General features: G+C 41.0%; 3 protein-coding genes and 1 non-coding gene across 4 annotated transcripts; 2 read left to right on the forward strand and 2 right to left on the reverse strand.

Moving 5' to 3' along the window:
* Positions 1 to 46,948: 46,948 nt before the first annotated feature.
* FAM3D (FAM3 metabolism regulating signaling molecule D) lies at positions 46,949 to 72,829 on the reverse strand. The gene is made up of 10 exons (XM_052645969.1): positions 72,817 to 72,829; positions 70,307 to 70,414; positions 67,631 to 67,648; positions 64,296 to 64,419; positions 62,908 to 62,966; positions 57,432 to 57,482; positions 53,803 to 53,887; positions 52,910 to 53,036; positions 49,359 to 49,439; positions 46,949 to 47,002 (listed from the first exon to the last, which is right to left on the reverse strand). The coding sequence occupies exons 1-10, from the start codon at positions 72,827 to 72,829 to the stop codon at positions 46,949 to 46,951; spliced, it is 720 nt and encodes a 239-aa protein (XP_052501929.1).
* An 82,551-nt stretch (positions 72,830 to 155,380) lies between these two features.
* On the forward strand, positions 155,381 to 158,135 carry LOC128048698 (zinc finger Ran-binding domain-containing protein 2-like). The gene has a single exon (XM_052641128.1). It carries the CDS (start codon positions 155,381 to 155,383, stop codon positions 156,371 to 156,373), a length of 993 nt encoding a protein of 330 aa, XP_052497088.1. The 3' UTR covers positions 156,374 to 158,135.
* Positions 158,136 to 163,635: 5,500 nt separating this feature from the next.
* On the reverse strand, positions 163,636 to 420,587 carry CFAP20DC (CFAP20 domain containing). Its single transcript, XM_052643802.1, has 17 exons — positions 420,567 to 420,587; positions 417,583 to 417,672; positions 415,055 to 415,148; positions 406,908 to 406,980; positions 328,960 to 329,074; positions 302,711 to 302,867; positions 286,063 to 286,227; positions 275,227 to 275,363; positions 274,387 to 274,549; positions 272,878 to 272,994; positions 271,606 to 271,731; positions 268,799 to 269,133; positions 257,834 to 258,208; positions 238,898 to 239,101; positions 226,649 to 226,710; positions 177,343 to 177,437; positions 163,636 to 163,748 (listed from the first exon to the last, which is right to left on the reverse strand). Exons 1-17 carry the CDS (start codon positions 420,585 to 420,587, stop codon positions 163,636 to 163,638), a joined length of 2,442 nt encoding a protein of 813 aa, XP_052499762.1.
* TRNAC-ACA (transfer RNA cysteine (anticodon ACA)) lies at positions 391,885 to 391,957 on the forward strand. Its single transcript has one exon. It is a non-coding gene; the product is annotated as a tRNA-Cys (tRNA).
* Positions 420,588 to 576,716: the final 156,129 nt, after the last annotated feature.

Consider the following 576,716-nt stretch of genomic DNA (forward strand, 5'->3'; position numbering starts at 1 on the left):
GCCTCTTTAATAAGGGAAAACTAGACAGCTACATGTAAAAGAATGAAATTATAACACTCATTAATATCATACACAAAAATAAACTCAAAATGGATTAAAGTCCTGAATGTAAGGCCAGATACTATAAAACTCCTAGAGGAAAACATAGGCAGAACAGTCTTTGACATAAATCACACCAAGATCTTTTGTGACCCATCTCTTACAGTTATGAAAATAAAAACAAAAATAAACAAATGGGACCTAATTAAACTTAAAAGCTTTTGCACAGCAAAGGAAACCGTAACAAGACAAAAAGACAGCCCTCAGAATATGAGAGAATATTTGCAAAGAATTGAGCTCCAAAATATACAAATAGCTCATGCAGCTCAATGTCAAAACACCAAACAATCCAATCAAAAAATGGGTAGAAGACCTAAATAGACATTTATGCAAAGAAGATGTAAAATGGCCAACAAACAAATGAAAAATTGCCCAACATCATTAATCATTCAGTTCAGTTGCTCAGTCGTGTCCGACTCTTTGTGACCCCATGAATCGCAGCATGCCAGGCCTCCCTGTCCATCACCATCTTCTGGAGTTCACTCAGACTCACTCACGTCCATGGAGTCAGTGATGCCATCCACCCATCTCATCCTCTGTCATCCCCTTCTCCTCCTGCCCCCAATCCCTCCAAGCATCAGAGTCTTTTCCAGTGAGTCAACTCTTCACATGAGGTAGCCAAGGTATTGGAGTTTCAGCTTTAGCATCATTCCTTCCAAAGAACACCCAGGGCTGATCTCCTTTAGAATGGACTGGTTGGATCTCCTTGCAGTCCAAGGGACTCTCAAGAGTCTTCTCCAACAACACAGATCAAAAGCATCAATTCTTTGGCGCTCTGCCTTCTTCACAGTCCAACTCTCACATCCATACATGACCACTGGAAAAACCATAGCCTTGACTAGAAGGACCTTTGGTGGCAAAGTAATGTCTCCGCTTTTGAATATGCTATCTAGGTTGGTCATAATTTTTCTTCCAAGGCATAAGTATCTTTTAATTTCATGGCTGCAGTTACCATCTGCAGTGATTTTGGAGCCCCAAAAAATAAAGTCTGACACTAATCATTACTACTACTACTAAGTTGCTTCAGTCGTGTCCGACTCTGTGCGACCCCATAGACGGCAGCCCACCAGGCTTCCCCGTCCCTAGGATTCTCCAGGCAAGAACACTGGAGTGGGTTGCCATTTCCTTCTCCAGTTTTCCTTTAAAATTGGAGGAAGTTACAGTTCAGTACACAGAGGCAAAGTCGTATCCGACTCTTTGTGACCCCACGGACTGTAGCCCACCAGGTTCCTCTGTCCATGGAATTCTCTAGGCAAGAATACTGGCGTAGGTTGCCATTGCCTTTGAGAAATATAAATCAAAACGACAATGAGCTATCACCTTACACTGGTTAAATGGCCATCCTTAAAAAATCTAGACACAGTAAGTACTGGAGAGGGTGCGGAGAAAAGGGAAGCCTCCTGCATCCTCAGAAAACTAAAAATAGAACTACCATATGATTCAGCAGCCCCACTAATGGGAATATACCTAGAGAAAACCATAATTCGAAAAGACACATATATCCCAATGTTCACTGCAGCACTGTTTACATTAGTCAGAACATGGAAGCAACATAAATGTTCATCAAAAGAGGAATGGATAAGGAAGGTGTGGTAGATACATACAATGGACTATATTACTCAGCCACGAAAAGGAATGAAATTGGGTCATTTGTAGTGATGTGGCTGGACCTAGAGTCTGTCATACACAGCGAAGTAAATCAGGAGGAGAAAAACAAATGTTGTATGTTAACACATACACATGGAAGCTAGAAACATGGTAGAGATGAAGCTATTTGCTGGGCAGGAATAGACAGCTCTGGAGAATGGACATTTAGGAACGGAGAGGGAGAGTGGACGACCTGGGAAGTAGCACGCACATACGTGTACTACCATGTGTTAAACAGGCAGCTCGTGGGAAGCTGCTGTAGAGCACAGGGAGCTAGTGCTTGGGTGATGGCTGAGAAGGCTGGGAGGGCAGGTGGGAGGGAGGCTCGAAGGGAGGAGATACAGGCACAGAAATAGTTACTTTGTTACACAGCAGAGACTAATGCAACATTGTAAAGCAATTATACTCCAATTTAAAAAAAAATAGGACCGAATTAAACTTTTAAGCTTCTGCCCAGCAAAGGAAATCATAAAGAAGACAAAAAGACAACGCTCAGAATGGGAGAGAAAATATTTGCCAACAAAGCAGCAGACAAAGGATTACTTTCCAAAATATATAAGTAGCTCATGCAACTCAGTGTCAAAAAAAACAAACAACCCAATCAAAAAATGCGTGGAAGACCTAAAGAGACATTTCTCCAAAGACGACAAGTAGATGGCCAGCAAACAGATGAAAAGATGCTCAACGTCACTAATCATTAGAGAAATGCAGATCAAACTACAATGAGATATTACCTCACACTGGTTAGAATGGCCATTATTAAAAAATCTAGACACAATAAATGCTGGAGAGGGTGTGGAGAAAAGCGAACCCTCTTGCACTGTTGGCAGGAATGTAAATTGATGCAGCCACTGTGGAGAACAAAATGGAGTGTCCTTAAGAAACTAAAAATAAGACTACCACATGGCCCAGCAATCCCACTCCTAGGCATAGAGAAAACCTAGAGAAAGCTGTAACTCCAAAAGACACATGAACCCGTGTTCACTGCAGCGCTATTCACAATAGCCAAGACACGGAAGCAACCTAAATGGCCACCAACAGTGGAACGCAACAAACCTGGGTCATTCGTAGAGAGGTTGATGGACACAGAGGCTGTCATACACAGTGAAATAAGGCCAAAAGAGAAAAACAAATATCACGTATTAATGCATATATGTGGAATCTAGAAAACCAGTATGCTGCTACTGCTGCTAAGTTGCTTCAGTCATGTCCGACTCTGTGCGACCCCATAGAGGGCAGCCTACCAGGCTCCCCCATCCCTGGGATTCTCCAGGCAAGAACACTGGAGTGGGTAGAAAACCAGTATAGATGATCTTATTTGCAAACCAGAAACAGAGACACAGGTAGAGAACAAATGTATGCACTGTGTCTGGGTGGGATGAACTCGGAGATTGGGACTGACATATATACACTATCGATATTGTATATAAAATAGGTAACGAATGAGAAACTACTGTATAGCTCAGAGAACTCTACTCGTTGCTCTATGGTGACTTAAATGAGAAAGAAATTAAAAAACAAAAACCAAAAAGTCCAGCACAGTTCCTGGTACATAGGTGTTTAGTAAAGAAAACTACCTTAATATGGTAGCAAATGTTTATTGAGCACATCTCAGAGCTGAGTGCCGTGTTAAGAATGTACCTGTGTGAAAGTGAAGTCGCTCAGTCGTGTCCGACTCTTTCTGACCCCATGGACTGCAGCCCACCAGGCTCCTCTGTCCGTGGAATTCTCCAGGCAAGAGTACTGGTGTGGGTGGCCATTTCCTTCTCCAGGGGATCTTTCCGACCCAGGGATTGAACCTGGGTCTCCCGCATCGCAGGCAGACACTTTACTGTCTGAACCACCAGGGAAGCCTGTACGGTCTCACTTAAATCTCATAATGCATAGTTTGTTTGTTTTTTTAAAATCATATAGTGAATATTTACAAAGTAAAGTATGTACAGTGGCATCAAGCCAACTCAGTAAGCACCAAATGTTGATATGATAGATATTTTTGATCACTGTACAATTAATTAAAAACCTAAGATAAATAACTTAAAAGCCTCAGATTTTGAGATTAGGGAAGAGCTAGGTTCCTGTTTTGTGGATAAGGAAGCTGAGGCCTTGGACAGGTTAGGATACTCAGCTGGCAGTGGCAGCAATGCAGTTAGACTGGAGGCAGTTAGTCTGGAGCCTGGGGCCCTGGTCACACTCACAAATCAGGTGTGAGTGTGTGTGTGGTGGAAGAGACTGTACCCATTTTACTGAAAAGGAGACTGAGGCTCAGAGAGATTAAGGAACACTTTTCTGTGAATTCAGCTGGACCAGCGTCCCTCTCAAGCTAATTCTTTTTTTTAAAATTTTTTGGCTGCCGTGAGTGGCTTCCGAGATCTTAGTTCTCCAACCAGGGACTGAACCACCTCCCTTGGCCGTGAGCGTGCGGAGTCCTACCCGCTGGACCACCAAGGAATTCCCACAAGCTAATTTCTAAAGATGGAGCACTTCTAACATGATCCTTGGCTCCTACCCATCCTCTCCCATTCCCCACTCCCGAGCTCAGGAACACAGGGCTCGCAGGGGCCTCCCTGAGCCGCTGCCTCGCTGCCAGAAGCACTGTGCTGTGCAAGGCGACACCTGCTGCTTCTCGCTTCCTTCCCCAGAGATAGGGAGAATCACAGCCAGCCACCCTTTATTTACAGTGCTGGGCTCTGCTTGGAGAAGTGCCAGACCCTGGGACCTGTTCCTTTCCAGGGGTCCATTTACATTGTACCGGTGTTGGATCCTCAAGGGCACCGCCTGTCATCAAAGAGAGCTCCCAGGGTCCCCGTCTCCAGGGTTTGCTCACTGTCCATTCATTCCAGCCCCTAGGGCTTCAGAGGCCCAGAGCACTGCCCTCCTGGAACCAGGCTGAGGCCCTGGACAAGGAGCTGCCCCCCACCCAGGAGGCAGAGGGACAGCCTTCTGCTCCTCGCCTGCAGTTGGCAGGGGGGCTATCTACTTCACCTTAAAACCTTGTAAAATAGTTCCCACAAGAATATATAGATCCACTGCTGCTTTAAACATTTGGAACAACCCAATTGCATATAAAACATTTCTCCTTTCTAGCCCCTCTCAACCTCAACGTCACCCCTTCCCCAGAGTTACCACTATTTTTGATGACGTCTGTGTGTTTTGGTCATTTTTTTCTGGCTTGTTTTTAAGCTCTATGATGTGTCTTGTAGATAGTTCTATGTTAATACATTTAGATCTGCCTTTCTCTTCTATCTACTGAGTTTGTAATACAGCGTGATGCCATAGTTCGTTTGCTTTTAAACAAACCCCCCTTAGTCCAACATTTAGGTTGTCTCCAGTTGGTCCCGATTACAATTAAATCTGTTCTGAACACCCTTGAGCTTGCCTCTCTGTGCGGGGATGTGTGTTTCCCTCGGGTAGACTGTATGAGGTAGAAAGTGCTGGGCTAAAGGGTACATACATTTTAAGTTTCAGCAGATGCTACCAAATTACGTCTGTAACCAAGCAGGACCCTGTGGGGCCTTCCCGGGACAGACCCCTCCCCCACCCCCTCTGCTGCAGCTCCTCCCTGAAGTACCTAGATAACAGTATCTGGTGCGCACTTCCTGAGTTGTTTCACAGATGCTAAAACCCCCACCAAAGGGAAGAAGCCAAGTACCTGAGGACCATGAGCACGTAGCCCCCAGGCCCACGCAGCCTAAGGACTGATAATGTTGACTCCTGGGCCTCCTGTTGCCTCACCAGCAGCCAGAGGACTGTGCACAAGCTGGTCACATACCCTGGAACTCCTCTTCCTCACTCTGCCTTTAAGCATCCTTTGGTGAAGCTGTCGGAGAGTTGGGGCTTACACCTTACAATAAACACTGCATGTCCCTTCATGCCAGCCTGGTACCCTTAGACTGGCTTCACTGCGAGCTGGCAAGCAGACCAAGCTTTGGTTCAGGAACAGTTTTGGTGCCCAGCGTGGGGCCGTAGTCCTGAGTGGCCATCTCGCCCGTGGCACATGGGCTCTTGACCAGTGGCAGCTCCCAGGTCCCATCTAGCACCTGCCTGAGCACCTGTGATTCAGGGACGGCCCTGAGCACTCGCGGCCAACTCGTGTAGCAATGTGTGCACCACTAGGAAAGACTCTGAGGCAGAATCATCAGCCAGAGACAACCAGGAAACTACCTGGAAACTAATCCCATCACCATAAAACCCAAGACTGTGAGCCACGTGGCAGAGCAGTCCTCCTGGGCTCCCTTGCCGGCTGCTCTCTGACAGGGCCTCCCCTCCCAGTAAAGTCTCTCGCTTTGTCAGCACGTGCATCTCCTCGGATAATTTATTTCCAAGTGAGACAAGCACCCCTCTTGGGCCCTGGAAGGGGTCCCCCTCCCTGCAACAAACGGCGACCTTGAGCACTGGTTGTGATTTTTCTTTTGGACTAAGGCTTGGTCCTGCTGGCTTCATCTCTGAGGGACACTGGTTGGGTCCTCCCCTTTGGCCTCGAGCACCGTCTTTTGGCTTTGTTTCTGACTCTCTGGGTGTGGGCTGGGAATTTCCCTTTCTGGGGTTAAAGAACTGGGATCCTCAGAGACCGTTTTGCATTGGTCTGGTTTGTGTGCTTGCTGTCTGATAATGCCTGCCGTGAATGATTAAGTACGGGTAATCAGAGCTCTCTTCTGCCTGTGTGCTGCTAGGGTATGTTTTGCAGAACTGGGAGACCTTCAGCTATGCTCCTAGAAATGAAATAAAATGATTTTTTTCACAACTGTAACACTGTTTGGCCTCAGCACATCCAGAAATATAGAGAACAATGGCCCTGAGGTAGGAGACAGCTCCAAGTTAGACATTTACAGCCGGCCTCCTGTTTGCATTTCCTGAGACAAGAGATGGGTGGGTTCCAGTTCAGGCATTTACAGTCAGCCTCCTATTTGCCCTCCGAAATGGAAACAGGGTAAATAGCCAGTGTTGGTCTCTTGTAAACACCTTAAAGTCATAGTCATGGCAAGGACAAAGAAGGCACACTCCTGTTTGAGTACAGGATTGAGAGATCTCCACTTCCCTGTCTTTTGGGACAAGGGAGACACTACACATGTGCAGAAGGGCTCCTTGTAGGTCAAAGGTCAGGGGATAATGCCAGGCCATAATGCGTCTTGCTCTTCCCAGAAGCCTTCTTGCTCCTTCAAGATTCATCTTGGCTGAGGGGTTCGTGCACATCCCAGGGGAGGGTCTCAGGGAGGGTCCCAGGGCAGGTCAGGTGTAGAAAAAGAAACCAGATAATTGGCCTGAAGGAAGACAAAGTCCCAGAAGAATTGCCTAACATAAATGACCCAACGGCCTGTCTCCCGAACTCCTCCTCACTAGGGGGCTTGCCGACACCCTTTCTCTCTGCGCGTCCATCTCTGCCTTGCTTCTATCTCAACGGTTTCTCTGTGTGGTCTCCCACTTGCTGTTGTGTTGTGTCTCTAATAGTAAACTTTGTACCTGCGTTTGCAGTTTCTGCCTCTGTGATAAATGAACTTTTCACTGAGGGCAAAGATCCAGGGAAGAAACAGCTTCTAGCCTCTAGCCCCGGGCGGGTTTGGTGGCTAGGATTCCTGGATTTCATCCAGGCCACCCAGGTTCGGTTCCTGAGCAGGGCATTGAGATTGGGATGTACTCCACTGCTCGCTGCTGCCTGGCCGAGACCAGCTCTGCTATTATATCAAAGAAAGCCTTTTGGAACTGGTTTGGATTTTACTTTGGGTGTGTGTGTACATGAGTGTCTTGGTACCTGAGTCCAAGTCCCGTTCTCTCTTCCTGGTTTTGACCTTCATTGAAGGTCCTAGTAACTTGAATGTGGATTCATGTTCCTCTGAAAGTGAAGCATGTGAATGTGACTGAATAATATGTATTATTGTCTATTACTGTCCTTTACTTGGCCTTCCCTGGTAGCTCAGCCTGCAAAGCAGGAGACCTGGTTTGATTCCTGGAGAAGGGATAGGCTACCCACTCCAGTATTCCTGGGCTTCCCTGGTGGCTCAGATGGTAAAGAATCTGCCTGCAATGTGGGAGACCTGGGTTCAATCCCTGGGTTGGGAAGACCTCCTGGAGGAGGGCATGGCAACCCACTCCAGTATTATGGCCTGGAGAATCCTATGGACAGAGGAGCCTGTTTCCAAGGAGGAACTTGCATTTCTCTCTCTGTGCTTTTAAAATGAAAATGTTCTGCCTGGACTCTGACAAACTTATTGATCTTCTGTAGTCTTTGAGACTGAGGGGAAAAACAGAGAGATCTTTATAATCTGAAGCTGAAAACCTGTAAGATCTCTGGTTCTGTCTTTATGTAAAAATAAACTTGTAAATGAACTCTATTTAATTGATTTAAAAGTAAGCTCTTACTAATTAAATACTTCTAAGTATAATAGAAACTGGCCAGGAAAAGTTTCAGGTTCAGATCTAGGAAATATTCAATATGAAATTAACATCTGATATTAAAGCTAGCTTAAACTCACTTGAAGTTTTAATCAATACAGACATGTTTTACTTTTACTCTACTGAGGTTTATTACTGGCCAATAAGTTCATGTTATTTCTGTTGCAGAGTCTGAAAAAAAATGAACTTCGTATGAATTTAATGATTTATAAAATTCATTACTGAATTCAAAGTTCAGCTAACTTTGGGATGCTACATCTAAGTCATCTCAGAAAGAAATATGTAACTAGGATTATGTGGTATGTTAAATTACACAGGAAGCATTGTTGAGTGAGTGATAAGCCTTCTCAGATGATACTTTATAGGTAAATGCTATCAATATTTGCCAACTACACAGCGGCACTCACTACGGGCACTTGCCATCTCCGTCTGCAAGGATTGGTTCATGCGCTGCTGCAGCTGCTGACCTTCAGCACGCCCTGAAAGGCGTTCAGGGTGGAAAGCAGGAATGAGGCTCTCTGTGCTCAGGGAAAAACTGGCAAGAAAAACAGGTCTTCAGAGAGTTAGATATTCTTAGGAATTGATTTTATGAGCTCAATTCTTTGTCTCCTCTTATCTAGAAAACCACTAAAATGCTTCACGGTGACTACTATTTCTCGTGACTAGCAGAAGCTTCATGAGACTAGTAGAAACTTTTTGGAAACACATCTGCTTGATTACATGAACTCCCCCTTCACCAAAATAACATATATACTGACCTGCCCCCTGCCTCTTTGGAGCAGTTTCTCAGAGCTATCTAAGGGGCTGTCTCCCCAGCTGCAGTCCTTACATTGGCCCCAATAAATCTTGACTCACAACTCTCAGGTGGTACATTTTTTAAGTTGACACATTCTAGAAACTACAGGATGTTTGTGAAATTTGGATATGTCCTGGTATAATGTTACCAGTCATAATCCTAGTTATCTTAAAATGCTGTGTGTCAGCAACTTGTTTAAACTTTTGTCAATAACACTGAAATCATATCTTTAGCCTTGCTTTTTTAAAACTATTTTGTAATTCATAGCTAGTTACATTGATGCTTTGCAAACATGTTTCATCTTCGAGTCATAGAAAGGACTTTTTGATGAGTATGGGTTTCTGGTAACTTTCAGAGCATGCTGCTGAACTTGGATAAGAAATTTTAAACATGTAATGGAGACTGATTTCATAAAGCTTATCAAAAAGGATTAGTTACCTGGGCTTGGCGGAACTAATGAAAAGTCTGTCCCTAAGTCGTGTTCAACTCTTTGGGACCCCATGGACTGTAGCCTGCCAGGCTCCTCATCCATGGGATTTTCCAGGCAACGATACTGGAGTGAGAAGCCATTCCCTTCTCCAGGGGATCTTCCCGACCCATGGATCATTGAACCTGGGTATCCTGCATTGCTGGCAGATTCTTTACCATCTGAGCCACCAGGGAAGCCCAAACTAAAGAAATGTGGTTGTAATTTTTTAGTTTTATCTGAAATATTACTGGCTTTTAATCTGTGTTTTCCAAATCTAGGAAACCTTTTTTTGCCTAAGCTAATTATGCTTTGTAGGAACTTGGTCAATTATACCTTTGTAAGTAGAACTGAAACATTGATCTTTTTTTCTCTACCTGAATTCTACAGAAACTGGAAAACTCTTTAGGTTCCCAGCAGCTTTATCAGATAAACAAAGCAGGCCACCTCCTAACAGATGCAAGAATCGTAAGATATTCTGGTTAACTTGGGAAGGGAGGAATTCACCCCAAGCTATAAGATGGAATCTTTGACAAGCCCTTGGTGTGGCATTCCTGGCCTTGAAAGGCCTTTTGAAAGTTTAATCTGAAATTCCTTATGAAAAGTTGCAACACAGTCAATTTAAGAGAGCCCATGTGATCTATTAGATCACTAGACCATTCAGGTATGACCTAAATCAAATGCCCTAGATTACACAGTGGAAGGGACAGATTCAAGGGGTTAGATCTGCTGGACAGACTGCCTGAACAACTATGGACAGAAGTTCATAACATTGTACAGAAGGCAGTAATCAAGACCATCCCCAAGAAGAAGAAATGCAAAATGGCAAAACGGTTGTCTGAGGAGGCCTTACAAATAGCTGAGAAAATAAGAGAAGCTAAAGGCAAAGGAGAAAAGGAAAGATAAATCCATCTGAATTCAGAGTTCAAAAGAATAGGAAAGAGAGATAAGAAAGCCTTCCTCAGAGATCAGTGCAAAGAAACAGAGGAAAACAATAGAATGGGAAAGACTAGAGATCTCTTCAAGAAAATTAGAGATACCAACAGAATATTTCATGCAAAGATGGGCACAATAAAGGACAGAAACGGCATGGACCTAACAGAGCAGAAGATATTAAGAAGAGGTGGCAAGAATACACAGAAGAACTGTGCAAAAAAGATCTGCATGACCCAGATAATCACGATGGTGTGATCACTCACCTAGAGCCAGACATCCTGGAATATGAAGTCAAGTGGGCCTTAGGAAGCATCACTACGAACAAAGCTAGTAGAGGTGATGGAATTCCAGGTGAGCTACTTAAAATCCTAAAAGATGATGCTGTGAAAGTGCTGCACTCAATATGCCAGCAAATTTGGAAAACTTAGCAATGGCCACAGGACTGGAAAAGGTCAGTTTTCATTCCAATCCCAAAGAAAGGCAATGCCAAACAATGTTCAAACTACTGCACAATTGCACTCATCTCACATGCTAGTAAAGTAATGCTCAAAGTTCTCCAAGGTAGGCTTCAAAAGTACATGAACCAAGAACTATCAGATGTTCAAGCTGGATTTAGAAAAGGCAGAGGAACTAGAGATCAAATTGCCAACATCTGTTGGATCAGAGAAAAAGCAAGAGAATTCCAGAAAAACATCTGCTTCATTGACTATGCCAAAGCCTTTGACTGTGTGGATCACAATAAACTGTGGAAAATTCTGAAAGAGATGGGAATACCAGACCACCTGACCTGCCACTTGGGAAATCTGTATGCAGGTCAGGAAGCAACAGTCAGAACTGGACATGGAACAACAGATTGGTTCCAAGTAGGAAAAGGAGTACATCAAGGCTGTATATTGTCACCCTGCTTATTTAACTTCTATGCAGAGTACATCATGAGAAATCTGGGCTGGATGAAGCACAAGCTGGAATCAAGATTGCTGGGAGAAATATCAATAACCTCAGATATGCAGATGACATCACCCTAATGGCAGAAAGTGAAGAGGAACTGAAGAGCCTCTTGATAAAGGTGAAAGAGGAGAGTGAACATCTGGCTTAAAACTCAACATTCAAAAAACTAAGATCATGGCATCTGGTGCCATTGGTTCCATTGCTCAGTTGTGTCCAACTCTCTTCGACCCCATGGACTGCAGCACACCAGGCTTCCCTGTCCATCACCAACTCCTGGAGTTCACTCAAAGTCGTGTCCATTGAGTCGGTGATGCCATCCAACCATACCCTCCTCTATCGTCCCCTTCTCCTCCTGCCTTCAATCTTTCCCAGCATCAGGGTCTTTTCAAATGAATCAGTTCTTCACATCAGGTGACCAAAGTGTTGGAGTTTCAGCTTCAGCATCAGTCCTTCTAATGAATATTCAGGATTGATTTCCTTTAGGATGGATTGGTTGGATCTCCTTGCAGTCTAAGGGACTCTCAAGAGTTTTCTCCAACACCACAGTTCAAAAGCATCAATTCTTTGGTGCTCAGCTTTCTTTATAGAAAGTGGTCCCATCACTTAACAGCAAATAGATGGGGAAACAATGGAAACAGTGGCAGACTTTATTTTCTTGGGCTCCAAAATCACTGCAGATGGTGACTGCAGCCATGAAATTAAAAGATGCTAGCTCCTTGGGAGAAAAGCTGTGACCAACCTAGACAGCATATTAAAAAGCAGAGACATTACTTTGCCAACAAAGGTCAGTACAGGGAAAGCTACGGCTTTTCCAGTAGAGTAGTCATGTATGGATGTAAGCTGGACCATAAAGAAAGCTGAGCACCGAAGAATTGATGCTTTTGAACCGTGGTGGAGAAGACTCTTGAGAGTCCCCTGGACTGCTTTACTATGGGGAAACAAGCAGAGCTGTTGCAGAGTATGATGCATTGGATTGGCCAAAAAGATTATTCAAGTTTTTCCTTGAGATGTTATGGGAAAATCCCAACAAACTTTTTGGCCAGCCCAATCTAACACTGCTTGCTGTCAGTCTGTTCCTGACAGTACATGCACCGTGTCTGTATGACTGATAAGATGCATAGCCTGTATAATCTTTCCCCGATCACAAACCTCTGAGCTACTGACTATGTCTGATTAGTTTGCCCCAATGTGGACAACCGGGAAAATATATATCAACAAAAAGTTGGCCTAGCACTGAGGGACAGGATGCACCAGGGCAGGCGGGGCCCCTGTGGCACCGGGGGTCAGATACCTTGCTCTATCAAAAGGGGAAAGGATGGGAAAAAAATCTTCACATACTGAGGTATGGGAATGTCATTCTGGCTTTATATATGGCTTAACTTGACTGACCAGAGTGGCCTGTTTTGTGGCTTATTAAACATACATTGCTGGGCTTCCCTGGTGGTCCGGTGGTTAGGGTTGCTCAGGCCAATGCAGGGGATACAGGTTCAATCCTTGCTCTGGGAAGATCCCACAAGCCTTGTGGCAACTACGCCCATGTACCATGCCTACCGAGCCTGCGCTCTAGAGCCCAGGAGCCTCTACTGAGCCCACACTCCCCACATACGGAAGTCCGAGTGCCTTGAGCCTGTGCTCTGAAACAAGAGAAGCCACCACAAGGAGCAACCTGCGGGCTGCAGCTGGAGAGTAGCCCCTACGTGCCACGGCTAGGGAAAAGCCTGTGCACCAGCGGAGGCCCAGCGCGGCCAGAATCAAAGGAGCATTTTTTAAAAACCCACACATTGTACATCTGGTTTCGCCGTTGAGGAGAAGGATGCATTTACCAATCAAAACAGTCTTTTGTTCAGACATCTGAGGCAAAAGAAGGTGGCTGTTGTGGACGTGATTTCAGACATGATTGTGTATGGCTGAGAACCTGAATCTTCTGAACTGTCCGGGACTTACAGACGCCGGCAGCCATTCTCAAGACAGCATCTGCTAGCAGCTGCCAACTGCAACCTTGGTGTCTGAAGGTCTCCTCTTATCATCGTGAACATTTTCCCTTAACTTTAGGAACAGTAGGGACAAGAGAGCTCAAACTATAGACTCTTAGCAGAAGGCACCAGATTCTTTGGGTATATATTAATATCCCTGGAAAAAGGGAAACCCAAATAAATAGAGTAATTCAGAACATTGCTTGGGTTACAAGACATTTGTACAGAGGACCCTCTCCATAACTTACTGTCCTGGGTGCCATATGGAATAGGAGGACTCCTTTGGGCAACACCTCAAGGGTACATGCTGATCAATATCCTGTGATGTCTACTAATCTTCAAATGCCGGTCTGGGTGCTATGACAAAGCCATGAAAAACAGAGGTAACTTTTTCATAATGCAAAATACTGATGCTGAGGGTGGGATTCAAGAATTCTTTGAAAGTTAATGACTTCCTCTTCTCCAATTCTGGAAAACTGACTTCACCCCTGTTCACCAGGAAGTAGCTGTAGCACTCGTCGCCCCTGTTCTCCTTCTCAGGATTGAGGAGTATCAGAGCAAAGCGGGGAACTGTAACCGAGCTGGAGCCCATGGGCCTTCCCGGGACGGACCCCTCCCCCACCCCCTCTGCTGCAGCTCCTCCCTGAAGCACCTAGATAACAGTATCTGGCACTTCCTGAGTTGTTTCACAGATGCTAAAACCCCCGCCAGAGGGAAGAAGCCAAGGGCTTGGTGACCATGAGCACTTAGCCCCCAGGCTTCTGCAGCCTAAGGGCTGATGCCATTGACTCCTGTGACACCGCCCTGTTGCCTCACCAGCAGCCAGAGGGCTGTGCACAAGTGGGTCACAGACTCCGCAGCTCCCTCACTCTGCATTTAAACATCCGTTGCTGAAACCCATCGGAGAGTTGGGGCTTTCTGAGTATTAGCTGTTCCAGACTGTTTGTATGGCGCCTTACAATAAACTGGAGAAGGAAATGGCAACCCACTCCAGTACTCGTGCCTGGAGAATCCCATGGACGGAGGAGCTTGGTGGGCTACAGTCCACGGGTCGCAAAGAGTTGGACACGACCGAGCGACTTCACTTTTCACTGAAACACTGCACTTTCCTTCCCTACCCCAGCATCAGTTGATTGGCTTTACTGTGAGCAAGCAGACCCAGGTTTTGGTTTGGTAACTCCTCCAGCACGTGTGTACCATTTCAAAAGCCCACCATCACTGTCTGAGACCACTGCATGGTCTACACCCTAACTCTGGGTGTTACGGATCTAAGTCTGTCTACTAAAAACTAATCTAATCTATGGGAACTTCCCCGGTGGTCCAGCAACTAAGACTTCACGCTCGCAATGCAGGGGGCCCCGGTTCCATCCCTGGTTGGGGAACTGGGCCCCACGTGCCACAACTAAAGAGTCTGCAGGCCACAACTAAGGCCCGGTTATAAAAGCCAAATAAAAATAAATATTTAAATGTAAATAAATAAAATATTTATCAAACCCAGGTCTCCTGCATTGCTGGCAGATTCTTTACCAGCTGAGCCACAATGGAAGCCCAATATTTAAATATAAATAAATACTCATCTGCTGTATTGGAAGTTAGGATAGCAGCTGGGTGACAGTGGTTGGGAGGGGCACAATGGGAGCTCTGGGGTGTTGTTGATGTTCTGTTTCTTGATCCGAGGAGTGGTTAAACAGATACTTTCAGTTTCTCAAAGTTCATTGAGTGGTAATACTTCTGATGGTTGCAGTTTCTATTTGTTATCTTTTAATGAAAAGTTCAAACCATTTCCTCCCCTCCCTGATCTGATGGGTGACAAAACAGCATCCTGTGATTGTTTCATTTTGAAGGCAGAGCTTTCCTTTGTTGGCACATTGGTCTCTGGATTCCTTCTTCTGGAATCCTTTATTCCCAGGGCTCATGAGAACGCGTTACCTGACAGAAGCTGCCTTTTCTCAGACAGAGGAGAGAAGGACCTTGGCTTTCCCTGGGCACAACTACCTGCAGCCTTTCAGAGTAGCTGACATCCACCCTGTTTTACAGTTTAGGAGGCAGGGGCTGGGAGCAGCGAGGGGACTTGCCCAAGGTCAGGAAACTGACTGCAGAGCTATGCCTCCCTCACTGCCCTTTAAGCTGCTCCTGTGACAGGCCTCGGCTAACCACGCAACAGGCATGATCTCAGGCCCTGCAGCAGCCAGTGAAGCAGCTATGCGTGTGTGTGTGCTCAGTCATGTCTGACTGTGACCCCAGGGACTGCAGCCCACCAGGCTCCTCGGTCTATGGGATTCTCCAGGCAAGAAAACCAGAGAGGGTTGCCATCTCCTTCTCCAGAGGATCTTCCCAACCCAGGGACTGAACCTGCATCGGCAGGGGATTCTTTACCACCTGGGAAGCCCATAAGAACTAGGAAGTAGCTATAGTGCCATCCTCTCTTACAGATGAGAACACAGGGGCTCAGAAGCTTACATAACTTTCCCATCTGACTCTGTTAGTAATTGGAAGAGCACGCTGAGCCCAGGTCTGCCTGGCTCTAAAGCTGTGATGAGGCAGTGCTAGCCAGTAGAAACTTATATGGCGATGGGAATGCTCCCAATCTATGCTGAGCATACAGCAGCCACGAGTCACATGTGGCTGTTCAGACCCTGAAATGTGACCTGTGCCATGGCGGGTATGAAGTTTTATTCTTATTTTTCATTAAATTCAGTAGCCTGTATTGGATAGCCGAACTGTGAGGAGTGAGGTGGGGGAAGGAGAAAAGTCACATCATAGGCACAGATGGCAGAGCAGCTGCCCCTTGGGAAAGTATCCAGCCTACCAGGAGGGACCCACGTGCAGAGGTCCTGACAGAGCCCACACACAACCAGGACTTGCTGGGGCACCAGAACCACACCCTGAGCAAAGAGCCACGGAGCCTTAATCAGCCTCTTAACCTAGGACTCAGGTTTCCTCCTGTATAAAATGGGGATCAAAATAGAGCTGGTTTTCAGAGTGAATGACAGAAAACACAGTGCCCGGCACGTAACTGGCGTTCAATCAGCTGTTTAACCACCATCCTGCTGTCCCAACCATTACTAATGATCATGTGATTGTTGATCACAACTAGTATTATTCATTTAAACTTTCATGTTTTTTCATTATATAAAAGTGGAGCACATTCATGCTAGCAATTTAAGCAATGCAGGTGAGTGTGAAGTATGATTTAAGAAAATCTCCAGATACTCTAACCCCAAGTCTCTCTGCAAGATGAAACCTTATTACTTTCCTACCCCTCCACCCAAGAATCGTCTCCACTTCCATAAACATCTAGAACAGCTCTCTCCTTGTGAAAAATGCAAACACAAAACACTCTTCGGTAACTTGCTGTTCTCACTTTACAACGTCTCCCAGGCATCTTTCCACACAAGCACATTCAGTTTCAGTGTATTATTTTACTCTTTAAACAATGTTTCCTGGTAAATGTCATTCGTAACTTTTTTTTTTTGTAGGTCCTTACTGACGCACATTTAGGATGCCACCTCTTATTTTGCTGTTGTGAGCATTTTACATGTGGCCTTCTGTACGCCCACCTGGAGGGTAAATTCTTACCAGGAGGATCCCTGGGTCAGTGGTTGGGGCATTTTCAATGGTGATAGATCTTGGCATATGTACAATCTCATTTTAACCTCTCAGGAGCACTGAACTTTAAAGGAATGTTTTGAAAAAAGACTCCTCAAGTCGTGCTAATAATCAGCCCTGGAATTTGTTTGCTGGGTGGGTTTGGAATTTGAGAATAGATTTTTTTTTTCCCTTTAAGCAGATCTGATTTCTAAAATCTCTTTGGTGTGGGGATGTGGATGGGGCCAAGAGGGGACTTTGCGGGGCGGGGGAGGGTGCACCTTGAGGGCAAGGAGTGGACTGCACTAATCCCAGCTCTGGTTGCCTGGGGGGATCTGAGAGTGAGGACTCAGCTTCCCTGGGAGGCCAGTCTTGTAGGAAGCACAGCTTTGCTGCTTATGTACAAGTAACACTCCAGGGGAGCCACTGAGCCTGTGGCTTGCTGGTCCGGGGCGGGGCGGGGGGGGGGGGGGGGGGGGGAGCGGGGCGGGGGGGGGGGGGCGGGGGCGGGGTGCAGAGGAGACGCCCACAAGGCCCTTGCCAAAGACTGGACAATGGCATTCATCAGCCAGCAAAATCCAAATGGCCTGCAAATGTAAGAAAAGATACTTGGCCTCTCCAGAAACTAAGGAAGTGCACACTCAGTTAACAATGGAGTGCTGTTTTTCACCTGTCAGGTTGGCAGAAATTAAAACAAAATGGTACCTAGTGTTGAGAGTGCTGGACACCTGGTGTGGGGCGATGGCCACGCAGGCGCACACCTGCAGGGAGTTGGTGGTGCAGCCCTCCTGCAGGGAGGACCATGCCGGTATCCATGCCATCCATCCCTAGGAATTTGTGTTAGTAGCCGAACACGTACGCAAAGAAACATTGTCAAGGATTTGCGTTAACCAGCATCATTCATACTAGTAAGAGCTTGCCTCATGGCTCAGTGGTAAAGACTCCACCTGCCAATACGGGGGACATGGGTTTGATCCTGGATCTTGGAAGATCCCACATGTTGTGGAGCAGCTAAGCCTGGCTGCCACAACAACTGAGCCCACATTCCACAACAACTGAAGTCCGAGTGCTCTAGAACCCGTGCAACAAGAAAAGCCCCTGCAATGAGAAGCCCGTCACAGTGCAGCTAGACAGTGGCTCCCACTCACAACTAGAGAAAAGCCCAGCACAGCCAAAAATAATAAATAAAATCCATAACAGTAAAAAACATTGGCAAAAAGGTACATGTCTAGATAGGGGTCTAGTTAAATAAGTTGTGTTATCTCCATAAAATGTAACAATCTGTGGCTACAATGGACACTGTAGATCTGTTTACTAACACAGAAGGTACCCAATACCATATGAGAAAATGAAGTGGGAAAAATCACTTCATTATTAAATATGCAGTGTTATGTTATGGATTTAGTGTTTTATATATACATATCAGTTCAGTTCAGTTGCTTAGTCATGTCCAACTTTTTGCAACCCCATGGACTGCCGCATACCAGGCCTCCCTGTCCATCACCAACTCCCAGAGTTTACCCAAATTCATGTCCATTGAGTCAGTGATGCCATCCAACCATCTCATCCTATCGTCCCCTTTTCCTCCCACCTTCAATCTTTCCCAGCATCAGGGTCTTTTCAGATAAGTCAGTTCTTCACATCAGGTGGCCAAAGTATTGGAGTTTCAGCTTTAGCATCAGTCCTTCCAGTGAACACTCAGGACTGATCTCCTTCAGGATGGACTGGTTGGATCTCCTTGCTGTCCAAGGGACTCTCAAGAGTCTTCTCCAGCACCACAGTTCAAAAGCTTCAATTCTTCGGTGCTCAGCTTTCTTTATAGTCCAACTCTCACATCCATACATGACCACTGGAAAAACCATAGCCTTGATCAATATGGATATGCTTGCATATATACAGATATTGGTATTATGTGTATATCTCTATACGTATTTTATGTGAACTTCTGTGGCAGATGTTTGGAAGAATATGAGTGAATGCCCTCACTGATTATACTCAAGTGGTAGGGAATTTTATTTACTCATTAATTCATTTTTGCAATTCTCTGCACTTCCTTGGAGTGTTTTTTTTTTTTTTTTGCAATGAACTTGTATTGTTTTTATAATAGAATAATTTGTTAATATTAGCTTAGGAAACAAAGAAAGTTAATAACTCTATTTTAAATGTATTAGCCAATCTAAATGCAAATCTTATCCTCTCATACTAAGACGGCCTCTAGCTCTTGTTCACATTAGAAGCACCCTCTGATCCCAGGACTATCTTTAATTATAATAATAAAGATAAGAGGAAGAGTTAAGATAATGATGTCCCTTTACTGAGCACATCCTGTGTGCCAGGTGCTAGTGGGTACTTCATACACACTCTCTCACTGGATCCTCACAGTGGCCCAAGACACAGCTACTCTCGTGGCTTTGAATCTCCCAGTCTCCCCTGAAGTGGGGACTCCAAGCAGGTGATTTGTTGAGGGAGAGCTCTCTTAGGAAGTCTGTGAAGCAATAGGGAGGGAAGCAGGATGGGGCAGGAGAGGTTAAGCAAGGATGTGGGTTCTGCTGACATCTTGGTTAAGCGTGATTCCGTGAAGTGATACCACAGCTCTGCCCCACTCTGAGGCAAGGACACTGGGCTCTTATTCTGCCTTATCAGTTGGTCACTGGCTATAGGACAACAGGAAAGGATAACCAGGGAGGTGGGGTCAACTGCCCAAATGTCTCCGGGTGACGTCCCTCCCATCAGCGAGGGCCACGGTTTTGAGGAGAGTGCAGTTGTTAGCAGCGGATGCTTACAGCAGCTAGGAGATGGGTGTGCTGGACCAGTAAAAGGGATGTGGGTGGAGCACCAACATTCTACATATTATTATCCCCATTTTATAGCTGGGGAAACTGTGGCTCAGAGAGGTGAAGTAACTTGCCCAAGGTTACACAGCTAACCTTCCAGTAGTCATGTATGGATGTGATAGTTGGACTATAAAGAAAGCCGAGCACTGAAGAATTGATGCTTTTGAACTGTGGTGTTGGAGAAGACTCTTGAGAGACCCTAGGACTGCAAGGAGATCCAACCAGTCCATGCTAAAGGAAATCAATCCTGAATATTCACTGGAAGGACTGATGCTGAAGCTGAAAGTCCACTACTTTAGCCACCTGATGCGAAGAACTGAGTCATTGGAAAAGACCCTGATGCTGGGAAAGATTGAGCATGGGAGGAGAAGGGGACGACAGAGGATGAGATGGTTGGATGGCATCACTGACTTGATGGACATGAGTTTAAGCAGGCTCCGGGAGCTGGTGATGGACAGGGAAGCCTGGCGTGCTACAGTCCATGGGGTCACAGAGTCGGGCATGACTGAGCAACTGAACTGAACTGAACACAGCTAACGAGACAGAAGCAGGTTTTGAACTCGGATGTGAAGTCCTAGCTCTGAGCCTTGAAACTAGACTGCTGGTAGCTGCACAGAGGGAAAGGGGCTTGAGGCTGTGGGTGTGTACCATCCCACATCCCCTGCCCACTGAGTGCCCCACCATGCACTTTCCGGGCATCACATTAGCATCTTGGCCGACAGTCAGTTCCTACCCGGGCTTTTGAAGAAGGGAGCCACAGAAAGCCTTTGTGTTCCAGCTGAGGTCCCTGAAGCTTGTATGTCGGTGGAGCTGGTTGCTAGGAGATGCTTCTCAAGAAAGTTTCCTTTGGAAAATGAGCCCAGGCTCTGCCCGCAGCCCCAAGTTATTGTACCTTGGAGAGAGACATTCTACCACTTGTTCCCCTCAAGGCATTGGCAGCAGATCCAATTCCTCCTCCAATTGCTCCTTCTGGGCCCCAGCTCAGTGAGGATCCTGGCTGAGAACAGCTCCTGTAGCAGACAAACTAAGAAGCCTGGAGAGAAAGGGCCCTTTGAGATGACCTACGTTCACCCTATTATATAAATGGGGAAACTGAGGCACAGGGCATCAAGGGACTCCACAGTGAGTTGGTGATAGGGTCATTACTCATCTGTCGTTACGGCACGAGCAGCCCTCCCACCCCAAGCCCTGCCTAGTGGCACAGAGAGAACTCAGTCTATGGAGACAGTACATTTCCCTTTATTTCTTTACCCTTGGGTTTCAAAGCCTTCTGGGGGACGAATGGTTACTTTGCTCAAGTGGAGAAGAACAGCTGCCTTCGTTGGGCATCTGCTAAGTGCCGAATCCTGGAACAGCTGTTTTCGGGTCTGTATCTGCTAAACTGACCTCTGGACAGTCTTAGGATCACTGTCTACTGCCTGTAGGATCTACTTGACTAAGGACCACAGTTTCCTGGTGTTTTTTTTTTTGCATGTCTAGAAAATGTAGCTCACATACTGGATGTTTGTGCGTGTGTGTGTGAGGTGTTGTAGGGACTCTGGGTTCTGTTTTCTTTTGAACAGTGTTAAATTTTATGTTAGCAGGCAGTTCAGTTAACAGTTGATCCCTTTGAAATCTCATGGGCTTGGTTTTACACTTTGCTAGGGGAGGAGCTAAGCCCAAGTTCCTTCCCAAGCCTCCCTAACATGAAAGGTCTCGCCTCCCAACTCCCTCCTCTGAGGACCTTGAAGGATTTGGCTTTAGGCTGTGTTTGGGCAGGTCTGGGGGCTTCCCTGGTGGCTCAGAGGTTAAAGTGTCTGCCTCCAGTGCGGGAGACCGGGGTTTGATCCCTGGGTCAGGAAGATCCCCTGGAGAAGGAAATGGCAACCCACTCCAGTATTCTTGCCTGGAGAATCCCATGGACTGAGGAGCCTGGTGGGCTGCAGTCCACGGGGTCACAAAGAGTCAGACATGACTGAGTGACTTTACTTACTTACTTACTGGGCAGGTCTGGAACTGCTTTCCACTAGAGCACAGTCCCCACTTGTAGGGCCTGGCCTTTCTCCTATCTTGGCCTGATGCCTGGGGTGAGGGTCCGTCCCATGTCTCCCAGCACTGCCTGACTTGAAGTATCTCAGTCTGTTCTCAACCCCCTGCCAGCGGCCCTCTGGCAAACCTTGGATAGTTCTGCTCTGGGCTGGCATAGCCAAACCTTTAGACAAGGACTTGTGGGTCCTGGGAGACTCGCACAGACTTCTGGGGCCCCCTGGCTCTGCAGCTCCCTCCCCTCCATTGTCTTGGCCTGTACATTTCTTCTTTGGTTGCCCCAAACTCTGATCGCTGCCCCTTGCACTCAGCGGGACGGTCGTGCTCTGTTTGGCCCTCTGTGCGCTGAGCCATGCCCTGGGAGTTGTCCCAGGATGAAGGACTACACGGTGAGGGACTCACCTGGTGAGTTTCCCTTCCCTCAGAATCGAAGCACCAATGGTGCTTGCTTTCCTGGTGGCTCAGATGGTAAAGATTCCACCTGCAGTGCAGGAGACCTGGGTTCAATCCCTGGGTCGGGAAGATCCTCTGGAGAAGGAATGGCTACCCACTCCAGTATTCTTGCCTGGGAAATCCCATGGACAGAGGAGCCTGGTGGGCTACAGTCCATGGGGTGGCAAAGAGTCAGACACGACTGAGGCGACACTCACTCACTCACACACACACACGTGCGTGCAGACACGTGTATACGTGCACGCACACACACGTACACACACACACACTCCACTGTCTGAGAGCAGCTGCCTTTTACTTTGCCAGGTGTTGTGATATTTTGGGTTCGTCTGGTACCAGTTTCTCCATCACGGCTGAGCAGTGTCTCTCGCTGTGTTTATCTTGGAATACTCACAAGATCCCTGAGAAAAAGGACTTGATGTCCTCATTTAACAAGTGAGGGAATCACAGTTTGTGTGGACACAGTCACATGCCCAAATGGCAGAGTTGGAGAGCCGAACACCAATTTTTTGGACTTCCAAGCCCATGTGTTGTCCCAGTACTGCCCCTGCTTTCAGTGGAAAAGCTAAAATCAAAACCAAATTTCACTGTCACCATCACCAAAAAGCAGGTTTTTTCTGAACCCACCTATACATTTTCCTATGTCCCCCATTTCTCCCTGCACCTGCATTCCTATTTCTGCCCCTGACCCCCTGGTCTGAGTGATCATCATCCTTTGTATGGATGCTTATGGTCATCCCCAGGTGGGCTTCCATTGCCTTCTCCCTGGAACACGTTTGCTGACTTGCTTCCTCGCTCTGCTGCCTTCAGTGGCTCCCTATGACCCACAGCAGCACTTCTCAAAATGAAGTATTGAGAACTACTCCTTAGCGGATGCTGTAGCCCACAGCTCTGCTCTCAAAGATTCTCAGCTGGAAGTGCAAACATGCAGGGGCTCTGCAGGAAAGACACTTGTTTAGCTAGCCTTAACCCAGACTGCGGGCCCGGAAACTGCTGGTTCATCTAACACCTGCTAAAACCTTGTGGAAGGCACTGGAAAATGTTGGACCACAGAGTCAAGGTGAGTCTTTCTGTCTGCATTTCAGTCTTTCTACATTTCAACCTCCTCTCTCAAGTTCATTTCCGATGACTTCTTGTCACAAGCCATGCTCTTGCCCGTCTCTTTGTCTCCCTTCTAGCTCTAAGGATGATACAAGTCTGCAGCCCCTGGTAGTTTCTTTGAGGGGGGACTGGCCCAGAAACAGAACCAACCAGAGGAAAGTCCAGCCATGATGAAGAGGGGGACTAGGTTTTGAAGACTTTATAAAGACCCTGGATGCAGCCTTACCTGAAGCCATTGCTCCTGGACTTTCTGCTTTAAGAGCTGCTAAATTAGCTTTTATTCCCTCTTAACTCAGGGCTCCTACAAAAGAGCACTTGTCTGGTATATTTTTCCAACTGTCTGGCAAGTCTTCTGAGATTGAGCACGATGTCCTGACCATCTCTGCTCTGCCTCTGGACCTGTGGGACTAAGGGTTGGGGGGTTCAGATGTTTCTTAAATGTCATGAGTCATTGTCCCATGAGGGCCACTTTTCTTGGCCCAGCATATGACCAGGAGTTGGCAGTGTGAGAGTTACTTCACAGTTGCCAGCTCTGAGCTTTCTCCTGGAGGGTGGGGGTGAGGAAACTGGTGGGGAGAAGAGCATGAGATATCTCGAAGTAACCCTGCCTTCTGTTTTCACACCTGGGTATAAGGCCCTCCCTCTGAGTGTGGATGGGACCTGTGACTTGATTCTAACACTAGACTATGGCAAAGGTGATGGTATACACATATAACTATGGGAATGGGGGGCGGGGCACGTGCGTATTAAGAGATCAAAGAGATTCTCCTTGCTGACTTGATGGAGTGAGCAGAACTGCTGAGACATACACAAGACCAGGAATGGCTTGCAGCCTCTAGAACTGTGGGTGGCCTCAAAGAGCTGAGGACAACTTCCAACCAGCAATCAGCAAGCATCTGGGCCCTCTGTCCTACAACCACAGGGAACTGAACTCTGCAAACAACCTGAATGAGCTCAGAAGTAGATTCTGCCCCAGTCAGCCTCCAGAGAGCCCAGCCTGACCAATCCCTCGTGAGGCTCTGAGCAGAGGATGTGCCTAAACGAGGCTAGGACTCTAGCCCACGGGAACTGGACAGATATGGAAGCTGCAGGTTCTGTAGTAATGTGTAACACTGCGATAGAAAACCAGTGGGCTTTGGAGAGTGAGAGGTCTGGGTTTTATTTCTGCCTCACTTGCCAGCAGTGTGACCTCACGGGAGTCCCATCATCTCTCCGAGCCCCAGTGTTTTACTTTCTGAACAGGAGTAGGTTTGGGAGAATTAAGTGAATGCATGTAAAGCACCCAGAAGGATCTAGAACAGAGTAGATGCTCAATAAATAGCAGTTAAGAGTTATGATTAATTTTCTCCATTCACTTAAAAATTTTTTAATACTTATCATAATTACTTTGATACACAGAAAAAAATAACTTTGCTTCAAATAGTTAAAGGGATTTCCTTATCTGGGCTTCCCTGGTGGCTCAGACGGTTTAAAAAAAAAAAAAAATCTGGCAATAAAGGAGACGCAGTTTCAACCCCTGGGTGGGAAGGTCCCTGGAGAAGGAAATGGCAGCCCACTCCAGTATTCTTGCCTGGGAAATCCCATGGACAGAGGAGCCTGGTGGGTTGCAGTCCATGGGGTCACAAAGAGTCAGACATGACTTTCACTTTCCTTATCTAAGAGCACAGAGCTCATCAGCAGAGTCAGATGACTACTGGACAATCCCATGTGGGTCTCTTTCTGGAACAGCCCCTTCCTCACACCTGGAGTAACACCAGCTGCCCAACAACAACTAGCCTGAGAGCCAGACACCTCACCGCCACCAAACCTGCAAGATGGGGTCATTATTCCCATGTTGCAGATGAAGAAACTAGGGCTCAGAGAGGTTGAGCCACTTGCTCAGCATCCCACAGCTGCACGTGGTGGAGCTGGGGTTTGGTTTCAGCACCTGCAAGAAACCTCCTATTCCACAGCATCCAAACCCGGCCTGTAGTCTCCCTCCCTAGTCCCCTGTAGGGGTGGCCTGCGGGACACTGGGGCTTTCTGGAACGGGGCAGGGACGAGGAAATCAGCAGTGAGGCCTGGCCCCAGATCCCGTTACACCAGGGGAGATTGCATTTCCCCCGTTCCGGCGCCGTGAGTGGGGCAGAGAGGCGGGCAGGCAGCCACTTCCCTGGTTATTCAAGTAGAAAATTACAGGTGCCCAGAATAGCCTGGGCATTCTTTTATTTATGAATAAGCGGTGAGTCCATGGAGCAGGAATGGGGGCTTACATGTATTTTTTCCACTGGCCACGTTCCCAAGATCTGCAGTTCTCTCAGGGGACTCTCTGGGGGAGCCAGGCGAGCTGGCAGGATTGGGCTGTTTTCCGGGCACGGTCGTGGGAAAAGGAGAGACAGCCATGTCCTTCTTGCTGTGTGACCTTGGGCAACTGGCTTAGCCCAAATGAAGCAAATGGCTTCAGTTCTTTTATAAAATGGGGTGGGTGCTGAACTTACAGAAATATGTTACTTTCTTCTGAGCATAAAACTAGCACTTGTTCATTGTTGACAATGTAGAAAGTTCAAAAAAAAAAAAAAACAAATCACACGATGACCATTATATCCCCCCATAGCCCCTCCATAGTTAAAATAATCAAGGTTAACATTTGGTACATATACCCTTCCAGTCTTTCTTTCTATGCTTTCTATGCATATAGGAAAAAACAAAAACAAAAACAAAAACAGGCAAACCAGGCAATCCTAAAGGAATCCAACCCTGAATATTCACTAGAAAGACTGATGCTGAAGCTCCAATACTTTGGCCACCTGATGCAAAGAGCTGACTCATTGGAAAAGACCCTGATGCTGGAAAGATTGAGGGCAGGAGGAGAAGGGATGACAGAGGATGAGATGGTTGGATGGCATCACCGACTCAATGGACACGGAACTGAGCAAACTCTGGGAGATAGTGAAGGACAGGGAAGCCTGGCGTGCTGCAGCCCATGGGGTTGCAAAGAGTCAGACACGACTGCGCGACTGAAAAGAACAACGAAGGCCCAGTACCCGAGCACCTGTGCTCTAGAAATGGAACCCTCGCTTACAATCAACACAGGTTTTCAGAGCACTGCCCCAGGCCCTGGGGAGGCTTGGAAGCCAGTTCTCCCCAACACTTCCCATTTTCTGTTTCTCCAGCCCTGTGCAGACCACCCCAACCCCAAACCATCAGAACGGTTAGTGAGGTGGTAAAGACATTTTTCCAGCTTCCAGAAGTGGATGTGGGGCCTGGGGTCTCCTGGGGGGGACACCCCCCCCAGGCCCGAGGCACAGACGGGCTGGCCTGGGGGTGGCAGCTGACCCCATCTCTCCTCCCTGGAGGGTCAGTGTGGGGAGCTGCCACCTTCTCCCAGGGCTGGGTCTTGAATAGTTAATATGTGAAGTGCTGAGAACTGGCACCTGACTCATAGTCTGCAGTCAATATATCTTAGCTGTCTCCATGACTGTTTCGTCATTATAATTCCTAGTTGGGAGCTAGACAGCCTGAGGCTGTTCCCTTGTGGAGACTTTGTATTGAACCCGAGGAGGCAACAGTTCAGTCACTGGCAGGTCATGACCGCACCGGTGACAGCCACTTCCTGAGTCAGGCACAGCACCCAGCGGGGTGGGCAGGAATCGCGTCTGATTCCTGCTCTGTTGACTCATCTGGCGTGCTGCCTGCGGCCTCCACACTATCAATAAATGGCCACCACTAGTCCCCATTCACAGGTGATGAAACCGAGGTGGAGAGGGGTTAAGTAACTCCCAAGGTTGCACAGCTGGCAGGTGGCAAACAGGGGCCACACCCCAGGTTTGTCCAGTGCAGGATCCCTCGTCCGGGAGGCTTGGTCTGTTGGGATGTGGAAGGCCTGGTCCCTGCCCCCAGGTGCTCACTGCCTGGTGGCTGAATTCTGCCCAAATCTGCCCAAGTTTCTTGGGTTTCCTGAGGGTTAGCAGGAGAAAGCTGTGGGCCCTGGGGGCAAGATGGCCTTCGTGTCGATCCCTAGCTCTGTCACCCATTTAGGTGTGGGGCACAGTAAGTGCTCAGCAAGTCCAGCTCTTGGAAAACTGTCACTGTATTGCTCCCAGAGGACTCACTGAACGTCCAAGGGCCACCGTGCTTTCCACCTGAGTGGCGGGCAGAGCTGTGGCTGGTTTAGCTCAAGGAAACACGGGCCTCCCCCAGCATGTGCGGTTGACTGCTATGTGCCAGATGAAGGTGTCCTAAATCTGGGCTACTCCATACACGAGCCTTGGTGTAAAAAGAGGTGGCTGGACAGGGAGGGTGTGTGGGGGGGTGGGGGGTATGTTTGTGAGACACTCAGTTGTGTCTGAATCCTTGTGACCACATGGACTGTAGTCTGCCAGGCTCCTCTGTCCATGGGATTCTCCAGGCAAGAACACTGGAGTGGGTTGCCATTTCCTTCTCCAGGGGATCTTCCCAACCCAGTCTCCTACATTGCAGGCGGATTCTTTACTGTCAGGGAGGGGGTAGTTCTGCCCAAAGAATCCCAAATCTGCCACACCCTCTCTCTGTTGGACCACCGTGGCTCAGGCAGGCACTCTTGACTTTCTGCAGCACGTGTTTACGGGAAGTTCCCTGGAGGAAACTCAGCCCGGAGAGCCGTGACAACCTGATCTAGAGAAGCAAGGGAACTGCTGCTTCAGGGCATGCCCCCCGGCTCTGGGAACCCCCACTGCACCGGGGGGTGATGGTGGGCCAGGCCCACGGCTGAGGGAGTGGGCCGTGAGACTGCCGCCCACCTGGGTCTGATTCCCGCGTTCACCGCTGCCCTGCTGTGTGGCCTGCGGCCAGGCACCTAACCTCTCTGAGCTCTGGAGAGAGGAGTAGTGCCGACATCATGAGGTCGCTGTGAGACGGCACCTGGCGCATCATGATCACTCACTAAATGGGATATTATTATTTCCTTGAAATAAAGTTATTTGAAGCCCTGTGGGTCCACGTTGCAAAAGTGCTCAGTATGAGATTGAAGAATGAGTCGAGTCACATTCTGGAGATTATGGTTTCTGCAGCTGAGATTCTCACCTCTGGGAAACGAGCTCTGTCAAAATCCTGACATGGCCCTGCTCTCTCTTCTTGGGGAGTCTGAACATCCTCATATACACATAGCATTTTATATGTTACTTCATAGAAACACACCCATGAGCCTAACAGTGGGATTTATCCCAAGGAAAGGACAAGGGGTGTGCACCAAAATACATCTACTGTGACGTGGAAGCACAAAAACAAACCAAATACCTCCAAATCAAGGGCTGGCTAAGCACACCGTGGCAGGCCTGTACTCACGGGACTCGGTGCACCCGCGAGAAAGGCGCCACAGACAAGGGTGTGTGACCTACCGCAGACTGGGGGGCAAGTCCTCACGGGTCCGTCTCCCAAACAGTGACAGCGTGGACCGCCGAGTCTGAAAGGATTCACACCGCATGTCAGCAGTGGTTATGCTGGACGCAAGAATAATGGGTGATTGTACTTTTGTTTTCCTTTTCTGTACTTTATGATTTTTCTATCATATAGTATTTGAGTAATACATGAGAAAACTCTTAAACTAGAGGAGCAAAGTCCACTTTTAAAAAGGATGAAAATGGAGTGTTGTGGAAAGTTAGGAAAATAAAGAGGGAAAAGAGCCAATTTATCTGGCTTTGATCAGGTACGGCTGCTAGTACAATCTGTTCCCTGCAAGGAAGCAAATCTGCTTGACCTTCCTCTCTCACTCCCCGGCCTCTGGTGGAGCACAAGGATCCATTTCTCCTGTTCCCCCGACCCCCTGTTCCCGCCCCCACTCCTGGGCTTCAGTTATCATCTCGGAAGGATACATACTGCTGATGGTTGGCAGCTCCGCACGGCCAGCCGGCCAGCCGGGAGGAGCTGACCAACTCTGATCAGATAGAATAACAAATAGTAAGCAGCCCTTTGCTAAGCCTTTACAATGTGTCAAGTGCTGTGTTTTGTAGGTTCTGTTATTAACCCAGTTTGATACATGGGAAAGCTGAGGTCAAGGAGGTCGCCAACGTCATGAAGCTAGTGAGCAGGAAAGCCAGGATGCAAACCGAGGTTCTCCTGACTTCATGGCCGGGGCCCCCGTTGTGAAGCTACTGCTGACTCCCAGCTGGCTAACAGACACGTCTCACACCCAGCTGCTTGGCCCAGTTCCCCCAGCCTCTGGCCGCCCCCCGTCCTCTCCTACAGCACTCTCCCCTGCCCTAGCCCTGCCCAGCTTCTGCCTGTCTGCTTTCGCCTGGAACACTGTCACCCTCCCCTTGGCCTGGCACACCCCTCCAGGGCTCTGCTTAGATAGCACCTTCTCCAGGAAGTCTTCCCTGATGGTTCCGCTGCCAGGGTAGGGTACCCCCAGGCCATGACCCGCCTTGTGTGGTGGTGAGCCTGGGAGGAGGCCGGGCTCTCTGCAGGAGACTGTCCCCGCACAGCCCTGCCAAGCAGCCCAGCCTCCCACGCCGGCCAAGCCCTTGCCCTGGGATGGTGACAGGAGATAGAAGCAGAAAGCTTGGGCCCTGAGGGCCAGTGTGTCACATCTGCGCCTGACAGTCTTCAGTCTCAGCTCCTGCAGGTGTCTGCAGCTCCTGGGGATGCAGGCCCAGGCTTCATAGCTGGGAGGCTCCTGGCTGTGGGCAGAGTAAGGGCAGGGGAGTGCCCACAGGCCACATGCCAGTGGACAGGACCGGGCCAGCAAAGTCACCCTGGGACATCTCTCTCCCTTTCCCTCAGGTTCACCTGGCTGAGCCTGGATGAGGCATCCCTGGAAAAACCGCCACTGGAACTTTCCACTACTCTGGCCTGGTTCTGGAATGGCAGGATTCTGAGACAGAGCCTGTGGTCATTTCTGGCCGGAGTCCCTGACCTGCTCAGGCACAGACTAGACCCGCAGCAAGGAGACGGCTGTAGCAAATGGGCTCAAAGCAATTCTAGGGCCACCAAGCCCTGGCTGCAGGATTTTGCAGTCTTGCCTAGTACTTTTTTTTTTTTTGCATCCGTGGATGAGTGGATCACCCTGTAATTTACTTTTCTTTTACTGTCCTTATTGAATTTTGATAAACATTATTTTACCATAAAATGAAGTGGGAAGTGGGTGTCCCCTCATTTTTGTTTAACACCGAAAGACATTTCAAAAGTTCAAACACACTTAAAACCTTATGAGACAACTAAAAGTTGTAGATTTTGAGATCATCACTATTAAAGACTTATTCTTAAAGAGGAAAAACTGAAAAAGGCAAGAGTATATAACGGACAAGAGACAACCATTTCGCTAAATGGTGCTGGGAAAATTGGACAGCCACATGCAGGACACGAAACCAGAGCATTCCTCCATGCCACGCACAGACGCTCAGAATGGACGAGAGACCCAAGGGCAAGACCTGAAACCACAGAGCTCCCAGAAGAGGATGCAGGGGTGGGGCACCACATGGCAACAGTCCCCTGCTCTCCCAAGGCAAGAGAGACAACAGCCAAAACACACCAACTGCACCCAAGCCGACGCAAAAGCCCCTGCACAGCAAAGGAAATCATCCACAAAGTGACGGCAACCCTCTGAATGGGAGGAAATACCGCCAACCACATGACCGGCAAGGGGTCAACATGCAAAACATGCAGCTCAACACCAAGAAAGCAAACAACCCAATCAAAAAAAAGAAAAAACAAACAGCAGAACACTCAACCGTTCTTTTCCAAAGACAATATACAGATGGCCAATGGGCACACGAAGGGACTCTCAATGTCGCTAACCATCAGAGAAATGCTGATCAAAACCATGATGAGATATCACCCACACCTGCCAGAATTGCCATCATCAACAGGTCAACAAATAACAAATGTTGGCAAGGAGAAAAGCGAACACGTGTACGCTGTGGGTAGGGATGTAAATTGCTTCAGCCATGATGGAAAACAGGATGGCGTTTCCTCACAACAAAAAATAACTACTGTATAATTCAGCAACCCCACTCCTGGGTATGTATCTGGAACAAATGAAAACACTAATTGGAAAAGACATGCACCCCAATGTTCATAGCAGCACCGTTTACAATAGTCAGTAGATGGGAACGACCCAAGTGCTCATCAACAGACCAGTGGGTTAAGGTGTGGGGTATACATACACAGTGGAGTACTTCTCAGCCTTAAAAAAGTACGACATTCAGCTATTTGTAGCAACATGAAGGGACCTGGAGAACACCATGCTTAGTGGAAAAAGTCAGACAGAAAAAAACAAACATGAAGATGTCACTTATACATCAAATCTAAAAATATATGTATGTATATAGCAAAACAGACTCACCGATGTAGGAAACAAACCAGTGATTACTGGTTGGGGAAGGAGGGAGGGCACTGGGCTACGTCCGCAGGTCTGCAAGCCTTGTGGTTGCCCAGCCTTGAGAAAGAAGAGCCCAGAGATATTGACAGAGTCGTCAACACGTGCATTTGGTCTAACATTTCTGAAGCAAAAGGTCCTGGAGCGACATGCCAGCGTGTAAGGCAGGCAGGCCAACAGACAGGTCGTGGCCGCCATCTTTGCTACTCAGGGAAGAAGGCGGCTGCTATTTATAGATGAATGGACAATAGGTTGTCTCATCAGTTACCAGGGAAATCAGCGGCTGGGGCATATCCCGCAGAGCCCCTTAGGTGAAGGAGCATCATGAGGGCAGGTGTTTCCTTTTAATAAACTAGCAGGTGGAGCCGTTCCGGGCTAAGGATTAGAACCATCAGGAGCTGGGGCAGAGGGCAAGCACGTCCCTGTGCATAGGGGATAAGGTGAAGCAGAAGCTGGCCGAGCAGGGGAGGAACACAGGGCAAGAGAGCAGCTGCCATGAGTGGCCTGACCATACGTGTGTGCTATGTCCCTTCACTTGTGTCCAGCCCTTTGCAACACTAGGGACTGCAGCCTGCCGCACACTCCACCTCAAATACTCTGCCTGACCCTTACAATCTTGGTCCTCCCCTCTTCCGAGATATCCGTGGGGTCAGGTATGTGGAGGTGTACTGCAACCAAATACAATACTAATGCAAAACCAAATACAAAACCAAATACAATACAAATGCAGAACGAATGCAATGCAGAGTCCAAGGGGTGGGCAGACCTTGGAGCCAAGCACTGGGTCAGTTTTCCCAAGTGCAGAGGACAACAGCGGCATCTCACTGTAGATCCTGCAATCAAGCCACTGTCCCCTAGCCGCTCAGACTAGGGCGAAGTGGAAGGTGTTCAGCAGGCACGATCCGGGGAAGATCAAGACCATTAAGGAATACAGGCAGCAGCAGCATGCTGACGTAATCCCACCCCTGCCTGTGGTTTTATCCTGGCCTACATCCATGCCGCCTGTCTGCCCTTGGGTCCCACGGCGGGTGACGGATACCAGAGGGGAGGGGTGTGCTAGGACACACTGCACGCATGCTCGGTTGTGTCCAACACTTTTGTGACCCTATGGACTGTGGCCCGCCAGGTTCCTCTGTCCATGGAATTCTCCAGGCAATGGAGTGGGTTGCTATTCCCTTCTCCAGGGCATCTTCCCGACCCAGGGATAGATCCTGGGTTCTCTGCATTGCAGTCAGATTCTTTACCATCTGAGCCACCAGGGAAGCCACAATTTGAATTTTCAATATTTTCTGGCAGCTGATGGTGAAGGCCTGTGTGGAGGGCTCCGTTTTCTAATCCTGTTGCTCAGTCATTCAGTGCAGCCTGAAGTCCGTCTCCCTAGGTCGACCGTGGTCCTGGGACTGGATTGGGCTCTCTTCCATGCCTCGGGCCTGAGGCAGCCTCTGACTCAAAGTGGATGCTTAGGACATACGTGTGGAAGGAAGGAGTGAGTTTCCTGGATGGTAGCTATGGATTTACTGATCCTCCTTCCTAGGATATGTCCCCTAGCATCCAGACTGAGTGACAGGGAGGTTCCTGCCCTCATAGAGCTGACGTGGAGCCTGGGAAAGCCAGCTATGAAACAGTTAAGGAAACAGCCAAGGGACTTCCCTGGTGGCTCAGTGGTTAGGAATCCATCTGCCAATGCAGGGGACACGGGTTCGATCCCTGGTCCGGGAAGATCCCACATGCCTCTGGGCAACAAAGCCTCTGTGCCACTACTGTAGCCCGCGCGCCTAGCGCCTGTGCTCCACAACGAGGCCATGCAACGAGAAGCCGTACACTGCAACGAAGAGTAGCCCCCTCCTGCTGCAATAGAGGAAGCCTGCATGTACCCACGGCGATTGAGGGCGGCCAAACAATTTTTAAAAATAAAGAAATACTCAAGTAAGTTCTGTGAAGCAGCTGCGGGACTGGGGACCAAGATGGAGGTGCTTTAGCTGCAGGGGTCAGGGGCGGCCTCTCTAAGCTGAAGCCTGAAGGACCCGGTCATGGAAAGAGCCAGGGAAGAGCACCCCAGGTGGAGGGCACAGCAGAACAGAGGCTTTGAGGTGGGGAAGCTCTTGGCTTGTTGGAGGAAGCCGTGGAATCCAATGTGGGTGGAGCAGAGTGAGCGTGAGCGTCTTAGGTGGTCAGGTTGGAGTAAGGGCACAGAGGGCTCATACCCTCTTCTCTGTGGTTGTGATTTCCTTGTAACGGCTCTTGAAGGGTTTTACTCAGGGTCAGATTCTGAATCAAAATGAAACTCTCTGGGTATCCCACGTGGGAAGCCATTGCCAAGAACAGAAACTAAAATGAACTGCAGGTCCCAGGAGCACAGCCAGGAGAGGATGAACGGGGTCATGGTTAGGGGTTGAATTGAATTGTATCCCCTAAAAGCTATGTTGAAACCCTAGCCCCTGTACCTGTGCACGTTTCCTGAATTGCAAACAGGGTTTTTGATGATGTATTCAGTTAAAATGAGGTCATGAGGGTGGGCTCTAAGCTGATATGACTGGTGTCCTTTTAAGAAGAGAAGAGACACAGACACACACACAAGGCGATGCCATGTGAGAACAGAGGCAGATGCGGGTGAGAAGCATCATTAAACCAAGGGATGACAAAGACGGCTGACCAGTAGACGACAGCGCTCAAGAATCCACCTGCTCCGGCAGGAGATACAAAAGATGCGGGTTTGATCCCTGGGTGGGGAAGATCCCCTGGAGAAGGAAATGGCAATCCACTCCAGTACTCATGCCTAGAAAATTCCATGGAGAGAGGAGTCTGGTGGACTATAGTCCATGGGGTTGCAAACAGTCAGACACAACTGGGCATGCACACACATACCCCAGGAGCAGAGAGAAAGGCAGAGAACAGCTCTTCCCAGAGCCTTCAGGGAAGCCTGGCTCTGCTGACACCCTGATTTCAGGCCTCCAGCCTCCAGTGCTGTGAGGGGATACACCTCTGCTGCTTTCAGCCACCCAGCCCCAGGGAACCAAGACGTCACTTCCCCGTGCCTGCTTGTGATCACAATCTCTGCCGGACCTTCACTGATGCTGACCTGATGGCGGGACTCCCCATGAACGTTTGCCCCATCGTACCCCCCAAAACTCAATGGACATGAGTTTCAGCAAACTCTGGGAGATACTGAAGGACAGGGAAGCCTGGTGTGCTGCAGTCTGTGAGGTCGCAAGGAGTCGGACAATGACTGAGCGGCTGAACAACAACACCCCAACACGACCCCAAAGTGTTCCCAAGAGTGCAAGTGCAGGACAACCCTGCAGGGAGGTCCCTCTGAACAGCAGTCACCCCCTGGTTTCTGGCTGGGCCCCGCGGGTTCTGTTCTGGGGGGTGACATCCCTGTGGGACACCCCAGGCCCCATCGTGACTTGCACCTTGGGAGCAGGGAAACCAGCACCGAGCCTGCCTCCCATGGCTTCCTTGGCGTGGCTTTGCTGGTTGCATTTAGCCCCTCTCAGATTTTAGATGAAGAAGCAAGGCTCCAGCCGCTTGCCCCTCCCCTCCACCGCAGGCCTGAGATCTGATCTCTCACTCGAACAAAGCCCCTCATTCACGTGGGCTCAGGAGACACAATGTTCCGAAAGTGGATCCCCGGGCCCCTGCAAGGGAGCTGCTTTTGGGTTTCTGCCTTCTCAAAAGCTGGCTTTTGATGTGGCCCCTCCTGCCCCACCTCTGAGTTCTTTCATGATGGAAATTAAATTCCTCTGAACTTTAAGGCCCTTCTTCCGCGCTGCTCCCAGTGGGGCCGGAATCACCACCAGCTAGTAACTCTACCCACAAGGTGAAGATTTATTCTGGCTGGAGATGCGGTTTCATCCTGATGCTCGAAAAAAGCAAGTCAACGAGAAGGTGGTCTTAGGAACCAGACGGATTTGGTTCAAGTCCCAGCCCTGGTACTTGAAGGGTGCCTCCCTGAGTCTGGGTTTTTGCCCTGGTGAAACAGGGGTGTCGGTACCTTTGTGGTGAGGCTTCTTAGCACATTCACAAGAAGACGGTTACCCCCTTCTCATCTCCCTGGCCCCTTCTCAGCTACCCCGGTAGTCCTTCAGGTTTAGTAAAACACCCAGACCCAGTTAGGCAAACGCAGCTCTACGACAGGCTTGCCCTCCCCCTGCTCACTCAGCCCCGAGTCCTGTGTGGGCATTTGAGACCCAGGCAGGGAAGCCGTCCTAGAAGTGCCAGCTGGGCGGGCATCTTTCTCTCTCCTTCAGTGTTGTTCCCTCCCAAGCTGGACGTCCAGCCGCAAAGACCGACAGGAAAAGTTTTAGTCTTGGGAAAGGTGGTTGAAGGGCTTTAAGCGATGGCTCTGCATCTTTATATGGAGCAATACTCTTGCCTCGGGGCAGACTTAACCAGCACCTGGGCACAAGGCTCCACTGGCAGATGTGGGATGGATCCCACCCCTACGAACCCATGCAGTCATCGCTTCTGTGCAGTGCCTGACCTGTACACCTGTTCAGGTAAGTCCTGAACCCAGCCTGGGAAGCCAAGAGCAGCAGGGAATGACAGCTTCATTAGGTGGCCTTAGGGCCGTTAGGAAAATGGTGCCCTTTCTCTGCTTCCAAAGGTCATTCCACCTGCCTTTGAAAGCCCCTTTCAGCGGCTCAGAGCGGCGCCTCCATGGGTGTCACTCATCCATGATGTGGGCGTGGCATCGTCTGCCTTGCGGGGCTGGGAGGGTGGAGGGAAGCCTGTGAAAGCCCCGAGCGCGGTGGCTGGCAGGGTCAGTGCTCAGAAACTGCTATGCCCCCTCCTCCTCGTCTGCCCTCACACCTTGTGATGGAACGTCTGCTGGGGGTACAGTCAGAATTCAACACATGCCTGGCCCAAGAACAGTTACAAGAGGCGGTGGGGAGGAGCTGGGCCTGGAGCTCAGAGACGGGCTGGACATGCAGACAGCCGACGGGAGGCCTTCTAAGCATCAGCCGCTGGTGTGAGTGAGGCTCAGGAGGCTGGAGGGATGCTGGGAGTCAGGGCTCAGCCAGGAGCAGGTCTCTGCTTTGTTGGGGGTGAGGAAGGGGCCTCCTCACGGGCTCCTGACCACCTTCTCCTCTTGGCCTTGAGCCCCCCATTCTGAGAGTCCTCTGGGAACCTGGTGGTGAACTTCTTTCCCCTCAGAAGCGGTCTGACGTGGTGGGAAGAGTAGCAAGGGTAGGTTGGCGTGGATGGTGAGGGGCTCCTAACACAGCCCTCAGGCCCGGCTCAGCTGTGGGCTGGCGAGCGGAACTCTTCCTTGGGCCTGGGCTGAGAGCACCCATCCATCATGATGGGGATAACTGTTCAGGGAGTCAGCAGGGCCGTGCCAGATGGGTGCCTTTTGGGCTCTGTAAGAAACACTCCCTTCCAGGATGTTTATCAAAATTAGCCATCTCTCCCAATTTTTCTCCCTTTTGTTTCAGCCACGGAAATGTTCTTCTAATGAAGATGAATGCAAAGCCATGAGCATCTTGGCAAACATCGACAGAGTTGTTCACGGAAGTGAAAAACCCGGGTGGTGCTGAGTTCGGAGGAATGTTTTAGAGAATGCCATGTCCATGCTCTCCAGGGCTGTCTGAGGTCCATGGGAGTCGCTTTTCCTGGACCCTTTCTACCCAAGGACCTGCAACCTCACTGTCACAAGAACTTTAAGGAAGGCTCCACGCAGGACATTGTTGTCTGCACTCATCTCTCTAAAATTAATGTACACCAGGACTCTGGCGGTCCTGTGGCCTCAGGGCCCAGGAAAATGGTCATTAGGTGGCCTTAGGGCACAGCAAAATGGTGTCCACCAGGTCCATGCCAGGACCCTGGTGCTCCAGTGGTTAAGAATCCACCTGCCAATTCAGGGGACATGGGTTTGATCCTTGGTTGGGGAACTAAGATTCCACATGCTGTGGGGCAGTCCCTAAGCCCGTGCGCCGCAACTACTGAAGCCCACACACCTTACAGCCATGCCTCCGCAACAAGAGAAGCATGAGAAGCCAGCACATCACAACTAGAGAAAGCCTATGCACAGCAGCAAAGAGCCCATGCACCACTTCAAAGACCCAATGCGGCCAAAAATAAAAAATAAAGAAAATCAGCGCACACCCAGGTGGCCAAGATTTCCAGCTTCTGGAATGTTCCAAACAGAAACACTGCTTCTGTGTATTGAAAATGCCTTCATTTGATCCTTTGCAAAAATCCTGAGTGTGGCCTGGGTACCCGCCTTGCAGATTACAACATGCTGAGTTGCCCATGATGAGTAGGGGCAACAATATCTGCTTTTTGACTCTTGGTCCAGCACGCTTTCTGCCCCCGCCCCCCCCCCCCACCCTTGAACTTTTCAATTTCTTTCCATTCTCTCTGTTCACACCATGGTCAGAGATACCACCAGCTCCCGCACGGAGGTGGCAGGCACATTATGACTGAACGCCCAGCATCCATCGTACTATCTCCTATTGAGTTTTCGGGGATGACATTGAGGGGCTGATCTCCAGCCCTAAGGGGTCTCTGGTTGGCCTCAACCAGTCCCATGGTCCTGCTTCCGTCCTTTGCCAGCACCGGGTTCAGGATTCCAGGCGAAGCCAATGCCCTTGGTGTTCCCCAGGGGAAAAGGACTGCTTTAGGGATGGGATGTGACTTAATTGCTCCCAGTGAAATTCAAGGGAACCTTGCTTGCGTGTTCTAGGAAATGCCCTGGAGACATCACTGAGCCATTGGACCTCCACTTGCTACTGCTCAGTCACTTCAGTTGTGTCCGACTCTGTGCAACCCCATAGATGGCAGCCCACCAGGCTCCCCCGTTCCTGGAATTCTCCAGGCAAGAACACTGGAGTGGGTTGCCATTTCCTTCTCCAATGCATGAAAGTGAAAAGTGAAAGTGAAGTCGCTCAGTCGTGTCTGACTCTTGTGACCCCATGGACTGCAGCCCACCAGGCTCTTCTGTCCATGGGATTTTCCAGGCAAGAGTACTGGAGTGGGCTGCCATTGCCTTCTCCGGACCTCCACTTAGGGAGCCCAATAAATTTCCTTATTGTTTAGACCAGTTGGTTTTTGGTTTTCCCTTCCTTGAAGCAGATGGCATTCTAGCTGAAATCCAATTTATGGGAATTTCAGCAGCTGACTCCAACCTGAAGTCCTCATACCTGGCGCCCCTCAACTGCAGCTGGAGATGGTCCTGACAAGTCCGACCGGTCAGCCCCATCTTGACCATCACATGCGCTGTTCCCACCTATCATTATTTGGCCACCTGTCCGTCTCCCCAACTCACAGAGACGGCTGTGAAGGCAGGAACCATCCCTTTCCGTCCCGGGCTCGGTTCCCGGCACAGGGAAGCAGGCGCAAGTGATCTTAGTCACTCAGTCGTGTCCAGCTACTTGTGGCCCCGTGGGCTGTAGCCCGCCAGGCTCCTCTGTCCGTGAGATTCTGCAGGCAAGAATACTGGAGTGGGTAGCCATTCCCTTCTCCAGGGGATCTTCCTGACCCAGGGATCGAACCCAGGTCTCCTGCATTGGCAGGAGGATTCTTTACCACTGAGCCACCAGGGAAGCTGCAGGGGAGCAGGCACTCAGCTGCTATTTTGCTGGGGGAGGCTGGGGCGGGAGAGATGAAGAGGTGGTGGACAGAGCTGGGTACCCCGAGAGTGCGCTTTGTGGGCAAGAGTCATCTCCAAGGGGCCGCTCCGTCTCCCCTTCCCGGTGCAGGGGAAGGGACTGCAGGCACTACAGAGATGCCCTGGCCCTGGCTGCATGGCCCTGGGAAGTCCTTCCCGTCTCTGACCTCAGTCTTCCCAGCTGTTCAGTGAGGCGGGGACCGGACCGCATCATCAAGGCTTTTCCAGACGTGTCCTTTTATGATTATGATTACGCCATAACTGGGGGCAGGGTATGGGATGCCTCTGAGGATAGCAGGGTGCATTTCACGGGACAAGCCCGTGGGAGAACCCATGCACAGGCGACAGGGATTGCTTTCCACACAGCAGGCCTGTCACAAGTCACACAGGCCAGCGGGGTGTTGCTTCTGGAAGGAGGGAGGTGGGCATGGGCGAGGTCTGGTGGGGTGGCCACCGATGGGGGAGCCTGGCTTGAGGCTTGCTCACAGCCTTCGCTCCAGCCTGGCTCCCCACTGGCCAGCGGGGAAGGCACAGCTGCTGGGGGTCAGCTTTTATGCCTGCCATTGGCCGTGTCACCGATGCCCTTGCTGGCTCAAGGGAAGGTTGGTGAGGCTCAGGACACAGGCGCGGAGGATCCGGTTCAGGGAGAGACTGAGCGCCTGTTTTGTTCCAGGCATGGGATCATTTGGGTTTTACGATAATCTGAGGAGGGTCTTTTATCTTTCGTTTACTAAGGTAGAATCAGAGAGGTGCAGACTTGCTGAAGGTCACAGAAGATGTGGAGGGAAGGACGCAGGCCTGTCTGACTGTGTAGCCCATGTTCCCCATCACTGTGCCTGGCTGCCTTCTCCCTGGAGGGCTTTCCCCTGGGGTGGGGAAGGGGCTGGGTCCAAGGACAGGCATGGCTTTCAACCTGGGGGCAAGTTCTCACTGACCCCCAGGCTGCCTCGAGGATTGTGGCGCTGCCTGGACTTAGTGGGGAAGGGTGCGGGGATTGATTGTGATGTCTGCCACGGGGTGGGGAGGAGCAGGGAGAGGCGGGCTGAGCTGTACTCCGTCCGTCCTGGGACAGACCTTATCAGGGTCATTTTTAGGCCTGGGACGCTGGCTTCCACGATGACTAGCCTTGCCTCATGTTCAGCACAGACAGGATCCAGAGGGGAGGAACGGAAAGAATGTTTCTGAAAGAGGGGATCGGCTGGGGCCAGGGCCGGCCCGAGGCTTGGCTGGGAGGGCAGCTCTGGGACTCCCAGAGGCTGTGTCTCATCACCTTCCTGCCCTGACTGCAGGTGACCCACACTGACCCCTGTAGGCAGGAGTCAGCCCTGCAATGGGGAGCGAGGCCAGCGCTAGGAGGCCTGGCCGGCTCAGATGGTAAAGAATAGGCCTGCAATGCAGGAGATCTGGGTTCAGTCCATGGGTCAGGAAGATCGCCTGGAGGAAGGTATGGCAACCCACTGCAGTATTCTTGCCTGTAGAATCCCATGGAAGGAGGAGCCTGGTGGGCTACAGTCCATGGGGTCGCAAACAGTTGGACACAACTTAGCAGGGGTTATCTAGCCCAACACTCCGGTTTTGCAAATGGTGAAACTGAGGACCAGAGTTCTTCCTCCACAGATCCATGATGTACTCTTCTTTAAATCTGAAAAGTGTGGGATGGGCTGTGTTGGCAGAAAGTTTGCAGTTAGGCAGAAGGGGGTCAATATCCTGCCCATTTTCACACTGGCTAAGAAGTCACGCTTGGCCTCTGAACCTCACTTCCCCGCCTTTAATACAATAGGTCATCACAGCTGGGTGAGGATTAGCATCTCCGTGTATGGGGCCCTCTGGGGGTCAGGAAGCTGATAAGCACTTTACCGGCAGCATCTCAGGGAACCCCCCAGAGATGGGTACCCGCCCCACTTCCCAGGTGAGGACTGGGATGCAGAGGGCGGGGTTCCTCACCACAGCAAGTGGGTGGAGGAGCTGGGGCCTGGCAGCCTGACCACGTTGCTGGTGGGCAGTCCTGGTATGGCTCTGAACATGTGCGAGAATTCCCCAGCCCCTCCTCAGAGACTCTGACTCAGGAGCTCTGGTTGGGCCCTGAGAAAGCGACAGGTTAACAAGCCCCCTCCCACACCACCCCCCTCAATGTTTAAAGCCAACACAAGGGGTGTACAGACCTCATTTTCAGAAACGCCGCACTGGCTGTGTTACCTACAACACTCCCTCCCCCCACCCCATGGAGACCCCAGACTGAGAAGGATAATGGATGGATAACATGGATAATAACATGAAGACAAATCTACCAGCAACAGACCATAGTTTGTATACAGCCCGCTGTGCGCCAGGCACTCTTTCAAACGCCTCGCATGTTAAAATTCTTTTAACCCCCACCACCAGCCTGGGAGGTAGTGACTACTATTGTCCCCATTTCACAGATGAGGAAATGAGCTACAGATAGCTTCAATAACTTGCCCTTGGCTCTACCTCTGGTGACCACTGGTTAGCCAAGTTAATTACAATGGTTGTTATTATTTTCTTGCCCCTGCCTTCACCTGTGCCAGGCTCCCCTGGTGCTGGGGGTGGGGGTGAGGGGAGTGGTTGGGGAACCCGAGGCAGGGCAGGAAGGGTGTGTGTGTGTGTGCATAAGACCAGGGAGCCTGAGAGGCTGGGCGGCCCCAGATCTGATTCAGAGATGGAGAGATTAGACGCCGGCCTTGCCCTGAGCCCCAGCCAGGTTTTTACATGAAATATTAGCTGTGAGCTGGGGGTAGGGGGTGGGGTGGGGGGGGAGGGGCGTCGAGCAGTGTGTGAGGGACCCCACCTGGCGGGCGCAGCCTCCCTCCCCACGTCCAGGGCCTCTGCAGGACCCTCGGGGGCTCCTACCTTCTTCCCCTGGGCAGCTCCCATGGCACAAAGCGGGCACCAGGCTCAGCTGGGCCCGGGGCGGGGTGGGGCGGGGGCCAGGCTGGGGGTCCTCCCCTTGGTGTTATTTCAGGATCTGGGGCCCGATGGGTGCCCTGGGCCAGGGGCCCCCGTCCTCCTGCGGCTCATTCTCCTCGGGCACAAAGGCGGCTTTCACGGCTGCTCCTAAGCCGGCTGCTCCTCAGACAGGCTTAGGGTGATTGATCCTGACGGAGGGGCCAGTGTCCCCAGGCGGCCGCATGCCCTCCTGGGGTCCCGGTGGTTCCTCACCTCCCGCACTCCTGCCCCTGCCAGGGAGGAGCAGAGCGGACCTCTCCCCCACTCCCCTGCAGCCTGCAGCTGGGGCGTGGCAGGTGACCTCTGGCAGCCCAGAGGGCAGGCCTTGACCTTCAGGCTGCAGAGAGGCCCGGGCGGGGGATTGCGAGGGTCTGCATGGGGATGTGACCCGTGCAGGCTGCTCAGCCCCATTAAGGACAGATCTGAGGAGGCGCTCGGGGCCGGGGTTCTCCGAGCAGAGATTCCCAGAGCGGAATGCTTCATTCACCAGAGTAGCTGTCCAAGCAGGGCGACCGGTTTGGGCTCAGGCCAGGAAAATATCTGGAGGCTGGATTCCAGGCTGGGGGCCAAGGTTTCCGCATCGCCCAGCAGTCACCCTCCTCCTCATTTCCACCCCCCACCTGCTGCTTGTCACCGGCCCAGGCAAGATTAAGGCTGGGGTCACCTTGGGCTGGAGTCCTCTTTTCCTCACATGACTTGACCTCTGAGCCCAGGATTCTTCACCTCTGTGTGTGTGTGGTGGTGGTGGGGTGGTCAGATAACCACAGCTCAGGGCGGGTGCTGCTCTGAGGGCTGGAAGGGAAGGTGCGTGCAGCTGAAGCCATTGTCCTGTTAAAGCTTAAATGTCACTCCCTGCTCCATAATCTTCCTCTTGACCAAACTGGGATGACAGTGGTCCCACATCCCACAGGGCTGTGAGGATGAAATGAGGTGATTCACATAGAGCTCTGACACAGGTTTCCACGATGGCAATTGTCCACGGAATTTAGATGCTGCTGTTACCCCGCTGATTGACCCACTGCCCGCTGGCGAGTCCCAGGCAAGCAGTGTGATTCGGCACAGCATCCTTTCCCAAGAGCTGGCTGGGTGGGGAAACCCCGGTGGCCTTCCCTTTCCTCCAGCACCGAGCCTGGCACAGTGATTGTTTGTGACCCGGATGACGTATGAAATGGCAGCTGGCGGTGAAGGGTGCAGGATTAGATTCTAGAGCCGACTTCGCCCAGAGAATGGAATCTCCCATGGCCCACGGGTTCTGATTCATCAAGTCTTGCTTGCCTCTGGGACCTCACCTGCCGCACCCCTCCCCTCCCTGACCTCAGCACCTTTGCGCTTGCTGCTCTTGCTGCCTGAAATGTTTCCCATCTCTCTCCCTTGAATTCATTCCTTTTGGTTTTAAAATCTTGGCACGATTCTTTATCTTTTAGGCTCAGTTATCACTGCCTCAGAGATGCTTTCCCAGACTTCCTGTAGCCTTCAGAGCTCTGTTGAGTATTTATTATAGCACTCGTCAGAAACTGTGGTTATTGTTTGCCATCCCTACCTGAATGGCACCTTCACAAAGTCTGGGACTAGTCTGTCTTGTTCCTCAGTTTACTCCCCTGCGTCTAGAATAGTGCTTGGCATGTGGCAGTCACTCAGTACGTATTGGTGGCTCCTCGGTCCATGGGATTTTCCAGGTAAGAGTACTGGAGTGGGTTGCCATTTCCTTCTCCAGGGCATCTTCTGGACCCAGGGATTGAACTGGGTTCTCCCACATTGCAGGCAGACTCTTTACCATCCGAGCTACCAGGGAAGTCCATATGTTGGTGGAGGGGGTAAATAAATGATGCAGGATTCGATGAAACAGTCTCAAGTATGTAGCGTGCCTAACACGGCCCTAACGCATCGCAAGTGCTCGCTGCATGGCCATGATCAATACTGTTGTTACTGTTGCTGTATTTCCCCCAGCACCCATGCCCCATCCAGCCAAGCAAAAGTGTGGCTTCTTCCCTCTGCTGCTTCTCCTGGGTTCAGCCCCTGCCTTTTCTCCCTGTCCCAGTCACAGTAGGGGTACAGTTTCTGATTTCCAGCAGTAAGAACACCCACAAAACTGGAAAGAGCGGTGACTAGACTGGCAGTGAGCCACAGGAGTACAAGCGCCATCAGTCAGCTCTGAAGACCAAACTCTGTTGGCAGCCATCCCATAATTATCCGCTGGCTTGGTTCTTGGTGGGATGGGAAGGGAGAAAAAGGAATTTTACACATTTATTAATTTTCCCCCATCTGCTTGGAGTCCTGCTGAAATAGGGCTTATGGGCCACACTGAAAGCTGGATTGACAGGATGCCTCGATTGACTGAATATCTGAAGCCTAGCTCCTGGCAAGACAGGGGTCTGAAAACCAGCCTTTGGACCCTATACCTTGGGCAGGAGGAATGGGGTTGGTAGTCCCTGCAGGGGCGATGCTTGGAATACACAAGTGGTTTGTGAAACAACAGCTGGTGGTAGAGGGTCAGGACTAGTTAGATCCAGTGTGGCCTGGTCTCACCATGTGGCCTGGGCACGGAGCTTAGCTTCTTTCTTCATCTGGCAAAAAGCAGATAAACATCTGCTCCTTCCTGGCCCACAACCTTGTGGAAAAAAGCAAGGCCTGCGCTACGCGGCAGGGATCTGAACAGAGGAGTTCCAGACCTCTCAAGCCCAGCCCCCTCCATCTCTCCCAAAGAATGATGGTAGATGGTGAGAACTTTGGCAATTTTCAGAAGTCTTCAGAGGCACACAGGAGGAGGAGGAAGGGAGAGGGAGTCAAGGGGGAAGGGTAAAAGGGGATAGAAAACAGTCGTAGTTTTAGGGCAAGTTTTTCTGAAAGAGTCTGTTTCCTGTAGTGATGGAGATAGATTGGGATGCCAATCTTTATTCTGAGGCTCTTGGCTGTGTGACTTTGGACAAGTTACTTGACCTCTCTGAGCCTCATTTTTCTGTATGCATAAAAGGAATAACGAGGATCCCCACCCCAGGCGGCTAAGAGGATGAAATGAGGTAACTCATGTAAAGCTCTGTGCAGAGCCTATTTTCATGACAGCCAAGTCTCCATAGAAGTTAGGGATGTGCTGTTGTGACGTGCCTCATAATAGTGGTGGTAAGTCCACTGCCCATCGGCAAGTCCCAGGGGACCAGTTCATTAAGCACCATGCCTTTCCCAAAAACTGGGTGACCATACCAGCCTTCCCTTTCTGTCTTGGGCTGCCACCTACTGGTGATGACCAGAATTACAGCTACTGGAAAGCTCTCACTGTGACTTGGGGAACGCGGACTCCGCTCACAGCCCATCCTCACTACTGGAAGAGAGGAGAGGCATGCTAGTGGGAAGGATGAAGGGAAATACGAGCCCCAGAGTCTGAGGTCATGAGTACCTTGCAGGGGTTCCTGAAGGCTTGTCACCCCGATGATGAGAGAGTCAGTCCCCGAGTCTTGTCCCTTTTACTTCCCGAATACCCCTGAGATTGGTCCCTTTTCCCGATCCTGTCTCTGGCCAGGCCACCACCCACTCTCCCTGGATGACACAGCAGCTTCCTCACTGACCCTCTTGCCTCCACTCCCTTCTGCATACAACAACCAGGAGGAATGTCTTAAAAACTGCAAATCCGATCATGCCAAACTCAGCTTAAATCTCTCACTGTATCCCCACAGCTCCTGGGCAGAATCTGAGACCCTTCGCCTAGCCCACAAGGCCCCCTCACCCCGTCTGCTCAGCACTTGGCACCCACTCTGTGCCCCTTGCAGGCTTCCTTTATACGCTTGCCTCGCCTGGCGCGTGCGCTTTCCCCTCGTGGGCTGGTGAACTCCAGCACATTCCCAGGCTCGCCGTGAGTGCTGCCTCCTCCAGGATGCCCTCCCTGACCCTGCAGCCTTTCCCCAACATAGCCGTTATCAAGATGCATCGCGTCTTCATCTGCGACCCTCCTGGACTACGAGCAGGAACCGTGCCCTGTTTCCTTCAGCGAGGTGTCCCCAGTAAACACCCAGTTTCTGACACATAGAAGGTGAGTGAGGGAGCTCAGTGTTATAGACTCGACTCTCGATGGCTGGTGCTGTGGACTCTCTGTCCTGCCCCAATCTTGACCTGACCCGGGGTCCCTACCGTGACCACAATTCCCTGAAGATGATGTGGGGAGTCTGATGGGCGGTTGCTACTTTGTGATGCCAGCCCCAGCGAGGCCCAGCATGGCTTCGAGAAGTGGCGTTTAAGGAAAATTTGAGCAGACAGGGTGGTCTTGTCTCCTAGTCCAGGCCTGCGCTCAGCCCTACCCGGCTGTCCATGCCCACTGCCTCTCCTAGGGGGAGGAACCAAAGTCCCTCAGAAGCTGACTTTGGGATATGACTTCATGCCAGTGATTTTTGAAGGACTGGAGGACATAGTTAAGGGAGCACGGGGGCAGGATGGGGACCGGGAGGAAACTGAGCAAAGGGGCGTTTTCAGGCGGAGTCCCAGCTTCAACTGGAGCCCACAGGGAACTTGGGTGTGCGCATTACCCCTCATGGCGGTCCCGCCCCAATACCAGGAAGTCCTCAGCTATGGACCATCTTGGGCTCCTGTGAGCTCTGGCACTTCCTGGCCTCTCTTCTTTGTACTTGGGAGCAAAGAAGGTTTGCGTAGCCCCAGGGCAGTTCTCTAAAGCAGAGTGCAGACTGCCCAGACAGTCTGAGCGCAAGCTGGGAGAGGGGGTGGGTGGGTGGGGCACCAACCTTCTCGCTGGGCTGCCTTTCCAAGCTCCCCATCTCCAGGAGAGCCTTCCTCAATTCTCTGATTCATCCTGTTGACGTTTTCTCAATCTTCTTTGAAGTGCTGTGCAAACGCAGCTTCTAGAAAAGTACCACAACCAGGTGGTCCTTTTTAAAGAGTGGCCCCTGCCGAGAACACTGCCCTCTTCCTGGTTATAGACTCACTTTAGCAGTCTTATTCATCCTCATTTAATTTTATGAGATATTTTTGTTTGTCTTAAAAAAAAAAATCCCAAACACAGGAGTAGTGAGTGATTGCTAATAGTGCAAACTGCCTGCACCTTCATCCCCAGAAGGGCTGTCTGGCCAGATGTTTTCCCAAACATCGTACATATGTATGTTCTTCTTTGACTTCTGGTGATATGGCTACTTTATCATATTTACTGCCCACAAGCCCCTGAGAGACTGATGCCCTTTGCCCCCTTTTCTCAAAGGAAACTCTGGCCCAGAGGTGACATGACCTGCTCGTCCGGCTAGAGGGTGCCAGAGCGCACTCAGAGTGGGGCCCGGCCTTTCTGACCAGTCACCCTGCCTGCAGCGGCTAACCACCATTACAGTGAGTCAGCTCAGAGAGGCTGAGGGGCTTGGTCAGGGTCCAGGGCCTTCAGAAGCACCCCCCAACCCCAAGATTGACCCGTTGGTCCTGGGGGGGCAGGACGGAAGGGCACTTGGGGTGCAGTGGCAGCCCTCTGTCAGCATGTCAGGTGTGGGGAGAGGGCCTTCCACTTGGAACAAAAAGGGAGGATCAGGGCAAATTTGTCTGCTGCTGGTGCTGCCAGGGTGATATGCATGTGCAGGTGGTCGGGTGGGGCTGGCAAACTTCCCCCGAGAGTGAGCTGCCATGCCTGGGGAAGAGGCACGGGGCTGCGGCATCGGCAGGGTGGCCGGCCAGGCGCCTTCTGACTTCCTTAGCCTGCTCACTGCCGTCTTACCAGGATCTGATCACTGATCTTGACCCCATGCAACTGCAGCCCCCAACCTCGCCTGCCAAGGCCCCTGCTGAAGCTTCCCACACTCCGTCCTCCTCCAGCCCAGGCCCTCTCGTTCGGCCCTTCTGAAGCCCTGTCTGTCCCCAGAGCTCTGTAACTGTGAGCCCCACACCCGTGGAGTGCACAGGGCTCGGCTTCTGCTGTCCCACCGCTCGGGATGTCTGTGCCTGGGGCCTGGGCGCCCTCTCCATGAGCCTTGCGCTCTCCCTGGTACACACTCCAGGAGCCCAAGGGCCAGTGCTTTCTGCCCCCGTGCCTCCTCCCAGGCTTTGGTCGGCTCCTCCCCGGCCCTTCTCAGAGACCCCAAGCAGGGTCTCACCACCAGATCCCTTGGGCTTCACCACTTCAGTGGCCTCCCGTGGTTGGTATTGACATCTCTTGGCTAAGGACTCTCTGCAGAGTCCAGATGGCTGCTCTCCCCGGGCAGACTAGATGCGCCCAGGAATTTCGCAACACCAGCAGCCGACGGGCAGTACCCAGCTCCCTCACCTCTCCTGAGATCTCTGAGGTGTGTGTTTGACACCAATTCCTAGGGGTTCCCCTGAGATTAAGTTCCACTCACCCACAGCGGTAGCTGAGTCGACAATACACCTCTGCTAGGCTTCCTTCTCTTCCGTCTTACTTCCCTGCCCATTATGGGTGTTTTCCAGAATCACTTCCCAGATAAACAACCTGTACTCGAAATCCCCACACAGAGATAGCCAGGATGTCTTCCCCGAAGCCTTGCAGCCTGGCTGTTCCTTCCAGCCTTTCTCAGATCTCCCCGTGTGCCCCGCTTCACCAGCTCTGGATTTTCTGCAGCTCTCGTTCAAACAGCAGTGGAAGACCGTGTTCTCTGTGTCTGGCCCTCCAGCCCTCTCTGCTCCTGGGGTTCTTCCATCTCATGCTGGGAACCACACATGCTTTCATATCTAAATGAGATCCCTATAAAACCAACCTCCTTTCCAGCTGCCTAACCAGGGGCCTGTCACCATTGCTGACCTGTGGGAACACGGGGCTGATCAAACCCTGTCTAGTCCATTCCCACCCCGCTGGGAAGTGCTGCACAGCAAGGGGGTGGGAAATTTGGTTCGAAATCATCAAAGATAAAGTTTAATTGTGCTCAGGTGCAGGCAGTGTGTCCTGCCCTTCCCCCGGGAGCGACACTCAGCGGTCCCTCTAGGGAAAGCACACCTGTTCTCTCCACAGACAGCCGACTCCGGAAGACCCGCAGACGCTGGCCAACTCCGGAGAGGATGCGTCTACCCAGGAGGGTTTTGCTTCCAGCAGAGGAAGCCGGCAGAGCACTGGAGGGCCCTCAGCACTTTCCATGTCCCATGGCTGCTCCCACTTCTCTGCGTCTGTCAGCTCCTGCCCATCCGACTCGCGGTGATTCTGGCCTCCCATTCCTAGGTTGGGCAGGAGCAGCCTCGGGCCCCAGCTCAGGAAGGGCCACAGCCACCCTATACCTTCCGGGGCACACAGCCCTCCAGCTCCAGCAGCTCTGGCCAGCCGTCATATTTGTTTGTTTCTGGGTTGTTCTTTAAGAACTAGAGAGACAGAAGACAGAGAGAGACCGACTGTGTTAGGACCCGTGCCTGCGCGTGCCTTGTAAACCTAAATAGCTCCATTTCATCCTTACCACTGCCCCATGGGGGTGGGGGAACGTGGGATATTTCTAGCCCATTTCACAAACAGGTAAACTGAGGCTGGTGGAGGACAACTTGCCCAAGGTTTCAGAGTCTAGTCACTGCTTGTCATGCCCTGGAGGGTTGGGGGGGGGGGGGGTGGCACCAGCATTGGGGAAGTGGTGCTTGAAGAGCTTCAGCCCCGCTAGGACATCTCAAACGACAATAATAATTATTATAATAATAACAACTAACCCCTAACACAAACTTAGAGAAAATCTGAAAATCAAACAAGGCAAATTCCCGAATTAAGTAAAATATATTTATATAATAGAATATATATTCATGCATTGTGAATAGATTTTCTTTCATTTTTCTGCCTTTAATATTCCCATTATCAGTAAATCAATACTGAATAAAAAATAATACTAACCAAAATTAAAATAATAACCACAAGAATAAAAAGCAGCATCCTAGCTGCAAACTATTATATATAGGATAAACAACAAGGTTTTACTCTATAGCACAGGGAACTATATTCAGTATTTTGTAATAAACCATAATGGAAAAGCATATGAAAAAGGATTTATGTATATATGTATAACTTTGGTGAATCACTTTGATATACAGTGGAAACTAACACAACATTGTAAATCAACTATTCTTCAATAAAAAAAAAAGAAGCATTCTAGCCATTAATGAATGCCTGCTCTATGTCAGGCAGAAAGCACTTTACACAGTTAATCCTCACGGTAGCCTAAGAAGTGCCCACTGTTATCATCCCAGCTCACAGATGGGAAAACTGAGGCACAGAGGACCAAAGTCACTGCCTGTGGCTATCCAGCTGGCAAGTGGTGGAACCACTGTGTAATGTTAATTAATATTAAAAAGAAATGTGTAAAGAGCATACAATCAGTTAAGATTATGTTTAAAATGAACCTACTTATGGCATAGAGAGTTTTACTCAGTGCTCTGTGGGGGCCTAAATGGAAAGGAAATCCAAAAGAGAGAGGATATATGTACACATATAGCTGATTCACTTTGCTGTGCAGGGGAAAGTAACAACACTGTAAGGCGATTATACTCAATAAAAGCTCTTTTTAAAAAAAGAGACTGTTAAAAATGCTCAGGCTTTTATCAAGCGTGGTAGAAAAGCTTTTGTATACACATATACAAATAGTATGTATGAGCTATATATCTTAGAAAACTTAATGAATTTTTGCCTGACTAAAAAATTTATGATATTTTGACTCTATTTGCTTGACTTAGTATAAGTAGAATGCTAGATTTGTAATTAAAAAAATAGATATGCTACAAGCAACAGAGATTTACTATATAGCTCAGGGAACTATGGTCAGTATCTTATAATAACCTATAATGGAAAATAATCTGAAAAATAATATATGTGCATATGTATAACTGAATCAGCTTGCTTGCTGTGTACCGGGAACACTATACTTCAACAAATAGATATATTACGAAATTAAAAAATAAAAAACATAAAATGCTCAGGCTAATTTGTGGAAGAAAGATGTAAATGGTAAAACTCTCCCAGTGGGATAACTATGGCTAACTAACCTAGGAACTATGGCCAACTAACCTTCCTTTAGGAAGAAAAACCAAACTGTAGGTGCAGCTTCTCTAAAACCCAGCTTTCCAAGCGTGAGAACAAAGGACAGGATGCTTTTAATCAGTTTGGGGTCTTTGGTTCATATTTGGGTGTTGGGTTGCAGCCAGCTGATCATAGAAACCAGGGAAAAGGTGGTGCTGACTTTTCTCTACTTATGTGCTTCCCCTTTGCTGTATCTGGCCCAGTTTTGCTGGGTCTGGAAGCTGCGCTTTAAAGAGGAACAGTGCCTCGTCAAGCCTCTTCCTAGGGAGTCCTGCCTCGGCACCGCGCACAGGGGCACTCTGGAGCTCCTGCCCTCAGAGGGTGAAGCTACTTTAAACTGTTCCTTTTTTTAAAAAAAAGCAATTTCTGACTACCTGAATACGTTCTCTTGGAAAGACACACATACAAACCAGACCAACATTTTCCAAACAAGGCAAGACCCCGTGCCGCCCACTTTGGCTCAGCCCTTTCCCCGCCCACCTCCCGGGAGCTCTGCACTTGGCTGCTCAACTCCGCCCCTTCTCTGCCTCCCGCAGCCCCGCCCCCTCCAGGCCTCCTTCAGACGCGTGCCCCTTCCGCAGTGCTGTCTCTACACAGCCAGAGAGGCCATTCTGAAAGTATCGGGACAGGAAGGCTTTGGGGAGGCTGCAGACCTGGATGAGACATGCGTCCCTATCACAGAGCAAGCCGGTTAAAACGTCTCCAAGGTTCTGGATTCCCGTCTGTGAGATGTGATGCATGATCACTGTCTGTATGGCTAAATAAGACCCTGCAGGTCACTTGCTCAGCCGTGCCTGCACAGAGCAAGCACTTGCTGAATACATTCTTTCTTATTATCTGTCTGATCTGGTCACTCTCCCGCTTAAGCCTACCGTGGCTCCCCATTGCCTTCAGGCCAGCGTTTGCATTCCTCAGTGGTCCCATATGCCTGACCCTTAGCTTCCTGTCTTGGGTCCTGGCAAAGCTGAATGTTCTCAAAACCAGAAACTGGCCAGCTTCATGCTGGGAAGGCCTGGCCAGTTCTCCCAGGTTTTGGAATTGCTCTGAGCTGGGGATGCACAGATGACTGCATTGGAGGGGATAAGGCACAGCATTTCCTTGGGGTCCCCACCCCTCCACTGACTTCCCTTCCTCCGGTGAGTGTACCTCAAGCCCCACCACTGGGTGCCTCCAGGTGCCCTCTGCTTGGGTCGCCCCCGGGGCACTGGCTGTGGAGCTCAGATCATGGGTCCCTCCTGACACCTCCACATACTCATGTGGGGGGTCTCCTTGTGTCTCCTTCTTTGTGCAAGCTCACCCTCTCCACAGGGAACTTAGAAGGGAACCTGGGGCTCCCCTGGCCAGACCTGCTCCTTTACAGGTGGGGAGGAGGGTCTTGCAGCGGGGACCAGAAGCTAGGCATCCACTCTCGGCTCTGGACTCCCCCTGCCCCCGTCACATCACAGGAGCTTCATCTCCACATTCCTTTCCCTTTCCTCCACGCCTGAATTTCCTTTCATCTTTTCCCCCCTTTCCCTTCTCCTTTTTGGTACTTATCTACTTATCTATGTAGTTATACAGGACCCACCTCCTTGCACAATGGGCGAGGCTGCTTCCTACTGGAGAAGGAGCCAGTCGGGACACCCTGACCTCTGGGGTGAACAACAGCTGGGTGGCTCTCCTTGCACTGACCTGTGTTTTCTTCCCAAGCCACCCCAGCCATTGTCTCTCCATCCCTGGCATCGTCCCCTGCACCCCTCATCCCCCCTTCACTGGGACAAGGAGGCTGCCAGGAACTCACCTGCTCAAAGGGGCTTTTACTCTGGAGGTTTTGGGCCCCTAAGAAGACCCAGCTGTCCCGGAAGCCCAGCTGCTTGGCGTGGGTGCTGCCCAAGTTGGAGAAGAGCTTCCTGATTTCATCGTTCATCCTGCAGGGCACCAGAGAGGATGGTGAAAAGGGATGGGAGAAGGGAAGCATCTCCTGGGCTCCCCTCCACCCCACCTCCAGTGTGGGTGGCAATGAGGAGCTCTGAGTGGGGAGCAGCCAGGACACCCCTCCAAAAGTCACCCCGCAAGGCTGGAGAGGAGTTAAAATGGTCCCGCTTTTGCTTACAAATATAATGCAGGTTCACTTGGAAATATGGAACTTCACAAAGTAAAAATGACTTACAGTCCCACCTGCCCTTGACATAATCATTGTAAAATTTCATTATATCTCCTTCGTTTTTTTCCCTCATGCACTGTGGGATTATACCGACTCTTTTGTAACCTGATTTTTTTAAAATTAATGCTAAAGAGTGAACATTCTTCCAGATCCTTAAATATTTTCTACATCATAATTTCTGATGCAGTATTTTCTCTTTTATGTCTATATAATAATACATTCTACGTTGCCATACATCACGATTTCTGTCACCAATTGGCTATTACCAGACAGAGAGGGTGGCCATTTTTTTTTAACTAACGTATTTTAATTGGCTGTTTTTCCCCTGTTGTGACTACGACTGTCATGAATCCCCCAGAACATCTCTTTGTGTGCCTGTCTGGTTGGTTCCTTAGGAGAAGTTGCCAGAAGCTGGAGCCGCAGGATACTGGGAGAGGGCTTGCATATAGTAAGTGTTCGATTCACTTCTCCCCCTTGTCTGTGCGTCCCTGGCATCATCAGGGACGGTGCAGGTGGAGGTTCCCACTTACTTGGTCCCTGGGTCATCGTAAGAGGCCACCAGCACCAGCATGTCCCCGGAAATTTCTTTAAGGAATTTTGCCAGGAGGCTAGCATCTGGGGGAGAAACGAAAAACGAGGTGCTGGTCATTTAGGGGAAAGATGGCTGGCCATCCTCATCTTCTCCTTTGGCCCTAATGATCCTGGGGGGTCCGGGGGGCCGGACGCTGAGCTCCATCTGCAGAGAGTGAGGGCACCCTCGTTCAGCTGGCCTGGGGCCTCTGGCTACTGAGTGTTTCCCAAGAGATTCTGAGCTGCAGCTGGGGCAAGAGCTTTGGGGGTCTACCTCCCACCCAGGGTCTGAGCACAGTCCTCTCGAGGGCCCTGGGCTCTTTTCACACTGCCAGCTGCCCCCTTCTACACTGTTTCAGATGCCCCCAGCTTGTCTGTGCTGACTTAGAGGGTGTGCCCACTGGGCAACTCTGGTTACAGAGAGAACAGCTCTCCAGCTTAGGTCAAGCAGCAAGGCTCTCTTTGCATCTCCAAAGCACGCCTGCACTTGCGAGATCTCTGGAATGAACAGAGAGCAGGTCTGCGCACAGCACCTGGGGAGGCATCAGCGTGCAGCTTGCTTCAGTGACAGATAATTTTTTTTTGTTGTGCTCATGTTTATGGTCACCTTCCCTACATAAAAAATGATAATGGCTTTCAACTTAGGGCAGTGATATAATTTCCTTTTAAGATCTATTTATTTAGGTTAAAAAAAAAAAGAGAGAGACTCAGCTGATTTAAATGAACATACCGAGAGTGCAAATAGTACCCTGGGTACAGCATCACTTATGCAGAAGGCTTCTGAATGGTAGGCAAAGCCGGGGCTACAGCTGTCAAACGAGGATGATTAATAGCCCTGCTCAGAGCATTTTTGTAGAGATCAAAGGTGATGATGCCTCTGGGCTTACAGTACGTGCATTATAATAGAGTGGCAACTACTAGCAGGGTTGACTATGTGATCTTTCGGGTCCAGTGCAAAATGAAAATGTGGACCTTTTGTGCAAAGATTATTAATCATTTCAAGACAGTGAAGGCGGAGCATCGAATCAAGTTTCTTCTAAGCAAGAGGCCCTGTGTGACCGCCCTGCTCACAGGCTGCGTGCCCAGGAAGCTGCCCTGATTCTTGTCAATTCTGTGGGGCTCCCGTGAATTCAGAGGCAAAGTCAAGTCCCCCAAGCAAGCCCAGCCGCCAACTTGTCTGTAGCATGGAGGCCTCCAGTCAATGACCACAGCGGCCCTTCGACTCTTGAGACAGAAGTGGGAGCTCTGAAAGAAACACTCGTTTGTTTGAGCCGTCACCAGATATCAAAATCTGGCTCTTGTCTGGGAGGAAGAGCGGATGTTCGGAAGAACGAAGTGTGCCTTCTGATAACTATCTTCTCACTCCGAAAAGTCACCATCTCTCTCTTTTTTCTTTTGGTCTCCTGTGGGAAGGGGTGACTTGCTCTCAAAAGGCTTCTGTTTCTGGTTCCCCATCAGTTATGGTTCAGTTCAGTTCAGTTCAGTTCAGTCACTGAGTCGTGTCCGACTCTTTGTGACCCCATGGACTGCAGCACGCCAGGCCTCCCTGTCCATCACCAGCTCCCGGAGTTCACCCAAACCCATGTCCATCGACTCGGTGATGGCATCCAGCTATCTCATCCTCTGTTGTCCCCTTCTCCTCCTGCCCTCAATCCCTCCCAGCATCAGAGTCTTTTCCAGTGAGTCAGCTCTTCGCATGAGGTGGCTAAAGTATTGGAGTTTCAGCTTCAGCATCAGTCCTTCCAATAAAGACCCAGGACTGACCTCCTTTAGGATGGACTGGTTGGATCTCCTTGCAGTCCAAGGGACTCTCAAGAGTCTTCTCCAACAGCACAGTTCAAGAGCATCAATTCTTCGGCGCTCAGCTTTCTTCACAGTCCAACTCTCACATCCATACATGACTTATGGTTACATCCATGTTTATAATAAGGCACTACAAAAGTTGGTTTATCCTTTTATTTTTTTCCCTCTCCATTTTGACAGATGACTGTCTTGCTTCTGAATGACAGTGATGGAATGAGGGGGGTGGAGGAAGGTGAAGCCCCTCTGGGCCCCTCCCCCTGATTACTGCAGAGTATCATTTAATTCTCACATCCATCTCATGAAGTAGACTCTATGGCGACCCCTATTTTATAGATGACAAAACTGACGTTCAAGAGATGTCACCCGCCTCGGGTCTCACAGACTGAAATCTCTGAATCCAGACGCTGGACCTTTTCCATAACCTGGCCCCGGCCACCCTGACTATCTGCAAGATCCTGGACGGAGAACAAAGGAAGGCCCCTACCCTCAGTCTGCGGTCTGCCCCTCTCCTCTCACCCGCCCCCCACTCCATCCTGCTCCGGGAGGGGCCCTGCACGCTTGCGCTTGGACAACCCGCCCGGCCTGCCCACGCTCTATCACTGCCACTCTCCCCGCCAGCAGCAGTCACCGCTGGGCCGCCCTCAGTCTTAACGGGCATGTCTGCAGTGTGGGGGCACGCCTGGAGCAGGAGTGAATGGGCCCTGATGCGGGTTCCAGGGGGCACACCCTCTGGCCCTGCAGACCCTATCTGTGAGGTGGGACTTGGCTGGAAGAGGGCCACGGTGGGGAGCCCTGAGCCTACGGCATGGGTCCCCACTTCTGTCCCTAAGGATGCTGCCACTGGTCGCCTTCCAAACACGGTCTGCCATCACTTCTGGGTGTCAGAGTTCCACTTCCCACATTTCAGCCCCTGCTCTGTGTGCAAAGCCAAGAGGGCTTCCTGCTCTCTCCTGCTTGGTGGTGCCTCCCCACTTGGGCTCATGGACTTAGGTGGGTGCAGTGAGGCAGGTTCTCCCTGGAGATGGAGGTAGAGATGGGAGACTGAGGATAGAAGAAATCAGCTGGCTGAGAGCAGCAGGGCCCTGCGCTCTGTGAGGAGCTTCTGGGCTGGGCGGTCTAATGCTCAGCATGTTGATGCCCGAGCTGAGCTGGCCCTATGATTGCAGGGACAGGGAGGGACACTGAGTCAAGCTCAGTGCCGACAGGAGGCCAAGCTCAGTTCACCTGTCCTGGCAGAAGCCAGTCCTTGCAGGGCCCAGGCCTCTGTTGTCTGTAAGGAGCCACCCTGCGTGCCCACGCCCTGGTCTCCCACTGCCAGCACCAGCGTTTCTTGGGCTGAAGGTCTTCTCTGGCCTCCAGATCCTCCCTTGTGCCCTGAGGCAGGCCAGAAGCCTGAGAAGAGCCAAGGACCAGGGGTAGGAGCACGCCAGCTCCCTCGCCCCTCGGAGCATCCCTGAGGCACCAGCTCCCACAGTGGTCCCTGGCTGGATAACGCCCTGTACTGGCTGCACTTCGTTCCCCGGCTCACTCCTCCACTCCCTACTGCCGGTCCCTGAGAGTACCTCCTCACATCCTGGTCTTAGGATCTGCATCCAGGAGAGCCCAGTGAGACAGTAGCAAGGGGTTTCAAAGGCAGCGGGACGGCCCTCCACCCCCCTGCCCCTTCTGCCACTCTCTGGTTGTATCTCTGAAAATAGGAGCCAAGTTCCCTGGCACACGACTGGCCTCCATGCCACAGGCAGCAGCTCAGCCCACCCTCAACTTCGGGGCCAACAGAGGGGCCTACCTCCAGAGTACATGTCGAAAGATTTCTGCGTCAGCACCGCTCCCTTGTTTCCTAAGGGATAAGAGAGCAGAATTATTATTTGCTGTAACATGTCATTCTGCCTGTCATTGTGTGGAAAATGGCTACTTTTTGCGGGGGGATTCTTCACCAGCTGAGCCCCAAGGGAAGCCCAAGAATACTGGAGTGGGTAGCCCATCCCTTCTCCAGCAGATCTTCCTGACCCAGGAATTGAACCAGGGTCTCCTGCACTGCAGGCGGATTCTTTACCAACTGAGCTATCAGGGAAGCCCTAGGGCTAAATTAGGTGCCCTTGTAACCACTGGGCTGATCTGAGAGGTACGAGTACACAGTGGTGACGATCTCTGCAACTGAACTGAATCCAACCAATCTAGATTGATGTTCTGCCTTGCCACTTCCTAATGCAGGAATTAGCATTTGACCTGAATTTTTGCATCGGTACTATGGTATGTGGGAACTAAATGAGATGTATTTAAATTATGAGCATGCAATATAAATCTTACCTGCAAAATTGTAACTAAGAAAATACAGTCATCATTATTATTCTCACCTAAACTAGGAAGCCTGCAATGTGAATCCTCCGACTCTTGAAGGCAAAGGGATTTGCAGTGGGCTGACGTGTACTCAGTGTCCTGAGTGCAGTGACCCAGATTGCGTTTGTGGGCTTTGCAAACGGTCCAAATTCTACAGGAAATCAGGTGTTCCGGAGAAACATGCAATTCTTACCTTTGGCCACTAGATGGGGGTGTTGCAGAGGGGATGGCAGCTCTATCCTCGCTGTCACTGCCCTCTCTAATTCTGTTTGCGGATTTGATACGAGGGTGGCGACAGGGGCCTGGATAGTGGCAGCTCTTCTGCCGGGTAGGGGCAGGCTCTCACTGTAGCTCCTCCTGAATTCTTGGAGCCACTAGTGTCCCAGTCCCTCCTGGCACTTCACCTGGGGCTCTTGGAAGGGAGTCTGTGAAACTGCTTTTGTGATCCCATGCATTTATTAATTTTTCTGGACCTAGGGGAAGGAGGTGTAGTTTGGGTAGTTTCTCAAAGGAATCCCTGCTGTCTAAAAGGTTGAGAACCACTACCTTTAGCAATCCTTTTGTTCTGGCTCGAGGAGACCCCAGAGGCCCTGAGAATGTTGTGTCAGATTTTCCACAGCTGGCCGGCAGGGGGCGCTGCACACGTGCTTGGAGACATCTCTAGTCCAGGGGGCAGTTTTGCTGAGTGATTAAGACCTGGAGTCAGCCAGATCTGGGTTCAAATCTAGCTGATTCTGTTGGCTGTGTATCCTGTGTCTCTCTGAGCTCGTTTCTTACCTGCAGAATGGGGATGCTGAGCATAGCACTCCCTGTTAGCACTGAGAAGAAGGTCAGTGACATAGCTGGAACACATTACACAGTACGTGCTCCCTAAATGATAGCCCTTAGTGGAGAAGGAAATGGCAGCCCACTCCAGTATTCTTGCCTAGAGAATCCCATGGACAGAGGGGCCTGGCAGGCTACAGTCTGTGATGCTGCAAGAGTCAGACATGACCAAGCAACTAAGCACGCACAGTATTATCAGTGGTTATTTTCATCTTTGGGCTTTGTGAGGGATGGGGAGGGAGGCCCATCCCTCCCGAAACATGTCCCTGTTTCAGGCTTGGCCTGCGGCCAGCTGCCTGTTCACCACCTACTGGAGATGCAGGGTTAGTGAGACTGTTAGCCTCCCTGTGTCTCCCTGCTTCCAGCCTCCGTATTCCAAGCTGGAAGCAGGTTTCTGGGTGCAGGACTGGGCCCTCAGGACCTACTCAAAGCCTTTTCGAGACTCCCTAGTTCCCTCTGCTTCAGGTCCACACTTTTTGGTAGGACACTTAGCCCCTCATTCTCTGGCCCTGCCTTACCTGTCACCAGCCTGCTTCCGTGTTACAGCCAGACAGAGCCTGTGTGGACCCCCACGCCCCTCTCCTCCCTTCCGTGTACCCTGCACAGTGATGTCACTGCCTGGAAGGTGCCTCCCTCTTTTCTCCTGGTCACTCCCTACTTCCCATCAGGCCTCAGCTGACCATCACCTCCCTCTGGAAGCCTTCCCTGACTACCTCCGCTGCCAGCTCTATGTGCCATTCCCAGAGCTGTGTTTCCTTTTCTTCCACACGTGCTCACCACCTTCTGATAGTCTGTGAACCTCGTGGATGCCTACACATCAAGCCAAGTTCTGTCCTGGTTCACAGCTGACTTCCAGAACCCCATGCATGCAGGGCTTGGCCTGCAGTAGCTGCCATCACCCTGCTGATGAATGAGTGGAGGTGTGCACTCAGCTTGTGGCCTCACATTGTCCCCTGTGGTTTCACGTGTGTTGATTTAAGCTGGGATGGCCTTTAGGATGGGGTCATGTTTCACAGGAGCAGTGTGTCCTCCTGAGAAGCATATCCTTCCTGACAGAAGCAGAGGAGATTAAGAAGAGGTGCCAAGAATACGCAGAAGAACTATACAAAAAAGATCTTTATGACCCGGATAACCATGATGGTGTGATCACTCACCTAGAGCCAGACATCCTGGAATGTGAAGTCAAGTGGGCCTTAGGAAGCATCATTATGAACAAAGCTAGTGGAGGTGATGGAATTCCAGGTGAGCTATTTCAAATCCTGAAAGATGATGCTGTTGAAAGTGCTGCACTCAATATGCCAGCAAATTTGGAAAACTCAGCAGTGGCCACAGGAGTGGAAAAGGTCAGTTTCCATTCCAATCCCAAAGAAAGGAAATGCCAAAGAATGCTCAAACTACCACACAATTGCACTCATCTCACACAATAGTAAAGTAATGCTCAAAATTCTCCAAGCCAGGCTTCAGCAATACATGAACCGTGAACTTCCTGATGTGCAAGCCAGTTTTAGAAAAGGCAGAGGAACAAGAGATCAAATTTCCAACATCCGCTGCATCATGGAAAAAGCAAGAGAGTTCCAGAAAAACATCTATTTCTGCTTTATTGACTTTGCCGAAGGTTTTGACTGTGTGGGTCACAAGAAACGGTGGAAAATTCTTCAAGAGATGGGAATACCAGACCAGCTGACTTGCCTCTTGAGAAACCTATATGCAGGTCAGAAAGCAACAGTTAGAACTGGACATGGAACAACAGACTGGTTCCAAACAGGAAAAGGAGTCTGTCAAGGCTGTATATTGTCACCCTGCTTATTTAACTTCTGTGCAGAGTACATCATTAGAAAAGGTGGGCTGGAAGAAGCACAAGCTGGGATCAAGATTGCCGGGAGAAATATCAATGACCTCAGATATGCAAGATGACACCACCCTTATGGCAGAAAGTGAAGAGGAACTAAAAAACCTCCTGATGAAAGTGAAAGAGGAGAGTGAAAAATTTGGCTTAAATCTCACCATTCAGAAAACGAAGATCATGGCATCTGGTTCCATCACTTCATGGGAAATAGATGGGGAAACAGTGGAAATAGATGGGGAAACAGTGGAAATAGTGTCAGACTTTATTTTTTTGGGCTCCAAAATCACTGCAGATGGTGACTGCAGCCATGAAATTAAAAGACGCTTACTCCTTGGAAGAAAAGTTATGACCAACCTAGATAGCATATTCAAAAGCAGAGACAATATTTTGCCAATAAAGGTCCATCTAGTTAAGGCTATGGTTTTTCCAGCGGTCATGTATGGATGTGAGAGTTGGACTGTGAAGAGAGCTGAGCACTGAAGAATAGATGCTTTTAAACTGTGGTGTTGGGGAAGACTCTTGAGAGTTCCTTGGACTGCAAGGAGATCCAACCAGTCCATTCTGAAGGAGATCAGCCCTGGGATTTCTTTGGAAGCAATGATGCTGAGCTGAAACTCCAGTACTTTGGCCACCTCATGCGAAGAGTTGACTCATTGGAAAAGACTGATGCTTGGAGGGATTGGGGGCAGGAGGAGAAGGGGACGACAGAGGATGAGATGGCTGGATGGCATCACTGACTTGATGGACATGAGTCTGAGTGAACTCCAGGAGTTGGTGACGGACAGGGAGGCCTGGCATGCTGCGATTCATGGGGTCGCAAAGAGTTGGACACGACTGAGCGACTGAACTGACGGACTGACTGACACATGCTAGTAAAGTAATGCTCAAAATTCTCCAAGCCAGGCTTCAGCGATACGCGAACCTTGAACTTCCAGATGTTCAAGCTGGCTTTAGAAAAGGCAGAGGAATCAGAGATCAAATTGTGAACATCCGTTGGATCATTGAAAAAGCAAGAGAGTTCCAGAAAAACATCTATTTCTGCTTTATTGACTATGCCAAAGCCTTCGACTGTATGAATCACAACACACTGTGAAAAATTCTGAAAGAGATGGGAATACCAGACCACCTGACCTGCCTCCTGAGAAATCCAGTCAAGAAGCAACAGTTAGAACTGGACATGGAACAACAGACTGGTTCCAACTCGGGAAAGGAGTATGTCAAGGCTGTATATTGTCACCCTGCTTATTGAACTTATATGCAGAGTACATCATGAGAAATACTGGACTGGGTGAAGCACAAGCTGGAATCAAGATTGCTGGGAGAAATATCAATAACCTCAGATATGCAGATGACACCACCCTTATGGCAGAAAGTGAAGAATTGAAGAGCCTCTTGATGAAAGTGAAAGAGGAGAGTGAAAAAGTTGGCTTAAATCTCGACATTCAGAAAACTAAGATCAAGGCATCCAGTCCCATCACTTCATGGCAAATAGATGGGGAAACAGTGGAAACAGTGTCAGACTTTATTTCTTGGGCTCCAAAATCACTGCAGATGGTGACTGCAGCCATGAAATTAAAAGACACTTGCTCCTTGGAAGAGAAGTTATGACCAACCTAGACAGCATATTGAAAAGCAAAGACATTACTTTGCCAACAAAGATCTGTCTAGTCAAACCTATGGTTTTTCCAGTGGTCATGTATGGATGTGAGAGTTGGACTATAAAGAAAGCTGAGCACCGAAGAATTGATGCTTTTGAACTGTGGTGTTGGAGAAGACTCTTGAGAGTCCCTTGGACTGCAAGGAGATCCAACCAGTCCATCCTCAAGGAAATCAGTCCTGAATATTCATTGGAAGGACTGATGTTGAAGCTAAAACTCCAGTTCTTTGGCCACTTGATCCAAAGAGTTGACTCATTTGAAAAGACCATGATGCTGGGAAAGACTGAAGGCGGGAGGAGAAGGGGACGACAGAGGATGAGATGGTTGGATGGCATCACTGACTCAATGGACATGAGCTTGAGTAAACTCCGGGAATTGATGCTGGGCAGGGAGGCCTGGCGTGCTGCAGTCCTTGGGGTTGCAAAGAGTTGGACACGACTGAGCAACTGAACTGAACTGATTATCCTGAGACAGGTACACAGGCAGGGGCCTGGCTGCACCTGTGGGGTAGACCTGGTCTTTTAGACCTGTTCCCACAGGTGCAGCCAGGCTTAGGAGCATGCTGGAGGCTGTCTGGGAATGGGTCAGCTACTCACCATCCACCAGGACAATGTTCAGGCCTCTGCCCACGTTGTTTTTCACAGGACTCATGATCCTAAAGGAAAAGAGAGAAACAAAAGGCAACCGTTGGTCCTGAGTGTGGAATGAGCACTGTGTGTTCCAGACTCTGGAACTCTGAGAGGGCCCACAGCAGAGGTGTCAGAGGATACACAGCATCACGTGGGCCATCTGCTTTCTCCTGGAAATGAGCAGTGGGCTGGATTCTCTGAGAGTCTCTCACGGCATATTTGGACCAGAACAGTCTGCTCGGGGAAGAGGGAGGGTCCCTGCCTGGGGCTGGGAGGTGTTGGAGAAGCGGCCAGCCTGTCTCCCCAGCCCAGGAGGAAGGCAGAGTCCGGCCATGTCTGGGGTCCCCAAGGGGAGCCCAGCTGTGTTCCTGCCGCCCAGTATCCTGTCCTCTGGTGTCCTTGAAAACTGTCCTTCTCTGTCTCTAGCCAGGAGGTTCTCAGTACCGACCTCTCTCCCAGGCCTGGACAAGCGAGTATGCTGTGCCGCTGATCACAGTGATCAGGCCAGCATGGTCATGTGACCTAGGCCAGCCAATGAGCCCCAGTCCTGGGACTTTCACAGGGTTAATTCACAAGGGGAAGCTCTTCCCAGTGGGGTGCTAGACAGGGCTGTTACGTCAACCCAGCTGGTAGCCACCCTCCTTCACCATATAAAGAAGCCCATTTTCAGTAGAGAAAGCCGAATCCAGTGGCAGAGGCATGCGGAGCTGAAGGTGCTGTGAGAGGGAGCCTTGAGACTTGGTCTGAACCCCTGGATTCGGCTGTTTTTGATGGTCACTGTCTCTGGGCTTTTGGGCACACAAATCGGCAAGTCTGCTTGTTCTGCCCAAGCAATTTGGAGCTAGGTTCAGGTTCCAGATTCCTGTCTCTGGCTTCTTTTGTGGGGTGGACTTGCTGCCCTACCTAGAAAGCCTGGCACACAGTCTTTGTCCTGCACCTGGGCCCAAGCCCTGGCACCTCTGCCTCTGGGCTTGGATGCCTGGCCTTGATCTTGAACATGTGAGGCACGCCCCTCACAGGAAGCCCAGCAGCTTGGCTGGCAGACAGACCTGCGTTCACATCTGGCTCTACCAGTGGTTAGCTGAGTAACCCTGCATCTTAGTTTCCTCATCTTTACAAAGGGGAGAATTATCGCCCACCTCTAGGAGTGCTGGGGTGCAAGCGAGATGCTGCTGCAAGTCACCTAGGAAGCACTGGCAGATTCGCAAGCCATCAGGATTATTATTATGTCTGACTAACCCACCCAGAGTAAAAGGAAGTGTGTGGAAGGTGTGGGCTGGTCTCAGGGCTACCCTGAGGCCTCTGAACTTGCTGATGAATGAAGGCATGAAAGTAATGAAATGCCAGAAACTTACATTTGGTCCTCAAAGCACATGGTGGGGCCCACGACGTTGGCGGCCCCACTGACGATTTTAAACGCAAAGAAGTTGTCTGGGCACGATTTGCTGAGGCCACACTTGGTCTTCACCAACTGTGCAGCTGGGGAGGGAACGCAGCAGCTTTGGTGGTGGCAGGAGGCCCTGGAGGAGGAGGGGAGCTGGGGGTGGGCGTGGTGGGAGGGTAGGGGGTGAGGGTGGAGGGTGGCTAAGAGCCTCTTCCCAGAGACATCTTCCCTGACTACCTAAGTCTACAGACTTGCCCCTTTCTGGGCTCCCACAGAGTCGCCAACAACCCCATAAAGACACAGGATAACATGTGTCTGACCACCCAGAGTTCATTTCCGGGCTTCCCATTCCAGCCTCAGCCTGGACACAATGCCTGGCTGTCTCCACGCCCCTGGCAGCTGTGTGCGGAACAGTGAGTGGTGGGTTAGTGACCAGAGTCTCCAGAGTGATTAGGGGATTCTCCTGTGAACTTCCTCTTGAGCCACAGCAGCCTTTTGAGCTCTCAGAGGCCCCTGTGGACAAGTCCCTGGGGGCCCAGCATGGCGGTGGGTGCATGTCCCACTAACCAGGGTTCCTTGAGCAAGTCCTCAACCTCCTTGCACATCCAGTCCCTCAGCTGGGAAACGGGCTAATCATGGTGCCTCCCCACTGGGTCGTGTGTGGGCTTAATGAGTGCAGGTTAGTGTTCAGAGCTTATTGGCTGTTCCTGTCACTCACTTTCCGTGCACCTACTATGTCTGGGACTCACAGGGACTAGGCAGGTGGTTCTGGGACCTCCCGCTGGGCTTTGCATGGTCTCTGGAGCCCACTGAGGACTCAACAGGTGAGGCCTCTGGTTTCTGTGGCTGCTATGACGCCCTATATCCTCTCCATGTGGCCCTCCCCAGGCAGACCCTGTGGAAGGCAGGAGAGGCAGACGGGCCCTCAAACAGCCGCCGAGGTGGCACGCGCGCTGTCAGCCTTGCAGTTTCCAACTTGTATTAATGCGTGTTTTTTTTTTTTTTTTTTTTAACACCACCTACCAGTTTGGAAGTTGCCCTTAGGAGGACTGAGTAAACGGGGAGTTACAGCGCTTTCACCTGCAGAGGGACAGCTGTGGCCGGGCGGCCTCGCTCTCTTCCAGCCCCCGGGCCAGGCGTCCAGCTGAGCCACGCCAGGGGCACTTGGAGCAGACCCGCAGGCTTCCTAAAGATGCGGCGCATGCCAGGGCCTTGCTGTGTGCTAGGCACTGCGGTGAGCACTTTTTCTTTACTGTCTTGTTAAATCTTCCCCATAACTCCCGTGGCTGGCACACAGTAGGCACTCAATAAGTCCTCACTGAATGATCACCTAGAGCATCTGGGTGAGTAGGGTCTCCATGCCCTTGCCAGCCTAGAGGGGGGCTTCGTGGGAATCAGAAACAAGCACCCCTCTGCCAAGAGGGGGACACGGCCCCTAGTGCCAAGCTCAGCAAGCCCCTGGTGCCTCTGAGTAGGTGAAGGCGCCCTTTTCTAGGAGTGAATGCCACCCGCACCAGGGCTCCCCTGGTGGAGTGGGTGGCCCTGATGATCTGAGTGGAATGCCCACCCTAGGCTCTCACCCCTCCACCCTGAGTTCCCGCACATCCGCCTGATGGGTGTAACCAGAGCTCCAACCGGGACACCATCACCAGAGAGTGAGGGCCGGGAGTGGAGATGTCTCCGAGGAAGTGTCCAGAGAGAGGGCCTGGCATGTGAACCGGATGTCCCTGCCCAGCCCTCTGGACAGAACCCACCCCAAAAGTGCTGGTGGAGGGTGAGGCTGGGAGGGGTCCTCTTCTCCTATGAGTCTTGGGGCCCCACCTCCGCCACCTGCCCCCACACAGGGAGCCCAATTTACTTTAGAGTCCAGAGGGTCTCATCTTGCTGGACGGGCTGTTTCAGGCCTTGGGGACCACCCTGGAGTTGGCCCGGGGCCTGATCACCTGCGCTGAGTCTGACAAACCCGATGTCAACAGGCCAGCTTAGCAGGCTTTTCTCAAATTGATTTTCTGACCATCCAGGCTTCACGGTCAAGCTACTGGACGTGGGAGAGGAGGCCCAGGGGTCTCAGCCACTGAAGGGCAGGTGATTTGCTGTGTGGGTTTGGGTTCCGGGGGCTTCCTAAGCTGTTCCACCCCTCTGGGAAGCCCAGCGCTATTGCTCGGGGCATGCAGCTGGAGGGGTTGGTCTGGGGGAACCTGGGCCAGTTTCAGGAATCTGCTGTGTGACTTGCCATAAATCTCTCCCTTTCACTTTGCCAACTATAAAATGAGGGGATTGGTTTAGATCAGGAATAGAGAGGGGGACCCAGAGGTGCTGTCTCTTGTTAAGGTGTGTTGAGAGGGTGGGCTCCAGACTACAAGGGGAGGTTGACTCCCACTCTGCCCCTGAGAGCTATGTTGCCTTGGCCAGGAGATTTCACCTCTCTGAGCCTCAGTTTCCTCATCTATAAAATGGGGGTATGTACAGCACCTGCCTAGGGTTGTGGTGAGGATTGCAGAAGGTGCCCAGAAAGTTCGGAATACAGTGCTGGCACAGTGGACACTTAGTCCCTATCATCATCACCATAAATGTCCCCTCCCCCTATCTTCTCTGCACCTCTGGAGCTGGGTCATTGTGAAACGCTGTTCCGACACCCAGCATTCCTGGCCCCCCACTGTTCTCTCGATTCCCATACTCGAGTACCTGACTCTGCAAGCAAGTTCTCTCCTGGAGTCCCAGCACTCCTGCCCCTAGGCTTTTATACAGAATGGTACCTCCTGTGCAAGGAAGAGCTAAAAAGCCACCTCCTCCTTGAGGCCTTCCCAGACCCCATCCCACTGGAAGTGGGCGGCCCTCCTGGAGCCCTGGGCACTTGCTCCACCTCTCTCAGCACACATGGTTCTTCTACCCAAAGAGACAATCAGCACCCCTTTCTGATTGCCGCTGGGGCCCTTGTGGTGCCCAGCATGGCCCTGAAGCAGGAGCCATAAGCCAATTCTGGGGTCACTGCAATGAGGATAATAAGCACAGCCTGTATCCTTGGTGCTCCCAGCCACGTAGGGGATGAGAGAGCGGAGGCAGGGTGGCTGCAGTCCATACTGCAGGCTGGGGGCACCAGGGAAGGGAGAGAGTTGAAGCCTGCCTAAGAGTCTGAATGGCTGAGAAGAGGCCACAGGGCTTGGGGGCTTCACAAGGCACCATCAGACCAAGAAGTAAAAGCTGGGCGGGCTCTGGGAAACCAGGTTTCTTTCAAAGCTTCAGGGCTGGGAGTAGACACCCTGGAACGCCTCACTCTAAGAGCATCAGGGCTGAGTTGACACTCACAGTTCTTGTGGGCTGAACCTGTTGGAGAGAAGACAGAATCTGGTGAGCAAGTGTTTTGAGCTCGCCCGCATAATGGAGGTGGGTCCTGGGTGGGGGTGGGGGGAAGAAGGGAAATCAGAGTGGTGCTGGCCTGGCCAAGCACAGTCCCCCTCCCGTGGCAAGGGGGTGAAATGAGCTGAAAGTCCCATTTTATCTGGGAGTCCTTCTGCACTTGCTGCTGCCACCTCTTCACACACACGCACGCACACACACACACACACACACACACACACACACACACACACACACAACTCTGTCACGGCTGAAAAGAAGCAAGCCTCTGTGGTGAGGCCCACTGGACTTGGAGCCTGATGGTGTGTGACCAACTGCATGGAGTTTCCTCCTCTGGGGCTGAGCCTCTGTGCCTGCACAGCGGCTGTGGGGAAGGTCCAGTGAGAGGAGCCCTGAGGGCCTGGCTGGGAGCCGGGAGCCCTGGCTTCCAGGAGGGGCAGGACTGTGCCGCTGCCACTGCTGAGCTGCCTTGCACGTCGCTTCCTGACTCCTGCAGCCCCGCCTGTCTGCATTGGGCTGCGCATCTCAGCTACACTGTGTGCCAGTTATTCTTGCGCAGGGCACAGAGATTGACTCTGGGGCCTTTGTGGGAGACCCTAGAGCCAGCCACACCTGAAATCTGACACCTTGGGCTTCCCAATGACCCACGAAATGACATTCCAATTCGTTTAAACCACTTACAGTGGGGTTCATCATTCTCATCTGAAAGAACCCTGCCCAGTTTATCAGCCAAATCAGGAAATCTTTAATTGCCCAATTTCTGTGCCACAGACCCCTTTGGTGATCTGGAAAAGCCTATGAACTCCCCTACAAATAAATTTATTCCCACTTTTTTTGAGACACTCAGTGCTTCTTACTCTACCAGGCAGCAAGTTATTGAATGTGTAAAATAAAATGGATTGGATTAAAAAGGAAACCAACCATACACCAAGGTAATAACAAAACCAGTAGGAAATGTGGTGCTACAGTAAGACATGTGCTTCCATATTAATGCATTAAGTCACTGTATGTGTTTTGCAAGACTCCAGTCATGTTAATATACTTCCATTTTTCTATATGCTATAATGAATTGTGTTTGTATCCCCCCTTCAAACCCTGAGCTGGGGCCACATTCTGGGGTGCTCCTCATTCCAGGGTCTTGGGGGCCTAACACCGAGCAGTTGCGTGTTGAGCCTTGGGGAGATGTGTTGATTCGTCACACCCCGGGTGGCTCAGTTCTGAGAGGGAGACTACCTTGGGGGCTCCCTTCAAACACTCCCCTCCTACCCCAAGCTGGGGCTGTCTTCTCCATAGCTCACTCCTGCTCTGAGCTGCCTGCACTGATCTGCACTGATCTCCTCCAAGGCCAGAAGCACGGCCAAGTCAGTCTGTGGTCTGTGAAAGTGGTGCCCGGGGCCCACGGGCCTGGTGGCCACCACGTATCTGTGTCTATATGAACTGTTCTGAGCGGGTGTGGGGTGTGCCGGACAAGGAGCAGATGGGGTAAGGGCCTGATGAGATTCCACTGTGGGGAGCTGGTGGTAAAGGCAGGGTGCCTGTCCTCTCACTGCTGTGAAAGCGTGAGCTGGCTAGGGCCACTAGAGGTTACTACATTTGACTGTGTCAATGGAGGTGGTTCTTGGTTTTTAAGGAGGACAAATCCTGAGGTATAAATTTCCCTCCCTTTCTCTCCTTCCTCTGAAAGGATTTAGATCTGGGAGACCTGGGTTCCCAGTCCTATTCTGATATCTAGAAGGGACATTTCAGGAAGTTTCTTAATCTCTCGGAGCTTCTCTTTTTCTCCGACCACACATAAAATGACAACATGAGGTCATGTTTAAGTCCACGCCACAAATATACTGTGAATCATTCCATGGGGCATTCATGCAGGTCAAATGAGACCACGCATGTAAAGCTGCTAGCAACCATCACCCGTCCATCATTCATCCATCCATCCTTCCATCCATCCATGTTTCTTTCACTTATCAACTGTTTACTGAGCATCTGATCTGAGGTGTTAGAGAGATAGATATACCCAAGACAAAATTCTGGCCTTCAGGAAGCTCACATTGCATGAGCTGGAGATAGGTAATGATGAAGTAAACGAATAAATAAACAGCACAATGATGATCTGAAGGGGACAGGCTGACATGAAAGACTACAAGAGGAGGAGCAGGTGCAGGTCGAGCTGGGGTGGTCAGGAAGGTTTCTTTGAGGAGGAAACATTTGAGCAGAGGCCCGAGGCTGAGAGGACCCGCCACAGGGAGGTCTGAGCAAAGAGGAACAGCAAGTGCGGGTGGAAGGCGCTCAGGGCCCAGGCAGTTTTCTCCCCCGCTCTGTCCCTCCCTTCTTTTCTTCTTCCCTCTGTCCTTCCTTCTTGGGTCATATTTCCAAAATGGTCCTTGATGCAGGCGCATCAAGGTGATGCGCGGTGACCACGGCCTTGGAACACTTCTCTGTTCTCCATTGGTTCTCAGCCCTCCTGACACTGGACTGGGGTGCAGTTTCCTCTTCCCTGACCCTGAATGTGTGGGGTCCCAAGGGCAGCCCTTTGCCACGTCTGGCCACCTCCTGGGTGACCCCAGGGCTGGACTAGACCCTTGGCCCCTGGCCCCAGCTCTTGCCCCAGTAGTGAGCCCCACTCACCTATCCAGCGGGGCAGGCGAAGGGTTTTTATGTTGAAGTTGATATATTCACGGATGAAGAGCCACGTGGTAACCACGGCAAAAATTAGGGCCAGGAAGCGAAGTAGACCTGCAGAGCAAGGAGATGCTGCTCTGAGATCACAGCACTAGACCGCATGGCAAGGCCTCATGGCAAGACTACACGCGCGTCCTCCCAAATCCCCTCAGTGAGACCTCTTCCCAAGATCCCACGTTGGAGGGAGGGTCACAGGGATTAACATATTCATAGTCTATCTTTTTCCTGGATGCAAATTTGCTGGGGAATTTTGTGAGCACAGAACTCCACAGGGGTTAATCAGAAGAAAAAAGAAAGCTAGGAGCCTTGGAAATGAACTTCACCAACTTCATATCTGAATGCACAGATGAGAGGAAGAGTTAATCCTGTGTGTCAATCATGGTTGAACCTCATTTTATCTGAACGTCATGTGAAAATGGAGCAACTGCCCTACGCTGTAGGTCCAGAGCCTGCCCACACCATGGACCAGTCCCTGGCCTGCATGGCAAGACCAGTGTGAATCCACGTGATGACCCAATGGGGGATCATGCTGCAAAATTACCTCGTGACCCTCCCCAAGGTGGGGCTGCTGGGAGGGAGGCTTAGACACACACTTCCTGGGCTCCTCTTAGCCTTCTGGAGAGGGGTGAGGTCTCAGGCGGTGAGATCTGGGAATTAGCACCCTGAGGGGAGGCCTGAGGCAAGAGAGTAGGAGGCAGGAAGGCTCGGGGTGGCCACCCACTACCGTGTGGCCTTGGGCAGGGGCTCAGCACCTCTGAGCTGAAGCCTCTCAGTCACAGAGTGGACAGAGTAACATGCCTGCTGCTGAGCCCATGGCTGGTGGGGAAGGATGCGGTAGTTGTCACGACTAGGCGGCCTCTAGGGTGGCTTGGGGGGGTGGGGTTGGTCCCTTGTGTTTTCCATCAACTCCCCCCAAAAGCCATCACAAACCACACACAGCGCTCTGCAGGAGCGCACACCCGCCTGGCAGACATGGCCTCTCGGCCTCACAGCTAGGCTGCTCCCTGTCTTCTCTCCCACACACGTGAGCCGGGCCCCCGGAGCTCCCTGTCTGCTCCCTCTCCTCGTGACTCTGCCAGGCCTGCAGCAGGCCGCACCACACCTCCCACCTCAAGGACCCTGGAGACCCCCCATTGTACCTTGAGAGTCAACTCCAACCTTCAGGCAAGTTCCCTCTCTCCGTGCCTGACCTCGCTCTCTGTCTGCGGCCACAGCGCTCTGAAGGTGCTGGGTCTCGTCTGACCTCCGTCTGCACCACCCTTGCTCCTCAGCCCTGAATTCAGCTGTGGCTTCGTGCTGGTCTCAAGCTACTTGGGGCGAGGGAGAAGGCCCTCCGGATCCCATGGGGTGGGGCTCAGGTCTGTGGGGTCCCTCATCTTCTAGGGCCTCAGCTCGCATCATTTGGCCCTCCTTTTATGTCGGGTGCTAGGCGAGCGGCATTGACACACGTTATCTCAGTCCCCTCTGTGTTGTAGGCTACCGGTTATCCCCGCTGTCAGATGAGGAAACTGCAGATGAGGTCACTGGCTAGTAAGTGACAGGAGGTGGGACCTGAACCTGGATAAGTAAGGTGCCTATAATACCCGTGTTCTTCAGGGACCTACATTCAATATCCTTTAATAAACCAGAATGGAAATGAATATGGAAAATAATGTGTGTATATATGTATATAACTGAATCACTATGCTGTACTGCAGAAATTAACACAACATTGTAAATCAACTGTACTTTAACAGCGCTTCCCTGGTGGCTCAGATGGCAAAGAATCTGCCGGCAATACAGGAGACTGGGGTTCAATCCTTGGATTGGGAAGATCCCCTGGAGAAGGGAATAGCAACCCATTCCAGTATTCTTGCCTGGAAAATCCCAAGGACAGAGGAACCTGGCAGGCTATAGTCCATGGGGTTGCAAAGAGGTAGACACAACTGGGTGACTAACACACACTTCAATAAAAATAAATAAAAGTTGTACTCTGAACTTCCTCACTGGTGTTTGGAAATACAAACGAATGGTGTCAGTTTCCTGTTTGGTGCCTCAGTTCCCCTATCTCTGTCTACACAGAGGGTACAGTCTGAGGGTGGAAGCTTGGAGCAAAGGCCTCTCCTGGTGCCCAGCCCTGTGGTTTCAGGACTCTAGAATAGCCCTCTACAAATGTTTTGTCTGTAATTTCCAGCCAGCGTGAAGTGTTTCCCAGAGCGGGTGAGTCTCCATGTTCCCAGCCAGGTGGGCCAGTTTCTGCAACCCTTAGCCTCGAGGCAGGAAGTCCCCTCTTTACACTCTTCCAGGCCCTCCCTGGATTGGTTTTTCCCTGGCATTCTGGCCAGACCAGCTGAGAACAGATGAAGCCAAGTGGGCTGTGAGTCCAGGCTGGGCAGACACTGCTGACAGAAAAGCGATTCCCAAACCTGATTCAGACCTCAACCTTGAACCCTGGAGTCCTCAGAGCCTGGCCTTACCTGACAGTCTCATCCTGTCGAGGTGAAGAGTGCCTGGGGGTCAGGGTCAGTCTGTGGAGAGAGGAAAATAAGATTGGAAACTGGTATCTAGGGTGTGAAAGTGAACAAGACTGAAGATGAGGGATAGGTTCCTAAAACCCAGCGCGTTGTAGTTCTTTTGGTTTGGTGCCGTCTGTTCCCTCTCTGCCTTTTCCTCCTCTTAGCTTTTGCCCCTGGAGTTTCATATTCAATTCAACATGCCTTTTTGGAATGCAGAGATTAGGACGCAGAGGAAGATGCAGTCTGCCAGCCATCATCCCCTGGAGGCTTGATTCATCCATGCATCTACCCATTCATTTGTCCATCCATCCATCCATCCATCCATTTATAAATCCATCCATCCTTCCAACCATCCATCCATCCATTTGTCTATCTGTCCATTCATTTGTACATCCATCCATCATTCTGTCCCTCTAGCCAGCTGAGAGATATTGAGCTAGCCAGCTCCAGTGAAACCATTAGGAAGCAGAAGCTCAAGTGATCTTTGCTGATGGGCCAACATTATGAGTAACAGGGACTCACATAGCACACAGGTGAGTTTGCTCCGGGTACCGTATGTACATCATCTTCTTTAATCCTCATACCCACCCTGCCTCCCTTCCTCCACCCCCGATGCCTCCACACTCCCGCTTCAGGAGTGAGTAAGCTAAGACTCTCCATTGTTAAGCCCAGGGCCGTTCAGTGTGCCAGAGTCAGGGACAGGATCTGGACGCAGGTCTCAGCTGCCTCGTTCCCATGATGTCACCCAGTCAGTGCTGTCTCAGAGGAGAGATGAAACTGAAGTTTCCTTCCTTCCCGAGTCATGGGCAGGGGCAGGGTCATCCTCGGTCCCACCTCGCCCCTCTGCTGCCCCAGCTACTGGTAGTTACCAGGGATTTGACAGTGCTGAGACCCCTCAGGAGGTGTCTGGAGATGAAGAAGAGGGGAGAGCAAGGCAGCTGGTAACTGTTCCGGGTCTCAGGCCCCCCAGCCATCTGGAGGGTCTCTGATTGCAGCGACTTGCTCCCACCACTCTTCCCGCCTCCTCCCCACCCCAGAATCCTCTTTATCCTAAGAATCCATTTCAGCAGACTCTATATCCAAAGCCCCACAGCCAAGGATCCAGACAGGAGACAGAAGACCTGGACACACCTGGTACCAAGGCGGTCAGGTGGGGTCAGTCCTTGTTACTTCATCAATGGCAACAGCAAATGCAACCCATATTTCCTTTTGAGAATAATGAAAAATCCTCCCACCCACCCTGGCTCCTCTACCCACTAAGACCTTCCAGGTGAGAAAGCTGAGCCATCACCTGGCCTCACCCGGAATATTGTAGGACTTTAAATTTCTGAAATTTGCATTACTAAGCTTTTTTTCTTTTTAAGATAAAAAATATGCACTTAAATTAAGTAAATAGATAAGGTTTTGGCTGTGTTGGGTCTTTGCTAGGTGGGCTCTCCGTTAGCTGTGGCGAGCGGGGCTGCCCTCTAGCTGCGGTGCTCTGGATTCCCGTTGCGGTGGCTCCTGCTGTTGATGAGCACGGACTCTGGGCTGCGCGGGCCTCAGGACCTGCAGCTCTCAGACGCTGGAGCACAAGTTCAATAGTGTGGCACAGGGCTTGGTTGCTTCGCAGCATGTGGGATCTTCCCAGATCAGGGACTGAAGCCCTGCCTTGGCAGGCGAATTCTTAACCATGGGGCCGCCAGGGAAGCCCCACTGTGCTCTTGAATGTTCTCAGAATATTTCCCACAGAAAGCAGCCCAGGCTCCTGCAGGAGGCTTGAAGGACCTTCTGTGGGGACCCCCATGTCTGGAGGAGCCAAGAGACCTGGGGGCCGGACAAGATGGAAGGACGGCGACAGGGTCTGACAGACGAAGGGACAGACATGGATACTGATGGAGACAGAGACTAGAGAGACAAAAACAAGGCCAAGAGGGAGAGGAACACGGCAGAGATAGAGACAGAAGGAGAGAAAGGAGACAGAGCAGAGAGACAGGAACAGGATGAGAGAGACAGAGGTTAAGTCCTCATGGCAGGCTCATGCCCAGCTTCAGAGGGAGCGAGCGAGACAGGCAGAGGGCATGGGGCATGTACCTGGGCAGGGGGCTAGCCTCTCCCTCTGGAGCCCATGCCGAGCAGGGCTCTGGCTTCAGGGGTGGGGGCGGCGAGGGCTCTTCCGGCCTGACGTCCCTCCTGGCCAAGTCCCTGGTGACCCACTCAGCCCTTCAGAGCTCGCTGGGCTCCTGAGTCCCCTGGTGGCTCATCCTGCCAGCCAGCAGTGGCGGGGGGTGGGAGGGTCTGGAGCCCAGGTCAGGCCTGCTGAAGGTGGGGCAGGAAGGGGAAAAGCACCTGGGGCAGGTACGCAAGGTGAGGCAAGAATTCTCTCTGCAGCCTCCCAGACCCCGAACAGTTTCCTTTCTCCTTGTTTCTAGGATTACCTCAACCTGTTATTCAGGTTATGAAATTGTGAGGCAAAGACACAGGAAGAAACATCCTGTTCCCCCGCCTGCTGGCTTGAGTGGCCCAGGCACAGACTCAGTGGAGGGTGGAGGGTGGGAAGCAGAGATGGGGGTGGGGAGGTCAGAAGTTAGAAGGCATGAATTGCTAACAAACTGCTCCACTGCGAACTGAGCAGAATGCCCACAGTCTGCCCTCACCATCCACGAGCCTCTCCGTTCGTCCTGCCCTCTCCCCCGGACAGCTTCTGATTTCTGGCTTCAGGTCCAGCCCTGTGTACTGGACCCCGGGCATGCTCTTCTTTTCCACGCCAGGCCTGGACTTCTGCAGGCCTGGTAGGGTGCTGAGCACTCAGGAGGTGCTTGCTGAATATTTGAGGACTGATGGAACTGGACTTCTTGTATAGTCCTGGAAGGTTAGCATGATGAAACCACCAGGTTGAGAAGGAAGCTGAAGTTCAGAGAGGGCAAGTGACTTGTCTGAGACCACACAGCCAATTGTGGATTTTATTCCTAAAGCATTCTCTGAGGACTGGTTGGAAGGAGGCTGGGCGTGCGCTAGGAATGGGGGTGTGACTGTGAACAAGATGCACTCTGGAGCATCCCTGGGCTCTGGTATTGCCCGTCCCTCTGTCTGAACACTGTTGCTCTGCCCCTTTGCCTGGAATATTCCAACTCATCCTTCCAATCTCGGTGTAGTGGCCACTTCCTCTGGGAAGTTACCCCTGACCCTCCAAGATCAAACACCTACCTGTGGTTTTGAGTGGGAGAATGTCCTTCACGGTACCCCAGCTTGTCTAAAGGGGCTGACCACTCAGAGCACTGCAATTCCTTGCGACTGGTTCAGGAGGGAGCATGTGACCCAAACAAGACCAGAGTTTTTCCCTGATGGGTCTCTGGGAACTGGGGAGAGGGAAGCCCTTTTCTCCTTGATGATGCTAAGCTTGATGTCTGTAATCCTGGGGGGGCTGGAGTCCCTTTGGCACCCCCTGCCAGCAGCTGCTGTAGACAAACCTTACCAGAAGACGCAAATACAAGGGGCAGTGCCGCGGTCTTGAAAGAATCAGGCAGCAAAAAACTTATGAGGTCAGGAAAGAGGATGGATTTGGGGAGCAGACAGGCCTGGCTTTGTCACTTAGCAGTTGTGTGTTCTGGGGCACATGGGTCTTAGCTTCCTCCTTATAAACTGTGGGCAATGCTATCTACCTGTCCTGAAAAATGTAGCCGGCAGGGAGACCACCTATTTAGAAGGCGTCTGCTGCTCTGACAGCATCCACACCGTCTCCTGCCTATTGGCAGGTCCCATTTGTCCTGTGGCTTACTGCAAGGGCACCCTCATGGCAGGATTCCTTTATGGATGTTTGCCGTTTCTGTGAAACCAGAATGGCATCACAGTATCTTTCTGTCTGGTTATTTGTGACATTTCTTAATGGCCCTACAGAAGCTGGGACAGCTTCCTGCTTCCTGTAGCCCTCTGTAAACAAGTGCCTTGAAGCTCAATCTTGACCTGTCACAGAGTCCTGATGGATGAAGAAAGGGTTACCTTCTTTCCAGACTGAGAGGGTTGAGGTGAGCACCCTGATGCAGAAGTAAGTGGGTACTTCCTCTGATTAAATCTGGTCTATGGTTCCTGTTGATCTCAGGATAAAAGTTGAAGTAGTTCACGTGGCTTATACGGCCTTGTATACGGCAAAAGGAGAAGAGGGCAGCAGAGGATGAGATGGCTGGATAACCTCACCGACTCAGTGGACATGAACTTGGGCAAATTCCGGGAGATAGTGAGGGATAGGGAGGCCTGGCAGGCCACTGTCCATCGGGTTGCAGAGTTGGACATGACTTAGCAACTGAACAACAACAACCACACGGCCTTGTATGATCTAAGCCCTGACGTGAGGGTGACCTTGCCAACCTCATCACTGCTGTCTCTACTTCCACGCTGCTCTCACCCCAGAACTGCCCTGAGTGACGCGCTCTTCCCTTCCTGCTTTGCACACGTGATTTCTCTCTGCCTGCCTTCCTCGTACTGTTCATGTCCTCAGGCCCTTACCTAGCAGCCCTTTGTTGTTGGAAAAACAAAACTCAGAAGCGATTTCCTAGCCCATCCCAGGCATGCAGGCTCAGCCAACAGTCATTTCAGAATCAGCCCTGAGTTGCAGAGAAAAGGAACGCAGAGCTCTGTGAACAAGCTCTGCATCTCACCTGGCATGGCCACTGGCCACAGGTCAATGCTCTGTGCTCTGTTTACCAGGCCATTTCTAAGGGGGTGTGAACCTGAGGCCAGAAAAAGAACTTGGAGACATTGGGTAACAATTAGCAACAGCTAAAGTTTTATGTCTGCACCTTCAATAGCTTTAGTCCTTCAGACTTTTCAGCACCTCTTGGCAATCAGGTTACCTCCTGTCTGCCCAGACTGCACCTCAGATTACAGACACACCAGGGTGATCTGGCGGGTTTAGTTTCAGACCACTGCAGTCAAGTGCATATCGTGATAAAGCGAGTCACACGAACTTTTTGGTTCCCAAGTACATATAAAAGTTGTATTTACACCATACTGTAGTCTATTATTAACAGAAGCAGAAGATATTAACAAGAGGAGGCAAGAATACACAGAACTGTACAAAAAAGATCTTCACAACCTAGATAATGAGGGTGTGATCACTTACCTAAAGCCAGACGTCCTGGAATTAGGAAGCATCACTGTGAACAAAGCTAGTGGAGGTGATGGAATTCCAGTTGAGCTGTTTCAAATCCTGAAACATCATGCTGTGAAAAGTGCTGCACTCAATATGCCAGCAAATTTGGAAAACTCAGCAGTGGCCACAGGACTGGAAAAGGTCAGTTTTCATTCCAGTCCCAAAGAAAGGAAATGCCAAAGAATGCTCAAACTATCGCACAACTGCACTCATCTCACACGCTAGTAAAGTAATGTTCAAAATTCTCCAAGCCAGGCTTCAACAGTACGTGAACCGTGAACTTCCAGATGTTCCAGCTGGCTTTAGAAAAAGGCAGAGGAACCAGAGATCAAATTGCCAGCATCCCTTGGATCATTGATAAAGCAAGAGTGTTCCAGAAAAACATCTATTTCTGCTTTATTAACTATGCCAAAGCCTTCGTCTGTGTGAATCACAATAAACTGTGGAAAATTCTGAAAGAGATGGGAATACCAGACCACCTGACCTGCCTCTTGAGAAATCTGTACGCAGGTCAGGAAGCAACAGAACTGGACATGGGCTCTCTCCCGCATGCGTGTGCTCTCTCTCTCTCTCTTCCTCTCTCTCTTCCCCTCTCCCACGTGCTCCTCCACTCTCTTCTCTTCAAGTCTTTGGGTTGGCATGCCCTCACGCTTCAAGGATGGATTCTCCTGCTATCTTCTAAAGAAAATAGAGCTGTAACACTGATTTGCCTAAGAGCTAAAACACAGTTTGTCCAAGACCTGACAGCTGTGACGCACCAAGGGCTCTAATGTCCGTTGCTCCAAATCTCTGTTGTGACGAGACAAAGAACCGAGGAACATACACTTGCGTGACATCTATGGGGCCGTGACTCGGATGTAGCCTGGCTGAAACAACCTCCACGCGGAAGAGGCCAGGCGCAGCAGGAGCCCAACTCAGCGAAGCTCCCGCGGTAGAAGCGGAACATGAAGAAAATCCAGCGCAGAGGAAGGCCCATCGTGCTGGAAACCGGGACAGCGGAAAAACAAACTCGGCAGAAAGCTCACGTGGCCCAGTCTCAGATCCCAGAAGACCTCTGGTTAAGGCAAGAGGTCCTTGCTGGAGGGACATGCCTAACGAAATCTTAATTCCTTTACAATCTCTTGTTTCTTGTTCCCTCAAAACTCCTGCAAACTGGAGGGTGGCAGGGGGCACAATTGAGGGACTCTAGAGAGGCTACTCTTCAGCATGTCCCAAAGGCGCTGTCTGCTGAGCCCCAGTAGCTGTTACACAAGCCAGTGGGGGTTCTTCTGTCCTTTCTCTTCTCTGTGCCAAGGATCAGACCAATGAGATTGTGAGCACCAGTCAGATATTTAGCAAATTTTCCAGCGGGCTATGAAGGGGATTCCTTGGCACGTTTTTCCCACTGCTTTTTCCTCCTGTCCTTCAGCTCTCTCCCGGGACTCAAGCTCGGCCAAAACTAATGAAACTCAGGCCCTGGTGTCTCATTGCAAAAAATTCATTGAGAGACAAAGCGTGGTGGATTTGTTAGGATCCAGAGAGAAGCCACTCTTCAGGGTGTGAACCATTGCCAAGGGCAAGGGCTGGGGCCACGGAATTAGGCCTGGCTAGGTTTTGTGAAGGGATGGAATTCATATACTAATGAGTGGGAGGATCATCTTTACCATTGGGGAACCACCCACTTCTGGGTGTGTCTGTTGGCTTATAGATTGGGGATTAAGTACTTTAATTTTACTTTTCATCTTGGACCCAGTTGTTTTTAATTGGTTTACATTATCCCCTTGTGCTATGTCATTCTTTCAAAGGTTGTGCTCTGCCCCCTTCCCTCCTGTTTCATGCTCTTTGCCTGAGCCCCATCCAGACCCACAAGGTTGCCTCTACAATCTTCTGGAGAGACAACCAGAAAATAGCTGGCCTTGGGAGGGAAATACTCTACAATATCCAACCCCTAATCCTGCCCAGTACTGGTTACACTGGAGACCTTGGGGACGCCCAAACTCCAGTCCGGGGGTCCCAGGAGGTCATCACGCCTTGACCTGCCTAGGGATCAGGTCCTCGAAAAGTTGTCACGCCTCAACCTGCTAGGGGATCCGCTAGTTCTGGGGGTCCAAGGAGGTCATCACGCCTTGACCTGCCCAGGGACCCAATTCTCGGGAGGCCGTCATGCCTTGACCTGCCCGGGGATTCGATCTCTAGGAGGCTGTCACGCCTCAGCCTGCCTGGGGATCTGCACACTGACCCGGGGACGCCTGGCTCTCAGGTTGCAACAGTACTAAGTAGGATGAACTCACATCATATCTCTTCCCGTCCATGGTGGGCAAACTAGCAATGAGTTACAAACCCCTTAATTCTACCCAGCACTGGTCACACTGGAGATCTTGGGGATGCCCATCTCCAGTCTGGGGGTCCCAGGAGGTCATCACGCCTTGACCTGCCTAGGGATCAGGTCCTCGAAAGGTTGTCACGCCTCAACCTGCTCGGGGATCCACTAGTCCCGGGGGTCCCAGGAGGTCATCATGCCTTGACCTGCCTAGGGATTAGGTCCTCGAAAAGTTGTCACGCCTCAACCTGCTCGGGGATCCACTAGTCCCAGGGGTCCCAGGAGGTCGTCATGCCTTGACCTGCCCAGGGACCCAATTCTCGGGAGGCCATCGCACCTCGACCTGCCCGGGGATTCGATCTCTAGGAGGCTGTCATGCCTCAGCCTGCCTGGGGATCTGCACCCTGACCCGGGGACGCCTGGCTCTCAGGTTGCAACAGTTCTGGGTAGGATAAGATTCAGAAAGACTCACCCCTAAGGAAGTCTACCTATGGAAACAAAAGGAAGCCTATTACTTGTGGGACTGTGCCCAGTCTCAGCAATAACTCAGGAGCCCAGTGAGAACCCCTTTGCCTTCCTGGAAAGGCTAAAAGAGGCCCTCCAAAAGTTCACCAATCTGGACTTAGACTCTTACGAGGGACAGGTGATTTTAAAGGACAAATTCCTGTCCCAATGTGCATCAGATATCAGAATTAAGTTACAACAGCTACAACAGCAGGACCCCGCTGCCTCTTTAGATGAGATGGTCCAGACAGCCACCAATACCTTTTATAACAGAGAACAGGAGAAGGAGGCCAAGGCCCAGGAGAAGGAGAGAAAGAAAGAGACAAGGCATGCCCAGATGCTGGCTGCCCTCCAGAGAAGCCCCATGGCAAACCCCGAGTCCTTGAAGGACAAGGCACGAGACAAATGCCTGATCTGTAGACAGGTGGGGCATTGGGCCAAAGAGTGTCCAAACCGCGACAAGTCTCCTAGAACGGCTTGCCACAAATGCCATCAACTGGGACATTGGGCGGCACTCTGCCTTCAGGACCCAAGAGCCTCAAGGTCAAGCGCCAAGCCTACCCTCACGATGGTTCAAGAGGACTGAAGCAGCCCACTCCAGCCAGCCCGCCTGTCACAGATAACCATCACGGGGCTGGAGCCAAGGGTGCAACTGGATGTGGCAGGTAGGTCCGAAAATTTCCTGGTTGACGCAGGGGCTACCTACTCTGTCTTGATCTCCTACTCCGGAGCCTTCTCCTCCCAAACCTGTACCATTTTGGGTGCTACAGGAAAAGCAACTACTAAAAGATTCACCCGAGCACTTCTTTGTTGCTGGGATGGACAAATATTTTCCCACCAGTTTCTGGTGGTCCCTGAGTGTCCTACTCCCTCATTGGGAAAAGATATACTCACTAAACTGGGGACCACCCTTGTGATGGGAAGCTTTTCAGCCCCTAGAGCTCTACAGCTCCTGGTTACTACTGAGCAACCCTTTACATCTTCAATAGAGAGGGACCAAAAACCATGGGAAGACAACATTAACCCCCAGGTGTGGGACCAGGGGATTCCTGGACGAGCCTACCAAGCCGAACCGGTCATCATTGTCCTCTGAGATCCCACTCGGTTTCCTAACCGGAAACAATACCCTCTCAAAAGAGAGGCTCGGGAGGGACTACAGCCTTTAATAAATAAATTCCTTGTTGTGGGCTATTGGTCCCCACCAGTTCACCATGTAACACCCCAATCCTCTCAGTAAAGAAAAAAGATGGAACCTGGTGAATGGTTCAAGATCTCCGGATCATAAATGAAGCTGTAGTCCCCTCCATCCCACAGCACCCAATCCCTATGTAATCTTGGGAAAAATCCCACCCAGTGCCAAGTGGTTTACAGTCTTGGATCTCAAAGATGCATTTTTTTGCACACCACTGGCTAAAGAATCTCCGTATCTTTTTGCCTTTGAGTGGGAGGCCCCAGGAGAAAAACGCCAACAGATGACTTGGACAGTATTACCTCAGGGATTCAGAGATAGCCCCCACCTGTTTGGACAGGCCCTTAGCAGGCATCTCCTAGATCTGGACCTGGGACCTAATGGAAAAATATTATAATACGTAGATGACCTACTAATCTGCTCTCCAGATGAGAAAAGTGCCCAACAACATGCAATTCAGGTTCTAAACTTCTTGGCAGAAAGGGGATATAAAGTCTCCCATGCTAAGGCACAGATGATCGAGACAAAGGTCACTTACCTGGGAGTTCAGATTACCCACGGGTCCAGGAGGCTGTCCTCTGATCGGGTACAAGGAATCCTCCAGTTGCCCTCCCCCACGACTCAAAAACAATTGCGAGCTTTCCTGGGACTAACTGGATATTGTAGAATCTGGATACCCAACTATGGTCTAATTGCCCAGCCCTTATATGAAAGCTTAAAAGGAAGAGATGATTCGATCCCACTGATATGGGGAACTCCTCAAAAGAAGGCAGAGGCTACACTAAAACAGGCCCTAACTCGAGCACCTGCCTTGAGGTTGCCAGACGCAGAAAAAGCATTTCAACTTTATGTCCATGAAAGAGAGGGAATAGCTTTGGGAGTGTTAACTCAAAGGTTGGGATCTGAGCCCCAGCCTGTAGCTTACTTATCCAAAAAGCTCGATCCAACTACCCGAGGCTGGCCCCCCTGCCTTTGAAATCTTGCAGCTATTGCAATCATGATAGAAGATGCTTTAAAACTCTCCTTTGGGGACAAACTAACTATTTTTACCAGCCACCAAGTAAAACAACTCCTAAATGGGAGACGCCATTTTGGATGTCTGACCAAAGAATCCTCAGATATCAAGTAATGCAGATGGAAAATCCAGGCCTCACTATATCCCCTTGTGAGGTTCTTAACCCAGCCACCCTCCTACCTACCCCCGAGGGCTCTCTCCCCTTTCACTCTTGTCTAGAAACCTTGGACCACTGGACAAAACCCCGAGAGGGACTGTCAGAAGATCCTCTGACCAATCCTGAGGAAATCTGGTACACTGATGGAAGCAGCTTTGTCTTGGATGGAAAAAGAAGAGCTGGGTATACAGTAGTCTCCAATTTTGAGACCATAGAGGCTAAGCCTCTGCCACCGGGTACTTCAGCCCAATTAGCTGAGCTCATAGCCCTGACTCGAGCTTTAGAGCTGGGAAAAGGAAGAAGAATAGCCATTTACACTGATTCCAAGTATGCCTTTCTGGTGCTACATGCACGTGTGGCTATTTGGAAAGAAAGGGGCCACTTGACCACCCGAGGGTCCCCAATCAAATATGGTGATCAGATTCTTAGACTCTTGGAGGCAGTCCATCTGCCCACTGAGGTTTCAGTCTCCCCCTGTAAAGGACACCAAAAAGGGAGCACAGAAGTGGCACGAGGGAACCAAGCAGCTGGTCAGGCAGCTAGGAGAGCAGCATTACAGAACCATGACCTAATAGGGATTGCCACCTTAGTTTCTCAGACTAATTTGCCAGAACCTCCTTCCTATACTGAAGGTGAGACTCTTAAAGCTAAGAGCGAGGGCTTTCAAGAAGATCATCTGGGGTGGCTCCAAAAGGAGGGACTCCTTTTTCTGCCTGGGAACCTCCAATGGAAGTTGGTTAACTCCTTACATGCCACTACTCATTTAGGAGAAAAGCCCTCCAAAGATTACTAGAAAGGTCCTTCAGAGGAACAGGCTTCCAAACAACTATAAAACAGGTGGTCTCCTCTTGTCCCACTTGCCAGTTAAACAACCCCCAAGGAGCTCGAAGACCCCAGCTGGCCCAGCCCATCCAACAATGTGGGACCTACCCAGGAGAGGACTGGCAGATGGACTTCACCCAGATGCCAGCTTCTCAAGGGTATAAATACATATTAGTCATGATAGATACATTCACAGGATGGATTGAAGGCTTTCCCACCCAGACTGAGAAGGCTGAGGAGGTGGTAAAAAAACTGCTTCATGAAATCATTCCAAGATTTGGTCTGCCCAGGTCATTACAAAGTGACAATGGGACATCATATACTTCCAAGATCACCCAAGGGGTCTCAAAAGCATTGGGCATTACTTATTATCTCCATTGTGCCTGGAGGCCTCAATCTTCAGGAAAAGTAGAAAGAGCCAATCAATTCTTAAAATCAGCTATAAAAAAGATAACCCAGGAGACCTCCCTGGGGTGGAAGGAGGCTTTACCTATAGCTCTCCTCCATACCTGCATTGCCCCTAAGGAACAGCTTGGTCTTAGTGCTTATGAGATGCTATATGGGAGACCTTTTGTTTATGTCAGTGACCTCCTCCTAGATCCAGAGGCTCAGACCCTCCAGTCTTACACCATGACCACTGGGCAATTCCAACAGGATATACGCTTGTGGGGTGTCTATCAGGACCCAAAAGATTCTAAGGAGTCACCACTACGTGCTCCAGGGACTCAAGTCCTAATTAAAGTCTGGAAAGATGGGTCCCCAAAGACTCAACTCCAGCCCACGAGGAAGGGCCCCTACCCTGTAATACTTTCTACCCCCACAGCAGTCAAGGTACCAGGACATGACACCTGGATTCACTACTCATGAGTCAAGCCAGGGAAGAAGACAGAAGAGGACACTCAATACACCTGTGAGCCCCTGGGAGATCTCAGATACCTCTTCAGGACTACCAGTGAGTGCCATTCTAATGAACACCCCCAAAATCTAGTTTCTGGGGTTAAGATTTCTCAGGATAGCTCTAAAGAGCCAACGCAGCTTGACAGAGATTGTACTCCAAAACAGACAGGAGATAGGTCTTCTGATCCCTGAACAAGGAGGGATTTGAGCCATCCTGGCAATGTGAATTTAAAATGGACTAATGCCCCTACTAGTCCTTGTTATGCTATATTGATGATGCTTATGATTATTCCATGAACTGTCAATTGTCTAACCCGTTTTGTCTCTGCCCAGGTCAACAAGCTACAACATGCAGTGCCAGTTCAACAAAGATATAAAACTACAGCCCACCATGGAAAATATCACACCCTTAGATGGACACCGCTATAAGGACTCTGAGGCTTGAGACTAGCAAGAGGGGGAGGCTCAATACCTCTCGCTGCCCCAGTTCAGCAGGAAATAGCCAGAAAGACCTCGATGCCCCTATTCCCAAAGAATTGGGCCTCCCATCTCTTGAGGGGGGAATGTTAGGTAGGTAGAATAGGGAAACAGAGTCCAAAATGGCGGTGGCTGAATAAACAAGGAAGGTCAAAGGAGGGTCTGAGGACCAGAGTGAAGACTTCAGGTACAGCACTCCTGGCTAAGCCCAATTTGCATAGGGCAGGCCCAGGGGGAGGCAAAAACATATAAAAGGAGGAGCCAAACCGCTCTCTCTCTCCCGTGTGCGTGTGTTCTCTCTCTCTCTTTCTCTCCTGCATGCATGCGCTTTTTCTCTCTCTCTCCCCCTCTCCCACGTGCTCCTCCACTCTCTTCTCTTCAAGTCTTTGGGTTGGCATGCCCTCACGCTTCAAGGATGGATTCTCCTGCTATCTTCTAAATACAATAGAGCTGTAACACTGAAAAAAAAAAAAAAAAAAAAAAAAAAAAAGAACTGGACATGGAACAACAGACTGGTTCCAAATCGGGAAAGGAGTACGTCAAGACTGTATATTGTCACCCTGCTTATTTAACTTATATGCAGAGTACATCATAAGAAATTCTGGGCTGGATGAAGCACAGCTGGAATCAAGATTGCTGGGAGAAATATCAATAACCTCAGATATGCAGATGACACCACCCTTAAGACAGAAAGTGAAGAAGAACTAAAGGGCCTCTTGATGAAAGTGAAAGAGGAGCGTGAAAAAGTTGGTTTAAAACTCAACATTCAGAACATGGCATCTGGTCCCATCACTTCATGGGAAATAGATGGGGAAACAGTGGAAACAGTGTCAGACTTTATTTTGGGGGGCTCCAAAGTCACTGGAGATGGTGACTGCAGCCATGAAATTAAAAGACGCTTACTCCTTGGAAGGAAAGTTGACCAACCTAGACAGCTGATTAAAAAGCAGAGACATTACTTTACCAACAAAGGTCCATCTAGTCAAAGCTATGGTTTTTCCAGTGGTCATGTATGGATGTGAGAGTTGGCAGGAGAGTGGCCCGTTTCTGAGGTCAGGCCCCCTGAGTTTGTATGCCAGCTCCACACTGTGTGACCTCAGATAAATTGCTTAACTCCTCTGAGCCTGTTTCCTCATCTGTAAAAGTGGAAAGAAGGCTAATAGACCCTAATTCATAGGATTGTGAGGATGAAACAGAACAGGACATAAAGCACATGAAGATTAGTTTTTGTTTTAGAAGAAATATTGTTTTCTTACATCTTCCCAACTGCCTGGTTGACCTTGCCCATCCACCTTTAGACTCTTGGGGAAACAATGAAAACAGTGACAGACTTTATTTTTGGGGGGGCTTCAAAATCACTGCCGATGGAGACTACAGCCATGAAATTAAAAGACGCTTGCTCCTTGGAAGAACAGTTATGACCAACCTAGACAGCATATTAAAAAGCAGAGACATTACTTTGCCAACAACGGTCCATCTAGTCAAACCTATGGTTTTCCAGTAGTCATGTACGGATGTAAGAGTTGGTCTATAAAGAAAGTTGAGCACCAAAGTATTGATGCTTTTGAACTGTGGTGTTGGAGAAGACTCTGGAGAGTCCCTTGGACTGCAAGGAGATCCAACCAGTCCATCCTAAAGGAGATCAGTCCTGAATATTTATTGGAAGGACTGATGTTGAAGCTGAAACTCCAGTACTTTGGCCACCTGATGCGAAGAACTGACTCATTTGAAAAGACCCTGATGCTGGGAAAGATTGAAGGCAGGAGGAGAAGGGGATGACAGAGGATGAGATGGCTGGATGGCATCACCGACTCAATGGACACGAGTTTGGGTAAACTCCAGGAGTTGGTGATGGACAGGGAGGCCTGGCGTGCTGCAGTCCATGGGGTCACAAAGAGTCGGACACGACGGAGCCACTAAACTGAACTGAACTATAGTCTATTATGTGTGCAGTGGCATCATGTGTAAAAAATAGTGCATATATCCTAATTAAAAATATTCTTTGGTAAAAAATGCTAACTATCATCTGAAATCCTTTTGTAAGAGTAACATCAAAGATCACTGATCACAGATCTCCACAATAAATACGGTAATAGTACAAATGTTTGAAATATTGCAAGAATTAATGAAATGTGACACATGAAGTGAACAAATGCTGTTTGAACACTGGCACTGAGAGTTGTGCCTGACACAGGATTGCCGCAAACCTTCAGTTCGTAAAAAATGCAATATCTGCAAAGTGCAATAAAGCAAAGCATAATAAAATGAAGCATTCTTATACTGCTTAAATTCCAGACCCCCAGTTTCTACAAAGCAGGGCAATGCCATTCAGATACAGCTGGCAGAAGAAATGGCCAACACATGGCATACAAGCTTCTCTTGACTGTCCTGTGCCCATAGCAGACATCAACAATCAATCACAGTCTTCACCTCAGTACCTTTTCAACCTGGCACTCTAGGCAGAAGCAATCCACTCCTACTGTTATCTTACAGGTTTCCCAGAGTAGAAAACAGCAGACCCTTGGCGTACGAGGACATACTCCTCGTGTTCTCTCACAAGATCCTGTGACACCCCACCTGAGGGTTTCTCTTGGGCCACCTTAGGGCAGGGTGAGAAAGTCAGGGAGTCCATGACCCCGGAACAGTCCTCAGGTAGTAGGGTTGAGACTGTGAGGGTAATATCCTAGCTTTCTCATGCTTAGACAGGTGACTGAATTCATAAGAAGTACTAACCACTTGCAGTACCTCAGAATATGGCCTTATTTGGAAATGGGTTGCTGGTCAGTAGGGTGGGCCCCAAGCTACCATGACTGGCATCCTTCTACAAAGGGGATATTTGGACAAAGACACACACACACACAGAGGGTGTCACAGGAAGACAGGGGCCACCCTGCCACAGACCACAGAACTACCAGAAGTTAGTCGGGAGGCTCCCTCCTTCCCCTTAGCACCTTCTGAGGGAATACGGCCTGCTGACACCTTGACCTCAGGCTTCCACGATGGGAGACCACACATTCCTGCGGTGTAAGCCGCTCAGCCTGTGTACTTGGTTATGCAGCCTGCCCGAGTGGACTGGTACAGCAGGTCGGCCCTGAGGTGTGCCCACTCTGTCGCCCAGACCCTGCTGGGACACCGGGGCTCAGTCACCCACAGCATTCTGTTGCATACAACAACACCCTCTATGCCCCCCGCCCCCAGTACCACCTGGTGTCACGTTCCACATAAGCTACATTCCCTAGGCTCTGCCTCGGAGGAAACTGACTCAAAACAGCATGAAACTGACCTGCCTTCCCTTCCCTTGGGTTTTCCAGTCCTGGGCTCCCCAACTTCCTACAGTCCCACCCTTCTCCCCACTTCTGACCAAGTGGTCTCTCCAAGAACTCGCCTGGCCCATGGGTGGCATAGGGAGGGTCTCTGCTTCTCCTTCTGGCCTGCTAGGCCTCCCCACCTGCCTGGGAAACTCCCTCACCTTCATGTGACCACTGCCTGGGGGTGACACCCTGTGTGATCCCAGCCCCAAGATGGGGAACCCCCATCCAGCCACCACCTCCTCTTCCCAGGAGACATGACATTTCTTCTTCATAACCCCAGTCCCTAGGGATTCTCCTCCCGGCACTTCTATTAGGAGACATTGACCAGACTGTTTTCTGGGTGATCTCTTGAGCAAGACTTGTTTGAGCTAATAATAAAAATAATATGTTAGAAATAAAATAATACAAATAGCTACAATTTATTGAGTCCTTAGGAGAAGGCAATGGCACCTCACTCCAGTACTCTTGCCTGGAAAATCCCATGGATGGAGGAGGCTGGAAGGCTGCAGTCCATGGGGTCGCTGAGGGTTGGACATGACTGAGTGACTTCACTTTCATTTTTCGCTTTCATGCATTGGAGAAGGAACTGGCAATCCACTCCAGTGTTCTTGCCTGGAGAATCCCAGGGACGAGGGAGCCTGGTGGGCTGCCGTCTATGGGGTCACACAGAGTTGGACACGATTGAAGCGACTTAGCAGCAGCAGCAGCAGCAGCAGCAGCACTGAGTGCTTAGCATGCACGTGGAATCAGGGGGAGAATTTTCCACACCTATCTTACCAAATCGCCATAGCAACCCTAGGAGTTGGATACACTATTGTCTCCACCTCTTACAGGAGGAAGTTGAGGCTTGAGGAGGGTGAGGGACATGCTCATGGTCTCTAGCTGTGGCTGCAGTGCTGAGATTCACTCCGTTGGCGGCAAATAGCAGAGGGTGAAAATGCCAGGCATGGCAACCCAAGACTGACCTGCACTCACTGCGTCCCAACAAGGAAGGGCAATGGCTAAGAGGGAGTTTGAGTGTGTAGGAATAAGACCTGACACGTGAAAAAGTAGGTGTCCGAATTCAAACGATGAGCATTCTTTGGGACAGATCACATCTTGGGTCACAAATTAAGCCTTGAGAAAGTTAAGAAAACTGAAATCATATCAAACATCTTTTCCTGCCACAAAGGATGGTTCTACATACTAAGTACAGTAAGTCAAACAGAGAACGAAAAACATCATATGATATCATTCAGATGTGGACTCTAATTAAAAAAAAGAAGAAACTAGCAAACTTATGGCTACCAAAGGGGAGGGAGCAGGTAGATAAATCAGGAGCTTGGAATGAACATACACACACTACTGTATATAAGATAGTAACCAACAAGGGCCTACTATATAGCACAGGGGAAAGTGAGTGAAGTCGCTCAGTCGTGTCCGACTCTGCGACCCCATGGACTGTAGCTCACTAGGCTCCTCCGTCCATGGGATTCTTCAGGCAAGAATACTGGAGTGGGGTGCCATTTCCTTCTCCAGGGGATCTTCCCGATCCAGGGATCGAACCCGGGTCTCCCGCATTGCAGGCAGACGCTTTAACCTCTGAGCCACCAGGGAAGAGTTTAGCACAGGGAACTCTACTTAATATTCTGTGATAACCTATGTGAGAAAAGAGTCTACAAAAGAATGAACACATGTATACATGTAACTGAATCATGCTGCTGTGCACCTGAACTTAAGGCAACATGCTAAATCATGGTAATCCAGTAAAATAAAAATTTAAAGAAAGTTTTCTTCTAAAAATAAAAAAGACTAAGGTAGAGAGACATGAAGAGAATGCAAAAGAGGCGAGACACGGAGACTGAAAGTGACAGAGACATGTGAGCTCACTGGGGTTCACCTGCACAAGCACACACATGCACGCACACAAACACCCGCCCCGCCCATCAGTCAGGGTGTGGCTGAGTCCCTCCTGGAAGGAGGATGATGCGTGTGACACCACCCAGACCCAGGCCCCCCTACCCTGGGTTTCCAGTTGCCCCTCAAGGCTATCGTGAATGCTGGACTGTGCTGGCTCAGGCCTGTGAAGTCATCACAGTAACCAGAGGCAGCCTCTCATTCTCTAAATGGTCCTTCTTGTAAACTCCTGGTATTTATAGGCAATTATTGATCATGTCACCAACACAGAGGGAGATAAACAGCCAATAAATCCATAGGCAATAAGGCTGGTGGCTGGAACAATTTGTTCCAGTGACATTTATTTCAGAGGGAAATAAACCCATTACTTCCATTATGTCCTGTTTCCATGTTATTTATTGGTTTTAACAGTCTTCTCCAGCTGTGGCCAATGGTAGGATTGCTGGGCCATGCAGCTGGAGAAGCAAGAAGATGAGGAGATGCAGACGGGTATGTCTGCCACTGTGTGAGGAGATGCTGTGGAGAATGGAGCCGCGTGGAGGAAAGGATCCGAGATAGAGACAGAGCCCTGGGGATGTCCTCTGAGCCCTAGGTCAAGCCTTGCTTGAAGTCAGAGTTATGTCTGGACTTTTCCATTACGTGAGCCAGTATATAGGTCCTTTGTTGGGGTGGTTTCAATTAGCTTTTGTCACTTGTACCTGTAAGAGCATTACCTGACACAAAGATTTTCCCATTTCAAACAACCACATTAATGAGCAAGACTCAAATTCCCGTCTGACCCCATCCCTCCTGAGGTTTGAATGCCTCAGCCCCTGCAGAGGCCTAACAATTCAGGCCAACACTTGGCTTTTCCTCTGTGTTCTACTGATGGCTTTCCTACCAGAAGCCAGATTATTCCTGACATTTTCACAGAATGTTCCTCTATCACACAACCCACCGCGTGTGCAGAATGACCTGAGTCCCTGGTGCTGCGCCTGCTCGCGCCTCTCTCTCGCCCTCCCATTGACTCCGGCCCCCACCCCCGGGCCTCTGGTCCTGCAGTTTCTCCGCCAGGGCTGCCCTCGCCTCTCCTGGGGGGCCTGTGCTTTGTGGAGCGCTGCCTCCTTTGTGGGGCATCCCTGCTGTGGCCTGCGTGGCTCTCTCCTCAGGGTGTGTGTGTGAGGACGGACGTGGGCACAGGGCAGCAGAGTGCGTGGACCCTGGAGCTGGACGGCCCAGACGGAGAGCCTCTCTCTACCGTTCAAGCCCTGCCACTTTGGCCAGGTCACCTCACCTCCTTATTCCTCAGCGCTGCGTCTGTAAAATGGAGATGAGACCTACCATGAAATGCTATTATATTGAAATGAGATAATAATCCATCTAAAGCCCTTTGCACCATTCCAGGCACACCATGAACTCTCGATACGAGTTGCCTAGGATGTCACTATTGCTAATATTGATCATGCAGAACCTGTATGCCTCTCTCTCGTACTGTTCCCCTTCCCCTTGCCCTCAGTCATCCATCTACTATTTAATCTGATAGACTATGAGCTCCTGAGATAATGTCTAATCATTTCTAAATGCCTAGCACCGCACAGGGCAGCTGAGGCAGCGCTCAGCTCTGACACGGTTCCATCCTGTATTCTGCGCTTACCAGGGGCAGGCATCCCGCCAGGCTCCTCTGTCTATGGAATTCTCCAGGCAGGAATACTGGAGTGGGTAGCCACTCCCTTCTCCAGGGAATCTTCCTGAACCAGGAATCGACTCTGGGTCTCCTGCATTGCAAGGGGACTCTTCACCATCTGAGCCACCAGGGAAGCCCCGATAGCCACTTTATAGTCTTTTTGCAGCGGTCGTACCAGTCAAACTGCCAAGGAAGTTATGAGTGTCCTCGTATTTCCGAGATAAGGAGGCTCAGACGGCCGAGGCTCCTCTGAGAAGGAGCAGCTGCCCAGCCCAAGGACGTGCCGGTGATTCACGGCTTCAAGTGCCCCCCACCCTGGGAAAGGCCCGTTGGCTCTGCAGACTTTCCAGTTCCTACTGGAACGGAGGAGCTGTGCCTGTGTGTACACGTGGAGTGGAGCTCAGGAAGAGATATGCAAACAGCGACCAAAGACGGCAAACCCAGAGGCAGCTGCTTCTCCTGGGTGAGACTGGCACGTCTGATATCGGCTGGCCTGGCATGACTTCAGGCGGGCAGGGGCCAGCCTGTGTGGGGGCTGGCAGATGCACTGAAGCAGACAGATGGACAGACTGGAGCAAACACTGGGAAAACACTCCTCACAGCTGTGCTCAGCCTGGGTGTGACCACCTCACTGACCTCACCCCTCACCACCAGCTGCTGCCCTCTCCTTTACCCACTCCACCCTCCTTCTCTTAGATCCCACAGGGTGCCAAACACTCCCCTCTCCTCCACTTCTACCCTGAAAGCACTGGTTTGCACATTTCACCTCAGAGAGGTCTGCTCTGACTTCTGAGCTATCTCCTGCATGGCACATGTCAAACCTGTATTGCAACAATTATCCATGCAAGTTCTCTCTGACTTTCTGGCTAGAACCATATGCCTTTTGCTCTCATGTCTGGTTAGTCATTACATCCTTGTACCTGACATGTAGAAGGTGCTCAATTAATGCCTGTTGAGGGACTCATCTGGATGGATACTCCTGCACCATCTCTCTTCCAGCCATGGACTCAGGATGCACCAATGAGGCTGCAGAGTGGGGGTGGGGAGCACACATTTTGTAGCCACACTGCCCTAGAGAGCAGTTTAATCTCTCAGCGCCTTGGTTCCTCATCTGAAAAGTGGGAGTAGTACTGATGCTTTCCTCAGAGAGGGGATATGAAGAGTAAAAGTGTTGTTACCTAGACAGTACTTAGCACAGAGCCTGGCTAAGTACATAGTAGGTGCTTATTTTATGCTTTAGTGATTATCATTATTATTATTATCTCTAGACAATGAGAACTACAGGGAAAAACAGGGGAGATCCAGAAACTATCACTCCCATTTTACAGATGAGAAAATTGAGGCTTAGTGAAAGGAAGGGACTAGGTTGACATTACACAGCTAGAAAATCTCTCAAGACCATATATTTTGTTGCATCTTTTCAAGTAATTATCTTCAGAGAAAAATGAAAGGTGGGGCAAAGAACAACACTCCTTCCTTCTTCACTCATTCTTAAAGTATCTGTGTGGCTCAGAGTTGATGGTCAAATGTATCTTCTGAAGGAACAGATGAGTGCATGCATGAATAAACAAGGGGTCCCTGTGGTTAAGGAACAAGAGCCCTGGCTTGCATGTCCCCCATCTCCTTGTGCCCAGAGGTAACTAACCAATCATAGCATACCTTTGCACTGAGCCTGAGTCTAACTTCAGAATCCTCATCACAGTCCATTATCCATGCATCAGACTTGGCCCCTCAGATGAAATCTGCTGCCCTCCTGAGTCTGATTTCAGAAGTCTGACTGTGCAGTTTCCTTCTTCCTCTCCTTTCATGCCTCTCGCTCAGGCTCTTTCATTCCTCATTTTCTGCCTACCCTGCTTCCATGTTTCTTTCTCTCAGTAATGTGGACCCAGCCCTTTCCATTTTGGTGGAAACATACCTGAGGGCTCGCGGCTCCCTCTTCCCTGCTTCAGTGCACAAGGTGAGATGCCTGGCTGGAGCCTTGGGTCCCTGACTCTGCCAACCACCGCCTTGGATCAGCCTGAAGGGGTTTGGGGTCTCTGTGGAGGGTCCCCTAGATGCGGCCAGTCCAGAGGGAGGGCAGAGTGACTCAGAGGCACCTCGGGTGGCCAGCTCCTCCTGGCCCTGCCCAGGTTCTGCCCTCTTTTGAAGAGGGCTGCCATAAATGTTCCCTGCCCTGTTAAACAATCTCACCAGGAAAGAGGAAGTTAATCTCAGGGCTCAGTAGGAAGAAAAGAGTCTAAAATCTTGTCTTGTTGAGGAGCCACCTAGACTACTGGCTTGGCTGGGCTGTCGCTGTGAGTATCTATTCCACGGAGGAGATTTGGGTGGTGATTTGGGAAACTTAATCAGGAATGAAATACTGCAATCACTTACTGAAAAAGTGAAACAAAACACAAAAAGACAATTTCTAACAAACAAGAGTCCAGGACCAGATGGCTCCACAGGAGAATTCTATTAAGCATTTAGAGATGAGGTAACACCTATCCTTCTCAAATGCTTTCAAAAAATTGCAGAAGAAGGAAGCAAGGAAGACTCCCAAACTCATTCCATGAGGCCACCATCACCCTGACACCAAAACCTGACAAAGATATCACAAAAAAAGAAAATTACAGGCCAATATCACTGATGAACACAGATGTAAAAATCGTCAACAAAATACTCAGTTCAGTTCAGTTCAGTTCAGTCGCTCAGTCGTGTCCGACTCTTTGTGACCCCATGAATCACAGCACGCCAGGCCTCCATGTCCATCACCAACTCCAAGACTTCATTCAGACTCACGTCCATCGAGTCCGTGATACCATCCAGCCATCTCATCCTCTGTCGTCCCCTTCTCCTCCTGCCCCCAATCCCTCCCAGCATCAGAGTCTTTTCCAATGAGTCAACTCTTCGCATGAGGTGGCCAAAGTACTGGAGTTTCAGCTTTAGCATCATTCCTTCCAAAGAAATCCCAGGGTTGATCTCCTTCAGAATGGACTGGTTGGATCTCCTTGCCAGTCCAAGAGACTCTCAAGAGTCTTCTCCAACACCACAGTTCAAAAGCATCAGTTCTTCGGTGCTCAGCTTTCTTCACAGTCCAACTCTCACATCCATACATGACCACTGGAAAAACCATAGCCTTGACTAGACAGACCTTAGTCGGCAAAGTAATGTCTCTGCTTTTGAATATACTGTCTAGGTTGGTCATAACTTTTCTTCCAAGGAGTAAGTGTCTTTTAATTTCATGGCTGCAGGCACCATCTGCAGTGATTTTGGAGCCCAAAAAAATAAAGTCTGACACTGTTTCTACTGTTTCCCCATCTATTTCCCATGAAGTGATGGGACCAGATGCCACGATCTTTGTTTTCTGAATGTTGAGCTCTGAGCCAACTTTTTCACTCTCCTCTTTCACTTTCATCAAGAGGCTTTTTAGCTCCTCTTCACTTTCTGCCATAAGGGTGGTGTTATCTGCATATCTGAGGTTATTGATATTTCTCCCGGCAATCTTGATTCCAGCTTGTGTTTCTTCCAGTCTAGCGTTTCTCATAATGTACTCTGCATATAAGTTAAATAATCAGGGTGACAATATACAGCCTTGACGGACTCATTTTCCTATTTGGAACCAGTCTGCTGTTCCATGTCCAGTTCTAACTGTTGCTTCCTGACCTGCATACAGATTTCTCAAGAGGTAGGTTAGGTGGTCTGGTATTCCCATCTCTTTCAGAATTTTCCACAGTTTATTGTGATCCACACAGTCAAAGGCTTTGGCATAGTCAATAAAGCAGAAATAGATGTTTTTCTGGAATGCTCTTGCTTTTTCCATGATCCAGCGGATGTTGGCAATTTGATCTCTGGTTCCTCTGCCTTTTCTAAAACCAGCTTGAACATCAGGGAGTTCACGGTTCAGTATTGCTGAAGCCTGGCTTGGAGAATTTTGAGCATTACTTTACTAGCAACAAAATACTAGCAAACTGAATCCAGCAATACATGAATCACATACCATGATCAACCGGGATTTATCCCAGGCATGCAAAGATTCTTCAATATACACCAATCAATGTGATATACCATATTAACAACCTGAAGAGTAAAAAACATATAATCTTCTCAATAGATGCAGGAAAAGTTTTTGACAAAGTTCAGCATCAATTTATGATAAAAACCTCCCCAGGAGGTGAGCATACAGGGGGCCTATCTCAACATAATAACGGCTATATATGAGAAACCTGCAGCAGACAGTATCCTCAGTAGGGAAACCTGAAGGCATTTCCTCTAATATCAGGATAAGATAAGTGTCTACTCTTGCCACCATTATTCAACACAGTTTTGGAAGTCTTAGCCATGGCAGTGAGAGGGGGAAAAAAAAATAAAAGAAAAGAATCCAAATAGGAAAAGAAGTAAAGCTATCAAGGTTTGCAGACGACATAATACTGTACATAGAAAATCCTGAAGATGCCACCAGAAAGCTACTAGAGCTCATCAGTGAATTTAGTAAAGTTACACAGAAATCTCTCACATTCCTATACACTAATAATGAAAGATCAGAAAGAGAAATGGAGGAAACAATCTAATCTACCATTGCAACAAAAAGAAAATAAAGGTGCATTGACAGAGAAATGGATAAAAAAGATGTGGTATATATATACAATGGAATATCACTCAGCCATAAAAAATTTTGACCAGAATAATGCCACTTGCTGCAACATGGATGGACCCAGAGATTGTCATCCTGAGTGAAGTCAGTGAGACAAACAGAAATATCATATTACTCACATGTGGAATCTAATTTAAAAATTATACAAATGAACATATTTACAAAACAGACATAGATTTACAGATATTGAGAGTAAACTTATGATTACCAGAGGGGAAACGTGCGGTGGTAGGGGCTTAGAATGTACACAGACACACACAGACACACACAAAACTATATACAAGATAGATAACCAATAAGACCTACTGTATGGCACAGGGAATTCTACTGAATATTCTGTGATAACCTATACAGAAAAGAACCTGAAAAAGAATGAATGTATGTATAACTGAGTCACTTTACTGTACATCTGAGGCTAAGACAACACTGTAAATCAACTATTCTCCAATAAAATTAAAATTAAAAAAAAAAAAACAAACAAACCTACAAGAGGACAACATTCTTCCAAACAAACCACCCCATGCTGACAATGTCCTCAGTGTGGATGGCAGAGTGCGTCAGCGATGGTGTTTGCACCAGCTGCGGATGGGGGCTGAAGAGCAACCTGAGAGAAGGTGAACCAGGGGGAGGGGACACAGCCAGACAGTGGGCGGGGGAAGGGGGCAAAGAAGAAGGGGTCAAAGGCAACCTTAAGACAGTTAGCGCAGATGATGGAAGAGGGATCCCCTCGATCACAAGCGAGGAAAATGGGGAGAGGAAGCGGTCTGGGGAAAAGATTCTGGATTTGGTTCAGGGCATATCAAGTTAGAAGTTAAAGCTGGTGAAACAAGGAAACCAGAATTGAAAGAGACATGTGTACCCCAAATGTTCATTGCAGCACTCTTTACAATAGCCAGGACAAGGAAGCAACCTAGATGTCCATCAGCAGACGAATGGATAAAAAAGCTGTGGAACATATACACAATGGAATATTACACAGTGAAAAGCAGAGACATTACTTTGCCAACAAAGGTCCGTCTAGGCAAGGCTATGGTTTTTCCTGTGGTCATGTATGGATGTGAGAGTTGGACCGTGAAGAAAGCTGAGCGCCAAAGAATTGATGCTTTTGAACTGTGGTGTTGGAGAAGACTCTTGAGAGTCCCTTGGACTGCAAGCAGATTCAACCAGTCCATTCTAAAGGAGATCAGCCCTGGGTGTTCTTTGGAAGGAATGATGCTAAAGCTGAAACTCCAGTACTTTGGCCACCTCATGCGAAGAGTTGACTCATTGGAAAAGACTGATGCTGGGAGGGATTGGGGGCAGGAGGAAAAGGGGATGACAGAGGATGAGATGGCTGCATGGCATCACCGACTCGATGGACGTGAGTGTGAGTGAACTCCGGGAGTTGGTGATGGACATGGAGGCCTGGCGTGCTGCGATTCATGGGGTCGCAAAGAGTCGGACACAACTGAACGACTGAACTGAACTGAGAAAGAATGCATTTAAATCAGTTCTAATGAGGTGGATGAAACTGGAGTGTATTATGCAGAGAAAAGTAAGTCAGAAAGAAAAATACCAATACAGTATATTAATGCATATATATGGAATTTAGAAAGATGGTAACGATGACCTTATATGTGAGACAGCAAAAGAAACACAGATGTAAAGAACAGTCTGTTGGACTCTGTGAGAGAAGGCGAGGGTGTGATGATTTGAGAGAATAGCATTGAAACATGTATATTATCATACGTGAAACAGATTGCCAGTCAAGGTTCGATGCAAGAGACAGGGTGTCAGGGCTGGTGCACTGGGATGACCCTGAGGGATGGGATGGGGAGGGAGGTGGGAGGGAGGGTCAGGATGGGGAACACATGTCCACGCATGGCTGATTCATGTCAATGTATGGCAGAAACCACCACAATATTGTAAAGTAATTAGCCTCCAATTAAAAAAAAATAAAGCTGGTGAAAGGAGGGAGGAGGGCAGAGGAGCCAGCCCCTGGCCGGACGCCAGCACTGCAGGGGGTGTTGCCTCTCTCTGACTTTTGACTCGAGGTGCACTGAGAGGGACTCAGTGTCCCCACTCCCGCTCCAGCACCCCAGGCTCTCCGCTTAGGCGGAGTCCTTCCCCAGGAGGCGTCCCTGGGGCCTCCTCAGTTGTTTGCTGCCAGGGGATCCTGTTACGCTACTGTTGCTCCATCGTGTCTTGACTCTTTGCGACCCCACGGATGTAGCCCACCAGGCTCCTGTGTCCATGGGATTCTCCAGGCAGGAGTACTGGAGTGGGTTGCCATGCCCGTCTACCCTGACTGCTCCAAAAACGATGTACAGCCTCCTTGACAGGAATATCTGGGGACATAGGTCAAATAGCTGCTCCAAAGGAAAAGGCGAGTGAGTGCCCAGGAGGTGGTGTGAGGGGTGAGCAGGGCCAGTCCCTCCGGGTGGCGTGACTCTCTCTCTGCCGCCCCACCCGGCTGGTGTTCTGGCGGCCCAGCTGGTCCCCAGGAGGCAGGAGGTGAAGTGGGGCCCCTGCAGCACATCCCTGGGGCAGGCCATGCTTTCCTGAGTTCTGACTGGTTTGCTGCCTGGCCGCGGGCCTGCTCCTCCCTTCTCTCCTCTCCTCCCCCCTGCCTGGTCAGTTTTGCGGACGATGAGTGCCTTCTCATTTAGACCTGACCTCCAGTGTCACCTCCTCAGGGAAGCCCTCTGTCCCTGCTTCCCAAAGTGAAAAAGCAGGTCATTGAATAACCCAAGACAGCAAAAGCACGAAAACTTTCTTCTGAAGGTAGGCAGGGAAGGCCTCCATGATGCGGGAACACTGAATATCTGCATTAGCACTAGTATCCCATTTGTGCTGAATTAGGCTATATGAACTTAGCAGCCTTAAATAAGACACATTTATTATCTTATAGATTCCGAAGTAGGTCAGAAGTCTGACACGGGCCTCACTGGGCTAAAATCCAAGCATTGGCAGGACTGTGTTCTCTTGTGATACATCTCGTAATTCTCTAATTCCCTCTTGCATACATTGAGCCCACCTGATGCTCTGGGGTCATTTCCCCCTGTTAGGACCAGCTGATTAGCAACGTTCATTCCATGTGCAACTTTAATTTCCTTTCACCATGTAACAAATGTCATATCCACAGGGTTCAGGTTTTAAGACACAAGGGTCATTATTCTATTAATCATGGGTCCAAAACTTGTTTATTGTTTTTAAGAGAGCCTGAAAAGATATTTTCTGAATAGGTGTTTACTTGTCACTTGTCTCACTCTCCTGGAACGTGAACCCCACGAGGGCAGGGGCCTTGTGCTGCTGCTGGAACACGGCCTGGTGTTCAGCAGGTGCTCGGTTCAGGTTTGCCCAGTGGATGGGGAAATTCACGAATGAGCAAGCGCACGATCATCTCTGCAATGGTGTCAGTACAGACAGCACTGTGAGCCAGGAGCTGCGACCCCCCACTCTAACCTGAGCCCAGCAGCCTCACAAGAGCTCTGGGAGGAAGGGAAGGCTCTGCGCAGCTGCCCTGCGGGCTTCATGTCTGGGAGAAATTAACAACCATTGCGAAGTCACCCTCCAAGGGGACATTGTCCCCACTGTTTGCTCAGAGAGGAACCAGCTAGGGCTCGGCACTGGTGGTGCTCCCTGCACGTGCCAGGGGCTCCTCCACTGCCCGGCCGGTCACACGGGTGGAGAACGTGAGACCGACAGCCCTGGGTGTTCCCCACTCCGCTCTGGACCCATTGGACCCCTGGGTGAGCGTCCTCCCCCTCCCAAGCCTTGGTTTCCCCTTCTGTGAAGTGGGATAATCCCTGTGTCATGGGTCAATTATGAGAACAAAGTCAGAAGAGAGCATGTTTGAAGGGCTGGTCCTTAGTGGATGCTCAGTGAACTATTACTCTGCGGGCTCCTTATTGGTGTAACGTCGTTGGTGAACCCGACTTTCCCGAGAGGGGCTAGGGATGCCTTCTCAGGTGAGTGGGGGTCAGTGTCCTGTCTGGATATGGGGTTGGCGGGAGGGCTTGAAAGGGTAGCGACTGGCATCTGTCAGCTGATTCATTTCCGTGCAGAATGTTGGTGCCATGTGCTGTCCTGGCAGCCAGGTCACCACCCGTCCCTCCCCACCATCCCACCGCCCCTCCCGTGGTTGACAGGCTCAGGGTGCTGGCTCTTCCGCCAGCCAGATGCCTGCACTCAGCAGAGTAATTGTAGCTCAACAGCTTCTCTTACTTAATTATAAAAAGAATATAGCTCCAGCATGAAAATTCTGGAAAACATTGAACAGCAGAAAGGGAAAAACACCAGACAACTATAACTTCCCTGGGGCTTCTTTGGTATTCCGGCGGTTAAGACTTTGCCTTAAAATGCAGGGGCTGTGGCTCTGATCCCTGGTTGGGAAGCTAAGATCCCACACGCCTCCTGGCCAGAAAAACGCAACACATGAAACAGAAGCAATATTGTAACCGATCCAGTTAAAGACTTAAAAAAGTCCACATCAAAAAAAAATCTTTATAAAAAAGTATAACCTTCCTTTGGGGATGATGTTAATATTTTGGGGGAGGCTTTCCCCCTGCCCCTTGGTTGTATAATAAAAGTTCTCCTGGGCATCCAGTTTGTATTCTTCTCTTCTCACTTATCATTGTAGCTAAGGCATTTCCCACATCACTGAAAACGTATAGATGTGATTTCTTAATGACCATGTATTACAAAGTGCTGTCTTCATTGACCCTTCACAACTGCTGGGTTTTTTGATCGTGTGTGTGTGTGTCTGTGTGGTTATAAGTACACTGCAGTGAATTTTTTTTGCAGGCACATTTTGTGACCTTTGTCCACCTTATTTGCTTTTTTTAATGGGACCAATAATTCCAGCCCTCCTACCTCACAAGGTTTTATGAGACAAAAAGGAGAAAACGGTTACCAAGCGGCTTTCAAAACCATGGAGCAAAGAGCCAACTAAATTGGAAGGCCAGATTTTTGACCACTGCCTCTTCAAGCATGACATCTGCTTGTGTGAGTGTGTGTGTGCGCGTGTGCCAATTAGATGTGTGTGGAACTAGGAGTAATAGAACAGCAGCAGCATTTGTGGAGTATGTACTATCTGCCAGGTGCTCCATTTAACAAAGCACACGTGTTGCCCGAATTCACCCTAACAGCAAACGAAGAAACAGGCACAGAGAAGCTAAGTCACTTGCCCGTGGTGATGCAGCTAGGAGGTAGGAAGCTGAGGAGGCTCACACACACACACACACCACACACACCTCTAAGTAGGAAGCTGAGGAGGCTCACACACACACACACCACACACACCCCTCTAAGTAGGAAGCTGAGGAGGCTCACACACACACACACCACACACACACCTCTAAGTAGGAAGCTGAGGAGGCTCACACACACACACACCACACACACCCCTCTAAGTAGGAAGCTGAGGAGGCTCACACATACACACACCACACACACCCCTCTAAGTAGGAAGCTGAGGAGGCTCTCTCTCACACACACCACACACACACCCCTCTGAATGCTGCAGGCAGCAATGAGGGTCCCACAACCCTGCAACAGCACCTTTGCTGGGTTCCAGAACACCTGGAGGCTCCCAGCACTTCCTGAAATAAGGTGTTTTTGTTTTTGTTTTGTTTTGTTTTTAAATCAGGCATGGATGGCCCAGTGCTCCTGGCAGGCAGGCAGACTAATCTGAAGATTATTTCCCCAGAGATGGGGAGTCTCTGAATTAGAATGGTTCATTCAGAGGGAACAGCCAAGAGGTGCAGACACCACCCCTGGCCTGTCTGAGCATCAGTGCCTGTGTGCATGTGTATGCATCCAAATGTGGGTCCCTCTGTGTGTGTGACTGTGTTTCTTGGGTACTCACGAGCCTGTGTGTGTGTGTGCCCACAGGGGTACCCAGATGTGCATGCTTGTATAGGCTGTGTTTGGCCTCTTGGCTGCCCACAGACAGAAGGGTAGCCTTACCAATGAGATGATGTCCACCACACCGATTTTCCTAGTTCTAATCTTGGAGAAGGGAATGGACCAGGACCCAGGCAAAGATTTCTCTGTACCCATTTAAGCATCAGATCAGCAGCATTTTTCACAGCAACCATGCGCCTTGATAACAAAAGGAAGCCAGGTGTGCGCCGCCATGAAAGGAGAAGGGTAGAGTGTTACTGTGCCAAGCAGGGCCATCAATATATTACTGACAATTTACAGTTTTCCTCACTCTCGTTAATCGAGCAAATCCAGTCTGGCCAGGTGCGGCCTGTGCCTTGATCTGCTGGTGGAATGAAATCAGTGTGTTGGCATGAGAGACACAGTTAACAATGGAATACTAATTGGGTCAGAAATTTCTTTCGCGGGCATTAATAATTCACCCCTCCATTCATCTCTTATAGTGCTGCTGCTGTTCCTCTGCACGTCGGCAATGACAACAACGGTGGGGATGGAAGTCTTTCTGTCGATGCAAGGCCTGGAGCCGGCAGCCGGGGCGGAAGCTCTGGGGCTCCCGCAGCCCAGCCAAGCTGTCCACGGTGTGAGGCCACTGCTCTTGGGTCGGCGGGGAGGGGACAGAGTGGCTGAATCAGGTCAGAAGTCTGACGGGGGTCTCATGGAGCAAAAATCAAGGTGTCACCTAGAGGGGCGGTATGGGGGAGGTGGGAGGGGACTCAAGGAGGAGGGGACATAGGTGGGCTTGTGGCTGATTCACTTTGTTACAGGGCAGAAACCAACACAACATTGAAAAGCAACCGTCCTCCAATTAAAAATAAAAAAAGAAAACAATAATAACGCTAATAATGTCAGACAATTAAAAAAAGGCAAGGTGTCACAGGGCTACATTCCTTTCTGCAGACTCCAGGGGAAAACTGGTTCCCTTCCCTTTTCTAGTTTCTAGAGGTCACGCAGCTTTCTTGGCTTGCGACTCTTCACACCTCTTTCTCTGCCTCTCCCTGCCTTCCCTTTCCATTTTTAAGGACCCTTGTGACTATACTGGGCCCATGTGGATAATTCAGGATGATTTCCCTGACTAGTAACCCAAATTCCATCTACAGCCTTAATTCCCTTCGGCATGCAACCTACAGCATGGTTTAGCATTAGTCTCTCAGTTGCCTCTCACTTTTTGCGACCCCATGGACTGCAGCCCATCAGGCTTCTCTGTCCGTGGGATTCTCCAGGCAAGAATACTGGAGTGGGTCACCATGCCCTCCTCTAGAGCACCTTCCTGACCCAGGAATTGAACCCTGGTCTCCCACATTGCAGGCAGATTCTTTACCGTATGAGCCACCAGGGAAGTCCAGCATGCAACCGAACATATTCATAATGTTTGGAGTGAGAAAATCACTTCAAATGTTTTAAGAATTATAAAAGTAATGTTTGCTTATGGTGAAATATTCAGAACAGAGCAGAGCTGCAATAAATAATCCTTTAAATACTCACTGTCCACAATTTCTATGTAGCTTTTTGAATATTCTATGCACATACAAGCATGTATATGTGCGTCTCTCTTGTTCTCTGTTTCTCCTGTCTTTCCTTTTCTGCTTCTCTTTTTCTCTTTCTACCTGCTATCCAAGCAGCCATCCGTCAATCCACCCATGCCTTCAACTGGTATGAATTTCATTCCACACCACGGGTATAAGAAATGTCATATTTCTGTATTTTTCTAAATCAAGTTAAATCTCACTCCAAACCTCTACTTGTCAGGGTGGCGAGAACTTTAGTATCAATCATACTTCACCTCAGTACCAAGAATAATTCTGGGACTCTGCTCAACCTTCCTGGCTGTCAAAAAATGGGAGTAGGGAGGGGCTCGGAGATATTATAGAAACGGGGTCTGGCATCTCCTTTTCTTTCCACAGATTTGATGGGTTGGAGCTGGAGGACGAGGGAAGGGTGGTAACACATGGCACTGGGATTTTCACATGAGCAGTGGGTGGAGCCAGAGAGAGATGCCTTTCCAACCCTTATGTTTCTGCAATGTCTTTTTGCCTTTTTTGTTTTTTTTTAACTTTTTCTTTCGTATTGAAAGAAAGTGAAAGTGAAGTCGCTCAGTCCTGTCTGACTCTTTGCGACCCCATGGACTGTAGCCTGCCAGGCTTCTCTGTCCATAGGGTTCTCCAGGCAAGAGTACTGGAGTGGGTTGTCATGTCCTCCTCCAGGGGATCTTCCCGACACAGGGATCAAACCTGGGTCTCCCGCACTGCAGGCAGAATCTTTACCATTTGAGCCACCAGTATAGCCTATTAACAGACAATGTTGTAACAGTTTCAGGTGGACAGAGAAAGGACTTGGCCGTACACACACATGTATCCATTCTCCCCCAAGGGGCTTCCCAGGTGACTCAGCAGTGAAGAATCTGCTTGCCAATGCAGGTGACACAAGAGATGCAGGTTTGGCCCCTGTGTTGGGAAGATTGCCTGGAGGGGGAAATGGCAACCCACTCCAGTATTCTTGCTTGGAGCACCCCATGGACAGGGGAGCCTGGCAAGCTATAGTCCGTGGGGTCGCAAAGAGTTGGACACAGCTGAGCACATATGCATGCATTCTGCCCCCAAACTGCCTCCCATCCAGGCTGCCACATAACACTGAGCAGAGTCCCCTGTGCTATACAGCCTTGTTGCTGCAGCCTCCCTTTGGGACAAACCAGTGATGTGCTGGTAAAGAGGCTCCCACCTCCTTCCACAAAAACCCTCAACTGTAGTGTTTGCTGATTCCTGTGCTGTCAATACCCTCACTGCGTCCAAATCAAGCTATTACCAGCTTGGAAGAAACCTAAGAGTTAAAAACCAGATCCTGGAGTGGGTAAAAGCCATCTCCGGCATGCCAAACCACCACTGGGCCTCAGCACATTCCTCTCTTGGGGGCAACTCCCCGGGTGCTGGCCTCTTCCCTGCCCCATTAACATATACCTCTGTCTCTTTGTGTTTTCCTGTGGCCACCTGAGGTGGCAGCCACAAAGGACAGCTTACTCTCTCATCGCTGATTGCTCACAGGGAATGGTTCCATAGGTTTAGTGCAACTGTCTAATTATGTCTTAGAAGCTCATTTCAAAAAAAGCTGATAGATAAATTAGTGCAATTAATAGGTCTTTATAAAGCAGGTAGGAAAACCCTGGCTGTCATAAAAGAGCCTCCATCTAAAGAGTATATTCTAACTGAACCTGCTGTGAAGGGACAGAGGCAGGAGCTGCAGCCCAGGGGTGAGCACAGGGTGGCCCCTGAACCTGCCGGCCCAGCCCTGCCCTGAGAATTCCCTTGGAAGAAGCTCCTTTAGAACCTCAGCCTCCACGTGTCCCAAGGCAGACCCATCAGTGTCCTCCACAGACCAGGTTCTCTCTGGATTTTCCCACTCCTGTTGAACATACCGCCATTTTCCTGGTGTCTCAAGCTCAAGACTGTGGAGGTGACTTTGACCTGGCTCTCTTCCTCTTGTTCCCCACACAGACTGCACGTATTGCTACTCTCAGAACTTTGAGTCTCCAGCGTGTGTCACCTGATCTACTCTGCTTCCAATCCTTGGCAACCCATGCTTCCTAACCGCCTGTGGGGCCCTGGAAGCCACCCCCAGCTCTTTAGCTTCATCTCATGTCACCAGCCCTTGGTGCTCCTGTTCCAGGAAAGAGAGTATTCGATTCCTCCAAGTTCTCTTGCCTTTCCACTTTCTGTTTTCCCTGCATGGAACGCTCTTTCCTATCGGATTATCATGCTCAGTTAGGGTATGTGGTGATAATAAACTAACCCACAAATTTCAGTCATTTAATGCACTGAAGTGTATGTCCCACTCCTGCAAGGTGCAGTGTGGGATGGGTGGTCCTTCTCCATCTAGAGAAGTGACCTCTAAGGTCACCGTGCAAAGGGACAGTTGGATGAGGCATCTGGCACTTTGCTGACTCAGCCTGGAAGTGTCAAAGGTCACTTTCTCTCCCTGTCTGTTGGTCAGAACTGGTTACATGGCTCTAACCTACCTGCAAAGCAAGCTGGGTAATGTAGGGGATGCCTGGTGAGCACCGCTGCTTGCTGCCGCACTCTCCTCCTTCCTCTGACCCACTCTTCCGGTCATGAAAAGTCACTTCCGCCAGGCTCGCCCTGAGGGGAATTCCGGATGGAAAAAATAGGATACTGGCCCTAAATAGTAAAGATGCCTATCAAAGGAATAACTTCAATGAGCCCAGACACTTGAATCTTCCCACAGACAAGCACTAAAGTCATTGACTTGAGATGTCTGTTTTCTTGTGATTTCTAGTAATCTTTTGATGGTCAACTATAAGTTTTTATTTTTATTTTTCAGCAAAATTCCTACGTATCCTGGCTCCTCCTTTACTACTTTGGGACAGTCCCTTACGGCTATCTGAGAGGTTGTTTTCCAGGCTATCATCCTCAGTAAGGTCCCTGAATAAAACCTAATCCACACTTTCAGGATGTGCATTTTTTTTTTTCTTTTCCACTAGACGTGTGTGCTGTGCACACCCTCACTCTTAAACGGTCTGGTTGGATGTTGACCCTTCACCCAGCCGTGAGCTCCACGAAGGCAGGGACCTGCTCTGTGTCTCATTCAGGGCTGCCCTCCCCACAGTGCCTGCCGTACAACAGGGCTCAGTAGGAAATTCTTGAGGGCAAGATTCTGGAGGGGGTGATTCTGGAGGGGAGGCCCAGCCTGCACCCTGGCATTCAGGGCTCGCTAGGACCTGAGCTAGTCCTTGGCCTTCTCCCTATCCCTCTCACCCAGCTGCTCTGGGTTTTAGGTCTTTCATGTATGGCACGGGGTATATGCCCTTGAACTTTTTGCCAGGCAACTCTGAACCTGATTGCCAGCTCCAGTATTTACTTGTTACAGAACATTAGGCCAATTCATTATACCTCAATAGATTCCATTATACCTCAATAGATTCCATTATACCTATTTAACGGTGGGCATTCAATGAAAAATAATGCTTTCAAAACGTGTCACCATTATTACAGACTATGGCACGTGACATACTTCACTGATTCTCAGACGTACATTTTACCCCACCTTCCCACATATCTGAAATTGGATGCATCTTACAACTGCTGTTAAAAAACACTGTGTCATTGTTCAATTTGTGGCTTTTGTTCTTTTTTGATGGTGTGTGAAATATTTGTGTGTCTTAGATTCTATGACACAAGGGTGGTGGTGGTTTAGTCGCTCAGTCCTGTCTGACCCTGCGGCCCTATAGACTGTAGCCCGCCAGGCTCCTCTGTCCATGGAATTCTCCAGGCAAGAATACTGGAGTGGGCTGCCATACCCTCTCCAGGGGGTCTTCCCCACCCAGGGACTGGACCTGTGTCTCCTGCACTGCAGGCGATCTCTTTACTGACTGAGCCACAGGGAAGCCCTCTGACACATGAGTGTTAATAATTAATCATTATTAACTGTTACTTTTGTCTCTTAAAATGACCTCCACCTCTGGGAAATTTTTATCTGCATACATTTCTCTTATCCTTTCAAATCCTTTTGATGAAAATGAATGCGAAGATTCAAGACGAGGATACCTTCCCATCAGTACCATAGAGTGGGACAGATGTTATAAATTTTGCCTGTGTCTCTTCATCTAAGAGGTCTCTGCTTCTCTCTCACACTATTTCTCTTTCTTTCTAATTTCTTCCAGTGTGGCGCTCACCAGAGTCTACCTTGGATCTTATTAAAATATTTACTAAAATTAGTCACATCTAATTTTTAAGCATTGACAATGTGCTCTGCTCTGCTCCTTACAATATTTACATATACTGTCTCCTTGAATCTGCACAATCTAGGATATAAGCGTTATTCCTAAGATGAAAAGATGAAGGCACAGAGACATTTGAGAAACACAAAGGACACACAGCCAGTGAACGAAGGAGCTGGGATTTGACTGGGCTCTGTCTGATGGGAGATTGCACTGAACCGTCTCTCAGATGTTCCCGATACACACAGCACAGGGGTCACCACACGGCAGGTGCTCAAATCACCTTATGTGCTAGTGAAAGGAAGAGGCCAACTTGGGTTGGCACCTTAGTACCGCCGGCAATGTAAACCTTCAGTTTTCAAATGCCATATCAGACTCCACTGATCTTTGCCACGAAGAGAAAGGTTCTATTTTTAAATTTACAGCTTTTGCCTTTTCCAAAGGCATCTTGACCAGATATTACTACGGTTTTCTTTTGAATCCTCCCCTACACACATCTCGTACACAACCCCATTATCTCTTGGTAATTCCCACTCCATGAGCCCACCCAGCTGTTTCAGAAGCATCTCCATGCCAGCGACTGGTACTATTGGATGGCTGCCCAACAGCACAATACAGAACAAGAAGAGTGTGCTAGAGTTACTGAAAATGCTTCCACGGACCATTCACTCCCCCGCTCCGGCATATGCCAGTTGCTGCCTCTGAAAGCCAGAACAACAGGCTCCAGGGCTGCTGAGAAGGCAGATCTTATCTGTGACCTTGTGATATGTACATGTAAGCAAGGAAGTGAGCCCCCACCTCTGAGCAGTGAGGGTGTGCTTACAGAGTGGGAGATCCTTCCCTTGGAGGGCAAGGGGACAATATAGTGGTGTTGATATGCTTATTAGAAGTGGCCTCCAGTGGCCAGTCTAATGGGGACTCCTGCACACATCAGATGAAGCCCACTCTCCTGCTAGCTGGCTTTGGTAAGTACAGACAAGTTTTCAGGAGAAGCGGGGAAACAGAATGAGCATTCAAAACCAACTCTGCATTTAATGGTGGGAGCAAGGTGGCAATAAAGGCCACAGTTCCAGGACTGCAGGACATGCGGGGTCTGGGCCCTGTATGATATGCTCCCAAACACGCTGTGGAATCTAGCCTGTGCTTCTACTGGCCAGGGTTCTGGGCCCAGGCAGAGGCAGCACTCAACCCACCTACTCCTGTTATTCTTTCCTCTCCCTCATTTGCTTCCTGGTCTTCTTTACCCATTTCTTCAGGAATGTACCGTAGGGGAGAGGCAGTTGTGGCAGGATCTGTCCATTTGAAGGCCTTTCTGCATTTAGCTTTGCCCGAGGGCTCCTGCTCTATACCCAGCCTCCTAAGATCTTCCCAATTTAGGGCTCAGGAAGAAATGAGCCTCCAATAGGATCTAATATCCTCTAGGTGTTCCCAATTCCCACGTATTCCCATGGAAGCTGGATAAACTCTGGACAATCCGGAGAGAGTTTCTGGTACTGGTGGAGGACTGGGAGAGAATGCGGTGGGTTCTGGGTCCTTGCAGGCTCTGATGTTCCTTTTATCCACCTGTTTATCAACCCACCCAGGATGGTTCATTGAACTGCGGTGGAGATGAGTGCCTCCTGCCCAATCTTTCCTTTTGAATACTGCCCTTGACTACCTTGATTTGCCTCCTTGATATTTAATACTTTCCCCTTTCCCATCCTAAATGTGTTCTAAGGTTTCCACCCCAGTTTTCAGATCTTTTGTCATTTCTAGTCTTAAGGAAAGGTAGAAAGATGGCCAGAGAATAAAGGCAGAAAAACGTGATGATCCAAAAACCTACGATGCAGCAAAGGCAGTTCTAAGAGGAAAGTTTATAGCAACACCTCAAGAAACAAAGTGAAGTGAAGTGAAAGTTGCTCAGTTGTGTCCGACTCTTTGAGACCCCATGGACTATACAGTCCATGGAATTCTCCAGGTCAGAATACTGGAGTGGGTAGCTGTTCCCTTCTCCAGGGAAATGTTACCAACCCAGGAATCGAACCCAGGTCTTCCATATTGCAAGTGGATTCTTTACCAGCTGAGCCACCTGGGAAGCCCCAAGAAACAAGAACAATCTCAAATAAACAACCTAACCTTACATCTAAAGCAAAAAGAGAAGGCAGAAGAAAAAAAATGTAAAGTCAGTAGAAAGAAAGAAATCGTAAAGATCAGGGCAGAAATAAATGCAATAGGGATGAAGAAAACAATACAAAAGATCAATGAAACTAAAAGCTGGTTCTTTAAGAAGAAAACAAAATTGAAAAACCTTTAGGCAAACCAATCCATCCTACAGGAAATCAGTCCTGAATATTCACTGGAAGGACTGATGTGGAAGCTGAAACTCCAATACTTTGGCCACCTGATGTGAAGAGCTGACTCATTGGAAAAGACCCTGAGCTGGGAAAGGTTGAAGGCAGGAGGAAAAGGAGATGACAGGCGATGAGATGGTTGGATGGCATCACTGACTCAATGGACATGAGTTTGAGTAAACTCTGGAGTTGGTGATGGACAGGGAGGCCTGGCGTGCTGCAGTCCATAGGGTTGCAAAGAGTCAACAGAACTGAGAGATTAAACTGAACTGAACTAGGCAGACTCATCAAGAAAAAAGAGAAGAGAACTCAAATCAATAACATTATAAATGCAAAATGAGAAGTTACAACTGACACCACAGAAATACAAGGGATCATAAAAGACTACTACAAGTCAATAAAATGGACAACCTAGAGGAAATAGACAAGTGCTTAGAAATGTACAACCTTCCAAGACTGAGCCGGTAAGAAACAGAAAAAAAAAAAAATATGGACAGACAAATCACAAGTACTGAAATTGAAACTGCGATTAAACAACTCCTAACAAACAAAAGTCTGGGCCCAGATGGTTTCACAGGTGAATTCTATCAAACATTTAGAGAAGAGTTAACACCTATCTTTCTGAAACTCTTCCAAAAAAGTTCAGAGGAAGGAACAATCCCAAGCTCATTCTATAAGGCCATCATCATCCTGATACCAAAATGAGAAAGATATCGCAAAAAAGAAGATTACAGGCAAATGTCACTGATGAATTTAGATTCAAAAATCCTCAACAAAGTACTAACAAACCAAATCGAGCAATGCATTAAAACATTATACACCATGATCAAGTGGGATTTATCTCAGGGATACAAGGATTCTTCAGCACATGTAAATCAAACACTGTGAAATACCACATTAACAAACTGAAGAATAAAAACTATATGCTCATCTCAATAGATGCAGAAAAAACTTTTGACAAAATTCAACACCCATTTATGATAAAAAAGCTCTCTAGAGAGTGGGCACAGAGGGAACCTACCTCAATATGATAAAAGTCATATATGACAAATAGTGAATCATTCTAAATAGTGAAAAACTGAAAGCATTTCCTCTACGATCAGGAATGAGGCAAGGATGTCCACTGTTGTCAATTTAGTTCAGCGTAGTTTTGGAAGTCCCAGTCATGGCAATCAGAGATGAAAAAAGAAACAAAAGGAATCCAAATTGGAAAAGAAGTAAAACTGTCACTGCATGAAGACAAGGTGATGCTATACATAGGAGATCCTAAAGATGCCGCCAGAAAACTGCTAGAGCTCATCGATGAATTTGGTAAAGTTGCAGAATATGAAAAGTAATACACAGAAATCTCTTGAATTCGTATACATTAACAATGAAAGATCAAAAAGAGAAATCAGGGAAACAACTCCATTTATCATCACATCAAAAGGAATAAAATACCTAGGAATAAACCTACCTAAGGAGGCAGAAGACCTCTACTCAGAAAACTGTAAGATACTAATGAAAGAAAGAAAAAATGACACAAACTGATGAAGAGATATACTATGTTCTTGGATTGGAAGAATCAATATTATGAAAATGTCCATACTACTCAAAGCAATATGCATATTCAATGCAATCCCTATCAAATTACCAATGGCATTTTAACAGAACTAGAATAAAAAAGTTTACAATTTGTATGAAAACATAAAGACCCAGAATAGCCAAAGAAACTTTCAGAAAGAAAAACAGAGCTGGAGGAATCAGTCTCTCCAACTTCAGACTAGGCTACAAAGCTACAGCCATCAAAACAGCATGGTACAGGCACAAAAAAAGAAATAGAGACCAATGGAATAGGATAGAAAGCACAAAGATAAGCCTACACACCTATGGTTCCCTAATGTATGACAAAGAAGGCAAGAACATACATGGAGAAAACACTGTCTCTTCAATAAGTGGTGCTGGAAAAATTGGACAGCTACATGTAAAAGAATGAAATTATAACACTCCCTAACACCATACACAAAAATAAACTCAAAATGGGTTAAAGACCTAAATGTAAGGCTGGATACTGTATAACTCAGAGGAAACCATAGGCAAAATACTCTCTGACATAAATCACAGCAAGAGTTTTTTTTGACCCATTTCCTATAGTAATGGAAATAAAAACAACAACAAGAACAAATGGAAACTTATTAAAGTTAAAAGCTTTTGCACAGCAAAGGAAGCCATAAAACAAAATTAAAAGGCAACCAACAGGACTGGCAGAAAATATCTGCAAATGAAGTGACTGACAAAGGATTAATCTCCAAAATATACAGACAGCTCATGTAGCTCTATAGGAAAAGCAAATAAACAACCTAATCAGAAAACGAGTGAAAGATTTAAATAGATATTTCTCAAAAGAAGTATTATAGATGCCCAAAAAGTACATGCAAAGACGTTCAACAGCACTAATTATGAGAGAAATGCAAATCAAAACTACAATGAGGTATCACCTCACATGGGCCAGAATGGCCATCATCAAAAAAATCTGCAAACAAGGAATGCTGGAGAGGGTGTAGAAAAAATGCAACCCTTCTACATCGTTGGTGGGAATGTAAGTTGGTACAGTCACTATGGAAAACAGTTCCTTAAAAAAAACTAAAAATTGAATTACCATATGATCCAGCAATCCCACTCCTGGACATATATTTGGAGAAAACCATAGTTCAAAAGGATACATGCACCCCAGTGTTCACTGCTGCACTATTAACAACAGCCAGGACATGGAAGCAACCTGAATGCCCTTCAACAGAGGAATGGATCAAGAAGATGTGATACACACATAGAATGGAATGCTACTTAACCACAAAAACAGTGCCACTTGCAAGGACATGGATGGACCTAGAGCCTGTCGTATTGAGTGAACTCAGAGAAAGACAAATAGCATATAATATTGCCTATATGTGGAATCTAAAAAAAAGGATACAAATGAACTTATTTACAGAACAGAAATAGAATCTTGGGATTAATATACATATACCACTATACATAAAATAGATAATTAATAAGGATCTACTATATAGCATACAGAACTCTACTTAATACTCTTAATGACCTACATGGGAAAAGACTCTAAAAATGATTGGATACATGTATACTAATAACTGATTCGCTTTGCTGTACAGCAGAAACTAACACAACATTGTAAATCAACAATATGCTGATAAAAATTAATCAAAAAGAAAAAAAAATTACTATGTGAGTTCCCTGAGGGCAGGGGATATGTCTGTCTGTCTTGCTCACTACCATATCCCCAGTACATAGGACTGTCCCCAAAGCATGGTAGACACTCAAAAAACATCTGTTAGTTGAACAGATAAAGTAATAAATAGTTCCTTTTAGCATTCAAAAAAAAAAAAAAAAAAGAAAGGGAGAAGGTCATAGCTGGAGAGGCCAAGCTGAAATGTTATTTAGGGCTGGGGATGAGGACAAGGTAAGGAGAGGAGAAAGTACCTGTGAGGCCAGGAGTGGAGAGGCCTGGGGAGATGCTGTGTAGAGAGGCTGTGCTAGGGGAGAGAGAACTGGGAGAAAGAGTCAGCAATACTTGGGGTTATTAATTGGTTCCCCTTTTAGTTCCCTGAGGAACATAGATAAACAGAGAAATTCTTAATTTTTTTCCCTTCTTCCCTTAGAGGCTGGATCTCTCTTACTTGAACATGAATTGGTTCCCCTTTTAGTTCCCTGAGGAACCCAGATAAACAGAGAAATTCTTAATTTTTTTTTTCTTCCCTTAGAGACTGGATTTCTCTTATTTGAACATGACTCTGTAAGGGATGCTCCTAATATATTAGGGCTGCAAAAATGTTTCGTTACTTCTACTCTGCCAGACTCTGTGCTAGGCACTGAGGGAACAAATCTGAGTAAGAAAAGATCCATGGCCTGGAGGAACTCATGGAATTCAGTGATTCTAAGAGGTGATGATTCAAAGAGCTTAGTATGTTAGAATTTCATTGTGCTGAAATTCTGAACCCCACTGCGATGGCTGGGTAGCACATTTCCAGCACTTGGGCCAGGGGCAGGATTTTTGGGAGGAGACAGTTTGGGTCTCCTCTTCCCTTTCTTAGGAAGGGTCTGCGCAACGCAGAGGTTCTGGGAGCAAAGGCCAGCTGCCTCTGGGAGGATCCCTATCACCAACTCAGGGGACTGTTTCTGTTCCCGAGACATAAAACTCATCATGGTATAACCATTTCTCTGGTTCCAGTTCAGGTTTGTCCCAGCTGTCTTCACTCTTTGGCTGTCTCTCAATTTGCACTTGGCCACTAGAACAATGCTTGAAATCCACTTTAGAGGCCAACCTTGACCTAAATCCATTAAGAGACCTAAGTAAATTCATTGAGTTGGGTGTCTTTTAATCTCTGTTGAAAGATAATAGCTTGTTAGTTTAACTAAGCCTCTGTACCTTGATGAAAAATGTTGTTTAGAGAAAATATTGATTGAAGTTTCATCCCTATCAGAAGGCTTATGAGTGTGTGATTTGCCAACATTTGCTTGTAAGTCTTGATGTTCCAGGGACTAGTAAAAGTGGCTGAGACCCCAGAAGATGTGTAAACAGGACCTAACTGAGTGGGTATTTCAACTGTTTCTTTTTGCTTAACATTAATCCCTTTTGTATCTCTTAAGTTTGCACTCATCTGTTAGTATTTAAATTTATTTTCCTCCCCTCTTGTGTGGCTTCCCTGGTGGCTCAGATGGTAAAGAATCTGCCTGCAATGCTGGAGACCTGGGTTCAATCCCTGGGTCAGGAAGATCTTCTGGAGGAGGGCATGGCCACCCACTCCAGTATTCTTGCCTGGAGAATTCCATGGACAGAGAAGCCTGGCAGGCTACAGTCTATAGTGCCAGAAAGAGTTGGACATGACTGAAGCGAATTCACACACATGCACAGAGAAGCTAAAGGACTTGCCCAAAGTCATACACTCCAAGTCCTGGGTTCTTTCCTCCCCACAAGGCTGCCTGGCATTCCTCCATGAGGACAGGCACTAGTGTATCCTGTGGCTTGAAATCCTTCTGAAAAGATGAAGTCAACACTCACCAAGGCACTGGGGGATTGTCTTTTTATGTTTCCCAGTGGGATGAAATACAATGTCTGGTGGAACATAGACTTTGCCTCTCTCAGCCCCAGATCAGTGTTTCCCCATCTCCTACCTAGGTAACCCAGGCCAGTCAGGGCTTGGTGGGGATCCCACCCCTTATGCCACAACTGGCAGGGAGTTCTCTTACTTCCTGCTCTGTCCACACCCACAAAGTGTAAACATTAAAAGCAAATGTTTGAGAGGATGTTTGTTCCTAGAGCTGGATGGTTTCAGGTTTATAGAGAGTAATCATTACCAAATACACTCCTATTCTAATTTCCTTATACTAAACATATGTTTTACAGCTGGGTGGATTTCCTTCATACCCGATCTGCCTCTATCAGAATGTGGGGGTTATCCAAGACTTTCACAAGGGTTTAGCTTTCTGCCCTGGCTGCCAACTTGCACCTTTGTTCCTGGAACTAAAGTAAAACCAGGCAGGGAAGAACCAGTGCTGTTTGGACAAGGGGAGGGTTTCCCGTGGCTTTTTTTCTTTTTCTTTTTTTTTTAAAACAAACAGGTTAGACTCTTCCTGAGGGATGAAGGGCCTTAAAAGCCAGGTATTCAACTGAAAGCACTGGGGAAATTTCGGCCATTTTTGCCACTGGTAAGGAGAGCCAGTGCACTTGGCTATTTGTGTCACCTCCCTTCCTCGGTCCCTCATCATTTCAGGGAACCCACCATTCCAGGGGTCCAAGGTGCTCGATGCAGACTCATTTTACTGTACATCTTGGGATCTGACCCTTCGGGGAGCACAAAAAACAGGAACCCGTGTAGCTCTGTAATACACAAACTTTAGATTCAATATTGACGTTCTGTGCAATCAGTTCTGCTTCCTGTAATAAGGAGGTTGGCATATGGTGAGGGCTGTGGGCATTTTGTGTGTGTCCTATTGGTCCCCCACCTCTGACAGCTTTGTTAATGGGTAACTCAGTGCATTAGTTATCTATTGCCATGTAGCAAAATACTCTGAAATTTAGTAAAAAGACAATGAATATCGATTATCTCACATGGTTTCTCTGGGTCAGGTATTCAGGAGCAGCTTAGCTATGTGATTCTGGCTCAGAATCATAGGGGTACCAAAACAGATTGCATGTCCCCCTAAAAGTCATGTGTGTGTGATTTTTTTTAAATTATTGGAGAATAAAGAAGGCTGAGCACTGAAGAATTGATGCTGTGGTGCTGGAGAAGACTCTTGAGAGTCCCTTGGACTGCAAGGAGATCAAATCAATCAATTGTAAAGGAAATCAGTCCTGAATATTCACTGGAAGGAATTCAGCTGAAGCTGAATCTCCAATACTTTGGCCACCTGATGTGAGGAACTGACTCACTGGAAAAGACTCTCATGCTGGGAAAGATTGAGGGCAAGAGGAGAAGGAGGGGACACAGGATGAGATGGTTGGATGGCATCACCGACTTGATGGACATGAGTTAGAGCAAACTCCAGGAGATAGTGAAGGACAGGGAAGCCTGGTGTGCTGCAGTCCATGGGGTTGCAAAGAGTTGAACACAACTGAGCGACTGAACAATAAACAACATAGTTGATTTACAATGTTCTGCTGGTTTCTGCTGTACAGCAAAGTGAATCAGTTATACATAGATGTATATCCACTCTTTTTTACGATCTCTTCCCATATAGGTCACTACAGAGTACTGAGTAGAGTACCCTGTGCTATATGGTAGGTCTTCATTAGTTATCTGTTTTACATAAAGCAGTATATATGTCAATCCCAATAAAATTCATAGGCTAAATCGTAATGGCCAATGTGATATTTGGAAGTAGGCCTTTAGGTCATGAAAGTGGAGGCTGCAGGAATAGAAATTTTTAAGAGAGACCCCAGGGAGTCCCCTTACCCTCTGTACCATCTGAGGACATTGATAAGACAAGACATCTGTGAACCAGGAAGTGAAGTCTCATCAGACACAAAATCTGCTGACACCTTGGTCTTGGACATCCAACTTCCAGAACTGTGAGAAATAAGTCTGTATTGTTTATAAACCACCCAGTCTATGGCATTACTGTTCTAGCAGCCCACATGGGCTAAGACAAGGTCACAGTCAAAATGCTAGCTGAGGCTCTGAAGTTGTGATTAGGGTGGGATGATTCTATTCCAAGATTGCTCACTCACATGTCTGGCCAATTTGACCTGACTGGTGGGTGGTGGCCTTAGTTCTCCACCTTCTGGGAGACCGCTCTGTAGGGTCGTTTGAGATTTACCACAACATGCTAGCTGCCTCCTCCAGAGAGAGTGATCCAAGAGAGGGTAGCATCATACCAAATGTCCTTTATGACCCAGCCTCAGAGGTCACATGCCATCATTTCTGCAATGTCCTACTGGTGACACAGGTCAGTCCTATTTCATAAGGAAGGGAACTACACATGGGTGTGGGAACCAAGAGGTAAGCTACCTTGGAGGCTGGCTACATTTGGTTTACGCCTTGTAACTCCAGTTCTCTTATCTACACTTTTACTATTTTCCTGAGGAGCATTAGTTTTGAGGCTGAAGCTTGATTATACCTGCCCAGAAGCCTGTCTACATGACCCTCCATGCAGCTAGGATCTGTGGGGACAAGGGACTCTCTTGGCACTATGGAATATACAGAAGAGGTAGGAACAGGTCTGTTAGCTTCTGTTTACCTATGTTTCTCAGAAAACTGTGTTGGAGTTAATGGAGATGAGAATCAAACATTTAAGGGGCTTGCATGCAAATAGGAAAAATAGCCAAATTTTACTGAGCACCTATCATGTGGCAGGCATTGTGTTAAACAGCTCATATGCTCATGTTAATGTGTATACCTACCATCTCTCTGATGAGGACCCCAGTCTGTTATCTCCCCGCTCACTTTCCATCACAGTGAGAGTTAACTTGTTCAGCCTCCATGTAATGATTACTCCAAGTCAGGCTTCCATCTTATCAAAAATACAGCTAAAGTTAGGGGGCTTTTTACATGCCCAGTATGTTCTATAAAAGACTTCTGGAAAATATTTCCTTTAAAGAACAAGAGCTGTAACAAACTGCCACAAACTCAGTGGCTTAAAATGATACAGATTTATGACCTTACAGTTGTGTAGGTCAGAGGCCCAACACAGCTCTACACTCAAGACGAGGGCAGGGCTGCACTCCTTCTGGAGGCCCTGGGGAGACTCTGTTTCTTTGCCTTTTGAGCTTTGAGAGGCTGCCTGCATCCCTTGGTTCATGGTCCCTCTCCTGCATCTTCAAAGACAGGAAGGTGACACGTCTCTGCCCCCTCTTCTGGTCCTCACGGTCTGCTTCTCCAACTACAGTGGGGAAAGCTGCTTTTAAGGACTCATGTGGCTAGACAGTGCCCACTCAGATAATAGCTAATCTTCCATCTCAAAGTCCCTAACCTTCATCACATCTTCAAAGTCCCATTCGCCATACAAAATTAATACATTCACAATTTATGGGGATTAGAATGTGGACATCTGGGGGGGGCACTATTCTTCCTACTGTTGCTGTAAGTGAAGGAACTGGGACTTGGCTTACAGTACAAACACGGTCATTAAGACATTGTGTTACTGGAGAAGGATAGACATATAGAGTAACTGAACACAAAAGTTCAGAATAGACACACACAAGTATGGCCAGCTGGTTTTTGACAAAAGAGCAAAATGGAGGAAGGATAGTTTTTTTTTTTAAATAAAAGGTATTGGAATAATTGGACATCTTTAGGCAAAAAAAAAAAAAAAAAAAAAAAGCCTAAAGATGACCTAAAGCCTCTCATCTTGTACAACAATTAACTCAAAATGGATTATAGATCTAAATATAAACTGCAAAACTATAAAACTTTTAGAAGAAAATCTTTGTGACCTAGGCTAGGGAAAAGAGACCTTAAGACATACCATCAAAAGCGCAATTCATAAAAGGAAAAAAAGAGAAAATACTGGATTCCATCAAGACTAAAAGCTTTGCTCTATAAAAGTCCCTGGGCATCACCGACTCAATGGACATGAGTTTGAGCAAAATCTGGGAGATGGTGAAGGGCAGGGAAGCCTGGTGTGCTGCAGTCCAAGGGGTCACAAAGAGTTAGACACAACTTAGCAACTGAGCAGCAATGAAAGGATGAAAAGACAAGCTAAAAAATGGGGGGTGGGGGAGGCGGTAATTTGCAAGTCTCATATCTGACAAAGGACTCGTATCCAGAATATATAGAGAACTTTTTAAACTCAAAAGTAAAGAAACAAATAATCCAATTAGAAAATGGACCAAGGAGTTGAACAGACATTTCAACAAACGGAGATATAGATAGCAAACAGATGCATAAGTGTATGTTCAACGTCATTCGCCATTAGTAAAATGCAAATTAAAACCATGATGAGATACCATGACACCTCTATTAGAATGGCTGCAGTAAAAAACCCTGACGAATCAAGAAAGTGGGTCACTAGTACATATCTGGTGGCAATGAAAACGGTAGAGTCACTCTGTAAAACAGTGTGGCAGTTTCTTATAAAGTCAAGTATACATTTACCTTGCAACCCAGCAACTGTACCCCTGGACATTTATCCCAGGGAAATGAAAACATTCTATTCCCACAACACCCATTTAAGAATGTTTATAGCAGCTGTATTGGCAATAGCTCCAAACTGGAAGTTGCCCAGACATCCTTCACCAGGTGAATGATTAAACAAATGGTGTTAGAAAATAGAGTATTATTCAGCAGTAAAAAGAAATGAACTGCTGACACACCTAACAATTTGGATGGATCTCAAAGATATGCTGAGTGAAAAAAAAAAGCCAACCTCAACTGTTACATATATTTACATTTATATAACAGTCTTACAAAATGATAGTGATGGTCGCTGGCAGGCAGGAGTGGTAGAAGGTGTAGCTACAAGGAGACAGGCTGAGGGAGCTTCTTTGTGGAGATGGAACAGTTCTGTATTCTGATTGTAGTGGTGGTGGCACAAATCTATACATGTCACAAAATTTCATAATATATATACCAAAAAATGCAAGTAAAAACTGGTGGAGTCCAATTCATAATTAAAGTGTTATTTCAATTTTTTTGATAATGTGTTTATGTTGATGTTATCATTACACTGTGTGACGTGTGTGCCTGAACTCTCTGTGCTGTTTTTATAATTTCCTGTATTAATTTTTTCAAATAAAAAGTAAGCAAACAAACAAAACCCCGAAACACAACACCCTGGCTCTTCTCACTCCACACCTGCGCTCTGTCTGGGTAGCACTGATACTCCCCATCTCATGCTTTCCCACTTGCTTTTGCCATGGAATCTGAACTGAAAAAGAGAGTAAACCAACATCTGGGGTGAAACAGTGTCTCCCAAAGGACTCTGTTGAGTACTCATTCAGCAGGATTTCACATTAGGCAAGAATAAACATTCTGTTGTCAGGAGCATTGGGGAAGTCCTGGGTTAGCTAGGTTTCCTTACTGAGTGGCAGCTTTGGAGGACAGGGACTTATGCTGTGGATCTCTGAGAGGGGGCTTTGGAATGCAGAAATTCTCTCACTTTTTTGTTCATAGAACTTGTTTTCCTCCTCTGAGTATCTCAAGGGATTAAGGCTTTGTGTAGTTAAGAAACACTGAGCTGAAGCATTCTTCAGAGAAGAGAAAACTAAGGAGTATGGAATCATTTTCACCTTGGAGCCAGGCCTTTGGCTTCAGGCACTGGATCATCCTCTCAGCCTTTTGTCACATAGTGAGTGTAATAAAAATTCACAGAAATATGTTGGAAAGAAAGGGAATCAATCTTCATTGTGTTAAGGGTCTGAGTTTAATTTCTGATTTCCCTTTTTTTCCTGGCATGGCATGTGTGATCTTAGTTACGCAACCAGGGATCAAACCTGTAAATCCTGCACTGGAAGCATGGAGTCTTAACCACTGGACTGCCAGGCAAGCCCTTTGAGTTTCCACTTTGAGCAGAGACTTAGGAGAGAACGCTTTCTGCCCTTCTCCATTCCTGCATTCTTAGGGCTGGAGGCCCCGTTCCCCATCTGACGACGGACCTGCATGCAATACAGAACGACCGACAATCCACTCTGGAAGCTGAACGTGAGGGGCAAGGCCTTTGGAAACTGAAGTGGAGGGTTATGAGGAAGTAGATCCAGGACTATTACATTTCCTGGTGACTACAGGGTTGGCCACGAGGTGAATCCTAAGTTTCTAAAGACACCTACTTGTGTGGAGAAAGGGGAGCCCTCCCACATGGCTGGTGGGGATGCAATAAAAAGGAGCACTTTACACACGCCTTGGAAGAGGAATTCAGGAGAGACTTCCGTGGTTCTGGGTCACGGTCCCTCACCATACTGCGGTCTTTTGAAGGGGGCCTGGGAGATCCGATTCCGAGATGGCTCACTGGCATGGCTGCCCCATTTGTGCTGGTGGTTGGCATGACACTTCAGTTCTTCCCCATGAAGACCTCTCATAAGGCTGCTTGACTGTTCTCACAACACGGCGGCTGGCTTCTTCCAGGAAAAGGGATCCAAGAGAGAGCAAGGTAGAAGCCATAAAATTATTTATGATGTAGTCCTGGATGTCATGCACCATCATTTCTGCAATATTCTCCTGAATAGGTCAGACCTATTCAGTGGTGTCAGAGAGATTGACTGACTACACATGGCATCAACTCCAGCATGAAAGAATCACTGGGGGCCATCATGAAGGTTGGGGACAAAACCTTCTAACAGAAAGAAATTACTGAAAGGAGCAGCCTTAAGTGGATGACGGGAGTTCTCAAATGGCTGAGTGATCATTTTCCAGGGGCTGTACCACTCTTCCTCTCCACAAGAACTGGCGTGGAATTCTGGGGTCACAATCTGCTCATTCTTTCAACAGGTATTTACTGAACACCTACTGTGTGCTGTCAGTCTGCTTAGGACCTATGCAGGAGCCCTGCCAGAGAAGCACATCCCAGGAGCACAGTCAGGAAGCAGACACACAGCCCGGGAAGAAGCCCCGCCTTGAGTCATGAGCAGACGTGCATGCTTACCATTCATCCTAGTTATTCTTTTAAGTAGGGGCTCCCAGGAAATGTGCCATCCTGAACAGCACTTCTGCCCTCTGTTTGTTTGTTGGGTAATGACTTTGTTTCACATGCTCTGCTTAAATGGATGGACTTCCCTCTCCCCGCCACCCTCACTGGTCATAACTCTTTCTGTTCCCATTTCATCGGAGACAGGTGCCCTCCAAACCACACTCCCCACATTTATCACAGCTAAATAGCTTCCTGATGCCTTCTCCCCTATTTCTGAAAGCAAGCGCCTCTTACCTTACACACAGAGCCTAACTGGAACAGGAAATGTGATTAATGCACAACTTACTTCTTCCCTCAGGCTATTTATGTCTCAGTCAAAAGTCCAGGTTGCCAGTGAGAGACGGACTCTGGCCATTTTCAGCATAAAGGAATTTCTTAGAAGGACATCCGAGTTCTTCGAATGAAAGGTGGCTTGGAAACCAAACTTGGGAGGTGGGTGAGAATCAAGGCCTTTCTGAAGAGCCAGGTGGCAGGGGCAATGTGGTTGCTGTGATAATGCACCTTCCTCCTGTCCTGACTTCATGGCCTTAAGATTCAGAATCCTGGGAGATAGCATCGGTTCGGCTCAGCCAACGTCAACACTGGTCCCAGGCTTCAGAGGCAAGACCTGACCCATTTTGTCTTAAAAAGAAAGGCAGATATTGCTACACATTTACTAATTCTCTAAATGGCTCTAGTTCAGATTCTCTAAATGGCTCAGGCACCATTCTACTCAAGTGGAAGTTCTCCACCGCTCAATGAGGAGTCAATTACTGTACTGTCCTGTGGATCCACCCACGGCTTGTATTAATATCATCCGTCAATGAGCCATGCAAGATGGCAAGCGCTCCTGAGAAGTATTTCAATGGAATGTTCTATTAGTTTACCAATACTCATCTTCTAATGTCATTTATTACAGAAAATTAGATGACTGTAGCATGAGCAGAAGAATATTGATTGCCGGCCTCTGAATTTTTAATATGGGTATTTGATTTTTAAATTAATCCTTCATTTCATTAATTAGAGTAGCAAGGCAGTCTCTCATTCAAGCTGTGGTGCTGAGGACTACTGTGACTTTCCTGTCAGCAATATTACGCAATCATGATTTGTTAATATGAGTTTCATCTCGGGTCCAGGTTTTGTGTCCTGCTGTGTCAAGCAGCCTCACGCTTTCTGGGTTTGTAGTTATCTTTCTGTGGTCCACCCTTCATCTTTTGTTCTCAATCTACTTGCCCATTTCAGCCAACTTTTTCCTGAGCATCTTCCACAGGTTGATCTCTCCCTTGCCTCAGGATCTGATAATGTTATCAGGAAGGTATTCAGCTCTCGTTGGCTCACAGGGCCTCTGGTTGTCCAAGTGAATGTCCCTTAAACCTAGCCCCAGCTTGCATTCAGGCACAGGCACAATTGGTTCCCTGTTGAATGTTTGAAAGAATGAGTAAGTGAACAAATGCTTTCCATTCTCCAAGCATCTTCCACAGTGAGTATCCTGTTTCATCTTTTGCAACACAACAGCCGCAGATTGTTGATCAGAAGCTCAGGTTTTGGAGTCTGACAGAACCCTATCTTTGTCATATATAAGCCATGTGATCCTGTTTCTTTGTCAATAAAATAGGAATAGTCAGACTCCCCATCTCACAGGGTTAACCGTGTGGTCACCCTGCGTGGAGGGCAGGATGAGCCTCCTGCTACCCCACATTGTTACTGGGCTTTCTTATTGGCTTGCTCAGATTGGGTGGACAAAGGGAAATGGGAGTGCTGGGGGCTTAAAGGCTGTCAGTGGTCAAACATACAAAATGGAGTCTGACTCCATTTATAGGACCGTGGTGAGAAAATCACTGCTTAAAGCATTTAGAATAGTGTAGGGCTATAGTGTTTCATAAACGGATTATTAATGCAGTGATGGTTTAATTTTTTTAAGAAGCTTTTGCATCTGTCACCCCATTCCCTCTTTATATCAACCCAAGCAGTTGGGAAACCTGGTCAGCAGCAGGTCTGGCACAAAGGAGGCAGACAGGTGACAGTGACAAGTGACAGCTGCCGACCTCAGGATCACTATATCCATCATCAACCCCAGTTTTATCATCGTCACCATCACCGCCATCACTACCATAGCTGCTGCCACAATCCCCCACGACTAACAGCAGCAGCTTCACCACATCATTCTTTGTTATCGTCGTCACTATTCTCATAAGATTTCTCTTAGATTATCAACTTTTTTAGGTTTGAGAACTACCTTTTCTCTGTTGTTGCAGACCAAATGACATGAGGTATTAGGAACCAAAAAAAAAAATATAGACTTACCTGGCTTAAAAATAACTAGTGTCTCAATTAGCAAGACATCCAAGAAGGTGATTCTCAGAGGCTCAGAGACACTGTTAAAGGCTCTGGCTCTTTTCTCCTTTCTGCTCTGCTGCGCTCATTGCATCCCCAGTTCCTCAGCTGGTTCAGGACATCAAGGGGCAGCAGCATATAGACATGTGTGTTTTGGTAGAAAAAGGGACTAATTCTTTCATGAGTTTTCTTGTGCTAGCACATCAGCTCTTTTACCTAAGTGTCTCCCCTCAGTCCCGCTCGCCTTAGCAGCCTGGGCTGCAAGAGCACTTCCTGTGAGAAGAGCTGGGAGGGCTTCTCCAGAGGCACCGGGCAAGGGAGGAAACCACTGTCGACCGGGAGGGCTTCTCCAGAGGCACCGGGCAAGGGAGGAAACCACTGTCGACTGGGAGGGCTTCTCCAGAGGCACCGGGCAAGGGAGGAAACCACTGTCGACTGGAGGAGGAAAGCTGGGGCTGCTCTCCTGCTGCGAGCGACTAAGTAAACACCCTGGAGTCTGCTTACCACCGGCGTAGCCACGGCTCTCTTGAGGAAGCTTCTGGTACGGTGGTGGCCCCCTCTCATGTGTAATGTCTAGAAAGCCAAGGCCCATGTGGCTCAGTCCCCAAAAGGTACCGCAACGACAATCATAGAGTCAACACCATCAAGTGCTTTTATAAATAAGTTCTTTTCTTTGTATTATTCTGAGCAGTCTCATAATGACAGAATGCTCACTGATATCCTTGAAATTTTGTTTTATAAATCTTCTCATGCCATGATGTTCTCTAGACCCTTGACCCTCCACACACAAGAAACAAAATCCTCCTTCAGATCTTGCCCTTGCCTGTTACCCTTCTTCACTCCCTTTGCCTCTTAGTGTTCTCACCCCTAAACCCCACCCAGCTGGTCCAGTCTCTCCTTGGAGGGTGGAGCCAGGAAGTAAGCTTTAATGGTTAATTTTATGTATCCGTTTGGTTGGGCTATAGTGTCCAGATATGCTCAAACATTATTCCAGCTGTTTCTATGAAAGTATACATACACACACACATACACACACACACACACACATATATATTTTGTTTTTGGATAAGGTTAACATTTAAGTCTGTGGACTTTGAGTAAAACATTGCCTTCTTTACTGTGGATGGGCCTCATCTAATCAGCTGAAGGCCTTAACAGAACAAACGGAACCTCCTCTGAGCAAGAAGGAATTCCACCAGCTGATTGCCTTTGGACTTGAACTGCAACTTTCCTCCGAGTCTCTGGTCTGTCAGTCTACCCAGCAGATTTCAAACTTAGGAAGCCTCCACAACTGCATTATTCAATTCCTTACAATAAATCTCTGCCTCTCTCTATATATGCACTTTGCTGGTACTATTTTTCTAGAGAACTCTAATACTTTGAACCAAGCTTGAGTCCTCTTTTGTGGGTAGGGGGTGAGGAAAGTCTGAGAGTACATTAATGGTTAACACAGATAGGAAGATTCTGGATATCACATTTTGTTTTCTGTAGGTGCAGGTCAGATTACTGCCCTGAGCAGATTCCTTCCTGGGTAAACACTGGACACCCAGCCAGCTACATGGAACAGCAGACAGTATGTCCTGCCTCCCGCAGCGATAACCCCCGAGGACCCAGTCTTGGCCCTAGACCAGTGGTCCTCAATACCGGTGGTTCCGTCCCCTGGGGACATCTGGCAAAGCCAGCAGACAGTTTTGATTATCATGACTGGGAAGCAGGGGATATTATTGCTACGTCTCTAGGAGGTAAAGGTAGGGACATGGCTAAACATCCTACAAGGCACAGGACAGCCCCAGAGCCACCCCCTGACAAAGGATGGTCTGACACAAATGTCAATAGTGTCAAGGTTTGGAAACTCTGATCTGGACAATTAAGTAACAATACAGCAGGCCCTCAACTCTATCTTCCATGAGATGCCTGTTCTCTTTCTCTCTCCTGTTCCTGCCTCGCTTACGCTCTCTTTCCTTTATTTCCCTGTCTCTGTGTATCTCTGTGTCTGTCTGTCTCTTTCTCTTTTTCTCACACACACAAGCTCTTTTTTCTAGAGTTATTCTATAAGCTGAGAGAATTATGACAGAGATCGAAAAGACAGCAGCATTTATTTCACTATATCTCTGTCCTCTAACACCTCAGTGCTTACAGCCCAAGGCTCTGATGCCCTAGCATAAAATCTGTGAGATTTAAACGTATACTAGGAGATGCCTTGTAAAACATACAGAATATGATCTGACAAGGTCCTTTCCCAGTGTCCTACTCCACACAAATCTCCGGGCAATAATTCAACTTCAGGGCTTTTCTCCTCTTAAAATAGGTGTGTGACGCCACCCAGGCCCTGGACTGAAGTGCAGATTGTAGTTAACATTGAGCACTTCCTTCTCTGGGTAATGGATTTTATTTCACCAAAAATGAGCATTAAAGAGCTTCTAAGGAGACACCACTGTTTTTAATGATGGTTTTGTTTGCCTTAGAAAATGTGAGATGTTGCTTCATAGTGATAATAACCATTAACTTTGGGTTTATTCTGGGGTTAATGGATTATTATAATGCTGAGGAAAATTATTTTCCAATAAATGTAAATTTCATTATGTTTTTGCACCTCCTCTCTCTTTGGCACATGTTCAGTGTCTTCTTCTGCTGTAAAAATGTGCAGATCCCAGATAAATGGGCTGACAAATCCAGCTGTGTTTTCTTTACCACTTCTGATACTTGAAAAAAAATCCCAAGTTAATTATTAATGTGCATTGGCAAAAAGGAAAGGTATTCAATATCTTTCCTTATTAGGATAAGTTTGGTGAACTTTCTTTAACAGAAATCCCATTTCTGTGAGTTTCACATGCATCAAAAATTGGCCATTTACAAAAAACACATGAAAAGATACTCAACTTCACTAATTACCAGGAAAATGCAAATCAAAACTACAATGAAAGGAGATATATGTATACCTACGGCTGATTCATGCTGAGGTTTGACAGAAAACAACAAAATTCTGTAAAGCAATTATCCTTCAATAAAAAAATAAATTAATAAAACCCCAAACTACAGTGAAGTATCACCTCACACCAGGCAGAATGCCATTACCAAAAAACCTACAAACAATAAACGCTGAAGAGCTTGTAGAGAAAAGGGAAGCTTCGTATGCTATTGATAGGAATGTAAGTTGCTACAATTACTACAGAGAACAAATCCCACTCCTGGGCATATATCCAGGTAAAATCATATTTTGAAAAGGTACATGCATCCCAATGCTCATAGCAGCATTATTTAAAATAGTCAAGATATGGAAGCAACCTAAAGGTCCATCAACAGAGGAATGGGTAAAGACGATGCGGTGCATATATGCAACGGCATATTACTCAGCCATGAAAAGGAATGGCATAATGCCATATGCCCAACACGGATGGACCTAGAGACTATTATATAAGTGAAGTAAATCAGACAGGAGGAAGATGAATATCGTATGATATCACTCATATGTGGAATCTAATTTTAAAAAAGGACATAAATGAACGTACTGACAAAACAGAAATAGACTCACAGATAGTCTATTTGTCATAAAACAAATTTATGGTTATCAAAGGGGAAATATGGTGGGGGCAGGGGAGGGATAAATTAGGAACTTGGGATTAACATACACACACTTCTCTATATAAAATAACCAACAAGGACCTACTATATTGCACACGGAATTCTACTCAATATCCTGTAATAAACTAAATGGAAAACCAGTGTGAAAAAAATGAATATATGTATATGGATAAATGAAAAATTTTGCTGCACAACTGAAACTAACCCAACATTGCAAATCAACTATATTCCAATAAAACTAACAAAAAACAGACAACCAACAAGGATCTACGTATAGCACAGAGATCTATACTCAATATTTTGTAATACCTTATAAGAGAAAAGAGTCTGAAAAAGAATATATATATAAATATATATATACACAATGGGATCACTTTGTTGTGCACCTGAAACTAATACAACATTGTAAATCAACTATACTTCAACAACAACAAAACCTGTAGCTTATATGCCTACTTTTTTCCAGGGGAATTCTACCTTCTTTACATGCTTAGACTCAGATTTCTATGCTAAAGATATTACCTGCAGTTAAATGAGTTGTGTTTTAACTTGTCATTTACTTTACCTAAATACTAGATATAATTTTATAAATGCCAGATCTATCACTACGTAGTTCTTGGACTTTGAGCAAAACATTTAACCTCTCGAAAGCCTCAGTTTTCCCATACGTAAAAAGGGGCTAATAATAGAAACAACCTCATAGAATTGTTACTAAGATTCAACTAGATTCAATGAACACTTTAAGTGCATATTAGCATCCAGTAATTGTCAGCTATTATTATTGTTACTATTTTGGAAAATAAGTGGTAGTAACCTTGACAGCATTTTAGCTACATAGACAAGCTGAGCAATACTTCAGACTTCAAGAGGGCTGTATTATTCCTCTGATGTTGATTTATTTGCAAAGAGGTTAGGCCTGTGGTCCAGTGGATTCACTAGTGTGATTACTGCTTAGATTCTGCTCAAGAGGAAGATCTGGTGAAGATTCATGCAGGTTTTGGTTTGTTTTATAAAAATGTCTACATGTCTATTATTTTAATAAAAACATGAATGATAAAAAAAATTGGTCATTTCCACAGAATTCTCCAGCTCAAACTGATGGATTATAATGGCTTTGGTCATTGATGTAAATGCTTTGTAACTCATGGATTACTCATTGCAGGGGCAGGCAAGAAGTCTACTGAGCTGCTGGGACTGCGTCAGAAGCACTTCAGCACCAGCCAGACCTCCCTATCACTTTGTCTACGGACTCTGCATGGTAGCTTACAGTTTTCAAAATGGGTTTAAGGAAATACCTTCTTCCCCCTTACCCAGTGCCTCTCCTGCTCCCCCCGCGGAATAGTCAGGGGCCTGAAAGTCAATTCCTAGGATGAAACAACCAACACTCATTTCAGGGTATGTATGCTGAGCACTTTTTATGGTCAGGTCCAATGCGGCAGAGACCCTAGGGCCCTGATCCCAAGGTCACCACCTTGACAGAGTCTTGACAGCTCAAACTCTCTTAAGCCCTAGGGTGCTGAGCTTACACTAAAGACAGGAATGCCGATCTGACTCAGAGCACTAGTGGTCTTACCCAGAATCTACATGCACAGACAAGTTTAAGAACCTAATTTCGCACCAGGCACAGGTGGAGCCAGGAGAAGCCAGGGACCACCAGGGTCATCCCCAGGCCTCCCCTCAGTACAGTAGAAGTCTCCCTCCTCCAGACTGAATAAAGGAACCCACTAAGCAACGCCAGTGGTGGCAACACCTACTGGCTGGTTTGGCCATGAAGCATTTCTCTGTTATACTCCAGTAAGGAAGAAGGGTATGTGACATCTTCTAGGAGGCCAGGCCCTGTAAATCTATGGATTCCAGACTGTTCGCACTGTAAGCAACCAGACACCTTGGGTACATCCCATTGAGAGCCTTCCCTGGGTGGGTGGGGCCTGTCTCCCAGTCAATATCCTCAGTGTTTTCCAGAAGGTCAGTCAGAAGCATGTTTGTGAGGGGCCTTGAGTTATGCTTTCCTTTCTGGGACGGAGAAGCTCAGGCTCTGTTCATGAGTCCGTCCAGGCGCCCCACTGATACGCAGCGTCTGCCGCAGGTGGGTGCGGAGGGGGCGGGCCGGGCCGCAGCTATGTGGTTCTGAGCATCTCTGAACAAGCCAGGCCCGCTCATGTGAGGCCTGAGGGGGAAGCGTGTGGTCAAAGTCATGACTGGGTGAGGGGGAGAAGACTCAAAGCAGCGTCCCTGGGCTCCAGGGCTTCCCATCCATACTCTCATATACGTCGCTGGTTCCAAGTTCAGACTCTGAGGTGAAATAACGCGAGCTCTCTGCTCCTCACCAGCGGTGGTCACGCCCAGGCTCCCGAGCCTACAGACATCCAGAAACGGGGAGCACACGGTCAGACTGTTTTTCCCCATGCTGGGCTCGGTGCCTTGCACCCCGTACCTGATCTAATTACTCCCCGCTGCCCTGTGGTAAGCAGGGGTCTTATTGCTATCCTCATTTCGCAGACAGGGAAACTGAGGCCCAGGGAGTTTAAGTAACTCACCCACGGCCACATATCTTAAGTGTGTGGAGGGGGTAGTGACAGTCGACACACTTTGACTGCGGCAATTCAGTCAGGCATCTGGTTTAATTAGAAGGGCTTCTTTGCCCAAGCGGCTTCATCAAGGTCCCCAGCAGTCCTCTCCAGCCCCCTTTTCTCCCTGAAGTAATGAGTTTCCACGTGGCTACCTTTCATTTCCTGTCCCAGGGAGAGTAAACGGCTGTTAGAAGCATAAAGCAAGGTTTGTCAAACAAATTAAAAAGAAAACAACAGTGTAAAGTGCAAGAGAAGACTTGAGAATGGGTTTTACACGTCAAGCCACTGTGCTGAAGCAACATTAACACCAGTTGGCTGGCAAAAATCCATGTTTTCCAGACGGCCATCTAAATGCATTGAACTACCGCTTACTGGGGTCAAGTAGCAGTAACAGCAGCCTGGCAGAAACAGAACAGGCTCTGGCCTCCAAGCCTGTCAGGCCCCCTGTGGCCCTAGCCCAGTGCCTTTACCTCCCCTCCACTGCCCCCACAGGCCTCTGCGTCTCTACCTGTTGGATGAGATGGCCCTTGAGGGGCCGGCCCAGTCCTGTCCACTCTGATCTGCTATGTGGTTAACCATTTCCTCTACTGGTCCTCCAGTAGCATCTGATAGCATTTTGGGAACACAGATGTCTCACAAAAATTAGGGGCAGTGGCTCTGTTGTTTTGGAATTTTGATCCCACTTGGGAATCTAATGCAAACTACAGATCCTCTTGCCAGCAAAATCTATGTATAGACAACATTTGACTCATAATTTCAGGAAGTTTCTAGAGCCTTCCCCCAAAGCTCATGGATTTCAGGTTAAGACCACTGGAGTTAGGAACTGTATGCATGCAATCTGAAGACAGAAGCACAAGAAATTGGGTTCAGAAAATACAGTGCACGAATAAAACATGAACAGCCTTTCCCCAGACTCCCCACTGTGGTGGGTAGCTTCTTGGATGGGTCCCAGTGACTCTTGCTCCCCGGCACTCATGCTTTTGTGACTGTGAGTCCCTCTCCTTGGGTGGGAACTGGGCCCGGTGGCTTGCCTCTGAGGCACAGAATGTAACAAGTGAAGGAATGGCACTCTGGAGATCAAGTTATAAAGACTCTGGCTTCCATCTTGCCACCCTCTACCTTCTGTGAGTGAAGCTGGCAGCCAGGTTGTGAGCTGCCCTGAGGAGAAACCCATGTGGCTGGAAACCAGCCAACAGCTCATGAAGAACTGAGGCCCAGGAGCAACTAAGTTCTGCCCAGTCACGTGAGTGAGTGTGGAAGCAGATCTTCCCTCAGTCCAGCCTTCAGACAAGGCTTAAGTTGAGACTATAGTTACAGTTGACACCTTGATTGCAGCCTTGTGAGGCCGAGGCCCTTTAAGCTGTTCCTGGGTTCCTGACCATAAGAATGTTTACTGTTTTAAGCCATCAAGTTTTGGGGTAATTTGTTACACAGCCGTAGACAGCTAATACATTCACAGTCTAACTCCAGGAGCATAATAGCACACAGGAAGCCTCTGAGAGGGACACTCAGCAGACTCAGTGCCCTTAAAAAGCATGAAAGCAGCATATGTATCTCCGGATCCCAGCCTGGGGGCAGTATGTGACCTTAACTCAACCAGGGTCCCATGTCTACCAGCCACTGTCAACGCCAGGCCTCCCATGGGTGTCTGATATCTTCTGACTTTTCCTTTCCAGTCTCTGGCTCTGTACTATGGCCAAATACAAAAGGAAAAGAAAGTTGACTGGCCTTCAGCATTATGAATGATGAAGTGGTCATCATCAATTCTTCTCCCTGGGGCAGACTCTCTGTTGCCACAGAGAAGAGGTGACCTTTGCTCACCCTGTATATGTGACATACGATTTCTTTTGGCTCCCCGGTCGGCCTGTGGGAGTCATGTCACAAGAAGCCAAGAGGCTGCGGTCTGGACAAATGCTCGGGGTGGATTGGCAGCTGTGATGAAGGACAGGTCGTCCAGGGGTTGGTCATGCCAAGTTGGATAACCATCAGAGCACAAATCACGCCAGCAGGAAGACATGACATCAGCCACCATAAAGCATGGGAACAGCCGCAAGGCTTGCACGGTTGTTGCTGGGTAGGGATGGGGTGGGGTGGGGGGTGTGTGATGTCTGAGAATGATAGCACACGTGGGATAAAGCCTTCATTAACTCTGAAACTTTACTGGCCCCAGGGGAATCGCATACTGACGAGAAGGAGGCCAGTTTCCACCTCATCAGCTGGATGTTGTCCTGTGAATAGCAGGAAGACTTATGAAGGCAGCAGAGACGCTGTGTGCCTTCCTGTCAGGTCTTTGAAGGCACCTGAACAGGGGACTCTTAGGGTCAGGAAAAAGAAGTAAGATTGAAGGGAAAGGAGCTGCAAAGACTGCTCTTGATTCATGAGTCTCTATTTATGCTTCCAGAAATCGTCACCCTTCAGGGTTGCCTGTGAATCAGTTGGGGAAAATGGGGGATCAGTTAGCAATTCTGTAGTCCCCTCCTAGAGAAACATGATCACAGTGCTTAACTCAACAAAATCGAGGTTCTGCACCTTTTTTGAACTATAACCTCCTTTGGTAGGCAGGGAAATTCTGTGAAAGAATGTTTTTATATGCATAAAATAAAATAATTCTATGATGGAAACAAATTATATTGAACTAGTTATCAAATATTTTTCCAAAATACAAATTTGGGACATAGTAATATATGTCCTTTTCAAATTAATGCATTAAATAACTAGATCAAGCAGTGAGTCTAATAACAAACCACCAGAATTTCAAAACAGTGATAACTACAAGTGATAAATCAAGATAAAGACAGTAACTGCAATGTTAAATGAGAACATCTGTGATTTCCAGAGACAAAGTCTGCAGGCATCACTGATACTGCTCCAGTCTGTTGCCCATATTTATGATGGAAGGGAATGCTTCATCTCAAGTTTGAGATTTGTAAAAATGATATAACCTTTCCCCCTCTCAAGTTCATATAATCCTGAATTCTTTCCAAGGATGTTTTGGGATCAATAAACCTAGAAAAAGAAATTTATTCTTCTCACATGTAACATGTTCTGGAGGGTGCAGCCCAGGGCTGGAGCAGCAGCTCCAGGAAGAATCAAGCACTCTGATGCCCTGAGCATGTGACTTTCACCCTCATGGCTGCAAAATGGCTGTTGCATCTCCAGGCACTGCTTCTGCATTTTAGTTAGGAAGAAGAGGGAGTAAGAAGAGAGAGAGAAAGAAAAAAAAAAAAAAGGTGTGCGCCAGTCTGTCTCTTGTTATCAGGCAGACAACAATTTCCTGGAAGCCCTACTTCCTTTACTTTAGTTGACACCTCATTAGCCACAATTGGTGACTTGGTCATCTCCAGCAAGTTGGAACTCTGGGAGAGAGTATTCTAACATTGCTGTTCAAACCAGAGTTAGAAGTAAGATGAAGGGGAGGAGGATATTGCGTAGGACAACCAATGTTGACTACGACTAAAGTCTGACAATAAAATGTCTTCTCATAGCTTCTCATTTTTACCATTCTAATGTGCATTAGCTATGGAGGAATTCAAGGCTGGCCTCATTCATTTGTATGTTCATTCATGACTTACTTGAAGGTCAGTTTTGTGTCTGGTCTGGTTAGGCGCTGGATCAAAGTTGAACAAAACAGCCATGGCCTGGAGTCCCTTGGATTCTACAGTCTAGAGTGGGGGAGATGACAAGAAATGTATCAGTGCAGTTCAGTTCAGTCACTCAGTCGTGTCCGACTCCTTGCGACCCTATGAATCATAGCACGCCAGGCCTCCGTGTCCATCACCAACTCCCGGAGTTCACTCAAGCTCATGTCCATTGAGTTGGTGATGCCATCCAGCCATCTCATCCTCTGGCATCCCCTTCTCCTCCTGCCCCCAATCCCTGCCAGCATCAGGGTCTTTTCCGATGAGTCAACTCTTTGCATGAGGTGGCCAAAGTATTGGAGTTTCAGCTTCAGCATCAGTCCTACCAATGAACACCCAGGACTGATATGTTTTAGGATGGACTGGTTGGATCTCCTTGCAGTCCAAGGGACTCTCAAGAGAGACTCTCCAACATCACAGTTCAAAAGCATCAATTCTTCGGAGCTCAGCTTTCTTCACAGTCCAACTCTCACATCCATACATGACCATTGGAAAAACCGTAGCCTTCACTAGATGGACCTTTGTTGGCAAAGTAATGTCTCTGCATTTGAATATGCTATCTAGGTTGGTCATAACTTTCCTTCCAAGGAGTAAGCATCTTTTAATTTCACGGCTGCAGTCACCATCTGCAGTGATTTTGGAGCCCCCCAAAATAAGTCTGACACTGTTTCCACTGTTTTCCCATCTATTTCCCATGAAGTGATGAGACCAGATGCCATGATCTTCGTCTTCTGAATGTTGAGCTTTAAGCCAAATTTTTCACTCTCCTCTTTCACTTTCATCAAGAGGCTTTTTAGTTCCTCTTCACTTTCTGCCATAAGAGTGGTGTCATCTGCATATCTGAGGTTATTGATATTTCTCTCGGCAATCTTGATTCCAGCTTGTGCTTCTTCCAGTCCACTGTTTCTCATGATGTACTCTGCATAGAAGTTAAATAAGCAGGGTGACAATATACAGCCTTGACGTACTCCTTTTCCTATTTGGAACCAGTCTGTTGTTCCATGTCCAGTTCTAACTGTTGCTTCCTGACCTGCATACAGATTTCTCAAGAGGCAGGTCAGGTGGTCTGGTATTCCCATCTCTCTCAGAATCTTCCACAATTGATTGTGATCCACATAGTCAAAGGCTTTGGCATAGTCAATAAAGCAGAAATAGATGTTTTTCTGGAACTCTCTTGCTTTTTCCATGATCCAGCGGATGCTGGCAATTTGATCTCTGGTTCCTCTACCTTTTCTAAGACCAGCTTGAACATCTGGAAGTTCACAGTTCACGTATTGCTGAAGCCTGGCTTGGAGAATTTTGAGCACTACTTTGCTAGCATGTGAGATGAGTGCAATTGTGCGGTAGTTTGAGCATTCTTTGGCATTGCCTTTCTTTGGGAATTGGAATGGAAACTGACCTTTTCCAGTCCTGTGGTCACTGCTGAGTTTTCCAAATTTGCTGGCATATTGAGTGCAGCACTTTCACAGCATCATCTTTCAGGATTTGAAATAGCTCCACTGGAATTCCATGACCTCCACTAGCTTTGTTCGTAGTGATGCTTTCTAAGGCCCACTTGACTTCACGTTCCAGTATGTCTGGCTCTAGGTGAGTGATCACACCACCGTGATTATCTGGGTCATGAAGATCTTTTTTGTACAGTTCTTCTGTGTATTCTTGCCACCTCTTCTTAATATCTTCTGCTTCTGTTAGGTCCATACCATTTCTGTCGTTTATTGAGCCCATCTTTGCATGAAATGTCCCCTTGAAAATATCTCTAATTTTCTTGAGGAGATCTCTAGTCTTTTCCATTCTGTTGTTTTCCTCTATTTCTTTGCATTGTTCATTGAGGAAGGCTTTCTAATCTCTCCTTGCTATTCTTTGGAACTCTGCATTCAAATGCTTATATCTTTCCTTTTCTCCTTTGCTTTTCGCTTCTCTTCTTTTCACAGCTATTTGTAAGGCCTTCCCAGACAGCCATTTTGCTTTTTTGCATTTCCAAGACCACAAAATTCACTAATGCAACTCCAAGATATGGAAGAAAACACCACTTCTTTATTTCCTATAACCCATCTGGTCTTCCTCATAACCTCCTTCTGCCAGTGAGGGCTGAAGCTTAACAGAGCCAATTAATACTACGTCATGCTGCAACCCACTCCAGTACTCTTGCCTGGAAAATCCCATGGACAGAGGAGCCTGGTAGGCTACATACCAGGGGTCGCTAAGAGTTGGACATGACTGAATGACTACACTTTCACTTTTCACTTTCATGCACTGGAGAAGGAAATGGCAACCCACTCCAGTGTTCTTGCTTGGAGAATCCCAGGGACGGCAGAGCCTGGTGGGCAGCCGTTTATGGGGTCGCACAGAGTCGGACGTGACTGAGGCGACTTAGCAGCAGCAGCAGCAGCAGCAGTTGGAAGGTGGACACAGTGGGGCCCCACTGTATGAATGAAATGGACCTCCTGACCCCCTTGACCTTCCAGCCTATACCCTGTGTCCACACTGGCACATCTAGTATCTTGGGATTGGGAGAGATCAGCCCAAGAGCTGATCACACCCAGAGTGGTGAGTCTGTTAGGGGAAGCACACTGATTGAAACTGCCCACCCTGGCCAGGCACCACAGTAACCATTTGCATGAGCTGTTTTATGACAGGAGATCCTGATAAGGAATCCAGAACTAATAAGCCACCATCAACCCGAAGAGTTCAGGAAAGGTCAAAAGGAGACACCGCATGTCTGTCCACTTCCCAGAATCCCTCTCGCTAGCATCCTCCTTCCTGCAACAAGTTTGGAGTGGGCAAGTCCTCTGACCCAGGGCCACTGCACCTGCCAAGACCCCTCCCCATTCTGACGCCTGGGCCCAGAGGGAGAAGCCCCACCCTGACATCACTATCTGCTCCTGTTGTCCCCCTCCATTGCCTGCATGGAAGGGGTGGGTACTCTACTTCTTTTTGGCCACATTCCCAGTCCTCCCTGTCCCGGCACAGTGAGAACACTCTGGTCCCATCCACCAGCCTGCTCTTGGTATGTTAAGGAAGATCATGTTGATTAGAAATCTAATTGGTCTCTTCCACCTGCAAAGCCAAGCCAGTAAGCTCAGATCAGTTTTATTTTTTTCAAATCCAAGCAAATCTTTTTTTAAATTTTTTTAATTAAATTTTTATTTTTACTTTATTTTACTTTACAATACTGTATTGGTTTTGCTATACATTGACATGAATCCACCACGGGTGTACATGCGTTCCCAAACATGAACTCCCCTCTCTCAGATCAGTTTTAGAATTCTCAGTGAGATGATAATACTGATGATAACACTTCCCTGGTGTTCCAACGGTTAAGACTCCACCCTTCCAATGTAGAGGAGTCCAGGTTCGATCCCTGGTCAGGGAACTAAGATTCCCACATGCTGTGGGGTGTGGTCAAAAACAAAATAACACTGAAAGCCAAGATCTCAGGAGCAGAAGTTAGGGGTGTGTGTGTGTGTGTGTGTGTGTGTGTGTGTGTGTGTGTGTGTGTGTGTGTTGGTAAGAGAAGGTGGGACTGGGGGTTAAAAGACATTGCTTTGCTATTTAAGCCCGATTATTCGAGGAAATAATGTTTAGAAACTGTGACTCTTTTTATGGGTGTCCTGGCACACCTGTTACAACTGTTTCTAGTACAAATTCAATTAATCGATAAACAAAGAGGCAGGGCAATGGTCTGATTAACTTTCTGACTAAACAAGGATTAGCTTGACTTCCTATCACTTCCATAATTCTAGTGAAGAACGCTTATAAAACATTTGAGTGCCCTCCCTGCTCCCTCTCCCTTGTTGACAGCTGCTAGTGGGGACTCTGGAATCTGTAGTCTGTGGATGGAGAGACGAGGCTGGAAATCCCTGCTGAGGGTGACTGCTCCCAGCGCTTCTTGGGAAAGCTGCTGTTTTGACTGTTTGCCTGATGCAAACTACTTCTGCCACGTGCTCCTGTATCCTGAGTCAGATGCAACTGTGTCCCCAGTGAGTTGGGTTCTGTTGCCTCCGGGTCCCACTGCTCGTCAGCTCTGTGCAGGTGGGGGCAGCATGCATCCTGTGCACCAGATGCAGTGCCTCTCTGGCGCACAGGAGATGCTTTATCACATTATTTAAATGAAATGTATAATGACTCGTGTTAGCAAACAGTTCGCCCTGCAGGCATGGAAGACCTTGTGCTCTGCTCAGATTGTTCAGCTGCAACCCCCTTAGGTGTCTTTTTGTCAACAGCTCAGTTTGAAAAACGGACTCTCGCCTGCCTGGGACTGGACTGGAGAACGAGTTTCCACTCAGCTCTCTTTCCCCCATTACCTTCATGGTTTGGGAGCAGGTGTCCCCCCAGAAGAGCTGGAACCCAGGGCTTGGCTCCCTTCTCCCCAGGAACCCTCTCAGGCTTCCCTTTGTTATTTCGCTGGGCTGTGAGACTGTGAAGCACAGTGGTTTGGACCATGGGCTCTGGAGCCAGGCAGAATCCAGCTCCCAGGCATTTCCCTCTTCCAACACTACCTGCAAGCCACTCCAGCCCCCTGCCTTGACCATGCCAAGTGCAGTCCCATCTCCAGGGCTTTGCAACAACTTCTACCTGGAAACCTTCCCCCCAGGTCTGCCCCTCTTGAGTTTTCCAATCTCTGGTCCTGTGTCTCCTTAGGGGCTCTCCTGACCTCACCCTCTCAAGAGGGAGCCTCCTTCCCTGGGAGTTCTTCTCTAGCCAGCTCTTTTCCAACACATTCCCCCTTGGTATGGTCCATGCAGATGCCCCCCAGGATAAATGCATTCTGAGGACAAAGCCTTTGACTTGCTCTCTTTTGACGCCCCAGTGCTCAGAACAGGGCCTGGCACACACTAGCCATGTGAAAGTTGTTTGCTGAAATGAACGGAGGAATGAATAAAGCTGTTTAAGCTCTCCTGGCCTTGGTTTCCTCATCCATCAAGTGATTATAAAAATACCTTAGCAGGTTGTCATGAAGATTAATTGAGCTCATGTTTGAAGGTGATGGTCTTGATACAAGATGATGATTTTGAAGATTTCCTTGGCCACCCAAAACCTTCTGGTCTCCAATAGTCAGTAAGATAACTCCACACTTCATCAACAGCTCTGATGTTCAGCTATGCTGTGTGCAGAGGCTGAAAACATTCCTGCAAACAATGAGATGGCTGAAAGGATAGCACTGTCACTTGGACAAGGCTATTTCAAGCTGGTGCTTTAAGAGGTTTGGAAACAACCTACTGGAAGGTATTCTTCCAGCTAGGCATTACAGCACGGACTATAATTTCACTGCAAATGTGTCTATGCTCTTTAAGCAGTGGATCATTAAGTTTAACAATATCAAAGTACTCTCTGTGTTACATACAACTTAATTAGTGTACATGGTAACATTAAATAGGCCTACTCACACTGAGACACATATTTATACTTTTTTCTTGGCTTAGACTGATTCATCCCACAACCAACACCATAAATGTAAATTACAGAGGAGTAATTATTTGCTCCTAAAGGAAAGAAGGGACTTGAGAACCTCCTTGGGGGGGGGTCTCACCCTAAGTTTGGCTGGGGGTGTGGGTGGGGAATGAAGAGTGGGGGTGGTGTGGTGGAGAGAACGGTTTCATGGAAATCTCATTTCCTCAAGAAAGCCTGAGATTCTAGGCTAGGCTGAGTACCTCACTTTTCTCTCAGCACAGCATTCCACAGGTCTGCTTATGGGCTGTCTCCCAGTCTAGCTGTGAGTTCTAATCTGGCAGATGTGGGATCATCTCAGTAACTGCTATGTTTCTACCCCTTCACATGGTGTCTGGTGGGCCTGAGATGCTCCACAACCATATATATCTATCCCAACAAATGTTTATTAAGCCCTTTCTTTGGGCCAGGAAGTCTCTAATTGTGTGTGTACGTGAGGGGGTGGGGGTCATGGTGGTGGTTACAATGGTCATCAAAAATAGAGTTACTGACCTCACAGACAAGATAAGGAGATAAGACACTAAATATTAAAACAAAATTATAGTCGTGATAAGGTGTGTAGGGCTACGAGCATCTATTCTGGGAGTTCGATTTGGTCGGGGAGCTCAGGAAAGTTTTTCACGAAGTGATGCTTAATCGAGATCCAAAGGATGTATGGGCATTAACAAGCTGAAGAGGGGAGGGAGCAGGCTGGGGCAAAGGCCGTTGGGCAGAGGAACCCAGACACAAGTGAGAGAAACTAAGGCAGGTCAGTGTGGCTGGAGAGAGGAGGGTCACGGGACTTAGATGAGTCTTGGGGGTTGGGGAGGGGTGTCGCTGTGAAACTTTAACGGCCATGACACGCACAGTAGTTAGTTTGTTGATTTTTCCTTCCTTGGGACTTTTCTTTCTTTCTCAACACTTTCCTTTCAGGGAACTGGGGCAGGAAACCCAGGTGGAGATGGCCATGCTCTGGTCATCCTATAGCTGATGGTGTTGTTCCAAGATCACTGCAGCAACAGCTCCTACTGCTCACGCTCTTCTACAGTGTGGCCTTGCCACAGCGCCCTTAAACCTGGGCCACCTGACGTGTAGCCAGCATAGTGTACTGGGAGAGACGCCATGTCACTTACAAACTGAGCTCAGAAAGGGTGGTGCAGCTCTCACCCGGGTCTCCTGGACTGTTTGCTTTCTGGAGGGTCCCTCTCGGGAAGTCCTAAGCCATGTGCGGAGGTCACGTGTAGATGATCTGGTCAACAGTTCCAGTTCCACCCCAGCCCAGCCCTCAAGTAAGCCTGTCAGGGCCCTAGACATGTGCATGAAAAAGCCTCCAGATGACTCCAGTCACAGACCCTGGTTGCCTCCACCCATTTGAACCTCTCAAGCTGAGGCCCAGGATGTCGTGAGGCTGAATAAAGCTATCCGGCCGATGACCCCTCTGAATTTCTGACCCACAGACTCTGTAAGCATATCAGCAGTCCCCTGGCTGTGGGTTTATACCACATAGTTTTGGGGTTGACTGGTACACAGCAGTAGGGAACCAGCACACACATCCAGGGAGACAAGACTGATCATTTCGCCAAGGGCAGCGGGGCGGCAGCTACAGTTCCCTGGATGCCCAAGGTCACACTGGAACTCAGAGGTTCTGCTCTCAGAACTCTCGTTTTGCTTTGTGACGGGGAAGACGACCCGAGAGAGAGCATCTCCAAATCAAGAGCCCACCCCTCACATTTTGGGCAGGGCTGAGGAGGAAGACAGGCCACTTTCTCAGAGTTCCTATCTACCTTCCTTCCTCCAGGTGTGAATGTCACATGCTGGCTGTGACTGTCTGCCTGAGTCCTGATTTAATTGTTCGTTTGGGATCAGTTATTTTTGAAAGATTCCCCCAGCTGATACACACTGCTGGTGTTTTGCCAAGAAAGATAAACAGCCTCACCTTGTAGTGCAGTTGGATTCAGTCTTCACTAAATCCAGCAGCTGTCTTCCAGGACAGCCCTGAAAATACAGGAGCACTCTGATTCCAGCTCACCTTTCAACTCTGCCATGTCACGTTTGGTGAGGTGCGGCTGCCAGATTCAACACCATGTTCATCACCACATAATCCGGCTTCTAAATCCTCAAGCAGTCGCGGTCCATATAAAAAAAAAAAACATGCCAGTGAGAGACTCGTCTTGATCACCTCAAGCACTAGTGATTATTCTTTTCAACTGAAACATGGAAATAAGACAAAGCACTGCTAAGCAAATGTTCACTTTGGTGGTCTTTAAAAATGTCATGAATTAAATTGAAAATCAAAATTACTCAGCACAATAAGAAATGCTTACTGAGTGTTGTGACTTTGCACATCAGGTGGTAAGGCTGTAACTGTGAATAAATTGCTTATAGTAAGATTTCTCCCCATCTAATGCTGTAGTGGCAGATGGGTTAATAAATATGCAACACTTTGTACCCACATTTGCAATTTTAGAGGGGTAAAGGCTTTTCCTCACCTCGCTTTCACACACACAAAATGCACAGTCATCCAATATTATACTTTTTAATGGAGAAAACTGAATTCAAGGAATGGAAGTAGCATTCTGCTTGCAACAGTTTTTACTAGTTTAGCAACAGTTATCCTGTGAGACAACACAGAAGCTGGTACTTGGGTTCTCTCCCCACAAGAAACTTTTCCCTCTTTCTTGGAAACTTTTCTGACTTTGAAGTGCGGGAGCATTCTTGCACCTTTATTGGTGACTAAGGTAGGTATTGATAGGCAGCAATTTATTCTGTGATTCTGTTTGCTTGATAGGAGGCGATGGGAGTCATGGTAATGAGTGGACTGTGCTGCCAGGCAGGTCCTTGTCTCCCCTTACCCCCTGTAGCTAGGTGACCTTGGGCAGATCGCATTCTGACTCTGGTCCTTGGTTTTTGCATTTGCCAAGTGCAGCGTAAGTGGGACTTTCCCCTCAGGGCTAGTGTGACAGTTAAATAATGCAAGCAATGCCTGGTCTGTGGTATTCTCAATAACTGTTTTCTCTATGGTTAAGGTGATGGAGTGGGGTAGAGTTTAACGACACCTTTTTAAAGCTGGTGACATCTGATGGAAAACACAGGCTCTGAAGCACCATTTTTGCTGTTATTCTGGGGTATCTAACATGGATATGGGGTGGGGGGGGACATTTACTTGCTGGGCTGTTTTTCTGCAGTATCTAACGTGGATATGGGAGTGGGGTCATTCACTTGCTGGGCTGTTATTCTGCAGTACCTGACGTGGAAACAGGGGGACATTCACTCGCCCGGCTGGGGGAAGTAGCAGAGCTACAAACTCTTTGATGCAGGATGCTGTGGTTCAGACCTTTTGGAAGGATGGCCTCCCTGCTGACGAGAGGACTGGGGAGTTGCAGGTTGGGCTGTAGGGGTCAGGTGGCTCTTCCTCTCCCCTTAGGGGACTTTCTCAGGCCTGGAGACACCCCCAAAATCTCATTGTCTTGCAGATGGTGAGAAGGGTAACTAAAACCTTGGGAGCGGCAGTGTTTGGGATTCAGAGATGGGCCTCAGCAAGCAGCTGACTGAGCTGGATGGTAGAGCCAGCGAGTCCTGTTCGGGGGGTCCCAGGAAGAACTGGGCTACATTTTGGTCGGTCGGGGTGAGAGGAACAGAGGCTCTGTTACTGTTACTCTGGAGGGGACTAGAGAACTGTGAAATATTTGCATCATCTCAATACCAATGACAATGGTGCCAGGTATAGCTTGGAAGGTTTCAGCACTCTTAGAAGTCCAAGTAATTGCTTTATTTATTTTTAAAAAGTTATTTTAATTGGAGGCTAATTACTTTACAATATTGTGGTGGTTTTTGCCATACATTCACATGAATCAGCCATGGGTGTACTTGTGTTCCCATCCTGACCCTCCCTCCAAGTAATTGCTTTAAAGTCACCATTTTTAGACTAAAACAGAGTTATTTATATTTCTAATTCTAGACACACTGAGAGACTTTTCTTTCTACCATGCCCTTAACTTCTTTGCTCAGTTGTGTCTGTCTCTTTATGACCCCATGGACTATAGCCTGCCTGCCAGGCTCTGTCCTTGAAATTCCCCAGGGAAGAACACTGGAGTAGGTAGCCACTCCCTTCTCCAGGGGAATCTTCCCAACCCACGGATTGAACCCAGGTCTTCCATGTTGCAGGCAGATTCTTTACTGTCTGAGCCACCAGAGAAGCCCTATTTATCAGGAGGGCAGTTCAATGAAAGTTCCTTAGCTGTTCTTGAGAGTTAGTGAGAGTCAGTTACTGATTAGGGGTTTGGGCTGGTATCTGAGGATTTCAACACCGTTTTAGCTCACTGAGGAAGGCGCATGACATCATCATCATCAGAATTGTGTAACGTAAATAACTAGAATTTCTCCAGAGATGAGATTCTTGGTTCCAAGAGAATCTCAGTGAGAACCAGGTTATGCTGCAGAAACAACCCTCAACTCTAAGCTCAAGACAATGAAGGCTTATTTCTTGCCCTCACTAGCACACTCATAGTCTGTCAAGGACCCAGGCTGACAGACCCATGCAGATGTCCATGCTAGGAAGGCAAGAAAAATGCTCAATGGGAAAGTGACCCATCACTTTTACTTGCAGCTCACCAATCAAATGATGGTTGGATGGCATCACTGACTCAATGGACATGAGTTTGAGCAAGCTCCGGGAGATGGTGAAGGACAGAGAAGCCCAGCGTGTTACAGTCCATGGGGTTGCAAAGAGTCGGACATGACTGAGCAACTAAATAACAATCAGAAGAGACGATCTGGTGCCACCTAACCCCAGAGGGACCGGAAGTGCAGCCCTACCACTCTGGGAGGCAAAGAGCTGGACGTATTGGTGAGTTGCATTAGTGACAACAACTTCTGCTAGACAAACATTTGGTCTGTACTCCAACCTGCAGGTAAAATACACTTACCTTTTCCCCAGGGAAAACATCCGAAATCTCATCCTTCAACGGTGTCCAGCTTAAATAGCAGGGTCTTAGGGTAATGGGTATGGTCTCTCTGTCAGGTCTGAATATGGATTTTGTTCATCTAGAGATCTGGGAATTAAAATGACAAGTTACATATAACACCCAAAATACACTGGTGGAAGAGGGGCAGCGTAACTGCAATGATGGTGGAGCAGCTGCTACTGCATGGCGGTTCTGCATTTTGTTGGCAGATGTAGAGGCCCAGCCCCTGTCCTGCAAGAGGGGGATCTTCCTTGACTAGGTCTGGATTCTGTTGCTTTCCTGTCCATGTAGATCCATATTCTGGAAAGCTTTCCTTTACCTTTAATTTCTTTGGCCACCTCTGAAGTAAGCATTGGAGGATGTGTCTCCTTGGGGGCCAAACAGCTTTCTCAGCCTCCTTCCTATCTGAGGAAGACTGGAGGTCAAAGAGTGGTTTTAAATTTTCAACAGTCATAAACATTTTTACTCCAGACTCCTGCTTTCTCTTGCTATTACAACTCTCTCAAAAACTTAATCAGATTCTTATCTATTTGATTCTGATCAGCTTCATGTTTCATAGTTAACATTCACAGTTCTGTTGAAGATGTGCCCCTCTTGACCACTGAGACTACTGAGCCCTATTGAGCCTACTGGGCTTGCCTTTTCCATGGTCATTTTATTCTCCTCCTTCCAGGACCCAGGCTGATGGAGAAATCAGCACCTCAAATGCTGCAGTTGCCAGAAAGAGAAGCAAGTGGCAAACTGTGCCAGCTTTTATCTTCCACCTGGAAGTGACACACGTCACTTCTGCTCACATTTTATTGGCTAAAGCAAGGCTTGAAGCCATACGTCACTTCCAGGGGGCAGCAGAGGGCAGGCAGCAGTATGCAGAGTGCAGAGGGAGCTAGCAATGTGTATTGAGTTATTGTAACCTGATGAACATGTAGCTACATAATCAGAAAGTAAGAAGTGAGAGTAAAAGGTAAGAGCCAATGATTACTCTAAGTAGGCTAAATTCAAAGCAGCCAGCATGTTTACAAAACATATAAAGAGTACCCAGGTACCTGTCTTGAAGGTTTTGCATAGGTTAGGTCAAGGTTAGATCAAGGTTATGCTAGTCTCATAACAGAAAGTGTTTCTCTTTATTTTCTGGAAGAGTATATACAAGATTAATATTATTTCTTTCTTTTAAATATTTGGAAGAAGTCACTAGGGAAGCCAACTGGACGTGGAAGAAGGCCCTCACCAGACACTGAATCTACCAATATCTTGATCTTGGAATCCCAGCTTTTGGAACTAAGAGAAATAAATGTTTGTTTAAGCTACCCAGTCTATGGTATTCTGTTATAGCAGTCCAAAATGACTAAGTTTTTTTTTTTTTTTTTCTTTTTCTTCTCTTTCTTTTTTTGGAGGCTTTTCAGTTGTTAACAAAGAGAGGCTTGGTCTATAATGAATTAGTTCCAACCATTATTGCAAGTTGAAATTCCCTGGAAGGTTTGAGTAGATGAGTGACCTGATATGTTTTTAAGGCCTCACTCTGGCTGTCCTCTTGAAAATAGAATGGTGGTGTTTGCCAGGGTGAAGGGCAAGGCAGGCAGAGCAGTGAGTAGGCTGCTGCAGTGAGACCACGACAGAGGACAGCGGTACTGGTGCAGGGTGACAGTGGTGTGCACGGTGGGCAGCAGTGGGACTCCGGATATGAGGGTAAAGTCTGTAGGGTTTCTTGACACTCTTAAAGTGGAGTGTGAGAGAAAGGAGGGAAACAAGATTCCTTCCAAGTTTTCTGTCTCAGCAACCAGAAGGATGGGTTTGCCACTGCTTGAGAAAGGGGAGACTATGGCTGGAAAAAAGTTATGAATGGAGCTTGCCTGGTGAATGTGAATGTTTGCACTGGATCAATCAACTCTTTCCATCTTCCTAAGTGACAGATGCAATGTACTTGAGGTACTCATAAAATAGTTTATTTTTTAACAAGTAATTCATCCTACACTACAGTGAGTTGGTTCAGTAACGCAAGCTCATTTTGAAGGTGAAGGAGGAGCATTTTCTCTGCTGGAGGCTGTGAAGTGTCCCTGCTGGTATGTCCGATCCTGCTTGGAGATGATGTGAAGGCCTTTGTGATCACGAGGCCCAGTTTGAATGGCTCTTATGCCTCTTCCACGACAAGGCCAGAATACAGAATTTGCTTGATTATGGATGTGTCAAAAAAGCTCTATCATATTCTCTTCTGGAGACCCAGAGGCGTCTTACAAAGGAAGGGGGGGACACTGACTTTAGAAAAAATGTTTCTGAGACTTCAATTTCTTGGATGTGACTGTATCCCTGGTCAGTTATAGTCTTCATGGTGAAAGCAGTGGGAGAAGGTAACGGGCGTGAAGGGGCTGAGGCTGACTCCCAAGATCCCAGAAACCAGCGTGGCTCTTTTCCATTAGCTGTGAAACTGAAAGCTAAATCTGACAGCACCACGTTTCTTGATATTTTCACTCCTCTGAACATGTGAGTTTAACTTAAGAAATGCTGCGGGTCCTGTTAAACTTACACACTGTCTGTTGTGTTATGAATTGAAAGGCGCAATTTCAGAACAAGTGGAGGACTGATTATAAATGATCTTTTAGTGCCAACAAACAGGTGGGAGCTGAGGATGCAGGTTACTATAGAAACACTATAGGGGGAAGGAAAGAGTAAGAAGGATGCCTTGAGGAGGAGAAATGGATTTTTGAAAGGACACCTACACTCCATGCCTAACATTTCTCCTTTAAAAAATTCTCCTAATGCGAAAAGCACCTGTAAGCTTAAAATGTATTTAGAATATATAGTACATTTCTCATGGACTGAAAAAAATTTTAATTAGACTTTTTTAAAAAAGTATACGTGCAATAGATAAGCAGGAAAAATTATTTTTCAAGCTGCAACCATGGAGATAACATCTATGCAGGAAGCAAATGAGATGAACACTTTCCTCCATTAACAACCAATACGGATTGTGGCCAGCACACCCACTGCTGGTCCATGGTGTTGCCCACAGGTGAGGCATGAGATCTGATGTCAGCCAGTCCTGACAGGTCCCTATGTTATCACTCAGGAGAGCTCCTGAGCCTGTCTGTGCCTCAGTGTCGTAGTGTCCTAATTTATTAAATGGGCTACTGCCTATTTCAAAGAATTGTTGTAAAGATTGTCATTGTCATTCATTATAGCGATTTACTGACATTTGACAACAGAGTCATTTTCATTCAGAGGTCATGGTTTAAATCCAGGGGCAGAAAAACTATTGAGCAGTCGTAGTCCAAAGTCTGCCTCGAGGAATCATTAGGTTAGATGAAAGAAAATGGACAGTTTTCCCTTCAGTGTATAATCTGATGGTTTTTTGTCAAATTCAGATCAGTAGAAATGCTATAGGAATCCCATAGGAATGCATTTTAATAAACCACTGCACTTTGTATATACACTTGAAACAGTAATTGTTGTGATAAGGCTGTGATGGCATGTGACCATGTGGCAGAGCGATAGCAGAATCTTGGGTTGGTCTAGGATTAATAGAGAGATCTTTTAAATGCCCTTTATCACTTCAGGTGGATGAAATTATCAAGTCAGAGAGCATTATGAAGAGTTTATTATACACAGTTTTAGAGGCTGACGTGCACAATTTTTTCTTACAGCTTGGTGTTGGAGATGGAAATAAAACCTGATGGTGCTGGAATTAGCTGGAGAATAGAGAGTCAGGAGAAAAACTGCTTCTCACCCTTATGGGTTTATAACACCCAGTGTGGCATGAAAGTCTTAGTGAAAACTGCGGCTGAGGGAATTGTGAATTACCTTCCTTCTGTCAGTTGTCAAAGGCAGCAAACACCACTAAAAGTGGTGGAAAGCCATGGGTTTTGGGGTATCAGTATTTCTTTGGTGAACTGTTCTGTATGTATAACTTGTCATGAAGTTCTATTATAGTTGGAAATTTGGGGAGAAAGATATGTAGTGGATGGCTGGCCTTCCGAATAACAAATAAAGGCAAAGCTGAAAATAGTTATCTCTATAACTTTTTCACATAATCTTATCCAATTATTAGAACACCTCAGTAATGTGGCCTAAGGGGAAGAAAACCAGACAGAAATCATACAAAATCTGGACCACAGGCTCTGTTTAAACAACTACAGTTTACTTATTTCAATACTCTTCATATGTCCTCAGATAAAATGTGTATTAACAGATAAAATGAGTTGAGCTAGAAAGACTGCTTTGAATAATCCTACATCAACACACACCATGAAGAACAAAACTAAAAACCTTCAACATACAAGAGCTGCGTGGCTTGGAATGGATCATTTCTGAAATCTTTGTTTCAAAAAGGAGCTGTTGATTGGCCTTTACTTGGGACTTAAAACTGAAAATACATAGTGGGAGTCAATTATTTGGGTCAGATCTGCATTGTTACAAATATTGAATAAATACAGCTTTGGAGAATTTCTGGCATATCCATTTTCCAACTGCATGGTCCCAGGTGTTACATCTGTAATTGGCATTAGCTTTATTTTCCTCAATTCTTAGGCAATTGTTACTTTCTTTTAAATGGTCTATTCGGGGAGCTAATACTTTCATGCTTTCAGAGTACTGACAAAACACTTTTAAAAAGCTTAGTCTCACAGCAAAATATGAAATTCTAACTTATATACTTACACACACACATATCTATATATATATATACATATACCATTCATACTTCTAGGAATGATGCCATAGCTATTGTAATGTATCACCAGATGTTCAAGCCCACTGGGATCAGGCATAAATAATAATCACAACAGTGAACATACACTAAGTGCCAATTACACGCTAAGTGCTTTTTCATAGGTAGTTCATTTATCTGCATCCATATTGCTGGGGTGAAACAGTCCTTTAAAATTTTAGACAAAACTGACCTACAACCTCACCCCACAAATGGGTGTCACCCCATGTGTGCTCAGCAAAGATTCTTCAGTCAGGACCTACGGTCCTCCAGTCCCTGCTGAATTGGTGAGAACTGGTTTACCAACCTCCATTCTTACATTTCCTCCCCAGTCCTTTCTGCACAGTGTCACCTTGCTGTGCAGCGACTGCCTTATTTTCTTTACAGCCCAAAGCACCTCCCATTCATTGCTGTGTAAAAAAGACTTTACCAAAGGGCTGTGACTATTATAGGACTGATTTAAACAAATCAGCTTTTAATTCCCAGTGCCTCTTCCATAATTCTCATATTGAGAAGTATGCCACACGTACAGAAACGCGGAAAGCTACTGCTCTATATCTTTGCTCAGATTAGGAAAAGGGACATTTTTATGGGAAAGAAAAAATGCATCTGATTCATTAAAAGCTACTATTAATGGGAAGACTCTTAAGACTTCTTAACAGTATTTAACTTAACGATACCAAGTCAAGAATGGTTTTGTGCACTGATGGATTCTAGTTATAGAATACACATTCAGACGTGTGCACATATAGTAATTTCAAGATCTTAAGACAGAGGTTTCAATGTGGACGGACCTAGAGATTGTCAGTGCAGAGTGAAGTACGTCAGACAGAGAAAAGAAAACATTGTATATTAATGCATCTATGTGGAATCTAGAAAAATGGAACAGATGATCTTATGTGCAAAACAGAAATAGAGACACAGACATAGAGAACAAACATATGGACACCAAGGGGAGCAGGAAAGGGGGAGTGGGATGAATTCGGAGATTGGGATTGACAAATACATATATATGTACACACACTATTGATGCTATGTATAAAATAGACAACTAACGAGAACCCAGTGTATTGCGCAGGGACAGTGCTCCGTGGTGTCCTAATGGGAAGGAAATCCAAGAGAGGGGATACATATATGCGTATAGCTGATTCACTTTGTTGTACAGTAGAAACTAACACAACATTGTAAAGCAACTGTACTTCAATAAAAATAAAAAAAAAACAAGCAACAAAGACGACAGAGGCTCCAATCACTTTCCTGCAGTCACTCAGTAAGCCTTCTGTCCTTTGTTGATTTGGAAGCTGGAGCCCAGGTATGTCATTAACAAAATATATAATCTGACACCAGCAAGCAGAATGAGTAATTTAGTTTGAAATGTAGGTAAGACCAGAATGAAGAGAGTAAAGCAAAAAAAAAAAAAAAAAAAAGTCGCATCTTCCATTCTGGTGGTTGTCAACCACATGGGCTAAAGCAAATTTTTAGAACAATATTAAATTGCTCACAGGTGAAATCCATCAAGTGATGGTTGGTTTGTTGACTGAAACTGTCAAAAGCCATTGATACCACACGCCCTTGGGAACCTTTACACTATTTGTCTGGCACCACAGCAAGTAAAGCAGAGATGTAAAAAGGAGAAATGAGAATGGGTCGGGTCTCAGCCCTGGCTGCTTTTAAACAGGTCATAGCCCAGGTTAGAGGAAGTAGGAATCCCCAGGGGTGGGACCCAGGTAGCAGCATTTTTTGAGTCTCCAGATAACTACAACATGCAGGCAAGTCTGTTTTCAGATTAGACTGAAAGTAGCAAGTGGCAAAACATGGAACGATCTCAAAGATTATAGCAGAAATGAAAACAGTGATATCCCTTTTAAACTAGGCTATAGACATTGCCAAGGAAACATTCTGCTAAGCAGAGCAAATTATAACAGGAATCTTCTGGAATTAATTATTATTCGATTTATCTGATCTTTGGAGCAACCATAGATTCTTATGTTTAGCTAACAAATGATGTCACCTTTATTTCCCCCTGGTTAAACCTCTTTGTTCTTGAGAAGTACCTGACCTAAAAGGATTAAAAGCTTTTGAGGGATTTCCTTGGTGGGCCAGTGGCTAAGACTCTATAATCCCAATGCAGGCGGCCCAAGGTTTGATCCCTGATCAGGGAATTAGATCCCACATGCCACAACTAAGACTTTGCATGTTGCGACTAAAGATTCCCGCATGCCACAATTAGAAGAATCCACCTGCCTCAGGAAAGCTCAGAGATCTCGCATGCCACAACTAGGATTGGTGCAGCCAAATAAGAATATCAATATTTAAAAAAACCTCTTGAACTAAGTGAATTAAAATGTACTATAAGTATGTTGTGTATATCTAGACACCTAGATTAATTTTTAGAAATATTTAGATATCAAAATTCAAAGACAGACAAGAATTAGGGGCAAAAAGATATTCTCCTTACTAGAATTAGCCCACAAAGGATACTATCAATTTCTTTGACCAGCCAAAGGTTTTAAAGAAAAAGAAAAGCTCTCTTGGATTGAGTTGGTTAAAAAGTTTCTAAGTCTTCAGGGGTTGAAATGTCTGAATCATTTTTTTTCATACAGTAGGAAAAACAAAAGGGGAAATTTTGACTGATTTTCTTTAACTAAGATAATTTTGAGTTTGGGAAGCTGAAAAGCAAAACTGGGGATGGTTTTAATCCCATCTCATGATTTACCTACAGATTACTGAATCTCCACCATTAATATAAATTATATTTCAGAGTGATATATTATAAAAATAAATGAACAGTAATTTCCTCTTGTAGACTTAAGCCAAGTACTCCTTACTGTGTTTATCTCAATTATTAAGGTCCCAAGAGTAACCGTCCCTTCCCTGCCCCATTTCTTTGGAAGTATTATTTACAACAAATGAGAGATAACATCGCTTGATCCACAGGTTAAAATATTGGCAATACTTATTACTATTAGGAGTGAGTTTATGTGTGTAAATCTTGCCAGGTTCAGCATAAACACTGACAGTGATAAGTTAGGCTGATGAAAACCAATCAATACCATCTCCACACTTCACTTCTGTACTGCTTCACAGGATTACAGGTGATTAACTACAGGAGAATATGTCAGGAGTAAAAATTAGTGTTATCTGTGGCCCATGTTTATTGGTTATTTAATCCTTATAAGTCAAATTATTTTGACTTAATGTGATTCTAGATTACATTATAGCCACCCAAACCAGAACTCAAATATTCATTAAGATGTAAAGCTCCAATATCCATGATGGATGAACTGTAACTTAGATTTATCCTTTGTTGTACGTTAACTGTATCACCTACCATTAAAAGTTTGTACAATTTGAAATACGTGAGAAAAATTTCATCTTAGGTGACCAAAGTTTCTGGCTGAAGGAAAGCTCAGGCTTCAGCATACCTCGTTTTACATGCCAAGTGAGTCTGGAGAGTGATCTTACGGTGTGGTCAGGGATCTGCGAAATATTTGGGCAACAGAAAAAACAAAAAGCAAAAGCCCTACTCCCTCTACCAAATTACCCACGTACACTCACGTGACCAGCCAACCCACTCGCGGAGACACATTTCTGGGAGTTCTGGTGCAGTCAGGGCTCGCTGACATGGGAGAACTGATCTATTGTAGCCTGTCTCACGGGGGGTTCTATGGCAGGATCAGCCATGCTGAGACAGATGCTCTATTGGAAGACTGTTCTGAGGACAGAGGAGTTTGAACATATTCCACTCCTCCTTGGACATTCCCTATGCTTGTTAGATTATTACAGCCGTTGAGACTTTCTCCAGTAAAGACCAATGACCCATTTCTGCTTCTCCAGTATTTTCCAACATTGTGTGACCATGGGCTTCTTCCGCTCTCCCAATACATTTATTCACATCGAATGGAATTTGTTTCTTGGAACACACTTTAAGAAATGCTGATCCTTGAAGTATAAAAAGGCCATACTACGGAAGGAAGAAAGAATCTGCATGAACAAAAGAGAAGAAAACACTGAGAACAGAGAACTCAAACTCCCAACAGACTCTACTGTCCTCTAGTGGCCACTGTACAGTAACTGTGAAGACCACCTGTCATTTGAATCCTCTTAATTCCCTAGACAGCATATTGAAAAGCAGACACGTTACTTTGCCAAAAAAGGTCCATCTAGTCAAGGCTATGGTTTTTCCAGTGGTCATGTATGGATGTGAGAGTTGGACTGTGAAGAAAGCTGAGCGTTGAAGAACTGATGCTTTTGAACTGTGGTGTTGGAGAAGACTCTTGAGAGTCCCTTGGACTGCAAGGAGATCCAACCAGTCTATCCTAAAGCATATCAGTCCTGCGTGTTCATTGGTAGAACTGATGCTGAAGCTGAAACTCCAATACTTTGGCCACGTCATGCAGAGTTGACTCATTGGAAAAGACCCTGATGCTGGGAGGGATTGCAGGCAGGAGGAAAAGGGGACGCCAGAGGATGAGATGGCTGGGTGGCATCACCAACTCGACGGACATGAGTTTGAGTGAACTCCGGGAGTTGGTGATGGACAGGGAGGCCTGGCATGCTGTGATTCATGGGATTGCAAAGAGCTGGACACGACTTAGCGACTGAACTGAACTAAATTCCTTCAGAGTGGGAAAAGAACTGTATTTTAAGTGAGAAGTAGAGGATTCCTTTCTCCCTTACACGAATTGCCTTTGGATAATTAACTTTCCAATCTGAACCTCACTTTTCTCAATTAAAAAATCAGAGTTTAAAGAAATGAACTTGATTATCCTTTCTAGGCCCAATTAGATGATTCTATCTCAACTAGTATAATGGGAGAAACCGAGAAAATAGGATTTGCTTGACGAGAATTCTCCTCATGATCAACTTTTCTTCAATGCAAAATGAATGATGTATGAAATAGAAATCCTAAAGCACAACCATATGTGGATAGGTGATCCTTCAACCTTGTTATTCTGGCCATTTTGATTGGTGATTGAGAGTCACAGGAGGCAACCTGGGAAAAATCTAGTTTTAATACTGTACTTGCTGTCATTAAACAGCTTTTTAAAAAAGAACAACCCAGAAACTTTCAGCAGCTATATCTTTAATTAAAGCCAAAGGGCAACTTTAAGATTAGTTCTTTTAATTAATTGTCCTTCGGGTCAGACAATCTGTCACTACACTATTCTTGGGTATTAAACAGTTTGTACTTCAAAAAAAGAATCAAGATGTGGTTGAAACTGATTCAAATGAAGCTATTCTAAAAATATGGAGAGAAAGAATTTCAGAGTCAGTGACGGTGACTGGATTTGCCCGGACAAAAAATGTGGAAATGTAAACTTTGCTAGAAGAACTAGCTGTAATAGATGTGGTCGAGAGAAAACAACTGAGGCTAAGATGATGAAAGCAGGGGGCACTGAAATAGGAAAGACACTCGCAGAAAAGAGCCGAGGCTTATTTAGTGCTAATGACTGGCAGTGTAAAACTTGCAGTAACGTGAATTGGGCCAGAAGATCAGAGTGTAATATGTGTAATACTCCAAAGTATGCTAAACTGGAAGAAAGAACAGGATATGGTGGTGGTTTTAATGAAAGAGAAAATGTTGAATACATAGAAAGAGAAGAATCTGATGGTGAATATGATGAGTTTGGACGTAAGAAGAAAAAATACAGAGGGAAGGCAGTTGGTCCTGCATCTATTTTAAAGGAAGTTGAAGATAAAGAGTCTGAGGGAGAAGAAGAGGATGAGGATGAAGATCTTTCTAAATATAAATTAGATGAGGATGAGGATGAAGATGATGCTGATCTCTCAAAATATAATCTTGATGCCAGTGAAGAAGAAGATAGTAATAAAAAGAAATCTAACAGACGAAGTCGCTCAAAGTCTCGGTCTTCACACTCACGATCTTCATCACGCTCATCCTCCCCCTCCAGTTCAAGGTCTAGGTCCAGGTCGCGTTCAAGAAGTTCTTCCAGTTCGCAGTCAAGATCTCGTTCCAGTTCCAGAGAACGTTCGAGATCTCGTGGGTCGAAATCAAGATCCAGCTCCAGGTCCCACAGGGGTTCTTCTTCCCCACGAAAAAGATCTTACTCAAGTTCATCATCATCTCCTGAGAGGAACAGAAAGAGAAGTCGTTCTAGATCTTCTTCATCTGGTGATCGAAAAAAAAGACGAACAAGATCACGGTCACCTGAAAGGCACCACAGGTCACCTTCTGGATCATCCCATTCTGGTTCCCGTTCAAGTTCAAAAAAGAAATAATGTATTAAAATTTACATCTTAAAAAAAAGTCCAATATAATGCATGAAGCATATTTTTTAAGAAGTTGGTGTCTTACTTGGTCAGAAGTGCTAACTCTGCTAGTAGAGGTGCATGCCTTTCATTGCTTTTCAGAAAAATACAGCTCTGTTTATTTGTGAAGTTAAAAGTAAACAGTATTTTAAGCCATGATGTCCCAAAATAGATACTTTGTCATTCATTATTTACATCCATTTGTTTTTTTAAGCTATAACATCTCAGCTATAACAAAGTACTTTGTTTTCTAATTTAAACTCTTGTTTTTCTCATCTCCAAATATGAGCATTATCTAGGCTTGTCTGGACTTTGGGCATGGAGGCAAGACTGTGGTAAAGTAGTTGGAAACAATCTGTTTATGTTAATCTGGGGAAAGGACTCAGCCTGTTTGTTAACCTGTTTCAAAGTGATTCTTACTAGAAAAAGTTTAACAGATTGTTAAACAGTTAACTAGAAACTTCTTTATTTTGAAATTCCCTGTTAAGGGTGCCTTAGAATCATTGTCTCTATCTAGTTTTACTTCTTGCACCACTAAGATTAATACAGAAAAGTTTTGTGAATTGCAGAGGAGAAAGATATTAGTTTCTGCCTTTCTGACACAGTGATTTTGAACAAGAATGCCTAGCAGTTCATCTCTACTAATGTGGTTGATGAGAAAAACATATATAAGCGTTTAGTGTTTTCAGAACCTTTGTGTGATACCTTTTAAAAAGTCAGTTATCACACAATAGGGTAGACAAAATTAAATCCTAGTTAATGAATAAATTGAAGAAAGCTTTGGAATATATTTCTCTTTGGGTATAAGACCAGCAGAGACAAGACATTGTGAATTTAAATGAACATTTGCTTTGAGGTGTTTAAACACTGCATAAAATTTTCTCCTGAGTAACAGATGCTTATTTCCTCATGACATAAGCAGAAATAATTGCTCCTATTCACTTGAAATTACTTATGGCTTAAAATACTTTCAAGATTTGTTTTATTTCTCAAAACCTGGTCATTTGAGCTCTATTTTGTCTTCTGGTTTTTAAAAAAAGGTTTCTCTTAACAGTATCTTCAGTGACAATGCAAGGTAAGTATATTAAGGGAAGTTGACAGATGTGCTTGGGAACTTTTTGTGCATGGAAATCAATGCCCACATTTTTTGTTTTTGTTTTTTGTTTGTTCTTCCTTAACATTCATGTCTACTGCAACTGAAAATTAAAATGTTTTAAGGTACTTAGTAGACAGATAAAAATTACATTTGTTCTTTATTTTAAAATGAGTGATTTTTCTCTTCAGTTTATCTAAAGATGAAAGCAAAATAGCATATGTAGAAATATTTTGATGATATTTTTACAGTGAACTTCCCCTGCTTTTTTTATGTCTTAAATTTTTTTTGCTACATTTACTGTAGGTTGCACAAGAACTTTTACTCTCTTGTAATTGTGCCTCAGACTTCTTGAAAGTCCACCTTCTAAATTGCCCAGATGATCTTCTAGATTCTACATGCTATTGTTGGTTTATTCTTGTGCTTTCTGTATTTAAAACTTTGACTGTACTAATAAGCAAATGCAAGGTTATAAATTTAGCTAATAGTAGTTCACAGACAATTTGAATGATTATGATTTTATTTGGTTTAAGCTGTACTAGTATATTTCATAAGGAAATGATGCTGTAGACAAATGTAAATAAAGCTTGTGAGTCAAGCATCAAGTGATGTTTGTTAGAAATAAATTAGAATTTTTAAGCTCTGAAAAAAAAAAATATGGAGAAATACAATGGGGCAAATTATTATGCAAGAGTATCTATGTATTTTGCATATGCCAATATTTTTCCTTTAATAGAAAATAAAATTAGAAAAAAATTATAATTGCCAGAGAAGCTAAATCATTGATTTGATGCCACAAATCAGCTGACAGTAATTTTTCTGTAATTCTTGGGTTCTGTAATTAAATAATAATTTAGACATTGAAGACTTAAAGCCGCTTGCAAGTTGCACCCCGAATTATATGAAACAAGAAACTATATTATTCCTCAAATTGATGCCAAATTATCGAGATGTATTTCCATATTGAATCAAACTATTTTTTTCAGAATCCACTTGCAGTGCGTGCATTCACTACACATTTGACGAGGAAAGTAGAAATCCAGGTCTTAAAAATGAAAACTAATAATATAAACTTTTCCTCACTGCTACATGTGATTAGGCAAATTTGTCCTCTCATCACACTGGATCTAATATACAACAGTAGTGCTCAAGCATTGACTACACATTCAAATTGCCAGGAGAAGTTTTAAAAGTTTCCAGTGCCCAGGTTGCATCCAAGACCAATCGAACAAAACATTCTACGGGTGGAACCTAGGTATCAACATTTTTATAAACTTTTCAAGAAATTCTCATATGCAGCAAAATTTGATAAGTGAAGCCATACAGCCCAAGCAATGAATTTCCAAGTAAACTGGATATACCATTTTGGTTTAAAATTGGCAACGTGGGGGCGCATCTATTTCTACTTTTTAATTCTTTTAAAAAATCTTGTCAACAGAAATTGAAGCCACTCTTTTTAAACAAAGTGAAAAAAGTGGAAAATATGACATTGTGGTAGACAACTTTTGGAGCATCTGCTGGGTTCATCAGAAACTCCTTAACTGCCTTTCTCCACCATCCACAGAAGAGGATTCTTAACAGCCACTGGACCAAAGTGGGCCAGTTGGAATCCCAAGTCTGGGATAGTTGAACCGAATTGCAATTGCCTTGATTCATGGACCTAACATTCCAGGTTCCTATGCAATATTGCTCTTTACAGCATCGGACCTTGCTTCTATCACCAGTCACATCCACAACTAGGTATTGTTTTTGCTTTGGCAAAACAAATACCAAAACATGGTATTTGGTAGACTTTTATTAATTCACAACGAATACCTTTGTTTTGAATCTTTCTTCAAAATCTTCATACTTACACAATGCTAAAATTAACTACAGCTTCAGAAAACATGCAGAATGATAAAAAGAGTTGGTTGTGACCTTGAAGACTGGAGCAGAACTTGGAAAGCCTTATTACTGCTTTCATGAGTATCAGGATCATCCACATAAATAGAAAAGTCAATTAAAATTCCATACTAGTTGAGACATGAAATTGCAACTATCGAAAAATCATGAGCTAAAATTAAGGATACAAGAGTGCTTCATGAGCCTCTAACAGAATGCTGCAAGGCCTCTGAGTGGACTCAAGCTAGGACCTAGAACACTTTCTTGGGGTTCTTGAACTGCAAGCAACAGATACCCTTGATCTCAGAATCCAAAGACTTGTTGAACAGTCAGACTACAGAAGGCATAGGAATCAGGAAGCTCTGGGAATCCTGTAGTAGGAACTAACAGTCTCTCTCGATGATGGTCACCTCTCAATTTTGTTAAAAACTTGCTTTTAAAAAGATCGTCTTTTTAAAAAAATGACATTCAAAATAAATTAAAAATTAAAATGTCTCAGCGGCTCACCTCTCATCCATTTTGCCCATCTCTTCTCTCTGTTCTCTACCCAAAATTTTCTCAGCAATTCAGTCCACCCATGGGAACACTTAATGAACCACAGCCCACACAACCAACCACACAAAAATACTAACTTGCAGTTTCAATTCAACTATCCCAGACTTGGGATTCCAAGTAGCGAACTTTGGGGACATTCCTAGAATGTCCTTTTCATTATAGGGCACTGGAATGCAAAAGTAGGAATTCAAGAAACACCTGGAGTAACAGGAAAATTTGGCCTTGGAATATGGAATGAAGCAGGGCAAAGACTAATAGAGTTTTCCCAAGAAAATGCACTGTTCATAGCAAATACCCTCTTCCAACAACACAAGAGAAGACTCTACACATGGACATCACCAGATGGTCAACACCGAAATCAGATTGATTATATTCTTTGCAGCCAAAGATGGAGAAGCTCTATAGAGTCAGCGAAAAAGAGACCGGGAGTTGACTGTGGCTCAGATCATGAACTCCTTATTACCAAATTCAGACTTCAATTGAAGAAAGTAGGGAAAATCACTAGACCATTCAGGTATGACCTAAATCAAATCCCTTATGATTATACAGTGGAAGTGAGAAATAGATTTAAGGGCCTAGATCTGATAGATAAGAGTGCCTGATGAACTATGGATGGAGGTTTGTGACATTGTACAGGAGACAGGGATCAAGACTACCCTCATGGAAAAGAAATGCAAAAAAGCAAAATGGCTGTCTGGGGAGGCCTTACAAATATCTGTGAAAAGAAGAGAAGCGAAAAGCAAAGGAGAAAAGGAAAGATATAAGCATCTGAATGCAGAGTTCCAAAGAAGAGCAAGGAGAGATAAGAAAGCCTTCCTCTGTGATCAACGTAAAGAAATAGAGGAAACCAACAGAATGGGAAAGACTAGAGATCTCTTCAAGAAAATTAGAGATACCAAGGGAACATTTCATGCAAAGATGGGCTCGATAAAGGACAGAAATGGTCTGGACCTAACAGAAGCAGAAGATATTAAGAAGAGGTGGCAAGAATACACAGAAGAACTGTACAAAAAAGATCTCATGACACAGATAATCACGAAGGTATGATCACTCACCTAGAGCCAAGTCAAAGGAATGCAAAGTCAAGAGGGCCTTAGAAAGCATCACTACGAACAAAGTGAGTGGAGGTAATGGCATTCCAGTTAAGCTATTTCAAATCCTGAAAGATCATGCTGTCAAAGTGCTGCACTCAATATGCCAGTAAATTTGGAAAACTCAGCAGTGGCCACAGGACTGGAAAAGGTGTTTTCATTCCAATCCGAAAGAAAGGATTACCACTACACAATTGCACTCATCTCACATGCTTGTAAAGTAAAGCTCAAAATTTTCCAAACCAGACTTCAGCAATACGTCAACCGTGAACTTCCAGATGTTCAAGCTGGTTTTAGAAAAGGCAGAGGAACCAGGAATCAAATTGCCAACATCCTTTACATCATGGAAAAAGCAAGAGTTCCAGAAAAACATCTATTTCTGCTTTATTGACTATGCCAAAGCTTTTGACTGTGTGGATCACAATAACTCTGGAAAATTTTTCAAGAGATGGGAATACCAGACCACCTGACCTGCCTCTTGAGAAACCTATATGCAGGTCAGGAAGCAATTAGAACTGGACACGGAAGAACAGACTGGTTCCAAATAGGAAAAGGAGTCCGTCAAGGCTGTATATTGTCACCCTGCTTATTTAACTTCTATGCAGAGTACATCATGAGAAACAGTGGGCTGGAAGAAGCACAGGCTGGGATCAAGATTGCCGGGAGAAATATCAATGATCTCAGATATGCAGATGACACCATCCTTATGGCAGAAAAGTGAAGAGGAACTAAAAAGCCTCTTGATGAAAGTGAAAGAGGAGAGTGAAAAAGTTGGCTTAAATCTCAACATTCAGAAAACAAAGATCATGGCATCTGGTCCCATCACTTCATGGGAAATAGATGGGGAAACAGTGGAAACAGTGTCAGACTTTATTTTTTTGGGCTCCAAAATCACTGCAGATGGTGACTGCAGCCATGAAATTAAAAGACACTTACTCCTTGGAAGAAAAGTTATGACCAACCTAGATAGCATATTGAAAAGCAGAGACATTACTTTGCCAACAAAGGTCCGTCTAGTCAAGGCTATGGTTTTTCCAGTGGTCATGTATGGATGTGAGAGTTGGACTCTGAAGAAAGCTGAGCACTGAAGAATTGATGCTTTTTAACTGTGGTGTTGGGGAAGACTCTTGAGAGTCCCTTGGACTGCAAGGAGATCCAACCGGTCCATTCTGAAGGAGATCAGCCCTGGGATTTCTTTGGAAGGAATGATGCTAAAGCTGAAACTCCAGTATTTTGGCCACCTCATGCGAAGACCTGACTCATTGGAAAAGACTGATGCTGGGAGGGACTGGGGGCAGGAGAAGGGGACGACTGAGAATGAGATGGCTGGATGGCATCACTTACTTGATGGACATGAGTCTGAGTGAACTCTGGGAGTTGGTGATGGACAGGGAGGCCTGGCGTGCTGTGATTCATGGGGTCACAAAGAGTCGGACATGACTGAGCAACTGAACTAAACTGAAATAATGTATAATCCTTTGAACATGAGCCCAAATGTACTCCTATAAAAAAAGAGCTCTTATTTCCTTTATCAAGCAATATTAAATGAAATTATAATATTGCCAATAAATCTAACTGTACACCAATAATTTTTCATTTCCAATGGTACTCTTCTCATAAAATTTTTATTAAATAACAAAATATGCCTAATACAATAAGCTAATACAATAAGTATTTCCTTGAACTCAGTATTTATGTTTTTGGCACACAATTCAAGGCTAGTCTACTCCAATTCAGGAAGCACGTGATTTTTTTCCCTTGTGATGGAATGAGCAGAGTTACAGTGGCATAGTCTTCAAGACCAAAGGAAGTCGCCTCCATTTCTCCAGGTCTAAGTCACAGAAAGTGTAAGGTATGTAGAGTGTTCAAATGGGTGGCTTCTTACTAAATACGGATCCACAGAGCTAGATTTGTATTCATAGATAATTTTTTAAAAGGCACAGAGCTAAGTAGCTGAAGTTATTAACAATGTTATGATCTTTGGCAAAGTATGGATGAACGATAATGAAATGGAAATTGTGGGGCCAGTGCCAATAAAATATGATCATAAAGTCTGACTAATTCACAGTAATTCCTTTTCTAGAAGTCTAAGGAAAAGTAAATACCATCTAGGAATATTCTGGCAAAGAAAGTGGGTTAAGTAAAAAGAAGCAGTTTAAAAGGCATTCTTCTGACCATCAGATTTTATTTTTCATACAAATAGGTAAGAAAAGAAAAGGCATCTTTTAAATAAGAATAAGTTTTCTGTGTATCAAGCCATCATTTATACATTAACACTGCAAAAATTTGAATAACTCTTAATTCATTTACATAAAAGTATATGAAGTAAACAATTATATATAGGATGAGAACCAGCAAATAAGTAACAATTTAGAGTCCTACAATCTTGTCTCTATATTAACTCCTTCACAGTTCTGAAAAGTCATACCCATCTACATAAAGAATGTAGGCAGTCCTAACATTGAACATTATGTACAAACTGACTTCATCTCTCTTAGTTCTTTCTGATCCTGTAGGCCTGCCGGAGACACACTTGCGACGCCAACTTAACAGAATCAGAGCTGCTATCCTGCTCCACCTGGGGCAGCCATCCTTGGCCCTGGAAGCAGGCGTTATACCAACTCGTAGTACTTCCCAGTTTGGGGATCAAAGTAACAGTTCAAACATGGGTCATACAGCAGAGTCAGCACTTCCTCATCCTCTTCCACACTCAGCTCCTCTTCACCTGTGGGGACGGGAAGCATAGTCATGTTAGCTGCTGGCCTCGCTGGGAATTCTTAAACTGCAACAGAGAAGGGCAAGGGAGCAGGAATCACCATTTGTCCTGGAGGACCATCCTCGTGTGGGCGGGACGTCAACGCTGGGAGGCAGGAGTGCTGCGGATGTGATGGCTCTGTACTTGCCGTGTAAGATAGAGAAGAAATGGTGATCAGAGGGGCCAGATTCACTATAAAGCACGAGAAAAATGAGTGTGCAGAACTGGCAGGGAGGAGAAAGAACTAAAGAAGAGGGCCAAAGGACTAAAGAGTTATGCTAATTAGGGTTGAACGGGATTCAAAATTTGATTATCTTTGATTATCGCAGCTCTAGCCTTCTTCATAGGCTAGAGCTGCAGAAATGCCAAACAGTGCAAATGAAGTAATATAGTAAAGAGCTCAATCCCCATTCATACATCCTAAAAAGGCTACCAAGAAACATGAATTAAAACAACGTTTAGAAATATAAGCTGTGCAAAGCAAAGAACACATGAGGAAAACAAGGTCAGATGATCTGTAATTGTATTAGTGGTAGCAAGATGTGTCAAATTTGCTGGGAAAATGAACATGTCAATTTTTTTTCCCTGTGATAATTATTTAGATGATTTGGTTGTAGAGAATGCCTATTGCCTAAGTCATTAGCAAGGTTTGGTTGGTTTTCAAGAAATGAAAACAAAAACAAAAAGCTGTTTTACTAAAATGTTATGCTCAGCACTTGTGTACCTTATGCCATCACCAGCAAGCGAGTGCCCTCTGGACTTCTCAAAATATACAGGGTAGGAATTCAGAGGCTGGGAGAGCAAGACTTCCTTCAGTTGGAGACTCCCAGAGCAGGCTCAGGAAGGAGGAGGTGATGAAGACACTACCCCTCTCTTTTTTCTTAGCATGGGCTATTACGGACCAAAGAAAATCAAACCTTTGGCCTGCAAGCTCACCAGGTCAACTTTGGATAGGGACTGGACGGTGGGCATGGGCATGGCTGGCCCATAATAGAGACTCCGTAAATACTGAGCCCTTTTGAAAGGGGGAATCAGTGACTGTGAAACAAAATCTGTGGTCTTAAGTGTCCTGCCCATGAAACAAAAGCAGCTACTAAAGATTAATGAAGAGTTAACTGGGTGTAGCTAAGAGCACCCCTAGGCTCTGGAATCCAAGGAAGCTGGGGATGGATGGGAGAGCACTGTTCACCACCCGAATGCCCTTCAGCTCAGTTCAGTCACTCAGTTGTGTCCGACTCTTTGTGACCCCATGAACCACAGCACGCCAGGCCTCCCTGTCCATCACCAACTCCCAGAGTTTACTCAAACTCATGTCCATTGAGTTTTATGTGTGTGCTAGTCACTCAGTTGTGTCTGACTCTTGCGCCCCATGGACTGTAGCCTGCCAGGCTCCTCTGTTCATGGGATTCTCCAGGCAAGAATACTGGAGTGAGTTGCCAGGTCTTCCTTCAGGGGATCGTCCTGATTCAGGCATCGAACCTGAGTTTCCAACACCGCAGGCAGATTCTTTACCATGTGAGCTACCAGGGAAGCCCTATTAGTTTTATACAGGATATTATAATCAATTCAGCTTTAAATAAAAAGCTCTTATACTCAAAATCATGTATTTTTCAGAAAAGTAAAATAACACTCATTTTTTTTTCCATCAGGTGTGATATTAAAACCACATATCACTGTGGTAAATAATTATAAGTCAAATTATCTCGAAGACCTGCCATCTGATGTCTTGTTTTTACTGCATCAAACACTGGGGGAAAGTTTGATCTCTGGCACATAAGAGTTATACACTATATAACTGTTTAGTGCATTCTGTGCTTGCAGTTTCCAACAAGATAAAATTTTAAGCTGGTGTTATCAAATTAGAAAACTCAAAACATTTTACAGTTAGTCAGGAATCTTTCAAGATGAAAATAACCATTGTAATGGGCCATGGGTCTTTATCGCCCAACTGCAAAGGGATCAAGGTGGATCCAATTCATTAGTAGAGATTTGGCTATATAATGCATGCAAACTGAAGCAGTAACTGCTATATACGTGCATTTGTTCCAATACATATCACTATAGAACTGGCATTTCATGCATTATAACCATGGGTCTAAGAGGGGTTTCATGGTTTTAGTTCAAAAGCTTTCAGTTCAGTCACTTAGTCATATTTGACTCTGGGACCCCATGGACTGCAGCATGCCAGGCTTCCCTGTCCATCACCAACTCTGGAGTTTATTCAAACTCATGTCCATCGAGTCAGTGATGCCATCCAACCATCCCATCTTCTGTTGTCCCCTTCTCCTCTCGCCTTCAATCTTTCCCAGTATCAGGGTCTTTTCAAATGAGTCATTTCTTCACATCAGGTGGCCAAAGTATTGGAGTTTCAGCTTCAGCATCAGTCCTTCCAATGAATATTCAGGACTGACTTCCTTTAGGATGGGCTGGTTTGATATCCTTACAGTCCAAAGGACTCTCAAGAGTCTTCTTCAGTACCACAGTTCAAAAGCATCAATTCTTTGGCACGCAGCTTTCTTTCTGGTCCAACTCTCACATCCATACATGACTACTGGAAAAACCATAGGTTTGACTAGATGGACCTTTGTTGGCAAAGTAATGTCTCTGCTTTTTAATATGCTATCTAGGTTGGTCATAGCTTCTTTTCCAAGGAGCAAGCATCTTTTAATTTCATGGCTGCAGTCACCATCTGCAGTGATTTTGGAGCCCCCCAAAATAAAGTGTCTCACTGTTTCCATTGTTTCCCCATCATTTGCCATGAAATGATGGGACTGGATGCCATGATCTTAGTTTTCTGAATGTTGAGTTTTAAGCCAACAAAAGCTTTAAATGGGTGAATTTTAAAACTCTACCAACAATGACATTCATACAAAAATTGGGTGATATTATATATACTTTTATATTGAAATAAGTGTTTTAAACTTGCATAAAAGGTTTTGTTTTCATTATAACTTAATTTTCAAAGCCTCCAACTTGTATCATTTTGCCACTGTAATCTCTATGTAATGAAATTATCATATTGTTAAGCAATTACGAGTATGATGTCAAGCAATGGGAAATGTTTTGAAAGGTAATTATTGTGCATGGGTATAGGGTAATTTTCAATTATATTCTTGGATAGCACATAGTTTGTTTTTCTCCCAAATGCTAAATTGCTCTATTTAAAGACTGGCTACAGAAACTCTAAAAGGACAAATTAAGAAATAAAACCATTCTCTGCTACCAGAGAAAAAGCATCTGGACAGGGGTCCAAATTACGTTTTTACTCTTTTTCACATAATAAAGCCATTACTAGTGAACTAAAATTGCCTTTCAGATAATAATATATTTACAAACTTTCAGCTTCATCCACTTTGAAGTCGGCTAACAGCAATAACAGAAGGAAAACCAATGGAGCCAGACCAAACACAGCAATAATAGCTGCCCTCCCCTTGGTTAGATCAATGTGAGCAAATAATTCCTCTAGCTCACCTTCTGAAAGTCAATTAATATAAATGCTTAATTATCTATATTTGAGGCATTTTAACTGTAGATAATAGAAAACCTATATGCACAAGCTCAGTCTTCAAGCTTGAAAATAAATGATGTGGCACCAGTTTATCAGATTTAAAATCTCACAGTCAAGACATTATACTTGATTTTCGATTTTCTGACGCTGCCATCTAGAATTTTTTTTTAACAAGTTAATGCATTTTCTCTCTTATAGATCTTGAGAACTGACTGACTGTATTTTTATGTGCATACCAATACACTATGGTTTAGACAATTCAATGGTGGGGGATCACCACTGGGAACAGGCAGCCTTAGGATCAATAAAGATGACATTTTAGATACTATTCTGCTGAGGACCAGATGCTGGCAAACTCTTCCATCAACTTCTATCACAGTAGGGCAGAATTACCTTTCACTAAAACTCGAGAAAGTGAACTGTTGCGATCTGCTTCTCAGCAAACATGTGCCCTCAAATGAGAGAAGTAAATGGCCGAAAATGCAATAAAAAGATGAAAAGGTACTTTCTTCTATTAGCAAGCTGTATTGTCTTTTTGGGAAGGCAAATGATATGCTAACATTATAGTTCAGGTTTCATTTGGGAAATAAGTACATCACTCCTTTTGTAAAATCTAGTGGCTATATTTTACTTGGAACATGCCATTTAAAACAACCAGTTGAAAAATTTGGATGATTACTTAGGAATTTCGGCAATTTGATTCTTTCCAGGTAGTCTCTACTTATAAATGTGATTCAAATGTGAACTTGTATATCAAAGCATCATGTTGTCACCTTAAACTTACATAATGTGACATGTCAATTATATAGTAATAAAGCTGGGGAAAAATCTCACAAAACATATATGCACTTGTAAATGTGTGGCTTACCACTCTGAATGCTTTCTGTTGCACGTGAAGGAAGGTCCCTAGTCAGACTGTTGAGCTCTGAAGCCTACAAATCCCATAAGAGTCTCCAGTGCCTGATTTCAGACAAGGTGGCAGCGCTGCAGACAGGTGGAAGTGCATCCCAATTCCAGCAATGGAACTGAGGACCACACCCTGGGTCAAGACCCTTCTGTTGTACACTTGGGGAACAAATAGGTGTGGGCGGTTCTGGAAGAGGGAGAGAGACTCAGACATCCATTGGTGTGTTCACTTCTCTGCTAGAGGGTTCACGTCCAGTGTGCCACAAAAGAAGACATTTCTTTGTATAGTGTCTCCCCTCCTCTAATCACAGGAAAATGGGACAGAGCGCTGGGTACAAAGCAGGCACTTAATTAATGCTGGCTTCTATTACTACTCTGATTGCCAATATTGCTTTTTTTTGGCAGAGGGTGGGTGGGGGGAAGTTCTCCTTTGCATTTTAAATAAATCTTCAAGATATATGGAAGATCCAAAGAGTAGACCAAGTGATCTTTCTATTTCCCATAGGCAGAAGATTCACTCATTCTAGTCATCAAGCATTTATGGAGCATTTACAATGTCCTATGGGTTCCCTGGGGGTTTAGATGGTAAAGAATTTGCCTGCAATGCAGGAGACCCAGATTCAATCCCTGGGCTGGGAAGTTCCCCTGGAGAAGGAAATGGCAACACACTCCAATATTCTTGCCTGGAGAATTCCATGGACAGAAGAGCCTGGTGGGCTATATCCATGGGACCACAAAGAGTTGGACACAACTGAGCGACTAACACATGTGCCATGTTAAACACTGTGGGTACCATGGCTGTTCAATGAAGCAAGATGTCTGGTGAGATAACTAATAAAACAGATTTTGGAAGACTGTTTTTAGATTCAAGGTATTAGGTAAATGTCAAATAACTTCATGGTGGGAAATAGGACTATCAAAGGATTCCTCTGTTGGACCCAGGACAGGTGGCCATGCTCCCCTCTCTCTGGGTAGCTGGGAGGCATCATGAAATTTCTATAAATTATTTACCAGTAATTTGGATATTGTATGCATAAAATAAGTGTGCATGAGTGCTAAGTCTCTTCAGTCACGTCCGACTCTTTGCGACCCTATGAACTGTAGCCCACCAAGCTCCTCTGTCCATGGGATTCTCCAAACAAGAATACTGAAGTGGGTAGCCATTCCCTTCTCCAAGGGATCTTCCTGTCACAGCCTCCTGAGGCTCCTGCATTGCAAGCAGATTCTTAACTGCATCTGCTGCCTATTTGTGACTTGTGGAAGAATAACTAATGTTCATAAAGGAACATCTTCTGTGGCTCTGCTGAACAAAAGGTACAAGGATGTTATTTTCATGAGACCCTGGCAACTCTAAAAGGTCTTCACTCAAAATCCACGGAAACTGTAAAAAAGGTTTACAGGCCTGAAGAGAGAGGCATTATTATTCCATTTTGGAGCTGGTAAGCATGAATAATTTAAGGGTCATATTTGTAAAGGAACAAATGTCAAAAACAAATTGACAACTATTTTTCAGGCAGTCTGGCTCATTTTCAAAAGGTCAGTTTGGTAGTTTTCTTGAGTAAGTTCTGAAATCTTAACTTCCCATTTTTAACATTTTCCACAGTCTCCAGGAAAACACATTTTTAGGAAGTGTTAAGGGCACCTGTGCCCATGGTGATTGATATTCGGCAAGTGTGTTGTGGCCCAAGAGGAACAGCTGGACAGCTGCCTGCTTCTCCATCCAGTCGAATGCCACGGAGCTCAGTGTTATTCCTGCCGGCTGGTTGCTCTGCTGGGAGCTGGGCTGTTCACTTTATGGCAGAATTCACACACTTGAGACATTCTGGCCAAACAGAAACTGTGGAATTTGTACTGAATGAAGAAGGGGCTCCGGGGCCTGTATGATGCATGTGTTTACTTCTGCATGGCCTGGGGCAAGTATTCCAGAGTTGTCTGTTGGTCAGGCCATCTTCCCGTTATGCCACTAGCTGCACAGGTACGTCTCAGCCTCTCAATCTCGGATGGACGTGGTGGTTCATCACATCACTCTCCTGCTTTAAGTCCCAGGGTTCATGTGTAAAAGAGGGTACAACAGTACCTACATATCTGTAGGCTAATTCTGAGAATTAAAGTGTACGTGGAGGCCTGGGTCAAGGAAGGTGAAATAAATGTTTTTGTTATTTTCACCTGAGAAGTCTGAAGATGGAAGGGACTCTTTCCTTGTGAATCAGTCTTCAAAATCACCTTCACGTCCCAGTGTGATGGTTCTTCAGAAAGGCACTGCTGTGGAAGAAACCTGGACCCAAATTCTAACTCTGATTGAGCATTTGCCCTTGGGCAAGGCTACACTGAGGGCAATGGACTACATCGGTGTTTTTAACTGGTTCATTAGGGCCCCATGGCAGGGTTCTGAGACCCTAACTCGCATTCAGTCAGAGAGGTTCTACTTGTAACTACTTTACATATTGGGATTTCAGATGAGATTTCATTTGACAGAAAAGTCTCTTCATTGCTTATACATAAAGAGTCACTGCATACAGTAACCTACCAACTGTCTGAACTGCTACAGTGTATGGGTAAGTTCAATACTCTCATTGTTCCATTTTACAGATATACCAAAAAACGAACTGAGGAAAAGTTGGATTTCAATTAACTACCTTGATTTTCTTTCTTTCAAGGTTATTGTTACAAGAAATTACCAGTTGGATGACATTTCTCTCCCTCTTTCCCTTCCTTTTTCCTTTCCTGTGTTCTAAGGAGAACCCAGAGTATCTGTTATAATGTATACCAGAAATTGCACAGGTACTAGGGATCTAGGGGTGCGTAAACTGACAGTCTCTGCTTTTAAAAACTCTTAGACTACCTGGGAAAAAAGAGAATAAACAAGTAAATGAATCACGAGTTACAAACTGTGAAAAGGCTGTGATAAAAAGATACAGGGTAAAGTGAGAGACTGACTGACTCATAAGATCGTCTAGAGAGGTCTTTGAGAAGGTGGGCCCAGCAACCACCCAGGCCCGTCAGTCCCACACTGGAGTCATTCTGCTCTTCATTCAGCCCCTCACTCCCTTGGCCTTGCCCTACATCTGGTCAACATGGTAAGTGCACCCCTCGGCGACCCACCCTGCTGGAGGGAGTATGGCCATCAGTTATTTGCAACAAGACTGCATAGGATGGGGAGGCAGGGCTGCAACAGGTGACCAGAGATCTGCCTTTTTTTTTTTTTTTTCCCTGAAAGAACTTAGCTACTCAGCCCTTGAGATATTTTCATTTGCTTTCTTGTAGATTAGGAACTCTCAACAGAAAAGTTATTTTTCAGTTGCTGGTTTTATATACAGTATTTTTTGATTAGGTAATTTATTTATTTGGTTTTAAACCAAAAAAGGCAGCTGAGAGGAGCAACCCCACGTCCAAGGAGTGGCGGCTTTGTGGGGGCAGGAGGGCCGAGAGGAGCTAATCCACATTCAAGGTCAGGAGGGGTGACCTTGTCCTAGGTAAGGAGCAGTGGCAGCACTTTGCTGGAGCAGCCGTTAAGAGATAGCCCACATCCAAGGTAAGAGAAACCCAAGAGAGATGGTAGGTGTTGCGAGAGGGCATCAGAGGGCAGACACACTGAAACCATAAGCACAGAAAACTAGCCAATCTGATCACACGGACCACAGCCTTGTCTAACTCAATGAAACTAAGCCATGCCATGTGGGGCCACCCAAGATGGACGGGTCATGGTGGAGAGGTCTGACAGAATGTGGTCCACTGGAGAAGGGAATGGCAAACCACTTCAGTATTCTTGCCTTGAGAACCCCATGAACAGTATGAAAACGCAAAATGACAGGATACTGAAAGAGGAACGCCCCAGGTTGGTAGGTGGCCAATATACTGCAGGATATCAGTGGAGAAATAACTCCAGAAAGAATGAAGGGAAGGAGCCAAAGCAAAAACAATACCCAGTTGTGGATGTGACTGGTGATAGAAGCAAGGTTCAATGCTGTAAAGAGCAATATGCATAGGAACCTGGAATGTTAGGTCCATGAATCAAGGCAAATTGGAAGTGGTCAAACAGGAGATGGCAAGAGTGAATGTCGACACTCTAGGAATCAGCGAACTAAAATGGACTAGAATGGGTGAATTTAACTCAGATGACCATTATAACCCTTAGAAGAAATGGAGCAAGCATCATGGTCAACAAAAGAGTCCAAAATGCAGTAATTGCAAGCAATCTCAAAAATGACAGAATGATCCCTGTTTGTTTCCAAGGCAAACCATTCAATAATCACGATGATCAATGCCGATGCCCCAACCAGGAACACTGAAGAAGCTGAATGGTTCTACGAAGACCTACAAGACCTTTTAGAACTAACACCCAAAAAAGATGTCCTTTTCATTAGAGGGGACTGGAAAGCAAAAGTAGGAAGTCAAGAAACACCAAGAGTAACAGGCAAATTTGGCCTTGGAATACGGAATGAAGCAGGGCAAAGGCTAACAGAGTTCTGCCAAGAGAACGCACTGGTCATAGCAAACACACAACAACACAAGAGAAGACTCTAAATATGGACATCACCAGATGGTCAACACCAAAATCAGACTGATTATATTCTTTGCAGCCAAAGATAGAGAAGCTATATACAGTCAGCAAAAACAAGACAGGGAGCTGACTGTGGCTCAGATCATGAACTCCTTATTGCCAAAGTCAGACTTCAATTGAAGAAAGTGGGGGAAACCACTAGATCATTCAGGTATGACCTAAATCAAATCTGTTATGATTATACAGTGGAAGTGAGAAATAGATTTAAGAGGCTAGATCTGATAGATAGAGTGCCTGATGAACCATGGATGGGAGGTTCATGACATTGTACAGGAGACAGGGATCAAGACCATCCCCATGGAAAAGAAATGCAAAAAAGCAAAATGGCTGTCTGAAGAGGCCTTACAAATAGCTGTGAAAAGAAGAGAAGCAAAAAGCAAAGGAGAAAAGGAAAGATATTCCCATTTGAGTGCAGAGTTCCAAAGAATAGCAAGGAGAGATAAGAAAGCCTTCCTCAGAAATCAATGCAAAGAAATAGAGGAAACCAACAGAATGGGAAAGACTAGAGATCTCTTCAAGAAAATTAGAGATACCAAGGGAACATTTCATGCAAAGATGGGCTCGACAAAGGACAAAAATGGTATGGACCTAACAGAAACAGAAGATATTAAGAAGAGGTGGCAAGAATACACAGAAGAACTGTACAAAAAAGATCTTCACGACCCAGATAATCACAATGATGTGATCACTCACCTAGAGCCAGACATCCTGGAATGCAAAGGCAAGAGGGCCTTAGAAAGCATCACTACAAACAAAGCTAGTGGAGGTGATGGAATTCCAGTTGAGCTATTTCAAATCCTGAAAGATGATGCTGTGAAAGTGCTGCACTCAATATGCCAGCAAATTTGGAAGACTCAGCAGTGGCCACAGGACTGGAAAAGGTCAGTTTTCATTCCAATCCCAAAGAAAGGCAACGCCAAAGAATGCTCAAACTACCACACAATTGCACTCATCTCACACGCTAGTAAAGTCATGCTCAAAATTCTCCAAGCCAGGCTTCAGCAATACGTGAACTGGGAACTTCCAAATGTTCAAGCTGGTTTTAGGAAAGGCAGAGGAACCAGAGATCAAATTGCCAACATCCTCTGCTTCATGGAAAAAGCAAGTGAGTTCCAGAAAAACATCTATTTCTGCTTTATTGACTATGCCAAAGCCTTTGACTGTGTGGAACACAACAAACTGTGGAAAATTCTGAAAGAGATGGGAATACCAAACCATCTGACCTGCCTCTTGAGAAACCTGTATGCAGGTTACGAAGCAACAGTTAGAACTGGAAATGGAACAACAGACTGGTTCCAAATAGGAAAAGGAGTACATCAAGGCTGTATATTGTCACCCTGCTTATTTAAATGCAAAGTAGATCATGAGAAATGCTGGGATGGAAGAAGCACAGGCTGGAATCAAGATTGCCGGGAGAAATATCAATGACCTCAGATATGCAGATGACACCACACTTATGGCAGAAAGTGAAGGGGAACTAAGAAACCTCTTGATGAAAGTGAAAGAGGAGACTGAAAAAGTTGGCTTAAAGCTCACCATTCAGAAAACGAAGATCATGGCATCTGGTCTCATCACTTCATGGGAAATAGATGGGGAAACAGTGGACACAGTGGCTGACTTTATTTTTTGGGGCTCCAAAATCACTGCAGATGGTGACTGCAGCCATGAAATTAAAAGCCACTTACTCCTTGGAAGGAAAGTTATGACCCACCTAGATAGCATATTAAAAAGCAGAGATATTACTTTGCCAACTAGGGTCCGTCTAGTCAAGGCTATGGTTTTTCCAGTGGTCATGTATGGATGTGAGAGTTGGACTGTGAAGAAAGCTGAGTGCTGAAGAATTGATGCCTTTGAACTGTGGTGCTGGAGAAGACTCTTGAGAGTCCCTTGGACTGCAAGGAGATCCAACCAGTCCATCCTAAAGGAGATCAGTCCTGGGTGTTCATTGGAAGGACTGATGCTGAGGCTAAAACTCCAATACTTTGGCCCCCTCATGCAAAGAGTTGACTCACTGGAAAAGACCCTGATGCTGGGAATGTTGGGGGCGGGAGAAGGGGACAACAGAGGATGAGATTTCTGGATGGCATCACTGACTTGATGCACATGAGTCTGGGTGAACTCCGGGAATTGGTGACGGACAGGCAGGCCTGGTGTGCTGCGATTCATGGGGTCACAAAGAGGCAGACATGACTGAGCGAGTGAACTGAACTGAAACCAAAAAAAATTAAGAAGTGAAAACTGTGGTTGGGCTCTGGGGCCAGGCTGCTTGTATTTCAATCCCAGCTCTGCCTATGACTAACCTTGGGCAAATTAGTCAAGGGCTCCTATTCTCAGTTTCTTCGGCTGTAAAAATAACAACTGCATATACAAAAATAGTATCTTCCTCATTGTGCTGCTGTGAGGACTGATTTTTTTTTTACATTTTTTTTACAAGTGAAGTATAGTGATTTACAATGCTGTGTTAGTTTCTGGTGTACAGTGATTCAGACATATATATGTATATAAACATATATATATATATATTCCTTTTCAAATTCCTTTCTATTATAGTTTATTGTAAGACAATGAATATAATTCCCTGCCTATACAGTAGGACCTTGTTGTTAATCTATTTTATATACAGTAGTTTTTATATGTTAATCCCAAACTCCTAATTTACCCCTACCCCACCTTCCCCTTTGGTTAACCCTAAGTTTGTTTTTTGTGTCTGTGAGACTGTTTCTGTTTTATAAATAGTTCACTTGTATCAAATTTTAGATTCCATATATAAGTGACATCATACAATAGTTGTCTTTGAGTGACTTACTTTTGAGGACTAAATCAACCACCGAGCACAGTGTCTGGCATATGTTAAATGCTGAATTAATAATTAATGATAAAGACTGAGCAACAGGTACCTAGGAAGATTCCCAGACTGCCACACCTGTGTGGCCCCCTCCTTCTGATGATACATACCTGAGCTTGAGCCCAGTATTTTTCTTTGACAAACATTTTATAAGAACAGACGGAAACAAGTTCAGTGCATGCTGTGTTGTTTAAAATGAAGCCAATGACATGCAAAGATTAAGCAAATAAGAAACTCTACTTTTTGATGGTCTTAATTAGCTACAAACTATCTAAGCCCATCAGAAAAGGGAAAGGCTCAGAAATGGAAATCTAGAGTGCCAGGGAGAAGGGGTGCCAGATCTGGTTAACATTGGCCAGAACGTTTCTACAGTCCTCTGAATAGAATGTGTTTCTTTGTCTTCGATGTAAGTTCTATTTACCTTCAACATAATTTGAGCCCCTGCTGTCAAGACATCACTTTGCAAAGGCGACTATAAGACATCCTTTTGGCCACTCGTCACCACCATAGGTCTTTGGTACCTCTGCTTAAGGACCAGATTCTCAGTTCCTGTGGCTTATTCAGGACACTTAACATATTATTTGTCCCCTCACAGCAAGGTCTCCTCCTGACAGCCAAGATTCTGTTTTTCTGTCATAATTATAAACGTACACCTCTAAAAACAGTCTCAATTTGAGGGGCATCATCTATTTCAGACAGTAAATCACAGTGACACTGCCATCACTTGGGTGGCCTAAATGCACAACTCAGGTGTATCAGCTCTCACTCTGGATTCTCCGTACCTGAAGAAAAATGGGATGCTCCACTTTTTCCCTGGGGCAGTTAGGGAAAAAAATAAAACTGGCAACTTTGTTAGAATAAATTATTCTGGTTTCAGTTCCTTTTTTTTTTAAAGAGACTATAGACAGAGGGCACCCATCTTTACAATCCGACTTGGAGAACAATCTCAGGGAGTCCCACTCTGATGTTGTCTGTGACTCTGACTATGCATTTTAGATCTCTCCCCACCCCTCCCATCTCAAGCCCTCTGATTCCACTAAAGATTCTTTTCTGTTCCTCCTCTACAATGCTCCTGACAGCCACGTTCCCTGCTCACAGTCAGAATCTAAACAGTTCATCTTAGAGGCTCTCATCAACAAAGAGAACCCCAGGCAAATTTTCATTCCTGCTTCCTTTGAATTTTTCCATTACTAATACAACCCATTAGAGCTCCGTGTCAACCTCTGCTTTAATAAAAAGGCTGTATCTCTGTATTAACAAAAACATGGAATATTTGGTCTGCCTTGTAACAGTGCTAACAGCTGGCATTTTGTAGGCATTATTCCAAACGTTTCATATACAGTACACCTCACTGAATCTCCATGAAAAGCTTGCAGGTGGGCACCATCTATTATTAGTCTTATTTTATAAAACTGAAATTCATAAAAGTCACACAGCAGGAATTGCTAGAGCTGGAATTCAGATGAAGGTCAATTTGACACCAAAGCCATGCTCTTATGCTTTAAATTATATTTTGCCCAGGGATTAACCTTCAGGAGAACAAGAACAATTTCTCTTTTAAATTCCTTTTAGTTGCAAAGAACCTATCACCCTATAAAATGAGGCACAGATTACCTTATTTTCAATGCGTGAGTCTAAGTGATTATCATTTAATAAAAATAGTGGAATCTCAAAGTCATTGATTTTGTCTATTTAGAGTTAATTATTTTTATTTTTTTATGCTTGGCATTTTTCATATTCCCACCTTGAACACTCGAGCTTCCAGAAGAATCCTGATGCCGCTCTGCGGACTGTTGACTGGGAGGAACAATCGGTGGGCTCAGCATATTTAACCAGTCCCTAAAAAGAAAAGAAGAAAAAAATGAACCACATGTTTGTAATTCTAGATATATAGATTTTTACCTTTCCCCTGGATTCTTAACTCCCTGGAGCTTTCACAAAGAAACATTTTTCCTCCTTCATACTTCGGAAAATAAGATGTCCAGAAATTAATATTCAGTTTTATAAATCTGTAAATACAAAGTCAGTTACTTCACTAACTAGTTGTTCAATAAACATACCATCTTAATGATGACCACTGTTCCTTTGAAAAACACAGTATTCATCTTCAGCTATAGCACAGCTCCTCTCACCTGGGAAACTTATTTAAACAAGTCAGAAGAAATACAGAGATAAAGCTCCTTAGGACCTTTGCATAAAAAAGCCTGACAAAGCCACCAGTCACATGTCATGGATGACAAGAATCCACTCAGTGATTCAAAAGGGAACTTAGTCTTGGAGCTGTCTGGACCAGCCATGATGGTGGGAGCTGGTATGCATTTACTCCAGGGTAGGGCAAAACAGGAGGCAGGGGAGGGCAAAAGAGGAGAGAGAGGACCGTTGGGCCCTTGAGTGGCTCAATACTTGAGTTCTCCCAGTGTGAATGGGGGCAAAACCACTCCATAAAGACCTCCTACATTCCTCTTCCCTCTGCCTACAACTTCCAACCTCATTTCCCAGTCTCTTTACTTTCCTTCTTTCCATTCTTCTGTCTCCCTGTTCCTCTAGCAGATGCCTGGGTGGGGGCGACGCAAGTTGGCGACATTCGGAAGGCATGTCACCTTGTGTTCTAATTCAAGCCTTTCTCATCTCTAAACTTGCTACTGAGCTTCCTCGCAGGAACAGAGCATGAAAGGGAATGCAAAGGATTTTCCAAAGTGAATTCTGTTTCTCGCATTGATGTTAACACTCTGTATCACTGACCTTATTCTTTTCAAAGGGGACATGTCCTCATGACCCCAAATTTTCTTTCTAAATTTCTGTATTTCCTGCTGTCTTCGTCTACAATGGGAGAGAGTCCCAATAAGAAACTAAGAGGGCTGGCTCCCCAGGCCAATCCTGGCCCCATGTTTCCTAAATGTAAGAACTTCGCCAAGTCACTTATAACATCACTAGGCCTTATCTATAAAAAAAGAGGTAATTGTTACTCAAGTTATTTTTTGGTTAAGATTAAACGAAAAAAACAAAAAGGATGAAAAACATTTGGTGTGGATCTGGGTACAGAGCTGCACTCAAAAAATTTCAGCTATGACTAATACCATCTTCATTATCAACTGAGTTAACAGAATGGCTTTACCTACAATGATAAACCAAGGCAAGACTGGATTCTGTTGGAATTAAACCAGCAAAGAACTGTAGAATGATTTCAAGTCTGTACAGTAGAGGTTTTCTTTGCAAGTCGTTTACTCTTCTTGTATAAAAAGTATCTTAATGTAAAAATTATCCAGTTCATATTTGTATTATCTTAAGATACTTTTGGTCACTCTTCACCTTAGCTATCACCAGGCTATGGCTAGTGAAATAAGCAAAGTGAGTTTGCTGTGAAATTGAATTTCAAAATAATACACTAAAGACCCCAGAAAGGATTTGTCACAGATTTCCAAGCTAATGGGGCATTTTCTGATAAGCACCTTTTATTTAGTCCATTTAATTACAGCAGACCAAAAAATTCCTACATTGTAGAAAATTACAAGGTCACATACAAATTACCAGCCCAGCGACCTCATTACTCGTTAAGAGAGATGGAGAGCAAGGATGAATAGGAGAAAAATAACCCCCTAAGTGACAAATTAGAAACTTGACACAATGGCTGTAGTAGCTTCTAGCCATGGTCCATGGACATCCAGGAAAAAGTAGATGCTATAAAAGGTAAGACATTACTTGTTAGGCCAATGATTTGGTTAATGTTGCCTTTTTTTTTTTTTTTGTCAGCAGTAGCTATAAAAAGTACAGGTTACTCTTTTTGTGATTTTTTTTTTTTTGTGCTTGTTTTAAAGTAATTTCAGGGACTTCCCTGGCAGTCCAGTGGTTAAGCCTTTGCCTTCCAATACAGGGGGTGCAGGTTTAATTTCTGTTTGGGGTGCTCAGATTGCCCAAATGCCTTGTGGCCAAAAAATAAAAACACAGAAGCAATATTGTAACAAATTCAATAAAGACTTTAAAAACGGTCACATCGAAAAAAAAAATCTTATCATGCTGAGGTGCCAGAAAACAACAAAATTCTGTAAAGCAATTATCCTTCAATAAAAAAATAAATTAAAAAAATACCTTAAAGTAATTTCAGATTTATAGAAAAGGTTCAATAACAGTACAGAGAACTATATCATCCTTCACACATACTCTCCAATTTAAACATCTGGTCACATTTGCTATCTATCTATCCATCATCATCTCTCTATCAAGGGTTGGTAAAGTATGCCCATGGGCCACATCTGGCCCACTGCCTGCTTTTATAAGACCTGTAAAACAAAAATAGTTTTTATATATTTTAATGGTTGAAAACATTAAAATAGTAATGTTTTGTGATACATGGAATTTATATAAAATTCACATTTCAGTGTCCATAAATAAAGTTTCATTGGAATACAGCCATGTTCATCAGTGTATGTACCATCTATGACAGCTTTTGTGCTATGATTCAGAGTTTAAATATTTGTTATCTGGCATTTTACAAAAAATGTTTGATGGCCCCCGATCTATAACCATGAGCTCATATTGATTTCTCTAATACTAATATAATACTGCAGAGTTATTTTCATCTTTCCCTTTTCCGTATTTGTAACTCCCTTCTGACACTTAAAAAACTGTCTTCCATTAGCCTCAGTATATTTACTTATTTTCTGGAGTAAAGAACGCGCCAAAAGTAGTGTCAGAATTGTTAAGCAAACAAAACAGCCAATAAACCCACCAAACCTACTCTCTAAAATTCTGTTTATGGTTCTTTTTATCTTTAGTCAAAATACCATGTTCAAAATTTACTTACGCTAGTACTTTTTTTTTTTTTTACTGCTATTATTAGTAGTATAAACTAATCTACTAATAAAAATAGTAATATTTTTATAAATGTTTTTTATAAACATTGCTAATATGAGTAGTAGTATTAGACCATTATTACCATATTATTAATATTATTTTAATTAATTTTAATTGGAGAATAATTACTTTACAATCTTGTGGTGGTTTTTGCCATGCATCAACATGAATCTGCCAAATGTATACATGTGTCCCCCAACCTACCACTTCAGTGTGGTTATATTATTCATTTGAAATACAGCTACTGTCATTTGCTTCTGTTTGTATTATATTTTAGGTCTTTCCCCTTGATTTTTATTACTTTTGCTGCAAGTATGTATTAAAATATTAGTTCAAAAGTCAATGTTCACAGAAAGACATAGTTAACAGATTTCTCTCATCCCTTCCAGTTTGTTTCTATCCCCTCATCACTTCAACACCATCCCCACCCACTCCTCCAGAGGTAATCAATTTCACTAGTTTTGGTATCTCTACCTTTCTTTTTGCAAAAATTCAGCTGATACACACCTATTTTTCCATTCCTCTTCTTTCTAATGCAAAAGGTACAATACTATAATCACTCTTTTGCACTTTCATTTTTTTCCAACTTAAAATATAACTGGGAAATTATTCATACCAATTCATAGAGAATGTCATTTTTTTTTTAAACAGCTGCACAGTACTCACACTTGTGTGTGTGTGTGTGTGTTCAGTTATGTTTGAGTCTCTGCGACCCTATAGATTGTAGCCCACTAACACTATGTGCGAAGAGTTGACTCATTGGAAAAGACTCTGATGCTGGGAGGGATTGGGGGCAGGAGGAGAAGGGGATGACAGAGGATGAAATGGCTGGATGACATCACTGACTCGATGGACGTGAGTCTGAGTGAACTCCGGGAGTTGGTGATGGACAGGGAGGCCTGGCGTGCTGCGATTCATGGAGTCGCAGAGTCGGACACGACTGAGCAACTGAACTGAACTGACTGACCAATATGTTCCTTCGTCCCTGGATGGCAAGAATACTGGAGTGGGCCATTTCCTCCTCCAGGGGATCTTCCCAACCCAGAGATCTAACCTGTGTCTCCTGGGTCTCCTCCACTGGCAGGCAGATTCTTTACCACTGAGCCACCTGGGAAACCGACTCCACGATGTGGCATACATTTATTTCACCACTCTCCTTTCTTTGGGCAAGTTTTAAATATTTTGTGATTATTGCAATTCATGCTATAATGAATAACTTTGGGCATTTTTTTTGTATACTTGAAGATACATCTTCAAGGTAAATTGCTGGAAGTGGGATTACTGCAACAAAAGGTAAATGCATACTTGGCTTTGTTAGATACTGACAAGTTTTCTTCACAAGGATTGTACCCTTCAGCATTCCCACCAGCAATATCTGAGAGTGCTCATTTCCCAAAGACATGTCACAATACTATGTAGTTAAGTTTTTATGCTTTCCAATTTGAGGGATAAGAACTAATATCTTATTTAATAATTTCCTTTTTTAAAGAACAATCTCTTTTTATGGGGTGACTTGTTAATAAGCAGAAATGTGTAGTCTAGCACCTATACTTTACATGTTTATATTTTTATAGGAGATATTTAATGCTAAGTCATTGTTTTGACCCTTGATCAATTCATTTAAGCCTCTGTCTTCTCAGAAGCAGGCCACAAACATCTAGGGATGGGGGAGTGTCAGTTCAGGCTCACTCACACAGGTCGAGCCCTAGCTCAGTTCTGATATGTGTCCTTGGCCTGCTTCTCACTCTGGCTACCTGTGGGCTGAAACCTGCTCCTGCTCTTTGTCTCGCATTTCCGCGTTGTTTGGACTTGATACTCTGTTTTAACAGTTTGGCTTCCTCAGCTCTGACTAGAAACCTTTTCTCTCAAGGACAGATCTTATCCACCTGTAGAGAAAACCTCCAGCTCCTGTGGTGCAGAATATCCTCTTCAGCCAGGCTTGCTCTCTGAGCAGGTTCGGGAGCTGCTTCCTATTCCTGTTTTCCTCGTGAACCCAGGCGGGCCTCCCACCCCTGCCTCTCCTCTTGGAACTGAAGAGAAAGGTCTTGCAGGCACATCTATACACGGGGAGCACCTTCTCTCACCAGAAGGTGTGTTTTATTCAAGAGTCAAGACATGGGTTCACTTTAAATCACACACAAATCTAGTGTAGATGAAGAATAAATATCATCTTGTGAATCCTCACGACAGACAAATTTATCTAACATTAAAATCTCACCCTCCCTGCCAATACCATGCTCTTTTCATTCAACTTGCATGTTAGATTTTTAAAGGTGAGGAGTGAGCTTTAATTGAATCAGAAGTGACTTAGATATGTTTATAACAGGATAATGTCCTCACTTTAGACTATGGTTTCAGTTTCTTCACTTAAAAACAAGACTATGTTTACAAGAGAATTTTACACACTTGCCAAGCTCCTCTGCCCAAGGAACTGTCCAGGAAAGAATACTGCATGAGTAGCCATTCCCTTCTCCAGGGGATCTTCCCAACTCAGAGTCTGAACCCAGGTTTCCTGCACTGCAGACAGATTCTCTTCCATCTGAGCCACCAGGGAAGCCCTTCACATATATGGTAAACATTTACTAAACTGCTGTGTTTAGTGACTGCTGTGTCAGACCCTGGGTAATCAGAAAGCTCATAGTCAGATGGAAGAAACATTCTAAGCAACAGAAAATGACATGGGCTGATCAGCTTATCTGTTTATTCCTTAAAGAAATTCCCTTCTAAGGAGACTGCCTACAATCTTGTATATATTTAAATATTTATTTGGGGGAGTAATTATTTGAGAAATATAAAACAAGACAATTATTACATAGCTCTCATGTATAGGACTGAGGTACCTACTATCAAAAGTTCTGGGTCAGAGAAGACAGTTCAGTGTGAGATACTTGTACAGGAGATCTTCTATTAGATCTTCTATTATATTCAACTTGCAGAAATTTCTACCCACTACTTACTGATATTTACCATTTGGTACCAGTGCACATTGCTTATTCACTGAAAGCACTCTGGGTTTCAAAAATTGTCTGTGGCCAGAGAACTGACTGGGGAGATGACTAGGAAGCATCTTACTTTGGGGAGAATTCATAGATTCTTTTTAAAATCTGGTAAAAACAAAACAAAACAAAACACTGTTTTCCCAGAAAAATAACCAAAATGACCAAAAATAATAAAGAAAAATGACCAAAAATAACAAATTTTGCTTTTGATTTTAGCAGGTCAGAAATCAGCTGAAGTCCATTCATGGACTTCTGGACCCTGACTTAAGAACTTCTGTACCTTGAACTATCACAGAGATGATGTTTCTGAAGCAAAAACCCATGGTTGGCAAAGCGTCTTGTAAAGGACCAGATGGTAAATATGTCACAACTATTCAACTCTGCTGCCGTAGTGTGAAAGCAGACATAAATGATGAGTAAATGAGTGGTGTGGCTGTGCTACACACACACACACACACACACACACACACACACACACACACTCCCACCATGGCAGGAGCTGGTCCATACACTATAGTTGAATGACCCCTGTCTTCGAGGAAGGGACTGTGAAGTGGAACATTCTCAAGGCTCTTATGAAAAGTTCTGTCAGTTTTCCTCCTAAATGCCTTCTGAATCTACCTTTCTCACCATCTCTTCTTCCACAACCAAAGTCCAAGCGACTACCTTGCCTCCGGTTCTGTAGTAAAAGCTCTTAATTTATCCCCTTTAGAGTTGTTCATTCTAGCTTCACTTCACTGTTCTCCACACTATGACCAAAAAGCTAATCTGATTATGTCAACCTCTTTTTAAAACCCTTCAGTCTCATTGGGAAGCTCAGGAGAAAGATCAGAATCATTATCTTGGCCTTTGCGGCTCTTTATACCCTCATCTCTTCATGTTTTTCTAACCTCATCTTGAATTGCCTCCCTCTCACTCACCATGCTCCAGCCACACCGGGCTTCTCTTGATTCTAGAATATACTACACTCTTACCATCACAGGGCCTTTGCCCAGGCTGTGCCCCCTTGCCTATACCATGCTCTCTCCCATGTTTCTACCACGTCCCCCTTTTATCCTGGTGAAATCATCTCCAATCTTCACATTTCGGCTCAAGCATCACACTCTTGAGAAGTCTTCCTGGACGCTCCCTCTCCAATCTAGCTGAGATCCTTTGTTACTTCTTCTAATAGAGCAACTGTGATCTTCTTATTAAGAGCTCTTATTTCAACTCATAATTATAACTTCATCTGTTTCATCATTCAGTGAATGTAGTCTCCCCAACTTGACTTTCAGTTCAGTCCAGTCACTCTTTCGTGTTCGACTCTTTGCGACTCCATGAATTGCAGCACGTCAGGCCTCCCTGTCCATAACCAACTCCTGGAGTCCACCCAAACCCATGTCCATTGAGTCGGTGATGCCATCCAACCATCTCACCCTCTGTTGTCCCCTTCTCCTCCTGCCTTCAATCTTTCCCAACATCAGGGTCTTTTCAAATGAGTAAGCTCTTCACATCAGGTGGCCAAACTATTGGAGTTTCAGCTTCAGCATCTGTCCTTCCAATGAACACCCAGGACTGATCTCCTTTAGAATGGACTGGTTGGATCTCCTTGCAGTCCAAGGGACTCTCAAGAGTCTTCTCCAACACTACAGTTCAAAAGCATCAATTCTTCAGCGCTCAGCTTTCTTTATAGTCCAACTCTCACATCCATACATGACCACTGGAAAAACCACAGCCTTGACTAGATGGACCTTTGTGGACAAAGTAATGTCTCTGCTTTTTTTTTTCTTTAATTTTTATTTTTACTTTATTTTACTTTACAATACTGTATTGGTTTTGCCATACATTGACATGAATCCACCACAGGTGTACATGGGTTCCCAAACATGAACCCCCCCTCCCACCTCCCACCTCCCACCCCATATCATCTCTCTGGATCATCCCTGTGCACCAGTCCCAAGCATCCTGTATCCTGCATCAAACATAGACTGGCAAATCGTTTCTTACATGATATTATATGTGTTTCAATGCCATTCTCCCAAATCATCCCACCCTCTCCCTCTCCCTCAGAGTCCAAAAGTCTGCTGTCTCTGCTTTTTAATATGCTATCTAGGTTGGTCATAACTTTCCTTCCAAGGAGTAAGCATCTTTTAATTTCATGGTTGCAATCACTATCTGCAGTGATTTTGGAGCCCAGAAAAATAAAGTCAGCCACTGTGTCCACTGTTTCCCCATCTATTTCCCATGAAGTGATGGGACCAGATGCCATGATCTTAGTTTTCTGAATGGTGAGCTTTAAGCCAACTTTTTCACTCTCCTCTTTCATTTTCATCAAGAGGCTTTTTAGTTCCTCTTCACTTTCTGCCATATGGGTGGTGTCATCTGCATATCTGAGGTTATTGATATTTCTCCCTGCAAGCTTGATTCCAGCATGTGCTTCCTCCAGCCCAGCGTTTCTCATGATGTACTCTGCATAGAAGTTAAATAAGCAGGGTGACAATATACAGTCTTGATACTCCTTTTCCTGTTTGGAACCAGTCTGTTGTTCCATGTCCAGTTCTAACTGTTGCTTCCTGACCTGCATATAGGTTTCTCAAGAGCACCTAGCAAAATGCCTGGCACAGAACAGACACCTCCTCAATATTTACTGAATGCATGGAAGAGTCTTTCTGGTAGTCCAGCATACTGAGTGCCACCTGGAGTTGGAATTTTCCCTAACAATAAATAATGCTGCTATTGCAACCATTTTGCCTCTATGTTATTTTTTCTCTACCTGCTACTGACATACTATTGTTTTCTTATATGTGTTTGGTACACACACAATTTGGGGTCAGCCTGAGGACACACATCTACTGCTTTGCAGCTAAGGCAGAAAAATTTAAATGTCTGCCTCAGAAAATAGAATACTGGTTCATAAATATGTTTTAGTAACACGAGAAACCAAGAAACTATACTTGTTCTTTGAAACTTAAACATACAGCAAAATGCTATTTTCTTAATAGCTTTTCTTCATAAGATTCATCTCTCATTTGAAGCAGGAAGATCAAACAATAAGTTGGAAACACAAATTTTGTGTTGGGAACTCTTCTGTATGTCTCTTAAGAGGGACTGGAATCAGTATTAAGACCCTATCATTTCATTTTGGTTGTTTCCTGCAGGAGGTCTCTAACCAGATTCTCAGTGTTTCATTTTGAAGGCCTTTTACAACATTTCCACCAAGCGCTTATCTAGTCTATGTATTTAATTACCATCACTGACTGTGCACTTACTACTTTCCAAGATCATATTTCATCTTCAAATAGCTTTGACTATTAGAAAGTTTTTCTTAATCCTGAGGGAAAAAATTTAATTTCATTTCCACGTTTCTCCTACAGCTGCCCCTTGGGGCTCCTAAAGAACAATTTTAATCTTTCTCTAAGACACAGTAGGAGAGAGTTAAGGAACTGTCCATCCAGAAGTCTTTCCCCTCCCTCTCCTTGCAACAGTTCCCTTTGGCCACATGACCTGGAATGATCATGTTCCTGCATGAGCACAGAGGCTCAGCACCTGACTTAATCTGGGTCAATCACTGTGCTTCCCTAGAACTTCTGAAACTGGATATGAAAAAGAGGGGCAGTCCCAGAACAAAGATGGACACCCAAAGAAGTGAAACTCAGAAGCCACTGGTGACCACACTCCCTGTCATGTGGTAGAAGCCCGTCTGAAGAGAGAACGAAGAAGCGTAAAGTCTGGGTTCTGGGAATAAAACAGTAGTGGTACAAACTGAATGTATTGGGAAACTGGGGAGATGATATAGGAGTTTGGTTTAGTACATCAAGAATCTGAGGTCTTGCTCTTTTTTCTATGTGATGATGTGTTAGAAATATTTAGGATCCATTACCAGGTCTCAGTCTTAGCTCTTGTATATGCTGACACTGCTCCACATCCACCTGCTATCATCCTCTTCTATGCTTTTAGAATCTCTCCCCTGCAATCTTCCCCCAGCCAGTCTGGACTCCCTTGAATTCAGAGTGAGCTTTTTAAAATTTGCTCTTAGGGCAGAAGCCCAAATTCTACAAAAAGCCCACATTCTTAAAGCTTAGTGTCGGCCGGTCCTTACTGTCTCTGCAGCATACTTTTGTGCCTCCCCTCGCTGTTGCCACCACTCTACCCTCAGCGTCAGAGGGAGAGCCCATCCTTACTTAGTCTCTTTCCCCATAATAGCCTAATATTATAGGCCGAACGTTTATATCACCTCCAAATTCACAGGATGAAATCTAACTCCCAGTATGATGGTATCTGGATGTATGGTCTTTGGGAGGTGCTTAGGTCATGAGAATGGAGCTCTTACAAACAGGATTTAGTGCCCTAGAGGCTCTTGACTCATCTGCCATATGAGGTCACAGTGTGAAGACAGCGATCTATGAAACATGAAGAGGGCTCTCACAAAATACAACATCTGCCAGGACTTTGATCCAGGACATTTCAGCCTCCAGAACTGTGAGAAATAAATCTCTGTTGTTCATAAGCCACCGAGTCTATGGTATACTGTTATAACATCCTAAATGGACTAAGAAACCTAGTTTACTTTCTCCATCTTTTGGCTCAAATTTTACTTCACAGAATCCCTGCCTGAGTTCTAATTCTACTGCAGCTTTAAAATCAGTCAACGTTCCAGCAGAAAACACTTGGTACACTCAAATTAGGATGATATGAGGAGGGTTTAAGAAAGGGCTTATGACAAAGGTAAGGGTGGGAATGGGGAAACCAGAGGGATAGTCTAGAATTCCAGGGTGTTCACCATCTCCCCCTACCCACCCTCAGCACTGAGGGAGAAGAAAAGAACAGTGGGCAGAATCCACAAAAAGAGAAGGTGTCCTTAACAGGAGCTGTGCCAGGCTGTAAGATCCATAAGGCAGACAATTGTGTCTATCTTCTTCACCTTTGGCTTGATACAGATACTCACTAAATGTCTGTTCAATGAATGAATGAACAAATTATTGTAGGAAAGCTGAGGCTATAAGAGAAAGATATACAAGTGAGAGTGAAAAGATTGGAAAACGGATCATTCTCTGAGGAAGAACGAGAGAGGAGGTTAGGAGAACACACCCTGGGAGCAGTAGGAGGAGTAACAGGAGTCATAAAAGGCAGCTAGCTGAGAACATTATGAGAATGGTTCTTCCCAGATACTTCTTCCTCTCTCATCATGACAGTGCTCCCAGAGGACGTTTACATTATGGCGACATCTGGAATAGGACTATGTCTCTTTGGCAGCAAAAGTTGGGAAACACATTATGTAAATAAGTACTGTATTTTTATCTCATATAAACCCAGGTTTATTTAGACATGTAGCAAACAGTCATACAAAAGGAAAATCATATTCTTTCTTCTGGCCTCTACAAAATGACCTCTCCTGCCCATGTCTTTGCAAGAAAACCCATAAAACAAAGAGAATCCAGCTCCCCTAAGTGTTCAGTGCTACAAGAAATCACAAAAATCATTATCTTATTTTACTCTGCTAAATACTTTATACATTCTCTGCAGAACTGAATATCTTTCCAGTTTGGCAGTATTTTCCCTTAGGTTAAGAAAATATTAATGACGTATCATCTCGAGATTATTTTACAGACATTGACTCATTAGATCCAGCAGGTAATTCAACTCTGGAGGCACAAATCCAGGCATCAGCCATCAAATATAACTATAACATGTGACAGTAATATCCCATCTACTTGAAACAACATGGAAAAAGGCTTCTCCACACTATTCTCAGCTTAGCTGCTTTATAATTTTACACTGAATAGATGTTTATCAAGCCCCTGCAGTGCTGCAGACTTTGTGCTGTGTATTGAGGAGTAAGACATGATTCCTACCCTTGAGGAAATCAGTTTCCTGAAGACAGACTGTTAAGACCAACATTTATAAGACAGTGAAGCAAGTGTTGCTAAACAGAGGTAAGCCCAGGGAACCTCCTAGGAGTGGGGCTGTGATAAGGACTTTTCTGTTTAGCAAAACTGATGAAAGCATTCCTTCTGAAGTACGAGAATGAGGTCACAAGACAGAGAAGAGAAGATGGAAGGGTATTCTAAAAGGAATGACATGCACCACAGTAGAGAGGCGTAGAGCGTTTGAGATCCCTCTAGCAGTGTGAAGTGACGGGCAATGCGTATTTACACATGTGTTGAATGAGGAGATACAACAATACTGAAGAAGGCAGTGGTCTTGAACGGCAAGCTAAGTAATTCCTACTTTATTTAGAAGGCCCTGGGAATCTACTGAAGGCTTTTAAGCCAGAAGAATCTTGGATTTGCATTTTAAAAGCATCATGGTGGCGTCTGTGTGGAGAATGGGATGGTGGGGAAGAAGAGAGGGGCCATAAAAGTCATTTAGAAGTTTGCTGGATAATCTAGAAAAGAAAGAACAATTTTATTTAGGAAGTTTAGTTCACATGTGCTTGAAAACACATATAAGGAACACAAAACCTTCTCCTTGACAAAATTCGCTTTCCACTGTATCCAATTACTGTTGTAATACACAGCAATCTCCTGGGAATATACCTTGTTTTTGTAATCCTGTGAGAGTGAAGATCTCTAGAAATGGCAGTATACTTCAAGGATCTTAACACTCTAACAAGGAAAGTTTTAGCTTCTTCCTGTGTGTCCCATATGTTGTATAAGTTAAATTCAAATAGTTATTGAGTATCCTTGTGCCCAACAGTGTATTGGATATATGAGGATACTGAACAAATACAAGACAGGGAAGTAGTCAAAGACATGAATAGGCAAGTGAGAAGAAAAGACAGAAATGCTCCTGCCTCCCTCAGATAGGGGAAGATACTTGGCCATGTATATGGCTATAGAAATGCAAATTAAAATGAGATACTATTGACATATAACGGCTTGGCAAAAGTTCTAAAGTTTGATGATGCTCAGTATGACCTGAAGGAATGTAAATTAGCGAACAATTTGGTAATACCTATCAAAATTACCTTTGACCAAGTAATTTCACTGTTAGAAGCTTACTGTAGGACTTCCCTGGTGGTCCAGTGGTTAAGAATCCACCTGCCAATGCAAGACACATGAGTTTCATTCCTGTTCTGGAAGGATTCCACATGTGTCGGGGTAAATAAGCCTGTGGACCACAACTACTGAAGCTGGTGTGCTCTGGAGCCCATATTCCACAACAAGAGAAGCCTACACGCTGCAATTGAAAGTGAAAGTGAAGTTGCTCAGTCGTGTCCGACTCTTTGTGACCCCATGGACTGTAGCCTACCAGGCTCCTCCCTCCATGGGATTCTCCAGGCAAGAGTACTGGAGTGGGTTGCCATTTCCTTCTCCAGGGGCTCTTCCCAACCCAGGGATCAAACCCGGGTCTCCCGCATTCCAGGCAGACGCTTTAACCTCTGAGCCACCAGGGAAGCCTGCAATTGAAGACTACCCCCAACTTGCCACAACTAGAGAAAGCCTGTGCAAAGCAATGAAGATGCAAAGCAGTCAAAAATAATTATTTAAAACTAAATAAAATGGAAAAAGAAAACTTATTGTAAACACATACTTGCCCAAGCTCATAAAGATATGTGTGTGAGGATATTTACTACAGCATTGTTTACAGTAACAAAAAGCTGGAAACCACTGAAACGTCTAGCAGCGGAGAACTGGCTGAAAAAACGATGATATATCCAAACAAATAATATCCAGAGGCTAATGAAGAATGTTTTGACTGTCATGTGAAAGTTCAGAAAGAGGTTAAAAAACCTATCCAGTAAAAATCTAAAAATCAAGTTGTATTGTAGAAGAGTATACAGTTTTACCCCATTTATGTCAAAAAAACCCATTGCTGTTGTTGTTCAGTTGCTGAGTGGTGTCCGATGCTTTGCAACCTCATGGACTACACAGCATGCAACTTCATTGTCCTTCACCATCTCCCAGAATTTGCTCAAACTCATGTCCATTGAGTCTGTGATACCATCCAACCATCTCATCCTCTGTTTTTCCCTTCTCCAACTGCCTTCAATCTTTCCCAGCATCAGGGTCTTCTCTAGTGAGTCAGCTCTTCACATCAGGTGGCCAAAGTATTGGAGTCTCAGCTTCAGCACAGTCCTTCCAATGAATAGTCAGGGCTGATTTCCTTTAGGATTGACTAGTTGATCTCCTTGCAGTCCAAGGGACTCTCAACAGTCTTCTTCAGCACTGTATTTCGAAAGCATCAATTCTCTGGTGCTCAGCCTTTATCATCATTCAGCTCTCACATCCATGACAACTGGAAAAACCACAGCTATGACTATACAGACCTCTGTAGCAAAGTAATGTCTCTCCTTTTTAATATGCTGTCTAGGTTGATCATAGCTTTTCTTCCAAGGAGCAAGCGTCTTAATTTGATGGCTGCAGTCACCATCTACAGTGACTTTGGAGCTCAAGAAAATAAAGTCTGTCACTGTTTCCACTGTTTCCCCATCTATTTGCTGTGAAGTGATGGGACCGGATGCCATAATTTTCGGTTTTTGAATGCTGAGTTTTAAGCCAGTTTTTCACTGTCCTCTTTCACCTGCATCAAGAGGCTCTTTAATTCCTCTTCACTTTCTGCCATCAGGGTGGTGTCATCTGCATATCTGAGATTACTGATATTTCTCCCTGAAATCTTGATTCCAGAACAGTATGAAAAAACACATAAACAAAACATATTTTCTTGTATATGCATAGAAAGTTTCTGAAAGGTGCACAAGAAACTGTTAATCTGGGAGCAAGAATGTGAAGTTGAGGATGGAAGAGTAAGACTTACTTCTTTTAACTATTTTTCTACTTTGGCTGAATTTTTTTTTTTTTATTACTTTCCTTTTTAAAGGCAGATTCTTGTTCTTCAGTAGCTTCCAATTTGATGGCATCTATAAGAAAACTCCTCTGAAACACAGCTTAAAAATATCTACCAAAAAGTGCTTTAGGTTGACAGGTGCTTACTGGAAACAAAAGTCTCAATTGGTCTCTCAACCAATGGAGAAGGAGGGAAGAAAATGGGGTGCCTTCCTCGTGCCAAAACACACCATCTGAGCTGATCCTAGCAGCCTTACCCATTGGAAATATCAACTTCAGTGATGAAAGCAGAACGTTTTGGGTCTTTATAAATGTTGGTAAAGTTCCTGGAAATTGTCAAGATTTCATTTGCATAAACAACAGCGACTTTAATGCTATAGATATGACTAAAAAAATAGGTGGTGGCTTATTATTTTTAACACCTCATCCACCAGCCTGGGTATGAAAGCAAAATGGTTCCCGGCTGAAATCAGCAATGTCAGGTCTGAATTCACTGATACAACTTGACAAAGAATAGTTACAATGGAAAAATCAAAAGATGCTCTACAATAGAGGGGAGGCCTGGCTTAGAGCTCGGAGGGAACACATAGCCTCTTCTCATTTTAGGAGATGTAGTCATGGGAGTGTGTGAAAAGAAATTTAAAATTATGTTTTAATCAGCTTTTCAAAGAGTTTCTTTTCTTATTTTAGTTACTGGAAGATAAAAGGTCTTAGCATCATGGAAAACTAAGCAGTGACTCACTTATCCTTTACCTTTTGTTGGAGGGGAATAATTTTGGGGTGAAAATTCTCAAGTCAGTTTATCTCCTCAAACCAGAAAAAACTAATCAAGCATTGTCTGATTAATTAGAGACACTTGAAAAAAAATGCTATCAAGGCCTACAGCTGTAATCAATTTAATCAACATGCAGAGAGCCAATCTGGTTTTCTTGATTAACAAAGCTGAATGTTAAACAGAGAGTGTGACATTGTAGTGCCATTAGCTAAAAGCTACAAATTGAGCATTTTCCCTAAATACTCAAAGTCAGGTCAGGAAACAGTGAAAACTTTCTTTCTTATGATGAGGACCATGGGAATGAATATTTCAATTTTTTCCCTTGATACTTTCACGCCAGAAGTTTCATATAAATAGCAGAAATGTGTAGAAACTTCAGAATGCTTCAATTAAGACAAAAAAAATCAACCTCCTGGAAAGACCACATAATAATAAAAAAAAGACAAAAAAAAGCGATGTGAGATTTCTCTGTTTAATATCATCCAAGTTGGTTATGGAATTCAGCAGGAACAGACACATGAGACACACAGAGATGAAATTTCTCTTATTACATTTTTAAGATGTGAATGCAAAATGCATCTATATAGTGCCTAATGAGTAAATTGGAAAATTCAATTTGGTTATTTTATTTGCACGAAGTCAATTTAAATGTCTCATGCAAGATTGCCTTATTAATGGTTTGTTTCTTGCTCTTAAAAACCGTAGTAGTACAGCTATAAAATGATGATTAGATTTTGTGTGGCAGATCTTTGCAATGCAGTCTGGAGTTTTATCTGTTAAAACAGTAATTCTCAATCTTTTTTTTGGCGTGGGGTAAAATTCTCTTTTTCTGTGCTTGAAATTTAGTAATCCTGCTAAATGCTGCTAACTAGTGTGTGGCAATCAGATATTATATTTGTCATGTATAATTTTACCAAAATAGGTTTGTTATGGAGATATGTCAGTGACTTCCCTAAAAATTACATTGAAAATAATTCAAAGTCCTCTTACTATCATTCCCATTTTCTTGAAGAGAAGTGGAAAGGAAAGAGTACACAGGGCATGGAGGGAAAATGTACAGAGCGAGCTGGTGGAAGAGCTAAAGTCTACCCATTAGTACATATAATTGTAGTCTTGATTTTGGTTGGCAGAACACACTTTTCTGCTATCTCTTCTGAGAATCTAGCTTTTCTTCCCTATGGGCAACTCACATCATGTGAGTTTGGGATATAACCTTCCTTCACTCCCAGTCTGGGGACAGGCTTGAGACCCAGGGTGGGCTAGAGTTTACTTTTGGGCTTTTGTTGGGTTTATGAGGAGGGTCCTGACTCAAGTCCACCAAAACATGCACAGGTGAATGACATCTATTGACTGTATTTTCTAAACAGGAAAAAAAAAAAAAGGGCAGCACAGAAGTGTGAAAGGTTACGGTATTTCTCAAGAAGTCCTTCAGAACCTATTTCTATGGGAAGTTTGAATATTATTTTACAGCAGAAGAATGCACATAGAATGAGGATTTTTTCATTACAAATAAACATCTTTGAAGATGCAGAGCAAATAACAGATTTACCTTATCTTTGGGGGACATTCAAAAATATCTGAATGCCACTTTAATAGCTCACTTGTAGGTGTTGAAAACAGAGTGATAACAAAGCCACAGTCCCTGCTTACATGGAGCTTGCGGTCAGGGGTGGAGACTATATGTGTGTGTATATATATATATATATATATATATATATATATATATATATATATATACAGTGTAAAAAAAGACATATATATATAGGAAAAGAATATATGTTATATATTCATAAAGAAGTGAAGGAGTTCAGTAAACCCTAAAATATGCCAGTTTGACGTAACAATTATTTTGACCTGAAAGCAATGAGAAGAAACAGAAGAAAAAAATCTCTACTCACCCCATCTCTTCCAGGATGGGTAGGATGATTTTAATCATTGGAGACAACTCTAGGCTTTTATCAGAGATGGCACCAGAGGTATCAAGATGTAACAAACCATACTAACTAGCCCTCCCTTCCATTAGTTTCCCCATGTATTTACCCTCCCACAATTTGCCATCTCTAAGAGTCTCAAAGTTTCTTTTCTTTGTCTTCAGTTCAGTTCAGTTCAGTTGCTCAGTCGTGTCCGACTCTTTGCGACCCCACGAATCGCAGCATGCCAGGCCTCCCTGTCCATCACCAACTCCCGGAGTTCACTCAGATTCACGTCCATTGAGTCAGTGATGCCATCCTGCCATCTCATCCTCGGTCGTCCCCTTCTCCTCCTGCCCTCAATCCCTCCCAGCATCAGTCTTTTCCAATGAGTCAACTCTTCGCATGAGGTGGCCAAAGTACTGGAGTTTCGGCTTTAGCATCATTCCTTCCAAAGAAATCCCAGGGCTGATCTCCTTCAGAATGGACCAGCTGGATCTCCTTGCAGTCCAAGGGACTCTCAAGAGTCTTCTCCAACACCACAGTTCAAAAGCATCCATTCTTCAGCGCTCAGCTTTCTTCACAGTCCAACTATCTTACCACTTTGCTAAAAAATTTATTGTTCTTTGGTTAAGATGCTGTATAAGCCAAAGTTCTAACCACTCCTCTGAGTTCCATCACTGAGTTCTTCCATGTGTACGTACACTACGTAAGTGTTAGTAAGCTTCTGTTTGTTTGCTTTCCTGTTTGTTTTGTTAGTTTGTCTTTTGTCAGTCTAATTTGCAGGAGAACCTAGAAGGGTAGAGAGAAAAAGTATTTTCTCTCCTACAGATAGCAAAAAATGCTATTAAAATTTTTACAATGAAGATTTAATGAGTATTTCATACTAATAGCTCTAGCATAGAGTTAAGGTGCTAGGTTTTCATGAAAACTCCAACCTATTGCATATGGATTGATTCCAAATGCACAAGGAGAACGGGAACACAGAATGTCTGATTTGGAGCCATTTTTCAGAGATGGATATTTCTAACTATACTAGGCCTCTCAGATGAACAAATTAAATTCACATTTAAACTGTTTACAAGGGAAATCCTACTGCTAAGAATCCACAGACATTTTCATGTGCAGAGCACTGTGCAAGGAGTAATAGGAAAGCAATGGGAATCAAGTAGAAAAAAATGCATTACCTTAGACCGACCACTTCAACTTCTAGGATTGATTCCCTAAAACCAGCAAGGCTTGGCTGGTCACTGAATGGAACACTAACATGTTCCTGTGCTGCATATCCGGACGAACATTTGTTTAATCCACAATGGAAAACACACTGACAACTGGGTATAGAGTTCAGCATTAGGGATGAGCCATCTATTTTGGGTACCAACAGAGCACATAATTTAAACTGCACAGATTTTGATTTGACTTAAATTTCCTTTTAGCTTTGCATATTTGGGGTTAAACTCTGTGCCTCTGTCACCTCACCTGGAATATTGGAATTAGAGGACTGACAACACCACGCTGTGGTAGGGATTAAATAAAGTAAGACAGCATATGGAAACTCTCACCACTGCTACAGAAATGCAGTGAATAGTGATAGGTGCAGTAACAGTAATAGTGTTAGTAGCTATTATTATTTGAAATTACAGAAAAAGAGTCATCTCAACTTTATATAACACCTTTTAGAGAGTCATAACACAACTATGTGTTAAGCGCTTTGTAACTAAGCCCTTTGTGCAAATCAACAGCATAAAACTTTGCAGCCTTTTCTAACTTTAACTAGAGAATAATTGCCTTAAAATTAGAATACAAAATAAAACCATCTAAACCTTTTTACAGAATGATTGGGACTTAATGGTGCAGAAAGAGTAGGTGGGGTTTAATTTAATGCTCTAATTTAGCTCTCTGGGCTTTTGTAAAGAATAACTACATGGTATCATTTTCATCGTTAAGTGTGTCAGATTATCAGATGCCATATTTATGTACTAATTTCCATTTTCTTTTCAAAGTTTGGTTATTCCTTTATGTTCACTAGTCAAATAAAACAATGATATGCTAAAAAGAAGGCTTTGTGAGGTGAGTGACAATTTAATTTTCCCTCAGTGTTGGGTGGCTGCACAAGAAAATAAAGAACTGGAAAAAGCTGACAGAATCTTAAGTTGACTCGATTTATTTTCCAGTAGTTGCAGGGTGTATTAATTGTAACATTTCAGTTAATAAAAAATATTATGATAGGATGCTAATCCGGGTGATAAACGGACTTTTGATCAAATATGACGGTAAGATGCTATTTTTAAAACATAGGGAGGAAATAATCAGATTTCTTTTGTGGCTGGGACCATTCTAATGCATAAATTGGACTTGTCAAGGAGGGCAATAATTCTTTACTGTCACCAGGCTACCATCTTCACCATTATTATTACTCATGGTGTTACCCCAGTTTCTATTCAACCTAAAGATGGTCCTTGTTCCATAGAAAGCTTACATGCTAAACTGTAAGCTTAGCAGGAAGATACAGAAACACTTGAACACCAGAAAGCATGGAGGGTACAGAAACACTCGAATATCAGAAAGAGCAAACTGACTATTATCAGATTAAGAATTACACTAATGGTTCTTAGCAATAAATTATCTTATTAAATACAACATACACACAGAAAAGTGCAGAAATAATAAATGTACAGCTCAATGAATGACCTGAAAGTTACTATAACCACCAGCTGGGCCAAGAATAGAAGCTTCCCTCCTTTTCCTAATTACACTTCCTGCTTCCCTAAAGTAGCTCAGACAGTGATTTCTACAACTACCAATTAATAGGCCTGTTTTTGAACTTTGCAGGAATGAAATCATGCAATATGTATTCCTCAGCTGTCTAGCTTCTTTCCTTGAAAAGTGTATTTGTAAAACTCACTGGTACTTTTGAACATAAATAGTATTTTATTGTATATGACAGTTTATTTATGCCTTCTACTGTTGAAGGAGACTGAGTCTTTTCCAGTTTGAGGCTATCATGAATGCATCTGTGTTGAAAAGTTTTTCCTGTTCCAACTTGGGTCAAGTGGTGGGAGTTCTGCAAATTAACTGATGATAGATCAGCAGGAGAAAAGACAAAGTTTATTCACATGTGTATATGAGAATTTCTCTATAAGTAAATCATTAAATAGCCAGAGATGAAAGTTTATAAGCCAATTTGACAAAGTTTGCAGGAGGGTGGGGTGTGGTGGGTGTTAGGGCTTCAGTGTGGAAGTATGGAAGGTTCTATTGAGTTTTCTGGTGCTATTGGAAATGGGCAGTCTGTCTTCAAGGCACCTTAATGGCAGCTGTATTTTCAGGAGGCTGTGCTTCAGTCCGATAAGGAAAGTTCAGATAAGATTTCTTTCTGTATCTGTGAAGCTCAAATGTTTTCGCTTTCAAGCTACCTTTCTATCAATTCTGGGGGTCTGATTATATCCTCATTATTTATGCATGTCTCTGGGTACACATATGTATGCTTTCTCCTGGCTGTATATCTAGGAGGTAACTGCTGGGTAGAAGGATATGGTATGTTCAGCTTAAAGAGATACTGTCAAAATAGTTTTCCAAGGTAGTTGTATCAATTTATACTCCCACCTGCAGTATTGAGTTCCAGTTGCTGGGTATACTGACTCAAATCACCAGTATTGTCTATCCCAAGTCACTGTGATAGGATATAGTGGAATCACAGTGTATTTTAATTTGCATTTTTCTGATTTTTAATGAGTTTGTTGTGCACGTTTTCCTATGTTTACTGGCTATTTGGATATCTTTTTTGTGAAATGCCTGTTCAAGTCTCTTGGCTATTTCTGCTTTCTTTTGAATTGCCTTTTTTTTCCTTACTGATTTGTGGCTCTTCATATACTCTAGACATATATATTTTGGAGTCCTTCCTCTATTGGCAATGTCTTCTTCCACTCTGTGGCATGCCCTTTTATCCTCTTAAGTAGTATTCTTTAACTAAAAGACGCTTACTCCTTGGAAGAAAAGTTATGACCAACCTAGATAGCATATTCAAAAGCACAGACATTACTTTGCCGACTAAGATCCGTCTAGTCAAGACTATGGTTTTTCCAATGGTCATGTATGGATGTGAGAGTTGGACTGTGAAGAAGGCTGAGCACCGAAGAATTGATGCTTTTGAACTGTGATGTTGGAGAAGACTCTTGAGAGTCCCTTAGACTGCAAGGATATCCAACAGGTCCATTCTGAAGGAAATCAGCCCTGGGATTTCTTGGGAAGGAATGATGCTAAAGCTGAAACTCCAGTACTTTGGCCACCTCATGCGAAGAATTGACTCACTGGAAAAGACTCTGATGCTGGGAGGGATTGGGGGCAGGAGCAGAAGGGGATGACCGAGGACGAGATGGCTGGATGGCATCACGGACTCGATGGATGTGAGTGTGAGTGAACTCTGGGAGTTGGTGATGGACAGGGAGGCCTGGCGTGCTGCGATTCATGGGGTCGCAAAGACTCGGACATGACTGAGCGACTGAAGTGAACTGAACTGAGTATCCTTTAATAAGTTCCTACTTTTAATACAGTCCAATTTATCAATTTTTCCTTTATGATTACTGAAATTTGAGACCTGTTTATAAAATCTTTTCCTACTCCTAGGTCATGAAGCTTTGAAATTGCCCTCTATAACTAAGCACTTGAGATGGAGCTAGTATGAATTGAAATGTGCTATGAATATTAAACAAACACTGGATTTCAAGGACTTTATATGAAAAACTGATTGTAAGATATCTCCTTAGTACAATATTTTATACTAATTTTGAAGAGAGCAACAACCAACCAGATAGGCATAAAGACTCCTTTAAACTGAAAACATATGGACAAACGCAGAAGTAAATCTTATATGATTTTCCCTATCTGACTAACACAGAGCTTTTCAAGAGTCAGTTGCTACAAACCCATAACTCTGGGACTCCCCAGTTAAGGATGGCATCTGACCTTAAGCTACTAAAACTGTGTAAACAGAGCCTTATCAGAATCTTCTGTCCTTTCCCACTAAAGTCCTGCTGCTACTGCTGCTAAGTCACTTCAGTCGTGTCTGACTCTGTGCAACCCCATAGATGGCAACCCACCAGGCTCCCCCATCCCTGGGATTCTCTAGGCAAGAACACTGGAGTGGGTTGCCATTTCCTCCAATGCATGAAAGTGAAAAGTGAAAGTAAAGTCACTCAATCATGTCCAACTCTTAGTGACCCCATGGACTGCAGCCTACCAGGCTCCTCCATCCATGGGATTTTCCAGGCAAGAGTACAGGAGTGGGGTGCCATTGCCGTCTCCACACTGAAGTCCTACCCACTCCCAAATCCCCCTTATTAAGCTTATATATAAACCCTTACTCTGGCTATTCAGAAAACTACTCCTTATTGAATGCGTTCACATGTATGTGTAATAAACCTTTTCTCCTGTTAATCTGCTGCAATTAATTCATAGCCACCTGATCCCATCACTCAAACACAAGCTGGTAGGAAAAAAAAAACAAAAACAAACGATCTCCTCTACAATTACATGTTCAAAAGACGTTAATAATATTTTGGATGAGTGTGTGCATGCGTGCTAAGTCATTTCAGTTGTGTCTGGATCTTTGTGACCCAATGGACTATAGCCTGCCAGGCTCCTCTGTTCATGGGATTTTCCAGGCAAGGATACTGGAGTGGGTTGCCATTTTCTCCTTCAGGGGATCTTCCTGACCCAGGGATCGAACCCATGTCTCTTATGTCTTCTGCACTGTGGGTCTGTGTATGTGAGTGCTCAGTTGTGTCTGAGTCTTTTGTGACTCTATGGGCTGTAGCTTGCCAGGATCCTCTGTCCGTGGATTTTCCAGGCAAGGATATTGGGGTGGGTTGCCATTTCCTCCTCCAAGGGATCTTCCCAACCCAGGGATCGAACCCATGTCTCTTATGTCTTCTGCATTAGCAAGTAGATTCCTTACCACTGAGCCACCTGGGAAGCCCCATATTTTGGATACACTGGGCCAAATAAAATACATTACTAAACTTAATTTTACCTGTTTTTAAACTTTAAATGGGTTACTGGGAAATTTTAAATTATATATGTGACTCACATTCTATTTCAATTGTTTTCTTCCTCTAGGTGTGATTGCTTTGCCTCCGGTAGGCAATCAGCATGTGGTCAGAGAGCTATCAGCGATTAGAATGGTTCAAAATAAATGTGTCTTGAGTCCTCCAGAGAACTGGTCTATTTTTGGTTAATTTTGCTATCTAGGGTGTGGCACTTTGGAGCCTCCAATTTTTGTCCCCCAAGCCCATGAGACTTTCGGAGGCTATGTTCCGCTCCTCAGTCTCTCAGCGACTACTTACTGAAGTGGAATTCTTTCTGAGAAAAGTGTCACAACATGCAGGTTTGCCTTTCTTGGCTTCCCTTCTGTTTTGGAGCAGGGCTCCATAAATTCTCACTGCCTTGGAGGTTTGCCAGTGGCTTCAATCAGATGATTCTCATATTTTGTCTGGCTTTTCTGGTTGTTCTCAGAAGGAAGTTCAGTGTGAAACAACCAAGCCTGCCATTGCCACAGGCAGAATTCATGTTAATTAACTTAAAAATATATTATGCCTGTCATTCAATGTTGCAGGATTTTCATTATGGTTGATGTGGAGAATGGAGTTAGGGTTGTGGAGAAAAAGCAGTCGTAATCTCACTTCAGTGAAGGAAAATTTTACAGCAGATGAAGGATGACTTTTAAAGTAGGGGATAGTGGTATGGTAATAATTTCAGAGTTTGGGAGTGTCATATAAAGCTAGGAATAAATTCCATTTGATAACTGAGCTGACTAAACGAATAATGGAAATTCTAGCTCAAAGGAGACAAATGGATCATAAATCACATGCTAATTCTGAGTGATAGCATTGTTTGGGGTACCTTATTAAGAAGGATTTTAAGTTTCTGGTGAGGCCCAGGGGCAAGAGGATTGTCATCCACTGGCAATGTAATGTCCGCTATGGACAAAGGAGGGGAGATAGTGGGTGTGAATCACAATATCCTAGAAATCATATGCTAGTGACTGAATTACCAGGCATCAAAAGCATGATGATATCAGCCTGTAAATTTAAATACTTTAGATTCATCACATAGTGGTTCCTAACATACCACCCAAAAGGTGTTGTTTTGGCATATCGATTATGAGCTGAAGACACTTGAGAAATAAAAGATTCAGGAGGGGTTCTCTGACCTCTTCCATTACACTCAAAAGTAGGACAGAAATTTACTGTGAGGAAGGTGCCCTTACTGGTAAGGGTCTGATTTAATCACGAGAAACTCTTATCAGGCCACACAGAGTACAGACAGGAATCTATATTACAAATTTTACTAAAACAACCCTTATCTTCAATTAGTTCCCCCATCTATTTACTCTCACATAGTTTACTATTTCTAAAGCTTAAACCCCTTTTCCTTTGTCTTGTTACTTGTCTACAGATTTATTTTTCTGTGTTAAGATGCTAGATAAGTTCCAAGTTTGAATCCCCTCTTTGAGTTTTACTCATTACTGAGTTTCTCCCATGTGTATGTGTAATGCACACATAAATAAAGTTTGCATGCGTTTCTTTTGTAAATCTGTTTTTTGTCAGTTTAATTTTTAGGGCCCACTGCAGAACCTAGGGGTTGTAGAGGAAAAAAAGGATTTTTTTTCTTCCCCTGTAATCATATCATTTTAATCAGCTGTTGATCAATATTAAGCTGGTAGAAGTTCTTTAATGGAGGATTAAAGGACTTTATATTCAGCTATGATCTATTTTTGTACATATTTTGTACATATATAACGTATATCTGTAATAAATGTTCTGCTGGGTCAGTGAATGTAATTTTCAAATTTATAGAAAACATTGAGCTGAGACAGAATAGGTTGGGGCTTCCCTGGTGGCTCAGATGGTAAAGAGTCTGTCTGTAATGCAGGAGATCCACAGGTTGGGAAGATCCCCTGGAGAAGGATATGGCAGCCCACTCCAGTATTCTCGCCAGGAGAATTCCATGGACAGAGGAGCCTGGCAGGCTACAGTCCACGGGGTTGCAAAGAGTCGGACATGACTGACCTACTAACTTGCGCGCGCGCGCACGCACACATACACACACACACACACAGATGTGTGTGTCATAGACTGATGATAGAGTTCAGATTAAAAATGGTCATAGACTGATGATAGAGTTGAGATTAAAAATGATCTTGATAGTTAAGAGTAGTTTAGACAGCAGTATCTCTTTTACAAGTATTTACCAAGATCCAGTTCTGTGTCAGATCCTGCTATGAAATGCAATGACAGGCAAAAATAGAGTTACTATCCTTTTAGAGTCTCAGTGTGGATGGTGACACCAAAGTCAGATAATCACAAAATTATGTAAGTTCTGTGAAGTTAAATGGTGCTATGAGAAAACAGGGATAGGGACTTGAGGGCTCCTTAGGGGAAGTGTCACTTGAAACAAAATCTAATATATGGAAAGGTATTGACCAGATAAGGTAGAAGGCAAAAATAAGAGAAAATATTCTAGGAAGATGGAACAATGGGCAAAGACCCTGACACAGGTAAACGTGAGAAAAGAAAAGGTCAGTGAGGCTGAAGGAAAATCGCCAGAGGGAAAACGGTGCCAAGTAAGACTGGCATTGTAGGAATGGGGCAAGGATCTAGAGTATTATCTTTATCCTATGAACAATGAAATGTAATTGAAGGGATTAAATATGGGGGTGTCACAGTCAGATCTCCGCTCAGAAAAGGTTACTCTGACCACTCTATAGGGAAAGGGTATGCATTGTGGTGAAAAAGCACATGTGGATATTGGCAGTCCATGTAGGAAACTGTATCAATGGTCTAGGGAAAAGACGGTGATACTTTAAGGTGGCCAAAAGCCAAAGACAAGCCACCAGAGGAATATGGGTACTAGAAAAATGATTCAAGCTACACTAATACACACAGATGCCCTTTTCATTATAGGGGACTGGAATGCAAAAGTAGGAAGTCAAGAAACACCTGGAGTAACAGGCAAATTTGGCCTCGGAGTACAGAATGAAGCAGGGCAAAGGCTCATAGAGTTCTGCCAAGAGAATGCACTGGTCATAGCAAACACCCTCTTCTAACAACACAAGAGAAGACTCTACACGTGGATATCACCAGATGGTCAACACCGAAATCAGATGGATTATATTCTTTGCCATCAAGGATGGAGAAGCTCTATACAGCCAACAAAAATAAGACCAGGAGCTGACTGCGGCTCAGATCATGAACTCCTATGGCCAAATTCAGACTTAAATTGAAGAAAGTGGAGAAAACCACTAGACCATTCAGGTATGACCTAAATCAAATCCCTGATGATTATACAGTGGAAGTGAGAAATAGATTTAAGGGACTAGATCTGACAGACAGACTGCCTGAAGAACTATGGACGGAGGTTCGTAACATTGTACAGGAGACAGGAATTAAGACCATCCCCATGGAAAAGAAATTCAAAAAAGCAAAATGGCTGCCTGGGGAGGCCTTATAAATAGCTGTGAAAAGAAGGGAAGTGAAAAGCAAAGGAGAAAAGGAAAGATATATCCATTTGAATGCAGAGTTCCAAAGAATAGCAAGGAGAGATAAGAAAGCCTTTCTCAGTGATCAATGCTAAGAAATAGAGGAAAACAACAGAATGGGAAAGACTAGAGATCTCCTCAAGAAAATTAGACACATCATGGGAACATTTCATGCAAACATGGGCTCGATAAAGGACAGAAATGGTATGGACCTAACTGAAGCAGAAGATATGAAGAAGAGGTGGCAAGAATACACAAAAAACTGTACAAAAAAGATCTTCATGACCCAGATAATCATGATGGTGTTATCATTCACCTAGAGCCAGACATCCTGGAATGCAAAGGCAAGAGGGCCTTAGAAAGCATCACTACGAACAAAGCTAGTGGAGGTGATAGAATTCCAGTTGAGCTATTTCAAATCCTGAAAGATGATGCTGTGAAAGTGCTGCACTCAATATGCCAGCAAATCTGGAAAACTCAGCAGTGGCCACAGGACTGGAAAAGGTCAGTTTTCATTCCAATCCCAAAGAAAGGCAATGCCAAAGAATGCTCAAACTACCACACAATTGCACTCATCTCACACGCTAGTAAAGTCATGCTCAAAATTCTCCAAGCCCCATGAACTCCCAGATGTCCAAGCTGGTCTTAGAAAAGGCAGAGGAACAAGAGATCAAATTTCCAACATCTGCTGGATCATCAAAAAGGCAAGAGAGTTCTAGAAAAACATCTATTTCTGCTTTATTGACTATGCCAAAGCCTTGACTGTGTGGATCACAATAAACTATGGAAAATTTTGAAAGAGATGGGAATACCAGACCACCGGACTTGCCTCTTGAGAAACCTGTATGCAGGTCAGGAAGCAACAGTTAGAACTGGACATGGAACAACAGACTGGTTCCAAACAGGAAAAGGAGTACGTCAAGGCTGTATATTGTCACCTTGCTTATTTAACTTATATGCAGAGTACATCATGAGAAATGCTGGGATGGAGGAAGCACATGCTGCAATCAAGATTGCTGAGAGAAATATCAATAACTTCAGATATGCAGATGACACCACCCATATGGCAGAAAGTGAAGAGGAACTAAAGAGCCTCTTGATGAAAGTGAAAGAGGAGAGTGAAAAAGTTAGCTTAAAGCTCAACATTCAGAAAACGAAGATCATGGCATCCGGTCTCATCACTTCATGGGAAATAGATGGGGAAACAGTGGAAACAGTGTCAGACTTTATTTTTCTGGGCTCCAAATCATTGCAGATAGTGATTGCAGCCATGAAATTAAAAGACGCTTACTCCTTGGAAGGAAAGTTATGACCAACCTAGATAGCATATTCAAAAGCAGAGACATTACTTTGTCCACAAAGGTCCATCTAGTCAAGGCCATGGTTTTTCCAGTGGTCACGTATGGATGTGAGAGTTGGACTATAAAGAAAGCTGAGTGCCAAAGAATTGATGCTTTTGAACTGTGGTGCTGGAGAAGACTCTTGAGAGTCCCTTGGACTGCAAGAAGATCCCACCAGTCCATCCTAAAGGAGATCAGTCCTGGGTGTTCATTGGTAGGACTGATTTTGAAGCTGCAACTCCAATACTATGGCCACCTGATGCGAAGAGGTGACTCATTTGAAAAGACCCTGATGCTGGGAGAGACTGAGGGCAGGAGGAGAAGGGGACAACAGAGGACAAGATGGTTGGATGGCATCACCAACTCAATCGACATGGATTTGAGTGGACTGCAGGAGTTGGTGATGGACAGGGATTGCGGTTCACGGAGTCGCAAAGAGTGCTGCTTGACCCGTGCTGCGGTTCATGGGGTCACAAAGAGACATGACTGAGTGACTGTGAACTGAATACACAAAGTGTTCTAATCAATGGTTTAACCATAGTCCGAACTTAGGTGATTTTGTTCCATTTAGAGGATCTCGAATTGATTAACTCAAAGGTGTCAGAAGGAAGGCAATTAGGAATATGTGAAGACCAGGAATGGCAAAGTGGGTTTGAGACTGAAAAAGTGAGAGTCTAGAGGAGAAAATTAAACCAAAAAGCTCTATTTAAAAATTTCAAGGGGTACCAAAGAGTAATGAATTAAATTGCTGTTCTAGAAGGACAACTAGGACCAGTGAGATGTTACAGGGAAGCCTATGTCCACTCTGTATAAGGAATGCTTAGTAATGAAATGACTGTCTTCTGTTGCACTGAGCCTGCTTCCCTGGCAAAGATGTGCAGAGATGATTTCTGAGGAGACACTAGATTAAATCACCTTGATAATCTCTGTAAAATCTCTGATTTTCTCAAAGTGTGATCTTTTTTGGGCAACTGTATTCCCAACAACCTAATAATATCCCTACTATCACTACAATCACTTTCTACCATTTAATGAAAATATATGTGCCAGATGCTGCTGAAAACTATGCATATTATCTCATTTAATCCTGACAATGGCACTATAAAGTTAGGTAGTAAAATATAACCTCTATCTTTTTAGAGAAACTAATTGAGGTTTAGAGAAATAATTTCATAAAGATACAGAGCTGGCATTTTAATTCCATTCACTGTGCTTTTGCCCAGTACACTGTATCACTTCTTAAAACCACACATTCTACTCTATGCCAATGAATCATAACTGATCTCTACAATTTTAACAAATTCTTAAATCTTCAAACATGAAAATATATGAAATCCCATATTTCTAATGACAAAATGTATTCAATGTCATATCTAGCAACTGTGTCAGTCAGAATAAGGCTAGGTTATTCTTGATAACAAAGCACCCTCCAAATCTCAATGGCTTAAAACAACAAAGGTTTATTTTTTGCTCATGTTAAATGTCCATAACAGATAAGCAAGAGAACTCTTTATTCACAGTCATTCAGCAATCAGGCTGACAAAACAACCACCATCTTGAGTATTTCTTAGGTGTTAGAGGAAAAGAAAATTCTGGAGAAAATAATAAAATGTTCTACCCAAATAATAACATAAGTCATCTTGCTCCCAATTCACTGGCTAGAGCTAGTTAGGCTAATTGGCTCCACACAAAATGAAGTGGACTTAGAAGTGCAAGCCAATAACGTGTCTGGGACTAGGAAAGCTGGGACTATCTGGCGAACGGTGTTGGTAACCACTGCAGACCATGCACATGCAAGGAGGCCAGAAATCATGCACATGACTTTTGCTGAACACACTTCAGAATTTATACCAAGAAGGACACTACTTCTTACATTAGCTTTTTTTTTTTTTGCTATATAGCAGGTTCTTTTTATTTTTTATAAGTTTATTTATTTTAATTGGAGGTTAATTATTTTACATTATATTGGTTTTGCCATACATCAACAAACTTAGCCCAAGTTGACAGTATTAATATTTTAGAAGAGGAGAAATGTACAAAACATGCTGAATAAAGGTCTTCATTATATATGTAAAGATGTCATCTGCATTATCTTAGGTTATTGATATTTCTCCTGACAATCCTGATTCCAGCTTGTGCTTCATCCAGCCCAGCGTTTCTCATGATATACTCTGCATATAAGTTAAATAAGCAGGGTGACAATATACAGCCTTGACGTACTCCTTTTCCTATCTGGAACCAGTCTGTTGTTCCATGTCCAGTTCTACCTGTTGCTTCCTCACCTGCATACAGATTTCTCAAGAGGTAGGTCAGGTGGTCTAGTATTCCCATCTCTTTCAGAATTTTCCAGTTTATTGTGATCCACAGTCAAAGGTTTTGACATAGTCAATAAAGCAGAAACAGATGTTTTTCTGGAACTCTCAGATATGCAGATGACACCACCCTTATGGCAGAAAGTGAAGAAGAACTAAAGGGCCTCTTGATGTAAGTGAATGAGGAGAGTAAAAAATTGGCTTAAAGCTCAACATTCAGAAAACGAAGATCATGGCATCCAGTCCCATCACTTCATAGCAAATAGATAGGGGAACAGTGGAAACAGTGGCTGACTTTACTTTTTGGGGCTCCAAAATCACTGCAGATGGTGACTGCAGCCATGAAATTAAAAGATGCTTACTCCTTGGAAGGAAAATTATAACCAGCCTAGATAGCATATTAAAAAGCAGAGACATTACTTTGCCAACAAGGGTCCGTCTAGTCAGGGCTATGGTTTTTCCAGTAGTCATGTATGGATGTGAGAGTTGGACCATAGCTGAGCGCCAAAGAATTGATGCTTTTGAACTGTGGTGTTGAGAAGACTCTTCAGAGTCCCTTGGACTGCAAGGATATTCAACTTGCCCATCCTAAAGGAAATCAGTCCTGAATATTCATTGGAATGACTGATGTTGAAGCCGAAGCTCCAATACTGTGGCCACCTGATGTGAAGAGCTGACTCATTTGAAAAGACCCTGATGCTGGGAGAGATTGAGGGCAGGAGGAGAAGGGGATGACAGAGGATGCGATGGTTGGATGGCATCACCAACTCAACAGACATGAGTTTGGGCAAGCTCCGGGAGTTGGTGATGGACAGGGAGGCGTGGCGTGCTGCGGTCCATGGGGTCGCAAAGTGTTGGACACGACAGTGACTGAACTGAACTGAATGTATGTAGCGGGGCTTCCCTGATAGCTCAGTTGGTAAAGAATCTGCCTGCAATGTAGGAAGGCCTGGTTCAATTTCTGGGTCGGGAAGATCTGCTGGAGAAGGGATAGGCTATCCTCTCCAGTATTCTGGCCTGTAGAATTCCATGGACTGTATAGTCCATGGGGTCATAAAGAGTCGGACATGACTTAGCAACTTCTACTTCACATGTATATACAACATAATGTAAGTCATAATTATGCCTGGGATTGAAGCACCGGGCATGCAATATTAATATATTTATTTGCAGTTGGGTTAGATACAAGTGCTTAGGCAGAAAATATAACATTTCCCTTACAAGTTACACTATATCTAATTACGTTAAAAAGTTATCATTGCTGAGCTGAGAGAAGATAATAGGAAACAAATCAAGTTTTATATTAGGCTTTGAAGATGATGATGTTAGAGTAAAAACCATTCAGGTGCATTATAGAAATTTTACTCTGAAAATTCTTGACAATGGCAGTTCATCCCTGTCAAATTAACTAAAGTATGTTATTCAAATCTCAATTTTATTTACATAAAAGTGCAAGCCTCTTAAAAAGTTCTGCTTTCTGAGAAATATTTGTAATAATACAAAATAAAGCAGGTAATTCATCTTATTCTTGCTATGATTCAAGAGCATTCAGTGCAAATTTGAACTACTTTTATCTTCTATCTGTGGGCAAATTAATACGTTTATTCGTAAGTATGTCATGATCTTAATCACAAAACCAAAAACCTGTAATGAAAATACGAAGGCCACACTTCGTGGTGGCACCTACAAAGTGTTTCACTGGAAATGGCTGTTAGAAGAAAACAATTTGTTGTTAAGTGATTTAAATGCCCAAAGAGAAAGGGCATGTGGTGTTAGTGTGCTTAAAACATAATTAAAATTTGCATTACAAATGCTAGTTTAAGAAAGAACTGATTTTAAAAACCAATAATATTTCCTGTAAGGCTGTTGCTGTGATATTTTAGATGGTATTTTTTTTTCTAATTTGAAAGCTACATATTTTAATAGAGAACAGTTCAAAATGTTTTTAAGGTCAAACTGGAAATATGTTGATGATTTAAAAATGCAAGGAAAGTGCTTTATTATATTATACTACCAGAGTGTTATTGTAGTTTAAAAATATCATTAAATCAGCACAAACCCACACTTATCATTTCCTGCACATTTTTCATGCTGAGCTGCCTTCTGACTATGAGTAATCTGTTAATCTGCTCTTTGCCTCACAATCCGTCAAAGTGACAGATTCATTCCTTCTCTAATACATAATATCTTCATTTACTGTATGCCTTGCTGCATCTTTCTTTTTTGCTAGCACTGAAATTTAGAAGATCACAAGCAAATTGAGAGAATGTCACATGGTGGTTGTTCTTGTTTGTTTCCCATTTCTTCTATTATTTCAGCAGAAGAAACTAAAACTTTCTGTACTCTTAATGTGACTTACTAGTATTTCCAAAAGGCAGGTAATTTCAGGTTTCAATAAAAGTACTGTCAAAGAGGTCAGAAGAGGGCAAATGGTGATACAAAGTAACTGCAGCCTTCACTAAGTTAAAATACTGACCAAAATGGAATTTTCTTGCAATGCTAGTGGCCAGTGAATAGATTCTCACTTTCCATCTCCAAACCTTTGATGTACAGAAAAAGATATCATGGGAAGTAAAAAGGAAGGAAGGAAGAAAAGGCCATACATCCAGTAGTTTAGGGATGACCTGCCCCCTTCAAAGACAGGGTTTCATTAGCACAAACATCACTGTTTAATCGAAAGCTACACAGATTTTATTGAAAATGAGACCTTCATTTTTATCATGATTTTCATTGACATCAGTTCAGTTCAGTTCAGTCTCTCAGTTGTGTCCAACTCTTTGCGACCCCATGGACTGCAGCATGCCAGGCCTCCCTGTCCATCACCAACTCCCGGAGCTTATTCAAACTCATGTCCATTGAGTCGGTGATGCCATCCAACCAACTCATCCTCTGTCATCCCCTTCTCCTCCTGCCTTCAGTCTTTCCCAGCATCAGGGTCTTTTCAAGTGAGTCAGTTCTTTGCATCAGGTGGCCAAAGTATTGGAGCTTCAGCTCCAGCATCAGCCCTTCCAGTGAATATTCATTCAGGACTGATTTCCTTTAGGATGGACTGGTTGGATCTCCTTGCAGTCCAAGGGACTCTCAAGAGTCTTCTCCAACACCACAGTTCAAAAGCATCTATTCTTCGGTGCTCTGTCATCTATTTTTCACCAACTTTTTCACTCTCCTCTTTCACTTATATCAAGAGTTTCTTCAGTTCTTCACTTTCTGCTGTAAGGGTGGTGTCATCAGCATATCTGAGGTTACTGATATTTCTCCTGGCAATCCTGATTCCAGCTTGTGTTTCATCCAGCCCGACATCGCTCATGATGTATTCTGCATGTAAGTTGAATAAGCAGGGTGACAATATACAGCTTTGATGTACTCCTTTCTTGATTTGGAACCAGTCTATTGTTCCATGTCCAGTTCTAACTGTTGCTTCTTGATCTGCATACAGATTTCTCAGAAGGCAGCTTAGGTGATCTGGTATTCCCATCTCTTTCAGAATTTTCTATAGTTTGTTGTGATCCATAGTCAAAGGCTTTGGTGTAGTTAATAAAACAGAAATCGATGTTTTCCCGGAACTCTCGTGCTTTTCTGATGATCCAGCGGATGTTGGCAATTTGATCTCTGGTTCCTCTGCTTTTTCTAAAACCAGGTTGAACATCTGGAAGTTCACGGTTCACGTACTGCTGAAGCCTGGCTTGGAGAATTTTGAGCACAACTTTGCTAGCGTGTGAGATGAGTGCAATTGTGTGGTAGTTTGAGCATTCTTTGGCACTGCCTTTCTCTGGGACTGGAATGAAAAGGAATGATAACTGACCTTTTCCAGTCCTGTGGCCACTGCTGAGTTTTCCAAATTTGCTGGCATATTGAGTGCAGCACTTTCACAGCATTATCTTTTAGGATTTGAAATAGCTCACCTGGAATTCCATCACCTCCACTAGCTTTGTTCATAGTATTGCTTCCTAAGGCCCACTTGACTTTGCATTCCAGGATGTCTGGTTCTAGATGAGTGAGCACACCATTGTGGTTATCTGGGTCATGAAGATCTTTTTTTGCACAGTTCTTCTGTGTATTCTTATCACTTCTTAATATCTTCTGCTTCTGTTAGGTCCATACTTTTCTGTGCTTAATTGTGCCCATCTTTGCATGAAATGTTTCCTTGGTATCTCTAATTTTCTTGAAGAGATCTCTAGTCTTTCCCATTCTATTGTTTTCCTCTATTTCTTTGCATTGATCACTGAGGAAGGCTTTCTTATCCTTCCCTGCTTTTCTTTGGAATTGGTATCAGGCCAGGCTAGATCTCAGGTTTCCTCTTCTTTGTTATTTCAATAATACAAATGGCTCTGATGCTTAAAAATTGCTTACTATTAATTCAACAGAAAATATTTTACCCTCTCTTCATTTCTTGCTTTAATTCAGTTGCTTATTAGTCTATACATTCTACAAATATAGAGAATTAGGAACTGAAAAGGGCTTCCCTGTTGGCTTAGCTGGTAAAGAAGACGCCTGACAATGCAGGAGACATAAGAGACACAGGTTTAGTCCCTGGGCTGGGAAGATCCCCTGAAGTAGGAAATGGCAACCTGCTGCAGTATTCTTCCCTCGAAAATTCCATTGATAGAGTCTAGTGGGCTACATTCCATGGGGTTGCAGAGCTGGAAATGATTGAGCACATACACATATATACACAAGAACTGGAAAATATGAGAATATGTATAATTCTAGCTAGTTTCCTTTCATCTCAAGTAAGTGATAAAGTTCATTATCTACAAGTAATCATTTAGCTTCAGTTGTTACTAATCCCAGTTTTCACATAATAAAACAAAGGTCACTATTGTTACCCTCAAAAGTTAAAAGCCAAGTTGTTTACCACAAAATATGAGAAACTGCCTTCTAACCACTCTTGTTCCAGCACATGTATAATGTTCTTGTTTCAGTACATATGTAATTTTCTTCCATGCATACACCCAATAGCCATCAGCATTTTCTTGTCCTAAGCACCAAATTACATCTGATTTGTCTTAACGAATAGCAAGGGAGCTGAAGGCTTTTAAAAATCAATGGACAAGAAAGAGTCAATAGAACAATAATGTTAGTATTAATTTAATAAAATCCAGCTAAAAGTTGTTTGCCTTTTCTCCTTCAAGTAATTTTATATAGGTTGGACATTTGACTTATATGATATTTATTATACTGAGTGGGTTTTTATGAGGTAATGAACAGCAAAATACGAAGCTGTAAATGCCGGTAAACATAATATATTGCTAGAGTGAAAAATTATGTGCTCTAATGTTAATCAGTAATGTTTTTGGTTAACAAGAGAAATAAAAGAATTACAGGGAAGAAGTAAAACCAACTGCCAACAAAAGCTGTCTGTGAGTGGGTACTCCTAAAGGAAATCAACCCTGAATATTCATTGGAAGAGTAACGCTGAAGCGCCAATACTATGGCCACTTGATGAGAAGAACTGACTCACTGGAAAAGACCCAGATGCTGGGAAAGATTGAGGGCAGCAGGAGAAGGCGGTGACAGAGAATGAGATAGCTGGATGGCATCATCGACTCAATGGACACGTGTCTGAGAAAACTCTGGGAGATGGTAAATGACAGGGAAGACTGACGTGATGCAGTCCATGGGGTCACAGAGTTGGACATGACTGAGCAACTGAACAACAGGCTTGAAAAAAGCTATCATTGCTATGTGCCAGGTATGGACAAGGCTCCCAGACTCCAAGGCAACTTTCTTAAAGCAGTCACAGTCTGCTGTGATGACATGCAGGGCACGGACTGCCTGTCCTGGGAGGCCACAAACTCATGAAGGGAATATTAAAGTCATCTCTCCATGGTGCTCTGCACACAGTGGGTGCTTCAAAAATACTCACTGAACGTTACTTCATACTGAGGTATGAACTGCAGCACACTTTCAGTTGTCACCTGCTACAGTGATTGCTTGTTAGTAGCCAGGGGAGCTATTCTGGGTGAGGTAACAAAGTGAATGGTGAGGCAGAGTCTATGGATATGACCAGCAATGGATATTTAACCAAAGTCATGGTCTTCCGTGTCTTAGGTTCACGTCATTATCCTGAATCTCAGCCTGTATTCCTCTCTTCTTTCCCTCAGACAGAACAGAGGTGAATGCTATAAACTGGAATTAGCACTTCGATTTGTTAAAAGGTGCTCTTTACTCCAGAAGAGGAATCTGAATCTTTTAATTAAAAGCTGAAACTGTAAAATGCTGGAATGGTAAATAATTCCTTTAGTAATTACCTTCTTTACACTGGCCCTGGGCCAGAGGTACTCTGAGTTCATCATCTGGATGGATAATGGTGATTGGGCACACCTGGGTAATTGCAGAACCCCACATTTTTTACAGTTAAAAGTGCTAAGATTCTTCAGGGATCTTAAGATTCTTCAGGGATGTAGAAGTTTTGGGGAGGTGGGAGGGGAAGATGTAATACGTTGTTTGGAAACTCTTGTGGAAAAGGGTTTTGTGAATTTGTAATTCTGGAAAACAGAAAAGTACCTAAAATATTCAATGAGTATTTCCCCAGCCCTAATGGCTTAAGATTCTCTTGGAGTACAGCTGGAAAATTAGGAGACTCAGGTTGAAGAGTTAAGCCCCAGGAGCCCGAGAGATGTGGTCAGAGAGCAAGCAGGCATCTCAATTGAAAAGCTGAAGGAGGACTGGTGGGTGCCCAGGAGGGCAGGGCTACAAAGGACAAGTGGAGAGAGTGAAGAAAAAGAAATAAGGGTCCAGTGGCAGGGGCAGTGCCCAGTCCTCTGGGGTGACAGCCAGTTAGGGCCTGGAGCAGGTTGATTTGAGCAGGTATGCACTCAAGTTAACAGGCTCTGGTAGAATAAATGACCGAACCAGGACTGAAAGTAGGCTGGGCAGGCCAAATGAAAAGAGCAGCGGAGGAAGGAAAAGTGATGGGACAGGGAACGCCACCTGTCTAGCCGTGCTGGTGAAATGCTCGGCCCTCTGAAACACAAGGGGAATGGTGGCCCTACAATTGAGTAGGGCATGGTTCTAGCTTCAGAGTGATCAGCGGGGAGACACAGGATGATTTCCGAGGGATTCCATTTGTTATCAAGGGTGCCTTTGGCTCAGGTCTCCACTGGGGTAGGGCTAGAGATACCATTCTGAGCCTGGCCTTTGCTGTAGACTGAGGAGGGAAGGGGCCCAGCTAAGTCTCTCTGTACAGATATTTTTAAAGTCTGCTGTGAAGGTTAGACCAGTGAACCAAAGACCCCTCCAGAAGTATGAGGGGTAGGGAGTCACTTAAATTGTAGTGAACCTGCACCACAGGCTCAGATTTGTCCCCCACCCACCCCCGCCGTATACATATATACTTTTTTCCTCTTCCCTTCCATTTGCCTATCCAGATTCTGTTCATTGGTGAAGGTTTAAGTACACATTCTACAGAAGTGCCAACCCAACAAGGTTTCTAGCCACTGGCACTCTCTATAAGATGGGCATGAATAGGCAAATATGGGTAAGCAATTTCCATTAAGAATACAGAGAAGTCTCAAATTCAGTAAAAAGTCTCTATTTAAAAGGTTAAAACGACACATTTTAACCAGACACTTTAGATAACACATATCTTCTAAGGGATCATTTAAGACAACTCATGAAAAAAAAAAAAATAAAACAACTCATGATCAAGAGGGAGGGGGCATATGTCTTCCTACGGTTGATTCATGTTGATATATAGCAGAAACCAAAACAATATTGTAAAGCAATTATCCCTCAATTAAAAATAAATAAATTTGAAAAAAATTCATGAGAGATTTCATTTGTTACAAGTAATTCCAGACTCCTTCAGGAGAGAAAAGTATACAGGTGCTCCTGGGTTCCAGCTAGCAGTTAAGTGTTCAGTGATGCAGCTAGTGTAGAGAGATGGGGGTGGGGGGAAAGTCATTTCTGTGAGGTGAGATTCAGTGAATTCAGCAATTCCTAAGAGTCTATTCTGTGCTTGGCACTGTTTCAAGAGCTAGGGATACAGTGAGCAAGAAAGATATAAGCCCTATGCTCACGCAGTTTACATTCTAGCATACTCTGGAGGGGCATGAATGTGTGTGTTTGTGTGTCTGTGTACAATAAGCAACAAGTAACTAAGTGGTATCAGGTAGTGAAATGCACTATAGTGAAAACAAAAACAGACTGTAATGAGGCTTCCTGGGGCTACTTTGGGTTAGGTGTTTAGAAAGGGGGCCTCTGAGGACCTGAAATTTAGATGGAGACCTGAGTGACAGGAAGAGGCTATGGCCTTTCTAGGCTAGGGAACGCCAGGCGCAGAGGCCATCTCATGCAAAGCTCATATGGTGAAACCAAGTCTGGAGTATTTGAGAGAAAGAGGCAGGACCGTGGCAGTGGAATCAAGGGACACGATGGCAGGAAACACGGTGTGAGTGATGGGCATTCAGGAGAAGGAGACGACCTGAGCCAAAGAGCAAAGGGACATCTTCGGCAAGTTTTCCACGGGGGAATGCTTCAGTCCATTTCAGGGGTAGCAACACCACTCTGGTTGCTGAGTGAAATAAAGGGGCCAAAGGAGCACAGAAAGCAGGTAGGAAGCAATGGTATCTGTCCAGGTGAGAGTTTGTCCAGGTGAGAGATGACGGCTGTTTGGGCAACAACTGTAGCAGTAATGAGAGGGCAGTGGCTACAACCGGCGTACACTATGACTGGAGGCAGTACCGGTACTACTTGCTGAGGCTGACCATGGGGTTAGAGAGAGAAACCAGGTACTGCTCTTGGTTTCTGGCTTGAGTAAAAGGGGGATGAAGGTGGCATTTTTGAGATGGAGAAAATTGAAGAAAGAACAGATGTGCAGAGGTAAAGAAAACAAAGTTATATTTTGTAATGGATTTGAGGTATGCATTAGAGATCTGAGTGGCCTGGACATCTGTCAAATTGGCAACTTGGACAGATGAGTCTGGAATTCAGAGGTGAGGTAGGATTGGACATATAATTTTGAAAGTCATTAGAATATAGAAGGTATTGGAAACTACTATTAAAGATACAGTGTAAATAATACATATTATATATTAAAGATTAGGGCCATTCTAATGGTCATCACTATCTATGGCTCTCTAGGTTGGCAGGGAGCGGAACACGCATGAAAATTAAACTCTGTCCAAACAAGAGCCTTTCACAAAAACCCAATTTTATCCTGAGAGTAAATAAAGCAATGCCATTGTCCTTGTATTTGCAGAAAGGGGAGTGGGCAACTCTTGTAAGGATGAGGGAAAATATTTGAAACACAACTGGCCAACATTCAGAATGCAGATTTTCATCTCTCCATGGCATCTGGGCATGCCTCTCTGTCCACTCCCTCAGGGTACATTTTGATGGAGCCCTTACCCCTGTCAGGCTGTGCTGAGCACCACAGGGAGGAGAGGCACCAACCCATCCGCACAGGATCTGGGGAACACCATGACGGCTCCTCAGTCAAGAAGCTGAATTCAGGCCCGGGTTCAGAGTACGCAGAGTGAAAGTGAAAGTGTTAGTAGCTTAATCATCTCTTTGCAACCCTATGGACTCCTCTGTCCAAGGGACTTCTCCGGCAAGAATACTGGAGTGGGTAGTCATTTCCTTCTCCAGGAGATTTTCCTGACTCAGGGATTGAACCTGGTCTCCAGCAATGCAGGCAGAGTCTTTATCAGAATCTGAGCCACCAGGGGACCCCCAGTATAGAGAGTCACCCCCTTTAAAGAAGCAGGTGTGAATTTGTGGGAAGGGGATTATGAAATGAGGGGCACTAATATTGATAGCTTTTCCTAGGTAAACCTACTGAGAGAAATGATGAAAGTAAAAACGATGCCTTACGTTTTATAAACAAATCATTAAGATTTAATGCTAAAGTAAGTGCTGTGGGAGGCAGTATAGTGTAGTGGCTAAAAGTATAGATACCAAAGTCAAGGAGTCTGAATTCAACTCTCAGCAAGGCCATTTGTTGACAGGGTGACTTTCAGTGAGCTCATTAACTTCTTGAAACCGCATCTGTACAGTGGGGTTAATAACAATTCACCTCATTGGATTGTTGCTGGGATGAAGTAAAACAACATTTTTGAGTTGCACACAGAAAGCATTATCTGAGTATTTCATAAAGTAAACAAATGAAATCTTCCTACCAACACTCAATGTCACTGATGTACAGATAAGAAAATTTAAGTTGATAGAAGTCAAGTGCTTTCAAATTTGGGTTTGTCTGACTTCACTAAACTACAGAAATGCTGGAAAGAATGTCCTGATATCTATAATTTATTTTGAAATGGATCAAAACTTATGTGGATTGGTGGATGGACATAAGAATAGATAGGTGATAAAATAAGTTCAATAAAATACTGATTGTAGGATCTAGGTGGGGACATATGGCTGCTACCTGCAAAATTTGCTGTACATGTCATTTTTTTCATAATAAAATATTGGGATGATAAAAGCAAAGTAAAGCAAAAAAGATTTAATGCCAAAATATAGATAGTAGAAAAAAGCAATGACATTACATTTAGAGAAACTGTGTGCACAGTTAATCAGGAAATCTTCTGTGGTGCTTTGGTCTAAGAAGCAATATTCCAATCTGACTTACTTGTTTTAAAATGATCCAAACTTCATCATTTGAAGAGAAACATGACATTCAAGTTCTGTATTTAATTTTATTTATTTATTATACATTTTCTCTCTCTTGTGTTGGTGGGGGGAAAAAACCTTAAGCACGAGAAAAGAAGCTCACCAGACGGAGTCCCAACAATTGGAGGGAAAAGAAAAATGAAGCCACTGTGATCAGCCCAGAGCAGCGCCTGTAGGTTACAGTGACAGGCCAGCTTGCCTCAGTCAGGCCAGCTGAGCCAGCATGAACTGAGGTCAGCGGTTATTAATCATTTGTCAAAGTCTGCAGGAATTTATCAGATAATTACAGTCATAAGTACATTCATATCACACAAACATGTGGCAAGGCTGCAAGGGATTCAAGCCTTAACACAATCTGCAATGACATTTTGAAAACTATGGATAAGTGCTAAATCATACAGCAAACACTTTAGAAAGAAAACCATGCCATTCACGACTATTTGGGCAGTCTAGAATTATTTTCTATATTGTTTATTTCTATAAACATTTGAGACCTTACAGAGCCTTTGACTACCTTCTCTCCTCCTCAATTTTCTTATGACTTGTAAAAACAGCATATGTGATCATCATCTGAAATGAAACACTGGTTATTGACTCCATCCATATGAACAGACAACCAGAATGTAATCACAGCTTACTTTATAAAACCCGTTCCTGAACAAAAATATCTCGAGTTGTTCTGAAGAATCTACATAAACATAAATAGATGTGCCTGAGGGACAGCTCTAAACCCTACAAACCAAAAGATGGCATTTAAAAATAAATAACTGAAGACTGTGAATAGCATCCATTTTGCTCAGTATGGCAGCATGTAAGTTCACATGCTAGGAAACATTTCTCAACATGAATGAACTGTGAAATTGTTTCCTCCTACCCAACACTCCTGTAAATTATATTAGATTATGTTAGCCATTTCTGCATCTGTCATACAGGCTGTCAGTGCCCCAAGAGACACTGTGGGTGAACAAAGGAGGCAAGGGCCCCAGCAATTGAGATGCTAAGTATCAACTGGTATGTTAGGCAAAAATAATGGAAAATATCACTCCTCTCACGCCTACCAAAGCAAGGGGGAGTGACTTCTGCAAATCTAAACACACAAAGAAATGAGGTGAACCATGTGTATTTCAGTCCCTAGACTGTAAACGTTTCAGGAAAGGATTACCATTTTATCCCATAGCATCCAATGTCAAGCATTGCCCTATGAGGGCAAGTGAACGCTTTATTTAGAGGAAACCAACATATGAATATATGCAGTGTTTTAGCCATTTTAACCCTAGAGATTACTTTTCAAAACACAACGGACTGCACACTATCTTTAATTTTACTCATCAACACATAAAACTAAGAAGGTAAACATGATACAGAAATAAAAGTCTTTCCAGGATAAAAAGTAAATAAAAGACTTTGGAGATACTGGTTATTCTGTTACATTAGTAAAGCTAACTGAAAGTTGATTGTATATGCATATGTGGGTATGAGTACATAGGATGTTAAGTCTCTGGAGAAGTTGCAGATATTTCATGGAAGCTAATGTGGCCATTTCACCTCCCTAAGGGCACCGCTTCTCTTGGTGGACTTGCACAGACACACGTCCCCCATCCCCGCTATGTTTGCACTACTTTGATCACAACAGCACTTAGTTCAGGAAATCAAGGGCCTATCTGCTTCTCACGTATTGTTCAGAGCCTCTGCATACCAAGCTTTCAAGATTCAAGCTACATGCTTGTGTATCTAAGGGGGTAGACTCAGAGACTTATCTTTTCATTTCTTATTTTTCCAGTAGTCATTATCAGTATCTTTTAACTTTAAAATTTAATTTTAAAGTTCTGTGTTTTAGGATCTAAAGCATGGGATATTTATAAGAAATATAATAAATATTAATCTTAACAATCATTGCTTCGGAGAAGGCAATGGCAACCCACTCCAGTACTCTTGCCTGGAAAATCCCATGGATGGAGGAGCCTGGTGGGCTGCAGTCCATGGGGTTGCGAAGAGTTGGACATGACTGAGCGACTTCATTTTCACTTTTCACTTTCATGCATTGGAGAAGGAAATGGCAACCCACTCCAGTGTTCTTGTCTGGAGAATGCCAGGGATGGCGGAGCCTGGTGGGCTGCCATCTATGGGGTCACACAGTTGGACATGACTGACTTGACTTAGCAGCAGCAGCATGCTGACCTCATAATTTTATCATCTTCTTTATTTATGAACAAGTGATGCCTTTTTGCCAATTCTCTAAGCTACTGGATTCATTTATGAGCAAGAGTTAAGCCATGTAATCTATAGGCTTTCTGAAGAGCTATGTAATTTTCTAGGGAACTGGTGAATAACCTGTTGGAAAATGCGATTGGTGGCATTTGATTTTTTGCTTTGAAATTTGACTTTTAGTTTTATTATGCAAAAGTGTAATTAATTTTTCCTAAATGAACAAACACTTAACTGGTTAAATGAAATATGCTGTCTGTTTAGTTGGTAAATTTTCCTATATTCTATTTTTGGGAATCAAATTGTAAAAGAGATATTTAAAATCATACACTACCATATCTAAACATTAATTAATATATTCAACATTATGAAATATGTTTCCTATACAGGGCACTGTTCCCTTTAATAGTAAAACTGGTTTTCATATGGAAAGTCTATAATGAGTCCCATCAAAGTCACAGACTCATAAATCTGGAAGTAACCTCAGATAGTTTGCAACTCAAATCCTTTCCTTTACACATGAGGGTGTCCTTGTTATTAGATGAGGTCTGAACAGGTTGAGTATGGTTTCAGTGTGTCTGCCCTCTGATGCCCTCTTGCAACACTTACCATCTTACTCGGGTTTCTCTTACCTTGGGCGTGGGGTATCTCTTCACGGCTGCTCCAGCAGACATACTGAAACCATACTCACAGAAAACTAGTCAATCTAATCCCACTAGGACCACAGCCTTGGTTAACTCAATGAAACTAAGCCATGCCCACGGGGCAACCCAAGATGGCGAGGTCATGGTGGAGAGGTCTGACAGAATGTGGTCCACTGGAGAAGGGAATGGCAAAACACTTCAGTATTCTTGCCTTGAGAACCCCATGAACAGTATGAAAAGGCACAATGATAGGATACTGAAAGAGGAACTCCCCAGGTCAGTAGGTGCCCAACATGCTACTGGAGATCAGTGGAGAAATAACTCCAGAAAGAATGAAGGGATGGAGCCAAAGCAAAAACAATACCCAGTTGTGGATGTGACTGGTGATAGAAGCAAGGTCCGATGCTATAAAGAGCAATACTGCATAGGAACCTGGAATGTCAGGTCCATGAATCAAGGCAAAATGGAAGTGGTCAAACAGGAGATGGCAAGAGTGAACGTCGACATTCTAGGAATCAGCAAACTAAAATGGACTGGAATGGGTGAATTTAACTCAGATGACCGTTATATCTACTACTGCGGGCAGGAATCCCTCAGAAGAAAGGGAGTAGCCATCATGGTCAACAAAAGAGTCTGAAATGCAGTACTTGGATGCAATCTCAAAAACGACAGAATGATCTCTGTTAGTCTCCAAGGCAAACCATTCAATATCACGGTAATCCAAGTCTATGCCCCAAACAGTAATGCTGACGAAGCTGAAGTTGAGCGGTTCTATGAAGACCTACAAGACCTTTTAGAACTAACACCCAAAAAAGACGTCCTTTTCATTATAGGGGGCTGGAATGCAAAAGTAGGAAGTCAAGAAACACCTGGAGTAACAGGCAAATTTGGCCTTGGAATGTGGAATGAAGCAGGGCAAAGGCTAATAGAGTTTTGCCAAGAGAATGCACTGGTAATAGCAAACACCCTCTTCCAACAACTTAAGAGAAGACTCTACACATGGACATCACCAGATGGTCAACACCGAAATCAGACTGATTATATTCTTTGCAGCCAAAGATGGAGAAACTCTATACAGTCAACAAAAACAAGACCAGGAGCTGACTGTGGCTCAGATCATGAACTCCTTATTGCCAAATTCAGACTTAAATTGAAGAAAGTAGGGAAAACTGCTAGACCATTCAGGTATGACCTAAATCAAATCCCTGATGATTATACAGTGGAAGTGAGAAATAGATTTAAGGGCCTAGATCTGATAGATAGAGTGCCTGATGAACTATGGAATGAGATTTGTGACACTGTACAGGAGACAGGGATCAAGACCATCCCCATGGAAAAGAAATGCAAAAAAGCAAAATGGCTGTCTGGGGAGGCCTTACTAATAGCTGAGAAAAGAAGAGAAGCGAAAAGCAAAAGAGAAATGGAAAGATATAAGGATCTGAATGCAGAGTTCCAAAGAAGAGCAAGGAGAGATAAGAAAGCCTTCTTCAGTGATCAATGCAAAGAAATAGAGGAAAACAACAGAATGGGAAAAGACTAGAGATCTCTTAAAGAAAATTAGAGATACCAAGGGAACATTTCATGCAAAGATGGGCTCAATAAAGGACAGAAATGGTCTGGACCTAACAGAAGCAGAAGATATTAAGAAGAGGTGGCAAGGATACATGGAAGAACTGTAAAAAAAAGATCTTCATGACCTGGATAATCATGATGGTGTGATCACTCATCTAGAGCCAGACATCCTGGAATGTGAAGTCAAGAGGGCCTTAGAAAGCATCACTACAAACAAAGCTAGTGGAGGTGATGGAATTCCAGTTGAGCTATTTCAAATCCTGAAACATGATGCTGTGAAAGTGCTGCCCTCAATATGCCAGCAAATTTGGAAGACTCAGCAGTGGCCACAGGACTGGAAAAGGTCAGTTTTCATTCCAATCCCAAAGAAAGGCAATGCCAAAGAATGCTCAAACTACCGCACAATTGCACTCATCTCACATGCTAGTAAAGTAATGCTCAAAGTTCTCCAAACCAGGCTTCAGCAATACATGAACCGTGAACTTCCTGATGATCAAGCTGGTTTTAGAAAAGGCAGAGGAACCAGAGAAAAAATTGGCAACATCTGCTGGATCATGGAAAAAGCAAGAGAGTTCCAGAAAAACATCTATTTCTGCTTTATTGACTATGCCAAAGCCTTTGACTGTGTGGATCACAATCAACTGTGGAAGATTCTGAGAGAGACGGGAATACCAGACCACCTAACCTGCCTCTTGAGAAATCTGTATGCAGGTCAGGAAGCAACAGTCAGAACTAGACACGGAACAACAGACTGGTTCCAAATAGGAAAAGGAGTACATCAAAACTGTATATTGTCACCCTGCTTATTTAACTTCTATGCAGAGTACATCATGAGAAACGCTGGACTGGAAGAAACACAAGCTGGAATCAAGATTGCCAGGAGAAATATCAATGACCTCAGATATGCAGATGATACCACCCTTATGGGAGAAAATGAAGAGGAGCTAAAAAGCCTCTTGATGAAAGTAAAAGAGGAGAGTGAAAAAGTTGGCTTAAAGCTCAACATCCAGAAAATGAAGATCATGGCATCCGGTCCCATCACTTCATGGGAAATAGATGGGGAAACAGTGGAAACAGTGTCAGACTTTATTTTTGGGGGCTCCAAAATCACTGCAGATGGTGACTGCAGCCATGAAATAAAAAGACGCTTACTCCTTGGAAGAAAAGTTATGACCAACCTAGATAGCATATTGAAAAGCAGAGACATTACTATGCCGACTAAGGTCCATCTGGTCAAGGCTATGGTTTTTCCAGTGGTTGTGTATGGATGTGAGAGTTGGGACTATGAAGAAGGCTGGGTGCCAAAGAATTGATGCTTTTGAACTGTGGTGTTGGAGAAGACTCTTGAGAGTCCCTTGGACTGCAAGGAGATCCAACCAGTCCATTCTGAAAGAGATCAGCCCTGGGATTTCTTGGGAAGGAATGATGCTAAAGCTGAAACTCCAGTACTTTGGCCACCTCATGCGAAGAGTTGACTCATTGGAAAATACTTTGATGTTGGGAGGGATTGGGGGCAGGAGGAGAAGGGGACGACAGAGGATGAGATGGCTGGATGGCATCACTGACTCGATGGATCTTAATCTGAGTGAACTCTGGGAGATGGTGATGGACAGGGAGGCCTGGCGTGGTGCGATTCATGGGGTTGCAAAGAGTCAGACACGACTAAGTGACTGAACTGAACTGAACTCAACAGGTTGAGAAGCTTGCCTGAGATCATACACTGGGTTAGCAGCAGAAGTAAGATGAAAACTAGGCCCCCGTTTTCCTTTCACTGAAACAAAATGCTCCACTTTCTAACATAACTTTCTATCATATTCATTTACTCAGCTTACAAGTTCTGACTATTATAATTTGGACCAAAGTTAGACTTCCAGGTATCTTGAAAGTTTATTCATATAGAGATAGTCTATTGGTCAAATCTAGATGAGCTGCAAATTAGGAAAGACATATTCACATATCAAGAGAGAACTATTTTGAAGAATTTTTAAACATCTTTCTATATACACTGAAATTACAGTCTCAGTTTTCAACTCCTTATTATATCTATTTATGATAGTGACAATTCTGTCCACTAGGTAACATGCAAGAAAGACAGATTGAGTATATAGATGACCAGAAACACTTAGAAGAGATTACTAATAAAGAATACTTACTCATGAACATTCTGGGCCCCACTGAAAGTCCTGTAAACCATGTAGGTGGTTTTCTGATAGCCATGTTAGCTTGACGTGGCTTGGTTGGTTGGTTTTTCATTGCTGATTGGACCAGAAGTGAATACTTGGCCGAAGCTAGGCCAATCATATTCTTTCTCCATGAAAGGAGGAACTGCGATTCAGGCATAGACTGTCAGCCTCAGCATTGCTCTGAACAGTTATATGTAAACTCAAGACAGCCATATGTGACTGAGAAGTAAAGAAAGCTGGTGCTTGGAAGAATGGAGCAGATAGGAAGAAGTAAGCAGAGATGGGGTGTAGGATGCTGCCTAGCTGCCTCTCTGCTTTCTAGTTCCCTATACAGATCCCCCCTGAGGCCTGGCTGCCCTTGGCTTCCAGGGTATAGCCCTGTATTCTTATTTAACAAATCCTTCCTGTCTGTTTCATTCAGGTGAGAGAGCTTGATAATGAGAAGCATTTAGATAATGAGTTGTACTATAACAACTAAGATGCTGAGGGTGGAGCTCACAACAGACTGGTTTTCAGTAAATTACTAGTATTTAATAAACAGTAATAAAGTGATATTGAATTATATGGATAAACTGTCAATAGCTTATTTATTTTTAAAACCCATATAATATTACATATATTTCAAAACTTGAATTTAGATACACTTATCTCTAATGAGCCTAATAAGGTTCTTCTATATTGACAAGTGACTTGTATCAATGACATTTTTGAAATAATGAAATTATTTTGACATTATGAACTTAGTAATTATGAAAAAGAGAACAGCCATTTGAACTCACATAAGCTATCTTGATGAACATAAAAGCACCAGGTGATACAAAGATTCATGTCTAAAATGCACTGAACATCAAGTACCTATTAAGATGAAATATATATGCAAATAGAATAATACTGAGTAAATGAACACTTAAAGAGAGTTTGTTATGTTGCCAGGAACTGTGCTAAGGATTTTTCATACATTCCCAAAATACTACTGAGGTAATTATTATGCCTGAATTACTTTGACTTAAAGGACTTTCTCAAAGTCCCCCAGCTAGTAAAAGGCAGAAGTGCCATATAAATCTAGTTATACTATTAGCCATGACAACATAGTTTGATTAAGAAGACTAGACTAAACTAAAACTTCTAACAAAAACAACTTTGTAAGCTCTTCAGAAGTTTGGAAAACAATTTTAAGAAACCAAGAAAAATGGACAGTCAGTCCCTATATAATCACCCGTGGTGGATTCATGTTGATGTATGGCAAAACCAATACAATATTGTAAAGTAATTAGCCTCCAATTAAAATAAATAAATTTAAATTAAAAAAATAAAATAAATTTAGCTTATTAATGACTCTTACCGGGGGTTAGAAGGAGAAGGTGGGTTCATTTCTTTCTGATAGTGACGGCCCTGGTTGACAGGCTGTAAAAGATAAAACATTTCTGAGGTACTGATCAGCATAATGCTCTTTATATAAACTTTCACATGCACTCTCACTACTTTTTTCCTGAGAAACAACCTGCAAGAAGGTTTATTTTACGAAGAGTTGAAGGTTGTTTGGGAGATCCAGGAAGTAACAAAGTGGTATATGAGGGAAAGCAGAGGTTATTTTAATGGCCAGTCACTGGATTAGACAGCATCTATCCGTCTATCAAGGCTATGGTTTTTCCAGTGGTCATGTATGGATGTGAGAGTTGGACTGTGAAGAAGGCTGAGTGCCAAAGAATTGATGCTTTTGAACTGTGGTGTTGGAGAAGACTCTTGAGAGTCCCTTGGACTGGAAGGAGATCCAATCAGTCCATTCTGAAGGAGATCAGCCCTGGGATTTCTTGGGAAGGAATGATGCTAAAGCTGAAACTCCAGTACTTTGGCCACCTCATGAGAAGAGTTGACTCATTGGAAAAGACTTTGATGTTGGGAGGGATTGAGGGCAGGAGGAGAAGGGGACGCCAGAGGATGAGATGGCTGGATGGCATCACTGACTCGATGGACGCTGAGTCTGAGTGAACTCCGGGTGTTGGTGATGGACAGGGAGGCCCAGCGTGCTGCGATTCATGGGTTCACAAAGAGTCGGACATGACTGAGCGACTGAACTGAACTGAACTGAACTGATAGTGTAATTAAAGTTCATGTGTGGAATTCTCCTCTTTGTGGAGTTTTTACACTGTTAACAAAGGTTGCTCCTTTGTTAACAGTGTAAAAAAACAAAATGTCTCCTGGAACTAATGCTGCATAGCAAATATGAGCAATGGACTGGAGACTCAGAGATATGGAATATACATATATTTATATCTCAATGTTACTAAATTCGCAAGGATAATATCTATTTTCATTATTAGATACAGCATATACATATATTTATATCCCAATGTTACTAAATTTGCAAGGACAGTGGCTACTTTCATTTTTGAAATTGTACATATAAATCTTAGGTCAAGGCAGTGAGTTTCCCCTAGCATAATGGAACCTCAATCATTAATCACAGAACCGAAAGAACTGACTGATACCAATACTTAACAAAAATATGAAATCTGAATTTTCTCCTCTGCAAGAAATCTTTAAGTTACTACCTTTTTCAAAACATAGCTAAACAACTACATTTCATGTAAGCCTTAAACACTTGCCTCCAATGTAACTTGATATTTTTCCTTTGTTTTATAAAGGGAGAAAATTCCATTATATCTGATAGAAAATCTTTTTGATCATCTCCTCAAAGTATTTCTTTTATGTGGTTAGCAACCATATAATTCTAATATGAAAACCATTTTTAACATTCTCATTTCATCACAATTTGGAATTTGGTATACATTTTTGAATTGCATTTGAAGGACTCTGTTACTTCCTTACTTAACGGGATTGATGGTAAGGTTTCTCAGCCATAATGTGGCCCCACAGTGCTGACCCCAGCTGAAGGAAACAGTGTGGCAATGATGCCTGTACATGAAAGGCACATTTCCTTATTTCCCACATATTCCTTAATTTAATGGGTCCTAAAATATTAATGACATGGGTGATGGGAATTCTTTAAACTGTCTCTCTCTATATATAATCTCTTGGAAGTGTTTCTTTAAATCAAACACCCTGTCTGATAATCACAATCATTTAGCCTATCTGTGATGCACCATGAATTTAAATGTGCTCAGATAGTTTGGTAATTGAACCAATATCAATACATCACCATTTCAGTAATAAGAAAAACAGCTGGGAGAACAGTAGAAGGAAAAACATATCATAAGACATATTTGATCTCACAGGAGAAATAAGACTTCCAGCACTTTGCAAGTAAAATTTAGTACTATGATTTAGGCTTTATTATTTCACAGCAAAAAAGGAATTAGTAAGCAAAGGGCCTAACAGGTTCTCTAGACCAACTCACAGTGGTGTAGAAATACTCCCAGTAATATATTCATTAGTATTCATCCAGAATTTCAGCTGTACTCGGGCCTCTAGTGAATGGATCTCCGCCTATTTACTTTTTGAAGCATTTAAATAACTCTCTAAGCATCACAGTTCTGCTATTCAGACAAATTTCCATTTTCCTAATTTTATGCTGTTAATTCTATTTTACACCTGTCCCTAACTCCCTTCTTCCAAATGACTCACTCCACTCTCTGGAGAATAGAAATGGTTACAGAATGCTATTTGGTTTGTGACTGAGTTCTCACTTAGACTATACTTAGACTATTCCCTTCCATGTTTGCTCATGTTTCTATAAAACAGACACAATGATACAAGGAGTAAAAAAAAATACACTAACATAAAAGATTCACATTCACAGTGATTTTAAAGTGTAAGAAAACAGAAATAATAAGTGTAAACTTTTTGAAGTAATAAGGACTACTGACATGAATAAACAGAAAGGTAAATTTTAAAAATTCAGTTAAAAATAACTGCAAGGTGGTGGAACCAGGTCTGAATACCCAATTCTTTAACTTAATTTTTACTATTGAAAACTAAGTTTTTACCCCCAAATGTTTTATTTAAATTTAATAATAGCATATCATGGTAAAGCATTCTGACTCATACATGCAACTGCTAAAACTGACATAAACCCCAACTGCTAATGACTCTGTTGGGGAAGGATCCAAGTCTTGCTTTCAGGGGGGTGCGATACAAAGTTGGGTGGCCTCAGTTCCCTCTCTGTACATGTCTTCTAATTTCATAATCACGTTCAGGGACAGGAAGGGATTATGGCAATGATGCAGCTAAAAAGCTCCTTTAAGATATTCCAGTTCCCATGTCTTTGCTTTTAATGCTTTCTAAAGGCAGAGCTTTCACTTCAATGATGTCTTTTTGTTTTCCCGGCCCACATCAGAATGGCCTAATTGTTTCTAACAGCTCTCTGAACATGATGGGGGTGGAGGCAGGGGTAACAGATGAACTGTCTGAAGCCAAACATCCCCATCCACAAATGGAATAGATATGCTTCTGTACATGTGCAACAGTAAACCAATTTCAACTACTTCTAGGTAGGGAACATTCCATGAAAGCACCAGTTAAAAAAAAAAAAAGATCATCTTTAAAATTTTGGAATTCAGCAAGAAGCAGCACAGGAATAATAACGAACACCTGCAAATGACCAGTCCATGGAACTCTCCAGGCCAGAATACTGGAGAGGGTAGCCTTTCCCTTCTCCAGGGGATCTTCCCAACCCAGGGGTGGAACCCTGGTCTCCTGCACTGCTGGCGGATTCTTTACCAGCTGAGCCACAAGGGAAGCCCTACAAATAACCAAGACAACAATAATAACAGTAGTAACTGATATTTATTGAGCACTTACTCTGTGTTAAATCCTTGTTGGACTTCCGTGGTGGCTCAGAACGTAAAACATCTGCCTACAATGCAGGAGACCCAGATTCAATCTCTGGGTTGGGAAGATCTCCTGGAGTATTCTCCAGTATTCTTACCTGGAAGATCCCATGGATGGAGGAGCCTGGTAGGCTATAGTCTGTGAGGTCACAAAGAGTGGGACACAACTGAGTTACTTTACTTTCACTTTTCCCAATTTTTTCCCAATTCTATGAAATAGATAGGATTAACAACCGCATCTAAAGGAGGAGGAAATAGGACTCTGTGAGCATTTCTGTTCTCCAGAGGGTGGAGTGATCATTTGGAAGAAGGGGGTGTTAACCTAAGGTCATGCCAGTCAGGAAATAGTGGGGCCAGAATTTGAACCCATCCAATCTCATTCCTCAGTTTACCCTCTTAATCAGTAAGTTGCAGGGCTTAATCTAGCTCAGAGGTTCACTTAAATCAGTACATAAATAAGTTTTGCATAACAAATATGACAAACTCAGTTCAGTTAATGGCAGGAAGAAAAAGTGGTTGGTCCTGAAATACATGTATTTGATATATGTAGGACTATCTCCTTACCATAAATTAAATTCATTTGATTTCATTCTTATGACATGTAACTATATATTTAAAATCAAAGAAAATGTTTTGCCACATTGCTTAATTTGGGACAACATAAGATAAAACAGACAATCCTCTAAGAACGAGAAAAGTTTATTTCATGAGGTGACTTTCATAGTCATTAAACACAGAACAACTCGCACATTTTAATATTTTCTCCTGACAGCACAGATACTACAATGACTTCAATATTAGTTTTCGTGTATCATTTCTATAGTGGTATAAAGAACAGCTTGCTCATCAGATTTATCTGCAGTTTAGCACAATCAACCACTTAATGTCTTTAGTTCAGGAGGATTAAAAGAAAACTCATTATACCCAAAGAGAGCTGAGAAGGTAATGAATCTGTAGATCGGGACAAAGTAAGACCTAGTAACTAGAAAGAGCCTGAAATGCTAGTATATTACACATTGTACACATAGCAGCCAGCAACCATCATGTAAAACACTATACGTTTATGAGCCTAGGAATGGAACAGATCCTAGAAACTTGGGACCTTGTCCTCTGGGTGGCGCTGTTGCTATGCACTAGAGTCGGGAAAACACCACACATGAAATGAACTGCCACTGGGCCACAAGAAGCTCTGCTTTTCCATGATCAAGCTGCTAGACGTTTGGGGGTGAGGGAGAGAAGTGAAGGCTAAATTAAAGAACAGGAGATAAGATAATCCTGTCATGTTAAAAGGTAAAGGAAATATTTTTCTGTTGTTATGTTAAAACCTATGAAAATGGCAAAAAAATGTTGCAAGGTTAATCAAGACCATAAATAACCTGTCTGAGAACTTCACCATATGCTTGCAATTTTATTAAGTGCATTTTGCCTCATTTTTCTCCAAATATTATGCTCTGCAGTATGCCGTGTTGATGGATGCATGCGAAGATTTTTTTTTTAAACAAGCTGAGGAGACTTATGTGCTTGATATTAGGTCATGGGAATTAACTTAGAGGAAGGATGGCTTTGAGGCATCTGCTTACAAAGTATCACATGAGGCATGCTTTTCTTCAATTTAGATTAGAGGCGGGACAGAGAAATAAGGAAACATTGGAACAATGAGTTAAGTCAAGCTCTGAGGGGTCAGTCTGAATGCTAAGCTCACATCAAAACAAGCACACCAGAATCTCAGCCCACCCTTACAGCCTTCAGTGGTCACAAAAAGAGAAAATATCCTAGCAATCTTTTCTGATCACTCAAGTGATCCTTTGAGGAGAGCATCTTTGGGGGAGCAGCAAATTACAGTTAGTGTCAGCTCATTATCTGAGGCACTAAGCACACACACTCCAAGCACACAATCAATTCCCACCATGCCCACACAATGAAGGGCCTCTACTATTCCCATTTTATAGGTGATCATGCTAGCAAAAGGCAGAGCTACGATTTGAGACCAGGCTGGCTGACACAGAGTCTAAATTATTTTGGTTGTCACTTTTTCCATTAACAGCTATTCCTCTTCCTGAAAAGGAACCACATACCACATATACATACATACACAGACACACACACACTCCTCAAGACATAGCTTTATGCTCCTATCAATCAAAATCCTTCAGCAAAATAAAATTCACTTAAGAATCCATTATAACTAACTCTCGCTCTCTTCCAAAGGCTGCCTAGAGCCCAGTTTTTCAATAAATCTCATGAGGGCTACTCCTAACAGAACCCTCCAAAATTGATTACTTGCAGCCTGGTTTCCACAGAAGTTGAAAAGTATTGTTTTAATTGAATTTGGTTCTAAGTTAGAAACTTTGAAAAATCTGTCTGTCAAATGCCAATGGATTTCTCAGTAGGTTTGATTTATTTAGCAAGAGATGCCTACAAAAGCCAATTTGCTATGAGAAATATGGTTACATTTAATTACACTTTTAAACGATTAACTTATAACTAAACACTTCTAAAATAGTACATATTACTCTGAACTGCACAGATGCTGAGGAAAGCTGAGAAGCCAAAGCTTGCAGTAAACACAACAAACTTAAAGACTTGTTTTACTCTCTGTAGGCTTCCTGGTTTGACTGCAATGTGTATGAAGTCATTAAGTAAAGATGCCAAACTGAATGTGACCTGCCTAAATCTTCTTTCTAAACTACTATCACCAAGCCTTGCCCAGAGGGAGATTTTTCCTTTTTGTGTGTATTTAATATCCATTTATTAAATCTTGAATATAAAATACTACCAGCATCATTCAGGACTTATTTAAGCAAAGTACGGCTGATGTTTATTTTGGAATTTTGATAAAACTACCTTAGAGTAAAAAAGGAATCTTTTAATATTACTGACTGATTTACTCAACCAAACAACTAACAACCAGCGCTGACTGAGTGTGACCTCATGCTAGGCCCTGTGCTCGGCACAGTCCTGCCTTCAAGGAGCTCAGAACCAGGCTCGAGGGATGCTGATGACAGTGGTTACCTGATGTGCTAAGTGTTATCACCAAAGATATTGGGAGCCAGAGAAGAAATAAAATAATTCTATGCAGGAGAGAGGGTTTCATGAAGATGGGACATTTGAGCTGGGCCTTCAACCACCGGAGTGTTCAAGGTAGAGAAGAGGGAAGGAGGGTCTCCAGGCAGAGAAGAGGATATGGATAATGGCATCGCTAACAGAATGTGGACAAAAGGCAGGGCCATGATGTGTGAGCTGCAGTGTAGCTGGAGGAAGCAGCAGTGTTGTTGGGTCGGGGTGGGTAGTGATTATGAGGGAAGCGAAAATTCATTTCAAGTTCTGTTTGAGGTAATGGAGAAAACAAGGTACTAAGAGGAGGTAATCATGTTAAAGGAGACAATTGATTCTGCTCCTTTTCAGAACCTGGAATTCCTTTTCTCTCTTTATGTGATGAGCTTACACTCATCCTCTGGCCTACCTGCAGCCTTCTCTGTGAAAATATCCCTGAAACCAACAAGTAGAATTATTCCCTTGCACGTGTTCCCTCGTCTCTTTATCTTATTATCACTCTCTTGTTATCATAATAATGATATCCTATTATCACTCTCTTACAGTGAGCTGTTTACCTCCAATATGGTGAGTATCTCAAGACTTTTCAGTTCAGTTCAGTCACTCTTTCGTGTCTGACTCTTTGCGACCCCATGGACTGCAGCACGCCAGGCCTCCCTGTCCATCACCAATGCCCAGAGTTTACTCAAACTCATGTCCATTAAGTCAGTGATGCCATCCAACCATCTCATCCTCTGTCATCCCCTTCTCCTCTAGCCTTCAATCTTTGCCAGCATCAGGGTCTTTTCAAATAAGTCAGCTCTTCGCACCAGGTGGCCAAAGTATTGGAGTTTCAGCTTCAGCATCAGTCCTTCCAATGAACACTCAGGATTGATTTCCTTTAGGATGGACTGGTTGGATCTCCTTGCAGTCCAAGGGACTCTCAAGAGTCTTCTCCAACACCACAGTTCAAAAGCATCAATTCTTTGGCACTCAGCTTTCCTTATAGTCCAACTCTCACATCCATACATGACTACTGGAAAAACCACAGCCTTGACTAGACAGACTTTTGTTGACAAAGTAATGTCTCTGCTTTTTAATATGCTGTCTAGGTTGGTCATAACTTTTCTCCAAGGAGTAAGCATCTTTTTATTTCATGGCTGCAGTGATCTTGGAGTCCCCCAAAGTAAAGTCTGCCACTGTTTCCACTGTTTCCCCATCTATTTCCCATGAAGTGATGGGACCGGATGCCATGATCTTCGTTTTCTGAACGTTGAGCTTTAAGCCAACTTTTTCACTCTCCTCTTTTACTTTCATCAAGAGGCTCTTTAGTTCCTCTTCACTTTCTGCCATAAGGGTGGTGTCATTTGCATATCTGAGGTTATTGATATTTCTCCCGGCAATCTTGATTCCAGCTTGTGCTTCTTCCAGTCCAGCGTTTCTCATGATGCACTCTGCATATAAGTTAAATAAGCAGGGTGACAATATACAGCCTTGATGTACTCCTTTTCCTATTTGGAACCAGTCTGTTGTTCCATGTCCAGTTCTGACTGTTGCTTCCTGACCTGCGTACAGATTTCTCAAGAGGCAGGTCAGGTGGTCTGGTATTCCCATCTCTTTCAGAATTTTCCACAGTTTATTGTGCCCCCCACACACAGTCAAAGGCTTTGGCATAGTCAATAAAGCAGAAATAGATGTTTTTCTGGAACTCTCTTGCTTTTTCAACGATCCAGCACATGTTGGCCAAGGGCAGGCAGGCTGAAAACCACCATCAGAGAAAAGTAACCAATCTACTCACATGGACCACAGCCTTGTCTAACTCAATGAAACTATGAGCCATGCCGTGTAGGGCCACCCAAGGTGGACGGGTCATGGTGGAGAGTTCTGACAAAATGTGGTCCATTGGAGAAGGGAATGGCAAACCACTTCAGCATTTTTGCCTTGAGAACCCCATGAATAGTATGAACAGTATCTCAAGGGTGAGGAAAGACTTGTTTGTATCCCCAGCACAGTCCACAGAAGATTGTACCACTCAGAAAATATGTGGGATGAATTAATGTAGGACAGACAAGCTAGGCTGCGGTGAGTGTTAGCATGGAGATAATCCTGGCTCTTGTGATAGAAAGGAAGCTACCTCTCTCAGTGAGCCTGGAGAAGGATTACAGAAGGCTTTGGAGCTGAGTCTTAAGAGATAAACTGGTACAAGGTACAAGGATGCATGCAAAGTGCCTTTAGCGAATTACCACTGGGATTAAAGCATGGAGAGAAAGGTGGAGAGCAGTGAGAGATGATCCTGGAGAGGGGCAGGTCTCAGATCATGGTGGGGGGACCATGTAAGCCAGGCTAAAGAGGCAATGAGGAGTTACAAAAGGGCTTCATGTAGGGATGAGATCATTATCAGATTCATAGCCAGGATGAATAATAATGACAATAATAATGACAACTTATCTTAATTTATTAATTGCTTATCATGTCTCAGACACAGTGCCATGTGCTTGACAAGGTCACAGCTTGGATGTGAACCTTGGCGATTTGACTTCAGAGCCTGTGCTCCTAACTACCATGCTATAGTGCTTGGATTGCAGGCACCTTAGTATTAGGAAACTGATGAGGGAATTTGTATAAGATATGAAATACCAAAGCTACGGTATTAGATGAAGTAAAGTGAAGTCACTCAGTCGTGTCTGACTCTTTGACACCCCATGGACAGTAACCTGCCAGGCTCCTCCATCCATGGGATTTTCCAGGCAAGAATACTGGATTGTGTTAACATTCCTTCTCCAGGGGATTTTCCTGACCCAGGGATGGAACCCAGGTCTCCCATACTGCAGGCAGACTCTACTGTCTGGGCCACTTTTGATGTGAGCGTGCTATTAGATAGGGAGGGTTAAGAGGTAAAAAGGAGAGGGGATTCTCAGGATTTGGAGACCAATTGGGTGTGGTAAATGAAAGGGTGGGAGAAGTGGAGATGTCTCTCAAATTTCTGGCTTGAGTGTCAGTGTGGAGGATGGTGCCATCACTGTGACATAAGGAAAGCAGGATATCACTGTGATGAAGTTACGGCTTCTTCCATCGCTTCTTTTTCATTGCCCTGGTACCACTTCTAAAAAGAAAATCATGAGCTCCCAGAAAAGACCACAGTAGTTCTTGTAAATTGCTCTATTTAGACTCTATACGAGCAACAAGATGCAGAATTCATTAAGCAATGCAATTTTCCATTTGTTGATAGTTCCAATACTGAAACAGACTGAGTTTGATGGAATAATAAATATATCTTATGAATACCAAAGGTAGGTTTTTCAATTATTTTCTCTGTCTAAAAAAATAGACTGTTTTCAATTTCTTATTTGGTCAAATAGAGGGGCTATTAAGTTCATTACCAATGGTTATTTTCAGCTGTAGACTTTTAGAGCGAAGTAGTTGTGATGCATGGGGACTTCAGTCCTTGCCACAACAGGACAGTGATGGGACATGGTATCCAGGGCAACTAAGAGTTCAGCCTTTTCAGTCTTGAACAATCACTTTCCAGCTTGCCATTTGTAATGCTGGGTCTCTGAGCTACTTCATGACAGAATGAGTTTGTTCAGAAGGCCACTATTCTCTTTGTTACTTTTGGTTTAAATGGCTGCTAAGAAATATTTTATAAGAAAGGCAGTATTTCCATTCCACTGTAAATTGCACTGGCAAAAATCTGCAACTTACTCTTCTGTTCTTAGCTCTGGCTATCAGGGTACTCTGAGTAACTGGCACACAGGGGTATGTTTTTCTGGGAGGGTAGGTACTCTTTGGGCCCAAGGTTGCTTGAGGTGTTATGTATGCTTGATCATTCAGTTTAATGAAAGCACAGCTAAATAAGGCAAGACCAACTTGGAGGGTGGTCAAGGTGGTAAAAAGAACACTAAAGAAAAACTAATATCATCGCCCCCACCCTTTATCCTTAGAACCAATTTGTATTCCTCATCTGTGATTTGGAAGTTCTCTCCAGAGTAGAAATCGCAACTTCTGCTAGATATTCATAGCACTCATTTGACAATTAAGTTACATATCAAGAAGTCAATATCATGGAGGCTAGAAGCTTAGAACTGAGAGTCATGCCAAACTAGTTCTGTGCCACTTTACTCAAGAGTCTGTTTTCTCAACTGAAAATGGGAACTCAATAGCGCTTACCACATAGGATAGCAGCAAGGAGTAAGTGAGAAACACAAGGGCTAGTGTCAGGGCCTCTGAGATTTCTAAGAGCTACAAAGTAGGTGGCGATCTGGAAAAAAAATTACTTTAAAATAGAAAATGAAAACTTAAAAATTGATATTTAACTCAATACTTAAAACATAACTTATCCACTGTTAACTACACTTAAACTTAACCTTTCTTTATGTTATTTTATATAAGCATGAATCAAAGGTGCTTACAGTTTTATATTTTCTTTCAAAAATTGTCTGGTAAAAAACTATATTTACTACTGGATTTGAAAGTGCATTTTAATATGTTTGATCTGATGTTGAATGTAGCATTATAAGTAAATGTTTGTTCGGTCTATGGAGATCTTAAATGCTTTTAGGTTTTTAAAGAAATGGCAGCTCTAATTATCATTATTATAATAATGATTTTATTCTTCTGCCCCATGACATTTCTTACATTGTGACTGACTGTTCTGTGAATGTTTCTGCTTTGTCTTTTCAATTAAACCATAAGATCCATGAGGATCGTACTGAAGAATAGATGGAGTATAATCACTGGGCTTTGTTCTGGGCTCTACCACTGAGCAGGTATGGAAGCTTGAGTCCAGACTTTAATTTCTTCAACTGAAAAACAGGCAGACTGAGGCCTGCTCCAGGCCACCTGCTAGTCTACAGAGAAAATGAAGGGCCGCATTTAAGAGTGCTTTAACCATATAAACATACAGGATAGTATAAGCTGCTGAAGTACTTGCAATGCTTCTCATGGCCAGAGACACAGGGAGGAGTCAGCAAAAATCCGGCGACTTCCAAAAACGTTTTTTTCTGCCACCATATCCAAGCTATACTTGGTTTAGTTATAGTCTCTTCCTTTTTGTTCATTCATTTAACGGATACTTTTAAAACATATATTGAGCCTGTTCTACGTGCCAGGGCTTGTGCTACGGAGCTGAGAATGCAATGAAATATCTAGAGTCTACAGTTAAAAAAAAAAAATTTGGAGAAGGAAATGGCAACCCATTCCAATGTTCTTGCCTGGAGAATCACAGGGACAGGGGAGCCTGGTGGGCTGCCGTCCATGGGGTCGCACAGAGTCGGACACGACTGAAGCAACTTAGCAGCACAGTAAAATTATTATTTTTCATTTTCATGTAGGGTTTTATATCTCACCGCACAATTAACATACATTATCTGAAGGTGCAAACTAAGTCACTTTAGTAGTGTGACACTTTGCAACCCCATGCACTGAAGCCTGCCAGTCTCCTCTGTCCATGGGGTTCTCCAGGCAAAAATATGGAGTGGGTTGCCAGGGCCTTCTCCAGGGGATCTTCCCAACCCAGGAATTGAACCTGGATCTCCTGCATTGCAGGCAAGATTCTTTGTTTGAGTCACCAGGGAAGCTCATTATCTGAAGATAAATAAGATAATTTAAAACAAGACAATGCCTCCAGTATTACAACACTATTTCAGAACAGTTTTCATGGGAAGTGTTCTCATTCGGCCCTACTTTTCCCAGGCGAGGCTGGGCTTTGTTACAGAGAAGCTAGATCCCTGATTAACGCAGTAAACAAAGTTGCAAACCCCTGGACTCACAGGTGGCAGGGAGGAGTTCCACGTGGTTGTGTCGTCACTGCTGGTGCTTATGCTGACATTACAGTTGTCAACCTGGGATGCGCTCAGGCCATAGGGAGCCCCAGTGTCCTCCAGTTCTTCATTCTGTTGCCGCCGTAGGCTGGCGAGCATTTGCAACTCAGATTCACTAATCTCACTGGGCTGATAGTTTCTCCAGTCATACTCCTGACCAAGAGAGAAGAAATTGAAAGAGCAATGAGTCACTTGGCCTTTCTTAATTTTATGGGCTTCCGTAAATGCTATTCTACAGCCTTAACCCCTACAATGGCTCCCCACTGACGGAGGCCCAGATGCTTAACAGGCGTTTATATGCCGCCCCTGCCGGCTGCCTCACCGTGTCTTCTCCTGACGTCACACTGTCCTCCATTCAGGTCCTCAGAAGCCTCAAACCCACTCTTGCCTTAGTGCCTGTGCACACGCCAGTGCTTGGGTGTGAATGCCCAGCTGTCCCTTAGGGCTCAGATCATGTGCTTTTCTTCAGAAAAGCTTTTCCCGACAGTTCAAAACTGGGTCAGTTCCTCCACATTATGTGCTCTCAGAGAGTCTTACAGTGTACATTTTTAGCACCATCACAGCCGCAGGTACCTAACTGGTTCTGGAGTCCACAGGTAGTGTGTGAGTGCTACAAAGGCAAGCTCCACGACTGTCTTACTTCCATTGTATTTCTCACACCTGGAGCCCAACCAGTATTTGAGGACTGACTAAATAAACAAAAATTCAAAACGGCTTTTTGTAAAAGAAAAAATCACCTTTCATGAAAATGGCTTATAAGAGAATTGGTAAATTTCATCAGTGTGAACACTAGGACCAAATAAATTCAACTAACAGTAAGAATGAAGATAACGAATGTTGTTAAAAGCCACCAAGTAAAATATGAACTGAAGATGGGAACATGTAAGGTCTGAAAGCCAGAAAGACCTCAGAGCTACCATAAACACTTAAATTCATATGGACTCTACTATACATATGTAATCTGTCAAGTCTACTGCTATAAATCTTCAGAGGCTAGTATAAATATTATTTCAATGTATAGGGAAGAAACTGGCATATGGAATTTTCAAACCTCTTCCCTTTTCTCTGGCTTAAACCAAATTTGGTAGTTAACATTAACTTCAACATTGCTGAAATGTTAACATCCTATATGAATGAGCAGTGTGATTTACATCCAGGACTGGCAAACAACTTGAAAACACTAGTACAGCCACTATGGAGAACAGTGTGGAGATTCCTTAAAAAACTGGAAATAGAACTGCCTTATGACCCAGCAATCCCACTGCTGGGCATACACACCGAGGAAACCAGAATTGAAAGAGACATGTGTATCCCAATGTTCATCGCAGCACTGTTTATAATAGCCAGAACATGGAAGCAACCTAGATGTCCATCAGCAGATGAATGGATAAGAAAGCTGCGGTACATATACACAATGGAGTATTACTCAGCCGTTAAAAAGAATACATTTGAATCAGTTCTAATGAGGTGGATGAAACTGGAGCCGATTATACAGAGTGAAGTAAGCCAGAAAGAAAAACACCAATACAGTATACTAATGCATATATATGGAATTTATAAAGATGGTAACGATAACCCTGTATGCAAGACAGCAAAAGAGACACAGATGTATAGAACAGTCTTTTGGACTCTGTAGGAGAGGGAGAGGGTGGGATGATTTGGGAGAATGGCATTGAAACATGTATAATATCATATAAGAAACGAATCACCAGTCTAGGTTCAATGCAGGATACAGATGCTTGGGGCTGGTGCACTGGGATGACCCAGAGAGATGGTATGCGGAGGTAGGTGGAAGGGGGGTTCAGGATTGGGAACACATGTACACCCATGGCAGATTCATTTTGATGTATGGCAAAACCAATACAGTATTGTAAAGTAAAATAAAATCAAATCTGAAAAAAAAAAAACAACAACAAAAAAGAAAACAAACTTGAAATACTTTTGTATATCTGGTATCAGTGATAATGCTCAAAAAGTTTTTCCATGACACATAAGACTTTTTAAGATATTCAAATTTCTAAATTTGTTTTCTTGGATGACTCTTTGAGACAGCTACTGTCTTTTCTTCTGCCTCATTGGGATGTAAAAGGTTAAGAAAATAGCAATTGAAAAAAATTCTTAGTGTTTCTATGACACTAAAAGCTTTTTAATAAAGCATTATCAACCTCATAAGTTTGGGGTTATGAAAGCCTGTGATCTAATACTGTGATGTGGAGGTTTTCTGCGAAGTTGCCAGTGGAAACGCACTTAAATTCTTTTACTTCATGGTTTCAGCAGCTTGGCACCCTTAATAGATGTCATGAGTAATAGAGTCCATGAGCATTTAATATGCTTAGAGACTTCTTTGAATAAAACAGATATTACAAGGAGAAAAAGAAAGTTTATATTCCAAAAAAAGGCACTTTAAAAAGAGAAAAATAAAAACAAGTTCAAAATAAACAGGGGAGTGATAAACAAAAAGATGCCCAACATCACTGTCATTAGAGAAAGCAAATCAACACAACAATGAGGGACCATTCGCATCCACTGGGACTGTTATAATACAAAAGATAGACAGTAACAAGTGCTGACAAGGATGTGGAGAAACTGAAATCCTCATACATCACTGGTTGTGATTATAAAATGGTGCAGCCACTTTGGAAAAGTTTGGTGGTTCCTCAAAACATTAAACATGGGCCCTGGGGCCAGCAATTCACTTGCTGGGATATATCCAAGAGAACTAAAAATATATGTGCATACGTACAGAAACTTCCATATGAATGTTCATTAGCAGTATTATTCATAATAGCCCCAAAGCGGAAACCACCAAATGTTCATCAGCTGATGAATGGATTTTTGTTTATCCATACAATGGAGTATTATTAGCCATAAAGATACATGCTACAAGATGGGTGAATGTTGAAAATATTATGCTAAAGTGAAAGAAGCCTGAGAAAAAAGGTCACAGATTATATGATTTTATGTATATGAAATATACAGAAAAGGCAAGTATACAGAGATAGAAGGGAGACAGGTGATTGTCCAGGGACTGAGGAGAGACGGAACGGGCAGTGATCTCTAATAGGTAAGGGGTTTCTTTCTGGGGTGATGCAAATGTTCTGAAAGTAGGCTGTGTTGTAGTGATGGTTACAGAATGTCCTGAATATACTAAACACTTCTGAACTTTATGGTATATGAATTAATTATACCTCAATTGAAAGAAAAAGTAGTTCAGTAATCAGATGTGGAAGAAAGACTAGCCATTTGACTTTGGGATCAACAGTAAACACATGACTTTCTGCCTTTCAGTTTTTCTGTCAAGAAGTGGAACTAAACATTCTGGCATCTCATGGTGGTGGTGGTGGTGGAGTCGCTAAGTCGTGTCCAACTCTTGGGACCCCATGGACTGTAGCCCGCCAGGCTCCTCTGTCCATGGGATTTTCCAGGCAAGAATACTAGAGTGGGTTGCCACTTCCTCCTCCAGGGGATCTTCCTGACCCAGGGATCGAACCTGGGTCTTCTGCATTGCAGGCAGATTCTTTACCACTGAGCCACCAGGGAAGTCCAACATGTCACATAGGTATGCATAGATAATACATGCTTTTAAAATGAAAAAGGAAATTTTGTTTTCATAATTTTTATTAAGAATAAAGCTTTTATATGTACTTAGTATGATTAATTCAGCCATTTTATTTATTTATTTAATCTACAAGGCTATTCTGTGCCTGAGGTACAACCTTGGCTGCTAGGACAGAAAAACAAAAGCAAACGGGCCAGTGGTTAAGCCACACAGATCTGAGTCTGGGCCCTGGTTTCACCTTTTACCAGCTGTATGTGATTGGGAGAATCACTTTATCTTTCCATGCCTTAGTTTCTTCATCTGTAAAATGGGAGCACAGTATATAACTCATGGGATTTTCAGTGTACTAAAATACTGAGTATCAAATGCTTAGCACAGTACTTGACAAACAGCTCTACTAAGTGTTTCCAAATTTATGATTTGTGCCCTGTTGTTATTATTCTTTCCTCTCATTTTCTCTGGCCCCTTTCATCTATTCTGTACTATGCTAGGAGCTAGGAGAATAAATAAAATGAGACACATCTCTGTTCTCATGGAGCTCACAGTCTGGAAAGGGAGAGATAACAGGTATTATAAACTGGGGTATCAACACATATATACGGGATCTAGAAAAACGGTACAGATGAATCTATTTGCGGGGCAGGAAAGAGATGCAGACATAGACAACAGACATGTAGACACAGTGGGGATGGGGAGGGTGACACAGACTGAGAGAGCAGGACTGACATATATTTATGTCAATTATATACATATTCTGTACAAATTTACAAAATTTTGTACAAAATTACAAAGCAATTATGCTTCAATTAAAAAATCAGGCTATTATAATGTATCATGATTAATATTACAACAGAGATGTGACTAAGATGCAACTGCCCAGCAAAATCAGAAAAAGCCTCACAAAACCAAAAGTGAGCAGAGACACCAGGATCATGAATAGAGCCACTGGTGATGGAGAGGTAATTAACTTAGTTCCTTGATATATTCTTGATCTGCAATCTCTTAAACCATTCCAAAACCCCAGAAAAGGCTAAATCATTTATATATATACAAAGGCTTGCAATAAGGTCTTCACATTAAAGTAGACCCAGCACAAGATGTCATCTAACTAAATCACGCAACTCCTAAGAGGCAAAGTGCCTTATGTAATTCCATCTCTGAAAGGCTCAAACTGTTACGTATAACCCAATTTTGTCTCAAAATATCCTTGTAGGACAGAGGGGACATAATATCAATCAGATTTATTTTAGGAGCAGGTAATGGGCTCAGGGCTATATAATTCAGCTATGCTTAGATTCCCAGGCAAGTCCTTCCCTTATAAAGCCATTCAATCCATTCATTTTCACTGATCTTTTTTCAGACAGTTTTGGGAACCTAAGTCTGAGAAGCTACAAAGGTAAGATGTGGCCCTTGCTTTCACAGGTCTTACAATCTAGGAGGGATAAAGAGTTCTAAAGAAATGAGTATACAATAAGGAAACATATACTGAGGTACGGTATTAATAATCACACCGAGTTTTGATAGTGATTAAAAGGAAAACTGGTAACTCCAGCAAAATGATAAAACACAACAAACAAAAATAATCTTTCAACTTGAAGCCCTCCGCTTAATCTGTCTCCTCAAGATTTTAACGTGGAATAGCTTAATTGAGCAAACTTCTGCCTACAGAATCTGTGGTAAGAACCAACCCTACTGAACTGAGGGGGACACAAGCCTGAGTTTACAATGGCAGTATAGAGGCAAAATCAGACATGGCCATGGGTTAATAAAATGAGATGACCAACTTCCTTCTATTTTACATGGATGGGAGAGTAATAGAACTGAGAGAAAATTGGATCATTATTCTCACTCTGGAGCCTGTAACATTTTTGAGACTCTGAATCAGGTTTGCATTGTGACAGTGCCTGATACCTAGGTCACAGGGGACATCATGTTGTAAAAACTCTTAATAAAAGCTCTAACAAGCAATCTTCTTTGTATTCTTCTAAGTTACACCAAGATTCGAAAGGCACTACTACTACAAAAGGGATGATGGTTCTTAGAATAGGATATGAAAGGTAACATGAGAAAAGGGAGATATACCAAATAGTCTGGTATTTCAGAAAAGAGAGAGGTCATTTCCTGTAGGGTCAGGCATCATGGAGGAGATGGTCTTTAAGCTTGGCATTGAAGGACTGATTGGAAGCGTGATAGGGAAGCCTATTCTAAGCATCAGGCAAGAAAACATGGGGCAAGCTAGACATATGGAGCTCATATTCATAGAAAGCATTATTTACTTAAATATATACTGTTTTAGAAATTAAATCTATAATACTGTTCCAAAGTAACAAAGATGGAAATACCTAGAATTTAACTTAAATCTTATAAGACCAGATGGCTTCTACTTCCCTGCCCAAGTCTTATTAAAAAATCTACGATTCTATCACAAGACATAATTTTAATAGCTTCCAAATGGAAACTACTCAAATGCCCACCAACAGTAGAATGGGTAAATAAATGGTATGAGAGCCACACAGTAGGGCACTATATAGCATCAAAATGAGTGATATACTCACTCTTACAAAAGAAATGCTGAGCCAGAGAACCCAGACGTAAGGGAGCATACACTGGTGAAACTAGTCTTGGTGGGTAGCGGGTAGTTGTGAGGGCGCGAAAGCCCAGGATGGTAACAGAAGGGAGGACAGTGGGACTGCTGGGCAGCTGACACTGTTTTCTTTCTTGATTCAGATGATGATCAGTTCCCTCAGTTTGTGAAAATCTATCACAGTCTGTGTTTATATATGCATATTTCTTTGTGAAAAAGAGCACAGAAGTCTGAGAATCAAAAAGAGATTTCCTAGGAAGTGATTAGTTATTAATCACTGGCACCTTACTAGGGACTATATCAGTAGGAGGAAAAAAGGCAGTTTGTAAGTGTGGCTGGGAGTCAGTATCATGGTAGTTTTAAATTTGTATTTATTGTTAAGAGTTTTTAAAGATATAATTAGAAAGTTTTGGAAGTTTTTTTGAACTTCAACACAACAGCAAGAAAAGCAGAAGTCCATTTTCCAAAACTAATTTTAAATTTTTAATTGGCATTTTAATTTGAAGATTAATCTCCTCCTGACTGCTATTTGCAGACAGTGTTTAATTTCCACACTGACATTTTTAATACTAATAGCTGATACTAAATTAGTGTTCTAGGACATCTCTTCTCCAGCATGCACTCCTTGAAGACTTGTTTCAAATTCCTAAGCTACTTATCCCACATAAGAGTTTGCTCTGATTCATTGGGGGCACCGGCCCACTAACAATAGGAATGAAGAGAAGACAGAAGCCACAAATGTGAGCTGTAAGTGGCACATACTTGAGCACACAACTCATTCACAATATATGGTAGCTTTTACCATGAGTCTTCACCGTGCAAAGATATAAATCAAAACTTAAAGACCAAGCTACAGGACAACTTGGAAAACTTTGCTAAATTTAAGAGACGCAGTGTCGACTTGCACAGTGTAAATCAAGAGTCAGGCTATCCCAAAGAACCAACTGGTCTGAACCTAGATCATGTTTTACGTTGACAGCATTCGCATGGACATAGGCATAACCAGACCCAAAGATGCCTCTGAAATGTCTGTCACAAAAACGTTGGCATGTGACCTGGAGACACTCAATCCATACTTCATTATTCAGGAATACTAATCTTCCAAAATGTCTTAGGTAAAGAATTCTTGGGTAATTAAATCCAATAGTGGTAACATTCCTTGCAAAGAGATAACTTTCTATCTTGTATATGTGGCTCTCCTCTCTCTTTTGTTTGGCATGAAAGGATTTAAAGAAAAAAAAAATCTATATTCATGTGCTAAATTTGTATACAACAGTCTTTTAATCCATGACCTAAAAAGAAATACACTTCCATACATTTCTGCCTTGGTAGTCAGCTTGCTAATTTTCAGAAAGAAATCTCTGACAAACACAGCTGAACTCTTATTAACCTTAAACAACCGATAAACAATTTTTAATTTTCCAGCATTTAACTTCTAAGTTTTAACAATAATAGACTAGAAGGAATCTACTAACAGCAGATTGAAGAGGTTTTATATTATGCCCAAGGATATGCCATCTACAAGGTGATTGTTGCTTTGTACACTGAATAAGCATAAAGCCATTCAATAAATGGTAGTTAAAAAATTATTTAAAGAATCAAGACGAAAACAATATTTCTTATAGAGATGAAAATAGCAGAGGTAAGACAAAGGATGCTTCTGGAATGGGAAGATGACACCTTTAGATAAGTTTGAACTGTTTAGAATATACAACTGGTTGTAAAACAGTAATGACAAATAAACCAATATCTGCAGTATCACCACATTAAAATACTACAAAACTTTAAATGGCAATAGAAGTTAAGTTGCCACCTGATCACAGAATTTTTTCAGTGGTCTTTAACTAGGGGTGATGGTCCAGCATGGTGGGAGTTACAGGCTTTTCTGGCCAGAATTCCTGGGTTTGATACTCTGCCTTGTCATTTATTTTATGTAAACAAGCCAAATCTCTCTCCTTCCTTGTCTGTCAAATAAGTCAGTCCTCTCAAGGGGGAAGATGGAGACTGGAGATAGTGTGGGACACCTGTAGAGAACCTGGCACATGGCAAGTACTCCTGATCTTTAAAGCCACCCTGCTGGATTATGGGCTAAGTGTTCTACATGTACTCATTTAATACTTACAACAACCATGAGGAATAAATATTGCTATTTTTTCCAAGTTTACACATGACATAACCAAGGTTCAAAGAGGTTGAGAAATGTGTCTGGGTCACATAACTAAAAAGAAGCAAAGCTAGGACTCAAATCAAGTCTGACTGATTGAGATCAAAGACCTCGATCTCAATGCACTTAGAAAATAGCCTAGTATCTGTTGCATACAGTAGGAAAATGACAAATTTATTTAATTTGCTCCTTTTTAGAATTAGGAAAACTAAGACATCAAAGAAGATGGATTTCTTCCATAAACATGTAACTAGTAGGATGCTATCTAACCCACAGCATTAGAATATTGAAGAACTGACAACGAAATGCCAAAGTGTGTTGGTTATACCACTAATGTCTTCTCATTGATTCATACTTCTGATAGTCTCAGTTTTTGTCGAGACTTTCTAGCTACAACTTTTGAAACTTTTGAGAATTTGACACTGCTCCTCTTTATCAAAGTAAGTGGCATATTGTTTGCATAACTACTCAGAAATGGAGATATAAACATATCCTAATAACTTTTGCAATTCCATATCATCACCTGGATCTTAACTGAAACTTAACATACATCTACTCGAGACCATTTTGTCCTGGTGAACAACTAAATTAGACACTAGATACAAAGAAAGTGAAATAAACAAACCACACTATATTATCAGTCAGACTGAAAAATATTCAAAAAGAAGGCAGAGGGCTAGAAACGCGTTCCACCTGGGAAATTTCTATGTCTAATTCAAATACTTCTACTGGTGACACAAATGTTATTTAATCACCAAATTCTGTAGCTTCAGCAATATCCCCAGCAATACATTGACAGGTAAGACTGAGATAATGACCTTTTTTTTGGAGACAAGGAAAGAGGGCAGCTTCAACAAAACATCAAACATCAGACTCTTTTCCCAAAGACTATAAATTGGCAGGAATGTCCAATTTAATAAATGAAACTTTCTTCCCATGGATAACACTACGGTTTATGAAATGCTACTAGTCCTGCCCAAGTTCAATTCGCTCTATCAATCATGAAACTACGCATCTCCAATTCAGCTCTGGGAACATGGAAGGCACACTGAGGGTGGTCTCTGGGGAAGGACTGGAGAGATACCACATCCTGCTTCTAAACAGTTTTCTCTCTTCAGTGTATCCTTGAAAAAATATCAACACATTACCTAGCAGAATTAATTTACTCATATTTTAACACTTGATTCAACTATAAGCAAAGGACAAGAAGCATATATAGTCATCATTTATTGAACAGTCTCAATAATTAGTTTTGAGAATTTGATTTGAATTTAAAAGGTTCTAATTACTCAGAAATAGATACAAGGAAATACCCTGTTGGATTATGGGCTAAGTGTTCTACATGTACTATCTCATTTAATACTTACAAAAACCCTGTGGAATAAGTATTGTTATTTTTTCCCAATTTACACATGACATAACCAAGGTACAAAGAGGTTAAGAAATGTGTCCAAGGTTACATAACTAAAAAAAAGCAAAGCTAGGACTCAAATCAAGTCTGGCTGATTTGAGCTGGGGCTATGAACCATGGTGTCCCCTGCTTCTGATTTATCCGTTGTAACGAATGAAAATGTGGGTAGATATGACATAGAGCCCTGTTTGGGGAAGGTCTTAAAGGCTGCAAGGAGGAAGGCTCAGGGCAGCATGAGGTCAGTGGGTACCTATGGTGGAAACTGCTGCAGGAGGGAGGGTTACCCCTAAGAGAGTCTGCACAACTGAACCAGGATGATGTATGATATACAGAGTTACCTGCCCTCAAGACAGGGGTTTTGGAACACTGGAATACTGCTGTTGCTGAAGCAAGTCAAGGGTCAGAAAGACATTTATGAATTCTTCGAACAATGTGGTACTGTTGGAAAGACAACTGCAAATGGCATACTTGAATGACAAATTCAAAGAGAGACAGATGGTTTCACTTTGAGCAAAGGGTAACTTCAGTTCAGTTCAGTTCAGTTCAGTCGCTCAGTCGTGTCCGACTCTTTGCGACCCCATAAATCGCAGCATGCCAGGCCTCCCTGTCTATCACTAACTCCTGGAGTTCACTCAGACTCACGTCCATCGAGTCAGTGATGCCATCCAGCCATCTCATCCTCGGTCGTCCCCTTCTCCTCCTGCCCTCAATCCCTCCCAGCATCAAAGTCTTTTCCAATGAGTCAACTCTTCGCATGAGGTGGCCAAAGTACTGGAGTTTCAGCTTTAGCATCATTCCTTCCAAAGAAATCCCAGGGCTGATCTCCTTCAGAATGGACTGGTTGGATCTCCAAGGGACTCTCAAGAGTCTTCTCCAACATCACAGTTCAAAAGCATCAATTCTTCGGTGCTCAGCCTTCTTCACAGTCCAACTCTCACATCCATACATGTCCACAGGAAAAACCATAGCCTTGACTAGACGGACCTTAGTCAGCAAACTAATGTCTCTGCTTTTGAATATGCTATCTAGGTTGGTCATAACTTTTCTTAGAAAATGCAAATATTTATGTAATGGAATAATGCCTTTAGAACTCTAAAATAACTTACAAATTTATTTTCTTCTAAGTTTTCTGAGCATAAATTGCACTGAATAGCAAACTGTCATAACTTTAAAAATATAGGATATTTTTAGATATAGATAGATATGCACTGCTCCAATACTGGGACTCAAGTTATCAGGGAGGCAACTAATCCTTTTTTATTATCCAAAAAATGACTTCAAAATTAAAAGAAAAATTTGCTCACATTATATCACAGCCTAAAATATCTTTTTAAAAAAGTGCCTTTCCATAATTCAGTTCTGATTTTCAAAAATGGAAATGTGAAAATTAAGCTCATTATATATGATTCATTTTATAATGTTTTCTCTATAAAAGTAAAGCATTTTTTTAAAAAAGAAAATACCTGAATTTGTGATTGGTAGCATATTTTGTCTTTGTTATGAAATAATTCTTCAGTAAGCTCTAACTTTTCCTGGAACCACAAAGATTGCTATACATGTCTTGTTTATTTGTTTTAAGATGCACACAATGACATCTGCAGGTTTAAAATGATTCATTCAAAATTATTTGAATGCAGTTATACATGTGGAAAAGTTTAATTACCAGCTATATATATGATTGCAGTATTACCCAGAGGGCTATATTTCTTTCTTAATTAAAAATATTTGAACTTAATAATAGAGAACTCTATTAAAATATGAATAACACATTGCCAGAAAGAAGTTTACCAAGCAGTTAGCAAATCAATTTCAGTAAGTGTTCCTTCAGAATTACTAGTACTCTTCCATATCAGGGGAATAGGAAGACAATGTTCCTGCACCTCCTTCTGTAAGAGCCTTTTACTGTTGTCATAAAGTTGTTTCACGTCAGCACTTTCAGAGAGCACAGATTTTCAATGAGATGTCCACTTACAGTGCCTGATTGTGGTACCCTGATGACTAAGTTGATGGCTCAGATACATCCAATCTGCTACAGCCCAGTAAATGATAGAACTGTCTGACTGTTCAAGTCCCAAACTTAAGTTTCATCCTAGATTCTGTTTCCTTTTTCTTACATCCCATCAGTGCTACACCCAATTATTCCAGTAACCTGCTACTTCTCTTCATCTCCACTCTGAACTATCAAGAGTACTGCCTCAACTGCCCTCACTGCTTTTACGTCTGCCCTACTGCATCCGCTCTGGAGGAAGCCAAAGGAGATGGAATGTAAATGTCATCACCTTGCTTAGAAACCTTCAGAGACTTACCACTGCGTTTGGAATGAGGGCCACTCTCCTCACCATGTCCTTCCTGACTTTGTATGATCTGGGCCTGTTTACCTCTCTGCTCTCATCTTCTTCTAATTTCCGCCTGCCCACATGTCCCAGCTCCAGGAGCCTCTTTTATTCCTCAATGATGCTCATTTCAGGAGCTTTGGACCTACTAATCCTGATGCCTAAAACATTAGCCCCTGGTTCTTTGCATGGTTGCCTTCATCTTAAACAATCTCAGTTAAAATGTCACCCACTCAGATACTAGGTAAAGTACTCACAATTCTGCCCAAACTACCACTCTATCGCCCTGTTTTTTCCTTCCCAAGTCTTTATCATAGTTTAGAATCATTTTATGTACTTGTTTACTTGTTGTCTGTATCTTTCAACAGATATAAGCTCCCTGAGGAGAGAGGCCTCACCTTTCTTGGTCAGTGTATCTCGAGCAGCTAGGAGAACATCTGATCTGATAGGCTCTCAGCAGAACAGATGCTCTTACTTATTGAGAAGTAGAGCCAGAATAAGTATATCCCATTGCCTAGAGGCCCTGTATTTTAGAAACCACCATAGATGTCAGTACTGTACATATATGGACTACAATGCTAGCCAGCAAAGGCTAATTTCACACCTGCATTCAAATTAATATTAAATGGATTTCTAGTTCTACAATAATTCTCAAAATGTTATTGCATCAAGCACATTTCTTATGAGTCATACCAACAAAATCTTCCTAGGCCTGTTTGAATACACCAGTACTAAATCTTATATATACTGAAAGAAAAAAATGTTTTTCACCCAAATTAAATCCATTTGTGGATGCAATTAAGTAAGAAGAAGAAATAAAAAATATCCATTACTGTATAGCACATGGAACTATACTCAATATCCTGTGATAAACCATAATGAAAAAGAGAATATATATATGTATATAACTGAGTCACTTTCCTGTACAGCAGACCTCCAGACTGGAGTGGAAGTAGAACTATCTCTATTTGCAGTGACATGATCTCATACATAGAAACTCCTAAGGAATTCACAAAAACACTATAAAAACTAATAAATGTTCATCAAGCTTGCAAGATCAATTGTATTTCTTATACACTGCTGCTGCTGCTAAGTTGCTTCAATCGTGTCCAACTCTGTGTGACCCCAGGGATGGCAGCCTACCAGACGCTGCTGTCCCTGGGATTCTCCAGGCAAGAACATTGGAGTGGGTTGCCATTTCCTTCTCCAATGCATGAAAGTAAAAAGTGAAAGTGAAGTCGCTCAGTTGTGTCTGACTCCTAGTGACCCCATGGACTGCAGCCTACCAGGCTCCTCCATCCATGGGATTTGCCAGGCAAGAGTACTGGAGTGGGTTGCTATTGCCTTCTCCTTCTATACACTAGCAATGAACAAATAAAAAAATGAAATTAAGAAAAAATTACATTCACAGTTGCATCAAAAAGAATAAAAAAGGGATAAACTTAACAAGAGAAGTGCAAGACTTGTACACTGAAAACTATAAAACATTGCTGAAAGAAATTAAACACACAAAGAAATGGAAAAACATCCAATGGACTAAAAGACTGAAGATTGAAAGACTGCAAAATTGAAATATTCCTCAAATTGACCTAAAGATTAAAGGCAGTTCCTACCAAAACCCCAGCTGCCTTTTTTGCAGAAACTGAGAAGCTGATCTGCAAATTGATATTAAAATGCAAGGAGCCCAGCATGGCAAAAACAAGCAAGATATGAAAGAACGAAGTTCTTACTGATTTCAAAACTATACTACAAAACTACAGGAATTCAGACAGTGTGGCACTGCATAATGATAGACATACAATAAATAAAATAGAACTGAGAGGTCAGAAATAAACCATTACATGTATGGTCGACTGATTTTTAGAAAGGCTATGAGACAATTCAATAGGGAAAGGATAGTCTTTCAACCAATGGTGCTGGCACAACTGAATACAAATATGCAAAAAAAAAAAAAACAACTGTAGGTGAATATCTATTTCCCACTATATACAAAAATTAACTCAAAATGGATCATAGCATGAAACGGAAACAGGAGTACATTTTTGCAACTTTGGATAAGGCAACGATTTCTTAGATGTAATTCCAAAAGCACAAGCAACAGAAGGAAAAAACAGATAAACTAGACTTTAAAAAAATAAAATCTTTTGACCTTCAAAAGACACCATCAAGAAATGAAAAAACAACCTACAAACTGGGAGAAAATATCTGCATAGCATATATCTGACAAAGAACTTGTAAACAAACTCTTACAACTGTATAATAGAAAGACAAAAAAATCCAATTAAAAAATAGGTAAAGAGTTTAAATAGGTATTTCTCTAAAGGAGATACACAAATGGCCAATAAGCACATGAAAAGATGCTTAATATGTTTAGTCATTAGAGAAATGCAAACCAAAGCTACAATTGAGATACCACTTCACACACACTGCTGCTGCTAAGTCGCTTCAGTCTGACTCTGTGCGACCCCAGAGACAGCAGCCCAGCAGGCTCCCCCGTCCCTGGGATTCTCCAGGCAAGAACACTGGAGTGGGGTGCCATTTCCTTCTCCAAGCATGAAAGTGAAAAGAGAAAGTGAAGTCACTCAGTCGTGTCCGACTCTTAGCGACCCCATGGACTGCAGCCCACCAGGTTCTCCCGTCCCTGGGATTCTCCAAGCAAGAACACTGGAGTGGGTTGCCATTTCCTTCTCCAATGCACGAAAGTGAAAAGAGAAAGTGAAGTCGCTCAGCTGTGTCCGACTCTTAGCGACCCCATGGACTACAGCCCACCAGGCTCCTCCGTCCATGAGATTCTCCAGGCAAGAGTACTAGAGTGGGGTGCCATTGCCTTCTCTGGCAGGTGAGCTTAAACAGGATAAATCAATTTCTCTGAGCTTCTGGTAAGGGTAGCAAAGAGTCAATGGTCTCATCTTTATCCTTCGTAAATATCTCAGATTTGAGTGACTCCGGCACAATCCACTTAACAAGAGTTGGTCTTTCTTCCAGGAATGAACCTTGAACTTATGCAGAACTATCTACTTGCCTCATCTCCAATCCATAATTACCTATGAACTAGCCCCACATCTTAACCTTTGTCTGGAAACCAGACAAATTCTTTTTCACACTAGTATGGCTTAAATAAAAAAGACAGACAATAAGAAGTGTTGATTATGATGTGGAGAAGTTGCCCTAATGCTAATGGAATTGTAAAATGGTAGAGACACGTTGGAAAACAGTTTGGCAGTTAGTCATGAGGTAAAGTTCCATATGACCTACCAATTCTAATCTTAGGTATATATTCAAAAGGACTGAAAACATGTCCACATAAAAACTTTGACATGAATGTTCATATTGGCATCAACTCCTAACAGCCAAAAAGTGGAAACAACCAACTGTCCATCAGCAGATGGACAAATAAACAGGGTATATCCATACAGTAATTTATCATTCCTGCATAAAAAGGGGTGAAATGTTACAACATAGATGGGATCTTGAAAACAGTATGCTAAATTAAGGAAGTCAGAAGTAAAAGGTCGCATATTATATGATTATATTTAAGTGAAATGTCCAGAATAGGCAAATCCATAGTGACAAAAAAGTAGATTAGTGGTTGCCAGAAATTTGGGGGGAAGGAGGTATGAGGAGTGACTGTTAATGGGTATAGAGTTTCTTTTGGGGTGATGAAATGGTATAAAATTACATAGTACTGATGGTTATAAAATTCTGTAAACATTGTAAGAAAAACGTTGATGTCTTTATTGTGTGAATTAAATCTCAGTAAGGCAGTTATTTATTTTTCTAAATCACTCTGTGGTTTTCCAGGATCTGAAGAAAAATCTCTTTGTAGAGTTAGTAAACACATCGCATTCTTGAGGAAATTAGTTTTCATAGATTTTTAGCAGCAAACATCAAGCGGGGAGAATGTCGATTATTAGAATCCTCTCACTAGGACCATGAAGTTCTTTTTTAAAAAACAAGGGTTCTCTGGAAGAACCTTTCATTCCCACTGTAAATTCACTTTGGAATAGGACAGAAGGCTTATGCCTTCAATAATTTTATGTCCTGTTAAACTGAGATTATCACACTCACAAACATGAGTCACAGATTGTAACAATCATGTGGGCTGATAGAGTGAATTTTATTAGCTTGAATTTTGACACTGAGGTCAAACCTCTGCGCACAAAAGGGAAGTAGTTCTTTTGTGTCTTTATCCCCTCAAAAAAGATAAAGCTCCTTCTCTCTTTATTTCCAGTGAAGTGATTGTTCTGTCAAATGGAAGAGGAATGTCTCAGAGGGCTCTCGTGCGGAACACATACCTGTCAGGCTTGTGTTTGCAATCTGCACTGAGCAGCCCTAAGAAGGGTTTCCCAAGTGGTTTCTGAGCACCGTCTTACCCTAAAGCTTCTTAAGATAATGGGTGAGGGAAAGTCTCCTGCTCCCTCTACAAACTTCGGTCCCTTTCCTCCTTTCATTATTCCCTGGCATCATCAGAGGGCACTATCTTTCAGCCAGAATACTTTATTGAGTGGACAGGTACTTCAAGTTCATTTGGGCTGGAGGCTCCCAAGCTCCACAACCATTTCTGATAAAAACTTTATTCAATAAAGTATACATAAAAAATTATGTACTTTGACATAATTCAAGTCATATATGACAAACTCAGCTAACATCATACTTGATGGTGAAAAACTGAAAGCTACCCCTCTAAATTCAGGAAAAACACAAGATGCTCAGGGATGACCACTCTCACTACTCTCATTCAATGCAGTACTGGAAGGCCTAGCCAGAGTAATTAAGCAATACAATGAAATATAAGGCATTCCAACTGGAAATAAAGGAGCAAAACAGTCACTATCTGCAGATGACATGCTTTTATATATTTGTTGCTATTGCTTAGTCACTATGTCTGACTCTTTCTGACCCCATGGACTGCAGCAGATCAGGCTTTCCTGCCCTTTAGTACCTCTGGAGTTTGCTCAAATTCATGTCCATTAAGTTGGTGATGCTATCTAACCATCTCATCCTCTGCCTCCCCGTCTCCTTTTGCCTTCAGTCTTTCCCAGCACCACAGTCATTTCCATTGAGTCAGCTCTGCATCAGGTGGCCAAATTATTGGAGTTTTAGTTTCAGTATCAGTCCTTCCAATGAATATTCAGGGTTGATTTCTTGTAGGATTGACTGGTTCGATCTCCTTGATGTCCAAGAGACTCTCAAGAGTATTCTCCAGCAACACAGTTCGAAAGCATATATATATATGACTACTGGAAAAACCATAGCTTTGACTATATGGACCTTTGTTGGCAAAGTCATGTCTCTGATTTTTAATACACTGTCTAGGTTTCTCATAGCTTTTCTTCCAAGCAGCAAGAGTGTTTTAATTTCATGGCTGCAGTCATCATCCACAGTGATTTTGGAGCCCTTTTATATACAGGAAGATCTTGAGACTTCACCAAAAAAAAACCCATTAGAAATAATAAAACAAATACAGTATAGTTGCAGGGTAAAAAATCAATATATAAAAAAATCAATTACATTTCTACATGCTAACAATGAGCTAGAAAAAAGAAGTTAAGAAAACAATCCCATTCACAATCACAACAAAGAAGAAATAAATTTAAACAGAAGGTGAAAGACCTCTGAATCATAAGACATTGTTCAAAGAAGTTGAAGAAGACACAAATAAATGGGAGGATATTCATGCTCACAAATTGGAAGAATTAACATTATTAAAATGTCCATATTATCATAAGTAATCTACAGATTCAATGCAATCCCTATCAAAATCCAGATAAATAAAAAATAAAAAAAGAAATATGACTGATGCTGAAGCTGAAACTCCAATACTTTGGCCACCTCATGTGAAGAGCTGACTCATTGGAAGACTCTGATGCTGGGAGGGATTGGGGGCAGGAGGAAAAGGGGAGGACAGAGGATGAGATGGCTGGATGGCATCACCGACTCGATGGACATGAGTTTGAGTGAACTCCAGGAGTTGGTGATGGACGGGGAGGCCTGGTGTGCTGTGATTCATGGGGTCACAAAGAGTTGAACACGATCGAGTAACTGGACTGAACTGAATGATATATATATATGTCTATCATCTTTCTAAGTAATCCACTATAACATGCTTAGAACATAACTGAACCAAAGTTTTACACTGTAACACATACAGAATACTTAGGACACAGCAAATCAAAAAAAGCTTTACTGCTTAAAAAAAGGAATATAAATGTCATTTTTTCTGTATAGCCTCATTTGTTCTCTAGTTTTTTAAGTGCAGCTATGGGGGAATTGAAGGAAGAAAAGTACTCATATGAAGGAAAAAATCAATCTGATGGACATGAATATAGTCACCAGGCTAGCCTAGGGATTTATTCAATGACACTGCTTTACTGTTAACCTTCACTCATATCATTTATTATTTGGGGAACGGCTGTAAAGAGACCAGAAAGTGAACAGAATAATGATGTTTTTATGGCTCCTAATGTAGATTGTTATTGAAAATCTGTCAATTTTACTGGCAAGCCTTTGGCTCAAAAATAAGATCTTCATTTATAATTTGCAGACAGTGATAACTCAAATTATGAGAAGTAACTGGGAAATAAAAAATAACTATTATGATAATTATCTTTCTCATTAAAAACATGAGGCATTCTATTATCATTGGGATGTGCAAGATACTCTTTAACAGCTGCTGTTACTGAGCTAAAACACATCTAAATAGGAAAGAAAATACATTAGTGATCACCCAAATGATAAAAAATAGATACTGCTGAAAATGTGTGCAAAGTGGAACAGAACAGAACCCAGCAGGATGTACTGCCCACATATGTAAACCAGAACGAAACCACTTACAGATAACTCAGCAATTGGTTTCAACTTCTCCTCTGAAATTTCCTTTAGGAAGGTTTTGTTTATTGAAGCTGACACTTGATGGGCTGGTAGGTCCTTTGCTTTAATAATAAGATCTGGAATTTTCAGAGAGGACTCATGTCTTCCAGGTGGAGAAAGGGATGGTGTAGGCACAAAACTCGTTTCAAAGTCTTTTATATCTATCTGCTTCACCAAGGAATTCTGGTGTTCTGAAGTTCTTCCTTCTGCATAAGCATTTTTTAGATATTCTTTACTTGCACACTTTGCAGCCTTCCCCAGCATGCTCTCTAATGTTAACTGAGTTAACCCTGGAGGACTAGTTGTTGGGCCTGGAGAACCCTGGACACTGTGGTTATCCTACACAGAAGAACAAAGGGAAATCACTTTGAGCTGAAACTTGTGGTAAATAAGTTACTGAATATAAGTTCTTAATAAGTTCATGTATTCTCTGAATAAAGTGAAAGAATATATCATATACTTACACATACATACAATTTTATTCTATAAGAATAAATAAAAAAAAACTAAAAACAGCAATGCAAACAGGTATAAATCATTTGCTATGATGTCCTGCTATGTTTGCCTCTGGTCTTGGTAAGGCATGTATTTTTACCACTGAGTAATAAGAGTACATTTAGGAAACAGTAGCTCAAATATATTCATTTCAAAGAAAGTATAAAAAAGAAGAGGATCCATACAAGACGAGAGAGAGAAAGTCACTCAGTTGTGTCCGACTTGTGATCCCATGGACTACACAGTCCATGGAATTCTCTAAGCCAGAATACTGGAGTGGGTAGCCTTTCCCTTCTCCAGGGGATCTTCCCAACCCAGGGATCAAACCCAGGTCTCCTGCATTGCAGGTGGATTCTTTACCAGCTGAGCCAGCCATAAGAGAAGCCCAAGAATACTGGAGTGGGTAGCCTATCCCTTCTCCAGCGGATTTTCCTGAGCCAGGAATTGAACCAGGGTCTCCTGAATTGCAGGTGGATTCTTTACCAACTGGCTATCAGGGAAGTCCATAAGAAGGATCCATAAGAAGTTATCTAAACTATCTAGGAATTGCCTGCTTTAGCTTCCTGATAAGCTAATTCCATGAGAAGAAAAAGAACAAGAACTTACAGAATTTACCTTATTTAAGTAGGGAAATGCTACTCTTTTAACACGCTGGCATATCAAAGTATTTTAGCCTTATATTGTTGTATGGAAACTTTACTGTTAAAGAGAAATAGATAATAGAGCATGTTTTGTGAAATATTTTTCTTAAATGAAAATTTCAGTTATAGAAAGTACTTTTCCACAAGACATGAACCTCACTAAATATAATCATTTGGAAAGTTTAAAGTAAAAGCTGGAAATATTTTACTAATGTATAGTTCTGAAATTAGCCCTAACAATTTTAATTTTTAAAATCTGAGAAAGGAGATACTACAAATGAAAAACATCAATGGCCATGAAGGTAAATAACAAAAAAGAGAAATATGGTGCTATTTCACTTGGTATTTTCCTGCTATAAAACAATAAATATAAAGAAAAAGTAAATGTGATAATCACTTATACTTGTCATAAGATTTTTTAAATTTGTCTTATTTATTTAAATGTGTAATAAGTAAACTTAAAACAGAAAAAATACTAAAAGCAGAGTACAATTTAAAGACATTATCTGATGTCTCAGATTGTACTATCTTACATTTTGTTTCAGTAACCTATTCCAGTATCCTTTCATTTACAGCTACATAGAACCAAATATTTGTTTTTTTCCGAAGTTTGGCATTTTTAAACAAAATATTTGTATGACTGATAAAACTGGTCAGCTTCTTCTGAATGACTGGCCATCATACACCTCAAGATACAGATCACTGTCTGAGGTGAACTTTCCATTTTAGTAAAAGTTAAGTATCTGTAAAGGTGAGATAGAATTGCTTTAGGCTGGGCACTGGACAAGAGAAGAATTTATCGAATCTTTTAATTAGAAAGGATTCATCTGTCTGTGTGTCTATCACTGTTCTGTCTCTCTTCCTTTCTTCCTCATCATAGGCTAAGTGCTGCTCTAGGCACTGCGGATGGTGAGAATATAATGGCAGGCCAGAAGTTAAAACCTGCCATCCAGGATCTTTGCCTGAAAAGCAACAAAGGGTCACTGAGTAATTTGATTGGGGGCGGGGGCGGGGGGGGGGGGGGAGGGATGTCATGATGGCACAAAACAGAAGGCATGGGGCTGAGTTTGAGTTTGTGTGGATATTGTTTGTGGATATCAGAAGTGTGTGGAGATAGCAGCAAGGGAGGCAATTATGACAGTATTAAATTGTAATGATTAGAAATGCTGAGGTGGCTGTGGTAATTCAATGGTGGTAACAATCGAGGCAGGACTGATTTGCGACTTCTGTAGAAGGCAGAGTAGGCTGTACTTGGTGCATCTGGGAAGCTTTTACATGGAGTCTGCGATTTCTAATCCTGTCATGTTATGATTCACCTTTCTTGCGGAAAGCAGTTGGGATTATCGGACAACTGTGCTTTCAAAAAAGGTATACCTGGGTCTAAGAACCTCTCCTAAGAAACAGCTTCCCTATCTGTAGTAAAGAAAAAACTGCAGAGTGTCTAAGGATCTTTGACAAACATTTCTTCTTGGTATTCATCCTGGGTCTCGTTTTCTTTGTCTATGTTGACTTGATCTTCTGATATATTTATTTCTTTACAAATGGTGGAGGAGAAATTTATTGTTCAGAGTGCCAGATAGGGGAAAGAAAAGATGGTAATTGGGTGTCAATCCATGGGACTTACTTTATGTCCCAAGTGGAAAAATAAGAAGTGTAAGAATATTTCTGCCCTTGTGAAGTACCACATGGCTGAACTGCACGCACTGGGCGACTCTTTTCGCTGTACATTTACTGAGTAAGCTTGTCCTTCACCATATCCTGGGAACCCTGAGGATGTTTATATGATTGAAGAACTCTGCCTTCAGGCAAAAACTGGCAAGAGTGCAAGAGACCTGAAAAATGCCTCATGCTCTGAATTACTACAGAATGGAGTGGTGACTCTTATAATTTTTGTTTCAGAGAGACAAAAAGAATAAAAGTTTAGCCAGTTTTCTAGAGAAAGGTAAACAGAATGTAGAACAAACATCTTTCGAGCCTTAGTTTTAAGAAAGTGCTAGTGGAACTAGGATTGATTTTTAACAATTCAGTCTGGTTGTTAGACAGTGTTATATCTTTCCCAACTCTTAAAAAAAATCCAGTCTAACTTCTTGTAATTGTTATATACAATTGACAGTGGGATTTCTGTGACCAAAATACCCTCTACTTATTCATTTCCATCATGTTTTCACAATAAAAAAAAAGGACATGTACTGTGGATTTAAAACATATTATTGGCCAACAGATTCCCCTTAACAAACACAGGCTGGTTACAGGGAAAAGGTATAATTACAACTCTTTGGATCAGAATCTCTGGATCACTATGGGATTCCATTTTGTATATGACATAGGGGGAAACTGTGAGCTTTTGCAATAACATTAGTTCAATAAATATTAAGCTCCTATTAGGTGTAAGGTAAAATTTTCTAGGAATGATATATAAGATACACAGGTAAAAAGAACAAGGGCAGTGCCCTTGAGAGGCATAAAGTCTAGTGGCAGAGGGGTAAGTTTCAGATGTACTATTATGAGGACTGGTCTTTCCTGGTGATAGAAAATCACCACCGCTCAGGGGTAAAAAATCTGCCTGCAATGTGGGAAACACGAGTTTGATCCTCCTGGGTCAGAAGATCCCTGGGAGAAGGGAACCCACTCTAGTACTCTTGCCTGAAAAATTCCATGGACAGAGGAGCCTGGTAACTACAATCAATGGGGTCGCAAAGAGTTGGACATGACCAAAGCGACTCAGCACTCATGCAAGCAAATGCAAATAGCTGTGCTCTTTAGTTGACAACCAAAGTACATACCGGTACTATCTCTATCGTCTGCTAGTGCTGTTGATCATCTAAAAGTTTTTGTCGGTTCACAAATTTCTTCACTAAAACACTCAACAGAAGTATTTTTGTCTACCTGCAAGTGTATTTTTTTTTCCCATCTGTAAGTAGATCAGAGTACAGCCTTTTCTTCTTTATACAAGTTTACTCAGATATATTTCCTTTTGTATGGCATGGGCAGGGATTCTATACACAGAACTATTTATGAGTATGTAAAGGGACATTCATCTCACATTTTCCCTAAGATATACCCTGATTTGGAAATGGGCCAAGCAATGGACAGATTTAGCTATGTTCCTGATAGTCATTCACTCTCTTCATTGTACTGAATTTTCAGGGTAATATGTTTCTATGCTATTTTAAATACATGGAAAAGACAAATTAAACGGAGAATCTGGACAGAGCACAAAAGGCTTGCCTATTTTGGCTGCCCTAGAACCAATAAATCTGATCTCTCCCAATTTTGGAGGAGGAATTAGGATAAATGGGAAAGGTAAGACAATATACAAGACTACTACTTCGATTTAAGTTGGGTCAGCTTCTATTTTAGAGAGGAAATAGACGGAAAATAAAAAATAGTATTTCTTAGTAGTGGTGCACTGACAAAACCTTCCTCTTTTCTTCAGTAATGTTTCAACTTACTAAAATACATGATCTAGGGATAAATGACTTTTATTACTTTCATATATGTAACATGTGGGCTCGACATACTTTTGGATTAATCTGTATGAAATAACATATATATTTATTATATGCCTAAGAAGTTCACTATAATCTGATTCGCTATGATCTGATTGAAAAATAACCACTTTCACTGATTTGGTTTATCACTGAACTACTGAAAACCAGCATAGCAATTGAATAGAATTTGTCAGTGTAGTAAAGGATTTGGTATGCCATTTTCATATACCAATCATGTGTTCATCTGTTTCTCAGAAGAACAAATACAAAATCTTTTTGATTTAACTTATTTTTTTTAAAGTCCAAACCCCTTGAACCATTTGTCTTCTGGGCTCAGAAACACTTGTTTGTTAGATATTCAATCAGGCCCCAGTGCTGGGAACATCAATAGAGTTTGTCTGATTAACTGTAGCACAGCATATGTATGCTGAAGATGAGAATGATTTCCCCAAGGACCCAGCGCTTCCTCTGCTGAACTACATTTCTTGAAAGGACATGCAGATGGGCATTTGGACAATAATTTCTGGATGCACAAAACGAATTGCTCTTGCTGAGTTGTAATTTTAAAAAGATAATTTTAATGACTCTTGAGGGCCATCTATTTGGAGCAGATGGGACCCAGGCTCTTTTGTATCACACCTTTAATGTTGAGTGATTCAGGACAGAACTCTATTTTAGCCTTTGTATAATAAAAGTGGATGATCATATTTATTTATATTCCAATTGTCTTTTTTAATTCAGTCCACCGTGAAAAAGTCTTATATAACATTATTAAAAGTTCTCAACGAACCTATCTGCAATATTCCAAACACACTTTTGATGGCAGTTCTGAATTTGTAACTGAGATAGAGTCAGCAGGAGTTTCTACTTTTGTCCAATGTTTTAGTGATTAAATATGTGAACTGACAGAACCTTTTAGTTGAACAGCACTAGCAGACAATAGAGATGATGCAGATATATAATCTGTCAACTAAAGAGCACAATTATTTGCACAAATACACCTAAAAGTATCAGTCATAACATCTTTATAAAACAAACAATTTCTTCTTTGATGACAGCAAGATTGACCATTCAAATGTTATCTTAAAAGTCTTCACTAACAACTGTCCCTAAGGAGTATTTCTTCTTTTACCTCTTCAATTTAATAGGAAACTATTAAAATAATGCCAAATAAAATGAAAGGAAGATGTGACTGTTTCTAACAACCAACTAACTTGCAGCATGCGTGGTATGACAAGGACCTGAGCAAATTACTTACGTAGAGTCCCTTGGACTGCAAGGAGATCAAATCCTAAAAGAAATAAGTCCTGAGTATTCACAGGGAGGACTGATGCTGAAGATGAAACTTCCAATACTTTGGCCACCTGATGTGAAGAACTGACTCATGGGAAAAGACCCTGATGCTGGGAAAGATTGAAGGCAGAAGGAGAAGGGGACGACAGAGGATAAGATGGTTGGATGGCATCACCAACTTGAGGGACATGAGTTTGAGAAAGCTCTGGGAGTTGGTGATGGACAGGGAGGCCTGGTGTGCTGCAGTCCATGGGGTGGCAAAGAGTTGGACAGGACTGAGCGACTGAACTGAACTGAACTGAATCATCTTTACCTGTAGCTGGTGATGCCTCACAGACAAGTCACAGCAGAAGTTACAGGGACGGTATTGGATGGGCAAATATCATCATGTGAATATTTGGGGAAGATAATGAGATTCCTTTACTTGTTCAAGATAAAAATATATTTTCCTTATGAGCTAAGACTTCATGCTTTTTAATTGAATAAAACAAAGATTTTTTTTGGTGAAAATTCTTATTTATAACCAAATAGTTATCTGCAAATATTCATCTTTTAGCAAAGCTGAATGATGTTATTTTAAGGAGACAAAGAGTTTATAACCCTACACTATGTGCCTATAACAAAGAAGGAAGTTACAAGTTAAAGGAACTAACTTTTTCAGAGAGGAAAAAAGCTTCAAAAGATAATAATAAAGATATGCAGATATGAACAGCCTAAAAGAATTACTCACATGGAATAAATATTAAATTTGCCTGGTAGGTTTAGAGAGTACATTATGTTGTAACTCATGATATACAGAAATAAAAATGCAAGCAATACATTCAAAATAGAATTCTTCCTTTTTTTCCAAGAAGTAAACTGACATTTAAAGTTTTTAAAGGCTACACAGAAATATAAGTGGCTTCATGTGGAGTAAATATCATTTCTATTGTGAGTATGTAAATGTGTGTGAGAATGTAACTCAAAATTATTAGTCAAGCATGTAGGGGTGACAGGATAAAAGTGTACATGCCATCAGGAAGAAAAAATGAAATAGTTTAACTACTGCCTGTTAAAAAACAACCCTTGAAAGCAACAATACCAGGAAAGCTGAGAGAAAAGGCTAAAATGATCCTTTTAATTTGTTGCTTGTAAATCTGTCCTTGATAGGCTTCAACAGAGTTAAATGAAGAGAAGATCTAGAAGATTCCTAGCTAATTTGAACATAGTAAGTAGTCAGTTTACATAAGTCATGTCCAAATACGGATAATTCTTCGGCTCAAATGTTCTCATTTGGACTGTTATGTAAGACAAATTACCTAGCTTTGCAACTATCTACTTTAGTATTAGAGAAGTAATAAAATATTAATATAAAGCTATCTATTTCAAATTACAAACTGGATATGTATACTTAAAGCCACATTGGGAATAATGGCATAAAAAACAAAATAGTGATGATAATAGTAACATGCCTTTTTTTTTAAGATGCTATAATCCTATGAAAGGTTTTAACAGATTTCCTAGAAAATTCATTTTACATGGTAGTCCTAATTTTACAACTCACCACAAGATATATTTCCATAATGTGTCTTCAAATAAGAAGTACCAATTCCAAATTAACTGAGTATCAGGAAAATTAGTATTATATAGCTGCCTAGGGAATAAAATATACAGTAAAGCAAAGATTAAAACGATATGAAAAAAATAAACACTACGCTTTTGAGTCTTTCACATTAATGAAGATCTCAAATGTGAACTGATGATTAGGAACTTAAATTACAAAAGACCATTGTCTTAGCACTGAAAGCTTATTTTAATTAGTCTTTACTATCATAAGCGTATTTTTTTCTGTATCATGATAACATGATTTTGCCTATTTTTTTTTTTGCTTCTGAATACATCTCATCCGTTCAGTTCAGCTGCTCAGTCGTGTCCGACTTTTTGTGACCTCATGAACTGAAGCACGCCAGGCCTCTCTGTCCATCACCATCTCCCAGAGTCCACCCAAACCCATGTCCATCGAGTTGGTGATGCCATCCAATCATCTCATCCTCTGTCGTTCCCTTCTCCTCCTGCCTTCAATCTTTCCCAGCATTAGGGTCGTTTCCAATGAGTCAGCTCTTTGCATCAGGCGGCCAAAGTACTGGAGTTTCAGCTTCAACATCAGTCCTTCCAATGAACACCCAAGATTGATCTCCTTTAGGATGGACTGGTTGGATCTCCTCACAGTCGAAGGGACTCTTAAAAGAGTCTTCTTCAACACCACAGCTCAAAAGCATTAATTCTTCGGCATTCAGCTTTTTTTATAGTCCAAATCTCACATCCATACACGTCCGAAATGCAGTACTTGGATGCAGTCTCAAAAATGACAGAATGATCTCTGTTTGTTTCCAAGGGAAACCATTCAATATCATGGTAATACAAGTCTATGCCCTGACCAGTAGCACTGAAGAAGCTGAAGTTGAACAGTTTTATGAATACATCTAAATTCCCTTTAAAAATATTCAAGGTCTAACATCAAATAGTCTTTCAACTACAAGTTGCAAACTTCATAATAAGTAATGTAATTATTACTGATTTGTCCACCATTATTTATAGTATGACATTATATCTTCCTTAGGTACAATAGTGTTACTCTAAGAATACTGCATTCTAAAATAATGCAACTAATGTAAGAATGTCTAAATCAGCTGATTTTTCTTCAAAGACTATATATAAATAAACATTTATAATATGTAATCTAATTTTCCATTGACTTATATAATTAATAAACGGAAGACATAATCCTACAGAAAAATAACTTACAAAAATCCCCCAGACAAACCAATTTGATAAAAAAGGGATCAAGACAATGTGTAGAACTTGTTTAAACATAGCCCAGTAGTTCTGTTGGTCCTCTGTATTTTAGTCTGTATCTTGTTATTGCCTCTAACAGCAAAGCTTGCATGATATAGAAGGCTTCTGCCCTTCTCTCTGGCTGCCCTTCTCTCTGGCTGCCCACTCTTGGTAGGCTCTGACTAAAGGTGGAGCAGGGAAGGTGTTAGCAATGAGATGGTCACATTACAGACTCAAGCCATCTTCTGATGGTCTTGGCACAGGGCTTCCCAGAGAGCTATGTCAATCATAGCTTTGAAAATGCATAATAAATTAATTTTCAATTTCATGTAGTTGGTAACAAGTACATGTCTGCATAATAAATGGTGAAGGATGTCAGAAGTTGAGTAGCTAGTAGTAAAAGTGAAGTGAAGTCGCTCAGTCGTGTCTGACTCTTTGCAACCCCGTGGACTTTGGCCTACAACCCCCCTCTATCCATGGGATTATCCAGGCAAGAGTACTGGAGTAGGTTGCCGTTTCCTTCTCCAGAGGCTCTTCCCAACCCAGGGATCAAACCTGGGTCTCCCACATTGTAGGCAGATGCTTTACCATCTGAGCCACCAGGGAACCAGTAGCAAAAGAAAACATATAAAGGGAAGACAAATTGAAATATTCAGAACTAGTATTCTTCATTTTCTCCAAAAGCTCTGTTGCTTCTTCTCAAGGCTCATCCTTCATGATAGATGGAGAGGTATCTTCCTAATGTCTTATTTAAAGGGTAGATTCCACTAATACCTCCCTCAAAGTTTCCAGGGAACTGTCACTTCCCATCTGCCATAAAACTGCCACCATCAAGTCATTCTTTTGGCTCAGGTAAGTTGTGCACATGGGAAGGGGATGGGCCTACCCAGTTGGCAAATGGTGTGACTGCTAGACTCTACCCAGTTCCTACTGCACGAGAGCTGACAGTTGGGTGGAAGCAGTACAGATGCTCAAAACAAGTGCTCATTTTACAGTTTATAGGTTAATTTTATTCAGGGTGAAAGGGACAAATTTTATCCCAACACATTTAAAATGTACTATTTTTTCATTTATGCATAAAGTGGTTTGCAGTAGGTTTATGTTTGGTTTGACAAACAGTTTCATCACACTCAGAAGCAAGAATGTTATAAAAAAGGATTTCCCCATGCACTTTTGCTACAGAAACTCATTAAAAGTTGGAAAAAAAATCATAATTACTGTCTGAACGATCTCACCATATTCTCAACTGGTTCTGAAGGTAGGAGTTTTGGACTTACATATTTCCCCTTGTCCAAAGGGGTATTCTTAATCAGATACAGCTGTTAAAAATAAGTTTGTAAGCATACAAACATGTTTTCCTAATTATTTCTATAATTTCTACATATAAACAATTTGTATAATTTCACTAAACCATAACTTCACTATAATCTGCTTTTAAAATAATTATTTTTTTCTAGAAAATATCAATGCCTATCAATAAAGAACAATGCTACAGAAATTTCACAAATTCATTTTCTATGGAGAAAAAGAGGTATAATATATTGTTTTAAACAAATGTGTCAAACTCCATTCAGTTTGGTATTTCACAAGGTATTAAAAACTTTTCATGAATTTATTGATTTATGAGATACATTTGTATTCTAAATAATTGCAAACAGAAAACCTCCTGTAAGGCAAGTCCCAGCAGTAATCCATGATTCATTATCGCAACTTTAATTGGCACAACTCTTGAAATTCTGGGACCATATGGAAAATAATGAGTCCTAATAGGTCCAAGGTGAGAAGATGGCAGGGGAGTAAGCAAGGCAGGAAACTGTCAACTCAGAATGCTTAGTGACTGCAACATGATTTCCCCAAAGACCTAGAACAATGTGCTCTCAATTTTACTGGTCACGCTATCATATAACTGAACTGCATATTATTTTTCATTCTGTGAGACAAAGATTAAAATGAAAAAACAAAATCAAACCAAAAACTGGTTTCCATAATTAAAAATGAAATTGGCTGACTGTTAATAAAAAAGGCAACAATTTAGAGTTACCATAACAACCTGAGGCAACTGTTGACTGACACTGCAATCTGCTGGATTTTTATAAATAGCAGTTGATTTTCCCTCTTTCAACTAGTTTTAGTGTTTAGTTGGAGCTAACAGAACAACTGTACTTTACAACTATTTCCCTCATCAGGCAATGTACCTCTTCATTGCTGTCACCACCGTAAAAATCTTCCTCTGTTTGGGTGTCACTCCTTGTCACACTGGTATCTTCTTTTAGATCCAAAGTAAACGGGCACCCTTCTGGGGACACACTCTGCGTCTTTCCATGAGGTGCTGATCGTGGTCTGGATGAAAAAGTGAAAACATCCTTTGGAACAATCTGGGTTTCCTCTGTCTGTTGATCCTGTTCACTTTCCTTGCTGGCTTCTAGCCACAGGCATGAAGTATGGCAGGAGTCTTCATTCAAAAGTAGAGACTGTGTGGTAGAGGCCAAATACGGGATGTGATCGCCATTTTCGGGAAATACCCACTCATCTGACAATTGCAAAAGATGACAGAAGTAAGAGCAGTGTTCCCGAAGTGTTATGTTAGGCGGGTGGTGAGAGTAACACCTCTTGTTCCTGAAACAGGTTTATCAAATAATGCAAAAGCCAAGGAAGGTAATTTATCCCCCATCTTGTAACCTGCTAAACTTTTAACCCACAGTTAGTGCTCAGAGCTATGGGCAACTCATTTGTACTTACTTCCGCTTCATCTGAGTTGAAACACTGGCCAGGAAATTTGAAAGTCTGAAATAATTATCACCTATCTTGCAGCAAGTTCTTTATAGCACAGTCTCATTAATTTGATAATCCAGAGGGGGGAAATCTTCCAAATTTAGGAATTTCTTTTAACTTCAGGAGGACAGAGTACTAAAGCTCTTTAAATAAAATGTCTGGGCCTTGTTCAGATTACAAAACTGCAGGAGGAGAAAAAAAACAAACTACAAAAAGCTGACAGTCTTTCCCTCTCCATTCTACTGACTGGAATAAGACAATTCATAAATTAAACTGAGAAGACCTGTCAAGTAATAGCAAGCCCACAGAAATATTTGTTAGTGTGACTGGTGAATTCTGCTGCTGAAAAGGACCTTTGGATTTAATTTTAATTTTAGGAGAGAATGTTTTGATATGAAAATCTTTTCTGCACATTTTTGTTTTCTTTAAAAATACTATATAACACCACTAAGATATGTTATCAAAACTTTAAAAAAATTAGTCTTTTACTCAATATTGGGATAGATCTTATAATTTCATGACCACAAAAAACTTGAAAAAAATTTTCTATAAAAAGCATTATTAAAAGCAGGATTACTTTCTTCTTTAGAATGACATCAGGAAAAGTTGAGCTTTTTCTCAACTGAATCTGATTTTTTTTTTTTAATTTTTTGCTACACTTGTTTTTTGTCAATGGTCAAAATCTTACAAGAATTTGTGTTCTGCAGAACCACAATGCAAACATGTTAATTTTACTCCTGATTCTTGAATCATATTATGTTCATATCGTAAGAAGAATATCCAAGAGCTAAGACTGGCTAATTTGAAACTTCAAAGCTGATACTAAAAAATCAAAAGCAACAAACAAACGAAAAGGCCTTTAATAAAAATTAAATTGATGGCACACATAAAACTGTATTCTTCTCAAGTGAATTCATCTGTTTCTTAACTTACGACTATGATTATATAACATAACTTGCCTATAAAAGGGCTATAAATATGCATTTCTTTTAGATAAAACCTATTAAGGACAAGGCTTTCCCATTTTCTATAGGTAAATGGACAATAGCAGGTTGAATCTACTTCATCCGACCATGTTCACAGCAAATGCGGAGAGTCTTGAGTCAGCGTGCTGTGAGTGATAGTCGTTCAGTCATGTCCAACTCTGCGACCCCATGGACTACAGCCTGCCAGGCTCCTCTGTCTGTGGAATTCTCAGGCAAGAATACTGCAGTAGGTTGCCATTTCCTTCTGTGGTGGATGAAATTAATAGATTCACTGGCTTGTCCTCTTCTGGACAGCAAACTCTTTGCCTGGTGCTAAGTGCCTAGCAGGTGCTTTGTAAACACGGTAAATGTTGAGTAAGATTACAAAAACCAATGTGTTTTGTTATGTACAGGAGTATGTAAAGAAAATGGGAGGAAAAGATCTTGGGAATCTACATTAGGTAATTAAACAACTTGTATGACCTAGCACCAAACATATTATTAACTGTCAAAAAAGTCAAAGTAAAAGAGGTGTTTTCACACTAAAAGAACTCTAATTATCTCACTACCACATGCTTTTTTGGAATTTGCAGTTTTACCTCAAGTATTTCCATATCAATTGTAATGAATAATTTGGTATGTTTTCTTAGGAAAATATGTAAATTACTGTGTAATCACAATATTGCAGCAAACAAGATAAATGCAAGAATGATCACCTAAACATCTAATTAGTTTTTCTACACAGTCAGATTTATGCTAGAGACACTAATTGCGCCTAACATTTTAATGAAGGTTTCAACACTGCATAAATAAGACTGACAAACTACAAACAATTTTCATTTATTTTCTTTTTTTCCTAGCTCAAAAACAATTTGCTTTTGTAAAAGTACCACACACCGGCTAGGCAAGATATGTTGATGGGCTCAATGTACTATACTCCAACATCTCCATTATAAAGAGGACTGGAGAATTGCAACAATAGATAATCTTTGGGGAGGGTGACTATGTCATAGATAATCTTTAAACTTTACAGAGTTTTAAACTTTTATTCTGAACAGGGTAACTTGTGCATTAAAATTTGAAAATAAAAACACTCTTTCATCCATTAAAGTCTGACATAAAACTGAGTTAAAAAGAGATTTTAAAAAATGATAGATTTTAGGAAATGTCTGTATCATGACTTTTCAAAATGCCCAGGCTTGAAATATTTAACATATCCATATATTATTAATTATTTGCAATTATGGTATAATAAAGATGCTAACCTGCTTGATCAGGAGACTGGGGTACTGGAGAGCTGGGGTTCAATGTCTCTGCTCTTTGCTGGGACATAGTGGTGAGGACAGTTGCTGCTTTATGTTCATCACTCCTGTTATTGTCTGAAGAATTGCCTTTAATGGAGTAAATATTTTCTTCTATATTACTTCTTTTTACATATATAAATTAATTTTTGAAAAATGGCATTTGGTATACTTTTCTATATGATTATTAAAAAGAAAGTTTGATGTGACAATATAGATTATATGCATTTTTTTTTTACAGTAGAATATTTTAAGATGAACCCAGTTGCATTTTTTGTAGAGGTTCATCTTAAAATTCCTTGATATTTGCATGGGGACATTTTAAATTTAAGTTTTATGATATGTGATAAAAGGAATTCCAAAACCCATATAATTTTTAAAAGGTCCTATATTTTTCCCTTAGGTTCCATGTAAAATGGAGTGTGTTTTTTCTAAATGACAATTCTTATTGAACTCAACTCTTTTAAACAAAGCTTGTTCCTTTAGCACCTTAAGAAAAATGGATACAGGCATTGCAGAAGTAATTTTTCTACCTACTATTTTATAAAAATAGTATGAAACCTAGCAAGCAGAATTTTGGCCTCCCCAAGAAAGCTACACTTTTGAGAAATTATGCTAACAAATGTATATAACATAGATTCTGGGCTTGATTCAGGATAGACTAATGCATGTGTATACAAATTTGTACATATCTGACTCAAATCTAGTATTTTAAGGAATAACAATTAATAGAATAGTTGACTATATCTCTCTAATGCTTTATTGGTTGCAAAGAGTTGAAATTTTAATCTACATTATAATAGACGTCAAAAAGTCCAAAAGGAGAGATAGCAAATATAAAAACAATCTAAAATGGGCCCAATTTAAAAAGAAGAGAGATAAATGAAACATGAAAAATTATGAGTTAAGTTCAATTTTAGTCAAGTCTGCAGGCAGGAATCTCCATCAAATTTGGGCCGTTTTTAAAAATCAATAATTTAAGCTTATTCAGCCTTTGAGAGTAGAAGTAGGAAGTCCTTTACTTTTGTGGCACTGTCTATTTAACCCAACAAATCTCTGTTAGGGCTCTAGAGCAATTCTTTTGTAGAAAATTTGATTTCCATAATCCTTGTAGAACAGACTTTTATATTTTAAATGAATTGGTTCATAATCCTTTGAAATTTACAACCTGCAGAGAGAGATTCCATTGCTCTGAATAATATACAGATATAAGATAGTATTGAATTAGTGCCATACCATTGGGGGTGTCTGTCCTTTCTCTGCTGGTGCTTTTTAACCGTAATCTTCTCCTGTTATTATTCTTATCGGCTGATGGTTCTTGAGGGGGATGTGGATGCATAATATGCAGACTGGCTGGTACATTTTCATATCAAAGAACAAAAAGCCAGAACAGAAAGTACTATATAGTTTGAAATAAACTCTAAATGTAATTATAGTCATAATGAGAATGTTCATGTATCATTTTGACAAAATGTAAAGCTGTATAAAAAACACAACTTACTTCTTTATAGGAACTAGCTATTTATTTCTGTTCCCAATATTAGAACTGTATCAGGTTTTCAAAACTACTAATATATTTTATTCATGTAATGTAACCATATAGAGAACTAGAAATAATTTAGATTAATGCTAATCATACAACATGCTATATCAGAAAACATAAAAAAATGAAATCTATGGCCAATGCAAAGAAATTATTTTTTTCCTTTAAAAGAGTGTGGTCAGCTATCATTCAAGAAGCACTTAGAGGGGAATTTTCAGAAGAACCCTGGAGAAGTGAGATCAATCTTGAAGAATTCTTAATTTCTGTAATAATAATAATATTCATAGCAGCAGCATTTGATATTTACTGAACACTTACATTCTTGGCACAATACAATGTGCTTGACTGACTGTCCTCACTGAATCCTCAAATTGACCCTTTAAGGCAGCTGTTATTTCCTATTACTACTAGTGATAGTAGTAACTGTATCCTTACTGATAAGGAAACTGAGGCTCATAGTTTTTAAGAAAACTGATCAAGGTCTCACAGACAGTGATAAAACTGGGACTGAATATCTGTTATTAATTTCCTCATCTCAGTTTTATATTCCAATGGAGATACAGTCTCTAACAGTGATCATTAATTTATAAATCAAATGAACCCAAATGCCTCTCCCCTTTTCAATGCTGATAAAAGTCAGACCAGTAAAAGTGGACAAACTGACAGGGAGTGGTAAGCCTTGGGTTCTAATTTCCATTCTTTCCAATAACTACCAATTGCAAACAGATTGCAAATCACTTAGTCTGTTAGCCCTGAACTCTCAATCTTATATAACTTGGGATAAAAGTCTTTTCTTTACTATTGGGGCTATTTTTTGTAACAGGGAGGGAAAATAAAGAGCACTTTACAAATGGAAGATTAATTAAAAGACAAAACTAAGAAAACTTAAATTGCACGTGGAGTTTGCAAAACATAGCAATAATTGGATACTACATTTTATCACTAGTCATCAGAAAGTAAAAACACGGGGTACTATGGCAATGTAAAATAACAATAAATAGAATGATAGGTTCCAGAAGATAATATATAAATATATATATATAAAAGCACACTATTCTAAACATATTTCAATATCTACCACATTTTCATTTTCAAATGATAATTCTCTGAACTTAAGATCTAATCAAGAATATAACTATGACTTTCTTATTAACATTTCTCACTGTTTTCACTAGCTATCAATATTTATGCAGAATTCTTACCAAGAACAGGTACAGTCTGCTTTATTTGGCCAATATTTTCTTTATCTCCTTGTGCCTCAGACTCAGATAACAGCAAGGCTGACATTTCTGCACTGTTAACACACTTCTCTACTGTAGACTGCTGGCATAATCGGTTACTTTTGGACCCAATAGACTTTACTGTCTATAAGGAAAAAGAATTAATTTATATTTTAAAATATAGGAACTGCCATTTATTTCTTGTAGAATCTACATAGAAGAAATAATAGTTGGACAAATAAAGTAAGGTTCAAAAAAAAAAACACAAAGGGAATGAGAACATTAAAAAGTTGGAGAGGGAAATTATGGTAGAAAATTAGAAAGAAATGGAAGGATAAATATGATGTGATATAAAACAGAAGACAAGCAAATCTTATAGAAATATAAATTAAAATGTGCTTATTTGCCATACTCCATCTTTAGTAGGTAGGAGTTGAAATGAAAATCACTGTGTATGTCAGATACTCAGAGGAAACTAAAAATAAAAATACAACATTTGAGAATCTGTTCATTGTAAGGTATCTGGTGATTCTCCAACTCCTTTTTGAAGGAGACCACAAAATGTGCTCACATATATTTGTCTTTAAGTTTTGTGGGCGTATTTAATGAAAAGAATACTCACAACTGTTAACTGTGTTGACATGACAGAAAGAAAACAGTTTTGGGGTCTTCTAAAATCCAGAATTTCTGTTCCAAATTTACTCAGGACTTATGCTTTTGGCATGTAGTCTCTCTCCCTTCCTTTTCCCCTCTGAATGGGAGAAAACCCTTCCCCTCCCATACCACCCATGCTTAGATAAGCTCTTCAAACCTTGCTCCTACCTCACTGGATAGCCTCATGTTATTTCTTCTGCCAGAGAGTGGAGGCGGTCCAAGGACTTTGGATCCAAAGGCAATATGACAAACATCTTGATGTTTACTGTTCCGCATGCTAACTGTTCCTCTGTTAATGAAGTGATCTGTTTTATAAAAGGAAGATAATAATAGTCCATTAATGGGCATAATGGCAAACACTATGTTTCCGTATTTCTGAATTGAGGGGACATATGATCTGAATCTTCCTCTGCTTTAACCTACCCACCTTCCCAGAGCACTTACAAAAGCACAGATACTGAGGTCCAACATCAGATCTATCAGATATGCATTCAAGAATTAGAATTTTGTTGGGGAGTCAAGAAATCTATAGTCTTCACAGGTTCCCCCAAGTGGTCTTTGTGCTAAGTATCTTTTGAGAACCTCTACCACAAATGTTTTTCCTCATGAAAAAAAAGAAAAAAAAAAAAAGGAAGCTACTGAAAAATATACTGTTTTTTCTCTTTAAGGAAATAATTAAAACTAACTCAACTGAACAAGTATTTCAGCACTCAGGCATTTCCTAGAAGTTGTCAGTGACATAAAATGGATAATACACATTGCTTGGCCTCAGGGAGTCTGAAGGGAAGTGATAGTATATATAGGTAAACAGAGAGCTACAACATAAGGAAGACCAGTGAGAATCAAGAGGAAGTGACTTCTTGAATAAACCCTGAATGAATGGTAAGATCTCAAGAATAAGAGATATATAGGCTAGTGGCTCAGACGGTAAAGAATCTGCCTGTAATGCAGGACACGCAGGTTCAATCCCTGGGTCGAGAAGATCCCCTGGAGAATGGTATGGCAACCCATTCCAGTATTCTTTCCTGGAGAATCCCATGGACAGACCAGTCTGGCAGGCTACAGGCTATAGGGTGGCAAAGAGTCAGACACGACTGAAGCAACTTACCACCACGTGTCCAAGGCAGAAGAAAATAAGTGAATACAGGTATAAAAGAATAAGAGTAAGGTATGTTTGGGGAATAATAAAATCACCAGCCTAGCTGGAAGAATAGGGTTGGGTCACAAAGAAAAGGGCCTTAAAATTATAACAGCCTATTCTAAAACTGGTAGGCAATCACAGAATAGGCAGGGAATCACTGAAGGTTTTTGATTCAGGGAATCATGTCCACTGAAATGCTGGAGAGGGGCTGGAGAAAAGGGAACCTTTCCACACTGCTGGTGGGAATGTAAATTGGTACAGCCATTATGAAGAACAGTATGTGCTGTGCTTAGTAGCTCAGTTGTGTCCAACTCTGCAACCCCATGGACTATAGCCCGCCAAGCTCCTCTGTTCATGGGGATTCTCCAGGCAAGAATACTAGAGTGGGTTGCCGTGCCCTCCTCCAGGGTATCTTCCCAACCCAGGGATCGAACCCAGGTCTCCCGCATTGCAGGCAGATTCTTTACCATCTGAGCCACCAGGGAAGCCCATAGAGAACAGTATGGAGGGTCTGTAAAATACTAAAAATTGAAATACCATATGATCTAGCAATCCCACTCCTGGACATACACCCAGAGAAAACCATAATTCTAAAAGATACATGCATGCCAATGTTCAATGCAGCACTTTACAATAGCTAGGACATGGAAGCAATCTAAATGTTCATCAGCCAAGGAATTGATAAAGATGTGGTACATATACCCAATGGAACATTAATCAGCCATAAAAAGGAACAAAATCTCGCCACTTGCAGAGACGTGGATGGACCTAGAGAGTGTCATACATAGTGAAGTAAGTCCGAAAGAGAAAAACAAATATCGTATAATATTACTCATGTGTGGAATATAGAAAAATGTACAGATGAACTTATCTGCAAAGCAGAAGCAGAGACACAGATGTAGAGAACAAAGGTAAGGATACCAAGGGTGGGGCGGATGGGATGAATTGGGAGATTGGGATTGACATATACACACTACTATGCATAAAATTGATAGCTAATGAGAACCTAGTGTATAGCACAGAGAACTCTACTCAGTATTCTGCAGTGACCTAAATGAGAAGAAAATCTGAAAAAAGAGGGGATATGTACATTTAGCTAATTCAGTTCTTTGTACAGCAGAAACTAACACAACATTGTAAAGCAACTATACTCCAATAAAAATTAATTAAAAAAAAGCTTTTAGTCCAACATAAGGAACATCTTTCTTTAATTAAAGCATGTCTAGTTGTGGTGGTGGTGAATTTTCCGTCATTTTGAAGGTGTTTGAACAGAAGTCTGGAAAGCTATTTTGGATATTATAAGACAGATTCTCTAATTTCTATTTTTAGCCTAGTCTTCTCTTCTGAGAGTCACTTGTTCTATCCAGTGGCCTTCTTCACCAGCTTCTCCTCAATGTATCAAAGACACCTAAAACCAAAAATCTAGTCTAACAAATGGCATCATAAACAATTCAGGTTGAAATGTCAGAATCTTGACATGAACCTTGATCCAAGAGAACATCATCCCTCTCCTGGATGATCACAAAGCCGCTCAACTGATCTACAAGTTCACTCTGGCTCCCTGTCCCATGGTCTCTCCAAAACATAGCCAAAAGGGTCTTATATAAACGTCTGATTGAATTATTCCTCTTTGCCACTTAAAACTTTTCAATGGCTTCCCTGCCACTTTTAGGATTAAGAAGAAAATCTTTAACATTGCCTGCAATAACTTGTATGTTGCAGTTTCAGTTCAGCCTTAACACCTCCCATCTCCTGCTCTGGCCTCTCAGTTCTTCTTCCTATTAGAGCATTCATACATGCTGTTGCCCATGGCAGAAAGGATCTTCCTTCCCCTCTTGGCCCTTATGTTTCAGATCATGTATCACTTTCTCAGACTAGTCTTCCCAGACCCCTCTGATTAGGGTACCCAAATTAGGTACTACCATAAGCTTTCCCTCACAGAACTTGTCAGACTTGTGCTTTCACATGTGTTTCTGGGATTCTCCAATGATGTATATTTCAGTAGCTATAAATTCAGCGGTCTGCTTTGTCATCCCTGATTTGCTAGCCTACTGCTTGACACAGAGCAACAGACCTTTGCTGAGCAAAACAAATGAATCATAAAGTATAACGGGTCAGAAGGGAAGTTGGATTAAATGACTGAATATTTCTAACTACTGTTGAAACTTATTTTTAAGAAAAAAATCTACCTAAGAGTTTTATGTGTGAATTGAGGATGACGACTAGACTGAACAACTGCCAAAGTGTGGGGGATGAAAAAGAAGGGTCAACAATGACCAAGACATTGATACTTACAAGAACTGTGTGGCTTTCAACAGCTGCAGTGCTATGGCACCAGAATCAGATGCCCATCAGCTTCCATGTGAAATGTCCTAGTGTTAGCAAGTGGACTTGGCCATGTGTGCTGCTGCATCTTTTTCAGTCATTTAGAAACAACCATTTGGAGTCAATAAAAATATTGCTAGTTTCTTAGGATCAGCAAAAGAAAGAAATGACATTCAAATTCCAGGCCAGTTGGAAAAATCTATTTCAGACTCATCATTTGTACCTTCTGTGACCAAACAGGAAAAATCCTAAACTACTGAGTTTGTTCTCAAATGTGGATTTTCCAAGAAAGAAGAGCCACTGAGAGTCCTCATGGGGTGCATGGGATATGGCATAGGCCTATATGGGAGTTTTCAACACCAGAATAGAAGCTTTTTTTCTTTTTTTAACTTCCAATCATAGAAACCATTTGGCTACTGGCATATCTTAATGTTCAAACATTGTACATTTGCAGTTTCTTTGATTTTTTTTCATATTCTTCATCTATATACAGGTTCCGCCCACTCCCCACAACTATTTAAGTTTCTTTGAGTAGAAAGACCATTTATTTGGTACTCCATGTACACTCATCTGCTGAGCCCAGCAGAGAACATGGTAGGCAATGAATAAATCTCACCAAAACTGTGGACAGTATCCATGATTAGAAGATAACCTTTTTGGGGGAGGGAGTATCTTAAAAAATTATACTGTCACAGTTCCAGCTATAAATTCCTAAATACCCTGAATTTCTCAGAGGAATCTCTTGCTTAGCAGTGGATAGCCAGTGGCTATTAAAACTATAATTAAGCTTGATATAATTTCTTAAAGCACAGAGAATAGGATGTATTTTATGAGAGTCTACTATAGGATTTCTTTAAAGAGCAATCTACTACTATGTGGTTAAATGGATATCTATTTTTTAAGTTTTATAAATTTTAGCATACCTTTTTCCCTCCACAAAGCAAAGTATACAATACTCCACCATTTAGTTATTTCTTTAATTAGCAGGCCTTTAACAATTTATCAGTACAATTAACACATACACATTCTTAAAGCCTGTTTCACTTTAATGATTCTGTTTATAATCATATAAAAATTGTCATAATTATTCATGTAAACATGCATCATGCTCTGTATCCACTGTAATAGGGTCCTAATTAAAAGCTACAAGAAAAGTAATTTAGACCTTTGGTTTCTAAAATAAAAAGTAGAAGGGACAAAGTTTCTATAATGAGAAAAAATCTTAATGAAAGAAAACTACAAGCAGAAATGCATGCCTTTTGAATTCTAAAAGGAGTTCTTTTAAGAGCTGATATCAATATGCACAACAGAAGGTTAAAAATCAAGACTAGATTAAAGTCATGCTCTAGGCATTTCATTTTCTTGAGTTTGCGGAAAATGAACTTGGTGTAGGTCAGAGATGTTACCATTAATTATTTTGCTATTTTACTGAGGGGTACAGCCTTTGTAGTTAGATTATAAAACCTGAGGGTCTACTCTCTAATTGTCTTTTAGAAAAATAAACATTCATTTTTGTCCCAAGATACAATGTTCTAATTATTATAGTCATTTAAGTTTGCAAGGTTTTCAAAGTTTAACTAGAAAAACCTGCTGAATCTTCAACTCTAATCATTGAGAGGTCATGCTTAAGACTTACATCTATTATCTAACAATCAAATCAGAATTAAACCTGCTACAAGAATCCAGATTTTGAATTGGATTTTTATTATAGGTGCATTGTTATAAGGAATATCAAAAACACAAAATGCTGATCTAATACTATTTTAGACAAAGTACTTAAACTTTCTGAGCCTCACCTTCTTCATTCATAAGACTGAGGTAATAGTAGTACTTAAGTCAGACATTTTTGTTAGATTATCTGAAACAATCCATGCAACATACTAAATACTGTGCTTAATAGGGAGTGAATGCTTATAAATATGATATTAATATCCTTCATCTTGAATAAAATTTAACAATTTATGAAGTCCATTCACCATCATTTATTCTTTCATCCACCAGTTCTTTCAGTAGTGATTGAACACCTAGCCTGGGCAGCCACTGCTCTAAGCACTGAATAAGACAAGGAATAAGGCAGACACATAACCTCCACCAAGGCACTCATAGTCTCACAAGGGAGATCGAAACTATTACAACTGTGGTAAGAGCTATGAAGGGAAGGTTCAGTGTGTTTGACAGGGGGCTGGTATCTAGTCTTTAGGGTCAGGGAGATGACATTCAATTTGAGATCGAAAGGATGATGGATATGATGATGTGTACATGATCTCTATGGAAATTTCAATCACTTGGTGTGATATTATTCCACCTCTACAGATGAAGAAACTGAGGCTCACCATGTTTAGAGATCTGTCCACTTGGAGCCTGGGCTCAGACCCTTGGTGCCGTCTTTTCACCACACGTGGTGGTGGGCCTTAGGTGGGCCGGGGGCATCGCAGGGGATTCTTTCCTTGTCCACTCTTTATATTCTGGGCAGTTTTGTAAGACCATTTAACTGAAAATTTTTGTTTTGCTATCTGAAAAGTATGTCCAATAGTAATGATTTGGCTAAGTAAGAGAACTTTATGAATATGATAATTAATATATTTGATTTAGACTAACGGGGTTCATGAGAAATCAAGAATAGAATATAACCCTGTAATAATCTTTTCTAAAGAGAATAAAGTGGTGGTATTGGGGAGGGCCAAATGAAGTTGCTTGAACACCAGGCAGGCAAAATATACTGACAAGAACTCACATAGAGAATGTGGGGAGAATTGTGGCTAAATCGAGAATGCACATCCCATGTAAAGTACTTTAATTACAAGCTTTTAAAATGTAAGAAAAATGTCTATTCAGGTTTTCTGCTTATTTTTTTTAAATTGCGGCCTTTCTTTAACCAACAACCCTAAACCAGGGAATAGCAGCAGTCTGGCTTTAGAAAAGAAGAAATTAGAGTGTCTCGCTTGTTCCTGAAGACAGAATCTAACTCTTTTTTCTTTAAGATTCTACTTTACAGTAGATTTTGTTGCTTGACTTGAAATTTGCTTTCATAATGTCCAAAGCACCAATGCCAATAGTTCGATCACTATGTCACGGTTTTGCTAGATGCTTTCATTTATGCGTTTGCAATTGAGCTAGGAGATAGGGATGTCAGTCTCTTATTTAAAAAGGACTAAAAATCCAATAAGATGGCTGCTGTGGAAAGGAGGGCACTTGGGAAAACTATGTCCTAATTTTTAAGCAAATTACTGGTTTTGATTTGTGCTTAGTGGACCACTGCATCTTGTCATTAGTAGCTGAATGCTCAACTTCAATAACTAGATCTGATTCCCTGGTTCAATTAAAGTGGGGTTCCACTAATGAAAATAAGATCATCAGATCATACAGTCCTCTGCAGACTAACAATCACTAGCTAATGTGCACTGGGAGCTGACAAAGTGAACAGTGTGAATGTGTGGGAACAGACTTTTTGGAAACACAATTATTTTATTAATTTCATTAAATGCTATTGATCAAGTAACATGACATTCAAAAAATGCACTCTGAAACAGAAGGTTCAAGGTTTCCTTTTGAGCTTGGGTGAACATGTCAGAAAGCACCCATAGGAAGCAGCTACTTCTTTCTGTAGTGGCATACTGGGATCTCTTAGCATGCTCATTTATAATAAAATATCACAATTTACGTATGTACTATTAGTTACAAAAGCACCCAGCCACTTTTCATGCAATTCAAATCTCATCACGGGGAGCCCTCATTTTAGAAAGACACAAAAACAAATACTTCAAATGAAGAAATACCTCCTGGTTTTTCCATGATTAAAAAGTCTGTCCTTGGGCGTTAGTCATTAGCTATACCTTTCAAATAAAATCTCTCACACAGAGAACAATAATTTTTATTATAATCACTCATAGTAAGGTTCAAAGCCCACAAATGTCAAAAAAAGCAACTGAAAAGTATTTGCAGAAAGCGAACTACAAAGTTCGATGCACGTTTATGTAAATTTTGGCTGCTGTACATGTGCTATGAGATTTACTTCATATGAACAATCATAAACTGTATGGTTATAAATGAATATAAGTACATTTGAGTTTCATAGGACAGAAGAAATAAGCTTTTCAATGGTGATTATTAATTTTCTGTAAAACAACTCATGTTGACTATCCTTATGCACTGAAAGTCCATTTGTGGAATTAGAAAAATATATACTAACTTAACCCTCTTCTACAAGCTGGGATTGAACATGGCCTATGAAAAAGTTTGTTTAATTGTAATATTGAGTTAATGATGCATTTAATATTTATTCAAATTTCTCTTTATTCTCTGGCATTACAAGTGTCCTTGAAGTTTAAATTTAAAATAAAGATGCAAAGTATCTGGATATAGACTTGCATTTTCATTTAAAGACACAATTCTTAAAACATTAAGCTAGAGAGACAGAAGAAAAAAGGAGCATTTACAACTACAAAGAGCTACATGATAGGCTTTGCAATCATTTCTGTTATGGAAAGTTATCACAGCCTGTTAGATACAGACAGAGTGTTTGGTTATGTGAAACACTCTTACTCATTGTACTCTGTGGAGAATTTTCCATTAAGACTGAATTATGACTTGAGGTGTTAACAGTGGCTACCTGGGTAGTGAAAACTTTTATATATTTTCCAAAGGTTCTGTAATGAACATAGATTGCATATATTCTCTTTCTCTCCCTCTCTCTCTAAGTGAAGTCGCTCAGTCGTGTCCGACTCTTTGCGACCCCATGGACTGTAGCCTTCTAGGCTCCTATGTCCATGGGATTTTCCAGGCAATATACTGGAGTGGATTGCCATTTCCTTCTCCAGGGGATCTTCCCAACCCAGGGATTGAACCCGGGTCTCTTGCACTACAGACAGACACTTTACCATCTGAGCCACCAGGGCCTTCTCTCTCTAAAGATAGTACATATAACAAATACACAAATTCTCTATCTCTATTCTTTATCTCTATCTCTCTCTAAAGATAGTACATATAACAAATACACCAATTCTCATGATCCGTGTTCTCACTGTTACCATAAATCTTTGCTTAAAGATGGCAACTGTCAAAGCAGGTGATGGAAACATGGGCGATTCACTATGTAGTGTCTCTACTTGTTTGTGAGTTTGGAAATTGCATTACAAAGAACTGAAAAATAGAGTGTCAAATTCTCTTACAGGGTTTATACTGAAAAAGTTAACAGAATGGTCCCAAATCTCCAGAAATATGCAATAAAAATATACCAAGAATAAATGAATTTTGGATAAACATAGAGAGTAAAAGTGAGTTATGAGTCTGAGCAAGCCCTGGGAGTTGCTGATGGACAGGGAAGCCTGGTGTGCTGCAGTCCATGGAGTTGCAAAGAGTCAGACACGACAGAGCGACTGAACTGAACTGAATTGAAAAGTGAGTCTGGTTTTGTCACTCATTCATCTCATCACTGGGGAAGGAAATGGCAGTTCACTCCAGTGCTCTTGCCTGGAAAATCCACTGGAGAGGGGAGCCTGGTGGGTTACAGTCCATGGTGTTGCAAAGAGTCAGACACGACTCAGCATGCACGCAATGCATCTCATCATGATCATCTCTTTTCTCCTCTTTCTACTTTGACCACTCTTGAATTTTGACAACTCTCTTCCCCACCTGTTATCTGAGAACCAACACACCCTACAAGTTCCCCCACCCCTCACTGTGATTTCTCTCAAGGTTATCACCTTTGTGGGGATAAGTGATCCAGTCACTCATTCAGGGTTCTCAAACCTGGTTGTATGTCACAATGGCTGGAGACGTTGAAAAAAACAAACAAAACCCAACCGAGGGCAATTAAATCAACATTTCTGGGGGTGAAGCATAGACATTAGGGGAAAAAAATTTTTTGTATCAGTTATTTTAAAATGTCCCAAGTGATTCTAACATGCAGGAAGCTGAGAACTGCTCATCTGAATAACAGATTTCATGATCTGTAAGTACTATTCACTTGTTTGGTCAATAGCTATGGGTGTCCAATACAGAGGTAGCAAACTGGCAGCTCTGGCGTGTTTTGTTTGACTCTAAGAGTGTTTTCAAAAATGTTTAGAGTTTTAGACAATATTTTAAAATTGTCAAAGAGGAGACAACAGAGGATGAGATGGTTGGATGGTATCACCAACTCAATGGACATCAGTTTGGGCAAACTCCAGGAGATGGTGAAGGACAGGGAAGACTGGCATGCTGCAGTTCATGGGGTTGCGAAGAGTTGAACAGGACTGAGCGACTGAACAACAAATACTGTTACAAACACTGGAAAACTGAGTTCCTCTTGAAAAAAAAAAAAAGAAAGATCTGGTGAGACTGTGCCTGTGTTCTTACAAGGCAAAATTTGGCTAGAACCGAATTGCAGCTGTCCCTTCTAGGCTGAGAATGAGAATCCAGTTTGCTGTGGTTCTCACCACTCCTTTACAGCTTATTCACAGAGGCTGAGTGTTAACTGCCATGTATTGTATCATTTGTATCAGTTGTTGATATTACTGCTTCCACAGTAGAGAACAGTTTGTTTGAAGCACTATCATACTCTTCTTCCCTAATTGCTCCCCTCCACTCCCAACAGGGCTCACTGCAGAAGCAGAAAATGTTTCTGTGGGTGGGATGTCCAGGCATCCGGCTCATTTCACTCATTTCTGTTATCTGACTGGCTACTGTCAGGTGAGTGTGCAGCACCAGGCCAAATATATGGTAAACACTGTGTTAGGTGGTAGGGATATAGAAGAATGATGTACAGTGCTCTTTTTGAAAGAGTCACATTTAATTGGGAATGAAAGAATATTAATTAAAAAGTATTGCAAGGAACAAAAAACCATCACAAAAGGAGAACAATGCTTGTTAGGACAGAAGAGGTGGCATTTGAGTTGGATTTAGGAAGACAAATTGAGTGTTTTTGCAGGCAGAAAGGCAAAGAAGCCATTTTAGGCCAATGAAACAGCAATCTCAAAATAAGAACATACAAAAGCTGTAGAGAGTGGTCAGAAATTAACACATGGGGGAATGAGAGAAAGGGTCTGGAGATGAAACTGTGGAGTAAGTTTGGAATAAGGGAGACTGACTTTGTGTGAGTCCCCAGGGGCTTTTTTCATTTTGTCTTCTAAGATAGTAAGAAAGGCATTAAAAGTCTTTAATCAGAGAGCACCATGGTTACATTTCTATTATCAGAAAGAGAAATCTGACAGCAATGTAAAGATTAACTGGGAGGGTAAGGTTAAGTGACAGTGGGGAACCAAACAATTAAAGTAGAATAGGATCAGATTTGAGAGCTGACTTGGAGGTGTAACTGGCAGGGCTTGGACACATACAGGAAGAAAGGAAAGACCAAGGATGTTTGACTTAACATATAAAAATCAAGAAGCTATTTTAGCTGCTAAAAAAGAAATTTAAAGTGGTTTATCACTGACAAGAGCTGATGTTAAAGTGATTTAATATATAATCTCAATGAAGCATCACTGCCAGGCTGTTCCACCACCCTCTACTTTTTGGCCTTAGAAATAAAGAGGCTTATACTTTAGGACTTGAGTACAAACCTGATTCTGCTGGACTCAGAGGATGACCTCCAAATTTTATTTCAGTTTGGCGGAGTTTAGTCATGTTTAGCAGCTGTGTGACTTGTGGAACATCTGTAGTTAGTTGGCAGCTTCGTGGAATAATGTCTATACGTTCATCTGTTGGAAAGGAAGCATCATGTCCAGCTGGAAATAAAGACAAACATTCATTCCCCAAATGTAAGCAATTTCTGCCGAATGGACATACCTTATAAATGAAACCAGTTAAAGTAAAACATTTTACAGTATGACTTTGGATGGGTTACTCAATGTTATACAGTCTTGGTTACCTCATCTGAGCATAAATAATTTTAAGGTTTACTTTCTGGGATTGTAGAGAGGATTAAATGAGATAGAGTACCAACATATGGAACAGATTCAGAGACTTCTGCAATGAATGAGAGCACTGATTGGAAATATTTTATATTTGTTTTTTTTTAATACTAGAGTAGCACTCAGAAGAACGAGCTGAGTATGCTCAGTGAAGGTTTCTGGGATTACACTGCCTCATTTATAGGTCACCAAGTACAATGACATTATTGAGTAACCACCTAGAGCCATCATATGAGTCATTTTTCTAACTTTTCATTTTGAAATAAATTTAGACTTACAGAAAAGTTACAAAAATAGTACAGAGTTCCAATATACCCTTTACTCAGCTTTCCCTAATGTTAACATCCAATCTTCAAATACTTTCAAAGAAAAAAGTAGTTTAATTAAAGTAGTATTTTTATTATTATAGGTTGCATTTCCAATGAGATTTCATATTATTCATATATATTTATATGGATATTTACGTTTTCATTATAATAAATTTTCTGTTCATGTTCTTAACCCATTTTACTATTAGGTTATTTTAAAAAGTTATTTATATGACCTATCTTGTGGCAAAGATATTAAGCTTTGTCATATGTAGCAAGTAGGAATTTAGTTGCTGTTAACATTCCAAAAAGCAGTTTTACTATGTGCATCAAAAGCCTTAAAAATGTCCATGATATTTCACTCAGTAATTTCACTTATGAATATATTCTACATTTAAAAAATCAGAAACTCAGATGAAGGTCAATATAAATGTTTATAATTTCTGAAACAAGTTGAATTTCCAGTTAAGAGTTTATAAGACACTGTATTTACGAAGATGGGAAAGGTTCAAGATAAGATGTTAAATGAACATAGTATATCCAAATCTCAACTATAGACAATTGTTCAATGAAACATACAAACAGGAAAAGGACTAGAAAGAAAGATACCAAAATGAAAAATAACTTTTCCTGATTAGTCTAAGCATAGTTTTTATTTCTTCTTCATAATAATTTTTAGTAGGAAAAAAATTTCTTTTAGAATCTAGTGGAAAAAATTTGGTTTGTGCACATGTGAATATGAATAGTAAGAAAAATTCAACCAAATTCATCTCTCAAAAATATCCTTATGTAAGTATAAACTCTAACCATGTTTATAAAGGCAAATGATGTTAGGTTTTTGTGCATCCAAGCTGTGGCCATTCCCTAATTAGATTTTAATGTCCTAATCTTGAAAAGGAAAATGAATCATTTAACTAAAAACTTAAATGCTCATCAGCAATGTAATGGTTTCCAAGTGTCCTAAAGTTCGTTATTACAAATGCCACTGAGCTTATAAATCTTAGTTCTCAGGTATTCTTTGTCCATTCACTTCTTACTTGTCATTGACATTTAGAAAGCCAATGTAAAGTAACTGAGTAAATGAACTCTCAAAAAAATTTGGAATTTTATATATATATATATTATATATTATATATATATATTATATATATATTTGACATGTCATTTCAGACTTCTTGAGGTAGAAAAAGATAATTTCCACATCGGTGCCAATATTGATAAACTGAGATTTTTATATTAATAGAGAAAGGAAATTCTGCAGGCTAATAAGAACCTGAAATAAAATGATATATTCTGAATCCTATGAAGAGAAATTACAGAAACTTTAGCTCATAGGGCTTGTGTGGATGGTACAGGGTACAATACTACAAAGTTTGAAATGTATCCAAAAGAAAAGCTGAATTTCTAACTAATAAGAGACAAACAGCAAATTCTGGTAACCAAAAATCCACACGTTTTTATGAAAGACAGAACAAGACAGAGACTATTACAAAACTCCAATCCGAATCTTACAGGAACGTGGTTGACATGCAAATCAGATTTCACATTAAAAGACTCAAATTCCCTCTACATCATTTTTCCTTTTTCTATATATTCTCTCTCTTTGCTCTCAGAATTGTCTTACTACTTATTGGATTATTTACTGAGGGAATGAATATTGTGGGCAGTATAAAATAAAACCTGCAATAAAGGGATAAATTAGAGAAAAACCTACTGATGTATTATTCTAAAATAGAGCATAATCATTAAGTGACTACTGACTGTCAAACTTCCTGAGATTTTGTATGGAAAGTTTCATTTTTGAGAAAGAGGAAAGAAACTTTAGTCTCATTTTTCTGTGATCCCAAACTATGAAGGGGCTTTAAACCGGGTAGCTGGATGTTTTCTGATAGACCTAAATAGAACTTAACTCATCTCCCCACCAACCACTCCCCCTTCTCTAGGCTCAATTACTAGGTTATATTATTTTGTATTTTTAGCATTTATGGCTTAATTTTAAAATAAAGACTAATTCCAAAAATAGTACAGATCCTACACAAAAATTAAATAGTGCTGAACTGTATTACAGGGCATGGTCTACCTGTAGTCATTCATTTACTCATTTTATCATTCAGTAAATTCTTTCTGAGTCTCTACTATGTGCCAGGTACTCATCTAGTGGCAGGGAATTTAGTGGTGAGCCAGAGTTGACTCTATGATGGCTTTATTAAAGCTTATACCCAGCAGAGAATATGAAACAAGCTATATCACAGTTAATTATAATTGTGTTAAATGCTCTGAAAGAAAAGTTCAAGATGTTATGAGAGAAGTAATGGGGGAATCCAACTTCATAGGTTGTTAGGGAAAGTCTTCCTGATAAAAGAGACATTTAAGCTGAGTCATAAAGAATAAGCAGAAAATGGCCTGGTGAAATGGGGTGGGAGTGATTATTCAGGTAGATGAAACAGCTTTTGAAGACTCTGAAGATAGAAAGACTTTGGTGCATTCTAGGAAGTGAAAGAAAGACAGTTCTGCCACAATGAATAGTGAGAGAATACCAGTGATACATTTAGTAAAACACTTGGCTCAAATGAGGTGCTTAATAAAGGGTCATGAACAAAAGCCCCTTAATAACAGTCAACCTAGATTAAATGCAGCTGCCCAGTCTTCTGTTTTTTTTTCTTTGGTTGTTCTTTATTCAGCTATATCCTGAATAGTACTCCATGCACATTTTATTTGGATATTTTTCTCCCCAGATGGCAAATAACAAATCAAGCAGGCAATCAGATACTAAGGGACGAGAGCCTGTCTTGTTGTTCTTTCACACAGGTTCTATCTCCAGGGCAGGGGCTTTGTATGGAAACACGCAGACTGCTTTTTGAACTATGATACAATAGAATTTGAACTGCTTTTGCTAACACATCTGAAAGAACATTATGTTGGCTAGAATGGTAGGCTCAAAAAGGCAAAATGGTATGTGAATAAGGCTCTGAGAAAGCTAACAGATTTGCTCATACAGCATCCAGACACAACCAGATGGTAGTTTTTTTTGACACCTTTGCTCCCAGTATGAGATAGTGTATTATTGCAATGTTTGAGTGACTCTGTAACCCTGTCCTCCTTTCTATGGTCATAAAGTCCTCATAAAATGAATCATTCTATGGTGTTTAATACCCTTGATGAGGATCTTAACTAGTTTTAAAAATTTAGTCATCAATTTTAACACATATATAAAGCACTTTATGCATTAAGAATAATCATCCCCATTTTATTGGGGGGGGAGAATGACTTACAAAATAGTTAGATTTATAGATCTATTTCCACTACAGATACTCATAATTCAGTAATAATTCATTGATTCTGGATTCAACTATATTCATCTTACTTACTTGTAGTGCTTAGTACAGTACCTTACTTATATCAAATCTCACCTCTCTGAAACATCACTGAGAGCGAAGCAGAAAACACAAATGTTTCCTTACTGCTAAAATATTTGTTTTTGTTTGGGCTGCTATAACAGAATACTGTAGATTGAGTGGAAATGTGTAGAAATAACAAATTTATTTCCAATAGTTCTAGGGGCTGAGAAGCTCAAGACCAAGGCACTAGCAGATTTGATATCTGATAAACATCCTAACCCTGGTTCACAGATGGCTGTCTTTCTTCTGAAACCACACGTGGTGGGAAGGGAGAGGGAGCGTTCTGGGATCTCTTATTGTGTGCGTGTGTTAGTCGCTCAGTTGTGTCCGACTTTTTGCAAACCCATGGACTGTGGGCTCCTCTGTCCATGGAATTCTCTAGGCAAAAATACCGGAGTGGGTAGCCATTTCCTTCTCCAGGGGAACTTTCTGACCCAGGGATCAAACCCAAGGCTCCTGTATTGCAGAGATTCTTCTACCATCTGAGCTACCAGGGAAACCTGGCTATCTTATTCAGTTCAGTTCAGTCGCTCAGTAGTGTCTGACTCTTTGCGACCCCATGAATCGCAGCATGCCAGGCCTCCCTGTCCATCACCCATTCCCAGAGTTCACTCAAACTCATGTCCATCGAGTCAGTGATGCCATCCAGCCATCTCATCCTCTGTCGTCCCCTTCTCCTCCTGCCCTCAATCCCTCCCAGCATCAGAGTCTTTCCCAATGAGTCAACTGTTCACATGAGGTGGCCAAAGTACTGGAGTTTCAGCTTTAGCATCATTCCTTCCAAAGAACACCCAGGGCTGATCTCCTTCAGAATGGACTGGTTGGATCTCCTTGCCAGTCCAAGAGACTCTCAAGAGTCTTCTCCAACACCACAGTTCAAAAGCATCAATTCTTCGGCACTCAGCTTTCTTCACAGTCCAACTCTCACATCCATACATGACCACTGGAAAAACCATAGCCTTGACTAGACAGACCTTTATTGGCAAAGTAATATCTCTGCTTTTGAATATGCTATCTAGGTTGGTCATAACTTTCCTTCCAAGGAGTAAGCGTCTTTTAATTTCACGGCTGCAATCACCATCTGCAGGGATTTTGGAGCCCCCCAAAATAAAGTATGACACTATTTCCACTGTTTCCCCATCTATTTCCCATGAAGTGATGGGACCAGATGCCATGATCTTTGTTTTCTGAATGTTGAGCTTTAAGCCAACTCTTTCATTCTCCTCTTTCACTTTCATTAAGAGGCTTTTTAGTTCTTCTTCACTTTCTGCCTTAAAGGTGGTGTCATCTGCATATCTGAGGTTATTGATATTTCTCCCAGCAATCTTGATTCCAGCTTGTGCTTCTTCCAGCCCAGCATTTCTCATGATGTACTCTGCTTATAAGTTAAATAAGCAGGGTGACAATATACAGCTTTGACGTACTCCTTTTCCTATTTGGAACCAGTCTGTTGTTCCATGCCCAGTTCTAACTATTGCTTCCTGACCTGCATATAGGTTTCTCAAGAGGCAGGTCAGGTGGTCTGGTATTCCCATCTCTTTCAGAATTTTCCACAGTTTATTGTGACCCACACACACAGTCAAAGGCTTTGGCATAGTCAATAAAGCAGAAATATAAATTTTAGGGGGACACATTTAATCTAGTTAATTTAACAATATTGGTATAAAGTTGATTCATTTTTTTATTCATTCATAAATCCCTGCTTTATGGAGTTTAACTGTATTAAGGCAGAAAGATTTTAAGAAGCTGAATATCATAGCAGTTACAGCACAGGTTCTGGAGCAAGGCAGCCTGGTCTCATGTTCTGGCTATAGCAAGCTGTTGTGTGATCCTGGCATTGTAATTACCTTGCTCTGCCCTGTTCTCCATATCTGTGAAACATGGATATGAAAATAACATTTCCTTTACAGGGTTACTGTGATGGTTATATTAGTTAACGTATAAAAGGATAAGAATACTACCTGGTACATAGCAAGTGCTATATAAATGTTTATTACTAGTAACGGCAGACACTTATGAAAATTATTTCATTACAATGGTGACGACACAACTGCATCCGGGTATGTGTGTTTTTCTTCCGTTGTGAATAATAAAAGGTTTTGATGTTTAAAGGAACTACACAAAATCTTCACTATCCTGAGTGAATCATTCCATTACAGTTTTTTTTAATTGAGAAGAAATTGATTTTAATAAAGTTAATCATTTTACAGTAAAATATTCAGTGGCATTTAGCACACTCACAGTGAACGTACCCATTAACCTGAATCTCCCCATTCGCTCTGGTCCCTAGTCCCTGGCAGTCACAAACCTACAATACGTCTCCATGGATTTATCTATTATGGGTATCTCATGTGAATGGAATCTCACAGTATGTGGCCTTTTGTATCTGTGTAAATAGTACTTACCAATTTTTGTCAATCTACTCATCCAGAGACGGACATGTGGGCTGTTTCCACATTTTGGCTATTGGAGGTAATGCTGTTGTAAACATGCATGCACATGTATCTGTTTTTTGTGTGGGGAAGTATATACTTCAGAGTGGAATTTCAGGCTCATATGGTATTGCTGTGTTTAAGTTCTTAAGGAACTGCCAAAATGTTTTCCACAACGAGAGAACAATTTTAGTTTCCTATCAGCAATGCTTGAAGATTACAATTTCCCTCCACATTTGCTAACACTTATTTTCTATAAAAAAATTATAGCCATCCTAGTAGGTATAAAGTGGTATCTCACTGTGGTTTAAAATTTTATTTCCCTAATGAACAATGATGTTTAGCCTCTTAGGTTTGTTGGCTGACATTTGTATTATCTTCTTTTGTGTATCTTCTTTGGAGATATATGTAAGACTTTTGGTAATTCCCTGGTGGCTTAGACGGTAAAGTATCTGCCTACAATGCTGGAGACCTGGGTTCAATCCCTGGGTTGGGAATATCTCCTGGAGAAGGAAATGGCAACCCACTCCAATATTCTTGCCTGGAAGATCCCACGGACAGAGAAGCCTGGTAGGCTACAGTCCATGGGGTTGCAAAGAGTCGGACATGACTGAGCAACTTGACTTTGACTTTAAGACTTTTGACCATTTAAAAAAATTGGGTTGTCATTTTGTTTTTGTGTTATATATTTCAGATTCTAGAATATATCAGAATATATATGTATACTTTATTTATGAAACAGAGTATATATTCTATCAGATATGTGTTACAAATATCTTCTCCCATTCTATAGGCCATCTGCCGGGGTCCAGCCCCGGTGGATCCAGGAAATTCGAAGCGGGGACGGCGTTGGCGAGGAAAGACTTATTAGATTAAGAAACAATAGTATAGTAGGAAAATTAAGTGGAGAAAGAGGGCTGAATAACTTGGATTATGTGGAAGACCAATAAAATTCCAGACAAGGAATTTGCACCATCTACGTTGGGCCACCGGCGCTCGCTTGAATATCTAAGGGTGCCTCGCCTTAGGCTCCCGTTCGCGCGGGTCTTAACAGCCAGGGCAAGTAAGTAGACTTGGCGAGCCTCCGCACCCCAGATGGGAATTTAGCCTGAAATTAAAGTAAAGAGGAAAAAGAGGGAAAGGGAGAAAAGGAGAGAGAGAGAGAGACGGGGGAAACCAGTCCAGTGACTGGCTCCGTCCTCTATTGTTCAGAAGGCCTTTTATACTTTTGATAAAACATGGAGATCAATGGGTAACACAAAGTTATGCAGCGTTAGCAGTCTAAACTCTTATCAAAACCAGGCTTTTCTCTCTGCATACCTAATTGTATACACAAGTCTTAGGTAATTTACATCATCTTCCAGCCAGAAGGGCCAATTAACTTTTTACAGCCTTTTCTTCTGATAAGGGTTTGTCAACCGGAAGACTTATATGTGTTGATCTTCCCAAAGTCTGGTGCCATTCTCAGAAAGCACTAAATAAAGTTACATTCTTACATAGCAAGGACACAAGGAGTGCAGTGATATATAACAAAGAGAAAAGTAATTAACTCAAAAGTCTAGTGTTGCTAACATCAAAACTACTATATATCTTTTTCCATATCCCATTTACATTGATTAACATCCTCCCAGGTGCCTAAAAGATCAAGAATATGGAGGCCTGGCAGTAATCATTGAGTCAACAGTGAAAACCCGTCACCAATATGATTTTTAACTCTTTAGAAAAGGCTCTGTATCTTTAAGATGCTTTAAGCTCTGTGCCTCTCCCGGTTGGGGGTGGGGGGGGTGTAAGCAATTCACAAGCTGTAAGAGGTCCCGGGGGAACCTGTTAGGCAAGCTAGAGAGCTATCAGAGGGGGTTTAACTGAAACATCCCTTTCAAATGCAGAAGACTAAAGCCCTGAGTTGACTTTTTTCCAGAGAATATCAGAAGAGTGGAAAAGCAGAGTACAAAAGCCGGCAGATTTTTGTTTTTCTGTTGGGGTACATGCTCAGGAAATTCCAGGGGGACCCCTGAAGTCTGATCACGACCTTGCATATGTCAGCTTCCTTCCTCATGACCTTGTCACGGGTGGGATTCCTCACACTGGCTTTTGGCAGCCATCTTTTCATGTCTTCACTTGATCTTAGTCAAAAGCTCAAGAAGCGATTTTTCACTGTCTTGATAATGTCATCTGATATAGTTTTTAATTTTGATAATGTATAGTTTATCTACATTGAACATTTTGTTACTATGGTTTTGGTAACATATTTAACTGCCAAATTTAAGGTCATGAAGATTTATCTCTATTTTTTTTACTAACTCTTTAATGGTTTACCTCTTATATTTAGGTAACTGATCCATTTTGAGTCAATTTTTTTAAATTGGGTGAGGTAGGGTTCCCCATTTGTTGAAGACACTATTCTCTCCCCATTGAATGTTCTCGGTGTCCCTGCCAAAATCTGATGTATGCCTTTATTTCTGGATTTAACTGTGTTTCATTGGTCTATATGTCAGTCCTAACAGCAACTCCTTTGATTTTTGTAACTTTGAGACAACTTTTGAAATTGAGAAGTATGAATCCTCCAACTTTGTTCTTTTTTTTTCAAGAAATTTTTGAATATTCAGTCCTCTTGCAATGTCATATGAATTTGAAGATTATTTATTCCATTTCTGTAAAAAGGCCACTGACATTTCAAGAGAGACTGAATTTATTCTCTAAATCATTAGGCATGATATTGAAAATCTTAACAATATCATGTCTTCCAATTCATGAAGGTGGGATGTCTTTCCATTTAGATAGGTTTTTCTTAATTTCTTTTAGCAATGTTTTATAGTTTTCCACGTACAAGTCTTTACATCCTTGATTAAATTTATTCTGAGGTACTTAATTATTTGGATGGTACTGTAAATGAAATTGTTATCCTTAGAGGTTTTGAGAAATAATATTTTATTATAAACAGTATTTAACTTATATGCAGAGTTCATCATGAGAAACACTGGGCTGGAGGAAGCACAAGCTGGAATCAAGTTTGCTAGGAGAAATATCAATAATCTCAGATATGCAGATGACACCACCTTTATGGCAGAAAGTGAAGAAGAACTAAAGAGCCTCTTGATGAAAGTGAAAGACCAGAGTGAAAAAGTTGGCTTAAAGCTCAACATTCAGAAAACGAAGATCATGGCATCTGGTCCCATCACTTTATGGCAAATAGATGGCGAAACAGTGGAAACAGAGGCTGACTTTATTTTTCGGGGCTCCAAAATCACTGTAGATGGTGATTGCAGCCGTGAAATTAAAAGACACTTACTCCTTGGAAGGAAAGTTATGACCAACCTAGATAGCATATTCAAAAGCAGAGCATTACTTTGCCAACAAAGGTCTGTCTAGTCAAGGCTATGGTTTTTCCAGTGGTCATGTATGGATGTGAGAGTTGGACTATAAGGAAAGCTGAGTGCCAAAGAATTGATGCTTTTGAACTGTGGTGTTGGAGAAGACTCTTGAGAGTCCCTTGGACTGCAAGGAGATCCAACCAGTCCATCCTAAAGGAGATCAGTCCTGGGTGCTCATTGGAAGGACTGATGTTGAAGCTGAAACTCCAATACTTTGGCCACCTGATGCAAAGAGCTGACTCATTTGAAAAGACCCTGATGCTGGGAAAGATTGAGGGCAGGAGAAGGGGACGACAGAGGATGAGATGGTTGGATGGCATCACCAACTCAATGGACATGGATTTGGGTGAACTCTGGGAGTTGATGATGGACAGGGAGGCCTGGCATGCTGAGGTTCATGAGGTCACAAAGAGTCAGACACAACTGAACTGAACTACAAAATATAATAAATATCTTAGAATAATTCTGAGTCTTTATATAGGGACACTGGTGACTGATTCTTGTGGGATCTTCTATTGGCTGTTAGGTACCTCACCCATTTTACTTCCCCTGTCGCGGTTTGCTAGGCAAGGGCATTGTGAGTTCAGCTCCTCTCTGGGAAGGAGTGGAAATGTAGCCTTAAACTGACAAGATTTGGGTTATGATGTACATTCACCTTACCTGCAGGTGAGGAGAGAAGTGAGAAAAAAACTCAACAATGTCAATTATTAAAAATACTAAATCGTTTTACTTATTGTGGATGGTAAACTTGGGCAGCACTGACAAAATGGCAGTCAGAGGGTTGGTGTTGGGTTCTACCTTCTGCAGTCTGCACAAGATGTCTCATTTCCATGGACCTTCTTTTCCTTATTTGTATAATGAAGACACTGAATTAGATGGTCTTTAGGGCCTTTTCCTGATCAATGAGTCTATGAAGACATCAGTATTTCTGATTTTTTTCTGTCACCTTTGAAGGGATAATTTTCTTCAGATTGTTAGACACCCAATAAAGATTTACTGTATGGAGATAGTGAATGAATAACTGAACAGTTAGCTAGCCCTACTTCATTAATTCGTCAAGCATTTATGACATGTTACTGGTGCCAGGTCATGTGCTAGAAATACAACTGTGGAGATCCAATTTTAGCCCTCAAAGGGCTCCTAGTCTTAAATCACCGTTTAGCTCTTCTCTTCTTGCATTACTGAACATTGAACACATACTCCCCAGTCCTGAGATTTCAGGAAGAACAATGAACTGGGGAGACTGGGGAAACAGGAGACCTATAAAACTGTGATTGGTAGCATAAATTCATGAATGGATCATCACTTGTTCTTTTCTCTCTTCCATCTTTCTCTATATATCTACACATATATCATGTTTTTTAAAAAAATGCAAAATGATACAAGTTAATCAATAATTCAGTCATGCAAATGTTAGTCCATGTTCCCTTGGGGATCATAAAAGTAATAAACTAAATTGAATCATCATGCTTTACTACTTGTCCAGCATAAGTCATTCTGCTGGACAACCAAGAAACTGGTTAACTGCTGTTTTAGGGTCCTAATAACTCATTTTCTATTATATCCCACTGTGTAACAAAGAACAGCAATGGAACTAGGCAACACATCCTATCATGGGTGAGTCTGAGAGGTCCTAAAGTAAAATAGTAGTAGTTTAAATGAGCCAAGGATAACACAGGACTGAGCTTAAACATGCATTTAATATGATATTTTAAAACTGAACCTGAGAATGGAATGTAAGAAACACATACAAAAATTTCCTTGGATAAAAGTCTCAATGCTATGACCGACTAATCTGTTTTGCAGAAGGCAATGACCCATCCTTCAGAAAGAAAGACAAAGGGACATTCATCACTTACTGTAATACAGACATCAACACAACAAGTCACCAAATTCTTGAATTCTATTACAGGACATCTCTTGCATATTTCCTTTTAAAATCATCCCTCGTTTCCATCCTTCCTTGAAAGGCACTGCACTATAGAAATTGTGCTGTGTGCTTAGTCGTTCAGTCATGTCCGACTCTTTGCAACCCCATGGACTGTAGCCTGCCAGGCTCCTCTGTCCATGGGGATTCTCCAGGAAAGAATACTGGAATAGGTTGCCATTCCCTTCTCCAGGGGATCGTTCCAACCCAGGGATCAAACCCAGGTCTCCCCACTGCAACAGTAATTAGGGCAATGAAACTATTCTGTATGATACTGTAATGGTGGATACATGTCATTATTGATTTATCAAAACTCACAGGATATATTAGGTTGTCCAAAAAGATTGTTTGGGGTTTTTCATAACCTGTTAAATTTACTATTTTTGGAACAATATATTTTAGTTTTTTGTCTTTTAAGTTTCATGCTTACTTTATAAGTGACTGACCCTCTACTTTTATTATATGTTTACCTTTTCGAGTGAGATTTTTTTGTGGGGGGGCTTCCCTAGTATTTCAGTGGTACAAGAATCCACCCACTAATGCAGGAAATGCAGTTTGATTCTTGGGTCAGGAAGATCCCATGGAGAAGGAAATGGTAACCCACTCCAGTATTCTTGCCTTGGAAATTCCATGGACAGAGGAGCCTGGCAGGCTACAGTCCACAGAGTCTTAAAGAGTCTCAAAGGCTCTTGGACATGACTTAGCGACTGTACAACAATCGTCAGGTTCTTACTTTCATGTGCTTCTTGTTTTAAAATTTATTATTAATTAGTGCTATTTCTTTTCAGCTTAAAGAAGTCTCTTCAATATTTCTTGCAGGGTTGGTTTAGTGTTGATGGATTCCTTTAACTTCTGTTTATCTGGGAAACTCTTGATTTCTTCAGTTCTGAACAATAACCTTGTTAATAATTCTTGGTTGAACTTTCTTCCTTTTAGCACTTTGAATATGTTAAGCCACTCTCTTCTGGCCTGCACAGTTTATGCTAAAAAATCGAATAGCCTTGTGGGTTTTAGTATGTAAAAAGTATTTTTTTTTTCCTCTTGCTGCTTTTAGGATTTTCTCTCATCCTTAATTTTTATCGTTTTAATTATAATGTATCTTGGTGTGTGTGGCTCTTTGGTTTCAACTTATTTGGAACTCTATGCTTCCTGGATCTGGATGTCTATTTCCTTTCCCATATTAGGGAAATTTTCAGCCACTATTTCTTCAAATAGTTTTTTTTGCCCTTCTCTCCTCTTGTGGGACTCTGTAATGGGAATGTTATTTCACTTGCTGTTCCAAAGGTCTCTTAAGGTATCTTCACCTCTTAAAACTCTTTGTCATTTTGCTAGTTTGTCTGGGTGACTTTCATTGCTTTGTCTTAGCTTCTTTATTCCTTCTGCTGCCTCATCCAATCTGTTGTTAACTCCTCTAGTGTATTTTTTAGTTCAGTTATTACTTCTCTTTGGTACTTTCTTCTATTTTCTATCTCTCTGTTGAAGTTCTCACTCTGTTCAACCATTCTTCTTCCAAATTTAATGAGCAACTTTATGATCATCATTGAACTCTGCCAGGAGACTGCTTATCTCTGTTTCTTTTATTTCTTTTTTTGAGGTTTTATCTTATTCCTTCATTTGGAACATATTCCTCTGTCTCCTTATTTTGCTTAATTATGTTTGTTTCTATGTATTAGGTAAATCCACTGTCTCTCCCAGTCTTGAAGGAGTGGCCTTATTTAAGACATGTCCCGGTGGCTCAGAAGCACAACATTGTTTTCCACCAGAGCCTAGAATTCAAGGGTTTGCCCAACTATTTGGGCTGTGTGTGCCTTCCAGTTTTGGCAAGGCTATGGCTGTGGGTGGAGCTGGTCCCCAGACTGGAAGCAGTGCCCAGTCAAAACACAGCCCTAAGGCTGAGGCTCCCAGCAGGGCAGACACACTGGCATAATAGATGAGAAAGAGAATTCCAAAATGGTACTTGACAGTTCTCATATTACAAAGTAGCCTGAGATCGCAAAAAGGTCTATTGCTAGAGTTTCAAAGCTGGGAGATTATTCCAACTTGTTTCTGACTCTTAAGCATATGTTTCAAGGTTAGTAAGTAGGACCCCTTCACCTATGATCCAGGCACTTTTCAGCTGGTGTTTGTGTCCTGTGGGTCAACTGGTTTTGGGGTCTAGTAGGTCTGCAGGAAGCTCTTTAAGAGCTTTAAGAGTGGACTTCTCATCCCTGCAATTTTATAGTTTTCCTGGACATACTGTCCACTGGTTTTCAAAGTCAGTTACTTTAGGGGCTCATCTCTCCTGTACAGGACCTAGGGGCTGGGTTCCTGGCATGGAGCTCAGATGTTCTGCTCCTCAGGGGTTAAGGTCCATAGCTCTGTGACCTTTCCCATTTGTACACTGCTGTGGCTGGGGTGTGGTTCTTTTCCCCTGGGGGGAGACTTTATCTCTGCCTCTCATACCTTTGTGGCTTCCCTTGTGGCTCAGCTGGTTCCACCTGCAATGTGGGAGACCTGGGTTCAATCCCTGGTTTGGGAAGATCCTCTGGAGAAGGGAAAGGCTACCCATTCCAGTATTCTGGTCTGGAAAATTCCATGGACTGTACAGTCCATGGGGTAACAAAGAGCTGGACTCGACTGAGCGACTTTCACTTTTCACTCTCTCATAGCTTTGATGCTGTTTAAATCCTTTGTTGTGGATATGCTATTCATCCAATAAGAAGTACGTCAAGGCTGTATATTGTCACCCTGCTTATTTAACTTATATGCAAAGTAGATCATGAGAAACACTGGACTGGAAGAAACACAAGCTGGAATTAAGATTGCCAGGAGAAATATCAATAACCTCAGATATGCAGATGATACCACCCTTATGGCAGAAAGGGAAGAGGAACTAAAAAGCCTCTTGATGAAAGGGAAAGAGGAGAGTGAAAAAGTTGGCGTAAAGCTCAACATTCAGAAAACGAAGATCATGGCATCTGGTCCCATCACTTCATGGGAAATAGATGGGGAAACAGTGGAAACAGTGTCAGACTATTTTTTGGACTCCAAAATCACTGCAGATGGTGCCTGCAGCCATGAAATTAAAAGATGCTTACTCCTTGGAAGAAAAGTTATGACCAACCTAGATAGTATATTCAAAAGCAGAGACATTACTTTGCTGACTAAGGTCCATCTAGTCAAGGCTATGGCTTTTCCTGTGGTCATGTATGGATGTGAGAGTTGGACTGTGAAGAAGGCTGAGCGCTGAAGAATTGATGCTTTTGAACTGTGGTGTTGGAGAAGACTCTTGAGAGTCCCTTGGACTGCAAGGAGATCCAACCAGTCCATTCTGAAGGAGATCAACCCTGGGATTTCTTTGGAGGGAATGATGCTAAAGCTGAAACTCCAGTACTTTGGCCACCTCATGCGAAGTGTTGACTCACTGGAAAAGACTCTGATGCTGGGACGGATTGGGGGCAGGAGGAGAAGGGGACGACAGAGGATGAGATGGCTGGATGGCATCACTGACTCGATGGACATGAGTCTGAGTGAACTCCGGGAGTTGGTGATGGACAGGGAGGCCTGGCGTGATGCGATTCATGGGGTTGCAGAGTTGGACACGACTGAGTGGCTGAACTGAACTGAACTTCCAAGAGATTCATTCCAAATGCAGCTGTAGACTTCTTGTGTCCAGGGGAGGAGGTGAGTGCAGGATCTTCCTATGTCTTTGTACTTGAACCCTCTCCTAAAGACAGTCAGTCTTCATCTCCCCTGAGGTTCTATGCTATGAATCTTACTGGTAAATCGCCCTATAAAACCAGAAGTTTCAGCCTTCTCTGCTCTTTTCAGTAGTCACATCTCAATTTGACAAAATTTATGAACATCTTTTATGTTTTGTTATCTCCTCTTCACCCTGCTGGGTTTATACCATTTTTATTCCCATGTTATAATTTTTTTGCAGCTTTAGAAAGAATCAGAGACAAAAACATATATTTAATCTGTCAAGTTTTGATTCAGTTTTTCCTTATATTTATTAAAAATTTCAATTAGGTTATCATTTACCTCTTATGATCTGATATGGAATTCACCTAAATTTATCCGTATTCCTATAAATTTTGAATTTTCTTATTAACTGGGTACTATTTTTTTTTTTTAATGAAATCTTTCACTTTCTTGTACAGCCTTTAAGTGGTATATAAGATGACTAGCCATACTTCCTGGCTTTTGATCTCTTTGGGGAGCTGTAAATGCATTGCTGTGTTTTATTACCAAGCGAATTTATAGGCACAGTGTCCTGTTTCACAAACACTCATCCAGATGCAGCACAAATCTACAGTCTACATATAAACTTCTAAGAAATCACCTTTGCCATCTAATGTACAGTCCTATTTCCTGGGCTCCTAGGAGAATTGATTTTGTTAAAAGTAATCCCAGATGAAAATAAAAAGAAGCAATAGTAGTCCCTCAATATTTTAGTTGTTTAAGATATCTTAGCAGGAGAGTTTGTGCTGCCTTATGAATTCTAGATGGCTCTGTTTCCTGCAGAGTACAGTTATTAATAATTTCATGAGTAATTACTATATATATTTTCAGTCTCTTTAAAAATCATATGAGGAATATCTCAGCCATCCTTCTATCTTACCATGATCATTAGAAAATTAATTTATTATTATTTCTATCAAGATGAATAAGCTCTAGAGACCTGCTGTATAACACTGTAACTATAGTCAAAATAACACTTATTAACAATAAAATTTGTTAAGATAGACCTCATGTTAAATGTTCTTTCCACAATTAAATACAGACAAATTAAAAAAAAGAAAAACACGTTGTCCAAAGGCATGTCTATCTTTTTTAAAAACCGGAGAAGTAAAACATCTTGATAGTAGTCTGAACATACCATCTTTATCAGCAGTGTCTCGAGGTTTGTATTTTAAAGTGAAGATCTTTCGTAGCTTACAGTTCGCTGAGACAGTAATTCCATCCAGTGACTGGAAAACTGCTCCTTTGAATATTTCATTGGTAAATGCCACCAAGTCAATGCATAGATTGCACCACTAAAATTAAAAAGGGAAAGAGGAGTAAGTACTTTTTACAGTCACATAAATGAAGAAGCCATCTTATAAGTGGAAAGTTCACTGAGTTGAGGCAATCAACCGGGTCAACCAGCCCCAAACCAATTTTTCCCTTTAGGTAAATCTATCTGTTTTGGCTTCAATTTTCTTAAAAACTATCTTGATTCTTCCAAAGAAATCATCATAATATGAACTACACACTGGTCACCTGGCTACAGAATTCCTATCGTGAGTCAAGGCTTTGACAACTTGAGAGATCTGTAGGCAGTTAACTGCAGACGGGTTAGACCACTTAAATTTTGAAAATCAGAGATAAGTAGCCAATTGTTCCTTCAAGAGGACTAATTTGATCACAATTAGCCACTTATATTTGTTTTTTAAAAAAGCACAGATGAAATTGAAATTGGAAACTGGGTCTAAAGTGTGGCCAGTGCTGTCTACTTACCAATTAACCTATTGTACAGAAATAGATTCTTCTAAAGAATCTGTAATTATGCCTTGTATTGGCCAGTTTTTAAAGTACTCTTGCAGGGCCTAATTTCTGTCCATTAAACAATTAGAACCCTCAATACTTCAGCAGATGAATTCTCTAAATGGTCTTACTAAGTTAAAGAAAAAGAGAAAATAATCATTTAGTAAAAAATTAAGACGTGTAAAACTGCAGGACAAAAGCAGAAAAGAGAATTTTTGAAGTTAAAAGAAAAGCAGTATTTAAAATTGTCTGTGCTCTTCCATTATTTGCTTAGAAGCACATTTTATATAAGGTCTATTTTATTAATCTATCAGAATCAAGAGATATATTAACTGACAAAGGAAATATAATGTCATTTTAAAAGTCAAATTCCACTTAAGAGTTTTGGTTTTAATATGGATGAGAATCTGAGTTTGTTTCCACAGTACAAGAGTAAAAAAGACTGCAATAAAATATTGCTTAAATACAGAAAATTATTTTCTTTGCAGATGTCTCAACAGTAACATTGTATTTCCAGGTGATGGGACTGTTCTGATATTTTTTTGGGGAAAGGAGCCTGGTGTAATGAAGGTAGGAGGTAGGACTGAGTGTAATATAACGAGGCTGGCCTAACAAGCAGAAGGCACTCTCCTGGGAGGTGTGGGAAGCAATGTGGGATAGGGCATTGAGGCTAGCTTGTGGAGTTGTTGGAAGATCAAGAAGAGAAATGTGGACCACAGAGGGTCAAGTGCCACTGTGGTTCTTGAAGGAGAATGTAAGAAAAGTAGGGTAACTGGGAAGTCTGAATTAGCCTCAGTGAAGGAATATTTGGGGCAGTGGAGGGGTACTGGGGGAGAAGACTGAGGTAGAATACAGACAGACAGAGGCAGACCAGTTAGTCTCCATCAGCCATTTAAGCATGAAGTGCTAGCATAGGATGTGAAATGCACGGGACAAATTCAGTATGCATGCCATACAGCGAAACACTATGGCTTGGTAAAAAACAGGCTGTATGGAAATTTTGGGGTTTTCAGCTATCTAACAATAATTGTTATTATTATACAAGTATTACTGTTGCAGAAACCAGTAATCGAGAAACCAAGCACCACACTCTAAGAGTTGGAGAACTCAGGTTTATTATGCCAGCGGGCCCAGAGAGTTAACACTCTAAGCTCTGAGCCCTGAACAAAGGGGTTACAGAGTTTTTATAGACCTACTCTAGTGGGCAACACTAGCTACTAATAGGCTGGTTTAAGGAACAGTGATCAAGATGGGGAGGGGAATGCCTGACCTTTACACGGACAGGCATGATTAAGTTTGCAGAGGCTGGGTGATTGCAAAGAGCAGGACAAGAGTGAGTAAGATTAGTTCCAGATTGTAGTATTGTAAGTCCCCACTTTCTGAGACTACGTGACCCAAGTGATCCAGACTTTGCAAGGCGCAAGCTGAGTTACAGAGGCAGAAGGAGCCAGAGGTTACGTGAAATTTTAACTTTTCCTCTTCATTATGATTATTGTTAAAAATTTTGGTCCTATTCCTTAAAAATTTAACATTATGCCCCAATTTCAATCTTTCAGCTGGTTTGTCCCATTAGTAATCACATTTATCCATTCTTTTTCATAGGCTGTTGTTGTTTAGTCACTAAATTGTGTCTGACTCTTTTGTGACCCCATGGACTATAGCCTGCCAGGTTCCTCTGTCCATGGGATTCTCTAGGCAAGAATACAGGAGTGAGTTGCCATTTACTTCTCCAGGGGATCATCCCAACCCAGGGATCAAACCCACATCTCCTGCTTGGCAGGCGGATTCTTTACCACTGAACCACCAGGGAAGCCTTCATATAGGTGCTACATGCTTATCAGGTGTTGAGACACTGGGCATAGCTTCAAGGATAGAGCACTGAATAAAACTCCTTTCAGTCTGGGAAGGCAATCAGTCATGTGGCATCTGTTATGTACAGTGAGTATAGAGGGCGGGAAGGTGGGGATGTTCAACAAAGGCTTCTTTTTAAAAAATTATTTTTTTTTTATCATGACAGTGTATGTAAATATAGGTTAAATATAGTACCAATAGTTTTACACAAAATGTAGCCCCCTGTCACTTTTTCACTCATCCAATCATATTGTCAACTCTTAACCTTTCCTTCTCTCTGTATTTTTAAATAATATTTCTTGATTCATCAATTTTAGACATTTATCTGCTGACTTATTATGGTAAATAAGACTTTTAGCTCATTTACACACCTTAATTTCCGACTTCTTCCTCCCAAGATAATTATCTATCATTCTCTTTCTCCCTTTTTTTAAAAATCTATATTCTGTGTTCTCCTTATTTTGACTAGGTAACTATTATGAAACCTGAACCAGGTGCTGCTCTATGATTACCTCCACCCCATACAAGTTCTTCATATTTCCACAGTTAATAATTGCTTTCAAATTATCTCTTTTTTGAAATAAATATTTTAAGTCTGTCTACATTTAGAAAATGCTTGGAGGTGACATCTGAGTTTGGTTTTGAACAATTAATAAGGGTTTCCAGGGCCAGGGAGGCATGGGAATGTGCTGGGCAATTTTTTTTCCTCAGGAACCTGCCCCCTTATCCTCTGCTTAGATGAACTCTCAGGTGGCTGCACCTGAAGACCCCAATGGACTCTCCCAGCTCTGCTTGGAATTGGAGTCAACCTCCTTCACACACTGTGAGTACAGGAAACCAAGCCCTTACCTACTAAATGCTTTTCTCCCCCCAACCCCACAGCTTTATTGAGAAATAACTGACATCACTGTACAACTTTAAGCTGTGCAGCTTGATGGTTTGATTTACTTGTAGTGTGAACTGATTACTACAACAGATTTAGTTAATATTCATCATTTCACACAGATACAATAAAATGGAAAAAGATTTCTTCTTGTGATGAGAACTCTTAGGATCTACTGTCTTAACAGCTTTACTATAGTTCATCAGCAGTCACCATGTTGTACATGACGTCCCTCAGTTCAGTTCAGTTCAGTTGCTCAGTCGTGTCTGACTCTTTGCAACACCATGGACTGCAGCAAGCCAGGCCTCCCTGTCCATCATCAACTCCTGGAGTTTACTCAAACTCATGTCCACTGAGTCAGTGATACCATGCAACCATCTCATCCTCTATCTTCCCTTGCTCCTCCTGACTTCAATCTTTCCCAGCATCAGGGTCTTTTCAAATGAGTCAGCTCTCTGCATCAGGTGGCCAAAGTATTGGAGTTTCAGCTTCAACATCACTCCTTCCAATGAATCTTCAGGATTGATATCCTTTAGGATGGACTGGGTGGATCAACTTGCAGTCCAAGGGACTCTCAAGAGTCTTCTCCAACACCACAGTTCAAAAGCATCAATTCTTCAGCACTCAGCTTTCTTTATAGTCCAACTCTCACATCCATACATGAGTACTGGAAAAGCCATAGCTTTGACTAGACGGATCTTTGTGGACAAAGTAATGTCTCTGCTTTTGAATATGCTATCTAGGTTGGTCATAACTTTCCTTCCAAGGAGTAAGCATCTTTTAATTTCATAGCTGCAATCACTATCTGCAGTGATCTTGGAGCCCAGAAAAATAAAGTCCGCCACTGTTTCCCCATCATTTGCCATGAAATGATGGGACCAGATGCCATGATCTTAGTTTTCTGAATGCTGAGTTTTAAGCCAACTTTTTCACTCTCCTCTTTCACTTTCATCAAGAGTCTCTTTAGTTCTTCTTTATTTTCTGCCATAAGGGTGGTTTCATCTGCCTATCTGAGGTTATTGATATTTCTCCCAGCAATCTTGACTCCAGCTTGTGCTTCATCCAGTCCAGCATTTCTCATAATGTACTTTGTATATAAATTAAACAAACAGGGTGACAATATACAGCTTTTTAAAATATAAATTTATTTATTTTCATTGGAGGTTAATTACAATATTTTATTGGTTTTGCCATACATCGAAATGAATCTGCCACAGGTATACACATGTTCCCCATCCTGTACCCCCCTCCCTCCTCCCTCCCTGTACCATCCCTCTGGGTCATCTCAGTGCACCAGCCCCAAGCATCCAGTATGATCCATCGAACCTGGACTGGCAATTCGTTTCATATATGATATTATACATGTTTCAATGCCATTCTCCCAAATCATCCAACCCTCGCCCTCACCCACAGAGTCCAAAAGACTGTTCTATACATCTGTGTCTCTTTTGCTGTCTCGCATACAGGGTTATCGTTACCATCTTTCTAAATTCCATATATATGCATTAGTATACTGTATTGGTGTTTTTCTTTCTAGCTTACTTCACTCTGTATAAAAGGCTCCAGTTTCATCCACCTCATTAGAACTGATTCAAATGTATTCTTTTTAACGGCTGAGTAATACTCCATTGTGTATATGTACCGCAGCTTTCTTATCCATTCATCTGCTGATGGACATCTAGGTTGCTTCCATGTCCTGGCTATTATAAACAGTGCTGCGATGAACATTGGGGTACACGTGTCTCTTTCAATTCTGGTTTCCTCGGTGTGTATGCCCAGCAGTGGGACTGCTGGGTCATAAGGCAGTTCTATTTCCAGTTGTAAAAGAATGAAACTAGAACGCTTTCTAACACCATACACAAAAATAAACTCAAAAAGGATTAAAGATCTAAATGTAAGACCAGAAACTCTAAAACTCCTAGAGAAGAACATAGGCAAAACACTCTCCAACATACATCACAGCAGGATCCTCTATGACCCACCTCCCAGAGTACTGGAAATCAAAGCAAAAATATACAGCCTTGATGTACTCCTTTCCCGATTTGGAACCAGTCTGTTGTTCCATGTCCAGTTAAGTTGAACGATTCTATGAAGACCTACAAGACCTTCTAGAACTAACACCCCAAAAAGATGTTCTTTTCATTATAGGTGACTGGAATGCAAAAGTAGGAAGTCAAAAAATACCTGGAGTAACGGGAAAATTTGGCCTTTGAGTACAGAATGAAGCAGGGCAAAGGCTAACAGAGTTTTGCCAAGAGGACACACTGGTCATAGCAAACACCCTCTTCCAGCAACACAAGAGAAGGCTCTATACATGGACATCACCAGACGGTCAATACCAAAATCAGAGCAAGAGTTCCAGAAAAACATCGACTTCTGCTTTATTGCCCATGCTAAAGCCTTTGACTGTGTGGATCACAACAAAGTGTGGAAAAATATCATCCCTACTGTTCACTTATCTTATAGAAGATAGAAGTGTCCACCCCTGCCTCCCATTGTGTCTAGTAACCACAAATCTGATCTCTTTTCTATGAGCTTGGTGTTCTGCTTAGATTCCACATGTAAGTGAGGTCATTCAGTATTTGTCCTGTCTTACTCATTTCACTTAGCATATAATGTCTTCAAGGTCCATCCATGTTTTTGCATTGGGTAGGATTTTCTCACTTTCTTATGGCTGAAAAATATCACATTGTACATATATACCAGAGCTTCTTTTTTCATCCACAGATGGACACTTCAGTTTCTTCCATGTCTTGGCTGTTATAAATAATGTTGCAGTGGTTATGGGGGTGAAGGTATCTTTTCAAGTTAGTGTTACCGTTTGCTTTGACTGCGTCCCAGCAGTGGAATGCCGGATCATTTGGTAGTTCTATCCTTAAGTTTTTGAGGCACCTCCATACTGTTTTCCACGTGGCTATACCAATTTATAATCTTACTAACAGTGCACAAGGGTTCCCTTTTCTCTACATTTATACATATTTATCTGTTGTCTTTTTGATGATATCCATTCTAAGAGGTACGAGTTGATGTCTCATTGTGGTTTTAATTTGCAATTCCTTAGTAACTAGTGATGTTGAACATTTTCCCATGTATCTGTTGGTCTACTGTATATCTTCTTTGGAAAAATGTCTAGGCCCTTTGCTCGCTTTAACTGAATTTTTTCCCCCATTTTTTACTATTGAGTTATTTGAGTTCTTCATATATTTTTGACATTAACGCCTTATCAGATATATGGTTTGCAGATTTTTTTCTCTATTTCATAGGTTGTCTTTTCATTTTGTTAATGTGTGCTTTTGTTGTGCTGAAGCTTTTTAGTTTGACGTAGTCCTACTTGTCTACTTTTGGTTTTGTTGCTTGGATTTCAGGTGTGATTTACACACTTTCTATATATCCCAAATCAAGCTGCTTTTATTTCCTCTGCCTAGATTAATGTTTCATGAAAAGTACTCAACAAATAATGGTATGCAGGTATGTGTAAGAGCATATGAAGATATGCATATAAATACATGCCTGCACACATATTTTCAGTCTTTCACTTTATCATCATTCAACAAACCTCATAAATGTGTAAGTACTGATAAGTTATTTACTGAATCTATCTTTTAGAAGTACAGATGGGAGTAGTTCTTGGAAAAGATGGGGATAACTTTCACAAATCTTCCTTGGTTAGAAGAAATGGAGGTTTGTTGCTTGCTTTTTTTTCTTTTTTGGTTAAGCTGATATTTGGAAAGGTTACAATTTTCATAAGCTTTCACAAATAATCATTATTCTTATAATTTCTGTGATATATTTTCTGAAGTCATGGAAAAGTGTTTTGAGTTCTCTACTACGAACAGGTGGATTATCTGTTGATCTTTATAAAATATTTTCATTATCATTGGGAATCATTCACACTTAAAATCCCCTTTTTCTGACATTTTTCTTGATCTCTAATCACTTTACCCCTATGTGAAACTCCAGTCCAGCAGGGAAGAGCTCCTGATCTAAAATATTTACCATTACAGGTCCTTGAGAAATAAGCACAGGAAAAACACCAGTCTTGATAGAGAAGAGACAATTCTGCTGAGTTTGTTGCTTGGATTAATAAGAGAGTTTATGCTATTTAATTTCAACATGGAATTTTCCATGAAAGAACTGACTGCCAAAGGGTGAAATCATGATTCAAAGAATTTAACTTCTAGTTTTTACTGAAATGTTTTGGCAATATGGCTTCATTGTATTGGTGAAACACACATACACATGCACACACACACATACACACTCAAATGCATGCAATAATAAGCTCTTGGTTGTCCCTGAATTTTTTTGATTAACAGTACACAGCACTAGCCAGCAATGCCTCGCTAAAAAGAAATGACAAACAAAAAACTACAATTTTTTAACCCAGCAATTCTAAAGTACATCTCTTTCCAAAATTTTAGAACTTGTTTCTGTTTTCATGCTCCCAAAATAACAAAAAAAGAGCTTTTAAGACTTTTATTCTTGTGCTTTTTAAAATAATTTTTCACTTCAGTTTTAACTTCTCAACAGAAAGTCTGCTTACAATGACTTTGTCCATCTTTTTCATCAACATATTGTGTTTATTAAGTGATGCAAGCAGAGAGACTGAAATAGTAATTTCCACATGGGCAGAAGTAATTACCTATTAATAATGTAAAAGTAATTTCCCCATGAAAAGCAAGTCACTGCAATCTCTTAATATGGAAAGCATGTCATTGAGGACTGGAATTTGGGGCTGCCAATGTAGCTCATGACTGCATCAAGGAAAATCAAGTTCCTTGCAGAAGTACCATCACTGTACCTGTTCAGCAATCAATCCCTACCTCCCAATTTCTACCCTCCTCCAGCAAGCTCTCTCTTCCTTAGACAGCTGTCTCATCATTCTCTTGCTAATCCTCAAGTCGCCCTTTCACTGTGCCCTTAGAAATCTGTACTACTGAAAAGTAGTTATATTCTCTATATTCTTTTAAGGGGCCTACGGGCTTCCCACATGGCACTGCTGCTGCTACTGCTGCTAAGTCGCTTCAGTCGTGTCTGACTCTGTGCGACCCCATAGACGGCAGCCCATCAGGCTCCCTCGTCCCTGGGATTCTCCAGGCAAGAACACTGGAGTGGGTTGCCATTTCCTTCTCCAATGCATGAAAGTGAAAAGTGAAAGTGAAGTCGCTCAGTCGTGTCCGAGCCTCAGCGACCCCATGGACTGCAGCCTTCCAGGCTCCTCCATCCATGGGATTTTCCAGGTAAGAGTACTGGAGTGGGGTGCCACTGCCTTCTCCACACATGGCACTAGTGAGTGGTAAAGAATCCATTTGCCAGTGCAGGAGATGCAAGAGATTTGGGTTTGATCTCTGGGTTTGAAAGATTCCCTAGAGAAGGAAATGGCAACCCACTCCAGTATTCTTGCTTGGGAAATCCCATAGAAAGAGGAGCCTGGTGGGCTACAGTCTATGAGGCTGCAAAAGAGTCGGACATGAGTGAGCACACATATGGTTTAACGGTCCTACACGCCTTACCTTACATGAAACCTGGCTTTTCTCTGAGGTATTACTTCCCCTTCAAGTCTAGAGTTGAAGTTCACTTATGGAGTTTACCTGTGGTTCTACAGCCTTCAGTTCTGAAGCCATGGGACTGTGGCACTGGGAGAGCGTCTGCTCTCCTGACTGTGAAACCCTACCTTCTTTGAAACCTGAGGCATTGCACAGACAGGCCCTTCCACCCTTTAAGTTTCACATCACCCTCCACTCACTCCTTACACCTCCTCAGACACACCACTTGAGAACACACACTTGAGTAAAACCACACCATCCTATACACATTCTTGGAAAACACTGGGACCAGGTTCATCTTACTCTCTGATATACTGTTTGACACACTAAAAGTCCCTTAACGCCTTTCCTTCAGAAGTGTTCCTCTCCTCTTTACTCCTTAATCCAGTCATGTGGTCACATCTTGAGATTTAATTTCATTACCCTGAAATACTTAAAAAATTTGAACTATATTCTGTTTCTTAATCTGGCAACTCTCTCCAGTTAACCTCTAGTGACAATACCTTTTAAATATATTCCTCCAGGGATGCAAGATTTGGACTCTAGAGCCAAACTGTCTGAATTTGGATTCCAGTTCTACCACTTATTAGTTATATAATCTTTGCAGTTATGTGTTCTCTCTGTCTCTCTTTGCTTATTTGTAAAATGGTGATAATAATGACGCATCTCTCATAGAGTTCATTAGAACTAAATGTTTAAATACATGTAAGCACTTCTAATAGTGTCTGCTGCTGCTGCTAAGTCGCTTCAGTCGTGTCTGATTCTGCGCGACCCCATAGACTGCAGCCCACCAGGCTCCCCCATCCCTGGGATTCTCCAGGCAAGAACACTGGAATGGGTTGCCATTCCCTTCTCCAATGCGTGAAAGTGAAAAGTGAAAGTGAAGTTGCACAGTCGTGTCTGACTCTTAGTGACCCCATGGACTGCAACCCACCAGGCTCCTCCACCCATGGGATTTTCCAGGCAAGAGTACTGGAATAGTGTCTAGCATATGGTAAATGATCAATGTACATTAGCCATATAAGCTCTCTGACTTTCATACCATGAAATGCAGACTTTGAGGATATAGTTTGATGACTTTTGACCATCTCATACATCTACATACCATAACTCATAAAGGTACACAACACTTCAATCACCCCAGACAGATCTTTGTGCAGCTTTCCAACCAGTCTCCCCATTCATACCTTTTAAGGTATGAGCGCTAATTTCTTTCACCTTAGATTAATTTTGTCTATTTATATAAATGAAATCACAGTAAATGGCTTCTCACACTCAGGCTAACATCTGAGGCTCATCAGTGTTGATACATGCATTGGTAGTTTATTCTTGTTTTGCTGAGTAGTACCTCACTCTGTGCATAGAGCACCATTTGTTCAGTCTTCTGCTGTTGGACTTTTGAGTTATTTCAACATTTTGGCCATCATAAATAAAGCTGATATAAAATGCAAATTTGTATATACATATTTTCATTTCCTTAGATAGGCAGCAAGAAGTAGAACTGTTGGATCAAAGGGCAAATGTTTAACTTTATGAGAAACCTCCAAAGGTATTTTCAACGTAGTTATACCATTTTCCACTTTACACTAGAAATTCATGAAACTGCTTTACATCTCAACAACATTTAGTATTTCTGTCTCCTTTAGCCATTCTTAGTGGGTGAAGTAGTAGAGGTAACTGTTTTTTTAACTTGTATTTCCCTGACTGATTGTATAGAGCTTTTCTTCATATACTTATTTAATCAACTGTAAAAATCTGTTGAATTAGTTTTGCCTTAAAAAAAGCTATGTCTTTTCATTACAGAGTTGTAGGATCTAGTCTCAATAAGTCTGTTGTCAGTTATATATATTAAGAATATCATCTCCCATTTTGTGGCTTGCTTATTCATTTTCTTAATATCTTTTTGATGCACAGTTTTAAATTTCATTGAAGCCTATTTTGTCAATTAATTTCTTAATTATGGTTAATGCTTTCTGGGCCCTAAGAAATATCTTAAAGTAGCTTTTTGTATTTACATTTAGATCTATAATCCACCTCAAATTAAATTTTTGTAAATGGCATGAAGTATGCGCTGAGGTTCATTTTTCTTTCTTGTATATACTCAGAATTTCCAGCTCTCAAAAAAAAAAAAAAAACCCTGCCTATTGAACTGTTTTGATGCTTTGGTTGATGTATACATGTGTGGGTGTTTGGAACTTTTTATTGGTATCTATGCCAGGTACATAATATCTTGATTACTATAACCTTATATGAAGTTTTGAAATCATGAGATATAAATTATAAATTTTACTTTTTGAAAAGGTTTTGGCTATTCTTGGACCTAAGAATTTCTATGTAAATTTTAGAAGTAGCTTATTAAATTCTGAAAAAAAAAAAAGAAAAAGAAAAAGCAGCAGCCTGCTGGGACTGTAATTGGGATCAGACTGAATCTACAGATTTACTGAAAAAGTATTGGCATCTTAACAAATACAGTCTTCTCATTCATTAACAACGTGCTCCCATTTATTTAGGTCTTCATTTTCTCTAAGCAATGTTTTATAGTTTTCAATGTAAAAGGCTAACATATATTTTGTTAAACTTACTCTTAAATATTTTTGACACTGTTGTAAATGTCTTTAAAATTTATAGTTTTCAATTGTTCCTTGCTATGAATACATCTATATAGAAATATAAAATTGATTTTGGTATACTGACATTGTGTTCTGGGACCCTGTTAAACTCACCTATTTTAACAAGGTTTTGTTTGTTTTTTGTAGGTTCCCTAGAATTTTCTACAAGATGGTTATGTTTTCTGCAAAGACAGACATTTTTACTTATTTTTCAATCTGTATGCTGTAAAATTTCTCTTTGTTATCTTATTGCACTTGCTGGGTGGACTCTGAATACAATGCTGATCAGAAGTTGTCAGATTGGATATCTTTGACTTGTTCCCCATCTGAGGAGTAAGTACTCAATATTTCATCATTAAATATGACTGAATTGTAGGTTTTTATAGTGGTCTTTGATCAAGCTGAACAAGTTTCCTTCTGGTAACAGTTTGATGTGAGCCATCATAATGGCTGATGAATTTTCATCAATTGATTTTTCGACATTCACTGAGATGACTTTACAGTTTTTCCCTTTATTCTGTTAACATGATAAATTACACTGACTAATTATCAAATTGTAAGATTAACCTTGAATTCTTGGATAAACACTACTTGGTCATGATGTTAAGGATCCATATGTCTATGTTCACGAGTGATGATGATTTATAGTTCTCTTTTGGGAATTACATTTCCTGGTTTTGGTATAAGAATTATGCTAGGAGAAGGCAATGGCAACCCACTCCAGTGTTCTTGCTTGGAGAATCCCAGGGACAGGGGAGCCTGGTGGGCTGCCGTCTATGGGGTCGCACAGAGTTAGACATGACTGAAGTGACTTAGCAGCAGCAGCAGCAGCCTTATTTTATTAAGTGAACTGGAAAATGTTCTTTCTCCCTTATTATCTAAGAGCATTATTTTTCCTCAAATGTTTGGTGAGACTTACCTATAAATCTATCTGAACCTGGATTTTCTTTGTGGCAATGTTTTAAATTACAGATTCAATTCCTAAATATAGATATAAGGCCACTCAGATTTTCTATTTCTTTTAGTATCAGTTTTAGCAATTGTTTCTTTGAAAAAATTTTCCTACTTCATCTAAATCGTCAAATTTATTAGTATAACATTGTTCACACATACATGTGTGCTCAGTCGCCTCAGTCATGTCTGATTCTTTGTGACCCTATGGATAGTAGCCTGCCAGGCTCCTGTGTTAAATGGATTCTCCAGACAGGAATACTGGAGTGGGTTGCCATGCCCTACTTCAGGAGATCTTCCCAACCCAGGAATTGAACCTACATCTCCTGTACTGCAGGAGGATTCTTTTACCCAGGGAGCCACCTGGGAAGTTCAAAATTGTTCATAATATTTCCTCATTTTCCTTTTCCTTTACATCTCGTCTTCATACTAACATTGTGTGTGTGTGGTCTTTCTTTTGCTTGATTAGTCTAGGTTTATCACTTACTAAACAGTTTTTAAAAATCCACACCTGGTTTTATTGATTTTTTTCTCCACTGTCCATTTTCCATTTTACTGACTTACTCTCTTGATTACTTCTTTCTTAATACTTTAGATACCTCTAATGCATCTCACAAATTTTGGTATGCTTTAACTACTAGTTAAAATTAGTAAAATATCAGTTAAATTATTTTCTAATATTCCCTGTAATTTTTGCTTACCTATAGGTTATTTAGAAGTATGTTGCTTTATTTTCAAGTACTTGGGGATTTCCAATTACCTTTTTTGTTATTAACTTTAATAACCGCAGAACATACTTTGTATAATTTCAGTCTTTTTAACTTTGCTGAGAATGAAACAGCCTAATATATCATATATATTGGTGGAAATTCAATGTGCATTTGAACACAGTGTTACTCTGCACCTGTTTGAGTAAACATTCTAGAAATGTCATATAAGTCAAGTTGATTGATAGCATTTTTCAAGTTTATTGATTTTCTGTCAATTTCTGAGAGGAGAGTGTTGAAATCTTCATCTATAATTGAGCATTTATCTTTCTTCAATTCTGTTAGTTTTTGCTTCGTGCAATTTCAAGCACTGTTATGAGGTGTGTACTTATTCAGGATTGTTCTATCTTCTACATGATTTGCTCCCCTTATCCTTATGTCCTTATGTTCCATGTCCAGTTCTAACTGTTGCTTCCTGACCTATACACAGATTTCTCAGGAGGCAGGTCAGGTGGTCTGGTAATACCATCTCTTTAAGAATTTTCCACAATCTGCTGTGATCCACACAGTCAAAGGCTTTGGCATAGTTAATAAAGCAGAAGTAGATGTTTTTCTGGAACTCTCGTGCTTTCCTGATGATCCAACAGGTGTTGGCAATTTGATCTCTGGTTCCTCTGCCTTTTCTAAATCCAGCTTGAAAATCTGGAAGTTCATGGTTCACATACTGTTGAAGCCTGGCTTGGAGAATTTTGAGCATTACTTTGCTAGCATGTGAGATGAGAGCAATTGTGTGGTAGTTTGAGCATTCTTTGGCATTGCCTTTCTTTGGAATTGGAAAGAAAACTGACCTTTTCCAGTCCTGTGGCCACTGCTGAGTTTTCCAAATTTGCTGGCATGTGGAGCATCATCTTTCAGGATTTGAAATAGCTCAACTGGAATTCCATCACCTCCACTAGCTTTGTTCATAGTGATGCTTCATAAGGCCCACTTAATTTTGCATTCCAGGATGTCTGGCTCTAGGTGAGTGATCACACTATCATGGTTATCTGGGTCGTGAAGATCTTTTTTTGTATAGTTCTTCTGTGTATTGTTGGCACCTCTTCTTAATATCTTCTGCTTCTGTTAGGTCCATACCATTTCTGTCTTTTATTGTGCCCATCTTTGCATGAAATATTCCGTTGGTATCTCTAATTTTCTTGAAGAGATCTCTGGTCTATCCCATTCTATTGTTTCCCTGTATTTCTCTGCATTGATCCCTGAGGAAGGCTTTCTTATCTCTCCTTGCTACTCTTTGGAACTCTACATTCAAATGGTACATTTTCCGTTTTCTCCTTTGCCTTTTGCTTCTCTTCTTTTCATAGCTGTTTGTAAGGCCTCCTCAGAAAACTATTTTCCTTTTTGCATTGCTTTTTCTTGGGATGGTCTTGATCACTGCCTCCTGCACAATGTCACAAACTTCCATCCATAGTTCTTCAGGCACTCTGTCTATCAGATCAGAATCTGATATAATCTGTTTGTCACTTGCACCGTATAATTCTAAGAGATTTGATTTACGTCATACCTGAATGGTTTTCCATACTTTCTTCAATTTAAGTCTGAATTTGACAATAAGGAGTTCATGATCTGAGTCACAGTCAGTTCCTGGTCTTGTTTTTGCTGACTGTATAGAGCTTCTCCATCTTTGGCTACAAAGAATACAATCAACCTGATTTTGGTGTTGACCATCTGGTGATGTCCATGTGTAGTCTTCTCTTGTATTGTTGGAAGAGGGTGTTTGCTATGACCAATGGGTTCTCTTGGCAAAACTCTGTTAGCCTTTGCCCTGCTTCGTTTTGTATTCCAAGGCCATATTTGCCTGTTACTCCAGTATGTCTTGACTTACTTTTGCATTCGAGTCAGCTATAATGAAAAGGACATCTTTTGGGGGTGTTAGTTCTAGAAAGTCTTGTAGGCCTTCATAGAACCATTCAACTTCAGCTTCTTCAGCATTACTGGTTGTGGCATAGACTTGGATTACTGTGATACTGAATGGTTTGCTTTGGAAATGAACAGAGATCATTCTGTCATTTTTGAGACTGCACCCAAGAATTGCATTTCGGACTCTTTTGTTGACTGTGAAGGCTACTTCATTTCTTCTAAGGGATTCTTGCCCACAGTAGTAGATATAATGGTCATCTGAGTTAAACCCACCCATTCCAGTCTATTTTAGTTCGCTGATTCCTAAAATGTTGATGGTCACTCTTGCCATCTCCTGTTTGACCACTTCCAATTTGCCTTGATTCATGGACCTAACATTCCAGGTTCCTATGCAATACTGTTCTTTACAGCATCAGACTTTACTTCCATTGCCAGTGACATCCACAACTGGGCATTGTTTTTGCTTTGATTCCGTCTTTTCATTCTTTCTGGAGTTATTTCTCCACTCTTCTCCAGTAGCATATTTGGCACCCACCGACCTGGGGAATTCATCTTTCAGTGTCATTATCTTTTTGCCTTTTCATATTGTTCATTGGGTTCTCAGGGCAAGAATGCTGAAATGGTTTGCCATTCCCTTCTCCAGAGGACTACGTTTTGTCACAACTCTCCACCATGACCTATTCATCTTGGGTGGCCCTACTCGGCATGGCTCATAGTTTCACTGAGTTGGACAAGACTGTGGTCCATGTGATCTGATTAGTTTTCTGTGACTGTGGTTTTCATTCTGTCTGCCCTCTGAGGGATAAGGATAAGAGGCTTATGGAAGCTTCCTGATGGGAGAGACTGACTGTGGGGGAAACGGGGTCTTGTTTCACAAGACATTTACCCTGTTGGTTAACACAACTACTTTGCCAATTCCAAGTGCCAGAGTAATTCAGTGCCATTTTCTCCCTTTGTTTTTTTTTTTTCTCACTGATTTAACTCCTGAAGTATCTTTTATATGTCTTTCTCCTCTACTTCCTTGCTACTATACTCATTTTCAGGTTAATTATGTCTCACCTGGACTTTGAACAGACTTTTAATTGGTCTTTCTGCCTCCAGCTGTTTTTATTCTGACAATGTACTCATTTTCTAGAACACAGATGACATCATGAAACTTCTCCATGTTAACATTTAAAAGAAATCTCTAGTGGACTAAAAAACAAACTTTTTAATATGGCTTTTAAGGCCCTTCATGGTTTATTTCATCCACCATTCTTTTCCAGCATTTTGAGTCTGTACATTCTCATTATATATCCCAGTTAAGGGATCACACATGACATGAACCTCCATGCTTTCATTTGTGTGGATTCACAATTTAGCTCCAGTATCTCCACTTAGAACAAGCTCTAACTTAGCTAGGCAAGTCTGATATTTCCTTTTACCAGCATTCCCCACCTAAGACAAGTTTGGTGTTAACACAGTCCATCATCATTAACTGTTTATACGTTTGCCTCCTCTGCCTACTACAATCTCCTTGATGAAAAGACTGCTTCATTCACCTTTGGATTCCTTTCACTTGTCACAGACCTTGGCCTACAGAAGGGGCTCAACAGACATCTCTTCACTGAAACAAACTGCAAGTTTAGACTTTTATTATGATAACATATTCACAAATTATAAAACATTGATTCAGGTCAAGAGAAAATAGTAAAATGGTAATAAGTATGAACTAACATTAACTAAAGCACTTACTATGAGCTTGGCACGGTTCTAAGTAATAACTCATTTAATACTAGCAACTCTATAAAGCAGATTCTGTAGTTGCCATGACCTAACCTATGAGGAAATTGAAGCACAGAGAGATACCTGACTTGCCCAGGGGCCCAAAGACAGGAAGTGACAACTAGGAGTCAAACCCCCTACAATCTAGCTCTGGAGGCCCACACTTTAATAGTATCTGCTTGTTCATGTGATTTGAAAAGAGAGTGATCCTTATACTAGGTAATCATTCATTTCTCAGAATAAACATTTTTGTGTGTAGTTGTTCCCACTACACATAACCATTCAGGGTCAGCAGAGAAAAGTATGAAAGTGCTCTTCTTTTCCCAAATCTCTTCAACAACCATACTAGACAGGTGAATAGAGTGAAAAATAGATAATAAATGATTTACACATCAAAACATTTACAAACTGTCAAATTTAAGTACCATAAATACTATTTTGGATTCTAGGTTAAAATGATCTTATTGAGAAGCCATTCTCTAATTATATATTGAATATACATCTAAAAAATCTGTCTCCCCCTTTCTCTGTTCATTCATTGACACTCATGAAATTAAATACTGTTGAGAATGAAAAAATTTCTGAATAATTGGCTCTATGGGAAAAATAATCTTTAAGGGAAAATTTTAAAAACAATAAGCCACACTTCTAGTTTATAATAAAATCTATAACATATTCCATCAGAGTTGTGGTACAAGAAAATACAACTCCTAAAGAGTAATTCTATCTATTTAAATGACAAACAGTGGGTGTTCGAGTGGTACAAATTACTAAAAGAATTTGGTGTTGTAATTTATCATACTACTTTGTTATATCTCCAATGAAAGATTCATTTTCAGCAGTATCTCATCCCCAGACTTCCTATTCAAATAGAATTAAATTCACTGTACATTAATACATACTTTGGTGGCAAGACATTGATGTTCATCTGATACCATCACCAACTAATTGAAATTATATTAAAGAAGAAGTAAGATTGATTTCAGTGAGTCCTGACTAAGTGGCTACCTCTACTGTTTAATAGGATGGTTATTAACTTTTAAAACTGCTCTTGTCATTGAAAACCTAAATTAAAAGTATAAAGTGTTATAAGCTAAATGTTAAGATGAATCCATCATAATTAAGAATAACATGAAAAATAAAATTTTTTATTAGGGTGAACATTCTACAGTAACTGGAACAGTATGTAGCCTCTAAATAAATATTCATGTTGGTGTGGCTATAAAAATATCAATGCTATTTGCTGTCTCTGGTTATGTGAAGGCTTTGGCTAAGGAACCAAGGAAAACTGGACCATTTGGCAATCTCCTCAAAATTAGGGGTTGCAAACTATAGGTGAGGGGGGCCAGGTAGGTCACTTAAATGAGTGAAACAGAAAAGCTCTGATCGTACCCACATTCTTAGAATGGAGAAGATTAAACTTCATAGGAGAACTTGCAGTTGCCACTCAGCTCTGACTTCCTGATGTTCAAGAAAGCAGAGTCAGTTAATGTCTCAATTTTTTAAAAAAGAGGTCAGAAATTTTATGTGAAATTGCCTGATTTAAAATGCCAGCTAAAATGCTTTTAAAATACTGTATTTTGAAGTTTATCAACAAAATATCTAGGGCTCTTTAAAAGCAGATAAAAGTGAAAAGTGCTTTGGTAAAAAGCAGAGAACTGGGGCCAATATAACACCAATGCCAGGGAGAACCCTGGTCATGGCATTTTGAATGAATGGAGTGCTCTATGACACCTTACTGCTCTCTGTGGAAATTTCCCTTAAAACATGACTCAGTTTTGATTCAATAAGGACTCATTTGGAACAGACTATGTTAGTAGTGGAAAGGGAACACCCTCTACTGCTGTAGCATCTCCTGGATGGGGTTGGGGTGGGTGGTGATGAGGAAAAATGAGATAAAGTTTTAGAATCGAGTTTCTTAATAGTTGCTTGAATACTCCTGGATGTTTATAGAACAGTTAAGCACATCACAAAGCTTATACAATTTGTCCATGATAAACTCATTATTTTATGTTCCAAGTTAGTAGGCATATTAGGACCCTCGATTGTTCAACAGTTACTAAGCACTTAATATGTTCTATACACATAAGGACTAGGGATAAAAGCCAGATGAGATATGCTGACAGTCTAAAGGGGTAGACAGACAAGTAAACACAGAATTAAAGTGCTGGGTGAACAAGTGTTGTAAGAATTATGAATCTGTGGATGACAATGATGATAACTGTACCTAAAAATGTCTAGTCAACAGAGGGGAAACCATGGAGGGCTTAATGGAAGATGTAGCACCTAAAGAGCAAACAGGAGATAAAATCCTTATCTAAAGTTTGGCCTATGTGTGTAGATTATAATTATGTACAGAATGATTGCTTCAGATTTCAAAACCATATTCAAAAACTTCAGTTAGTTAATTGACAAGGGTGACTGAAGTCACAAAAGTGAGGTAATGACAATCCTGATTTATTAACCACACACAGAATAATGTATGGGTCTTACATATGATTTAACTCTTGGAAACCACCTAACACTGAACTCTAAACAATCTTAGATGAATAAGGAAATCATACCCAAATATAAGACAACGGATATAATTTCATTTGTAAGGCACTAAAGCATTTCCTAGGGCTTCCCTGGTGGTGCAGAGGTTAAAGTGTCTGCCTGCAATGTGGGAGACCTGGGTTCGATCCCTAGGTCGGGAAGATCCCCTGGAGAAGGAAATGGCAACCCACTCCAGTATTCTTACCTGGAGAATACCATGGATGGAGGAGCTTTCCTTAATGTCTTAAGCATTAAGCACTTCCTTAATGTCTTAAATAATTTAACCTTAATAACTGAAGTATTTGCATTTAATCTTTTGCATTTGTGAATGTTTAACATACAATGAATTAAAATAATTCTATAAACAGAAACCATCAATTTATTCTACAGTCCAGCTCTATGGGTTACTGGGTTCAGTCTCCAAGATTTCTCAGACTCAAAACCTTAGTTATTTTTGATTCCTCCCCCTTCCCTATTTATATCCACTTTAGCATCAAGTCCAGTGGATCTGCCTACTAAAAACAATGGTCAGGATGCTCCCATGTCTCCACCTTCCATTTGCTCAGCGCACTACACTGATTCATACATCAAAACTTGTTAATGAAGTTATTTATGGCCTCTTGATAGCCACATTTCCAAATATTTTCACATACTGACTTTCTCTTAGCAAAACTTTGTTGGTTTTGATACACTTTACTCTGCTTCATGCTTCACATCACTTTCTTATTGTGGCCCTGCCTCCTTCATGCATTCTTCTTCCTTTGCCCATCCCTTTTCCTGGGCAAGTCCTTGCCTTTCCTCCTCTAGCCTCTTTTATTGTTGCTGCTGCCATTCTCTACTCTCTTTGCAGGCAATTTCATCCATTCTCATGATTTTAGGTGCCACTTGTATGCTGAGTTCAGTTCAGTTCAGTCACTCAGTCATGTCCGACTCTATGTGACCCCATGGACTGCAGCACGCCAGGCTTCCTTGTTCATCACCAACTCCCGGAGGTTACTCAAACTCATGTCCATCAACTTGGTGATGTCATGGAACCATCTCATTCTTTGTCGTCCTCTTCTCCTCCCACCTTCGATCTTTCTCAGCATCAGGGTCTTTTCCAATGAGTCAGTTCTTCATATCAGGTGGCCAAAGTATTGGAGTTTCAGCTTCAGCATCAGTCTTTCCAATGAATGAAAGTGAAGTTGTTCAGTCGTGTCTGACTCTCTGCGACCCCATGGACTGTAGCCTACCACACTCCTCCATCCATGGGATTTTCCAGGCAAGAATACTGGAGTGGGTTGCCATTTCCTTCTCCAGATCTTCCCGAGCCAGGGATTGAACCCGGGTCTCGCGCATCGTAGGCAGACGCTTTATCGTCTGAGCCACCAGGGAAGCCCTTCTAATGAATATTCAGGACTGATTTCCTTCAGGATGGACTGGTTGGATCTCCTTGCAGTCCAAGGGACTCTCAAGAGTCTTCTCCAACACCACAGTTCAAAAGCATCAATTCTTTGGTGCTCAGCTTTCTTTATAGTACAACTCTCACATCCATACATGACTACTGGAAAAATCATAGCTTTGACTAGATGGACCTTTGTCAGCAAAGTAATGTCTCTGGTTTTCAACATGCTGTCTAGGGTTGTTGCAGGAAGGCAGACCACTTCCAGGGCCCGAAACTGGGCTCTTGTCTAACACTTGGAAATGAATTGTCTGAGGAGACACATGCGCTGACAAAGCAAGAGATTTTATTGGGAAAGGGCACCTGGGTGGAAAGCAGTAGGGTAAGGGAACTCAGGAGAACTGCTCTGCTGCGTGACTCGCAGTCTTGGGTTTTATGGTGATGGGATTAGTTTCTGGGTGGTCTCTGGCCAATCATTCTAATTCAGAGTCTTTCCTGGTGGCGCACACATGCTCAGCCAAGATGGATGCTAGAGAGAGGGATTCTGGGAAGTGGACGGACAACCGTTGTCTCCTTTCAACCTTTCCTGAACTCTTCTGGCTGGTGGTGGCTTATTAGTTCCATATTCCTTATCAGGATCTCCTGTCATAAAACAACTCATGCAAATGGTTACTATGGTGCCTGGCCAGGGTAGGAGGTTTCAATCAGTGTGCTTCCCATAACAGGCTGGTCACAGCTTTTCTTCCAAGGAGTAAGCGTCTTTTAATTTCAAGGCTGCAATCACCATGTGCAGTGATTTTGGAGCCCCCAAAAATAACGTCTCTCACTGTTTCCCCTTCTATTTGCCATAAAGTGATGTGACTTGATGCCATGATCTTAGTTTTCTGAATGAGTTTTAAGCCAACTTTTTCACTCTCCTCTTTCACTTTCATCAAGAGACACCAAAATCACCCCAAATTCTCAATCTGAATGTTTCAGACTCCTTTACCAACATTTCCATGTTTCCTTTCTAACCTTCTTTCTCCTTGATTTCTATGTATTGATTCTGTCGCCAGTCAACCAAACTAGGAAGCCAACTCAGTGTCATCCTTGACTTTTCCTTCTTCATTTTTAATTAACTTTCAATTAAAACTATTACCTACAGTTATTTTTCAATTCTGCTTCCTCATCTACACTCTGATTTCTATTTTCCAACTTCAGGACCTCATTTCTTTTACCTAGATCATTCATCTACTCATTCATCCATTTTTAGACTTATTGACTGTCTCTGTGTGTGTCTTCCTTGCTCCAGTTATGTCCAATTCTTTGTGGCTTCATGGACTGTAGCCTACTGGGAGAGTGAATTCCTAGGTAGGTTGATAAGAAGTCTGGGGTCCCTGACGAGGAGAGAGGGGTCTGGGGCTCTCAAGGTGGGTAGAGGGGTCTGGAGTTCTTAAGGAGAAGAAAAGGACAGATGTTTTTTTCTTTAAGCTCAGAGCTGATGATTGCACGACAAAACAACTCATCTTGCTCAAGGATATGTTTTCCCTTAAACTCTGTACCAATGATTATATAACAACAATGTATCATGCTTGAGGACATTTTTCTCCTTCTTAAGAACCTTCTGACTAATCCTGTTATCTTAACAGGATTGGGATTGGGTCTGGTAAGACCTTTACAACCTTTAGACATTCTTCTGACTTACTGTAATAACCACTTGAAAAAGTATATAGCTCCCTTGCCAAGACTAGTGAGGGGAGCACTCTCTGTCCCCTTTCTGATGTCTATGTCAGAAGCCTCCTCTGTCCCTTTATATACTTTAATAAAACTTCACTACACAAAAGCTCTTGAGTGATCAAACCTGGTCTTTGGTCCTGAAGATAAATCTTTGGAGATCACAAACTCGACATCATTCACAGTAAGCTATCATTATTAGGCTCCTCTGTCCATGGAATTCTCCAGATTGCTATTCCTGGAATAGGTCCCTAGTCCCTTCTCCAGGGGATCTTCCTAACTCAGGGATTGAACCTGGGTCTCCTGCACTGCAGGCAGATTCTTTACCATCTGAATCTCCAAGTGTCTAGGAGGAGTCAGGTCCTGCTATAGGCACTGGGGATACAAGACTGACAAAATGATACAAACCCTGCTCTCATGGAGCTTACCTTCTTGCTACAATTGCATTGACTTTCTAACTGGTCCTGCTGATTTCCAGTCTCATCCTTCCCACCCATCCTCCAAAGTGATATTCCATCTAAAATGTAAATGTGACCAGGCACTCCTCCTGCAAGCCCTTCAGTAGCTCCCTATCACCTAGAGAATAAAAATTCAGGATCTGTGGCTGTAAACTCAAAGCTTACCAGGAGGTTGCCCGGTTTTCCTCTCCAGCCTTACTACTTTCCTACTGGTCTCTCTTCAGCAACACTGAATTATTGGACTTACCTGTGCATCTCATGCAGCTCTTACTGCTACTATTTCTCTTCTAGGAATACCACCCCCACTCAACCTGGTTAATGCCTTCTTATCTTTCAGGGCCCAGCTCAGGCATCTTCTTCTTTAGGAGCCCTTCTCTGATCATTCCGCTGGTGCTCCACAGTCACTGTGGGTTCTGCTCACACAGCATGTACTACATGATATAGAACCGCTCTGTTTAAATATGTCTTAGTTCATTGGACCATAAGCTTCTGATGTTATTTCACATCCATTCCTCTACTGCTACTGCCCTAGTCCTTATTAATCCCAATCTAGAGTACTGCATATGATATCCTCATCTGTACTTTTTAGTCCCCTCAAGCCATTCCAAATGTCACTACCAGATTAATCTTCCCAAGCACAGAATTGACTGTATGTTCCTCTTCAAACCAAGCTTAATAGCTTCCTTTTCTCTCTAAAGTGGCTCCCAAAGAGTGGAATATGCATTGCATGAGAAATGGTTTAAGATTGTTCATGGGCATGGCATTAAATGGCTATGGATCACAAAATACAAATTTCCCTCTATCAGTTTTGTTTCAATCCTAATTATGCCCAAGAAAATGTTTCTACATGTATCTAACTCTTGATAAGTTCCTGTTAATTTAAGAGTAGGCCTCAGGACAGAACCCTTAACAGGAAATAGTACTTAACTAGACTCTCAAATACTGTTTGTTTTCAGTATGTTTACTGTTATGGTTAATTTTTATTTCTGTAAAGTTATACTGGTTTTCCATTCATAAGTGTGATATAACTTAAAAAAAAATAAATTTAAGTAAAAAAATAAAGTTGAGTTGGTTTAAAAGGAAAGTATTATTTACACTGGAACAGTTAGTATCCAAACATGGTAGTCATGAGAGTAGCACTGAAATGACTGACATTTGAAAAAGACTAGTCAGTCATATCAGGCCAAAAATTATTAGCCTGTAACTTACTGCTTACCTACTTATACATTATGCCGCTTGGAGTCTCAGAGGTTACACAAATCTCCCAACCTGTACCAAGCTATTGGATTATAGAACTGAGGTTTCCTTAAGGCTACTTTAAGAAATCTGGCAACAATGATGCATCATTCTCTCTTCTCCAAATACGCACAACTTTCCATTTCACATGCAATGCATATTCCACTCTTTGGGAGCCACTTTAGAGAGAAAAGGAAGCTATTAAGCTTGGTTTGAAGAGGAACATACAGTCAATTCTGTGCTTGGGAAGATTAATCTGGTAGTGACATTTGGAATGGCTTGAGGGGACTAAAAAGTACAGACGAGGATATCATATGCACTACTCCAGACTGGGATTAATAAGGACTAGGGCATTAATAAGGACTAGGACTAGAAATGCTCAGTTTTGCATCTTTACCTGTTGAAATTCTACTAATACAGTTCTTCAAAGTCCATGAAAAGAACAATCTCCTTCATGTTCAGTTCAGTTCACTCAGTCGTGTCCGACTCTTCGCGACCCTATGAACTGCAGCACACCAGGCCTCCTTGTTCATCATCAAATCCTGGAGTTTACTCAAACTCATGTCCATCGAGTCAGTGATGCCATCCAACCATCTCATCCTCTGTTATCTCCTTCTCCTCCTGCCCTCAATCTTTCCCAGCATCAGGGTCTTTTCAAATGAGTCAGCTCTTTGCATTAGGTGGCCAAAGTATTTGAGTTTCAGCTTCAACATCAGTCCTTCCAATGAACACCCAGGACTGATCTCCTTTAGGATGGACTGGTTGGATCTCCTTGCAGTCCAAGGGACTCACAAGAGTCTTCTCCAACACTACAGTTCAAAAGCATCAATTCTTCAGCGCTCAGCTTTCTTCATGGTCCAACTTTCACATCTACACATGACTAACTGGAAAAGCCAAAGCCTTGACTAGACGGACCTTTGTTGACAAAGTAATGTCTCTGCTTTTTAATATGCTATCTAGGTTCGTCATAACTTTCCTTCCAAGGAGTAAGTGTCTTTTAATTTCACGGCTGCAATCACCATCTACAGTGATTTTGGAGCCCCCCAAAATAAAGTCTGCCACTGTTTCCACTGTTTCCCCATCTATTTCCCATGAAGTGATGGGACCAGATGCCATGATCTTTGTTTTCTGAATGTTGAGCTTTAAGCCAACTTTTTCACTCTTCTCTTTCACTTTCATCAAGAGGCTTTTTAGTTCTTCACTTTTTGCCATAAGGGTGGTGTCATATGCATATCTGAGGTTACTGATATTTTTCCTGGCAATCGTAATGCCAGCTTGTGCTTCTTCCAGCCCAGTGTTTCTCATGATGTACTCTGCATAGAAGTTAAATAAATAAGCAGGGTGACAATATACAGGCTTGACGTACTCCTTTTCCTATTTGGAACCAGTCTGTTGTTCCATGTCCAGTTCTAACTGTTGCTTCCTGACCTGCATATAGGTTTCTCAAGAGGCAGGTCAGGTGGTCTGGTATTCCCATCTCTTTCAGAATTTTCCACAGTTTATTGTGATCCACACAGTCAAAGGCTTTGGCATAGTCAATAGAGCAGAACTAGATGTTTTTCTGAAACTCTCTTGCTTTTTTGATGATCCAGTGGATGTTGGCAATTTGATCTCTGGTTTCTCTGTCTTTTCTAAAACCAGCTTGGACATCTGGAAGTTCACGGTTCACATATTGCTGAAGCCTGGCTTGGAGAATTTTGAGCATTACTTTACTAGCGTGTGAGATGAGTGCAATTGTGCAACTGTGAAACCTTTTCTTATCTTGCAGTCAGATCAATTTCCATCCCTTTCACTGTACCAATAGCACATTCTCTCTCTACTGTGCTTCTTATCACTGTTTTGGTGATACTCTAGATATTCAAACAATTATATTTTTCCACCTCATAAATTTGAAGCTCTTTCACTGGAGGGAAGAGAATACACTTTTTAATGTGTATTCATTTTTAATACATTCATGTAACCTAACAAATGCTTCATATACAGAGCAGGCCCAGAATTAATATTTACTGAAATAAATTTAATATTTTAAGCAATATTCATGTGACACTTACAATTTTGCGCTTGATCATGAAGAGTGGGATTTTTGCATGAAGAGGGGTTGAAGACAATTCCTTATGGACTGTAGATAAATACAATCTTCTTTTTATGTTCCTCAAATCAGTAATTCTGAAAAAAGAGAGAGAAGATGAAAAGATTCCCATCAATATAATAACCACTTTTTTGGATAATCATCAAACTGATGTAACCTATCATATAGGCACTTTTCAACAGGGAGATCAAATGCAGAATTTAAAAATTGCCTTTTTCTTTGAAGAAGTAATAAAATGTCTTCCTTACATTCAAAGTGCACACATACTTGAGTGTATAAATTCACTTAATATGCTAATTTATTTCAGTACTCTACCCTATATTACTAGTTTTCCAGCGTATGAAAAAATTCAATTTGTATGAACTGAGAAGCTGCTAGCCTTTAATAACCATGCTTGTTCCAGCCCCTTAAGCTTGTGTTATCTTGGGACATACTGTCACCTACTAAATAGGAAACCATTATGGGTTTCTTTTCCTAAAAATTCACCTGTCATTTTATATAGGCTCTTGGCCTGCTTAGAGACAGACACAAAACACTGACTGTCGGTTTCACTTTCCAAGCACATATCTTCAAGCCAGAATTATAATACACAAGGTTATTGCTCACTACTCAGGTCAACCCACAGTGATACCAAGGACACTGAATCTGAACATCTTTAATAGATTTAGACCACAGCTATGATCACAGAGATTAGGTTTGCTTCAAACTGATAGAGGCTCATTTTTATGTTCTGCTTCTTTTAGGTCTCAGAGGTAACAGAGCAGGCTTAAAATAGCCAAACCTGTTTCAGGGTGCTATACTGAAGTATTGATGCTTCCTTAAAAACTGTCTTTTTATTCTCCAATAATAGTGGTATTTACCCCATTTTTGAGCAACTTTGTCTGGGTGCACTAACTGCAAATTTTCTACAATTAGCAATTCCTCAAGAAGACATTTCATTCAAATATACTGCTACCATTATTTACAGTGTAATTAACTATAGTGTAAATAACACAGGCTTTTCCAGACCTATCCCTTGCCTCCCCTTCCCACTTTTCTAATCTTATTAAAACTATCACTGAACAATGTTAAAAAATAGGTACAATAAATATTAGGAGAAATGATTTCAGAATATTCCCCAGACCTAAAAATTCTACCCTACCTGCACTAAACAATACCATAAATTCATTTAAAAAGCAATAAAACCTTTCAAGTCATTGTCAGAGTTAAGGTTTAAAATGTAAAAGTGTTAAACACTACTGAGGTTTTACCCTTACAGAGATAAGAAAATGTAGAATATCTGCCCTAAGGTGCCATATTCAAAGTGGGATATACACTTGGAGTGGAGGCAAAAAATATTAGATCACCTTTCATACCAACCTTTTAAAGTGTATTTATGTAACTTTCATTACATACATAGTACAGCATATGTTTATATATATTTGAAATAATAAATGTATCCATATGGTTGGTTAGTGTGCTCAAACATTTTACCATAGGATTCAGGATCCAATATGTTTGTAAGGCATTGTCAAAAGGGCTGCTATTAACTCTCTTCAGTAGCAAGTACTGATTAGGAAATGAAAGACTATACATACAGCAATTTTGCAAAGAAAATGAGAACAAAAAATTCCCTTGTATCAAACAAAATGTTTGATTGCCATCAACCAAAAACTTATTTGAGACACCATTTTATTAAGATTTGCTTTGCTTGTAGGGATAAGACTATGTCATTTTTATTTGAAGAGGTATGGACCAAACTCCAAACAGAGGACTATCTGAGTATACTCCCACTTCATCAACAGATGGAACAATAGGAACATTCATTCATTCATTCACTTTTTCAACCAATATTCCCTGAGCCAAGCCAACATCCTAGGTATACACTGGGGTATACAACAGTGAAAAAAATCAGGATCTCGACCTTCCTAGAGCTTCTGCTGCTGCTGCTAAGTCGCTTCAGTTGTGTCCGACTCTGTGTGACCCCACAGACGGCAGCCTACCAGGCTCCCCCGTCCCTGGGATTCTCCAGGCAAGAACACTGGAGTGGGTTGCCATTTCCTTCTCCAGTGTATGAAAGTGAAAGGTGAAAGTGAAGTCCCTCAGTCCTGTCCGACTCTTCGCGACCCCACGGACTGCAGCCTACCAGGCTCCTCCACCCATGGGATTTTCCAGGCAAGAGGTTCTAGTCCAGTGGAAAAGGCAGGTAAAAAAAGTATAATGAGACAAAACAAATGCAAGTTATCCCAAATGCAATGAAGGAGAAAAAAAAGAGACTGAACTAGAAAACATCAAGAAATAAACTACTTCAGACAGTAAAGTCAGCAGGGCTAGGACTTAATACATAAGAGAGAGACATGAGATAGAAAGGAGAGGTAATAGACCAAATCATGCTGGGGCTTTATGCTAAGGTAAGGAGTTTATAATAATGTATTGTGCACAACAGGAGCCTACAAGAGGGTGAACATTCTACCATGCATGATGAACAGATATCATAAAGATAAACAGATATGGTCTCTTTATTTATTGGGGTAAGATTTGTATAACTGAAATGTACAGATTTTAGTGTTTAATCTCATTTATGTATATGTTTTGTGTGTTTATATATATATAAACTGAGTATTTTCTTGCATGTTATTGTAATGGTATCTTTTTATTTGGAAATAATCTCTAAGAGAAAAGTATCAAGAATAGAACACAGAAGACTCACATATGCTTTATCTAGATTAGCTTATTGCTTAATGATGAGTTTTAATTAGAAGTTTTTAATTTTCATGATGTCCAGTTGATCATTATTTATAGCAGTGCTTTCTGTCTTAAAAAATCCTCACCTACTCCAAAGTTGTGAAAGTACTTTTCTGTTTCCTTTCACATCTTTATAGCTTCAGTTTCTACATTTAGCCTACAATTTATTTCACAGCAAGTTCTCTGTACTGTGTGAGGGACTGGGTATGGTTCTTTCCTTTCTGTATGTTTATCCAGCTGTCCTACCATCATTTATTAAAGACTTCTTTACTCACTGAAATGTCTTGGTGCTTTGCTGAAACTCAATCGACTATAAATATGTATGTGTGTGTATTTCTGGACTCTTTACTCCATATTAATCCATTTGCTTCATTTACCCATTCTTATACCAATGTCACACTGCTTTCATTACTGTAGATTCACAGTTAAGTCTTAAAACTAGGTAAAGAAACTCTTGAAGTTGGTTTTGTCTAAGATCTGTTTGGCCTTTGCTTTTCCATACAGATTTTAAGACCCTCTTATTTTCTGCTAAAAAAATAAAAGTTATTGAGAGTTTAACTGGATTGTGTTGAATCTACTGATCAATTTAAGGAGAACTATATTGAGTCTTTCAATATATTTGCATGATATCTCTCTCCATTTATTTGGGCCTTGTTTAATTTTTTTCACAATGCTTTCAGTTCAGTTCAGTCACTCAGTCGTGTCTGACTCTTTGCGACCCCATGGACTGATGCATGCCAGGCCTCCCTGTCCATCACCAACTCCCAGAGCCTACTCAAACTCATGTCCATTGAGTCAGTGATGCCATCCAACCATTTCATCTTCTGTCATCCCCTTCTCCTCCCGCCTTCAATCGTTCCCAGCATCAGGCTCTTTTCAAATGAGTCAGCTCTTCGCATCAGGTGGCCAAAGTATTGGAGTTTCAGCTTCAACATCAGTCCTTCCAATGAACACCCAGGACTGATTTCCTTTAGGATGGACTGGGTGGATCTCCTTGCAGTCCAAGGGACTCTCAAGAGTCTTCTCCAACACCACAGTTCAAAAGCATCAATTTTTCGGTGCTCAGCTTTCTTTATGGTCCAACTCTCACATCCATACATGACTACTGGAAAAATCATAGCCTTGACTAAAAGACCCTGTTGGCAAACTAATGCCTCTGCTTTTTAATATGCTGTCTAGGTTGGTCATAATCTTTCTTCCAAGGAGTAAGCATCTTTTAATTTCATGGCTGCAATCACCATCTGGAGTGATTTTGGAGCCCAGAAAAATAAAGTCAGCCAGTGTTTCCCCATCTATTTGCCATGAAGTGATGGGACTGGATGCCATGATCTTAGTTTTCTGAATGTTGAGCTTTGAGCTTTAAGCCAACTTTTTCACTCTCCTCTTCCACTTTCATCAAGAGGTTCTTTAGTTCTTCACTTTCTGCCATAAGGGTGGTATCATCTGAGGTTATTGATATTTCTCCCGGCAATCTTGATTACAGCTTGTGCTCCTTCCAGCCCAGCGTTTCTCATTATGTACTCTGCATATAAGTAAAATAAGCAGGATACTATATAGAAATACCATTGAGTTTTGTATATAGACCTTGTCTCCTATGACCTTATTTAATTCACTCATGAGTTTTAGTAGTGGTTTGCTAGGTCTCTGAGAATTTTCTACATATACAACCATGTCTTCAGTAAATAAAGATTTCAACTTTTGTTTTTATCAATTTTTATACCTTTATTTTTTCTGGCATTACTGTCTTGGTTAGGATCTCCACAATATACAGAACAGAAGTGATGAGAGTATAAGATCTTGCCCTGTTCTTTATCATAAGAGGAAAATGTTCACTAAGTTTCTACTAAATATGATTTTAGATGCAGGTTTCTTTTATCAGAGAAACTTTTCTTCTATTTCTAGTTTTTTGAGACTTTTTAAATCATGAAAAGGTGTAGAATTTTGTAAAATGTTTTTTTTCTGTATTGATAAACGATCCTATTATCTTTCTCCTTGATTCTGTCTATATGCTGAATTATGGTGATTGCTTTTCAAATGTGGAACCAACCTTATATTCTGGGTGTAAGTTTCAATTCTGCTAGCATTTCTGTTGAGGATTTTTACACTTATGTTCATGAGGGACACTGGTACATAATTTTCTTAAAATATCTGTGTCAGGTTTTGATAACAGAGTTTAATTCCAGAAAGTGATTTGGAAAGTGTTTCCTCCTCTATTATCTAAAAATGTTTATTTTTTAAAAATATAAATTTATTTATTTTAATTGGAGGTTAATTACTTTACAATATTTCATTGCTTTTGCCATACATCAACATGTATCCGCCACAGGTATACACGTTCCCCATCCTGAACTCCCCTCCTTCCTTCCTCCCCATACCATCTCTCTGGGTCATCTCAGTGCACCAGCCCTGAGCATCCAATATCATGCATCGAACCTGGACTGGCAATTCGTTTCATATATGATATTATACATGTTTCAATGCCATTCTCCCAAATCATCCAACCCTTGCCCTCTCCCACAGAGTCCAAAAGACTGTTCTATATATCTGTGTCTCTTTTGCTGTCTCGCATACAGGGTTATCGTTACCATCTTTCTAAATTCCATATATATGCATTAGTATACTGTACTGGTGTTTTTCTTTCTGGCTTACTTCACTCTGTATAAAAGGCTCCAGTTTCATCCACCTCATTAGAACTGATTCAAATGTATTCTTTTTAATGGCTGAGTAATACTCCATTGTGTATATGTACTGCAGCTTTCTTATCCATTCATCTGCTGATGGACATCTAGGTTGCTTCCATGTCCTGGCTATTATAAACAGTGCTGTGATGAACATTGGGGTACACGTGTCTCTTTCAATGCTGCTGATTATTCTTTAATGCTAAGTCGCTCAGTAGCTTCCGACTCTTTGCAACCCCATGGACTGAAGCTTGCTAGGCTCCTCTGTCCATGGAACTCTCCAGGAAAGAATACTGGAGTGGGTTGCCATTTCCTTCTACAGGAGAACTTCCCAACCCAGGAATCAAACCCAGGTCTCCTGTATTACAGGCAGATTCTTTACCATCTGTGCCTGCAGTTTTCTTTCTAGGAAGATTAAGGTTATACTTCAATTTAATAGGTTTACAGGGCTACTCAGATTTCCAATTTTTCTTGTTTCAGTTCTGGTAAGTTGCAATTTTCATTTAAGATTGTTGACTTTATTATGATAAATTCCTTTTTTGTAAGATCAGTAGGATCTGTAGTGGTATCCGCTCTCATTCCTGACACTGGTAATTTGTGACTTCTCTCTTTTTAAGTACATCAATCTTGTTGTGGTTTACCAAGTCCGTTTTTTTAAAAGAAACAATTTTTGCTGTTGAAAAACTTTTCTTTCTTTTCAATTTTCCTGCTTCCTGATCTTATTTTTATAATTTCTTTCCTTCTACTTATTTTGGATTTAATTTGTTTTTTTTTCCCATTAGCTTCCTAGGATGGAAAGTTAGATAATTAATTTTAGACCTTTCTCTTTTCTTATACAGGCATTTAAAATGACAAGCTTTCCTCTAAGCATTATCATAGCTGCCTCCCACAAATTCTGATTATGTTGTATTGTAACTTTTATTCAGTTTGAAATATTTTCTAATTTCCATATGATTTTTTTCTTCGAATCTTGGATTACTCAGAAATGTGCTATTCAATTTCCAAACAGTACAGTATTTTTTCCCCTATATATTTAATTACTATTGATTTTTAATTTAATCCCACTGTGATCAGAAAACATACCTGATAAAATTTGCTTTTCATCAAAAAAAAAAATACTAAGACATTGTATGACCCAACATAAGACTGGTGAATGGTCCATATGCATTTGAATTTAATGCTAACATTTAAAAATTTTAAACCATTAAAAACTATTTTCCCTTAAGTCTAGTCTATATTGATTTGTCATCTATTGCTTTTTTTATAACATTTCTTCGTACTTCTGGGCAATTGTAGCATCTGAATCACAATTTTCCTCTACTGTCATCATTCTGGGTGACTTTAAAGAGAACAAGTTTTAATCTAAACCTAAACCTCTTCCACAATGACAACCAATATTTTTATTCCATTTAGTGACTTAGATGAACAGTCCTACTCTGTAGCCCAGCATCACTAATAACGACTCAACTTCAAGGTCTTCTATTCAAATTTTCCTCCCGATTCATTAATTAATTCAACTGTCAGTCAGTCAACGCCTTAGAGGTATAGAACAAGGTACTAGAGATATGGAAGTAGCTAAGAGATGGAAATGTACTCTGGAGGGAGTGTGGGGAAAACAACTATTCTTAAGTAGCTGTTCTTAGCACATCCACAGACGTTCTCTTATTAAGTCTCACATCAATTCTTCACTACAGGTAGTACATTCATCGTCCATTTTGTAGGTGAGGAAACTAGATTTTAGACACTAAGACATCAAATTGATCTCTGCAGCTGCAGCTGACACCAGAGGTGGGTCCAGAGGACACATGATGGGACACTGGAGTGGGCTGCCACAATGACAATACCGGCACTCTCACTTCTACTTAAACATACTCCATTCTTTTGTATTTTCCATGCCTTTGCTTATGCATTTCCCTTGGAAAGTCCCTTCTCTTATTATGTCACCTGAACTATATTCATCCATCACAGTTTGGGTTAGATATGCCACCTACTCCTTGAAAACATCTTGGATCTCCAAATTAAAAATAATCACTTTTATTTTCTTACTTCCTACAGCATGTTTTCAACCTTATAACTGAACTTTTTCCACCCCTCCTTGGTGCTCTTAGGTCAGTAACTACAGTCAACTTTATGAGTCGTCATGTCCAAAGAAAGGCAATGCCAAAGAATGCTCAAACTACCACACAATTGCACTCATCTCACACGCTAGTAAAATAATGCTCAAAATTCTCCAAGCCAGGCTTCAGCAATACATGAACCGTGAATTTCCAGACGTTCAAGCTGGTTTTAGAAAAGGCAGAGGAACCAGAGATCAAATTTCCAACGTCTGCTGGATCATCAAAAAAGCAAGAGAGTTCCGGAAAAACATCTATTTCTGCTTTATTGACTATGCCAAAGCCTTTGACTGTGTGGATCACAATAAGCTGTGGAAAATTCTGAAAGAGATGGGAATACCAGACCACCTGACCTGCCTCTTGAGAAACCTGTATGCAGGTCAGGAAGCAACAGTTAGAACTGGACATGGAATAACAGACTGGCTTCAAATAGGAAAAGGAGTACGTCAAGGCTGTATATTGTCACCCTGCTTATTTAACTTCTATGCAGAGTACATCATGAGAAACACTGGGATGGAATCAAGATTGCCAGGAGAAATATCAATAACCTCAGATATGCAGATGACATGCATCAATTTCTCTTATGGCAGAAAGTGAAGAGGAACTAAAGGGCCTCTTGATGAAAGTGAAAGGAGAGTGAAAAAGTTGGCTTAAAGCTCAACATTCAGAAAATGAAGATCATGGCATCCAGTGCCATCACTTCATGGGAAATAGATGGGGAAACAGTGGAAACAGTGTCAGACTTTATTTTGGGGGGCTCCAAAATCACTGCAGATGGTGACTGCAGCCATGAAATTAAAAGACGTTTACTCCTTGGAAGGAAAGTTATGACCAACCTAGACAGCATATTGAAAAGCAGAGACATTACTTTGTCCACAAAGGTCCGTCTAGTCAAGGCTATGGCTTTTCCAGTGGTCTTGTATGGATGTGAAAGTTGGACTATAAGGAAAGCTGAGCGCTGAAGAATTAATGCTTTTGAACTGTGGTGTTGGAGAAGACTCTTGAGAGTCCCTTGGACTGCAAGGAGATCAGCCAGTCCAACCTAAAGGAGATCAGTCCTGGGTGTTTACTGGTATGACTGACGCTGAAGCTAAAACTCCAATACTCTGGCCACGAGATGTGAAGAGCTGACTCATTTGAAAAGACCCTGATGCTGGGAAAGATTGAGGGCAGGAGGAGAAGGGGACGACAGAGGATGAGATGGTTGGATGGCATCACCGACTCAATGGACATGGGTTTGGGTGGAGTCCGGGAGTTGGTGATAGACAGGGAGGCCTGGTGTGCTTTGGTTTATAGGGTTGCAAAGAGTCGGACATGACTGAGCGACTGAACTGAACTGAAAATGTGGTCTCATATATCTCAGTTTTACAACTTGCTAGTAATATTTTAATTGAGTTTAAAAGGGTTTAGAATTTGGTATTCCAAATTCCGTATTAGAGTTTCAAGCAATCTCTCCTTCTAAATTCCACAAAGTAGTCTGAATTTGTATGCATAAGCACAAGAGAAGTAGAATTTCTGCAATTTGGATGAAGAAAAAATTGTTAAAAATTCATCAGTGTTGTCATCTTGAGTTGGAAACATAGTTTGCAAGTACTGACATTTTTGCTTTTTTAGCAATAGTCATTATTTTAGACTAATCATTAACAACAAGTAGGGAAATAGGCCATGAAGATTAAGAGCAATAATTCTGAAGCCAGATGTTTTGGGTTCAAATTTTGGCTTCACCATTTTTAGCTGTGTGACACTGGGCAACTTAGTTAACCTTTTGTGCATTAGTTTCCTCAGCAGTAAAATATGGAATACTAACAGTACTCACAGGATTGTTGTGAGGAGTGCATAAGTAAAATACATAAAATGTTCAGACCAGTTCCTGGCACAGAAAAAACTCTACCTAGGTACTAACCACTATCTCCTTTAATATTGTTATAACTAAAATCTGACTGGCCTGTACGTGACCACATTATCCTCTACTGATGTGCCAACCTCCAAACTGAAAGTGGGAATGGGCAGGGTTGTCAGCCATGACATCCTTCATCCTGCCGCTGTGAGTCTCGGTGAAAAAATATGGGTGTCACTGTAGGTTGCTATCTACAATCTGTCTCTTCTATTGGCCTGAGAGGTCCCTGAGGACTGAGACCATATCCTGGTTATCAAAGCATCTCACAGAGCTTGGCTGAGAGTTTTGTAGTAAACTGGGAAACAGATGCTGAACTGTCTTTGTTGAAACCCTACTGGAATCATATTTACCTATCTATTTATTATGCACCTGTGTGTGTGTGTGCTTAGTCACTCAGTTGTGTCTGACTCTTTGCGATCCCATGAACTGCAGTCCACCAGACTCCTCTGTCCATGAGGATTCTCCAGGCAAGAATACTGGAGTGGTAGCCATGCCCTCCTCCAGGGGATCTTCCCAACCCAGGGATCGAACCCAAGACTCCCGCATTGCAGGTGGATTCTTTACCACCTTAGTCACCAGGGGAGCCCTTTTTATGCACCTACTTAGTGTCAAGTCTGGAAGGAAATACTGGGGATGTCATAGTGAATCAAACAAAGTCCCTGCCTTCATGAGGCATATGTGTTAATCGAAGAAGACAGCAGTAATAAACAAGACGCAAGTGAACAATGAGACATATAATGCGTCAGCTCTCAATAAGGACTATAAATAAAAGTAAAGCACAACAAGCTGATGGAGATGGGGTAAAAAGTATTTCAGATGAGGTAGTCAGGGATGGCTTCCCAGAGAAGGTGCCATTTCTGCAAGAGTTGAGTGAAATCGAAGTTAGAACCTGACAGATTCCAGACAGAATATTTCTGAAGACTACGTAGAAATATATTCCTTTCTATAGCAGGTCTTTTAACATAACCCAATATATATATTAAGAAAAGTTAGCCCCCTGGGCTAACAAAGCTTGATAAGAACCACAAGATGGGTGCATGGCATGACTTTACCCTTATGGAGGTCAGGTTTGGTTTGCACAAAACAGTTCTCAGTTAAATCTATTATGACTGATTTCTAGAAGAAATTCTAAATGATCATGTGCCCTGCTTAGGACAGAGGTATTAGGACTAAGCCACTCAAATGATGATGAGGTTTTATTCCACTGTCTTTGCAAAAATAAATATGTAAAACTTCTCTATCTCATAATCAAGAATAGTTGGTTTTGAAGGGAAAACAAAATCATGTGCTAAGCTTAAATGGTTCTGAAAGTAAGCTGAACTGCTACTTAAAAAAAATTAAAATTAGTCATTCATGAGAGAGAGTATAAATGCATATGTGTGATGACTTAAAAGCTTCATTACACTTATGTGCTTTTTTGGGGACAATTTAGTTGCTAAGGAAGGCTGCTTGTAAAACATCTCTTCACTTGTAATACAGGCTTGGTTTTCACCATCTAAAACCTCCTGTGACTTAACAAAGCAGAAAAAGACAAGCAATACTTGCATCACTCCTCTTGCACTTAAATACACATTTGTTTCTGTTGTTTTTTTTAAAGTACGAGTTAATACATTTCTTACATCTGTAAGTGAGCACTGACAGCTAAGGGTCAGCAATGTGATAGAAAAAGTAATGACACCACATTAAGAAAAAACAGGGTAGTCAACGGGAAAATCAACCCCATTTATTATAATATTTTAGTGATCAGCAGGTACGTAACTCTCTCAGCTATGGTCATTAACAACATTCATTTCAAACTTAACATCTATATTTGCAAGCCATTTGAAAGTAAAATTACTTTTCAATTGAATTTTCAATTCACTTTTATATCTTCATCTTGATTGACAATTTTTTTTTCACAATGGCAATTTCAGTGAGTATCTGAGTAAATGGTAGCAACCTTCCAAAAGCATAGATACCCTCATCTATTCAGGTTACCTAGTCACTTTTCTTCTGTATATGTACAGTCATTTACAATCACTTGTGAATGTTCACTTCAGGTCAGAATGAACTTGCAAAACTGATGTCAGACTTCTAATGACTTAATTAATTTATTAGAATCATTCATTTTTAAAGGTAAAATGCTATTTTTCCTGTTGCGAACTAAAAAAGACAAAATTGAAATGTACATCTTTAGTGATGCTATCAAATAACTCTAGGTATAATTAGTTTTTATAATTAAACAGTACATTTAAATATGTGCAATGATGTTTAGGTACATAGCTGATAAAGCTGTATTCTGAAGTTTAAAGTTTTATAGAAGGTGGTTTCATGTATAAGTTCTCCCTTACACATTCATTCCTAGGCTTCACAATCATCAAAAGGGAGTTTTATTTCATTAGCTTTCCTTGGATCACTTCTGCTAAAGTTTAAATTCATTAAGGATTCTTTTGTCCTTAATGAAGAGGAGTAATTCTGCCCCTAATATGCTTTCATGTTCTATTTAAAGCACAATATAGCTCTCTTTATTGTTAACATTATTATAATAAATATTTCACATATGATTTTAAACTAATAACATAGACTCTTTGAATGTCACTTGATTCCCTTTTTAAAAATACCTTTATTGAGGTATAATTTACATGTGCTAAAATTCACCATTTTTAGTGTACACGTTTAGAATATTTAAGGAGCTATGCAACCATCATCAGAATTCAGCTGTTGAACATTCTCATCACCAAAGATCCCTCAAGACTGTCTGCAGTCAAACCTCATTCTCACCTGCTATCACTAAGTTGATTTTGGTCTCCAAACATTTGCCTTTTCTGGATATTTCCTACAGATGGAATGAAAATATACAAAATCTTTTGCATCTGACTTATTTTGCATCATTTTTTCAGGATTCATCCATATTGTATCATGTATTATTACTTTTTATTGCAGAATAGTATTCCAATGTATGGATAAGTCACGTTTTGTTTATCCATTCACCAGCTGAGTTGGTGGATCTATACACTGTCTTTAGTTTAGCTAATTTAAATACCACATACTAAAAACATTCATGTTTAACTCTGTGTGTGGACATAATGTTTTCATGTTCTTACATACATAATCAGGAAGACAGTCGCTGTGGTGGATATAAGGTGTTATTTCACTGTGGCTTTAATTTGTATTTTCCTAATGACAAATGACTTCCCTGGTGGCTCAGATGGTAATTCATCTGTCTACATTGTGGGAGACTCAGGTTTGATCCCTTAGTCAGGAAGATTCCCCTGGAGAAGGAAATAGCAACCCACTCCAGTACTCTTGTCTGGAAAAATCCCATGGACGGAGGAGCCTGGTAGGCTGCAGTCCATGGGGTCGCAAAGAGTCGGACATGACTGAGCGACATCACTTCAATGACAAATGATGTTGAGAATATTATCATGTGTTTTTAGCCATGCTTCCCTATCTCTTTTATAAACTGCCTATTCAAATCTTTTACCAAGTTTTAAATTGGCTGATGTTTTTGTATTAATAACCAATTGGTCATTTTTATATTCTGGGTATAAGAATCTAATCACATGAATGATTTGTAAATGTTTTCACGTATCTGTGGCTTGTCTTCATTTATATGATAGTGGGTTTTTTTGAAAGGCAAACTTTAAAATTTTTATGAAGTCCAACTTATCATTTTTTTCTTAACTTAATGACTGTTTGTCATACTTAAAAACGGAGAAGCTAATGGCAACCCACTCCAGTACTCTTGCCTGGAAAATCCCACGGACAGGGAAGCCTGGTAGGCTGCAGTCCATGGGGTCGCTAAGATTTGGACATGACTGAGTGATTTCACTTTCACTGTTCGCTTTCATGCATTGGAGAAGGAAATGGCAACCCAATGCAGTGTTAATGCCTGGAGAATCCCAGGGACGGGAAAGGCTGCCGTCTATGGGGTCGCACAGAGGCAGACACGACTGAAGCGACTTTGCAGCAGCAGCAGCAACAGCACACCTAAAAAAGGCTTTGCCTTTGCAGAAACCCAAAGGTCATGGAGATATTTTACAACTTTAACTCTTACATTTAGGTCTACAATCCATTTTGAGTTAATTTTTATATACTGTGTGAGGTAAAGCTCTAAATTAATTTTTTGCATGTGGATATCCAAATGTCCTAGTACCATTTGTTAAAAGACTATTCTTTTACCCACTGAATTACCTCAATTACAATACTTTGTAAACAAAACAAAACAAAAACAAGTGATAACAAATGAAGGTTTATTTCTTGATTCTGTTAGCTGCTTCGTTATTTTCATCATGCTATTATCATATTGCCTTAACTGCTATAGCTTTACAGTAAATTTTGAGTTAAGTGTGAATGTTCCATGTTTGTTCTTCTTTTACAAAACTGTTTTCCTATACTTCTGAAATCCCATATAAACTTTAGGATAAGGTCATCACTTTCTACAAAACACAACCACCCATCTGCTGGTGAATCTTTGGAGCAATTTGGGGAAAATTATCAAGAATATGGAATCTTTTAATAAAACGGCTCTCCATTTACTTATAGCTTTAATTTCTCTCAGCAACACTTTTTAATTTCAGTACACCAATCTTGTACTAAATTTGTTGAAGTATTCCTAAACTTCTCATTCTCTTTGATGTTACTGCAGAATTGTTTTCTTAATTCATCTTCAGATTGTTCTTTGTTAGTATATAGAAATACAACTGATTTTTGTATATTGATTTTCATACTCCTCAACCTCAATGAACTCATTACTTTTCTGCAGACAGTCATATTGTTTGTGATTAAAGACAGTCTTGCCTTTTCCTTTCCAGTATGAATGCCTTACATTATTTACATATTTTTCTTGCTTTATTGCATTAACTAGAATCTCTAATATAATGATGAACAGAAATCGTGAAAGAAAACAGCCATGTTTTGTTTCTAATCACAGGGAGAAAGCATTCAATCTTTCCTCAGTAAGTATAATAAGCTGTGTGATATATGTTTTTCATAGATAGCTTTTAACAAGTGGAGGAAATTCTCTTCTTATTCTAATTTATAAAAATGGATCAACAGTGTAAATTTAAGGACAAAAATAGTATGGCACCTAAAACACAAGCAACAAGGGAAAAACAGATGTACTGAGTTTCTTTTTTGTAAAAAATTTGTCCTACAAAGGACACTATGAGAAAGAATGAAAGAAAATTTTTACAAACCATATATCTGATAGGGTCTAGTGTCTGAAATGTATAAAGAACTCATACAAATCAATAATAAGAAGTAATCCAATTAAAGAATGAGCAAAGGATCTGAGTAGACATTTCTCTGAAGAAAATTAAAAATGACCAATAAGCAAATGAAAACATGCTCAACATGTTTTTAACCAGTAGGGAAATAAAAATCAAAACCATGAGATACTGGGACTTCTCTGGTGGTCCAGTGGCTAATCACTAAGTCACTAAGTCCTGTCCGACTCAATGTGATCCTATGGACTGTAGCCTGCCAGGCCCCTTTGTCTATGGGATTTCCCAGGTTAAGAATACTGGAGTGCGTGGCCATTTCCTTCTCAGGGCATCTTCCCAACTCAGGAATCGAACCTGTGTCTCCTGCTTGGCAGCTGGGAAGGATTCTTTACCACTGAGTCACCTGGGGAGCCCCCATGAAGTATACTAAAACCCACTAAATCACATACTTTGAAAGGGAGACTTTCAGGGTATGTGAATTACATTCCATGAGAAAGAAAGCTGTTACTAGTTCAATGACTTACTGGTGATGGGACTTTTGATAAATGAAAATTTAGGAGAAAAGTATAGAAATTGTATTTCTATTCCATTAGTATAAAACACACAATTTAATTGGTGAAGCTCTTGTGCTCCTACATTCATTCAGTGACTTACAGTCATTGTTGGGGTTTGAATTGCGTCCCCCAGAAGGTATGTTCAAGTCCTAATTACTGACACCTGTCATTGTGACCTTATCTGAAAATAGGCTCTTTGTGTATGTAATCAAATTAAGATAAAGTCATGTTAAATTAGTATGGGTTGTAATCCAATGATTGATGTCCTTAAAAAGGTGGGAAATTTGGACAAAGACAGGAAAAGGATGGAGGCAGAAACTGAAGTGATGCATCTATAAACCAAAAAATGCCAAAAAGTCTGATGGTAACTGCCAGGATCTAGGAGAGCAAGGAATGCAGATTCTTCTCCGTGCTTTCAGAAGGAACCAATCCTGCTGACGTCTTGATTTGGGACTTTCAGCTGTGAGATGACAAATTTCTATTGTGTTAAGCCATCCAGCTTATGGAAATCTGTTACAGGAGATTTAGGAAACTACTACAGCAATAGTTACATATTTATTATTAAAGACAAAGGGCTATAGGAATTGAGTCAAACTCTTGGAGTCCCAACTCCTTTACATATAAACTAGGGATAATTACATCTGTCCATTCATCTGCTGAGAGAAAACAGCATGAAATGATTTATAAATTTAGAATATTACTCCTCCAGATGTACACTTTTAATTGATTTGTCAGCTCTAATATATTGTCTCTTTCCCTTTCTTTAAGATCTTCTGTTTTCAACCAACATTCACCTTCCTTAGAGAAACTGCAGTTTGGGTATGCATTATCTACTTAATCATCTCTAACATAAAAGTGAGAATTAATATTATGGAACTCTTACATCACGTACTCTCCCAACCTCCCCCCGTCCCACTGCTAAAACACGCCGCCATAAATTGCCAATGAACTCATGTGTAGTTTAGGAAATACAACACCAAGCACTGTAACCTTTTGTTTGTACATAGGTTTACAAAGAGTCAGTCAATTCATTGGAAAAGACCCTGATGCTGGGAAAGATTGAAGGCAAAAGGAGAAGAGGGCAGCAGAGGACGAGATGGTTAGACGGCATCACCGACTAAATGGACAAGAATCTGAGCAAACTCCGGGAGATAAAGGACAGGGAAGCGTGGCATGCTGCAGTTAGTGAGGCCACAAGAGTCGGACATGACTTAGCGATTGAACAACACCAACAAGGGCATTATTTGTTCCAGTTAATTGCTTATTCTGTTGAACTGAATAGTACTATCATAAATGATTACTTCCTGAAGACTTCAATAAAGAAGATATTTGACATTAAAATTAGTACGGTTTTCACAAATTACAGATCAGTTAGGATGCTCAATTATCAATATAAAACACTATACAAACTATTACTATTATAGATTTCCAGTAACTGACAGTCTTGAAAATCTAAAAGAAATTGCTATAAGTTGTCACTCAGTGAAAATCTGACTGTCCAACAAGAGGGTGGGGGATATCCCCTAAGTATCTTTGAACACCTCCAACATTCATTCTTTAGATTTTTCTCCCCCTCCTCACCTCTGCTTTCTTAAATGTGTCATTACAGGTATAGAAGACTTTGACTCTTTAGGTAATATATACTTTCTCCAGTTCTATTTTCAGTTCAGTTCAGTCGCTCAGTCGTATCTGACTCTTTGCGACCCCATGAACTGCAGCACGCCAGGCCTCCCTGTTCATCACCAACTCGCCCAGTTCTATTTACTACATGAAAATCTCACATATCTTTTAAATGGAGGCAATTTCCCAAGCACATAAAGATACACTTAAATGGGTGTTAATTATAACACTAATAGAAAAATGAAGATATGGGGAAAATTTAGAGGTCCATCACAAGAGGATAAATATACTACGCTATACCCATGCAATGATACATATGATAGCTAAAAAAGAATAAGATTAATATACAGTATTATAGAAAGATTTCCAAGACAGATAAAGTAGAAAGCCCTAGTGTCAAAATACCACTCAGTCCTGTCTGACTCTTTGCGACCCCATGGACCATACAGTCCATGGAATTCTCCAGGCCAGGATACTGGAGTGGGTGGCCTTTCCCTTCTCCAGGGGATCTTCCCAACCCAGGGATCAAACCCAGGTCTCCCGCATTGCAAGTGGATTCTTTACCAGTTGAAACACAAGGAAAGCCCAAGAATACTGGAGTGAGTAGCCTATCCCTTCTCCAGTGCATCTTTCCAATACAGGAATTGAACCAGGGTCTCCTGCATTGCAGGTGGAATCTTTACCAACTGAGCTATGAGGGAAACTCAAAATACCACACCAATTCCCAAAGAATATAAATGGTATGATTCTATTTGTGGAAAAAATAATGGATGCATCATACAGACAGACAATCTCTGAAGGTACTCACAAAAAAAACTATTAAAAAAAGTTACCTTTGGAGAATGATTCTCCAAATTTTCTTATTATATGCATATAATTTATGCCCTGACCTGCCTCTTGAGAAACAGTGATTAGTGGTTAACTATCTGAACTAAAATAAATATTCTATGCAAGCAATAATAAAAAAAAAGGTTAAAAATGCTTTACTTCTGGGTACTTCAAAAAAGACATTAAGCAACATTTTACAAGTATCACAAGGGAACTGTCGCTAGGGTTGTTCTGCTAGGCCCAGACTAGTGTGGGGAATCAATAGACTATCCTTCGAAGTAAGAGCATAACAATTTACTTATAGTGGTTTATTGAGTGCTTAGTTCAATACGAGTGGACATTTTGTCAATACCATTCTAATGGATGCTATAGATGACAGTTCAATGCTATAATATAAAAGCTAGAAGGCCATATAATAAAATCTATATGCCCCTGGAGTCAAGGGATGATCACTTGCAGAAGACCTAAAGAAAAACACCAAGACATCTCTCTGTGCAGGGCCTGATGGTTGCTCTGAAGTAAAAAAGCAAACAGATTTGGTTATTATGGATTGCATTAGTGGTAACACATTGGTGCCATTTTAACTCATTCTTTTATCTTAAAAAATTCTAGTAAATGAAAGGTGAAATTAGAAAGCTTTCCTTCATTTAAATTAGGCTAGAAGCTTATCACTGTAAACACATTTCCCAATTAAGTTAGACAGTATGCAGAATTCACCACCTGAGCATAATCTTGTTGGTTAGAAATAAGAGCTTGAGATGAGGAGAGAAATTAACTCATTCAGTTCTCTGGTCAACTGACAAGTTTCTAGCACAAGACTAAAGTGGATACATGAGATGTTAATGTATGTGTGCCAATGTTCACAGCAGGAGTAAAGCAGTGTTCCTAGAAGGTAAAAGACTACTGCTCTTTTAAAAAATACAACCAATTAGATATTAAGTTTATTTTATAAGGAGAAGTATAAACACAGAATTTTCATATTTTATTTCTGAAGCATTCATCATTTTCATTCTTTTTTCTCTAAAACTGATTTTCATATTATTTTAGTAATATTTGAGAGGAACTAACATGTGCATTCAAACAGCCCCTGAAGACTTTCAATCAGGGAGCTCTTGGGTTTTCTGAGTTTTTTTTTTTATAACATTTTTTACCTTGGTGACTATTTCCACTCCTATGTCTGGTTCTAAATGTTATCCCTATGTTGACAATTCAATCTACATTTCTAGCCCTGACTCATTTCCTGAACTCCAAACTGCCTGCTTGAATCTTTCCCTACATATTTCACAGACATTTCAAATGGACCTTATTAAGAAAAGAGCCCAAATTTCCCATCCTCACCACTTCCTAGAAGCTCAAAGTTAAGAGTCACCCTTGATTCAGAGTTCCTCCCTGCAAGTCTATCAGTTCTGTACTGAATCTATTTGTTTCTCTATCTTCTATTCTATCACTCTAGCTCAAGCACCATTGTTCCTTGCCCACAAAACCTCCCAACTGGCTTCCTGATTCCATTCTCATCCTCCCTTCCAGTATCCTCAAGAGCAGCCAGAATGACCATCTTAAAGGAGGATCAATTATCCCACCATATTTCAGTGGACTCATGCTTCTCTGAGAAAAAATAAATAAATTCCTAGCTCATAATGTCTATAAATTACCCACCCTTCTTTACTCATCAGGCCTCATTCCCTATAATCAGGGACCTCAAAGGGAACAGAGTTCATACCACATGGTTCAAATGGACAGGTGATTACTAAATGATTCCTTACAGAGGTATGGGCAGGGCTGAAGAAAGAATGTACAGTTAGACATGGAAAAATAACAACAGTGGGCAGCCATTACTGTTCCTAGGTCTGCAGGGGAAAGGGGAAGACTGGAGCCAGGGCAACTGCATCTTCATAGGTGGGGGCATCAGCAGGAAGAAAGGAAAGAAGTACACTGCCTTTTCTCCTCCTGTCTGCTGATCTTCAGATGCTACTTTCTGTTGCTTGGGATATCTTGAGGTCAAAGGAGCCTGGGTGATTAGTACAGTGTGATGTGGGAGAACAGGAGGGATCTAACTCCCAGGACACACAGCACATGCTAGAAGGCAGTGCACATATCTGGAGGGGTGGAATATTAATCAGCATATGTGCCTATCTCATTCATAAATATCCCTCCTCCTTACTGCTCTCTAAACCTCATACTTGGTGTGTGCATTTAACAGGAATTTGCACAGGTTTTTTCTTTCTACAGGTACCCTCCCTCTTCCTCTTGATATGGCTAGCTCTTCATCCTCCTTCAAGTCTCAAATATCTTTATCACCCTATCAAGAAGCAGGTACCTCCTTCTTCTCCTTGGAATACAAGGGCGGTGGTGATGTGTCTAGCAGATACCTGGCAACTAGTAGGTACTCAGTAAATACTAACTGAGTGAATGGTGGCCAAATTCATACAGCAAAATCTTCAGACTGTGTCTAGCGACAATAGGTTTATAGAAATATCTGCATGAATTCTAAACTGAGGCAGCATTTAGAAAAAGCTACTTAATCTTTATTTTTCTATGTGCCATGATTTTAGCTAAAAAAAAGAAGATTTGTGTAAAGTAAAAATCTACAATGATAGGTGCTCAATTTCTTATTCACTTAAAAAGAGAATGTCTATTATGGCACCAACGGTCTAAAAGAAAATAATTGAATCATTTAAAAGCAAGGTTTATACTCATTTCTTTTACTGCTGTTTCTATAGCAATAGCATAAAATCACCTGTTTTGGTCTGTTATGTTCTTGGTACTAGAATATTAGTCATTCCAACATCTTTTTCTTTTAATTGAAGGGAACAAAGGAACAGGGAGTAGTTTTAAATGTAGGTACATTTGTAGGTAACATTTTTTTAGATGCGCTAAGTTGGCAACTGCAAAGCACAATCTACAGTGGTGACAACACTTCCGTATTATTGTATATTTAAACATTCAAGTGCTTCTCTTACCGCCTCTGAAAGAGCAGCATCAGCTGATCCTAAATTTCAGAGCATTGTAACCTTCATTATGAATGACAAGGGCCTATTTGCTTTGCAGAAGCAATCTGTAAAGAGTAACCTTTGGCTTCACTTATACAGCATTTTATTTTTAAAGGCAACTGCATTTATAATGGGCAATCTCCACTTCAGATTCACTCAACCAAGTGCCCCATAACATCTAAGCAGTTAACTGAGATTAAAAGTAATTTTGACTCTTGGCAGCAGAGGGTAAGTCAGGAAATACTCTAATTCCAGAAGGAGGTGAAAGTGGAAGAAAACTAGGAGAGGAAAAAGAGGAGGGTCAAGGAAAAATGGAGGGCTAAAAACTGGATGAGAAAGAATGCTGCCAAGACACCGGGTTGCTGCTAGCAGGTCTGATAACATCACCATCCTGGCTGAAGGAGCAAGAGCAGAGCACAGGCTGAGAAGAGTTGAGCTGTCCATGTTATTAGAACCATTAACATCTGCACCTGGCATCCTGAAAGACCAACTGGAGTGACCACAGGCCACAGACACATACCAACTTGGCTTTAAATCCTGGTTCTACCACTTACTATCTGTGAGACTTCAGCAAGTAAGTAGTTGTAAGAAAACTAGTTTTTTCATCTGCAAAATGGGGCTAATATCTAAATCACCAGGCTACAGTGAAAACAGCAGGCTTGCAGTTTTAGAACCATTTGCTCCTATGCTTGACCAAACCCTTGCTGCCCTTCCTTTGTTTGATACTTAAATTAGACAAAATTACCCAAACCAAACTCAACATTCAAAAAACTAAGACCATGGCATCCAGTCCCATCACTTTATGGCAAACAGATGAAGAAAAAGTGGAAATAGTGACAGGTTTTATTTTCTCAGGCTCCAAAATCACTGTGGATGGTGACTGCAGCCATAAAATTACACTTGCTCCTTGGAAGAAAAGCTATGACAAATCTTAACACTGTATTAAAAAGCAGAGACATCACTTTGCCCACAAGGCTATGGTTTTCCAGTAGTCATGACAGATGTGAGAGCTGGATCATAAAGAAGGCTGAGCGCTGAAGAATTGGTGCTTTTAAATTGTGGTGCCGGATAAGACTCTTGAGAGTCCCGTGGGCAGCAAGGAGATCAAACCAGTCAATCCTAAAGAAAATCAACCCTGAATAATCACTGGAAGGACTGATGCTGAACCTGAAGCTCCAATATTTTGACCACTTGATGGGAAGAACTGACTCACTGGAAAAGACCCTGATGCTGGGAAAGACTGAAGAAAGGAGGAAAAGGGGATGACAGAAGATGAGGTGGCTGGATGGCATAATTATTGGCACAATGGACACGAGTTTGAGCAAATTCTAGGAGATAGTGAAGGAAAGGGAAGCCTGGTGTGCTGTAGTTCATAGGGTCTCGAAGAGTCAGACATGACTCAGCGACTGAACAAGAGGACAGGGTCCAGAGATGTCTGCACATCTCTGTTCTGAAGTGGAGTAGGGAGAGACCAAAAAGAGTGACACAAGGCAGCTTCTCCTTACATTCACATTACTGCCCTTCTTTCAGGTTCTCAATGTTAGTATGCCACCTCTCTGGCCTCCCCATTTCCTTGCCGTCTCATACCTCCTGTATCTGACCTTCGTACCTCTAATCTTCTTTCTAAGATTCAGAAGCCAGAAGGTTTTCTCCTTTCCTATTTTCTGAGGCTGCAAACCTCAACTACAAACTATCTTATTGCCTCATAGTTTTGATAGCTCCTCAAATGCATGAGTGTTAAGAAAAGTCTTACTTTGTTAATTAAAACAAAGCAATATGGGGGAGATATTTCTGGATCTGGAACTTCATAGTACTTCTGATGCAGGTGGTCCAAAGACTACATTTTGAGAAACAAGGCTTACTACATTGGGAAAGTACTTTTCTGCTTTTTAGTTCTCATCAATCCCTGCTTCTTCTTGGCTAGATAACAAATAACCACTCTAATCCCAGGGCTGGAAGCACTCTTGCTATAGTCTTCCAGCCTAACCTTAACTGGAGTTCTTTACTACCCTAGTGGTAGCGGTTAGGCTATGATTCATCAGTACCTTACCCTAGGGCTAAAGTTCTAGAAGTTACTACCCAAAAGTGTCCTGCAGGACCAAAGGGCTTGCTTCATCAAAACCACAGTCAGTACTGGATGAAATTTCCTTCAAACAAAGAAAATTACAAAACCTGCAATGCAAACAAAGGAAGGGCAGTGTGGAAGTTGAGCAGGCTTTAAGCATGGGAAACAATATTAATGTCTTACAACCTATAATGGTAAAGAATCTGAAATGGAAGCACTTTGCTATACACCTGAAACACACACAACTTTATACATTTACTGTATTTCAATTAAAAGTGGATAATAATAGATAAAAGAGGACAGGCTCTGCAGAGTGGACCAAAATCATGGTTCTTCCACTTAAAAACTTCAGGCAAATTAGGGTTCCCTCTTTTCAATTTCCTCACCTTTAACCTAGGAATAAAAGTAGGCTCTACCTTATAGAATTGATATAAGGATTACATTCAATGAGGATAATGTATGTAAATTGCATAACATAGCCTAATGTATGTATGCTTTATGTATTAGCTGACTGAATTTTGTACATATTCCAGAACTCTGAGGTTGTAACCAAGTACTTATCCAACTGTTTGCATATAATCAAAGTTCCTGAGAAATGAGCCTCTCCTCTTAATCCATCTTTGCACAAAGATGAGGACTCTCAGTCTGACAAGAATGAAGTTCAGTTCAACTCTGCTTCCAGTCTGGTATCTAACCTATATTGATCCCATCTTAAGCAACAGCACTGAGTTTCAGCACTTTCGACACTTGTCAGAAAATTCAACTATGAACTAACTAAATCTAGCACTCGTCAAATGCTTGCTTGAGATGTCTGATATTCTGAACCGTGTTATATTTCCTCCCTAAAGAAATGACTTCACGAAGTTGAGATTTAATGTTTTGGTCTCAGTTTTTTTTTTTTTCTTCTTCTTCTTTCTTTTTTATGGAGAATCAATATAAGAAAAATCCATCTGAAGAAAACTTTATGCCCTGCAAAAATCATCTCCTGGAGAGCAAATAGGTTTCATCTTGAGTTCCAACACTGAAAGGTTGGTAGTAACTATCTGGAGTGTCTGTTACGAAGAACTACAGGGTTGTCATGATTGATTAGCACTGTCTGCCATGGCCATCAACAAGGAAGTGTAGGGCCTTTGTGACATGTTTACTCAGACTGTTATTACCACAGGTGAAAGCATGCCACAGGTAGAACATGCTGGACCTACTAAATGTATATGTCCCTTCTTAAATTCAATGCCATAAACCTCTCACCACTGAGCCTTTGTACATGTTGATCCCTCTGTGAAGTTTCCCCCTTCCCACAATCAAGTAAGCCTAAGAAGATGAAGATAAGAGTTACTAAAGTCAACTCAGAAAGGATGGAAGTAGAAGACAAGGTGTTGTTTTTCAAATCAAGGCCAAATGAGTAGGGCAAGGAAATCCAGTGGATGATAGATCATATGAATTAAATCTAAGCCTGATTAGTGGTATCAAGAATATGCAGATGAGAGAAGTTTAGAATAGAAACAGGAGAGCCAGAAAGGTGGAAGGGGCGGGGGGAGACATTTGAAGAAAAATGTTCTAACTGTGGGCCATTAGGAAAATGATGGCATTTCAGACAGTTCAAAATGGTAAATCACTGTAGTTTGTTTTAAAGAATTCTTTACCAGAACCATTTTAGTGACATTAAGTTGTTTAAGTGGCCATCTGTGGAACAGCACAGCAACTAGGTGGGTTTATGGACCAGTCTGGTATATCTATTAAAATAGCTACACCTGCTACATTCTTGTCATTTTAATTTTCTATAGATTACTTAGAGCAGAAGGAAAGTGGATGCACTAAACTGTTTCCAAAACACATTTTAAAAGCACAAAAGTCATACTCAATTTATAGAGCAGTTTTAGAACTTATAGTTCAGTTTTACATATTTTCTACTTGAAAGACACAACAAAATCAGAATAAAACACCATAATGGGTAAGCATAAAAGAGAAATCCATTCTTATTATACTAAAAAACTTGCTTATTGGAAATAAGATATCAACTATTGTATTATCTAAGTTTAATAATAATCACCATAATTACTTAGAATAGAAATTATTGCTTATAAATATCAAGACCGATAGTATCAACAATAAATACTTCCATAGAACTCACTTGGTACCAAGCACTAAGTTCTTTACATATATTGTGTAATCTCCAAAGAAGTCTGTGAGATATGTCTTCTTATTATTTCCAGTGTTATAGATGAAGAAACTAAGGCACAGAGACAGTAAGCAAACTGCCTAGGATTACATGGCTAGTGAATGTTGAACCAGGGTTTAAAAGCATATAGTCTGTTTTTCTTTCTGGCTTACTTCACTGTGTATAATAGGCTCCACTTTCATCCACCTCATTAGAACTGATTCAAATGTATTCTTTTTAACGGCTGAGTAATACTCCACTGTGTATATGTACCACAGCTTTCTTATCCATTTATCTGCTGATGGACATCTAGGTTGCTTCCATGTCCTGGCTATTATAAACAGTGCTGCAGTGAACACTGGGGTACATGTGTCTCTTTCAATTCTGGTTTCCTTGGTGTGTATGCCCAGCAGTGGGATTGCTGGGTCATATGTCAGTTCTATTTCCAGTTTTCCAATACAGTATACTAATGCATACATATGGAATTTAGAAAGATGGTAACAATAACCCTGTATGTGAGACAGCAAAAGAGACACAGATATATAGAACAGTCTTTTGGACTCTGGGAGAGGGCGAGGGTTGGATGATTTGGGAGAATGGCATTGAAACATATATAATATCATAGGTGAAATGAATCGCCAGACCAGGCTCGATGCATGATACAGGATGCTCGGGGCTGGTGCACTGGGATGACCCAGAGGGATGGTATGGGGAGGAAGGTGGGAGGGGGGTTCAGGATGGGGACACGCGTACACCCGTGGCAGATTCATGTTGATGTATGGCAAAACCAATAGAATATTGTAAAATAATTAGCCTCCAATTAAAATAAATAAATTTATATTAAAAAAAAAGCATACAGTCTGGCTCTAGCATATGTCTTCTAAACCAAGGGTCCTCAACCTCTGGGATCTAATACCTGATGAACTGAGGTGGAACTGATGTAATAATAATAGAAATAAAGTGATGCTATGCACTTGAATCATCCCGAAACCATTCCCTACAACCTCACAGCTGTGAAAAAACTGTCTTCCACAAAACCAGTCCCTGGTGCCAAAAAGGTTGAGGCTCGTTATTCTAAACCACTGTTGACTGTATTCATCTTTGAACTCAAGATTCTAATTTAATCTGTGTAAGGTATTATTTCAGGAGTGGGCTCAGGCTATTTCTGAACTTCCTAATTTCCTTGTTTCTTTAGTTTCCATCATTAGCCTTCAAGGGAAAATGGGGGAAAATGCTTGTGAATTTGGTTGGGAGGAAAGGAAGAATCCACTTGGCTGGAAAAAGTATTTCAATTGCTTAGTATAATCAGATCTTTGCTATTTACTCATATAAAACTTTTCTTTTGAAAAGCCTCAAAGAACTTCTCCTGCAATAAACCATCAATAATTGTTACTGGCTTCCTATTTCTTCAATTTATGATTACACTATATTTGTCAGACATCCCTGAGTGATCACTGTTTTCTGAACTGTGAACTAGCTTAGTGCTGAAAGTACAGCTTCTGAATTAGTTTCTGATAAATTTCACCAGCAGGTCTTGGAGTAATCATTACCCTTAGTCCCACAAACCACAGGTTGACAATAACAGAAAATCGGGGTGGGGGTGGTGTGGGCAGAATCATCACAATGCAAAGATGGATGTAGCTTAATGACATGGAAAGAGATGCCAAATAGTTTCCAACTTTAGAGGGGCTAACCCTGCAAGATTTAATTAGCTTACAGTTGAGAAATAATTTGAAGCTTCAAATTACAGTTATTTAGAAACTCTTGACTTGTTCATCATTCCACTTTATAAACTATAATATGAGGCAGACTTCCATGGGAAAAAAACAATCAGAATTCGAAGAAAAAAAAAAATTCCCAAAGAGAAGCAGCAAACGAAGTGGAAAAAACCCCAGTTTGGGAGCCTGACAGCTCTGGGTTATGGCGCTCCAGGAGTGCTGCTGGGCTATTCATGAACTTCTCTCAGCCTGTTTTCTCACCTTTAAGTTACCACTTATCTTCCAGAGTTGTGAAAGTTAAGGGAAATTCTTGATAAAATGCCTGGCATGGTGTCACTGCTTAAGAAATTTTAGCTTTCCATTCTCTGCTTCTATTAACTCTGAAAATTTTCTCTGAGTCCTCATTTCTGAAATCCACTGATTCTTCCTATTCATCTTCACTTTTCCTCTTGCTTTACAAAATACATCATCACTGGCCTGACTTGACAGTAACAGCCTCCCAACTTGATTCACTGCTTCCAGTTTTTCTCTCAGTAGCTTAACATGTCTTTAGAAAGATAACCTCTAATGTTATGTTCCTGTATACAAAAAAAACATGAAACCTTTGTCTACAGAATGAAGCCCAAAAATCTGTGCCTATTTCTCCTCAGATCTGTCTGCCACCAAGTCTTCGCTCACCCCTAATTCTCTAGCCATACCAAGACACCCCACTAGTTTTGCCACACGTTTGCTCTTGTCCTAAACTCCCCTCCTTGCCTTTTGTGAGTTTTTATTTCTTCTACATGATCGTTTAAAAACACAATCTACCCCATCAGCGTATCTTTAACTCTAAAAGGCAAAAATAAGAACTGAATTTTACTTAAAGGCTCCATGGCAATTACATTTACTTCTATTTGCATTTCTTTCACTGCATTCTGTTTGTTCTACATCATTCTCTTCAATAGACTATGAACACTTCGTAAGGAAAGAAAAATTTATCTTATTCCTATTCCACTAAAAAAAGGGATCTTCTTTAGTGTTACTAAAGTGTTACTGGGATCTTCTTTAGTGTTATTTTGAATAGATATTAAAAGAAAGAATGCCTAGGAAGCTTTTCCCAATTAGTTCACTCTCATTCTTGATTCAGTTTGTCAGCCACAAGCCATCCCTTCATTTCCATATCTTGGTTAAAAACTGTTCAGTTCAGTTGCTTAGTCATGTCCAACTCTTTGCGATCCCATGGACTGCAGCATGCCAGGTCTCCTTGTCCATCACCAACTCCTGAAGCTTACTCAAACTCATGTCCATCGAGTCAGTGATGCAATCCAAGCATCTCATCCTCTGTCGTCCCCTTCTCCTCCTGCCTTCAATCTTTCCCAGCATCAGGCTCTTTTCAAATGAGTCAGCTCTTCTCATCAGGTGGCTGAAGTACTGGAGCTTCAGCTTCAACATCAGTCCTTCCAATGAATATTCAGGACCGATTTCCTTTATGACCGACTAGTTTTATCTCTATGCAGTCCAAGGAACTCTCAACAGTCTTCTCCAATGCCACAGTTTAAAAGCATCAATTCTCTGGCGCTCAGCCTTCTTTATAGTCCAACTCTCACATCCATATGACTACTGGAAAAACCATAGCTTTGACTAGATGGACCTTTGTCGGCAAAGCAATGTCTCTGCTTTTTAATATGCTGTCTACGATTTCCTTCCAAGGAGCAAGCATCTTTTAATTTCATGGCTGCAGTCACCATCTGCAGTGATTTTGGAGCCCCCCAAAATAAAGTCTCTCGCTGTTTCCACTGTATCCCCATCTATTTGCCATGAAGTGATGGGACTGGATGCCACAATCTTAGCTTTCTGAATGCTGAGTTTTAAACCAACTTTTTCACTCTCTTCTTTCACTTTCATCAAGAGGCTCTTTAGTTTTTCTTCACTTTCTGCCATAAGGGTGGTGTCATCTGCATATCTGAGGTTATTGATATTTCTTCCAGCAATCTTGATTCCAGCTTGTGCCTCATCCAGCTTGACATTTCACAAGATTACTCTGCATATAAGTTAAATAATGGACTACCAAGAGATAACAGATGGAGAAGGGAATGGCAACCCACTCCAGAATTCTTGGCTGGAGAATCCCATGGACAGAGGAGCCTGGCAGCCTACAGTCCATGGGGTCACAAAGAGTTGGACACAACTGAGCAACTAACACACAGATGATAAAAGGAGAGAGGATGAGAGAGGTGGATACAATTGTAATCAAAGCTTTCTCCTTTTCTGTAAGGGGATGAGCTATTTAATTTCTATGATGTTAAGACAAATGTGAATGTTATAAATTTATAGGTGACCTCTAAAAGGACAGAAGTGAAACACATAACTTTCAAAGCAGCCAAGATTAGAGTTCAAGATTTTACACATAAAAACCTGACCTACATCATAATGTATAGCTTTAAATTGCCTATAAAAAGATTAAGCTTCTCAGCTTAAACATTAATATTTAAATTAAATATTCAACTTAAGAGGTTAGGAAAATAATAAACTCATAAAAGTAGAAAAAAAGTAAAAATTAAAAGAATAATCAAAATGGAAGCTTGAGGATCAACTAAAGCAAAAATCAAATTCTTTGAAAAGACCAATGAAATAGAAAGTTTCTGGAAAGAATAGTTAAGAAAAGTATACAATTAAAAATAAAAATACAATATTAACACTGTACAGACACAATAAAGGACAAAAACTGTATATGCACCATTCTATATATAAATGATATTTCTACATAAAACATGTAATTTCTATAATTCTTTATGCTATTGAATTTGAAACAAAGCTACTTCTTAGGATAATACAATCATTAAAACTGACTCAAGAGGAAATAGGAATGCTAAAGACACGTGTAATCACTAAAAAACTGTTATCAATGGTCAAAAATCCATCCACCAAAAATTGCAAGGTCCAGATGTTTTAATGACAAGTTCTATCAAAACTTAAAGGAACTCAATACAGATTGTTTGAAGTGAGAAAAAGAATAAAAGCTTCCCAAGTTCATCAAATATAACCTTGTTACTAAAACCATATAAGGATGTGAAGAGTTAAAGTTAATTTATTTAATGAACATATATTTAAAAGACCTAAACAAACAGAAACCTGAATCTAGCAATGTATACCAACATATACCATATATGATGATCAATGGGGATTATTCAGTAATGGAAAGATGTTTAAATATGAGAGTATCTGTAAAATAATCCACAGTATTAACAGATTAAATGAAAAAATATGAACAATTCAATAGATACAGAAAAAAGTATTTAATAAAATTCAACAATCATTAATGACAACAAACTTTAGTGAACTAAGAAAATAAGCACTGCAACCTGTGACTTTTATTTTTTAAACCTTGTATCAGTCAGGATACAAGGGCCAAGCCACAGCAATAAGTAATCCCCAAATCTGAGCAGCTTAACAAAATAGCAAAAAAATTACTTCCTGTTCACACTAAAGTCTCATAGGGGCAGTAAGCAGTTCTGCTTATTCTAGTAACTCAGGACCCAGGGATGGTACATTCTTCAGAAGTAACCAGAGCACTGAGATGGGAACATGGTGACTGGCACACTAATTTCTAAAGCTTCCTCCTAATGTGACAACGCCACTTCTCATCTTTACCAGCTAAAGCAAGTCATATGGCCAACATAATAAAAGGAGAGAGGAGTAAAGTTCTACCATATGTCTGGAAGGGAAACTATAATATTTGGAAACAATCCCAGCGCCTATCAGCGGTATGGTAAGAAAGACATTCTTGCCTGGAGAATTCCACGGACAGAGGAGCCTGGTGGACTACAGTTCAGGGGTTGCAAAGAGTATGACACAACTGAGCAACTAACACACACACACACATACACACACACAAGAAAGATATATCTGGTCTTTGTTTTCCAATTTGTGGCACAGAGTTCCTAAAGACCTTGGAATTGCCTGAGTGACAGGCACATTTTGTTTGTTCGTTTGTAAAATTCATAACAAGCGCCTTCCAACCTTACCTAAGTTTATGTCAATGAGGTGACTCAATGCATCCCTAGATACTTCAAGATGGGGGCTGACTGCCACAGGAGCTAGCCATGTGGTTAAAAGATTGGAACTTACAAACACAAATAGCCAATGATTTAATCAAGTGTACCTATTTAGTAGAAGGTTCGTAATAACCCCTAAACAATGGAGTTCATAGCGTTTCTGGGTTACTGGGATAGTGGTGTGTCCTGAGGGCTTGGAAGCTCTTCACCCCACTTGCCGGTCCTGAGTTGTACCCTTTATGATAAACCGCTAGCAGATGCTAGTAGAGCACTTTCTTTCCTGAGTTCTGTGAGTTATTTTAGCAATTACTGAACCTCAGGAGAGATCATGGAAATTCACAAATTACAGATGGCTGGTCAGAATTATGAGTGGCTTGCACCTTATTGCAATGGGTGTCTGAAGTGGGGACAGTATTATGGGACTGAGCCCTTAACCAGTGGGATCTATCACTCACTCCATGAGTCAGTGTCAGAACTGAACTCAACTGGTGAACACCTAGTTGCAACTCTAGGACTGTCACATTAACCCCCCGTCCCACCTCACACCCACTAAAAGCCTGACAGATGATTATTACATACATTAGTGTGAGGACCATTGTGTTCGATTAGTTACTATTATATTTCTATACTTTCAGTTGTTCCTAAAAGGAAAACATAAATGTAGAATATTTAGACATCTTTACTCTTAAATTTCCTCCCACATTTATTCTGTTTCTAAAGCACTGTCATTTAAAAATACTTCCCATTTTAGTATGATATTTTTATTAAGAGCTTACAAATTCAAGTCTGAAGAAAAAATAATAATCGGCAAAGAGGACATCAATACCTATGATTCTAAATGTTACTATGATGTCTTTTGCCAGGAGTTTTAGTAAACTTTTCAGATAGTAATCATTCTTAAAATATTTACATTCTGTGTTTTTAAAACTATTTTCCCCAACTTAAGATAATAACAAGAGATGAAGTTAGGGTATTACATTTTGAAAAGACTCATTAAAAAATAAACTGCGTTAAGTCAAGAAAAGTCATGATAAAAGGTCAGTGAACATTTTAGACTTTCATCACTCAAATCTATCAAAAATTGAAATTTACACCATGTTTAATTTTTTCCTTTTATACATTTACTGTTACTAAAATTGAGACTAGTTTTACAAAAATCTAGTTGATAATGTATAAGACACACAGAGCCCAGGCCATTCTATTCGAATTTGCATTAGCTCTTCAAGTTAATAGTAGCATATCTTATGTAAAGAAAGGAAATATATAGAATTAAAATAGCAAGGAAGCCAAAGTACTGAGTAAGATCATGCCGATTTTAGAATTGTTGCTAATGATGATTACATTTAAAATTCTTCTTAGAGTTTCACTAGATACAGCATTACTCATATCCTGTCTTTAAGAGATATTCAGTATCATTGAAGTATGCTAAGCCAACCAGTCTATTCCAAAGGAGATCAGTCCTGGGTATTCTTTGGAAGGAATGATGCTGAAGCTCAAACTCCAGATCTTTGACCACCTCATGCGAAGAGTTGACTCACTGGAAAAGACTCTGATGCTGGGAGAGATTGCGAGCAGGAGGAAAAGGGGACGACAGAGGATGAGATGGCTGGATGGCATCACTGACTCGATGGACGTGAGTCTGAGTGAACTCCGGGAGTTGGTGATGGACAGGGAGGCCTGGCATGCTGAGATTCATGGGGTCACAAAGAGTCGGACATGGCTGAACAACTGAACTGAACTGGATTGAAGAGGACAGTGTAAGTAGTTCATTACCAAAGTTTTCAAGATTCATTAATGAACTTTTCTAGGCATTTCTCACTCTACTCAAGGAAGATAAATTTTGTAATATAAATCTGTTTTATAACAAATCTATAAAAATTAATATAAAAATTAATACAAATTTAATACAAATAAAAAAAGTTTGACTTGCATACTACTTTTAAGAAAATAAGCCAAAACTTAGTTTACATTACACAAGAAAATGGTTAGTTTTCAATAATGGAAGTAAATTGAGTTCCACAGTTTACATGAAAATTTCAAACAGCAGTAGGGTTTCTGGACCAAGAAAAAGCATTTTTTAAAAATTCATGCTTACCATATATGGCTTAATTTGGGTGAGAATAGAAATGAGGAATTTTTTGATTCATTATTAGCAAAGGACAGGGCAAGAAATGAGATACAGACAAAATGGAGAGTTGTGACTTCTGAGAAAGGTGTTCATCAAGTTTCAAAACTAGCTAACCTTGTGGATAATGTATAAAAATTAGGGTAAATGAAAGTAATTTGTATCAAGAAACACTCTCAATGGAATTAAAGGCCTGAAAGGTACCTGCAGTATACTGATGGATAGCATATAATAAAGTCAGGAGCGCATGGAATGCATTTTGTGCTCTGACAATGCTTTGGGAACGCTGAGCGGCACCCTGGATCAGCTCTCAGAGAGGTCCTGGGAGACTGTGGTAGTTCATGAAGAAATTAACAATTCCAAAGAGGCGGTATGGAATTCCAGTTGAGCTATTTCAAATCCTAAGAGATGATGCTGTGAAAGTGCTGCACTCAATATGCCAGCAAATTTGGAAAACTCACCAGTGGCCACAGGACTGGAAAAGGTCAGTTTTCATTCCAATCCCAAAGAAAGGCAATGCCAAAGAATGCTCAGACTACCACACAACTGCACTCATCTCACATGCTAGTAAAGTAATGCTCAAAATTCTCCAAGCCAGGCTTCAGCAACATGTGAACCGTGAACTTCCAGATGTTCAAGCTGGTTTTAGAAAAGGCAGAGGAACCAGAGATCAAATTGCCAACATCCACTGGATCATCAAAAAAGCAAGAGAGTTTCAGAAAAACATCTATTTCTGCTTTATTGACTACGCCAAAGCCTTTGACTGTGTGGATTACATACAATAAACTGTGGAAAATTCTGAAAGAGATGGGAATACCAGACCACCTGACCTGCCTCTTGACAAACCTGTATGCAGGTCAGGAAGCAACAGTTAGAACTGGACAAGGAGCAACAGACTGGTTCCAAAGAGGAAAAGGAGTACATTAAGGTTGTATATTGTCACCCTGCTTATTTAACTTCTATGCAGAGTACATCATGAGAAACGCTGGGCTGGAGGAAGCACAAGCTGGAATCAAGATTGCTGGGAAAAATATCAATAACCTCAGATATGCAGATGACACCACCCTTATGGCAGAAAGTGAAGAAGAACTAGAGAACCTCTTGATGAAAGTGAAAGAGGAGAGTGAAAAAGTTGGCTTAAAGCTCAACATTCAGAAAACGAAGATCATGGCATCTGGTCCCATCACTTCATGGGAAATAGATGGGGAAACAGTGGAAATAGTGTCAGACTTTATTTTTCTGGGCTCCAAAATCACTGCAGATGTTGACTGCAGCCATGAATTTAAATGACACTTACTCCTTGGAAGTAAAGTTATGACCAACCTAGACAGCATATTAAAAAGCAGAGACATTACTTTGCCAACAAAGGTCCGTCTAGTCAAGGCTATGGTTTTTCCAGTGGTCATGTATGGTTGTGAGAGTTGGACTATAAAGAAAGCTGAATGCCAAAGAATTGATGCTTTTGAACTGTGGTGTTGGAGAAGACTCTTGCAAGTCCCTTGGACTTCAAGGAGATCCAACCAGTCCATCCTAAAGGAAATCAGTCCTGAGTGTTCATTGGAAGGACTGATGTTGAAGCTGAAACTCCACTATTATGGCCACCTGATGTGAAGAGCTGACTCATCTGAAAAGACCCTGATGTTGGGAAAGGTTGAAGGCAGGAGAAGAAGGGGACGACAAAGGATGAGATGGTTGGATGGCATCACCAACTCAATGGACATGAGTTTGAGTAAACTCCAGAAGTTGTTGATGGACAGGGAGGCCTGGCATACTGCAATTCATGGGGTCGCAAAGAGTCGGACACGACTGAACTGAACTGACAGATGCGGAAGTATTGGTACAGTAAATTAAAGTAGAAATGACTTGTTTTGGCAGTCATTTCTGTATTCTTCCATCACAGGTTACAAACAGCTGGAGAAAAAACCCAGCGTCTACCACTACTGAGGAGTTTTTGAAATGCCTGGTACAGGTAGTGCAGAGTAAACAACAGCTTTCCCATCTGCTGGAATGTCCTTCCCAGCTCTTCACAGGGCGTGCCTCCTCTCACCCTGCAGGTTCAGTTCAACTGTTATTAGAAGTGCTTATCCTGACCACTTTTCCTAAAGTAGATCTTTCAGTGTACCTCCTTATTCCATACTTATGGAGTGTATGCACTCCATAATATCTTAATTTTGCTTTTTTTAAGATATGCTTTTCTTTCCTGCCTCCATACTAGAATATAAACTTGATTGCTGAAAATATGTAGCAGCATATCACTAACGCAGAACTATTACTGATATTTCATTACAAGTAACTCAAAAGGCTAGCATTTGCTTTAGTCTGTACAGTACCAAGCATGCTAACAAATGTTTTCAAGACCAAGGAAAATAATTCAAGTGAAGGAACTTGTAAATAACATCATTGTGACTAAGAAAACATATATACCCATCTCTAGCCAGATTTCTTCAACTGTGACCTGGAGAGAAGCTCAGCAACAAAGCAGTCACCTTCTGGGAACCTAATGGCGTATCAATTAAAAGGCTGTTCAAATAGTATCTAATGTCTAAATCATTCACTTATATTAAATGAGGAAATCATATCCTCCTAAAATGATATAACTTAGATTATTTGCTTTCATGACCTGTATGTGCTTAAAATACAAGTTTTAAAGTAAATTAGATTACAAAACCAGAGAAGGCGATGGCACCCCACTCCAGTACTCTTGCCTGGAAAATCCCATGGATGGAGAAGCCTGGTGGGCTGCAGTCCATGGGGTCGCTAAGAGTCGGACACAACTGTGCCACTTCACTTTCACTTTTCACCTTTCTGCATTGGAGAAGGAAATGGCAACCCACTCCAGTGTTCTTGCCTGGAGAATCCCAGGGACAGGGGAGCCTGGTGGGCTGCCGTCTATGGGGTTGCACAGAGTCGGACACGACTGAAGTGACTTAGCAGCAGCAGTAGCAGGTTACAAAACAGCTATTCTAGATAAATTGACAAAATATGGAAAGGTTAATCACTCAAAGTTCAGCTTGATTTAGTAACAATATCAATGCCAATAATATTGCTATGGCTAAACATGTAGCAAGCACACTATTAAGGGACTAAGTATTTTAGTCATACAACACTTGTAGCAACCTTCTGAGACGGGTTAGCACTGCTATTACCATTTCACCAGTAAGGAACTTGAGTCACAAAGAGGTTAAATGATGTGCCAGGGTCTCACTGCCAGCAAACGGCAAAGTCAGTATTCAAATCCAGGCAGTCTGGTTCAGGCTGTGTGGTCAACCACTAATCTATCCAGTGCTACCTCAAAGTCCTTGCCTGCAAACAAACTGTTATCAGTTCACAACCATGTAAATATCATATCAAAATTGAGAGAAATTAATTCAGAAATATACAGCAATTTGACCCTGCTGTTACATCCAAGTATGCAATCATTGGACTCGCCTAGTTGGACAGACACAGACCAGTTTAGGGATCGTCAAAGGGACGTGCTATCGTCATAGTTAGCACATGCTGTGTTGCTTAGTCACTAAGTCATGTTCAGCTCTTTTGTGGCCCTATGGACTGCAGCACGCCAAGCTCCTCTGTCCATCGTATTGCCCAGGCAAGAATACTGGAGTGGGCTGCCATTTCCTTCTCCTGAGGGTCGTCTCACCCTGCATTGGCAGGTGGACTCTTTACGATCGAGCCACCAGGGAAGCCCAGCCCTCACTACGCACTGGTACTATGTATAGTCAGTTGAACAACATCCGTCTTAGAAAAACAGGTAATTAAAAAAAAAAAAGCACTTGCTACTTTAATTAGTCTGAGAATTCCTGATCTACACTAACCTCATTTGAATTCTCAGATTTTTTCATCTCAGATGGGAAAGAACATCAAGGGTGTCACTTTTGGCCTACCTCCATCAGACAATAAAGACAAAGTATTTTGAGATTTGTTCAATTTTACAATTTATAAATTTAGTACATACTTTAATGAAGATGTTATATAAAAACATTCAAGTATGAAACATATAAATAATCTGTTGCCCTTCCTGCATGATAATACAACATTTAGGCATTTAAGGTACATTAAGAAAGACTTACATAAACATCCATCCAGACTAAGTTTTCAGTTCTACCCTCAAACAGAAAAACTTTCTTACAAGTGGCTAAATACAATGAAAAATATTTAATTCACACTTTCATTTCATAAGTCACACACACCTCTACCCCTTAAAACCAGTTTTCCAAAAACTCCTTTTTTGACTTTACACTATCTCAGTGGGAAAAAAAAAAGCACAAACTAAAAACTGAGAATTCTGTTTTAATTAGCAGACAAAACTGAAGACTAAAGCCCAGGACACAGACACTCAGCTGTGAGAAACTGCTCTGAAGAAGTGAGGAGCCAGGATACATACGACTTTCTGTAAGACCGGGTAGTCAGAACATCAGAAGATGACTGGTAGTTTAAGAAAACCAGATATCTCAAGTTAAGGAATCTAGTGCTTTTCTATGTATGGGAAAATGCAGGAGTCTGGGCTCACTGGAATAATTCCTTTGACAGCACCTCAGCTACTGGGACCAGTATCTTGTGCTTCTCATCCTGAGACTCCTCAAGGCACACTGCTGTGTGGAAAGGAGGCTGCAGCGGCTGAGGGCTCGGCACTCCTGAGTCCCTCAGTGCTCACAGTTTGGGGTGGCTGTGGGGGCGTGATGATGACCGCAACATCCTTTGTTTACTGATATGGCAGGCAACATTTTCTCACTAATAACAGTGATCTGGAAAGTGATTTAAATTGGCAGAAACCACAAGGAAAGAAACCTGGAGAAGTAATTTTCCATTTAATTGAGGAAATCAAAATATATCTTAAAAAATACAGTGGTATTGAATGTATCCACTAGGAAAAAATTAGTTCAACATGTTGATTTTCATCATAAATAATATATAATCTTTAAAGACTTTTTTCTAAAAAATGGAACTCTTTCTAAAATACAGTGCAAACATCTTTGTAAAAGAGTATTCTGGATATGATTCAGAAAACTTCTGCTAAGATCTATAAGTGTGTGATTATAAGATCTATACTAAGGTCTATATTAAGGTTTATACAGTGTGATTACTTGAAATTCAGAAAGCTGTTTACTCTCAATTTTAGCCATAGAATGCTGCTGGGGTTCTGCAATCTCTTCTCCAGTTACTTTTATGATGAATTTCTAAGGAGAAACCTATACTCACCTCATCATCCTTTCCTACCTTTCCATCATAAAAGCAAACAAACAAAACAACAAACCAACAACTGTTTTCCTAGGTTACTACAGAGAAGGAAGAACTACAGAAAGAACAACAGAGAAGAAGCGCACACAAACACAGATACACCAGCTTTAAACTGCAGACCTTACTTTTATGCACAATTCTAAGTCAAGGGATTTTGCTTTCTTAAAGCAGGTACTCTCCTGGCTCACAGGCCTTTTTCTGCCTGCTTCTGAGAATCATTACAGATGGCTGAGACTGGAAGTATGATGGTTGGATAAGTGGGACATTACTTGATCTTCTATCATTCTGATAAGAATTCTATGAGGCAGAGAAAAGGCATATGCCATTATCCTCATTATTTTTTTAAATAGAGAAACTGCAGCACACAAGGAAAGTTTAGTAACTTGCCCAAGGCATCAAGCAAATTAGTTTTAGAGAATTCAGGTCTTTAAAATCCTCTCTTCTCCTCATTAGATAACAACACTGTCTTCCCCCTCCTTGGTCTTTCTCACACATAATTTATTCAAGTATGATATATATCTAAATCGTATTTTATGTGATGCATTTCCAGACACCTCAACCAAATCATCAAATTATAATTTCCTATTATGTTTTCTTTGAAATGTTAGCTTTTAAAATGATACCCATAAATCTTTCACACATGAAATTAGTAGGAAGAGGAGAGAAAGATTGGAAGCAAAAAATAAACACAGTTTCAATGACTTTGAGTAAGTAACCAAAAGATCAAAAAAACAAAAATATCCTGGGGTTAGGGGGAGAAGGTTCTGACCGACAGTATTTTTTTTGCCTCTTTGCTTCTCTATACAGTAGGTGGAGCTATAGTACTATTCATAAGGGTTACAAGAGGCTGAGAGTGGAAAACAATCCAATTCATTTCTAGGATATCCATTATCTTTTGCACTTTCCAATGGTCCTTTTCTGTTTTTGAAACATTTTTTCCTCCATTTCCCAAGAACCTTCAGCCTACACTGCCTACATTCCTTTTTCTTTTTCTGGAATGGCAGAGAGCTATGACTTTCACTGCACATCCTTACAATGCATTTTGAGAAGAATATTCAGAGATACAGTTGCACAAAGCAGCCAAAGGTTTCCTTTATAATCTATCAAATCTTTTAGCTGGGTAACAGGATTCTCCTGCAATTGAAAATCTTTCAGAACAACCGATGGCATGCATCTTTAGGTCCTCAATTATTTAAGTAATGCAGCAGAAATGATGGTTAATAACCTGTCATAAAAATAGACTACCTGTAAAAATTAAAAAGAAAACAAAAATTTTATTCAAAAATAAGGAATTAAAATCCAAAACTAGGCTAAGTAAATTGACTTTGAGCAGGAAAAGCATTCATCCTTAAGAGTATATAGAAATCAAATAAGTTGACCTTTGCAAAAGGGGCACTGTGTCTAATATTATGATGGTGGTTAATTCTATGCGTCAACTTGACTGGGACATGAATTCCCAGATATCCAGTTGAATACTCTTCAGAGTAAGTCTGTAAGGGTGCTTCTGGATGAGATTTAACATTGGAATCTGCACAGCAAAGCAGATTGCCCTCCCTGATGTGAGTGAACCTCACCTAATCTATTGGAAACCTGATTAGAATGAAAAGGCACAGGAAGGGAGAATTCTTTTTCATCTTCAAGCTGGGACAGTGGTCTTCTGCCTTTGGACTTGGATGAGGATTCAGACACCCTTCTGGTTCTTAGGACTCTGGACTCAGGCTTGGAATTTTATCATGGGCTTTCCTGGGACTTGAGCTTGCCAACTATAGACTGTGGCATTTCTCAGCCTCCATGATCTTATGAGCTAATTTCTTACAATAACTCTTATACATAGAATATTATATTTAATAATGTGTGTTGTGTTAGTCTCTGAGTCGTGTCTCTTTGTGACCTCATGGACTGTAGCCTGCCAGGCTCCTTTGCCCATGGGATTCTCCAGGCAAGACTACTGGAGTGGGTTGCCATATAGAATATTAAATATAACATTTATTATATATAATATGTATTATTTAACACAAATATTATATATTCTAATATTTTATGAGAAGATAGTCAAAAGGTACAAACCTCCAGTTATAAGATAACTAAGGATGAAGGATACAGTGTACAACATTATAAACATAATTAACACTGATATATATTACATATGGAAGTTAAAGGAATAAATCCTAAGAGTTCTTATCAAAGAGTTCTCATCACAAGGAAAAATTTTTTTCTCTTTCTTTAATGTTATAACTATATGACTGATGGATATTTCAACTCAGTTCAGTTTAGTCACTCAGCCGTGTCCGACTCTTTGCGACCCCATGAACTGCAGCACACCAGGATTCCCTGTCCATCACCAACTCCTGGAGCTTGCTCAAACTCATGTCCATTGAGTCAGTGATGCCATCCAACCATCTCATCCTCTGTCATACCCTTCTCCTCCTGCCTTCAATCTTGCCCAACATCAAGGTCTTTTCCCATGAGTCGGCCCTTTACATCAGGTGGCCAAAGTATTGGAGTTTCAGCTTCAGCATCAGTCCTTCCAATGAATATTCAGGACTGATTTCCTTTAGGATGGACTGGTTGGATCTCCTTGCAGTCCAAGGGACTCTCAAGAGTCTTCTCTAGCACAACTCAAAAGCATCAGTTCTTCGGCACTCAGCTTTCTTTATAGTCCAACTCTCACATCCATACATGACTACTGGAAAAACCATAGCCTTGACTAGACAGACTTTTGTCAGCGGAGTAACATCGCTGCTTTTTAATATGCTATCTAGGTTGGGCATAGCTTTTCTTCCAAGGAGCAAGCGTCTTTTAATTTCATGGCCGCAGTCACCATCTGCAGTGATTTTGGAACCTCAAAAATAAAGTCTCTCACTGCTTCCACTGTTTCCCCGTCTATTTGCCATGAAGTGATGGGACTGGATGCCACAATCTTAGTTTTCTGAATGTTGAGTTTTAAGCCTACTTTTTCACTCTCCTCTTTCACTTTCATCAATAGGCTCTTTAGTTCTTGATGAATATTTACAAAATATTTATGTTCCTGATGGATATTTAGTTCTTGATGGATATTTACAAAACTTATTATAATCATTTCATGATGTATGTAAGTCTAATCATCATGCTGCCTATCTTAGACTTACATAGTGCTATATGTCACTTATATCTCAATAAAACTGGAAGAAAAAACACATTATTGATTTTCTTCTTCTAGAGAATCAAGACTAATACAATTATTAGTTTCTCATTAAATTGCTTTGCTATAAATGAAGTAAAAAAGTTAACTTATAATATTAATTTCTTTCTACATAGCAACACATATACAGTTTTTGCTAAACAACTGCCATATTACCAAACTTTTATATAAATAAATCTTACCTGCAAAAATTATACTTAGTTTTTTTTATATTTGACTCTGTATATAATGGAGAGGGAAATGGCAACCTACTCCAGTATTCTTGCCTGGAAAATCCAATGGACAGAGGAGCCTGGTGGGCTATCCTCCATGGGGTAGCAAAGAGTCAGACATGACTGTATATAAACACTAACATGATGACAAAAATAAATAAATGAATAAATAAAATGGGATCTGGTAAAACCCATTCTAGACTTCCCACAATGGCCTATATGGCTGCCTTTATCTACTCACTGCTGGGAAAAAAAAAAAAATTCATAGCTTTAACAAACAAACAAAAAGAGGCTTCGATTTACCTTATTTTTAAATTGAAGATACAGAAAAACTATAAATAAGTATAATATAGATTTACAGTTGTGACATACTGGGAACTTAAAATTTACAAAGTTCATTAAGTAGAAAATTTATTCATTTACCTTAGTAAGATATCTCAAAAAGGTTTTTTATCGGGCTAGAGCACATAATTAAATTTACTGACTGCCTACTATGTCCTAGGTCAGGGAAACAAAAGGAATGGCTGTGAACTGTTTATAAAGAAGATAAGCAGCTGCAGCCGGAGTGTAAACCAACTGTATCCCCAGGCACATTTTTTTTTCCTCCTAACAAGGGTTTTTTGAAGGAAGGTGAGTGTTGATTTACCTCATGACCCAAGTTCCTTAGCTCAAAGCAGATGGCCACTCTGAGTAGCACTGTTCTAGGAAAGAAAGTGCTTTCACCTCTGTTATTTTGTTATTTGTAATAGTTAACATATCCTGAAGCCTTACTATATGTGTACAACACTAGTACTAACATTTAATCTTCACAATAAGTCTGTAAAATTAATACGATTATTATTCCCACCTTATAGATGAGAAAATTCACGCTCAAAGTTTTCACAGAAAATATGTAGGGAGCGGGGATATAAACCAGGCAGTCTGGCTCCAGGATATACTCTTACCACTTCCCTATGCTTCCTTCTCCTTAAATCTGAAACCTTGACTTAGTGATACAGATATGTCTCTACTTAAGAGCTGAGGGATAATGCAATGCGTAAAGACAGGAGCTGTACCTAAGTCACTTCTGCATGTTCTCTCTGCAGACTCTAAGGATGTCCCTGAGCTTGTAGGCTTTGGGGGGAAATGCAGAAGATCATGAAAGATGATCTCTCCCTTCATGAAGCTTACATCCTCATGGAAGAAGCACTACCAATAAGTGAACCAAGTATGAGATGGAAGGGCTAGACCTGCTCTGGGCTTGACAGATGAGGGCCCACATGCTTTCACAAGGGCATACTCCAAACCTTAAATCTTGGAGGTGAACAGATCTAACCTCACGGGACTGCATATGCCTACATTCTTTATTCTGGCGTTTGGCCACTAATGAGACAGAGAGTCTAATAGGTAACTTTCCCAGTAACACTATCTAGATGGACACCCTGTGGAATCTTGCTTCTGTCCTGAGTAGAGGATATTCCAGCAAATAATTTGACAAGTTGGACTGCACAGAAAGCAAAGTCCGGGTGGTATATAAATTCAGCTCTCCAAACATGGGATTAAGAGGTTCAGAATCCAAGTACCAATCACTCAGCTGGTCTTCCACAGAATCTACCTCTATGTTGCTTGAATAAAGTAACTAATGACAAACTTGAAGTTAATTATAGCCAAAGTCTTGGGACTTTGGCTGCTGTGTTTCTTGGGAGTGCAGCTGCCTACAGGCAAGTCCTTCAAGGTCATAGCAAGGTCTCTGCAAGGGTGGCAGAGACTGCAGTGGCAGCAGTGAAACAAGCTCATAAAGTTTAGGAGAAATCTTCCAGTACATGTTTACTAGAATAGTAAAAGGTCAGGAACAAGGATTTTGAAGGCAGGCCTGGCTTAAAGGTCCATTCTGTCCCTTGCAAATAGCATGACTGGACAATTCAACCTCTGTAAGCCTCAGTTTATTCTTTTTTAAAATGGGGATAATAATATCAACTTTGAGGAGTAAACTGTAAGATACATGTAAAATGCTTAGCACAGAAACCTAGCAAAAACTTACAATTCAAGCAACAACAACTGACACTTCTTTGAGACCTTACTGTACGCCAGGCACCCTTCTAAGCACTCACACCTATTAAACTCACTTATACCTTGCAATAACCCTAGGAGACAGCATGGTGGACTACGTTATTGTTCACAAATACCCCCTGGTCCTTTCCCCGTAGAAGGAGAATACATTCCTACTCCAATGACTCTAAGGTCAGTCTTGTGCTAGACTTGGCCAATAGAGCTGAGCCAACGTGACCCATCCCAGCCAAAGTTCTAAGAGGCACTTGAGGTTCCATCACAATGCTGACCCTGATGACAGCATATCAGCCTGCGTCCTGAAATGAAAAAGGCAAGTAGAGTAGAGCTTCATCCCTCATGTACCAGGAGCAAGAAATAAATGCCCGTTGTCGTAAGCCATAGAGATTTGGGGATCATTTGGTACTCTTAATATTCTTTTTAGTTGAGGAAACTGAGGCACAAAGTGGTTAAGTAATTCACCCAAGGTCACACAGCAGGCAGGAAGGGCAACCACTGCACAGTGACTCTTTACTGCTTATCAACAACAACATCATCGATGAGGACTCAGATACCAGGGAAAGTTTACTAGCAGCCACACCTGAAAGGGAGATTCAATGATGGCTAGAGACAGAGAAGAAAGCAGAACAGGAATGACAGTGTGTGTCTGATGACGAGAAGCAAAATCTGTATGTGCAGTAAGAGTGGATGCTACTGTGAACACAGAGTATGGATTATTTGCATAAGGCCAGTGGAACTTACGCTTTATGTGGTGGAAAATTAGAAGCCACTAAAGTTTGGTGGACTAGGGAAGCTGCAATAAGACTAAGAAGCATCCTAATAGTTGTGGAAAATATGAACCAGAGATTGGGTAAGGGGGCTGCTCCAGGCTTGAGACAGGGACCTAGAACAGTGAGCACTGGCAGTGTCAAGACGGGACAAGACAGAAGACGGGAAGTGATTATTCAGATGTATGAGAGTCACATACCCACCCGTGTTTGTTAGGTGGAAAAAGGGGGGGATAGACAGAGGGATTCCTACTGTATCAAGCCTGGGAGAACTATAATAACGATGGTACGCAAGCCTGGGAGATATGTGTCTTGCACATTTAAATGTACCCTTGGCCCTCTCAGATTTTTCTCTTTGGGCTGTTCCCAAAGAAGGACCACACTGTGGTTAGTCACTAAAGCTAACTCAGGAAATGTTTTAACAGGTCTTATCAGGTTAAAGAATGGTCAAACTACTGCAAAATTGCACTCATCTCACACGCTAGTAAAGTAATGCTCAAAATTCTCCAAGCCAGGCTTCAGCAATACATGAACCGTGAACTTCCTGATGTTCAAGCTGGTTTTAGAAAAGGCAGAGGAACCAGAGGTCAAATTGCCAACATCCGCTGGATCATGGAAAAAGCAAGACACTTCCAGAAAAACATCTATTTCTGTTTTATTGACTATGCCAAAGCTTTTGACTGTGTGGATTACATACAATAAACTGTGGAAAATTCTTCAAGAGATGGGAATACCAGATCACCTGACCTGCCTCTTGAGAAATCTGTATGCAGGTCAGGAAGCAACAGTTAGAACTGGACATGGAACAACAGACTGGTTCCAAAGACGAAAAGGAGTACGTCAAGGCTGTATATCGTCACCCTGATTATTTAATTTCTATGCAGAGTACATCATGAGAAATGCTGGACTGAAAGAAGCACAAGCTGGAATAAAGATTGCCGGAAGAAATATCAATAACCTCAGATATGCAGATGACACCACCCTTATGGCAGAAAGTGAAGAGGAACTAAAAAGCCTCTTGATGAAAGTAAAAGAGGAGAGCGAAAATGTTGGTTTAAAGCTCAACATTCAGAAAACGAAGATCATGGCATCCGATCCCATCACTCCACGGAAAATAGATGGAGAAACAGTGAAAATGGTGTCAGACTTTATTTTTGGGGGCTCCAAAATCACTGAAGATGGTGACTGCAGCCATGAAATAAAAAGACGCTTACTCCTTGGAAGAAAAGCTATGATCAACCTAGACAGTATATTCAAAAGCAGAGACATTACTTTGCCGACTAAGGTCCGTCTAGTCAAAGCTATGGTTTTTCCAGTAGTCATGTATGGATGTGAGAGTTGGACTGTGAAGAAGGCTGAGCACCAAAGAATTGATGCTTTTGAACTGTGGTGTTGGAGAAGACTCTTGAGAGTCCCTTGGACTGCAAGGAGATCCAACCAGTCCATTCTGAAGGAGATCAGCCCTGGGACTTCTTTGGAAGGAATGATGCTAAAGCTGAAACTCCAGTACTTTGGCCACCTCATGAGAAGAGTTGACTCATTGGAAAAGACTTTGATGCTGGGAGGGATTAGGGGCAGGAGAAGGGGACGACCGAGGATGAGATGGCTGGATGGCATCACTGACTCGATGGACGCGAGTCTGAGTGAACTCCGGGAGTTGGTGATGGACAGGGAGGCCTGGCGTGCTGCGATTCATGGGGTCGCAAAGAGTTGGACATGACTGAGGGACTGAACTGAACTGAACTGAACTGAACTGAACTATCAGGTATCTAGAGTTTGCACTTACTGATATTTGGTATCTGACATTTCAGACACCAAATTTATAATTTAATACACAAATAACACATCTGAATTTCCACTTCTTTACCCTTTTGTACCATATCGCTGCATTATTCTCCATCTGTGTGAGTTCCCTGCAATGGCCAGGAATGGCGTGTGGATAAAATCTGAGGTGGAGGTACAGAAATGAAGAAACGTTTCGACTTCAAATGCCAGTCAAAATTTTTAGCAATCCAATTTGGCTGGAGCCAAAGAAACTGAGCAGTGATAACAGTTAAGGACTCTAACACTATGCTAATTTATTCAGTAGAGGAAACAGTGACCTGATGATAAAATCTGGAAATGAAATCCTTATCAAGGAAGACAGGGAGGGATTGTGATGCCTGCTAGGAGAGTTGGGAACACTGATGGAGGTCTTCCAGCTGGGTATCAGCAGAAATTGGCAACATTTCAGGACCTGTCAGTTCATGAGACAGTGGGGACTCAAGGAGAATCCAAGAAGACCAGAGGGTTGGAAAATTTAGACTGACAGAAATGGAGGAAGAAGAGTGGGTAGGGGGATGGGGGAGAGGCACACTGGAGGGCTTTGAGGAGGTGATGAACAGCATTAGAAGTTTTATTCCAGGGTACGGAGTAGAGTGCTGAGTCCCTCCAAAAGGGAAGGCCCATTTGGGGAGTTTGTGAGACAGAGTTCAAGAGGGCAAACTTAAAAAAAAAATTATGGACAAGGAGAAACTATTAAGAAACACACACACACACAAGGCATCAAGTTGGGCTTAGGTGAATAAAACAGGAAAATACCATCGTTTTGAACTAAACTGAAGGCACTCATTGGACACTCAGCCATAAAAGGACATCAACCAGTGAGACAGTTAAATGGGGTGAAGTGAACCTGATGGAGGAGAAATAAAGACAAATGGATTTAAATTCGAGAATGAAAAGTTAAGAATTTGTCTTTTCTTAATTTCAAGAGGATTAAAAAAATTAAATGTTATTAAAACTAGGACGCATATGGGGATCAAAGAAATGACAGAGTTAGAAAAAAAATAAGTTCAAAGGGCTAAGGACTGCTGAATAGAAACAGAGAAAAAGGAAAGAGAGGAGACCCAGAAGAAGACTTAAATCAATGGTAAAATAATTAACACGGTATTGTAAACTATAATTTATGTAGTTAATATTGACATTTGATACTCAAAGATTCTTTCTAAAAATCCTGGGTCCAGTACACCATCTCTACAGGACAAGAGGGATAGAAAAGAAAGTACACAAGGGAGAGGGAGGTGGCACCCTGAGGCCTAGGGGTCTGGCCTTTGAAGGAGAAAGTCTTCTAATTTCTCCAAAGTGGGGAACTAGCCAACCTTACTTTTAAAGAGGGGCATGAGGGAGGAAGGAGAAGCACCTGAGGTTACTATCTGGTCTCAGAGGAGTCAAGGGCTCCTCGTGACCTCAGCCAGTTAGTGTGGCTTGAAGGGAAGGACATAAAGGTGATTTATGGTAAAGACAGGACTCTACAACTGAGAATATTCTAAGGAGAAAGAGTGGAGTACTAGACAAGACTAACTTTTGGTATTAAATATGACTAACATTTGGCATTTAAAAATATCCTCAGTATTACTGCTTAGGAACTGGTGGCTCAGACAGTGAAGATTCTGCCTGTGACGGAGGAGACCAGGGTTCAATCCCTGGGTCGGGAAGATCCCCTGGAGTAGGAAATGGCAACCCACGCCAGTATTCTTGTCTGGAGAATTTCATGGACAGAGGAGCCTGGCAGGCTACAGCCCATGTGGTCACAAAGAGTCAGACATGACCAAACGACTAACACTTCCACAGTGTTACTAAAACCAAGTGATTGGATACCATCTAAACTATTTGCATAGAAGGCAGAAGAACGAAGTTAAAAGTACATGGCTTGTCAGAGCCTGACAGAACTGAGTTGGGGTCCTTGCTGTATTAATCTGCTGAGAATCCTTGGGGAAGATACTCTAAGAACCTCAGTTTCCTCATCTACAAAAGAGAATTAATAAGTATTTCTTACTCCTGAGTGGCTGAGAATATGCTAATATGTGTGCTTCTCATACACATGTGCTGAGTAAACATTAGAGCCCTTCCTATGGGATACACGATCTTATCCCAGGGGTCACCTCTGCAGTTTTTAAACAAAGGACATTAAAAAAAATTAATGTTTTTTTAAACAATGTATTTTACATCCAGCATAACTAAAATGGCTTTAAGCAAAAAAAGGTGGTGGAAGTATTTTTAATTGTGAAATCATGTACTAGTCCATTCAATAAATTTTACAGGGCAACTGTTAAAGTCTCTCTCAAAATTCTAAATTCTAAAAACTTAGTAATTTAAGTATTAAGAACTATCGATGATACTACAACTTTGACTGTAGGAAATGCTGACATAAATGCATACTGAACACCATATGGAAAAACTGATTAAGTTTCTCGTAAATTAATAATACCACAGAGAGAACTACTGAATTTTACATTCTATTTTTACTACTGTCAACTGCAAATCTGATGTGCTTGGTATGAACTCCAGTTGTAATGAGGGATGCCAAATCCATGTTCTTGGTCTTACCAATTGGGATTGGTTCTACTTTTCTCTACCTTTGCTCCTCACTAAAGAGGTTGTCATTTAAAGTTCATATGAAAAGGAGAGGGCTTGTGACCTTCTTTTAACATGAACTAATATTTGCACAGCTTAAAAAGCACTTTCTTTTTACAAGTGAACTTAATCCTCACATTAAGTAGGCACTTTCTTCTTTTACACATAAGAAACAGGGGCTCCAAGAAAATTAAATTGTTTGCCCAAAGTCTTGGTTAATGACAAAGCTGTGAGACATCCATGATTTCTGACTGAAAATCTTAAGTTATTTCCTAAGGTTATATGATGAATCAAAAGATCTATTTTACAAACATTTCAAGAGTTACCAGAGTTCAGAGGGGGTGGAGAATGCACTGATCACTCATACTAAAAATGCAGCATAGTAGGGAAGGGACATGACTGAGCGGCTTCACTTTCACTTTTCACTTTCATGCACTGGTGAAGGAAATGGCAACCCACTCGTGTTCTTGCCTGGAGAACCCCAGGTACAGGGGAGCCTGGTGGGCTACTGTCTATGGGGTTGCACAGAGTCGGACACAACTGAAGCGACTTAGCAGCAGCAGCAGCAGCAGGGAGGGGAGTAAACTGAAAGGCTTTAAGAATTATGATCCATTGTGGGTAAGATTCTCAGTCATCTGAAGGCAGATATTTATGTTACGCATTATAACAATCCAGTTTCTTATTTCTCTTTTTCCTAAAGTCAATGGATATAATGAATGAAACAGGGCAAGCAGTGTGTCACAGTTCTATAAAAGTTCTAAACAGGAAAGGAGGAAATAAAATTTGCTGCACAGATTTATTAGCTGGAAACTTGTTCATTCTTATAGGTGTTATGTAACCTAATCTATTTAACAGACTCAGACACAGAGTTAATACTTGGAAAGTTAGATGTGCTTCAGAACAGCAAGCTATAGGCTGCTTGCATAGTTGGATTATGTTTATAGTACTATTCTTCATTTCACTTCCATTGCCCCCAATTATTAACAGCTCTTTCCAAAACTGATTTTTGCTTAAACTAAATATAGAAGAAGCTCTCTTAACCAACCAACTGAATCAACTGACACTCTTCTCTTGGCAAAACATACATGCTGGGAAAGGCAAACTCATGTGTGTAGTCTTTTGACCTCCTCTAGGCTGCACAAGTGAAAGTGAAAGTTGCATCCAACTCTCTGCGACCCCGTAGACTGTAGCCCACCAGGCTCCTCTGTCCATGGGATTCTCCAGGCGAGAATACTGGAGAGGAGTTTTTGCTTTAGCCATTTTCTCCTCCAGGGAATATTCCCAACCCAGGGAATGAACCCATGTCTCTAGCATTGCAGGCGGATTCTTTACTGTCTGAGCCACCAGGGAAGCCCCCTGGTGAAGCCACCAGAGGAGCTGAGTAACAGGCACGGCTTCAACAAGGCTCTTTTGCCCTGTGATCCTCAGCCAGCTGGTGGAAACACCAGTTAGAAGTAAAAATGAACACCTGTGTGCCTGCTTAAAGTTCTGTCCTTTGGGAGCATTCCTTTCTCTGTTATCCTCCTTGGTTTCCCAAAGACTGAGGATGTTGTGTTGTAGTTGTACAGAGTTCCAGCATATCATACAATATCATCTATAAACCTGAGTCCCAAATGTTTCTTCTATAAGTCAACTGGGCATAAAGAACTCCCCATGAGGCCATAGGGGGAAGCTGAGAGAGAAGAGGCAGTAAGTATAGGAGGGGCGGTGGTGAGGAGATAGCCCTCATCCAAGGTCAGGAGCAGCGGCTGCACTTTGCTAGAACGGCCGTGAAGAGATACCCCACGTCCAAGGTAAGAGAAACTCAAGTAAGACGGTAGGTGTTGAGAGAGGCATCAGAGGGCAGACACACAAACCAAAATCACAGAAAACTAGTCAATCTAATCACATGGACCACAGCCTTGTCTAACTCAATGAAACTAAGCCATGACGGCTGGGGCCACCTAAGACGGGTGGGTCATGGTGGAGAGGTCTGACAGAATGTGGTCCACTGGAGAAGGGAATGGCAAACCACTTCAGTATTCTTGCCTTGAGAACCCCATGAAGAGTATGAAAAGGCAAAATGCTAGGATATTGAAAAAGGAACTCCCCAGGTCAGTAGATGCCCAATATGCTACTGGAGATCAGTGGAGAAATAACTCTAGAAAAAATGAAGGGATGGAGCCAAAGCAAAAACAATACCGAGCTGTGGATGTGACTGGTGATAGAAGCAAGGTTCAATGCTGTAAAGAGCAATATTGCATAGGAACTTGGAATGTTAGGTCCTTGAATCAAGGCAAACTGGATAGTCAAACAACAGACAGCAAGAGTGAACGTCAACATTCTAGGAATCAGCGAACTAAAATGGACTGGAATGGGTGAATTTAACTCAGATGACCATTATATCTACTACTCTATCCTTTAGAAGAAGTGGAGTAGACATCATGGTAAACAAAACACTCCGAAATGCAGTACTTGGATGCAATAATCTCTGTTCATTTCCAAGGCAAACCATTCAATATCACGGTAATCCAAGCCTATGTCCCAACCAGTAATGCTGAAGAAGCTGAACGGTTCTATGAAAACCTCCAAGACCTTTTAGAACTAACACCCCCCAAAAATGTCCTTTTCATTATAGGGGACTGGAATGCAAAAGTAGGAAGTCGAGAAACACCTGGGGTAGCAGGCAAATCTGGCCTTGGAATATGGAATGAAGCAGGGCAAAGGCTAATAGAGTTCTGCCAAGAGAACGCACTGGTCATAGCAAACACCCTCTTCCAACAACACAAGAGAAGACTCTACACATGGACATCACCAGATGGTCAACACCAAAATCAGATTGATTATATTCTTTGCAGCCAAAGATGGAGAAGCTCTATACAGTCAGCAAAAACAAGACCAGGAGCTGACTGGCTCAGATCATGAAGTCCTTATTGAAAAATTCAGACTTAAATTGAAGAAAGTAGGGAAAACCACTAGACCATTCAGGTATGACCTAAATCAAATTCCTTATGATTATACGGTGGAAGTGAGAAATAGATTTAAGGGACTATATCTGCTAGATAGAGTGCCTGACGAACTATGGAATGAGGTTCGTGACATTGTACAGGAGACAGGGATCAAGACCATCCCCATGGAAAAGAAATGCAAAAAAGCAAAATGGCTGTCTGGGGAAGCCTTACAAATAGCTGTGAAAAGAAGAGAAGCGAAAAGGAAAGATATTCCCATTTGAATGCAGAGTTCCAAAGAACAGCAAAGAGAGATAAGAAAGCCTTCCTCAGCAATCAATGCAAAGAAGTAGAGGAAAACAACAGAATGGGAAAGACTAGAGATCTCTTCAAGAAAATTAGAGATACCAAGGGAACATTTCATGCAAAGATGGGCTTGATAAAGGACAGAAATGGTATGGACCTAACAGAAGCAGAAGATATTAAGAAGAGATGGCAAGAATACACAGAAGAACTGTCCAAAAAAAGATCTTCACAACCCAGATAATCATGATGCTGTGATCATTCACCTAGAGCCAGACATCCTGGAATGTGAAGTCAAGTGGGACTTAGAAAGCATCACTACCAACAAAGCTAGTGGAGGTGATGGAATTCCAGTTGAGGTATTTCAAATCCTGAAAGATGATGCTGTGAAAGTGCTGCACTCAATATGCCAGCAAATTTGGAAAACTCACCAGTGGCCACAGGACGGGAAAAGGTCAGCTTTCATTCCAATCCCAAAGAAAGGCAATGCCAAAGAATGCTCAAACTACCACACAATTGCACTCATCTCACACGCTAGTAAAGTCATGCTCAAAATTCTCCAAGCCAGGCTTCAGCAATACGTGAACTGTGAACTTCCAGATGTTCAAGCTGGTTTTAGAAAAGGTAGAGGAACCAGAGATCAAATTGCCAACATCTGCTGGATCATCGAAAAAGCAAGAGAGTTCCAGAAGAACATCTATTTCTGCTTTCTTGACTATGCCAAAGCCTTTGACTGTGTGGATCACAATAAGCTGTGGAAAATTCTGAAAGAGATGGGAATACCAGACCACCTGACCTGCCTCTTGAGAAACCTATATGCAGGTCAGGAAGCAACAGTTAGAACTGGACATGGGACCACAGACTGGTTCCAAATAGGAAAAGGAGTACGTCAAGGCTATACATTGTCACCATGCTTATTTAACTTCTATGCAGAGTACATCATGAGAACTGCTGGACTGGAAGAAGCACAAACTGGAATCAAGACTGCCGGGAGAAATATCAATAACCTCAGATATGCAGATGACACCACCTTTAAGGCAGAAAGTGAAGAGGAACTAAAAAGCCTCTTGATGAAAGTGAAAGAGGAGAGTGAAAAAGTTGGCTAAAAGCTCACCATTCAGAAAACAAAAGTTTATGGCATCTGGTCCCATCGCTTCATGGGAAATAGATGGGGAAACAGTGGACACAGTGGCTGACTTTATTTTTTGGGGCTCCAAAATCACTGCAGATGGTGACTGCAGCCATGAAATTAAGACGCTTACTCCTTGGAAGGAAAGTTATGACCAACTGAGATAGCATATTCAAAGCAGAGACATTACTTTGCCAACAAAGGTCCGTCTAGTCAAGGCTGTTATTCCTGTGGTCATGTATGGATATAAGAGTTGGACTGTGAAAAAAGCTGAGTGCTGAAGAATTGATGCTTTTGAACTGTGGTGTTGGAGAAGACTCTTGAGAGTCCCTTGGACTGCAAAGAGATCAACCAGTCCATTCTACACCCAGGAGATCAGCCCTCAGTGTTCTCTGGAAGAACCGATGCTAAAGCTGAAACTCCAGTACTTTGGAGAAGTACTTCATGAGAAGAGTTGACTGACTGGAAAAGACTCTGATGCTGTGAGGGATTGGGGGCAGGAGAAGAGGATGACCGAGGATGAAATGGCTGGATGGCATCACTGACTCGATGGATGTGAGTTCGAGTGAACTCCGGGAGTTGGTGATGGACAAGGAGGCCTGGCGTGCTGCAATTCTTGGGGTCACAAAGAGTCGGACATGGCTGAGTGACTGAACTGAACTGAGGCTGCACAAGAATGGGCCTTGGGCCTGGAATACTTCCTTACAAAAAAATAAAGAACATCACTTCCTGTACTGAACGTGTCACCTTTTTGGGTTTATCTTTGCCTGTTTCAGGCTCAATGTATGCTCCTCTTTGTTCTGCCTAAGCTCGTGTGTCATTATGGCATGTGGCCAAGCCCACCACTCCTGTTCCCTGCAGGAGACGATAGAGCCCTCCTGCTGTAGCATAAGAGAGGTTTGCAGGGGCCACCTGCCAGCATGGCTTCAAGCACAGTGGCCCAGGCAAGCCCAGCCAAGAGTAGCCGACTCCACTCCACCCTGCAGATACATGAAAATAATACATAACACTTGTCAGCCACCGAATCTGCAATGGTTGGTTAGGTAAAAAGAGCTAACTGATGCTAAGTCATTGATACAATACTGTGTTCTGTGGTGAATACCTCTCTCTTGAGAGACTATAGCATACATAATGTATCATCATGTATAAATTTTGCTCTCAAATAATTTTAAAATTTTGTTCTTATGTAAATTTGATATGAATTAAACTTCATGTTTGTAGTCAGTCATTTTTATATCACTTCAGTCACTTGAGATAAACCCAACTGATACGAAATTATACTGATAGCATCATGTTTAACATCCCACCTCTCTATTACTAGGCAGGTAATAACTGTCATAAAACTATCATTAGCACTTATTGTCATGAAAGTTTCAATATGTTAATGTTAATTAAATATTTTCATCTGATTCTTAATCTTCCTTGTGGTCAATAGAGACCACATTATTTGTGAACTAATCAAATTTAAGTGGTGATTATTCTAATTCTAGATTTTGATGAAGCCTAAAAGACATTACAAACCAGTAAATCCTCATCTGCAAAATATCCAAGACACCAAAGGTGGTAAAACAAATGTGATTTTCACTGAAAATAATTTATTTCCTTGGGAAAGCTGAAACTATTTCCTTCTACATGCAATAGATACAATAACAAGAAAATAATTTTGATAATTTGGGGACACAGAGAAAGGAAGATGATACATAAGATACAGTGTTTTTCATCAATAAAAGTATATACAATATTCCTACATTAAATAATATATACTTGTGTACATACACACACATAAGCATGGATGGATGGACAAGTGGAAGTGGGGAAGGGAGGCTAGGATGTATAAAGTGGCAAAAGATCCTCACCTTCACTCCAGTAACCAAAACAAGTTTGGTAAACAAAAAACCATTAAAAAAAAAAAAAAATATATATATATATATATATCCATCAGAGATCTGAGGATGCAAAAAGACCCGTACGAACTAAATTCCAGAAGTAAATGAGCCCATCAGAGGAAAGGAGAGACCCATGGCTGTTTTATTTCTAGCAGGTTAGAAGTGAGACAAAACATTGGCTGTAGTTGGGGGTAAGGAAAAACCAGCCTATTTTTTACCAGCTGCATGCAGGCTGAAAGGATGAATCAGAACTCAGAGAAGCCCCACTACAAAGCAAGCCTCTTTTTACCTGCCAAGCTTTTCCCATGGTTTTCACCAATTGCTTGGGGTAGTGTTCTGAACGCAGAGGGCGGAGCAGAGAAGTGGAGAGAAATTCATCTAAGGCACTCTGGGATTTCATGTGACGGAGGCTACTGGTGTCCAGGAGAACAGAGAGACCTTTCTAAGGGAGTCGAAGCCTTCAGAGTGTAGAGCATCCTTCCTCAATAGGCTTGGGCCAGGCATCAGGAGAAAAAAGTTCTTCAGAGATAAAGAAAGCCAGGGGCAGGACTGAGAATGGAAATCCCCTAGTGGCCCAAAGACCTGACACCTAGGTTATAAAGCAGAGAGATATCTGTCACAGTTGGCAAAGACATGCTTCTGCTGATCTGTTAAATCTGCTGGTGGTCAGAACTCAATCCCTGCTGAGGGGAAAGATCTGACCTTACCCTCAAAAGATTAGTAACAAACTGAATCATATTGAAGCTGCAAAAAAGCATGACCCCAGCCCAACCATAGACTGACTCAACCCCTACACCCTCACCAGCCTGAAAGAAGGGACATGCTCTTTTCTGAAGGCAAAGGCTATTTACTTCAGGCTTTACTGTTCTTAACACACAATGTGTGGTATGTAACCCAAAAATTACAGGCAAAGAAGCAAGAAAGTCAGTCAAAAGTCAATAAAAACAAATACAGCAGCATATCCTTCAAAGGATATATTTAATAAACAGGTAAATAATACTAGTATTCAATGAGAAGTATAGAACGTTTATATTTTTTATTTTCTTTTTATAAAAGCATACCAAAATTCTGAGTATTTATTCCACTCCAGATACTAACTTAAGATACTGGAGCTGCAAAATAAAACATAGCTCATCTAGCACCTCATGGAACTCACAGGCTACTGGGAAAGACAGATCTGTAAAGAACCATAATCCAATCTAAGAAATGCTATCATAGAAAGGTAAAAAGAGTATTATGGAAAGCACAGAATATGAAGTTGGAAGAGTCACAGATAGCTTCAGAGAGAAAGACAAGTAAACTCAGTGTTTTAGAATGAGTGGAATTTCACAGACGGATATGAAAGGGTACAGCAGTAAAAGGATAAGGAAGGACATGGAAGAATAAAAGTATGCGGTACTTTTAAGATAGAAGAAATAATTCAGTGGCTTTAGACTGAGGTTTTAGACAGGGCTGAGAAATATGTCGGGAGGAAGGAAGGATATGTGATTAAACAAGTAATCAGAGCCAGAATGAAGCAACCTTTAATACCACATCAAAGATTAGGGAAAGCTTTTAAGCAGGGAAATAATAAAATCATATTAATATTTGTGACAAATATTTCTAGGACTTATAATATTACATTATAATTATTTATAAATTAGCCTCCAACTGACTATGGACAGGGTAAGAAAAGGTGATAGAGACTGATCAAAGACTAAGGGAAATATGATTTGATGGATGAGATTAAGAAAATTATCTGATCTTTTTCCTGCAATTGTGATTTTTATTACAAAAATTATTACTACCATTGTTACACTTATCAATAACAAAGCTTATTAATATGGCAATTCTAGTTTGACTTACTTCCTCACAAAGATATGGGCTCCCTTGGTGTCTCAGATGGTAAAGAATCTGCCTACAAAGCAGAAGACCTGGGTTCAATCCCTGGGTGGGAAGATTAGGGAATGTCTATCCACTCCAGTATTCTTGCCTGCAGAATTCCAAGACAGAGGAGCCTGGCGGGCTATAGTCCATGGGATCACAAAGAATCGGACATGACTGAGTAGCTAATACTAACAAGAAGATACACATTAAAGTTATTTTTATAATTCCCAAGTATTAAGTTTATTAAGAGAACAATGCATACTTTCATTCTGACTTAGAAAACTTAGAAAGAGAAGTGTATCAGTTAGAAATGTGTTAGACTATAAGTAACCTTGAAAAATAGAGGCTTAAACAAGAATGAGGATTATTTACCCTTTCAAGTCTAAGGATAGGCAATTCAGGAAGGTTAGTGGCTCAACAAAGCCATCAGAGACCCAGGTATCTTCTCCATTTTTCCCTTGTGCCATCTTCAGTATATAGTTTTTACATTCATTCTCCTAAGAAAGCTGTTGTACTTTCATGTATTGAATTTATATTTTAGGCAGAAAACAAGGAAAAAGCAAAGTGCCAAAGACGCAAGTTAGCTAAGCCTGTACCTTTTAAAATGCTACCAAGTAAATTCTACTGGCACTTCATTTGTGATTATTAGCCATAATGTGGCCAGCTTTAGCTAAAAGGGAGTCTAGGAAGGTGAGTCTACTTAGCTAGGGTCATGGCTATCCTGATCAAAATTCTATTAAAGAAAGAGAAAGATGGATGGATATGGGTAGGCAACAAACACAGTGTGGCAGAGAACGTAACATAAAATCTTGACCAGCTTTTCTGTTAGGTTGCAATCCAACAACTAAGAGACATCAGCTGCTGAACACCCTCGTGTGCCTTTAAAGGGAGATAAATACTCCTCTTTGGTAAGCAGTTCACGTGTATTATTAATGTGGGTTTAGGTACATGTCATCTACTTGAAAGAATGTTGCCAGCATAATATAATTTGAAGAATAAACTTAAGAAAGACATAGAGAGAAATTTTGGAAGTTTACCTAAGTTCATTACATACAAAAAGGCTCCTAGATTTATTACAAATGGCTGGCATTTTATCTGTTGCATTTATCAACACCAGCATGCACACTTGTTACAACTCCAAGTAGCAGAAGAACAAACACCTGCAAAAATTCAATATTCTAGATGCTTACCAGGAAAGGCAGGGCAAAGCAGATGCTACTTCCCTTCTTGCCCAAATATTTTCCAAATATTAAGCTATTTTTGTTATTGCAAAGAGAACAAAATTCACAGAACTAAGCATTTAACAATTGGCTACTATATTTATGACAGATGGCTACATTTACAATTACTAACAGTCTTACTACTGTTTGAATATAAAAACCAAAAAAGCTACATAAATTACATGCTCAGTTGCCTTACTTCTAATTTAACTTAAGGGAACAAGAATTAATTTGATCTAACTATTTTCAATATTTGCCAACAGGATTAACTCAATGACGTATGGAAAGATAATACTGTATTCACCATCTTCTACGTCTTACCACTAAACAATGTATCAGCTTGCTTTTCTACTAAAATTGCATAAAAATAGATAGGACAGCTAATTTAAACAGTTGTTTGCACACTCAATATTTATAACCTGAATCTTGCATGACTGACTGAAAGCAGTGAGTTAGAAGGTTTAACTCAGCTCCTGCCTGGAGTGATGGATGGCCTCGAAGAATTTCTTGTTCACTGACCAGATCAATCACATAACAGAATTTAAAAAAAAAGAATCAGCCTTAAACTAGATTCCCAACATTTCCATCTGTATGCAAGTGTTACAGGAAGAAATATATCATAAAACACAATGTGAAACTACTTAAAAATAACAAAAATCCACCAAAAATGCTGTAGAATGCAAATACAGAAGACAAGGCAACTGAATGATATTCTACATTTTAACTGAATATTAATTCAAACTTTGTTACATAAACAAACATGTTACATATAACCCAAAAGGTACTATAATTTATAATGATATCTTGAAACAGCTCAGACTCATAAGTAAAAGGGTTTGACAAATCATTGAAAGAGCTGCAATTTTGAAAGTATTTAGAGTTGATTTTATTTAATTAAACTAAAAGGCAGTGTTGTGGCTATTATTATATACTGTGCTGTTTTTAATTATTCCAATGGCTGTCCCAAAAAATGAATGTTAAAGAGTAAACAAACAACTGATGGTTCAACTTACAGTAATTCATTCATTAATGGTTAAGTCCCAAACATCTATAGTGATGAGGGAATGAGCTGTACTGTATACGGATCACGGCTAGCAAGGCCCTCCTCAGTGTGTGCTACAACAGGTTTGACTGGTTTGTGAGAGGCTCCTGTAAGCTGCTTTCCCAGCTCTGCATTCAGTGATGTCAACTTGGTAGCTTGAAAGTGGTCACAGTAGGAGTACATTTGTACTACAGAGATTTTGTTGTTGTTCAGTCACTCAGTCGTGTCTGACTCTTTGTGACCACATGGACTGCAGCACGCCAGGCTTCCCCTTCCTCAGAATTGCTTAGACTCATGTCCATCGAGTCAATGATGCCATCCAATCATTTCATTCTCTGCTGTCCCCTTCTCCTCCTGCCCTCAATCTTTTCCAGCATCCAGAGATTAGCAAACTCTAAACACTAGAGCTTCTCAACACCCTACCTCTATCCTAGAGGTAAATAGTAAACATTTGGCCTAACAGGACAGTGACAGTTCATTCCTAGGTTCGGGGTTGGGGAGTAGGCTAGGAGGCTGAGGGAGCTGAGAATTGAAGGGCATCAAGTTTAGGTCTTGAGGAACATGTGCAAAATAGGCAGGCCCCGGCCCCAGATAATCCTCAAGGTGCCCTGGGTGTTAGAACTATAGAAAGGGCATATATCACCTTCTACGGCTTTCAGGCATTAGCCTTCTCTTTTTAAGTTTAACCCCATTAGGAGTAGAAGTGAGAGGAGGAAGAGGAAGAACAGGAGGAGAATGAGGACCAGGAAGAAGGAAGAAAATGAGAAAGAAACATGCAAAGAAGAAAAGAAGTAGAAGGCAAGAACAAGAGTAAAGAAAGATGCAGAGAAAAGAGGCAAAGAGAAGTAAAAGAAGGGAAAGAGGAAGGATGAGGAAGAGGAAGAGGAAACAGAGATGGAGGGAAAGAAAGAAAAAAGAAGAGGAAGAGAGGAAAACAGCAGGAGTAGAAAGGAGGGAGAGTTGGGAGGTGGAGGAAGAAGAAGATACTCTTGCTTCATGTGCACAGGCAGAAAAATGTCCAAAAAATGCCACCACATGGAGGTCTCTTGGGGATAACCTGAAGAGATGGAGGCTGCAGAACTGGGGACAGTAACCTTTGTGCTATAGGAATCTGTTTTACTCTTCAGGGGCCAGAGACTAGGTTTCTCTTTTGCAGCAACAAGCAAATGTTCACCATGATTCTATATGCAAGTAGCACCACTGTGCCCAGCTAGGAGGAGATGCCGGGAAGAAGACAGACCCCAGGTTGTGGCCAGCTTTTGGGGGGCAGTGGTTTTCAAACTTCAAGTGCCTCAAGCATCACCTGGAGGATTGCTGGGTTGTGCCCCCAGCTTCTATTTCAGTATTTCAGGGGTGGAACCCAGGAATGTGTAGGTCTAACAAACTCCCAGGTTGTTGATGCTGCTGAAAAAAAAAAATCCTGGAAAGGATTACAACCCATATCCTAAAGTCTTATTAGTCAGCATCTTGGCAAGAATTCAAATCAGAGAAATACAGGCTAAAAATGAGGGGCAGGAGTCCTGAGAGGGAAGCAGAAAGGCATCACAGGGCCATTTTCAGCTGGCTGTAGCATATATACATGTTTCTTCAGAAGCTAACTCTGCAGTCTCTTTCTGAATCAGCCCCTGAAATCTTCTCCATGCCCTCAGGGATAGGTCTTCCAAAACCATTTTTACACCAATGAGCACGACTGAACTGAACAGGAGAGAATGCTTGACTCAAACTAACACAATCATATTCTCTCTCTATGTATTTGAAACTGCCTGGTTAGACTGGAAATGAAGCAGAAACACAGGAAAAGCCAAGATGAAAAAGACAGCGAGTGCTTAAGGTTTTTAGTGTTGGGTGCCATGCAAAGATCCTTACTGCTCTTGGACTTCGCATGACACCAAAATACCTGGCATTTGACGCCTCCACTACTATATTTTAATTCACTCAAGTTGGTTTGGTTAACTGAAATGAGTCCAAATGAATCTAAAGCCCCTCTCCATGACTGTTAACAACTTAACTACTAAAATAAGCCCATGTATTCTCTGGAACTTGGGATATGCATTGTGGAGTGTGATACATTAACCTTCCTTAGTAGTCTATGCCAGGGTTCTACCACCAAGCTGGTGAGAAAACACATAAATAACAACAATAAAAAACCCCTAATACTCATTTCTTTTTGTCGGGCATTGAGAAAGTTTTATACATACATCTTTCTTACCATTTTTTAAATTTAAAGCAACACAGTCATTACTATTTGTTACTAGGAATATCACTTGGTATTCTTTATGTCAAAAGTTAACAGAATACCAACCCAAGCTAGCTCACTTAATAAATGGAATTTAATAGCTCACATAATTGGAAACCACAAATGTAGGGTAGGCTTCAAGGCTGACTGATTTAACAGCTCAAAACAGTCATCAATGAACCAACTTCTATTTCTCCCTTCTTGTCACCTGGATCAACTTTATCCTCATGGTCACATCATGGGTGCTAGATGGAAATGGTGCTCCTAGGCCAGCATTCTAAACAAGGCTCTGATTGGGCCAGAGAATGTTGGGTTTGTCTCCTAAAAGAATAATTGTAGCAAAATTGATGGAACATGCTAAATGACCTACCAACCAGAGCCCACATATTCCTTTCTCCAGGGGATCTTCCCAACCCAGGGATTGCATCTAGGTCTCCTGCACTGCAGACTCTTTACTCTCAAATAATTTTGGGGGAATCTGTGTATGTACACATATGCTTCCACTTTTAAGTATATACACAAAGAAAAAAGTAAAAGCAAATGTGGCAGAATATTAATAACTGCTGATTCTCAGTAAAGGGTGTAATATGCAGTTCTCTGTACAACTTTGCTTTACATTTGAAATTATTTCAAAATAAATAGTTTTAAATATTTAAAAATTAATTTTAGATTTCATGTCTCTGCAACTTTTCACAAAGCATGAGGCAATACTGCTTTGCATTACATACCACTTAATTTTCATAGGGCAAAAATGTTGACAATAAATAATTAAGTTTTCTTTTAACTTGTTTAGTAGAACTTCATTGCTTATTCTGGTAGAGGACAATATGTCTTGGTCAAACCGTGCTGCTTCCTTTTCTTCTGGACACAGAACTAGATACACTCTTCAGCTTCCAATACCGTTATGGGTTGTACATGAACTCTGGCAAGAGGAACATGACCTCATATACGTGATTCTCTAGGCTCTTCCTTTGTCTGCTGACCAGATAGAGAGGATCCACTAGGAGACTCTGATGTCCTAGGGGGCGCAGGTCCCTGAATGACTGCTGAGGGGCAGAGCCCCTACTACCGACCTACACTGGACTGTGATATGAGTAAGACATGAATGTGCTAAGTCACTGAGATTTGTGGATTCTTCCAGCAATAAGCCTACCTAACAAAGTTATGTAACTTACAATAGAATAACACAAGGGTGATGCTCCATGAAAATATACTAACTAAGGATGTCATGTATTGGTTTTCATAAATACACTTAAGGACAGAAGTTCTCAAAGTGTGCTTAAAGGATCTTTGAGGGTCTCTAAGACTCTTTCAGGGGCTCTGTGAGGCCAAACGATTTCAAGAGCAATACCAAGATGTTATTTGTCTCTTTCACTCTTACTCTCTCACAAGTATACTGCTTTCCAGAGGTGACATGATGTATTAGTATTATATCATAAGAAAGTGAACGCAGAAGCCAATATAAGAATGTTCCTGTCTTCATTCTAGCCAGACATTAAAGAGATTAGAAAAAGTATAAAATAATGCCACTGTTTTTTCTACTTTGCAAAATATAGATATTTTATGTTATAGCTATTTAGAGTTTCTTATGCTAACATGCAATGGTTTATTATTTTTAAATAATACATAGGTTTTAAATTTCTCAGTTTTAATTTCTAATATGGTAAATACTGAGAGATATAATCCATATAGACAAAAATTCTTTAGGGGTTTTCAATAATTTTTTAAGGGTTTCCCTGGTGGCTCAGATGGTAAAAGTGTCTGCCTACAATGCAGGAGACCCAGGTTCGATCCCTGGGTTGGGAACATCCCCTGGAGAAGGAAAGAATGTAAAGGTATCCCAAGACCAAAAAAAAGGTTTGAGATCCACTGTTTAACAACCAAGTGCGAATATCTCTGAGATTAGAACATGTTACATAAAATAAACCCATACTGTCAAAATATAATAGGACAGTGAGAGTTCCCAGAGATCAGGGTCCAAGACATGGCAGGTGCTCAACAAGTAATTGCTATATTAATAAATTGTACAACAGTGATGAAATTAACATTTATGAGTGTTGTGATAATTGAATGAGATGACAGATGCTTGTGTTTGATTATATACTATCATTGTCCGTAATTATTTACTATCTCTTTTTCACGTAGGAGGTATATAACCCCTGCTCCACTGACTCTAGTCATGGCCATATGACTTGCATTGGCCAATGGACATAAGTCGAAGTGACATGAGCCATACATATTTGAGCAGAAGCTTTAAATTAGATTGTGTGGTTATGCTCAGGTTCCTGCATTTCTGCCTTTGCATCATGAACAGCATGTTCCAGACAGGAGCTGTTTGTTCAATCCAGGCTCTGGAATAAGAAGACACTTAGTTGACCTCTAGCTAAATCAGAGCTGCACCTCACCTGTAGCTCTAAGGCAACGTGAGATAGAGATATATGAAATTGGTATTAACCACCTTAGCAAACCTGGCAAATACAATATGAAACAAACCTAACATATTGTAGATGTTCAATAAACCAAACCATTCTAATCAGTGCTACTATTTAGCAAGAGAAGCATTAAAGAAATGTGGCTTAGCCCTTGAGTGACTGCAATGAAGCTGAGCCTTCCCTGATTAACTAAGACAGTTTATACAGTACTATCTCAGTTTAGTTCAGTTCAGTTTAGTCACTCAGCCATGTCTGACTCTTTGCGACCCCATGAACTGCAGCACGCCAGGCCTCCTTGTCCATCACCAGCTCCCGGAGTCTACCCAAACTCATGTCCATCGAGTTGGTGATGCCATCCAGCCATCTCATCCTCTGTCGTCCCCTTCTCCTCCTGCCCCCAATCCCTCCCAGCATCAAAGTCTTTTCCCATGAGTCAACTCTTTGCATGAGGTGGCCAAAGTACTGGAGTTTCAGCTTTAGCATCAGTCCTTCCAAAGAACACCCAGGACTGATCTTTAGAATGGACTGGTTGGATCTCCTTGAAGTCCAAGGGACTCTCAAGAGTCTTCTCCAACACCACAGTTCAAAAGCATCAATTCTTCGGCATTCAGCTTTCTTCACAGTCCAACTCTCACATCCATACATGACCACTGGAAAAACCATAGCCTTGACTAGACGGACCTTTGTTGGCAAAGTAATGTCTCTGCTTTGAATATGCTATCTAGGTTGGTCATAACTTTCCTTCCAAGGAGTAAGCGTCTTTTAATTTCATGGCTGCAATCACCATCTGCTGTGATTTTGGAGCCCCCAAAAATAAAGTCAGCCATTGTGTCCACTGTTTCCCCATCTATTTCCCATGAAGTGATGGGACCAGATGCCATGATCTTCGTTTTCTGAATGTTGAGCTTGAAGCCAACTTTTTCACTCTCCTCTTTCACTTTCATCATGAGTCTTTTTAGTTCCTCTTCACTTTCTGCCATAAGGGTGGTGTCATCTGCCTATCTGAGGTTATTGATATTTCTCCTGGCAATCTTGATTCCAGCTTACACTTCTTCCAGTCCAGCGTTTCTCATGATGTACTCTGCACAGAAGTTAAATAAGCAGGGGGACAATATACAGCCTTGACGTACTCCTTTTCCTATTTGGAACCAGTCTGTTGTTCCATGTCCAGTTCTAACTGTTGCTTCCTGACCTGCATATAGGTACTATTTAGGTAACTTCAAAATTCCTGGTAAATGAAATGTATCAGCTAGGACAATCATGGCATCAAAGCAGATTTGACTCTAATAAAACTTCTCGCCACTATTCACTCCTAAATACCCCCAGAAGCACTCAGGAATATCTGCAGAAGTAACTGGCAGGTGACTGTGGTATAAAGAAGGTTATAAAGTGACTACTAAGGGTCTATACTCAGTAGTGCGGTAGGTCTATCAGTCCATCTGCTTGCTCTACCCAGCCTCTGAAAATAAAAACAAAGATGAAGCACTTGGATGAAACCCAAAGATTGGTTAAGGACCAATCCTGATCTTTCAAACTTCTGAACTGGGAGATACAGAGACTGAACCTGGTCTGCCAGTGATGAGTACTAGGATTATAGGGTCACAGAAGGATGTACTAGCAGCTCTATTTTCGCATGTACACAATGAAAAGCAATCAAAAAAGCTGGTTTATACGATGAAACAGAAGAATGACGCAAACTTACAAACAGAATGAGAGATGACATAGTAGCTGCCAAAGAGAGAGAAGAGAAGAGAGAAGCTGCTGACAACTATCATCTCCCAAAAGGCCTGTATCAGCTTTTGCTGTTAGGTTCCATATTCTCTCTCCATGTTTTTCTAAAACCTATATTTTTGCCTGACATAACTTAAATAGACTACTGTCCCTAACAATGAAATAATCCTTCAAAGAAGTAGTTGTTTTGCTATTAGTTGTTACAACCTTGCTAGTCCTGACCCAAACATGGAATCTGACTTATTCCTGGTGATTAATTTTAGAGGGCAAGGAAGAGGGGGGAGGGGTAGAAATCTGAATTACATTAACAGAATTAATTTCCTGCAACTTAGAGTCCAAAGTAATTGTAGAAACAATTCACTTCTTAAAACTATCAGAAACCAGGCTTATAAAATCACACTATATATTGACCTTTTTCCAACATGAGCACTAAAAGGCAGCAATGATACTAAGAAAAGATGGCAGAGAGTCAGAAGTTGTGAATTTTACTGTTGGCTTTGCCTCTAATTTCTTTTTTTTTTTATTTTACTTTACAATACTGTATTGGTTTTGCCATATATCAACATGAATCCGCCATGGGTGTACATGTGTTCCCAATCCTGTATCCCCCTCCCTCTTCCCTACCCATACCACCTCTCTGGGTCATCCCAGTGCACCAGCCCCTAGCATCCTGCATCGTGTATCGAACATAGACTGGTGATTCGTTTCTTACATCATAGTATACATGTTTCAGTGCCATTCTCCCAAATCATCCCACCCTCTCCCTCTTCCACAGAGTCCAAAAGACTGTTCTTTACATCTGCATCTCTTTTGCTGTCCTTGCATCCAGGGTTATCGTTACCATCTTTCTAAATTCCATATATATGTGTTAGTATACTGTATTGGTGTTTTTCTTTCTAGCTTACTTCATTCTGTATAATCGGCTCCAGTTCCATCCACCTCATTAGAACTGATTCAAATGTATTCTTTTTAATGGCTGAGTAATACTCCATTGTGTATATGTACCACAGCTTTCTTATCCATTCGTCTGCTGATGGACATCTAGGTTGCTTCCATGTCCTGGCTATTATAAACAGTGTTGCGATGAACATTGGGGTACATGTGTCTCTTCCAATTCTGGTTTCCTCGGTGTGTATGCCCAGCAGTAGGATTGCTGGGTCATAAGGCAGTTCTATTTGCAATTTTTTAAGGAATCTCCACACTGTTCTCCATAGTGGCTGTACTAGTTTGCATTCCCACCAACAGTGTAAGAGTGTTCCCTTTTCTCCACACCCTCTGCATTTATTGCTTGCAGACTTTTGGATCCCAGCCATTCTGACTGGTGTGCAATGGTACCTCATTATGGTCTTGATTTGCATTTCTCTGATAATAAGTGATGTTGAGCATGTTTTCTTGTGTTTGTTAGCCATCTCTATGCCTTCTTTGGAGAAATGTCTATTTAGTTCTTTGGCCCGTTTTTTGATTGGGTCGTTTATTTTTCTGGAATTGAGCTGCATAAGTTGCTTATATATTTTTGAGATTAGTTGTTTGTCAGTTGCTTCATTTGCTATTATTTTCTCCCATTCTGAAGGCTGTCTTTTCACCTTGCTTATAGTTTCCTTTGTTGTGCAGAAGCTTCTAATTTTAATTAGACCCCATTTGTTTATTTTTGCTTTTATTTCCAGTATTCTGGGAGGTGGGTCACTGAGGATCCTGCTGTGATTTATGTCAGAGAGTGTTTTGCCTATGTTCTCCTCTAGGAGTTTTATAGTTTCTGATCTTACATTTAGATCTTTAATCCATTTTGAGTTTATTTTTGTGTATGGTGTTAGAAAGTGTTCTAGTTTCATTCTTTTACAAGTGGTTGACCAGTTTTCCCAGCATCACTTATTAAAGAGATTGTCTTTAATCCATTGTATATTCTTGCCTCCTTTGTTGAAGAAAAGGTGTCCATAGGTGTGTGGATTTATCTCTGGGCTATTTTGTTCCACTGATCTGTGTTTCTGTCTTTGTGCCAGAACCATACTGTCTTGATGACTGTGGCTTTGTAGTAGAGCCTGAAGTCAGGCAGGTTGATTCCTCCAGTTCCATTCTTCTTTTCAAGATTGCTTTGGCTATTCGAGGTTTTTTGTATTTCCATACAAATTGTGAAATTATTTGTTCTAGCTCTGTGAAAAATACCGCTGGTAGCTTGATAGGGATTGTATTGAATCTGTAGATTGCTTTGGGTAGTATACTCATTTTCACTATATTGATTCTTCTGATCCATGAACATGGTATATTTCTCCATCTATTAGTGTCCTCTTTGATGTCTTTCACCAGTGTTTTATAGTTTTCTATATATAGGTCTTTAGATTCTTTAGGTAGATATATTCCTAAGTATTTTATTCTTTTCGTTGCAATGGTGAATGGAATTGTTTCCTTAATTTCTTTTTCTACTTTCTCATTATTAGTGTATAGGAATGCAAGGGATTTCTGTGTGTTGATTTTATATCCTGCAACTTTACTATATTCATTAATGAGCTCTAGTAATTTTCTGGTGGAGTCTTTAAGGTTTTCTATGTAGAGGATCATGTCATCTGCAAACAGTGAGTGTTTTACTTCTTCTTTTCCAATTTGGATTCCTTTTATTTCTTTTTCTGCTCTGATTGCTGTGGCCAAAACTTCCAGAACTATGTTGAATAGCAGTGGTGACTTTAGTGTTCCTGACTTTAGTAAAAATAGGAAGTGAGAATTGCTAATTATTAGAGAAAATGCAAATCAAAACCACAATGAGGTACCTGCTTCACACTGGTTCAGAACAGCCATCATTATTAAGTCTACAGTAAATGCTGGAGAGAGTGTAGAGGAAAGGGAACCCTCCTACACTGCTGGTGGGAATGTAAACTGGTGCAGCCACTATGGAAAATAGTACAGAGATTCCTCAAGAAAATAAAAATAGAACTGCCATATGATCCAGCAATTCCACTCCTGGGCATATAACCAGACAAAACCATTATGTAATTTGAAAAGATACATGCACTCTGTGTTCACTGCAGCAATGCTTACAATGCCAAGATATGAAAACAACCTAAAAGTCCAACAACAGATGAATGGATGAAGATATGGTGCGCGTGCACATACACACACAATAGAACACTACTCAGCAATGGCATCCCACTCCAGTACTCTTGCCTGGAAAATCCCATGGATGGAGGAGCCTGGTGGGCTGCAGTCCATGGAGTCACTAAGAGTCAGACACGACTGAGTGACTTCACTTTCACTTTTCACTTTCATGCATTGGAGAAGGAAATGGCAACCTACTCCAGTGTTCTTGCCTGGAGAATCCCAGGGATGGGGGAGCCTGGTGGGCTGCCGTTTATGGGGTCACACAGAGTTGGACACGACTGAAGTGATTTAGCAGCAGCAGCAGCTACAAAAAAGAATGAAATAATGCCATCTGCAGCAACATGGATGGACCTAGAGATTATCACACTAAAAGAAGTAAGTCAGAAAGAGAAAAACAAATACATATAATGTCACTTACATAAGGAATCTAAAACAAGACACAAATGAACTTATCTATGAAAGAAACAGATTCACAGACATAGAGAACAGACTTGTGGTTTCCAATGGGGTGGGGGAGAGATGGACTGGGAGTTTGAGATGAGCAATGCAAACTATCATACATGTGTAACTGAATCACTTTGCTGTACACCAGAAACTAACACAACACTGTAAATCAACTATATTCCAATAAAATAAATTTAGAAAAAATAGGGAGCTAGGTAAGATCTGTAGATTCTCCATAGTAACAGAAACTTGAGCCACTAAAATGTTTTAAATGTTTTACACTAAAACATCAATTTCTAAAATAGTGATTTTATACTTTACAAATCCCTGTTTATGCTACATCAAGAGTCATATTTGGCTTTAAGCAATGCTGAGATATTTTATTTCCCACCTTATAAATCAATATTTAACCTTAGAAAAAAATGGCATGGTAATATCTGTGTGTATCAAACAGAACAGCTGTTCTTACTTACTGCTAACAAATGCAACCAATCCCCAACTATACATAGCACTGTCATTGTTTGAAACAGCTTATTGTAACAGCTTTTTAAGTATGAAATGGATATAAAATGCAAGATCACTAGTCTGTTCCAATAAAAAAGGGCAGACTATTGGTTTTAATTAAAGCTCTTGGGAGTTCTATTATGGGCTTATAGTTTTCATCTATGTGCCAAATGTGGTGTTCCTTAGTTTTAGTCCAGGCTTGAAAATATTTATTTGCATAACTTCTGCTCATATAAACATGCTGAGAAAATTCAAAAGAATTTACGTCTCCTTCCCTAATTTCTCTCGCCTTTTTCCTTCTTGAAATAGTTACCATCCTGCTAGGAGAGGTGTTTCTAGGAGAAACACACTTTACAGGTGGCAGGGTAAATAAAAGTCTCCAAAGAAAAGCTGCTTCCCCACCTCTTTTCAGAGATGAGTACCATGGAAATTTCACATGGACTGGAGACATGTCCAACTTGTCGCAAAATGTTTCAGAAGAGAAATTAAAAAATTAAATATCCCTGCATCCATGTCTGAATTTAGAGATATAAAAGTATAAATTAATATTTATTGAACAATTACCACTTGGCACTATCCAGTTTAATTCTCATAATTACTCAATAAATAGGCATAAATATAATCATTGTACAGGTGAGGCTGTAACACATATACGAGTCTAGTAACTTGCCCAGGTCATCAAACTAATACATGGTATAGCCAGTGACTCTCAGGCCCATAATCGGATCTATCTCAGGGCCTTTGACTTTTGCCCTGATAGTGGATAAGGCAATCATTTAACTGTATAGTGCTTTAACAAATGTATGGCCTTTTATGATGATTTTATAGAGGATTTTACAGAGGAATGACACTTCCAAATATTTATATATGTGCAATTTTTTCTTGGTAACATCTTATTTAGCATGCATGCATCAGAATGCATCCAGATTATCTACAGAGTACTATAAAATAATTTAGGAAATGAAAATGAACCAAACTAAGAACCAAGAGGATAAGAATTCTCAAAGAACATTTATTTAACAGATAAAGACTCTGGCATCTGATTTATATACCTATCACATGTGTTATCTAAAACTTCCATATAAAATCTATTTTAAGGCATGCAAATTTAATATATGATGAAAGTCAGTATGCTAAGTATCTTAAAGTGCTCTCTTTACTAATGCATGTAACAAAATATACTGATTATGCAAGCACATTTAATTGGATATAATTAAAATAATGAGATTTAAATACTGATGATTTTAAAAAGAAAAAGACAGAAGTTGGAATTAGCCATGAGATGCATTCAAAATGTTAATGAAACGTACAGTGTCATTACCATTTTAAGATATAATACTAGTAGTTTAAAGAAGAGCAACCACTGGTCATTTTTGACCGATTCTATACACAGCTTAGAGATATAAGTGACAAAAAAGTATTTCATTGGATAATAGGAGACTTTTCGCTTGGGTAACACCTTTTTTAAACAAATAACTTAGGAGCTATTCAGCAATCACTATTTTCTTCAAAGGAAGGCACCAAAATAACCAAAAAAGATAAGAAAGTAAACTTTCCACAGGAAGAGTTGTGCTTGGTACATGGACACAATCTCAGAAGCTCTCACCAATGTCATTCTGACCTGAAATGATCAAAATTTAGGCATTCTCTCAACTCTGGCGGCTTTAAAGTGGTTGAAGAAGACCAGTGACACGTGAAAAGAACAGGCCTGCAGCTGTGGGGCCATATTCACTTTTCTTAAAGTTTCAAAAGACTCTGCTGTCTCCAATATCACTGAAGAAGTGACAGTAGGAGTAAAATTCAATAGGGTATAAGAACCTGAAATTTCTATTACATTTCTTTTCTGAACTCTTTGTCTAGCTCACTAATAACAATACAGAAAAAGCGATGTAAGAGTAACTTTCATTAGATTATCCTGAGGCTAAAGCTTTTTTTTTTGTAGAATGAGTATGCTTCAATCTTCCATTTTACTGATACAGAAATTGAAAAGGAAACTTTGAGATGCATTTGAACCTAAATCTCCCAAGATTTCTTAAGGGAAGAAAAAAAAAAATCTAGTATCACCGATTATCTCTGGCAGTTGTAAGAAGAATGTTCACATTAGCATTTACTACAGAGGAAACAGACAGAATTTAAGTGTCTAGCCCCAAAGCATAAAACTAGAGGATAGAGCAAAAGGACAAGACAAAAACTCTGGAATGGGCATCATGAATATTAGGCTGCTTTGGATTCTTGGTTAAAAATCATTAAACTCTACTTAGACACAATTTTCAAATTCAGAAAACTGCAATGACGACATCACAAAGGATAAGCTAAAATTTCTAAGGACTACGGACACTTTTATGGGTCTTTCTCTCTCTCTTTTTTTAAGGAATCTACTCTATTAGATTCCAAATGAAAGCAGTACTCCAGATAGCTAACGGCTCAACACATGAAAACTTCCGGCAATAATATTCCCTAGGATCTGCAAGCTAAGAATCTCAACTTCTTCAAGATAGCACATGATGCGCCCACCAGCTTTCAAAGTGTTTTCATCCCGAATATTGAAAAAACACTGGTTGAGCTGAGTGAAAATTTTAAAAGTAATGTCAATTCACCAGAGGCATGAACAGTACAAAGTATCTCTCAGAATTCATCAAGATAATGACAACATCAGGACAGACAAAGGAATTAATGCAGCTCAACAATATTCAGTAAAATGAATGCAATTCCTGTTCAAAATGTAATATTCCAAAATCATTTAGTATGATTGGCAGCATCAAATATAGTGAACCAGATTTCTATTTCAAGATGCAGTTGGTTCTCTTCCAATAACTCAGGTTCTTGGTACTCCTCCTGTGCACCAGATGTCTGCCCCCAGGCTCTGAAACATCTAACAACCTTCACAGGGGAGTGCTGGCTTCCCACTGCCATGATGAAATGTATGGAAAAGACCACAGAATGAAAAAAATCCTTAAAAATCTGTTGTTTATGAAATCACTTAACTTCAGGTCAAAGTGAGACACAGGTACACTAAACACTTTGAAAATGAAAACTGCAACTGAGAAATAATCAAGTCGAAATGAGTGGTTCATTTGTAAAATCAAGAGAGGATATTTTCTTTTGTGGGTTTATAATGAAAGAGAGAAGCATGTGAGAATTCTGTTAGTTTAATGCTAAATATACTGTGTGCTAACACAGTAAACACACCGTTTACATACAAAATAAAACGTACTTTGATAATTTCTAGTCAGGTTATGAAGCTCTGAAGCCACCTTATCCACAGATACAGGATTTTTGAATAATATAATTTATGTATGTTAAAGAAAAAAAAGAGGCCTAGTCATGAACCAAAGTAAAGAAACAATAAAAAAGAAATGAAGTTGTTTCTTATCTCTCATTTTCTGGGAAAAAAGTATAAGAAAGTATTAGCTTATTTTGAGATGCGAAATATTAAGTAAAAATCTGAGTAAAATTCTTTATTTTCAAGTATTTATCTCTTAAAAGGGTAATTACAGAAACAAGAACAGCTGAGAATGAAAGAATCTAAATAAGATATACAAGTCTAAGCACTTTTATCTTGTTCTAAGATTCAATTAAATATCCCTGCTACATATGTTTGTACGTATAGTGAGAAAGAAAATTTACAAATATGGAGGCATGGTATACTGCGGCAGAGCACAGGTTCTAGATTCAGACTCTAAGTTTGATTTGTCTCTAAGGTTATTGGTTTAAGTCAGTAACCTCTGGCAAATTCCTTAACCTTTCCAGACTTCAGTTTCCTCAATGGTAAAATAGAGGCAAGATTTATGGCTATTATTCAGGCTTATTTTGGAGATCGAATGAAAACAATTAAAATGCTTAGAACATGCCCACTATACAGTAGTTCAGTCCAGTATATAATAGCTCAGTAGTGTCCAACTCTTTGAGAGCCCATGGACTGCAGCATGCCAGGCATTCCTGTCCATCAACTCCCAGAGCTTGCTGAAATTCATGTCCATCAAGTCGGTGATGCCATACAACTATCATATATAACATATGTGCTGGATATATTACATTTATAATATGTAATAAAACACTAGTATATAATAAGTGTTTAATAAATATTAGCCATTATTAATTTATGTTAATTTTCTTATTTAATTCTTTTGACAAACCTGTGAGGTAGGAATTATTACTCCCCTCCCACACCTGAGGCAAGTTTAGGAACTTGCCAAAAGTCCCATTGAGATAAAGCAGAATATGACTCTGGATCTGTCTAGTTCCAAGCCAGTGCTCTTACTTTTACCTAACCCATCACATGTTCCCTATGCCTTGCTCTTGTACCACTGTAACATTACAAAGACATACTTAAATTGCTTTTTAAATGGTTTCTCACCCTCACTGCAGACTATATGAGGACAGAGACTAGGTCTTTTATACTCATTCCACTCCTGCCCACTCATACATATTTCAGAGCTTTTGGGTAAGACACTCTTTTAGGTGCTAGAATATCACGGAACTCAAAGACCATCCAAAATGACAGATAATCAAATAAATATACAATTACAAATTGGTATAGTTGTAGTGAAGGAAAGTATCAAAGTGCTAGAAAACAACATCAGATTTATTTCTCATTTATTTATACCTCATAAGACTTATTTTTCATATAGCTGACAACAGAGCAGTATGGGATAAGCAAGGAGAGGTGAGAAACCAGCGCATATAGGAACTATAAGGATCTTGGAGCTTGTCCTTAGTACAGTGAAGATTCCAGCTGGTTTTTAGAATGATCACTTTAGTTGCAGTATAGAGATTAGATTGGAAAAGGATAAGAAAAGAATCTGGGAAATCCACTCAGATGCTCTATGTAACAGTAGATCAGGGGAAATGTGATGGTGGCTTGGGACTAGGAGGGTAGTGAAGGTGGGAAGAAGTAAACAGATTCAAGGTAGAGTGACAGTCCCATGCCTATCATACTGTATGACAGTTAACAGGAATTCAGTAATTTGTTGACTGACTAATCACAAGGGATTCCTCAAGCAGAGCTGTTGCTGGTTCTAAGGCATCCACTAACTCACAGATGTATGACCTTCTCCTGAGTTGTATAATCACCCAGTGAACATGAGATACATAGGAAGATGCTGAAGAAATGAGTATTAAATATATACACCATCTGGCAAGACTCTGCTTGTGAAAAACTCTTGATGTGTAAGTGTATCTTTGTGAAACAAAATGCCTCTCCCATTTTGACAATGAAAAATTTTAGAAGTCAAACATCTTTCTGCTATGTGACTTTCCAAACTTGTTAGAGATATATATTATTTAAAATGGCCTGGAGCTATGCTGCCAGAAACACAGTAACACTAAGCGTGCTGAAAGAAAGCCCTTTCATTTAAGGAAAATAAAAAGCTGTAGTTTGAAAGACAATCAAGACTCATTACTATACCTTCTTTCTTGTAAAACATGGGCTCTGTCATTACTTTCTAAAATAGCAAAAATATTTTGACTGTCTATAAGCAACAAATTCAAATGTGGAGTTAATATATTTTCTTATAATCTGGTAATTTCACAGGGTCAGGATACAGAATGTTTTCCCCATTTTATTTAATAATTCTGACCTTTTGTCCCAGACATTTATTTTGTGAAAACTATAAAACCAAAACCATCTAGAAAATCCAAATGTTTGTCCATGTGGCTCTAAGAACATGAAACTCTATGATTATAGTCAACATCTGACCATTAGTTCTATCACCCATGAAAATATTTTCTCATCCTTCAAGTGCATTAATCACATAGTAACAAAGGGTCAGGCTTATTTATATCAACTGCTCTCTTGCTAGGACTAAGGTAAACCTAAGATACCTACTACTTTCTCTAATTAAAGCCCTAATTATTATTAACTTGGTTAAAACAATATATTGCTCAGGCCACAGTGATAAGCTCAAGTGTTTGGGGGCACAAATAAAGCATAATTTTGCTTAGGAAAAGAGTGCTCATCCACAGAAGATTCTGTCCTGAGGTTCAGCCAAGTTTCCTGCACAACTTTGATCAAAAGGCTAACTACCAGCATCCCTACCAGTGCTTCTGAAGAATCTCAATGTACAGGTGGTAGAGATAAGGAGAATAAGACGGCTGGACTGTATTTCTATGCAAGGAACCTAACAACCTTAAAAATAAAATACAGTATGCTCACTTCTATTTGGTAGGAAACCACTTTCCTCTACACTGAATATAAAGCTTTATATGGTACACTGTACCTTTAGAATGTTTTTAGAGTCTTGAAAATGGTTTTTCTGCCGAACTAGAAAAAGATACATTAAGAGCATCAAATGCTGCTTGGTCTTGTTACTATTAGAAGTAGTTTAAAGAATCTTGCTGACCATGGCAGATGATAAGAGAAAATCTTAGAAGGTTACTGAGATTTAAAGTTGAATAAAATAAAAACATAAATTGTTCCATCTATTCTTCATCATTCCAGAAAAAAACCTATGTGCCATTAGCCAAAATTCATATTTTACTAACACATGCATCCATTATTAATATTTTAACATAAAAAAGAAATTAATAACCTCAAATTTATATTAATCTCAGTTAATTAAGAAAGCTCTTCCTTCTCCTTGGTCTGCACCAGTGTATCTAGTACAAAATTAACTTCATTAATAGGAAAAGTCACTTATTTCAGCAGGGGAAATAAAAGACTAAAAATAAGGCTTTGACCTTGGACAGCTATTAATTACGAGGAAAAATTAGAAAATATATACACTAAATATAATGTATAATTGAGTCCCTAAATAATATTCCATTCTGAGTACAGAAATTAAATGTTATTTTCATTCTCAGAATTATATCAGATAACAGGTAGCTCAACTGAGTAAAATTTGTATATTCTTACTTTTGCTAAACAACTGGTTCATAGCAAGGCCATTTAAAACAAATATATCCCAAGCCATCTATATGTAAACAGAAAAACTGAATATATCTCAACAAAAGTAAGTAACATTAAGATACTCTACATAGAAAATCCTAAAGATGCTACCAGAAAACTATTAGACCTCATCAATGAATTTGGTAAAGTTGCAGGATACAAAAGGAATATACAGAAATCTCTTGCATTCCTATACAGTAACAATGAAAAATCAGAAAGAGAAATTAAGGAAATAAACCCATTTACTACCATATCAAAAAGAATAAAATACCTAGGAACAAACCTACCTAAGGAAACAAAAGACCTGTACTGTGGAAACTTAAAACACTGATGAAAACTGAAGATGACACAGATGGAAAGATATACCATGTTTTGGGGTTGTGTGCTGTGCTCTGTAGTGTCATTCTTGGATTGGAAGAATCAGTACTGTCAAGATAACCAAACTACCATGACAATCTACAGACTCAATGCAATTCCTATCCACTTATCAATGGCAATTTTTTAACAGAACTAGAACAAAAAATTTAAAATTTGGATGCAAACAAAAAAGACCCCTCATAGCTAAAACAACTCTGAGAAAGAAAAATGGAGCTAGAGGAATCAGAATCCTTGACTTCAGATAATACTTCAAAGCTACAGTTATTAAAACAGTATGGGACTGGCACAAAAACAGAAATATAGATCAATGGAACTGGGTCGAAAGCTCAGAGATAAAGCTATGCATCTATTCTCAATGAATCTATGAAAAAGGCAAGAATATGGAGAAAAGACAGTCTCTTCAATAAGTGGTGCTGGGAAAACTTTACAGCTACATGTGAAAGAATAAAATCAGAACATTCTCCAACACCAGACACAAAAATAAACTCAAAATGGATCAAATACCTAAATGTAAGGCCTGACACTATAACACTCTAAGGAGAAAACACAGAGTAGAACACTGACAAAAATCACATCAATATCTTTTTGGATCCACCTGCTAGTATTATGAAAATAAAAACAAAAATAAACAAAGGTGACCTAATTAAAATAAAAGCTTCTACACAGAAAAGGAAACCATAAACAAAATGAAAAGACAACCCAGAGAATGAGAAAAAATGTTTGCAAAGTGACCAGCTATGCAAACAGACCAAAATATGCAAACAGTTCATGCAATTCTATGCCAAAAAAGCCAAACAACTCAATCAAAAACTGGACAGAAGATCTAAACAGACATTTTTCCCAAAGAAGACATACGGATGGCCAAAAAGCACATGAAAAGATGCTCAATATGACTAGTTATCAGAGAAATGCAAATCAAAACTACAATGAGATATCACCTCACATCAGTCAGAGTAGCCATTATCATAAAGTCTACAAACAATAAACAGTGGAGAGGGTGTGGAGAAAAGGGAAACCTCCTACCTTTTCAAATCATAGGCTCTTCATTATTAAATTCAGGATCCTTTGATATTTTCTTAAACAGATGAAATGTGTTTTCTCCCCTTAGGGAAATGCCAGACTACAGTATATCCAGAAATACTATTAAATTAGTTTAATTACTTCATGTCGACTTGATATGTCACTGCTCTTTAATGCAAAAACTGCCAGTTGTAATTAGTGACTCTTAGCACTGTGTAAATTGATCAAATGTCTAATACACATAAAACATTGAAAGAAGTTCTATATATCTTACAGCAATTCAGTAGAGAAGTCTTGTCCCAGGGGTATGTAAATCTGAAGTACAAGAAACCTCTGGATCAGTCCAACTAAAATGAAAGGAGGAAAATATACGTTTGTATGTCCGAATCATTTATATGTACATATAAACAAAACAATCACATGCCATCAATACACTGAAGCTTTTATCATTTCAATAATATACACAACTGCAAGAGCACTATCCTGAGTTACAATCTCACTACAAAAGAAAAAAAATGATGAAATCAAATCCAACTCTAACAACAAATGCTGTCTTTTAAACTCCCATCTGTGGGCTTGGTGAAATCTTTATGAAAATTTATAAAATAACTTTTTTATTTACTGTTTTTATTAGGTTGCAAGAAAGTGTACACATTCAATACACACATATAAAACTGAACTATAGGTTTTCTCATTAAGGCGGTCATAAAAATATGTAGCAATTATTCTTACTCACTGACAATTTTAACTGTATTTAACAACTTATCAAAAAATAATAGATCAGAAAAACAGTTGATGAGCCATATCTAGTTCATATGGTTTTAAATGTGTCTAAAATGAGATGGATGGAGGAACATATTTTCAGTTAAATACTTTTTGTTAATTTAAAATATATTTAATTTAACGCTCACAAATTAAAAACTTATAGCTTTTATTCCCCATCACCAGCTTCATCTGAATTAAAAATACCTGGAGAAAGACCTATGGCACTTTTGATAACTGAAGTCTACAACTGCTTCAAAAATATGGGGAGGGAGGTGGGAGGGAGGTTCAGGATTGGGAACATGTGTACACCCATGGCAGATTCATGTTGATGGATGGCAAAACCAATACAGTATTGTAAAGTAAAATAAAGTAAAAAAAAAAAAAATCAGCTGATTTTGTATTACCTCTTCAGACCTATTCACTTAATTCTTTTCCTCTCAGCTTTTGAACTTTCACTTGATATCTCAATTATGATGCTTTTAAAGAATGTTTTAGTATCACTTCCTCCTGAAACATGACTTCCAGGAATTTGTTTTTTCCCTAATATGGAATGTTGCTTAGGAAGTGGAGATGTCTTGATACAATTGTGAACCTCTCCTACAAATCTAATAGTATAAGCCAATACGTGGAGAAAACACTTCAAGAAAGGTAACTGGTCTAACATGAATGCTGTTTTCTATTCATTCCAACTTAGTAGACTTAACATATTTAAGTATTTTAAAGTAACAATTTATATTTGGATAGTCTACATATAAAAACATTCTGGTTTAGAATTCTTATGTTAAATTTTTTACAACATTCCATTAAATAGTGCCTATATTTTACTTCAAATCTAGTTTCTAAGTAATAAACATATTTGACCAAATGTGCTTAATATTTTAAAAATCAAACATACAAGGATAAATTGTACTTAAAATACTAAGCTGCAAAGAGTGATCAGTAAAGGTAACAGTCTCTGATCTTAGAAAATTCTCTAGGAATCAGGTTCTACCACATTTATGGGAACAGACAACAAGACAACTAGAGCTCTGGACCACAAAACCAAAATCAAATACCCAAATGAGGCCAACTTAAGTAAAAGACCATTAATCAATCTCTCTCATGTATCTTCCATTGATTGGCCCTACAGTATTTTTTCCACTGCAGAAAGGCCCCATAAAGAGAGCTGAGAGAGCACTGGGATAAATGAAATCTCTCTTTACAAAAGGTCCTAATTTATGTCACAGATCTCACTGAATCAGCAACTGTTCTCTTCAAACACAAAGAGCTACACACATAGGGCATTTTTGTATGAACATTTTTAGATATGAAAGATGCTTGCCCTCAAAAAAAGAGTATTGTAATTCAACTCTCTCACATATAGAAGCCCTAGTTTCCAAAAGGCTTCACTTCTAAGATTAAAAGAAGTATGACAATACCATACGGTAATGATCTGACAAAGAAAAAAGTACTGTAATAACATTTGACAGACACTGATCCTGTGTGTCAGAAATGCTAAATAAACTCTATAGCAACATTTTTTCTTCCAGTGGCCGAGTAAATTTAAACTGACTCTTTGGCCAAGTAAATTTAAACTGACTCTTCATGTCTACATTATATTTAAAATCACTCTAAGCAATGCTGGAACTATTGTTAAGTCAGAAAATGCCCATCAAGTACATAAAATTCATAAAAATTCACTCTTTTTTACTGAAATATGCAGGTTTCTGCAGTTTCATAATATGTTCTCTGCCCGGGACAAAAGCTACCTCTGTTTTTAAGAGGTCAGATACTTTCTTCTTTTGAATAGTGGTTTTACAGTTGTTCCATTACAGCAAATCACAGTTGTATACCTCAACATACACTTTGCAAGTGTTCTGCTGTCCAAAGTGTTGGGACCAAACACAGTACAGTAACCTTTTGTAACTTGGTAACAGTAACTTGAAGGTACTTCCTGATGCTACTGGAGTCCTGACACAGACAGGACTCTAAAATGCACCTTAGCTGCTGAAGCACAGAAAACAGGAAACAATTATGGCTTCATAATGGGTTATTCCACACCCCTTGCGCACATCAGAAAACCCGTTTGGGCCTTTTTACTTTTCATATGTAAAACTGGGTTGATAATTTAGGTTTACCCTTCACAGAATCATTTGTGTAAATCAAATGAGATCTATCATTCAATAAAGATTTATTGAGCATCTACTATGAAAAAGACTCAGTGTTAAAGCTTTCATAGTGAATAGGACAGACATGCTCTCTGCTCTCTTGGAACTTACATACTAGGTTTCATGAAGGAGAAGGTCACATTGCTATGAAAGCCTATATAATCCTGAGTCATTGGGAGGAAGAGGATGATGAGTGGAGGTTTTCTTGTAGAAAAGAAGGTTTTCTTGTTCAATTAGGAATAACAGCAGAGACTGACTGGGCAAGGAAGATAGGGGCAGAGGAGAGGAAAAAAAATATCAAATAGAGAGGGAATACTCACAAGCTGGAATCAAGATTGCCGGGAGAAATACCAATAACCTCAGATATGCAGATGACACCACCCTTATGGCAGAAAGTGAAGAGGAACTAAAAAGCCTCTTGATGAAAGTGAAAGAGGAGAGTGAAAAAGTTGGCTTAAAGCTCAACATTCAGTAAACAAAGATCATGGCATCCAGTCCCATCACTTCATGGGAAATACATGGGGAAACAGTGGAAACAGTGTCAGATTTTATTTTGGGGGGCTCCAAAATCACTGCAGATGGTGACTGCAGCCATGAAATTAAAAGACGCTTATTCCTTGGAAGGAAAGTTATGATCAACCTAGATATCATATTCAAAAGCAGAGACATTACTTTGCCAACTTCTGTCTAGTCAAGGCTATGGTTTTTCCAGTAGTCATATATGGATGTGAGAGTTGGACTGTGAAGGAGGCTGAGTGCCGAAGAATTGATGCTTTTGAACTGTGGTGTTGGAGAAGACTCTTGAGAGTCCCTTGGACTGCAAGGAGATCCAACCAGTCCATTCTAAAGGAGATCAGCCCTGGGATTTCTTTGGAAGGAATGATGCTAAAGCTGAAACTCCAGTACTCTGGCCACCTCATGCAAAGAGTTGACTCATTGGAAAAGACTCTGATGCTGGGAGGGATTGGGGGCAGGAGGAGAAGGGGACGACAGAGGATGAGATGGCTGGATGGCATCACTGACTTGATGGACGTGAATCTGAGTGAACTCCGGAAGTTGGTGACGGACAGGGAGGCCTGGCGTGCTGCGATTCATGGGGTCGCAAAGAGTCGGATACGACTGAGTGACTGAACTGAACTGATGGATTAGATTAGATGAACTTAAAGGCCTAAAGGACTGACAGGAGAGACAGAAGGGGAAAAGGAGTAGGGGATATGTCTGGCAAATAGTCAGGGACGTGGGGCCAAAAGCCCCGTGAAAGATACAGATCATCCTAAAATCAACAGGAAGCCACTCATCCATTCATTCAACAAAGATCTAGTGAATGTTTACTATGTGCCAGGCACTGTTCTAGGTGAACAAAGTGGACTATTTTTCTGTGTTGGTAGGTCTTAGTTTCTGGTGATGGTGGAAAAAAACAATAAAAGAACATACTAAACAGCAAGTTCAAGGTGATAATTATTGTAGGAAAATGGACAGCAGGGTACAGGAGATCAAGAAAGCAGAAGGGATACAAAGCACAGGTTGTAATTTAAGTATGGGCAAGCATGGTCCTTACTGAGAAGATGATACTTTATTTGGTGACGGCCTGAAGGGGAGAGAGTGAGCCATGTAGCTACTTGGAAAAAGAAAGCCCTAGGCAGAGGGTATGGCTTGTGCACAAGTGCTAAGGTACCAGACTGTGGCTGAAAACAGCAAAGAGACCTGTATGATGGGAGAGAGTGAACAAGGCAAAGTAACAGGAGGTAAGATCAGAGTTAAGAGAACATCAGATACTACAGCGCCCTATAGATGTTTGGGTTTTACCCAGAGAGAGATGGGGCATTTTCAGCAGAAGAGTGCTTGATTTAAAAGTATTGGTCTGGCTGCTAAATTGACAATGGACTGTGGGGAGGCAAGTCAGAAACAGAGACTAATTACAAGGCTACTGCAATACTGCAGGAGAAGGCAATGGCACCCCACTCCAGTACTCTTGCCTGGAAAATCCCATGGACGGAGGAGCCTGGTAGGCTGCAGTCCATGGGGTTGCTGAGAGTTGGACATGACTCAGTGACTTCACTTTCACTTTTCACTTTCATGCACTGGAGAAGGAAATGGCAATCCACTCCAGTGTTCTTGCCTGGAGAATCCCAGAGACGGCAGAGTCTGGTGGGCTGCCATCTATGGGGTCTCACAGAGTCAGACACGACTGAAGCAACTTAGCAGCAATACTGCAAGATAATGGTGGGTGGCAGCAGGGAAAGTAGCAAGAGGCAGTCAAACTCTAAAACTAATTTAAAGATAGAGCCAACAAGATTTTCTTGATGGTTAAATGAAAAGAAGGAAAAAATTAAGATGATTTAAGATTTTTGGGGGCTGAGCAACTGAAAGACAACTTGCTAACAACTGAGATGGGGCAGTCTGCAGGAGGAACAAAAATTTCCAAGGTAAAGCTATTCATGTAGAAATGTCAACAAAGCAATCGAATATACAAATCTGGAGTTTGGGACACAAGTCAGTGATAAGAATGCAAGCTGGTACACAGCAGAGATGAAATTTAAAGCCATCAGACTAGAGTCTGAAACTAAAGAACTAAATGTAGTTTAGTGTTAAGAAGGTCAAAGACCAAGTCCAGAGGCATTGCCACATTAAGTTGGGTTGGAGAGAAGAGGAAGAACCACGAAAGGAGACAGAAGAAAGACCAGTGAAGTAGGAAAAAGAAAAACAAACAAAAAATCCAGGAGTATGGGCATCCTGGAAGATGAGTGGAGAAAGTACAATATATATCAAGTAGAGGATGTCAATTTTTGTCAACGCTGCTGCTAAGTTGAACAAGACGAGAGCTGAGAACTGGCCACTGGATTCAAGAAGAGAAAGAGCGCTAGAAACCTCGACAAGAGCTCTGTCAATAGAGTGGTAAAGTCAAAGCCACTGAAGGGTTTTAGAAAGAGGAAATTGTAAGAAGTTTATTTCAAAGAATTACAAAAAGTTAGGGCAGGGGTAGCCTGAGGGGAACCTCATAAAGATGACCTCATCCATCAGAGCAGCTGAAACTTAGATCAACACACAGCTTCAGGGATGCCGATCCCGAGACACACACCATTTGCTTAAGATGTCACAGGCAGAGAAAAGTATGGTTTCAAATATAAGCCTCAAATAGAAAGTCCCCAGGGAGACCATCCAAATGACAGCTATTTACATGTAATAAAGTTTCTTTTCATATGGGCATCTCTGTGTATATATATATATATATATATATGATACACTAAGTTAGGGGTACAAAGTAGACGATGCAAGAGTTCTGTCATGGAGAAACACACAAGCTGATAACCACACCTTCCTTTATGTGACAATATACAGTTTATAAAAAAACACTTTGACATATTCAGAAATGCTCAAATATAATTCAGAATATTACTATTTAAAATTAAATGTTTAAATATTGAATTTCATTATTAAAATTCCTTCATAGGTACTTAATACAGTAGGAAATACATATGAAGTGTCTAATGTCAAGTTGGCAAAAATAAAGTGGGTTTTTACTCTTAAAGTAGGAATACAAAATGGTAATTGAACTTAATTTAGAATCCTTAACTTAAAGTCAATTCTTTATTCAAAGCATGCCATTAAATTTAAATTTAACCATAACAACTTCACATAGGTCATTTTATAGAAGTGAAAATAATTATAAGTTGCTATTATCAAAAATTCCAAATAATTAATCTTAAAGGCATTAGTACAGGGCAGACTATATAAACTGCTTCATTTGTTACAGGGCCGTACATGCTACAGAAAAAGATTAATTTTTAATTGCAGGACACTGTACAAGAAATACATTAAAAGATTTTTCTTTCTTCGAGTTAAAACAATCATCTTTCCATTTTTAAAAAGCAATTATAATACATTAAATTTGTTTTACTTCTTAAAAAAAATAGATAAAAGTAGGCAAGGGGAGCTTGTCTTTAATCACTGAGGCTTTGTTAGAGGAGAAATCTTTCTCAGGGCCACCTGAGAAAGGTTACTAGAAATGATTTGATTTTGTCAATAACATCATCACGGGCATAGATGCTGAAGGCATCAAGGGATGTAGAGCCAACAATAATAAATAAAAAAGAACTAAAATTGGTTTAGAGCAAAGTCATGTTCCTGAATATCAGATGTGTTCATTTACAGTCAATAATCTTAAAAAAGATGGTCCATGTTTCCTGTTAAAAATAACCGACATTTTCAGACATGTTTCCATGGCTTATCTCAGTTCACGTTATTTACCAGTACAGATTTATGGAGAAATTAAAAAAAAATCTCTGCTATTAAAAAATGCAAACTATGAGGAAATCATGGTTTTAAAATGGTAATAAACTAATAACAATTATTTTAACAATGACTATCCCTTCTCTTTGAAGTTGTTTTTTATTTTATTCAGAAAGATACCATTTTAAAATAAGTCATCTTTCAACTATAATTTCTATGGCTTGATTTATGTCTTAGAAATCTAAAATATGCATGTAGTAGCTTGAAATAGTAGATAAAACACAGAGTCTATAAAGGTTTAGAAAACAGGATTAAAATGAGAAAATCAGATACCAAGACTAGGTCTTTTCATAGTTCATGGTACACAACAGGTAGTCAATAAATGTTCTTAATGAAAGAAGAAGTAAATAATGAATGTAAAAAATAACTGATTACCTACATTGGTTAAAACACAATAGATGAATATAGCACAAGGTTAATGAAAATATGGTTAATCATTTTGATAATTTACATTTCTTAAATCACATCAGGGTATGCAGAGCCTAATTTTGTGGCAAAGCATTGAATTTTAACCCCAGTTTGGCCAACAGTTAGGCTTCTGATCAGAAATTTAGGTGATCGCTCAGGGTTCCTTCTGCTTCAAACCACTATTCCTAATTCCCAGAACAGATAAGAATTGAAATCTATTTTGGCGTTTTTTGTTAAATCACATACTCATATCTTTACTTATTAGATATGAATATTTCTAAAGGTATGTAAGTTGATATATTACTAAGTAAGCCTTATATAGTATTTCACATATATTTCCCCTCAAAAATCAATTCACTATAAGAACTCACGAGTTTATTTCAAAGTATAGCCTTAACAACCTGAGCTCTTGATGAAGAATCAACCTTAATGTGTTCATCCATAAAAGACTTATTTGTCAGGATTAAAAGAATTTAAAAAAATGAAATGCTTAGAAAGTCACTGGCACACAGTAAGTGCTTAATAAACATCATTACTATTCTAATGAAATAATCTTATACATATTTTGTAATTTAGAAGGTTAAATAATCTTCTAAATCTTCTTTAAAATAGAAGTATATTTCTAATAAACAATGAAGCAGAATCTTTTTCAAAAGCCTGGTATAAAGTTACTCTTTAAATTAAAAAAAAATCTTATTACTATACATCAACAGATGCCAGTAAAAGCCAAACTTACACATCTGTTTATGAGACTTAAAAGTTCCACTTTAAGCATCAAATGTTAAGCTTCAATGTTAAAAATCTTACTTACGGATTTGCTTATTCTCCTTTGGTAACTGTATTTTATTTGTTTGGCTGCTGCCTTCCAGTACAAACACAAAACTTTTAACTTCTTTATCAAATTCCTACAGAACAAAATTGAACACAGTGGTAATTGTGTGTTTTATTTGACTTTTATTATAAAATTGAAGTAGCAAGCCCATATAAAAAGCCCCACACTCAAATGACTTAAAAATAGTCCCAGGTCTTAATGATGCTGCTAAGACTTGCTGGGAATTGGAATACAGAAGCCACACTTAGCTACTTGGCAAATTCTCTTCTATATCCAGACACTCTTTCTCCAAATAATAAGTTTTCTAATGTCAGGGATTCCCAAGTTACTAATTTAGAGTTTCCAGAGTTCAGGTATCCTTCCCCTCTATAATCAATGTATTTCTGTCTAATAGCACAGGCTGAACATTGCTCTCTGTTAACAGTACAATAAACCATCTAAATTATGTTGTATCTAGTCTGAAAGTTCCTTGGTTTCAAGCCATGGCTCATATAGAATTAATCAGTGCCTTATTTTACCAGTCTTCTAATGTGAAGTTCCATACATCATTTACTTAATATCAGTACAAACTAAAGTGTTACAACCAAGGCAGGTTATCTAAAAAACAAACATAAACAACACACACCTGGATGTGAAAAACTTATTATACATGAGAATACAATTTCTATCAAAGTATTAATGCAAATTGTTATTATTATTTTTTAATCTTGAAGCAAATTTCCAATCTTTAAATACAAAGACCCCTTTTCCACAAAGAAACCTTCATATATCCTCTTCCTTTTGGTACATGTTTTAAAAATACACTGTAACCGATGGTTGCTAAGGATTAAGTAACATTTAAATAAATCTGTATTATATTTAACACAATAACATCTCTCATATATTTGCAATGAACATAGAGTATATTATTTATTTCATCTGCACACATATTGGGCATATACTAAAACCTTTTAACAGCTTATCAAAAGCTTCAACATGACCATAAACCCTTCTGTAGTCCAGCCCCTGCCCCGTTTTTCTAACTTCATCTCTTGCTTCACACTCTCCTCCACTCTGCATCCTAGCCTCTAGCCTTCCAGCAGTTTCTTAAAAATTCTAAGTTCTCTCCAAAGCAAGGACTTTATACCTGCTTTTATCATTGTCTGAAATTATCTCTCTACCAGCTCCATCTGGTGCCCAGTTAGCTAGAGATCAAATATTATTTCCTCAGGGGACCCTTTCCTGACCTCTCTGCTCTATACCCTCACAGTACCTATTTACTTTCATTCATAGTAAAAGCTATAAAATTTTGAGCAAGTCACTTAACCTTATCATGCCTATAAGATAAGCATAAGTGTACTTTATGAAATACAAGGTTATTGTACAGACTATATAACATGTAATTTGCTCAATCCTATGGTTGGCAAATAGTAAGCACTCAATTAACAGTAGTTTAAAAAACTATCCATAGTATAAAGTCTCTAGAAAGATATTTTTCTCTCAACTGTACAAGAAAGAAGAGAAAGAGAAAAAGGGAAGGATATGGATTTTTAGGTCTGGTGGTCAAGAGGCTGAGGTAGTTCCTACCTGATATTATTGGTTTTCCCTATGAAATGGGGGGTGAAGTCTTCTGGTAAATGAGGGAGGAGGGCCTGGGTTGGGGGTAGGGGGTAAGGAATTTATGGCTAGAAACCTGAAAGATACTAGAGAAAGAATCATTTTAGAGACCAGGAGAACAAGATTAGGTTCTTGAGCTGTTCATACTTAATCCACAGCATTAACAACCTGAAAGACTATAGATATTTTCTCCAAAGGTATTGTGAAGCCCACACGCAGACGCAGGAAAGAAACGTGATCAGGAATTCAGAAACAGCTGGCATTTCCTAGACAGGCATGATGAAAGGAGAAGGAACAGGGCATTCAAGGTCTTGACTGGGAAGTGACTGAAATTTTGGACCATGGATTCTGGGCTAGAGAGAAAAAGAAAGTGAAGACAGACTAAGTGAGTAAGTAGGTAAGTAAGTAAATCAATCTAAACACTGAGAAAAAAGTAGAATGGTCAATGGCCTAATAGTCACAATTAGGTTGAAGAACAAATACAGTGGGAGTAACTAGGCAAGCAACATTAAGAATCGAAGACTTAAGGTCTCAGGAATTTCAGAGGCCATGCAGTTTCAGTGAGAAGGTACAAAGTGTGACAGAGGGAAACAGTGCCGAAGTAGAGTGGAGAAGGTCATGAGAGAGGAAGTCAAGAAAATGAGAAGCCCAGGGTTTGAAGATTTTCCTCACAGATACTGAAGTCGCCTAAAACAACAGCAGGACTTGACACGTAGAGAAGGGCTATGAGCTGTGTGCCAAAGTCTTCAATGAGGAGGGGTATCTCAAAGGGCTGTAGCCAGGAGTCATGAAAGGGTTTTGAAGTGAATGAACAGATAAACCAGTTCTGAAACCTTACCAAGTCCTTTTTGTTATAATCTTTAGTCTCATTTCTTTCCTGGATTTAGCTGGCTTTAATTTCTAACACTTACTTTCCAAATCACAGATGGACTGCCGAGGATCTTCCATTTTGCTCCAGGATTTTTACCCTGGGCACTAAAGATTTCAACAAATGCACCTCCCTAGGGTGAAAAAAAAATTTTTTTAATTGCAGTGAAAGGCAATGCTAAGAAGGAGGAAATAATATCTACCACATAGTCTATAACCACTGTTCTGGGAATCTGTCAGTAAAGTAGATCTGAGAGGAAACATTATCCTTGTTATTATTCCTTTATATCTTGGGTGTATCTAAGCAACAACTGTTCTGATTCAAGTCACCTCAAGTTAATAGTTTAAGAAATTTTTTTTGAAAGCAAACATTAAATAAATTTCAAGCTATACAAACTTTACAATCTCTCAGTGTAAGATTCATTTACTTAATGTATATAGTTCATGCTCACAAAATATTTTATTCAACACACACTAAAGGGTCAAGACTCAACTCTCAGGCAAGGCCAATCAAACTGGATAATTATCTCTGGCTACAAGCTTTTTAGTCACACTAACCTGAGTTCCAATACCAGTTCTTCCATTTATTAACTGACCTTGGAGATACTTAACCTCTTGATTCTCCTTCTGTAAAATGGGTTGTCAGATTACACAGGACAGTAAACATAAACCACCACATTCAGGACCTTGCATAGAGCTCATTAGTACCAATAATGATTATTCAAAAAAAAAAAAAAGGCAAATTGAATAGTACTGGGTCAATCAAAAAAAGCTTGAACTTGGAGAGGGAGGGATTCTTATTTTAAGAATTCCTATACGATTTTTAAAATATATTTAACACAATTTGGTGATCTACAAAATATGTACAAAAAAAGAGAATTATTTCTATAGACATGCTAAATGTTCCCTATTGTAATCCTGAGAACATGGAGGGACATGCTCACATAAAATCATGAAACACATTACTGAATGTCCATAAGCTTTAATTATAAAAGAGAGGCATTATAAATGATTGTCTCTAAGGAAGAGTTTACTGAAAGAAACTGAAAACCTGAGCGTAAATATGATTTCTTTTATGGCCTGTTAATTTATAAGCAGCAGATAAGCAACTGTCTGATTTTCATAAAGTGTACAGCTTTTTTCTCAAATACAAAGATATTTTTGCTTCTGTGTTTTAACATACAATCACTTGAAGCTGAGACATTTAATGTCTTCTTGAGCGAGTGTTATGTGCAAATTGAGGAAAAGAATTACTATAGCTTCTGAAGTCAGGGTATATTTCACTGTGAATTTTAAATTTGAGGAAGTTTTTTTTTTTAAGAGAAAAATCCATATACCTGAAGACACAGAAAAATATACCTCCCCTGTGCCCATTCCTTTCTGCTATCACCTGTTTCCCACAGTGGACACAGATTTTTATGGAACAATATATATTTTACCTATGTTAAGCGAAAGAAGCTCTCTAAAATTGTTCTAACACGTTTAATGACATCAAATGTAAAAGAGAACTGTGGAACACTCTGAGGAGACTCGTAAGAAGGCAGGTAGTACATGGTGAAAAGCAAACAAAGCGTGCGGCCTTTCTTGACAGTCCAGGAGTCTCCGCTTCCAACGCGGGGGGCACCAGTTCCACCTCAGGTTGAGAAACGAAGCTGTCCCGCAGCAACTACTGAGCCTGCACACTAGAGAGCCTGGACACTACGAAAATCATACATTTGCTTATGCGTTGCTTATAAATTAACAGGCCATAAAAGAAAATCATATTTACGCTCAGGTTTTCAGTTTCTTTCAGTAAACTTCCTTAGAGACAATCATCGATAATGCCTCTCTTTTATAATTAAAGCTTATGGGCATTCAGTAATGTGTTTTGTGATTTTATGTGAGCGTGTCCCTCCATGGTCTCAGGATCACAGTAGAGAACATTTAGCATGACTATAGAAATAATCCTTTTTTGTACATATAGATCTCCAAATTGTATTAACTATATAAAAATCTTATAGGAATTCTTAAAGTAAGAATCACTCCAAGTTCAAGCTTTTTTACCCAGTACTATTCAATTTGCTCTTTTTTTGAATAATCATTACTGGTACTAATGAGCTCTGTGTTCACCCAGCACAGCCAAAACATAAAAGCAACGAAGAGGTGACCAGCAGAGGACTGTTCCAGCACAGGGACAAATTTGTTCGTAACAGTACTAAGATGGCAGACACATGGAAAGTGTAACCTCAGGTACAGGTAGGAGGGCATGAGGCTGGAGCCAAGGAAGAGCAGGGAGATGCCCAGTGAGGTGAGGAAAGCTGGAGAGCTTTGAGAACTATTCAGGGTAGGCACGGTGACTGAAGAGCCAGAAGCAGTTTCCCTCAGTGTGTTATCTGGACCGCCTGCATCTGAATCAACTGCGGAAAGGTTCTATGAAGGTAAATTAACTATTCCATCGACAGAGATTCTGATTCACTCTATTTGAGGGTGAGGATCAGGAAATTCGTAGTTTTACACGTACTCCAAATAATCTTAATGCACCGCATGTTTGAGAATCACTAACCCCCAGTTTGGGGCGGGGGGTAGAAAACAGCACATGGCCAAAGTGCTTATGCTCTTTCTGGGCTTAACCCATTCATGCATTCACTTATTTACTCTCTTCTCAATAGCGTCCGAGTTACCAGAGTGCCTCAAAATTGGTAAAACTCAAGATTGGTGGGTCCTGTGCTCAAGTTTCTGGTCCAGGAGGTCTGGTGGAGGGTTTAAGACTGCATTTCAGTCACAAACACAGGCATCCCTACACCTTGAGAAGCACGGAACTGTTGAGTGAACAAAAATCAAATCATATCCCCACACAGCTGCCTTTTTTTTTTTTTTGGTGAGGGAGGAAGGTCAAGAGCACTTACCCAGTAATTCCTTCCTACCCCTAAAAAGACAGTATTATTTGGGGATGTGGGGGAGGGAGTGGGTGGCTGAGAGTTGTCAACAGAACGTGAGCTACCTCACCCGACAGGAGAACTAGACAGGATGGACAGCCGTTTCGGGTTACCTGGTACTCATTTTTGAACATTCCCGCAGGGGGCCCAGGGCTTGAGGGGCACGGAGTTCAGGGCTTCCAGAAAAACAGCTCGACACAGACGGCTGGAAGTCGGCGGGAGGGCGTGAAGCTCGGGGCCCGACGGCCAAGGAAGGGCTTCGTGCTCCGTCGCGACTCCCAGGCTCTTCTCAGCACTTAGTCAGCTCCACCTCAGACCCGCGACCCGAACCATCACGGCGCAGCCGCCAGGGTGCCCGGGTCTGTGAGGGCACAGCTCCCGGCGGTGGCCGGGGATGAAGTGTGTGCGTAATCTACGTGACGGGACGCACAGACGCCGAGCCTCGGACAACCGCCCGCCCGCCAGCCCGGGAAAGGCGAGCGCGTTCCCGCCGCCGTCCCGGCCCCGAATCCTCTCAGAAAAGGGCGGGGGCGAGAAGGACGGACCTTCCGACCGCGCCCATTGGTTCCCAGTAGGCGCCAGTGCGTGGCGCTGTCTGAGCGTCACGCCGAGGGACACGTGAGACTACGCAATGACGTAGGCGTTGCCCAGGCAACCGAGGGTCTCCCGCGGAAAGGGTGGAACGTCCAACCTGATACCCTCACTCTGGTCAGGTAGTGATGTGTGTCTACAAAGATAAGTGAAAACTTAACCTGGCTTAACAGCTACCACAAATGCTGGACTTTTCTAGAAAACATATCACATCGACTTGGTCTCTCGTCGTTGTGAACACTGACTAGTGATAGGTTGCTGAAGTAAAGAGTCATGGACTCATGGAACCAAGTTTCTAAACGTGGCTTCAGTCAGTTCTAGGGTCGCCAGACCCTTTCATTGCTTCAAAAGGTCCAAGGAGGTAAGAGTATTTACTCAAGGTCACTGCACGCTTCAAAAAGCCAAGGTTTTTTTTTTGCTGCAGATAATAAAGACATGAGGCAGGCGCTGGCTTAAGTTTGGTTCTGAGTTGGAGACACTCTTAAAGTATAAGATTTAGAAAAAAGTACCTTCTCGCTCTCTCCTTTTTTAAATAGCTTGTTTATTTATTTGGCTGTGTCAGGTCTTAGTAGCAGCACAGGGGATCGTCCTTGCCCTGCTCACGCTCCAGTACTTGTGACCGGAAGGCTCTAGGCCTGTGGGATCTTAGTTTCCCAGGTGACCAAGGGCTAAAGAATATGTCTGCCAGTGCAGTAAATGGAAGAGGCATAGGTTCGATTCCTGGGTTGGCAAGATCCCCTGGAGTAGGAAACAGCAACATACTCCCGTAGTCTTGCCTGGAAAATTCCATGGCCAAAGGAGCCTGGCAGGCTACACGGGGGGGGGGGGGGGGGGGGTCACAAAAGATTTGGACACTACTGAGCACACAGCGTTCATGTGGGGTCTTAGTTTCCCCAGGAGGAATTGAGTCTGTGACCCCTGTATTGCAAGGTGGCTTAACCACTGAATCACCAGGAAAGTCCCCAGTGTCAGTATTAATGTCAGCTCAGTTCAGTTCACTCTCTCAGTCATGTCTGAGTCTTTGGGACCCCATGGAATGCAGCATACCAGGCCTCCCTGTCCATCACCAATTCCGTGAGTTTACTCAAACTCATGTACATCCAGTAGGTGATGCCAACCAACCATCTCATCCTCAGGCTTCCCCTTCTCCTCCTGCCCAACATCAGGGTCTTTTCCCATGAGTCAGTTCTTGGAATCAGATGTTCAAAGTATTGGCATTTAAGCTTTAGAATCAATCCTTCCAATGAATATTCAGGACTGACTTCGTTTAAGATGGACTGGTTGTAGCTCCTTGCAGTCCAAGGGATTCTCAAGAGTCTTCTCCAACACTGTAGTTCAAAAGCCATCAATTCTTCGGCACTCAGCTTTCTTTATAGTCCAACTCTCGCATCCATACATAACCACGAGAAAAACCATAGTTTTGACTAGACGGACCTTTGTTGGCAAAATAATGTCTCTGCTTTTTAATATGCTGTCTAGGTTGGTCATAGCGCTTCTTCCAAGGAGCAAGAGTCATTTAATTTCATGGCTGCAATCACCATCTGCAGTGATTTTGGAACCCCCCCAAATAAAGTCTCTCACTGTTTTCACTGTTTCCCTGTCTATTTGTCGTGAAGTGATGGCACCAGATGCCATGATCTTAGTTCTCTGAGTGTTGAGTTTTAAACCAATTTTTTCACTCTTCTCTTTCACTTTCATCAAGAGGTTCTTTAGTTCTTCCATTTCTGCCATAAAGGTGGTGTCATCTGCATATCTGAGGTTATTGATATTTCTCCCAGCAATCATGATTCCAGCTTGTGTTTCCTCCAGCCCAGCGTTTCTCATGATATACTCTGCATATAACTTACATAAGCAGGGTGACAATATGCAGCCTTGATGTACTCCTTTTCCTATTTGGAACCAGTCTGTTGTTCCATGTCCAGTTCTAACTGTTGCTTCCTGACCTGCATACCAGTTTCTCAAGGGCAGGTCAGGTGGCTGGGTATTTCCATCTCTTGAAGAATTTGCCAGAGTTTGTTGTGATTCACACAGTCAAAGGCTTTGGCATAGTCAATAAAGCAGAAATAGATGTTTTTCTGGAAGTGTCTTGCTTTTTTAACGGGATCCAATGGATATTGGCAATTTGATCTCTGGTTCCTCTATCTTTTCTAAAACCAGCTTGAACATCTGGAAATTCACAGTTCACGTATTGCTAAAGCCTGGCTTGGAGAATTTTGAGCGTTACTTTGCTAACGTGTGAGATGAGTGCAATTGTGCAGTAGTTTAAGCATTTTTTGGCATTGCCTTTCTTTGGGATTGGAATGAAAACTGACCTTTTCCATTCCCGAATTTGCTGGCATATTAAGTGCAGCATTTTCACAGCATCATCTTTTAGGATTTGATATAGCTCAACTGGAATTCCATCACCTCCGCTAGCTTTGTTTGTAGTGATGCTTCCTAAGGCCCACTTGACTTCACATCCCAGGATGTCTGGCTCTAGGTGAGTGGTCACACCATCATGATTATCTGGGTTGTGAAGATCTTTTTTGTACAGTTCTTCTGTGTATTCTTGCCACTTCGTCTTAATATCTTCTGCTTCTGTTAGGTCTGTATCATTTCTGTCCTTTATTGTGCCCATCTTTCCATGAAATGTTCCCCTGGTATCTCTAATTTTCTTAAAGAGATCTCTAGTCTTTCTCATTCTGTTGTGTTCCTCTATTTCTTTGCGTTGATCATTGAGGAAGGCTTTCTTATCTCTCCTTGCTATTCTTTGGAACTCTGCATTCAAATGGGTATATCTTTCCTTTTCTCCTTTGGCTTTCACTTCTTTTCTGTTCACAGCTATTTGTAAGGCCTCCTCAGACGACCATTTTGCCTTTTTTGAATTTCTTTTCCTTGGGGATGGTCTTGATCCCTGCCTCCTGTAAATGTCACAAGCATCCCTTCATAGTTCTTCAGGGACTCTATCAGATCTAATACCTTGAATCTATTTCTCACTTCCACTGTATAAACATAAGGGATTTGACTTAGGTCATACCTGAATGATCTAGTGGTTTTCCCAACTTTCTTCAATTTAAGTGTGAATTTGGTTTCTTTGGTTAAGTCCTACTAATCCTACAGAGTTTACATCAAGGATCTCTTTCTAAGGTACTCCTCTGATATCCCTGAATTGATCAGATCCCCCTATTTACATGTTCTCATAGCATCTTAGCTCTTAGCATTATTGAAATCGTTGTTGAAATTTTATATGTGTTTTTAATATTGCCCATCTCTAATGGACTGTAGATTTCAAGAGACCAGGTACCATGTCTGTTTCCATTTGCTTGTTTTTCGCTTCTTTACCCTTGAATCCCTCCCTAGTGCTTGGTATACTACTCCAACCATGTACTTGGTATAACAAAATAGTAATTGAATGAATGACTGAATCAAAGTGAGAGGAAATGAAAGGCAAATATACTCTTAAAAGACAGCCATAGTTTTCGTGTTGAGAAAACATGAAAAAAGCAATTGAAAACATATTTAGTTAATAACATAATTAATAATCTTAATTAGATTTGCTTTGTGCTCAGTTGTGTCCAACTCTTTTGCGTGGGCCACCCGGGACGCAGTCCTCCAGGCTTCTCTGTCCATAGCATTTTCAAGGCAAGAGTACTGGAGTGGGCTTGAATTTGCTACTCCAGGGCATTTTCCCCACTCAGGGATTGAATCTTCTTCTCTTGCATTCTAGTGCATTAGCAGGCAGATTCTTTACCACTACAGCCACCTGGGAAGCCCAAATTCAGTGTATTGATAGAGAAACTAGTTACAGAATTGAAGAGATTAACCACAGTATATCAATGCCTTATTACTCAGATATTTTTTAGATCACGTATTTATTCAATTTAATGCTGGAAAAAAAAAAACAGTAAAATTTACTTCAATCTCCTTATTTTCTCGAGACAAAGGATTGTCCAAGGCCCAGCTGTCCAGGGTTTGGATCATCTCCTAATCCTAAATCATAACAAGTTCAGGAGACTTATAGTTGGATTTTTGTTATCAAGTGTGTTGTATGGCCTGCCCAGGCGTTGGACAACTTGGAAGGCAACCCAACTTAGATCAAAATTGTTTTCTCTATGGTGAGAACTAACCTTGATACTGACATTGGTGGCTATAAAGCAAATATAAGCATGTGCCCTACTTTAATAATATGAACTCAAAACCACAGATAGGAAGAGATTTAATTTTATAATATCAACTGCTTTTGTTTGATTTGGATGAATGCAAGCTGTGACTAAAAACTTGGATTTGGCTATGACTTCAGGAATGGCTACTAGAACTAAGCAACATCCACCCACCCACCCCCCGCCCCGCCCAAACCCTGAAAAAAAACCCAGCCTGCTCAAAGCATTTTGCTTCAGCAAGTTATTTATGTATGTTATTAACGGCAGTTAAACTGTTTCTCTAATTGCTATAATTTTTAAAGAAGCTGGTACAATTAGTAATTGCATTAAATCACCTAACTTAATTTGACAACATTAAAATTAGTCACTTTACAAGCTTTAAAGTGCTTGTCTTTGTTCTACAAAGAAAGTAATTTGGTAGTATATTAATATTATTAAAGTATATTGGATGACATTTAAAATGGAATAGACTAGAAGCAGTTTTCAAGAGTCTTTGTCAATGTAGTCATTCAAGTTAGATGATATGGTTATTAATTTGACAAGAGATAGTATTCTTTTGAACTAAGAAAGTATAGTATTTGCTACAGTATATTTGAAGTTTGTTTTTTGGTTGCAGTTCACAATCAAATTATTTGGTATAATGGGAAGGAAAAAAGATACTGATTTGATGATCAGAATTTATTTTGCTATGCAGTAATCTAGAAATGTTTAATACTTGGGGAGTTACTTTATTCCACATTATGAACTAACTTTATGAATGATATTAATGCCAAGTTGCTAGAATAATTTAAAAATTGTGCCTGTTTTGTAGTTTCAAGCAAGCTGAAAAAAAATTAATGCTATCTGAGTCATAGTCATGTGTTTCATTTTTGATTTGAGAATAGTGAGTCTTTTTTTAGGAAGGTGCAGTATGGGGAAAGTTTTTGAGGACTGTAAGTTTTCTCCAAAAATGTTTTTCTTTTTTTCTATCTGATCTGTGCAACTCCACAGTGACTGTTTCCTGCCTGTACCTTTAGATAACCAAAATCCATGCATAAACTTGAAATTTCCAAAATGAGTTACTACCTGCAGGTTTTCTAAGGGAAAAAAAAAAAACTTTTCCAGTAGTTGAACATTTCCCTATGTATTACCTATAAATACTTTCCTAGATAAATCAGTTTTAAATAGCAAGCACAAATTTAGAAAAATGAACATATTTGTAAAATGTATCTTTGAAAAGATTAAATGAAGAGAGGTGATATTTAATGCCAGTTTGTTTTTAAATAACATAAATGCTCTTATTTTTTCATAAAAGTTAAATTAGATCTAAGTAGTAAGTTTTTCTATCCTCAATCTAAATAGCCAACTAGTGTGGACTTGTGATAAGAGGGCTATAGAAACCTGGATAGCCACATACAAAAGAATGAAGATGGATCCTTATTTTATTGTATATAAAAAGTTAACTCAAAATGTACCTAAACACGAAACTATAAGAGAAAACATAGGGGAAAGATTCATGAAATTTGATTTGACAGTGATTTCTTGGATATGACACTAAAATCACAGGCAACAAGAAAAACAACAGAATATAAATTTCCTTCTCCAGTGCATGAAAGTGAAAAGTGAAAGTGAAGTCGTTCAGTCCTGTCTGACTTTTAGTGACCCCATGGACTGCAGCCTACCAGGCTCCTGCATCCATGGGATTTTCCAGGCAAGAGTACCGGAGTGGGGTGCCATTGCCTTCTCCGAGAATGTAAATTAAGCTACATCAAAAACTTAAAACTTCTGCACATCAAAGGACATGATAAACAGCACTAAAAGGCAGCCTATGGAATGGGATAAAATATTTGGAAATCATATATCTGTGATGTATATATTCGGAATATACAAGGAACTTATACAACAATAACAAAAAACACCTGGTTCAAAATTGGCAAAGATCTAAATAGACATTTAGCTAAAAACGATATGCAAATGGCCAATAAAGCACATGAAAATCAATATCACTAACCATTAGGGAAATGCAAATCAAAATATCGGTGAACAATCACCTCACATTCATTAGGATGGCTAGTATCAAAAACATGGAAAATAAAGGTGTTGGTGAGAATGTGGAGAAATTGGAACACTTGTGCACTGTTGGTGGCAATGTAAAATGATGCAGCAACTATGGAAAACAATATGGCAGTTTCTAAAAAAAATTTTTAAAATAGAATTATCATATGACCTAGCAATTCTACTTCTAGGTATATTTCAAAGAATTGAAAGCAGGGTCTCAAAAAAATATGTGTATACCCATGCCCTTAGCAGCATTATTTACAATACTCAAAAGGTGGAAGTAACTCAGTTGTCCATGGATAGATGAATGGATAAACAAAATGTAGCATATAGAAACAATGGAAAACTGTTCAGTCTTAAAAAGGAAGGAAATTCTGACACGTGCCACAACCTGAATGAACCTTGGGGATGTTATGTTAAGTGAAATGAGTCAGTCATAAAATTCAACTATTGTATGATTTCACTTATATGTGGAATTGAGAGCAGTCAAAAATCATAGAATTGAAAGGTGGAATGGTGATTTCCAGGGAACATGTAAGGGAGGAAGAAATTGGAAGTTATTTAGTGGATTTAGAGTTTCAGTTTTGTAAAATGAAAAATTTCTGGACGTTTGTTGCACAACAATCAATCAAGTATATGTGAATATGCTTAATATTACTGAACTTTACTCTTTAAAATATTTAAGCTGCCAAATTTCATTATGTGATTTTTTTAAAACCACAATTAAAAGAAAAACCTTTTTTTGAAAAGCAAAAGTCTCTCAGTCGTGTCTAGTAGAAAAAGTCTTAATTGGTAGTTCCCATCTATGTATTTTTATTTTTTTTGAAGTCAGATGTCCACAGGTGATACAATCAGCTGTTGTTGTACAGTTGCTAAGTTATGTCTGATTCTTTGTGACCATGTGGACTGCAGCATGCCAGGATCCTCTGTCCTCCACTATCTCCTGGAGTTTGCTCAGATTCATGTCTATTCATGTGCTATTTCATCATCTCACGCTCTGCCACCCTCTTCTCCTTTTGCCTTCAACCTTTCCCAGCACTGGGGTCTTTCACAGTGAGTCAGCTCTTTGCATCAGACGGCCAAAGTATTGGAGTGTCAACTTCAGCAACATTCCTTCCAATGAATATTCACAGTTGATTTCCTTTAGGACTGATTGGTTTGACACCCTTGAAAACTTATTTAGAAACTGCTTGAAAAACACTGGTATAGAATAAGAGTGTGTGTGTGGGGTGTGTGTGTGTGTGTGTGTGTGTGTGTGTGTTTAGCTGAACTTTTAAAATTTTCATAATGTAATGGCATATATCTCCTGAGAACAAGGATAATCTCCTACATATCATTATATGCAATAATATGACATGTACACTTCATCTCAATATCATCATCACTGTCAAATAATTTAATTACGAGTCAGCTGAGGGTAGGGCAAAGAGGGGGTGGTGTAGGGTTATAGAGCATTAACAGGGCTATAAGAGAGCATACTTTCTAAAGGAATGATATAGAGGGAAGAAATGTTTGTCATTTCTAGTATATTCATTTTAACTCTTGGTTTTTAAAAAGCATTCTTCCCCAGTATTTTTGCTTTCATTGACATGTGAGTGAGTGAATTTGCTCAGTCGTGTCTGACTCTTTGCGAGCCCATGGACTGTAGTAGCCTAGGGCTTCATAAATGGCGTTAGTGGTAAAGAATCCATCTGCCAGTGTAGGAGATGCAGGAGACTACAGTTTGATCCCTAGTTCGGGAAGATCCCCTGGAATAGGAAATAGCAACCCACTTCAGTGGGCCGAGGAACCTGGCAGGTTACAGTCCACGGAGCTGCAAAGAGTCAGACAAGACTGAGTGACTGACACACGTTTGACATGTAACATTCATAAAAGTATCATTTCCCCCATGGTTTCTACCCAGGTCAGATAACAATAATTTCCTACTTGTGATACCTTCACTTCATCCCCCATTCTGTAGTTAGAGTAATCCTTCTAATATATGAATATGGTCTTGTTCCTCCACTGTTTAATGCCCTTCAGTGATTTCTAGTTGCTGCTAGGACAAAGGCTTGGGTTACAAAGGCTTGGTGGTTGACTGGATATAAGAAGTAAGTGAAATGGAGGATTCAAGGATCACATCACAGTTTATTGCTCAGATAACTGGGTGAGTGGTAGGGGTTGTTCAAGTGGAAGAGCATGCTATGAGTTAAATTTGGAGGGATTATATTTGGGTTTCCTATGAGACATACAGTTGGAGATATTGAATAGAGAGTTGACTGTGTGATTCTAGACCCCAAGATGGAAATTTGGGTTAGAAATACAGAATTAAGAGTTATGAAAATATAAATGGTAAGTAAAGACTCAGAGATAGTTGAGGAGAAAACCTGGAGAGACTGCAAAAGATAAGAAGTAAAGATTTGGGCAGAAATGACACATAAGAGATGAGTAAAGGATCAAAAGGAAGTAGTCAAAAAAGTAGGAGAAAGACTCCCTGAGTTTGCTGAGGCTCACACCAGTGGTGTAAAACTGTAAACAGGGATAGGCCATCAAATGTCTCTTCTTCTAAGATGTCAAATAAGGTAAGTCTTGCAAAGTAACATGAAGATCAACAGTGACCTCTGCAAGATTTCTTTTGTAGAGCCATTCACCTAGAAGCCACATTCTAGTAGATTAAGAAGTGATTGGTAAGTGAGGAAGGGCTGATAGCAAATGAAGACAACAGTTAAAGAAATTCAATAGTGAAAGGGAATAAAGGAACTACAAGAGCTACAGTGTTAGGCATTTTATAGAGAATTTTTACAATTTGTTCCCATGGGAGATGCATGGATTTTGAAGATAGAGACAAAAGGAAGAATAATCACAGTGAGGTGCCTGAAAAGGAGGAAGTGATGAGACTTAGAGCACAGAGCGAAGGATTATGGCTAGACAGGAGAAGTGTATGATCCATTTTAATGAAAGACAATGTATAATTTATAGATAAGCTAGCACGTGGACTCTTACTACATTTCCTGTGAGATTATTTGAAATTTAATTTGATATTCTGGAATAATATCTTAGTATGTAGATTCTTCTGAAAGCTACAATTATAATATCCTTTTTTTTTTTCCACAAAAGGAACAAAGGCAAAATAAAATCTTTTGTATTAGAGCCTTAATTTAATGTGGTTTGATTGAGTATTAAAGACTCATTCTCCCATACTGCTAATGGATGTTTTTGTTCAAGTATAATGAATAGAAATGTATATGTGGTGATCTTTAAATAAATACCCCTCTATCATAGTTTTGTAGAACAATAGAGGAATTTATAATTGAAGGTAAAAATAAAAAGTTTAGTGAAAGAACTTTTAAAGAGTCAAAATCATGCAGTAAATTAACCTAAAAGTTGAACGACAGAGGATAACACTTATTTGCAATCATAAATTCTCCCCAAAACTTACCTTTTATGTACTTTATCAAAACTTTTAACACAATTTAAAAATAGTCTATTTTATCGTTTTATAAAAACAGATTCCTGTATACTTGCTTAAATTTAATTTCTATATTATAATTGATTAACAATTTTGTGTTAGTTTCAGGTATATACCTAAGTTATTCAGTTGTACATATATGTGTATCCATTCTTCTTCAGATTCTTTTCCCACACAGGCTATTATAGAATACTGATTTGAGTTCCCTGTGCTATTCAGTAGCTCCCTGTTGAGTATCTATTTTATATGGAAAAGTATGAATATGCTGATCCCAAACTCCTAATTTATCTCTCTCTCCAAGGTTTCCCATACCCGGCAACCACAAATCTTCTTTCAAAGTCTGGGTGTCTGTTTCTGTTTTGCAAATAATTTTATTGCATAATTTTTTTTTTTTTAGATTCCACATAAAGAGTGCTGTCATACAATATTTGTCTTGTCTCTGTGTTACTTATTTCATTTAGTATGATAATTGCTAGGTCCATCCATGTTGCTGCCAATGACATGATTTTATTATTTTTTATGACTAATATTCCTTTATATATATATATGTACTACGTCTTTTTCCATTCTTCTGGCAATGGATGTTTAGATGTTTCCATGACTTAGCTGTTGTAAATAGTGCTGCAGTGAACACTGGGGCTCATGTATCTTTTTGAATTATGGTTTTCTTTGGATATATGCCCAAGATTGGGATTGTTGGATCAGATGGTAGCTTTATTTTTAGTTTTTTTATAAACCTCCATACTGTTTTCTATAGTGGCTTCACCAATTTATATTCCCACCCTTTTCTCCACAACCTATCCAGCATGTATGGTTTGTAGACTTTTTGATGATGGCCATTCTGACCTGTGTGAGGTGATATCTCATTGTAGTTTAAATTTGCATTTCTTTCATAATTAGTGATGTAGAGCAACTTTCCATGTGCTGTCTGCCATCTGTATGTCTTATTTGAATAAATATCTATTTAGATCTTCTGCCTATTTTTGATTTTTTTTTTAACACAGCACTGCTTGAGCTGTTGTATATTTTTGAGGTTAATCCCTTGTCAGTCACTTCATTTGCAAATATTTGCTCTCATTCTGTGCATTGTCTTTTCTTTTTGTTTATGGTTTCCTTTGCTGTGCAGAAGCTTTTAAGTATAATTAGGTCCAGTTTTATTTATTTTCATTTTCTCATTTTCTTTACCCTGGGAGGTGAATCCAAAAAGGTAGCAGTGAAATTTATGTCAAAGAGTGTTCTGTTTTTTTCTTTTGATACTTGGAGTAACAGGCAAGTTTGGCCTTGGAGTACAAAATGAAGCAAGGCAAAGGATAACAGAATTTTGCCAAGAGAATGCATTGGTCATAGCAAACACCCTCTTCCAACAAAACAAGAGAAGACTCTACACATGGGCATCACCAGATGGTCAATACTGAAATCAGATTAATTATATTCTTTTCAGCCAAAGATGGAGAAGCTCTATACAGTTAGCAAAAACAAGACAGGGAGCTGACTGTGGCTCAGATCATAAACTCCTTATTGCAAAATTCAGACTTCAACTGAAGAAAGTAGCGAAAACCACTAGACCATTCAGGTATGACCTAAATCAAATCCCTTATGATTATACAGTAGAAGTGACAAATAGATTCAAGGGGTTAGATCTGATAGATAGAGTGCCTGGAGAACTGTGGACAGATGTTTGTAATATTCTACAGGAGGTGGTGATCAAAACCATCCCCAAGAAGAAGAAATGAGAAAAGGCAAAATGGTTGTCTGAGGGGGCCTTACAAATAGCTGAGAAAAGAAGAAAGCTAAAGGCAAAGGAGAAAAGGAAAGATATACCCATTCAAATGCAGAGTTCCAAAGAATAACAAGGAGAGATAAGAAAGCCTTCCTCAGTGATCAATGCAAAGAAATAGAGGAAAAGAATAGAATGGGAAAGACAGAGATATCATTAAGAATATTAGAGATACCATGGGAACACTTCATGCAAAGATGGGCACAATAAAAGACAGAGATGGTATGAACCTAACAGAAGCAGAAGATATTAAGATATTGCCTCTGGTGGCAAGAATACACAGAAAAACTGTACAAAAAAAAGATCTTTATGACCTAGATAACCACGATTGTGTGATTACTCACCTAGAGACAGACATTCTGGAGTCCAAAGTCAAGTGGGCCCTAGGAAGCATCACTATGAACAAAGCTAGTGGAGGTGATGGAATTCCAGTTGAGTGATTTCAGATCCTAAAAGATGATGCTTTGAAAGTGCTGCACTCAATATGTCAGCAAATTTGGAAAACTCAGCAGTGGCCACAGGACTGGAAAAGGTCAGTTTTCATTCCAATCCCAAAGAAACGCAATGCCAAAGAATATTCAAACTACTGCAAAACTGCACTCATCTCATCTCACATGCTAGCAAAGTAATTAATTGATTCTCCAAGCCAGGCTTCAACAGTATGTGAATCGTGAACTTCTAGATGTTCAAGCTGGATTTAGAGAAGTCAGGTGAACCAGAGATCAAATTGCCAGCATCTGCTGGATCATAGACAAAGAAAGAGAATTCCAGAAGAACATATACTTCTGCTTCATTGACTACACCAAAGCCTTTGACTGTATGAATCACAACAAACTGTGGAAAATTCTTAAAGAGATGGAGATACCACCTTACCTGCTTCTGAGAAATCTTTATGTAGGTCAAGACACAACAGTTAGAACCAGACATGGAACAATGGACTGGTTCCAAACTGAGAAAGGAGTACGTCAAGGCTGAATATTGTTACCCTGCTTGTTTAGCTTATATAGTACATCATGCGAAATACCAGACTGGATGAAGCACAAGCTGAAATGAAGATTGCAGGGAGAAATATTGGTAACCTCAGATACACAGATGACACCACCCTTATGGCAGAAAGTGAAGAAGAACTAAAGAGCCTCTTGATGAAAGTGAAAGAGGAAAGTGAAAAAGCTGGCTTAAAACTCAACATTCAAAAAGTGAAGATTATGGCATCTGATGTCATCACTTCATGGCAGATAGATGGAGAAACAGTGAGAGACTTTATTTTGGGGGGGCTCCAAAATCACTGCCGATGGTGACTGAAGCCATGAAATTAAAAGACGCTTGCTCCTTGGAAGAAAAGCTGTGACAAACCTAGACAGCATATTAAAACACAGACATATTACTTTGCCAACAAAGGTCCATCTAGTCAAAGCTATGGTTTTTCTGGTAGTCATGTATGGATGTTAGAGTTGGACTATAAAGAAAGCTGAGCGCCAAGGAATTGATGCCTTTGAACTGTGGTGTTGGAGAAGACTCTTGAGATTCCTTTGGACAGCAAGGATATCCAACCAGTCAATTGTAAAGGAAATCAGTCCTGAATATTCATTGGAAGGATTGATGCTGAAGATGAAGCTCCAATACTTTGGCCACCTGATGCAAAGAACTGACTCAATGGCAAAGACCCTGATGCTAGGAAAGATTGAAGGTGGGAGGAGAAGGGGACGACAGAGGATGAGATGGTTGGATGGCATCAATGACTCGATGGACATGAGCTTGAACAAGCTCCAGAAGTGATGGACAGGGAAGCAGGGCCATGCTGCAGTCAATGGGGTCACAAAGAATCAGACACGACTGAGCGACTGAACTGAACTGAAGTGTTTTATGGTGTCTGGCCTTACTTTTAGGTCTTTAATCTGTTTTGAGTTTATTTTTGCGTATGATGTTAGGGAGTGCTCTAAGTTTATTCTTTTGCATGTAGTTGCCCAGTTTTCTAAGATATTGTCTTTTCTCCATTGTATATTCTTTGTCACAGATTAATTGTCATAGATTAACTGACCATAGGTGCATGGGTTTATTATTGGGGTTTATATCCTGTTCCATTGATCTATATTTCTGTGTTTGTGCCAGTATCATACTGTTTTGATCACTGTAGCTTTGTATTAGTCTGCAGGTAGGGCCTCTGATTCCTCCAGCTTGTATTCTTTCTTGGAGTTGCTTTATATATTTGGGGTCTTTTGTGTTTCCATGCAAATTTAAAAAAAATTTGTTCTATACTGTGAAAAATGTCTTTGGTAATTTGATAGGAATTACGTTAAATCTACAGATTGCCTTGGGTAGTACAGTGATTTTGACAATATTGATCTTTCCAATCTAAGGAAAGATCTTTCCATCTATTTGTGTCACCTGTACTTTCTTTCATGAACATCTTATGGTTTTCAGAGTACAAGTCTTTTGCCTCCTTCAATAGGTTTATTCTTAGGGTTTTTTTTTTAAATATATATATATATATACAATGGTAAATGGGATTGCTTCCTTAATTTTTCTTTGTATTTCTATTATCCATATAAGACAACAGTATAATAGCAAACTAATAACATGGTCACCAAAGCAGTTCAAGCACCCTCAAGGTCCAATACTCTGTTTGCTATGATGTGTTTTGTTTTGTTTTTTAACATTATGATCTAGTTCATAAATAATACTATCTTCATAAAAGAGTACAGATACAATTTCAATTCTTCTCCAATGCTAATGGTAACTGAATGACTTTTAAAAGTACAAAATAGGATGGGGGACACATGTACACTCATGGCAGAGTCAAGTCAATGTATGGCAAAACCAATACAATATTGTAAAGTAAAATAAATAAATTAATTAATTTTTTTAAAAGTACAAAATAACTTAAATTTTAAAAAGCAAGCAAAAAAAAAAAAACTATCACTGTTTGCAGATGACATATGATATATAGAAAATCCTCAAGATGCTGCCAGAAGACTGCTAGAGTTCATCAATGAATTCGATGAAGTTGAAGAATACAAAAGTAATACACAAAAGTCTCTTGTATTCCTATACACTAAAAAAAGTGAAGGTGGCTCAATTATAAATGGTTGATTATTTATTGATATGAATCAACTCAGAGCAGATCCGGAGCTCAAAGAGCATTACCAAATTCCTTTCTCTACACTCCTTCTCTAGGTTGTCTCAAGCCCTCTGCTAGTTCTCTTGGGTTTACAAAATGGCTATAGCATTTTAAATCTCATATTCTTAAAGTAGAGCATTTTGAACAAAAGTCCTGGAGTTCATCTTCATTTGCATCATCTGAGACCATATGCTTACCTCTGAACTAATCACTGTGGTCAGATAAATGTGCATCTTAAAAGGCTGGATTGTGTCTGTTTTTAAGTCAGTCACTGCGACAAAGGAAATGAGATATGTTGACTGACTGGGAATGAAGTCCCACCCAAATTCTGCCTGGGAATGGGGAGAAAACTCTGGGTCCTCTTATAAAGAAGGAAGAGTGTAGATATTAGGAAGCAAAGCAGATGTCCATTTTAATGTCATCATATATATGATAATTTTTTAGACATAACAGATAAATCAATATTTTAAAATTCTAAGTATAATGAATTTAATGTAAAGAAGTTCTGTCATGTTCTTTAGGTGATTCAGTGTACATATGTTTAGTTCAGATATTAGACTTATTGTTACACATTTGGTTGTCCCAGGTTTCACATTAACTCTTAGACTCTTTTTGAGCCCAGCTGCACAGACACAGGAAATCCAGTATTATTGGATGCCCATGTATTTTCCAAGGTCTGTAGGAAAACACTAGGTATCCAGAAATCATTTTTGAAGTGATTACTTGACTGCATTTTTCCTCAGACCCAACATTTTTTTCAAGGATTCTGCATGGTTGCCACCCTTGCTGATGAATATCTGTCATGTTTGAAGATGTTGAAATTAGAAGGTAACTACCATAGATAATGTTGTTACCAGTTAAAAAAAAAAAAAGACTTCTGGGAGCTGGCCTGCCACTCACAGGTAACCCTTTGTGGGTTGTTGTTGTGCATGAACCATTTCACAGAATACCAACATCAGAAAAGGCTACTCTGTGACCATGATGGATCAAGACCAAAGCAAGATCACTCCATAATCATGTCTAAATACAAACAAGACCATGAACATTATCTAGCCCACAAAAATGAAGAAACATTTCTCTATCCTGGCTAATGTGAATGACTGCTCTTTGTTTACCAGTTATCAGTTCAGTTCAGTTGCTCAGTCGTGTCCAACACTTTGCAATCTCATGGATTGCAGCATGCCAGGCCTCCCTGTCTATCACTAACTCCCGGAGTCCACCCAAACTCATGTTCATTGAGTCAGTGATGCCATCTGACCATCTCATCCTCTGCTGTCCCCTTCTCCTCCTGCCTTCAATCTTTCCCAGCATCAAGGTCTTTTCAAATGAGTCAGTTCTTTGCATCAGGTGGCCAAAATATTGGAGTTTCAGCTTCAACATCAGTCCTTCCAATGAATACTCAGGACTGATCTCCTTTAGGATGGACTGGGACAGCTATGCATTATTTCATTCTTCCTGTCATGTAGATAAGATCTACTAATGTTCACAGTACTGAATTTACTCTGCTTCATCAGAGGATTCAATCCAGAGCAAAGCCTTGCTTCCCTACACTCTCCCCCAAATCAGCTAGCATAAATCCTATAAGAAGCTCTGTGTGTGTGTGTGTGTGTGTGTGTGTGTGTGTGTGTGTGTGCACTCAGTTGCTCAGTCATGTCTGACTCTGTGACCCCATGGATTGTAGCCTGCCAGGGTCCTCTGACTATCAGATTTTACTGGCAAGAATACTTGAGTGGATTGCCATTTCCTCCTGCAAGGGGTCTTCCTGACCCAGGGATCAAACGCATGTCTCTTGTGTCTCCTGCACTGGCAAGTGGATTCTTGACCACTGTGCCCCCTGGGTTCTAACACCCTGTATAGTTGCTTTGCACTACTGTGCCAATTTCTGTCATATAGTGAAGTGAATCAGCCATATGTGTACATATACCCCCTCCTTTTTTGGATGTCCTTCCTATTTAGGTCACCAGAGAGTACTGAGTGGAGTTCCCTGATCTCTACAGTAGTTTTTCATTAGCTACCTGTTTTGTACATGATAGTTTACATATGTCGGTCCTAATCGCCTGATTTATCCCACCCACCCTTTACTTTCCTTCCCCCTTAGTATCCATGTATTTATTCTCTGCATATGTGTCTCTATTTCTGATTTGGAGTAAGATCATCTATACCATTTTCAACTCTAACACCCTCTTACTGAGATGCCCATAGTTCCCCATTGGTGGGTTTTCTTGTTGCAACAAGCAATGAACCTTTTCAATGACTCTGATGAAGAAGGACATGAAGGTATGTTCCTCGTCTTTGGCTGGTGGGCATTAAAACTAGTAAATTCGGAACTCAGTGTTTTCATTTTCAGGAAGCAAATAGAATGCTATTATGAATTCCACTTAGTTGCCAGGATTGGAGGTAGGGGATTCTTACTTGGGCCCTAGTGTTCAATAGGTTAGCAACAAAGCTTTTTCACTCAAATACTGATGCCAGTCAAGCCCTGAGTTTGAATCTAAGACTCCAAGAGAAGCTATTTCGATAGAGTCACCTACACTATCATGTCCTGAGTACTGCTTACACTGCCTGCGACCATCACTGTTGTGCCGGGGTCCAGCCCCGGTGGATCCAAGGTAATTCAAAGCGGGGACAGAGTCAGCGTCCTAAGAATTAATTGCTTAATTAAAGATACGGTGGGGGAGGTGGGTGGGGGGTTCATGTTTGGGAACGCATGTACACCCATAGTGGATTCATATCAATGTATGGCAAAACCAACACAGTATTGTAAAGTAAAATAAGGTAAAAATAAAAATTAAAAAAAAGAAAAAACAGAAAAATAAACAATAAAAAAAAATAAAAGAATTGAAAGCCAAAAAAAAAAAAAAGATACAGGGGGAGATTAGAAAGAAATAGTGTAGTAGGAAAATTAATGGAGAAAAAGAGGCTGAATAACTTGGTTTACATGGGATACCAATAAACTCCAAGACAAGGAATTTGCACCACCTACATTGGGCCACCAGCACCCGTTTGAATATCGGAGGGTGCCCTGCCTTGGCCTCCCTCTCTCACGGATCTTAGAAGCCAGGGCAAGTTAGTAGACTTGGTGAGCACCCAATGCTCCAGATGGGAATTCAGCCAGAAGGGGAAAGAAAGAACGACATGGGGGAATCAGTCTTTCCAGAAACTGATCTGATTTCTTTATTTTTTAGGTTTGCTTATATACCTTTTGTTACACATAGAGGCAAATGGAAATTTTAAAGTCACACGGGGGTCAGCAGTCCTGACCTTTATCAAAATCAGGTGCTTCACATAAACGTATTAAAAAAAAGGTCTTAGGGGTTTTACATCATCTTATGGCCATGCGGCCTGCTGACATTTTATGATCCTTTCTTTCTGATAACCAAAGAACTTATTTTTTCCAAGGTGTTTTTTCTTAAACCAGGCACCACCCTCTGAAGGTACCGGATAAAGTTGCATTCCTATAGGGTGAGGGTGTGGTGGGTTACAACTAAGAAAGGAATTTATTTAACCTAAGGTTAACATGATTAATCTTAAAGGTTAATACTTATTTCTCCTATATGCTAGTTATATTCATTATAAGGGCAGGGAATATGGAAATTTAGCAGCAAACATCAGCCCAACAATTGAAAACCCTTCACCAATGTTCCCCTTAAGATCTATTTAGTCTTAAGATAGTGATAAAGTTACATTTTTGCATAACAAGGACACAGTGATTTATAACAAAGTACAGTGATCTATAACAAAAGAGAAAATTCATTAACTCAAAAAGTCTAGTATTGCTAACATCAAAAAATACTATAGTTCCTTTTCTATATTCCAAATACATTAATATATTCCCAGGTTGCCTAAGGATAGAGAGGCCTGGCGGCAATCATTGACTCAACAATGAGAAAAGCCCTATGCTAATTAAGATTTTAAAAATACTCCAAACTCTCTGTGCTGTTTATGGTTGAGAGGTAGTAAACAATGATGTGCGTAGTGGCAGGAGTATGGATAATCCTGTCACACAAACTAGTCTGCCAGCAGAGAGGTTTGACCTGAGACACCCTTGTCACACCCAGGAATTTTTATTGACTGGAGCTGCAAGTTTACTCCTTCTCTGAGAGAACTGGTGGGGAACAGCCCCCCATAAAGTCAGAGGTGTAGGTGAGAGCATGAAACAGTTAAGTAGGTAGACTCTGGTTTTGGGGGTAGATGCTCGGGAACAGGGGGTTTCCTGAGGCTCGATCCAGCCTTTGCGTATGCCAAAGCCTCCTTCCTCATGTCCTTTGCCATGGGCGGAGTTCCTCACGCTGGCTCCCGGCACTGTTGATGCTGATTTTTTGGTATATATTTTCGTTTATACATCCAGGCAAAGATGCCTTTTCAAGGTAGGAAAAGGTGTTGGGGATTGGTAGGGTCCCAAAGTACAATTGATTGAGTCCTAAAGTATTGTAATTTTAGAAATTCATACACACACACACAGACACACACACACACGTTCACACAGACTTATTTCACTAGGGTGCTTAAGTTAGCACAAATTTGGCTATTTCACATACCCATAATCAATATTCCCCTGTCATATCAGGTGCTGTTACTGGTCTAACTCACAGTGTTGTCTTCCCTTATGGCAAAGTCTCTTCAGGGAAATCTAAAAGTTGACTTTCATTAAGGCCTGCAGTTCTCTGCTGGGTATATCTCAACTTTAACAGTGGGTAGAATTTAAATATTATTCTTCTGGAAGGCTTTTGGCACCAGGAGAAGAATAATTTTCCAAATTACTGGATGCAAATGGATGAAAGTATGAAGGAATTTACTTCACTCCACTACCCCAAAACACCTAATCTTCACACAAACTGACACATATAGAGGGAAGTTGTCTAATTCCACTGACCAAATCCTCTGGGTTCCCACTTCATACAGATGTTCATTTACTAACTTTTGTTTTGCTAACAAAAATATATGTAACAGAATGGAATTTCCTTCTCTATTTTATCCTTTCTCATCCAATAGGAGTCAGGTATGTTGTTTAGAATAATCACTGAAATTTATCAACAGGTATAGAGTTGGTAATATGACGAGAAAGGTTTATCTCATAGAAAGCCCAACATGAAGGACTTCTGTCCCCTCTATTGACCCAGGATCAGAATCTGCCATGACAACTAGAATGAGGTACTCATTCTACTTGACCTAGAATGCAGCAGGGGCAATGGAGTGAGTTTAGACTTGTACAAAGGGCCACAAAAACGGAAAAAGACAAGAGGGTAAAAGGTAGTAGAAGGCATTCTAGGATACTCATCTTGCATGATCTTCTGCCATGTGATATCTTTGTGTGTTTGTGATGTTAAAAAAAAGGATGTTTCTTCTGTTCATAGACTTCCACACGTGCACTTATACTGCATGCATAATGCATCCATACATACATAATCATAGCCTTTAAATATAACTTAATCAGTTGAAAAGCCCTTGAAAACTGGAGAAAAGGTCAAAGCAAACATACAAGATGAGATTTCTTCATTGGTGATTTGAGCTTTCTTCATTGAGGATTTGGTTAAGGCACCTTTCCTGAAAATACTAAAAGTTTCCTAAATGTTTTGTAAAAGCATTTTTAAAATGGTCTTCCGGTATATCTAAAGTGTATATAAGCCGTGTTTATCATACAGCAGTCTGTGGTTGAGTAAATTTCCTAGTCTTCTCTGATATAAACTTTGTATTAATCAACCAAATTTAACCAGAGATTTGGGATCTGTTTATATTTATTACTGTGATCTGTTTTCCTAATAAAATTCCTAATATAATCACCAGGAAAAGCAAGTTACTTAAATGCAATGACCATAGAACACAGCACTTTTTCCCACCATCCCCACACTGAATGCCCTTCAGTTTTAAAGACTTACTGGTTGCCTCTACCTTGAACTCTTTTCCTGGCTCTTCCTCTTTTTACCCTCTTACTTCTTGAGGAACAGTTCTTTTGTTTATTCAAAAGTAGATGTTTGAGAGACAATAGGTGTCAGGCACTGTGTTAGGTATAGTCAATGATGCAGTTTATCCTCTGCTTTCTCTGTAATTAAAAGAATTAAAATTAGAACTTAATGGGTGTCAGGCCCTATTCTAACTGCCTTATGTGTATTCTTTCTTGTAATCCTCACAATCACTCTCTGAGGTAGGTTTTAATTTAATCCTTATTTTATAAATAAAAGAAATAGGGCAGAGAAAGGATATACAACTTGCTCAAGTCGTAGAGTGAAAGGTAAACCCATGCTCAACAGCCTATACTGCTTTTCTGAAAAAATGTCATAGGAGAAGTATTAATTAGGTTTTCTTGAGTGGGGGAGGTATCATCTCCTATATAGTGGATGAAATTTGTAAAGGTAGTTATAAGCATGGGGAATGAAAGTCCAGAGTAAAAGATGTACCATTTACATATAATATGTTGAGTATTGAAGTGTATTTACTCAAAATCATCTCTGGCTAATGCTGTCATCCATTAGCTTTACTTTGTATGTCTAAAGTTACAAAGCAGAATTATTTAAAAAATATTTGATAATTCCGGTTCTGAGAAGCTCAAATGTGTTACGCTGTGCTGTATTTGCTGGTATGCATGGTTGGAAATGCACAAACACTGACTTGTACCATCCTCCACTGCTATCTTTGGTCTCTTCCCAGTCCCACTCTTTTTCTGTTGGCCTGACATGTTGCTAAAGATAGTCTTTCGAATAGATAATCATGGATAATGCAGTCACCTCAATTAAAATTAACTATAGCTATATTTGGGCTTCCCTGGTAGCTCAGCTGATAAAGAATCCACCTGCAATGCAGGAGACCCTAGTTCAATTCCTGGGTCAAGAAGTTCTCCTGGAGAAGGGATAGGCTACTCCCCCCAGTATTCCTGGGCTTCCCTGGTGGCTCAGACAGCAAAGAATCTGCCTGCAATGTGGGAGACCTGGGTTTGATCCCTGGGTTGGGAAAATCCCTTGGAGGAGGGCATGGCAACCCACTCCAGTATTCTTGTCTGGAGAATCCTCATGGACAGAGGAGTCTGGCAGGCTACAGTCCATGGTGTCACCAAGAGTTGGACATGGCTGAGCAACTAAGCACACAACATATAGCTACATTTAGATGATAAAATGTTTCTATTGAAAATAGGGCTCATTCCTATAGCACAAAAATTTAATCCTTATGTCATATTGTTTAGGGGATCTGCTTTGCTTGCTATTCTCCTGATATGGGATTAGAATTAAGTTATTAATGTTTATTAAATTGTTTTAGCTTTTTCTCTTCATTTCTTTGCCTCACTTGTTTATCTCTTTGGTTGACTTGCTTAAGCATTTTCCAATCTTTGTATTTTTCACTGTAATGTTACTTCTAATTCCTTTGAGCTAAAATGTAAACACTAAAGAGAAAAATAAAAATATGCAAAGGGACTATAGGGGCTTTGCTTTTATTTATTTACTGGTTTAGAAAGTTGTTCCTTAGTTTGCCAGAAAGCAATCCTGCTTATAAACAGTAGAATCAGTGTCAGAATTATGATGTTCTTTAAAATAATAAAACATAATCCAAAGTAAATTTTCAACCTATAAGCATATCTAGTTATTGTCATAAATAATGTTAATCTAATAAAATATGAAATTTAGACATTTTAATTTTCATTTCAGTTAGGAATATACCAATAGATATGCTGTCATACTCTCACAAACCACCTTCTTTTGTTGACGTGTTCAACAAAATATAGATTATTATATGTAACCCATCTTCTCTTTTTGCTTCAAATAGTTGAACTTACTTGCAACATGCTGAGAATTGGATGGCTTTAATTTAGAAGATTCTTGGTGTATCAAAAATATTCAATGTATGATATTAAAAACCAATTCTATATAAGAAACCCCATGGATGAATTTTGGGTTTTTATATATAACAGATTATTTTAATTTGGGAACAGTTATGCAAATAATAAATAAGTATAGTATATGGTGCTTGTGTATAATAATATACATTTCATATATTTGAGTGTATTGAAAACTGCAAATTATCTAGTTCAATATTGGGATAATAGCATCATTTATTAAGATGTTAGAACCTTACAGATATTTAAGTAGGAAAGATTTAATTTACATAGATTAAGATTGGCAGATAAGATTTGTGCCAAACCTTGTCTTAAAAGAAATCTTTTTCTGTTTTTTTTAGACTTTGGAATTCAATTTAATAAAGGAAACAGTGTTTCTTTTTATATTATGACCTCCTTAGATTTATTTAAAGAATTGAAAGGTCAGAAATAATTATAAAATAGTCTTCATTTTAGTTAGCTGTGTTTTAGTATTACTGTAACAAAACAGTTCAAAAATCTCAGCAGCTTACAACAAAAGTTTATTTCCTGGCCACTTTAGCTCAGTTTGATGATGTTTTCCTTCTGGGACTCATGCTGAGGGAGAAGCCCCTACCTTGAACACTGCCAATCCCATGATAAAGGAAAATGAAGAATGTAGTACAAGTAGGCAATATCCCTTAAAGCTTCCCATGTTTTACTGGCCAAAGGAAATTATATGACAAAACCTGATGTCAGTGGGCAGGCACCAAATATTTTGAACAATGATACAACATAATCTATTATACTCCACCCTCTTGGCCACAAATATTCACTTCCTTCCCTTCTACATGAAAAATATGCCCATTCCATACCTAAGGTAGACAGTTCAATAGTCCCTCCAATCAGAGTGTCAGGCACAAAGTTCAAGGTATCTTGATAATTTTTTCTGTGGAGCATGGATGAGACTCCTCTTACTCCAGAGACTTATGAACTAAAAACGCTAAGTTATCTATTCTCCATACTATACACAGATGGAACGGGGATGGGTAACTGTAATAAACTGCAATAAATACTCCCATTCCTGAAAAAGGAATAATGGAAGATATAGAAGTCATTACTTTGTCATTATTATCTGAAATCCTACAAACATCACAAGGGCTTTTTACCCTAGGGTTGAGGAATATCCCTGGATGAGCTGGTGTTTCTGCTTTCTGGGAGTAGCTCTTTACTACATTTTTTCCCCTTGCCATTTTGCTTGCTTCTTTTGCATTATCCTTCCTGGACACATTGGAACAAGGCTGTGGAGAATATGTCTTCCCTGGGGAGCCATTGACCTTCCTCAGCCTGTCACTGAATCAATTAATACAGGGACCTGCCCTGTCTCTGCGCTTCTCTTATATAAGATAATGCATTTAAACCAATGTGATTGAGGCTTCTCTTACATTCAGCAAAATACATTTTAATTTATAAAAATCTAGTAAGAAGTCTTCTGTAATATGAGTAGAATTGTGACAGAAGTTTGTTCAGGCTGGACTGCAACTGTGTCAAACTGATTATTAAGGCAATCTAAAATGGAAACTGCCTTTGAAGTTATTTTCAAGTATTATTCTAAATATGAAAAGATTATGTAAAGATTTTTAATTATTGGAAACAAATGTGGTATAGTATTATCATTATAACATCATGACTTGATGCTTTATTAAGATTCATAATATTATGATGGTGTGAAGAGATGGGAATACCAGACCACCTGATCTGCCTCTTGAGAAACCTATATGCAGGTCAGGAAGCAACAGTTAGAACTGGGCATGGAACAACAGACTGGTTCCAAATAGGAAAAAGAGTACGTCAAGGCTGTATATTGTCACCCTGCTTATTTAACTTCTATGCAGAGTACATCATGAGAACCGCTGGGCTGGAAGAAGCACAAGCTGGAATCAAGATTGCCCGGAGAAATATCAATAACCTCAGATATGCAGATGACACCACCCTTATGGCAGAAAGTGAAGAGGAACTAAAAAGCCTCTTGATGAAAGTAAAAGAGGAGAGTGAAAAAGTTGGCTTAAAGCTCAACATTCAGAAAACTACGATCATGGCATCTGGTCCCATCACTTCATGGGAAATAGATGGGGAAACAGTGGAAATAGTGTCATACTTTATTTTTCTGGGCTCCAAAATCACTGCAGATGATGACTGCAGCCATGAAATTAAAAGACGCTTATTCCTTGGAAGGAAAGTTATGACCAACCTAGATAGCATATTCAAAACAGAGACATTACTTTGCTAACAAAGGTCTGTCTAGTCAAGGCTATGGTTTTTCCAGTGGTCATGTTTGGATGTAAGATTTGGACTGTGAAGAAAGCTGAGTGCCGAAGAATTGATGCTTTTGAACTGTGGTGTTGGAGAAGACTCTTGAGAGTCCCTTGGACTGCAAGGAGATCCAACCAGTCCATCCTAAAGGAGATCAGTCCTGGGTGTTCATTGGAAGGACTGATGCTGAAGCTGAAACTCCAATACTTTGGCCACCTCATGTGAAGAGTTGACTCATTGGAAAAGACCCTGATGTCGGGAGGGACTGGGGGGCAGGAGGAGAAGGGGACGACAGAAGATGAGATGGCTGAATGGCATCACCGACTCGATGGACATGAATTTGAGTGAACTCCGGGAGTTGGTGATGGACAGGGAGGCCTGGTGTGCTGCGATTCATGGGGTCGCAAAGAGTCGGACATGACTAAGTGACTAAACTGAACTGAAGATCATTTAATAAGGGAAAAGTAATCTTTTGAACAAATGATGCTGGGACAAGTGGACGTGTGTGTGTGTGCTAAGTCACTTTAGTCATGTCTGACTCTGTAGCCCATCAGGTTCCTCTGTCTGTGGGAGTCTCCAGACAATACTGGAGTGTGTTTTCATGCCCTCTTCTAAGGTATCTTCCTGACCTGTAAATCAAACCTGCATCTCTTATGTCTCCCGCATTGACAAGCAGGTTCTTTACCACTAACACCATCTAGGAAGCCTGGGACTAGTGAACATCCACATGCAAAAGAATAAAGTCACACCTCCGTTTCACACCATATTCAAAAATTAACTCACAATGGATCAAAGACCTTAGTATAATAACTGAAGCTAAAAATTTTTTCAGAAGAAATTAAGTGTATAAATCATTATGACATTAGATTAAGCAGTAGTTTGTTAGGTAGATCACCAGAAGCACAAGCCACAAAAGAAAAAATTAAAAAAAATAGGTAATTATACCATCAAAATGGAAACATTTTTGTGCTTCAAAGGGCATAAACAAGAAAATAAAAATACAGTCAAAAGAATGGGAAAACATATTTGCAAAGCATTTATCTGATAAAGGGTTTATAACTAGAATATATAAAATGCTATAGCAAATTAATATTGAAAAAACAATTCAATTTGAAAGTGAGTAAAGGATCTAAATAAACGTTTTTCAAATATGATATACAAATGGCTAATACACACATGAAAAGATGTTCATTCATTGATGAACATTGATTCCCCAGGCAAGAATACTGGAATGGGTTGCCATTTCCTTCTCCAATGCATGCATGCATGCTAAATCAGTTCAGTCGTGTCCGACTCTGTGCGACTCCACGGACAGCAGCCCACCAGGCTCCTCTGTCCACGGGATTCTCCAGGCAAGGATACTAGAGTGGATTCCCATTTCCTTCTCCATCACATTCACTAAGATGGCTCTATTAACCAATGTTGATAAGGATATGGAGAAACAGGTACTCTCATAACTCTCACAACTCTCACAACTAGTTGGAATGTAAAATAGTGCAACTACTTTCAAAAATGGTCTGGCAGTCCCCCTAGAGATTAAATGTAGAGTTACCATATGATCCAACTTTTCTACTACTAGGTATGTACCCAAGAAAAGTGAAAACATATATCTGTACAAAAACTTACACAGGAATGTTCATAGCAACATTATTCATAGTAATCAAAAGGTGGAAACAAACCAAATGCCCAACAGTTGTTTAATGGATAAATACATTGTATCCATATAATGGAATATTATTCAGTCATTAAAAAGAAAGGGAGGTACTGATACATGTTACAACATGGATGAAACTTGAAAACCTTAGGCTAAGTGAAAGAAGCCAGACATAAAAAGTCATATATTGTATGATTCCATTTGTATGAATTGTTTGCCTAGGACAGGCAAATCTATAACAAAAATTAGACTAGTCATTGTCAGGGGCTGAGGGTAAGGAGAAATAACTACTAATGGTCACAGGGGTTCTTTTGGGGGTGATGAAAATATTCTGGAATTAGTGGTGATGTTTACGTAACTCAGAATGTACTGAAAACTACCAAATTATATGTTTTTAAAGAATACCTTTATGGCATATGAATTGCATAATTATAAAACAGAAAAATTCAGAACTGTGTGTATGAGCTGAAAGAAATTCAGTTGTATTTTTATGCAATGACAAATCAGAAAATAGAAAATACTTTTCTACTTAAAATAGCATCAAAAAGAATAAAATACATTTGGAGTAAGTTTAACAAAAGAAGAGCATGACTTGTACACCAAAAAATATAAACCTTTGTTGAGAGCAATTAGAGAAGTTCTAAGTAAATGGATAGACATTCCATGTTCCATTGAATTGGGATAGTGAATATGATTTAGGTGGAAATTCTCCCTTAATTGACCTATAGATTCATTGTAATCCCAATCAAAATTTTGAGGGGCTTTTTAACATACATTTACAAACAGATTATAAAAATATATATGTTATGTATATGAAAATACAAAACATCTACAAAAGCCAAAAAAATCATGAAAAAGTTGGAGAAATTTTACTTTTCAATTTCAGAACTTATTATAATTACAGTCATTAAAATAGTGTGGTTCTGATAGACATATGACTAGATGAGTGGAATACAATTGAGTCTTCAGATAAATATTTAGGGTCAATTAATTTTTGACAAATATATCAAGAAAATTAATTTGGGCAAGTATAATCTTAAAAATACAGTATTGGGACAATTGGATTCTCACATTCAAAAAGATGAACTCATACCCTCACTTCATGCCATACATAAAAATCATAGACTGAAATGTAAATAAAACAATAAGACTTTTAAAATAAAACATAGGAGAAAATCTTCAAGACCTTGGATTAGGCAAAGATTTCTTGCCTGTTAGCTACACCAAAAGCATAACCCATAAAAGAAAAAAATGATAAATTGAACTTAATCAAGAATAAAAACTTTTGTACTTCAAAAGACAACATTAAGAAAATAAAAGAAGTGAAATGAGACCAAATTGATTAAAAATAATTTCTCATTTGGTGCTTTTATTTCTGTCTTTGGTGGCCAAATACCATGGTACACAGAGAGCCCTCTGTCATTTAAGAACCACACATGTGCACAAAGACTGATGCTGTCTAAAAAGTTTAGTCATTAGAAAAATGCAAATTAAAACCCCAATGAGACATCATTTACAGATTCACTGCAAAAGGTACCAAATTCCAATGGCATATTTAACAAAAGTAAAATAAATTGTAAATTTTGTATGGGACCACAGAAGTCCTCAATAGCCAAAATAATCTTTAAAAAGAAGAACAAAGCTAGAAACATCAAAGTATACTTTTGATGTTTCAAAGTATATTGATAAAGCTATAGTACTCAAAACAGTATGATACTGGCACAAAACTAGGCACACAGATCAATGCAATATAACTGAAAGCCTGGAACTAAATCTGCACACATATAGACAAGTGTTTTATGACAGTAGTGCAAGGACCATACAATGCAAAAAAAAACCAGTCTTTTTCAATAAATCATATTCAGAAAACTGGACAGCCACATGCAAAATAATGAAACAAGACTGCTATCCTAAACAATATGCAAAAAATAACTCAAAATGGATTAAAGACAAATGTAATACCTGAAACCATTAAATTTCTAGAAGAAAACATACATGGTAAACTCGCTGACATCAATGTGTTTTTGTGAGTCTGTCTCCAAAGACAAGGGAAACAAAGCAAAAAGAAATGAATGGGACTACATCTAACTAAAAAGCTTTTGCACAGCGAAGAAAGCCATCATCAAAACAAAAAGGCAATCTACCATAAGGGAGAAGATATTTAAAAATCATATTTCCAAGAAGGCGTTAACATCTAATATATAAAGAACTCATACAACTTAACCATAGTAGCAAAATCCAAAGAATAAAAAAATGGGCAGAGGATCAGAATATATATTTTTCCAGAGAAGACATACAGATGGCTAGTAAGCACATAAAATGATGTTAAACATCACTATTAGGAAAATGCTAATCAAAATCACAATATCACCTTACATAAATTAAAATGGCTGTTTCTGAAAAGACAAATAAGAAATGTTGGCAAGGATGTGGAGACAAGGGAAATCTACCAATTTATAGACTGGTGCAGCCAGTATGTGAAACAGTGCGGCGATTCCCAAAACATTAAGACCTACCATAAAAGTCACCTATTCCACCTCGGTTACTTATCTGAAGAACACAAAAATGATAATTCAAAAAGATAGTTGCAGTCCCATATTGTTTACAGCGTTATTTACAATAGCCAAGACACAGAAACAGCCTAAGGGTCCATCTGTGGATGAATGATGTAAAGATGTGGTATATATACATGATGGAATATTAGTCAGCCATAAAAAGAATGAAATCCTGCTAGTTGCAACAGTATAGGTGGACCTCGATGGTATTATGCTAGGTGACTAAGTCAGATGGAGAAAGAAAAATGTTCGGAATCTAAAATATCAAAGCAAATGAACAAACAAAATAGAATACGGTCAAACTTATAGAGATCATATGGATGGGAAAGAGCTGGGGAGTGGAAGAAGTGGGTGAAGGGGCCGACTGTATGGTAGCTGTTGTTAACTAGACTTGTGGTGGTGATCACTTTGCTGTATACACAAATGTTGAATTATAATGCTGTATAGCTGAAATACTTAAAAAAATACCCACAAAGAGATACCATTTCATACTGAGTGGAATGGCCATAATAGATAAAACAATAACAAATGTAAGGATGTAGAGAAATAGCAATGCTTATATGTTGCTGATGGGAATGTAGAATGCTATGTCTACTTTCTTAAACAATTTGAAAGTTTTTTGAATAGTTAAAAGTAAAACTACCATGCAAACTAGGAGATCCACTCCTAGGGTATCTACTCAAGAGAAATGGAAACATAAGACCACATTAAAATTCATGTGAGAATAATCAAAGTAACCTTATTTAGAATGGTCAAAAACTGGAAACAACCAAAATGTCCATCAACTAGTTAATAAATAGGCAAAATATAACATCCATAGAATTGAATATTATTCAGCAATAAAAATAAACTACCTACACATTATTCATCATGGATAAACCTCAGAAACATAATGCAAAGAAGCACATATGTTTCTATTTATATGATATGTCTGGAAAAGGTAACTTTATAGAAATACTTTTGTTCAGAAAACAAAATATCTTTGTTCAGAAAACAAAGATCATGCCATCTGGTCCCATCACTTTATGGCAAATAGATGGGGAAACAATGGAAACAGTGACAGACTTTATTTTTTTTGGACTCCAAAATCACTGGGATGGTGACTACAGCCATGAAATCAAAAGATGCTTGCTCCTTGGAAGAAAAGCTATGTCCAACCTAGACAGCATATTAAAATGCAGATACATTACTTTGCCAACAAAGGTCCGTCTAGTCAAAACTATGGTTTTTCCAGTAGTCATATATGGATGTGAGAGTTGGACCATAAAGAAAGCTGAGCACTGAAGAACTGATGCGTTTGAACTGTGGTGCTGGAGAAGACTCTTGAGAGTCCCTTGGACTGCAAGGAGAGCCAACCAGTCCATCCTAAAGGAAATCAGTCCTGAGTATTCATTGGAATATTCATTGGACTATTCCAATACGTTGGCTACCTGATGTGAAGAACTGACTCCTTGGAAAAGACCCTTATGCTGGGAAAGACTGAAGGCAGGATCAGAAGGGGACGACAGAAGATGAGGTGGATGGATGGATGGATGGATGGATGGCATCACCGACTTGATAGACATGAGTTTGAGTAAGCTCCAGGAGTTGGTGATGGACAGGGAAGCCTGGCGTGCTGCAGTCCATGGGGTCACAGAGAGTCGGACATGACTGAGCGACTGAACTGAACTGAACTGAACTGATAGAAAGTATATTAGTGTTTTGCCTGGGTCTGAAAGTGGGAATCTGGATTAACTGTAACTAAGTATGAGGGATTTTACTCTGAGGGAATCAAAATGTTCTAAAACTAATTTATGACTGAACTACTCAGTAAACTTGCTAAAAAATCATTTAAATTGTACATTTAAAATGGGTGTAGTTCACATATGGCAATAAAGCTGTCTTTTTTTGTTTGTTTCTCTTTAAAAAAATCACAGACATAGGGTGATGCACTAAAACACAGCAAGTAGATGAAGACAGAATAATTCAAAATTGCATTGTGAGTTTTGCTGACAATTTAGAAGGATCCCAACAGTGATATGAGACCAAATTGATTAAAAATAATTTCTCATTTGATGCTTTTATTTCTGTCAGCAGATACCATGGTGACCAGAGAGAGTCCTCTTTCATTTAAGAACCACACATGTGCATAGAAATTGATGCTGTCTAAAAATATTTAGAAATTAAGATCACAGAGAAAAAAATACTACCAGATCATCTTTTTTGTCCTCTGAAAGTTTCCCACCTGCAACCATTTTCTAAATTCCTTTAGGTCTTCATTTTGTCAGTTACTTTACAATTCATACAGTTTAATGTGGTTATTGTTGACTCTAAATTTTGTCTAAGGTTATTTTCCAGTACTCAGATATTATTTAACAGCAAGCGTTTGTGTATTGGAACTGAATTGGAATATTTTGTTCTGAAATGAACTTGTAGAGACAACCGTTTTAAAAACAAAGCATTGTGTTTCTGTAGAGAAAATTAATTTGGATGGTTCATTAAATAGTTTATAATAACTAACACTCCTATTAAGGTCATCTGCTTGAAATATGATGGATCTCATTTACTCATTTATGGATGGAGGCATTCATTCAGCAAATATTTATTGAGCATCTGTTCTTCCTAATTTTAAGCTAGATGCTAGGGAAAGATCAGTTAACTCTGTATGAGGAGAGAAAAAAATTAGGAAGTAAGTAGGGTAATTTTACAACATAGGAAGTGATATGAGAATGAGTAGCCAAAGGACCTTTGGTAAACAGGCTGATCTGAGAAGCCCCCATGGGGATGTGATAGGTCAGCTAAGATCTGAATAAGAAGAAGAAACCAACCATGTGAGGATCTGAGAAAGAGAAGTTCAGGCCAAGAGAATATAAAAGAAAAGATCTCTAGGAGAGATTGTAACTGGAGTGTTTCTGAGACTATGTGTTTGGAATGTGATGATTCAAAAGTCGTATTTTCCAAGTAAGAACTATAGATTTTAGTCTAATAGCAACAGAAAAGCACTGTAAGATTTTTAAGCACGATAGTCACATAATCTGATTTAATATTTTAGATAAATCAATTTGGTAAATTGAAAAGTGGAAAGAGGAGGTGCAAAGTTAAAGCAGACCAATTAAAAGCATGTTGCAACAGTCAGAGAGAGATATGGTGGTATCTCAGACCATGATTGTAGCTATAGAGATGAAGAAAGATGACAAATTTTAGATTTTTATAGTTTGAGTTAACAGTACTTTTTAATGGGCTAAAGGTTAAGGATGGAGAGATTAGATAAATAGGTCTTTTAGATGTTTAATATTAAGAACTGGGAGGATAGTGATACCATTTACTGAGTTGGGGAAAACTGGGGGAGAAAAAAAAGTTTGGGGGAAAAAAGTCTTCTGTTTTTAATAGGTCAAATTTACAATCCTATTTGTCATCCTTCAATAGTACGACTATCGAGCTGGCAGTGGTATGTTTAAATCTGGAGCTCAGAGGGGAGGTCACAATTGGACACATACCTAAGGAGGTTAGTGCCATATAGAAGACATCTGAATCCACTGTTTCAGTCTCTGGATGAGATTGCCTAGAGGAGAGAAAAGGGCTCAGCTCTGAATTTTGGGACTTGCCTACATTCAAAAGATGGCAGAGGAAAAGCAAACAAGCCACATGAATGAAGAGAGCAGAGTGGAGACTGCTGCCTAGAAAGCACATCCCTGGTCACAGGCTCTGCTGCTGCTCAGCTTCACCTGTGTGTGGCCAGGCACTGCCATGTGCAGCCATAATAGAGCCCCAGGCAAAAGGAAAACATGTGCATTTATGTATATACTTATCAAAATATATTCCCATATTTTGAATTAAGTGGGAAAACTTATTAAAATCTCTACAGTTAAAACACACTAGTATATATAAAGCCCTGTGTTGCTAAGTCTGTTTTGCATATAACTGTCAACCCTCATAAAACTGACCAAAAGTAAGACTTGATGGGCAGGTGATTCCAAAACAGAGGGCTGATTAGAAATGACTATTCGATTGCAAAACAGTGGGGGTGGTGGTGGTGGTGGGGTGGTTAAAACAAATGAGCAATAGCCTGTCTTCATTTAAAACTTTTGATATTTTGTTCATGGATTTTTTTTGCATTAATTACGATTCTTTAAAGATTGCATTAAAATATCACTTGTCTTGAGTACTGCATTTTTTAGCACCTTTTGAAATTTGTAACTGTAGAGTGCCTTGTTTGCCTGACTCTAATCATGGCTCTGGACCCAAGACAAATTTCCTCCCTTTTAAAGAGAAGCTGACAATCCAGATCTTGTTGTGAAGTCTCATATTTTAAATGTGTTGGCTAATTATCCAAAAATTTTAAAAACATATTGTTGGCAACCAGAGCAGTAGGAGTTCTAACATAAAGCATCCTAGTAAGTCCATTGAACTAGCCATTAGAAGACTTGAATTCTAGTCTTAGTTTTATCCTAACCACATGGCAGTTTAACTTTCCTGAGCCTTATTTTTTCATTATTAAAAGTATACTTCTATGACCCAGTGTCAGGCATGATAATTAGAATTTTATTAAATACTCAGTTCAGTTCAGTTCAGTTCAGTCACTCAGTCGTGTCCGACTCTTTGCAACCCCATGGACTGCAGCACGCCAGGCCTCCTTGTCCATCACCAACTCCCGGAGTTTACCCAAACTCATGTCCATTGAGTCGGTGATGCCATCCAACCATCTCATCCTCTAGCACTTATTAAATACGTTTCACTGTTGAGTCTGAGAGTATGATGAATGAATCAGGCAGTGCTGTGCCAAGCCATAGTAGAGCCTGAGGAAAAAGGAAAAGTGTGTTCCGCTAGATTGTACATCAAGATCAGGGATTTGGCCAGAAACCTCTAATCAGAGGACCAGGGCATGATGGGACAGCATAATGACTTGCTTTTTTTCCTACTATAGCAATAGCTAATTTGATCTGAGCTCCTGTTCCTAGGGGTTCTCGCTCAGTCACTCATTCTCTCTACAGGCCTCCAAGTGGCGTATATCTGAGTCCATTTAAGGGTTTCTAACTTGGATCTGAGTGACTGACATGTATGAAGATCTTGAGCCTTCATTGTTTGCAGTATAACACAACTTTGAAATAAACAGCTCAAGTTCAAGGTGAAAAGAAGTAAATGAGTCTCTACCAATACTTGTACATTCATTTTTGTCCAGAACAGTTAACTGAGTTTAGTATTAACCAAGCATAAAATGTAGCTGTGCACCAACCTCTTCCAATCTTGTGTAACTACTCATGCATACCAGGTATAGGGTACTTACAATGAATATCTCATTATTTAAAAGTGGGCCTTCTAGAACTCCATGTTGTAGTTTTTTTTCCCCTCCCTATTCCCTTAGGCAATTACTTTTAAGCTACAGCTGATGTATGCAATCCAGATATATATTGATTTCAAGCTGGTTTCCCTATTGTCCAGTTCAGTTCTTCAGTGGATAAGGAATATGAGAGTCTTACACCATTTGCATCAGTGGAGTACTTTGTGTTTAAACACGTTGTATATACGTTGATAAAAATATGTACAGTCTCCTCATATCATAAGGATATTAGCTTTCAAGAAACATAATAGGTGTTCAGTACATATTTGTTGAATAAGTAAACATATATTGAATCCTTACTGTATGTTTGTAGCTGTCCTCCAACAGGAACGTATGGAAATATCAGAGTATGTGGATGGCATTGGTAGGACAGCAGTAGTGGTGGTATGTTTTTCATTTTGTCAGTTTTGCAGAGTAGTTTTCCATCCTTTATCCTAGAATCTTAGTCTTAAGCCTCCTTATGGTCCTGTCACTTGTCATTCTAGCAATTCTGTGAGCTTCCCAGTGTCTCTTTAATGAACTACTTCTTCCGATTAATTGGCTAAATTTAGTTTCTGTTGATTGCAACTAAAAGATCTAATTCAAAGGAGAACCTCCAGTGCAAGGGAGAAGCCTGTTTTTATAGATAGGAGTACACCTAAGGAGTAAACCAGGATGAAGAGTTTTGAAATAATTGGAGCAAAATGTTTTTCTGTGAGGCTTTTGAAAAGGAAATGAGGACACCTCTGTAGGTCATCTAATCTGGTAATAAAGTTCACGAACCCTATAGTCAATGGAAACATTCAACTGATAGACAAGCTAACTTCAGTAGCATCATTATATGGAATTTTAAAATAATGATCCTGATTCATCAACAACTTTTAAATTATGTTCGTGTTTGCTATGATAGTAAAGCAAACTTTGACATGTTTAGAAATATTTCAATGAGACATGGTTTAAGTTTAAAAATCTCCATGAATTGATCGTAATAGCAGATTATTTGAAAATTCATTTACTTGGTTTTATTCATTCATCAGCATTGGTGGATAAATCTGCTGCTGTTGTATTTGCAAGATACTTGGTTAATTTGTTTTGGCCTAAATTCAATAGTAAATTTTTGCCAGTAGCCATGTATATAAGCTTTTCATAGTTGATCAATTTATCTAATAGAGAAGTAAATTGACATGATGTCACTGAGACAATTTACTCTCTCTATAACATGTAAAGAGAAAAATGAATTAAGAAGCACATTAACAAGATTATGTCTAAAAGTAACTATAACTTATTTAAATGTTGATTTCCTTGTAGTATTTTTCTATAGGTATAGTTTCAAAATGTTTGGTTTAAAGCACCCACTAAAATTTTTAACGTCCTAAGCAAGTCTTTTGGAGAAGGAAATGGCAACCCACTTCAGTGTTCTTGCCTGGAGAATCCCAGGGACGGGGGCCCTGGTGGGCTGCCGTCTATGGGGTCGCACAGAGTCAGACATGACTGAAGTGACTTAGCAGCAGCAGCAGCAAGCAAGTCTTTAGAGATGTCAAAATTCCAATATATTCTTATTCATAAATATTTAGCATACAAAGAATATCAGATCTCGCTGGCTGCTTATCAAGAGAGTTGTAGAAAAAAATTAATGATTAGATGGAAGCTGTTGGACTAAATAAGCGACTTTTAGGATCCTTCAAATCTTGAAATTTTGTAAGTGTCTAAATGTTAGTGTTACCAAATTAGGACTCATAGTTCAATAAATACATTTCACATTTGTGTACTTTTAATTCCATCTCAAAATTTAAAAACTGGATACAATTTTAGTAATATAGTCATTCTTTATAGAAATTACCTTTATTAAAAGAATAGTTAAGTGAACTGTGAGTCCCAGAAAATTATCTAGTCTACTACAGATTCCAACTTAAATATCAAATATTTTGAACAAAACAACTTTTCCAACATGCTGGGGTCCTTTAATGGACCGGAACCTGGTGGTCCAGAGTTGACAATAAGAAAGTGAAAGAGAGAGCTGGAGGGAGAGAGAGAGAGAGAGAGAGGAAGAAAGAAAGAAAGACATGGGGACCCAAGCTCTGATGGAGCAAAGGTATTTTATTAGCAGAAATGCAGGCTTATATATTTTTAGTAAGATGATTCAGTTCAGTTCAGTTCAGTTCAGTTCAGTCGCTCAGTCATGTCCGACTCTTTGCGACCCCATGAATCGTAGCACACCAGGCCTCCCTGTCCATCACCAACTCCCGGAGTTCACTCAGACTCACATCCATCGAGTCAGTGATGCCATCCAGCCATCTCATCCTCTGTCGTCCCCTTCTTCTCCTGCCCCCAATCCCTCCCAGCATAGGATGAAATTTTATCAATAGTCACAATATGGATAGTCTAATACATACAAGGTCGCTGACACTGAGAAGTCACTGAAGGGAGCTACTGAAAGGAATCCAAGCAGATACCATTTCTCATGATCTCAGTCCGAGAGCTGCGTGCAGCACTACTCATTCTCGGAATAAGAACTGATAAGGAACAGAGAATTTATGAGAAACAGCACGTAGGAATCCTCCTGTTAAACTTTCCCTGACACCAACAAATACTTGCTTTTAATTCTTTGGTTTCATTTTAAATTATATATGCATATATATATATATATACATATATAAAATATAAATCTCTAAAATATCTCTCAAATCCAACTGTCTCTCTCCATCTCTCTTGTAACATCTCCTAGTTTAAGTAACAGTCATGTCTTATCTGGGCTATTCCTGTAGCCTTCTAGTGTTCTCCCTGCTCCCACATCAAGCCATTCTCTAGACAGCAGCCAAAATGAACTTTTAAAACTGTCAATCTATTATCACTCCTTTCCTTAGAATTCTTCTGTGGCCTCCTTCTGCCCTTAGTATAAATTCCTAGATTCATGATATGACCTAAAAAGCTGTCCAAGCTCCCACATGTGTCTATACCTCAAACCTCATCTCTTCGCCTAGTCTCAGTTTTTCTTCCTGAAATTGTTTTCTGATACAGAAATATTGAATTATAATTCATATACCATAAAATCAACCATCTAAAGTATACATTTCGATGGAATGAAGTATATTCAGAAAATTGTGCAACCTTCAGTTCAGTTCAGTCGCTCAGTCATGTCCGACTCTTTGCAACCCCATGAATTGGAGCACGCCAGGAGAAGGCAATGGCACCCCACTCTTGCCTGGAAAATCCCATGGACAGAGGTGCCTGGTGGGCTGCAGTCCATGGGGTAGCTAAGAGTCGGACACAACTGAGCGACTTCACTTTCACTTTTCACTTTCATGCATTTGAGAAGGAAATGGCAACCCACTCCAGTATTCTTGCCTGGAGAATCCCAGGGATGGGGGAGCCTGGTGGGCTGCCATCTATGGGGTAGCACAGAGTTGGACATGACTGAAGCGACTTAGCAACAGCAGCAGCAGCAGGCCTCCCTGTCCATCACCAACTCCCGAAGTTTACCCAAACTCATGTCCATTGAGTTGGTGATGCCATCCAGCTATCTCATCCTCTGTCATCTTCTTCTCCTCCTGACCCCAATCCCTCCCAGCATCAGAGTCTTTTCCAATGAATCAAATCTTTGCATGAGGTGGCCAAAGTACTGGAGTTTCAGCTTTAGCATCATTCCTTCCAAAGAAATCCCAGGGCTGATCTCCTTTAGAATGGACTGGTTGGATCTCCTTGCAGTCCAAGGGACTCTCAAGAGTCTTCTCCAACACCACAGTTCAAAAGCATCAATTCTTCGGCACTCAGCTTTCTTCACAGTCCAACTCTCACATCCATACATGGCCACTGGAAAAACCATAGCTTTGACTAGACAGACTTTTGTTGGCAAAGTAATGTCTCTGCTTTTGAATATGCTATCTAGGTTGGTCATAACTTTCCTTCCAAGGAGTAAGCGTCTTTCAATTTCATGGCTGCAATCACCATCTGCACTGATTTTGGAGCCCCAAAAAATAAAGTCTGACACTGTTCCCACTGATTCCCCACCTATTTCCCATGAAGTGATGGGACTGGATGCCATCATCTTTGTTTTCTGAATGTTGAGCTTTAAGCCAACTTATTCACTCTCCTCTTTCACTTTCATCAAGAGGCTTTTTAGTTCCTCTTCACTTTCTGCCATAAGGGTAGTGTCATCTGGATGTCTGAGGTTATTGATATTTCTCCCAGCAATCTTGATTCCAGCTTGTGCTTCTTCCAGCCGAGCGGTTCTCATGATGTACTCTGCATAGAAATTAAATAAGCAGGGTGAGAAAATACAGCCTTGACGTACTCCTTTTCCTATTTGGAACCATTCTGTTGTTCCATGTCCAGTTCTAACTGTTGCTTCCTGACCTGCATATAGATTTCTCAAGAGACAGATCAGGTGGTCTGGTATTCCTATCTCTTGAAGAATTTTCCACAGTTTCTTGTGATCCACACAGTCAAAGGCTTTGGCATACCACAATCAATTTTAGAAGATTTTCATTGCCTTGGAGGAAACCTTGTAGCATTTAGCAGTTATCCTCAATATCCCCCAATACTCTCAGCCCTAGGTAATCACTGATCTAATTTCTATCTCTATAGATAGATTTACCTCTTCTGCACTTTTATATAACTGGAGTCAATTTATACAATATGGAATTTTTATGACTGACTTTCACTTAGTTTCATCTGTGTTGTACTGTGTATCAGGACTTCCCCGGTGGCTCAGATGGTAAAATGTCTGCTTACAATGTGGGAGGCCCGGGTTTGATCCCTGTGTCGGGAAAATCCCCTGGAGAAGGATATGGCAACCCACTCCAGTACTCTTGCCTGGAAAATCCCTTGGACAGAGGAGCATGGTAAGCTACAGTCCATGGGGTCTCAAAGACTCAGACATGACTGAGCGACTTCGATCATTCACTCACTCACTCACTGTGTATCAGGGTGTCATTCCTTTTTCTCTCCGCACCCCCTGCTTTATTTAAGATAGTTAATGTAAAGCACAGTGTAAGTTTAAGTTACATAGCATACCATTTTGACTAACATGTATTGTGAAATGATTACTACAGTCTGTTTAGTTAAATCTACCATCTCATATAGATACAAAAAGAAAGAAAGAAAAGGAAAATCTTCAATTATCAAGTATGATGTTAGCTTCCCTGGTGGCTCAGTGGTAAAGAATCCACCTGCCAATGTAGGAGATGTAAGTTCAATCCCTGGGTCAGGAAAATCCCCTGGAAAAGGAAATGGCAACCCACTCCAGTATTCTTACCTGGGAAAGCTCATGGAGAGAGGAGTCTGGCGGACTATAGTCCTTGGGGTCGCAGAGTCATGACTTAGTGACTAACTAACAACAAAAGATGTTAATATGGATTTTTGCCCTTAGTTTCTTATGCCATCCACAAATAGTTTCCAAAAACTTGCTAAAAACTTTCCCATTTCAGAGCCTTTGCAAGCCTTATTTTTCTCATCCTCCAAATTTCAGAAAAGCTTTTATTGACTACCCCAGCTAAAATGGACTGCCTCCTCCATTTATTTTTCTCTAGACTGAAATTGGAGAAGGTGGAGAAAACCATTAGACCATTCAGGTATGACCTAAATCAAATCCCTTATGACTATACAGTGGACGTGAAAAAATAGATTTAAGGGACTAAATCTGATAGACAGAGTGCCTAATGAACTATGGATGGAGGTTCATGACATTGTACAGGAGACAGGAATCAAGACCATCCTCCCCCCACCCCCCAAAAAAGAGCATCCCCAAGAAAAAGAAATGCAAAAAAGCAGAGTAGCTGTCTGAGGAGGCCTTACAAATAGCTGTGAAAAGAAGGGAAGTGAAAAGCAAAGGAGAAAACTCTCTGAATGCAAAGTTCCAAAGAATAGGAAGGAGAGATAAGAAAGCCTTCCTCAGTGATGAATGCAAAGAAATAGAGGGAAACAATAGAATGGGAAAGACTAGACAAGTCTTCAAGAAGATTAGAGATACTGAGGGAATATTTCATGCACAGATGGGCTCAATAAAGGACAGAAATGGTCGGGACCTAACAGAAGCAGAAGATATTAAGAAGTGGCAAGAATACACAGAAGAACTGTACAAAAAAGATCTGCATGACCCAGATAATCACGATGGTGTGATCACTCCACCTAGAGCCAGACATCCTGGAATGTGAAGTCAAGTGGACCTTGTGAAGCATCACTATGAGCAAAGCTAGTGGAGGTGATGGAATTCCAGTTGAGCTATTTCAAATCCTGAAAGATGATGCTGTGAAAGTGCCACACTCAATGTGCCAGCAAATTTGGAAAACTCAGCAGTGGCCACAGGACTGGAAAATGTCAGATTTCATTCCAATCCCAAAGAAAGGCAATGCCAAAGAATGCTCAAACTACCACACAATTGCACTCATCTCACATGCTAGTAAAGTAATGCTCAAGATTCTCCAATCCAGACTTCAGCAATATGTGAATTGTGAACTTCCAGATGTGCAAGCTAGTTTTAGAAAAGGCAGAGGAACCAGAGATCAAATTGCCAACATCCGTTGGATCATCAAAAAAGCAAGACACTTCCAGAAAAACATCTATTTCTGCTTTCTTGACTATGTCAGAGCCTTTGACTGTGTGGATCACAATAAACTGTGGAAAATTCTGAAAGAGATGGGAATACCAGACCACCTGTCCTGCCTCTTGAGAAAACTATATGCAGGTCAGGAAGCAACAGTTAGAACTGGACATGGAACAACAGACTGGTTCCAAATAGGAAAAGGAGTACGTCCAGGCTGTATATTGTCACCCTGCTTATTTAACTTCTATGCAGAGTACATCATGAGAAAAGCTGAGCTGGAGGAAGCCCAAGCTGGAATCAAGATTGCCCGGAGAAATGTCAATAACCTCAGATATGCAGATGATACCACCCTTATGGCAGAAAGTGAAGAGGAACTAAAGAGCCTCTTGACGAAAGTGAAGGAGGAGAGTGAAAAAGTTGGCTTAAAGCTCAACATTCAGAAAGCAAAGATCATGGCATCTGGTCCCATCACTTCATGGGAAATAGATGGGGAATCAGTGGGAACAGTGTCAGACTTTATTTTTTGGGGCTCCAAAATCAGTGCAGATGGTGATTGCAGCCATGAAATTGAAAGACGCTTACTCCTTGGAAGGAAAGTTATGACCAACCTAGATAGCATTTTAAAAAGCAGATACATTACTTTGCCAACAAGGTCCATCTAGTCAAGGCTATCGTTTTTCTAGTGGTCATGTATAGATGTGAGAGTTGGACTATAAAGAAAGCTGAGTGCTGAAGAATTGATGCTTTTGAACTGTGGTGTTGGAGAAGACTCTTGATAGTCCCTTGGACTGCAGTGAGATTCAAGTCCATTCTAAAGGAGATCAGTCCTGGGTGTTCATTGGAAGGACTGATGCTGAAGCTGAAACTCCAGTGCTTTGGCCACCTCATGCGAAGAGCTGACTCATCTGAAAAGACCCTGATGCTGGGAAAGATTGAGGGCAGGAAGAGAAGGGGACGACAGAGGGTGAGATGGTTGGATGGCATCACCAACTCAATGGACATGCGTTTGGGTAAACTCCGGGAGTTGGTGATGGACAGGGAGGCCTGGCATGCTCTGGTTCATGGGGTCACAAAGAGTTGGACACAACTGAGCGACTGAACTGAACTGAACTGAACTGAAAGGGACTTCCTACTGTCTGGGACTTCCCTGACAGTCCAGTGGTTAAGACAGCCTTCCAACGAAAAGGGTACAGGTTAGATCCATGGTCAGGGAGCTAAGTTCTGACATGCTGCCAAAACACTGAAACATGAAACGGAAGCAATATTTTACCAAATTCAGTAAAGACTTTCAAAATGGTCATTAAAAAATCTTGAGAAAAAGAACTTGCTAGTCTCTTCACAGCAGTTATTCCAATCTGTAGTTATTCTATTTCTTTGCTTGTTCTTTTCCTGTCTATGTACCATTTCCATTTTGTTTTGCTGTTGTAGCTCTAGTGCCCAGAACAATAAGCACTTCATACATTTATGCTGGGTGAATGAATGAATAAATAAGCACTTATCATATATGTGTGTGTCTTTTAAAGTCAGGCAATAGATTTGAAAAACAAAAATGCCTAACTTTATCTAGTTAAAAGAACCTCTCTCAGCTGGAGTGGCCATTCATAAACTACCAGTTGTTCCACCATGTTAGTATTTTCCAGAATGTCTCTAAAATTCTTTTGGAATTGGCTTTAGAGCCAGTGACATTTTCTTTGCACTATATCAATTCTTCTATGAGTTGCATAAAATGAAAATTCTGAATCTGTACTATGACACATGTAAATATCTGATGAAAATGACACAGCAGTTGGTTTGGCAGTGACAGTTTTCATTCTTTAAAGTTTATAGAGAGCTACCCTTAAGCATGTTCATGAGGAGAGCAGTTGTGTTTCTTTTTCATAACATATTTGAAAAACTCAGTGCATGCTTCTGGAGTTAATGTACTTGAGTATATGAAAAACAGAAAACCTATAGATTGGTTTTGTTCAATTCATATCATAGATTGCTTTTCAGTTAGCATAATAGATATGCAGAAAGAAATCCCAGGTAGGATTTTATGTGGGACCTTTGATGCTATCCTGGCTCTGATATCTAGAGCTCTAAGACCCTGGTAGGTTATCTGATCCATTCAAGCTTCCGCTTCTCTCCTGTAAAAATCAGTCACTTTAGATGAGAGAATATAACTGCAAGAGCTCATCCCAGCACCAGGTACACATGCTGTCGATAAACGGCAGCTGTTTTTAGTATAATCATTCTTTAGCTGCCCTCCTACTACAATCGCCACCCACCCCCCCCCCGACCTGCCCCCGGCCCCGCCCTGCCCCCGGCCCTGCCCTCCCGCCCCATCTTACCCTTAAGGAAACTGAGAGACTTGAAATTTGCCAAGAATATAGACAGTTGTTAAAAAGCTGAAACTTAAAACTGGGTCTCCTGGCTCACAGTGTGTTGTTGTTTAGTTGCTAAGTTGTGTCTGACTCTGCGATCCCATGGACTGCAGCCTGCCAGGCTCCTCTGTCCATGGAATTTCCCAGGCAAGAATACTGGAGTGGGTTGCTATTTCCTTCTCCAAGAGATTTTCTCAACCCACGGATCAAACCCACATCTCCTACATTGGCATGTGGATTATATGCCACTGAGCTACCATGGAAGCCTGGCTCACTATCTACTTCTTTCCATTTTAACCTGCAGAACAAGCCTCAGCTTCCAAAGCCTTACAACTGGGAAGAGCAATCTCATTTCTTGGCTGTGAGACAGTCAGAAAAGAATGTGACATGTGTACTTTCCTAATGAAAAGTAAACAGGAGTGTTTTTAGTTCTTTGGCTGCAAATCAGAATCCTTTTGTTCAAATTGATTTCATTTTGTTATTGCTTCAGGATAAAATAGATTCCATTGCCATTCTCTATCACTGTTTCCCCATTTTCCTTGCTCTGAGGGTATCCTACCTCTTAGAATTAGACTGGGGGACTTTAATTGCTAGAGTAGCAATAGCATTTTAATTTGAAAACTTACCATAAGATTAGAATATAAAGTCTTTGTGACCAATTACATATTGTATGTGTATGACCCTTTTCATGATTTTGATTCACCTGGTCTTCAGGAAAAATCATATTGATAAATAATAGGTTGAAAAACAATTTGATGGAAATTTGAATTTTTAGCATTTAAATACATCTTATTATGTCTTTTAAAATTTTATTTATTTATTTTTGGCTGTGCTGGATCTTCACTCTATATGGGTGTTCTCTAGTTGGGGTGAGCTGGGGCTACTCTGTGTTGTGGTGCATGGGCTTCTCATTACAGTGGCTTCTCTTGTTGCTGAGAGCACAGGCTGTTCGGTGCACAGACTTCAGTAGTTGTTGCACATGGGCTTAGTTGCTCCATAGAACGTGGAATCTTCCTGGACGGGGAATCAAATCCATGTCCCCTGCATTGGCAGGTGGATTCTTATCCACTGCACCACCAAGGAAGTACTGTTGGGTGCTTTTTTTTTTTTTAACAGTTATTGATTATATCATTTTTAATATGATTTTTCATTGAGGTAACATAGATTTATAACATTGTATGCTTCATGTGTGCATTATATTTCTACTTCTATATACCTAAAGAATGCTTGCCACCTAAAATTTAGTTTCCATCTGTCACCATACCACTAATATCATTTGTTAGTAGAATCTGACCTAAGGGAAACAACTCCACAAAACAAAACAGCAAGAAAGTTTTGAATTTGCTCCTTGCTTTATAGTTAGTGTTTTTATACACTGGGCCAAGGCACTGATTAATTAATGGGGGATGGAAATCCATCTCAGTTCCTTGCCACCTCACCAAGTCTTCCAGGGAATGGGGCACGTTTCAGCTTTATACCAATGCTCCATCTTTCATCAAGTTACATGCCCAAGTGGCTGCATCCATCCTTAAGGGACACCTTGTCTAATTTGTCCAAAGACCCTTTATAGGCTAGAATGGCTCTGGCATAGGCATTATAGCCAGAATAAAAAAAATGGCACTTTAACACAATCTGAAATTACCTTACAATTAATGCACTTCATTTATGCATCTATTCATTCAATACACATAATAAAAAATAATGCCACTGCTCATTTAATAGATAGGAAATTTTCAGAGAGAGTTTCAACAATGGTGAAGGAAATTTAACTCCTTGTTATATTCTGGCTTAAAACTCAACATTCATAAAATAAGATTGTCGCATTCAGTCCCATTACTTCATGGCAAATAGATAGGGAAACAATGGAAACAGTGACAAACTTTATTTTTTTGGGCTCCAAAATCACTGCAGATGGTGACTGCAGCCATGAAATTAAGACACTTGCTCCTTGGAAGGAAAGCTATGACCAACCTAGACAGCATATTGAAAAACAGACACGTTACTTTGCCAACAGAGGTCCGTCTAGTCAAAGCTATGGTTTTTCTAGTAGTCAAATATGGATGTGAGAGTTGGACTGTAAAGAAAGCTGAGCACTGAAGAACTGATGCTTTTGAACTGTGGTGTTGGAGAAGACTCTTGAGAGTCCCTTGGACTGCAAGGAGATCCAACCAGTCAATCGTAAAAGAAATCAGTCTTGAATACTCATTGAAAGGACTGATGTTGAAGCTGAAACTCCAATACTCTGGCCATCTGATGCAAAGAACTGACTCATTGGAAAAGACCCTGATGCTGGGAAAGACTGAAGGCAGGAGGAGAAGGGGATGACAGAGGATGAGATGATTGGATGGCATCTTCGGCTCAATGGACTTGAGTCTTAGCAAGCTCCGAAAGTTGGTGATGGACAGGGAAGCCTGGCGTTCTGTAGTCAAAGGAGTCGCAAGGAGTCGGACATGACTGAGTGACAGAACTGGACTGAGCTGATGTGACTGCATGCATATTAATGTGATTGCCCATTAATTTATACCACTACACATTTAACACAGATTGTTGAAAGCTTGCCTGGTGTTTTCTAAGTAGGCTCTAAGCAAAAGCTAATATTTTCCGCAACCATATGATTAGCCCCTGGCCCTAGTTTTCTGTTTCCCTTTGAAGCAACCCCCTGCTGAGTGTTTTCCTGTCTGGACATTTTGGGTGGATGTCTGAGCTCATTAGGCCTCCACACCCGGCTCAGGCAACATTGGCCAACAGGCTTATTTTAATACAAACAATGTTATTGAATGTGCTCTGTTGAATTACTTTTCTTGAGTCTTACTTCCATGTGAGCTCTCTTTTAGTTTATCTTTATGCTCACAAAGAAAGCATTTCAGAACTTTTCAGTAGCAACCAAATCCTTTCAAGATCACAGCTCTGACTTTCACAGTTCCCCTTTTTGAAGTCATAGCAGTTGGTGCTTTATGTATTCATCATGTCAGTCCAGCTCTCACTTCATAGATTAATTAATCCATCTAGAGAAAACATTCCAGGCAATTCAAACTTCCTTTTTCTTCCTTTTACTTAAAGGTACTTTTTTTGGGGGATGGATACTGCTGAGAAAGACTCCCCATCCCATTGAGACTAGGGTGATACTGACATGGCTGATACTTGGCATGAAAGTCGTTGCAATCTTTTAACTTTTAATGCTTGACAGGATTACTGATGGAGGTTGTTGAAGTAATTTTGCTTCACGATATTTATTTTCCATTCCCCTGATAATTGTATCCCCATTTTTCTTGCAGCCCACGAGGTAGTATTGTTTCAATGTCCATATCAGACTAAGCTTGTACATGGGATGAGCCAGAAGTATGTAACATTTCCTAGTTTCAATAATTTGTTCAGAAAAAGTTGTGAGATCAGACTGGAGAAGATGAGACACATGAATTCTTGATTAGGTGGAAATGCTGGGACAAGAATTCTCACTCTTTGGTACTGGGCATGAATGAGGAAAGATGTAGCCCTGGGATTCCATGGAGCTGACCTGGGACCACTGTGGGAGAGCCTTTATGAGACTGGTGTCTGTGCAGAGATACAGAGAAAGAGGAGCTAGGTTTGGATGGCTTTTTTGAGCCATTGGATCCAGTTGTACTTAAAGTCAAATTTATTGTTGGATTTTTCAGTTGTATGAGGAATTCTCGTTTTGCTTCATCCAGAGCAAGCAAGTGTACAGGACTGTGGATATGAGAAGGTATGTGAGTTAAGGAAGTATTTTTTGAGATTGCATAACTGAGATAGTTTGGGATCCCTTCTGGTTCCCCAATATCTCAGGACTCTGCCTCTTTAAGGATACTTTGAAAGTTTCAACAAGTACTCTTGAGCTAACCTGCATTTCACTTTATCCTGTGTCGAGCTCTCTTGCATCTATAAAAAATGTAGGTAGAACCACAGGGTAATCATTTCTTCACATTCTTCCTTACAAACATAACTCAGAATCTACACAGTTGGAATCATTATTAGTATACGAAGTGACTTGTAGAAAGGATAGGAAACCTGTTATTAAGGTATTTCACTTATTGTAAAATTAGCAAATTTCAGTCTGAAGTGCTGGGGGGTTACCTAAAGAACTAGGATAAGGAATATGCTCAGTGTAACCTTTGCAGATTACCAGATAGTTTTATTTTCTTACACTTGGGTTCAGCTTCTGAACATTGAGATGTCAAAGAAGAAATTCAGAAGAGATAAAAATGCTTCCATTTTTCTGAGAAATAAAATTGCCTGCAAATGGTTTTGATAATATTTGAACATAAATTTGGAAAACTGAAAAATTTTTAGTTGGATATACTCATAATATTTAAAACATGGTTATCTGGGTATATTCAGTACATGAAATTTTGCTGCCCTTTATATTTAAGATGTTGTTATTGTTGTTCAGTCACTCAGTTGTGTCCGACTTTTTGCGGCCCCATGGACTGCAGCTCGCCAGGGTTCCCTGTCCATCACTATCTTCCGGAGTTTGCTCAAACTCATTGGTGATGCCATTTAAACATCTCATCCTCTGTCATTGTCCCCTGCTCCTCCTGCCTTCAATCTTTCCCAGCATCAGGGTCTTTTCCAATGAGTTGGCTCTTTTCATCACATGGCGAAAGTATTGGAGTTTAAGCTTCAGCATCAGTCCTTCCAATGAATACAGGGTTGATTTCCTTTAGGATTGATTGGTTTAATCTCCTTGCTGTCCAAGGGACTCTTAAGAGTCTTCCCCAACACCACAGTTTGAAAGTGTTGATTCTTTGGCGCTCAACCTTATTTATGGTCCAACTCTCACATCCATACATGACTACTGAAAAAATTAGAGCTTTGACTATACAGACCTTTGCTGGCGAAGTGAATACTCTGCTTTTTAATACACTATCTAGGTATTGTATTGTCTTGTCTTGTCTGCCAAAGAACAAGTGTCTTTTAATTTCATGGCTGCAGTCACCGTCTGCAGTGATTTTGGAGCCCAGAACAATAGCCTGTCACTGTCTGCCTTGTTTCCCCATCTATTTGCCATGAAGTGATGAGAACAGATGTCATGATCTTAGTTTTCTGAATGTTGAGTTAAGCTAGCTTTTCCACTTTCCTCTTTCACCTTTATCGAGAGGCTCTTTAGTTCTTTTTTGCTTTCTGCCATTCAGTTCAGTTCAGTTGCTCAGTCGTGTCCGACTCTTTGCGACCCCATGAATTGCAGCACGCCAGGCCTTCCTGTCCATCACCAACTCCCGGAGTTCACTCAAACTCATGTCCATTGAGTCAGTGATGCCATCCTGCCATCTCATCCTCGGTCGTCCCCTTCTCCTCCTGCCCCCAATCCCTCCCAGCATCAGAGTCTTTTCCAATGAGTCAACTCTTCACATGAGGTGACCAAAGTATTGGAGTTTCAGCTTTAGCATCATTCCTTCCAAAGAAATCCCAGGGCTGATCTCCTTCAGAATGGACTGGTTGGGTCTCCTTGCAGTCCAAGGGACTCTCAAGAGTCTTCTCCAACACCACAGTTCAAAAGCATCAATTCCTCGGCACTCAGCCTTCTTCACAGTCCAACTCTCACATCCATACATGGCCACTAGAAAAACCATAGCCTGACTAGACGGACCTTTGTTGGCCAAGTAATGTCTCTGCTTTTGAATATGCTATCTAGGTTGGTCATAACTTTCCTTCCAAGGAGTTAACGTCTTTTAATTTCATGGCTGCAATCACCATCTGCGGTGATTATGGAGCCCAAAAAATAAAGTCTGACACTGTTTCCACTGTTTCCCCATCTATTTCCCATGAAGTGATGAGACCAGATGCCATGATCTTTGTTTTCTGAACGTTGAGCTGTAAGCCAACTTATTCACTCTCCTCTTTTACTTTCATCAAGAGGCTTTTTAGTTCCTCTTCACTTTCTGCCATAAGGGTGATGTCATCTGCATGTCTGAGGTTATTGATATTTCTCCCGGCAATCTTGATTCCAGCTTGTGCTTCTTCCAGCCCAGCGGTTCTCATGATGTACTCTGCATAGAAGTTAAATAAGCAGGGTGACAATATACAGCCTTGATGCACTCCTTTTCCTGTTTGGAACCAGTCTGTTGTTCCATGCCCAGTTCTAACTGTTGCTTCCTGAACTGCATATAGGTTTCTCAAGAGGCAGGTCAGGTGGTCTGGTATTCCCATCTCTTTCCAAATTGTCCACAGTTTATTGTGATCCACACAGTCAAAGGCTTTGGCGTAGTCAAAAAGCAGAAATAGATGTTTTTCTGGAAGTGTCTTGCTTTTTCGATGATCCAGCGGATGTTGGCAATTTGATCTCTGGTTCCTCTGACCTTTCTAAATCCAGCTTGCGTATCTGGAAGTTCACGGTTCACATATTGCTGAAGTCTGGCTTGGAGAATTTTGAGCATTACTTTACTGGCGTGTGAGATGAGTGCAATTGTGTGGTAGTTTGAGCACTCTTTGGCATTAGGTTGATGTCATCTGCATATCTGAGGTTGTTGATATTTCTCCTGGCAGTCTTGATTACAGCTTGAGCTTCATCCAGGCTGGCATTTTGCATTTAAGTTATGTGACCACATAAATATAGGCAACTGATCTTGACAAAGGAGCAAAAGCTAAATACAGTGGAACAAAAATAGTCTTTCAACACATTGATCTTAAACAACTGGACATCTACATGCAAAAAAGTGAATATGGTTGCAGACCTTATGTCCTTCACAAAAATTCCCCCAAAATGAATCACAGACCTAAATGTAAGAAGCAAAGGTATAAAACTCCTAGAATGTAACATAGGAGAAACTCTAGATGACCTTAGATTTGTTGATGGCTTTTCAGAATTGATAAGGTAAACTTTATTAAAATTAAAAACCTCTGCTCTGTGGAGGACACTGTCGAGAATGAGAAGACAGTTCACACACTTAGAGAAAATGTTTGCAAATGACACATCTGATAAAGGACTATTATTCAAAATATAAAAGAACTCTTAAAGCTCAGCAATAAGAAAACATCCCAATTAACAAATGATGGAAATATTGTAACAGACTCCTCAACAAAAATACACAGATGGTAAATAAGCGTATGAAAACATGCTCCACATCATATGTCATCAGGAAAGTACAAACTGAAACACCAATGAGATTCCACTACACAGCTATCAGAATGGCCAAAATCCAGAATGCTGGCAACACCAAATGCTGGCATGGAAGGGGAGCAACAGAAACTCTTATTCATTGCTGGTGGGAATGCAAATGGTACTGTCACTTTGGAAGACAGTTTGCCAGTATCTCACAAAACTAGATACACTTCAGGACATGCCCTCAGTATTTACCCAAGGTAGTTGAAAACTGCACAAAAACCCATACATGGCTATTTATAGCAGCTTTATTCATAATTGTCAAAACTTGGAAGCAAACAAGATATTCTTCAGTAGGTGAATGGATAAATAAACTGTGGTATATCCAGACAATGGAATATTATGTAATGCTAAAAAACATGAGCTATGAAGTCATGAAAAGACATGGAGGAAACTTAAATGTGTATTACTAAGTGAAAAAAAGTCAATCTGAAAAGGCTACATACTGTATGGTTCGAACTCTGTGACACTAAAGAGGCAAAACTTTGAGGACAGTAACTGCATCAGTAGTTGCCAGGGTTTACAGGGGAGGGAGGGATGAATATGCTGAGTAGAGAGGGGTTTTAGTGCAGTGAAAATACTCTGTATCTTACTATAATGATGGGTATATGTTGTTATACTTCACTCTAAATCCATGGAATGTACAACACCAAGAGTGAGCCCTAAGGTAAGATGTGGACTTGGGGTGATAATGTGTAAATGTAGATTCACTCATTGTAACAAACATACCACTCTGGTGGAAGATGTTAACCGGTGCAGGCGCGTGACATTGACTATGCGTACTTGGGATGGAAAGAATATAGGAAACCTCTGTACTTTCTGCTCAATATAGATGTGAACATAAAACTGCTCTAAAAAAATCTCATAAACAAACAAAACAAGGAATGTGCATTTCTCTATATGTGTATTTCACTAAAACATTTTTAACAGTGCTGGTTTTTACAATGTCTGAATGTTTTTATAAAGTCTGAACTGAATAAAATTATCTGAATGTCTATTTATTTAACTAGAATAATTTAAAATGTAGATACTATATATATGATCCCTCTCCAAGTAAATTATATGGCCCAATTCAAAAATCTGTCTGTATTTTTGAGTTGTATAAAAATACTGCATTTATTTAATTCAGAGACAAGTGCTGCTGCTGCTGCTGCTGAGTCGCTTCAGTCGTGTCCAACTCTGTGCGACCCCACAGACGGCAGCCTACCAGGCTCCCCCGTCCCTGGGATTCTCCAGGCAAGAACACTGGAGTGGGTTGCCATTTCCTTCTCCAGTGTATGAAAGTGAAAGGTGAAAGTGAAGTCCCTCAGTCCTGTCCGACTCTTTGCGACCCCACGGACTGCAGCCTACCAGGCTCCTCCGCCCATGGGATTTTCCAGGCAAGAGCTTCTAGTCCAGTGGAAAAGGCAGGTAAAAAAAGTATAATGAGACAAAACAAATGCAAGTTATCCCAAATGCAATGAAGGAGACAAAAAAAAAGAGACTGAACTAGAAAACATCAAGAAATAAACTACTTCAGACAGTAAAGTCAGCAGGGCTAGGACTTAATACGTAAGAGAGAGACATGAGATAGAAAGGAGAGGTAATAGACAATTGCTAGGGAAATTCAACTGTCGTAGTTATCAAGATACCTGTTATTAGTCAGGGATCATGTAAAATAAAGCTTACAATTTCCCTACTTCTTAAAAAAATTCATTTTCTTTTATTTCAACTTGTGATTTTTTTCATTACTACATTTTTTCCCCTGTTTGTTTGTTTGTTTAAACATCTTTTAGGAAAATCTCAGCATGCCTTTTCAGGTTTTTAATTGTAACTCTTCTGTGTTGCACCAAACACTGTAGTAAGATTTGATTTGGGCCAGTCATTTTTGCTAAATGATTTTGAGCAGATTAATTTATTTATTCAAGATGCTGATTCCAACTTAATTCTCTGGGTGTGGGCCGGACATTACATATAAAGCACTTTAAAAAGTCAAGCTCTGAACAAACTACAACATTGCTTTATTGCAGTTGTTCTTCTGTTGTTTTATTTAAGCACTCAAATATTGCTAGTCTTAGAAAAGCTCTTTTTCATTTTTTTAACCTTATAGATATTATTAACTGAAGTTTCAGATTTGGTTTTTAGAACACATTTATTGCCATTTTATATCTGTTTGTCTATCTAATCTATTATATCATCTATCTTTCATTCATATGTGGACTAGAAAATAGCAACCCTTTCCAGTATTCTTGCCTGGGAAATCCCATGGACAGAGAGCCTGGCCGGCTATAGTCCATGGGGTCACAAGAGTCAGACACAGCTTAGTGACTAAACTACCACCACTATCATCATTATACTTTAATTCTAGTTGTATTTGTCAGACTGATCTATCAATTGAGACTTTTATGAAAAGTTGAGAGTTCTTAAATATTTTTCTTCTTGAAACTTTATGATGAATATTGATTCTGAGTTGAGTTGTTTATTGGTTGTGATGAAGGGTATTTACTCTGTGTGCCTTTGCCAATTTCTTTTCTTTATATTTAAAAAATAAATTCTTTAATATTCAGAATTTTGCATTTTACTTTTAAATGTGCTAACATCATGTCATAGAATTCCTAAATTACAGTTATTCAGGTTAAGCTAAGGGCCACATGTCAATGATTTTCAGTGATTAAGAAAGCTGATGGGCTGCAAGAATGCCAGTTTAACCCTGTAACCAGCTATTATGTTTTTGAACTAAGATGAGTGAATGGGTAGCCAACTCAGGAACTCTTTCTCAGCATAATTTACATGAGTGGCACAGACTGGAAATCTGGATATCTTTATTTTTCCCTCCCTTTAAATGGTCTGCTCCTTTTTTAGACAGCTACAGGTTCAAAGGAAAATGATAGTCCCAAGGCATTAGGATGAAATTTGGGGCTTAATTCTATTAAAGAAAATACAGGTGAAAATGAAAGGCTGATGAATTTTTTTTATACAGGTAAAAATATAACAATTCAGTGTTTTTCTAAGTTTACAAGAATCCTTTTCTTCTTTAGTTTCACTTTTTAAAAAATGTAAATATATTTATTTTAATTGGAAGCTAATTACTTTACAATATTGTATTGGTTTTGCCATACATTGACATGAATCCGCCACGGGTGTACATGTGTTCCTCATCCTGAAACCCCCTCCCACCTCCCTCCCCATCCCATCCCTCTGGGTCATCCCAGAGCACCCTGTATCATGCATCGAACCTGGACTGGCGATTCGTTTCACATATGATAATATACATGTTTCAGTGCCATTCCCCCAAATCATCCCACCCTCACCCTCTCCCACAGTTTCTTTTGTTGGTGGCTCTCTGGTTGCAGTTGTAACTCTGCTGTGGTTGTGATCTGGCACTTTCCAATGATACATAAACCATGGGTTGGAATAAAAAAATATCTAAAGTTATTGCATAAGAGTCCGCCTATCAGTACCTTAAAACTTATTCCTTCCCATTCTTTTGCTTCTGTTTTTTTTTTTTTCCTAAATCTTAAATTTAAAGTAGTATATGTTATTAACTTTCCCAGTTAATACAGTGAATGGTATTTACCAGTGTCTCTATTTTACCTGAAAGTGAAAGTGAGGTCGCTCAGTCGAGTCCGACTCTTTGCGACCCCAGGACTGTAGCCCACCAGGCTCCTCCGTCCATGGGATTCTCTGAAAAATTATCTCTGATCGAAATAACTGATATAAAGAATCGGTTACTTGTTTGAATACTTTGTAGACACTCAATAAACTTTTTTTATAAATCTCTTTCCTTAAATTTTTTGCTAGTTTGACCTAATGTTTAGAGAACTTTGTAGAAAACTTATCCCTTGGTGGAAATCAGTCAAGGTGACAAAAGCTGGAAATATGAGCAGAGAACTTGAGCATTCACTGGGTTCCAAATGTGTCAGTCATGTCTACTATGCAAAACAGTGTAGAACTTCAGCATTCCTCTGATCACTTACAGAACCCTGTCCACAGGGGCTGCAAACTTTTGAAGTGGGTAATAGCATAGAACTGTCATGGATAATGGAAGGGAGCTGATTGATATTGACAGATTATGTGGATGATAGCCCTACAAATCAGGGCCAATGGTCCACATAATATTTGGATCAGATAATTGCCAAATGCAATGAATACTTTTCAGTCATTATTCCACCTTTGGATGCAGCAGCAACATCAAGTCAAATAAATGTTGGGCTCCAGTGCAGAGTTGATAATCTGGCCTCTACTCCTCCCTCCATAATGCTGCTTCAAGCCATCCCTTTTTCCGTAAAACTTCCTACTCCATTGAGTCTCATATCATCGAATTTCAGCACTCATTACATTCACTATATTTTGCTGATATTAGGCTGGTCTCTTAGCTACTCATTCTTATTCATTAAAGTTCCCATTAAGTTTATTCATTAAAGTTCTCTGAAATTCTTTATTCTGAAAGAATTCTTATTTACAAAAGAGTTGTACAGAAGTATATAGAATTCTTATAGATCAGCTTCAACCAGCTTAGGGTTCCTTCAACCAGCAGCTATGGATTCCTTCAACCAGCTTCTCCGATGTTATCCTCTTACCTGACCATGGCACACTTGTCAAAACTAAGAAATATGCATTGGCACAACACTGTTAATTAAACAACAGACTTTTGGGGTTTCACCAGTTTTCCCACAGATGTCCTTTTTCCCAAGATCCAATCCACTATTACTTTGCATTTAGTTGTCATATCCCCTTAGTCTCCTCCGACCCTTCTCTGTTTCACAACCTTTTACAAATTTCTCATGTCTTTGACCCTTTTGAAAATCACTGGTCAGATATTTTGTAGATTGTCCATCAATTTGGGTTTGGTTGGTGTTTTTCATGATTAGATTGGGGTTGTGGATTTTGAGGAAGTCCACCACAAAAGTCAAGTAACCTTCCCATCACATCATGTTTGGGATGCATTGTGTCATCACGACTTGGTGCTGGTGATATAAACCTTGATCATGTGGTTTAGGTGATGCATGCCACGTTCCTCCCCTGCAAAGTTACTATTTTTTTTTTCTTTTTCATACCCTGTTGAGTAGAAGTGAGTCACGATGTCTAGTTTACACTTCGGGGGAAGAGAATTGAGCTGCACTTTCTGGAGAAAGGAATATTGAAAAATACTGAAAAAATCTTTTGTACATACATTAAAACCGCCATAATAATTAATGGATATACTAGGGAAGTAGTTTTGGCAATATAAATATTGCATTTCTTCTTAATGTTTTGCAGCTCAAAGCTGCATTCATCCATTCATTCGTGCCTAAAGCAAATTCGACTGTGATGATTTTCTATTTCATTTCTTCCAGTTGATTATTTAGAATTATTCTATATGGAAGGTTTGTTCCTTCTCCTGTATTTATTTATTTAATCATTTATTTATAACAGTAGAAAGTAATAGATATTTATTTTATTTTATGCACTATAATCCAAAACTATCATTGGTTTGTTGCTCAAAAAGCTTTGGACATCAGAAATTTTTCAGGTTGTTTTTTATATCCTTGTGACATTCCTCTCCTCTGTCATTTTGTTTTCACTTAAATTTTGGCATTCATCACAACTTTTGCATTCACTAGCAAAAGATAATCTGTTAATTTTTTTGCATTCCAACTTGTAGCATTATTCTGAATGACTTCTATGTCTTTGTGAGCAATATATCCGACAACGGTAGTATCTCAGTTCTGTGACCCTATCAACTCTCATATGCTTATCTACACTAAACTTCAGCTACCTACTCCAGTGGCCAATCCCTGTATCTCTCCATCTCCCAGAATTACTCTGCCTTTGTTAATATTAAACTTAAATATCTAATTCTTCTAGGTCTCTCAATATCTTCCCCCCAACAATTATCCTTTCATTTCATAAGGATCATCCAGTTTATTCACTTCCATTTTTTCTCCCAGTCCATAAATCTTAGAGCTTAGAGCCCATGAACCAGCCCTTCAGTCAGTTGGAGAAACGCACACAGTTTTAGGCTCTTGGCAGAGTTTGGCAAGCCTTCTGTGTGTGTAGAATCAGCTCTTTCTCCCATTTTCAACTTTTCTCAGAATAGTTGCTCTGTGCATTCCTATTCTCACCTCTCCTCAGCTGATGAAATCATTTCCTGCTGCACAGAGACAATAACAGTCATCAGATAGGACACCCTCAACTCCGGCCAACAAAATTATAACTTTACCTATCCTCCTCTTAGAGCTTTCTCCTTTTCTCTTATTCCTCCTATAGAGAATATACTTACTTAGTTCTCTTCCGATCTAAGGCTAATTCCCTCCATGTGGGCTCTGAATCCCATTCTTTCCCTTAGTTTTGTGACTACCCCTCTCTCTCTTTTATCTTCAAATTCTTCCTTTTTCTTGTTGGATCCTTTACTTGATTTGTAAACAAAGAAAAATGAAACAAAATGTCTCCCTCAGGCCCATGTTACCTTCCCAATACTTCTTGACAGGCGCAATTTTGAAAATTGTCTACTCACCGGCCTGTCTTCATTAATCCATCATGATGTACTTTCTGCCCTCCGGTACTCTTCAACTGTGTTGTTCTTGCCGAAGTTGCCAGTGGCCCCTATGTAACTAAACAGGGTGGATAATTATCAATCCTTATCTTGATCACCCTTGTTGATCACTCTGATTCTTGAAATCCTCCTTTTATTTTGCTTCAGTAGCATCTTTTGTTTTTCCTCCAACCCTTCTGGCTATCCCTCTTTTGTTACCTATTCTTTCAACCTCTGGTCTAGGTCCTCTTCTCATGTCAGTACACCCCGGGAGGGATTTGCCCTCTCCAACGTCTCCAATTACTATCTCTATGACTTAAAAATCTGTATCTGCAGTCCAGAAGTCTCTCATGAGTCTCAGCTTCATGTGTCCCCCTGGCCCCTAAGTAGTACTACCACTTGTGTGTTTCTTAGATAACTCAGACTGCACATCCAAAGCTACAGTATACATCTTCCTCCTCAAGCTGCTTTTATTTCTTCTTTTGGTGATGATTCCACTACCTTCCTGGAGCTAAACCCAGAAAACTGGGAGTCTTCCTTGTCTCTTTTATTTCTTTTGTTTCCAAAACACGATATGTCATTTTATTTTTGCCTAGAATACCCTTGTCTGTACTTTATCTTCTTTCAGTTCTTTCAAATCATTCCCCCTACACCTTCCTTAGAAACTACCTCTCTACCAGCATCAAGATTAGTTAGATGCCCCTTCTTTGTGCTTCATGGCACCCCACATCCTTTTGAGGTAGTTAGCACACAAATGCTTTGTATACTTGCCTATATCCACAGTTAGTAGGGGAAAATGAATTCTTTTTTTTAAAGAATTTTTGGGGGCTTCACTGGTGGTCCAGTGGCTAAGACTCCGTGCTCTCAGTGCAGGGGGCTTGAGTTCAATCCATGGTCAGGAAACTAGATTCCACAGGCTGCAACTAAACATCCTGCATGCCACAATGAATATCGAAGGTCCCATGTGCCACAACTAAGAACCAGTGCAGCCAAATAAATAAATATCCTTTAAAAAGAGAAATCATCTGTACTGTTCTTTTTACCACTCTTGATTTCCATCTTTTACTAAGAAAAAAATGAAATAAAATTGATTTCATTTCAGAGAAAATTTTGACATGTTTCTCCATGGAAACATTATTGTAAGTGATAGTTGTGTTCTCAGATAATCCAGTATATTAATTAATTCATGACATAGTGTATAGTAACTTATAATTTCCCTTAGAGTTTACCTGTGTGTTATCATTGCTTTGTGGAAATCCATTTTTCCTTCATGCCTCTTTCCTATTTCTCTCTCATTTTCTTCTTACATTGCATTTCAGCCACTAATGGGTTGAATAGGCTTGTATGAGTTCACATGAGACCTGTTTGTAATATTGATTGTCTGGGAATGGCAAATGGTAGTTCTTACCAAGAAGAGAATGTGCTAACACAGATAATGTTTATGTCCCTAGTTGAATCTACATCTATAGATTATTCCTTTGTTAATGGAAAAGTGGAATGGCTAGAGACTGTGACTTGCCACAATGCCTATGACCCACTATCTATCAGTTACTGAAATGGGATTTCCGTTTCTCCATACACAATTTCTGAAAATCGTTGTTGGGGAGTTCAATGACCACCAAGGATAAAAACAGTTATGGCCTGGATGTAGGCCAGGTCAGCCACTTATATGTATAAATATTGGTTATTTACAAAATGTTGAGGAGTCCACACACACGCACACACACACACATACACACCCGTTTTGTAATTAAAAATCATCTTTTGATGATGTTGCTACTTAGGCTTTATTAGTCTGGAAGAAAAACCTGCTATGAGGCAAAATCTCTTCTGACTTGAGATTGTAACTCTGCAATGAGAATCATCCAGTTGAAATCCCCCAAATTGAATTTCTAACTTATTTATTCCTGAGTGGTTAATGTTCATATTTCATTCAGATGTTGAAATCAGCCCAAGAATACACTTGGACTACCCTCTGACTAGCAGAAATTTCTGAAACTATGGATATTTGCTGCACTGTCCTTCACCTAGTTAGGCTGCCTTATACTTTTGCTGAAATGAAACAACTCTCTCAAGCTGTCAGGTACCAAAGTTATTTGTCTCCTTGTGTTGATTTCTGGCCATCAACAGGCATGCTGCTGTGCTTCTTGGTGTCCTTATGTTGAAGCAAGAGCTTGATTGCTCCTGGTCAAACGTGAAGGTTGTATATATTAGTCCATCATGTACATGCAACTACTCTGTTGCTCTACTCACCTAGACCTAATTGCCTAAGATAAATTTTTAGTACATACTCTTGATGTAGTTTTTCAATCATCTTTATGCCCTGTAGCATTTCTGTTCAGAAGGAATCATTCAGCCTTCATATTTCAGTGGTAGCAGCTTATCCCAAACTTAGCTTATAATTTTGCTGGTATACTCACTAAGCTGTGTGAATAATAATTTTATGCATAAGCTTAGCCTGTTCCTTAAGAGATGAGGAATGCTAAGAACAATCCCTGGTCAGGTCCTTCCCCTGTAACTGGGATTCATGCTTGGTCTAAGAATTACAGTTTGTTATTCAGTTAATGTGTATGGAACCTGTGAAATGCTTAAAGCAAAGTCCTTGGCATTATAGGGAAGTTTTAAGACTCTACCTTTGATATAGCATTCCAAACACACACTCATTAAATGCTCCTAAAATAACCCCTGGATGATTGTTCATTAAGTACAAACTCATAAATTGAATCTGTAAGAAGTGTTGACATTAGAGTCAAGGAGTGATCAGTGTTTTCCCTCATTCAACACATTCTAGAAAAGATTTATTGAGTGCCCACTTTGTGCCAGGCACTGTGTTAGGTTAGAGGCTAGGGATACAAAGATAAATCCATACATTCACTTGTCTCAAGATCTTCAGAGGAAGAAGACAACATGTAAAACTGACATGGGCAAACTGTAGTAGGAATACGAAGAAAATTCTGAGAAGGCGTGTAAATTTCAGCAGTAGAAAGAGAATCTGTAAAACCCTATGTCTGCAATTCTAAACAGTTCTTTCACTGTTTGGCTCCACTTTGGATAGAAATGACTCATCTCGCCAAACTGTCCCAAACTAGACAAGCTAGAATCTGTTTGTTGTCTCTGTCAACAAACTAGAATTTAGAATCCAGTAAAGTATTATAAGAAAGCTGAATTTTGCACACTTTATGTCAGCCTTTAGGATACTGATTAAATAAAAGCATGAGAAGGGGCTTTGAAATTCAGCCTGTTAAGTATTGTTTGACCAAGTGGGGAAATATGTTGAACAAATATTTGGACATGTGGTGAAGTAGCACAGGCACCGTCAAGTGGGGCTGGGGATTATCGGGAGATAGAAAAACAGTGCTAACAGAAGGGGATTCTTCATGACTTCTTACAGTATTCAAATCCATGTGAACAGTTTGTCTCACTGTGTCATGCTTATCTTCAGGCAGTGTCATCCTGAAATATATAGGCCATCACAGCCCATAGAAATACAGTATGTTTTAAATTTATTAGTAGCCACATTAAAAAAGGTAAGAAGAAGTAAAACTAAGTTTAGCAATGTATTTTTAACCCAATATTACCAAAATATTATTTCAACATGTAGTCAATATAAAAAGTATTGATCAGATATTTTACTTTTTTTTTCCAGGTCTCTGAAACCTGTGGTGCATTTTATACTTATACCACATCTCAATTAGGACTAGTCAGATTTTAAGAACTCAAATAGCTCCATGTCATGTGGCTAGTGGCTACCATATTGAGCAGTGCAGCTCTAGACAGATATAAATATTTCCTGTTTTAAAGTCTCCACAGGTGATGATTCTTCAGCCTTTTTTTGGAGCCCCATTGCAGTGTTCATTGGTGCTTGGAAAATGCTCTTAAATGTAACCTAAATTGCATATGGCAGCATTTGACCATTTCTCCTCATCTCAGGCTATTATTATGTGACAAATATTTAGTTTCCATGATATACTGGGTTTTATGCTAAGTGTTGGAATAAAATAGTGAGCAACACTACCATTGTTCTTGCTTTCAAGGAGCTTACAGTATGATGTAGAAGGCAAATATTAAATAAGTAAATTAAGTGTAAAATTATGACAGATATTGGGACAGAAATTACAGAGAGCTATGAAGGTTTTTAATAGGAGAACCTCTTGTAATATGGAGGCACTGGCAGACTTCCTTCAAGGAAGCAAAGTTTAATATGAAATCAGAATGATGCTTGTGAGAAGGAACTGAGGCAAAAAAAAAAAGGTCTGCACTTCTAAGGGACTAACAGGAGAATGATGTGTTTCAAGTGGAAAGAGTAAAGGCAAGAGTGGTATAAGATGAGGTTGGGGAATTAGGTAGAGGCCAAAATACAAACATCTGTTAGCTCATGTTAAGACTATCCTAAGGGCAGAAATAAGCCACTGTGTATTTTCAAGGAATCACTTTACTATGGACTGGAGAATGGATCTGAAGGAAAAAAAATGTGAATGTGGGGAGAACTTTTAGGAAGCTGTTTTGTAATCCAGGTAAGAGGGTTAGGAAAGTGGCTACCTAAAGCAATAAACTGATGACTTTGAGACACATTTAGTATATAAAACTGATAGACTTGATTGATTGGATAATGGGGAGTGGAAAAGGATGGTGTGGAGCATGGGCAAGTGGAGTGTGCAGGCTGACTCCTGGCTTTTCTGACCTGCTTAATTAAGAAGAGTTCTGTTAGAAATGCAAACCAAAATTACAGTGAGGTACCACCTCACACCAGTCAGAATGGACATCACCAAAATATTTACAAATAGCAAATGCTGGAGAGGATGTGGAGAAAAGGGAACCCTCCTATACTGTTGGTAGGAATATAAATTGGTGCAGCCACAATGAAAAACAGTAAGGAGGTCCCTCAAAAAACTAAAAATACAATTTCCATATGATTCAGCAATCCCACTCCTGGACATATATATGGAGAAAGCTGCAATTCAAAAAGATGTGCGCATACATATGCGTCACTATGTTCACAGGAGCACGACTCACAGTAACCAAGACATGGACACAACCTAAACATCTATTGACAGAGGAATGGATAAAGATGTGGTACATATAAGCAATAGAATCCTACTTGGTCATAAGAAACAATGAAACAATACCACTTACAAAACATGGATGGACCTAGAGATTTTCATACTAAGTGTAGTAATCAGAGAGAGAAAGACATATACCATATGGCATCACTTATATGTGGATTGTACCATATGATACAAATGAACCTATCTACCAAACAGAAACAGACTCACAGATATAGAGCACAGACTGGTGTTTGCCAAGGGGGTAGGCGGCTGGAGGAGGAATGGATTATGAGTTTGGGATTAGCAGATGCCAACTATTATGTATAGAATGGATAAGCAAGGTCCAACAGTATAGCATAGTGAGCTGTATTTAATATCCTATAATAAACCATAATGGAAAAAAAACATGAAAAAGAATGCATGTATATGTATTCAGTTGTATATACACATTGTATATATATAACTGAATCACTTTGCTGTACAGCAGAAATTAACACACCATTGTAAATCGACTATAGTTGAATAAAACAAAGAGTTCTCTTAGTTCTCTTCCTTCATGCTGGAAATTTTAGGGTGAAATATCCATTATCTAAAATAGAAACTGTGGTGTTAATTTGCCTGTAATCTTTTTCTTTTTTGCTTGAATCAGAAATTTGTTATTTTTGGTGTTAATGTTAGGATAACATAAAGGAAAAAAAACAAAACAATAGTGAGCTTTCCACATCTCTTAAGCTTTACTTACTGAGTAATCACAGGGTGAGTCACTTAATGACTTTACTGCCTTGAATGCCATTGTCTTTTCCTTATAAGTTATGTAGTCTTTTCACAGACACACAGTATTTTTGCCAGATACTGTCGTGAGTAGAGGTTGATGACAGACTTTATAGAGGCGAGCTAAAGGGAAACAATAAAGGAAACAACTTTTCTGACTCTGAAGTTTTTAAACCAATTAAGAAACAATAAAGCTTTTTTTTTTACAACTGCTTTGTACAGGTTTATAGTCATTCTTAGCTATCCATTAAAAGATTGCATTCTGCAATGCTGTCCTTTTTAACACTAGTTATGAAATAGTTCATTTATTTCATATTCAAAATCTAGTCAACATGAAAAATTCAAACTGTTACATAATTCAAAGTAGTTGAACATTGAATATTATGTTCATTCATTCATAGGATAATTATTAATCTTCAGGACACTTGACAGGATAGATAACCTTTGAGGGGTTTACAATATAGTGTGGAGTCACAATGAATAAACATATAAATAATTATATAATTTAATGTCAGTAGTGATAAGTTCTACCAAGAAAGAAAAAGAGATTAACAGCTATAGAGCAATAGTGGGAGTTATGTAGAGATGGTAATGAGGAAAGAATTCCCAATAAGGGAATATGTGAATAGTGCCTTGGAGGAAGTGAGCTGGGCAGATATCTGCGGTAAAAGACTTTTAGGCCCAGAGAAACATGAACAGAGATTCTGAGATGGTCATGTGCATCTTTGAGGAACAGGCAGGAAGCCAATGATGCTAACTCTCGTGAGAAAGAGAGCAACTGAGATCAGAAAGGTGATGAGTGACCACATTACGAAGAGCCTTAAGGTGAAATAAAGATTTTGGATTTTATTCCAAGTATTATGGGGAGCTATTGGAGGGTTTTGAACAGGGGGTAGATTTGAATTTATATGTAGGGTACATGAGAAAGAGGAGAAACAGGCATGATTCCTAGGTATTTGGCCCAAGCATTTGGATGCATAGTGATGCCATTTATTGTGGTGGGGGAAAACTAGGGAGAGTCTGTAGGAGAAGTTAAAGTAGCTCAAGTTGGGACATGTTAAATTTGAAATGCCTTTTAGAAAAAGTGGTACACACTCTCACTTACAAAATAAAGGAGTCACAGGCATGAATGTACAGTGTGTGGAGTCCACGATTATATAGTATCTTTGTATGGTGACAGATGGTAACTAGACTTATCATGGTGATCATTTTGAAATACACTAAAATGTTGAATCACTATATATCAGGAACTAATGTAGTATTATAGGTCAATTATATTTCAAAAACCCTGCAAACTCATAGAAAGAGAGATTAGAGGCAAAGTTGAGGAGGGGAGAATTAGATGAAGGTGGTCAAAAGGTACAAATTTCCAGTTATGAGATAAGTAAGCCTAGGATTGTAGTGTACAACATGAGAAATGTAATGAGTGCTGCTGTATATTATATTTGAAAGTTGCCAAGAGTTCTCATCAGAAGGAAGTTTTTTTTTCCATTTTAAAAATTTTGTGCCTATATGAGATGATCAGTGTTCGCTAAGCTTATTGTGGTAATCATTTCATGATATACATGTCACATCATTATGCTGCACACCTTAGTGTGCTGAATGTCTATTGTATCTCAATAAGACTGGAAGAAAAAAGAGAAATCCAAGTGGAATAGACGTTGGAATTTCTAGTACAGGTTGAAGGCTAAAGATATACATTTGAAACTAACAGCTAGAATTTAAAGTAGCTGTTGAAATTCATGTCCATGGATCCCAGGGGGTGTATTCTGCAGCCACTACTACCGTTTTATTTCTCTCCCTACCTTGCCCTATTTTTTACCCCCATCTTTGACCTGATTGAGACGCAGAGAAGATTCTTCCTATAGGAGAAGGATTGTAGTCCCTAGAAGATGATGGTAGTAGAGAGTGGTAATAGTTGCTCATTTGTTGGCACTTGTTGGATGTTGAAACTGTGTGTGCAAGAGCAAACAGAGTTGTCTTTGCCCTCACCTGGCTTATCTAGTGTAAGATAGGGCCTAGGGACTTTAACAGACACTAACCAAGTAATCACAAAAACAAGCGTATCGTTGTAGTGGCAGTATGTAAAAGGACTGAGCTGCACATTGCCAGAGTGCTTTTAATAGGAGGAGTAATGTCTTCAGATGGAGGCCAAGGAAGGCTTCCCAATGCCATGATTATGAGTTGTTATGTGAAAGGTAAGTAGGAGTTAACTAGGCAAAGAGTGATCCTGGAAGAGGGAACAGCATATACAATGGCCCTGTGGTAAGAGAGAGTATGGTACATTTTCATGTGTGATGAAGACCTGTGTGGCAAGAGCCCCCAGGATGAAGGGTAGCATTGTGCAGGATGAAGGGTAGCATCGTGCAATATGAAGGTGGATAGTCATGTAGCAAACAGATTGTGGCTTATAGGCCACAAAATTTGAGAAGATCACTGTGGTTACAGTGTGGAGAATGGATTGAGGCCGAGGGAGTGGGTGGAGGAAAGGGACGTAAAGAAAGAGGAAGACCTTGAGACTCATAGATAGGAGTCTACTGCAGAAGTCTAGGTAAGAGATGAGGGTAGTTTAGACACAGTGGGACAGAACTAGGGCAAGTTCAACTAACCAGTGGGAGCTGAAAAGTAGGGGGGAACCAAATCTAACTCCTTGTTAAAGGCAGACCCTGATGCTAAGGCGCAGTCAGCAGGATGGTTAAGACTTTGGACTTTGGAATAAGTTCTTCCTTGTTTCATAGGTTTGAAACATGGCTTTTCTACCTACTGCCATGTGACTTTAGGCACATTCCTTTTAAACTGGGGATAATAGCATGTATATAACACTATTGTAAGGATTAGATTAGACTATGTATTAATATAACAAAATACTGAGCCAGCATTCAATAATTGCGTTATTGTCACTTTATGAAATTTAGCAATCACCTCCAGAAAAAGATGTTAGAAGAAAAAACAGTTTTTCAAGTATGTTGGAAATCTTTGTAGAAAAAAATCCACAAATACGTAAATTTACTGAGCATCCGCTTTGTGCACTCTCTTGCAAAAACAATATATGCTTGTTATTGATTGTAGTTTTGATTTCAATATATGCTTTCACAGAAAATGGAGCCCTATGTAGAGATATTGACACAGATATGAAATTTGCAATTCTAACTCTGTGATCAGTGTGATTAAAATTTTTCTCCATCTTTATTTTATGTGACACAAAAAGCAAACAAACAAAACCAAACTGTGGAAAAGAGTCCCTTTAAACACAATTACGTGCTATCGTTTTTGAAACTTAATTATTTACTCACTATTAAAGGCTTATATGAGTTAATTAATGTCCTGTGAATCACAAATCAATTATTTTACAATGAAGCATAAAATTAGTTTAAGAGATTTATACATCAGCAGGACATGGTGTATTGGCTTCTCTTCAGAAGTGGATCAAATAAAAACGTGTGACGAAAAAAAAATAGATGGCATGTTAGGTGGTGGGTAACTAATTGTGCTTTTAGCGTAAGAGCAAAAAATGTCTGACTGGAATTCTAAAAAGCATGCTTCAGCATTTTTGCCTTAAACTTACAACGGCCTCAGAAAAATAAAATTACTCTCCAAATGTGATTCAATTCAAGGACATTCTTATTTTACACACCTAAATGAAACAATGCATGTTAGGTGCCCAGCCCAGTGACTGGCATCTAGTATTTATGGAATATTCTTTCTCTTCCTCTAAGATGCCTTCTGCAGCACATGAATGTAAATTATTAACTGTAAATTTTACAAAAATCACACTTTCTTTTTTAATTATTATTTTGTTAATAATATTATAAAATTATATTATTATAAAAATAATATATTATTATAAAATAATATTGTTTTTTATTATTTTTATTATTATTTTAAAGTGTGGAGTAGCTATATAAATTATTTGAAATTCTTTTTCTTGGGAAATTTGTTCTTTCTTTCCTTTTGCTCCCCTTCTATCAATATGGACTCATATGTATTTAATGTATACTTTGGGCTAATCTAATGTTCCTTTATTTTGTTGCTAATTGTTTTGAAATTCTATGTGCACTACATGTTCATTGTAGGTAACTTGGAAAATATAGAAAGCAACAGAAAGTTCACCTGTGATTTCACCCTAGAGAGAGGTACTTTTGATATTTAAGCATTAGAACTGGACATGGAACAACAGACTGGTTCCAGATAGGAAAAGGAGTACGTCAAGGCTGTATATTGTCACCCTGCTTATTTAACTTCTATGCAGAGTACATCATGAGAAACGCTGGACTGGAAGAAACACAAGCTGGAATCAAGATTGCCAGGAGAAATATCAATAACCTCAGATATGCAGATGACACCACCCTTATGGCAGAAAGTGAAGAGGAACTAAAAAGCCTCTTGAGGAAAGTGAAAGAGGAGAGTGAATAAATTGGCTTCAAGCTCAACATTCAGAAAACGAAGATCATGGCATCTGGTCCCATCACTTCATGGGAAATAGATGGGGAAACAGTAGAAAAAGTGTCAGACTTTATTTCTTGGGGCTCCAAAATCACTGCAGATGGTGACTGCAGCCATGAAATTAAAAGACGCTTACTCCTTGGAGGAAAAGTTATGACCAACCTAGATAGTATATTCAAAAGCAGAGACATTACTTTGCCGACTAAGGTCTGTCTAGTCAAGACTATGGTTTTTCCAGTAGTCATGTATGGATGTGAGAGTTGGACTGTGAAGAAGGCTGAGCGCTGAAGAATTGATGCGTTTGAACTGTGGTGTTCGAGAAGACTCTTGAGAGTCCCTTGGACTGCAAGGAGATCCAACCAGTCCATTCTGAAGGAGATCAGCCCTGGGATTTCTTTGGAAGGAATGATGCTAAAGCTGAAGCTCCAGTACTTTGGACACCTCATGCAGAGAGTTTACTCATTGGAAAAGACTCTGATGCTGGGAGGGATTGGGGGCAGGAGGAGAAGGGGACGACAGAGGATGAGATGGCTGGATGGCATCATGGACTCGATGGACGTGAGTCTGAGTGAACTCCGGGAGTTGGTGATGGACAGGGAGGCCTGGCGTGCTGCGATTCATGGGGTTGCAAAGAGTCGGACACGACTGAGTGACTGAACTGAACTGAACTGTCCATTTTGCACATTTTCCTAGAATATTCAATTTGGAATTAATAATCTTGGCTTTTAGACAGTCTGTTCAATAAAGCACATGATGAAGAGAACTAGCTAATTAGTAGATAATTGTTATTTTTGAAGAGCAGCTGCTGCTGCTGCTAAGTAGCTTCAGTCGTGTCTGACTCTGTGCGACCCCATAGACTGCAGCCCACCAGGCTCCCCCGTCCCTGGGATTCTCCAGGCAAGAACACTGGAATGGGTTGCCATTTCCTTCTCCAATGCATGAAAGTGAAAAGTGAAAGTGAAGTCACTCAGTCGTGTCCGAATCTTAGTGACCCCATGGACTGCAGCCTACCAGGCTCCTCCGTCCATGGGATTTTCCAGGCAAGAGTACTGGAGTGGGGTACCATTGCCTTCTCTATTGAAGAGCACAGTAGGCCCTAATTGCTAAACTGCCAATCTGACTATATATATATTTTTTTCATTTGTTCAAAATTTTGAAAATAAGCTTTATTTTATTTATTTATTTATTATTATTATTATTTTTTAAATTTTAAAATCTTTAATTCTTACATGAGTTCCCAAACATGAACCCCCCTCCCACCTCCCTCCCCATAACATCTCTCTGGGTCATCCCCATGCACCAGCCCCAACCATGCTGTATCCTGCGTCAGACATAGACTGGCGATTCGATTCTTACATGATAGTATACATGTTAGAATGCCATTCTCCCAAATCATCCCACCCTCTCCCTCTCCCTCTGAGGCCAAAAGTCTGTTATACACATCTGTGTCTTTTTTGCTGTCTTGCATACAGGGTCGTCATTGCCATCTGAAAATAAGCTTTATTTTAAAAAGTAGTTTTAGATTTACAGAAAAATGCAGACTACAGAGTGTCCATGTACCCTGTTTCCAGTTTCCTCTATTATTAGCATCTGACATTAGTATGGCATATATGTTATAATTAATAAACTAACACTGATATACTATTTGTAATAAAGTTCGTACTTTATTCAGGTTTCATTAGTTTTTATCTAATGTCCCTCCTCTGTCTGGAATCTCATTCAGGATATTATATTATATTTAATTATCTATCTTTAGGCTGCTCTTAAGTGTAACAGTTTCCCAGTTTTTCTTAATTTCTGTTTACCTTGACAGTTTTGAGGAGTACTGATTGTATATTTTGTAGAATGTCCTTCAACTGGGATATATTGATGCTTTTCCTCATGATTAGCCTGGAGTTAAGAGTTTTTGGTTGGAAGACCAGAAAAGCAAAGTTTCATTTTCATCCATCTTGCCAAGTAAATATTATGAACATGACTTTATCATTATTGATGTTGACCTTGATTACTTAGCTGAGGTAGTGTTTGTCAGGTTTCTCCACTATAAAGTTATTCTTTTGTCCTCCTTTCCATAATATACCTTTGGGAAGGAAGTCACTATACACAGCTCACAGTAAAGTGTGGAGTAGCTATATAAATTATTTGAAATTCTTTTTCTTGGGAAATTTGTTCTTTCTTTCCTCTTGCTCTCCATCAATATGGACTCATATGTATTTAATGTATACTTTGGGCTAATCTAATATTCCTTTATTTTGTTGCTAAAATTGTTGTATCTTTGACCATTGTGAGCTCTTTCAATTGACTTCTATATCTCTTTGTCATGCACCCATTATTGGAATTCTTTTTGGAGTACTTTTTTACATTCTGTTACTACAAGATGCTTCAGATTCATTTTAGAAATTTCCTGCCCTGTTCTCTATGTATAATTAAAATTAAAATCAGTAGGCTCTGGGGCAGGGTTTTTTTTGGTCTCCTTTTCTCTAGTGTATCCCCATTACCTAGAATTGTGTCTGGTATCTAGTGGTGTTCAATAAATATTAATAGGTATTTGTTGGATGAATACATTAAAATTGGGTAGGAATATTAGTCTATAAATTCAGATAAACAATAGAATATGGCTTTTCATTCTTTTTTTTGTCCTGAAATATCTGTCTAGTTTATTATTTTCAAATTAATTTCATTATCATCAAAGTTATATGTGCAAATAGCTTAAAGATTCAAATAGTTGTGCAAGATTATAAACAAAAGGACAGTCTTCTAACTTATTCTGTAAGGCAACCACTTTCAGTTTCCTTAGGTGACTCTTTTGATGCTTATCTCCCTATGTTTAAATAGCATGCTTTTATTGTTGCTTCTTGTTTATCCATCTTATGCATTATCTATTCACTTCCAACTATGGAGGATAAGAATCTGTCACCACATACTTTATTCTTTCTGTCTTCCCATTCTTCTTTCCATATCAGCAAGAGACCGTTAGGAACACACCTGAAATCAGCAGTTAGTTTTATTATTTGCTGCAGCAAAGGAGACCCCACATTATGCAGAACAAAGATGAGTCTCAATAGGAGGTAGGAAAAGGGTATTATAAAATTTATGATGATTTTAGCACAGATTGGTTAGACCTCACTTATGGAATATCAATGATTTTATTTTTTAGAAACCTTGAGACCGTGCAGAATTATCCTTGCATCAGTTTATCTGTGGTCTAATCTTGTATATAGGAGTCTGGTGTTCATTGTGACAGTTTATTGAATACGATTGTTCTGTTTGGTATAACTCCACGAGTCAATGTACATTTTATAAGATGTGATTTCTGACTTAATTCTTAATTTCTCTCCAACATCCTAGCTTCTGGAAAACAGAGTATTTCAATTCATCTCTCGATATAGTTCTATCACAACTGTGATTAATTTTCAGTGTTTAAATTTCTACAACTGTGTTAGCTGTTGACCCCTGTATTATATATTCCTTTTCCTTTTTTCACTTTGCTGTCTTACATGCAGACTTGTAGTTGACAAGTGTTATTAACAAACCAGACTCAAAACAGTTCTTACAACCTGGGCTGTAAACTTGATGAAGAACCTGCTCTCTGTGTTTTAATTTGTTCCGCGTTGTGCATGAAAGGTTGAACTGAAATGAATTAAGCAATATTCCTGAAACTGGATGCTTTTACCTCTACCAGTGTCAAGCAGTCAGAAGTCCTGCTAAGCTTTGGTCATGGGATCAGGTTTGGACTTGGAATACATGTGTGCATGCTCAGTTGTGTCTGACCCATTGTGACGCCATGAACTGTAGCCTGCTGGGCTTCTCTGTCCGTGGAATTGCCCAGGCAAGAATACTAGAGTGGGTTGCCATTTCCTACTCCAGGAGATTTTACCAACCAAGGGATCAAACCTGTATCTCCTGCATTGTAGGCAGATTCTTTTACCCCTGCACCACCTGGACTCAGGATGCTGCTGCTGCTGCTGCTAAGTCGCTTCAGTCGTGTCTGACTCTGTGTGACCCCATAGACGGCAGCCCACCAGGCTCCCCCGTCCCTGGGATTTTCCAGGCAAGAACACTGGGTTGCCATTGCCTTCTCCGTGGACTCAGGATAACAGATATCAGTTCATAAGGGGTATAGAGTAGTGGCCTCACTGAGTTCTTTAATGAAATCAACCTTATTTTTATTGACTGCTAGTCTTATTATTATTGAATGCTAAAGTATTCCTTATAAATTCTTGATACTAGGTCTTTTTCAGATATATTTATTTAGATTTTTTTTATTTGAATATTTTGTTAGTCTGTGGCTAGTAGTTTCATTTTCTTCATTATATATTTTGAAGGATGGAAGTTTTTCCTTTTGTGAAATCCAATTTATCATTTTTTATAATGAGATATTTTTGTGTTTAATTTGTGACAGACATCTGATCCAAAAAAATAAAGATTTTTTCTTATTTAAGTTTCCTAGTTTAAACTTTAAAATTACAGTTTATGACATTTTTGAATTTATTTTGGCATATGGGGAGAAGTGGGGATAGAAGTTCATCTTCTGTTTTCTTCTTTTCCTATACAGAGATCCAGTTCTAGCTCCATTTATTGCTACTGCTGCTGCTACGTCTCTTCAGTCGTGTCTGACGCTGTGCGACCCCATAGACAGCAGCCCACCAGGCTCCTATGTCCCTGGGATTCTCCAGGCAAGAATACTGGAGTGGGTTGCCATCTCCCTAGAAAGAACTATAATTACACTATTGAATTGTCTTGTAATCTTTGTCAAAAATATGTTGACCAGATTTATGTGGGTCAATTTGTGGACTCTTCCATTGATCTATATGTTTATCTTTATATCATACTATACTCTCTTGATTCAGTTCAATTCAGTTCAGTTGTTCAGTTGTGTCTGACTCTTTGCAACCCCATGAACTGCAGCACGCCAGGCCTCTCTGTCTATCACCAACTCCCGGAGTCCACCTAAACCCATGTCCATTGAGTCAGTGATGCCATCCAACCATCTCATCCTCTGTCGTCCCTTTCTCCTCCTGCCTTCAATCTTTCCCAGCTTCAGGGTCTTTTCCAATGAGTCAGCTGTTCGCATCGGGTCGTCAAAGTATTTCCCCATCCATTTGCCATGAAGTGATGGGACTGGATGCCATGATCTTAGTTTTCTGAATGTTGAGCTTTAAGCCAACTTTTTCACTCTCCTCTTTCACTTTCATCAAGAGGCTCTTTAGTTCTTTTTCACTTTCTGCCATAAGGGTGGTGTCATCTGCATACCTGAGGTTATTGATATTTTCCCCGGCAATCTTGATTCCAGCTTGTGCTTCCTCCCACCCAGCATTTCTCATGATGTACTCTGCATATAAATTAAATAAGTAGGGTGACAATATACAGCCTTGACATACTCCTTTTCCTGTTTGGAACTATCTTGATTACTATAGCTTTATAATAAACCTTGAAATCAAATAGTTTAAATCCTCCAACTTTGATTTTTGAAAAGTAGTTTTCACTATTTGAGGTCCTTGGATTTCCATACAAATTTTTTAAAGACTGGTTTTTTAAGAGCAGTTTTAGGTTCATAGCAATACTGAGCAGAATTTAGTGGGCTTTCCCATATCCTCTATGCCTCACATATGCTAAGCCTGCCGTATTATCAATATCCTCCACCAGAGTGGGACATTTGTTACAGCTGATGAACTTACACTGATGCATCATAATCACTTTGAGTCCACAGTATACCTCAGGGTTCAGTCTTGGTGTTTATACATTCCATAGCTTTGGACAAATGTATGATGACATGCACCATCATTATAGTTACATACACAGTATTTTTTCAGTCCTAAAAATCCTCTGTGCTCCCCCTATTCATAATCATCCTTCCTAAATCCCAGCTTCTGGCAAGGACTGAATTTTTAGTGTCCCCATAATTTTTAATTTTTTCTAAAATGCCAATAATTTTACAGTATATAGCTTTTTCAGATTGGAATCATACAATTTGTAGCGTTTAGAAATGGAATTTTTTCACTTACTTATATGCATCTAATTTTCTTCTGTATTTCTTTCATGGCTTCATAGCTTATTTCTTTTTAGCATTGACTAATGCTCTCTCATGTAGATACAGGGGCTTACCAAGTGGCTCAGTAGTAAAAGAATCCACCTGCCAATGCAGGAGACACAAAAGATATGGGTTTAGTCCCTGGGTTGGAAAGATCTCCTGAAGTAGGAAATGGCAACCTGCTCCAGTATTCTTGCCTGGAAAATTCCATGGACAATGGAGCTGGCGGGCAACAGTCTATGGAGTTGCAAAAAGTCAGACACCGCTAAGCTATTGAGCACACAATCACATCTAGATGTACCACAGTTTGTTTATTCATTCACCTGCTGAAGGGCATCTTGGTTCCCTCCAGGCTTTGACAATCATGAGTAAAGCTACTGTTAACATCCATTGCAAGTTTTTTTGTGGGCATAAGTTTTCAACTCCTTTGGGTAAATACCAAAGAATGTGAATACTCAATTGTATGATATGAGTATATTGAGAGTACCTGGTCTGGTGGCTCAGATGGTAAAGACTCTGCCTGCAATGCAGGAGACTCGGGTTCAATCCCTGGGTTAGGAAGATCCCTTGAAGAAGGAAATGGCAACTCACTGCAGTATTCTTGCCTGGAGAATTCTATGGACAAAGGAGCCTGGGAGGCTACAGTCCAAGGGGTCTCAAAGAGGCAGACACAACTGAGCAACCAACACACACACATGGTAAGAGTATATTTAGTTTGTGAGACATCACCAAACTACCTTCCAAAGTGACTGTACCATTTGCATTCCCACCAGCAATGAGTAAGAGTTCCTATTGTGCCACTTCCTCTCTGCTTCTATCCTCTGAAAAAGATTTTTAAAAAGTTGATCTGATTTCTTCCATCATTGTTTGGTAGATATCACCAGTGAGGCCATCTTGGCCTGGTGATTTCTGTTTTAAAAAATTAATTATTGATTAAATATCTTTAATAAATATAGGCCTATTCACATTGTCTATTTATTCTTGTTTGAGTTTTGGTCTTCAAGGAATTGGTCCATTTCATCTAGGTTGTCAGATCTGTGAGAATACAGTTAGCTGTTCAGCATATTCCTTTATTATCCATTAATGTCCATGGGTTTTGCTCATTTCTGACATTGGTAATTTGTGTCCTCTTTGTCTAGAAGCTTATCAATTTTACTGATCTTTTCAAAAAAGCAGGTTTTAAAAAATTTATTTATCTACTTTTTATTTTTTTAGGCTGCTGTGGATCTTTGCTGCCATGTGGACTTTCTTTAGTTTGGAGAGGGGGACTACTCTCTAGTGGCAGAGTGCTGGCTTCTCACTGCAGTGGCTGCTCTTGTTGTGAAGCACAAGCTCGAGGGCACTCGGGCTTCCGTAGCTGTGGCATGTGGGCTCAGGAGCTGCAGTCCCCGGGCTCTAGAGCACAGGCTCTGTAGCTGTGGCACATGGACTTCGTTGCTCCACAGCATGTGAGGTCATCCTAGACCAGGTTCAAAGCCACGTCTCCTTCATTGGCAGGTGGATTCTTTACCATTGAGCCACCAGAGAAGCCCCGAGAAACAGGTTTTGATTTCACAGCTCTTTATTGATTTCCTGTTTTCAATTAAATCTATTTCTACTCTGTTAGCATTTCTTTTCTCCTGCTTGATTTAGTGTAGTCTTCTTTTTTTAGAGGTTTCTAATGCGGAAACTTAGATTATTAATTTACACTTTTATTCTTTTCTATTATATGGATTCATATAAATTTCCTTCTAAGTACTGCTTTCACCGTATCCCACAAACTGTAATGAGTTGTGTTTTCATTTTCATTTAGTTAAAAAATACTTTTAAGTTTTTCTTAAGATTTTTTCTTTGACCCATGTGTTTATTTATAAGTGTGTTAGTTTATCTCCATACATTTTTGAATTTTCAGTTAGGGAAGAATTGGTAGCTTATTAACATTGAGTCTCTTAATCCATGAATGTACTATCTCTCTCCATTTACTCAAGCATTCTGTAATTTCCTACTGCAGTGTTTGTAGTTTTCTATGTGTAGGCCTTGCACATATTTTGTTAATTTTATCACTACATATTTTATATTTTTTGTTGCTTTATTAGTGTCACTTCTTCTAAATTTTACTTTCCAACTATGTATTATTATTCCGACCCACCCTCTTTACTAAGTATAGAAAAACTCATTTCACCTAAATATGAGTACCAAAAAAGGGATTATAGTTATTAGAAGAAATAATCTCTAGTAAAGAGAGCAGAATAATGTTCCTATAGATAAGAAGACAGTATTTGGACTCAGAGGGAGAGGGAGAGGGTGGGATGATTTGGGAGAATGGCATTGAAACATGTATACTATCACGTAAGAAACGAATCGCCAGTCTATGTCCAATGCAGGGTACAGCATGCTTGGGGCTGGTGCATGGGGATGACTCAGAGAGATGTTATGGGGAGAGAGGTGGGAGGGGGATTCATGTCAATGTATGGCAAAAGCAATACAGTATTGTAAAGTAAAATAAAGTAAAAATAAAAATAAAAAAAAAAGAAGAGTATTTGGGACATATTTATAGTAAACAAGGCAACTATAAACACACTATTTATTTACATTGTGTTGTGATATTAACCAAATCACTTACGTAAGTTGTGTCCTAGGACACAGCTCTGAGGCCTCTGAAGGTGGCAGCACTTAGATAGGAGAAAGCAGTTAGAAGCATAAGAATTTGAAAAAAAGAAAAATGATCTCTATTTTCAGACGATATTCTTATTTATCCAAAAAGCCCTATGCATCAGTGGAAAGCTAATACAAGGAATAAAATGGTTGAGTAAAGTAGTAGATTATAAATCAACATTCAAAACAATAGCTTTATTATATAGAGAAAGAAATTGTGTAGGAGATGTAATGGAAAAGAAGACTCAGTTTATTATACCCAAATTAAAAGAAATAGGAACAAATTTAAAAAGAAATATCCAAAACATATAATGAAGAAATGGAGAAGGGAATGGCCATCCACTCCAGTGTTCTTGCTTGGAGAATTCCACGGACAAAGGAGCCTGGTGGGCTACAGTCCATGGGGTCACAAAGAGTCGGACACAATTGAATGACTAATACACTTAATGAAGAAAACTATAAAATGGTCTGCTGCTAAGTCGCTTCAGTCGTGTCTGACTCTGTGCGACCCCATAGACGGCAGCCCACCAGGCTCCCCAATACCTGGAGTTCTCCAGGCAAGAACAATGGAGTGGGTTGCCATTTCCTTCTCCAATGCATGAAAGTGAAAAGTGAAAGTGAAGTCGCTCAGTCGTGTCCGACTCTTAGCGACTCCATGGACTGCAGCCCACCAGGCTCCTCCGTCCATGGGATTTTCCAGGCAAGAGTACTGGAGTGGGGTGCCATTGCCTTCTCCCATAAAATGGTCTAGAAATATGCAAAAATTAGTTTGAAAGTATGGAACGTCATAATGTAAACTTGAATAGACAGAGGAAACATCATACAGAGGTCAATTTTCTTTCCCTAAGTTAATTTATAAGTTTAACACAGCACCCCCCAACGACTATCAGATTATTTTTCTTGGAAATAGAAAAACAGATTATAAATTTCATTTAAAGGAATCATATATGTAGGAAGTCACTGGGAAAGTAGAGCAATGGGAGTAGGATAGACCAACTACATATTAAAAAAAAAAGCTTTTCTAAAACAGAGTGATCATGATGCCTGGACAGATGGCCAGACTAATGGAACAAGATGGAAAACCCATGGACGTCATTGTGAATGGCAACACTATATGTTGTTATGTATACTATAAAGGCAGCATACCAAATCTATGGGAAATTATGAACTTTTAATAAGTGGTATTGGAATAAACTAAACAGCCATGGTGAAATATATAAAATTGGATATATTCCTCATAATGAATATTAAGATAGATTTCAAATACATGAGAGATTTAAATGGTAAAAAAAAAATCATGTGAGTAGTAGGAGCAAACATGAGTGGAAAGTTCATGAAATCCAGAAGGGAAAAGAGTGGTTAGCATGGTAAAAAGAAAGAACTTAGCAAAAACAAACAAAAGAAATATCTTTACCAAACATAGAAACACAAAAGAAAAATTGAAAAAAATTGCAAATTTTATCACAGACCAAGTATAAAGAACCTCTAAAATGGAGATGAAAAAAGTCAACCACTCTATAGAAAAAAATGGTTAGCAAATTAAATAGCTCATGAAATTGTTCTTAACAGTAAAACAATGCTCCATTTCATTTATAAGAAGAGAAATGCAAATTAACATACTGTGAAAACTAATTTTTACCTATCATATTGGCAAAAATTCAAAAGTTTGATAACCTACATTATTGATGACACTATGGGAAAAGTGGATATTCTTATATATTGCTGGTAGGAATCAAAATAATACAATAATTTGGAGGGGAATTTGTCAACATCTAGCAAAATTACGGTGGCCCAGATGGCAAAGAACCTGCCTGCAATGCGGGAGACCTAGGTTCGATCCCTGGGTCTGATTGATCCCCTCAAGAAAGGAATGGAAACCCACTCCAGTATTCTTGCCTGGAGAATCCCCATGGACAGAGGAGCCTGGCGGGCTACAGTTCATGGGTTCACAAAGTGTCAGACATGACTGAGGGACTACACAGACACAGCAAAATTATACGTGCATAACCTTTGAGCTAGTGTTCTAATTTCTAGAGCTCTAGAAGATACAGTAGCAAAATGCAGTAAAGTAGCAACAAAACTGCAAAAAACCCAAGTGAAAAGCTCTTCATTTCAGCATTTTTTTGTGATAGCACAAGTCTGGAAATTTCTAAACTTTTCCCTGTTCATCAACAGGACACTGTGGATGCTACAGAATAAATTATCATGCAGCTGTAGAAGAAAATGAGGAATATCTTCTATAGAGGATCTCTAGTATATGTAGTATCAGTGGAAAAGAAAAAATGAGGTGGAGAAAGTGTGCATTTATGTTACTGCATTTTTAAGGGGAGAAAGTAGAGAAAACACATGTATTTGAGTGTGTGTGTGTGTGTGTGTGTCTTAGTCACTCAGTTGTGTCCATCTCTTTGCAACCCCAAGAACTGTAGCCCACCAGGCTCCTCTGTCCATGGGATTCTCCAGGCAAGAATACTGGATTGGGTAGCCATTCTCTTCTCCAGGGGGATCTTCTTAACCCAGGGATGGAATCTGGATCTCCTGTAGTACAAGTGGATTCTTTGCCATCTGAGCCACCAGGGAAGTGTATATATTTAATGGAAAGTTAAATAAACAGACAAAAATACTGATTATTCTTTGGGAAAGAACATGGTATGAAGGAGACAGAAGCTACATTTCTGTGAACATAATTTGATTTATAGATTTGACTTTGTAACAGTGTAAGTATTTTATATCATTATAAACAAAATAAAATTAAAAATAATACTAAAAACAAAACCAACATAAAATAAATTAATCTAAATGTATGAAATTCGTGAAAGTGTTAGTCACTCAGTTGTGTCTGACTCTTTGCAACCCCATGGACTGTAGCCTGCCAGGCTCCTCTGTCCATGGCGTTTCCCAGGCAAGAATACTGGAGTGGGTTGCCATTTCCTCCACCAGGGGATCTTCCTGACCAGGGATCGAACCCAGATCTCCTGCATTGCAGGCAGATTCTTTACCATTTGAGACTGGTAGCACAATCACAAAGAAGGATGTTATGTCTATTAAATTTGTGTTATAGTTAACTAAACCAAAGTTGATTGTATATCTCCAGTGGATTATATACAAAGGACCAAAGGAAAAAACAAAAAAAGACAAAATAATATTAAACTGGTTTTGGTAATCATATTGTTGGTGGTAATGCAGGTGCTATTTTGAGACTGGTGAGTATGTGTTGTGGGATAAAATATAATAACTGGATATTGACAGCTGGAATATTTTACACAGGAGAAAGAAAATACAGATACTAAGATGAAGTATCTTACAAAATTAATAAAAGTTACAGTTACTTATGAAGTATCTTGATAAAGTTTAAAAAAGTCCTGTAGTTCTGGATTTGAATTGGAAACATCAGTGAAAACACATGCTTTATTATATCATTAAAAAAAAAACAAACTGTTTCCTAGCCCTTTCCACTAAAGTGCTCTGCAAAACAATGATGATCCCAAGTCATTGAATACCTTTAGGTACTGATTGTGGTCTCTGTATCTCAATTTAAATTTAAAGAAACCAGACCTTGATGAAGAAATGCAGATTTCACAATCTTGGGTAGAAAATGTACAAGGTAAGCCTGAAATATCTTGTTATATCAGAAAGTAAAGTAATTATCAAAGACAACTAGTGTTGTATCAAAAGGATGAAGGAACCATCTTGAATAGACTCTTTTTGGATGAAACATGTAACACTGTCAACATAATTATGAAAAGAATTGCAGTGATCTGAAACACGTCAAACTGGTTTAAATCCATGAATGTGTGATAGCAAATAAATCATTGGTCACTTTTGGGTTATCTAGGTTATCAACTCATTGTTCTGGAAAAAAGATCGCTGCTCAATGGAAGGTATCAAACAGATATTCTTATTCAAAATATATTCCTTGGTAACCAGATATTTTGTGATGGGAAATGTGTATTTATGAGTATTTCAGTTAATATATGAAGATGGAACAAGTAGTGTATCACTCTTTTGCAATCCTAATAAGTTAATGGATCTCAATAATGATCTTCATTGGTTCTTGACATCCCATATCGAGAATCAACTAGGTGTTACACACCTCCTACTGGAAGTAAATTATGTCACTTATGAGATACCCTTGCCAAGAAATAAAAAAAAATCCCTAGATTTAGTGTCCAATTCAGAGGAAATCCTAGAAGGAGAGGAACATGCTGAATTATACCTTGGGGATGTAATCAGCAAAATCATACTGTGGGATAATCCACAGGGGAATAGACAACACTTCTTGAGCAAATAAATTGAAAAGAAAGAAAGAGATAAGAGAAGGCACATAACCAATTACAACATATTGATCTTATTTGGATTCTGATTGTAGCATAAGAACATAAAGAAAAGTGGTGAGGAAAAGAGGGACAGAAAGAAAAAGACACAAACATGCAGAAATTTGACACTTCTAGAGATTTGAACATTGTGTGTATTTTTAATAATATTAAGGAATTATTATAGACTAGAAGAAAGATACCATAATAACAGTAAACACATCAAATGCCATGTTTTCTAAATATCATCCTCTACTCAACAAATGGCTGATTCCAGGTCTGGTTCAGGGAAAGGACAAAATGTCTAGTGCTGAAAAGCAAGAAAGTATTCAAAGACTAATGGTGATATTTCAAAAAGAAATAGAAGCTTATAGAAAAGCTCTTACATTGTCAGAATTTGGAATACTTTGGGCAGCAGAAATGAGAGATGTAAGTAATGGCTTACACATTAAATACAAGAGATTTCTGAGTCCATGATGTACTTGTTGCTGTTGTGTCAGTCACCCAGTTATGTCTGACTCTTTATGACCTAATGGGCTGTAGCCCACCAGGCTCCTCTGTCCATGGGATTCAGCAGGCAAGAATACTGGAGTCGGTCGCCATTTCCTTCTCCAGGGGATCTTCCCAACCCAGGGATCAAACTAGCATTTCCTGGATTGGCACGCAGGTTCTTTAGCACTGAGCCACCTGGGAAACATGATGTACTTAAAAAAAGATAAATATAGAGAAAGGGAAAATGGAGAGAAACTCCTTTTTTGGAGTGCGGGGAGGAAATACAAACTAATAAAAGGAGAATAGGAGATTCTTCTTTTGAAACTTTGTAATACTTGTTAGGCAAAGATCATTAATAAATGCTATAACTATTGGATCAAAGGTTGCTGGGGAATGGAATATTCATGTGATAGTGTGATATCTTCTCACAGATTAACTTCTTATTACAAAAAGAAAAAAGCATGCCTTTAGCAAGTGATCAAATTATTACTGCAGCAGCAGTGCAGGTACTGCTACCAGTGACAATAATATTGTGACTTGATATCAAGCAATAAGAAGCGCATATCATTTATGCACTTAGTATTCTTGGGGAAAAAGTTTGAATTTGAATCTAGTACTGAGAAAATAATCTGACATCTCCATATATGAGATAGGCATTAGGACAACTATTGTGGACTCTTCATTAAAAAAAAAAAAAAGAATGTCATAGAAAAAAAATTTTTTTAAAGCTGCTCTAAATTAAGAGATTAAAGAGACATTACAAGCAAATGCAATGTGTAAAACTTGACTTGGCTTTTGGATGTGACAAAAAGAACTATAGAAAACATTTAAGAAGCTTCTGGAATATTTAAGTAAGGATGGTATATTAGATGATATTATTGATTATTATCAATATGATATTAGTGCTTTGTTCATGTAGGAGAATGTCTGTACTCTTAGGAATGCTGGCTGGAGTATCTAGGGGTGAAGTGCTTCAGTATCGGGAACTTACTTTCAAATGGTTCATAAAACATACACATACGTGTGTATATGTGTGTCAGTTCAGTTGGGTCACTCAGTTGCCGACTCTTTGTGATCCCATGGACTGAAGCACTCTGTATATATGTGGAGATAGATAAAGAATGTGGGAAAATAGTAAAGCTGGTGAAACTTGGTGAAAGTATAGAGGTGTTTATAGTTCTGTGGATGTATTTTTTCCTATAGATTTGAACACTTTTCTAATAAAAATTAAGAAAAAATGAAAACCAAAAATAATATTTTGTGTATATTAAGAATTTATGGGTAAATTTGTATGAATAATTTAAAAAATAGCTTACGAATGAGAAAACAAAATCTTATAAAGTAGGACTAATTCTTTCTCTTTAGGCAAGGTATAGTCAATTGGAATTCTGAATCTATCTTGCATAAATCCACCATAATTATAAGGATGTCCATTTTCAGTTATTGTAAAACTAAGTAAAGTCATTTCTAAAACAATGAGGTAAAATTACACTAAATGTATTTTTTTCCTTTAATATTTTACATTTCTCTCCTACAATTCACTTTTATTTGAATCTTTCCAAGGGATTCAGACCAGTTTTTTATAAAAGAAACAACTCTTTCTTCTCACATTTACATTTCATTAGTCTACAGGATATATTGTTAAATATAATTAAAACAACAGGTACAACAAATATTAGCAAGTCTGAGGACAAATACATTTAATGCCTGGTAAATATACAATTCAAATAGTGAGATCTGAAAAAGTACATGGATGTCTAAAAATACTATACCAGATGTAAGGATTTAATATACCATAGTATTAGCTGAGATATTTCACAATAACACTGTGAATAGTTGGTTAATTCAACAGACTGCTTCAGTGGTAATTGGTTAGAGAGGGTGCAGGGTAGTTAGATACTCCCCAAACCTACGTTGCAAACAGGAGTCCATATTGTTCATACACAGTTAGTTCAGTTCAGTTCAGCCACTCAGTTGTGTCCGACTCTTTGCGACCCCATGAATCGCAGCACGCCAGGCCTCCCTGTCCATCACCAACTCCCGGAGTTCACTCAGACTCACATCCATCTAGTCCGTGATGCCATCCAGCCGTCTCATCCTCTGTCATCCCCTTCTCCTCCTGCCTCCAGTCCCTCCCAGCATCAGAGTCTTTTCCAATCAGTCAACTCTTCTCATGAGGTGGCCAAAGTACTGGAATTTCAGCTTTAGCATCATTCCTTCCAAAGAAATCCCAGGGTTGATCTCCTTCAGAATGGACTGGTTGGATCTCCTTGCAGTCCAAGGAACTCTCAAGAGTCTTCTCCAACACCACAGTTCAAATGCATCAGTTCTTCGGTGCTCAGCCTTCTTCACAGTCCAACTCTCACATCCATACATGACCACTGGAAAAACCATAGCCTTGACTAGATGGACCTTTGTTGGCAAAGTAATGTCTCTGCTTTTCAATATGCTATTTAGGTTGGTCATAACTTTTCTTCCAAGGAGTAAGCGTCTTTTAATTTCATGGCTACAGTCACCATCTGAAGTGATTTTGGAGCCCCCCAAAATAAAGTCTGACACTGTTTCCACTGTTTCTCCATCTATTTCCCATGAAGTGATGAGACCAGATGCCATGATCTTTGTTTTCTGAATGTTGGGCTTTAAGCCAACTTTTTCACTCTCCTCTTTTACTTTCATCAAGAGGCTTTTTAGCTCCTCTTCACTTTCTGCCATAAGGGTGGTGTCATCTGCATATCTGAGGTCATTGATATTTCTCCCGGCAATCTTGATTCCAGCTTGTGCTTCTTCCAGCCCAGCGTTTCTCGTGATGTACTCTGCATGGAAGTTAAATAAGCAGGGTGACAATATACAGCCTTGATGTACTCCTTTTCCTCTTTGGAACCAGTCTGTTGTTCCATGTCCAGTTCTAACTGTTGCTTCCTGACCTGCATATAGGTTTCTCAAGGGGCAGGTCAGGTGATCTGGTATTCCCATCTCTTTCAGAATTTTCCACAGTTTATTGTGATCCACACAAAGGCTTTGGCATAATCAATAAAGCAGAAATAGATGTTTTTTCTGGAACTCTCTTGCTTTTTCGATGATCCAGCGGATGTTGGCAATTTGATCTCTGATTCCTCAGCCTTTTCTAAAACCAGCTTGAACATCTGGAAGTTCACGGTTCACGTATTGCTGAAGCCTGGCTGGTCAGATTAGTTTATGAGTAATCTCTTCTGTCTAAAGTACTGTCAAGGCCCTTCCCATAATTGAGCTAAAGAAAATGGCTTTAGAGTTTGTGACAGTCACAAATGGGCACTTTAGGTCACTTTTCTTTTATTCTGTAGCGCTCCACCCACAATAAATTGAAGCTGCTCACTTAGGAATTACTTTGCTTCAGTACTGCAGGGAGCGTTGCATAGACTCTTAGAGCTGTTAGTTTTAGTAGTTTTATTGGTTGTTTCTGAGGCAACTCCAATGAATTTTTGACTCTCTTAAAGCGGTATTTTGAGTTTTATAGCTCCCACGTCAGAATCCTCTGAGAGCTGGGGCTCACTGTGAGGGGACTGTTGCTTTTCCTACTTGACCTTTCCTTCTAAGACAGGTTTTCCCTGCTCTGTGAGCCCGGAGAATGCTGTCCTGAGGAACACCCTTTCCTGCCAGAGGCACTCCAGATGGCAGGGCTTAGGTTTCTGTCTCTGCTCACTGAACTCGCTGTTCTGCTCTCTGAGGAGACGAGGCCAAGAAACTGTTGAGGGAGGCATTCAGCAGATTTGTTAAGAGCCAGCGTTTCTCTTCTCTAGAGCATACTGTGCTTAAATGCTACTCTTCCCCTGAGGGCACCTTTCAGGTTCTGGCTTTTTCGGGCAAAGCAACAGACCTTAATTATTTCACTTTCAATCAATTCTGAAGCCTCAAAGACCAAAATTGTCTCTTCAGATCCACTCAGATGCCAAAGAGAGGTGTAGGAAAGAAATTGCTGCACATCTATCAGCAGCTGTAAAACTCAAATCCATCTCTGGCTTTCATTTTCTATGTGGTGATCAGGAATTGAAGCTAACTCTTAAACTAGCAAAAATAAAATGTTTCAGGAAATACCTTGCAGAATACATGCAATTTTGCCTGGGAAAAGATCCTATAGTCACTATGGCTGGCTTTAGTACTTACTATTCATTAACCTGCAAGCCAGGCAGAACAGCCCAGGAAAAAAAAAAAAAAAAAGTTGAAAGCATATACTCTTTCCCAGGTGGCTCAGTGGTAAAGAATCCTCCTGCCAGTGTGGGAAACATGGGTTCGACCCCTGGGTCAGAAAGATTCCCTGGAGGAGGAAATGGCAACCCCCTCCAGTATTCTTGCCTGGAAAATTCCACAGACAGAGGAGCCTGGCAGGCTACAGTCCTATAGTCCGTGGGGTCACAGAGTCAGACACGACTTAGTGACTAAACAAGAACAACACCACCACCAACAAATTCAATGTCCAGTTCACTTCTTATACATGGGGGAATTATACTCTCTCTACCCTTAAAGTCAGATGTGGTCATGGACTTCCTTTCGGCCAGTGAAATGTGGATGCATTTAATTTCCAAAGCTTGAATCTCTACCTCTCAGACTATTGACAAACATAGTTTTCATGTAGTCTTTGAAGATGAACCATCCATATTCTGAATCTGATCACTTGTTCCTTTTGGTAACTAACTGAATTTATTATCCATTTTATACATATACCTCAATTTACTTTTTAGGGAAAAAAAACAGAAATAAATGGATTTTTAAAAAATGCTTATGCCTTTAGGAAGTCCTAGTGAATTCTTTTGTGTAATCAAGTATATCAATATGCATATTACAACATTTTGACACGTTGACTTTGTGTAAAGGAGAGCATATCAGATAATCTTTTCTCGTTAGCTGTTGTATAGCTGTGCTTACTCATCAAACAGATGCTTCTTGAGTGCTTGTCACATTCAGAGTCCTGTGGCAAGTCCTGGGTGTACATGTTTAGATGTCGCTATAGCTGTACCTAAGTATTGTGTGTGGTTTGCTGCTCTGGACTCAGTCGGTCCCCCCTTCCCCAGTTGATTTGTTGAAGCCCTAATCTCCAATGTGACTGTATTTGGAGCTCAGGCTTTTAGGTAAATTGAGGTCGTAAGGATAGGGTCCTAACGAGACAGGATTGGTGGCTAAAAAGAAGAGAACTTTCTCTACCTCACTCCACATGCACATACTAAGAAAAGTTAATACGAGCACACAGTGAGAAGGCAGTAAGATGAAGAAGCAATAGCTTGAGCTTAGCCCCCAAGATGATAGCTTACACCTTGTCTTGGGATCCCAGGTGAGATGATAGATGAAAGATGATAGATAAAGCTTATATGGTGTTTGGTGAATGCTGGATTTGTGGTCTCCGAAGGAGAAGATTTAACTCTGGGACCAAAGACAGTCTCAGTCACTTATAGCTTTGTGTACTAGAAATTTTATTAAAGTGATAGTAACAGAAAAAAAAAGCTTCTGACATAGACATCAGAAGAGGGTAGAAAGGTTACCAGCCTTGCTAGTTTAAGAAGAGCATTGTATACTTTTGTTAGCTGCTGAGAATAGAAAAAAATGCCTCAAGGATGTGAAAATATTTCCCAGGCCCTATCCCATAACATAATCCTGGGATGACATCAGCACAAGAGTAGCCCGAAGGAACAGGTTAACCCAGAGCTCAAGGCTGTGGAAGAAACCAGAGCTCAAGGCTGTGGAAGTTTTACCCAGACCTCCCATAACATACATTCCGAGCTTAAAAAAGCATGTCCTTGAGCAAAAGATACTGCTGCCCACAAGGTCTACTTGTCTAAGGTAAAAGAATGTGAAAAAGGAAGAATGTTCATCTCATCCTTAAAGGGCCTTGGTCTCCCTAGCAACATGCCTAAGTTAACTCTTTCAGAAGTCTGTGAGCTTGGAAGAGGGTGTTCATCAGAACCCAACAATACTTATCTTCTGACTTTGATCTTCTAGCTTCCAGAACTGTGAGAAAGTAAATTTCTATTGTTTAAGTCAGCTAACCTATGATTCTTTGTCATGGCAGCCTGAGCTGACTAATATGTTTGTAAAATCCAGGGATTTAATAACTAGAGCACCTGTGAATCTTGTAAGAAATTAAGGGAAACACAACAATGTAGAACTATAATTTGTATGAATGGCTGTAAACTTATGAAATTTATAATCCTAAGAAGTATTAAAGGGAAATAAAATTATAACAAATCTAAAGAACAGACAAATTCGTGAACATCTGATTCACAATAGTATATTAAGGGAAATCAGAATTCTAACCTTTTAAAAATAAAATGGGGAAGAATTAAAAAAAAATCTAGCAATGTAATCAATTCATTTTTTATTGAAAAGGTGCTTCGAAGTGTCCTTAGACAATAATTTCTCTACTATGGTTCAAAACTACCTGAGTCAGAATCACATTGGTGTGCTGTTAAATGGAGAGTTCTCAGGACATTATCACATCCTATTCAATTTCTCTTAGGGAATTTTCATTTTAAACAAGTTCTCTCAGTGATCTTTAGACACAGTAAAGTCTGAGATCTCCTATTTTAGGCATTGTGGGGCTGCATAAAAATGTTAGTCTTTGTCCTTGCAATGAGTCATCTACTGATGCATGAAGTAAAGGCAGACAAAGATGGAAAGTGATCAAGTGTTCTAACGTATGATATAGAATATAGGAGTAGTATTTTCAGTTGAAGAGATCAATAGGGAATAGAAAGTAGCTACTAGTGATCTGTTCCCAGAACTCTGGGACATGAGAAAGAAACGGACAGTGGACCAGAGCAGTCAGGGAGGCCTCAGTGGTGCGTGCCACCACTTGAAGAGTAAAAATGCTCTCTCTCTTCAACACTTCTTAGAAAAAGGCAAAAAAAAAAAAAAGAATAAAATTAAATTTTTCTTTCACAAGAGCAGAGAGTGCAGAGAGGCTATAGGCGTGGATGAAAAATTTTTGGAGGACAGAAAGAAATGAGGAGGTAGGACTGACTAGACTAGAAGTATGCCAACTACCCTAGATTATACCCGATTACTGGAAGCATACCCTGAACACCCTCTGGAGCTCAGCCCTTGGAGTGCCACATGTAGAAGATGAGGGAGAGGGATACATAAAGATAAAAGGGGACGGGTAAGTGGTTGGACCCTGGCCACCTATGTTTCAGGAGCAGTAGATTTATTCTCTGGATTCAAACCAGAGGAGACTTGAAGTCAGTGACGTTAAGCAGAGTAGAGTGAAGCGCCAAGGCAAGGACTGAAACAGGAAATATTGATCCATTTACTGAACAGTGAGACTCTCAGCACCATGTCTCATCTGTACTCTAATCTCAGATATCTGACACACAGATATAGTCTCTCCAGTCCCTTACCCCCATTCTTAATACTAAATGGCATTGATTTTTCAAATCTAAGTAAAGATTTGAAGTATCCATTCAGGTATGACCTAAATCAAATCCCTTACGATTATATGGTGGAAGTGACAAATAGATTCAAGGGATTAGATCTGATAGAGTGCCCAAAGAACTATGGACGGAGATTCATGACATTGTATGGAAGGCAGGGATCAAGACCATCCCCAAGAAAATGAAATGCAGAAAGGCAAAATGGCTGTCTGAGGAGGCCTTAAAAATAGCTGAGAAAAGAAAAGATGCGAAAGGCAAAGGAGGAAAGGAAAGATATACCCATTTGAATGCAGAGTTCCAAAGAATAGCAAGGAGAGATAAGAAAGCCTTCCTCAGTGATCAATGCAAAGAAATAGAGGAGAACAACAGAATGGGAAAGACTAGAGATTTCTTCAAGAAAATTAGAGATACCAAGGAAACATTTCATGCAAAGATGGGCACAATAAAGGACAGAAATTGTATGGGCCTAACAGAAGCAGAAGAGATTAAGAAGAGGTGGCAAGAATACATAGAAGAACTGTACAAAAAAGATCATCATGACCCAGATAACCATGATTATAACCAACTACCCTAGATTATACCTGATTACTATAAGTATACCCTGAACTTGGTGTGATCACTCACCTAGAGCCAGACAATCTGGAATGCAAAGTCAAGAGGGCCTTAGGAAGCATCACTACAAACAAAGCTAGTGGAGGTTGAGCTATTTCAAATCCTAAAAGATGATGCTGTGAAAGTGCTGCACTCAATATGCCAGCAAATTTGGAAAACTCAGCAGTGGCCACAGGACTGGAAGAGGTCAGTTTTCATTCCAATCCCAGAGAAAGACAATGTCAAAGAATGCTCAAACTACCGTACAATTGCATTCATCTCACAACACTAGCAAAGTAATGCTCAAAATTATCCAAGCCAGGCTTCAACAGTACATGAACTGTGAACTTCCAGATGTTCAAGCTGGTTTTAGAAAAGGCTGAGGAACCAGAGATCAAATTGCCAACATTCTCTGGATCATGGAAAAAGCAAGAGAGTTCCAGAAAAACATCTATTTCTGCTATGCCAAAGCCTTTGACTATGTGGATCACAACAAACTGTGGAAAATTCTGAGAGAGATGGGAATGCCAGACCACCTGACCTGCCTCCTGAGAAACCTGTATGCAGATCAAGAAGCAACAGTTAGAACTGGACTTAGAAAAACAAACTGGTTCCAAATCAGGAAAGGAGTATATCAAGGCTGTATATTGTCACCCTGCTTATTTAACTTATATGAAGAGTACATCATGAGAAATTTTGGGCTGATTGAAACACAACTGGAATCAAGATTGCTGGGAGAAATGTCAATAACCTCAGATATGCAGATGACACCACTCTTATGGCAGAAAGTGAAGAAGAACTGAAGAGCCTCTTGATGAAAGTGGAAGAGGAGAGTGAAAAAGTTGGTCTAAAACTCAACATTTAGAAAACTAATATCATGGCATTTGGTCCCATCACTTCATGGCAAATAGATGGGGAAACAGTGGAAACAGTGGTCGATTTTATTTTGGGGGGCTCCAAAATCACTGCAGACAGTGACTACAGCCATGAAATTAAAAGATGCTTATCCCTTGGAAGAAAAGCTGTGACCAACGTAGACAGCATATTAAAAAGTAGAGACATTACTTTGCCAAGAAAGGTCCGTCTAGTCAAAGCTATGGTTTTTCCAGTAGTCATGTATGGATGTGAGAGTTGGACTATAAAGGAAGCTGAGCACTGAAGAATTGATGTTTTGAACTGTGGTATTGGAGAAGACTCTTGAGAGTCCCTTGGACTGCAAGTAGATCCAGCTAGTCCATCCTAAAGGAAATCAGTCCTGAATAGTCATTGGAAAGACTGATGCTGAAACTCAATACTTTGGCCACCTGATGAGAGAAACTGACTAATTTGAAAACTCCCTGATGTTGGGGAAGATTGAAGGCGGGAGGAGAAGGGGATGACAGGGGATGAAATGTTTGGATGGCATCGCTGACTCAATGGACATGAGTTTGAGTTAGCTCTGGAAGTTGGCGATGGACAGGGAAGCCTGGCATGCTGCAGTCCATGGGGTTGCAAAAAGTCAGACTGAGTGACTAAACTGAAGTGAACTGAAGAATTGCTGCTAAAAAATATTGGAACAATACCTTCAAAATTTTAAGAGTCTGTGCCCATACTCTTAAGAGATTAATCAAATAGGATAAATCAAGTAGGTAGAATAAAAGTATTTTCAGATATATATATATATATGTATTCAAAACATTTGTCTTTTTAGGAGACAACTGGAGAATGTATTTTAATGAGAATAAGGGAATAAACCAATAAGACACTTGGTTTAGGAAGACGCTGAATCCAGGAAATGGGTTTGAATATAGGAGAATTTCAAAAGCAAATTCAGCATACATCTATACAACCAGTACACAATTATGTCTAGAGTGCAGTTGAACATAGATTGGAAGAGGGGCTAAGAGAGATGGGACTGAAGATGAACTCAGATGCTCATAGCTTTTGAATCATGCATATATTCAATAATATTTCAAGAGACTGCTAGCAGTGTTCCATCCTTCCATTTTCTTTTCACTTTACTTGGCTTTGTATAAAATAAATATTTTTATAGTTATCTTTTCATCTTTCTTTATGGCTTCCATTTTTAATGTAAGAAGTATTCCTTCTTAAATGATATAATCAAACATTATCAGTGATTGGAGTGATTAGCATATAGTTTTTTTTTTAATATTACTATTTGAATCATTTTTCATGGACCTTATAAAAAGTAAGAAAAAAAAGCTACTAACATTTACATAAATAAATCTAGGTGATTTTTTGTTACCTTTTATTTATAGATATTTTAGAAGTTTAGTACATTATTCTCCTGATTGGTCACTAACTTGGTGACTGATTTTCCATTTTTATGGGGAAAAAGAACAGTAACCACCATTTACAGCAAGGAATTTGCATTAAACAATGCCTTAAAATAATTTTGAAATGTATTTATTTACATCTCAAATATGACTTCTTTCTAAAATGTTCAAAGTCTCATTTCACAGCTGCAATTAAATGACTTTTTAGGATAAGGCGTCATTTGGCTGTATTATGTTAATAATCAGCTAGATGATGTATATCTTTTCCATGTTTATGTACCCATGAATTATTCAGAAGTGCTCTCTTGCAAATGAACAGTAAAGAAATTCAGTTCCCTTTTCTCCCCAAAGGGTCAGACACGCTTTACTTTAGAGAAGAGAAAAAGAGAAAAAAGTAGATTCTTTCCTTTTAAAATCTTTTAAAATTCATTGAACAGTCAGAAATTACCTAAAAACCCAATAATGAGAAAATGCCCAAGTAAACTATAATACTTCTACATGACAAAATGACGCAGCTCTCAAAAACTGATTAGAAAGGCAACATAGCTATATGGGAAAATGTTTACATCAAAAAATAACCCCAAAAAACCCCACCTTTGATATAAAAATGTATGCACATGATCATTTCAACTGAAAAATAGTCATAGAAAAAATTCCAAAAAATACAACAAAATAGTAATGATAGTCATGTTACTACAATAGGACTATAGGTGATTTGTTTCTTCTCTGTGTTTTCTGAATTTTCTTTAACCTGAGAGAAATGAGAGAAGGCAAAACAAGTACACCCTTATTGAATGACTAGTGTTTGCTAGAAACTGGACTGTATGCTGAAGATATAAAGACAAAAAGATACACATAGCGATATATGCTGCTAAGTCACTTCAGTCATGTCTGACTCTGTGCGACCCCATAGGCGGCAGCCCACCAGGCTCCCCCGTCCCTGGGATTTTCCAGGCAAGAACACTGGAGCGGGTTGCCATTTCCTTCTCCAATGCAGGAAAGTGAAAAGTGAAAGTGAAGTCACTCAGTCGTGTCCAACTCTTAGCGATCCCATGGACTGCAGCCACCAGGCTCCTCCGTCCATGGGATTTTCCAGGCAAGAGTACTGGAGTGGGGTGCCATTGCCTTCTCCGATAGCGATATATAAGATAAAGCTATATATAAGATAAAGCTTCTGCAAACAAAGGAAACCATAAGCAAGGTGAAAAGACAGGCTTCGGAATGGGAGAAAATAATAGCAAATGAAACAACTGACAAACAGCTAATCTCAAAAATATACAAGCAACTTATGTAACTCAATTCCAGAAAAATAAATGACCCAATCAAAAAATGGGCCAAAGAACTAAATAGACATTTCTCCAAAGAAGACATACGGATGGCTAACAAACACATGAAAAGATGCTCAACATCACTCATTATCAGAGAAATGCAAATCAAGACCACAATGAGGTACCATTTCACACCAGTCACAATGGCTGTGATCCAAAAGTCTACAAGCAATAAATGCTGGAGAAGGTGTGGAGAAAAGGGAACCCTCTTACACTGTTGGTGGTAATGCAAACTAGTACAGCCACTATGGAGAACAGCGTGTATATTCCTTAAAAAATTGCAAATAGAACTGCCTTATGACCCAGCAATCCCACTGCTGGGCATACACACCGAGGAAACCAGAATTGAAAGAGACACATGTACCCCAATGTTTATTGCAGCACTGTTTATAATAGCCAGGACATGGAAACAACCTAGATGTCCATCAGCAGATGAATGGATAAGAAAGCTGTGGTACATATACACAATGGAATATTACTCAGCCATTAAAAAGAACACATTTGAATCAGTTCTAATGAGGTGGATGGAACTGGAGCCGATTATACGGAGTGAAGAAAGCCAGAAAGAAAAACACCAATACAGTATACTAACATATATATATGGAATTTAGAAAGATGGTAACGATAACCCTGTATGCGAGACAGCAAAAGAGACGCAGATGTAAAGAACAGACTTTTGGACTCTGTGGGAGAGGGAGAGGGTGGGATGATTTGGGAGAATGGCATTGAAATATGTATACTATCATGTTACAAACAGATCGCTAGTCTAGGTTCGATACAGGATATCAGGATGCTTGGGGCTGGTGCACGGGGATGACCCAGAGAGATGATATGGGGAGGGTGGTGGGAGGGGGGTTCAGGGTTGGGAACTCATGTACACCTGTGGCGGATTCATGTCAACGTATGGCAAAACCAATACAGTATTGTAAAGTAAAAAAATAAAATTAAAAAAAAAAAAAGTAAGTTGGTTTATATTAAAAAAAAAAAAGATAAATCAAACATTCCCTAGTGATACTAAAATGTATTCTGTCAATTTACCACAAATTTTATTGATATTTTGTTAAGGAGAATGTTAAGTACCTAGTAGGTGCTTTTCATGTGTCTCTTGTCCAGTCAACTCGACAATCATATGAAGAAGGTGATTCTATTATATAGACAGGAAAGTAGATCTTAGAGAGGCTGTGTAACATGTCCAAAGTGTCATTAGTTAAAAAGAAACTGAGTTTGGCCTGATTAAAAGTCTGTCCTCAGTCATTTAACAAGAATGCATTAAACACCGACTCTGTGTTTTAACTATGGAGACTGCCCTAGATTAGGGGTACCGAAATGAGGAAGACAAACACCTTGCCTTCCTGGAGCTTGTATTCTAGTGTGAGAAGACAAACAACAACAACAACATTTTAAAATGGTATATTAGACGCTAAGAATGGTTTAGAGAAGACTAAAGCAGAGAAAGGGGATAACGTTGTGGAGCAGGGAAGGAGGGGTTGCAGTTCTGTGTTGGATAATCAGGGAAGGCCTGGCTGAGAAAGCAATGTTTGTGGTGAGGCCTGAAAGAGTTCAGGGATTGATCCAACTCTGTGAGAGAGCTTTTAAAACAGGGGAATGGTAAGCATTAGGGGTTTGAGACCAAGGAGACCAGCATGCAACAGTGAGGAGAGGAGAACAAAATGAGATAAAGGAACAGGAAGCCCGAGACTTAGAGTTTTGTAAGGCAGGAAACCGCTGTGGGTTTAAGCAGAGGAGCTGCTTTATCTGACTTAGTTTTGAATGGATCATTCTGGCATCCATGTACAGGAAAGCCTGGAGGGAAACCTGAGAGGAGGTAGGAGACTGATTAGGAGGCTACTGAAGTGAGAGATGATGGTCAGCTATACCTGGATAGGAGAGGAGCAGTGTCAAGAACTGGACTTCCCAGGTGGCTAAGTGCTAAAGGACCCCCTGCCAATGCAGGAGACACTGGTTTGATCCCTGGGTCGAGAAAATCCCGTGCAGGGGGAAATGGCAACCCATTCCAGTATTCTTGCCTGGAAAATCCCATGGACAGAGGAGCCTTGCCTGGAAAATCCCATGGACTCTCAAAAAAGAGCTGGACATGACTGAGCGACTAAACAAACAAATGCCAAGAACTATGAGGACCAGAGCCATGAAGTTAGCCTGTTTCTTGCATTTCTGGCAGAAAATGAGTGTCATGTTTGTTTCATCCCTAATAGCAACCTGTAATAATATGAACACCTGTATGCCTTCACTAAGTTACACCAGTTTTAATATTTTGTCACATTTTAAAATCTCTCTCCATATTTGTATACATATGTACACACACAATATGTGTATGTTTTACGAACCATTGGAAAGCAGGTTGTAGATACTGCAGTACTGCAGCCCTAGTCTCATGGGGGATGCAGAGTAGCCCAAGTGGGCACTGTGCAGACAGTGGGTTTATGTCACAGCTGAGGGCCTGCAAGCTTAGGACACCCCAATCTAATGGACCACGTGCAAGCTTGCCTAACCTTTGCTGTCTTTGGTAATGTTTGGTAATGTTATCTGTGTTATTCTGGGAGGCAAACAGACCTGTCCTTTGTTTCAGAGTGGACGTTATCACTATCTTCCAAGGATGTTTGCTACACAAACCTTCTTGAAAAGATAGTCCAGGGAAAAGGCTATGAGTGTCTTCCCTTGTAAAATTGGCAGAAATGTAATGGAGAATTGTCTGTCAAAAAGAATATAGTGTAAAGTGGCTTAATTCTGGAGGTATTTTTCAAATAGAGTCCAGACCAGATGTGATATGTAAGAAAGAGTCCAGACCAGATGTGATATGTAAGAGAGAGTCCAGAATGATGCTATGGTTTTTGCCAAGCCCTATAGTGGAAGGAATGATGCTAAAGCTGAAACTCCAGTACTTTGGCCACCTCATGAGAAGAGTTGACTCATTGGAAAAGACTCTGATGCTGGGAGGGATTGAGGGCAGGAGAAGAAGGGGACGACAAAGGATGAGATGGCTGAATGGCATCACTGACTCGATGGACATGAGTCTGAGTGAACTCCGGGAGTTGGTAATGGACAGGGAGGCCTGGCGTGCTGCGATTCATGGGGTCGCAAAGAGTCAGACACGACTGAGGGACTGAACTGAACTGAACTGAACTGATAGTCCGTGCTCCAGGGATGGTGGCAAATGAGATATTACCTTGGAGTTTACCTCCACGCTGAGAGGCAGACCCGAAGTAGCTATACGTGCCACATAAGTGAAATAATTAACTTATATTACATATAGTTTCCAAGGATTTCATTACTGTTTAAAAACGTGTGTTTTTATTTAAACAAGATAAAATTACAACCAGCATAGAAAGGGAAGGGGCAGATTAGGTCCCATCCATGTAGTCAAGTGTGCTGCCTTCTGGAGTTAATTTCACCCTTGTCATCTTTTTTTCTTTTTGAGAAATACTTTTCTTAAATTTTTGCCTTTTTTTCAGTAGATACACTTAGCATTTATTTTTGTCAGTAACCTAGAGAGGCTTAATTTGGAGAAAAGACATTAAAATTTTAAAAGATTCTATTTTAGGAACAAAATTATTTTAGTCAACTTGCTTACAGACATATTTGGAGGTTGACTGTAATGAGACATTGTCATATATGGAAAGCCATCATTAATTTTATTTCTTAGTGGTTTATTGTCTATCTCTACCAAAAAGCTCTGAAAAGGAAGTTTGTTTTGTTTGTGGACACATTCTCAGCTCATAGAATATTGTCTGGTATACAATAGGTGTTTAATAAGTAGCTTTTAAATGAATATATGATACATATATTATTATTTTGTATTTTTCTTAAAATAAACAGATTTCTTTCCCTAGTATTAATTTCATTTGCAGATGTTTTAATGTCTATTAACTTTTTATTTCTCTTTTGTACCATTACTGTTCTTTAAGTATTGGATATTTAGATATTTCCCAAATGTTTACAGTGATACAGAATAATGAATGTTTCTATGTATATTAGCTTTAAAAATTCCTTTTGAATTATCTCTTAAGTATAAATTCAGAGGAATGAATCAGAGTGAGTAGCATCATCATTATGTTCCCTGCATGTTGTCTTTTCCAGAAGGGCAGGGACAGTTTTCAGTGGACAAGCACACCTCAACCTCAACTCCATTAGCACTAGTTGTTATTTTCCTTTTAAATCTCTCCCTCTTTGTAGGCAGAAATAGAGGATCAAGTACGATTTTATCCGCTTTTATTTCGTGTCTCTTGATGCTGTGTATATTTCCATGTTTATTAATTTTTTCCTCTGATGTGAGCTGTCTGTTCATATACTTTGCCCAGTGAGCTGCTTATTAAATCATCTAGTTCCTAAGTTGTAGGCAGAATGATGACATTTAAGTTTTTATGAAGCATTCTCCTTGGTGGTGGGATTGTCTCAGATGGTAGCTCCAGATGAAGTTCTCCTGGTGAGGCTGGGAGGCAGGAAGCTAAGAGAGGGCCTCTTTGAAGCTAACCCCCCCGGGCATAGAAGATTTCCTTGCCTGGTGAAAACCTCAAGCAACCACCATTTGATTATATTTCCTCTTTCAACAGATATCTATTGGGCTTGCTGCTTTGTAAATGGAAAAGTAAATACCCAGTTATATTGTGTTGTAAGTATGATACAAATGGGCAAGAGAACATAATGAGGAATGGATGTGTGCTCAAAAGCCTTAGTCAGTGGAGTCTTTTCTGAGGAAATGGCGCTTGGCCTGAAACACAAAGGAAGAGATATCCATAAGGTCATCTACTATGGCATATCTCTGGTAGAAGCACAGTGTGAAATGCCATTACTCTAGCCTACAGGACCAGCCTGTTCAGCTGAGCTGTAATATCCTGTGGGTCAGAAAGTCGCTTTCATCTTCGTGCTGCCCCAGATGATTGTGCTAGGTCAGAGAGATGAAAGAATAATGTTCCTCTTTAAGTCCCTCACACGCCCGGCCACTCGGTGATATATAGGAAATAACCTGTGCTTATTTGAGACTGGCCATTTAGTTAGATAACCTCTGCTTGTCTGAGGATCAAATAATAAGATAATCACTGTATATCTTTTCCTCCCATTCTTTCCATATGATTGAAATGGTTACAATCATCAGAATTCAGACGGATTCACTTTCTCCTGATTTTATGAATCGTGCTGCAGGAGCAGCTAACACAGCATAACACACAATACAGTCATAATGCGTTCTGCATAAAAGCAATCTCAAGCCACATAAATGCTGCATAAAGAGTCCCTATCTGCACATAACATCTCCTACAGCATGCAGGAAAAATGATGATCAGTATCTTATAGCTGACTTCATTTGGTTTTCTGACTTTGATTACTTCTTCTGTATTTTGTCTTATCTGTTTACACTTACACTTAATATATGGATACTTGGGGGCCAGGTTGGTCCTTCAGAGGTAAGAAGGGTTTGAAGCCATCTTGCTATTATTGTTAATTTAAATATTCCTGTATAAGTCCACACTGTAATGAAGCAAGAATACTGTCAAGTGTAAAATAGGAGATATTATTTTCAGAACATTTAGCAGTTTATTTCACATTCCACATGTAACTCTCTCTCTCTTATAGTCTGTAATGTCTGAGGAAGCATGCGTGTATAGTCCGTTGACAAGAAAAAAATATGGTCTTACTGGTAACTGCAAACATTCTCAGAATCCAGTGCACACCTGGATTCTGGCTATGTCCCGACTCTTTGCAACCCCTTGGGCTGTAGCCCACAAGGCTCCTCTCTTCATGGAATGTTCCAGACATGAATCCTGGAGTGGGGTGCCATTTCCTTCTCCAGGGGATCTTCCTGACCCAGGGATTGAACCCCCATTTCCTGCATTGACAGGCGGATTCTTTACCACTGAGCTACCTGAGAGGGTCCAGAGTGTGATGCAAAAAAATACAGATATAGATATTTCACTGTTCTCATTGCATTCTGTTAGTCTGTTTGAGTCCATTTTAGCCCCCTTCTCCCCACACATCTTCCCTCATCCCTTCTTCTTTTACTCGTCTGCCCACTCCATGGGGCCAGAGCTGGGAAAACTACTGTTCCTGGGTCTATTTTGGAAGGCAATGAGGAATCAGAGTTGGTGGCAGCTCAGAGCCTTCCCTGGGATTTGGGTTAAACTTTTCAGATTCTATGGAATGGAATCTGGTATATAACACCAGTCTCTCTGGTGTTACTAGCACAACCCTCATAGCAGAAGTCTGATGTAACTGTGTCAAAAATGACCCTGTCTACTGAGAGGGAGGCAGAGAAAGAAAAAAAAAAAGGTGAAGGGGATAGAGAACCTGGATCTGTCATAGATGATTTGCCAGAGTCCTTTGAAGTCGATGGATTCCTTGGTAAACCTCTCAGAGCCACTTCACCAGAAGCACATCTTTACTAAAAAATGCTTTTTAAGTTCACACGAGGTAATCACAGTTCCATCCTAGCGAAGAAATTTAGTGAAGCAAGCACAATCAAGTTATTCACACAATCAATAAAAATGAATCGGGTACTTATCTTTTCTCGGTTTCTCTGTAATGTGTGTAAAAGAAATTATTAACCCAACAGCAAAAAATATAGTTTTACTCCATAGGTGGGAAGAAAACAATTATTCTTAGAAGCTGCTATTTGTTAGTCTGAAAGATTCATTTAAAATCGTAGTTGCACTGATACGGCATTGTTAACTTGACAGCAAAAGTAACCGCAAGTTAAGCTCTCACACGCTCTGACCAGCTTTCCAGGATGCCGCTAACTGCATATTTCCAGTGGCATTCTCAATGATTCATCCTCATATAAAAGATAAACCGAACACTGAGCTGTATTTAAGTCTTAATTCTTTCAAGTTTAATCCATCATTAAAAGATGTACTGGTGAAACTGTCTAAACCTTAACATCTTGCTGCATTAAAACTAACTTTCATTAAGATAAAAGTTACTTGTCTAAATTGTTGAAATATGTATTCATGAATGCCTAATTTTCTAGATTTTTCCTGAAAATATATTAAAGTTTCATCATGACCAAGAATTTGTATACATTTCTCTTGTAATTATCTTCATTATACTAAATATCATCATTGCTTTTCAAAGGGACTGCTATCTAGACTTTATATCAAGCTTTTACTCCAGGAACTGAAGAACTTTTTCCTTTGTAAACTATATAAAAAGATGCTGCGTATTATGTACCAAGAAAAATGGTTGTTTTTGTTCCCCCTAAAGTACCAAAAGAATCTCTTTCATCTCCTGGCATGCTCTCAAGCTCATTACTGCTTCAACATTTGAACTTGTCACCTCTCCAAACTCATCTAGTTGCATTTCATCATCTTCTGACAAACTGTAAGGTTTTCTAAAAAACTCCTTGGATTTTCTCTATAAGTCCTTTTTCTGAGATTCAGAAAGTGAATTTTCTGAATTCAGATTCAGAGATTCTTTAAAGCTAATTTTTAGTAGATTTTTATAAAACAAGTCTGTAAAAGGATGACCACACTTACTGTCTGTCCATATTTCAATTTTTGTTTGAATATTTTGTTTTGCTTACAACTTTGACTCTGTTAGAACTTATTTTTTTATCCTGCCCCTAAGAATGTGAGAAGATGGGAATATGCCTTGATATCTCACCAGAAACAAACATCAGAAAGCCCTGGGGATCCAGCATTTCCAACACTGCGTAGTAGTGAGAAATATATCATTAATTTTAGGATCACTCAACTCATTGAATTTGCAGCTCCTCTACTACCTTAATTTATTTTTTCTCTTTTACCCACATTTGGAGAATTACTCCCCTTTGAACTTTTCCTTTCATCTAACTTTTAGGTTCTCTTCGTATGTGTAGAAGGAAATGGCAACCCACTCCAGTATTCTTGCCTGGAAATTCCATGGACAGAGGAGCCTGGAGGGCTGTAGTCCATGGGGTCGTAGAGTTGGACATAACTGAGCGACTTTCACTTAGGTTCTCTGAGTATAGTCCTGCGAATTTCTGGTGCTGTTATTATACCCTGAAGGTGAAGGAAAGACTGTCTTTACATGTGTTTGTTTGAGTGTCCCCAAGCTGGGCCTTCTTCATCCTGAGGACCACAGTACTACTAGGCACAGTAAATATTGCTAGAATAGAGTTAAATATATTCTGTGCAGGCTGCAGACAACATTACATATTCAAAGGATCATTGCTGGGTTCATGTCTTTCAGAGCGTTTCATGTTGACCCCATCCCACTGCATAGCTGGAGCAACCCTCTCTACAAGGAGCAACCAACATTTGTTTAGGTGCTGTTGTCCATGAGGTTGCAAAGAGTAGGACACAACTAAGCGACTGAACTGAATTGAACATCCTCTTTCTGTATCATTTATTTTAATAGATTAGAGGAATACTCCTCTTTGTACCAGCTCATCTCTCAATTTAGACAGAAGAATATCAGTTTCAAAGCATTTGGCCTCTTTCAAAGCTTTTCGTCTATGGTTTGGAATGCTGTTTTGAAGATGTGGCAGGGTCAGCTGGAAAAGCCAAGGGCCTATCTAGGTCTCATCCTCAAGTAGCCACTGAAGTAAAGTACCTCAGGACTCCTTGGTGAAAGTAAAAAGGTCCCTAAATTCAAAGAAGTATTTCTGGAGTGAATAAGAACATTTTTGAGGAAGTGACATTTTCCTCTCTACTTCCAGAAGTTGAGGAAATATTCCTTTTGTGGGAGACTCTCTCTCTGGGCAGGGCTACAGCTGAGTGGACCACTTCAAACACTTGGGAAAACTTGTGAACAATTGAGAGAAATCACTAAAAATCAAGAAATACTGCCTTGCTTACAAAGATTTCCATTCTCCTTCCTAAACATCCCCAACTCCTTTGATTTGTCACAAAAGCATCTGCTCTGGCAAACATAATTTCTCTCCACACAACCTGACCTGCATGAAAATGAAAAACAAAGGATTACAAAAGAGAAACAGAGTTAGACAGGTTATTTAAAGTTCATTTATTAATTCTCATTAGGATTTCTCTGACATAGAGCCCTTAAGCATAAGTTTATATTCTGTCAACATTCCTTTATAGAGTTTTAATACTTTAAGAACATATTCTAAGGGAATTATAAAGAAATAGAGGATATGGCCACTAATTTCCTCTACTAATTGGCAGTGGAAAATATAACTAAAATGGCTTGAAACTAAACATGTCAATACAACATAATAGTTCCACTATGCAATTAAGGTAGAAAAAGCTCTTGGGTGACCTGGATGCTCCCAGATTTAAAGAGCTTCATGCTATGCATTGAGGTCTTAATAACCCTCTGCCTCTGAACTACTCCATCAGAGTTTCAGATGCCCCAGAGCCACTGAACCCTCAGATTAGGTTCAGGTCCCACAGTGTACTCCTTTCTTTGACATTATGAGGGTCATTTTATTGGCCAGGGAAGCTGCCTCATGTTGTTGGTTTGGAATGATAGTCCAAAAGTGACTTGAAGTATGTTGGATAGTCAACTAGAACACTTCTATAAGTCTGGATGCTGCTGCACACCTGGGTGACATTTTTTGGGTATTAATTAATATTGCTCTCAAGGGTTTTATTAGCAATGTTATTAAAAAAATTCCCTTTGTTTCTCAAATTCCAAATATATGAAGTTGTGAATAATGCAAATGATTCAAGTTATGTGTATATGCAGATGTGTATATGCTTTATATGAAAATTGAACAAATCTGTATCTCTCTTTCCTGATAGCCTGAAATAACACATTCCATAACCTTCTCCTTCTTTTTCTAAATATGTTGAAGCATACAAGCACACACTGTTATTGAAATAAAATCATGCTGTATACTATTTGCTTTTTCACCTAAAATCACAGCCTTACAACTCGCTAGTCATGGTACTGATATTATTTTTAAGGACTTACCAACACATATATTTTAATTTTCTATAATTGAGATCTTAATACTTCCTGTAGGACATTTACTTTTGATTTTAACTTTATCATTATTAACATTGTAAATTTTCATTTCAGTAATGCTGTACAGATCACAAACTCTTCTCACATACACCATTTTATTTATTATTAAACACTCTGTGAGATGCTTATTATTAATTCTGTTTTACTTGATCAGAAACCTTAGAGAAGTTGACGCCTTCCATGCATCTTAAAGCTAATAAATGTAGAGTCAAGATTCAGATATGTCTTGTCTTACTCACTCATCCCTTCAGTTCAGTTCAGTTCATTTCAGTTGCTCAGTCGTGTCTGACTCTTTGTGACCCAATGGACTGGAGCACACCAGGCCTCCCTGTCCATCACCAACTCCCAGAGCCTACTCAAACTCATGTCCATTGAGTCAGTGATGCCATCTCATCCTCTGTCGTCCCCTTCTCCTCCTGCTTTCAATCTTTCCCAGCATCAGTGTCTTTTCAAATGAGTCAGTTCTTTGCATCAGATGACCAAAGTATTGAAGTTTCAGCTTCAACATCAGTCCTTCCAATGAATATTCAGGACTGATTTCCTTTAGGATGGATTGGTTGGATCTCCTTGCAGTCCAGGGGACTCTCGAGAGTCTTCTTCAACACCACAGTTCAAAAGCATCAATTCTTCGGCACTCAGCTTTCTTTATATGCAGCCCTCACATCCATACATGACTCCTGGAAAAACAATAGCCTTGACTAGACGGATCTTTGTTGGCAAAGTAATGTCCTGGCTTTTTAATATGCTGTCTAGATTGGTCATAGTTTTTCTTCCAAGGAATAAGCATCCTTTAATTTCATGGCTGCATTTACCATCTGCAGTGATTTTGGAGCCCAAAACAATAAAGTCTGCCACTGTTTCCATTGCTTCCCCATCTATTTGCCATAAAGTGATGGGACAAGACGCCATGATCTTAGTTTTCTGAATGTTGAGCTTTAAGTCAGCTTTTTCACTTTCCTCTTTCACTTTCATCAGGAGGCTCTTTAGTTCTACACTTTCTGTCATAAGGGTGGTGTCATCTGTATATCTGAGCTTATTGTTATTTCTCCTAGCAATCTTGATTCCAGCTTGTGCTTCCTCCAGCCCAGTGTTTCTCATGATGTACTCTGAATATAAGTTAAATAAAAAGAGTGACAATAGACAGCCTTGATGTACTCGTTTTCCTATTTGTAACCAGTCTGTTGTTCCCTGTCCAGTTAGGACTGTTGCTTCTTGACTTGCATACAAGTTTCTCAGGAGGCAGGTTAGGTGGTCTGGTATTCCCATCTCTTTCAGAACTTTCCACAGGTTGTTGTGATCCACACAGTCAAAGGCTTTGACATAGTCTATAAAGCAGTTTTCTGGAACTGGAGTTTTCTGGAACTCTCTTGCTTTTTCCATGATCTAGTGGATGTTGGCAATTTGATCTCTGGTTCGTCTGCATTTTCTAAAACCAGCTTGAACATCTGGAAGTTCACAGTTCATGTATTGTTGAAGCCTGGCTTGGAGAATTTTAAGCATTACTTTACTAGCATGTGAGATGAGTGCAATTGTGTGATAGTTTGAGTATTCTTTGACATTGCCTTTCTTTGAGATTGGAATGAAAACTGACCTTTTCCAGTCCTATGGTCAGTGCTGTGTTTTCCAGATTTGCTGGCATATTGAGTGCAGCACTTTCACAGCATCATCTTCTAGGATTTGAAATAGCTCAACTGGAATTCCATCACCTCCACTAGCTTTGTTCATAGTGATGATTCCTAAGGCCCTCTTGGCTTTACATTCCAGGATGTCTGGCTCCAGGTGAGTGATCACACCAACATGATCATCTGGGTTGTGAAAATTATCTTTGTATAGTTCTTCTGTGTATTCTTGCCACCTCTTCTTAATATCTTCTGCTTATGTTAGGTCTATGCCATTTCTGTCCTTTATTGAGCCCATCTTTGCATGAAATGTTCCCTTGGTATCTCTAGTTTTCTTGAAGAGATCTCTAGTCTTTTCCATTCTATTGTTTTCCTCTATTTCTTTGCATTGATCATTGAGGAAGGCTTTCTTATCTCTCCTTGGAATCTTTGGAACTCTGTATTCAAATAGGTATATCTTTCCTTTTCTCCTTTGCTTTTCACTTCTCTTCTTTTCACAGCTATATGTAAGGCCTCCTCAGACAGCCATTTTGCTTTTTTGCATTTTGTTTTCTTGGGGATGGTCTTGATGCATGTCTCCTGTACACTGTCATGAACCTCCATCCATAGTTCATGAGGCACTGTCAATCAGATCTAGTCCCTTAAATCTATTTCTCACTTCCACTGTATAATCGTAAGGGATTTGATTTATGTCATACCTGAATGGTCTAGTGATTTTCCCTACTTTCTTCAATTGAAGTCTGAATTTGGTAATAAGGAGTTCATGGTCTGAGGCATAGTCTGCTCCCAGTCTTGTTTTTGCTGACTGTATAGAACTTCTCCATCTTTGAGTGCAAAGAATATAATCAATCTGATTTTGATGTTGGCCATCTGGTGATGTCCATGTGTAGAATCTTCTCTTGTGTTGTTGGAAGAGGGTGTTTGCTATAACCAGTGCATTCTCTTGGCAAAACTCTATTAACCTTTGCCCTGCTTCATTCTGTACTCCAAGGCCAAATTTGCCTGTTTCCCCAGGTGTTTCTTGACTTCCTACTTTTGCATTCCAGTCCCCTATAATGAAACGGACATCTTTTTTAGGTGTTAGTTCTAGAAGGTCTTATAGGTCTTCATAGAACTGTTCAACTTCAGCTTCTACAGCATTACTGGTCGGGGCATAGACTTAGATGGCCCTTATTTTCTGAAAATGTTTGAAAATGATAATGTGACAGTAGCCAAGTCCCTACTGCATGACATTTGTAATTCCCTTCACCATATCAAAAAATTGTCAATATCATTACTATTTTATGTTTGACCAGTCAGCCTCCAGCAACAGCCATCACCTTATCTATCATATCTGTTTGTTTTGCCATGTCTGTCGTACAGACTAGTGGATTCAATGAGAATTTTTCTGCCTTAATTCTTAAAACAACTTCCTACCTATTAACCTGAAGCATTGTGCCATATAATATGTATTTTCACATCTTATTATTTGCTCCTAAATTCATTTTATCTACATTTTCTCTGGACTGAGCTCAATTTACTGTACATTCATCCCAGAGCCCAAATGATTCATGCGAATCCAAGTGCATTATTTCTAATCGTATCTTTCTTTTCACAATTTCACTTAGCCTTTCACTAAGCTTGGTTTCCATGTATCCTCCAAATTAATAGCAGAAAAATAAACTTTTAAAGATGAAAACAAAGCTTGCCCTTGGCCTCATAGGAACATAAATATTGGTCTGAGAAATGACTTGGCTACCATCCTGGTGTATCTCAAGGGGCAATTCCTTTTTCTTATTTTATTTGTTAATGGCAGTTTAAAAAGGAGTGATTATAAGGCTGAATTTTAAGTATCCAGCCTTGGAGATCTAGCCAGTCATGACTCTAGGAACTTTTAGGCAAAGATGTTGGTAATTAGTTAAAAAAACTGATGCTTACAGGTCCTTTGCCTATTTTAAAAATTGGATTGTTTGTTTTGGATATTGAGTTGTTTGAGTTTTAAAATGTTTTGGATAGTTACCCTCATTCGACATATAATTTGCAAATATATTCTCCCATTCTGTAGGTTGCCTTTTTGTTTTGCTGATGATTTCCTTCACTGTGCAAAAGGTTTAAGCTTGATTCAGTTCCGTTTGTTTATTTTTGTCTTTGTTCCCCTTGCCTGGGGAGATAGATAAAAAAAAAATAAGACGAATATCAGTGCACATACTGGCTATGATTTCTTTAGGAGTTTTATGGTTTCAGATCTTACATTTAGGTATGTAATCTATTTTGAGTTTATTTGTGTATATGGTGTGATAAAATGTTATGATTTTGTTTTTTATAAGTAACTGTCCAATTTTACCAGCATCACTTTTATTAAAGAGACTGTCTTTTCCCATTACATATTCTTGCCTCCTGTGTTATAAAATTAAAAGATGCTTTTAATGAAATTAAAAGACAGTTGCTCCTTGGATGAAAAACTATGACCAACCTAGACAGCATATTAAAAAGCAGAGACATTACTTTGCCAACAAAGGTCCATCTAGTCAAAGCTACGGTTTTTCCAGTGGTCATGTATGGATGTGAGAGTTGGACCATACAGAATGCTGAGTGCCAAAGAACTGATGCTTTTGAACTGTGGACTTCAAGGAGATCCAACCAGTCCATCCTAAAGGAAATCAGTCCTGAATATTCATTGGAAGGACTGATGCTGAAGCTGAAGCTCTAATACTTAAGCTACCTGATGAGAAGAACTGACTCACTGGGAAAGACCCTGATGCTGGGAAAGATTGAAGGCAGGAGGAGAAAGGGATGACAGAGGATAAGATGGTTGGACGGCATCAGCAGCTTGATGGAAATGAGTGAGTAAGCTCCAGGAGTTGGTGATGAACAGGGAATCCTGGCGTGTTGCAGTCCATGGGGTTGCAAAGAGTTGGCCACTTCTGAGTGACTGAACTGAACTTGTCGTAGGTTAATTGAGCATATGAGGGTTTCTTTTCTAGGCTGTCTATTTTGTTCCATTGATCTATGTATCTCTCTCTGTGCCAGTACCATGATGTTTAGATTAATGTAGCTTTGTAGTATACACTGAAGTTAGGGATCATGAGACTTCCAGGTTTATTTTTTTCTCAAGGAAGACCTTTTCCCACAGAACATATACAGATGGCTAACAGGGCCATTAAAAACTGTTCAACATTACTAGCCATAGGGAAATGCACATCAAAACCACAATGAGATATCACCTCATAACAGTCAGAATGGCTGTTCTCAAAAAGGTTTAACAAACATTGTAGAGGATGTAGATGAAAAGCGTTATTTGTAAACAGTTTAAATTAGTAGAGCCACTATGGAAAACAGTGTGGAAATTCCTCAAAAAGTCAAGAATAAAACTACCATACAACCCAGCAATGTCACTCCTGGGTATGTATCTGGAGAAAACAAAAGCAAATTTGAAAAGATACATGCATGTTAATATTCATGGCATCATTATTTACCACAGCCAAGCCATGGAAGCAACCTAAGCATTAATGAACAGATTCATGGATAAAGAAGATGAAAGGATGGTATTCCACTGTAAATAATGGCATATTACTCAACCATAAAAAAAGATGAGATTTTGCCATTTGTGAGAACATGAATGGACCTGGAGGGTATTATGCTTAGTGTAATGGTTCAGAAAAAGGTAAATGTTGTATGTTTTCACTTATATGTGGAATCTAAAAAGTAAAACAAGCATACAAATATAATAAGACAGAAACAGACCCATAGATACAGGGAACAATCTAGTGGTTACTGGAGGGGAGATGATTGGGTTACTGGAGGGGAGATGAGTAGGCACAAAATACATGAAGGATAGAATATCAAATTACTGTTTTGTACACCTGAAACTAGTATATTATTTAAACTGTGCTTAGTAAAAACAAACACAAAACACATGCTTACAGAATGTAAGTAATATAGGAACAGAGATGATTGGGTTACTGGAGGGGAGATGAGTAGGCACAAAATACATGAAGGATAGAATATCAAATTACTGTTTTGTACACCTGAAACTAGTATATTATTTAAACTGTGCTTAGTAAAAACAAACACAAAACACGTGCTTACAGAATGTAAGTAACATAGGAACAGAATGGGCTGTGGAGATTGAGAGATTCAGGTTTGAATCTTTCCTTGCTTTGGCACTGGCTACCTCTTTGATAGTGGAGAGTTTGGTTAGTTTCTCTAAGCCTCTTCAACTGTGAAATAGGGATAATCCTTATAAGTTTGTTGGGAGCATTAAATGATATAGTTTGCCAGTTACCATCACAATGTCTTGTACTTAGGAAATCTTGAGTATGTGGAAAGTTTAACCACAAGTAATTATTGATTTTAAACTCTTTTTACCTGCCAAACAGCTGTTTTATAACTATTAGACTTACTTACATGCCTAATATAACTAAACAGGTGAAATTGTGTTTTTAGTCAGATTCTTCTATAAATATTTCTTTTATTTTTTTCTTGGTCTCTTTTCCTGACAATATAATATTTTCTCCCATTTTTGAAGACACATTTTGGTACAAAAGTATTCTTAAATATACCTTAATTCTTTCTGTTAAATTAGTAACAATGGGCTTCTCTGGTGGCTCAAGTGGAAAAGAATATGCCTTCAATGCAGGACATCTGGGTTTAATTCCTGGGTTGGGAAGATCCTCTGGAGAAAGGAATGACTGCCTACTTCAGTATTCTGGCCTGGAGAATTTCAAGGACAGAGGAGCCTGGCAGGCTATACAGTTCATGGGGTCACAAAGAGTCAGACACGACTGAGCAACTAACATTTTCAGTAATAGTAGTCACATTATTAAACTGAATCATCATAGTACTGTGAAGGAGTTACAATATCCTCCTTCCCAAGTATGGATTCTTGGAAAGTATATCCTTACCAAGTATGGATTCAAACTTTGATAACTTATGGTTCAATTGCACAGTTTATTATGGACTTGAAATCAGATTTTATGATATTCAATTAGCAAAAGAAGGTCACAAGTTTTCAAAAAAAATTTTTAGTCTTACTTTTTCATTTACTTTGAATCTAGACCTGAGGATCTAGTGTTTTTCTAAATATTTCTTTTGGTTTTAAACTTGATTTGAGTAAGTGGTTTCATTTTTTTTTTTTTTTTTTCACATTTAGGGTTAGTGGTATAATCCTTTGCAGCTTAGTTAGCTACTGTGTTGTGGTTAGTCACTCAGTCATGTCCAGCTCTTTGCAGCCCCATGGACTGTAGTCCACCACGTTCCTCTGTAGGCTCCTCTGTCCATGGGGATTCTCCAGGCAAGAATATTTGGGATTCTTCCCAACCCAGGGATCGAACCCAGAAGTCTCCCCCATTGCAGGCAGATTCTTTACCAGCTGGGCTACTATATCTATATCATTTCTGAGGGCTGAATGAAAACTATATTCTTGTTGTTAAGAAGCTTACAATCATTTATAAGTCTATATTGGACCAGGTTCTATTTTAAGCACAAGCAGTAGTGGTAGATAAGACAGATACCCTGGTTTTGATGAACTAAGATTATAGTTGGAAAGAAACAGAAATCAACACATAAATAAGTGCATAAATAAGAATTTGAAGACAATATAGAGTAAGGCGGCATGAACTGAAGGCCTCTCTTTGAATTGAAACCTGAGTGATATGGAAGCTGGGAGGTGCTGACCCAGGAAAGAATATTCTAGGCAGAAGGGAAACACTGCAATGCTCTGAAGTGGACACAAGATAGTTGGTATGGGGATAAGATGAATGTACAAACAACTCTCACCTAGACAAAATGTGAATGAGAACTGTGAGTGAGGAACTCAAAAAATGCATTTGTACCTTTAAAGTCCCACATACTCAAGGTTGATGAATTCCTGCTCAAAATTCCAATTAAAACATCAGTTGGTATTCTATTTTCCATCCTAAGGGAAATTTTACAAGTGCAATAGAAGAAAGAGGTTGTCTTTTCAAAAAGGAAAGACTGATATGCTTACAGATGTGAAAACAGTTTCTAGGTCATGTGTACCTTTAGCTTAATGAATTTCAACTGAAATTGAAAAGCCTGAATTTCAGGATTGACTCTTTATAGCTTAGACCTGTCAGTTTAGTCAAGCTGCATTTTGTCCTGCTACTAGGCAGGAAATGGTATACTTGGAATTATAGATCCTACAGAAAAATCCCTAAGAGTGTTGAATCTCTGTTTCCTTCTCTAAATTGGCATATTCTAAGATCATCAAATTTTGGTACCAGCCTCTATGAAAATAAAGCCAGAAATATTAAAAACATAACTATTTTTTCACTCTTTCTCCTCCCCTAATAAAAGACATGTGTTTTAACTAGGTTAATGTTTTTCCTGGTTCTCCAATTATAGTACATCTTCATTTTAAGTATGAATAGCTTACATTTTCATTTCCTGAATTATCAGAGCTGAAAAAAAAAAAAAAGCAGAGTTATGTAGTTCAACTGAGCCTCAGTTCTTTTTAAAGAAAGTTTTCCCCCAAGAGAGAAAAGAAAGCAGAAGACTTTGGGGTCTGTATGAACAGTGTCATTGGCAAACCTTGTAATGTGTCAAGTTTTGAATGTAAAGAACTTATCACAAGTAATAATTTTTCTGTAGATTCCTTGAGCAGAAAGTTTTAACACCAAGACAGAATACAAACTAAGTTTCCTCACCTATATTTCTTCCCCTACTCACCCAGGAAAAACACACCATATGTGAGAAAATATTTGTCCTCCTACTTTTAAACATTAAAGCATTATTATCTCATTTTCTTTGTTTATTCTCAACATGAGCATTTCTCAGCAAGGTTGTAGAATAATTGGCATTAGCAGAGATTGAAATTAATATTAGATACTGTAGTAAATAATTGTTTATTTTGGCTGAATATTTCTGAGGTAGATCATTTGTTATTACCAAAGAAATCCAGTTTGCCAAATGTATTTCCCTTAGAATTTAAAAAAAAAAAAAAAAGGCAGGTAGAATCTGAAACAGTAGTGAATTATATAGATCCCGAAAATCAGTGCATCTGTGATTTGCTCATGGCTGCAGTTGTGACCCAAGAACACAGAGCTGGTTTTCACTGGGTAGTTGAAAGTCTGATACAAACAGGTAGAACTACATTTTGCTTTTGCTGCTAACTGGCAGTTATAGAAGGTCACAGAAAATGAAGTCATGGTTGTAGAGCTGAATGTGTAAGAGGGGTTATTTATTATCAAAAATGTAAGAAATGACTGAGTGTCATGCAAAACATCTAGCCCTGATGGATAGAGAGTAGATTTTAAGTTTCCTGGAATCCAATCAAAACAAATAAAGAGGTACAGTGAAAAATCTCACTCCTATATTCTCCCTTTATCCTTTTTTTCTCTCTTCTCCCTGGGCTAAGAAACTATACTATTTCCTACATATTTATTCTCCTAGGGTTTCTTTGTGCAACTTCAAGCAAATGCACCTATGTATTTATATTCCCCATTTCTTACTACTGTATTTTTATGGATGGTACAATTATATTGTATATGTTTATGAAATGTGTAGACCTGGCGTACCGTCAGTGTATTCTTAATGCTCACAACAATCATAAAGTAAATAATCTTTTCTCCATTTTGAAGAACGGAGAGGCTCAGGGGAGTTAAAACACGCCCCAAGTTCACATATCATTGTAGCTAGGATTCAAAGCCCCTCTCTTTGCACTAACGTACTTCTTGGTGTAACCTCAGCAGTTTAGCAGTTATGTATTGAAATGTCAGGATTCTGTATCTTTTGAACAACTAATTCTATTATTATTTTATTCAAAAACCTTTATGGAAAGTTTAATCTTTTAATTTACCACTTTAAAAATATTACTTAAAATGATAGTTTATTCATGTAAATTTTCCCTCATTTTGGGCTACAGGTTTTTTCTTTAACTTTTATTTTCCATTATACTTTCCATTCCAAACTATGTATTTAAATTTCTAAGTGACTCCCACATTCATAGTTGTACATCCTTTCTTTCTGCCTCTTGGCTCCAGCATCCTGAGACTTTAGCATGTGGGAGTCAGTTGTTCCCTATGCCAAGCATCACTGTAGCACCAATGAAAAGAGCACCAATAGAGAGAAGAAATTGATGGTCTCTTATCCACTTCTTCTTGGTGAGAAGATTCCATTTGTGGTTAGGCATAAGCCAAACAGGGTGACTAGACACTGGGCTATGAGTTTAGGCTTAGATGGGGTCAGAGGCAAAAATTTATTCTTCACTGCCTGTAGTAAGTCAGGGTAGGCCTTGCCCATGTGCTTCCCAGAAACTTAGCTGGTTTGGGTGAACCATCTACCAATAACACCGATGTGTCCACTTTACATGGCCATTTAGCATGTGCATTCAGGCAGGGGGAAGACACCAGTTCTTGCACCTTCTATGCAGTTCCACCCCAGAACAATCTACTGTTAATTCTAGGAGTATCTTTGGTTTCCTGGGAGTGAGGATATGTCATGGATTAGAACAGATCAGAGGCTCAAAGGGAGACTTCTTCAGAAGTCGGAAACTGACAGAAACTTGCTCTTGAGAGGAGAATTAGAAAACCGACAAAGAGTTAGGGCTTGAATTAGTGATGAATATATAGAATGTCAAATAAATGATGACAAGTAATATAATTATTAGCTCTAGAGAGAACAATATCATAGCAGAGAAACAGTGCAGTTCACTTTTACCACATCTGTGGATGTTACTTATATAGTCATAATATCAAAACACGTGATTATTGATCTTCCCCATTTATCTGCATTAGTAATAAGCAAGGGCTTCCCAGGTGGTAAAGAACTAGCGGTAAAGAACCCGCCTGCTAATGCAGGAGACATAAGAGACGTGGGTTTGATCCCTGAGTCAGAAAGATCCCCTGGAGGAAGGGATGTCAACCACTCCAGTATTTTTGCCTGGAGAAGCTCCATGGGCAGAGGAGCTTGTCAGGCTACAGTCCATAGTGTTACACAGAGTCAGGCACGACTGAGGCAAATTAGCACACACACACACACACGTAGGGAGCAAAGGGACAAATGTCTGAGTGTGCAGCAGGAGTGGGAAAATGTGCTAAATCTTCCATAGGAGGAAATTTAAAAAGGAAGATTGAAAATGATACATGTTATTTAGAGATATGGAGGCAAATTCTAAAATAATTGCCTATAAGAGAAGCAAGTTATTATCTTCAAAAGGGGAAAAATCAGGATAGAAGGGCCCAGGAAACTGCTATTTTTCATAAGCAACTCCCCTCCATTAATAGTGTCATTTGATTCTTTCAGCTATGTCTCAGGTATAACTTTCATAAACCCAACTAAAAGATAAAAATAATGTTTGCATGAAAAAGTTAATAAAGTAATGTTCAAATTAAAATTCCCCAGGTACATTTTGTCATATTTTAAGTTATATGAATGATTATTTTGATAACATTTAAAAATATTTTTTAAAGTAACATGAACTTTAGCAACTCCAGCTTTCCTTAATAACAGCACAGTTTCAATATTGAGCACAGATCAGATCCTTAGAGCGCATGCATACGTCTTTCCCAACACACTAGGATGAGTATGTAAATACTCTGAGAAATGTAAATACGAGGTGGTGGTTCTGACATAGGAAATGATTCAGGTAAGTAGTTTTTCACTCTGGGTTCACTTTCAATTTGTGGAAACACATATAAAAAGCAAGCACACCTGCTCTATTTTTGTTCTTGTTCCATTGCTGGCCTCAAGCAAAAGTACTAAAAATTGATGAGCTATTCGGAAATTTCCAAGTGCCAGTGTTCAGATTCAAGACGTTAATAAGCTCAAGTCAGTTTAGGGAAAGGCGGCTCAACTCTGATTCAGACTTCTGTCTTGGGAAGGTTGACTCTCTGCTTTTCATCTTCTCACATCTTTTAAAAAGATATTTTCTCTCTCTCTTATACAAGCCTGCTATTAGTTTATATCAAAGCCTTTTCCTTTTCTTTCAAAATGAATCTGTTCCATGAAGATTTCAGGGGTAAATGACCAGCTACTATTTTATGCTGTCCCATTAAACGTGTCTCGGTGTCTTTATGCACTCTTGTAGGTTTTTAAATATAAAGTCCCTCAACAATGGTGTCCTCATTCCCTATTGTCTGAATGCCTCTTAACTATTGGGAAGCAGTGTTACAGAGAGGTGAAGGGATGGTATTAATTGATGTAATTCAGATTCGAGAAGTGTAATTCTGACACATAAGTGGATAAAACGTGACTAAGGTAAATGTATATATCCTTTAATAACTGACAAATTGTAACATAATTTGGTTTCACATTTTGTTGATATCCTACATATGCTTTTTTCCCATTAGTTATCAGTTATGTCATAAAGCTTTGGACATTTTTGGACATGGTTATTTATGGTCTTATGGTTTGGTTCTCCCTCACCAGTCACTGCCTATGTGTTTGGTCAACTATGTATAAATGTATAATACGTTACATAACTAGAGAGAAAGAATCAGGATCCCTGCAATTCACATACTTCTCTTTAACAATAACCATTGCTTGTTGAAAATATTTGCATCCACGCTGATAAATATGTGCAATTGAGTACACAAGTGAGTTTTAATATTGCTAAGTGAGATCTTCTTCTTTCTTCTTCCTTGCTAAGGTAACTGGTGATAGCCCTAACAAGTATGGCTAAATGAATATTTTGTTTCAGTACAGATACTATTCTCTATTTTCCTTTTCCAATTGGTCTGATTTACATTGTGATGCCCATTTCCTGCTTCCAGACCTTTATAGCTGAATATCGTTACCTGCTCTTGTACTCATTCAAAGCGTGGCCATTAAGCCCTGAGATTTTATCAGCTCATGTCTATGTGAGGCTTTGCTCCTCCCATGTGTGCTCTGCAGATTGCTCTCAGGGTCACTAGAGTTCTGTGTCCTTTCCAGAACACCTCAAGTTTGTATTTTTTTCCCCATTTTCCTTTGATGCTGCACTCTCTCTGCAGGATTAGCATGCTAGTGTGCTTATGTCCTTTTGGCCCCCTGTGGCCATTGCAGAGGATATTGCAATGGTGAAGAGTCTTTTCCTACTTAGAGTCTTGTCTTAAAGCTCATCTGTTATTAATATTTATTCAAGCCTGAGCACTTCCTCTGAGCCAACATTAGCTCTGGTCTGTACTGCTTAATTAATTAATATAGTATTAGTGGGTCATGCATACACATGCATGCATGTATTTTATAACTATGTGTGCATATTTGCTTGTATGTTTGTTCAATCGCCCAGTTATGTTCGACTCTTTACAACCCCATGGACTGCAGCACGCCAGGACTCCCTGTCCCTCACCGTCTCCTGGAATTTGCCCAGCTTCATGTTCATTGCATCGGTGATGCCATCCAGCCGTCTCATCCTCTGACACCCTCTTCTCCTTCTACCCTCAATCTTTCCCAGCATCAGGGACTTTTCCAACGAGTCATCTGTTCACATCAGATGACCAAAATGCTGGAGCTTCAGCTTCAGCGTCAGTCCTCCCAGTGAATATTTAGGGTTGATCTCCCTTGAGATTGATTTGATCTCTTTGCTGTCCCGGGGACTTTCGGGAGTCTTTTCCAGCATCACAGTTCAAAGGCATCAATTCTATGATGTTGTGCCTTCTTTACCACCCAGCTCTCACAACTGTACATGCCCATAGCCTTGGTTATACAGACCTTTCCTGGCAGAGTAAGGTCTTTGCTTTTCAACACACTGTCTGCATTTGTCATCACTTTCCTTCCAAGAAGCAGTTGTCTTCTGATTTCAAGCTGCACTCACTGTCCGCAGTGATTTTGGAGCCCAAGAAGAGGAAATCTGTCACTGTTTCCACCTTTTCCCCTTCTATTTGCCATGCAGTAGTGGGTCAGATATACATATTCAGTTCAGTTCAGCTCAATTCAGTTGCTCGGTCATGTCCGACTATCCACGACCCCATGAACCACAGCACACCAGGCCTCCCTGTCCATCGCCAACTCCTGGAGTTCACCCAAACTCATGTCCATTGAGTTGGTGATGCCATCCAGCCATCTCCTCCTGCCCCCAATCCTTCCCGGGATCAGGGTCTTTTCCAATGAGTCAACTCTTCGCATGAGGTGGCCAAACTATTGGAGTTTCAGCTTCAACATCAGTTCTTCCAGTGAACACCCAGGACTGAACTCCTTGCAGTCCAAGGGACTCTCAAGAGTCTACTCTAACACCACAGTTCAAAAGCATCAATTCTTCAGCACTCAGCTTTCTTTATAGTCCAACTCTCACATCCATACATGACTACTGGAAAAACCATAGCCTTGACTAGATGGACCTTTGTTGGCAAAGTAATGTCTCTGTTTTTTAATACACTATCTAGATTGGTCATAACTTTCCTTCCAAGGAGTAAGCATCTTTTAATTTCATGGCTGCAATCACCATCTGCAGTGATTTTGGAGCCCCACAAAATAAAGGCTGACACTGTTTCCACTGTTTCCCCGTCTATTTGCCATGAACTGATGGGACCAGGTACCATGATTTTAGTTTTCTGAATAATGAGCTTTAAGCCAACTTTTTCATTCTCCTCTTTCAGTTTCATCGAGAGGCTTTTTAGTTCCTCTTCACTTTCTGCCACATATATATATATATATATATATATATATATATATATATAATCATGAAAATTTGGAATATTATACTGAACATGCCAATGGTAATGGGTCTTCCAGCTCAGTATTCAATTTTCATGGCAAGAACTCTGAGGGGATTTTTTGGGAGAGAATATAGGCTTTATTCTCACAGTTCTTGTCTCAAAATGGGCAGAACTTGTAGCTGTTCCTTAGTTATCTGTTATGAACCACCTCTTCCCACCGTTATGCTCTCTATTAGTTTCTGAGGGCTGTAGTAAAAAAAATTAGCACAAACTGGGTGGCTTAAAATAACAGAAAGTATCCATTTCCAGTTGTGGAGACCAGAAGTCCAAAGTCAAGGTGTGGTCAGGGCCATACTCCTTCTGGAGGCTCTAGGGGAGGATTGACTCCACCTCCAGCTTCTGGAGGCTCTAGGGGAGGACTGACTCCACCTCCAGCTTCTGGAGGCTCTAGGGGAGGACTGACTCCACCTCCAGCTTCTGGAGGCTCTAGGGGAGGACTGACTCCACCTCCAGCTTCTGGAGGCTGTGAGCCTTCCCTGACTTGTGTCTGCGTCACTGTGAATGCTGCCTCCATACCCACATTGTCTCCTCTCTTCTGTAGGTGTTACCTCCTTTGGCCTTTTTCCTGGAGGATGCTTATGATATCATTTAGGGCCCACTCAGATTCTCCTCAACTCCAGATCATTTATTTAATTACGCCTGTAAAGATCCTCTTTCCAAATAAGAAAACAAGTTCTAGCCATTAAGGCTTCATATCTTTGAGTGGCTATTATTCAACCCACTACATACTTTGTCATGCCCTTCTGACCAGATTCAGAATGCTTTTTTTAAACATAAAATTATATAGATATAGATATGTTGTGCAAGGAGGTCCAACCAGTCCATCCTAAAGAGATCAGTCCTGAGTGTTCATTGGAAGGACTGATGTTGAAGCAGAAACTCCAATACTTTGGCCACCTCATGCGAAGAGCTGACTCATTTGAAAAGACTCTGAATCTGGGAAAGATTGAAGGTAGAAGGAGAAGGGGATGACAGAGGATGAGATGGTTGGATGGCATCACTGACTCGATGGACATGAGTTTGGGTAAGCTCCGGGAGTTGGTGATGGACAGGGAGGCCTGGCGTGCTGTGGTCCATGGGGTCGCAAAGAGTCGGACACGACTGAGCAACTGAACTGAACTGAACTGAACTGAGGTATGTTGTTGTCAGTTTCCCTTAGACCAGCATTATCTAATACAATGAGAGCCACATATATAACTTAAATTTTTCTCGTGTTCATGCTAAAAAGTGAGAAGAAATACATGATATTAATTTTAATAGCATATTTTATTTTACTCAGTACATCCAAAATATTATCATTTCAACATGCAATCAACATAAAAATTATCACTGAGGTAGTTTCCACTTTAAGTACAAAGTCTTTTAAATCTGATATGTATTTTATACATCACAGCACATCTCTGTTTAGAGAAGCCACATTTCATGTGCTCAATAGCTGCGTGGCTAGTGGCTACTGTTGACTTGCACAGCCAACTTTAGACACGGAAAGTTGTCTTTTCAGGGCCAGCACAGTGCTTGGAACATTGGGAATGCATGATATACATATTTACTGGATGAACAGTTATTAAGTGAGTAAAAGGAGACCAGGAAAGTGTCATGTTAAGCTGTATCACAATCCCTGAAACTTAGAATTGATATGTATTTACAGAATCATATTTATCTGAATTTAACTGAGTAAAAAGTAGTAGTGATTATGATACTTCTTTGTTTCTAGAACAACTCACATTTTTGTTTGCACTGTTTCGTTGGATGATAAATTTTACAAATTTGTATTCTATAAGAATATTTGAATTTTAGAGGCATTTGTGAATGTTTAATATTCTGGGATTTGGTGAAATGGATCTTAATATATATTTATTGCAATATTTTTTCTTAGTTGTGGTGAATTCTATTAACCAAAATTGCTGTGAAATTCATCCTCTTAAATATTTATTGTCACATAATATTTTAGATTCAAGCAGAGAGGAAATAACAGCAGCTCATAGAGACATTAGAAGACTAATGAAATTCAATCTATAATAGTTTATACATCATTTGAACTGAGTAAAGCTAGGCAAAGCATTCATATTCTGTTAAAAATATTAAAAGTTATTGAGGGAAAATTTTAATTTAATATTAAAATATAAAATCTCTTTAATCACTGGGAAGAATCCTCAGAAGTGAAAGCAAAACTCTACATCAGTTTAAACATTTCAAGACAACCAATTTTACTAATTTAAAACAACTTCCAGAGCTAAGGATCTAAGCAAATGAACCATTTTCTTCAAAAATTCTGACTCATCTTGGGAGCATTAAAATTAATAGAACTTATGATCTTGAGTTCTACTCATTTATGAATGTGTTTTCAGTAAGTACACATAATTGGGGTTGGGATCTGACAGTCCCTTGTATATAACCATCGTGAATACACATAGAGTTTTACACCATTAATATTTCAGGGGTTTGATTCACAACTTTATAAAATGAACATACCCATGAAATGAACTAGTGCAGAAAACAAATCTTTTCCAAGACCAGTGGAATGCACTATGCTCATAAAAGTTTAGGGTTATAAGTACTAAGGCAATCTGTCAGCCCAGAGACTGACTCTTTTGTGTAGATGAATTGGGAGAGTAGCTTTGGCATATATGCATTACCATATGTAAAACAGATAGCTAGTGGGAAGCTGCTGTGTAGCACAAGTAGTGGTCTGTGATGACTTAGAGGAGTGGGTTGGGGAGTGGGAGGGAGGCTCAAACAGGAGGGACATACATATGCACACAGCTGATTCATGCTATTGTACAGCAGAAGCCAGCACAACCTTGTAAAACAATTATCCTCCAATTAAAACAAACAAACCAACAGAGCAAGGACAGTGACAGAGGGGGTCCAGTGAAGTGAAGGAAGAAAAGGTCAGGGAAATTTTATCTTCACATTTTGTAAGGATCTCATGGATGAGTAGGTCTGTAATTTACTCTTGGGAGGCAAGCTTGTAGCAGTGATTATCACCATATCTTTTCTAGGCATGATTACTTTGTGTTCTTTCCTCAGTCCTATCTCCTGGAGTTTCTGATACCTTCCTCCTGGAGGCCCAGCCTGGCTCAGATTCTGGACAGTTTTGGTGAAAGCAGGAGGCATATTAATATACTGCACCTAAATTCTTCTAGTCAGCAGTGTGTGAATTTAGTTTTACTGCAACAGAATTATTGTGCCTAGGAGGATCTTGAAGGGTTGGATGAAGTCACCCAACATGGTACTTTGCTTAGCTGCTCTACTTAGTACTCTGGTTCCCCAGTGGGACTCTGGTAGTCTGTCTTTGATAGAACCCTAGTCCCAGAGGAAATTCCCAAGAGATCACATTGCCAACATTTGCTGGGTCATAGAGAAGGTTAAGGAATTAAAAAAAAACAAACCCATCCACCTCTGTTTCATCAACTATGACAAAGCCTTTGACTGTGTGGATCACAATAAACTGTGGAAAGCTCTTAAAGAGATGGGAACACCAGACCATGTTACATGTTTCCTGAGAAACCTGTATGCCAGTCAAGAAGCAACAGTTAGAACCCTGGATGGAACAACTGTTTGGTTCAAGATTGAGAAAGAAGTATGGCAGGGCTGTCTGCTGTCACCATGTTTGTTTAATCTATATGATGAGCACATCATGAGAAAAGCCAGGCTGGACGAGTTATAAGCTGGAATCAAGATAGGTAGGAGAAACATCAACAACCTCAGATGGGGATGATACCACTCTAATAGCAGGAAGCAAAGAGGAACTAAAGAGCCTTTTGAGCAGGGTAAAGGAGGAGAGTGAAAGAGCCAGCCTAAAAGGAAACATCAAAAAAGCTAAGATCGTGGCATCTGGCCCCATTACATGATGGCAAATAGAAAGGGTAAGGTGGAAGTAGTTCAATCAGAAGATTTTTACTTCTTGGCAGGAAAGCTGTGACAAACCTAGACTGCATGCTGAAAAGCAGAGACATTATTCTACTGACAAAGGTCCAAATAGTCAAGGCTATGGTCTTCACAGTGGTCACATACAGTTGTGAGAGCTGGACTGTAAAGAAGGCAGAGTGCCAAAGAATTGATGCCTCTGAACTATGGTGCTGCAGAAGCCTCCTAAGAATCCCTTGGACAGCAAGGAGATCAAACCAGTCAATCTTAAGGGAAATCAAGTCTGAATACTCATTGGAAGTACTGATGCTGAAATTGAAACTCCAGTATTTTGGTCATCTGATGAGAACAACTGACTCATTGGAAAAGTCCCTGATGCTGGGAAAGGTTGAGGGTAGAAGGAGAAGAGGGTGTCAGAGCATAAGATGGCTGGATGGCATCGCCAATGCAATGAATATGAACTTTGGCAAACTTCTGGAGATGGTGAGGGACAGGGAGGCCTGGCGTGCTGCAAATCCATGGGGTCCCAAAGAGTCGGACATGGCTGGGCGACTGAACAACAAATTCCCAAAGGTAAATATTACCCTCTAATTAAAACAAAAGGCAAACAGCACAAAAACCTTAGACCTATTTTTTCAAGGTTTAACTCTTCTGTCTTTGTTTATTAACTCTGTGGTTTTTATGTTGCTAAAATGGACCTTCAGCAATTTATAAAAGCCATGTCTAATAACATAAATGTTAATATCAAAAGTTGAGAGGTAGAGAGTGACTGCTTTAAGAATCATATAAATTTCTGAGTAATAAGTGCAAATTTAACAGGTATCATATAATATGAACTTAATATAATATCGAAACAATTTATAAGAATTTAGTGTATTTATGAAGAAATTTTGCTAAAAGAATTTTAGAAACTCTCAGTATTCACTTATGTAGTCAAAGATTTAAAAGTTTTAAGAAATTTATAATGCTTAACCCTGAGAACTTCTGAGAATTTATAAAAGAAATGCTAATGAAATATTAAAGGAGAGATCAAATATATCAAATGTCAAAAATGAAAGTTCATCACACTGAATAAAAATATTTATGAAGAAAGAAAAATGACTGAGAATGAGAAGAAAAACTTCATAGGACTAAAGAAATAGAATATGAAAGTCACTCAGTCCGGTACAACTCTCTGTGACCCCATGGAGTATACAGTCCATGGAATTCTCCAGGCCAGAATCCTGGAGTGGGTAACCTTTCCCTTCTCCAGGGGATCTTCCCAACCCAGGGACTGAACCCAGCTCTCCCGCATTGCAGGCAGAGGCTTTACCAGCTGAGCCGCAAGGGAAGCCCAAGAATACTGGAGTGAGTAGTCTATCCCTTCTCCAGCAGATCTTCCCGACCAAGGAATTGAACTGGGGTCTCCAGCACTGCAGGCAGATTCTTTACCAACTGAGCTATCAGGGAAGGGTATCCATAAATAATCATAAGCTCTAATTGTGCAGAATAGCATAAAAATAGAAAATTTGTGTTATAGTGTGATTTTATTGTATATAGGAAATGGCAACCCACTCCAGTGTTCTTGCCTGGAGAATCTCAGGAACGGGGGAGCCTGGTGGGCTGTCGTCTCTGGGGTCGCACAGAGTCGGACACGACTGAAGCGACTTAGCAGCATAGACTGTATACTGTATATTATGTTACATTCAGTTCATTCCCGTCACTTAGTCACGTCCAACTCTCTGCGACCCCATGGACTGCAGCACGCCAGGCTTCCCTGTCCATCACCAACTCCTGGAGCTTGCTCAAGCTCATGTCCATTGAGTTGGTGATGCCATCCAACCATCTCATACTTTGTCATCCCCTTCTCCTCCCGCCTTCAATCTTTTCCAGCATCAGGATCTTTTCCAATGAGTCAGTTCTTCGCATCAGGTGACCCAAGTATTGGAGCTTCAGCTTCAACATCAGTCCTTCCAATGAATACTTAGGACTGTTTTCCTTTAGGATGGACTGGTTGGATCTCCTTGCAGTGCAAGGGACTCTCAAGAGTCTTCTCCAACACCACAGTTCAAAAGCATCAATTTTTCAGTGCTTTATAGAATATTGTATTACCTAGATACATATATGTCATAATACTTAATGATATAATTTTGGTAATAAATATATGAACCCTGAAATATATGTTGCATTTACCTGATACAAATATATAGTTATATTAAGAAGAACATAGTTTTTCATATGATTAGCTGTTTCAGTGTCATTCAGAATAGTACAGTACTAGTCACAATTTCCAGGGACAGACTTGACTTTATCTGTTTTTAAAAACCCATGAATGTAGACAATTCAAATTTTGATTATTGAATTCAAATACTGTATTTAAGAAGAATTAGGTATTTAATATCCTAATAATAAACTTTATAAATATATAATTAAAATATATTCAAGTTTTGTTAGTAATTATCAGTATCTGCAAGAATGGTAAATATGTCAAGATGGTCGAATGTTCATAAATTGTCTACTGTTTGAAATCAAGAAGTGTTTGCTTTATAATTATCACAACTATGAAAACTAGTTGAAATTTGTATGTTATGTCCTTTTCCATCCTTTGTTGAAGCTCTCTCACAAAGTTAGACCTCCTTGGAATACGACATCTGCAGGAAGTGGGTTCAAACTGACCAGAGTTATTTGCACTATTCACTGGTCTAAACTAGGACTAACCCTACAATAGCCAAATCAGTTTTGTTAGCTGTCCCATTTCTTCATGTTTTCTGCTCATTCTTCTCCTAAATTCTAAATTAATTAGGCAGTGGAAAAGACAAAGAATAATTTTTCTTTGTGTTCTTACAGATTCAGCTATTGTCCCTAATTGAATCCCCCAAGTTAGCAACTTGGTATCTCTCTGCACATCTCAAGACATGTTGCAAAATTCTCAAAACTCTTGTGCGTGTGTGCTAAGTCACTTCAGTCATGTCTGACTGTTTGTAACCTTATGGACCATGGCCCGCCAGGCTCCTCTGTCAAGGGGATTCTTCAGGAAAGAATACTGGAGTGGGTTACCATGCCCTTCTCCAGGGGATCTTCCCTAATCAGGGATCAAACCTGCATCTCCTGTGACTCCTACATTGCAGGTGGATTCTTTATCGCTTAAGACTCTCAAATCCCATTTAATTTTTATTTATTTTAATAATGAGGTGTCAGGGCTCCCAAAAGTCTGGAGCTCATGAATATTGACACTGTGAGTGGTGAATCTACCCAATAGCACAGTGGTTAAGACCTATTCATTTCCAGGAAGAGGAATAGTTGAGCTGCTTTTCCTCTAGTTTATACCACCCCCTGGGGCATCTGACAGTGGGGTGTCATGTCATAGCCACCCTCTAGTGATGCATATTCTGGAAGGGACTGCAGAGTTCACAGAGGCATCAGCAATAAGTGCTGCCTGTGAAAGCTTCCCTGCTTCCCTAAGTGGATGGGTTGGGGTGGATCTAGACCTACGCTGAAAAAGGGACCTTTAAATTAATACTAAGATTTTACAAATTACAAAGTCATGTGTGCACTGGACATCTTCACTCCATTCTAACTTCCTCCTTATTCCAACCCCTCCGCTTCCCTGGTGGATCAGACAGTAAAGAATCTGCCTGCATTGCGGGAGATCTGGGTTCTATCCCTGGGTTGGGAAGATCTCCTGGAGAAAGGCATGGCAATCCACTCCAGTGTTCTTGCCTGGAGAATCCCCATGGACAGAGGAGCCTGGAGGACAGTAGTCCATGGGGTCACAAAGAGTTGGACATGATTTATCGTCTAAGCACACCACAACCCGTACTCTGACTCTGCCCTTGAGCTTCATTCACTCCTTGTTCTCCATTCAACCCTGAGCCTGACTCCATGTTTTACTCCATCTCTGAGTGAGGTGCTAGACACTCGGTGATGGATGACGAATTAAGGGAGGATGAAGTTAGGGTGAGGGCCGAAGGGAGCCTCTCTTAAGGTAATCGACAGGGATATTATTGCAAGCATTGTCTGTAATTTTTCATAGTATTTTTACATTCTGACTCATATCACTCTATATGGCACTGTTGGAACAGCTGCATCAAAATATGCTGTCACTCAACCACACAAAAATGTCTTTCTTAGCCATCATTGACCTCAACACTTCATATTGAAAACTGATAGGAAAGAGAATATTGATGCTGTTAAATATTGGTTTATAAATTTATTACAAGAAATAAAGAAAATTGCTATCCTTGGAATCGCTACCAGGATAATAGTTTACCTCTATATCGCTTCAACTGCTTTGGCCTTTTGTCTCACAATATCTGCCCGCTGTGGACCTTTGAAACTGCTGCCAGCAGTGTCTGCTTTGTCAAAGACATCACTCCCAGGAGTAATTATTTACACATGGAAATTGGTACAAAATTAGGTGTCACTGAAAGGCTGCTTTACACACTGAGGTTGGATGAATGTGGTGGTGGTTTGGTCACTAAGTCATGTCTGACCACTGGGACCCCATGGACTGTAGCTCACCAGGCTCCTCTGGCCATGGGATTTTCCAGGCAAGAATACTGGGTGGGTTGCCATTGCCTTCTCCAGGGGATCTTCCCAACCCCAGAAATGAACTGGGGTCTCCTGCACTGCAGGTAGATTCTTTACCAACTGAACTACCAGGGAATTCCCTGGATGAATGTAAATATATCAGTTCATATTGAATGAATGTAAAATACCAGCTTGGATGAGTGGTGAGTTGAGCTGGTCATCATCCAGAATTTCACAAGGTGCAGGGGGCCCTGAGAGGCAGAAAATGGTGCCTAAAATCTGAGCTCCAACTCATTTATAACGTCCTCAATAAACTGCAAGACACAGGTGACCAGGAATGCCTACCTCATAAGACAGAATACTCCATTTCCAGATGGTTCTAATTCAAGTTATTGCTTAGTTTGGGCTGAAATCGACTCTCCTCATCCTTCTTTTGGTCCAAATGTAGCTCTGCAACCATGAGTTGAGACTACCCGATCTCCCCCGTGACAGCTGTTCAAGTATTTGAACACAGATATAGCTGATTTTTGGTTTAAATTAAAACTCCCCTTTAATTTGCACATTAGATGGCAGGTCAACAATAATAGAGTTTTCTGATATTGATCAATCAAATGCTACAATTTTGATTTTTCTCAAAATTCACCACTCTATTCATTGCAGCATAAATATCCACGCAGATGTTTGAAATCAAGTGATTGTTTCTAAAATTCCTGATGTATGCCGATTCTTAGAACATAGAGTTTCATTTATGCATGAGTGTTCAGTTGTGTCTGACTTTGTGTGACCCCATGGACTGCAACCCGACAGGCTCCTCTGTCCTTGGAATTCTTTAACTAGTCAAATATTACATGCTGGTAAACAAGGGGAATTTCAAACAGTAAGCAAAAACTTTAGAAGACAGCTGCAGCTCCAGAGAAATGTGAGATTTTTTGAAAGGTAGTTTTCAAATATTCTGGTACTTAAAAATAATATATAAATTAACAAATATTTAGGTGACTATTATCCAAGTAGTTCTAACTTCATTATAATTCTGCATCAAGGGAATTGGGAATTTTGTCTCTTTTCATAGAAAATACTCAGTTAAAATAGATTTGTATTCTGTGTCCTAGATATTTTTATTTATTTCCTCTTTCTGAAATTTCTCATTTTTTGAGTATTATCTGAGTTAAAATTCTTGAGACTTTGCCTCAATATTTTGTATTTTAATGTAAAGCTAAAAGTAATCCTTTTTGAAATTATGATGACAGTAAGCCATGATGTAATATTTATCAAACATATTCTTAACCTCTTTATTACGTGCCTTGCTTATTTAATAACTGAAACTTGTTTTAGATAGAAAAGGATAAGCTTAACTGTTCTATGAAGAGAAATGAGAAGGATACATGTATATGTACATAATTTGCTGCTACTTTTTGAGTTCTTAATTACCAAAGAAAAGCAGTGAAAATACTTGCAAGAAAATTGGAGAGAGAACCTCTACATTTTGAGATGATGAAATGTTTTCTTCTTAGTTATCTGTAAGGATGAATAAATTACTTTCATAGAGTTAAACATATATTTCAAATTTTCACAAACTGAGTTAGGGGAACATTTTTAGGAAGAATTGAATCTTCGTAAGGGAATTGTGATGCTTATAGAAAAGTTTATACTATCTGCTTTTCATCATTTGTTCAATATTTATGATCATCAACAAAATGTTATTTTAATGGCACTTAATCATATTTTGTGTTAGAATACTCTGTATTTCTAATAATTTCTTTTTTTAATTTTTATTTTTACTTTATTTTACTTTACAATACTGTATTGGTTTTGCCATACATTGACATGAATCCGCCACGGGTGTACATGAGTTCCCAATCCTGAACCCCCCTCGCACCTCCCACCCCATATCATCTCTCTGGATCATCCCTGTGCACCAGCCCCAAGCATCCTGTATCCTGTATCGAACATAGACTGGTGATTCGTTTCTTACATGATAGTATACATGTTTCAGTGCCATTCTCCCAAATCATCCCACCCTCTCCCTCTCCCTCAGAGTCCAAAAGTCCGTTCTATACATCTGTGTCTCTTTTGCTGTCTCACATACAGGGTTATCATTACCATCTTTCTAAATTCCATATATATGTGTTAGTATACTGTATTGGTGTTTTTCTTTCTGGCTTACTTCACTCTGTATAATCGGCTCCAGTTTCATCCATCTCATTAGAACTGATTCAAATGTATTCTTTTTAATGGCTAATACTCCATTTTGTATATGTACTACAGCTTTCTTATCCATTCGTCTGCTGATGGACATCTAGGTTGCTTCCATGTCCTGGCTATTATAAACAGTGCTGCAATGAACATTGGGGTACATGTGTCTCTTTCAATTCTGGTTTCCTCGGTGTGTATGCCCAGCTGGAATACTGGGTCATATGGCAGTTCTATTTGCAATTTTTTAAGGAGTCTCCACACTGTTCTCCATAGTGGCTGTACTAGTTTGCATTCCCACCGACAGTGCAAGAGTGTTCCTTTTTCTCCACACCCTCTCCAGCATTTATTGCTTGCAGACTTTTGGATTGCAGCCATTGTGACTGGTGTGAAATGGTACCTCATTGTGGTCTTGATTTGCATTTCTCTGATAATGAGTGATGTTGAGCATCTTTTCATGTGTTTGTTAGCCATCCGTATGTCTTCTTTCTTGATGCAGGGTCTATGTCTTGTTGACTTCCCTGATAGCTCGGCTGGTAAAGAATCCACCTGCAATGCAGAAGACCCCAGTTTGATTCCTGGGTTGAGAAGTTCCCTTGGAGAAGGGATAGGTTACCCATTCCAGTATTCTTGGGCTTCCATGGTGGCTCAGACTATAAAGAATCCGCCTGCAATATGGGAGACCTGGGTTCAATCCCTGGGTTGGGAAGATCCCCTGGGGGAGGGCATGGCAACCCACTCCAGTATTCTTGCCTAGAGAATTCCCATGGACAGAGAAGCCTGGCAGGCTACAGTCCATGGGTGGGAAAGAGTCAGTCACGACTGAGCAACTAAGCACAGCTATGTCTTGTGCATATTTTTGTTAGCTCTTTCATGTATGTTTTTAAGTTGAAATATAGTTGATTTACAGTATTGTGTTTCATGTATACAGAAAAGTGACTCCATTTTATATATATATATATATATATATATCAGTTCAGTTCAGTTGTGTCCAACTCTTTGCAACCCCATGGACTGATGCATGCCAGGCTTTCTGATCCATCACCAACTCCCAGAGCTTGCTCAAACTCATGTCCTTTGAGTCGGTGATGCCATCCAACTATCTCATCCTCTGTCATCCCCTTCTCCTCCCGCCTTCAATCTTTCCCAGAATCAGGGTCTTTTGCAATGGGTCAGTTCTTCACATCAGATGGCGAAAGTATTGGAGTTTCAGCTTCAGCATCAGTCCTTCCAATAAATATTCAGGACTGATTTCCTTTAGGATTGACTGGTTGGATCTCCTTGCAGTCCAAGGGACTCTCAAGAGTCTTCTCCAACACCACAGTTCAAAAGCATTAATTCTTTGGTGCTCAGATTTCTTTATGGTCCAACTCTCACATCCATACATGACTACTGGAAAAACTATAGCTTTGACTAGATGGACCTTTGTTGGCAAAGTAATGTCTCTGCTTTTTAATATGCTGTCTAGATTTGTCATAGCTTTTCTTCCAAGGAGCAAGCGATTTTTAATTTCATGGCTTCAGTCACCATCTGCAGTGATTTTGGAGCCCAAGAAAATAAAGTCTCTCACTGTTCCATTGTTTCCCCATCTATTTGCCATGAAGTGATGGGACTGGATGCCATGATCTTAGTTTTTTGAATGTTGAGTTTTAAGCTAACTTTTTCACTCTCCTCTTTCACTTTCATCAACAGGCTTTTCAGTTCCTCTTCACTTTCTGCCAAAAGGGTGGTATCGTCTGCATATCTGAGGTTATTGATATTTCTCCCAGAAATCTTGATTCCAGCTTGTGCTTCATCCAGTCTGGCATTTTGAATAAATTTACACAAAATTCTGGACTGGATTTCACATGTATTTCAGCACATATATATATATATATATATATATATATATATATATATATATACACACACACACACACATATACATATATATACATATGTATATACATATATATTTTTTCCATTATAGGTTATTACAAGATATTGAATATAGTTTCCTGTGCTATACAGTACATCTTTGCTGTTTATCTGTTTTTTATATACTGATGTTGATCTGTTAACCCCACACTCCTAATTTATCCCTCTTCTGTCCTTTTCCCTTTGGTAAACATAAGGTTATTTGCTATATCTGTGAGTCTATTTTGGTTATGTGAATAAATTCATTTGTAACTTTTTTAGATTCCACATGTAAGTGACGTCATATAATACTTTTCATTCTCTATCTAATTTACTTCTCTTGGTATGATAATCTTGAGGTCCATCCATGTTGCTGCAAATGACAATATTTCATTCTTTTAATGGTCAAATAATATTCCATTGTGTATGTATCTATATGTATATATATACATATAAACACATATACCCCATACCCCATCTTCTTTATCCATTCGTCTGTTGACAGACACTGAGGTTGCTTCCATGTCTTGGCTATTATAAATAGTATCATGTGAGTACTGGGGAATCATGTCTTTTCAAATTAAACTTTTCATATTTTCCAGATATGTGTCAGGAACAGGATTGCTGGATCATATGGTAACCCAATTTTTGTTTTGTTTTGTTTTTTTGAAATCTTCCTACTGTTTTTCATTGTGGCTGCACCAAGTTTCATTCCCATAACAGTATAGGAAGATTCCCTTTTCTCCACACCTTTATTATTTATAGACTTTTTGATGATGCCTATTCTGACCAGTGTAAGGTGATACCTCATTGCAGTTTTGATTTGTGTTTCTCTAGCAAAATTGAGCATATTTTCACATACCTATTGGCCAACTTTATGTCTTCTTTGGAAAAATGTCTAAGTCTTAGGCCCTAATTTAATTGTGTTGTTTTCTGTGTGTGTCTGTGTGTTTATATAGAGCCGTATGTGCTCTTTGTATATTTTTGAAATTGTCTGTGTCTGTTACATCATTTGCAAATATTTTCTCCCAGTTTGTAGGTTGTCTTTTTGCTTTGTTTATGGTTGCCTTTATCATGCAAAAGCTTATAAGTTTGATTGGTCCCATTTGTTTATTTTTGCTTTTATCTGTTCCCTATGGAGACTGACCTAAGAAAATATTGGTACAATTCATGTCTGAGAATATTTTGCCTATTTTATCTTGTGGGAGTTTTATGGTATCATGTCTCTTTACGTAACTCTTCAAGGAATTTTGAATTTATTTTTGTGTTTGCTGTGAGGGAGTGTTCTAACTTCATTGATTTACATGTGCTGTTCAGCTTTCCCAACATCACTTGCTAAAGAGACAGTTTTTTCTCCATTGTATGTTCTTGTTTCCTTTGCTGAAGGTTAGTTGACTGTAGGTTTGTGGGTTTATTTCTGGGTTCTCTGTTCTGTTCAATTTGTGTGTCTGTTTTTGTACCAACACCATGCTATTTTGATTACTGCAGCTTTGTAGTATTTTCTGAAGTCTGGGAGGGTTATAACTTCTGTTTTATTCTTTTTCCTTAGGATTACTTTGATAATTCTGGGTCTTTTGTGGTTCCATATAAATTTTAGGATTATTTTTCTGGTTCTGTGAAAAATGTCATGCATAATTTGATAGCAATCATATTTAATCTGTAGATTGCTTTGGGTAATTTGGCCATGTTAATGATATTAATTATACCAATCCAAGAGAATGCCTCTTCATTTCTTTGAATCATATTCAGTCTCCTTTATCAGTGTTTCATAGTTCTTGTACATAAGTCTTGTACATAACCACCTCCTTGGTTAGGTTCATTCCTAATTTTTTTCCTTGATGAGATTTTAAACAGGATTTTTTTTTTTTACTTTTCCCTTCTGATATTTCAATGTTAGTGTAAAGAAATGCAACAAATCTCTGTGTATTAATCTTATATCCTGATATCTTGCTGAATTTGTTGATCAGTTTTAGTAGTTTTTGTGTGAATTCTATAGGTTTCTTTATATAGAGTATCATGTCATCTCCATAAAATAGCAATTTTATCTCTTCCCTTCCCATTTGGATAGCTTTTATTTCTTTTTCTTGTCTGATTGTTGTGGCCAGGACTTCCAATATTATGTTGTATAGAAGTGGTCTTTTTCCAGAATTTAGTGGGAGGGTGTTCAGTTTTTCACCATTGATTATTATGTTTTCTGTGAGTTTATCATAAGTGGGTTTTATTATGTTGAGATATGTCCCCTCTATACCCACTTTGGAGAGAGTTTTTATCATGAGTTGATGTTGAATTTTATAAAATTTTTTCCTGCATCTATTGAGATGATTATGTGATTTTTCTCTTTTCTTTTGTTTAGTGTATCGCACTGATTGATTTGCCTATATTGAACCATCCTTGTGACCCTGGGATGACTCCAACTTGATCAAGGTGTATGATTTTTTTAATGTGTTGTTGAATTAGATTTGCTAATATTTTATCAATGATTTGCATCTATATTCAGCAAAAATATTACTGTAATTTTCTTTTTTGGTAGTGTCTTTGTCTGATGTTGGTGTTAGAGTCATGGTGGCTTAATAGAGTGACTTCGGGAGTGTTTCCTCATCTTCAGTCTTTTGGAAGAGTTCAAGGAGGATAGGTATAAATTCTTCTTTGTATATTTGGTAGAATTCCTCAGTGAAGACATCTGGTCTTGAGCTTTTGTTTGCAGGGACTTATTTTTTTATTATTATAGATCCATATTTTTATTACATATGAGGCTGAGTACATGGTACACATTCAATGTGATTTCTATTTCCATGGATTTTGTATATTCCTACAAAAGTATGTTTTCAATATATTTTTACTGTATCATCAGTGATTATTAAAGGTAGACTGTTATTTACAATATGTTTATTTAGCTGGAAAAAATTAAGTGATATATGTATTCTAGAATTCAAAACTCATAAGCGCCCTATGAAGAAGAGCACTTCAGAATGTGTTTAACTCATCTTTGTTTTCTGAGTGATGGACACTTGAAAAAGGTGTGGAGGACTGACATTAAATATCCAAACCATAAAATGTGAATGATTCGTATGAAAATATAGACAGAACACAATATATGTCCTTTAGCTCCCAAGCTAAGTTTTTTGAATTTGTATCCCACCTCAGATTTTATATGCCTTGCAAATCTATTTCTCAATTTGGAACCATTAGCTGCCTGATTGGAGGCCATAGTGTTTACCCAACCAGATCCAATGAATTGAAAATTGGAGTGAATGAGTTTTAGATAGCAACATATGAACAGAGCTGCATTACAGAAATCACACCAACAAATGACAGAGTTGCTATTCTAAAAAAAAGTCTTTGGAAGCTCTGGTGTAGATTTATTCATGACTGATTGGGGTTGGTTTTTATCCAGATTAATTGAAAAAAAGCAGATTTTAGGAAGTAGTAAAATTTTAATTCAATGAAATTGAATGGCAAGATATCATTAAACTGAATCTTTTTACATATAATAGATGTGTTTTTAGATTTTAAGTAATATAATACATTCTATCCATGAATAGATACTTTTTTGATGGCATATTTAATTCTACAGGGTGCTAAACCATGACACAATTGTATAATTCAAATCAGTATTGATCAGAGAACAGCTTCAACCAAATTTATGCCACTGTATAGGGATATGGAAAACATGAATTTTTCAAGAATGATCTGAAGACCAAGAATTATTTGAAAGGCTGTTACAACAATGAATTTTCCATCTGCAATTCTGATAGCTCATTAGTTATTTCCAGATAAATCTTTTGCCAAAGAGAAGACAATCTGTTCCCTTTATGTGGAAGACTTAAAGGAGACAGTCAAATAAAAAACATACTGTGAAAGAAATGGGTATGTATAGATCATGAAATAAGTTAGAAAAGTTGTTTATGCAGAGCTCTGAAACATGGAGGTGTTGGGTCCTGCAGAAAGGACCAGAAGATATAAAATCACTGTTATCATGGAGTTGACATGTTAGTGCTGGTAGAAGTGAGATGACAAACAGAAAATAAGTGAATTGTATAATGTGTTTAAAGAGAAAAGTTACATGGGGAAAAATTAAGTGGGGAAGAATGATGAGAGTAAGGGTAGAGGCAGGAGGAGGGATAGGGCTTGCTCTTTTCCATGGGATGATAAGTGAAAGCCCCAGATGAAAAGCGACATTTGGGCAAAACCTTGAAGGACTGAAGGAGCCGTGTAGATATCCAGGGGAGGCGTGCTCCGATTAGAGGGAACAACAAGAGCAAAGGCCATGAATCAGCAATGTGCTTATCCTACTGGGAAGAAAGGAAGAAGACCAAAGTCAATTGGCACACAGTAAGAGAGGTGGGGAAAGATGAAGGGGACAAAGCCTTAGCGATAAGGGGATGAGGGCAGATCATGTGGAATGTTCTAGGCCATTTTAATGACTTTGACTTCTACTGTGAATATCATTGGAAGATTTTGAGGCGAGGACTTAAATTTATGCGTAATTTTTATTTTCAGTTTTAGTATAGAAATTCTGAACTATATATTACATTTGGAAATATTCCTGTGATTTTTAAAATGCACAGGTTGAATATCCTTTATATGTGTAGAAAGATGAAACAACTTGTTATTTAAAACCAAATATGTCTATAGTTCATTCTGCCTTCTAAAGCAAGTGACATAATTTGTATCTGTTGGTAAATATATCTTTATATTGCTTTTCCATTTTCAGAGGGCATGTAGGAAGAGAATTCTAACGTATTACTGAGTTGGAATTTGTCAGATGTTTTATTCAGAAACATTTAATTTTTTTAAAAACTGCAGGGAAGTGCTTTTTTATTCTTTGTACTATATTTTAGCCATTGTGTGTTAAGTGGGCTTTATTAGCCACTTGGAAGCATTTGTTGAATCATTTCTATGAAAAAAATGCAATCTGAATTTCTATATTGTTGACTTACATATGAACTTTAGGAACACAATTCATTAACAGTCTGGAAATTGCCTATACAAATAGTCATAAGCAGGTAGATAATGCTACTGATTGACCTTCACTAGATCAAACTGTTTTAATAAATTTTTAAAATCATACATTCTTAAACATTGTGAAATGAATTTTGGTGTTTAGTATGTAATCTTGGATACAGAAAAAAGTTTTTCTTGATTTGGATTGAAATTTAAACTGCCTCAGAGATTTCATCTTTAAACTGAAATCTAATGCCCAAGGTAAGTTTGATTCATAGAATTTAGGAACAGTAAAAGCCTTCCACTTCCTCCATCTTATCTATGCCATCTGTGAAACAGTTTCTGGTATCTTTTATGGAATTTTGTTGAGATGGTGGCCTAGACTTTCAGGCAGCCTGATTGGAGGCTACAGTGTTTACCCAACCAGATCCAACAAACTGAAAATTGGAGTGAATGAGTATTACGATAGCAACATATGAGCAGAGCTTCTTTACAAAAATCACAACAACCAACAATGTGAGATCGCCTTGTAAGCCTTGAAATCAGGTGCTCTTCCACTTTGCTCTTCACTTTTCAAAGTTGGTTAAGTTATTTAAGAATCTTTGTATTTGTATATCAATTTTAGAAAATATTTTTCAATTTCTATAAAATAATCTGCTGGAATTTTAATTGGATTGGCATTGAACTTATAGATCAGTTTGGGGAGAACTGACATCTTATCAATATAGGGTCTTCTGACTCTTGAACATGGCTTATCTTCCATCTATCTCGGCAGTCTTTAGTTTCTCGAACAGTGTTTTGCAGTTTTCAGTGCAGTGCTAGCAGTGTTCTGAGTTTTGATCTGGGTAGTGGTTATAAGTTACTACTTGTTGAAATATACATATGTGTCTTCACTTTTCTATATGTGTGTTATATTTCTCACATATAGAAAAAATCAAAGCAAGAATGCATCCTGATGAAGACATTCCCTCCCCTCCCAGGAATGCCTGGGTGAATTACTATTAGGAGATCTATTAATAAAAATTATCATTAGATCTAAGGAGAAGAATCCTCTCATCATTCTATAACTACTGAAAAGTAATTTGAGAAAATTCAGCAGACATTTGCAGTGAAAATCTGGTATAAAATAATACAAGATGAATTCTTCCTTAACATATAATAATTTTCTATCTCATCCCCAACGTCAGCATTTTTCTTAGAGGTAAAATTCTAGAGGTATTGCCACTGAGGTTAGAGACAGGACAATTTTGCCCATTATCACCACTAATGTAATATCGTAGTTGGTTAAAGCAAAGCAGTTTTTTAAAGCTAAGTAACTTGCTGAATAAAGTCAGAAAAAGAGAAGGCAAAACTATCAGTGTTTGCAGGTGATAGGATGCTATACCTGGAAAACTAGGAAACCAGCTGGAAAACTCCCGCAAACAAAAAAGAGATTTTTAAAAAGTGTTGCAGGACAGAATGAATATTAAAAATCAGTAGCTTTCTTGTATGCAAACAATGAACAGAACATATGATGGACAAAAGATGGAATATATGATTATATCATATAGGAATATATGCATTAGGATAAAGAATGAAGAGACAACATACAAGAATAATCTTAAGAAATGTTTGGATGAGTGAAAAAACATATAAAATAACCCTGAAAGGTATAAAATAAGCCTCAATAAAAGGAAAACTCAACAGTATCATAAAGATTTCAATTCTCCCAAATTAAATTTTCAACTTATCAATTTTAAATATGTTATAGAGTTAGATATTTAATAAGATTCCAATAACAGAAACCAATTTTTAATTTTATCTAGACAAGATGACTATAAATGTATATGGAAAAATAAACCAACATGAATAATAAGGAAAACTTTGATTCAATGAAAGAAGACTAGCCTGTCGATTGTATTAATCATGGTTCTCCAAAGTACCAAAATCAACATGTATCAGTTCAGTTCAGTTGCTCAGTCATGTCCGACTCTTTGTGACCCCATGGACTGATGCACTCCAGGCTTCCTTGTCCATCACCAACTCCCAGAGCTTGCTCAAACTCATGTCCATCGAGTCGGTGATGCCATCCAACCATCTCATTCTCTATTGTCCCCTTCTCCTCCCACCTTCAATATTTCCCAGCATCAGGGTATTTTCCAATGAGTCAGTTCTTTGCATCAGGTAGCCAAAGTATTGGAGTTTCAGCTTCAGTATCAGGGCTTCCAATGAATATTCAGGACTGATTTCCTTTACATTTGACTGGTTGGATCTCCTTGCAGTCCAAGGGACTCTCAAGAGTCTTATCCGACACCACAGTTCAGAAGCACCAGTTCTTCAGCACTCAGTTTTCTTTATTGTCCAACTGTCACTCAGATACATGACTACTGGAAAAACCATACCTTTGACTAGATGGATTTTGTTGGCAAAGTAATGTCTCTGCTTTGTAATATGCTGTCTAGGTTTGTCATAGCTTTTCTTCCAAAGAGCATATATATCCACGCATGAACACACACACACACACAGCCCTAGGAACTCTTAGTGGCAAACTTATATAGGGAACCCCAGACTTGACCTATTTTATCCTATAACCCCTTCTCCCCCTTTCAAAGGAAGATGTTGGTTTTGAGCTAGAGACAAGTAATTCAGTCAAATATTTGTAGATATTCTAGAGGTTATGAACCAGATCAAGTGCTCAGCTCTTATTGATTTAAGTAAAAGCTGCTTGTCAATGCTGTCCTTTAATATATAAAGTCTAGATTACTTCTAGAAGGCTTTTTTTTTTTAAACTTCTTCTGTTTTGAGTCCTATTCCAGAAACTGGGGGAAGTTACACAAATGGAGAGCCCATGCTCTCCAATTCAAAGCATGCAGTTACTCATGTAACCAAAAAGAAAAGAGAGAGAGGAGGAGAGGGAGACAGAGGAAGGGGAGGGGGGAGAAGGAAAGAAGGAGGAGGAAGGTAAGGAGGGAGAGGAGAAGGAAAAATATCACCAGTTGCTGCTCCAGCAAGCTTATCTGGCCTTCTAGTCCATGTACAAGGCTCACTCATCTGTCTCCTGAAATACCAAACCTCAGCGTTACTACCGTTAACATACCCTATTTCTGGAATTTTTTTTCCCCCAGAAACATCCCATGTGTATATTTGTATATTAAAAAAAAAAAAACACTCTTCTGAACCTTTTGTTTTTACTTAACAATGTATCTCAGAGATTGTTCCTTTTAAATAGTTCCTTGCCTTTCATATTGTGAGTTAATTGTGTCCTAGTGGCTGAGATCAGTTTGCACATCACTGGCATGGGCTGTGAGACCTTTATCTCTTTGTTTTACCCAAGGATGGAAGTGGAGATTTTACCCAAGAATGAAGATGGAAATGGGCATGGAGGTGGGATGAGGGATGGGGCAGTGGAGTGGAGGTGATGGTGGAATTGTTTCTTTTTTTTGAAAATTGTCAGCCACCAGAGGACACACTTTTCATAACTCACACAAGGGCAGTCTGCTAGTTGTAGCTTGCTTTCAACTCAACTCGCTAGCTGGTTGTGTCCAACTCTTTGCAACCCCATGGACTGCAGCCCGCTAGGCTCCTCTGTCCAAGGAATTTTCCAGGCAAGAATACTACAGTGGGTTGCCATTTCTTCCTCTAGGAAATTTTCCTTACCCAGGGATCCAAGCTATGTCTTCTGTGCACTGCAGGCAGATTCTTTACCACTGAACTGTCTAGTCAAAGCTATGGTGTTTCCAGTAGTCATGTATGGATGTGAGAGTTGGACCATAAAGAAAGCTGAGTGCCAAAGGAATTGATGCTTTTGAACTGTGGTTGTTGGAGAAGACTCTTGACAGTCCCTTGGACTGCAAGGAGATCAAACCAGTCCATCCTAAAGTCAGTCAGTCTTGAATATTCATTGGAAGAACTGATGTTGAAGCTGAAGCTCCAATGCTTTGGCCACCTGATGTGAAGAACTGACTCATTGGAAAAGACCCCAGTGCTGGAAAAGATTGAAGACAGGAGGAGAAGGGGGTAACAGAGGGTCACATGGTTGGATGGCATCCAACCGACTTAATGTACATGAGTTTGAGCAAGCTCCGGGAGTTGGTGATGGACAGGGAGGCCTGGTGTGATGCAGTACATGGGATTGCAAAGAACTGGACACGAACCAACTCTTTCATGTGGCTGAGTTGAACTGAACCATCTGAGAAGCCCCATAGCTTCTTTTGGATGTTCCATAATATATTTAATAGTTCTCTCATTGATTTATACTTTTTTGATCACGCATCCCTCCCCTCAATACAGCAAGTGCTGCAGTCAACAACCTTGTGAGATTTTTAATGCTGGGTGATACAGATTAACATGTGGTACATTTGCCAACATGGCCTAAGTTATTTCCTGCTTTTAACAGGCTACAGTTTGGTCACATACCATTTCTTATTAAGCATTTCAGACTTCCCCCTAGACTTTAATCAGTTTCACTGGTCTAAGATCATTTCCCTAAGTTTCAGTGCTGCCCTTAACTCTGGCAGTGGCTGCCGGGGTCCAGCCCCAGTGGATCCAGGGAATTTGAAGCAGGGACAGAGTCGGCGTCCTAGGAAAGAACTTATTTAATTATAGATATGAAGAGAGATTAGAAAAGGGTAGTGTAGTAGGAAATATTAGTGGAGAAAAGATGCTGAATAACTTGGTTTATGTGGAAAGCCATAAAACTCCAAGACAAGGAGTTTGCACCACCTACATAGGCCACTGGTGCCTGCTTGAATAGCGGAGGGTGCCCCACCTTGGGCTCCCTCTCGCGTGGGTCTTAGAAGCCAGGGCAAGTAAGTAGACATGGCGAGCCTCCATGTTCCAGATGGGAATTCAGCCAGAAAAGAAGAGAACAAGTAAAGGCCACACGGGGAAAACCAGTCTTTCCAGGAACTGATCCTGTTTCTTTATTTTCCAGGTCCACTTTTATACTTTTAGTTATACATGGAGATAAATGTAAGAAACAGAGTCACACAGGGTCAGTAGACCTGACCCTTATCAAAATCAGGTGCTTTATACAAATGTATACAAAGGTCTTAGAGGCTTTACATCATCTTCTGGCTATGAGGCCTGCTAACATTTTATGACCCTTTCTTTCTGATAATGGTCAGTCAGCCAGAAAACCTATTTTTTCCAGGGGTGAATTTTCTTAAACCAGGCGCCACCCTCCGAAGGCACCAGATAAAGTTGCTTTCCTATAGGGTGAAGGTGCAGTGGGTTACAATTAAGAAAGGAATTTACTTAGCCTAAGGTTTAACATGATTAATCTTAAAGGTTAATACTTATTTCTCCTATATGCTAGTTGTATTCATTAATGTGTATAAGGGCAGGAGATATGGAGACTTAGCAGCAAATATTGGCCCAACAAATGAAAAACCCTTCACCAATATAATTCCTAATCAACCCACTATACTATACTAATAATTTTCTAACTTCTCAAAAGAATCATATTTAGAAAGTTTAAAGCGTCTCGTGCCTCTCATGGTTGGGAGGTTGTGAACAATCACATGTGGCTGGAGGAGCCTGTCAGGCAGGCTAGAGAACTTTCAGAGGAGTTTGTGAACTGAAACACTCTTGTCACGCCCAGGAATTTTATTAGCTGGAGCCCTAAGTTAACTCCTTCTCTGAGAGAGGTGGTGGGGGGGGGGCAGCCCCCCATATAGTCAGAGGTGTAGGTGAAAGCATAAAGCAGTAAAGTAGGCAGACTCTGGTTTTGGGGGTAGATGCTTGAGAATAGGGGGTCTCCTGAGGCTCGATCCCGCCTTTGCATATGCCGAGCCTCCTTCCTCATGACCTTTACCACAGGCGGAGTTCCTCACACTGGCTCCCGGCAAGTGGCAAACAGGAAACTGTGCCGGCACCAACGCCTCTCTCCATATGACTCAAGCAGAAAAATTAATAAAAGGAGAGGGGACTGGAAAAGCGTGACATGTACAACGGGTGCTTTGGAAAGGAAGCAGCATTTACTGACGAGGTGATGAAGACAAAGAAAAATGAAACGCTACCATCCGTATCTCCTTTCTGAAGGGATGCTGGAAAGAACTCACAGACTCTACTGGACAGAACAGTCAAGGCAATGAAATCTGTCTGTTCTCCCTGCAGGAAGAAAGCATCACATGCTCGGGAAATTGCAGTTAAATTAAATGTCAAAATACTTTCAACTGAGTTGCCTGACTGCTCTGCTTTACCTGGTGTCATGCACATCTTCATCCTTTCCTGGTGACTGCCGCTCCCATCAGATCAGAGGGAAAGAGCGCAGATCTCCCACAGGCAGATCCTTCTTGTAGAGCTCAGGGTGCATCGTCTGAGGCATGTGGACTTCTTCTTGTCTTGTTAAACACTGTGGGAAAATGTACACAACATAAAATTTACCATTTAAAACCATTTTGAAGTGTACAGTTCAGTGGTATCAAGTCCACTCACCTTGCCAGGCTGCCACTACCAATGTCCATCTCCCAAACTTGTTTATCCTATGAAACTAAAACTCTACAACCCATTAAACAACTCCTCATTCCTTCCTCCCACTGGCCCCGGCAACCACTGAGATCTCTATGAATTTGATTATTCTAGGTGTCTCATTTGAGTGGAATCATACAATAGTTATTTTTTGGGACTGGCTTATGTATTTCACTTAGGATAATGTCTTCAATGCTATATGTTGCAGCACGTACCATAATTTCCTTCCTTTCAAGGGCTGAGTAATATGAATGTGCCACGTTTTGTTTACCCATTCATCCGTCTGTGAGAATTTGGGTTGTTTCAACCTTTTGGTTATGATGAATAATGCTGTGATAAACATTGGTGTACAAAGATTTGTTTGAGTCCCCGCTTTCAGTTCTTTTAGTATATACCTGAAAGTAGAATTGCTCGGTCCTATGGTGACTTACTATTTGAATTTTGGGGAGACCGTCCACACTGTTCTCCACAGTAGTTGTCCCATTTTGCATTCCCAGCAGCAATGCAGAAGGGTTCCAGTTGCTCCACATCCTCATGCGGCACATGTACTTTGACCCTGCTGACAAATGGCCTTTTCCCATTTCTTTGCTTGAGTTGTATGATACTTAGAGATCTAACCAGTTGTTCTGAGGAGCTGTCTAGAGTTTTTCCTCAAAGTCCTTTATTCAGAAGTAGATAATGTATGGGGCTTTCCTGGTAGCTCAGTGGTAAAGAATCTGCCTGCCAATGCAAGTTCGATCCCTGGGTCAGGAAGATCCCCTGGAGAAGGAAATGGCAACTCACTCCAGTATTCTTGCCTGGAAAAATTCCATTGTCAAAGGAACCGGGTGGGCTACAGTCCTTTATGTCACAAAAGAGTCAGACATAACTTAACGACTAAACAACAACAATAAGATAATGTCTAGACAGTGCCTAACAAAGGGACTTATAAGTAGAAAAAATGTAATTTCTCTATCCCACTTTAAATTTCTTCCTCTTGCCTTCTCTCTTTTTTGACACCATCACCATCTCTCTTATAATGAGCATCCATACCCCATATGACAGTGTGTAAAAAAAATACTTAAAACTCTTGGGCACTGCAAGAAATGTCATGGAATCTTCTTTTGTGCCTAATATATACTTTTCAACTTAGATTCTCCTTGGCAGTTACTCTTTGTCAAAAAGTAAGGGAGGAGACATTTCATTTTCACAGGCAAGGAATAAAGGTACAAAACTCAGAGGCAGATGGAGTGGCAAGAGAAATATAGCCAGGACAGAGAGAGAGAGAGAGGGGACCTGCCCCAGCTCATGAATAGAGGGTGATGATTCCAACTGGCATTTGGCAGGCTACATTGGAGTAAAGCCACACTTACTTAAATATACCATTTGACAATATTCTGTACCTAAGAGGAGACATTTCTGCAATAGTAATAAATTCTCTGACAATGGAAATCAGAGTGGGATTAAGAGCACCCTGTGGCATGGAAGGGAGGGCAGCGGGACTTAAGCAAAAACAATAACAACAATAATGAAGGAGCTATTTATTGAACTCTATGTTCAAAGTACTTACTTATTATTATTTTGCACCATATTATTAGGTACCACCTGACAATGATAATATAAAAGCTTTTAATATATATAATCTTATCTAGTCATCATTATATCCCTATTGTGCCAACTAGGTTCATTTGTATTGTGCTCCAGTAATAAATAACCCCCAAGTCCCAATGGTTTAACAATTTAATGCTTATTTCTGGCTTATGTAAAGTCCACTGGAGGCCCAGGATAACGTTGTAGAGCAGCTGTCCTTTGTTTCAGCTCAGAACTCCAATCTGCTTCAATCATATCACATTTGCATATCACTGCATCCTACTATGGCCACCAAGGTCTTCCCTGGTGGCTCAGATGGTAAAGAATCTGCCTGCAATGAAGGAGACCCAGGTTCAATCCCTGGGTTGGGAAGATCCCCTGGAGGAGGGCAGGGCAACTGACTCCAGATTCTTGCCTAGAGAATCCCCATGGGCAGAGGACCCCAGCAGGCTACAAATACTCCATGGGGTCACAAAGAGCTGAATATGACTGAGTGACTAAGATGATGATGGCCACCAAGGCTGAGGAAGAGAGAGAGGTGGAAGGCCAATCATAAGCCATTAAGTGCTTCTTTCTGGAAGTAATGCATGTCAGAGCTGCTCACATTTTATTGGCCACAGCAAACCACACAGTCAGGTGTAACTCCAAGAAGTTAGAGAAGTGTAATCCTCCCAATTACTGAGAATAAAAAGGAAACAGATATTGGAGAATATATATATTCCTCATCAGTGACATAAGTTCCATTACTGTCTTCATTTTACAGATCATGAAGCCAATACTCAGAGGGACTAAAATTACTCATCCAGGACCACTCTGCTATGGCCCGCATCAGGACTTTCATGGGCCTTGTGCACTTCTGCTTTCATGGGTCTTTTTCCTATCAAAAATACTTAAAATTTTATGAATGCGTTGGCATAAATATGAAAATAAGCCAGGCTTGACTCATTATCTTCCTTTTACCCTAATTTTAAAAGAAATTAAAACATTTTTTGTGGACTCCTAAAAGCACTGTTGGAGAAGGCAATGGCACCCCACTCCAGTACTCTTGCCTGTAAAATCCCATGGATGGAGGAGCCTGGTGGGCTGCAGTCCATGGGGTCGCAAAGAGTCGGACACGACTGAGCAACTTCACTTTCACTTTTCACTTTCATGCATTGGAGAAGGAAACGGCAACCCACTCCAGTGTTCTTGCTTGGAGAATCCCAGGGACAGGGGAGCCTGGTGGGCTGCCGTCTATGGAGTCGCACAGAGTCAGACACGACTGTAGTGGCTTAGCAGCAGCAGCAGCAAAAGCACTGTGGGCTCCAGGCACTGAACCTATTGTGCTTAGTGGTTAAATCAGCCCTACTCAGATAGCTGGGGCTGGAATAAGTCTGTCTTACTCTGAAGCCTGTGCCTTTTGCCACAACACGAAGGTAAAAGTGAAGTCGCTCAGTCATTTACTACTCTTTGTGACCCGTGGACTGTAGCCTATCACGCTCCTCTGTCCGTGGGACTTTCCAGGCAAGAATACTGGAGTGGGTTGCCATTTCCTTCTCCAGAGGATCTTCCCAACCCAAAGATCGAACCTGGGTCTCCCACAATGTAGGCAGATGCTTTACCGTTTGAGCCACCAGGGAAGCCACAACATTAAAATGCCTATCGAATCAAAGAAAGCACATTGGAAGCAAAACTGAGTCAGCTCTCTTAATCACAGTTAGCTAAGTATATTTTCAACAGTTTCTAAGTAAACATTGGCATTTAATATCAGAATCCATTGTACTACTGTTTGAAAATTAAGAGTATTTGTTTACGTGTTCTGTGGGAGAAAGATAATTCAAAGCAAACACTGGCTGTAACCGTTCTTTTGGAGTTGCATAGCTCATCCTGGGGTTGATTTAACCAATGTAATGAGCTTATGCTGCTGTGGAAGAGTAAGATTCTAGGGTCTAGATCAACATTGTCCAATAGAACTAGGATGTCAGCCACATATGTAATTGAAAACTTTCTAACAGTCACATTAAAAAGCACTAAAAGAAATGGATATATTTCAATGTGACTTTATTTAACTCAGTATATATTCATAATATTATCATTTCAATGTAAAATCAATATAAGATTATTAATAAGATATTTTATTACTTAATAAGTCTTTAAAAACAAAATACTATATCTTCAAAATCTGGCGTGTGTTTTACTCTTACAGCACATCTTAATTTGGATTAGCCACTATTCGAATGGTCTTTGGACATTTGTGGCAAGTGACAACTGTACTGGACAATTCCAGGTCTGAGTTAACAAGGCAGGAAAACAAAGAGGTCAGTTATTCTGCATTAGACAATGTATAGGAATGCTGAGTTTCCTGGCAGCTGGTGGTGGTGCCACCCATGGTACAGCCAGAGAGGATATGAGAATTTTAGAAAAGGAGGAGTGATAAGGAGAGTGTGAAGAGAAGGAGGCATCTGAGGAGAACAGGTGGCCGGTAGAAACAGCTCAGAGGTCGGAAACACTTGGAGTGTGTTGAGGCTTGAGTTTTAATTTGTTTGCCATGATGTGCTGTGGTCTCTCCCCATTGTTACGTTTGAATGGTAGAAGTGTTATACAAGAATGTCTATTATAGGTAGACTCTGAGGGGCATCCAAAAAAATGGCTGGTTTTCCCCCTTGGTTAATAGAGAGTTAAAGCAGTCAGCAGAGGAGAGCATGACTCAGTCCCGAAGAAGAGTTCTGAAAACCAGCGTAGGGAGGAGTACTGGGCATCTCACTAGGCCTGCAATGGGGCAATGAACCACTTAACTGTAGGGTTAAAGAACAGGAACTCTCTCCACTCCAACTTGATTTCTATCCTCCAGGATATACTTAGCAGCCTTATTAGGTTTCAAGAGAAGTGTCACTACTTCAACACAATTAAGCATTTGATATTTTTCTGTTGTATTATGATACTTTGTCAGGTGCTAGGATTAAGAACAGGGATAAATACAACCCAGTCCACAAGATACTATATCCTAAGAGACAGCTTTGTTGTTGTTCAGTCACTAAATCGTGTCTGACTCTTTGCAACCCCATGGACTGCAGCATACCAGGCCTCTCTGTCCTCCACTGTCTCCCAGAATTTATTCAGATTTATGTCTGTTGAGTCAATGATGCTATTTGACTATGTCATCCTCCGTCGCCCTCTTCACTTTTTGCCTTCAATCTTTCCCAGCATCAGGTTCTTTTCCAATGAGTCAGTTCTTTGCATCAGGTGGCCAAAGTATTGGAGCTTCAGCTTCAGCATCAGTCCTTGCAATGAATATTCAGTGTTGATTTCCTTTGGGATTGACTGGTTTAATCTCCTTTCAACCTAAAAGACTCTCAGGAGTCCTTTTCAGCACCACAATTTGGCAGATATCCAAAATATAGTGAAATTTGCTCAGTTGTGTCTGACTCTTTGCAATCCCCCATGGAATTCTCCAGGCCAGAATACTGAAGTGGGTAGCCTATCCCTTCTCCAGGGGATCTTCCCAACTCAGGGATCGAACTCAGGTCTCAAACCCAGGTCTCCTGCATTGCAGGCAGATTCTTTACCAACCTAACCACAGGGAAAGTCCATCCAAAATATACCGTGGTCCCCAAATTGCCCTGCAAGTGTAACAATTTTGAAAATAAAGTGTAATTTTAATGACTTTTTCACTAAAATGAAAGGAAAAGCCTATGTTTATGTCATTTCAGGAGTATTTAAATGCCTTGTAATATAATTTAAAGGCTAATTCTACACCTCTGAACAAAGCACATTGCTTTATGTAAAATGAGTGTTGCTGCTGCTGCTGCTAAGTTGCTTCAGTCATGTCTGACTCTGTGTGACTCCATAGATGACAGCCCACCAGGCTCTCCCATCCCTGGGATACTCCAGACAAGAGTACTGGAGAGAGGTGCCATTGCCTTCTCCAAAATGGGTGTTGGATAGACACTAATCTTCTGAGTATTTTCTGAATTAATATTTCTGTGATATCTTTTCTCATCCCAGTCATTTATTTTTTCCTTCAAACTTCTAATAATTTTTAAATTTGGAAATGTTTCTTTTTCCTTGAAGACCATAACTTTGACATTTATGTACTCTTACCTGAAATACAAAAATCTGGATTAGGAAGAATAAATAAGGTTTATTAGGAGATGAAAGATGTCAGCACTGTCAAGTTCGATTAACTAGTGACCCTTTGCTTTTGTGTGGTGCCTGATCAGTGTAGGTTAGGTTGCCTCACAAGGAAAACCAAAATGAAAGAAAGAAAAGAAGGAAACAAGGATGAAAAATAGAGGGAGAAACCATTTTTATGAGAGAAAATTTGGAAAAAAGAAACATATTTCCCAATGAAATAAAGCTAAAAATACTACATAGCAATTCTATTTGATAAGACATTCCCAGAGAAAAGATGTTAATAAATGATGTTATCTATTTTTATTTGAGGTTTGTATTAAATTTTTGTTCACTTCTAAGTAAAATTTTGTGCCGTTTCATCTGCCAGCTTTTGATCATGAATCAGAAGGCTTAGAGATGTCTTTTTTTATCTGGATATTTTAGAGCCTTGAAGATTACTTGTTTTAAAGAGAGAGAGGAGAGAACATGAACTTTGGTGACTGGTAAGCTGGCCAGTAAGTCAAGTATAAAGATAAGTCTTTGGTCTCTACATCCATAGCTGATTTGGGGGGATAAATTCTCTGAGGTAGGATGGGTGGCCCTATTGTTCTTTCTGCTGAAATTCTTTCTTCCCATTGAGAGACCATGAGAAAAATACAGCTTTATATTCAGACGGTCCTGTCAGTTAATTTTAGCTCAATTTTTAAAAAGCCTATTTTCATGTGAATTTTTTTTACGCCTTTCTTGTACTCTGGCATTCATCTGCAATGACCCAGAGAAAACCAGCAAGAAAGGGTCCAAGTTCTTGAGGCCCTACCACTTCCCTAAGGCCAAATATATTGCCCTTTGGGTATGTCTTATGAATTTTTGTAAGAAAGAGAAATGAAGGAAAATCTGTTCACCTTTTATCTTAATAAAGTATCAAGTCAAAAAGAAAGAAAGCTCCAGAGAGACACAGAAAGATCATAGTGCTTTGTTTCAACTAACAAAATCATGCTAAAAAAAAGAATAAAAATATTTCTGGAGGCATATTGTGCCCACCAGGCATTTTGTTATAATTAGGGAAAGTCATACAAGGCCACTGGAGTGAATAAAACTTTAGCTATATTGGCTTCTCTCTTTGATGAATTTTCTGTCTTTGAAATTGGTTTGGGGTGTACATGTGTGTGTGAGTGATCATAACAAACAGTGATCTGACAATGAATGATCTGTTTATGCAAATAATCAGAGTTGAAGAGAAAGCAAATTTGCCTCAAAAGATTAAAAAAAAAACTCATAGAAAAGAACAAATGAAAGCTTATTTCTTAAAGGGCTTTGATTTTGCTTTGATTTCACTTTTTTTTTTCCTCATGAAGAATGATCTTTAAGCGAGAAGGACAGACAAAAACACAATAATAAAGAATTAAAGTCCAAGAGAAATCTGGAGAAAAGTGCAGGGCTTTTATAAGAGCCCAGATCTAATGTAATAGGCAGCTCCTATTTCATGACCCTGATTAAAGAACCGTGGTTGTTGGTGATACTGTTTGAGAAATCATGGAGTGCGGGAGAATTTCCAGAATCCTAGAGAGGGGTTAGTGTCTCAGTTTTCAAAAGAAGAGGATAAAAAAGAATGGTTAATAAGCTTGACCTGGATCAGAAGTAATTAAAAATGACTATTTCTGAATGATTGGGAAAAAGTTGTGATGACTCATTCTTTAACTATATAATATACATAATAATAATATATAAATATATTAACATATATTATAAATTATAGTATATATAATAGTATACATTCAAATATATATAAATATATAATGTATATATAAATTAGATTATATATAATTTTTAAATTTTATTTTTTGACTGTGGTAGGACTTTGTTGCTGAGTGGGTTTTTCTCTAGTTGTGAGCAGGGCCTACTCTCGAGTTGCAATGCAATGCACAGACTTCTCATTTTGGTGGCTTCTCTTCTTGCATAGCACAGGCTTTAGGGTGCATGGGCTTCAGTAGTTGTGGCCTGTGGGTTCAGTAGTTGTGACTCTCGGACTCTTGAGCACAGGCTCAATCATTGCAGTACACAGGCTTAATTGCTCCACAAAATATGGAATCTTCCTGGATCAGGGATCAAACCCATGTCTCCTGCATTGGCAGGTGGATTCTTTACCACTGAGCCCCCACGGAACCCTGATGACTTATTTTTAACTTAGAGTGTTCAAGTCAGGCCAAATTAGTATTGTTTTCTCTTTTGATTTTTCATTAGACCAGTGGACTAAGGCAGTACCATAGACAGGGTTTAGTCTCACCATCTGAGGCAGCAGGCAGACGGTTACCTCTTCAGAAAGGCTATTCCTAAGTACCTGGTCTTAAGCGGGTGCCAGGTAATTGCCATAAAAGATTACATCATTTTTTATATTTAAGACATTTATTGATATGGAGAAAATTATATTGTAATGACCTTATTTGTTTACTGTCTGGTCCCTTTCCCACTGGAGTACAGATTCCATGGGGTTGAGGAGAATCACGCTTGTGTTGACCTTCGCTGTATTCCTCCCACCTTAAATTGTGCCCTGGCTCAACAAGTGCCCATTGAATTAATCAATGTTGCTTAAATACATTTTTTTTTTTTTTTGGTGCAAATGCTTTCTTAAATATGAGGCATGGTGATTTTTTTTTTGGCAAAGCATTAGACCAGGTTGTCTATTATTTCCCTGATGATGATGTTACCAGCCTGGATCCTTGGACTCTTTAATTAGTAGAAATTGATAAGAGGACAAGTAAGGAATTCAGGCAAGGTTTTATTGGTACTCCAGCATGAGGGAGCAAGAACAAGTAACAGATTCCCTTGGTCACTCCCCAGAAGGGGTGAATTGGTCCCTTAAGTGAGGTGAGGATAGGGGCAAAATGGTGGGTTGGGCCGGAGGGATGGGTTGTGTCTTCTGCCCACCTCTTTGGAGATGCCTTGTGCATGGACCATGCATACTACCCTCCTTTTGCTCCCAGTATCTCAGAAGAGACAGTTGGGCTTTAGCCTTTTTGTACCTCATTGTTCATCATTTGCCCCAACTGCACATGTTATGTAGTTATTTTCAGTCCCTTATAGTTTCTTTGTATTTTGTTGCTCAAAGAGACTTTTATCCAGGTACACGCACTACTATAAAGGGTCCCAGGTCCCAGATCCAAGCCTGTCTTAATAAGATGGATAAACTTATTGACTGGATTTATAGCTGCCAATTTTGTATAGCTGCCAGCTATTCTAGGCATTTCAGACCAAGACAGTAAAGAATCCACCTACAATGCAGGAAGTCTCAGCTTCCATCCCTGGGTGGGAAAGGTCCCCTAGAGAAGGAAATGGGAACCCAACCCCGTATTCTTGCCTGGAGAATCCTATGGACAGAGGAGCCTGGCAGGCTACAGTCCATGGGGTCGCAAAAGTCAGACATGATTTAGCGACTAAACCAACCAACTAGGGATAATATATATAATGCAGAAAAATGTATCAATATATAATATATGTATTTTAGTAGAATTTTAAATGTTTCTTACTATGATTTCTGCCCATTTCTTTTCTAAATTTATTCTTCAATCTTTAGGTGTTTTCTATTTTCTGTAATTATTGTCAACGGGGTTATAATTAGGTTTAATGTATCCAAGTTACTTACTGTACTGTATATACCAGAGGTTGGCAAACTACAGCTCTTGGGCCAAATCTGACCTGCAATGTCTTGGTAAATAAAGCTTTATTGCAACACAGCCTTGCCTATTTAATTATACGTTGCTTATGGCTACTTTTGTGCTCCTAAGGCAAAGTTGAGTATTTGCAAAAGAGACCCCAGGGTCTGCAGAAGCTAAGTAAAAGTAGTAAAGTCACTCAGTCATGTCCGACTCTTTGTGACCCCGTGGACTGCAGCCCACCAGGCTCCTCAGTCCATGGGATTCTCCAGGCAGGAATACTGGAGTGGGTTGCCATTTCCTTCTCCAGGGGATCTTCCTGACCCAGGGATCGAACCCGGGTCTCCTGCATTGGAGGTAGATGCTTTAACCCCTGAGCCACCAGGGAAGCCCTGCAGAAGCTAAACTACTTACTATCCGGTTCATTACAGGAAAAAAAAAAAAAAAAATCCTAACCCCTGCTGTTCAGTTCCTTCTTTAAGGACTTATTTAATTCTTTAACTATTCAACTCTTTGTAAACACACATAGTCAGTACTCTGAATAGTACAGAGTTTGTTTAGTTGAGTAAAGCAAACCTTAAGCATTTGCTGATCATTTGATATATACATGATCTTCTCCTAAGTGATGCTGGCATATATTTCACAAATATTTACTGGGCATCTCCTATATGCCTTGCACTGTGGTGCTGTGGATATAGCAATTAACAAAGTACATAAAAATTCCTATCTTCATAAAGTCACTGGACATGGACAATTCTGATTTCACTTGTAAAAAAGAATTACATTTCAACCTAGTACTATTGTCTAAATAATCATTATTAATATGTAATAATCCTATAGTCACTTGTTGATTAGTTGTTGTTTAAATCAATTTGTTAAATATGACATTTTAAACATTAATTTAATAGCATCATTAATCTTCTATATGTGCAGTGTTCAGTAAGGTAGCCACTAGTTACATGTAAAACAGATGCTGAATTTTGAATGTTTATTACAAAAATATATTTCTTTAGTTATTTTATTCTGATTCTATGTTGAAGAAATATTTTGGATAGATTGACTGAAATGAAAAAGGCTAAATTAATCTCAACTCTTTTTTTATATTTACATGGCTATAAGAAAATTTAAAATTACCCACAAGGCTTACATTATATCTTTATTGTATCTTGTATTCCAGATACCACCTTTATGGTTAGCTGGTGTTTCTCAAATATGGATTTTTAGTAAATGGGAACACCACATTAAGCAAAGATTTGCATGGTTATTTCTGGGTTCAGAGTCTTTAATGTATTAATGGGCAACATGAGTTTCCATGGGGATAGAAGTTGTTTATCAGTTCAGTTCAGTCACTCAGTCGTGTCCGACTCTTTGCGACCCCATGAATTGCAGCACGCCAGGCCTCGCTGTCTATCACTAACTCCCGGAGTTCTCTCAGACTCACGTCCATCGAGTCAATGATGCCATCCTGCCATCTCATCCTCGGTCGTCCCCTTCTCCTCCTGCCCCTAATCCCTCCCAGCATCAGAGTCTTTTCCAATGAGTCAACTCTTCACATGAGGTGGCCAAAGTACTGGAGTTTCAGCTTTAGCATCATTCCTTCCAAAGAACACCCAGGGCTGATCTCCTTTAGAATGGACTGGTTGATCTCTCTGCAGTCCAAGGGACTCTCAAGAGTCTTCTCCAACACTACAGTTCAAAAGCATCAATTCTTCAGCACTCAGCTTTCTTCACAGTCCAACTCTCACATCCATACATGGCCACAGGAAAAACCATAGCCTTGACTAGACGGACTTTAGTCGGCAAAGTAATGTGTCTGCTTTTGCATATGCTATCTAGGTTGGTCATAACTTTTCTTCGAAGGAGTAAGCGTCTTTTAATTTCATGGCTGCAGTCACCATCTGCAGTGATTTTGGAGCCCCCCAAAATAAAGTCTGACACTGTTTCCACTGTTTCCCCATCTATTTCCCATGAAGTGATGGGACTGGATGCCATGATCTTCGTTTTCTGAATGTTGAGCTTTAAGCCAACTTTTTCACTCTCCTCTTTCACTTTCATCAAGAGGCTTTTTAGCTACTCTTCACTTTCTGCCATAAGGGTGGTGTCATCTGCATATCTGAGGTTATTGATATTTCTCCCGTCAATCTTGATTCCAACTTGTGTTTCTTCCAGTCCAGTGTTTCTCATTATGTACTCTGCATATAAGTTAAATAAGCATGGTGACAATATACAGCCTTGACGTACTCCTTTTCCTCTTTGGAACCAGTCTGTTGTTCCATGTCCAGTTCTAACTGTTGCTTCCTGACCTGCATACAGATTTTTCAAGAGGCAGGTTAGGTGGTCTGGTATTCCCATCTCTTTCAGAATTTTCCACAGTTTATTGTGATCCACACAGTCAAAGGCTTTGGCATAGTCAATAAAGCAGAAATAGATGTTTTCCTGGAACTCTCTTGCTTTTTTCATGATCCAGCAGATGTTGGCAATTTGATCTCTGGTTCCTCTGCCTTTTCTAAAACCAGCTTGAACATCAGGGAGTTCACGGTTCACGTATTGCTGAAGTCTGGCTTGGAGAATTTTTTTTTTTTTATTTTTTTATTTTTTTTTAATTTTAAAATCTTTAATTCTTACATGTGTTCCCAAACATGAACCCCCCTCCCACCTCCCTCCCCATAACATCTCTGTGGGTCATCCCCATGCACCAGCCCCAAGCATGCTGTATCCTGCGTCAGACATAGACTAGCGGCTTGGAGAATTTTGAGCATTACTTTACTAGCATGTGAGATGAGTGCAATTGTGCGGTAGTTTGAGCATTCTTTTGCATTTCCTTTCTTTGGAATTGGAATGAAAACTGACCTTTTTCAGTCCTGTGGCCACTGCTGAGTTTTCCAAACTTGCTGGCATATTGAGTGCAGCACTTTCACAGCATCATCTTTCAGGATTTGAAACAGCTCAATTGGAATTCCATCACCTCCACTAGCTTTGTTCATAGTGATGATTTCTAAGGCCCACTTGACGTCACATTCCAAGATGTCTGGCTCTAGATTAGTGATCACATCATCATGATTATCTGGGTCATGAAGATCTTTTTTGTACAGTTCTTCCATGTATTCTTGCCACCTCTTTTGAATATCTTCTGCTTCTGTTAGGTCCAGACCATTTCTGTCCTTTATCGAGCCCATCTTTGCATGAAATGTTCCCTTGGTATCTCTAATTTTCTTGAAGAGATCTCTAGTCTTTCCCATTCTGTTGTTTTCCTCTATTTCTTTGCATTGATTGCTGAAGAAGGCTTTCTCATCTCTTCTTGCTATTCTTTGGAACTCTGCATTCAGATGCTTATATCTTTCCTTTTCTCCTTTGCTTTTCGCCTCTCTTCTTTTCACAGCTATTTATAAGGCCTCCCCAGACATCCATTTTGCTTTTTTGCATTTCTTTTCCATGGGGATGGTCTTGATCCCTGTCTCCTGTACAATGTCACAAACCTCATTCCATAGTTCATCAGGCACTCTTATCTATCAGATCTAGGCCCTTAAATCTATTTCTCACTTCCACTGTATAATCATAAGGGATTTGATTTAGGTCATACCTGAATGGTCTAGTGGTTTTCCCTACTTTCTTCAATTTGAGTCTGAATTTGGCAATAAGGAGTTCATGATCTGAGCCACAGTCAGCTCCTGGTCTTGTTTTTGTTGACTGTATAGAGCTTCTCCATCTTTGGCTGCAAAGAATATAATCAATCTGATTTTGGTGTTGAGCATCTGGTGATGTCCATGTGTAGAGTCTTCTCTTGTGTTATTGGAAGAGGGTATTTGCTATGACCAGTGCATTTTCTTGGCAAAACTCTATTAGTCTTTGCCCTGCTTCATTCCGCATTCCAAGGCCAAATTTTCCTGTTACTCCAGGTGTTTCTTGACTTCCTACTTTTGCATTCCAGTCCCCTATAATGAAAAGGACATCTTTGTTGGGTGTTAGTTCTAGAAGGTGTTGTAGGTCTTCATAAAACCGTTTAACTTCAGTTCTTCAGAGTTACTGTTTGGGGCATAGACTTGGATAACTGTGATATTGAATGGTTTGCCTTGGAGACTAACAGAGATCATTCTGTCGTCTTAGAGATTGCATCCAAGTACTGCATTTTGGACTCTTTTGTTGACTATGATAGCTACTGGTAGCTGAACAGGCCTCAATTCACAAGGCCAGTCTTCAGTTCATTTTCTGGATTTTTCTAAATGAAAATCAATACTAAGTATTTTTTAATGTAATTATATAGTTTGAATATAATTCACCAAATTTTGGAAAGTTCAGTTGATTAAAAAAATTGGGATCAACTGAACTTGCAAAATTGATTCATTTTCACAAAGTGTAGTTCTAAATGTGCTTGTCCATTTGACTGGTTATACGGAGAGAAATCCAGACTTATTACCCAATAAGTCATATTTTTGACAGAAGAATATACCGGTCATAAGACCTACACAGTAGGAAATGATAAATTCCCAAATGCAGTTGAAGTGGGAATTACTTCACTGACAAAGGTCATCATGTATTATATTCAGAACTTGTTCTTATAGAGGCACCCAGGAGATAGCTAGGTGTAAGCCACAGTGTCATAAGCCTTGAATGAGCTTTCTGTCATTCAACCCATTTTGCAGTATGAGAGTCTGTTCTCTGAAGACATCAATATCACACTTTCAGATCAAGAGGCTTGCAGCCCTGCACTTCTAGCAACTCAGAATGGTTCTCAGGCCTTTCTTAAAACATGTCCACCAGCCTGAAATCCAGTAGTTACGTGGCCCAGGGACATATTGCATTGTTGGCATTTTGGTAAAGACTACACAGACTTTTTTTGTTACTGTGTTGAACATGGATTTTGGTTTCTGGCAGAAACTAAATAGAGTGGACACTGTCTGTCTTAATGAGTCACCAATGGTAGCCAGTCCCCACAGTGAAAGAAAATAATCAATTGCCCTGTTAAAATATCCCTTTTGATCCATCTTTGTGTTGTCAAGTTCTTGTAATTGAACTTAAAGAAAGTGTAATTCCTTTCTTTCCACTCTTGGTTTTTCTCCTTTGTGGAAGAAAGCTTACTAAGTAGAATAAATAAAGGATAGTGTAAGAAAGTAAAACTGTGCAGAAGCTCAACAAGTGAGCTCTTCTTGCTGAAAGCAGTGTCGTGGCAACGCCTGCAAATTGGACATGGCAGAGTCGATCTGATTGTTGGTCCTCCTGGATGATGAAGTTTTGCACAGACAGTGGACTCAGCACAGCAATGCCCTGAACTGACCCTTAAAGTGGACCAACACCACTAACCTGGGCCTGTCCTTCGGTCCACTGTTTTCCAACTGCAATCAAATTAAATCAAATAACCATCCAATTAATAAACAAATCAAAACAAACCAGCAAAGTATAAAATGAATACCATACCTGAAATATTCTTTTCCCATTTGATGTTCACATGACAGATCCTGATGAGGTACTTTTTGTTTGTTTGTTTGTTTTTTAATTTATTTTAATTCCGTTAATGGGCTGGTTGTGCACTGATGTGGACTTATAGACACTGGGAACTTATTTTCAAGTTTTCATTGAAACTGTAATCTAAAATTGGAATTTATTGCCTTGTTATGAAGACTGCCACTTCATTGTATTCATATATATGTGTCCTTGTGCATGTGTAAACACATCCACTTAATGAAAACTGAAAATGCCATCTCATACACTAATAATTAGATTGTGATAAAACTGATCCATGATGACACTTTTCACTTTCATAGGGAAAAACCTGTTTTTGAATTGCCTCCATGTCTTGGGTACTGGAAATGGTGCTGTGATGAATATTGGGGTTCAGGTGTCCTTTCAAATTATGATTTTCTTTGTATCATAGGGTGGCTTGATTTTTACTTTATTAAGGAACTTTTATATTCAGACCTGGGTGTTCATTGGAAGGACTGATGTTGAAGCTGAAGCGCCAATACTTTGGCTACCTGATGCGAGGAGTTGACTCATTTGAAAAGACCCTGATGTTGGGAAAGATTGAGGGCAGGAGGAGAAGGAGATGACAGAGGATGAGATGGTTGGATGGCATCACCGACTTGATGGACATGAGTTTGGGTGAACTCTGGGAGTTGGTGATGGACAGGGAGGCCTGGCATGCTGCAGTCCATGGGGTCGCAAAGAGTCAGACATGATTGAGTGACTGAACTGAACTGAGCTGAACTGATACTGTTCTCCATAGTGTCTGTTAGCAATTTATGTTCCCACCAACAGTGTTGGAGGGTTCCCTTTTCTCCACGCTCTATCCTATCGTTTATAGACTTTGTGATGAAAGCCACTCTGACTTGTGAGAGGTGGTGCATAGCTTTAGTTTTGATTTGCATGTCTTTGCTTGTTAGTGATGTGGAATAC

The sequence above is a fragment of the Budorcas taxicolor genome, chromosome 1, assembly GCF_023091745.1.
Source record: "Budorcas taxicolor isolate Tak-1 chromosome 1, Takin1.1, whole genome shotgun sequence".
Taxonomy (NCBI): domain Eukaryota; kingdom Metazoa; phylum Chordata; class Mammalia; order Artiodactyla; family Bovidae; genus Budorcas; species Budorcas taxicolor.

Coding starts and splice junctions, on each gene's coding strand:
- CFAP20DC (XM_052643802.1), bottom strand. CDS start 420,587: ATGTTCAAAAATGAGTACCAG. Junction 275,364..286,062: donor TCTGAGTCCAGCAGAATCAG/GTTTGTACTCAA, acceptor TTTATAAAACAG/ATCACTTCATTAACAGAGGA. Junction 258,209..268,798: donor GTGGTGACAGCAATGAAGAG/GTACATTGCCTG, acceptor TCTTCTGTGTAG/GATAACCACAGTGTCCAGGG.
- FAM3D (XM_052645969.1), bottom strand. Junction 57,483..62,907: donor GAACATTGTCCTGGTGGATG/GTGAGTAGCTGA, acceptor CTTATCCCTTAG/GAAACAAGGGAGCGGTGCTG. Junction 53,888..57,431: donor TTTCGACATGTACTCTGGAG/GTAGGCCCCTCT, acceptor TTTCTCCCCCAG/ATGCTAGCCTCCTGGCAAAA.
- LOC128048698 (XM_052641128.1), top strand. CDS start 155,381: ATGGAGAGAAAGAATTTCAGAGTCAGTGACGGTGACTGGATTTGCCCG.